We start from the raw sequence: 576,716 nt of genomic DNA, 5'->3' as shown, positions 1-576,716 counted from the left end.
CAATGTGAAAAACAGAGGAAGGAGGAAGTCTTGTGGTGGCAGGATGGCCCTAATTTGTCTCAAAGTTGCAGGAGCAAAGGAATAAGCAGATAAACAGCTTCAGCGCAGAATTGTGAAGTCCATCGTGCCCAGAGATCTTTTCCTTAATTATCCACGAAATGAATATTAAAGTTGACACCCTTAAGGATGATAATGAGCAAAAAGGAGAACAAGTTAAACATATATGACTATAGCATCCACCTCTCCACCCAAATCATGCTAAAATGTCACCCCAGGGATGGGATCAGATAACATTAAGATATAAGGGGCAAAACAGAGGGTATCTGGATATACTCACACACCTACACACATACACACAATTGAGAGATCTTTCAGAGCAAGAAGGAACTTGAGACCTAGAAGGGACAGTCAACGGGCTGTGCTCCTCTTCCTCTACAAGACAGGCCTTCTTGGTAACATTGCATCTTCACCTCCTGCTGAAAGAACTCCCAGGACAGTATTTATTCATTTGCTCATTTACTCATTTATTTTGCTAGTGTATTAGCAGTAGTATATTAGTGCTATTGCAGCTAGTGCATTTATCAACAGCAATCCCGAATCTATTATAAGTGTTGCTTCAATAAATCATTGTATCTTTTCAACTTTGCTAACTGTCTCAGTGAAAGTCCTTTGTGGGTCTCTGAAATGTGCAAACTTTGAACTGTTTTGGAGAAGGCCCTTAGCAGGGCTCTGAAACAGGAGATCATTTATCTTTACAGCTTTGTGATGTCGTCCCAGTAAAGCCTTTGGCAGGATCCAAGACAGGCAAATGTTTAACTGTCTTAGAGCCCTTGGCTCTGAAACAGAAACAAAACCTTTTAGTGTGACAAGTGTAGTAGTTGCTGAAATAAAATAATACAAGTTCATTATTACTGACGAATGGCAGACACCAGAAGAAAGTCTCAAGATGTCACTTTAATCCATTTTGAAAAATGGTTGACTGGTTGGCTTCCCTAAACAACTTCCTAATGCAGGGCAAAATATAGGCATTGTAGTATGTGATGTATTCCAGCTGCATGTAATCATGCTCACACTTTCTCAGGCACAGTGAATACCTAAGTATTTTATGTCAAGTATAGCTATCTCTATAGAGAAAAGAGATTCCCATCCACTATAGCTCCCAAATTCAAAACCTTTTAAGTAGGGGAAAAGAAAAAAATGTGGATCCTTCATGCCCAGAGCTAAGCAGTAACCACAGATAACTTGGGAAAATGCTGTGGTATTACTCTGTTACGTGCAAAATGATGCTTATTGAGCATAAAAACTGTAAATTCTCCGTCAGTTGAAACTTACATTTTTCAGCAATTACTCGTTAAAATAAAATTTATTCATTCCTATCCACATTTCTTTAGTCTAACTTTGACTGCCAGAGTCCTCAGAGATTTGTAGTTAGAAAACAAATTAAGTATAAAAGGCAATAAGTATTGCCTTAGTATCCCTTTAAGCTAGTAGACACTACAATGATTATTAACCAATATAAAACACATTTGGTAAAATATCCAGCAGTATACATTTAAGCGAATTACAGTTTCATGAAAAAAAATCTAAATTCCTCATTCTTAAAGTTAGACCCTGACAAAAGTGAAGATACATTTAAAAATCCAGGGTAATATACGTTGAAAAACTCTCAAAGGATATTTTTCTTGATCTTTAATTTTCAAATTTAACCTAATGTGTTGGTCACAATAAAAAAAATAATCCTAACATAAAGCATTTCTCTTTAGGTGGATAACATTCATGTTGCTGATTATACCATTGTAGCAATACATTAAAATATATACTACACTAATTTGAGACTAGTCCTCTGTTTTAAGTCTGATCTTGACCAATATGACTGTGGTTTTATATAATTACTATAAATATGGAGTTTAAAAAGAAAAAGCCAACCAGAAGACCTCATTACTTACTTTGCTGAAACCTCAAATTGTATCTCAAATTTATGCATGATTTAGGAAAAGGAAAAAAAAAACAGTAATCCCCATGCATACTGTCAACCCATCAAGCACTCGTATTAGTTAGTTTACTTTCTGGTCCTACCTATCACACTGATCTAGTGATAAGGAGAATATACCAAATACAGTAATAATAATAATAATCCAAAACCACAGGAATAGTGGTTCAAATATTAAAGCTCATCAGGAATACTGGATAGTTTGAGCCTTGTATCATCTTCTCCTTACTCAATCCCCTCTGCCCTAGCAACATTTTCTCCCCCAGCCTGCCTCTTAAAGAAGAGGAGAGTAACGGATGACTGCTATGAGTTTTCTCCTATTACAGTGTTAGAAAAAGCTCCTTCTGAAATATTCAGCATGTCATAATATGCACAGTAGGGAGTTCCTCCCACATGCCAGTAATTTTCAGTATCAAACAAAATACATAAAACAACATGCAGAAATGCTGGAATGACTTTCATTTCAGGTACTCCTGGAATGCAGAAGCAGTGTAGTGCCTTTGCTGCTCACCTCTGTTTTACCTTTCATTGCACAGAAAAGCCAGTCGTGCAGTCATGTGCAATATGACCTTCCATGTTCATTAGAAGCTTTTCTCTAAGCTCATAATTCACAAGTGCTTTTCTTCATGCAACCTTACTTCCATATCAAATATCAGCTTTCTGCTCCTAAACAGCTCTACAAAATATCCCGCATCTTATTTTACTTTACATATATGTAAATAAATATATATCTATATGCATGTGTATATACATACAATTTTTCCAAACATGACTTTTGCTGCCTTGGGTGACCTGAGAGCACATTTAGGTACATGCTGCCTCTGGGTGATGTTTAAAATTGGGGTATATTTCTAAGATTAAATCAGCATGGAAGGTTAGAGGGTTATTTATCTTCCCTTCCTGTTATTTATCTTCCCTTTCTGTCTTCTTATTTTTTCCTGGTAGTAATCACGTTGATAATCACGAAAAGTGTTACCATGGTTTTAAGGTGATACAGTTCAAAGATGAAACGTGTCCATTTATCTGGTGTATGCCCATAAAAAAAATTGCCCAGTTAATCTACCACAAAGTGTGAACTCCAGCAAAATATTACACCGATTATTACACCCATATATATTTGGAAAATACTTAAAGGTTTCAGGGTTGGTTGTTTGCATTTATTTTTCTTTCTTTTACAATAACCTGTAGAATTTTCTGACTGCTATTATTAAAATTTTATATTTGGATTTTACTATCATTTATTCCTATCTCAATTTTCTTCTATTTACTTCTTATATCTTCAGAAAAGTGTTGATGTATCTTGTATTACTATAAAATTCTTGGTTTGTCGAAATCTTGCAGGCAGTGTCTTATTTCATACATAAGAACTACTGGTTTCTACTGATACTAGCCAGAAGTTACTTTCCAACTGAATCAAAAGGGTTTCCCTCTGAGTAGAACAGAATTTTTTCAATGAAAATAGAGTTATCAATAAGAGTTGGGGGGGAGGGATAAAAAAAAAAAACAACCACTATTGGTGATGACACAGAATCACATGCACTCAGGAATTCCTTCCTTTTTCCATTCTCACTTACCCTCTCCCTACCAAAGGTGGTACTGCTTCTAAAACGCACATTAGATATTTAAATTTTTTATTTCAAGTTCATCCTAAAAACTGTATGTGAGTTATGTGTGAATATATACCTTTAGCACAAAATGAAAATATACTTTTAATATTTCCCCGAGTGCTACTTTTTTTGCTCATTTTCTGCCTCCACATTGTATCTCTTATTCAGATATGGTCTCCAAAAATTAGGGGGATCAAGCAGGATAATGCAGACACAGTAGGGCAATTTCATTACAACCTTGTTTAAAGAAATCTCTCCACTAATTATGAGATTTGGACCATCGTCACAAGCTCCCATTTTGTCATCCAGACACAAAAAATTTACTATTCTCAGTCCAGCATCTAGTGGACAGGTGTCCACATCATAAAAGCTACTATAATAAATGACACCAATTACTGATGTACTCAGAAGTGTTTATGCCCATTGATGAGGCATAGTAGGAAGCATTCTCAAGTCATGCTTGTGCTGTACTTAGCTGATTAATTTTAATAACAGCTCCTGATAGCACCAACTGGAAAAAGTGGAGAGGAAAAGAAAGAGAAGAGGAAAAACACAACTTCACATTCAAGAGTCTATCTATGTAGGAATTGTAATAAATACTTGAACTTAAAAAATAATCTGTAGATATCTTGACTATTTGAAAACCTATTACATTGATGGAGTGACTACATCAGTGGACAAGGGAAGAGCTACAGATGTTGTATATCTGGACTTCTGTAAGGCCTTTGTCACAGTCCCCCACAACATCCTTCTCTCTAAATTGGAGAGGTATGGATTTGATGGATGGACTGCTCAGTGGATAAGGAATTGGTTGGACGGTCACATCCAGAGGGTAGTGGTCAACAATTCAGTGTCCAGATGGAGATTGGTGACAAGTAGTATCACTGAGGGGTTCATATTGGGACCAGTACTGTTTAATATCTTCATCAATGACATAGTGGGATTGAGTGCAGCCTCAGCAAGTTTGCAGATGACATCAAGCTGAGTGGTATGGTTGACACACCTGAGGAACGAGATGCCATCCAGAGGGACCTGGACAGGTTCAAGGAGCAGGCCTGTGTGAACTTCATGAGGTTCAACAAGGCCAACTGCAGGGTCCTACATCTGGATTGGGGCAAGTGGTACCAATACAGGCTAGGGCATGCAGGGATTGAGAGAAACCCTGATGAGAAGGACTTGTGGGTACCAGTGGATGAAAAGCTGGAAACGAGCTGACAATGTGCACTCGTAGCCCAGCAGGCCAACTGTACCCTGCATCAAAAAAAGTGTGGCCAGCAGGTCAAAGGAATTGATTCTGCCCCTCTACTCCACTCATGAGACCCTGCTTGGAGTACTGTGTCCAGCTCTGGAGCCCTCAGCACAGAAAAGGCATGTACCTGTTGGAGCAGGTCCAGAACAGGGCCACAAAAATGATCAGAGGGATGGAACACCTCTCATATGAGGACAAGCTGAGAGAGTTGGGGTTGTTCATCCCGGAAAAGAGAAGACTCCAGGGAGACCTTACTGCAGCTTTTCAGTACTTAAAGATGGATTATAAGAAAGATGGGGACAAACTTTTTAGCAGGGCCTTTCGCAATAGGACATGGGATAATGGCTTTAAACTAAAAGAGGGTAGATTTAGGTTAGGTATTAAGAAGAAATTCTCTACTCTGAAGGTGGTGAGGCCCCAGAACAGGTTGCCCAGAGAGGTGGTAGATGCCCCAACCCTGGAAACACGCAAGATCTGGTTGGACGGGGCTCTGAGCAACCTGATCTAGTTGAAGATCAACCTGATCTAGAAGCAGCTCATTGCAGGGGGGTTTGACAAGATGACCTGTAAAGATCCTTTCCAACCTAAACTATTCTATGATTTTCTTATAGCTTGAGGTTATAAGGACAGGAACAGCACAATGAATAGACTTTGACCTTCATCCTTGGGAGTAGGGAAAGTAATCTAGTCCAAAGGAAGAAAGAGTAAGTACATTCAAGACCTTCTGCCAGTGGATAAGGGCAAGCTGGTGTTTTCATCTCTTCTACTCCCCCTGCAATACCATCCACTCTTCATCACTAAACTTTTTGCAGTCAACACCTGACAAAAGGCAAATGCAGACAGGTAAAGATGATAGAGCTAGTGATTTGATAAACTTCAAATAGTAAAAAAAAAAAAAAAAAAAAAAAAAAAAGAAAAAAGGGGAAAAATACTGTATCTATTACAAGACAAACCCTTGAACACATGCCTTAATTCAAAGAGAAAATAATGAACTGTTCAAGATATAACAGTGTCTGTTGACCTCCCTTCTCTTCCACAAAATGGCTATTACTGCAGAGACAGAGCAAAAAAGCACATCGGCATTCTGGGGAGCTTACACTAGGTATTCAGAGAGCACATCCTTCAAAGATTAATTTATAAAGTTTTAAATGAGCTACTAGAGTGAAAACATTTGGAAGAATTTCCCAGATCATAAGAATGACTTTTTAAAAAAAAAAAAACACTCCCAAAATCCAAAAAAAAAGGAAGCTGAATGTTTTATCCAGAACTTACTGATGATTCATCAATTAAAGTGAGCTTTGGATGAAATCCTGATTATTTTTTTTCCCCTCCCATCTCAACATTTTCATCACAAAAAGCATAGGAAGATAGAAAAAGGCTGTATTATGAACATATTTAACTAGCTAGTCCTGCAAACTTACCTTATTCAGTTACTAATTGCTTGTAAGCAATATCTTTATTATCAGTGTAAAACCTTGCCTCAGTGAAGCTCTTTCCCTCTATTTTTTCATCCAGAATAGCAGAATTTAAATAGCAGAATTTAAAAAAAAAAAAACAACCACTTGTGAGCTCCAGTAGCATGGGACTGTGCAGGAACCATACACGATAGTCCCTACCAAAAGTAAATCAGGAACTCCTTCAGACCTCTTGGATGTTTTCTTCCAGAGCAGAATTGGGAAGGAACCAGGATGACACAAAGTTTTCATAGGAAAGGGCTGCATCACAGAATTGCTAATATGGTAATGGTCAGGACGTGGGCCAGAAGCAGAGGTCTGGCAGGAGTAAAAGCAACTGGTTGAATCTGACAAATTCTAATAGAGAACCCACAGAAATTAGACTGCATCTTGCTAAGAGCTTGACTCTCCGATTCACACGCTATTATGCCTGTAGTAAAATTTTAAATGTACACCACGTTTTACAGTAAAAAATACTGGAACTGCTACTCATGGAAATGAGATAATGATTTCTGTTCCTCATTGTACTGTAACAACATCTTCTCTTTGTTTTTCTGTCAATAACTTTTCCTTGCTTAATTTATTGATGTGTATAAAAATTGTGGGTTTTTTCTTATGTTTCCCCTCTGTTCCTCTACAGAGTTATCAACTTAAAAACTCTCACTATTGTAGGCAGTGAGTTTTGTCTAAATTTTTCAGTTCTTTATTCACAAAGGACACAGGTATGACTTTCTTTAGTTCTATGCCATTTTAGTCTTCCTTTTGTGCAACAACAAAAAAATTCTAGTGAAATAAAGATGTCACCATTTTCAATACCTGCACTGGACTTTTTAATCTGTCAGTCTTACATCTCCCAGTTCACCTCTTCTCCTCTTTCCTTTCTTTTTAAACCAATTGCATTTTGCTTCATTAGTTATAGTTGCCCAGAATTCTTTACTAACTACATTCTATACTCATCATCTTTAGACATTTAAGATTGGATAACAGGTAACTTTTTTGGTTCAGAGACAATAATTTGTTTTGAATTTTAAAGAGCTATTAATTTTCTGCTTTCAAATGAAAGTACATTCATTTCTTCAGAAAAGGTTATTCCTCTTTTCCGATAAAGCTAAGGAGCTGCTATTAGCAAGACCACAAAACTTCACGTTGAATAGAAGTCTCATTTGTTTCATCACTCAGTCTCACTATTCATATTTTATGATGCATGCTTTTGACTTTTTGATTGTATTTAATACCTTCTCATTAATGGCACACACTTGCCTCTTATCCCTCCTTGCAAAGATCAATTATTGATCCACTTTAACGTAACCGATGTATCTCTCCCCCATCTATTAGCCATGTGTTTTCAAGCATGTAATTTAACTGAATTCTTTCCTCCTATTACAGTTCCTCTATTATCCATTTCTGACAAGCACTGCACTTGCTTTTATTCCTTATTCTTTGTGCTTCATATTATCAAAAAAAGTTACTCTGTGCTCATTTTGTTAGTCATTGCTATTAACTGTAGCAAAAGGAATTTAACCATCATAGTTTTTTCTTGTTTTGTTTTGAAAAAATGCAAATTATTGTTCAAGAAACATATTAAACATTAACAAAAGTATCAAACTAGTATGGTGGCACTGGTCAGATCCAAAAATAGTATAAACTTGTAATTTTACACTAAGATTCTACAGTTCTACACTTTATGTGTGATGTCTGGTTAACAAAGTATCCGTCACATCATCCTCCTGCAAATCAAGCTGTACCAATTTCTAACAGAATCAACTGCTCTCCTCCAAGGGCCTGTATATTTTATACCGATATCCAGGTACCTTCTAAATCATGCTGTAACTAAACAAACGTTTAACCTGGCCAAGATATCCTAAAGACAAAAACAGAAAAGAAACTTTCTTTCCCTCATTGATGGATGTTTGGCCATGACCAAAGCAAAGACCAACAGCAGAACATACTGACAGTAGTTTGTCTTCTTCCTCCAGGTATCACTCAGAAGGTTGATTAGATGCCATAAAGGCAGGTTTCCAGCACATTATTGCAGTTCAACAAATGTCACTGTCTTGTTTCATCCTAGCTTGTCTGAGCAACTCCCATGATCCTGTAAACTGATGCAAGGGAGTAATCTTTTTCCCAGAACAAGCAAGACCAAAACCACTTTGTGAGCAGCAGCAGGCCTTTCACCATCTAGCCCATGACATGGAACTCACCACTCCAGCAGGAACTGACAATAGTGAGGGATAAATATACCAGTCATATACTCTTCCTAGTTAAATTCTGTCACCAAAATATGCCTCTCCCACCACCATATGGGCTATGAGAAGTCACTTAAGCTAAATACTGTTGCATTGTGACCTACTAGCCCACTGAACTTTTTGAGCTGCCTTTTGTGAATCTTTTCAGTTGTTAAGACATTTTAGACAAAGACAGACATCACTTACAGTTGGTATTTTCTTCTTTTGAACTAGCTCAACCTTGAGCATTACACAGAATATAAAAATCCTTCATACAATTTCAGTATCTGCCAAATCAGATTATATTCCCAAGACAGACAACTAGACATGCAACAAGAAAATGAAAAATTTACCATGCCTCTCAGTAATCTGCTCCGATGGTTACTTGCCCTCACTGCCAGCAGTTTTCACTGTCTTTCCAGTTTGGGCTTTACTGATTTAAACTTCCAGCTGTTGGATCTTGTTATGTCTTTGCTTGACAGACTAAAGACACCATTATTATCAAGCAATAGCATCATCCCCTATGCAGTCAATTTCTCCTTTGCAAGCAGTAATTCAATATAATTTTTATATGTAGATTAACAACTCTGTGAGAAAGGCAGGCAGGAATACACTCAGTACACTCAAGTCATGTTGTTCCTTTTCACTATAATATTGAATTAATAGCTATGTTATTATTTAGATTATTAGTCCATATATCGCAATCTATTCATATCCCACAGCTAAGCAGCATGTAAAAACACCAGGTGGCAAAAATCTGTATTTTTTCAAATTAAAATATATAAACATGCACAAAAGCTCTAAGAATACTAAAGTATGGAGCACCACTTTCAATGGCTGACTGATTAGCCAAATTATTCTCAGGTAATTTGTTATCTCTCTAGGAATCCTCATTTTATACTTTCCAGTGAGCAAAGCTCAATTTTTGTATTACTGTTTTCCTGAATTAAGTCTACATGACTTTTCTATTCAGAAAGTCTCATTTTAGCAATCAGCATAGGAAGGTAATCAGAACCCATTTACACAGTAAGGCAAGTTAAAATTCATTAGTACTTGTTGCTCTGTACCAGACTTTGGTGTTTACTCTAAGTCATATTTCAGTTTAACAAAATGAATGAGTAGTACGTGCACATACTGCACTAGACATTTAAAATTAAAATGTAGTTACCAGTTGTCAAGATCACGTTTTGAATGCATTTACCTGTTTTTCTTTCAAAAAGACGTTAAGATTAGAGGTTGCCAAATCTGCCAGGCTTCAGGACCCAGGAGGATTCCTCTTACTGCAGCTGGGTTGATGCAAGGCTGCAGTGACTCCTAGTCTCCAGTTGGAGCCAGTGGCAAGGCTGCCCACGTGTTCCCAGACAGACAGCCACACACTATAAACGTATACTTATCCACATATATTTACATACACTCACATCCAGTCACACCGATCCGCACAGACAGAGTAGTGCCTTTACCAGTATCCATAAAAAGCACAAGGCTCTCACAAGCAGGAATAGTACAGATGGCCTGATCTTTCTCCCTGGCTGATCAGAACCAAGTCCACCACTGTAATAGACAGATACACACATATGTTGCCTGCCTCTCCATTAACTGGTTGTGGACACTTGGCCTGGTCAGTAGCTGGCTTCTAGACCCCAGGGCTCCTCCAGCAGCTGCTACATCAAGTCCCTGAGATTTATGCTCACTGCAGTTGCTGGTACTCAGACCTCTTACCCTACTTGAGGACGAGTCTGATCTGCAGTTTGCTGGCATTCACCCACATACAGAGCAGAGATTGTGCTGCGTGGATGGAGGATGGTTAGAAACAGCATTTAAGAAAAACATAGATTGACTACCACAGTCTGTCGTCAGTCAGACAAGAGTATTAACCGTCAACATGTATGCCCTCAACCAGCCTCTTTTACTCTTCTTTTACTCATCTGTCTATTTTGCTCCACACTTGTTCAAGATGGACCTACTGGTCCACCTTGAACCTTCCCCACATTTGGTCTCATAGTAAAGTTTCACACCCCACCACAATCCCCTTAAAACATTATATTTTTTAACAGTCCCCAAATTCTCTTCCATTTGTAAGTTCTATGCCCCTGAGAGGCAATAACCTTTTGCTTTTCGTAGCCTTTCAGGGATTTTTCCTGACTCATTTCTGGGCAATTCAGCTGCAATGGTCTAAATCATTTGCCTTTGATAGCTTTATTGAGAAGCAAACTGGATGTGCTCCTTTCAGCTTTCATTGATTATACTCCGGTGTCCCAGCCTATCATTATTCCTATGATCCTTACTTGGTCTTTGTGTTTGTTAGCGTTTAGCCAGACTACCTAACAAAAAATGTATCCTGATACTAGTTAATTACATACAACCACGTGATCACCATGACTGCATTTCAATGTCAGCATATAATGGTATTACTAGCTCTACAGCAAATCAATGTAAACAGGCTCGATACAGTCTTGACAAATATAATGCTTTATTTGATTTGGGAGGGGAGAAACCGCAAAATATTGAGTTGCAGTGGTTACAATTCCAGACACCTACCAAAAAATATCCGATCACAGGAATAGACTTCATCTATAGTGGAAGCACGGGAGCTGTCAGGAGAAATGTGTTTTTCATGGGTCAACAGCCCAAAAGAGATGAGGCTGCCGCTCCACGTCTCCAGGTCCAGCCAGTAGCGAGGCTGAAGATAACATTCCCAGCAGGCACACGGACAGGAGCACGCACACACACACACACAGAGACAGCTGGCCACACAGATCACAGACACACAGAGCATTCATACAAACAGACAGCACCAGCCTCTTCATCCTGCTCCCCTCTGGCTGGACAGAATGGAGGTCTGCTAGTTAGAATAAGTGTGTGTGTGTATAGACACACACACACATACAGAAAGTGGATGCCTCCAGCAGATGGGCTCAGACACACAGTGTGCCCAGCAGCTGGTCCCTGGAGCCCAGGCTTCCCAGTTGCTAGCATCTAGATATAAGAGACACAGAAGCTGCAGCCCTGCTCAAGTTGCTGGGACAGACCATCACACACACACATACACAAAGTTGACCAGGAATGTCTAGGTCCCAATAGCCACCCTTTGCTGTGCTGTCTTGCCCCTAGAGACACCTAGGTGCTCTCACACCCAGAGTCAGCTCTAGAGACCTGCTCACCATCTTGCTCCCAGGTCACTTCTACTCACCAGCTTGTCTGGCTTGATCTTCGCTAGTGCTCGCACACACTTTCACAGACCTGCACTTGCTCCAGTTGCGAGCACCATGGACACATGGGCCCTCTGCCCCATGGGATCTTACCCCAGTTGCTGCACATAGACCCCCCTACACACACAGAAGAGCACGCACCCACTCAGGGAAGAACTGGAAAGGAAATTAACAAGTAGGACAAGCTGCGGTGAGCATGTGTGGGGCAAGGCCAGACAAGAGTACTTGTGATTTACATGTGATGGACCCTTTTAATTGCTTTTCCCTCCCTGTTTTCCCACTCTTGTTCCTACCAAAATCACCTAAACCCCTCCCTTTTCCTACCACTAATGCTTGCCCTAAACACCCCATAAATCCTGTGTGATTCCAAACTGCTTTTCCCTTGCATTCCACAACGTATCCCACCCCTAGGCAGCAACTCCTCTTAGTGTGAAAGAGAGCTGCTCCCAATGACTTGTCATGATGGATTTCGTGCCTGGACACTGGAGCTGATGGCTCAGCTGCAACAGCTCTTTGAAGGGCTAGGACAAGGTGATGGTTCCTCTGGAGTCCTCAATTCAGGTTCCCACCTGTCATCATGCATTCCTGTGCTTCTCTGGTCATGTGCATATGGGCCCTGGATGGGTTGATGGCCCCTGTGATGGCCTAGGAGTAGCCCAGCAGGGTATTATTTGGGATCCCCCTCCTGCCACTGCCTTTCTGAGCTCCTTTATGGGTGTGCAGATGTGTTTTATCATATAAGCTAACAGCAGCAAGACAGAAATAAAATGAGTCAATATAAAAGGTATGGAGCAACTTCAGACAACCAGGCAATGAGCCAGGTGAGAAGAGAAAGGAGAATATGTAGGAAGAACAGAAAGAAAATCCTGGAAGGTGTTCCAAAAAGTATTTAGAAAGACAAGGAATGCTGCAATACTAACCATGCATACACAAGATGAGCCCAGATTTCCAACTGAGAGCTTGAAGATGTCAACAGGAACAGGTTAGCACTGAAGGTTTTGTTTCCCTCACTGCTTCTGTGCCCCCACACACCTGATGTTCAGAGCCGCCTCTGCAGCAACCAGCATGGACCCAACAGGAAACAAACCTGACATGCTTGTGCTTGGACTATCCGTCACCAAGACAATTTCTCATAGTGGCACTGCTGAATTTCACAACTGCTATACATGACCATCTGCAACAGTAAGCCTAAATAATACCATCTCAATGTTTAGCTATTGCTGTGGGTACAACACTACAGGTAGCCCTCCTTTCCCCAGTGCGACAAGTATGAGGTACTTATTTAGGTATGTAGAAAAAAATCTCATCAACTGGCTACTTAAGCTTATAAACCTTTGATTTTTCCAGTGACCCATCACAAAGTGCACTAAGACAGTAATTTCACTGAATCAACCGATAACCAAGTATAATAACGTGAATCCAACCACAGACTAAGATCCCACTGCATAAGCAGACAGTGTAACGACTGATTAAGCAAATAATTTGCCAAACACCTGACTGTGCTGAGACTTGAACCAGATGTTTACAGAAAAATTAAGCAAAAGATGTTTTCCAGAATTTTCACATTATAAAGCTTGTTACATGATGACCAGAGATGTCAGATAAATATTATAAAAAAAACATCATCATCTATTCTAAAAGGAAGGATACTTTCAGATGGGTTAATTAATTGGTGGCAACAAGGAACCTTTCATGTAATCACGGAAGCATTGTTAACAGTAATAAATTGCACCTTCCCTGAAGCAACATAAAATCAATGACTTTACAAGAAATTGTTAGAACAGTAGTGATGCTTTAAGAACAACTCTCTTTTGAAATGTATGAAGGTTGTGATGTGAAGGCCATTAAATTTTCATACATTTAATGAATGAGACATATTTGATGATGTTGAGTTAGACCTATTATCTTGAGAACTAGAGTCTGTATTGTTGGATAGTAGGGATAGAAATACTTACATACCTTCCTGAGGAAAAGTCTGGATTGATTAGGAAACCTGGTCAAGTGGCTAGTAAAAACTCAAAGTTCAATTATTCTTCCACCATACCTGGAATAAGAATTAGTCCTCAGGGTAATCGTAGGCAATAGTGCCCACTAAGGTGAGACAGACTAGGTCCTCCTAGATTGAGATTTTCCTGTTCTCATCATGGGCCAAAGCCAGGGCGTGGGGTGTGGATGGCAGAAGATTAGTCACGACCATTCTGCTTTACCTCTGAGACTATATATCTTATATACTGTGTAATATATTCACAAGACATCTATATCTTATTTGAATGTGAGATAGGTAATATGAAGAAGTCTATTTTTACTAGAAATGTTATTTGGTGGGGAGGAGGGAGAGGAAAGAATTTACAACAAATTGTAAAGTTTCTTACTGAGGGAAAAAGTCCCCAACAAACTGTAATCATAGCCTTCTGGAAGAAAGTAGTCATACTGTTCCTCCAAGCAAGGTTTACTTCAAATTTACTGATATTTCATATGAATTCAACAGATGTTGAAAAAGATTCCAAGAGTAACCACTGTCACGACAAATTTCATCCTGCTTATTGATCTTTTGTTATAATTGGCAAATTGCTATAATTTTGCTATAAATGGCTCTTCTCTCTCACCATTATGAATCTAGATAACTTCCCCACAGTCACCTGGAAAAGGGATATCAAAACTGAGCTTTACTTCAGTATAAATTGACACAGACTTATATAAGGTAACTATTTTTGTTACCCAGGTCACTAAGGATTTTTCTGATTGCTTTGGATGAGACACAGATTTTAACTTCCCCCCCGCCCCCATTTTTGAAAAATTAAGGAATTCCTTTGAAAATGTAGTCAGGTCACCACTTAGAGTTAACCCTTTTCCTTGTCCTTACATCCACTGGGGAGAGCAATTGTCATTGGCTCTGTTCTCCCAGCTATTTCTCCCCCCTAGCTTGTAATTAATTCTTAATGTTAATTATGGATAACTAAAATCTACTATTGAAGATTAAACATACCCATCTTTTTAAAGACTAAGCCAGAGGTCATAACAACTGTCAAGAGTTACACAAACATGATTAGTACTAATTTAGCCTTAAGTGCTAAAGCATCACTTAGCACATAAACTGAAGCAGTTTTTACACATAATTTAACCAGTAGGAGATTTACCCTTTGGTGTTGCATAACTAGAAAGAGGAAATTCCTGCTGTGGCATCCTCCAGAAAACAATTCTTTTGATAGGGAATTATTGGTAGAACAGATGAAGAATTTGCCTTTTATACTTAATCATGATATGAATTATAACAAACATACATGAATGAGAAACATAGAAATGGAGAAAGCATGCTATCTAATACTAAAGGTATATGCCTGAAAAACAACTCACCAAGTTTAAAGTGATAATTATAGAACCTTAGACACTGTCCTGGAAAGGGAAAAAGAAAAAAAAAGATCAACAGGAGGATATCATACTGTGTGTCCACCTTACTATGACCAGGTTAGGATACATTAAAAGGGTATTCTCTGTGATTACTATGATCAATAAAAATACATTTCCCACACTGACCATTAGGTTACAATGGAGTTAGATAATATTCAATTATTTACTGTTACTTTTGGGAAGCTTATATGGCTGAGCAGAATTTAATCTGTCCCACAAAATTTTAAATTTGGTTAAGAAGAAATTAAGAGGCAAATTTAACCCTTTACTAGAGGCAAAAAACACATTTCCACAGAGGAAAACTTTGTGATGCCTTTTTCAGAATATCCTTGGCTTGATAAAACAAGTTGGCTAACAAATGGTGTGGAACATCATCTTGGGTAAAGTTTTCTCAAAACATTCTTCAGACACATCTTTTTCTTATTTACGCAATTTATGCAGCTACACTGTGAGGCATCTTATCAAAACAAGCATTAACCAACATCACTTCCACATTGAGGTCTCAGAACTACCTTATCAAAAGTCCTGTCATCTGAAAAGCTCAGCCTGATCAATGGCTTATAAAATAGATTAAATATATCTGATCACGGAACCCACACACAGTCCAATTCACAACTTTAACATATAACATATCTTTATTATCAAACTAAACAATTAGCAAAGACACTGTTTTTTGAGGCATATCATACTGCTCCCACAACTATCCTACTTCCATTTTGATTTCATTGACAAATTATTGTTGTAATATTCCTCTAGGATTTTCTTGTTCTCTGAGATTGTATTTCTTTCTACTTGGCTCAACTCCAAATGCGTAACACAGACTGTTACACTTCAAAATCCTTATCCAGCCAAAAAAAATCTTTATGTCTATGTTTTGTGTTGGCTGTAATTAGAATTCAAGATCTGAATAACCCTAATGTGAGAATTGCTCAGTTTTAGCCTTTCACATGCCAGCTTCATAGGAACTACTCCCCTCCCCTTGCCACCAAAGGTCAAAGAAGGAAAAGAGGAGGGGGAAAAAATTAATAAATAAAGCAAAACCCAGAGTAAGCCAGTGTCTGGACAAAAATCTATTGAAATCTATTTTAAAATACTTAAGCGATAGCCTAGTGCTTTACACAAGAGTAGAATCAAGCATAACACCATTCTGGTCAAAGGTTTCACCCACATGATCTGGAAATTATGTCCGTTTCAGCCATAATTTGGGGGAGGTTTGGGAAAGGTGAGGTGAAGAAGGGAAGTGGACTTGAGCGGAAAGAAAGGGTAGTGCTTTGGCCTCTACACCAACAATAAACCTAGTAGAATAAAGCACTATAACACACCTACCAGGGGTCACTGTAGGTGTACTGCCTCCCATACACCAACATCTGTGAGTTATCTGTTGCCAAACCCTGGCCAACCATTAAGAACAGATCTCTAAATTACCTTGCCAATTACGCACAGCAGCGGGTTTGCTATTGCTGGTCCATCTGCACAAGTGATAACATAAGCCAGCTGCAGCTGACTAAAAAAAGTATCCAACGATGCTAAACTCAAAAATTCTCAAGAACAAGACCTTCTCTCCTTGCTAGCTTTACTTTCATCAGATCCACTTTCTTTCTTATTATTAGCTAAACTGTATCTTTCCAGACTTTATTTCATATGGATGGAAAACATGAGTCTTTAAAACAGCTGGAATTCATGGCCATGCCCCGGACATCCAGCAATCTCTGTTTCACCATGGACCAGTAGACTCTCAGACTCTTCTTGTCCTTGTGAACAAATTGTTTTAACTACTGTTAACAAACAACAAAATATTTGCTGTAAACAACTTCTTTTAACTACACAGGCCCATTTTGGAAAAGTCCGTTTTGTAACAGGTTTGGCCTTCCTGAAACTCTCTGTATAAGCTCAAGTGTTTTTTAATCAAATTGAAACAGGATATGAAAACTCTTTAAAGACATCTAACAAGTCATCAGTATATCATTAACAAAACCATCTCCATTTATTTTAAAACAAAACCTGTATGTGAGCTAACATCTAACACCACAGTGCTATAGCAAAAGGGAGAAGTGGAAGAGTCTTCTCAACCACATGAATGCAAAAGTAAAATTAAATATAAACAGTCAGCTTTTCCTCCTTTTACTAACTCGGCGCCAGAAAACTCATCCCATCTCAGCAGAGACCTTGGCATGGATCCTGTATAAAATCATAGCATTCGGTTTCCCATGACTAGCTCAAAAATCTTTTCTTCATGTTGCAATATTCAGCAGGTAATTGATTTGAGCTGATTTACATTTTAAGTTTTACAGTGAGACTGGTGAACCCTCTGTGTCAGTAGTTTCACAGATGAAAACTAAAGACAACTCTCCAGCCATTTATGAATTATCCATGAACACATTTGAGCTTTACAAATTGGTTTGATATTCAGATCTATATGATGAAAGGTCCAAGCAGATAGATCTGTTTAAACAGAAAATTACCCAGAAGAAATTGTACATAACAAGACATATACACTCCACTCAAAGCAAAGGTGGTGTTGAGAGGAGCCCTCTCATTTCACTGGCAGAGAAAACGAGAATCATTCCTGCATGTGACTTTCTAATGTGGGTGGCAGACAGTGCCAAGCAGGGGAGGTCTTTACTGACTTTGAGGCATTCCTCTGAGCAAGCTAAGAAACTGCTCATGAGAAAAGACTCACCACATCCCAAAGCTGTAAATATCAGCTACAGCTTAAAGGGTGTTAGAAAACATGAGAGCTTATGCAGTGTTTCAGCTAATTTTCTACTATACCCAGCCGAACTGAAACGAAAGTCTTCTAAAATTAGGCTCCTATATAGCTTAACTTTTGAAAGTTAAATTAGAAACATGCATATGGTCTTATCACGGAATACCCTGGTGACTGTGAGATGCCATTTATTCAGGGACAGAATAGTCTGCTTCTATACACACCCTAAGAGGAGTGAAGTCCTTACATATAGCATATGCATGAGTACATGCACATGAACACGAGTCTATATGCATGACATACTGTCACAATTAGGATAATATCATGAGCTCTGAGGTTCATCATGAAGCTGTGCAAGTGGAATAATAGAAATATTTTTACAGCAAATCTGGTGCAAAAGGAAAAAGAATATCCAAAATAATGTACAGCTTGTTAAAATCAGAGGCACAGTAGGACAAGTACTCAGAAAATCTTGATGTGGTTCTTTTCAGTAATTCTTTGTACTCTAACTTTCATGCCACTTTTTATATTACTACCTTTGCATAACACATTTTTCCATTTTCTTCCTTCCCTGCCATCATATCATGATATCATGACTGCCTTCTGAGTACACAAAATATCCCCCACCTTTTCTTCCCAACACCAGTTGCCTTCCCTTTAAGGCGTTTGCTAAGAAGAAATATCCCACTTGATAATACTCACAGGAACAAAGACCAATGATGGTGTCTTTGCACAGTATTTCACGGAGTCCCTATATCCTTTTGTTTCTGTAGAACTGGATCATTCCCTTGGCTTTTGCCTTTTTCATATGCAGTTGTCTAAACATTTTCTCCATTCACTACGCCAGCTTAACATATGCATGGCTTCAAAAGGGTCTTGAAAACACTTTGCCTGACCCAAGCTTTCTGATGCTTCTCCCTACAATGTTTCAACAGAAAATTCTCTACTAGTTTGTTGAAAAGATGTGTAAACATATATATATATATATGTATATATACACATGTATATATAGGTAGCATCTTGAGAACAACGTCTCTTTTTAGATTCTTAAACAGAACAAAAATAAAACAGCACAGCATCAGTTCACCTTACCTTGTTGCGCTGCTTGAGTTCACACAATGCAGTATAATTGCACGACAAGAAGCCGACACATCCTACTATCAGATCTGAGTGCTGAATCATTCTTTCTTGTATGTTTAAAGACATTTATTGCTGAAAAGTTTTTTTGGGGGACAGAAAAGATGGCATTGAAGCCAGATATGGGCTGAGTTTGCTTTTGTTTGTATTCACAAGGCTAACCAATTACATCCTTTTGTTTTCCCCTCCCACCACGGGTAATTGGGTTTTTATGTTAGTCTCACATGCTGAAAAACAATATTGTATACTCAATCTCCCTGCAAAATAAAAATACACCCAGCAGACTGTATTCTTTTAAAAAAATCTCTTCCCTGGGAAGCAGAAAAAATCCAGGCATCTTCCAAGAATATTTAAAAAAAAGGAGAAGTGACAGGAGGGTGCGGTGGAAGGAGCATCAGAACATAAAGCCTAATGAATGAAAAGTCAGACGATAGTATCTCACACTGAATCATGGCGTATAGGGTAGTAGTCCCTGCAGTACAGAATTTCACTAAGGAAAACATTTGGAAAATGGGACAACAGTGGAAAATCAGGAAGAAACAATGAAGATGCCAGTCCAGTACTTCAAGTTTGGTATAATCTTACTCACGTGAATAATCTTATTAAAGATGCATATCCTTTTGTTCACAATCTGTTCTGATAGACAGACAAATAAATAGGCCCAGGTCACTTGAATACAATAATTACATATTTTCAAACCAAAGAGTAAATAAATACAGACTGAATAGCACTGCTCCACCATTCTTTTGTATGAACGTTCAAAAAGCATACTATTTTCATTTACAAGGCATGATAAAAAGGGACTCCTCACACAAAATACTGAAGGAAGATGGTAGTAATTGCACTTTGACTGTACTTAATACTTATTGGCATAAGAAGAGAAAAGCTATTAAAAGTTTATTACTATCGGACATTGTTGATTTTCCCTAATTGTTGTGTTTAATAATGCAACAACTACTCAGCATGATATGCGTGTTATTTTATGTAACATAGTTCCAATAATTAATCTCTAAAAGCAGTATGTGTCCTTCTAATGGGATAGGATTCATACATTTTGTTGGGACAGCTGCTAGATGACCAGCAGCTACAAATAATAAATTGATAGACATTCTTTTTAGGAAACTACTCTGCTTATTATTGCACTAGCAGTTTGATTTTTCCTGGAACTGAAACCTTCACAGACACAGCTCTGCTAGGAGGCAAGCGGAACAAAAGACTAAGCTCAAGTATGCAGGGACCATCTCAGGGTGCCCCAAAAGCTTTGACAGACAGGTTCCAATTGGTTTAACCTATCTTTAAACATTTAAGCAGTCATTTAACATATTACAGCTCCCATTTGCCTAGATACTCCATCCAAGATGGTTACTTCTTCCCCTGCCACAGCAAACAAGTTCACTCAGTTCTCAGCCTAACGTCAAAGTTTACTGGCCAGGGGAAATGTGTTTCTGCTTATATTCATTGGGGTAGCCCTTGCATAGATATTTCCCAGTCCATCTCCTTTCCTACAGGTCAGTAAATCTCGAATATTGCTTGCCAGCATGTAGTTATGACTTATACTGCCCTTGTCCTCAACCATACCCTCTGCCTTGGTAGCTAGAGGGATATCATTAGTGCTTTGCACTATCCACTGTTTTTACACTGCTGGATATATTTCTCAAGCAGAGACTAAACCAGCTCGATTATCTCCTCCTCCCAATTTGCCTTAATTCAGCAACAAAATGGACTGTATAGAGATTTAAGCATGCATTTCTACTTTAAACCACACCTCCACCATAAAACTAGGATGCCACTACAGTGGCACATCTTTTTGGTTATGGGCATGACACAAAGACAGGGACAAAGTTCACATAATCAGTTTTTGCAGATTCATCATAAAACAACTTTGCATTGCTGAAGTGCACTTCTGTACTGTCCAATTTATATTTTACACAAAAAGATAAAATATAAAATAATGAACAATGTTGACCTTTAAAAAACAGTGGAGAAATACAATCCTTCAGCTCACAGCAATGCCTTTCGATGTGCTTACAATTCAGACAGTAGTATTTAGTGCTTTTTCCTTTTAAGCGCATCTAAAATGGAAAAGATTGTATAATAGACTGTACTGCATACTTTTATTTTATTTTCTTTAAGGACAAATTATAATAGCTTAACTACAGTAAAATACATAGTAGTTAGGCATTTTTTAAAATTAATTTCTTGTACTTGGTATTGCATACTTATAGCTTCTCAGTTTGTTTAGATTAAGTAATTTTAATGCTGAACTCAGCACACACAGAATGTTATTAACCACAGGAATAAATATTTGGACGCTGATGTTTTAAAAATTGCATCACTGTTATTATTCTACTTAATAATAGCTTTTTCATTGTAATTTAAAACGCAGTTTATCTTGCAGTTAAAGTAATAAAACGTAACTATATAAAATAAAAAGCCCTTTTACAAACCACTGATTTAATTATATTTAGAGATCGTTGTGAACTAGCTTTATGATTCTATTTTTGCATTGTATTTTTTTATTTTTTTTATTTGCATGCCTATTTATTTATATATGCATGCAGATGATACCTATATATATGTGTGTGTGCAGAGATGTGTGTGTGTGTGTTTTAATAAGTTATTCAGGTTGCATTGCCGTGCTGTGTAGGTTAGTTTTCAGCATGCTGTATTTCAACTGTTAGAAATAGTCTGTAAGTGTTCTGAATTCACAGATGTCTAAAGAAACAAGTTCGGTAGAGTGATGCAGTTCTACCGTAATGGGGGATGCGAGATTAAAAAAAAAAAAAAAAAAGTTTTTTCTAAGCAAAAACTTTGATTGACTTTGCAAGAAGGATACACATGACTTTTCTACCACTTCTTACTTCCCGTATATAGTCCAAACACAGTGGGTGCCTCATGACTGAAGACCTGAAGGGGGAGCAGAAAGAAAGGTGGGGAAAAAAATGTGAAAATCTCTTACCTTCCCATTCACACTTTTGAAAACACAACAGACTGAAGGCAATGTTTTCCTCACAGCATGAGGGAACACTGACAACATTCATTTACTCTTGCTGCTTTTGATCCAACATCCACCAAGGTTTGTAAGAAGCTTTTTTTCTCCAATGCAGTATTTTAAATCGCTGCAACTACTTTGCCCAATTCCAATAGACCACGCCTAGGGGAGAAGTTATCCTTTAAAATCCCTCTATACCAGAAGAAATAAGATTAATTTTACAGTAAAATTTTCAAATAATCCAAAACTTAAATGACCACACATGCTAGCTGATTTCTCTCAGTTTCTTGAGGCTGGTTCTCTCCTATGAGAGAGAGAATCATTCAAGGTTTGCTTCCTCCTTGGTGGGAAGGAAGTTTTGTATCCCACACTGTTTTATGAGAAGTTCTGTTGAATTCATATCACAAAAATAACATATTTCAGGACGAGATAAACCAGCTGTGCCAAGATCCGAATATTGTCCTCATTAACACTGTGCTGAAGTGAATTCAAAGGGTGATCTCTTCAACGTATAGCATTGATGGCCTACAAAGTCAACATATGTGACAGCCTGACACTCCCACATCCACCACTTGTCCTTGTTCCTGTTGGGAATCCCTTGCTCCTGCCAGAGTGCCTGCAGAACTGCTTCCAGTTCAAAACAAAAAAAAAAGAGGAAAAAAATTAATTTCATTACCTCAGCTTATCCTGCAACCTCATAGATGGGTATTTTTCTGCAAGTACATGTCAGCACTACTGACAGATCAAAACATTTTAGGACAGTTAGGACACTGAACAAATTTTCTAGTATATGCAAGGACCTATAGCCTTACCTTACAGTCAGTCCACTCATATTTTAAGATAGTTATCAGGAAGGGAGAGAAGGTGGGTGTAGTTTAGTTATATTTTAAGTTCTGGAAAACAAGAGAACCATTAAAAATGGCTTCTAATTCTTCTCAGCTGTTTCCAGCATTGTGAGGTACATCCCTCTCAAAAAGGCTAAGTTGAACTACGAGTGAAAGAATATGCGTTATCATAAGAAACAGAGTTGATTTCAGAAATGTTAAAACTCAAACTTGTGTTGAACATTACACCGGTTTCGTATATCCAGCAGAATTTTATTTCAGTTTATTGCTTCCTTACCTTATTTGACTGTCAAGAGTATATTTAATAATTTTAAATCAAATGAGAATTTATATTTGGTAAAATTAAGCAACATCACTAAGTGTTTAAATGACAAAGCATTGGATGTTGGTGGTAAAAAAGTAATCAAGAAAATTAAATTTTAGTTGACCCTGAGTTACCTTTAACTCACATTTTATTGTCAGTACGGCAGTTTATCCTGTCACTTGCTACTTGGGAAAAGACCTCAATGTCTTTCTTGTAGTGAGGGGCCCAAAACTGAACACAGTATTCGAGGTGAGGCCTCAACAGTGCTGAGTAGAGGGGGGCAATCACTTAAAGGACTCAATCAGTCCTGCTGGCTACACTATTCCTGATACAGGCAAGAATGCTATTGGCCTTCTCGGCCACCTGTTCACACTGCTGGCTCATATTCAGCTGGCTTTCTTCCCCAAGCCTGTTGTGTTGCATGGGGTTGTTTTGACCCAAGCAGGACCTAGCACTTAGCTTTGCTGAACCTCATACCATTTGCCTCAGTCCATAGATCCAGCCTGTCCAGATCCCTCTGTAGACCCTTCCTACTCTCAAGTAGATCAACAGTCCTGCCCAACTTCCTGTCATCTGCAAACTTACTGATAGTGCACTTGATCCAGATCCTCATCCAGATCCTCGATAAAGATATGGAAGAGAACAGGCTCCCATCCTGAGCCCTAGGGGACACCACTTGTGACCAGCTGTCAACTGGATTTAACTCCATAGACCACTATTCTTTGGGCCTAGCCCTCCGGACAGTTTTTCACCCTGTGAAGAATACCCCCATAAAAGCCAGTTTCTTCAGGAGAATGCTGTTAGGAAACAGTGTCAAGGGCTTTATGAAAGTCTAGACAGACAATATTTACAGCCTTTCTCTCATGCAGTAAGTGGATCACCTTGTCATAGGAGGAAATCAGGTTAGTCAAGCAGGACCTGCCTTTCATAAACCCATGCTGACTGGGCTTGATCGTTTGGTTGTCTTCTATGTGCCACATGATGGCACTCAAGATGGTCTGCTCCGTAACCTTCTGCAGCACCGAGGTAAGTCTGACAGGCTTGTAATTCCCCAGATCCTCCTTGCGGCACTTCTTGTAGCTGGGCATCACCATTTGCTAGCTTCTGGTCAACTGGGATCTCCCCAGTTAGCCAGGACTGTTGATAAATGATGGAAAGTGGCTTGGTGAGCAATTCCACCAGCTTCCCGAGAACCCTTGGGTGGATGTCGTCTGGTCCCATAGACTTGTGTGTGTCTAAGTGGTGTAGTAGCTCACTAATCATTTCCCCTTGGATTACTGGGGCTTCATTCCGTTCCCCATCTGCGTCATCCAGGTCAGGGGACGGGGCACCCAGAGAACAACTAGTCTTACTATTAAAGACTGAGGCAAAGAAGGCATTAAATACCTCATACTTTTCCTCATCCTTGGTCACTATGTGTATCCAGTAGAGGATGGAGATTCTCTTTAGTTGTCCTTTTGTTGTTAATGTATTTATGGAAACATTTTTTATTGTCTTTTACACCAGTAGACAGATTAAGTTCTAGTTAGGCTTTGGCCCTTCTAATTTGCTCCCTGCATAGCCTCACAAAATCTTTGTAGTCTTCCTGAGCGGCCTGCCCCTTCTTCCGTAGGCCATAAACTTTCCTTTTCTTTCTGAGTTCCAGCCAAAGTCCTCATTTTAGCCAGGCCAGTCTTCTTCCCTACTAGCTCATTTTACAGCACATGAGGACAGTCAGCTCTGACACCCTTAAGATCTCCTTCTTGAAGAATGACCAGCCTTCCTGGCCTCCTTTGCCTTTTAGGACTGCCTTCCAAGGGATTCTGTCTACCAGTCTTCTAAACAGGTCAAAATCTGCCCTCTGGAAATCCAATATGTCAGTTCAACTAACACCCCTCCTTACTTCTCCAGGAATTGAAAACTCTATAATTTCATTATCACTATGCCCAAGACAGCCCCCAACCTCCACATTACCCACAAGTCTTTCTCTGTTCGCGAACAACAGGTCTAGCAGGGTGCCTTCCCTAGTTGGCTCACTCATCAGCTGTGTCAGGAAGTTATCATCTTCCAAACACTTGAGGAACCTCCTAGGCTGTTTCCTCTCTGCTGTATTGTATTTCCAGCAGACATCTGGTAAATTGAAGTCCCCCACAAGAACAAGGGCTGGCAATTGAGAGATTTCTCCCAGCTGCTTACAGAATATCTCGTCTGCCTCTTGATCCTAGTTGAGCAGTCTATAAAAGATTCCCACCATGATATCTGCCCTGTTCGCCTTGCCTCTGATTCTTACTCATAAACAATCCTTTCATCACTATCATTAAGCTCAAGACAATCAAAACACTCCCTAACATACAGGGCCACTCCATCGCCTTTCCTTCCTTGCCTATCCCTTCTGAAGAGTTTATAGCCATCCAATGCAGCCCTCCAGTTGTGCATAGCATCCCACTATGTTTCTGTGATGGTGACTTTATCACAGTTTTCCCGCTGCACAATTGTTGTCAGCTCCTCCTGTTTGTTGCCCACACTGCATACACTGGTGTAGATACACTTCAGTTAGGCTATTGATCCTGTCACCTTTTGGGAGAGAGAAGCCCTAATTCCTACCTGACCATTCTGAGGCACTTGCGTGATTTCTAGCCCATCAATATCCTTTGTGTCTTTGCTATTGCATGGCACTCCATCACCTACCTCTACTGAGATGGCAGACCAAAGGATCTCAGCTAGCACATTGTCCCACAACCGTTGATGTTCTTGCCCTATGCTTGTCTCTAGCAAACCTGGTTTTATCACTTTCCTCATTCAAATCTAGTTTAAAGCTATTTTGATGACCCCTGCCAACTTCTGTGCAAAAATATTTTTCCCCTCTTTGAGACGGGTGTAACCCATCTATCAGGCCTGGTGTTATGTAAACCGGCCAATGATCAAAAAACCTGCATGTATCTCCCTCACAGCCTTTCACTCTCAGATGGCTGCTCCCTTCTGAGTATCTTCTCTTCAAGAGATCAAACAGCCATGCATCTTTATGTGGTACACTGTGTTTACATGAAGCATAGGACTACCAGTGTACACAATACCTCTAAGTACCTATGCAACATCATGTTTTCTGCCCAGTTGATTAATATACTCATTAGTGCACCTGTGTATTCAACCATAACATCAGATCAAGAACAGATGGAGTTCCTGTGCCAGCATCTCATGTGTCTTTTTAAACAAATTTTCTAGACAATCATTTTGTTCTCTAAAAATAAGCTTAAATTTCTTCGCATATTCATGTAACGGTGTTACATAGTGCCCTGGAACCCATAAAAGCTGCAAAATAAATGTCAAAATTTCACAAACTGATCTTTTGTAGATCACTGACTGACAGCAAAGGCCTTGGTTTCTTGTAACGTTCAACAGAATAGTTCTGTCTTCCTTGCCTTTGGCTTTTTACACCAAGATTTTATGGAACAGCCCCGGTGCTCTGCAGACCACACTGCACCTCCAGAACCATTCCCCGGTGATTTACAGGAGGGCAGGGCTGCTTTCATATAGGCCTGTCCACTTCTTCGTATCACTTTTCAGTTACCGTATTATACATATTTTTAAATACGTATTTTTGGTTTAATTGGATATGCTTGTGTTTTGCGAACATTTGCACTTGGCAAATCTCAGTTTTGTACACATCCATTCTGTTTGGTTGCCACCAAAAACCCTAGAATTTTAGACAGGTTTTACCTGTAAATGACAGGTAAATGTAATGACATTTAAAATGACACCTGTCATTTACCAGACGGCAACAACCACAGATTTCGAATCTCAAGACTGTATCACACTGGAAGCTTAACAAGACCTCCATAGTTTTGAGTCAGCAGAAATTATGAACAGAGAGCTCTAAACTGGAAAGTAGTACTGGAAAGTACTGGAAAGAGTTTTGAACTATCAATCAGTTGAATATTTGACATCCACAATGTATACACTATGAAAGGCACTACTCTGCATTTAGTCAAAGAAACCTGAAGCAGGATTGCTAAGGTTTGCTTTAGACTACTGCTTTATTTTTTATTTTTAATTCAAAAAAATTTTGGCACGTTGTTCAGAACAGGTTGATAATTATTTTACATTGCTATTGAAGAAAACGGTTTCACTAGAGCATTCTGCTACCTGCTAAGCCAGTAAAATGTATAGCAACATATGACGGATGCATATGGCATAACAGTAACAGAAGCTGGAATGCTCAAAAACATTTGGAGAGTTTCCAAACGGACTACCCCTTGAGAAAGCATATATATGCATACTTTTCAAGGATAGACATGGATGAAATGCAAGGCTACACAAGACTTCTAATTCCTTAATGTGACTCTTAGTCTTAAATAAAGAAGTTACAAAGAATGCCACGCAGCACAGACTCTGATGCATTTCCTTACTTTAAAAAAAACAACAACCAAACAAAAAAAAAAAAACAAACCAGACAAAACAAAATCCAAAAACCAACCAACCAACAAAAAAATCCCAAACCAAAACAAAAAAACAAACCCAAAGCATTGCTTCTGAAACACTGAGCAATCAAGACTTATACAGTGAGATGTCCTGAAGTTCGGACTTTTTGCTAGAGATAGGTGTATGAGCTACTGTCATGGTTTAACCCAGCCAGCAGCTAGAACCACACAGCTACTCGTTCACTTCCCCCAGTTTGGATGGGGGACAGAATCAGGAGAGTAAAAGTGAGAAAAAGCTCATGTGTTGAGTTATCTTTATGGACAGTTTAATAGGTAGAGCAAAAGCTGCACACACAAGCAGTGCAAAACAAAAAATACATTCACTGCTTTCCATTGGCAGGCAGGTGTTCAGCCATCTCCGGTAAAGCAGGGCTCCATCATGCATAACGGTTATTTGGAAAGACAAATGCCATCACTCTGAACACCACCCCTTCCTTCTTCTTAGCCCAGCTTTATATACTGAACATGATGACATATGGCATGGAATATTCCTTGGGTTAGCTGGGGACAGCTGTCCTGGCTGTATCCCCTCCCAACTTCTTGTACCCTCCCAGCCTGCTCATTAGCAGGGTGATATGAGGAGCATTCAAGGCCTTGACTGCCTAGCAACAACCAAAAACATTAGTGTGCTATCCCGCTATTCCCATCCAAAATCCAAATCCAAATCCAAAACATAGCACTATACCACCTGCTAGCAAAAAAGTTAACTCCATCCCAGGTAAAACCATGACAGTTCTGGGATGTAAAACCATTCAGTTTCTGGGATCTCAACCTTTATCGTTCACCTACAGATATACTTTTGATAATCCTTTCCACAAATACATGACATATGAATTTAAAATAAACAGAAAAAACTGTAATACACATACAAACTTTGAAAAGATGCATAGCTAGTAATATATAGTAAGACCACTACAAACTCCGCTCTAGCCTAAGTAGTTTACTTCATTTTAGGATGCACGCTTAGACAGAAAACATCCCTTCATTCAGTTTTACATCCTTTTCTTTACTCATTTAATTTTTAGAAACAGATTTTTTTTTTTCCAAAGTATTGCACAAAGGAGCTGGGTGGGTAGCTTAAGAGAAAGGAAAAGAAACAGGGAAGATGGGCTACATTTCTGAGTCTGTCCTGGAAGATGACCTGCTCCAATTATTATCTAGACAATAAATACTGTTTTATGAAAACATAAAAAAGGAGCATTTTAGATGTATACACCTGCTATTCTGGATTCACATTTCAATAGACTATGTTAGTACTCAGATTTTTATGAAACTCTCTGGAAGCACTGTACTATTACTGCTAATCATTTTTTTTCCCTCTGCGATTTATTAGGAATTACAGGATATGTGGATTTTGGGTGTTTAAGAATAATTGCCCAGCTGTTCAATGTTGTATGGCATTCTTAAAAGGTGATTCAGATGTAATATCAATAGAAATTAATTTAAGACCACAACATGCTGATGACTTGTATTGAAATGAGCAAATATATTTGAATCTTTTTTTTTAGTTTGGGATGAGATTAACAGAGTAGAAATTAATTAATAATGAGTACATTATGCTTTCTAAATGAATTGCTTCCAATCTCCATATTCAAGTTATCACAAATGCTTTTTAAAGTATAACCATATTTCATCACTATAAAAAGTTAAGAGTACAGAAACAATTCTAAAAGTATTTAATACACCTCTTTCGTACTAGCAAAGAACATATATAAAAAATTGTTGTTCCTTTTAGGTAGATATTGAGTTGGAAAGGTTATCAGATAAAATACAAAAAACGATGCAAGACTAATACTAATTCTAAATAATGAAAAGCATTCTTGAGAGTCTGTAGTATATTGTGGAGTACATTAATTATTTTCTTCTCACAGAGAAAGATAAAGATTTCACTTAAAAAGAAAGTGATATGGAAGGAGTATTTGTTTAATTGTGTCATGCTTACATATGATACCCATCAACCTTCTGTAAGAGGTGGTCATAAATGTCTCAGCAGCCCTTTCAGAAAAGTATTCCAAAGAGCAATTTCCAGAAAGTAATTAACTGGAATCACGCTAGAGCCTGATGCAATAGAGAATTATATCTGTCACAACCCACTACAATAGTACATGCTTCAAGAAAACCATATTTAGTCTCCCTCTGTCCCACAAAACCTTACAGATAAGAACACTTACCTGATGTTTAAAAATATATAAAAAATAATCATTCATAAGAGTACATGTAAGATGGACAGCACTCAGAAACTGAGCGCTGAAAAGAGCCACAGTTTGTGTCAGCACAGTAAAATCCACACAGAAATTATTTGCGTGTAAAAGTCACAGAGGTGCACAAGATTTGAATTTCAGATTCACATTATTACTCCCATCATTTCAAAAGAGATACATAAATTCATGAACCCTCCTATTCCATGAAAAGAGTGGAAAGAGGGGTTTTTTTACTATCATTTGAAAAAAGGTTGGCACTCTATTACAGGCAGAAAGGAAGATGGGGCTTACGCCTCTACTTTCACTTCTGAAGACAAAAAAATATATAGCCTACAAAGCCAGATCACATAACTCAGATAGCATAGGGATTTTCATTTCTTCTTTTAATAGTGCCCCTCAATATACTGAAATAACTACAAGACAAACTCTAAACCAAACCAGTAACACATCACTTGGATCTGAGGTGGTCGAAACCACCAATCCACTGCAGGCCATACACTCTTGATCAGTTGTGTTGCTAGTGGAGAAACAGAGAAACAAGCAGTTAAAGAAAAGCATAAATTATAAAGCTCTACAGTACTATTATTTTACTATCTACTCACTACTTTTCATCTTCAGCTTTCATGTTTCAAGTTACATCCATTTAATAAGTTAACTGCCATTAAATTGCTAGACACGTTAAGCCAAAACCTACAAGGAAAGATTTCACCTCTTCTTGATCAAAAGATGGAACCGGATCTGGACTAGTCAAGCCTTAGCCTCCATAAACTGTACCCATGCACCAGGTAGGTTTCTTCAGAAGTAGGACCTACATGATACAGATGTCTTGGGGATTTAAGTAAAGTTCAGAATACAGACACTAAAGCTAGGAAATGCCAATTTTTTAATAGAAAAATTATAAAATCCTCACCAGTGGATTAATAAAAAAATGTACTTTTAGGAGTACAATATTCTTTAACTAAACAGGAGTTTGAAAAGCCTATTTTAGGATTCCTGGGGGACACAGTGTACTTAAAGCACCACTACAAAACTACATTAATATACTGTACCTACTAATTTTGGCATTAATAGATATAATGTGGCTATAAAAGTGCCTTCAATTTAAAAATTGTTAGTTCCATACCTCTCATGGTAACTCGATTGCAGTCACTGATGGTGCTCACAGGTTTCAAGCTGCAGGCACAGTCAGAAGACAGCTTAACCCCAAGAACAGAGTGAGAAGCAAAGGCAAGACATGAAATGCAGTTTTAACCACCCATAAAACCATCCTAAAGTTTGTCTATTAAAGATTAGGGAACAGATGAAACAATTACTTACATCAGTCCTTGTGCCTCCCAAGAGGTCTAGTGAAAAAGAACTACACAACAGCCAAGGCAGGAAGATGTCACCCCAAGAATTCACCTACTCCAACCCCCAGCTCAGAGCAGGGTCAGCCAGACCAGGTTTTTTAGAACGGACCTGTGAATGTCGGCCAACAGCCAGCTGCATATCAGCCAGCAGTGTGTCCAGGTGACCTATAAGGCCAACAGCATCCTGGCTTGTATCAGGAACAGTGTGGTGAGTAGGACTAGGGAAGTGATTGTCCCCTCTATTCGGCACTGGTGAGGCTGCACCTTGAATATTGTATTCAGTTTTGGGCCCCTCAATACAAGAAAGACATTGAGATTCTGGAGCATGTCCAAGAAGAGCAACAAAGCTGGTAAAGAGCCTAGAGCACAAGCTTTATGAGAAGCAGCTGAAAGAACTGGGATTGTTTAGTCTGGAGAAAAGGAGGCTGAGAGGAGACCTTATTGCTCTCTACAGCTACCTGAAAGGAGGTTGTATCGAGGTGGGTGTTGGTCTCTTTTCCCAAGTAAGAAGCAATAGGACAAGAGGAAATGGCCTTGCCTTGCGCCAGGAGTAGTTTAGACTGGATATTAGGAAAAATTTCTTCACTGAAAGGGTTTTCAGCATTGGAGCAGGCCGCCCAGGAAAGTGGTTGAGTCACCATCCCATATTTAAAAGACAGGTAGACATGGCACTTAGGGACATGGTTTAGTGGTAAACTGGCAGTGTTAGGCTGATGGTTGGACTAGATGATCTTAAAGGTCTTTTCCAACCTAAACAATTCTATGATTCTATGAAAATTCCCAGTGCTTTAGGACAATGAAGTCTGGATAATATATAAGGACTTTAGATCTCCGTTTGAGAAGCTCTACAAAGTGGCAGCATATATAATGTATAAAATACTACTGATTTTTTTTTTTTTAATGTCACTTTTTCTTTGCATTCAGGTAGTCTATTACAAGTAAAAGAAGTAATGCAGTATCTTACACGGACGTTAAGCATAAAAGTGTTAAGGCTTGATGACAAGGTTTCTCACCGTATGTTTGCATAAAATCCGTCTCTGAGATACTAATACCACTGTTAGATATTTAAGGTTTAATTGCAGTGCCATCATCTTCCATTATGTTTTGATGGATTTATTGTTTCCTCTGTGGGAATGATCCAACCCATGCAAATACCAGGAGGAACAGCATTCTGATTCAGGAGAAATGAAAGACATTTTAGTTAAATAATTCTCCTATGCTTTTAATAAAACATGCAAAGCGTTTTAACAATGAAAAAGCAACATATATCACTGAACAAGGGGAAAATTGTTTATTCATGCTAAGTTTAATACGTTGCTATTATGAAGGATATGATAGGTTTTCATGTAATCACTTAACACGTTTTGGCCTTTCCTTTTCCTGTATCTTCTCCCATTTGGATTTCCTATTAGATAATAAAGTAAAACTTTACAAAGGACTTACAGAGGACAGAAGTAATTGTTTCTTTTATCTCAAGGTAATTAACACCTGAAATGGAAAATTATGTTATACCATAATTTGCTTATTTTTAAAATACCATTTCACACTTGAAAAGGGGGTCTGAGGAGTAACTGCCTATTTAGAATCGTGAATAACTCCTCCTTCAAGCTCTCATAGAAGAAACACATTATACCGAAGAAAGATACAACTTCTTAGTCACACTCACTTCTCTCAAGAAGTGCCCAATCACCCACAGCAACTCTATCACAACAGACCAGGAACTGCTGTTTCAATAGGAACTAGCCAGCTCCTCAGCTGTATCTTGCTTCTGCTGCCAAAAAGACATAAGCAGATCCCAGCTCTTTACAGTATAGGATTATTTTTGGTTCCAACACTTCAGAAATTTAAGATCACTTCTATCCTTTGCAGCCATTTCAGAAAAAAAAAACCTCTGATACTCTAATTTCTTTAAGTATCACATGTTGCTCTTTTATCTCTCTTCACTAGAATTTAATATAATCATTTTACGCTGAACTACTGTTCTTAAATATTCATCTCAGGTACTTCATTTAAGAGGAAAGTCAACTTCAGTAAAGAAAAAAAAATAGAAAACACCTCATTTCATCCATTTTCTCCCTAACAAAAAGGAACAGCCACTCACTTTGGAGCACAGAAGTCTTTATTCTATAACACCCCTGTTGTTAACACCCCATAAAATAAAGTGATATTTGAAGTAACATCTAAGGGCATTCACATGGCAACAGTAAAGAAGAATGGAGTGCTTTTCTCCTGAGAAGTGTTCCAAGATCTCCATTAAGAGTGTGGCATTTCCTTGCAAGATACACTTCAACAGAGGATTCCTACACCCTGCGTAACTGGAGGTGTTAAACTCTCTTAATGCAAGATCTCGCATCTTGAGAAAGCATGGCACATGTCTTATCCAGATGTTCTAGGGCAGAAAGTAAAAAAAAAAAAAAAAAAGAAAGAAAAAAGAAAAAAAAAAAAAAGATGCTTGGTCAGTGTTGACAGGACCAACAGAGAAACTTTCTTAGTGTGAAGAAGAAAAATGGAAGAGTGGCCAGAAGAGAAATCCAATCAGAGCAGTGGACAAGCTACACAGGAATGAGAAGTATGAGAAAAAAGTGGATGCGGTACTGTCTTTAGTGTCCAAAGTAATGCAAAAGGACACGATCAAAAATCGAAATAAAAAAGCTAAGTGCTAAGGGGAAGTCTGAAGACCTGTCACACAGGGTGCTAAGAAAATCTTAGCCTAGGAAAGCTCATACACACAGTGACTATGTAACTGCACCATTAGAAAACGATGGTCCAGACTAGGAGCTGGCACCACAGGAATAACCTCAGTAATTCAAGAAGTGGAAGAAAGTGAGACCAAATCTTCCAGGCACGGCAGACATTAAAAAGGGAGATCTAGAAAATGAATCCTTGAAATCCAAGAGGACATTCACACTTTCAGGAAAGAGGGTGGAGTGCATCTATTTATCTGCAGAGGTTAAGTAACATAGTAAATTTATAGTAAAGATTTTGTGTCATGGTCATTTGCTACTGGCACTAAGGCAATAGGATGGTAAGGAAAAAACACTGTGAAAAGACTATTTAATTCTCTCTCAGACTTCACAAGATGATAGTGGTATATTCACAGCACAGTACAGCACCAAAATCTAAATGCCTTTTCAATGTGCTATATATGCAAATTGTATTTTTTTTTTTAAATAGAAATAGCAGGAGTAGCTTACCTAAATCCTCACATATAATAAACTGAAAGATATGCCTAATTTGTTTTCTTTTCTATTGCATGAGAATATTTCTCTTTGTAAATATTATTTGGAATTTATAAAGGGAATTAGTATATTTTCCAGCCTTAAGGACAAAAATGAAGACATAAAATGCAGAAAATTCTACTTGCATTAAAAATAATCTTCATAATATTCTATTTTGATAAAGAAAGTTTATGCATTAATTAGCCTCATAATTAGACTATCTTATTTGGATTACTTTAACCAGACTTCACATAATAATCTGAAACACTGAAACAAAGATGAGCAAGTAAATAAATTTTAGAAGTTGCAACAGAAAGAAACAATATTTGATTCTTCAGAAAAATAGAAAATAGTCTATAATACTTGGGGAGAGCCTATGTACACATAAATAATTTTTATGTTATTTGAACATTTAAATAAAATATATTTAAAATATTCTAAACTGTACCAAAGAATGCATTTTAGAGACACTCAGAGCAGATTTCCTCATATGGCTGTCAAGACTATTTTCTTCACTTGATTAAAAAAAAAAAAAAGTATTTTGAAATACCTAAAAAGACACCAAAGTATTTTTTTTTTATTTTTTTCTTACATCTAGGATGAGAAACTAGCAAGTAGAGTATTGCTGCTACTACCCTATTTTGAAAATCTGCACCAGCATGGAAGGCGCTCAAGATGTCAGTCAGTGTACATTTGGAACAGCCATTTAATCCAATAAACTCTTCTTTTCCTTAAAGAGTTTTTCCTCTTTCTTAAAGAAAAATATTATTGCCAGTCAACCTCAGCAATCATGAAGGCAGTACAGATCAAGTTTTACTGTTTAACAGAACCATCTGGGGTCAAGAACAACAATAAGATGAAGATCAAGTTCATGCATCTTATGTTTTTTCAAGGGATGTATCAACTACCTCCTAATACATTACACTTCAAAATACTTGTCTTTAAGACTTAACTGTCTGTATCAAAAGCAGTATGACTGAGGGACAGTATTACTTATTTCATGCTTGCTGACTTAAAAAACATCTATTTGCTGGAGAGGTAAACACTGATTAACATTCATTGTGTTATTGAATGTGTCACATGTTGCTTCTATTCAAAAGGGCAAAATTCACAAATGCTGAGATTTGTACGTAAGGTGCACCTTAAATACTGTTTCAGGCAAATAAGTCATATTTGAGCATTCATAAACCCACAATACAAATCCAATACTTAATCCACAATACTTAATATAGCTATGAATTTTACTGCATCAAGGAGTTCAGCCAGTTACCTTGAATAAATTACTTTATAAGTGATATTTACTAATCTCATCACTTAAGAGACTCGCTATTTATAGGGCAAATAAAAAAAAAAAAGTTATTACATTAGCTTGGGTGTGAAGGAAAATGAACTGAACAGCTGGTATTCTCATTGCTGCAACTCTAATGAAAACACTTAGATGAAAACAGAAGCCCCAATTTTCTGCTTTTCCACCGCATTCTAGTGTACAGGCATACACCCTTACTTCCTATTCCCTTGCCCTCCCCCTGAAAACTAAAGTGAGCGGAAACACAACCGCACAGCAAGAAAGCATCTCAGGGTCCAGCAATCAATTAATTGCACACACAGCTTCTTAGACAGCTGTCTCCCAATTGAAAATCAGCTCCCCGAAGTGCAATGATAATGAGATAGGACCCTGAGCTAAAGGATGCCTTTTCATTTTATCACAGCCTCTCACCCTAAACTGACACGAATAAAACACCTCTTCTCACTGTTGTTAGTGGTAGGAGTTACACATGTATATCCCCTGCAGATGTTGTTAAAGCATTTCTTTCTAAATCAATTTACATGTTTACAATGCATGGCCAGACAAAGAGAGATACCCCCCCCCCCCCCATCTCCATGCAAATTCTCCTTCAGAGAAAAGCTTATGAGATTTAAGCAGAGTAAGTGCAGGTGGAAGAAGTCTGCCACATCTCACCACCAGATGTGGTCCAGCAACAAGTTAGGGAAGATGGGTTCATGTCCAGCTCAGGTTTTTAACATGAATTGATTTTACTCCCCAGTTACATCAAGATCCTGTTATGGAAAAACAGAAAACTACTTTTGAAACCATAAATATCTTGGCAGCCTATTTAAAAACACAATATCCCAATTAAAATAAAAAAGGCAGTTGGTTACAACAATACCATGCAAAACAGAAAACGTTAACAAATAAAGTTATCTTTAATATTATTACAGTAGAAAACGTACAAATATAATTTTCTCTGGTGTTACACTAACCCTTCTAATATCCATCTGGGTCCTAAGGCTGACACTTTGGTCTTCGTAATGAAGAGCGTAGTGGGGACGGTGTCTTGGTGATTTGTCAGTGTCCTGAGGTCTTAGTGGGGATATGTTTGATGGTGGTGGTGGTGGGGTCCCTTCCTCCTCCGTCCTGGAGTCCATTTGACTTTCTTTTCATGCATTTTCTTTTAATTTCATATATCCCAACCTGCTCCCTTCCCCCTGGACTCCCAGGGAAGGGTTGAAATGTGCCCCACAACCCCCCTGTACCCCTGGGGGTTGTTTGTCTGGCAGGAACTGACTGGGGCTGTCAGCCACTTCCCCAGCAGCACTCGCAGAGCTGGAGCTCAGACAGGCTGGGCAATGGGCACCTGGTAAACCCAGCTCAGTGCCGCTCAGGCCAAGGGTATCCCAGCCAGTCCCAGGACCTGCCACAGCCTGACATCTGCTCCCCAGCAAAGGCAAAAATTTAGGGCAGCACATTAGTCAGACAAGCTTTGAAGAGAAATATAAGAATTGTCAGCCCAGTGAGAACAGGTCATGTTAACATGACAACTACTAAGATCTTTCTGAAAGGATGAGATCAATAACTTTAAGGTATTTCGGCACCAATAGTCTCCTGAGGTACCCTAGAATGTAGTTTAAGTTCTGCACTCAGTGCACCTGGATGGAGAAAGTTACTTTGCCATTATAGTCCTTTTGTATAAAAAAACCCCAACCCTTATAACTGTGCTCTATATTTGTTTGAAAACCATCAGTTGCTATTCATGTTTTTATTTATACTTTCACATAGCTCTCCCACAACTTCAGTTCATAAAGAGAACATGTAACTCTTCTCAAGAACATGTAACTCTTCTCACAGATGGATCTGATTTGTTACTGAAATATTTGGATATCTAATTATATGTATGTATATATACATTGATATATACATACATATAATTATATATATATGATGATATTTTATTAGGCTACATATATGTGTCCCTACATACATAGAATTAGCCTTGGTTGGGCTACATATACATACATGTGTATATATACTCATATATAAATATACACAAATACACTGACATTTTCTTACCTTGGGAGCTTACAGTCCAAAACACTGCACTTGATAAAGGCAAAAACACAGTCATAGGCATTGTCTACTCCCTCCTTTTCAGGAATTGTTGAGGCAACAGACTGGAGATCTCTTAGACAACAGATAGCTGAAGGCAATTGCATTCACACCAACAGCCAGCCCAGAAAGTCCTCTGCCCCAAGAAATTACTTGAATTAAAACTAAGGTAAAATTCCCTTCTCAAGAACAGATTAATCTTGGTTTTCAGGATGAAATACACTGTTTTACCTCTTTTCTCAAGTCATCCAGAAATCAAGGAATGGCTTTAATTAAGCTAAACCACCAAAAATTCAGGAATAGTTAAGTCCAACTCAGTCATTACCTATAAATTCTGCACCTTTTTAGCATCACCGAATACATTTCTAATGGACACTAAAGGGTTTAGGGTGTTTTTTAATTTTTACAGCTTTATGAATTGAAGAAGGTGATTGAACAAAACAAGAGATCCTGTTTTCATGGAAATTCCTGCACAACTCAAGGAAGAAGAGGAAAAAAAGAGCCTGAAACCATACAATTGCATGACCACTACCACACCGTCCATGTGACAACTACATACAAAGTACTGAGCCAAGTTATTGGTTTCTTGTGCTCCTAATCCAAGAAATTTATGTCATTGCCCCTCTTTTAAGCTTAGTAATTGAAACAACTTGTCCTCCAGTACTTTGGACAATCAATTATGCAAAAATTACATACAGCAATCAAGGAAGTTAACATTTTTTCATTACACTGTTTCATTTTATTAGCTATCAAACATAATTAATCTTCAAAAATCAGAGAATTTAAGTACAGAGTTTAAGTTTATTAAAAAAAAAACCCACAACACCAACAAACAGACCTTCATCTGCTCTGTCATATTTATGACTGGATATCTTTTGTGCAGTATGAAGGCTCTCATTGCAAGTAAAATTACTTGGGGTTGAAATTTACTATGCAAGGCTGGTGGTCTAAATGAATCCTTAAGTATTCACAAGTAACAAGTCCTCTGCTGTCACCACACTAGCTGCAAGCGTTCAAATATATATATTTCCTGAGCTGATGAAAAACACGACCCTCTGAGTAGTTAAATGTTCTTAAATCAGCATCTTTGTCTTTCTGACAACATTAATAAACATTCTGGTGTTCGTGCTGTAGGACATAATCATCTTTGGCAGGATGACCAGTTGTACTAGACTATGTCATATGTCAAAGAGCACCAAAATTTTCCCACCCAACCCACGTACAATCATGCTCTAGCGTGCTTAATCCTAGAGCTTTGGTTAAACCAGGCTTCACTTGTCCGACAGAAAGAAGTTTGTGAAATGTCACCTCGCCTTTTTGCTACCAGGGCTTTTTCTTTGTCTTTGTTCAGGATGTTGCTAGTACCCTTCTGTTGTTGCTGGTTTTTCTACATGCACACATACATGCATTTATATATGTATAAAACAATGCAAAGATCCGGGCCAGTCAGACACACATAGTACACAGGTATCTCACGAGATATTTCTTGAATTTCCAGCACTAATATTTTCAGTCTGATGATAATACTTACTACAACATTTGGATGATCTTTTCTATGATATAAGAATACAAGATAAAAGACCACTGGACAAAAATAGATGGAAATTTAGTTCAGAAAATAATAGCCCTCTTCATAAACAGCTGTTCCCAGACCTTCCTTTGCCTCCCACCAATGAAGGTTAGTCTTCATTTTTTTTCCAGTTAGGAATTTTAAGAGCACTTGGTTCAATTCAGGCAAAAAAACACCCTTACAAGTGCCTGTGAGCAATGTGTAGGATGTGCCGTGCTGGGTAGTTATTGACAGCAGTGGAGGTGGGTGCTGGTCTCTGCTGCTGCACTCTCCAGATCTCCAACACATCAGTCAGGCATCTTAGCCCACCCAGGTCTCTCCTTCATGTTTAGAAGGAAGAGGTACTCCACGTTAATTTCGGTATCACTGAGGTAAAAAAAAATAAATAAGTTTTGTCACTGCACTGCTAAGATTTCAGGCAGTTCTTGAGATATTTAAATTCTGCCTGTCATCATATCTCTGCAAGTAAAAGAACTAAAGATCTTCCACTAAAACATACTCTGCTTTTTCACAAAAGGAAAATGCACAGTGTTTGGAAGTAAACTGACAGAAGTGGCACCCCCTTTTATTCTTTTGCTTTTGTATAAGAAGAAATAATTAGTCTAATTCAATAGGATTAGTTTAACATTATCAGTCAGATCACCTCAATGTTTTGAAGTCCATTTTCTGCAGTATCACCAAAAGAGCAGAAAATAGTTTTCCTTTTTACATGCTGCAAATATCAACAAAATTCAATTCTGATACTTTAGCCAGAAGTCCTACTTATTTTTTCATCCTGAAATGAAACTACAGCAAGGGACCTCACCTTTTTAGGATGGCTAAGAATAGAGTATGATTTGAAAGTAACAATTCCATGCGTGTGTCTTCAGAGGCATAATTGATAAGGGAAATAAATTTAGATAGTGCTCAGTAACCATGTCATGCAGTTACTGTCCTTTACATATGTTTTCTTATAAAATGAGGTTTCTTAAATGGTGACTAGGAAAAGAATCAGACAAAGTTCTCAAGTCTTTATTCGAAAATGATTACTTTGTGCTATGTGGGGACAAGATATTTATAAACAAAACATTCGATCTCGCTGTGGTTTAGGCTGGGCTGGCCACTAAAATGAATGACTGATGCTCTCTCTATCTGCTCTCCCAAGGGAGGGAAGAATGAGAGAGAGGGAAACTTATGGATTGAAAAAGAAACCTAAACTACATTAATGAAATATTAATAATAAAACAAAAATAAAAGATAATAATATTAATAAGAAAATAATGATATATATATACACAATATATACAAAACCAGTATTGAGCTCCCAGGACGATGATCACGTCACTGGCAGGCACTGGAAAAGTCCCAGACTGGACTCAGCAATGGACGGGAACTGGATTCTGGATCTGGATTTAGGAATCATGGATCATGATCAAAGGCAGATGAACAGATAGAGCCCTCCTTGGATGTTGGTCATTGAAGAAAGAGATTGACCCCTTTGATCCCTCAGCTTTTATACTGAGCATGATGCAGGTGGGATGGAATACCCTGTTGGTCAGTTCTGGTCAGTTCAGCTATGCTGTTCCACTTCTGACCCTCCAACAGGGCACACAACAAAGTTAGCTGACCTTAGTTGTTATGGGAATAAGTATAAGCAAGAGCCTCTCTGCATACCACAGCTGCTAGAAGCAGACACTGTCTGAAGAATACGCCGTTAATTTCAGAGAGTCAGAAGAGGCTTAAATGAAAAGTAAAATTACTGAAAAGAAAATTGGTTCCGTTCTACCTCAAACTAGGACAAACCCAAATAAGTAAACCTCCATTTCATTTTTCACAAGAGAAATAAAAATTGATCTCTGAAGACGTCACTCCTCCCCCTTTGTTTGTCTGCATGTGAAATCTATTTTGTACAGATAAGATACTCACTGCACATTCCTTTTCTTTTTCCTCCAAGTGGAGAAATTGGAATTGCTATCAAATTGAAGAAGCAAAACCCCACTTTTGCTGTCACCATGCTTCAAATTATTTTAATTGCTTTTGCTATTTTTTAGTCGTATTGATGAAAACATTCAGACCTCAGTTCTGTAAACTGTTAAGGAAGTTTGATGTCCATATAACTTGAGTTATTAACCTGAGTATAAATAAATATATTCATCCATATCTGCATAAAATAGGTTTACAGGCCCTATTTCTTTTTAGTATAAGTAATTATTAGTTTAAACAGAATTCAAGATGTCCTGATTTCTTATATCCATTTTTATGGTTATAACTACTTTGATAATTCCAAACACATTATTTATAAGTCTAGTGAACCTGAATGTGAAAGCATTCAGTTCTTCCCAAGACACAATCATTATAGCTAATCAACATTGGTACTGGAAAAATTTCAAAATGCAGAAAAATACTTCTCTGACATTTAAAGCCTATCAAAGGAACAGCATAATGCTGTACTTTTTTTTTTAGGTAAAACTTCCTTCCTGTGATTTTTGTTTAGGAAATTTCTATAGAAGCATCGTATCAAATTACTTGGAAAAAAAAATAATTAACAGAGTATCAACTCTTTCTCTCCATTGTTAATTAAAACATGCAACTTCAGAGTACAAAGAATAATGAATAATGCTGGCATTAATATTTCACTCACTCTTGAAGATTTCTCATTAGTTCCTTTGTGCTCAACTTTATATGACAACACTTATGAGGTGATGAAAGGAGTAGGAAGCATTTAAGAGACAGCTACTATTACCTCTTATTTCAAATTATTGTATTTTGATTCTGAAGGCAAAATTAGGATGCGTTATATTAAAACCATGGATTTGATTTACCTGTTACTGTCTGTCTTCTAGTATACTTCCTGGGTTAGGTAAAGCGTTACTAGTCAAATATTAAATGACTAAATGTTGCACTTGAAGTTCATACATCTCAGTTATTAAACGAGAAGGAAATAAAAGCAGTTAACAAAAACAACAATTGAAATAATAGGTTGTTTCACAATTCCTGCCTCCATTTGTGAAGCGGGTAAATTGGTACTATTTTCACTTGTCAAGTTCTGTATCCACAGAATCATTGAATTGTACTGGGTTGGAAGGGACCTTTCAGATCATCTAGTCCAACCATCAACCTAACTCTCACAAAAACCGTCATTAAACCATATTGCTAAGCATTACGTCTACTTGTCTTTTAAATACCTCCAGGGATGGTGACTAACCACTTTGCAGGGCAGCCTGTTCCAATGCTTGATGACCCTTTCAGTGAAGAAATTTTTCCTAATATCCAGTCTAAACCTCCCCTGGCGCAACGTGAGGCCATTTCCTCATGTCCTATCGCTTCCTACTTGGGAGAAGAGACCAGCCCCCACCTCTCTACAATCTCCTTTCAGGTAGTTGTAGAGAGCGATAAGGTCTCCCCTCAGCCTCCTTTTCTGCAGACTAAACAACCCCAGTTCCCTCAGCCACTCCTCATAAGACTTGTTCTCCAGACCCCTCACCAGCTTCATTGCCCTTCTCTGGACACGCTCCAACACCTCAATGTCTTTTTCTGGAGCAGGGCCCAAAACCGAACACAGTACTCGAGGTGGGGCCTCACCAGTGCCAAATACAGGGGGACGATCACTTCCCTAGTCCTACTCACCACACTGTTTCTGATACAGGCCAGGATGATGTTAGCCTTCTTGGCCACCTGGGCACACTGCTGGCTCATATTCAGCCGGCTGTCAACCAACACCCCCAGGTCCTTTTCTGCCAGGCAGCTCTCCAGCCTCTCTTCCCCAAGCTTGTAGCACTGTATGGGGTTGTTGTGACCCGAGTGCAGGACCTGACACTTGGTCTTGCTGAACCTCATACCACTGGCCTCAGCCCATCGATCCAGCCTGTCCACATCCCTCTGCAAAGCCATCCTACCCTCAAGGAGGTCGACAGTCCCACCTAACTTGGTGTCATCTGCAAACTTACTCAGGATGCACTCAATCCCCTCATCCAGATCATTGATAACAATATTAAAGAGAACTGGCCCCAATACCGAGCCCTGGGGAACACCACTCATGACCAGCTGCCAACCGGATTTATCTCCATTCACCACCACTTTCTGGGCCCGGCCCTCCAGCCAGTTTTCAACCCAGCAAATAGTACTCCCATCCAAGCCATGGGCAGCCAGTTTCTCCAGGAGAATGCTGTGGGTAACCATATCAAAGGCATTACTAAAGTCCAGGTAAACAACACCCACAGCCTTTCCCTCATCCACCAAGTGGGTCACTTTGTCATAGAAGGAGAACAGGTTTGTCAAGCAGGATCTGCCTCTCACGAACCCATGCTGACTGGGCCTTATCACCTAGTGGTCCTGCATGTGCAGCATAATGGCACTTAGGATGATCTGTTCCATAACCTTCTCAGGCACTGAGGTCAGACTGACAGGCCTGTAGTGCCCTGGATCCTCCTTCTGGCCCTTCTTGTAGATGGGTATCACATTTGCTAGACGCCAGTCAACTTGTTAGCCAGGACTGCTGCTAAAAGATGGAAAGTGTCTCAGTGAGCACTTCTGCCAGCTCCCTCAGTACCTTTGGGTGGATCCCATCCAGCCCCATAGACTTGTGTATATCTAGGTGCTGGAGTTGGACCCTCACCATCTCCCTTTGGATTACGGGTGCTTCATTCTGCTCCCTGCCCCTGTCTACTAGTATAGGGATCTGGATACTCAGGGAACAACCGATTCCACTGCTGAAGACTGAGGCAAAGACAACATTAAATAGCTCAGCCTTCTGCTCATCCTTTGTCACCATGTTCCCACTCTGACCTAATTAAGGATGGAGATTCTCCTTAATCCCCCTTTTATTACTAATATATTTATAGAAACTTTTTTTATTGTTCTTAACATCCAAAGCAAGGTCAAGTTCTAGTTGGGCTATGATCCTTCTGATTTTCTCCCTACATAGCCTTACAACATCTTTGTAGCCTTCCTGAGTGGCCTGCTCCTTCTTCCAAAGGCCATAAACTCTCCCTTTTCCCCTGAGTTGTATCCATATCTCTCTGTTCAGCCAGGCTGGTCTTTTTCTTTGACGGCTTGTTTTTTGGCACATGGGGACAGCCTACTCCTGTGCCTTTCAGACTTCCTTCTTGAAAAATCTCCGGCCTTCCTGGACACTATTGCCTTTCAGGACTGCCTCCCAAGGGACTCTGTCAAGCAAGCTCTTGAAAAGACCAAAGCCCACCCTCCAAAAGTCCATGCTGGCAGTTCTGCTGACCCTCTTCCTTGATTCTCTAAGAATCGAAAACCCTATCATTTCATGATCACTCTGCCCAAGGCAGCCTCCAACCATCACATCCCCCACAGGTTCTTCTCTATTTACAAACAACAGATCCAGCAGGGCTCCTTCCCTAGTCATCTCCCTCACCAGCTATGTTAGGAAGTTATCCTCAACACACTCCAGGAATCTCCTAGACTGTTTCCTCTCTGATGTATTGTATTTCCAGGTGATATCTGGTAGGTTGAAGTCTCCCACAAGGACAAGGGATCTTGAGACTTCTCCCAGCTTCTTGGAGAATATTTCAGCTACCTCTACATCCTGGCTGGGCAGTCTATAACAGATTCCCACCATGACATCTCCCTTGTTGGCCCTCCCCCTGATTCTTACTCATAAACATTCAACCCCATTGTCACCATCATTAGGCTCTTGACATTCATGACGCTCCCTAACACACAGAGACACCCCACCTCCTTCTCCTTCCTTGCGTGTCCCTTCTGAAGTGTTTGTAGCCATCTAATGCAGCACTCCAGTCGTGCAAGTCATCCCACCCCCCTTCCGTGATGGTGACTACATCATAGTTTTCCTGCTGCACAATGGCTTTCAGCTCCTCCTGTTTGTTGCCTATGCTGCGTGCATTAGTGTGGAAGCACTTCAGTTGGGCTACTGGTCCTGCCACCTTATTGCTGGGAGAAGCCTTAACTCCTACCTGTCCATACGTAGGCACAGCCATAGTGTCTAACCATCAATGACCCTCCCGTCAAATCCAGGTCTGTGAAGTAATTTTTACCTAAGCGAGTCATGCTATCACAGTAATCAATACTGCTCAATCACCAGTACTGCAAATGAAATTGCAGTGTAAGCACCAGTATCTAGGAACATCCACCGACATCAGTCTATGTGCATAGAGGAGATACACAGATGTTCATATAGCAGTAACAAAAGTCTTCTAACATTTCATAAGCACAGAACTCTAGAGATTGACTCAGTCTTTTCTTGGGTTTCAGATACATCTACATTACTGTGGTTCTTCATGCCAGGAGCTGATTAAAGGGGTTTTTTTCCTGATAATTTTTGTTTGCACTTCTGAAATAGGCTTTCAAGAGATGCATCTTTTTGGCCACTAAAGACCACATACAGAAGACTTGCAAATAACACCAGTTTGAAAACTCAGAACTGAAATACATGTGCTGTAAATTCATTTTGTATAAGTAAGTTTAACACATGGTTATTTCCATACAAGATGAAAGGCAATTGCATTGTGATGGCAATTGCATGATTACATTAAGTCACCAAACCTCCAGTCATCTTCAAAGGGACTCCAAACTCATCGTATATCCTCAGTAGATTCTTTCAAAGAATAAAATTCTTGGAATTTGCTGAACAAGATGACAGAATCTTACGATGTAAATGTATTCACCAAAAAAAATTAAATTATATTTCTTTATCAGGCATAATGTGGCATTTTTAAGTACTTGCTTGCACAATACTTAAAAGGGCGATTTTCAGCTGCTATCTTGTGTTACAAGTGTATAGAGGAAAAGAACTTCTGCCTCTCAATTTGTAAAGTCTATTGTGCTGTCTCGGAGATTAGAAAGAGCTGAGATAAGAGAATTTCTACCTGGTTTATATAGGAAACCAAACAAATGAGGAGTCTTCTGTAGCTGAATAGAAAGAAAATCAGGAAACTTTCAAAAAGTAAAAAAGTCCTTTTTATTTAGCATTATATTTTTCAAAGGAAGTTAGACAAAAATAACAATATTGCAATGGTTGCATTGTTCCAAGAGGGGAAAAAAAACACCAACACTTGTATCAAGGTGGTGGTTCTAAATTTGCTCATTCAAACAAATAAAACAAAAATGCATGTTCCTCTAACTAGAAAAATGATACAAGTGTAAAAATATTTTTTATCTAACCTTATCTATTTGCTAGTGGTGTGCAGATGTTTATTTTGTGGTTTGCTTTTCTTTTTTTAATAAATGTTTGTTTTCTTCAAGTATTAAGGACTTCAGTGTTTTAGAATTCCATACATGTTACTATCACTTGTATCTACTCAGGTTATATAGAATAAGCAATGCATCATTATAACTCCATTGCTGGATGATGTATTAATGGCTGCCATAACTGTGACAGAAATACATTAAGAATATTTCTACTTAAATTTAAGAGGAGGAAATCTGAGACACACTTTAGGAACTGCTCATACTTTACAAATCAAAAGTATTTGTCTGAAGTCTGATCAGTGTATGCCTAAAGCACCGGTTTCAAGAAAAGCTAAAACACTTTTTCCATTAGGAATTGGTTTTAGAAACTTTAGGAAATCTCCTGAGACTTAAATTTGAAAATTAAATTCCAATTTTGTGGGGATAGATTTCATACTATTTCTGCATGCAACGATAAGCCTAGGCACATTTCTAGAGCTTTTAATTGATTCATGTACTTAACCTTAAGAACTTTAGCCAAATTCGAATATAAAAGATTTGTCAATGATACGTACAAGACTAAAGTTACAACTTCATTATCTTATGCATGATATTATTTTACTGTATCATATGGAATTTTCCATACTGAAATTAAAATATCTACATTAAATTTGCTGAATATAATATTAAGCAGGCACTTTGTATTGGCCATTATTACGTAAAAAAAAAAAAATCAAGATTCTGACATGGTAATGTGTTAAAAGCCAAACATCTCTCTTCATACTTTTAGTTTTAACCTTCTTGGACCTCTCGTTCTGTTGTCTGCCTCCCCCATTACCTATAGGTGCTTAGCCTCTCCAGTTGTAAAGATTTGCTATCAGAATCCTCACTTGATTTTCTTTCTCATTCAGACCATCTAACAAGCAATGAATCACCATTTTATTGCTGGTCAAAACAACACAACACTAGGAAAGAGCCATGCAGCAGCTGCAAGCCTAAAGATTGGCTCCCGCCATATACACTGCCTATACTTTTAACTACACAGTCTCTCCTAGACTGTCATTAGCACACATTCATGTTAGCATATGGAGCATGAGCAACACGCTAAGCATTTTCATCAAATTCAAAGTCTGTTACATACATTAAGTCACAAGTCACAGTTTTGCTAGGGGTTAAACCCTGCCATTCCTACCTACCAAATATCAGCATCTCCAAATTAAGCATTTAAGAATAATCACTCCCTGTCACATAAACCAGTTTAACTAGACTTCATAAAGCAACTACCAACTAAATTCAAAAGCAAAGACAGACAAGGATGGGGAGTAACAACACATTCAACCTATTCCTGCAAGTATTAGAATGTACAAACAATTTAAAGAAAAAAAAATGCTCATGCATATATGACAAAGACAGTACTTTCACAATATTTAGGAGGAGTTCTCAAGTCCATAAACAGAAACAGGTATCCCCTCTTTAAAGGTAAACCATGTTGAAGTATCTAAACAACATACACAATGCATAAGAAAATTCAGGTACCTAAAATATGATTATTTGCCAGATTCTTGAGAACATATATTTCTTACCTTCAGTGTTTACTTTTGCTTCCTTGGTTATCTAAAATACAACTTCCATCCTGATGATGTGATTTGACAGTACTTCTAATCTACTGTATATGTGAAACTGGAAACAGTAGTCTAAGTCTCCGTCCGAGATTCAGATGCATAAATAGACTTTTTGAGAATGGAGGACAGGTCGGTTTATTTTAGAAGGCAGCCAAATAACACAGTATTGTCACCTCTCACTATGAAGTAGTCTGAAGAAGGGGAAAGCCGGTTCATAGGCTTTACTTTCATAGCAATCTCTCATTTTGACCTTTCAGCAGATCTGTCACAGTAGTAAGATACAGGGAAGGCTAAACTAAGGACATAATCCATATAATTTCTTTCCATATGCAGCAAGAATAATCTATTAACAAAACTAGACAGCCAACACAATAAAGGAGAGCATAGCATCACAGAATAGAAATGCGTTTTGTTTCCTGTTTGGCAGGATTATGTTCTATCTTTGGCCAAAAGCTACTGAGGCAGGTGGAATTATGGAGGCAGGAACCAGAGGCCCGCTAATCATGGGGCTTCTTTCTTGATTTTGCAAACCACTTATCTGTTCTACAGCACCTCAGCTTCAATGGGAGAAGTTAAATCATCTTTTTCTCAATTTCAATCAAGACTGTAATTTAGGGCCTAGATTTAGGAGACACGAATACAAGTTCTAACTTCTAAGCTCTTATTACAATGCATCTGCTATAAATTAAACAGACATAAGTCCTAAGCTTTAACACAATGACTTATCCTTGGAGATATTCAAAACCCAGCTCCACAAAGTTCTCAGCAACTTGCTCTAGCTGACACTGCTTGGAAGAGGAGAGTTGACAATCTCCAGACACCTCTTCCAACATTCAGCCACTCTGTGAATTTACTTACCCACTTCTTATTCAGAGCAAGCAAAGAGTTTTGGCAACCCAAATAAAACCAGTGTGCAATGACCCAGCCCTGCCCTCCCCACTTGCAACACAAACTCCAACATGAGCTGAACAAGTGACCATTGCCTTACCTTGCTGACTCCAAACCTCTCTCTTGGATAATGTTGCTTCCGAGCTTATTTCGCAGTGATATGGCATCGCTTTGTGTAAAGGTCAGAACACAGAACGCACGTGTAGTATTCATTTCTAATTTACTTAAACAAATTTATAAAGATAAACTTCTACATATGATTGCTGAGCCTGCAGTAGGGACACAGAGTGAACAGCAAATCAGAAAGCAATGCTCTTCTTCCTGCAAAGGGGAGGAAAGGCCTGATACTGCCGAGCTGAATCCTTAATTAAGTGGCAATGCAGGAACAATTCACCCTTCTCGCTTTCTTCCCGTGCTTGAAAAGGATGTAACTGCTTTTTATATCTTATCACTTTCTCTGTATTTCCACTACAAAATACAGTAATTTTACATATTTCTTGTTTTCTTTGTTGCTCTCTACAAACAATTCTGCAAAGTGCGAGCTTGCAATCTGTAAATGACCTGTAATTTGTCATTTGTGGTTTGCATTTGTACTCTTGTTGCCTCTGATACGATCTTGCATTTGTACTCTCAAGGCTTTTGTATCATCCTGTGACTGTGCTCACAGCAGCCTTTGAACTCAGGTGAATTCCTGAAATTTGGCAATTTCTCCTTGTTGTGGTTTAACCCCAGCCAGCAGTAAGTGCCACACAGCCACTTGCTCACTCCCCCTTGGTGGGATGGGGGAGAACATCAGAAGAGCACAAGTGAGAAAACTTGTGGTTTGAGATGAAAACAGTTTCATAGGCAAATCAAAAGCCGTGCACACAAGTAAAGCAAAACAAGGAATTCATTCACTACTTCCCATGGGCAGGCGGGTGTTCAACCATCTCCAGGAAAGCAGGGCTCTGTCACACATAATGGTTACTTGTGAAAGCGAAATCTCCCCCCCTTTCCTTCTTCTCCCTCAAGTTTTATATGCTGAGCATGAGGTCATATGGTATGGAATATCCCTTTGGTCAGTCAGGGTCAGCTGTCCTGGCCGTGTCTCCTCCCAGCTTTTCGTGCACCCCCAGCCTACTCGCTGGTAGATTGGTGTGAGAAGCAGAAAAGGCCTTGACTCCGCGTAAACACTGCTCAGCAAGAACTAAACCATCCCTGTGTTATCAACACTGTTTCCAGCAGAAATCCAAAACATAGCCCCATACTAGCTACTGTGAAGAAAATTAGCTCTACGCCAGCCAAATTGAGCACACTCCTCCTTCTCTTTATGACTGTGAGGCACATTTCTCAAAGTGTCTGAACAATGGCAGCTCATAGCTTCTTCGAGTAAGCACACAGAGAAGTGGGAGAACTTCACTTTGCTACAAAATCTATCCATCTTATTTATGTTGTTGCTCTTTAACTCAAAATAGCAGTGGCAAGTACTAACTCATCCATTACCAGGAATCTGCCTACTGCTTATCTAGTATCTGCATTAAATACGTCCTCAATTCACCGGACAGACCAGAGTGATTCTGTCAGATTCAAGGGGCAAGTTAATGGGAACCATAGTCCGGTTTTAGAATATAAAAACTCTGAGTGCATCATAGGCCAGATGTGACTCCTAATCCGGACTTCAAATGCGACATAGATGGGCAATGAACCTTCATCTCTGACCCATGTTTACTAGAATTATGTAAATCATATACCAGTTACATGCGCTTTTATCACATTTGAGAGATCTTCTCACAAGATCAAGCCCCACACCACTAGCCTGCCTAGTTTGTAAATCCTAGTAGCACAGGAGCATAAGAGTAATCACTGATACTCAGCTCTGCTGGTAGTGAGTATTTGTAAACACACCAAACCGGGTGCGTGCACCTTGTAGAGACTCCTGGACCAGAAACTGCCTCAAGATCAGAAATGGACTGTGCTAATTACCTGGTGTGACCTTTGCACATTTTAGTTCTGAACAAGCCCCAGTTTAAGCATGTCACTGTGGAAAGAAAAGCTTGAAATATGTCTTTAAGAATTAAGCAGATATTGTCCTTCTGCTTACAATCTTCTTTGGAGCAACATGCAGTAATGAGATTCAGATGAAAATATTGGCAGCACATCATTGAAAAAGAACTATCTAGCAATTCTCTTTGTTTTTATAGCAACTACAACATAACATATAGTAGTCTAGTTTCCCAGTATGATTTATTATCTTATATTCTTTGCCTGTATGGCTTTATGTAAAAAAACACCCCTTATGGTTTTTTTTTTTTGACTGCTCTCTCAGTAAATTATGATGTTTTGCAGAGAGTCTCAGGAAAAATAATGTTCCTTGCTTAAATAATTTTAAGATGCATGTGAAAGATGCATAAATAATTATTGTAAAAGGAATCTTGTCACAATGAACACATTGTAGAGCAAAAACCACCATCATGTAATATTTCATCCTATGCAACTAGGAAGTTAGCAGTGTACTTCATACAGTATAGAACAGATCATGCCCTAGAACTGAAATTGCATTATTAACGAGAGAAGTCTACAGACACTGGAAGGACTGGGACTTCACCCTGAAAATAATTTTCTGATCATTTCTCAGGAAGGAGATCCTACTCACTCTGAAATTAAAAATACATTCTGGTTGACTGCAGTGTTAAGAGGATCAAGCACTAATAAACAAATAAATATATCACGTAGCTTTGTAGCTGCAGAAATTTTAGCTCTTCCTTTTTCTTAGCTTTAGAAAAAAACTGATCTAATTTGAACACAGAAGCACAAATAACTGCAATGTATCATGTACTTTTTGCTGCTCAGAAAGAGCACCGCATACTCCATTTCCCATTTTTATAAGTTACAAGAACACACAAATACCAATGTGCCAGATACTGTTTATCAGTATGAAACAAACCTGAATTAAGCTCCCCAAATAGGTTTTCAAGTGAGACAGTTTGGATAGAGTTGGGCATCAAAAGCAGTTGAGCAACAACTGAATATAGGTTAAAGTAGCAGAATAAATTAGTCACCAGTGTAAAAATACTGATAGAAAAAAGAATATGAGCATCAAAGTGTCAAGGCTGAATTCTCACGTGACTTTAACAGGCTTATGCTTAGTCATAAATACTGAATATTTTCCTTGGACTATTTATCACTAAACTAAACAAATTCAGATTGCATTACCAATCTTTAATATAGATATGGTAAATCCTTGTGATATCTACTTTAAGAATTATTTAATCCATTAAATAAACCACAAAAAATAGTTAAGTCTACTAAACTTTCTACAGAGTAGGTACGCCTTTGGCTGTCTCTCCAAACACAACTGTGACAGGATATATTACAATTGATATATCCTCCTGTTAGCACATAGCATTGATATCTACTACAATATGACACACAAAAATACTTAAATGTTTGCAAACAAAAATACTTAAGTGTGTTAAAAATAGAAATATGTTGCTATGCTGAGTTGAAAAACCACCTGTTTCAACTCTTCTTCTTGACACACTTATTTTATAAAGTTGTTACCAAATAATCTGATTTTCTACTAAGATTGCGGATGCTTTTAACTCACTGTATTGTTGAACAGATCTTGCATATTGCTAATACACTTTTATAATAACATGCTATATTATAAACTTACAATCTAAACATTTTATGTGCTCATACATTAGTGTAATCATCATATAATAGTGCTTTAGCAATGTACTATTGATTGACAGGAAGCAATATAAGAAATTTGATAATGATAAAGCAGAAACCTGCTTTGATTATCATAAGAATAGCTTGCCTCTACCTAGCAAGACATGATCCAGTGATATCAATTCCACAAAGAACAAAAAAGAAACTCCTTTCCTTCTTAGTCTCCTGGTTGATACGTGAACAAATCTCCAGAATCTCAGCTTCGTTTATAACATCATGCACAGAAAAGAGAAACAAGATGTGTATGATATGTTAAGAGCCACACACAGAAGCAACATAGTGAGTTGAGATACTCCCTGCATTAGGAAAAAGCCAAGCAGAATGACTGCATTTACATACAAACATACACAAGTATGTATGTATGTATGTATGTATGTATGTATGTATGTATAGGCCCACTTTGGGCAGAGACCATTCTGATCATCAAATCTGATCTTTCATCATCACAGACAATCATGTAATATGATTAATCCAGAGTCTGAGGCATCTGTGCAATCTGTATTTTTTGTCTTTCCTAATGTCTAATTTTTAGGATTACCTAATATTTTTACTTAAGAAGTGATGGCAATAAGCTTTAAGTCAGTTCTTAAAGCTTGCTGATTCATTACCCTTTTAACTTGAAGGGGGTGGGGTTAGTACAGAAGGTCTGACAGTCGTTAGCGGGTAGAGGGATTTAGAACTTGTAATACAGATCGAACAGGTACTCCATATTACCTGTGAGAACGTATTCTGAAGGGAAAAAACATTTACACCTTTCTCTTAATATCTGTCAACTCTGAACATCTGGAAATTCCACCCTGTAAGGACTTCAGGTCAGAGTAGTTAAAGGTTTTCTTTGAGCCCCTGTGTTCATCACAAGTTCACACGACAACTAATGAAGATGGAAGTACTGGAGACAAAAAGAATTACTGGCTTATTACCAATACTTCATCATCTCCAGTACTCTCTATAATACACCAGTAACTCAACAGACAAAAGAAAGTTTCACCCTAGTTGAAAGTGTTAACACCTGTACCAAAGACACGTGTGGTGGAAGAGGCATTATGACTATTTATGATAACATTCTTTAATCCCTTATTTTAAGGTGGTTTTGGACAAAAACAACTGGCTACCAATTTTCCTCCCAACAGCTTTCAAAACAAATATTTATATTCAACAGAAGGGAAGCCATATCCAATATCCAAACCCACACATTTCCTGTTCAGTGAACAAATTGGGATGATATAATTAGTAGATGAACAGCAATGTTTCCTAATTTGTTCACACTTTCTAGCCAAGATGTGGTATTGCCCTCACCCCACAATATGTATAAATCAACTGCTCCCCTGTTCAACAGAATATCCTCACGTGGGGGATGCTGGAAACAATTTAAGCTACAACAGAATAGGGAAAATCAAGAGGGAACAGTTTTCAGATTGTTGAAAATACCGTGGTTCAACTCTGCATACAAATTAAAGAAAACTTAATTCATTTATAAATCTCCCTTTTATGGAATACAATGACCGTCCTATCATGCCTCTTTAACCTACCATTGTTAACAATTTCTTTGAGGGTGTCTTGATATAATGGGGGGGGGGGTAAGTTTGGTGTGATTGCAAACATACTGAATTGAGTTTCTGTCAAGAGACAGAATGGAAGACTGGACTTTAGTCTTGAACTACATAGGCATCAGTTTCAGAAGAAAAACCAAAATGGAGGGAGTGGGGAAAGGATAATTTAGTAGAGAATCAGAGAAACTAGCTTAGAAAAGAATAACCTAGTTACCCCTTGGTATTTGGAAAAGCCTGCATTGAATTTCTTGCTGTCTTCCAAAGCATGTAGTTAGAAGTCTTAATGAAATTAGTAGGGCTACTTTTCTATTTCATAAAGAACATAGCACATTTCTCCTTTTTTTTTCCCCCTGTCCCCATGTAACACTATAAATCGTTTCCTGACAACAAAATACATTAAATGTATTTTTTTCCTAACCAATGAATGCATATAACATGAAATTCAAAAAACATCTAGGCTGGTATATACACTTGTTTGTTAAAAGCAGTATTTCTTACATATTCCAAATGCCTTGTCTTCTCTATTGTAGTCTTTATTCTATCCATTACCTACACTGATTTTTCCTGTGGTTTAAACTTTTTAAAATTGATTTATACAGCACACAGCTTACCAGTTTCAAATTTACAAGAAATATATTTAAATAGATATAAACAATGCCCAAATAAGTTTAACTTTTTATAACTTTACCATTCCCAGATCTCTGTTTCTATTTGTCTATAAGGTGTTTGCAAAAAATTAGAACGAAAGGTTTCTAAAATGTTAAGTTTTCCACGGAAGTAGACAATACCTCTGATTTTATTTTCATTTAGGCATACACTTTAAAACAAATGGAACACGCACATGAGGTAAAGACTATCAAGTTTTACTCAGTATTCACCATTCAGGCTTCAGATTTACACTTGGAATAAGCCACAATATAGTATGATTCTGTTGAATTTAACTTCATGGACAAGAAAGTAAAATTGTATTTATACCATAACTTGAAAGTCAGCATGGTACAACAGCAATGTGATTCTGTAGGGAAAAGGGCATGAGCATATTTGCCAAATTTGTTCATCTTAAAATACTGCCTGAATTTTACACAAGTTTACTTTTGTACACATTTTATATAAAAATGGTTAAAAATTTACGCTCTTTGAAAAAAATTTTATCTTATTTTGGCAAAGAACCCAAGTCTAATGACAATGGGGTTTTTTTATAGAAATGTTGCTGTTACTGTGGAGAGGGGAAAGCATCATGAACTTTCTGTAGTGGTGCAGGACACTGAAGTATTCCATTACCCTCCTACAAGTTAGAGTACTCCATGATCAGCACTGGTCAGTGAGAGGCATTTTCACTACTCCTGGCTTCTGGAGTACCAACTTACAAATTGGCTCATAAATCATCTCCCAGGGACGCTCTTAGGATAGCCCAGACAAGGTGCTGAGGAGTAAGGCAGTTATTAAAATGAATCAGTTTCCCTGAGAACTGGTATACAGAGAACCGGATGCTGTTCAGCGTTTTCTGTTATTGTGAAATCAACTCAATCTTGATTAAAGTAAAAGCTCAAGGTTTTGTTTACAGTATCCAAAAGAGAAAACTGACATGTTTATCTAAGCTGTAGCTGAAAAAACAAACAGCCAAAGCATAACAGATTTATTCTACATTCAACACGAAGTTCCTAAGCCTGCGCTTACTTGGTTTGCTGTAGAAGGCTTCCCTGACACCCTGTTTGTTATAAATCGTTCTGCCAGAATACCCTATATCTCAAGTCTCATTCATCATCAATAGTATTTACTTTGGGGATACACCAGCTTCTACAGTTAACTTCCTTTTAGTATTCTGTATAGTGTTTGGAGTGATTTAATCTTTCCCTCGCTGAAAATCAAAAGAAAAATAATAATCAAAAAACCCAAACTCTTTGAGGCAATAGTGTCATCTTTCTCTAACATACACATATACAATTTCCTTTGTGATGCAAATGTTTATCAGATCAAGTGTCATCTTCTGTACCCAACTATACTCAGTCAACAGCTGCCTACAACAGTCACGAGTCTCTCAATGTTCACTATACAGCATGAAGGAAATCTCCAGTGGGCTTTGTATTTCATATTAGTCTATATATGAACAAACATACTTGGTAAAAAAGGTATCTAGTTCAGGTTCCTGAGATGATATATTAATATTAACCACTTCAAAGTGATGGTGGTTTGGGGATAATTATGCACATCCAGTATCGAGGGATACTCCAATCAGTTAAAAATACTGAAGTTTTCAAAAGGAAAGTCATTCAAGTAACTAGGATGGGAATATTTCTTCTAACAAGGTCAATAATGTTCAGGTTTTGCCCTCCACAACTCCAGAAATTCCATAAAAAAAAAAAAACATTTTTCCATTTTGCCTGGTTTATCATTGACAGCAGAGATTCTGGCAGAAAATTGCAGTCTATTCTGCAGTCTATTCTGACTTGCGCTGATGTCCACATTCCTCTTGGAAATGTGAAAATTCTTTTTCATTTCAGATATGAGATATATAAACAAATATCATCTATAGTCATTCAAAAGTAGTTACCTTCACATACATACAAATTCATATACATTCTTATGTAGTAGGGGAAAACATAGTTACAAAGTGGAGAAAATTCTGCGTTGGTCTGGTTATATTTAGCTCCTGTTCATCTCTGCTGAACAGATTTCATTACATATAGGATGCTAGATGGGAGAAAAGACACTACTAGGGGAGCAGCCATGTATATCTTAACCACCATCAAGATCACTGAAGATAGAGAGCAGAAACTAGACATAAACGCCACTACTAATTTATTACAAGCCATTCAAATGGAGAGAGAAAAAAATACCACCACCTTCTGGAATTTATCTACTCATACTACACCTCTTAAATATGACTGCCCACTATGACATTTCAGTGTTTATCAGTAACAACATGAAAGTGCATCTAAATCCTCCACACATCTCAAAATGTAACAAATATGCCCTGAAAACATCCAAATCAACAGTATTTGATAACAGGTATTGATACTCCTATGAATGCATGAGAGGATGATATAGGATAAGGTGTATTGTAGCAGGAATCACGAAAATATCACATCATTGGAAAAGGAAGTAGAGACACTGCTAATTGGAAGAACCAAAGAAGCAGAAGTCAGGATGAACAGACAATACTATGTATTCTCTGTGAACAAGACATTAATCTTTCTAAAGATACTATGTCTTACAGATGATGGTACATTTTCCAAAGCAAACTTTACATTGCTTTGTGTTATACCAATGCCTTATGTACAACAAATTTGGGGGGTTATTTCTGCTCACTGAAAAATGCTAAATTACTGTTACTGCAGATCTTCAGTGCTGATGTACTCTTGCATTACAATGACAACGTGTTACCTCAAGGAAAAAAGTATAGGTACGAGAAACACCTTCAAGTCAACTAAGTAAAGTACTATACACAACTTGTTCTTTTCTGCTAAAATGAAGTATTCCTTCACCTTTATCAACGTAACACTAAAATAGTGTCCAAAAAGCAACAAATAACCCATATTTTCTGCCAAGCATAAAACTTTTTCCATTTAGCAAATCTTGCAGGATCATTTGTGGGCTACTTAGTGGCTTTTGATATCTAGTGACTACCATTGCTAATAAGGTTGGACTTTTATAACTTTCAGCATGATTCGGGTCCTTTGGGGATATATTTACTACATTTTAAAACACTATGTGAATTATTTCAGTTCACATGTATGTACTTATTGACTGACATGGAAATTACATTGATATAAAAGAAATGTATCCTAAATCCATAGGAAAAAAAAAGCAAAACTTTTCAAGTAAGCTAGGTATATGTGGATTCACTGAGAGAACAGACTGTGTTCATTACACACATACACCAAAAATTGGGAATGTTATTAAACATTTTTTCACAGAACAGTATCAATATTCCACATGAATATAATTCTGATTTTTTTATACTAGAGCTCACAATTAAAAGTTAACAGATGAGTTTTAGTCAACTATTGTGAAAATGTGTATGAATTACATCCAACTGTAAGACTTTTAGAAAGTTTTATTATAGAAAATAGTATTTAATAGTGAATTTTAATACATTTATGAGGGCTTTACTGATGTTATTGATATACTAGGTAGAAAGAAAATATCAGACAAAAGCTATCCTTTTTTAAGTAGTTATGGTAGTACATGACATCATGTACTTGCAGGAACCAGAGCAGACTGTGCCTGGGATACCTACCTGACATTCTGCCTGCAAAAGACCCATGCTGCATAGGACATAAAATGAAGTCAGAACTTAAATTAAAAGGCCTTCTTCAGGAAAACTGTCCCATTCTCAACCTGTGACATTTATGTGCTTAAAGTCTATAGCACTCTCAGTGAATGAAGCTACCTAAAGAAGAAAAGAACAGCATTATCATCAAAACTTATGATACTCATTAAGTCTTCTGATGAGCATAGGTGAATTTAATTGCTCTTCAGAGCCTGGAAGATAAATCGTAAAACTTGCATACAAAATTAACAAGATCACCTCAAGACGCGGGTGACTCCTTATTGACAACCCTGAAAATAAAATGGTCTTTATATATCACCTGGGGATTCATCACTCTTGAGTAATGCATTTACCATCTGTGCTCATCCCAAGCTACTTCTTACAGAGTGTCTGAACTTCATAAATATTCTTGGGTAAACAACTCTCATGCTTCCCCAGATAAGTGAACAGATAATTATTCATAGCCCCATTTTTCGAGTATAGAAGTAGTAAAACTAGTCAGCTAGACTAAAAGCATATTTCAAATCAGGAAACATTGCTTGTGTTCATATAAAAGGTCTCCAGTTTGCTGTATGAAACCAACATGGACACCGCATGCTTCAAAATCTACTAGGATGGAGTAATATCAGACCCTGTCTCCAGTTTTCATCCATTTCTGAGGTGAATGCTCCTTGTCTGGCATTCTCTCCTTGTCATCTCCAATTATCTGAATAGCTGAACACTTAAACATTTCTAGGGAGAAAGCAATAGTCAGTACAAAGAATGCAAGAGTTCAACAACTTCTTAAAAACTTTTTTTGGCATAAAACCACATGGATGCTAGAGAAAAAACAAATGTTATCATGATTCTCATGGTTTCCTTAACCTTCCACAAAGCCTTCTGGAGCTTTCATAGCATCTGTCAGAAGGTCAGAGCCCCTCCTTATTGTTCTCCAATTCAAATAATGGCACCTCACCTGAGAAACTTCATCTCTCAAATCTGTTGGTGGCCATTTATGTCTTGCTCGCCATACAATGAATTTCCATCATAAGAACCTCTAAGGAAATTGCTGGCAAATAATAACACTATCCCACTGGTAGCCCTTACTGCCTCCCAAGGTGAGGTTACTTAACTGTGATAAATTTTTACAGCCTTCTCAAGGATTCATCCACAAACCTCAAGTTTGTCACTACATGTCAAACCAGAAGAGCAAAGCACATGCCCTGGACTGCAATTTAGACCAAAACGTTGCTAAAAAAATTGATTCTGTTTTTCAGTATCTCTGAAAAGGAAATATTAAGTGGAAGTTTTAATAATATATAAAAAAAATACTGCAAGTTCCTTCAGTTACAAACAACATGGCTTGGAAGGCAATGCACTGTTCTCTGCCAAGTGCAAGGCCCACAGACAAAAAACCACTACACAGGGGTGCCATATCGCAAAAAAAGATGGCCTTGGATCTATTCAGATAATAAAGGGAGTTGGCCAAGCATTTACACATCACAACAGAGTACCTTGGAGGAAGAAAATACATAATTACTAAATAAAGTTTAAAACAGCAAAGGATTGCATTATCACTGTTGAATTCCGCTCAGAGAGTACAACCACTATTCATGGCTCCATTCAGATGGAAGGAATTATATCCATTTGGAATAAAAGGAAGTTATTTTGTACAAATAAGCCTGTAGAAAAATAACTGGCATTATGTTGCATTGTCAATACATAATGGCATCGTCATATTAACTGTCAACATATCTATTTTAGAACCAATATTCAATCAAAGCACAATATAAAGAGTAAACGCATCCAAGCAAGACCCTAATGCTTTTAGATTTTGAAGAGAGAAATGCTCTTACTCTAAGCTAGTTAGAACTGTAAACTGAGCACAGAATTAATTTTACAGCAAGTTACTGTTTTTAACAGGTTATACAAGGCACAGAACCATATAATTGCCCTACACTTGAAATATGCTCTCATTCAAATAAAGGGAATGAAGTTAGCTGAAAGTGCAGTACATGGGGAGGGAAATCACATCTTATCTGTGTAATGACTTGTTCTTTACAGGTGGTTGCCTGGAAAATTAGCAGCTATTATTTTCTGCAGTAATAAATTCTAATATTTGAAGAAAGCAAGAACAGATGGATTGCCAGTTCATTGATACTTGCCACAGCACAATGAAGATTTAATCTTTATGATGAGCAGTTCACTCTTTACATAACCACTATACTAACATTCTAGTATTAAGTCTCATCATCCCATTTTAAAACAGACTAGTTTCTTACACTTCTTCAATATATAGTTTGGTTTATTTTTGTTGATAATATAATACAAGTTGCTCTAAGAAATTTTAGCCTTCCTTAAAATATGTGTTACCCGTCAAATAAGTACTGAAATCACAGAACAGTAATACTGTTCCAGTGATTTGAAATGCATGCTTAGGTGCAAACATTTTAACCAAAGAAAGTAAAAGCTCTCTGTCTTTTAGGCAAATGCACTCATTTTGATTTTGCAGAAATAAAAAGTATAATTATCTATATTTACAACCATAATTTCTGTTGGTTTAATGAGAAAGGCTTCACATTCTGACTCAAGGAGCTTCTCCCACTAAAATGTACTGGTAGATAGGTGAACACGTCTGTATGTGACTACAGTAAAGTAATATTTTATCACTCTCTATAATACCTTCCATTATATGGCCCCTTGCTGTAAAAAGGGCCAGCAACGTGCAAAGCCTGGAGAAGAGAAGTCTCCAAGGAGACCTTATAGCGCCCTTCCAGTACCTAAAGGGGGCCAACAGGAAGGATGGGGAGGGACTCTTTATTAGGGAGTGTTATGATAGGACACGGGGTAACAGCCTCCAATTGAAGGAGGGTAGATTTAGGTTGGATATCAGGAAGAAATTCTTTCCTGTGGGGGTGGTGAGGCACTGGAACAGGTTGCCCAGGGAAGTTGTCAATGCCCCATCCCTGGAAGTGTTCAAGGCCAGGCTGGATGGGGCTTTGAGCAGCCTGGTCTAGTGGGAGGTGTCCCTGCCCATGGCAGGGGGGTTGGAACAAGATGATCTTTGAAGTCCCTTCCAACCTGAATCACTCTGTGATTCTGTGAAAGGGGAAACTCCCATGTCTCAGTGGCACCCCAAACTCTGAATCTCAGCCAGCCACCTTCTGACTTTTTAAAATCTTTGCAGTCTGACTTCCTAAAAATCTTCACAGCAGGACAAAAAAACCTAGGCAAACATTTTCCACTGTAGTTGCAGCTTCTTTTGGAGTATTGATATTCTATTATCAGCCTTTTCACATAGAGCAGGACACAGACTACAGGGATGTATTGTTTAGCAATTTCTCAGGTAACAACACAGGAAAAATTAATAGATAGATTCTTCAAAATTGAGCAAGTACAGCATAAAAACCTTCATAATGGAAAATGTGAGATGGAACAGTTTTCACTTTGACACTTGGCATATCTAGAGCTTCCCTCAACTCCCCTGGGCTTGATTTCCTAGGAATAGTCTTACCAAAAGCAGCAGGATCGCTTTAGCCATTGCCTTAGTCCCAATACCCTTTGTTTTGACATGGAGCTCAGCCTGCTTGCATTTGCAGCATAACTCCTCTGATTTCTAACCTTATCCAGCAGAATTACTGATCCAGAGAGAACTCTGGTGTTTGCCTAAACAGATCCTATCTTAACATTCTGGAGCAAGTGCTTGGTATAACTATAAACACAGAGAGAAACAGGCTCCTCAGGGAGGTGGCTTAAGTCACCTGCATAGAACCACACTTTAAAGGCACTGAAAAGACACAGGTACAGAACTCTATGGCGGTAAAAGCAGAAACGTGAATGAATTCGTAACTGAAATCTGGGTAGAAAAAAAAAAACAACAAACAACAACAACCCACAATATTTTTTGTTCCTTTGCTTCTTACCCACGTGCTGAACTTTTGCTTTGCTTTATTTGTATAAATAATTACAAAACCAGTAGAGGGTGTTGAAGAATATACAGCATAATTTTAGGCTTTGTAAGAGCAATAAAATGTAACCCCATTCTTACATTGCAAAGAGCAGATTCTCTTTAGCTTGTATATCAATTCTTAGAAATTCAACTAATTGTAAAAAACGTTATCAACTCATTACCCAGCCTATTTACATGTCGGTCTTTTTGCTCAACCCTCAGTTTTTACCTACTCTTCTTAAAAAGACTTTCAAATATTAACACTAGTCCACGACTGCATAGACCACCTCCTGGAGCACCATAAGCATGTGAAACAAGCTGGAAAGAAGTACAAAGTGAAAGCCTTTTACATTTCTGCAAGGTCAGACTTCATGATGAGTCATCCTCTGTACACTATTCTCAACCGAGGCACTGTTCAGCCATCCTCTGGGGTATTTAGAAGGGAGAAAGAAGTACAGATTTGTGTACTTTTTCAAATGTGCTTTTGGTTCTTTTACACCCATATCAATCCATATAGATTAGAAGAATATGAGAACATGAAATAGTTTCTTGCTTAAACAAGTTCAAAGAAAACTAAAGGAATACATCATATTTTGACACCACTAAAATAAGCTATTTCTCAGTACCGTAAAATCTTAAATATTTGGTGTTTTGTCTGAAATAATAATTATTTTTAATGGAAAAAATAAGTAATAGAAAGAGTTATCATAATCTCATTAGCTAGAACCACCAAAAATGGCGTAATATGATGACTGTGCATAAAAAAATGTTGTTCATTTTAAGTAATAAATTTAGTCTCTTTAGATCACATAAAAACTTTATTCTCTGTGATTACTTCTGGTGTAGTGGCATAAATTAATAGAGTAATATGATGCCTCTTGAATTCTCCTCAGCCTGCAAAAACACAGGAAAAATTTTGAAGCAAATCTGCTCTTACATGCGCAACAGGAATAGACTTACCAGGAAGACCTTGCATTTTAAGGTATGCGATGTGTATTTTGCATGCAAATTTAAAGGTTTCTTTCTGATTGAGTATCTTGGTATAGAGGCTTGGCTCAAAACCGTATTTTTCAACTGATCAGATCTTTGATGCAAGTCTTTGAAAAATAAGAACTTGTTTGATTCCTTATTGAAACGGTCTTTGGCTTGGCTTAGAAATACAAGCAACTAATGATGTCTAGGGAAAACATGTGCCTGTATCTCTAAAAAAACATCAGGTTTTGCTGCTCAGTGATGTTTTCAACTATGAACTTTTCTTATTATTGAGTGGCGTGCAATATTCAGAAGTTCATTTTATTCCCATTTCAAAGGGCTCTTTTTCAGACCCAATTATGGAATTCTCTTTGATTTAGCAGCTCTGTAACTGCTGAACTTTGACATTTGTACAGGCAGCATTTGTATGGAGGTAAAAATACCTTTTTCTCCCTTGAAGAAAAGCAGGAAAAAACCTAAACATTTCTTGCATAACAAGATCAACTATGGAAAACATTAAACAAGAAAATTATTGAAAAAACTGTGGAAATTGAAACAGAAAAGGCACGTTGCTACAGTAGAACTGATCTCTTTCTCAAGTATCTAAAAGAGGACCTTCTAAACCAAATATGGTCAATGACATTAATTAACTCTGGTACTATAATACTGAAAAAATCATCAGATCATCCAGATGTTCAAGTCTAGGTGTATTAAATATATATATATATGTATCAAAAAAATAACAATACTCTTTGCTTTTATAGGGGTATTGTGTCAGGTGGAAGACAACTGATACAGGAGTCAGAATTTGACCTTTTAGATTTTACTCCTCTTAAGTCATTTCCTCTTGTAATCAACATATACGAGATTACGGCACAAGACCACATCTACTATTAAGCCTATGGACTATCAACAGTACAACGGGCAAAGAAGATAAAAATTCCAGATTACAAATATCCAGCTGTAGGGGAACTCAAAAGAGGAAAGAAGGTGAGAAAATGGTATCTGAAGAAGATGAAGGTATATAACAAACTCATTTTCTTATTCAAACGAATAATTATGCTCAGTAAGGTAGGTATAAGTATTGGCACTATGGCTCAATATCCTTGTTTATCCTAATGACTGGAATTAAATCTATCAGTTTGTTAAAGTGCATTTAGCATGTACCAAGACCAACTCATTTTATAGTTAATTTTTAAATGAAATCCTAAGAGCTGGTGTGTTTGATAGTCAACAACATCATCTACTACTGATCTTCTAACATCAGTACCATCCCATTCTTGGATTCAACTTCATGAAAACATTGTGACTGCTCCAATGCATTGTTTTTCTATGAAATTCCTATGTTGAGGGATATCAATTGTTTAGCATAAATAAGTAAGTCTGAAGTAGAATAAACTTCTTAGGATTATAATTTGGTGTGATTTGTTTGCTTAGCTCTACTTAGCATGAGTAGCTAGATTTGCTGAAACCTTTAGGCCACGAGAAATCTATTCTTCTCAGCACTTTTCCTAACAGAAGGTACATTGTTGTTTAATCTTTTAACATGGGAAAACACTGGATATCATACTGATGTTTTGGTAGTGTTTCTCTCAAGTCCAAGACTTTTCAGTTCCCTGTTCTGCCAACAAGGACAGGTGCAGAAGGAACATAAACCAGAAGATGCAGAGGCTTCAACCCTTGATGTAAACTGCAAATCAACAAGAGTGTGCCTGGATGGACACTGAAAAATAATCTAATTAGATGTTAGAAGATGCCAGACCAAAAATCACATTGGACTAAAAGACTCGTGGACAGCATGTGAAGGGTGCATCAGGGGCAGGTGTATGGATTACAAGGGTATAATTGCCCAGGGATTTCTTTGTTCAGTGTCCCTCTCTTTGGGGACACCCAGCCCAGGTTGTTCTTGCTGCTGACCTTCCAATTAAATTTATTGTTTTATGAAATCTGACTCCTGAGACTCTGCTGCCAGAAACCTAGGGTCCAGTCTGAAGGAGGAAGAAGCACACCCGAGAGTAAGCGTGTGCGTGCATGTGTGCATGACACCACAAATGGTATGTGAATGCTTGGGCAGCAGCTTCTCCTTTAACACTTAGATGTTGGTTGTGTTTGTTTGTTTTGGTTTGTTTTTTTAAAATTGTGACATTTTTGTCAGTCATGTGCCACATGGACAAATCAGCGTACTATCTACTGTTCCATGCCGTAGCTATTGGCAGTACCAGTAAATCAGTAGCCTTACTTTTTTTTTTTTCTTTATATCCTCTCTCTTTGTACATAGCACTGTTCTCAATTTCTTTACCTGTTGAAGCAGAAGTTGTGAATAAGTGACAAAAAGCAGCAGGTGTGTAGTACTGGTCAGGCTTATGAGTTTTCATCAACATACTGCGTTTCGTATTTGAAACTCATTTCATATTTTGGAATCTAGATATGAAATCTCAATACTTCTTAATAGAAAAAGAAATTTGTGTAGATACTTATTAGCTATTATATATCTTGCACGAAGTAGAAATACATTCAGCAAAGAACAGTTGTACATGTAGAACTTACAAATTTTTCAGTTCTGATCTCTAACAAGAAAAATAGAGGACATATATAAAACAATTTTGCTTTGAAAAGCAAAGGAGAATAAATGGTTGTGTGTGGGGACACTATTTCCTAATCTTTCACGTTCTTTTTTCACTAACTGCTAACTGGTATAATCTATTTTGCCATCAAACAGAGACTTCACAATTTTTTCCTGGAAGATATCACAGTTAGAAGGAAAAGTGAATGAGGACAGTAAACTTATTGGTGGTCAGACAGGACACTCACAATAGACTTTTGCTGCTTTAAAACTAATGGCACCTGATTTAATTGATGCTTTCAATTAAGATATTACCATTTGATTCAGGATTCACCCTTTTACCTTCGTCTTTTGAACAGCTAAATTCAAAGGACTTCAACTCAAGTATCCTGCGTGCTCTATATTGTGGGTTGGTTTATTTGTTTTGGTTTCGGTTTGTTTTTTTTTTAAGAAATAAAACAACCAAAAAACCACCCAAAACTTGCTTACCAAGAATTTTCTAAATATGTGCAACAACTCAATAGAAAGCTTTATTCTCTAGCAGATACAAGGTATAATCTAAGGTATCTGAGATATGATAAATTATGCAAAGTAAGAAGCAGCAATTATGGATCCCAATTTGCTAATCAAAAGTAAATGTTTAGAGTGCATATATTTAACCGTGCAGCTGTCCATAAAGCATCTGCCTTAGGTACAGCAATCCCACCAACTTTGAATTGTCAAAATCCAGAAAAAGGAACCTTAAAAATAAATCATTATATCATTCTGAAAATACTAAGGTTTTAAAATGTAGTTTGGGGACAATCTTCTTGCCCTGTTTTTTTGGAATATTTATTTACAGCAGGGTAAGATCCCCACAGAGCCATAGTGGCAGAAGTTTGAATTTACCACTCAATGCAAAAAACACCTGAAAAATCAAGACTTTCATGTTACCTTTTTATGAGAAGCTTGGTATTTATGAAAAGCACAAGGAGGATGCACGTGTCTAAACTCTGGATACTGACGTGTAAAGCTCCAAGTCTGAGTTAGCTACTCTGCATGTTGCTAGAGGCTCTACATGCAATCAACAGTAAGAAATGGGCATTCTGAGAGTGCAAGATACTCAACCTGCCCTCAAAGTGAACATTTTCTGCTCATTAATATAAAGGGAAAATAACTGCAGCTCAGATGTAAATGTTGTAAGATGAATTAGATGAATCATGTGTCCACAATTGTGTTATCACCAACCTTTCAGTACTCTAAGGACTGAAAACCCTAGAGGAGGAGTCTAAGCTTCTCACTTTTTAGGATGCGCATGGCCTTATTCTGCTCAGTTTTGTAGCGTTCCTACTGCAATTTTTTACAGTAAGTAGGAATATTTTTTCCCTCATCATCTTTCTTCCCATCAGTCCACTGCATTCTTTTCAGGTCAGTTAAAAACAGGTATTTGAGATGGTGATCTAGAGTCACTGTGACTCAAGGTAACAGAGAGATATAAATCTATAGGAACATCTGGGGTGTGTATGTGTATCAGATATACAAAAAGATACACACGATGTGGCAGACAGGAGGAGTCAGAAGTACATGCATTGTTGCAGAGTTGTAATGTCACTGGGATTATTATAGAGCCGTAGCAGAATTGCTGATGTGAATGGAGTGCTGCAACAGATAGGCACAGACTCCAGGAGGCTCAGTAAGAGAGGAAAATTGTGTTCTACACAGATGACTGTCCACCACAGTCATACCTAGTCAACAGAGAAAACAACAGCCAAAAGCATAGGCTGAGGTTGGATGGAAGGCCAAAAAGAACGGATGTGCTAGTGGATGTCTGTTACAGACAATTCAGTCAGGAAGAGAAGTTGAAAAAACAAACTTTTTAAAAATATTGGAAAACTCAGTTGCAGGCTTTGGTTCTTGTGGGAGAATTTAACATCCCAACACCTTCTGGAAAGGCAACATAGCACGTAATCAGTAATCTGGATTTCTAGAGTGTGTTGGGGAAAAATTTTTTGATGCAGCTACTAGAGGAGAAGCTCTGCTGGATCTGGTACTCATAAATAAGCAAGCAGTCGCTAGTGATGTGGTAGTCAACGGCAGGCTTGCTCGTAAGGACGACAAGATGGTAGAGTTTAGATATAAAAGGAAGACAAGTGGCAAAATAAAGACCCTTGTCTTGAAGACAGCAGACTTTGGCTTGTTGAGTGAACTGATTTAGAGGGACACCATGGTAGGTTGTCTTGAAAGGCAAATGGGCCAGGAACAGCTGCTTGACCGCTAACAGCAGCCTTTTCAAGTACAAGAATAGTCCCTTCTGATGTGCAAGAAAACAAGCAGATATGGCTTGGCTAAAGTAGTGAAGCTCTAACTAAGCTCAAGTCCAACAACAACAACAAGAAGAAGTCTCCAGGTAGTGGAAACGGGAACAGGCTGCTTGGGAAGAACACAAAAGCATCACCTATGCATGCCACAATAGAATCGAGAAAGTCAAACTGAAGCTCGAGTTAAAACTAGTGAGGGACATAAAGAATAAGAGCTTCTGTAAACAAATCAGCACAAAAATTAAGACCACATTGGTCTGCTGCTGAATGAAGCAGGTAACCTACCTGACAGAGAACATGGAAAAGGCTGAGATACTCAATGCCTCATTCATTCCTATAAGGGTCCGTTCTCAGGTGATGGCAAAACTTAGGGAGGAGCAGTACTACCCATTGTAGAAAAGAATCAAATTAAGGACTACTTAAATAAACTGGTCATACACAAGTCCCAAGATCCAGAGAGAATGTGTCTGAAGGTGGTGAGGTGTCACTGACTTTGAGGCCATTCTTCCATCTCTGAGAGACTGTGGTGACTGTGGGAGGTTCCTGATGACTAGAAATAAGCAAACATTAAGGTAAGAAGGAGGGTCAAGAAAGCTACAGGCCAGTTCAGTTCACCTCAGTCCTGGGAAGACTATGGAGCAGATCATCATGGAAGCCATCGCCATATATAGAAGCAAAGAGAGAATGACTGAACAAAACCACCACTTCTAAGGGCAAGTAGAATTTTGAGCTTCATTCTCAACACAACCCTAGACTTGTCATGCAAGTCAGCTAAGCCACTTTTCAGTTGCTCGTTTTCTTTTTCTGTGTAATGAGTATCACATTACCCAGCACCCACTGGTGTTTTGAACTAATCTGATTAGCACTGATAATATGACCCAGCTCTTCAAGAAAGGATCTCAAAACTCTCTCCAGTGTCGTTATCTGAAGATATATGTCCTTCAGACACCTTTTATCTATCACATTAAATAACGACCTTTCCAGAGAAAAGTGTTCTGTAATTCGTGAACTTCAGTTTGTTTAGCACATCTCTTGCCAAAATGTCATAATTAAATTAGTATGCACACCATAAGAGCAGCTTCAAATCATTAAAAAATTCAAATTCAAAATTATTTCAAAGTTAATAGGAGCTGAAACACTTGGCTCATTATTCTCTACTCCAGCAGACTATACATTGGCATTATAAAAACAGACCATTTCAAATTCGTATTCATCGTTTCAGAAGCAAGAGCTTTCCGAAGCACCTAACATTTTTACTCTGGGTAGTCATTCAAGGTCTATCACTTGACTTTGAAGCACTGCAGTCATCCAGAAGCTTTTCACTTAGGCACTTGAGAAGAGTCATGCTCTGGGTAGTCCTTGGAAAGATTTGGTTCATGTCTACTTTCACCATGAGTGGTTTTAACGTGTTTTGACTCTTCTGACAAGTCTTATACTCCTTCCTGTGAGATGCAGTTCTACAACAGCTCCTCCCCTCAGAAAGGACTGATTTTTTTCAAAACCAGCTGATTATAATCAGGTGGTTTGAACCTTGACTGGTCCTGCCTAGAAAGAAACAGTACTGTAATCTCAACTAAACATTGATTTCTCCCTTCCCAGGAGCACTGTACTCTCCAAGACCCACTATTGCTTTTTCCTTCATGGCGAAAAAAATTGTTAATGACACCAATTAAGTGACACAAATGTCATTCCTACATTTTTGTTCTGTTCCAGGTCAGCAACGTTGCAACTGGAAAACAAAGACATAGCAAATTTAAAAGGGAAACAGTTCTTTGGAAAATGGAAATACTGTATACAGTTTAAGTGCAGTGAATCAGAAGATGCTCTGATGAATGAGTTGACACAGGGCATTCATTACTACTGTGCTATATTTTTCTGGTGGGAGTCTGCCCAGGCAGAATGGTGAAATGGACATGCTATTTTACCTATCACCTTCAGTCCTTGCAATTGCTAGACAAAAAGTAAATTAGGAAGAGTGGCAGCTGTCAATTAATTTTGATTTATTTTCAATTATTTTAATTTTCATACATAATTAGTTTTATAATTCCCTTAATATCCTTGAAAATTACATTTCTCTTTTCAAACTTGCTTAAAATAAAAGTTGATTTTTTTTTTCCTATTGAAAGCTACACTCCATTATTTCTAGTGGAAGAGAAGCAAATTTGGGTTTTATGGCATACTCCTCCACTTTCCTTAGCAGCAAATGTGCTTGTTTCATCACACAACTGAGAACTTGCACTTAGTTTTTGTAGTATAGGTAGAAAACTGTGCTAGATTCCTTACTTTCATAGTATGCCCTTACCTTGTGTGTATGAAATACTGGTGTTTGCAAACATATTGCATATCCTAGCACTCTCCTCCCAAGTTCAAATACTACTAGACCATTCTCTTTAGTCTAGCATCAACTGCGTCATGGTTTAGTCCTAGCCAGCACCTAAGCACCACACAGCTGCTCACTCGCTCCCCCCCACCCCCAGCAGGATGGGGGAAAGAAAATTGTAAGGATAAAAGTGAGAAAACTTGTGGGTTAAGATAAGAACACTTCAATAATTGAAATGAAATAACAGTATTGTGGTTTGGGACGGATCGGCCTATGACAAGATGGCAGATGCTCTCCCCCACCTCTCGCACTAAGGAGAGGAAGAAGAGAGATAAAGAGATTTATGAGTTTAGAACAAACTAAACTACTTTAATGAAATATTAATAATAAAATAATTTAAAAAACAATAATGAAATAGATACAATATATACAAATATACACAAACATGGACCAAGTTCCTAGGAAGATGTCACTCGCAGGTACTGGGAAAGTTCCAGACTGGACTCAGTGACAAACGGGAACTGGAACACACTGACCAGGATCAAAAGGCAGATGAGCTGACAGGGTCCACCTCAGACATCAGTTATTGAAGAAAAGCTCACTGGAGAAGAGCTGACAACAACAAACCCATCTTGCCCTTTTGATCCCTCAGCTTTTATATGGAGCATGGCAGATGGGATGGAATACCCTATTGGTCAGTTTGGGTCACCTGACCTGTCCACAGGTGTAACCCTTCCCCAGGGTAAACACTTGAGTCAGCTGACCCTGGTTGCCACAGCAACAAGTGTAAGCAAGAGCCTCTCTCACTGAACAGAAAGTTGGCCCGGCTCCACCCCAAACCGGGACAAACAGTAACAATAATAATAGTAATAGTAATGAAAAGGAAAATAACAAAGAGAGAGAAATAAAACCCAAGAGAGACAAGCGATGCAAATGAAAACAATTGCTCACCACCAAGCAAACAATGCCCAGCCAGCCCCCGAACAGCAGCCCACCAGCCAACCTTCCTCCTGCTTTTATTGCTGAGTATGACTTCATATGGTATAGAATACCCCTTTGGTCATCTGGGGTCAGTTGTCCCAGCTCCATCTCCTCCCAACCTCCCAGCCTACTCGCTTGTGGGGTGGTATGAGGAGCAGAAAAGGCCTTGACTCTGTGTAAGCACTGCTAGCAATACCTAAGCCATCCCTGTATTATCAACACTATTTTAAGCACAAATCCCAAACATAACCCCATACTAGCTACTACGAAGTAAATTAACTCTATCGCAGCCAAAATCAGCACAAACTAAAACTGGTTTGAGGAAAGATTAGTCAATCATTAAGAGCCAACGGCAAACTAAGCTTGGAGTTATTTTTTACTGGGGCTTACATATGTATTGATTACAGGGTGAAAAACTACTGACAGGAAAACACATAATAATTAAATACATATAAACATATAGTTAAATGTCAATGTGAGTTTTAAATTTGATTTTAGGTAATGTTCTGTATTCTTAATACTGTAATCATACAATTACGATGATCAGAGAGCTGCAGCACCTATGCTATGAGGACAGCATGGAGAAGAGAAGGCTCTGAGGAGACCTTATAGCAGCCTTCCAGTACATAAAGGGGGCCAACAGGAAGGATGATGAGGGACTCTTTATCAGGGAGTGTAATGATAGGACAAGGGGTAATGGTTTCAAACTGAAAGAAGGTAGATTTAGATTGGATATCAGGAAGAAATTCTTTCCTGTGAGGGTGGGTGAGGCACTGGAACAGGTTGCCCAGGGAAGTTGTCAATGCCCCATCCCTGGAAGTGTTCAAGGCCAGGCTGGATGAGGCTTTGAGCTCATCCAGCTCAAAGCAGGTGTCCCTGCCCATGGCAGGGGGGTTGGAACTAGATGATCTTTAAGGTCCCTTCCAATCCGAACCACTCTGTGATTCTGTGAATCAGGTCAGGGGTTCTCCCATGACTTCTCACTGCAGATTTACCTACAGCACTGCCTTCTGAGGCATACGGAAGTGAAACATTAAAGATAGTCTCCAGGAATAATCATATGTATAGCTTGTTAGCAGTGCGTGCTGGAGTTACAGACACATTCTACCCGTTCTATCTTGGGACAGACTGAAAGGAAAAACAACAAATCAACCTTGCTTACTAGGTACAAACACACATGGACAACAGATGTTTCCTTTGTTTTCCCTGTACTAGTTTATCTAGGAGTTCAACAATCCAAGGGCATTAATAACAGAGGAACCAGAGAACCCCATGAAGTTTTACCAGGTTATAAAATACAGAAAAATATACTGAAAATCATGGGGAATATAGATGACAACAACAAATATTAGTAAGTGTAATGCTCTCGTAACACGAGTGAAACCTAAGGTACTAAGAAAGTGAATATTTTATAGCAACTACAATTGGAGCACAAAGGATTAGTAGGCTAGCATGAAAATTTCTCCACCTAACCAGGGAAAGTTTCTCTACAAAAAGAATTAGAGATTTCTTAAACCAAAGGGATTATTTAGATTTAAAATTACTTCACAATTTTTACTCAGCATGCTGAATTGTTAGATCTCATTTAATTTCAAGCAAGTGTCACTAACCTTCTGACAACTCCTAAGAAAACATATCCGCTTTGGCCATGCCCTGGACAGCGGGAACACACTTTTGCTGTATGTAAAGCAAAGTGGAAACCACATTTACTACTAGTTCACAGCTGGCATAAACACCTATCATGCTTTGTTCTTTCTGCTACATGATCATCAGACAACCACATTCACTTCAGTTTTGACATAAACCAGACAGTAGAGTTATTTGATTTTTGTAAGGTATTTGCATTCACTACACATCCCCCTCTACTGCCCCATACCTCCCTGAAAGAAGAGGGAGATGAGGACTAGAGTTAGGTGTGTGAATGGGTATGCTTTCTGATACAGTGACAGGAAATCACAAGTAGTGGTAGGACTCATTCAGATACACTCAGCAGCTATATGCACAAACATATATAATCATCACATTATTTATCTATTGCCAGAAAGGGGTTTTCTGCTTTTCATTCATCCCAGCTGTTCAGTGCTGAATAAAAAACTGTCCATTTATGCCCTGTAGTTAGACTTCAGTTGATGATTTAGTTCACTGTTTATCAAAGGAGAGCCCACCTCCTGCCAAGAAAACAGGCAGACTAAACACATACATCACCATTAGTTCTGAGTACACGATTGCTACTTGTTAGACATATGCTACATTTCCTGGTCAGTGGTACTAGGGCCAGTTCCTTCCTGCTACTGACAGAAAGGGATAACCAGGTAACTACTTTACAGAGCAACCACAGAACATCACCTTACACAGGTTGAAAGCAGAATCAAGAGGGGCAAGAATTTAGGAAATTCATGTTATTCAAAGTAAAAATTTTAAATTTTTTTGCAGATATAGTCATACTACAGAACTTTCCCATATGACATTGTACACCGAAATACTAACTTACAACTTTTTTCTTCAGATGAAGACCAAAACACAGAAGCACAGAATGGTTGAGGTTGGAAAGGACCTCTGGAGGTCTTCTGGTTCAACCTCCCTGCTCAAGTAGGGCCACCTAGAACGAGGTGCCCAGGACCACGTCCAGATGGCTTTTGAATATCTTCAAGGATGGAGACTCCACAGCTTCCCTGGGCAACATGTGCCAGTGCTCAGTCACCCTCACAGTAAAAAAGTTTCTCCTTATGCTCAGACAGAGCCTCCTTTGGTTTAGTTTGTGCCCGTTGCCTTCTGTCCTGTCACTGGGCCACACTAAAAAGAGCCTGGCTCCATCCTGTTTGTATCCTCCATTCAGGTATATATATACATGAATAGGATCCCCCTGAGCCTCATCTAGGCTTAGCAGCCCCTGCTGTCTCAGTCTTTACCCATATGAGAGATGCTCCAGTCCCTTCATCTTCTTAATGGCCCTTTTCTGGACTCTTTCCAGTACACCCGTCTCTCCCTTATAATGAGGAGCCCAGAACTGAACACAGTACTTCAGGTGGGATCTACTGTAAGTTAAAAAAAAAAAAATCTTAATCTTCTTTAATGTTTTACAGTTGGATGTTTCCACCCTGTGGGGCATATCCTGCACCTTATATTGCAATACTGTCTTCCAAGCTCACTGCAAAACCAGAGTTTTGAGACTTAAAGATCTTACACAAACATTAGTTTCACCATAACATACTGATCAAGACTTAAAGCTGTAAAAGGAAACACTGCCACTGACTTAGTTGTGAATGGGATTCTACTAACTTGGCAAATAAAAACTGTAGAAAGAAAATAGGAAAAGCAATCTGATCTATCACAACTCTACCATCAGCAGGTAGTTACAAGAAACCTCACAGGTAAAACTCAGAAGGCACATACAGATCTTTCCTAGTTCAGAGCTAACCAGCAGGCACTTCCCAACTACACTGTCACCTACCAGCACTCCTCCCCACTGCCATCAGCCAGCTAGGAGCGTTCTATTTTAGTGCACATGGGCCACAATCCCCATCCTGTGCCTATATATTGAATCAAACGTACTCAACTGATTCGAGTATTGCCACATAGCAGTAGTTTTGGTAGTCATAATGTTTACGTAGATAATCACATTGAATCAGGATGAGTTTTAACTAATTTTACCTCTGAGGTTGGAATGGAGAAGCACCAGAGCATATCTGATTACCTGAAGTCAAACAACGAGGCTAGACAGGCAAACCACAGCAGGACTAAAACTGCTACTGTCAGAATTTGTTTAGACCGTCTGATCATAGAGTCAATGTATCACTCACGGAGTTCAGTTCACAATATAAATACATATGAGACTACCAGTAATAACTATAGGTTTAATGCATTCAAGCATGTCTGTCATACCATTGCATTTACGCTACTCTTATTGTCTCTTTAGGCAAGTGTGAATTTTTTGGATGATTCTATAAATAATTCTTTAAAACATGAGATAGCCAATTTATTTGTTGTGTAGTTTCAATGGCAATTAGGGATTACAAATGGCTAGAGCTAGCCAAAAGCTCAGCCGCATCCACAGAGGAAAAAGAGGATATGGTGACCCCTTACTACCTTCCTCCATTACCTGTCTACATCAGTATATCAAATTATGGCAACACAAAGAATTAAGATAAATGAAGTACAGCCCCCATCGCTGTTTACTCCACAGAAGTGTAAGCAATCCTTATCTTCAGAAGGGATTTTTCTGCTTGTGTAACTTGACGCACAGAAGAGGATGGTATTGAAAACTTCACTTTCTTTGACGTTTACTCCCATCACAGGCATAATGGTGATGGAAACTTTAAATTCACTTCAACATTGTGTGCTTGAATATTTCCAGAAGAGATGATGATTGAGCAAGCTTAAATGTTATTTTTTACAGCTATTTTGTGGGGGAAAGAGTGCAGTGAATTTGAAGAAACTGTGTCCCCCCTCCCAACCACAGATGATTCAGCTACTTTAGCAGGACTGGCCACAATATAGGTGCTACATTCTTCTTTTTGAGCCCCAAAAGTAAGTACATAGCTTCTTGTGATGCTATGAACGCATACCTGAATTCCTGGGTTTGGACCTCTGTCATGGTGCAAAAAAAAAAAAAAAGAGGACTAAATCAAACGTGTCATGCTCTAAACTCAGTGACAACTCCGTTTCATCAAAACTCAGCAAGAAAATTAAAGAACAAAACACTTCTGATAAGATTTGTAAGGAACAGAAAATGGCTTGTTTGTTGGTGACGGTTAGAAGAATTTTATTTCTTTTCATAGTGAAGCTATTTGAAATAAAATCTGACTAAACGCAGCCAAATTACACTATCCTACAAAGAGCACATGAATCGAAATATTAAAGAATGGGGAACATCTTCCAGAAAATCCTCTCTCTGGAGGTCCAAATAAACATGTAATTCAATGAGTTCTTAGTGAGATGCCGTAGGTTCAAAAAAAACCAACGATGGGAGTACTTAGATGTATGTGTAAGAATAGTAAGAAAAAAAAGTTGATTTAATCTTACAGGCAGGACATAACGAAGTATCATGCTCTTAAGAATCAAAACAGACACAACAACATGGAAGCACCTCTGTAGGGAGAAAATGGACTTCACACAATGGACTCCAGTTTAACAGATAACAAGTCTAACAAGAACAGATGTCCGGAAGTGATAGGCAATTTAAAATTATGAATTAATAAAACTTTCAGGTTTTTATAGGGCAAGTCATCAAGAAGTTGTTAAGTCTGATACACCTTTATAAGATGCTTACAACACATTCCTCAGAAGTCTCACAAGCAAAACATAATTGTTTCATGTCCATATCCCAGTATTCCTTTACAGCTTATATATGAAAAACCATACAATTACCTTTATCCACATTGAAGAACAAATAGATGGTCTTAGGCTGTTTGATTAAATCTTGATCTATTAAGCAGACATAGCATTTGGTATTCATGAAACACTTTGCACCTGGGCTATTTTAAACCTAGGAAAATATTCTACAACACTGTGTTAGGCATTAATGGTACATTGTATTGATTATACAGATGAAAATATTAAACCAATATATTGTGTTTCTTCACCTAGAAGAATTATACGTGACAGGAAATCCCTACGCTATATATACACCTCCCCTGTTAAAATGGATTTTAGACTTCATTCTACTTGCTTATTCCAAAGACTCAGTAATCATACATTTTGATTGCTACAATTTACATATACTTAAGCACTAGCTAACTCTCCAGGAGCAAAATTGCTCCAACTCATCTTGAAGAAACTTTTCTTCTAAATTATAAATGTACTGGCATACAGAGTTACACTACAAACATAACACAGAAAAGTATTCACTCCTCATCCACATTATAATGCACAACATGAAATGTAATCTTTTTTTCTCCACAAATAAAATATAAAAACACCATAAAAACAAATCAGAAGTTACCATGTTTATCCTGTATTCTCTTCCACTCCTTAAAGCCATCTTTCTTTTACTTATTCTACTATTTTTGGATGCTTTTAGTTTTGCTATATAGCAAACCAGTCTAATGCCACCAAATCTCTAGCTGCTCCATCAGCATCATCTTATGGATAGGACAACTGGTGAAGCACCTTCCTAAAAAGCGGCACTAAGTTACCTGGCAGCTGCGTTTTGCCAATTTGATATTTCAAGAAGGGGAAAAAGTGAATGAGAATGAAATGTAATTCTGTTGTACGCTGCAGGAAATCAGGGACCTGAGAGGACACAGAATGAAGGAGGATTCTAGGACAACTCCTGCCTTTGCCTTTTTTACAGGGTTAGATAGACGAGAACACATTCTGAATACATGAAAAGACCAGCAAAGAAAACTAGAACTAAAATTAGGTGCTGAAAGGCACTTAGTTGTACGCTAGATAGGACAAGAGGAAACAGCCTCAAGTTTCACCAGGGGAGGTTTAGATTAGATATTAGGAAAAATTTCTTCACTAAAAGGGTTATCAAGCATTGGAACAGGATGCCCAGGAAAGTGGCTGAGTCATCATATCTGGAGGTATTTAAAAGACCGGTAGATGCGACACTTAGGAACATGGTTTAGTGGTGGACCTGGCAGTGTTTGGTTAATGGTTGGACTTGATGATCTTAAAGATCTTTTTCAACCCAAATGATTCTATGATACTATGATTATTCTAAATAAGAAAAACAATGGCCATAACAGAAGAAACAGCTGTAGGATCACAGTGAGAGAGAATGAGCTTGAACAGACAGAAATATTTTTAAAGCTAGGGTGTGATATTAATTACAATCCATGTAAAGGGGTTGTCTGAAGGAGGTTAGGCACTGCAATTTGAGAAAATTCCAACAAATCTGGAAGGAAGTCAGCCTGGAAAACAGAACAGGCATCTTAAGGCAAGGATCATTTATATCATTTATGACTGCAAGATCTAGACATTCCTTCAAAGACAGCATTTTAAGGGAGACCTTTTAAGGGAAGACAAATAATTCCATGGAGAGTAAAAAAAGTTAAAATAATCTATTAACAGGACCTTGATTCTAGCAAACCGATGCTGGCTTATTATAGGCAGTCACCGCAGTTTCTCCTGGTGACCATTTACCTGCCTTTAAGGAAACATTCCAGTCAAAAAATTGGAGAGACCTAGAAGAAAAAGGAGGATATGTTGATGAGAACCGTGGGCTCTGATTGAAAGTTAGTATTAGGTGGGGTTTTTTCTTTATTTTCTAGAAGGGAGAATTTAAAAATTTAGTCATTGATAAGATTTGGCTCACAAATGCTAGAAAATCAGATGAATGCAGAACTAAGACAGTTTGTAGCAGTTGAGTTACTTTACTGATGTAACTACCCCGTTATTCTTATTGTTAGATGTCCCTTCAGATCATCAACAGTAGTTAAGTCCCTAATGTTGGATCAACACTAGAAAAGTTTCCAATGGGGACTAAGCTCTTGCATAGACAATGAAGCACAGATCTACTGCATTATATCATAAAGAGGGCAGTAGAAAATAGATTCTGTTTTAAGCTGACTTGCTGTTTTATTGTTCTTCCTGCTTTTAGTTTATGATCACTGATTGGAGACAAAAAAAAAACCCACAAAAAAACCCCAAAACATACAAAAAACACCCTCTGTCCCTGAATCCGGAATTCCAACACAGACTAACCAAGGAGGAAGCAAATGCCTTTTTACAGGAAGCCTGAGAAAACAAATCACAGAAGACAGTAGGGTGATGTGAGAAACAAGACATCTGTCTAAAATTACCTCAGTCACTTAAGTCCTGCAGCTCCTCATCCAACAAGGACCTGTGACCAGAACCCTTAAAAGCAGAAGCCAGTCAATAGGGGATTATGGCTACCGTGTGAATTGTCTAATCATACATAACTTTTTTTACTTCACAGGAATCAGTCTTTACCTTTGCAATAGCACCTTGGTGAACTAGTCTTGTTTTAAAGCAATTATCAAAAAGCACTATTTCTAGGTTTCTGATTACCCCTGAAAATCGTGTAGGATTTCTTTGGAAAGGATTTTTACCTTATCCTTTGGAAAGGATCTGAAAGATGGACTAAGAAATGGGATTCATTTTTGTCTGTTTGGGCCTTCTTGCACCTGAAGGCTGAATATGAGTAGGTGCTCAATACTTTAATTCTTGTTTAGTCTCTTCACTATACTGATCATACATATTTCTCAACTGCAGTTGGTTTCGTTTGAATTTTAGTGAAGCTTGTGGTAAATCATTCTGTCAGCTTCTCAGCATAAACAGCACAAAAAAAACCCCAACCATATAAACTGATTTATGAGTTCCTTATAAAAAACATACCGTTGACACTATTTTTTATTTTATGCTCTAATTTGAGGCAATTGACACTGTCAGAAAGCTGAAATAGAGTAAAATAGAGAGACTGCTGTGACAATTTTTAAATAATTTACTATCTAGATCTTAGGAGAACAGTCTTCATTGTATTAACAAAGAGAATTTGTTACCCAAAGACTGTAAGTGAAGTGAGAAACTATGGAGAGAAGAAAGATTTAATGCACAAGTGCTTTAAATTTCACAGGGAAACAGAACAACTTTCCTGGTTTATTTACTTTGCTTTTTGCTGAAAGTAGGGAGAATTCTTTAGAGTAAATAAACTAGGTTACCACATCTTCACTAGTCTACTAAAAAAATCTGTGTTAAACTAGCACAAAAAATGTTTGCAACTCATGCATTTGTGGAAGCATTAATTACTGTATTTAAATACTTTATTGAGCATAAATATATTTAAACTGGTCTAGTTCCTAAAATAAGACACACATCTAGGCCAATATTTGCACGAACAACACTATCTAAGCAACCAGACATTTCCTAATTTTAGCCCTGTTTTTTCATTTTTATCCACACTTACTTACAAAATTTAACACTCAAAATGCTACTAAGCAAAGAAGAAAAGTGACAGAGCTGAAAATATATTCTGAAAGATATAATACAAACCTTAAATATTTGCATAAAGGAATTATGTATACAAGCAGCATTAAACATCTATACCTGGAGGGTATAGACTGTGAATTTATAAATTACTTTCAACATTTTCCACATTCTAGAGGCTATTAGAATTCATATAAAAGCAGTTTTGCTAGGTTTGAAAACTTCACATTAATGTTCTTTCAGTTTTTATGTATTGTGTGAACGGCAGCAGAGAAAACAATACAATAGTGAATAATCATTAAACAACTGGGGAAGATTATGTATATACTGTGTCACCTGTCGTGATTTGGGCCAGGTTGGCCAATGACAAGACGACAGATGCTCTCTCCCCCACCTCTCGCTCTAAGGAGAGGAAGAGAGATAAAAAGATTTGTGAGTTTCGATAAAACTGAACTACTTTAATGAAAAATTAATAATAAAATAAAAAAGGATATAATGAAATAGATACAATATATATAAATATATACAAAACCATATCAAGCTCCCAGGGAGATGTCACTGGCAGGCACTGGGAGAGTTCCAGACTAGACTCAGTGACAAATGGGAACTGGAACACACTGACCAGGATCAAAAGGCAGATGAGCTGACAGGGCCTCCTCAGACAACAGTCATTGAAGAAAGAGAGTCATTGAAGAAGAGCCCACTGGAGACCATCCAAAGACAAAGAGCCCTTGGAGAGGAGCCAACATGATTTCTTTGATCCCTCAGTTTTTATACTGAGCATGGCAGATGGGATGGAATACCCTATTGGTCAGTTTGGGTCACCTGACCTGTCCACAGGTGTAACCCTTCCCCAGGGTAAACACCCCTGTCAGCTGACCCTGGTTGCCACAGCAACAAGTATAAGCAAGAGCCTCTCTCACCGAATGGAAAGTTGGCTCTGCTCCACCCCAAACCAGGACAGTTTCCAAACAACATTTTACTGTTCCTCTTTCTAATATGTCTTGTTCTTACTTCATGGTTAAGAATTAATAATGAGCTCAATCAAAATCTTCAACAATTCAACGCTATTTGTGAGGATAAACTATGAGGAAAATTAATTAGTTATAAAATTAGCTTATGCAAAGAATAAAGTAAACAAAAATTTTAATTAATTTCTCTTTTTGGATGTTCTTCTTACAACAGTGAAAAATGTTCCACCATCACCACTCAACATTTATGGGTTTTGTATGTTTAAATCAATTAAGAAAAATTTTCAACTCCTTAGCAACCTAGTTTCCTAGACATGAAAACCACTTATTTTTACCTTTGACCATGGACAGTAATATTCATTAGGAGAAAAAAAAAATTAAAAAAATTAATTAAACTTCACAAATAATCTGTAAGATCTAGAGTCAATCGTGGCAAGAGTTTATCTGAATACACACTGATCAGACTGTCACTTTCCACAAGCATTAACTGTAAAGAAATCCAAATATATAAAATGCACACTAAAAATTTGAAAAGTCCACAATAAAATTGAAATCCATGAACTAATTTTTCATTATTTCCCTCCCCCTTGAATGTACGTAAATTTAAGACAAATTTATTTCTGATGCATGTTTTGACTTTCGCAATGATTACCAGATCGATAAACAGCCAAACCCAAACACATGCATCACATGTGCCCTTATACTTTTATGCATTAAATCAGGTTAGAAACACATGTATGAAGTTAAAAATCTGAGTATCATGTTCAGCTCCCTCTCTTCTTTTCCTTAAAGCCAAAAAAGAAAGGCTATTCAATTTGCTTGATACATTTAAATCTATGGAAGACATGTATGCACATAACAAATTACAATGTTTGGGGAATCTAGAAAGCTTAGTCTAAAATGCTCTGGGCAGCCACAGAGACAAAGGAATAATAAAAAAAAAAAAAATGTTCAAGAAGTGTGCAAGATCCTAAGTTCAAAATGCATCTCTAAAGCTAACAAATCATTTTAGCACAAAATTTTACTTCTCAGTAAATGGCGGATACAGTGTTCCAAGTCACATTTGAACTTTTCCTTTGAAACCAATGTGAAAAAGAGCTTGACATGAAGTAAAAAAAAGAAACACCACTTTTTCCTTCCTCCTGGAACATGCTGTTACAAATGGAAGTTGAGAAGTCTGATATTTCCCAGCCCTCCTGTATGCTATACTATAATATGCAGCCACTAATAACAGAGAGAAACTTCTCTCCAACAGAGTTCTAAAAACGTCACCCTGTGTCCAGTTCTCCCTCTTTAGACTGCAGGCTTGAGAAGACCAGTTCAGAAGAGCACGATGTTCATTACTTAAGCAACAAATTGCTACCAAACTAATAAATCAAATAACCAATAACCTGATAAACTAGTAAACACACCACTACATTTAATTTGCAATTACATCATTGTGCACATTGTCACACACAACTGCAAATCTACTAATTATCAATCTTAACACCTGTGAATCACCCACAACCACACAACCACTACTTACAAATCTCTCTCACACAAGGGTGAGGGCCTACCCCTCTTTGCTCTAGCCTTCCCCACCAAGTCTTTTGAAAGTAGATCTAATTGATAGTCCAGTAGGTTGACCAAGAGGGGGTTCCTCCAGGTGGGCTTGGATCTGTAGTTCAGCCTGTGCAAAAATCTGCACTTCTACCATCAGAAGGGCATCCTCCTCAGTTTTTCGTCAGCTTGCTTCATACTTCCTTCTCTGTTTTTTCCCCATGTCTGGACCTTCCTTTTTGACTTCCTCGTACTACCATGTCTCCTAACAAATAAACAGCCTGCCCTAAGTAGTTTTTCCAGTGTTTCTATATCTGTACTTAAATCTGCTGTTTCTTATGTCATTACCTGGTCAATCACAGCTTTATATGATGTTAGCGTTACATAGTAAATACAGCTATGATTACTTTCATCGCATAGCCAAGGGCCAGATGCTCCCTAAGCAGCAGGGAAGCTAGGAGCCAAGGGGGATCCCTGGACTGCCAGATCACAAGCCTTGCCACCTAGGGCCTATCCCGTGTGCCAGGGAAGGAGCAGGGCAGGTTGGGTGGAGAGGGCCCAGACTTGAGTTCAGATCACCTTGTGAGTCTGTGATGAGGCAGGACTGACATCAAACTGGAAAGTCAGGATCAGACCAGGGTTCAGACAGTCCCGTGACTGGCAGGCAGGTCAATAGCAACAAGGTGGGTCCAACATCAAGCTGGGAAAAGAGTCCACAGGTCAGAATCAACAAGGTCCACAGCTAGGCAACAGGCAGAGCTGTGACAGGGCTACAGATAGATCCACCTCTGGTGTCAGTGAGCTGATGGCCCCAGGTTGAGCTGAAGTGGGGCTCCTGAGCCCATGGCAGCACTGGTGGAGGCCCCAGAGGAAAATGCTCAGGGTCAGGAACGCCCCCTAAGCACCCTCAGGGCCCTGACAGTTACCTAGGCCTTTCAAGGTCCTACTCCTCAAAAGATCCCAAAACCATCTGGGTCATAGTGGTTATGTTATTGTTCACCTCATATGCTCCCCAGACAAATCAAAATCTGAACATTTTCTTACCTTATACACAGACACTCTATATACCTGAGCAACATGTTTTTCACACAATTTTATGCTCACAGAGCATCCTGCTTTCTATGGTAGCTGCTTTATTACAGATTGTTGACCTTGCAACTCTCCTTGGGTAACATCCTGGTTCCGTTTAAGGATCTTAGCTGATGCCTGGTACTCCATAAGGGCCCTCTTGCTCACAAAGTCAAAATAGCTTTCAGGATATGGCCTGCCTGTTATCTGCAACTTAAAAGATATAACTGATTTTTTGCTTGAAGTTTTTCCTTTAATATCTGTATGACCTATGAACATCATGAAAATTATTTATGTATTTCAGAACTGAAATACAAGTACTACAAAATCTCATGTAAACTTGAATTTTACCCCTGTAAAACACAAATTGCTTTAAATCAAATATAAAGCATATTTAAAGACAAAATTCAACATTTGTAACAGGTGAAAAAAAGGAAAATGCTCTTTAATATTTTCTCCAAGAAATAACAGTTCTCCTGACTTTTTTCAGCCTAAAACATACTTCAGAGCACTGCAGGGTTTTAGAAGTGATTAGATTTTCCCTTTTTTTCCCTCCAGAAAACAATCAGTCCTTCATTAACTAGAAAGCTTGTACTACGCATCAAGTCAATGATTAATTATTTGACAATGGCCAATTAATAAGGAATCAACTCAATGGCATTAATTTGCATTGGCAATTCTCTGCTTCTATAACAATGTTAAATTTAAATTTAATTAAAAAATAAAATTTGGCTATGTTTTTGAAAGAGCAATCCCTGTTCTCATTAGATACATACATCAAATCACATCATACCTTAATTATGCTGGTGAAATACTAGACCTTCAAAATAGATTAGAAGAATGTTCAAAGACACATTAGATGATGATGTTTTTATTTAACAGAGGAAGCATTAACTATTTCTTCAAGATAATGCCTCTCCATTCCAGGGAACATGCCTCTGTGTTTCACAATGGTTCATGTAACTAGATTGGAAAGCTGTGCCCTTTGCTTCCTTGTTCAAACTTCTGTTTCAACTAATACAGGGTCATGACGTCTATTACGAATATGGAAAACTCTCTCGACCATCTGAAATTATGCAGTGACCCCCATGACATTCAGCTAATCAACACTGTACTTTAATATCTGTGTAATCTTCATTAATTAAAAGAGGTCAATCTTTCCACTGAAGGACCAAGGTGCAGTATCCTCAAGAAAAGATTCAACAACAGAGAACAGTGGCAAAACAGAATTATGTATGCAAATACTACAAAATCAAAGGAAATGAAAAAATTAACAAACTTTCCTAGTTTTTAGCTAAGGGTGAAATCAAGATGCAATCTCTGTCTTCAAAAGTATACATTATTAGCATGCTATGTGGTTAGGACCAACTTCAGTTCTTTTTTTACTTTTTTACATCTGTAGTAGCTTCAGTTTGATGAAAACTATCAAAGTCAAGGCAGCATCTTCCTGCATACAAAAACATTTAATAAATGGTATGTATTTCACAGCTATATCCAGGAGACAAGAAACTGAGAAGACATACCCAAGAAGTATAAAAAAGGGAAGACTATGATTCTGAAGAGTGATGATGGAAGTGCTTTCTGCAAAACACTGAAGGTTTAGAACTGCCATCCTACTAAAATTTTTCCAGGTGATAATCCACTTCTCTGTGTGGTCTCCAGACCACTCTCCTCTTTGACAAGTGAAAAGCTCAGAAAACTGATGAATTAGTGACTAACAGAGACCTAAGAAACAAAGGATTCTGGAGGAAGCAGCTGGAGAAAGCACAGCTTAGAAAATATTCTGCAGGCATTATTACTAAATACCACGCATGTAATTCTAATCTGTCAAAACCTAACGCATAGAATAAATTTACCAAAAACTCCAAAATAAATTACTTTTGTCCAAATGCTGCAGCCAAGAAATACCAGTCAGTTTGATCCACTATGTGCATAACATCACATACAACTCACAGCTGCCACAGTGGATATAGCTTTACAATGTTCTTGTGGGAATACTTGGGGGAGACATTTCCAAGATGCAATATGTGTTCTGCAGATACACGTATGGAAAACCACCATCTGTGTAGTTTCTACTTATTACATGAGTCTCAGAGACTACTGCTGGAATTTACACTCTATCATGTTCTAATGTGCTGATCTTCAAAACAAGACTCTCTTTACCAAAAATGTAGAAAACGCATAGATGAGAAAGGAACGAGATAGGGAGAAGCATGTATTATCATCTGTATTTTATGAGAACCAAGGCACAAAAACTTAAAGTGATTCTTCCATTTATCTGATCACAGAAGTCAGCAAATTCCCCTGTCCTACAGCAAGAAAAGATAAGAGATGATGAAAATAAATATTAATTGTTCCACAGCATGGAATTAGAAGCCTTATCTGAAGTTCAATTTGGTGTTCTGACTAAAAAGGCCTTTAAGTCTGGCTACTACATTTTTGTGGAAATATTTGTTATCCTTCCAAATCTTCTAGTACTTAAAAAAAAAAATGTTATTGTTAAGAATAAAATAATATTATCAGTATCTTTGGCTTCTTTGATCCTTGTCAGTTAGAAAATGGTAATTAATACTCTTTGAGTCCAAGCTGCACTTTAATTTTGTATTGTACATCAGTATTTTCAAAAAAGATGATGCCTAATAATCAAACATTATCATGTGTTAGGTAAAACTTCATGCAATGAGTTGAACTTTGAGCAAAATTCAAAATTGAAGCTTGACATGGAAATAAAAAAAGCTCCTTGGAATTCCAAAGGCCTACAATTATGTATTATGTTTATTAAAGCACTATGTTATTTTTAATGAACTGACCATATTTCAAATTTATAAAGCCAAGATGCAAGTTCCCGTCATGATGTAACACTTCATTTGCTAAATTCTAGCTATTTATATTCTGATTTTCTATTTTTATGTCTAGTTACTTCTGTTTGTTTTACATATTGAAAACTATGCCTAGTAGGTTTACTTCAGAATAGAATCTTATTTGATAGGTCAAAACGAATAGAAATAAAATACAGAAGAAGGCACCACATATCATACTTGAAATGAATAGTTCAGGCAAACTGCACCTGTAACTAAACAAGAGAAACTTCCAACAACCCAGTCATTCCATGACTCAAACTTAAGGCAGGTCCAGGCTGTAGATGATCATGCAGGAGTGTTGCTGCAGCAGAGACTCTGAAACCCTGCTGGGTTTGGATCATGTCACCTCTGTAGCCATTCCTGCTAGACTAAGCTTCACAATACATTCCATGTGCATTTGACATCACAACATTTCTAATTCTTCTCCTAAGCATTTGGGCAATTTCACACAAAGTAACTTTGTGAATAATAACACATAAAAACATCTAATTAAGAAAAACACATATTCCCTGAACCTAAGTGAACTGACCCAGGAGGGCAGAAAAAATCTCCACTCCCAGTAGATTTTATTAAAATAATTTTATCCTTTTTCAGTGTTTTGATCAGTACTACGATAAAAATAGTTATTAAATTATCATCAGCGACTGCCTACTGAGCAAAGAACAAATATTTTTCAAACAATGGTGGAGCAGAATCATACTTACAAAGGTAGCATTTCAGGCCATCTGCAAAGTTATGCAGATGGCTTCTTACACTGTTATAAAAAAAAACATACTTATTTATGCTTAGCTATTTTTAAGTACTCAAAAAGGAAGAGAGCTCCATTAGTGCTCACCAGCATGAATGCTGACCCAAAAGGATTCACAAATATTAAGCTTTGCTTCTGACAATTGAAGAACCACACTGATTCCAAGTATCATGTCCTAATCCACTAGTATCTCTGTTTCTGATCTCGCAGAGTGCTCCGTAGACCTAACTACCTTTAACATTCACAGTTAACTTCTTAAAAATGAATGGGAAGAGCAGAGTAGGATGGGAGCTTAGACCAACAAAAGAATATTTAATTTGTAACTCAGAGCAAAAAGGTAATGCTCCATTTTCAAATATTTTGAAAATATTTAACGTATTACAAAAGTGATCAATCATATATTTTAACAACACACTATATTTAATAAGCTATACTTATGTAAGGCACCTTTATATAGACGTGATCACATATGCCCTTTCCCATTTCAGAATGAGAAATGAAGATTACCAGTTATACCAACTCATAAACTGTGATCGGGTCAGTTTCTCTGCTGAAATTGCTATAAATAAGACCATCAGGCCCAATATTTCTCTAGTTTCCTCTGAAAAGCAGAATGATACAGGAAAAAATATTATATTCTAAGATAGAAACATTCTTGGTAATTGTTTTTTTCTGACAGACATCAGAAACACCTCTTTGATACACTAGTAGAGACACAAAGTATAGAGACATATTGCCATTTAAAATAATTACTAACATTCTTACACCGACATGGTAACAAGGTACCTCATTATGTCAGTGCTGCCCACATTTCAAGGAAATTTGACAGGAGTGGTTACTATATCTCATCATGCTCAGCGAAAGATGCAAGATCTGTTGTGACACAGGATGTGCTCTTGTAAGCGTATAGATGAAGAGAAGACATGCACTATAATGATTTAGAACAAGGTTTCCTGTTGTTTGCCACTTGGAATAACAAAAGAACAGTTTGAGAAAAGGTACAGTTCTGACATCGTTATTTATGTTAGGCACTGCCTTATGTCAGGAGCGTTCAAATGAGATTCTGAGGTACTATTTGTACTTAAAGCAATATTCAAAACACAGACTCTGTCCCACAGCACTCTGGGGTTTGACTGACAGGAAGGCTAGCTTAAACTATGCAATTATTTCCTAGTCCTGATCAGTGCAAGGATAAACAAACTTGCCGTAGCAGATGTAACATTATGGCACTGGCTTGTGACAGGACCTTTCCTTCCTCAGAAGTTCCCATACAGTGCAAGACCACCGCTTTGCACTCACCCCGAATACAGGACGAAGGGGAACACACACAAGGTGGAGCTCAGCACCACAGCTGCCACTTGGTGCATTACCACAGTTCATGAAGCAGATAAAGCTTTTACCGCACATGGGCTCCAGTTACTGAACCAAGAATAGCCAAAGCCTCCTTCCATTTGTTTTACTTTCAGAGGAAAGATATTAGTAAAATAGTTTCTGTTCTTATTTCTTCATGCCAGCAGGGCATTCAGATACACTGTTTACACAGTAATTACCCTTCAATGACTAGATAGCCTTGCTCAGGTAGAAGCATGCATGATGTACTTTGAAAGTTATACAGCAATCTAGTGATGGTCTCCTCTTATTTCAACGCATCTTATAGAGCTGTTTTTCAAGTAAGTTATGTCAGTTGTCTTCTCCAACAGCAATTTATTCTACCCCTTCATCCCCAGCAAGAAAAAAGTCTTGATTTGAGGTTACCGTGATTTTGTACTTTTTACTAACCGTAGATTTCTGAGGTGTAGATGTAACACCAGTGACAGCATCTCATCCTGGTGCAGCTTAAGATCAAGAGTCTTCTTGTGACAAAGAAATTGAAAATACACCATATTGCTGTGCTCCCACTCAGTATCATCTGAAACTGTAATTAGTCGCTCCACATCATCATCCATATCACTAATTAACATAACATAAAACAGAACCAAAGAAAGAACATCACAGAGCTTCACTTGATATACTCTTTCAGATAGTGAAACAATTTTTCTATGTATTCTTTTTCTCGTCTTGCAGGAGTTTTAAATAGAGTATGGTCATGAAGGTCATGCTGAACTCTGCATACGTAGCATATACTAGGGGTTTTTGTTTGTTTGTTTGTTTTCAAAGCTTTTGCATGGCCTGAAAATACGGTCTTCAACAAATTCTGTTTTCTGATGTTATTCTTGCTACATTCTAGGACTACAGCTCAATTTTGTGATTGCTTCTTCTGGTACTTTATTGGATATTTTAGAGAAGGATTTATAACACCCTAGTTCTTCCCTTTCTCCTCTGCATAAAAAAGGGCAAAATATTTTCCCTTCTTCAATCATTTGATATTTTACTTGTCCTTTGCAAATTCTTGAAAACAACTGCTAACACCTTTGAGATTTCATTAGTTTGTTAAATGTCTGGGCACGATGTTCAACAGGCTCAGCTAACTTGAAAACCTCTAACTTGAACAAGCATTTTCTAAATCCTTTTTCCTTAGTTAAGGATGACACCAGCTTATTGCAACCATTTGTTCTTTCAGACACCAGTAGTCACCCCGTTAGTGAAGACCAGAGCACATCAGCCTTTCTCCCTCATTACCCATGAAAAGAAGTCACGTGCTGCAGTCCCATGCTGTGGCAGTACCTAATACTTGCTGGTTAGTCATCTTACTACTAATGTGCTTTTAGAGTAAATGGGTTGTTTTCTTGAGCTTGGTTCCTAATTTCATTCTGTGCTTTGATCATCTCAAGGATGACCTTGAAATTACAGAAATCAGCAAAGCAGAAGAAAGGTATGATTTACTGTCCCTCATTTACCTTTCTCTCCTGATAACTCTTTCTTTCACATGCAAATGGTGAATAAAATTTTGTTGATGAGATCCCCAACCTTCTTGTCTTAGACAGATCCATTCTCCTGCTGACAACTGGTTTTATACTTTTGCAGTGCTGAAATATATAGATATTTGATAATCATTTATTTGTAGAGAGCAATGAAACTGCAACAGGGAAGTGCCAGATGCCTCGTGGGTTAACATACCTCATGTAATACGCACCACTGCACTTGGCCAGACTGAACATTGGTGAAGTAAATTTTTGAAGATACAAATTTAAATTCTTTTTTTTTTTTTTTGTTGGAAAGAGAGGATTAGCTCTGAGTTTATATAACAGTTGCCTCCAGCATCACTTCTGAAACCCATTCTTTTATAGCATACTATTGCTTCAGGCACAACAGTTGTGTCTAACAAATTATTGTAATTCCCTGAACCCATTATTTATCACAGATTTACTCTCTCTTATCACTGAAACTTAAGCCTCTAGTGTCAAATTAGAGGTAGCCATGGTAGTCATGCCAGATAACGCTGATACCCATTTTGCACCAGCTATGACATCCCCTGTTAGCCTGTCTCAGCAGCGGAGGTACGCTCTTCATAAGATTGCAAAAAAGTTAACTTGGCAGTTTAACACGTAGCACCACAGCTGGTTATTACCATAATTATCTGAACAACCTGATGCTCACTCACACTCTGCTGTCCTCACCAGAAGCCTTTGGTCTGTCTGCAGACAATCTATAGTAAGATCTGTTCCCTCCATGACGTTATTCATCTTGAACACCAGAAGCCACTTATGCCTCCTAAGAAGCACAGATTTTTTTACTTCAGTTTTCCATACTTGACTCTGTTCAGCCTCTTTCTATACAAATCCTGGGTGGTATAAGCACAACACACAATCCATGGTACAGCGTAGATGAGACTACAGGATTGGAAATGCTCCTCTTCAGTGCAGGGTGAGACATGGAACCTTCTCACAACAGGGGCTTGAGGAGATAAACGAGCAACCTGTTATGAACTAGTTCTCATAATGGTTCAAATTAATATAGCACTAATGAGGTACCGTCCCTGTGATATATTCCCAATAATGTTCATGCCAAATATGGGTAGATTAAATGCATTCATGATACAACTATTAATTTACAGCAGTACAGTTTTGCAGACTGGACACTGACTTTTAGGCTATATTTGCCCTGAAGCATAAACAAGGATAGAATATGACCCTAGCATTTTTTCTGTCAGTAACAGTTTTAACGCACAGCTTTCCACAATTTATCTGTATCAATAGATTCCATTGTCATAGCTTTAAATTTCAGAGTAACTGGAAGAAGTTATTAAAATTATTAATATTGTGAAACAATGGGATTGTTAATTCAACTGCTCTGTTGGAGGTCACAGTTACAATTTCTGTATCTATTAATACAATCACCAACTTCAACCTTCCAGTTTCATTAACACTTAATGATTAATGACCTTTTTTACAGGAATGAGCAACCATTTAAAATGTGTGTTGCCGGTATATTACTGTTTCTCGCTTACAGAACTCCAGTTTTCTGATTTAGGAACAAAACCCCATGACTAAGCAGGCAATCACACAGCATTGACAACGAAGAGTTGATCTCCAATAAATTCATATAGATAATAATAAAATTCATATAGAAATAAATATATATATGTGTTTGTGCATTGGTGTATAGGTAGATGCCAGCATTTAGTTATGAAATAGGAAAGGAAAAATTACAAAAATTCTATCAGATTGTTCAAATCTTTCCCTCTACTTAGTATCTGTATAATTGATTTGGCCTAATATTAATTCCATCCTTAACTCTTCCATGTACACGGTGGTTTATTTTGTTCATGTTCTTCTTGAGTCCCTGAATGATTTTTACATGTAATTGTTGAGTCATGAAATGAAGGTTTCACTTCCAACTTCACAGAATTTTTTGCAGTTCACAGAATCACAGAATCACAGAATCTTCATGGCTGGAAAGGACCCTTGAGATCATCAAGTGCAACCAAACAACCTACAATCTCTGCCAATAGAGCATGCCCTGAAGCGCCACATCTAGATGTTTCTTAAATACCTCTAGGGATGGTGACTCAACCACCTCCCTGGGCACACTGTTCCAGTGCCTGACCACTCTTTCAGTAAAGTAATTCTTCCTAATATCTAATCTAAACCTCCCCTGCCGCAGCTTCAGACCATTTCCTCTGGTCCTGTCATTATTCACCTGGGAGAAGAGGCCAACACCTCTCTGCAACCTCCTTTCAGGTAGTTGTAGACGGCAATGAGGTCTCCCCTCAGCCTCCTCTTCTCCAAGCTGAACACGCCCTGCTCCCTCAGCCTCTCCTCATATGACCTGGTCTCCAGACCCCTCACCAGCCTGGTAGCTCTCCTCTGGACACGCTCCAGCACTTCAATGTCCCCCTTGTACAGCGGGGCCCAGAACTGAATACAGTACTCGAGGTGAGGCCTCACCAGTGCTGAGTACAGAGGCACGATCACTTCCCTGCTCCTGCTGGCCACGCTATTCCTGATACAAGCCAGAATGTTGTTGGCCTTCGTGGCCACCTGGGCACACTGCTGGCTCATGTTAAGCTGGCCGTCCACCAGCACCCCCAGGTCCTTTTCTGCTGGGCAGCTTTCCAGCCACTCTTCCTCAAGCCTGTAGTGTTTCTTGGGGTTGTTGTGACCGAAATGCAGGACCCGGCACGTGGCCTTATTAAACCTCATACAGTTGGCCTTGGCCCATCGATCCAGCCTGACCAGGTCCCTCTGTAGAGCCTTCCTACCCTCAAGCAGATCAACACTCCCACCTAGCTTGGTGTCATCTGCAAACTTACTCAGGGTGCACTCAATCCCCTCATCCAGATCATTGATAAAGATATTAAACAAAATTGGCCGCAAAACTGAGCCCTGAGGGACACCACTGGTGACCGACTGCCAAGAAGATTTCACCCCATTAATCACTACTCTCTGGGCATGACCATACGGCCAGTTTTTAACCCAGCGAAGAGTATACTTGTCTATGCCATGATTCTCCATCTTCTCCAGGAGAATGCTGTGGGGGACGGTGTCAAAGGCCTTACCAAAGTCCAGATAGACAACGTCCACAGCCTTCCCCGCATCCAGAAGGCAGGTCACATGGTCATAGAAAGAGATCAGGTTGGTTAAGCAGGACCTCCCTTTCCTAAACCCATGCTGGCTGGCCCTGATCCTTTGGCCGCCCTGCACTTGCCGTGAGAGCTCACTCAAGATGATCCTCTCCATGATCTTTCCTGGTACTGAGGTCAGGCTGACAGGCCTGTAGTTCCCCGGATCCTCCTTCCGACCCTTCTTGTAGATGGGCATCACATTAGCCACCCTCCAGTCATCTGGCACCCGCCCTGTTGACCAGTATTGTTGATAAATGATGGAGAGAGGCTTGGTGAGCTCTCCCGCCAGCTCCCTGAGTACTCTTGGGTCAATCCCATCTGGCCCCATAGACTTATGTGTGTCTAGGTGCAGAAGCAGATCACTGACTATTTCCTCCTGGATTATGGGTGGGTTGTTCTGCTCTCCATCCTTATCTTCCAGCTCAGGAGGCTGGGGGATAGCTGGTCTGACTATTGAAGACAGAGGCAAAGAAGACATTCAGTATCTCAGCCTTCTCCTTGTCCTTGGTTGCAACTTTCCCCCCAGCATCCAGTAAGGGATGGAGATTCTCCCTGGCTTTCTTTTTGTTGATGTATTTATAAAAGCTTTTTTTGTCATCCTTAATGTTAGTGGCCAAGTTGAGCTCCAGCTGGGCTTTTGCCTTCCTAATTTTCTCTCTGTATAACCTATAACCTCTCTGTACTCCTCCTGAGTTGCCTGTCCCTTCTTCCAAACGTGGTAAACCCTCCTTTTATTCCTAAATCCCATGCGAAGTTCCTTGTTCATCCAGACTGGCCATTTTCCACGCCCTTTAGACTTGCAACACTTGGGGACAGCCTGCTCCTGGGCCTTTAAGATTTCCTTCTTGAAGAGCATCCAGCCTTCCTGGACTCCTTTGCCCTTCAGGACTGTCTCCCAAGGGACTCTCTCAACCAGTGTCCTGAACACGTCAAAGTCCGCCCTCCGGAAGTCCAAGGTGGAGGTTTTGCTAACCCCCCTCCTTACATCGCTATGAATTGAAAACTTGACCATTTCATGATCACTAAACCCAAGACGACCTCTGACCACCACATCTCCCACTAGTCCTTCTCTGTTTGTGAACAGTAGGTCCAGCAAGGCACCTCCCCTGGTAGGCTCACCTATCAGTTGTGTCAGGAAGTTATCTTCCATGCACTCGAGGAACCTCCTAGCCTGTCTGCTCTCTGCTGTGTTATATTTCCAGCAGATACCCTGCTGGTTGAAGTCCCCAACCAGAACAAGGGCTGGTGATTGTGAGACTTCAGCCAGACGCTTATAGAATACTTCATCTGTCTCCTCATCCTGGCCAGGTGGTCTGTAGCATACTCCCAGCACAACATCTCCCTTATTTGCCTTCCCCTTCAACCTTACCCATAAACACTCGACTTTATCATCACTGGAATCTAGCTCTATACAATCAAAACACTCCCTAATGTACAGAGCCACACCCCCACCTCTCCTCCCCTGCCTATGCCTTCTGAAGAGCTTATAGCCTTTCATCACAGCATTCCAGTCGTGACAATCATCCCACCACGTTTCCATGATGGCAACTACATCATAGCTGTCCTGCTGCACAATGGCTTCCAGCTCATCCTGTTTGTTGCCCATGCTACCTGCATTCGTGTAGACGCACTTGAGCTGGGCTACGATTTCACCCCCATCCTTGACCCTTTATCCTTAGGCTCATTACTAGTGGGCCTGGTTTTATCCCCAGTTGATCTGAAGCCCCTGTCTCCAGATTTCAAACTTCTCTTTTTAAAGAAAAATTACTTTTTTACAGAAAAATTACTGCTTTTTTAAAAGGTATGAAGTATACAGTTTTTCAGAAACAATTTCTAAAGATACAGCAGTCAAGTGCTCTGGCAAAGAGCTCCTTGACAGGGTGCTCCCTACAACAGTATTGTGTTAAACCATATTCTTCCGCCATCTTCTCATCCTCAAAAGTTTTAAAAATTTCCAGAATTTGAAAAGTATCCACCAAAATCTACCTAAATACAATTACATCAAAAATCTTGAACTACATTAAATACCTTGTTTATTTCTTCTGCACAGTGACAACCTACTCATGGTAATGCAGTTACATTGCTACGCATCTCAGATTCAGCCACAGGAGTAACATATATTTGTACATCGAAACCACACATTTCTCTTAGTCAGCAGACAGCTGTTCTCCCAGCTAAAACTGGTACCAGCTTTCCTGAGTCATCTCAACCTATTCACTTGCCATTACCCATACCCAGAACATAGTATTAGAAAGATGCTGGCACATAACAGTACTGATATGTCCATTAAAAGGCTGAATCTCACAGAATACTGAAGTGGCAACAGTTTCCCTTTGGTTTCACTTCTGAAAAGACAAGACAATTTGGTATCAACGTCTTTGAAAAGAATGCCAATGCTTTGGCTTTGTTTTCCTTATTTTCAAATTTCAGTTCAAGTTGCTAAAATAATACAGAGGAACACCTTATTATCATGACAAGGCATAACACCTCTTACAAAAATATGTTTCTCTTCACTATCATTATGTCTTCAGCTCTTTCTTGAAGTTCAGTAGACATGGTAAGAGATTTGTATTTATTATTGCTAGCTATAGTTAGAGAATACTATATTTGTGATAATACTGCCTGCAGTTTGAGCTACCGTACTAGCAAGAAAGTCTGCAGTTTTAGCCTTTAGTCTAGTTCCTGTGTATGGTACTTTACACTTATGTATTATGCAAGGAAAATAATTGCTAAGAGCCTTCTGTATACAATAATGTGCTCGTGCACATTAAAAATACGGCTCTTTAAAACAGCACAACAATCCAAAATTTTACACATCTACTGCTTAATCAATGCATCAGCATCACAGAATGCTGATGCTGTAAACAAATCATTTGCAATGTTATTAAGTGACAAGTGCCTTTGATTACATGTTCTAAGATATATCTTTTTTGTCCATTTTACTTCTAAGTATTTGCTTAAATGACTTAACGGAGGACTTCTCTTCAAACATTTTTACAAGACTGAAATTACATGCCAAGTTTTTGTAGATTAATAATAGTGAAGTATAACTTCATGAAAAATAAGATTTAGTGTGCATGACAACTATCGTTAAACAACAGCTACTCTCCAAGCTTTTAGTATTCTAATAAATCACCCATAAAAATCACCTTACTGTACAAAGGAATGTACCTATTAATGTTTACAGAAATTACACAGTGCAGGTTTAATATTTTATATCTTAGGAATTTTACAATTTCATCATAAATGGAATTTGGAGTATACAGAGTTTTCTGAAATTCAAGATTGCTTTATGGTTTCTTTAAATATTTTCACCCAAGTACTCCATTTAAAATAGATTAAGCTGTAAAACTACACAGAAGAATAGTGCAGTTTTGAATATCAGCAAATAAAAGTTGACTATGTTCTATAAAACAACAATTTAATTCCTTGCTGCTGCATATCTTCTTATTCAATAACTTTATGACAAATCGTCCCCTGATACATGTACTTGGCAGAAGGCATTACTTTGCTCTAACAGCTGTCCTTTTCATCCTTTTGAGTCATAAGAACTTCTGATTGCAATTATTTCAACAACAAACTATAACAGTGCAAGGAGATTATATAGGTAAAATCTCTTCTGGAACAAACCTGTGGGAAAAGAAGATGGATTGTGGGGATGACATTTAATTAACATTCTTCTGTGGTAATAAGCCACGCTGGGAATAAGCTAGCCATCAAAAAGAAAAGTGCCCCTCAACCTTAACAGGACTTGAAGGTTTAGCTTTAAATAGAAACTTAGTACTGAAAGTTTTAGCAACTACAAATGTAGTGCTGCAAATATATCCTGAGATGTCAGTGTAATTCACAGGTTTAAATACAACTATTTATTTAATCCACTGCTGAATAATGAAGGTATAATATGATTTTTTTTAATTAGTTCTTATAGTAACAACTTATGATTAAAATCCACCTGTGCACTAGTTTATATTCACAAAATAGGGCAACTGTAATTACCTAGATTTTGGCGTACTGAAAAAGGAATGGCTGGAACTACTTTTCTGTCAAATACATTTTTATCATCTATATATAAACTAGAGCAGTTCCCCATATTTAAAATACACTGGAATCCAAGAAGTCCACATCTGTCTCTAAGAGGAGGTGGAACAAAGCGTTCCAGCCGAGATCAGCACCAAAGTTTTACCTCACTTCAGCATTAGGTCTGTAAAAAAGACCTATAATGGGAACTAATTTCTGTTGATATCAATGGGCAATCCAAGCTGTATGCCAGGTGCATGCCACCAGTTTTTGGGGTGAAGGTAGGGGAACAGGCCTTTTACCTTCTACACTCCATATTCCCACATCCATGGAATTTCAAAATTATAACTGTTATGTTATTAGCCACTTCCTTCCTTTACATTACTGGGTGTAAGCCAAAAAGAGTTAGCAAAGCTTTTACAGTTAGAAAACCCAAATGTTCACTAAGTAAAAAGTTCTTATTGCTAAAGAAAACCATCACGACAGATGCACACCTTTATCAGCCTCTTTTTCACACTATGGCTGTATCCAGCCAGGCTGGTACTCCGGATTGCTTCTACAGTCAAGGAATAGACACTTCCTTTTCCAAAGGACATTTCATCAGTCCCTCCATCTTAAAAAATGAGGAATTTCACTGTGTTGTATTGACAGCCTAGATGACTCAGGATACTTAGACTAAAAGGAACATCTCCATCCATTTAATGCAACACTGCACTGAACCCATGCAAAAGCAGCATACAAAAGCCAGTCCAAATCCATTTATGAAATTAAGTTCTGCATTCCTGAGGGGTTTGACTGTAAAATATTAGAAGTAAATTGAGCTAAAGGAATTTCTAAAAAGAACCAGTCAGAAGCATATTAAAACATTGTGGAATAATTTATGGGTAGCAATTGTAATGATGTGAAATATCATTTGTGAATATAAAAATTTTTTTCATTAGCTTTTCAGAGTTAATTTCAACAACTGAATTCATGTTTAAAGCTCACTGTACTGTCCAAGATTGCGCCCTACATCTATGAAGAATATTTGACACCAGTAAGAGTTTCTGGGTTTAGTTGACATTTTATGGCTTAAGGTGAAAGAATTAAACAAATGGGACTTATACTTGTTTGACATTCTAGATACCCTTCAATTTATGTGTTAAAGCTGTCCTAATTTTTCACCAATAAAACTGTGCTGCTTTAAAGCCTGCTATCATAATTACATAGCTCTGAGTGTCTTCACAGCATACCCATAGTTTTTAGTTGTGAGTAGCCGTGTTCTTGCTTATTTTCTCCGATTTTAAATTAGAAAACATTAATGGAAATATTTTCATCAGAATACAGACTTCATTGAGTATTTTTCTGAAACTGAAGTGACTGACAGTTCCAAATGTGATACAAAAATAAGGAACCTGGAGTGTTTAACTTCTAAAGTAGCACAATCTCCCTAAGTCCATTTCTCTGAACATTTTGCTTGACAAGGCAAATACTCCCTTCGGAGTATTAGAACTCACAGGAGCTTTTAATAAATTGGAGTTCAACTCAAAAACATAAGCAGATTTTACCTTTAAGTTTCCAACAGATCTAAACTAAGACCTTACAAACTGGAAGGCTACTTGCTAGTATGATACATTAACAGAGGATAGCATAGTGTCCTAGTTTGAGGTAAAACAGAACCAATTTTCTGTTCAGTAATTTTACTTTTTAGCTAAGCCTTTTCTAACTAAGGTTTATTACATTAAACAAATGCATTCAATTTGAGAATGTCTATATTGAGCCCTTGAATCTGACACATTTCACTTGTGCTCCAACAACATGTAAGCACACATATATTAAATGGAGGTTCATTTCATTTCTCCAGGGGCTCATTTTCCAAGCATAAAAGATGAATAATAGTTCTTCCTCTATTTGCCTGTCTCATGGACTAAGATTATAAAATACTCAGAACAAAAGACATCTTTGAGAATTTTTTGTTAAAATGGATACTCCAGTCTCTAGTCTTTTAGTGTTAACTACAATTCAAATAATCTGCTGCAAAACTCCTAAGAACTACAAATCTGTAGAAAGCAAATACTAAGACATCTTCCTGATGCCTTAAGCACTTTTTCTAAGTTTTCCTGAACTTAAAGGTCTAACCATATTTGAAGAATTTTCATAGTACAGGGATTTCAAATACACACAGATGCATCTGAGCCAAATTCACCCAAATTCAAACTCATTATAGCCTTAAAGCTTAAAGGAAATGATAACTTTTCTTATTATTACTATTTATATTACAGCCAAGAAGGCTGCATGAAAATCTTGATCCTGATGACTCCAATGGGATAGCTCATGTAATCAATGGAGAATAGCTGACACATAAGGTTTTCTGCAATAAGGTTCTTTACATTCAAGACAGCACAACCGACCTGAACTACACTGAACAGCTTTTGTTCTCATTTAGACATAACGGTCCCTCAGACCTGCAGTGTTAGTCACTTGATCAAGATAATGGTTAACCTTACTTTTATCCTTTACTCTTGTCTTTCCAGGTCCTGAGAGTTTCAGTCATAACTAAACACATTTTTGAGCACATAGTTATTTTAAGAAATGAACCACAGGAACCAAAAGCAATAAATAGCTTTCAAAACAGACACAAATCTGTTTTTCATTTGTTTTGACAAATTTTAACCACCTACTCTAGTGAAAATAAGGAGCATGCTGCTAATTTAGTATGCAATGGACCCCGAGCTATACATTTAAAAATCTTGGAAAAAATAGTGTGGTAAAACAGCTTACCTAAAGTGACCAGGGGTTCTTTTGTTTGTTTTTCTGTGTGTTTTGGGGTTTTTCTAAAGGAAACATACTTTTGGTGACAAGAGACTTCTCAGTTAAACTGCAGTTGCCTACTCTAAATTTATTGGGCTTGATGAGAGCAAACACAAAGCCTATGCTACCCCTGGCACCATCAATCAAAGTGCTAGGTAGTAAAACATTACATCTTAAGCTTCTTGATTGAGAATTCCTTGCGTGCTTGCTTACTGAGATGTGCAATGCATGCTGATGAACTTGTGGATGAGGAAAAGTAGTGTGATAAGCCGATGATTTATTTCCTCTGAGATGAACAAAATATTGAAAACTGTGACAAATGAGAAATCTGGTGGGCCTAGAAACCTTTTATTAAAAAGTCAAAGGCCTGATTACCTTATCTTCTTTAATTTATCACTCATTTCTCTCAAGACTTATAATCTTTTCAAGACAATCTCAGAGGTCTAGAAAATTTCTGTAAATTGGCCATCTAAAGCTGAAATAGTAGTTGTACCACATGTGAGGTTATTCCAGAATCACGAGAAGTGAGTGCAAATGTAAAATGCTCATGTTGAAAAGTTTCTTTCTTCTTAGAGGAAATCAACTATCATAAATAACTTTTAGTTGTATAATTTTTACGCAAAACTATGTAAAGCAACATGAATTTGGTTGGGTTTTTTTGTATATATACCATATCACGCAGTAGATATACTTACATTTATGGAAACTGTAGAAGCATCAACATGATCTGGTGGACATAAGAACAGCAGGAAAGCAAAAACTCAAGATATTCCTTGAAGAGAAAAATCTAGTGAGTATTCAATTATGATAATTAGACATAAGGACTTACTGGATGTCCTGGACAGATTATTTTTTTCTCCTCTAGTAGAAAGCCACACAGATGTAAAAAGAATAATACAAAACATACAATGCCCTGTCCCCAAAAATCTGGGTGGTTTTATTGTCTCTGCAGGAATGCTGACTGTACTACAGACTTGAAAACATGGCAGCATTACTTCCCTGCCATGCAGATGTTTGTTTTCATAAATAAAAGGCAGTTATTTGGGGGTTTTGACTGAACTTCTCTAAAACTCATGTTGCCCATGAATTTTAAAAAATATATTTCTGTAACATAAAAAAAAAAAAAAAAACATAAACTTTTTCCTTTTTCAAACTGCAATATGCAAAGGCATAAAAATTAGCTGTCTCTATCCTAAATTATAAAAACGTCAAGAATGCCATCTTCTATGAAAAAGCTTGAAATTACTACCGATACTACTAAAATAATTTCCTTTCATTGATGTAACAAAATGGCCAGACCCATAAAATACATTATTCTCAAAAAACAGTGCAGTATTTGAGCAAGGAGAATGATTAATATTGTATTGATGAGGGTACAGAATTATTCAAATCAACCAAACATTTTTAAGCTATTAACCTAAAAAATATATCTAAGAAACGATCATCTGTAATTTCTCAAAAGGCAGTGCAGAATTAATTAGCAAGTAAAACTATGAGCAGGTTCTTCCCTCATTACTTTATTCAACAGATAACACTACAGAGCAACTTGTAAAGTAATACATTTTTTGGAAAAGTAACTGAACCTTCTCCTGAGAACATCATATTGCTATAAGCTAAGTTAAACATACATTATGAATTTGTAAGATATCAGAGCCTACATTCATATATTTTCAGTGATCATGCTACCAATTATTCTATTTAACTTGAACTTTTGCTTTGACCACACTGTTTTCTATACTGCTGTTATCTTACATCTTGCTATATTATCAGACTGCAAGTTTATCAACCTGTTCACATCCATCAACTGTGCACAGCTACAGAATTTTAAGTGACCAGGCTAGATTACAAGTGTGCATCAATGGCACAGGAGCTGCTCAGAAGCCCTGAAACACAACAAAACATGCCTTTACCATGGTTTTAGAACCAGATAAAAGTAAACAGTTTATAAAAGCTAGAAATGGACTCCCCCACTGGAAATCTTAGAGACAGTTCAACAGTTGTAGCAAAAATTTACGTCTATTCTTTTCAGAAATAAACAGAACATCACAGATGAGTTCTGATTATTCATCCCTTAGGCATTTAGAGCCACGGACTGATTTTGATTTTGATTTTTAAGTTTGTTAAAAAAGTCCTCTCCTCTTTACCAATCAACTCATATTCTTCAGTGTTAGCAACACTTAAAGCATTTCAATTTTGTTATGCTTAATTTATGTTGATATAGAAACATGTATTCATACATCCTGAGTTTCTGCTCAATGTAAATACAACTATCTTGAAAATAGTTAAACAGGCACAGCTTATTAATGCAAGCAAAAAACAAGCACACTGCGCATCTACACTGCTTGCCTGTAAAGTGTGAACATGTACATGAAATATTCCTGTACTATTACACAACTACAATATTTTCAACCATATTTTTAAACTGTATTACATTCCTATTTTTCTCCAAAGTTTTCTGGGGAAAGCATTAGCTTTATTTTTCTAGCATGATCTAAAGTTTCCAGTCCAGACAGCAAGACAAAGCCAGAGATACATTTATTATTTAAAGAACATTCATCCCAGACTACAACATCAAAAGACATTAGTAACCATAATTAAATATCTGAAACCAAGCATTTAGGAGCTAGAAAGGAGTGCAAAACACAAGAAGATAAGTAGATTCTTCTCCAACTTAGAGTAGGAAAAAAAGTAAAGTTCAGAATGTAAGACTTTTTCCCAGACACTGAACAATAAAGCGGCTTGTTAAAGAAGGAAAATCTTCATTCTCTGGTCTGCTAGCTAAAAGCCTGCAATGCAAGATAATGTGATCCCAAGATTCTGCCTAACACCTATTAAAATCCATGGAAATCAGACACCTACTTAGCTTTTAGTATAGCGCTTAAAGAACTGAATATATCTCGGTCCACACAACAGCTGGACAAAAAGTTTAGAAACTGCAATCGGTTTTTTGTGGGAGAGTTCTGCCTTCCTGCATTAGCATAAGAAGCAACCTATTAAAACTAATAATGAAGACTAAGGTCAATAAAATATTCATTATAGTTTAAAAATACACATTTAGTCACAGAAAATCATTATACTACAATTCACTGGTTTTCATATTTCAAAAACAGTACTTAGAAGTTTTGTCATCAAAAACCCAGAAGCAACATAGCACTAATTACAGGTCTCGGTAGTGCCCGTGGGAAGTAATTTCAGATTTTGCAAAAGACAAAAGGATAAGCATATGCATCTTGGTAACACTATGCAAAATTCATGTGGAAAGATTTCTACAATTTGTCAGAAAAAACTGAAAGAGTATTTTCTGAAATTTAAATTGCAAGATTCAATTTTCAGTTATCTGTTTTGTGTCTTCCAAAGTTATGTTCTTTTAATCAACAGTAAAGCAGAACTTCATGCAAATATATTTACTTCCAGCTTTTCCATGTACAGTATACAAAATTAAAATGCAGTAAAAAGCATTTTTCTGCTGCTAAACACAGAGAAAATAAATTAAGATACCCTTTAGTTATGTGGATATCTCTTACCATGACCATTAGTGTTGGTTTCTAAAACTACCAGCATAGCTTTACCACAGTAAGTTTTCTTTGCATTGCTATCAATAGTATACAGTACTCTAGTTTTCCCCCATGGAATATATTCACTCCCATCTTTATACTTTTATAACACTAACGAGTGAAAGATTTTTCTTGTTACAGACTTGATAAAAAAGGAAATTTAAGATTCAACACCGACTATGCTTGACGAAACAATCAGACTTCTTAATAAGCTGCTATAACAGCAGCTATATCTCATCAACTTTAACTCACAATTCCCAGTAGCTTAAGAGGAAGTCTGGCTTTCTTACACAGACTCATAAAAGTCAAAGGTCAGAAATTATTAAATGTAACCCAGGTAGTACACTAGTCTCTTACATGAAGAAAACCTACGTGTGGTTCTAACATAGAAATCTTCCATGGAAGCCTTGCATTGTTTCATACATCCCCTCAATATCGCTTTCTCTCAACAGCCTTATTTTGTTGGGTTTTTTTAAAAATATAAATATACTTTGCTCACCAACAGTTTGTTTATTCTAAATCATTTTTTTGAAACCCTATTTAAGTTCCTGCATTTAAAAATGAGACACAAAAACCTCAGAAGCAACAAAAAGTTTCCCAAAACACTCTCAATTTTAAAAGGATACCAATTTCCATTCTTTTACCTCATTTTAGCTTCACGTGCATAAATGTAAACCTGTGAGTTGCTTAAAAAAGAATCTCGTAAAGATGGAGTACAGTATGTTATACTTGCTTACATGAATTAAACCAAACAGGAGCTATAGAAACACAGGCACAGTGTGCTCAGCATTAGGAGTATTTACTGCTGGAATATATGGAAAATAGTAAGTTACGCATGATGCCATTTGGTTCACCTCATTTTCAGCGGACCTCTTGCAGGTTACAGTAGAGTATGTTTGCATGCATGCTTAACTAAGTGCATTAACATTTTGGTTTAGAACAGAAATACACTTTTGAACCAAACATCTCTTATCACCTTTCACACTGCCTTGGTTTGCATTGCAGAATAGTCTCAGAGGACAAAATTGCATCCCTTTCGAATTAAGGTTGTACTGACAGTGTACTTCAGAAGCATCTAAATCTTCAACTGCTGTTGACAGGACCAGAGTAGAGCGAGTCTGAGGTAAATCCCTTGAAACATGCATGAATACATAAACATGCAGATTTCAGGTCTTTAACAACAAACTGTTTTGTTATAAGTTCAATCCTGTTGTACTAAACTACTTGCTAATGCAGACAGCCTTTACACATCACCAGCAGCCACGGTATCCTCAGTGGAGCTGCTGGCAACGCCAGCACCTTGATGCAGTCTGGGCAGACATTGAGGCAACAACTGCATATAGACTGGCCATCCCTGGTAAATTCAAGATAATCTCTCTTCCTCTCCAACCTTACAAGCTTGCATCTTGCTGTGGAGAAAGTGTCCCAACAGGTCCAGCAACTCAAAAAGAACAAGTCATCTTCTCCCCTACAGGCTGTTGTCTCAAGTTATCACAAGTGTGCTATATAGAGTCAGGGCAAGGGCAAAGGCAAAGGGAACCATGGGTGCCTATCATGTGCCACCTTGTGGTTCTACCTTCATGATCACTGGGAGGGCATGAGGAAGAGCAATGATGCACCTACATGGGCTTCTAGGTTGAAGGCAAGTGAATTGTGAGGAAAATCAGTGGCCAAAAAGGATATATCCAGGAAGGTTACTCCCAAAGACACACCAGAAGGTCTGAGGATACTTTCACTTCTGTTCTGGATGAAGGGACTTTTGGTTTGCAGTTACAAGAATCAGGTAATGAATGCTCTGACCAGCAATAGAGAAGCTCTGCCTCCAGCCAAGCAGAGGAAAGGGACAACTAAGTTTACTGGACTGTATGGAACAGATTGCCTGGCACATCAGACTCAAGAGAATACAATGGTTTGGTGGACACTGGTGCACAATGTAACACAATGCCATCAGGGTACATGGCCGCAGAACACATCTGGATTTATGGAGTGACTCTGTATTTATCAACACATCTGGATTTATGGATCCCAACTGATGTCTTTTTTGGAGACTGAAGTGAGCCTAACAGGGAATAAGTGGCAGAAGCACCCTATTGTGCACCAGCCCAGATGGTCTGGGCAACCTTAGCATAGCCTGCCTCAGAACAGGATACTTCGAAGACCCAAAAGTGTACCAGTGGGCCTTTGGTGTAGCCACTGTGAATACAGAGAAGATTAAACAGCTTTTTACCTTGCCTGGCCTCTCAGGTGATCCTTCTGTTGTGGGGTTGCTGTGTGTCAAAGAAGACCAGGTGCTCACTGTTACCATGATGGTCCACTGTTGACAATACTGCACCATCCAAGACCCCCTAGTTCCCATCCATGAGCTGATAATGGAGAATGAAGAAGTCATCAGCAAGACTTAATCATTCTTTAATAGTCCCATACAGCCGGTGCAAAAGCCTGATGGAGGGTGGAGGCTAACAGTAGACTATCATAGCTTGAACAAAAACACTCTACCTCTGAGTGCTGCTGTACTGGACTCTCTAGAACTCCAATAGGAACTGGAGTTAAAGGCAGGCAGGTGATATGCCACAATTGATGTGGTCAACGTTTTTTGCTCTATTCCTCTGGCAGCAAACTGTAGGCCACAATTTGCTTCCATGTGGAGGGGTGTCCAATACCTGGAATTGGCTCCCCCATGGGTAGAAGCACAGCGCTACCACTTGCTATGAATTGATACAGACTGCATTGAACAGTGTGAAGCCCCTCAACACTTGCAATACATTGACGACATCACGATGTGGGACAACGCAATGAAGGAAGTGTTTGAGAAAGAATTATTTGGATTATTATTTTCCCTAAAACTGATTTTGTCCAAAATAAAACAAGGTCAAAAGACCTGCACAATAGACCTAGCTTTAGGAAATAAATACAGTAAGAGCCATGTCCCCCATCAGAAAGAAAACACAGGCATGGTGGGTTTCTGGATAACGCATATCCTTGGTTACACTCAGATTGGGAGTCCTCTCCACTGAGTGACACAAAATAAGTATTTCAACCAGGACCCTGAGAAGCAAAAAAGCTTTAAAGAGATCAAAGAGGAGATAGTCTATGCAGTAGCTCTTAGGCCAGTTGGACAGGACCAGATGTAAGAAGCATGATCTACACTGCAGCCAGGAAGCTTTGCTGCAACTAGAGGCTGTGGCAGAGAATACCTGGAGACACTCAAGGTCAGCTTCTAGGTTCTGGAGCTGGCATATAGAGGATCTGAGGCCTACTACACCCTAAACAAAAAAAGAGATACTGAGAAGACGCTTCAGAAGTTGGTACAGAAGCACAGCTCTTCTTGGCACCACAAATGTCTGCGCTATACGTGACGTTCAAATGAAGGGTCCCCTCTACACACCATGCAACTAACACTACATGGAATAAGCAGTTAGCATTGATCATGCAATGGGCTCCAATGGGGAACCCCAACTACCCAGGAATCCTGGCAGACATCATGAACTGTCCAGAAGGCAGAGATCTCAGATTATTGCCCGAAGAGGTGACTCACATCGAAAAGGTCACAGTGTATAATATGTTACTGGAAAGTGAGAAGCAATATGCTCTGTTTACAAAAGATTCCCACTACATTGTGGGAATACACAGAAGTGGAAAGCTGCTGTATGGAGTCCCACATGAGTAGAGAAACCAAAAAAAAAAGGCAAATCAAGTCAGTTTGCAGAGGTGAAAGCTATCCAGTTGCTTTTAAATATCACTGAATGAGAAATGTTGCCAGAGCTCTTCCTCTGCACAAACTCATGGATCCAACTGGAAGCACGGGCTAAACATGTCTGTGCTTCTATGTTGTTGCAGGACATTGCTGCCTGAGTAGAGAACTTTGTTGTAAAGGTCTGTCACAGTGATACTCACATGCCTGAGAACTGCTCCACTGCTGAACATCAGAACAAGCAACAGGCAGACCAGGCTGCTAGAATTTAACTGGCTCATGTGGACCTGGACTGGGATTTTAAGGGTGAACTATTCATAGCTCAATGGGCTCAAAAAAACATCAGGATGTCTAGGAAAAGACATAACATACAGGTGGTCTCATGATCAAGGGATGGACTCAACTACATAGGATATCTATGAATGCAAAACATGTTGCCATAATCAAGCACGCCAAACAGGTAACACCTCTCTGACACAGAGGGCAGTGGCTGAGATACCAAAACAGGAAGGCCTGACAGATAAAGTATATCACAATACCATGAACATGCCGATGCAAATGTCACATACTTGCTGTGGTGGAAGTGACTACTGGATAGTTAAAACGTACCCTGTAAACAATACCACCACCCACACCACCCTGAGCTTTGAAAAACTAGTTTTATGATGACGTAACACTCTAGAAAGAACTGAAGCAGACAATGGGACTCATTTCTGAAACCAATTCATAGACATCCAGGCCAAGAAACACAGCATTGACTGGATATATCACGTCCCCTATCATGCACCAGCTGCCAGGAAGACTGAACAATGCAATGAACTGTTACAAGACTGCACTGAGAGCAATGGGTACTGGGGCATTCGAGCAATGTGATGCACGTTTACTAGAAGCCACATGTCTGGTAAACACTAGAGGATCTGCTAACACACCTAATCCTGCCCAAACAAAACCCCTGTGTACCGTGGAAGGAGATACAGCTCCCATGGCACACATGGGGAACTGGCTGTCAAAGGGTGGATTACTCCTTCCTTAGGAAAAAGCAAAGACATTCATGGGATTGATTTTGCTCAAGGATGCAGGTGCATTCAGTGGTTAATGCAGAAGGATAGAGAAATCTGATGTGTACCTCCAGGAGAAATGACCTTGGAGGAAAAATAACCCACGTTTTGAGTTGTCACCATAGGTGTATTTCATTGAAAAGTACCACAGCAGGAACCATCCAAAACAGTAAAGGATGAGCCTTGTAAGGAACCTGTTAAGTGCAGTAGTGATCCAATCTGAGCACCCAACCAATCTGCACCCAACAATTCAACACAACGCATCATCCCTCCCCTCTCAAATTACCACCACAACAGACAGAGCCCAAGTCACAGACTTCTTTCTTCCCCATCCCACTGGAGTTGTGGGAGAGTGGTGGCACGAGCAAGAGACTGGTGACTACTTAGCAGCTGTCTGTGTTCAAACCACAATAGCTAATTATTTTTCCAAGAAAGAGTCAGGTTCCTGATATCTTCATTCAAAGTTTATCTGGACGGGGCATGCTGGAATAATTTTTGTTTGTTCTGAAAATCGTGATTTTGGCCAAATTGAAAGTGGCATGCCTTAAAATACCAGTTATTTTGTACATTTACTCTTTAGTGCTAACTTACTATAACGGGTCACATATATACACATGCATAATTTCTATCTAATCAAACAATTTTTGGTTCTTATAACTCACATCTCCCTGCTGAGTTTAACAAATGAGAAAAAAAAAAGCAGTTGGATATAAAAATCATTATGCTACCAATACAGCTGAAACCTAACTTAATCTTAAACTCCCTTGTAAACATCTGTTCCTAAAAAACATCAAGGAGCAAATAAACATCTAAATAATCTTTATTTAATTTCACTTCCCACTGAAAGTCTCTGGGATATGTATTTCCTTCTCACTTTCTCATCTTCTTTTCTACCCCCTTCTGTCTCTTCAAAATTATTTTTATCCTGCATGTATGCCTCAAAGCATGAGCTTTTTGCCAGAAAACATGCCCTAACTTCAAAACTTGACCAAAGTTATAACAGTTATTCCTGTAACTCCCATCAACAAACCCTGTAATTAACCATCTGCTTCCTTGAGGGCTGGTGTCACTCAGCGTAAATCAGAGAATGTGTTTTCTTCTTATTAAAGTAAACGTTTCTTTTTCTCCTTATGAAAGAAAACACTTGGGATTTTTTCCTTCTAAGATAATGCAGTACACAAACTAATGACACTTGAAAGTACCATAATTTCATCCTCATAGCTGAGCATCCCCTACCAATTTTTGTTTTTCTACGCTAATATTTAAAAATCTGGTTTTAGTAAGTACACATTCCTGTAGTAATATAGCTGGTTAGGAGATTGAAAGTTTCATGCCATAGGACAGGAAACATTTGGAGATTGTTCCACTTTGGCTCAGAACAAAAGACAAAATATTTTTCCCCAACAGGGAAGATTTTTTTTCTCCCCTCTCTCCAAAAAGCTTTTGCCCTGACTCCTAAAGACTGTCCCATTTTCTACAAGGATGAAAGATCTCTCAGGGTTGACAATAGTTAGCAGGGCCTGGATCACAAGCACTGAAGGGGCACTGGATTTAACAGCACCCCTCCAAGCTGGCTGGGAGGAAATTAGGTAGGTTTCCTATAAACAATTCTCTTTCTTTCAAGCACTTGGTACCTTATTCCTTCAGGAGCTCTGCTGACTTTTACTGTATATTTAATTGATTCTGACCTGAATGGAGCACATAGACATAGGACATAGACATAGACATAGCACAGGACTTTGGGTTCTTTGATTATGGGCTGCTTTTCAGGACGCCAGCCCTGCTGGCAACAGACAGCAAAAGCCTGTCTCAGAGGGGGAAAAGGGTTTTAGGGCAGGAGTTGGCGGGGCTCATTGACAGGGCTTTAAAATAGATTCGAAGGGGGATGGGGATAGATCCAAGCTTGCTAGCAAAAAGCCTGAAGGTGGCATGCTGGCACTAGACTTGGAAAAGATAGGGGGCGTAACCAGGCTCCTTAGGAATAAGTCTGGGGGTGGCAGAATTTCGGCTCCCGCCAGTAAAAAGGAGAAAGGACCTATAGCCCAGCTCAAGTGCTTATACACTAATGCACGTAGCATGGGCAACAAACAGGAGGAGCTGGAAGCCATTGTGCAGCAGGATAATTATGATGTAGTCGCCATCACAGAAAGGTGGTGGGATGACTCACATAGCTATAGTGCTGCCATGGATGCCTATAGGCTCTTCAGGAAGGACAGGCAAGCAAGGAGGGGCGGGGGTGTGGCCCTGTATGTTAAGGAGTGTTACGAATGCTTTGAACTAAATGATGGCGATAATGAGACTGAGTGTTTATGGGTAAGAATCAGGGGCAGGGCTAACAAGGCGGATATCGTAGTAGGAGTGTGTTATAGACCGACCAATCAGGATGAGGAGGCAGATGAAATATTCTATAAACGGCTGGGAGAAGTCTCAAGATCACGAGCTCTTGTCCTCGTGGGGGACTTCAATTTGCCGGACATCTGCTGGGAATACAATACAGCAGGGAGGGAACAGTCTAGAAGGTTCCTGGAACGTACTGGGGATAACTTCCTGACACAGCTACTGAGAGAGCCAACTAGGGAAGGTGCCCTGCTGGATCTGTTGTTTGTAAACAAGGAAGGTCTTGTGGGGGATGTGAAGGTTGGAGGCTGACTTGGGAACAGTGACCGTGAAATGATAGAGTTTTCGATTCTGCGAGAAGCAAGGAGGGGGGTCAGCAGAACTGCTACCTTGGACTTCCGGAGGGCGGACTTTGGGCTTTTCAGGAGCCTGGTTGACAAAGTCCCCTGGGATGCAGTCCTCCAGCGCAAAGGAGCCCAGGAAGCCTGGATGATTTTCAAGAAGGAAGTCTTAAAGGCACAGGAGCAGGCTGTCCCCATGTGCCAGAAGACAAGCCCGTCGGGGAAAAAGACCGGCCTGGCTAAACAGGGACCTAGTGTTGCAACTTAGGGAAAAAAAGAGGATCTATGGACTCTGGAAGGAAGGGCAGGCCACTCAAGACGACTACAAAGAGGTAGTGAAGCTATGTAGGGAAAAAATCAGGAGCGCCAAAGCCCAGCTAGAACTAAACCTGCCTTCTGTTGTCAAGGACAACAAAAAAAGTTTCTATAAATATATTAGCAATAGGAAGAGGACTAAGGATTATCTCTGTCCTCTAGTAGATGGGGCCAGCAACATAGTGACCAAGGATGAGGAAAAGGCTGAGGTACTTAATGAAGTCTTTGCCTCAGTCTTCAGCAGTAGGACCAGTTGTTCCCTGAGTACCCAGACCCCTGAGCTAGAAGACAGGGATGGGGAGCAGAATGAAGCCCCTGTAATCCAAAGGGGAACGGTGAGGGACCTGCTTCAGCACCTGGAGGTGCACAAATCTATGGGGCCGAATGGGATCCACCGAAGGGCATTGAAAGAGCTGGCGGAGGTGCTCGCCAGGCCACTTTGCATCATTTATGAGCAGTCCTGGACAACCAGGGAGGTCCCAGCTGACTGGAGGTTAGCAAATGTGACACCCATCCACAAGAAGGGCCGGAAGAAGGATCTGGGGAACTACAGGCCAGTCAGTCTGACCTTGGTGCCTGGGAAGGTCATGGAACAGATCCTCCTCAGTGCCATTACATGGCACATGCAGGAGAACAGGGTGATCAGGCCCAGTCAGCATGGGTTCGTGAAGGGCAGGTCATGCCTATCAAACCTAATATCCTTCTATGATAAGGTGACACACTTAGTGGATGAGGGAAAAGCTGTGGATGTTATCTACTTGGATTTTTGCAAAGCTTTTGACACCATTTCCCACAGCATTCTCCTGGAGAAACTGGCTGCTCATGGCCTGGACAGGTGTACTCTTCGCTGGGTAAAAAACTGGCTGGATGGCCATGCCCAGAGAGTGGTGGTAAATGGAGTTAAATCCAGTTGGTGTCCAGTCACAAGTGGTGTCCCCCAGGGCTCGGTGCTGGGGCCGGTTCTCTTTAATATCTTTATCAATGATCTGGATGAAGGGATCGAATGCACCCTCAGTAAGTTCGCAGATGACACTAAACTGGGCGGGCGTGTTGATCTGCTTGAGGGTAGGTTGGCTCTGCAGAGGGATCTGGACAGGCTGGACCGATGGGCTGAGACCAATGGTATGAGGTTCAACAAGGCCAAATGCCGGGTCCTGCACTTGGGTCACAACAACCCCATGCAGCGCTACAGGATTGGGGCAGAGTGGCTCGAAAGCAGCCCGGCAGAAAAGGACCTGGGGGTGTTGGTTGACAGCCGGCTGAATATGAGCCAGCAGTGTGCCCAGGTGGCCAAGAAGGCCAACAGCATCCTAGCCTGTATCAGGAATAGTGTGGTGAGCCGGACTAGGGAAGTGATCATCCCCTTGTATTTGGCACTGGTGAGGCCCCACCTCGAGTACTGCGTTCAGTTTTGGGCCCCTCGCTACAAGAGGGACATTGAGGTGTTGGCGCGTGTCCAGAGAAGGGCTACAAAGCTGGTGAGGGGTCTGGAGGACAAACCTTATGAAGAACGACTGAGGGAGCTGAGGTTGTTTAGCCTGGAGAAGAGGAGGCTGAAGGGAGACCTTATCACCCTCTACAACTACCTGAAAGGAGGTTGTAGAGAGATGGGGGCTGACCTCTTCTCCCTGGTGACAAGTGATAGGACGAGAGGAAACGGGTTCAAGTTATGTCAGGGGAGGTTTAGATTGGATATTAGTAAACATTTTTTCACTGAAAGGGTTATTAAACATTGGAATAGGCTGCCCAGGGAGGTGGTGGATTCACCATCCCTGGAGGTGTTTAAAAAAAGGGTAGATGGGGCACTTAGGGACATGGTTTAGAAGTGGCTTTTGTCAGGGTAGGCTAAAGGTTGGACTCGATGATCTTAAAGGTCCCTTCCAACCTCAACAATTCTATGATTCTGTGATTCTATATACAGACTAAACTTAAGCCAAATTAAAGTAGACTGATCTATTATCCTGGAGATGCAGCAGTAGTAGCAGGATCATATATGGTGAGATTTTTCTGAGGAATATACAGAGTTTTAATCATTAATCAGGTCATGCAAAATGTAAAGCATAAAATCCAAAAAAATATTGTAAAACCACAACAAACTAGTTCCAAGGGAATCCTAAAAGAGCCTGGGTCAAATAAGAATGATGACCCCTTCGTATTCTCCCATAGTAACATCCTGCATGCTTAATCTGCTACTCTTTAATAGCACACCAACATCCTATTTCAATAGTAATATTGAAATAGTAAGGAGAAACGAAGTGATTCTTGGGAGTCTCACTCTAAACTTCAGTTGTCCACATGATATATCCATCTCACACGTGAGGTGATGACACATCTCAAAGCACAAGTTTGCCACAGACTGAAGTGTCACAAGTGCATTGGCAGAAATATATGAAGAAATAATTAATTCCACCCATGAAGGTTATAGGTCATGACTAGAAGTACAATATAGGCCTGAGAAGCCTAACAATGCTTACTCAGCAGGACATCTTTCAGTACAGCTGGTGTTACCTATCCTTATACAATTTTGCCTCAGAGAAGAAACTTCCAGCATTTTCTGAGAATTTTCACTCATGAAAATATACCCCTCAAGAAAAGGCAAGTCAGCAGGAAGATAATGTACATAAAACTGCATATTTTCTTTTCAGTGCAGGATATGTAGCTTCTTAAGTCTATGAAAGGGATTGCGTGGCATAGTAGCTGCAACAGGAAGTAACGTCACCTGATGACCTGGAAATTTCCTTCCTACTGTGTAATCACAGCCCAATTAGACTTCAAATTAGTAGGCAGCTCTCAAAGTAGACATTGTAATACGCAAACACTAGTGTGGATACTAAATATCCAGTATTGTCCCAAAATCCAGATGTTTGGGTTTTGTCATTGAATAAACAATATAAATAAGCAAAGCCTTAAACAAATAATTATCCCCAATTTTTACATTAACCTTTAAGAACAAATTCAGTAATACATATGATTTACATTATAAAAAAATTCTTTAGTGACAGAAATGGACATACACATGGCCTACAACAGATTCACCTGACTTGCTTTCCCTGTTATACCATGGGGTTTACACCAATATTTCATACCAATGCTAATAAATCCTCCTTTGAGAACTGCTTTAAATGATCAAAATTCTGTAGCTACAGAATTAAATAATTGTCACAGACTGGCTACTAAACCTGATTTACCATTTTCTGTGCAGAACCTGGAAACAGAAGGGCAGGCATGTAAAGCAGATTGCAAAGTCTCCTATAGTCCATATTCTTGTAGCAAAGGTTACTCAGCAAAGTCTGTTTACAGTAAAGTAATTCCTTATTCTCAATGTCATGTTTATTTTGCCAGATGATGAGAAAACATTAAATGCAGATAATTCAACTTTCCAGAATTTTACATTCTTACCATAGCCTTCACCAGCCCTCTTCAGTTATAAAAATCATGTCAATTTTCAACTTGTGATTTTGTACAAAATAACACAGTATAAAGCACCGAGCATTTCAGTCTAATAATTCACTCTTAAATTACCATGTTTTACTAAACAAAGATGCATTTACGGTGATGTTCTATTTATTGGCTGTAACCAAGAAGGCAAAAAATAAAATAGATCATTAAAACAAACATTCCTAGGGCAAGATATTAACAAAAGATCTTGTAATTCTTTTGAAGAAATAACTCTTCTTCTACTATCAACATATCAACTATTAACATATGTTCAACTTTAACCCAAGTAATTACACCATAATCAACAAAACTACTTGCATACTTAAATCAGACCTGTATATGTAGTTATATATTTAGTTGTACAAATAAACCAGGATTTCATTAAAATTCAATTATCTGTTTCTGGTTTTAGTTGTGTATTGTTGTTTTGGGTTTTTTTACTGTGATTCATCTTTCATTTAATCACTCAAAATAAAAAAAATAGGGACTAGTTTTCCTACCCTAACATGAATCACTGAAGACCCGAGCACCTTTACATACCTCTCCACAATCCCCTCCCTCTCACCATCACAGCAAAACACAAGGCAACACAACTATTTGTGACAATGCCACATCTTTCCACCTGCTGAAAAGTTTTAGAGGAATTACCCTCCTCAGCCAGTTTAGTGGGATCTCAAAGGTTGTTGCACAACAAAAAGCCTCTGCAATTTTGCTGCCTGCTTAACAGCTGAATACATTTAACTTACTTTGGAGAAAGACCTAATAGACATTATTCTGAAAATAAAGTGCACCTGTTAAGAGTCACCCACAGAATATCTTTGCTCTTATCCACACAGGGAGTCATGGATTCCCTAACATACTGACAATTACAGTGCCTGGAGCAGCCACTAGTGGTATCTCAACAATGGTATTCCTATTGCAGCTACCACTAATCAATTGTCATGATAATAGCAACAGACAGGGCAAAGAAAAACAACAGGGGACTACTGTAGGCTGTAAGAGTTTCTTAAAAGAAGTGCAAATATTATCAGAGTCATTAAAAATACCCTCAATTAAGGAAAATATATTTTCCATATATTATGAAGGACTATTCTACTTAGGTTTTTCTTTTGATGACCCTTACAGGTCTAATTTAAAAGATGATGTTTATTTTATGGGCCTATGGTACAAATATTAATATTTATACATCACAAAAGACCACTACTAGACATATAATATAAATCTTCAGAAAATCAAAGCCACTATTGAACTATTCTGTTTTCAAATCTAATACATAATTTTATAAAGCATTAAAGTAATCATAGTTACAGCTATTCAACTACAAAAGCAATACATCATACCACTTGCATAATCCTGGATTAAGGATCAGCATCCAGAGAGTAACTACTTTATAAACTGGCGGAAATAAACATCAGCAGAGAATAATTTAACTCATGAAGAATTTTCCAAAGTACCTAGGTAATAAGCAACTCTGTTTAACAAATTTTATTTTTTACTAATTGTAAGACATATTTTGATTCTAGAAAAGACTTTCACTGCAGATAGATTTCAAAAGGAGGAATTCTCAAGAGGAAGAGGGAGACTACAACCCACAATTCGGAGAGGCAGTGGAGCTAAACAGTCAAAAGCAAATGGTGTGGGGCAACAGGTAAAAGAAAGACCTCACTAATGATAAAACAAGACAAAAGTCTGCCTTCCTCAAACTTACGTACACAAGTGCCCACAGTCTGGGAAATAAGCAGAAGGAACTACAGCTCCAACTATGGTCACAAAATTATGACTGTGGGAATAACTGAGATATGTTGGGAGAGTTTGCATGATGGTGATGGACAGACTCCAGCTCTTCAGGAGAGAAAGGCCAGGAAGACCAAGAAGTCGCCCTCTGTGCAAAAAAGCACCTCAGATTCAGGGAGCTTTTCTATAGGATGCGAGACAATCTCATCGAGAGGTCATGGGTTAGAATCATAGAATTGCCTAAGTTGGAAGGGACCTTTCAGATCATCTAGTCCAGCCATCAACCTAACTCTCACAAAAACCATCATTAAACCATATTGCTAAGCACTACGTCTACTCATCTTTTAAATACCTCCAGGGATGGTGCCTCAACCACTTCCCTGGGCAGCCTGTTCCAATGCTTAATAACCCTTTCAGTGTAAAAAATTTTTCCTAATATCCAATCTAAACCTCCCCTGGCACAACTTGAGGCCATTTCTTCTTGTCCTATTGCCTGTTACTTGGGAGAAGAGTCCAACCTCCACCTCTCTACAACCTCCTTTCAGGAGGATCAGATAAGGATGACAACCTGGTGGGATTCTGTTACAAACTACCTGATTGAGGTGACAAAGCCAATGAAATCTGTAAAGAACTTGAGGAAATCTCAGTATCACAGACCCTCATTCACATGGGCAGCTTTGACCTCTCTGACATCTGCTGGGAATGCACCATGACAGGACACAAGGTATCAAAAAGGTTTCTGGAGGATGTCAGCGGATCATTGTCATATCCCAGGAATCTATGTACTGGATGGAACTAAATAAGAAAGAAACCAGTAGGGGATCTGGTAATCAGTGGTAATCTTGTAGTACCGTAGCAACTACCCTCACAACTGATGGCACATAGCAAAGCACAGAACTTCGACTTCAAGAGAGCAGGTATCACTCAATTCAGACAGTAAATGGGATCCCATGGTCAGCTTTGAACAGCAAAGGAGCTCAAGAAAGCTGACTGGTGTTTAAGGAACAGTACATCTCATGCTGGAGAAAACAAGCAGACATATCAGGAGACCAGTTTGGCTAAAGCAGGGAATTCATGACAGACATCCTGTGCAAAAAGACAACTACACAGAAAGAATTCAGAAATACCGCTCAGGCATTTGCTGATCCTGTTAGCAAAACTAAAGCTCTTCTCCAGCTAAGACTCACAATGGAATTAAGGGCAACAAGAAGGCCATCTACCGCTACACAAGTACTAAAAGGCTGAACAAGGAAAGTGTGGGCTCATTATGGCATGGGGCAAGGGATTTAACAGCAGGCAGATTAAGGATTAGGTACTCAATGTCTTCTTTGCCTTAGTCCTCAACAACAAGGTCTCTTAGGCCTCTGTGTTTAGTGAAAGTTCAGGGAAGGAAAGTACCAGCAGTGGATGGGGATTTAGTCAGGGATCACTTGAGAAAGCTTGACCTATACTAATCTGTGGGATCAAATGAGCCACATACAAGCATGCTAGAGAAATCACCATTGTCCTTGTAAGGTGACTCTGTCATCTTTCACAGGTTGTGGAGATCAGGGAAGATCCTGATCTTGTGATATAAAACCAAGTGAACCAGTGATACAAATAATTCAACTACAAAACTGTAGCATCTGATTCATTGAGGGCAAAGTCTAGATAACCACTTAAGGAAGACTGGCATTTTGCAGATATTGGAATACAAGAATACGTAAGACTGACTAAACTAGTGAGATAACCATTACCGGTAGGAATTGGCTCTTCTGCTTACTATACTGATAACTGAGAAAAATAGGACAATAAAACTATTGTTAAGACAGCATTTTCAAATCCCTAAAGCATTTAATGATTTTTTTTACAACCCAGGCCAAAAGCTCTAAGTCTTTGACCAGTCTTCCACATCTAATTCACTAGTAACTTCCAATTTCAATTTAATACAAGCAGCTTATATATCAATAATACAAAGAAAAACGGAAGTGACAAACTGCTATTAATATGATGTACAGGCCTAAAACAATAATGACAAATTAATCCAGTCTCTTCTACAGACCATACATTACCAAATTCACAGCTGAAGAATCCCATACCATTTCCATAAACAAAATGCTAATCTTTAGAATAAGACACTAAAGTTAGATGTAAACGTGCATTTACGTTTACAGCTTTGACATTTCAGAGCATGAATTAATAAAAGTAATTTTAAAGGAAAATTATTGATAGAGACACTTTCAGTACTATCTTGCAAATGGAAGGTTTAAGATAAATTTTCTGTAACTGCAAAGAAGCAGAAGCTAACTGTAAAACATCTCACTGTAGGGTATTTAAACATTTCAAGCAAGAAAGTTTCTCTATTTCCCAGAGCTAAATGTAGAAGGCTGACTTTTAGAAAGGTTAATAACACCTAATGGCATGCCCTCACCCTTACATATAAAATATGAGGATGACCAGTAGTGACGGAAAGAACAAGCATCAGCAGCCATACTTTAAGGGCAAAGACCCTTCAGGACTCCGCTTTTCCATCACTGTGATGAAATCTGCTTTTAAATCTGTCTCAAAGGAAAGCTGACAAGATGCATATGTGGCAATGTATGCTATGAATCCTGGCAAAGGCACTGAGTGTCAAGGGATGCTACTGGTGAATTAATCTCTTTTGATAACCGTAGGTTTTTGAGATGATGGAGCTTGTACTTTCCTGCACTAATCACCTCGAGGTCTCGAGACACTTACTTACATCCTTAAGTTCATGTTCTCTCAAGAATTATTCTTCCACTAGCTTACCTTCTTCTACATCCCTCCTGAAATCTTTAAGTAAATGAGTTTTTATGGATTTCAAATTAAAGCATCATATTTTATCACAAATTACAGGCCACAGTAGTTCATTATTTAACTGTAGGAGAGGCACCAGAGATTTCACCAAGTTTTATTTACAACTTCACTATTCTCACTTAGTCTTCTATTCGGCTAAACAAGTGAGTGGAGATAAATTGAGGGAACCAAAAAATGCAGAAGCTAGCACTGCATTCATACTCCATCAGTTTTAATCAATTTTAGAACACAAAACACAGTCCAAATGACAGCAAAAAAATCATTATCTGAATTGTTAGCCATACAGTTTCCACAAAAGTGTCTTACTTACAGTCTAGCATAGTAAATCAAACAAGCTGTAGCTTATATTTCCTATATGTAACTAGCAACTATAATACAAGTAACAATAATTACTCTCAAAATGCCAGGGCTTTTTTTTTTTCTCCTAAAAATTGCCTGAATTCCAGACTTAGTCAAAATGCTTCTTTAAAGCAAGGGTAGTCCTGACCCGACATTTGAAAATGACCGAGCATCTTCATATCACTAACAGGACATGCATTACATATTTCAGAGAACTGAGGGATGACAGCATCTTTGAACTGACTCCCAGGCAGAAGATTAGTTACCCAAGAATCCTTCCACACTATCATAGGACATGGCTTGCACTGGTGACAAGTTGTATAAAAAAGTTTATAGCCAAGGGTGGCAATATATTCCACCCACAAGCAAAAAAGAGCAAACAAATCCTTCTTTTCTACTTCTGTATCAAACTTGGCCTTATCTTATCAAAGGAAAAGGAGAAATACTAAACAAAATGTAATGCAAACAAGTTCTGAAATTATTTGGTTTATTTTTCCTCCTCTACTGGTGTCCTGGTTTTAGGTAGAACAGAACAAACTTTCTGTTCAGTAATTTTACTTCTCAGCTAGGCCTCTTCTAACTCTCTGAAATTAGCAGCATATAGTGCAGAAAACTGTTCGTTCTCAGAGTGATAAGACCTATGTTTATAGTTAATGCCAAAGAATGGTATGTAGAGAGGCTCTTGCTTATACTTATTGCTATAACAACCGAGGTCAGCTAAAGTCATTATTTGCCCTGTTGGAGGATCAGAAACAGAAAAGTGTAGGGGGGGTTCACACCTGCAGCGTGGAGCAGACAGTACAGGTGACCCAAAATGGACAAACAGGGTATTCCATCCCATCTGCCTCAAGCTCAGTATAAAAGCTGAGGGATCAAAGGGTCATCCCTCTTTCTTCAATGGTCAGCGTCAAAGGACCCTGTCTGTTTGTCTGCCTTTGATCCCAATCCATGTGTTCCTGACTCCAGATCTGGAATCCAGTTCCCATCCATCACTGAGTCCAGTCTGGGACTGCCTCAGTGCCTGCTGGTGATGTCATCCTGGGAGCTTGATACGGTTTTGTATATATTGTATATATTTCATTATTTTCTTTTTACTTTATTATGAATATTTCATTAAAGTAATTTAGTTCCTAAAAACTCATAAATCTCTTTATCCCTCCTCCTCCTCCTCATCTCCTTTGAGTGAGAGGTGGGGAGAGAGAATCCATCATCTCATCATTGGCTGATTTGGCCTAAACCACAACAACTGGCTATATATGCAAGACCATAGCCTACCTCAAATTGCTTTAATTCTCATGATTATGTCCTTCTTTAAAAGGGAGAACAGGGACCAAAGCTCAGTTACTCATTAAACAGGAGTACTTATGTACTTTGGCATTCCCCTTTGACAAGTTTCCCTTCCAAAAACCTGGAGTAGGACTACCAACTCAGAGCATCTGCCTCCCACTTCTATAAAAAGATAAGCTAAAGTAAAATGAATGCTGGAATACTCATGTCTATATCTTTCTGATTTGGTGTCATAATTCTTCCCATGTCTACCTTTCCTGCTGCCACTTTCTGATGTGCACCTTTTCCTTCCTTTTAAAAGCTGTCCCTCTACCATTATTGTCAATATTTGAGAAACCAAGAGCACTGACAAATAAATAAAACACTGAACACTGTGACTCTCATTACACTACATTTTTAGGTTTTACTATTAAGAGAACTAGTCAAGTGCAGTCTGAAAAGTCTGTAGCATCTTGTTAAGTATTTTGAAAAGACAAAATGCTTTTGTAATTATAGTACACAAAACCAAATTAGAATATCTCAGTTCTTTGGGGTTCTTGGTTATTTTAATATGATGGACTTCAGGTGGTTCAATTTTCTTAGGTGGCATAGTACTTTATAATCTCCAGAAAGTGTTGAGCAAACACTTTTTAAAAAGCAGAGCCACTACAAGTTTTTAGTAAGTATCTATTTCTGAAAATGTAGACCATGGTCATTATTGCTGGAACTGCTATCAATGTGCTTTGACAGTTTCTTGTACATTTTTTAAATTCTTGTTTCCTCACATTCCCGTTTGTAAAATTAGTCTCATTGAATTTATCTTCTTCATATGGTGGTGTGAAAATTAATTAGTGTTTGACAAGAATACTTCTTTATTTTTGTTGTGCTCCCTGACAGCCTGGTGTGAAGACGAACATATCAAGAATCAGTATTTGCTGGTCATTACAAGCTACTTACCATAGAAAAACTATATAATTGGCAAGCACAGTGAGGCACAGGTATTACAAAAAATTTAGTGGCAGTCATTACAGCTGTCATATGACACAAAATACCTTCCTATCAATTCATTAAATGACACAGAAATATTATGGGCTTACCAATCAAATTTGGTCAGTCAAATCTCAATTCTGCAATAAGTTTTATGCAGAGAAATCCTTGTGGTCATGTAGGATTAACTGCAGGACTGCAAAGGACTGCATCCTTAAGTACGCTTAAATTCCTCATTTCAAATTTCATGCAAGAAATTCTTATATTTCTCCAACATATCTACATATTGTTTTGTCCAGTTAGTAATTTTACTGCAATCCATCACTGTGTCTTACCTCAATGCAGAGGCCCACCTACAGCAGTGACAGCCTTGTGTTTTGTCTCTCAACTCAACGGATTCCCCAGTCCAGCAGCTATGCAAGTTTTGTACATAGGGTCCTCAAGAATTAATAGTTTTCAAAGTGAACATACTTGTTTTATGTACTAATACCATGTTCTATATAGTTCAAAGATGCTGCAGAGTCCGGTTTTGAGGTGTGTGATATTCCCCCCAGTCGTATAACTTTCATCTAGCGGGGTCAAATCCATTGCCAGTTTAAGTAAAAATTTAGCCTTAGTTGCTTAAACCTCCCAAAAGGGCAATCTCGGGCATAGCATCATATCTCTATTTTCTGTTCTATTTTGTTCAAAAAATCATCATATCACAGTATTTGAGTCAGATATCTGCATTCAAAGTATACGAATGGACAAGTACTTCTGGTTCCCACTGAAGATACAGCAAACAGCCAACTCAGGATTGGGTGCAAAACACCCCAGGCATCTCTGTAGCAGGGTCTTGCTTCTCTGGAAAACTATGGTACTTATTGCTTGGGCTGCAAGGCCATCAGATGAGGAAGACGACGTCTTACGGAAGCAAAGTTGCAGATAGGATCTTAAGGTCTGAGATACAGCCACTCCAGCAACTCCCAAATATCAGTCTTCTTCAGTACAGAACCATAACCCCCTTTTTTTTCCTTGCAAAGGTAGAAAACTAATAATTTACAAAAGCAGACATATTGTCTGCTTCAGTAGAGGTGCACCACTACCTGTTTGTCATTCTGTTTGTTTGTTTATGTTTAAGACTAATGTTAAATCTGTTTAAACTGATGAATTTATCTTTTTTTTTTTTTCTCCTACTTGACTGAACATAGGAACTGCATATGCACTGCAAGGGAAGATCCTTTTCCAGTCTCATTTCTAACCTATGACCTTTCCCCAATTACTGTTTCAATTAAATATGATGTACTCAAGTTGGGCATTCCAATAAACGTAAAATAATGAAATGCTGGGTTACTCATTATGTTAACCTCATTAGCATGAGATTAATGTAGTGATAAATAGATTGAACGATTGAACCGTCTTTAACTGATGACAAACTGAAAATGGAACACTAAAGAACTCCCATTACTAATTCAAATAATAAACCAATTTAAGTTTTCTAATGAATTAAATGTGATATGAAAGCTGTATCTAGCTTTCAGTTAAACCAAACTGCATTTCTCTTAGCTCATTTTAAATACAATTATACGTTTTCTTATTATCAAGTGAATGCTGTTACATTTAGCTCTTATCTACAGTCATTAATCACCTTGTTTTCTCGTATAAACTACACACAATGAATCAGTTTTCTGAAATGGTGTAGTGCATTATGAAGGAGGGTTATTATCCACAACTTCTCTTTCAGACAGAAGAGAAACCTGGAATGCTGATCAACAAGGACTAGAAAGAAGAAAAGACTCCTGCAATCAAGACAGAAGGAGAGTTCACGGTGAAATCCACATACATTCTCCTAAATCCAATGATAAATACCACGGTTAAATATTAATTTACACTAAAATACTGACTGGCAATACCAGTGAAGTGGATGAAGTTTTTCTGCTATGGAGACAGAGATGGACACTACTAGAGGCAGAGCACAACTGCAAAACCTTTTCCTTCAGGTAAATTCCCCAGGTAGGTACCTTTTCATACCAACTATATTTGACAGTCACATCTTCAAATGGTTTAGTCCCATTGCATGTTTCTTGCATATCACCAGTTGTTTTGGTCTTCACTGTTTATTTCTTATTTCTTTACAAGTTTTCCTGTGTCCAGTTTAATGAATATCTGTTCCTATTTGTATTGTGGGATGGCAAAATGCTTAAAAGCAAATAGAGAAATAACATCTATTGGATGAGATTAAAAATTTTGTTTGGAAGACTTTCAGAAGATTTGTGGAAGTGGGATAATACTTAGATGTACAAATAAATGGCTGCTAATCACCAATAAAGCTGAGATGTTAAGTATATAAAGGTGTTCTCTTTTCTGCTTAAATTCATGTAGATGGGGTTTATGCTAAGACAAATCCTCTGCTTGTACAGGGCCTTTCCTAACATTTTAGCAGGCCCCAAGACGCTACTCACAGCACTCTAAGTGGCAGGGTTAGATGTCCTAATTATCAGTTCCATTAAATCCCATCAAGTTCTGCCAAGAGATCTGAATCCCTGCCAGTAATGCAATCTGCAACTTCAGTCCTACAAGTTCCCAAAGTACAAAGCAGACCTGGACTGACTTTACATCATCAATCAAGCAGCATTTTTTATTTTTTTTTTCATTTTTAAATCCTAGCAGCCTTTACATTTAAAGGCCAAATCTGAGACTATGACAGGTGATTCAGGAGTAAGCAGACTGAGAACATTACTGATTCTGCCAATACATGCATGAACCAAAAAAGCCAGACACCTTTGTAGATATAAAGACTTCTTTAAAGATTTCTGCAGTATGATCCCAGGAAAAAATAATAATAGAAAGCTACTATAATTGAATGTTTCTATTAAACACTATAAGCTGCAAATTGTGAAAAAAACATATAGCCACAGGTGTATCTATTTAACTAAAATGATATAAATCCTCCTTTTTAGAATTTAGTCTGTTAATCCCAGAGTTGAAATGTCAAATTGTTTCATAAAAGAAGACAGTCTAAAATTCACTACAAAGAATATATCATTTCATATTAATTTGCACAGAATTGGAACATTGGAAAATAATTCAATGGCTGACAGCGTGACCCTAATTGATGTCAGCTAAATGGCTAAATGGACCCATTGCAAAGGAGTCTTTAAACTCCAGTTGCATAAAGTATCTGACCCACGAGGATTTAATTGATTAGTCATGATTAAGGCTGACTTGACAATTCTGAATTTAGCCAAAGACCATCATGTTTTTCTGTTCAGTAAACTTCAGAAAGATGTAGGGCTTTTCTCAGGACCATAAAAAAAAAAAAAAAAAAAAAAGAAAGAAAGAAAAAAAAGACTACAATGAAAACCAATCAACAAATTATTCACCTGTGGTGTTGGTTACAGAGGAAGTTACAGTTTCAGGAAGCTGGCTAAACTAGTATGAGGTTACCCTGTCTTACCAGAGAAAACAAAGGATTCCTGCTGGAGTCAATGCTAAGAATTATACACTTGTTTTCCCCAATAATACAAAACACCAGAGACAAACTGTGCTGGCAATTGGAGTTTGGATAATAATTCTGATAGCCTTGCACTTGCTACATGTATCTCACTAATGAAAATAAAGTCTCCATGGATTCAGATGCTAGGAAAAGTAAACATTTTCATTGTTGGACACATTTCTTCCTCTAGAAGAAGAAATGTATCAAAAAGCAGCTGGTAGAGCAACATCCTATTCAATTTTATTGATGTCTGAATGTTTTGATGAAGCTTATGCACCAAATCTAAACCACTGAGTGTATGATGCACTTACTCTTTTGTGCCAGAACTGATCTTAAGCCTCCATAAAAGTGCTACTGCATACCTCATGGAACAGCAAAATACATTAATAACAGCAATTAAAAAGGCTAAATGATATCAGGCTTATGCTCCCCATCAATAAGAAAGTCACCAGAAAGCAGCAAAAGTAGTCTAAATACAAGTGTTACAATTCTATAGATGTATGACATTTGTAAAGGCTTTTACTGTTATGATATTTCTGAAATATGATAATGATAACTCGTGACTGCATAATACACTGTAAGAGATGTTTTCCTGGTCTCAGGTAGTATATTACCTGCAGGAGTTGGGGGCAGTAAAAAAGGGGGTGGAATCTAACTCAATACATCCATAAGGGAGATGTTTTTATTTTCATCCACTGATAAAGAGTGACCACAAATTAGAACACAAATTCATCATTGATATCCTAGAATTTTTTCCCCTCCTTTCTTGGGGTTCCCATGTAAAACCAAAACTGTATCGTTCTATGAATGCTTGCTTTCAATAACCAAAATTTTAATTAGCCAGGGTGAATAATTCTGATTTTGATGAATCATTGAAAACAAGTTATCAAATGTTTTTCTGCATCTGTAAGGCAAAAGAGGATGCCACATTGAATCGCCATAGCAATAAGCATCTTAGCGTTGTAGTTAGAGAAGTAAGTTTTCACTTATGGGACAATGCTTTGACTCATTTTAATTTGAGGTTTTCTTCCCCAGAAAAACCGTTATTGATCACACATACACCCCTGTGTAGCTATATTATGGTCATCTCAGCTGCAAGTGTTGGGAGAATACAGATATAAGACACATTTATATAAACACAGACGTAAGACTTAGAGAAAAACATATGGCATGAAGGCCCCTCTCCTACCAAATGCAATAGAACCCAGACTGCAACACAAGATTTTATTCATTTGTAAAATCTCCCACTAACATGGAACAGGTTTTGTGACTGGGCCTAAGGAAGCACTTACACACACAAGTAGCAGTACCATCCACCGCAAAAATTCCTAATGCTTTTTGTCAATGGTAACTAAGAGAAGAAAATATTTGTCATTCCTTAAATTATTAAATACACTTTAAATAATAGACACGCTCATTAATGTTTACCTGAATTGCTTTAAGCGATTCCACAGTTCTTATTCCAGCAGCCCTACAAGACTATTGTTCAACTCAACCGAGGAACCTCAAAGTCACACAAAAATTTCTGTAAAAATCCACACATTATTTTCTCAGAGATCACATACTCTGAGAAATAAATTAAAACTTCTCTGTAATTTATCCAATCCCATTATTAAATCACAAAAGTCAATTAAATTAGAACCAATAAGGATTTCTCATTTGGAAAATTCACCTTATTGTTGTTTGGTTTCATTTTCTCAATTTTCTCTATAAACTGACACAGTTTTTATGGGAGTCCTGCTATGCACAGAAATGTAAGTCGTTCAGATGCACAACAAAAAATAGTAGAAACTCCTACTTCAGAACTTAGCTTTACTTCTTTCTTACAGTGCTTCTGAACAATCAAAGTAGGTACATTTTGTAGTAAGAGTTCAGAATAAGAGCGGCCTTTATATTGTCCTCATTCTAGTAGAACCCGTTCTCAGAACCAGATGACTACCCTCCTGGGCACGTGAAAACTGCAAAAGACTACTACAGAAGCAGCAGAAATTTGAAAAGAGAAATAAAATAAATGCTGCTATGTTAGACTATATGGTCCTTAGTCACATAACTTCTTTCCACAAAGTGAAAATGCCACTATTTTGTGTAAGCAAGGATAAATACAGAACATTTGTATGTCGTTTTTAAGTGCTTGGTTCTACTTAGCACTGCAATAAAATCAAAATATTGAAAACAGAAGAGACAGTTGTGCTTTACTAACAAGTACATTTAAACAACACATTTCATATTCATATTTTTTTCCTGAATAGGGATAAAATAGTGCTGGCAAATAACTAAAAGAAACCTAATTTAATTACATCTGAATTACATTGAAGTAAAATCTTTAAACTTAAATGGATTCATTTAGGTTACGCATCAGGAAGTTTTTAAGTACTGTTGAACTAGTTAAAGATAGTTTGAACAAGAATGCGTAACTTCACAGACATGATAATAGTATTAACTGCGTAACTTTTTGTTAATGGGATTGTTAAAATCCAAGTAGCTGTAGACCAGTAATTTCCCCTTGGAAGATTTTAGTAAAGAACAATGCAATCATCAAAACTGCAGTACTTGAAACTATACACAGTCAGAGCTCAAAAATTCCAGGCACTGGAAGAACCCAAGGTAACAGCAGTAACTCTCCCTTTTCAAATACTGGTACTTCAAACACTGTTCAAGACTTCCCTCTATTTTCAGACTGTAATGGAGTCACACCTCACTATAGTTGCGACTTAACCTTTGTGGCTGTTCCTCTCTGTTAGGAGGAAACCACCACTTCACAGACATAGCTGCCTGTAAGGCAATCGCTCATCACCATCTTCACCTTGGACAAGCCAAGTTTACACTTCTGACACCTAATCTGGGCTTCTATGGTAAATAGTTTTCCATAGTTCTGTTTTTCTAAAAATATGTATATATTTAATATTATTCCATTTGAATAGCCAAATAAATTTGTTGACTCGGGGAAATAAGCGTGCCAGTAAACCTATGTAAATTTGCCTTAGATTGAAGAGCAGAAAATCCTCCTTACAATATTCTCTGCTTATTGAAACAGATTTTGTACCCTGTAGTATACTAAGACACAATGTTGTTTTTAGGGAAGAAGGGATATTTTAAATTAATCACTGATGGTGAAAGCACATGAATTATTGTTTGTCCAGCATGATTCCAGACCTCATTAGGGTACCACATGGAAACTGTATTATTTGTGCATAAATATTTGCATGAGTTTTGTTGCAACTCTTTCCTAATTCTGGCTGATGAGAAAGCTATGTTTATAGCCCTTCTGTTGTTTGCTTGCTTTCCAAACTGCATATTCCCTATATCATAGCTGTGGTACCCATTTAATCTTTAAATAGCATGCTTTTTCAAATGCTCACTGATGAACATTGTCACGAATCACCAGATCTTAGCTTGCTAAGAACTGCCTACTAAAATGTTTGTATAATTAAAGTAATATTTTTTAAATCTTGCTAAGTGAAATCAACATTTAAATATTGAGCATTTTTGGGCCACTACTCCAAAAGTGTTTAGAACGCTAGTTATCACAGAAAAAACCAAATAAGTTATTAAACAAAAAGTGCCCATCACCAAACCTTTCGGGATACTCAGGAAAGAACATCTGTCATCCTCTAAATACTGCTATTATTCCTAATTTGAAAGCAATTGATATTTGTAGCTTTCCTTCCTCATCCACAGAGAACAGGCTGATGACCTGAAAGCACCACACTGGCCTTGTTTTAGAAGTACCTGCTCTATCTCCCAAACGTATCAATACATTTCCACTGTTACACATTTTATAACCAAACAGTAGGTTCAGTTAAAAGCCCTCCAGGCTCTTCAATCTTGTTTCTAGGTAACTCTTCAAAAAAAAGTACTGAAGTGTGAAAGTAATGTCAGTGAAAGTAGATTAATGCAATACAACCATACAAGTCAGGAGAAAATGCATAGTTTGCAAAGGTTTGAGGGCTCTGTAGAAGTTTGCCTATCTAACACTGAATGCTAACAGAGGAGTACATTGAGACACGGATTTATTCCATTTCCTGAACTTTGCAAGAATTATATGTAATTAAAGGAATTTATTCAATCATCACTGACAACCCCCAAATAAGTCTCGATCCCCAGACTTTATGCCAAATAGCTAGTTTGTACTTGGATTAGCCCAGATTAAAGCCCAGTCATTACATCCCCTTACAACACAACTACTTAATAATTGAGTTAGTTCGATTTCTTTGTATGCACTCTTACATTTACCATGCCAGTTTAGCTTGCCTTATGAAACAACCATTAAAAGGAGATTAATTCTTGTACATTCTCATGAGGCCGAGAGAATTTATACAAGCACATATTAGCAATCTTGGGGGAAAAACATTTTCAGATTATTCTTAAGAAAAAGCAGTAGCAGATTTAATGATGTTCTGCCTTCCTCCATTTAACTGAAATATTATATAGGACATGATGTCAGCAGGTATATTATTACTATATTATAAAAATATACCAAGTTCACTGTTGGTTTTTTTTAAAGGATTACTGAAATGGCTGACACAAAACCCATTCCCATTTAAAAAAATGTATTTAATTAATGTTTTTTTCTCCTTGTATTTAGATAGCTTTATACTGCACTAAGTCTTGCTCATTTCAAAATGGCCACTGTAAGTGCTGTGAACAGACTGTGTACTGCAAGGGAAGGAGGCAAGAGGACAGGCAAGTTAGGAAACCCAGGGCTCAGTTAGGCATGAACACCACTGGGACATCTATAGAAGCCCAGGTATTTTGAATGATACTCTGCCCAGAAACTAATCAGGGGGCACCCCTCCAGCTGCACACCTGGCAATTAACAGTAGTTTTCCAGAAATGAGAAGAAAATAAAATAAAATAAATTAAATTAAATTAAAAAAACTCCAGTCATAGAAAAGGGATGTAAATCCAAAGGTTTTCCTTGTTTTAGGTCCAGCCTAGCCACATAGCTGTCAGAGTTGATCTTTTGGGGGACAGCTGTAAAAAACTTGATTATGCACATTTCAAATAAAGCAGTGTAATTTACCCTAACACCAGTGCTTCTGAGTACATATCAAAACGGAAATGATGATGTTGAAGAAGGACTGGTGTCTGAAAATAAGAAAGACAACATGACTTTTTTCCAGCTACTTATAGTCATATGGTTCTGCTGAAAGTGACCACAGATGCATTATTTTCTTTCCTGTATCTAGGCATAGGTAAGTAAACAGTGTAGGATACTTGGGCCTGGACACCTAATTCTTGTTGATTTCAATGAAGGACAGCAATCTAAGCCCTGAAAAGTGTATTAATTGCTTTTTGGTTTTGGGGTTTTTTTCATATCTCCACATGATGTAATACTTGTAAAATCTAGCTACCTATCCTCACAAAGTTGCAGCATCAGCAATCAAATTTAACATTCCTCTTTAAGAATTCTTACTCTCACTTTTTTATGATGCAGAACTTTTTAGGAGTTCAGAAAGATAAACTCATCATAGAGCCACTTGTTAAAGTGTATTTGTTTAATCATATCTAATTTCAAACACACTATGAACACAGTGAAATATGTGATACAGCATAAATGTATACCTGAACTCCCAGCAAGCCAGGTTACTCAACCTACGGCTTCAAATTTTAACTCAGCTGGGTTTGGTTTTTTTTTTTTCCTGTGGGGTTAGTTTGTTTTGGGTTCTTTTGTTGATGGATTTTTTTTGTTTGTTTGTTTGTTTTTTTCTCTCAAGAGAAACTCAAAAGCAGATGAAACAGTCCTTTACTTTGTACCAGCACCCGAAGTTAATTGAGAACCTCATAACCCAACATAAATAATTTACCTGTTATTCTCTTGCATAATTTCTTTAAAAGGACTAATTTTTAATATCTAATTCACTGAGTAACATTCAAGATGTTGCATTTAATCCTTTTCATTTTTTAATGTATTCTAATATCCTTTATTCCTACCCATCAAAATTTTTTTCAGAAGATCGAAGATGGTTGTTCAGTAACTTTTTTAACATAATGAACCAGGAAGCACTTGCAATGAAAAGAACATTTAATATTACCACTAGTTTTCAGGATATATATTCAGAACCTTCTCTTTTTTAATGTAAAGAAAAGTCCTGAAAGCTCCCTATCACAAATCAGATGTACTCCACATGCAGCAGATTTGTCACTTTGGTTCCATGCCCAAAAGAAAATTCAAAGGCAGAGTGACAGCACAGCTTTGCTTCTGTCTCTTTTCACCATATTTATGTATTTATTTTATGACACAAAATATCGCTCATTCACAACTTTTAAAAATTTGACTTAATGTACGTATAAGACTCACAAGAGTTGCAGACTGAACTCTGCTTGCTTGCACTTGATAGTAACCCTGGATTACGCAAAATTTTTTACAATTAACATAATATTGTCAAAAAAGTAAATACAGAACTGAACTGTCCTGTTTGGCTGACCAACCTAGTGATCTTCCATGATGGAGTGACTACATCAACAGACAAGGGAAGAGCTACAGATGCTATTTACCTGGACTTCTGTAAGGCCTTTGATACAGGCCCCCACAACATTCTTACCTCTAAATGGGAGAAATGTGCGTTTGACGGGTAGGCTGCTAGGTGTATAAGGAATTGACTGGATAACTGACAGCAAAGAGTTACTCTCAATGGCTCAATGTCCAAGTGGAAATCGTAATGAGTGGTGTCCCTCAAGGGTATGTAATGGGACCAATAATATTTAACATTGTCATCAACAACATAGTGGGATTGAGTGTACCCTCAGCAAGTTTACAGATTATACCGAGATGAGTGATGCAGTTGGTTCGCATGAGGGAAGGGATCCCATCCAGAGGGACCTTGACAGACTTGAGAGTGGGCCCATATGGAACTCATGAAGTTCAACAAGGCCAAGTGCAAGGTCCTGCACTTGGGTCAGGGCAATTCCCAATATCAGCACAGACTGGAGCACAAGAAGGACCACAAAAATGATCAACAGGATGGAACACTTCTCTATGAGGACAGGCTGAGAGAGTTGGGGTTGTTCAGCGTGAAGAAAAGAAGGCCCTGGGAGACCTTATTGCAGCCTTTCAGTACTTAAAGGGGGCTTATAAGAAACATGGGGACAAACATTTTTAGCAAGGCCTGTTGCGATAGGACAAGAGGTAATGGCTTTAAACTAAAAGAGGGTGGATTTAGACTAGATATAAGGAAGAAATTTTTTGTAATGAAGGTAGTGAAACAGTGGAACAGATTGCCCAGAGAGGTGGTAGATGCCCCAAAACTGGAAACATTCAAGGTCAGGTTGGATGGGGCTCTGAGCAACCTGATCTAGTTGAAGGTGTCCCTGCTTATTGCGGGGGGGTTGGACTAGATGACCGTTAAAGGTCCCATCCAACAAAAAACAGTGCTATGATTCTATAAAAGATGAAACAAAACCAAGTGTGTTTCAGATATATATATATATGTAAAAAATATTATATATATAGTATTGTATATATAGTTATATATATTGTAATAGTGATACATGGTATTACGTAATATTAATTATAATAACTACACCTTTCCCTATCTTACCTATCAATAAAACCATGCTCTTGGAAAGAGACAAATTAATAAAATTTGAACATGGCATAGCAGATTGCAATTTTGTTCTAAATGGGCAGATAAAAAATAATTCCAAAAACTAAGACCCTAATGTCCTTTTTGTTTAAAAAAAAATAAAAATCAGTCATCCAAAACTTTTTTTAAAGATTAGACTATCAGAGTATTACAAAGAATTTAAAATGTCCTATTCTGATTCCAATTCTGAGGATGAAAATCTGAAGTTAGGAAGAGAACTCTAGCTTCAAAGAGGGCATGATTTACTCCAGATACAGCAAATCTGGGAGGGTACTTCAGTGGGTTAAATTAAGCTGCAATTAAATATCTAACAAAGACAAGCAACACCATTAACATTATTGAACAGTCTCATAATAAAGGTTTTAAAAAATTACTTCTTGCAATCCTTAGTACTATTTTGACTATGACCCTTTAAAAATATTTTGTGAAACAAACATCAATATCTTGGAAACAAACGTTTTTCCAATTTGTCACAAGTGAAAAAGCATGGCTTTGCTGAGCCCACCTACCTTAGCTCCTGGCTACAGACGAGACTTGCATCATTTTGTGACCGAAAGTGCTATGTGCGGTGCAATTTCTTCTGCACATTGACCCCAGGCATCGTGGTTTGAGAAAAGCCAAGACCTTTTCCCTTCTACTCCTACCGAGCCCTGGCATGCACAGATCATAAGATGTATGTTCTGAATGTTTTTCACCTAAGTTTTATGAAAAGCTCCGTCATGAGTCTTAGTTAACCAAACATCGATCCACGTAATTAGTTCAAAATGAAAAGAAAAGATAGATAATACAGCTTTTATTCACATAACTACAGTAAGATTTGACTTGATAGGTTAACACATCTGGGAATTAAATCCATCTTCTCACTATTCATTGTTATGCAAGCCCTTGATACTACCAAAATATGCATCTCTAGCAGTAAGTCACCATCAAGATTGCCATTATTGATCTTTAGAGTCAGTAGCTGAATCCATCTGTGGGTTTCTGTACCATCTATCTTGATTTTCCACAGCCTCATCCTCCTACCTAAACCCATTAAACTGTCATCTGTGGGTTTATATCATTTTTACTTCAGGGGCACAAAGAAACTTTGCAGTTCTTGTTTTTAAAATGCATCCAAAACTATGCTGTTGCATCCTTAAAACTCCATTTCGTTTCATATTTTGTCTCCTTTTATCTTGGCCATGAAGGATAGCAGATTTAATAACTTTTAAGCAGCAGGATATCAGAAATACCAGCATTAGAAATATTTAAATTAGACATTTGATATGCAATTCTTCACTTCCCGTCAAATGTCTTCAAGCTTTTGTTGCCCACTTCAGCAAACAGGGTTATTCTAGTCACATTTTTAAGGTGTTTTCTTTGATGTGCAAATAAATGAAAAAGTTCAGATAAGAAAATTCAATATATTTTGTGTACTTCACATCAACAAATCAAATGGATGAAGTGAGGTTATTTAGTAGTGAAGGCATAAAATGTCAGAAGGCATATTTAAAATTAAATGTAGTAATTGCAGGAAAATGTGTGTTAATACGCTATTATAATAACAACAGGAGTCTACAGATAAAAGGGTAGAACTAAATTTAAAATATCTCTGCTAGTTATAACCAAGCACATCACACCAAAGCAATATACTTTTTAAAGGTACAGAACCACTAGACATACTTTGAATAATGCAATCTGATGTTTTTCTTGAGTACTGTAAAAACTGAGGTAATTTTGTCTAACTTACAATGTCTATAAAGATAATTATGTCTACTTACAATGATCAATTAGTAGTAGATTTGAGCTTTGAGCAGCCTAAACTGGGCTAAAAATAAAGTTTCTGTTGACCTATAGAAGTTACTTATTTGTCTACAGTTCAGCTATTCAGTTGGGCTATATTTAAGTTACAGAAACTACTTACAGATCTTCTTCGTTCCTCACAAGGTCACAAAGTTGCTGTCAAGATGGGGGAAAAGTGCCAAAAACAAGTGGGTAAACAATAACACCAGTCACAACAGAATCATGAGATTCTCTTGGACACTTTCTGGAAAGTTACCCTGCAATTAGTTTAAACAGATTTCTGAAATGAATGGTTTAAGAATAAAAGTCTCACCATCACAGCTAATGTTTTCCCTTATAACTTGTTCAGGATGCAGGATTTAGCTTAGTTTGGAGCCTTTATTGTTCTAGACAAGACTGTACAATCTCTATAAAGCCATCTATCCAAATCCTGGGCAGAACTGGGAATCTTGTCATGGTGTTTCTCCAATCCACCCTCTTCGTAATGTCAAAATCATGTGCCAGTTTTTTGGGGGGTGTTGTTTGTTTGTTTTGTTGTTTTGTTTTTTTTTTTTTAAGCAGATGATAGGGAGCAGCACAACTTCACAGAAGGCTGGGGCACCCACATCTCCTATACCTGTCTGAGACCACAGCCCCAGAAAGGGTGTGCATACTTGTAACACACACCACCCGGGGGACAGGGGTGCCTGTAACTGCAAGGATTAGTTGCAAAAGGATGTTTTGAATGTGTCATTTATTAATGCTTTAGAAGTCTTTAGTATTCTGTTTCATCTGTTGTATTAGTCATACTGGTCCCAAATGTGTATTTCATTGATTGCTGGCTAATTATGTATCATTAATAAATCACTAAATTAATTAAACCCCTTTGATACTGATTTGGTTAGCTATATTAACCAAGCACTGCTTGCCTGCAACATGTGCCAGCTCAGCAAATGCAGAAGTGATTCCTAGAAATCAGATTGCATGCAGGTAAATTTTATTTTCTCCTTGTTTTCATTTGTATGCAACTCCAGCTTGAATGTGCAGCTGCCACACAAGACCTGCCACTGAAATTTTATGTTGGCTTTTCTCTAGCTGTACAGAATTTTTAAAGGGGAAAAAAACCCTTTCCTTTCTGGATTGTTAAATATGAAAAAATTGAAAGACAAAAAAAGAGTGGAGAATATTTTTAAGTAAAATAAATGCAAGAAAGGTTAAATAAACTTTTTTTGCAACTGCTCCAAGACAGTATTTATGTGAATTTCCCAACAAGGTGACACACAGGTAAGTAGGTAGATACCTAGATATATTCTGAGTATCAGGTGATAGGTATCACAGATTAGCTAGTAGAAACTTAAATCCTGAGTACACCAAAAGAAAGCAGGTAAACATATCTCCACAAGGGTCTCACACAGTACTTCTGTACAGCTACAGTGATGCACTGTACCACTACTGCATATATGTAGATGTGGCAGATGCACCTGCCCTGACAAAGCCCTGATAAAAGCCCACGAACACTTTCCACCACAGCTCGTGCCATGCCCACATGGTCAGCATGTATGCATTTCTGTTGAAAGGTGAGGAAGTTGTGGTCCTCAGCCAATGGGAGGGCTACATGACCATATCTGACCACAGATCAGATTCAAATAGGGTATAATTGGAGCCCTGCAGGAAGAAAAGTTTGAATTGTCTCCTCAGAGCAGCGAGTCTGTGGTCAGGAACTCTCCCCATGGGCTGGGATGCTACTCCATGGTTCATTTCCTGTACAGGTTGAGACCACTCGTCTTATAGGCGAGTGGTTGTTAACATTTTGACTCATCATTTCTAATGCTTAAGAATTCTTGAGTCGTGCAGTTTTAATTTCTTCATATGTTCTGAACCTGTGGTTTACTAATGTTGTCAGAGCGTTAAACAATTTTGATATATCTCATTTCCAGTTGGTTGTCTGCTAAACAATTTTTGGTTAGAATAAAGTTTATTGAGTTTGTCACCTATCTAAATTTGATTTTGCGAGCCTCCATGATAGTAGGTTTCTCAGACTCCTCTGTCTTAAGTCTTCCTGTGATTAAACAGTTGCTCTTTAGAAAACTGCTCTGGATTTTCCTCCTCACTGCCAAGATGAGGAACTGATGAAATAACTTGTATAAGATGAAATTGAGATTGATCCATTGGATTTCTATTTCTGGAAATTTTCGTATGAGCTCATAGCTCTTACTGTGATTCTGCACGGTTTCTATGTAGAATGTGCATTTGTGACATTTAGGACCAGAGCACTGAAACAGAAACATCAATTTCCCAACATAAGGTCTCTCTCTGAATTCCTTCAGGCATAGAAGCAACTTGTTAAAGGACTTAAAAATCAACATCTGTCTCACAAAGCTGTATGGAAAACACTGAAGATAAAACATGCTAAATACTGCTTGAGACAAATGTTTGTTCGTAGAATTACTGTTCTGAATTTCGTGTATTTATGCTTAAATAGCAGTTAATCAAAACTTTTATGGAAGGAAAAACGTAAACTAAGAAAAGGAAGCTAGAGTCTGTAACTGCAAAAATGTGTTTAAGGTTTTGTGAATATAAACCTCAAATTTCTTCCCAAAGTATGTTAAAAACTGTCCATGAAAATCAACAAAAATATGACAAAGATTGTATATCATCAACTGGTTTTAATGACTTGCCTTCTTTTCATCCTTTAGGCTGAAATTGCATCAGTAATACATCTTTTTCTGGTTTTCCTAGCTGTTCTGAGTGTTTGTTGTATCTAATGGTCCTTATATGGCTCATTCAGTTCTTCCAAATCTTCTACCTTAGAGAAGAAAAGCACTAATTCCAGAGGCTTACTAGTTTTTCTCTAGACCATCATCTGCAGTACTCAAAGTTCCTAGGCATATTTAAATTGTTAATGGAAACAGCAGTGATCCAGAGTGTGGTATGTTCCAGCAGCTTCTAGATGCATTGATATAGTTGTACACCTGTCTAATGCTCTTGGCCTCACTCCATTCAGTTGTACTGACATGAACATTTGCCTCAAAGATTTGGGCATGAAATATCAACTTAATCTACTGATAGATCAACTCATAAAAGCAACAGGAAAGTTGAAAAGTGACTTTAAGAGGTTTTAAATACTTCAAAAGCAGGTAGACAGGATCTCTTGGGACTACCTATGACAAAAGTATAGAAGGTGCACCCAGGAATGTTAAGGACATAAGCAAAGAAGTTATGCATTACTCCTAACAGCTCAAGATGATGTGGAGATTCCCCACACATTCATTGAGGAAGACAGCACAGAGGAACTATATCAGTTTGTAGTTGTTCTATAAGGAAAAGAAGTTATTAAATCAGATGCATAAATTAGTCGTAGAATAGCAGCATTCACGCAAGAGCTCTGAGGGAACTCACACAGCAGTTGCAGGACTGCAGACTAAGGTGTGTAAGCTACTGACATGCCAGGGGATTACTAAGCTTGCCAGGGTAACCTTTGTCTACCAAAAGGGATTTACAGGGGATTCCAGGAATTGCCAAGTGATGAGTCTAATTTCCATCTTTGGTAACGCAGAGAGTCTACAGTAAGACATACAGTAACTGACCCTGTTTGGAAAGGGACAGTCTGGCTTTCTGAAGGGAAATCCTGTCCCAGTAGCCTGCCAGAGCTCTTGAAGGGCATCAATAACCATGTGGACATCCAGCAGATATAACATATCTGGATTTTCAAGAAGCATTTAACAAGGTTTCACAACACAAATTGGTACAGAAACTGAGCTGCCATATAATAGGGGCCCTTCCATAAACTAAAAAGCTGATGAAGAGAGAGGAAGCAAAGAAAGAGCTTAATGATCCCTTTTCAGGGCAGAGAAAACTCGGTCCTGGGGCCCTCCAGGCAGCAGCTCTGTGATTGACTCATTTATTCACCACCCATGACATAAAAGGAAGTACACTGTCAGATCTCCAAGTCTACTGACAATACCAAGCTTTTCCAGGTAGACAGATGCCATAACAATGGTGAGGACCTCATTAAACTGAGTGTGTGAGCATCAGATGGCAGATGAGCTTCAGGGTAGACAGATGCAAGGTTGTAAACACAAGGAAAAAAACGATCTGAAGCATGCCTATGTGATGCTGAAGTCAGAGCCACCAGACAAGTCTGGATCCACCACCAGCAGTTCTCTGGAATCTTTCAATCAAGGTGTCATGGCAGACAAAAAAAAGCCAACAACACATTGGGCATCACTAGAAAGGATACGGGGAAAACAAAACAGAAGCCCACATTGCAGGTTGTTCTGATCGCCGTGTCAAAATGCAGTTTGAGCAGCTGCCTCGTGAGGAAGAGCTAGAAAGGCCTTGAACCTTTTATTTTGAAGACAAAAATGCTAAAGGGGGATATGGTCATGTTTCAAAACCCATGAAGATGGTATATAGTGTAAAAGCAAAACTGTTACAACCAGATCCTGAAATACTGAATTTAGGGGGCACTTAATAGCAGATTTAAGAAGTATTACACAGTGGGCTGTGAAAATCTGTGACTTGCTTCTGTCAGGTTGTGAAGACAAGCTCTAATGGCAGGTTCAGAAGGTGTTTAGACAAATTTAAGGACCACGGATTCATTAATGGATATTAAATAGGACTCGGCAGGGAAGTAGCCTCTGGTGCCCGTAACATCATCCTGAATGATAAGCAAATTGAGGGAATGGAAGGCAGACAGTGGGCAGGATCTCAGCAACTTCTCCTTTTGTCACTGGGCAAGGGAAAATAGGCCAGACAGACCACAAGTCTGACTAGGCCATAGCTTAGGTTCTTGTTTGTATGGAGCAGGAATCAAATCACTGCTGTAAAAAGGCCCCTCTCCCTTTTCACTTTAGTTATATACAGCTGCACCTATTTAGCTTAGACGTGAAATGGCATGCTTCAATTCCAGCCTCTGGCATGTGATCCTTACCTGACCATGCAATTAGTTTGTATGATAAGAAAGCAAAGCTCAGTTCTTAATGCATGTTCATGTTTACGTTACTCCCAAGTTTTAGCAATAAGCTTATAGATTTTTAAATCCACTGTATTTTTACAAACCTTGCCTCTCTTGGCAATTTTTTCTAGAAATGCTGGCTCTGCTATTGTTAGATAGGGAACACTGACTTGAATAATCAAACCTGCCATCAAACATTAAGCTACTATTCAAAAACCAAAAAGAACTTAAATGATTTAAGTTCCTAGATATAAAACCGAGTAGCTTGATTTCTGAAAATGCCTAATCAGCAGTCAGTAAATTTCCAAATATTCATTTTGTATTTTAAATGACCTAAATGATCCTATCCTAAGTGATAATGACAACAGTAAATATTCCTTAGAATGACATTAGTTATTTAATTTAATATTCTAAATAGCAACAACAGGATGTCAGCAAGTCAGTTCAACATCCTGAACACTCCCAGTCTCATGGAGAACTGCTGCACAGTTGCAGAGAAACATCTGCCACAATAGTTTTCAGCGAATAAACCTCAGATGAACATAAGCTAGCAAAAAAGCAATAAAACAGCCCAATACTTTTGTTAAATCTTTTCTGACTTGTTATTAGGGACAGGAAGACTGAGAATCGAGGCGAGCAACCAATCTCGTTAATGCCTATTGATATAGGATCTTGTCAGTGCAAAAGTTTGGTTCAAATAGTGTTTTGGGAATCCAGTGGCAAATTTTGGGACTACTACCACAAGGCATAAGATTTAGCCAAAATGCTGGTTAAGGCCTTTCAGAAAGCAGAATGCTAACGCACCTCTGGACACATACCTCAAGTTCATTCATTTGCAGTGCTTTTTTCTTGACTTCTGTATTTTGCATTTGAGAAGGCATGAGAAATGTTAACTAGCTGTCAGCAGTAATGCCTTGTAAACCACAACTAATAAGAAAATTTTGTTTCTAGGGATAACAGTACTATTAGCTACAAATAGTTTTTAAAACACCCCACAGTTGCAAAGAGTTTTGCTAGACATGTCACAGACCTTACAAAAGCACCTACAAACATCTTTCCATCCAAACACTCATTTTGTAGAAAAGGTTAATAGGTTTAACTAGCTGAAGGGCTATTTTATATTAAGGCTGTTAAAAAAAAAAAAAAAAAAAAAAAAAAAGGAAAGCATGCTGCTGAAATACATCCAATATTTCCTACCACAGCCTTGGACATATGATTTAGAGGTAGAGGACTACTGAGGTAAATTTAGCAACCTAGCAACACATTCACAGATGAGAGAAACTATTTTTTTTTAATTCTTTTTAAATACTAATATGAAAAGTTCATTACATTCTACAGCTAAGCTCTCTGAAAGGACTTCAGCATCCGTTAAGCCAATACATCCCAGTAAAGCATCTAAATAAATATGGTTATCATAACATTCAAACTCTAGTGTAAAAAAAACCCCAAGAGAGTGTTTGTTCTGAAGCCTGGCCAAGTACTTAGGTGCCTTAATCAGAACTGCCGACTGAAGAATCCAGGATTATGAGAAAATTAAATTTATCAATTCTTACAAAGATTTTCCATTACTTCTAGTATTTTCCATACTTTTTCCACTTCTAATTTACCTTACACTTGACATGCTTTTCTGTTAACATGATCACATACAGTATCTTTCTTTTCTGAACAGTATTCAAGTAAGTTACACTAGTTTCTAGAAATTCTCATCAATGAAATAATTACCATTTTTTTCCCTAACATTTGTGTCGTTTATCAAACTCACATGCTGCAAATTTATTGAGGAAAAAATACACTTAAAAAGACATCACAAGCATCGTTAGAAAATTTCGAAAGCTCGTTTGAAAGTAGATGCGATTTTCAATGACTAAAACATTTATTGTAAACAGAGTTTGTCTAAAAAAGCAATTTTCAATGGTTGAAAGACTTGATAATATTACGTTTGTATGTGAAATCTTTCTAAGGGTATTTTATTGTTATTGTTGTTGTTGTTAAAAAGGCAAACGTGCCCAATAGGTGTGGTCAAAATACAAGGAACAGGAGAACTTAGCTTTCCTTGTCTTATATGTGCTTGTCCTCATCTCCCACAATGCATCCTGACAACTCATTACTGCAAAAAAGGATATGGAGCTCATAAGGGAATCCAGCTGGTGCAGAAAACTTATCACTCTCTGAACTGTAGCTCCATAAGAAAAAACTGTAAAATTTCAGGATGCAAGTTTTCTTAAACTTTCATTTCTTTATAATTTTCATCCATTATTAAAGATCATGCAAGGGAACCAAATTTCAGTACCAGAGTGAAAATTTCAACATAGAAATGACACTGATTTCTTATATGTTGGCACATACATCAGGGTCAGAATTCAGGCTCATTTCCTGCAGTCTTCTCTAAGAGTGATCTTAAAGTATAAGGATATGTTACAAGGCAGTTCTTTATATGGATGTTCTGAATGTGCAAATACTACTGCATATATAAAAGAAATGCCAGCATGAGATACTAGATGTTTAAAAGAGCTGAAATTATATATGTGTATATATATTATTTTGATGAAAACAGAAATTTTAATTGAAAATTAAATACCATATCCTGTAGCATGATACTAACTCTAACATGAAATTACTTTTTTTACTTCTTTTCCTATCAGGCTGGTTGTCTACTAATTTCTGTGTAGAAGCAGTATTAAGTGAGCTTCTGATCACTACTTTGTTCTTTCCAGAATGATGTATAATTAACTCAAACTATACAAAAGCTAAAGAGCAGTAACTAAGGAGGTACAAAGAAATCAATTTGAGAACAGCATAGATTGTTAAAAAAACAAATGACATTTCAAATTCTGTCTGAAAATGCACTTCATGATCAGGTCTATCATACTGCAAGTTCTGGGTTTCAGTGAGTTTTTTGTTAGCACAGTAGTGCTGACACAATCTGATAAATATAGACTGTCCACTGCCAATAGGGGCAGTGATTTTTAGCGACCAGCTTTTTACATAAAAACTGTGTCAGAGGCTGACCCGTGACATTCCACTAGAGTCTTTTTGAGAACAGATGTATAACAATAGTGCAAAATTTTCCATTAACATGAATGACTACATTCCATAATCCAGTCATATCAGTTGTATGTAAGGCAACAGAACAATCTTTAATGGAAAAAGGATGGACCATATTTAAAAATACAATGAAATGAAAGAAATAAACTTTATGAAGGTTTAAGTCTGTTACCAATTTTGCTAGAAAATTTCACTGAATAAAAGACTAACCATGACTGGAAGAGAGACATATAGCCTCACACATTGCATATTGACTAATATTTCTATCAGTTACTTGGAAAGCTTAATGAACAGTTTCAAACCAGTTTAGTCAGAAAAGTCTCAGGTCAAAACAGAATATAATTCTGCTTTCAGCTTAAGAATATTATATGCACACAACTTGTCAACAATATAGGTAGTATTGGTGTTTACAATCCGATACATGTTCTTTATTGATATACTTATTTACTCATTCCTGGCGCACTGTATACTTAAAAAATGCATTACTCAAATTATTACTCAGCATTTGAGAACAAAGAACTAATCAACACTGTCATTCAGAGAAGGCTAGAGTAATGCAGGCAGTATTGTATGCACATTTAAAATTTAAAAAAAAAAATCTTTCTGCTGTCTGAAGATTTCAAATATCTGTACATAAGTGAACAAAAAAATTACACAATATGTCATGCTATTCCACTTTTAATTCTTTTTACTTAGAAAATAAAAACCAGTTCCTCAACATGCAAATATTGTGTTGAGAAAGATAACAGACGTGTTCTTGGGTTCATGGAGGTTTTTTGCGCTGGCTAAACCACATGCTTAGCAGCCACCTTGCAGTTTGGGCATAGTCTGAGACTCCAGGTCATAGTCTGTGAGCGGCACTTAACAGTAGATTCACAGATCCATAGCATCACATCTAATAGACCTCACTGCTACAGGAAGTGAAAGACGTCTAAATTCTCAAAATTAAAACTTCTTATGAAGAAACTTATGTATCTTATTTTCAATGAAACTTATCCTGCACTTGTTTTCAAGGGCAAGCACTTGCATTTGCATGGTCATATTCTTTTCCTCCAAAACACAAAGCCTCATCAGAAATACAGGTTAAGTTCTTTTTAGGATTACATACCAAAGTAGTTCCTTTTGCAAACAAAAGTGAATTACCATTTTCCCAGATTTTTCTAATCTGAATAAACCCATGTAAGCAATTCCAATAAGTTTTTTAACAATTCTCTTGGCATACTTTCCCTGCTCTGAACCACAACAGTATGTTCTGCTGTTACACCCTCCATTTCCATCTATGCATTCGGCATCCACATTAGTGATTTTTTTAAGACAACAGCAGTTACATAAGACTGCTCTATTCATTAAATTAGACATGTGATACTTCTACTACCATTTTCAAGAAAGAATGTCTCAGGCTTTACCTTTTCCCAGGTATTAAATGTGCAACCCATAATTACAAGGTGAAGCCTGTAGTCCCTATTTTAAGTGAAAATTACTTTAGAAACAATGGGAACAAAATAGGTGGAATCACCTTCTTCCTGGATTGATTATTTAGGGCAGAATTTATACAAAGAATAAGCTCAATGCATATTTATATAAAGCACATGACACTGCCATGACCGGCTTTTATACTGCTCAACTTTTAAGTTTTGCTGATCAACATTTTGTTTTCTGAAACAGATTTTCTAAACCTTCTAATCTTTGCCAAAACAGACTAATGACATATATTTTTTCAGGACATACACTAAGGTTCCTGTATTTGGTATCTGGGTATAGGATGGAAGTCAGAAAACAGATTTGAGAGACACATCTATCCCCAGAAATCTCTGGGAAACAATTATTGGAACTACATGAAGGTTAAGTAGTCTTCAGGGAATGATTTACACTTAAATTACATGCAACGTCAGAGCATCAGCAGCAACAGATGGATTTTCAGGAACCCTACTTTTCTCAGTGTTGGTGTTCTATATATGGGGGTTTTTTTGGTTGGGTTTTTTTTGGTTGTTTTTTTTTTCCCCCCCAGCTCAATTATTTGGGCTTGTGGTTGGTTTTAAAAAGCAGAAAGCTTTCTTATTAAGTAAAGGACGACCTTATTTTCAAAATTTAGTAAAATTTACACATTTTTTAAAAAGTGAATAGTCAAATTTGTGATTTTTCTTCTTTTTCAACTAATGGAAAACCTTTCTGAAGAATACTGAAAAATTAATTTTTGAAGCTTAGAATCCAAATAAAATATACTATACTCCTACATACAGTTTTTCGTTATGGTTTAAAACTATGTTTGACTCCTTAACGGAGATTAACATATGTTGCAGGGTGTATTTTCTTTTATGTCAGCAGACTTGCACTGTTTCACAGGCATAAAACTTCCTTCTTATGCAGAATTTTAGTCATTTTTCTTCTGTCAGGTCCAAGATACAGCTTTCAGACTTATTTCTGCAATTTCAGCATTGTAATGAGAGCTGTTTCAGAAAATTTTATGTTCAAAATGTTTACTCCAAGAATATACCATACCAGGAAGTCTCTTTAGGGAACAAAGATCACTTTGTGTTGAATTAAACTTGTTTTTATTTCACCTTAAACAAGAAATTCAGCTAGATGTGAAAGCTGATACACTAACATTACTAAAGAAATTTTAACTAAAGCATTCAGTGGGGTGCAAAGATTTCCGACACCTACTAGTCTGAAATAACAAATACATTAACTGAAGACTGCTTAGCTCTGGAGCAGCAACACTGAATGCATCTTGGTACTTCCAGACTCTAGTTATGTTTCCTAAGGCAAGCTCACATATTTAGCTTGCAGTTAAAACACATTTCCATCATGTGTGTAATTTACCAAACACTTAAAAGATCAGTAAGAAGACCGCAAACTAAGACCCTGCACTTCGGTTCCATATCCAGAGTAAGAACTTCAATGAAGAAATCTTCATGTTTGCAAATTCTGAAAACATTGCATCATTTCTCAGTATAATGAAATTTTTTATATTGCAATATCATTTTAGATCTACAGAGTTCCATCCTTCCAAGGGAAGGATGTTACAAAGTCAAAATCACATAAGTCAGTTCTAGTTTTAGATCTACACCACAATTCTCTCAGCAAAAATAACAAGAAAAAAAAATATTTATAAATAAGCCGAGAAAGTAACAACATCAAAGAAAGGAAAAAAAAGAAAGGAAAGGGAAAAAAGGAAAGGGGAAGGGGAAGGGGAAGGGGAGGGGGGTGGGAAAGGGAAAGGGAAAGGGAAAGGGAAAGGGAAAGGGAAAGGGAAAGGGAAAGGGAAAGGGAAAGGGAAAGGGAAAGGGAAGGAAAATCAGATCCCAAAAGAAAAAAAAAATAAAATCCTTGCTTGATGGATATCACCAGTCTCTAAATGTCTCACCAACTGAAAAGCATATGAGTTATGCTCTACTTCCCAGACTGACTTGAAAAAACATTGGTATTTCAATGATTTAAAGCCTTACTGGCAGAGCATTAAGAAATAGCTAAATTCTTTGTACTGTAAGCCCAGCACTAGTGAAATTTGTTCTGAATAATTCTTATTCCTCTATCTAAGCAGTTTCTGGAATAATACAAAGCAACAGAGAACCTACGGAAAGCAAATAAATTCAACACCCACAAAATTACAGCCACAGCAGCGTATTATGGAATCACCTTTTGGATATCAATAATAATAATAAAAAAAAAACCTGTCATAACATCTCCTGCATGTTTTATGTCTCTTCATCAGCCAGAAGTGGCCCCTGCCACTACTACAAAAAGAGAAAATTCAAGCTAAGCACGTATTTTCTGTGTATCTTATTTTCCAACTGTCACCTCCTCGCTTGTTTAAAAGGAAGCTAACAGGGTGAAACCACTTTGTATTTGTCACTTGCTTTGACTGAACATATTTATTATACCATGTTTTCATTGTACACTAATTGATCCGACAACTTCCCGGTGTCCACAGAATCTAGACCACAGAACTTTTAAAAACTGGAAGGTGTCTCTGGCGATCACATAATCCAATCTCCTGCTCAGAGAACAGGCACAAGAGGCAGAATGCCCAGGACAATTGCCAGTCAGATTGTGAGCATCTCCAAGGATGAAAATACCTCTTAGGGCAGCCTGTTCAGCTATTCCATCACCATCATAGTAAAAAAGGTGTTTCTTATTTAATTTCTTCTCTTTCTTTTCATGCCCACTGCATCTTCTTTCATGCCATGTAGAACCACTGACAAAAGTCTTTGTCATCTTACTCCTCACCTCATCAGGTGTTCACACACAAATCTTTCACATCCAGTGTCACACAGCTGCAGTATACCAGAGCTGACCTTGTGCACTAGCAGCCAAATCCTAAGGCAGGGTGAGCGGAAAAACGCTTCCAGAGCCCATTGGTGCACTTAAGGGATAAGTAGAGGGAACATGTTTTCAAAGTTTCACGCAGAGGTGTCCCTAACACATCTCTGAAGACACTAATACAAATTAGTTAAACCTGACAAGTTAGAACACTCCATGTCAGCAACAGCCATGAAGATATATGTACTGTTTGGTCAACGGAGACCACACACAAATTTGGTGGAAAAATTGCAAACTCATTTAGTAGTCTCTGAAATAACCGATCTTAATCATAGAATCACAGAATCATAGAATCGTAGATGAATAGAAGAAAAATCAATAGGTCTTCATATGAGTAGATTAGAACCATTCATGTAAGGTGGGCTTTACATAATGTATACGGGCAACAGAAATCCTAAGCAGAAGGACATGTCTTTATGCTGAGCACCTGTCCAAGACTGAATTTCTCAATTCTGGTAATGGCATAAACTGGGAACATCCATTCAGCAGGTGTTACCCATGCTGTACCCTGTTGGCAAAAGAAGCAAAGAACCATTCTTACTGTGTTTTTATAATGGAATGAAATTAGAATATATAGGAAGATGGTGACTAAAAGCATATAAGGACATGTAGGAACCCCAAAACTCACCAGCAATTTTGGAGAAAATTACACATTTAGAAAATGCTTAACTTCTATTTATTATTAATAAAATAAAAATTGAACAAATCTAGCCGCTAGTTTATCACCACTATATGAACAAGGTAGAGCTGGAATGCACTCGCATTACATTCTTTGCAATTTATTTCCTAGACTCCATTCCAATAGTTTCTCCATTACTCTTGAAGACTGACCTTTCATAAGCATGTTAAAGAACTAATAGTTTAAACAGTAAATATAACTTGTGTAGCAACACCATTCCTCATTCCACTGCACTTCTGCTTTACACAATATTACCTCTAGCTGTCAACATTTTTATATTATCTGCTTTCTGCAGGAAAGGTTTATAGCCACACTAACTCTTGACAAGCAGCGTTTTTTGCATTGTTTTTCATTGTTGTTCCAAATTAAGGTGATATGTGACAATTATATCCCAAAGCATAAATTGTAGCATATGATTAAAATTACAGGGGTTCTATGTTATTTTTTCTTTTCTCCCCTTTTCTTCAATTTCTTTGAAGAAGGAACTTTGTCTTTTTGTTTCTTTTGGAGGCACTTTAAGCTTCAACACAATCTAAAAGTCTCAAATGTCTTGCAGAAACAAAAAATAAAGTTAATTTAAATTCTACTACCCACATGCATCTTGTGACATGTCACACAAAATGTGATCTATGTTACACAAATTACTACAATGTAATTTGATAGCATCAAATAAAAGATAAACATAAGTGATGGGTGGTAAACAATTCAGAAGACACAAATGTGTCTATGGGGAGACATTGACCAAAAACATGGGAGAGGTCCTTTACCATACTGTTCAGAGAACAGGATGCAGGATTCGTTTCCTCTCATAAAAGGAATACGGTATCATCGTTTGTTCTCAGAAAGCAGTAAGTGCAACTAACTGAGTAAAAGGAGGTAAATTAACATTTTTGAGACAGGACCACTACAGTGAAATTGCTTAAAACCATGGAGTTGTTTTTCTCTCTCCTACAGTGTTAGGAAATCTTATAAATGAAGCTAAGGCAATGTATGCAATGCAAAGTAAGACATTTAGTTGTTTGATACGTTTTTCACTTTATTATGATTTTTTTTTCAAGAAACATAAGAATTGAGCAGGGAACTTCTGAAAAAGCTCAAGTGGAAGAAGGAAGTTCACAGCACGTGGAAGAAGGGACTGACCACTTGGGAAGAATACAAGAGTGCCATCAGAGTATGCAGGGATGAAATAAGGAAAGTCAAGGCCTCCTTGGAATTAAACCTGTCAAGAGATGTCAAGGTCAACAGGAAGGATTTCTTCAAGTATATCGAAGGCAAAAGGAAAACTAGAGAAAATGTGGGCCCACTGTTGAATGAGACAGGTGCCATGGTGACAGAGGATGCAGACAAGGTGGAGTTACTGAATGCCGCCTTCGCTTCAGTCTTTATGGCTCAGGCCAGCCCTCAGGAGTCCCAGACTTTGGAGAAAGTAACAGGGAAAGCCTGGACAAAGGAAGACTTTCCATTGATTGAGGAGGATCAAGTTAGAGATCAGTTAAGTAAACTGGATGTCCACAAGTCCATGCACCCGAGAGTGCTGAGGGAGCTGGAAGAAGTCATTGTTGGGCCACTCTCCATCACATTTGAAAGGTCCTGGAGAACAGGCGAGGTGCCTGAAGACTGTAGGAAAGCCAATGCCACACCAGTCTTCAAAAAGGACCCAGGAAACTACAGGCCGGTCAGCCTCACCTCCATCCTTGGAAAGACGATGGAACAGCTCATTCTGGGCATCATCTCAAAGCATGTGGAGAAAAAGAAAGCTATCAGAAGTACTCAACATGGATTCACTGAGGGAAGATCATGTCTGGCTACTCTGATAGCCTTCTACAATGGTATGAATAGATGGATAGATGAGGGGAGGGCAGTGGATGTTGTCAACCTTGACTTCAGCAAGGCTTTTGACACCATCTCCCACAGCATCCTCCTCATAGGGAAGTTTAGGAAGTGTGAGTTAGATGAATGGACAGTGGGGTGGGTTGAAAACTGGTTGAAAGACAGAGCTCAGAGGGTAGTGATTAGCGGCACGGAGTCTAGTTGGAGGTACGTGACAAGTGGTATTCCCCAGGGGTCAGTACCAGGCCCAGTCCTGTTCAATATATTCATCAGTGACCTGGATAAAGGGATAGAGCGCACCCTTAACAAGTTTGCTGATGACACACCAGAAGGTGGACCTGGACAGGCTGGAGATTTGGGCAGAGAGGAGCCTTATGAAATTCAACAAGGGCAAGTGTAGGGTGCTGCACCTGGGGAGGAATAACCCCATGCACCAGGACAGGTTGGGGGCTGACCTGCTGGAGAGCAGCTCAGCTGAAAGAGACCTGGGAGTCCTGGGGGACAACAGGATGACCACGAGCCAGCAATGTGCCCTCGTGGCCAAGAAGGCCAATGGCATCCTGGGGTGCATCAAGAATAGTGTGGCAAGCGGGTCAAGGGAGGTCATCCTCCCCCTCTATTCTGCCCTGGTGAGGCCAGTGTCGCGTTAAAAGGACTGTAGTTTCGATATTTGTCTGTCAAGAGTCCCAGGACTTTCACTGATTTACTATCAGAGTTCCACCAAAGGACTTTCACTGAATCAGATTCACAAATAATCAAAATTAGTTATTTTATTGAGAGCGACAGTTGCAATATCAATTGCAAAATTGCCATTGATAAATTCACTAACTACAATAGCGCTAATTACTTAAGGTTAATATTGCTAGCAAAAATAACGATAGTACAACAACCCGGCGTAACATTCACCAGAGGGTGAAAGGCGCAGCGCTTACCCAGAAAGGCGTCCCTGTCTGGGGTGGAGGAAGAGAACACAGCCCATCGACTGGTCCGTCAGGTATCAACTTTCTTCTCTCCCAATTTAAGTCATTTTCTCAATCCTTTTATCCCCAAAATTACAAGGTTTCCCTCCCCTAGATGACATGTAGTATGATTTGGGTGGAGAGATGAGTCCTATAGTCATATATGTTTAGCATGATCTCTAAAATCTTCATTAGCATATACAGGGGTGTCAACTTTAATATGCATTTCACAGGTAATGAGGCAAAGGTCAATTACCCGGCATGGGAGACTCTCAAGGAAACAAAGAGCTACACAAAGTCTCTGTTATCTTGATTTTACTGTCTCTGCTGATGAAAGGCAGGACTGTCCTGGCTCCCCAAGACTACCCTGTTATTTATGTATCCTGTGATAGCCAGACAAGCCTTCACTCCCCTGGGCTGCACAAGAGATAGCAAAGCCAGTCTTAATTGCTCTTTGAGCACAGAGACTTCACCTCATTATCCAAATTCCGAAGCCACATCTGGAGTACTGTGTCCAGTTCTGGGCTCCCCAGTTCAAGAAAGACAGGGAACTGCTGGAGAGGGTGCAGCAAAGGGCCACAAAGATGATTAGGGGATTGGAACACCTCTCTTATGAAGAAAGGCTGAGGGATTTGGATCTCTTCAGTCTGGAAAAAAGAAGACTGAGGGGGGATCTTATCAATGCTTATAAATACTTAAAGGGTGGGTGTCAGGGGGATGGGGCCAGGCTCTTTTCAGTGGTGCCCAGTGACAGGACAAGAGGTAACGAGGACAAACTTGAACACAGGAAGTTCCATCGAAACATGAGGAAGAACTTCTTTACTTTGAGGGTAGCAGAGCACGGGAACAGGCTGCCCAGAGAGGTGGTGGAGTCTCCACCTCTGGAGACATTCAAAACCCTCCTGTACGTGTTCCTGTGCAACCTGCTCTAGGTGGACCTGCTCTGGCAGGGTGGTTGGACTATATGATCTCCAGAGGTCCCTTCCAACTGCTATGATTCTATGAATGCATACTAGATCATCCCTAAAAGCCCACAATAGCTTATGAAGATGGTTACTGATGACAAAAGCATCTTTGCAGCAATGCCAAAGGAATTACATGTCAGGTGGAAAAACACCTTCTGTATATTCCAAGAATCCTTTCCATAAAATGCCATTATCAGAACCACAACAACTGTCATGGGGACACTCGATGCCTGACACCTGCTTTGAAGAGTCTTAAAGCCTTTATATTCAATAACTATTCGAGGAGACTAACTGAAGCAGCAAAAATACTTATGACAGTTCCAGTTCCAGCTAGATGAGAAACTTCTTCAGGTACAAAAAAATAAACACTTTTTTGGTTTGTTTTTTTTTTTTTTACTCTTCCCTGGACTTGCTTTGTATTACAAGAACAAAGATATGATGGCCAATTTTCATAGTCACGGGATTCACTGGGATTGAGAGAAACTGTAGTGGCAAACATTTCCCCTGAACTGCCCATCTCCTTCCTGACTAGATAAAAGGACAACAGTTATCCTGAATCTGGGTGTCTTAACTTCTGACTGCTACCTCTTAACGGGTTATAACAGAAAACTTCCAATAAGTGTAATGAGGAATAATTGAAGTGAATAAAACAGATTACTAAAAACTTCTTGAATTATTTAAAGTTTTCCATTATTGGATCTGAAACATGTCGTGCAAAATGTGTTTATAGCATCTGCATTATTGTATTTTCTTAACTCCACGTGCTTACTCATTCCCTCATGACTTTCCCACCTAAACTCCAATAGCACAGCACAGAAAAGACACTATATGAACCATTTCAAACCAAGTTGGGTAGGTAGGATGAGGGAGAGAATCTCTCTAGAGGAAGTTACTAGTTTACACATATAAACGCAACTGAAGATGTTTAATCCTTTTTTTCTGTTCAAGTATCCATTGCTATAATAAACTGATATTAACAACCCTGTACCACAACAACATTTTCTAGTATAGGCAAAGCTTCTGATAAAACATGTATATCTTAATAGAAAGATAAAGCTGTGGCTGTGATAAATTCACATCAATTTTATTATTAGCACACATATGCAGACAGACAGGCATGTTTGTGATATGCAGGATAACTAATTCTATCACAAAAAGGTAGATAAAATTCTATGCTAGATACAGTCATCCAGTATAAAATAACTGTGCTGGTAGAAATTCCTTCCTGCCCCTCAAGAAAAAAAATTTATCACGTTTAAAGTAACCTTCTGGGTCACTTCTTCAAACAGTAACATCTTGTCATAAAACCAGACCACAGCCATATGAACTAAATCAAGCTTGAGAGATTAGCAGATTCCTCTGTACCTTAACGGTATGACACCATCCCATTTGTGGGAATAAAGAATGAAGCTATTGTCAAGTACTATCATTGATTTTACATGAGAGGAGTTCAAAGACTGCAAGGATGAGAAGCTGCATGTTGCTTACAAGAAAGCTAGATTAGAGGCATGAAACTCCACCACAACTCCTTTTACCACAGCAGTAGATATTAAATGCTTTCTTCCTCTACCGCACTCACCACCTTCATGCTTCCACTGATGACAGAGGAAATCATGTGACAGTTCTCTATTCAACTTCTGATAAATACTTTGGTTTAGCTTAAATCACTGCTTTAAGCCATTTAAGCTAACCTGCCTAAAGGAAATTAAGAGCACACAGAGAAGCAGCTCTACTAGTTGAAGAGTGGCAGTGGTAACTCCGCTAACAAAAGGGCTATATTGAACTGATGAGCAAGAAAATTTTAAATAGCTGTGCCATCGCACAAGTTGACCATCCATCAGGTAACTCATCCTAATGCAAAGCTAAGTGTTCAACACCTTGGAATATATGCATGCTTAAGAGAATATTTTTGAGTTCTGCATATATTTTAAAAGAAAAATAAATCACTAGTGGTTTAGTTTAACCTTGGTAGGCAGCTGAATACCACTGAGACACTTATTCACTCTCCCCTAGCAGGAAGGGGAAGACAATCAGAAGGATAAAAGCTCAAAAACTCATAGGTTGAGATAAAGACAGTTTATTAGGTAAAGCAAATGCTGCACACGCAAGCAAAGCCAATAGAAAAAATCATTCACTACTTCCCATCGTCAGGCAGGTGTTCAGCCATCTCCAGGAAAGCGGGACTCTGTGATGCATAAAGGTTACTTGGGAAGACAGACACCACATAACTCCAAATGTCCCCCTTTCCTTGTTCTTCCCCCAGCTTTTATTGCCAAGCATGATGTCATACAGTATGGGATGTCCCTTTGGTCAACTGGGGTCAGCTGTCCCAGATGCATCCCCTCTCCACTTCTTGTGCACCACCCAGCCTACTTGCTGGCGGGACAGTGTGAGAAGCAGAAAAGGCCTTAACACAGTGTAAGCACTGCTCATCAATGGCTAAAACATCCCTGTGTTATCATCACTGGTTTCACCATGTATCCAAACTATAGCTCCATACAAGGTACTATGGAGAAAATTAACTGTATCCCAGCCAAAACCAGTACAACCAATTTCATACTTCAAGAACCACTTTGATTTTGAGGATTTGACAAAGTGGCACAGTAAAGAGAATGCAAGGCAGTTCTGAGTAAGCTACCTCAGATCCCAGGAAAAGCAACCACAGTAGTACATTATCTGTGCTAAGAACCACTTCAGAGTACAAACATTTATTTGTACTCTTTGGTCATGACTGTAGTGACTAAAATTCAACTATGAACATAGCAATGACCATAGTGAACACGCACCCAAACTAAAGTGTAACTGAAGTGGTACAAACAGATATCAATTAGACCACAAAAAAGATAGTACTCAAATAGATTTGAGTAAGAAATAGCTTTATGGAAGCTATGATCTGCCACAGGATATTTCATAAAAAGAAATTAATTGTCAACTACGTTATTAGCGATTTCCTGAATTATTTTTTTTTAACCACAGTAGATCCTGAGACTGTCAAATGTGAATTACAAAGTTAACTCAATTACAGGAAATTCATCAATAAAATAAAGATAATAGCTATCCGCCTAATGGAAAATTAGCATTATTTCCCATATACTTTTGCCAGTGATGCCTTAAGGAATGTCCATTTCTACAGATTCTTTATTCAGTCTAGCCAATGCAGACTGAATGCTAACTTTCAGAATGCTGAAATCCAGTGACCATCAGTAAACAGTGATAAATAATACTACAGAGAGCTCAGTGGGGGGATAAATATGTAAATGCTGGTTAAGGCTCATTCTGCAGTATGTGCTCCATAAGCATAGGGCCTATTAGAAGCGATCAGAACTGTTTCCCCCAACCATGCACTTTTGCCCAAAAAAAGACAATATCACATATGTATCTCATTATGCCATGGAATTTCAAAATTCTGCCATAGGTCCTGCTGCAAGCCCAATGCCCACAGTTGTGGGATGCTTAATAGAACACAAACTATGAAAATAAACTAAGATCTTACATAAAGCAACCACATAAATGAGGATTACAGTTGTGAAGTGACAAGCTATTAGTTTCAGAGACACTTACTTTTGACTTTTGAGATGTAAGTGTTTAGATTTAGAATGCACTCAATTTGCCTTATTCACTGTTTTCACAAAGAATTACCTCAGCTCCAAGAATAAAGATTACAGTGAAGGTCTGATAAAGGTCAATCAGCCTTTGAATGTGTAGGAAGTAACTTTCACTAGGAACCACATAGCACAGGACAGAACATAGAATCCAAGACTCCAAATCTGGAACTGTTTTATCATAAGGTAACTCACATGCTTAAGTGTTTCCAGAATTACACCCTCTCAGGAAAAGATGTGATACTGAAACATTAGACTTCAAGTCCTTCAGTTCAATAGGTTAAATACAACTTGCTTGTAGTACCCACATTTTACTTCCAGATTTCAGAATGTTTCTTATATAGGGAACCAAAATACTTTTTGTACACTGCTACTCAAGAGATTTTACTACATATTTCATTGACAGTGTTTTAGAAGGTACATAGCTTCCTAGTAAAGCCAATTACCTCCAAGAGAAAAAATCAGGACATGAGGAGTATTTCTAGAAATTCCAATCCCCTCATTCAGCTTGCACTCTCAACAAGTCTCATACTTTTACAGTAAATTCCTATTATTTAAGTGCTACTCTCACAAATTGAGTATTTCCTGCTTTAACAAATACCTACAGACCAGTGGTATCTTGGGGTTTGTGCTTTTCTTTTAACAAATGGCCAGCAAGCATCTTCTGCATTCCAGAAACTTTGTTTTAATAACTGTATGTCCAGGATGGAACTGATTATAAAAAACCTCACCCATCCACAGGACCTATTTTCAGTTTCATACTCAAAATGCTCAGTGGTTCTGGCAAAGTACAAACCAGAAATTAAGAAAACCTAGCCTTCTCTTTAGAGAAAAAAATTGCAAGAAATTAAGAAATGCATCCAAATACCCTAATCTTCCCAACAGTCACTTTGATTAAAGAGTTGCAGGCTACCATTACCTTCTTGTTTTGTGAAATCATGCAGAGGGCTCACTTCTGTTCTCAAGTGGAATTCAAACAGATTTGAAATCATAGAATCTTAGAATAGTTTGGGTTGGAAGGGACTTTTAAAGGTCATCTAGTCCAGCCCCCCTGCAATAAGCAGGGACACCTTCAACTAGATCAGGTTGCTCAGAGCCCCATCCAACCTGACCTTGAATGTTTCCAGTTTGGGGGCATCTACCACCTCTCTAGGCAACCTGTTCCGGTGTTTCACCACTCTCATTACAAAAAATTCTTCCTTATATCTAGTCTAAATCCACCCTCTTTTAGTTTAAAGCCATTACCTCTTGTCCTATCGCAACAGGCCCTGCTAAAAATGTTTGTCCCCATGTTTCTTATAAGCCCCCTTTAAGTATTTAAAGGCCGCAATAAGGTCTCCCCAGAGCCTTCTCCTCTTCAGGCTGGACAACCCCAACTGTCTCAGCCTGTCCTCATCAGAGAGGTGTTCCAGAAATCTGATCATTTTTGTCGCCCTCCTCTGGACCCACTCCAGCAGTTCCATGTCTCTCCTGAACCGAGGACTCCCAAGCTGGACACAGTACTCCAGGCACAAAGCTTTAGTACTCTGACTGGGGAAGAGGGGTTGCTTATTTTTATGAAATGGAATTGTTTTCAAGGCAGCCTTCAACTTAATAAATCCTTGCCTATTGTGTATTAATTACACAATTCTGACATGATAAAAAAAAACAACAGGGTCACACACAAATATCTAGGATAAAATAAACTACACACCTGTATTTGTTTCTAGTAGTACTGTACATTTGTACATGTACAGCATATCCCCAGGTTAGGGTTCCACATCAAATGCAAAGCCTAAAACCCTCATCTTTTTTAGAAGCTACAACAATTCCTGAGATTTCATTAACATTCGATTCCGAACATGAATTACATACTCACTTCAGTGTTGAAACTTTGCTATGTTCAAAATACATTTCAAAGTGCTTCAACAGCTTTCTGGAAGTTGGAAGGAGTATTCTAGGGAAAGTAATATTATATAGCTACTCATAAGTATTGTTCAGTTAAGTGAGAACTTGACAATACACCATCTTAACTCTATTTCAGTAGATGTTTCTGGTATGCTCTGGGAAAATACATAAAGCACAGATAACTGGTATGGGGAGGTTTCATTGATCTTTAAATTCAAGGGGTTTTCATCCTACGGTAGCTGCAGAAGTTAGAGTTGAGTATACTTAATATAGAGCTAGCAATATTATGGGTTGCTATGTGTCCTGCTTTGGGGTGGAGCAGGGCCAACTTTCTGTTCAGTGAGAGAGGCTCTTTCTTATACTTGTTGATGTGGCAACCAGGGTCAGCTGACTTGGTTGTTTACCCCATGGAGGGGTCACACCTGTGAGGAGGAACGGATAGGTCAGGTGACCCAAAACTGACCAGTAGGGTATTCCATCCCATCTGCCATGCTCGGTATAAAAGCTGAGGGATTAAAGGGTCTCTTTGATGACCAGCATCTGAGGAGGATTCTGTCTGTTTTTCTGCCTTTGATCCTGATCTGGGCATTCCTGAATCTAGATCCGGTATCTAGTTCCCATCCATTGCTGAGTCCAATCTGGTACTTCCCCAGTGCCTGCTGGTGAACTTCCTGGGAACTTAATATGGTTATATACATATATAGAGAGTATCTATTTCATTATTTCCCTTTTATGTTGTTATTAATATTTCATTACAGTAGTCTAATTTTTTCAAAATTCATTAATCTCTTTAGCGCTCTCCTTTCTGTCCTTGGATTGAGAGGTGCGGGAGAGCATTTGTTATCTTGTCATTGGCCAGCCCATCCCAAACTGTGACACTATGTCAGCTAACATGACACAGTACTATAATATTTCCAGTTTGCTTATCAATGTTTTCAGGTGGTCTTATGTATACATTAAAGTAAGGAGGGAATTACAGTAGAATTGGGACGTGGATGCTCTGTTTTAGATATGCAGGGTAGACATCGAAAAGAAATAAAGCAACAAAGATGAACTCTACAACTTTACAACCTTATGACATACCTTGGGCAGAATCCTGAAGGTGATTGGTAAACCAAGTTAACAGAGTCAAGTGAGTGCAAAGTTGAAGTCAATGACAATGAGGCCATCGGCAGCTTTTGTCAACCATTTTAGACAGAAAGCCACAAAGCATGAAAACAGCTAATTTAAGTGGGGCAGGTGGAATGTCTGGGTGCAGCATCAAGTTAGGCTACTAGGCAGGATTTGGATACCTTACGGAGATCAAGTAGATCCTCTTCGTCCATGATGTTGGTTATAACTGAATCAGAAGCCTTTACTGGGGAAGAGAGAAATGTGCTACAATAAAACTTGCTATCCATCTGCTTTGCCCATCCCACTTAGTAAGAAGATCTTGGATTCTCTGTCACTAAGAAGCATGATTGTGTCCTGGTGACTCACCTCTGGATTGTCTTGTGGCAATGCTCTATCAATTCTCCTCAAGACTGCCATTTCTGATAAACTCCAAACTTTGATTGCATTCACTATAGCTGCTACATCTTAAACCTAACCTGAACACAGTACCCACAGGGAAGAGAAGTTTTACACTATCATATTGTATCATATACGATACTGCATCTACGATTCCAAAATTCTCATGTGTCCATACACAACTCAAACAATCCATCTTCTAAAAGTATGACTCAGGCAGTACTTACAAACAGGAGATTACAACGTAAAATATTTCAAAAAAAGGTATTTTATAGTGCCTGGGAATTTGCATTTGGTTCAGATGCAATATTTCAAAGGAGACTAATTACTGTGGGGAATACTGACAGGCAGACAGTCGCTCATTTGTTTTTATTGGCAACTAATTAGTAAGACCATCACTCAGTTTATTTTTTAAAATTACTTTGGGAAGAACTGTATTTTATTTCAATTTACAGTCAAAATGCTTATTACTGAACACCTACTGAAAATGTTCACTTATGCATGCAATATTTATATACATGGATAAAGACCTCCACACTTGACAAACAGAACATATCAGAGAAGATAAATATATCTATCTATTATTCTCAATTAGAAAAACAAACCCTGTTTGAAAATTTACTAGAGTTAAGTGACAACTTCTGTTGATGCTTTCTCAAATTTAGTGAAAACAAACTGAACAAAGTTGTGATGTTAGTGAAACACCTAGAAATATTTGCTATTAACCTTTTTGTCTCACTGATCTCTAAAATAAAAGTATAAATATATTCTAGGCTAGCATTACTATCATCAAACAAAGGATATTTTAGATTATGCTAGAAGCTTTTCTCACTCTAAAATATAAAAAGTATATCACATACTTTTCCTTTGTGCTTCTATACACAGTAACTAATGACTGTTCCTCAGAATGACGAGCACTAATTATATACTGTGGCTTTTTGGAGGATACAGGCCTTACAGCTGTCTGTTTTGGCACTGAGAATCTTTCTGTTCCTCCTCCATCTAATGTCTACACATGAAAACATTAAAAATAATGTAAAACTGGAAATAACAGGTGAGAATTTCCTCTTCAAATCTCTCCTTCTTCCACAAAGCCTCAAAAACATACAGCTCTTACTACCCCTTTCAGAGACTGCCTCTGCATTTTGTGACTATTATTCCTTACTTCTTTGTGACAGACAATAGATAGAAATACAGAACGGTATCACACTACGCATGAGCTCAGATCTTCTGTGTACAGGATGACTTATCCCTTCAAAAACATTTAGCCAATATACCAAGCAGCTTAGTAGCTGAAATGTCACTACTCTGTACTTACACAGTTGTATCAGCCATTTACTCTCTAAATTCACATTTGATACCTCATCTCCCAGTGATTTTGTACCTTGCTCCTCAATGATCCATGCATAGAGTTTTGCTATGTCACAGAGCTAAACTAACAAACACAGAATCACTAATCTCTCCCTCTGTTAAACAAAACAGAAAAGCCGTGCTCTCCCCCTCCCACTAAATGCGACAGAGAAAATTTAACTGAGACAAAGAAGCAATATATGGTTTACCCCTGGTTACACTAAAATATTCATGGAAACAAAGTGGTGCAATGCATGATACAGATTATTAAACACACTTGCACAACAAATAACAGCAAAACCAGCTTTTATAATTCATTGCATTATTTTGAAATATTCAAAGACAAAAATAATAATATAGTATGGCAATTATGTAATTATACTGACATATTCAAATTTTTACATATGCTAATAATTCATAACAGATTTTTCCTTCAAGTACTTGAAATCTATGTTGACACTTGATGCAGTAAAACAGAATTTGTAATCAAATAGAGCACATAGCACCATTGTATTTAAAGTACTTCCATGGATACCATTAATACTGCATCTGAATACCCAAAGATGTGAATGTATCTGTCCTCAGAAACAAACTTCCAAAAAAGAAAAATTATTGTTCCAATCTTTGACACAGAAAGCACAGCAACAAGGCTGTAGTTATCAGAAATCATTTAGGAACCGGCTTATCACCAAAATAGAGCTGGTAGCCTGTAGGCTTAAGGACCTTCACAGAATGGTTGAGGTTAGGAGGCATCTCTGAAGGTTGCCTAGTCCAATCCCTGGCTCAAAGAGCTGGCACACAAGACAGGGTGCCCAGGACAACAGCCACTTGGATTGTGAGCATCTCCAAGGATGATAGTACCCCTCTCTGCCACAGGGGTGCATTGGTTGCTCATGGCAACTTGGGATCCACCAGGATATCACCACCATCACCCTGTGCCTCTCACATATCTTCTTGTCCAACCTATCCACCCACAGACCGTTCTTGGGCACTGGGTTATTCCTCCCCATGGACAGGGCTCCATGTTTCCTGTTGTTGAAACCCATAACATTTCCCTCAGCCCATTTTTCCAGCTTATCAAGGCTGCACAACCATCTGGTCGGTCTGTCATCCTCGTTTGGGGTTATCTATAAAGCTTGCTGAGGATGCACTCTCTCCCATCATCCAGCTCAGTAATGAGGATATTAAGCAATATTAGACCCATCATCAATCCCTGGACGACACTGCTAGGGACTGGATTTCCCACTGATCACAACCCTTTCAGTCCAGCAGTTTAGCTATCTTTCAGTTCCACTTCACTGCCCATTAACTTAAGTCCACACTCCATCAGTTTGTCAATTATGATGTGATGGGAGACAGTCCTGCAACCATTACTGAAAACATCAACATCCACAGCTCTCCCCTCATCCACCAAGTCAGTTACCTCATCACATAAACCTATCATCAGCTTCATCAGGCATGATTTCCCTTGCTACTGTTCTTCAAGATCCTGAACTCCACCATCCCATGGTCACTGCAGCAAGACTGCTCACAACATCCACATCCCCAATCAGTCCTTCCTTGGTTTTCAGTACCAGGTCTAGCAGTGAATCTTTCCCCATTGGCTTCTCCATCACCTGTGTCGGGAAGTTATCATCAATGCATTCCAGAAACACCTTTCATAGCTTGTGCCACTGTGCTACCCCCTCCAACGATACCAGGAGGGTTCAAAACATACCTTTGCCAACAGAAAACAAAACAAAGACCATCAGCCCTTTCAGAGTTACTAGTTAAGTTACTTTCAAACTCAAGTGTCTTGCCACATTGTACCCTAGTTATTACTTAGACCATTAAATATTACAAAAAAAAATCCCACACCATAACTTTGGTCATTAATTCATGTAATTAGGACAAATGTGTATGCATGGTAGAAGATTTTTGCATTCAATGTATAATGCTGTATAAAAGGATAAAGCAATAAATGATTAAAAATGCTGAAAAAAACATTTTTAATGTAGTAGCCAAAGAGAATTGATTGAGGGTTAAACAAACTATATTCAACCTACTGCCTAGCAAAAAATACAGCACACTGGATGAGTCAAGACTGTTAATATGATTTATGAATAGCAACTTAGAATACTCTTCCTATGAGAATAATAATGATATAGAAACACAAAGCTCAAGCATTTACAAAATGAATGCTTGTATATTTGTATCCTCAGATGAGCACTGTGTGTCTGAATCTAATTTCTATGCAACTGTTTCAAGCCAATTTGTACCAAAATCCATTTAAAAAACATATATCATTTTGCTAGTAGTTTTTCCATACTTCGGCTTAAGTGTGTACATATTTATGTTACATGTTGCATACACATACTTTTATATACACATGCAGAAATCTTTCAGTTAGTTCAGCAGTTCAACTCTATATAGTATGTATATAAACTATATACAAAGCATATATAAGATATATAAATCATACATTTGTGTGTATACATCATTAACAAGAGCTACTTGATTACCTGTTAGAATTTAATTACACACTCTATCACCAAATCTTGCATTTAGAAATTGCAGAGAAGTATCATTAAAAAAGCCATTATGCATTTCCTCAATTAACCATTATCTACTGCACCCCCTCTCCACCCTTCAAAAAAACCACCCCAATGCAACAAAACTGTCAAAAGCTATTAGACACAGCTATTTGTAAATTGATGTTGTGTGTGATTTACTTGAAGGCAAAGATTAACATAAAGTAGAAATATTCTACTTTTTCTTTTCTTTTTTTTTTTTCATGGAAGCATAATTTATTACATGTGCTCCTAGGCTCATAGGTTACATATGAAGTTTCAATTAGAAATAATTTTTACAAATAAGTTGTAAGTCCCTTGTGAAGCTGAGTTTCTAACAGAAAAAATGAACACTTAATCAGAGACTCTTCTACCACCACACCCACAACTAATCCAAGTATCATGTATTTCCCTTTCAGATTACAGAAAGTTTCTCTTAATACAAAGAGTAAGGCTTATGTATAACATGGTATCAAAATTGCAAGTTTTTCTCTAGGCAGTAGATAATTTGAGCTATTACATCCGATTGTTATTATGCAATGGTTTTTAATTTGATTTCTTTAGTGAATACAATAATTTATGCTCATTTTGTAATGCTGTTACACATGTAATGTCATTTATAGGGTTTGCCCAACACCAACGCCAGATCAGCCCAGAAAATCTATTGCCATATACCATTTACATCAATATTGCAATTTAGAGTGTGTAGAATTTTAGACATAATACAGATTTGCTGGCCCTGCATTCAAGTTCCTTGATGAGAAAAATCAAGATGCAGTGTGGGTTTTTTCCAGAATATATCAATTCTGAGCTCACAAAGCACAGGTAATCCAAGAAAACACCCATTCATCTGCAGGCAGCCAATGGAAAATAAAACTAGTAATGTTTTGTCTTGCCTCGGACACAATAACTGTATGCTGCCCTGGCTGGAACACCTGCAGTCTCAGGAGAGAAAGATTTCTGAGGTGTGGCAGAGTTCAACTGAGTGAAAACAGAAATCATCACTCTTTCTAGCATTCCTCACATTAGGCAGGAGAAATAAAGAAGTTGTCCAGCTGCAAGGACTCAAATTCATTACTGTCCCTCTGTGCATCAAGGAGAGTACTTAACATGGGTGTCTTGCTAGCTACAGCTCTTTTTGACAATATTCTGTAGCCACAAACAGCTAATGGAAAAGCCTGACACTAGATTCCCACATGGATTCTGGGACTGCCTAGAGCAAACAGCAGCAGCCCTAAGAGATAATGAAAAAAAATATCCTTACAGGAAGCTGATTAGGCGCCAGTTATAAGAGCAGTGAGAAACAAGCTCTTTCTCTCCAGTCTGACCAGGCACACAGCTGGAGCAAAGCTTCACAGTGACTGACAATGCCTCCAAGAAGGGCCTGAGGAAGAAGGAACTTTTCCCTGAAAAAGATGAATTTCAAAGGGCACTACTGCCGAAGGTACCATCTTTCCCATTTCTAATTACATGTTCACTCTCTGATTAACAAAGAAAGGGGAAGAATCAGCTTGGGTCACTGCTGTGGACAAAAAGTCAATTTTTGCAAATGGCAAGAAGCAACCTTAGCGGTAGATACTTCATTAGGGTGATTAACAGAGTTAGTAGTTGTGCTAAAAAATAAAGTGCGCATGACAAGTCTCTAACAACAAAGAAAAGGTTGTCTAAAGTGAGGCGAAACTATAATAAAATATGATTCATTAAAGACTTAGTGTTTCCTGCATTTAGATCAACAAGTTCAGGAATTTCAATTTTATTTACTTCATTCTAACTCTTACATCATAGTCAATCTCTCTTTCCTTAGACGTAGCAAGCTTTAGAGTTTTATGTGTGAAAAAGTTCCTTATTTACAGGAACAAAATAGCTTCATGTTCTTTTATAACTGTTGGGTCAATGTCATTAAATTAAATATTTAAATTTGTCTCTATTAATTTTTAAAAGCTTTAGACAGGCATTAATATCTTTAATAATAGAATTAACATCTGATTTTATGAAACCTCACTGTCAACATTTTTTCCAAAGTATATCAAACCTTGCTCTCAGGAGTGTCTTGTCAATTAAAATTCCAGTGGACTAACACATCCAAGACAAAAAAATGATTTTTTTACTCTTGCATATTTGTAGATTTAAGTGAATTAAACCATTTATTGTTGCAACCAAATATGTAATCCAATTATCTTTACACGGAGCTCAAAGAAATTTAGTTTTAAATTTCAGTATGCAGATGTTTCTACCAATTCTTTACACCTGAGCAGGCAAGGGCACAAATTGCTGTTGGAATATTTTACATTCAGGTATACAGTGCACTACATCAGTTACTTGATTCAATCCAGTGTTTCTTACAATCAGCAAGAGATCCCTTACTGATACAGTGATTGTGTTCTTGAAAAGTAAAAAATCATGACCAGGCTATTTTGCTTTCTTTTCGTGTCTCTTCTGTAAGTAATTTATGTTCCAACACCTCAAATCATAGGGATTACGATCATTTTTCTCCCTCGACCAACCAGGATAAACCAAAAAAGAAAACAAGGTTTTTATTCATGTGAACGTCCATGAACAATTTTGTAGTGGCTAGACATCATCTAGGCCTTAATTCCAAATTGCCTGCCAAAGAAAACGTGCCAGCAGCCCCACACTCCCTGCTCTCTTCAAAATCCATCTGTTATAACAAACAATCCACCGTTAACAGTCATTCTGCATCTGTTCCTTATTGAACTTACTCCTACTCTTTTGAGCTTTGAGCTTACCTGTAAGTTGCTTGAAGCACTTTCTGCTTTTTTCCTTCCTGTCTCCCACTCTGATTATTTTAAAGTCATACATATTACAATGCTATATAAATAATTATCAGCATAATCAAAAAAATAAACTTAGAGTGAAAACTGTGTAATCTGTAACAATTGCCTACAAACAGAATCATGACGCTGAGTATGAGCAGACAGGTATTTTTTTTTACTTCCATTCTATGGATAGGACTTCACAACTTCCTAGCTTCCTGACACAACTAAAACTGCTCTCAAATACATACATCAAAGGACTTATTTTCCTGTGGTTTTAAACCAGCAAGTGTCAGAAATCATTGGGCCTGCATCCCTCAATTTTTGAAAATAAGTAATTCATTTGGTAGCCAAGAATTTGGATACCTGTACTTGAAAGACTGGACCCATTTCTTGCTGAGCCAAGTCTACTCAATACACTCTGACAAGCTGCTGTGACAGTTAACAGATTTCTGGGCAAGACATTTCATGTTTTCACTTCAGGTTCTAAAATGGTTTGAGTCTCCTCAGTTCCCACTTAGAGTGACTGATACACCTGATGGTTGTGCTGTCATCTAGAGGGACCTCAACAGGCTGGAGAAATGGGCTGGCAGGAACCTTGTGAAGTTCAACAAGGGCAAGTACAAAGTCCTGTCCCCAGAGACGAACAACCTCAGGCACCAGTATATGGCTGGGCATCACCCAGCTGGAAAGCAGCTTTGCCCTGGAGGACCTGGTGGACACCAAGTTAAACATGAGCCAGAAATGTGCCCTTGCAGCAAAGAAAGCCAAAGATAGCCTGGGCCGCATCAGGAGGAGTGTTGCAAGCAGGTCAGGGTAGGTGGTCCTTCCCCTCAACTCTGCACTGGTGGAAAAGCCACTTCTGGAGTTCTGGGTCCAGTTCTGGGCTCCTCACTGCAAGAGAGACATGGACATACTGGAGAGGGTCCAGTGAAGGGCCATTAAGAAGACTAAAGGACTAGAGCATCTGTCCCATGGGGAAAGGCTGAGAGAGCTGGGACTGTTCACCCTGGAGAAGTAAATGCTTAAGGGGGATGAGATAAAAATACCTGTAGGGAGGGTAATAAAGATGAGAGAGACAGGCTTTTCTCAGTTGTTCCCAGTGACAAGAAGAAATGAGCACAACCTGAAACACAGGAGGTTCCATCTAAATACCAGGAAACACTTTTTCACTGTGAGGGTGACTGAGCACTGGCACAGGTTGCCCAGAGAGGTTGGCGATGCTCCCACCTTGGAGATACTCAAAACCCATTTGGACATGGTGGCAGATCAGATGACCTCCAGAGGTCTCTTCCATCCTCAACCATTCTGTCATTCTGTGAACTCTAAATGACAGGACTCAGCTATGTTCCTGCTTTGCAGGCTGTGTCTCAATGAGTAACCAAACACATGCCTGGGGAAGCTACTTGTCACATAGGGGTTCATGCAATACATGGTGTAAGAAAGAAAGCTAGAAATAGATAAACCAACAAAAATCCTTCTTAACTACAATTTGATACCACACAGGACAGAAAGAACATCTCATGCAAAGCTTTGGGATTCAGATATGGGTACTTCTGATATTCAGGTGCAAATGTTTCCAAGTAGAAAGAAGTGAGATGTCCGAAATAACATCCAGGACACAGTAGAAACAGGTATTTTTCATAAAGACTTGAAATAGATATAAAAAAAGTCAGGCTTTGTTTACATTTATTAATATATTTTAACAGTTTGAAAAGATATTCCACAGTACAAGAGTGCCACAGGAATTTAATGAAAATATTCAGGAACATCAAGGCTACATATACAAATGAGAAATTATCTTCACATGTGAAGAATTAGAAAGTACAATTCATTGCAAACAGTATGACACAGCACTGTTTTCCAATGTCTGACATTACCACACTCACAAGCAGTAGTATGTAGACACTACAAACACTGCCCTCACACAGAAAGGAGACAATTTTCTACTAGATTTCTTCCCAAAAATTTAAGAATTACCAGGAAGGCCACCTAAGAGCTGACTAAACCATTGCAAGTTGTCTTTTTTTTTTTTTTTTTTTTTTTTTTTTTTTTTTTTTTTTAAGAAAAAACCCAAACTGCTCTTGAATAAATGTGAGATTGTTGGATTGTTGTCTGGGTTTCAGGTTCTATTATGCAGCTACCAACTTTCAGACTCACCCTTTATGGATTTACCTGTTAATCTGGCTGGTGAATAATGTTTTATTGAACAAAGATAACAATCAAACGTAAGTAATAATTAAGGTGACAAGAAAGAGTCAGTAACTAGGAAAACATCAAGGCAAGAAGGAAGAGATAATCAAAGGTAAATAATAATTAAGGTAACAAGCAAAAAGTCAGTAACTGGGAAAAGAGCAAAGCAAGAAGGAAGAGCTCAGCACACATTTCTAGAACTACTACGATAGCAAAGCTAAGATACTGCAGGTAGCAGAGGAACAGTAGCGTGTGAAAAGCAAACCACATAAAACCCGATACATGGTACTGCAGCACAAAGGTACAGAACAGCTTCTGAAAAAGAGCTATCAGTGCTTACTTTATATTTATTCATATACGAGTACTTCATTACCCAGGTGAAAGAGATCCTCCTGACTTTTTGTTTTTTTGTTTAAATACAACTGATAAACAGCACAGTATGTATTATTTTTATAGCCACTTTATCTTAAGAAAGTCTCACACATGGGACATAAAATAAGTATGAGCTTACCCAGATCAGGAGTCACAAAAAAAATAATCAATGCAGGTATTACTGTAGCATTCTGCTTTCTTCATTCTGAGTCATGTAAACAATTACCCAAGTCAAATTGCACATTTTATCTGAGCAACAGGAACAACAGTTTCTGTACACGCTTGAACAGAGTTCTACCATGCCTATACCTTGCTTTAATTATTATGATAAAATCTTTACAGTTGTTACAATCCCACCCAAATGCTATTTGGGATCCCACAGTGTGTTTCACTGGGCTGCAAATCTTCATGAAAGCCTCATGCCTAATTTCACACCAGTGAATGTTTTTGTTCGCGGTTACATTGATCCACCGTGATGTTAAATAGAGAACCAAAATAAGACCTCTTTCATGTAATCCTGACTTTTCCAAGTAGTTCAAAATACGAAAATACATTTTATTTGCTAGTTAACTGTATTGCTGTATTGGGTTTGCTTGGCAAGGTTTTGGTAGCAGGGTGGGGGAGGGCTACAGGGGTGAGAAAATTCTGTGAGAAGTTGCTAGAAGCTTCCCCTATGTCCAACAGAACCAATGCTGGTCAGCTCCAAGGTGGACCCGCTGCTGGCCAAGGCTGAGCCCATCAGTGTCAGTGGTAGCATCTCTGTGACAACGTATTTAAGAAGGAGGAAAAAAACCTGTGAAACTGCAGCCAAAGAGAGGTGTGATATGTAGTTGATATAAGATATTTGAACATATGTAGTCATATAACAGAAGATAATCAACAGTTTGTCTATCACTTGAGATGCATCTCAAATGCCAACTCTTCATACTGATGGTAATTTGTGGCTAACAGGAAAAATTTAAAGTTCTTTTTCATTAATCACAAAAGTACTAATAGGAAAACAAAGTTTGCTAAAATTCTTTCAGAATTTCTTTTGAGGACATTGAAATAATGTTTAATATCAAGTAATTGACCAAATTCATATTAGCAGCCTTTGCGCTTTTGGAACTGATCTTTCATATATTGCAGGGGTATAAGAAACTACAATCCAAGCATAATGAGCGAACAAAGGATCATTAAGTTTTACCTCAGGTTTGAGTCACTTTTTTTATGCAGTACTATTCACTGGCAGCTTCATTATTGCTTTTAATGTGTACCGTTCCAATAAATTTAACAAGAAAGAAGGTAGAAATAAATACCAACAAGCAATGTGACTGAAGAGGCTAAACAATGTGTCAGATATGTCAGAATATGTATGCTACCCTACCAAAATACATCTATTAACCTGTCATGTGAACTGTATACCATGAATGCAATAGAAAAGAAGAGGGGGAGAAACACATAAAAAACGTTCCTTCCTTATCTCCTCAGAGCAGCCTTTGGAGTGGCTACAAACACGGCATGCTCCCTCATCCAACAGGTGGCACGCAAGCAATCTGCTTGGGTGCCCTCAGCAGCATGTGGCCTTTGAGGCCACACTGTGTTTCACAGGGGGGACTTCTGTGAGTGCTCAGGACCACGCTTGCTTCATTGTTCCTTCTTACTCGCAAACCAATCTTGTGTTTTAGCTGTGCTGCAGCAAGTGGAATGCAGCAGAAACACTGGCATCAACTCTTGAGGAGCTGCAGCAGGCAACTATTATAGCTAGTGATGCAAGTAAAGAGTGAAATATATGATTCTTTATTCATTTAAGCTTTTCTTTAAGGGTACATCAACACTTCAGCTGCTTTCTGAAGTACTTCGAGAAGGCTAGCTTGTCAAACTGGTTTAAAGTTTCTCCTCATTTTAAGGACATTGCAAATTTGATGTATGCAGTCTGGTTTTTTTCCCCATCATCCTTAGGACTGCACAATTTGTTGTGGTCTCCTGCATTGGATTGCACATTATTTCATTAATTTCCCTTAAACTCTTAAAAGTATGATACAAGATTATACATACTCCACTATTTTCCATCCTATCTTCAGTGAATTGGGATGTATTCAGGGCTTGTAAGAGGGGAGGAGGCAGTGTCATTGTTTGTGCAACAATACATATGTGAAAGCACAATGCATATCTGTGCTACTTATGAAAAGGTTCAAGAAGTACTGTGTTCCAAATAGTTCATCAATTAATAGTTTAGCAATGAAATGAAGTTCACTACATCAGTAAGATGAATTTCATGGAAGAGACGTCCCTAATGTCTAGCTCTCCCAAATGGTAGTGAAGCCAGGTTATCTGAAAGAAAGAGCGCCTCTTACCTTACCAGGAGGCTACATTTCAAAATAGTATTTAAGGAAAGCTAAGCCAATGAAACTCATCTTTCCTAAGGTTATCTAGGAAATCTCCTCCTTATGAATACTACACAAAATGGTAGGTTTGGTTTTTTTTTTCAAATTCCCAAACCTCAGACCTCCCTGGTTATCATAAACTAGTGTTAAAAAAAACCTATTTACAATTAATCAAAAATATTATGAGCAACCACTAAAAAGTACTTTTAGTAAGTTAAAATAGCTAAAGGTGTAATGTATGCAACTTATCAAGAATTTAATCCGGAAACTACTTACCAGTAAAAAAACCCTACCAGAAAATAACATTTGAAACAGTTAATATTTGACAATTAATTTCTAAACATGCTGTAAACGCCCTGCATCTGTCATAAGTCTTCCTGTCCTATATTCAATAAAAAGACCCTCACCTTTCACTATGGAGTGAGAACAAATGCCCTTTGAGAAATTAAGTCACTACTACAGCCCTCCATCACTCTTTGACAGGTCGATGATGACTATGTCAATCTTACTGGTGGCAAAATAGTTCCCTGTTTATTTCAAGTATTTAAAGATAGGACTACCTATCTCCCAGAACTCCAGCTTACCTAAACAGCGTCTATAAAGCAGGTTTGCACTGTCAGAAAAAACTGTGATACTACTGCAATTCAAAGTAGCCCTTCTTTTGCTGTGAGAAAAGGCAATTTATTTCCCCCAGAAGCCAGTGGGACAGCCTAAGAAAACTGGAGGATAGTATGCACTGGGCATGCTTCTTTCAGCCTCCAGCATCCCTCCAACATTGCAGACAAACGGAGGAAAACGGCAGGGCACAGTGCTCTTGGTATGAGCCCGCCAAGGATGGTAAGAGAATTTTCATCTGTCCTTTTCTGATAGGAAAGCCTGAATACCACCTCTACCTCAATGCAAGAGGGGCTTGAATGCAGAGTAATTGCTCCATTTTGTAGCATTACAGGCATTTGTAGACTTACAGAGGTAGTCATTTCTACTTAGAAGGGAAGTGTAAAATTTATAGCTGGTATTATCAGTGTGACATCGCATATATATATCAGACATGACAATCTCAAGTATTTTACTAAATCACATCATCAAAACATTTCCCAGATACATGCAAAAAGGCAGGTAAAGAACAAGTCTCAAAAGAAAAAGGGGTAACCATTTTGACATTTAAAAATAGGCACATTTCTACAGAAAAAGGTCTCTAATCATCTCAGTGTCTGTGCCAGTGCAATACTTAAATATTTTTACTGCTTGTCTTAAGCAGCATAACACTATAGGTCTGAAATTTACTCAGCATCCTGGTTTATTTAAAATATTAGCTCATTGCTAACTCATATCATATGATTTTATTTCAAATACAAATGCACCATTTCTGTTTTCCTGCAAGCTTCCAACTCGAGTGACGTACTACAGGTGTAAGAGAAAAAAGTAGTCTTTATAAAGAAATAAACAAATATTACCACCCATAGATCTTGTTTGATCACTTCTACTATTTGGGCAGAGTTCATCTCACCTAACTTACCTATCTTTAAATACCTATCAAAGAACAGAATGAATCACCTTCACTCAGAGATTTCTCTTACTCTCCACTGATCATTATATGATTAGCTAATCTGAAAAAAGACATTTGAAAATATGTAGGTAACTGAAATGCATCATGCTCGTTTCTCTTTCCAGGACAGCAGCTCTGAAATACATACTTCGAAGATACACACAACTTACAGAGGACAGCAACAATTTTACTGCAACATTAAAAAAAACACAGGTCTTGCTGCCCGTATTTTTCATGTGCTTATCCTTTCTAATTTTTAGTCAGTCTTTCAAAATACATGGACAAGTGCACAGGCACTTACCTACATTTTATATACATACAATATATGCTGTCATTCTTCAGCTGCTATAGCAAATACAAAGGAAGTGAAAACAGTTTACCTCAAATTAATAAAAATTCAAATTCTCCTTCTAGACAGTTCCTATCCCCACCCCTCTCAGTAAATATACTTGTGCTATTAAAAACTACTTTCTTGTCACAGAACTGATGATGCATTTGAAAATTCTGGAACATGTAGAGCTTATTTCGCTCTGATGGATGAGATCGCTTAGCTTTATGTATGTCCTCAAGACACACTGATCTTGAGCACAATGTGTGCCGATATTTGAAATGCACTGTTTTACTGAAGAATGGTTGTTGGAATTTATCCACTCAAAGTAAATGCATACTTCTTACATGACCACTGAATACCATTGTTGCTCAAAGACTCAGAATACACAAAGATTCAGAATACATTAAAAGACAATTCCACTATGAAACTGTAGGTAGGTTGGTGTGTCTTTAAAGAATTACTCAGGAACAAGAAATAGTTAAGTAGAAGAAGAATGAGGCAATAGATCAACCTAATATGAAAAAAAAATAATAATGTAAAGTATACCAAGTGTTACCACATTATCTTAGAAAATTACTGATCAGTTATGCTCGTGGATGTTGTCACTAATCGTAATTGCCAAGCAGAAATTCCTCCCCGTTGTACCTGACCACTTCTGCCATCTAATCAGAGCACAGAGCACTCCTATAGACTGCAAGGGAGACCACTTTCCCCAGGATGTCCCAGGCTGGAAGAATGTGGGGTACCAGAAGACTCAATAAGGTTCTGCGTACTGAAAGATGTTATTCTGGAAAACAGTCCTTTTCTGTCCTTTCAAATACCAGAAATTAGCAGCATGTTTGAAACAGTCTCCTCAGCTTCCCCTCTTCCCCAGCTAATAGGAGTTACTCATATGGATAACTCACTGGACAATGTTTCTGACCAAGAGATGATCTGTCTAATGCTTTTAGGAAGGTTGTGCACTTTGTGTTTATGCTTTCCCTAATCACTGCAGGTGTTGAGGATGGGCTCTGGTATCCCACCACATGAAAGATTACCCTCATTCCCAAGGCTCACTGGGCTTAGAAGGAACCCTGAGACACAACCCCAGCAGCATCAGCACTCAGGTCTTGGACAAATTTAGAACAGATCCTGAAGGTCCTTACACAAAGGCAGGTTTGGCATGCTGCCCTAAAAGTCCAGGCACAACCTGAGATGTAAACACTATTCTGTGGGCTTTTTTCCCCATTTCAAAATTTACACCATTTGCCTATTATATTAAAACCAGTCAGCAGTACAGTTGCATATGCTCTAGTCAGATGATAGATGCGTTTTTCTCCCTGCTATGCCTATCTCCTCTCTGAACGCCTTAAGATGCATTAGTTGCACAAGAAATCAGATGACTGCTTAGCTACATACACAAATAGCTTTTTCAAACAGAAAACTAAAAGGAGGAGACATCCTGCTTTGTGTGGCGGGGTGCGTCGGTATGGGACCAGGAAAAAACAAAGTCTGTCTGGATCCTTCTGAGTCTTATTAGAGATCCAGGTGATGCCAATCTGCCTGAGTTTCCTCATTAGAAGAGCCGGGAAGCTCAAACAAACACTGCTTATGGATCAGTAGTTAGCATAAAAACTAAAGGAGATAAAACTGAAAAGGAAAACTGCGAGCCCACAGTCACATCACTATGAGCACAACTTAAAGTAAACATTGCAACAACAATCACAGGCAAGCCAGATGACATAAGAACTATATTATTTTATAAGAACATATCTAGTTTTGTCATTTAGATTTTTTTGTCAGACCCCCAATCAAAGGTCATTCTACAACAGTCAGGATTGTGCATTTAAATTATTCATTAGTCAGACCACTTCTGTTGTTTACAGCACATCCCCTGACAGGGGGGGATGTAAGAACTTCCCCAGCTCTCTTACATAACAACCACAGATGTTTTCATCTAATCAATACTTCATCTAATCCTTGAAAAGGAACAATGACAGGAATCTAAAACAACCAGAATATTTTAGCTTTATTCCATGTATACCAAAGGACTGGATAATTTAGTCCATGTGATGTTCTCTTCCCCCCCAACTCCTTCCCCCCCCCCACAGCCCTCAGGAATTTCTGTAACCAGAAAACTCAGGGCATTCAGTGCTGTCTTTTTAAAATTCTTCCCTACAGTTTCACTGTAACATGCTGTTGCACTTATCTGAACGTTGAGGAAGTAAGCATTTTCAGACTGTTTGACCTTTATTTAAAAAAAGACAGGAACAAAAATCTGTCAGAGCACAATGATTTTTCTCCTCCCCAAACGATGCCAGGATGCTTGCAAATGCATTTGTGGTGAGCATTACCAGTGTTACTGCAATTGCATCGAGCCTCCTGCGTGACTAGTTTCCATCAATCTCAACAGGCTGCAAGCTCATTCCTGTCTTTGATTCCCAGGTGCCTTCCTAGACATAGGCTTTCCACCAGTCAAAGATCCATGAGAACACCTAGACCCAACTGCCTCTGCTGCTCAGGCACTTGACTGTCCAAAGTTGTCACTTACAAACATTTTGGAGATATGCATCAATGAAAGCAAATAAGCACAGAAGTCTGCAACAAATCCCAAAACAACTTCAGGGCTGAAGCTTTGCAAAAATACAAATGCATTTCCATGCCTCAGTTCAGATAGTGCTTCTGATCATCCTCCGAGTGCTAGTCCTTTAAGTCAGAGCCCTTGACCCGGTGCAAAGTTCACTCTACAAAGCACTGGATCTCTCTCCTATAAAGGAATTTAGGTAGACTCTGTAGCCACAACAATGAAGAGAAGTAAAAGTGTACCCCAAGAATAGATTAGTGCACAACAGCATTGTCAATATCAAATGGGAAGTGTCACAACACGTTTTACCATTCGCCGGTACACAGCAGCAGCTCTCCAGTGATTATGGAATGAATTCTGACCACTAAGCACAAACTGAAGACTGTGAGTAATGTCCAGTGTAAGTGTTACCTACACTAATCAAACTAAGCTAAAGATAGAATGCATATACATCTAACCACATCTTAATTTTCTTATTAAAACATGGCTGTGAAACCTTTCCCGTTGACCTGTCAAAGCTGATTAGAAATTCTCTAGACAAGAGAGATCACAGCTTCCTGCCAGGTGATACACTGTTTTCTTACCTTGATTTTTAAGTTCAGACCTGAAATTTTACCCTATGCAGGAAATAGGAAGGACAATAGCCATCTTTTTCTCCAAAGCATATTTCATTTGAATAGACAGTCAAAATTAGACCATCCCTTATTGTTAGCTCCATGCCAGGTACAAGATTTTGTTCTGGCACCTCCTGTGAGTTTAGCTCAATATAAAAACAGAAGACAGACGTGGCAGAAAACAAAATGCAAACTCAGAATGGAGTTTGCAGTCTGACACCAATACACCTAACACTAAGAAAAATTCATATACTTCAAATAAATACTTCTCCCAGATTGTCACAATAACATTAAAATCCAAAAAGTATATGCAAGGCTTTCTTCAACTGAGATTTAAAGCACCGTATCATTTAATTTTTGCTGCCCGATCTGAATTTATCCTGTTCAGAAGAACAATTTGGTGGCTCGGCTTTTAAAATCATTGCCAGGAGTCAACATCGCCAGTACAGAGGCAGTGTACTGCTGCTTCTGTTATAGCTGAACCACAGAACATTTTATTTGCTGGGTTTCTTGTATGTAATCAAGGCTTTAAAATATGTGCCCAGTGCAAAAGCAATACAAGCAGCTGAATCTGGCATACAGACTAAGCGCTTAAAAATGTAAGAGCACATCGCACACATTCACACAGCACATGTCATGTTTCAGGACCTTATCCAGTGCTAACTAATCTCATCCATGTCATCTATACTGAATGTGAATCACTAAGATGGGATATGTCAAAAGATGCCTAATTATTCTCTAAGAGAAAGGGTTAGACTTGCTTACCGCCATTTGAAACTGTTAACAGAAATAATCCCCCCTGCTCTGCACAAAATCTGAAAAACATTTAGGCTCTCCAGTGGGTAACATAGAACTACACCTTCTTGATTATAGATCTTAGCTGAAGTGTGAAATATCATCAACTTCCAGTGACTAGATTGAATTAAGGACATTGCATCTTCCTGAAGGTACAGTGAAACTTTCATGCTGACATTGATGCCAGTGGCTTAACTCCAATAGACAGGATTTAAAAATCAAGATATAGATTTCTCCTGTTCTTACACAGACAAACCTCCTGATAACTTCAGTGGTGATACTGTCTGTACAGTCTTCATTGTCAAGCTCTTCACCAGCAGCATATATAATCAGATACAAACATTTATTCCTTCATCCCACCTCATGCATGAAGTTTTCTTTAGAATCCTTTTGACAATTTCTGTGAAAATGCTATAATGCAAGAAGGTGGAGAGATGGAGTTTATGTATTTTATTTTTTTTTAAATGGTCTTTTTCATAGTTACACATTGTTGCTCATTTTTGTCAATGGCATATGAAGTGTCTTAATTCCTCCTGAAGTATAGTAGATACTGAGAAATTCTTTTTAGTTTTACATGTTTACCTTCCCGACTGATATTTTGTTATGATGAATTATACACAACAATCATAGTGTTGTGCCTAGGTTTCCTAACTAGCTACTGGGAGGTATTCAGTTTATTGACAAAATAAGCTTATTTCTCCTTTACTCAAACTGCTGGGGTGCGATAAAAATATGGAAATGTAATTTTGATTTTGTTAGGATTTATTTTTGCTGCAAGGTTGGGAGGGACGGGGACACACACGAGTTTTTCCAGAAATACCAGTATTAAATTGAAGCATTGTCACAAAAATGGCACTGTTTTTCATTCTGTGCCTCTAACCAAAGTGTTTTGACTGCATAAGTATATTCTCTGCATTACATTAGGAATTGTGGTATTAGTCTCAGGAGCCCAAAGGAAACAACACAATGTACAATATTTTTTTGTTACATAATAAAAGTCATCTTCAGCAGTACGGGTATAATCAGTAATGCCAGACAGTGGTAAGCGATACATTTTGAAAATGTATTTAGGTAACATAAATAAGTTCAGCCTGAATGTCAACAGCTCCAGATATATCACATTGCTTTGTTATCCCCGAAATCTGGGATTTGGGGTTATTTTTGGTTTTCATGAAGAGCACTGATCTTGACAGCACTGCATTTTTCTCTCCTAAAACACACAAGATAAAAGTCCCAAATACATGCTTTCACTGCATCAGCTCCTAGATTTTTTTTTCTCTTCACAAGCATAATACTCATAACCATCAAATTTTCCCCCTTGATCTAGCTGAGTACTGAATTTATTCCCAGAATTTAAGAGACAGATTCACCTGGTATCAGGAAAGTCTACAAGAGCAGCTTATCCTACGTAAAGACAGGCTGCCTAGAAGCACCAACAACCCCATAAATAAAGGAATATCTGTGGGAGTGGTCAAAAGCGCTTCTCCCTTCCCTATAGACAGTACAAAAAGAAGGGTCTTTGCCTAAGAGCAAGATCTACACACAATCCAATTCAACAGCACTCAAACTGACCCTTGTAATTTACACTTTCTGTCCTTCACAGGTAAAAAGCTACCAGCAGCTGCCTTTGGCTCAAGTCATAGAGATACCACTGAAGTGCAAAGACACTCTAAGGGCTCCAATTCAGTATTTAATACAACCCTGACCTTGAAAGTAATGGTAAGAATTTCCATTAATGTCTACAGGAATTACATATGCATGCCATGGAGAGCACGAACCTCTAAATGCTTTTATTGTATGATTTAGAATACCCTTAAACTGAGTATCATGGTATTTTAGGGCCTAATTCCTCTCGCCTCACCCAGCCAAAACTCACATGAGGAGGAAAGGTTTGGAGTCATAAAGCATACTGAATTAAGGCCCATAAAAGAAACCAATTGCTTACCAGAGTGATTAAAATCAGATATGTTTCCACGGGGAAAATAAGAAGCCTCTTTACAACAATTCACTGCCAATGGGAGTTAAAATTCCCTTCAAAGATATTCACTCTTTCCTTAAAGTATTTCTAACAGATAATAAGTGAGGGAGTCATGAAACTTAATGTTTTCTTTCCTTTTCATTTGTCAACCTCTTCAGCCCTCCTCTGCTTTTCTCACTGTACCTTTATTCTTTCAGACAGAGCTGCGAATACGTACACAAACACACAATTTCCCCTCAAACTATTACAGATAGTTCTATTCTTTAATTTTCATCGCTTATATCCATTCCTCTTCCCCACAAAGCTCCTTGTCAACAAGTATTTTTTTTTTCTCCATAATATAATTCTGTTTTCCAACAAAAGTTTGAGGAAACAAGAGAAGCATCACAATTGTGCTAAGTTTTCATTGTATTAATATATGGTACTCCAATATCTCATATTGCACCACACAGTTGTGAAGACATCTGCAAGAACACTATTTTTCCTCACAGGGGAAAAAAAATCTAAATGCCTCTATTTTGGCTTTGAAACTAAAAACCTCTAAAATTTCTGAGCAAACATACATTTTATTACAAATGACGTTAACCTGTCATTTCAGAAGAAAAAAGTTTTACTATCGAGTAAAGTTTTAGTATCAGTCATTTTTATGTCAACCATTAGTATTTTATCTGCAGTTCCTATTTTGTCCTTTTCAAACATGCCAGTTAGAGAAAGCCTAATTCATTTTCTCTTAAAAATGGTTAAATTTTCACCATCTTTCAACATGTTTGGGGCTCTAACATTACATTTGAAAGTTGTAGAAATATCTTCATCCTTCACAACATACCCTGAATGATGCATTTCCATAGAATTATTATTTTGGTAAGAGGTCCAACAGAAGTGTTCAAGATTAAGAAAATAATATTTCTAGACCTCGTCTCATCACCTCTTGAGGCAAAATGATCACAGAAACACAGAAACCGTAAGAAATATTCAAGTCATTATCTACACGATAGATCCAGCTATCTCTGCACAAGCGAACACCAATACAGCAAGACAATTTCATGATGTGAAACTAATCAAGACTGTTCTTACGGATTTCATATCAATTAGTGCTTCCCTCAGTCCTTCACAGTATTGCCAACTCAGCCCTAAGTCCTTGCGTGCTGGGACAAGTTTGAACAATTGCAGGCAGGCACAACACTGAGCTCTGTGTGTGCGGACTGGCTGATCAAGGCACATGCTCTCAGAAGACACAGCCAGCTTTTACTCCTAGGTAGGACCCAACTGGTAATTGCCCTTCCACCACTTAAATCTTCAGTTTTGGCTTCCCTCCAAGAGTTTCTTAACATTGTGCCCTCAAGCCTTCCATTAAATTGGGTTCAAACTAAACAGTGGTTTCAAGAACAGTTGACAAGCAGAACACACAGTCATATGTGTGTGTGTGTCTATATATATAAAAAATATAATATACATTATATATAATATACAATATATTAAAAATATATAAATGTATATTATATATAAAAAATATATATATATAATTTTTATATATATATCACATATTATATATATGTCTGCTGTCTCAGCTTATGCAAGTAGGACAAAAAGTTGACCAAAGGGAATTCATTAAAACCAGGTTTGGACAAATGAACTCACCAATCTCTCTGGATAATGTTATGCTTAACTCGCAAACTCAAAAATCATGCATCCACTCAGATGTGTCTCTATGTGTCTCCATGCAATACTTCACATCATAGACAAAATATCTGAGAACACAGTAACTATCCATTCACAAGAAAAACGGAATAAAATATTAATGGCTTTTTTTTTTTTTTCTGAGAAATAAATTTACAAGTTGGTGATAACTACAACATACCTCAAAAACCACAGAGGAGATAGTTGAGAGAGCACTAAAGATGACAATTTTTTATTCCTGGAAACTGCATCTACAGACACAATTTTCAGACATCACCCGTGTGAGACAAGATAGCATTTGCACAAGTGCATAGCTCACGAGCGTGGAAAAGAAAAGCAAACTGCAGTATTCCTTCACCTAAGCAGCCCTGTGAGTTGCTATTTATAACCTCCCCTTTTTCTCCAGATTACCATTCCAAAAAGTCACACAAACACATATTTTACTTCCCTTTTACCTTCAACATCACATAGACCAATAAGGGAAGTAATGAGAGTGCATTCTTTACTGCCAATGATATGATGCTTCCCAATCATATTCCTCATTATTTTCCAAACTGTAATAATTCCTGAATTAATTCAGTCCATGCCATCTCTGGACAGACTCAAACTGATTCAAGGGGAAAGAGGGAAGCATTCCAGACAACGTCCCACGTTCAATCCACTCAGTGCCTAACAGGTTGGCACTACCTGACCCTTTCTCTAAAGAAAGGCTTGGGAAACCTCACAGCACTAATTAGCTCAGCAATTATCCTTAACACTCCAATAATAACAGTGGGGAAAAAAAATTTCCACATCAAACCTCAGCTTGTTAGGAACACCTCCCTTTTTACCTAAAAAAACCTCTATGCAAAGTAGCTAACACATCTCCAGATTAACCTGCTGTTTGGAAGGGAAATAAGTAGCAATAGTATAGTGGCCGCATGACTTAAAAGTACGCTATGGTTGCACGCTAGACCAGGCAGCTATTTCATCTAATCCCTCTGACACCTTCTAGCTGTGTTCACTATGAAATCTGATGCTTCAAAAGTCTGATGATCAGAAAAAAAAAAAATTTAAAAAAATTGCTCAGATCATACAGAGAAGCCATAAAATTCCAAATTGGAAGCAATCTTTAAATGAACATACATGTCTTTATATAGTACCGTAAATATAAAAGTGTGTCCCACATGAGCTTTCTGTGGTATGTTTATCATTTCTCTGGAGACACACCAACTCAGGGAATGGCTGTTATACTCTTAAGAACAGTAATCCAGAACAAGATTTTTTTTTTATTTCATCTACTCAAATGTCATTAATAAACAAATGGAGACCTGCAAAAAATGTTTTCTGCAAAACAGTACTTAGCACTTTACATAGATGTGTTTCATATTCAATCTATCCCAGCTTGCCAAGCCCAGCAGAGGATGAGCAGTGAACTGCCAGCAACCAGTGAAGCTCACAACAAAGCCAAAACCCTGCAGCTGACTCTTTGTGCTACTTGACATGCAAGATTTGCCTTTCCAGAACTTAGTATGCTTACTTGGTATATTAATTTGTAAACAGTGGATACTAAGACTTAGATATTGTTGCATTTCCTGAAGGGTCTACCTTCAGGAAATGGAAGAAAAAAAGCCTTTAGTGTCTCTGCTGAAGATCACTCTGTACAATTACTCAATGGCAGCCTTAATCATTCCAGTTAATCAGTCACGTGAAACACATCCTCACGCCCGCCAGCACCACACACTTCTGGGGCTACGTTAGCCAACTGTTAGTTGCTATACGCTCTGGTATACCCCTTCAGCTTTCTTTTGCAGGGGAGGCAGCGTTTCGTTTGCAAAAGCCAGCAGCCTAACGAGAAGCATGAGTCAACTTTAGGTCAACCTCAATTATCAGCCATAAAAACAGAAGTTTGTTTTTCCTCCTTTGAAAGGAAGACTAAAGTTCACCAGGTGGATGTTAACAAACCAAAAGCTGTTTTCTTTTGGCCCAATGGGCAAAATTGCTAGGAGCTTTAGGTAAGGATGATTACTTAAGTGCTCACCATTCTATACTTAAAGGGTGGGTGTCAGGAGGATGGGGCCAGGCTCTTTTCAGTGGTGCCCGGGGACAGGACAAGAGGCAATGGGCACAAACTTGAACATAGGAAGTTCCACCTAAACATGAGGAGGAACTTCTTTACCCTGAGGGTGGCAGAGCACTGGAACAGGCTGCCCAGAGAGGTGGTGGAGTCTCCAACTCTGGAGACATTCAAAACCCACCTGGACGTGTTCCTGTGTAACCTGCTCTAGGTGACCCTGCTCTGGCAGGGGGGTTGGACTAGATGATCTCCAGAGGTCCCTTCCAACCCTATGATTCTATGATTCTATGTTTGAACTGTAACAGTGGGGGGAAAATATTTTCAAAGTAGTAGCAAATTTATTAAGAGTCTATCAGCTCTGCTTTCATCCTCCTGGAACAGTTACTACTGAAACATAAATAAAAGACAGCAGATAAAGATTACAATTAGATTTCCATGGCTCAGCAAGAAAGGTTCAGAGAATGTAAACTGGTGTCTCTCTTCTGATGACTGGCTTCTTTCACCCCTAGCCACTTTATATAAATTCTGTCTTTTCACTTATGCTTTCCATCATAAATTTCATCATAAAATGCAAATTCTTTACAACCATCAAGTCTGGCCTTTCTTCTGCCTTGGCTCCCATCATGACTACTTGCTGACTTTGCATATCATGCTTTCCTTCTCTGCCTTTCATATATTCACACACACACTTGCACTTTCTTGTCATCTTCCCCACCTGCCCAGCCCCATGTTGCCTCCCCTCCACCAGTATCTTTGTCGGAAAAAAAGTCCGTGCCTCACAAGTAAATACTGAGCAGCTACAACACATGGGGCTTCCCCATACTCACCTCATCACCCCGTCCACACAGCAATCTCACCAAACCTTAGGCGAAGTGCAACATCTACAAAAGGAAAAGCAAATAAAAAAAAAACTCAAACCACACCACCCCCACATCACAAACACCACACTACTTAAGCCTTATGAGCCCTACAATCTCACAACTTTCACTCAGAACAGAGACTCCTGACTCCAGGAAAGCTGCCAAATCAGTGAATTTGGGGGCAGAGAGGGAAGGAGGGTGGGGCATAAACAAGGTTATGGCAAATCTCACTAGGAGCAAGTGTAACCTTTCACCTCCTTTTCACCCTCATAGTGAAAAATTTCTTCCTAATCTCCAATTTAAATCTCCCCTCTTTCAGTCTAAAACCATTACCCCTCATCCTATCACTACACTTCCTGATAAAGAGTCCCTCCCCATCTTTCCTGTAGGCCCCCTTTAGGTATTGGAAGGCTGATATAAGGTCTCCCCAGCGCCGCGCCTTCCCTAAGCTAAACAGCCCCAACTCTCTCAGCCTGTCTTCTTAGGAGAGATTCTCCATCCCTCTGATCATCTTTGTGTCCCTCCTTTGCACTCAATCCAACAGGTCCATGACCTTATGCTAGGGGCACCAGAACTGCATGCAGTACTCCAGGTGGGGTCTCACAGGAGCCAAGTAGAGGAGCAGAATCACCTCCCTTGACCTGTTGGCCACACTTTTTTTTGACGCAGCCCAGGATGCATTTCGCTTTCTGGGGTACAAGCACACATTGTTGGCTCATATTCTTTTTTTCACCCACCAATACTCCTAAGTCCTTCTCTGTAGGGCTACTCTCAATCCAGTCATTATGCAGCCTGTATCCATGTTTGGGATTACCCTGACCCAGGTGCAGGACCTTGTTGAACTTCATGAGGTTTGCACAGGCCCACCTTTCTAGCCCGTCAAGATCTCTCTGGATGGCATCCCTTCCCTCTAGAGTATCAACCACACAGCCTGGTGTCATTGTCAAACTTGCTGAGGGTGCACTCAATCTCACTGTCCATGTCCCCAGCAAAGATCATGTGGATACCAGCAAGTTCCCCGGGGACTGAGGGAAAGGTGCATTCAAATACAAATAAATAAATTTCTGGAGAGGAGAGAGCAGTGGGACAAGAGGAATAATGGCAGAATACACTATTAAAAAAAAAAAAAAAAAAAAGAAACATGTGATCAGTATGGTTGATCAGAAAATTAAGCTGCTGGGAATAATGGCTGAATTCCTAGGGCTGCTGGCCATGCTAATGCATTGTTCCTGGTATCTGTGGGCTTGTCTCCAGGTTTTGATCATCCCTAGCATTTGCTCCATGCAAAGAGGTAAAAGGCTCAAATAGGAGACATCTGCTACAATCATTGAGTACCTTGTTTACTAAATTCAGCAGGAGAAATGCCTGCAGTAGCTCAGCTGTTCTCTTTCTGTCATAATTGGGAAATAGTATTTGATTTCATGGGACACAAAGAAAACAAGGGCAGTGTGAGACATCAGAATGTAAGCCTCCAACAAGAGCTGAGTTCAGGAAGTTTTGTTTTCTTTTTTCCACAGAACAGGTTACAAGGTGGGAAACAAGCATATCAACATGTCTGAATTTTGGTTTTTGAAGAAAGGCAAACCAAGAGCTAACTATTGAATTGGTGTGTTTACATCTGACCTGAGAAGTTAGTGGTATTTTTGGTCTTATTTTTTTTAAAACTTTTTCATTTCAGTTAGAAAATAAAAAAATTCTCTAATTTGGAACCAACGTTTTTACCCCACCTTCCAGCTGTACTCTGTCAAGCCAAAAATTAAACAAATACTAAACCAGCTCCACAGTTTAGTTCAATATATAAAATGAAAAGGTAAAGTATTAGACCCTGATAAAATTCCAAAACAAGCTTATACAAGAAACTTTTGCAGGCATGAATGTTTTGAATGATATTTCCATTACTCCAACAGGCCTGTTGGGAACACACACAAATAAGCTTTTACCAGGATATTCTTCCCTCATTGTTTCTCAAAAGACATAGTGATTTTTTTCTGTGCTTTTTCTTTGTTTGTTCGCTCTTCTCCGCTATCTCTTAATACCCATACAGAACTTTAAATAGAAACAGGTCTACTCTTTTAAATTTGCCTGATGGGAAACATGGAATTAATTAAAACTAAAACACAGGAACAACCAATTGTTGGGGAAAAGGGAGAGAATTCACTCACGTACAGACACATTTGAAACACTATTTTTTTGTTGGGCCCAAGCTGAGAATTCGCAACCTGAACCTGAGAGGAAGGACATGCTGTCCCTCCAGCTGTTCAATTAAGCAACACACACTGAGGCAGCAAAACGGGATAGAGGGTGATCTCTCTCAAAGCAACTGAGCCAGATGATGAGGGAGCTTTGCTTCTCTTGATGGAACGAAAGAAATCCTAACAGAGTTTTAAAGGTTTTTAGGAATTTCCATATACTCTAGATTACAGCAGCAAAGACAAATATGAAGTCCGAAAAAGACCACAGCTCTTTGCATTGTTATACAGAAAGCTCCTAAAACCCCAGCTCCTTCTGGGGCTGAACTGTCTAGCAGATCATTAAAAAGATCTAGGTTAAAATAATCTCCATGACAAAGAGACACTATTTCCTGTGTTGGGGGGAGGTACAAAAGTGTTGAGAACTCTCAAACCAGATCATTTAAGCGAGAGTCATCTTTGAACAGTGCCCACAGATACTTTACAAATACAAACAACACCATATCCATCCTCAAAACCAGTTATGTTTTTCTTTAATAAAAAAAAATAAAAATGAAACAGCTACCCCAATCTCCCCAAAAAAAAAACCAAACAACAAAACGACATCGCAGCAGTCAATGTCATTCTAACAGAAGACCAACAGCAATAGCTGCCAAATCATGTATCTTGTAATTACATCTTAAGATCCCTAGGAACACTAAATAGACAATAAAACATCTATAGAAAGTGTTATTCCAGATGGTAGTTAGACTCCTGACAGCTTTCAGCTGAAGTGTACTCCTCTTTACTAAATGAAAAAAGAAACCTAAATGCCAAAAAGATCCAAAATCAGGAAATGGGACAACCTTCTTAGTTTTAACTTCTCTAAACTGGATTTACAGGGTTTCTCACCATTTTTCCTGTGAATTGGGAATAAGTTGCTTTTCATACATGACATTGAAAAATTAAATGTATATTTCTAACACTTGCTGGGAGGGAACGTTGGACTCAAGATTTCATTATAAGTAAAAGTGAGCACACCATATATATGGAGCCAGGAATTTATTATCAGTCTAGTTAATGTTTTGGCATTCTATTTGTCCAAATTATCTAATACAGAAAAGTTGCACTGAGTAAAATTGTTTTACATATATTTAGGTATGCTTATATTAAAAAAGAACTTCCTAGTCCTTCCTATGTTATGCCCGTGCTTCTGAAGACTGTCTGGGTCCAATGGTCAACAGTTTTTCAGTGTTTCCCAAGCAGATGCGTCTGACATATATCACTTACTGGCCCTTGTGGGGGTGTCACAGACACTCATCAGTGTCCTCAGCTCTCACTGTGAGTGGCATGATGCTGGTGGTGGGGTCCCTTCCTTTTCAGTGTCAGGGTCCAGTAGTTTATTTACTTGGATTTATTTGCATACATTTGCATACTATGACTTGCTCCGTTTCCCCTATTCACAGGGAAGGGTTGAAAACTGCCCCGTAGCCCCTCAGTATCCCAGGGGCTGTTTGTCCAGCAGGGACTGCCTGGGGCTGTCAGCCTCCTCCCCGGCAGCACTTACAGAGCTGAAGCTCAGACAAGCTGCGCAATCTCCACTTGGCCACAGGGCACCTGGTAAACACACCACTCATGGCAAGAGCAGCCCAGCAACCCCCAGGACCTGCTACAGCCTGATATTTGCCCCAAGGAGCAGCAATACCATATACACTGGACTGTAAAACATGAGCCTCCTGAAGCTCCAGGTGTGTTAGGATAGAGTCATTTTGGTCATATTGCCTTTACCTGTCTGTCTAAGGCCACTAACCTGTTCTTATTCAGTTGGAAGGGACCTGCAACGATCATCTAGTCCAGCTGCCTGACCAATTCAGAGCCAACCAAAAGGTAAAGCATATTATTAAGGGCATTGCCCAAATGCCTCTTAAACGCTGACAGGCCTGGGGCATTGACCACATCTCTAGGAAGCCTGTTCTAGGGTCTGATCACCCTCTCAGTAAAGAAATGCTTCCTATTATCAAGTCTGAACCTCCCCTGGTGCAGCTTTGATTCATTCCCAAGCGTCCTATCACTGGATATCAGGGAGAAGAGCTCAGCACCTCCCTGTCCACTTCCCCTCCTCAGGAAGCTGCAGAGAGCAATGAGGTGACCCCTCAGCCTCCTGTTCTCCAAACTAGATAAACACAAAGTCCTTAGCCACTCCTCATAGGACATGCCTTCCAGCCCCTTCACCGCCTTTGTTACACTGCTCTGGACACTTTCAAGTACCTTAACCTTAAGAATCCTGACAAACTCCAGAGCAGAGGAGAAGAAAGCATAGAGCAGAGGTACTGAATGAAATAAATTTAGCATGTTTTTGCTCTTTTAGATTACACGTAGCTACCTGCTTCAATAGACTTATTCTAGACCTGTTCTCCAGTCTGATTCATCTGCTAAATAAAGAGATTGGCACCATTTGAAATTTGTGCTTTTAGACATGACTAGCTGGGGAGCTGTAATCCATATTTCACTGTCTGAACTAGTTTCAGCGCCTGCTTGCCAGACTTTAATGTTGCTCAGGATTATCTCTCTCAATTTCACTTTAGTTACGAGACTTAATCAGGATAAGTCCCATTAGTTTCAATAGGATTTACTGCTTAAAGTAGGCAGATGCTTAAGACACTAATTCAGCAAGGTATTTAATTATTAGTGCCCACCTGTCAAAATAGTATCCCTAATGGGAACAGTGATTAAGCACTTATTTAAACTCTTAAATATATATTTAATTTTAAATTCATTATTTTATTACTGTGCTGAATAGAAAGGAACATAAGCACATGCTTAAATTTACATGCTATGTGCTTTGCTGCATGGATTTCATATTCTTTGAAATATTAAATTAATAAGCTAGTAGAAGGATTCAGGAACTCTTTTATCCTTTTTCACTAGACTCTCATCAGAAAATGTGTTATATATACACACATATACACAGAAGCTTCAGTTAAGAAGGAAAAAAATCCTACATGTTTTATTAGAGGCATTTGATTAGCATTTTGGCATAGAAGAAGAGCCCTTTACATTGTTATGAAGGTGTTCATAAAATAGGTGAAAATGAAAACTTGGAAAAACTATAAAATGTTATTACCATGATGAACTTACTTGAACAGAAATGAAAGTCAGCTCAAAGTTACCAAAAATTTGAAGAACTACAGCACTACACAAGTATCTGTTTTTAATTAAAAGTGGTGTATAGGGGGAGAAAAATGCAATTCACTCAGTATTTATCATGTCCCTGATGATCAAGTTTTTTTAAATGCTTGCTCTCTTGAAATGCCTTCATTCTAGAGTCACTATATATGGGGACAAGGACAGATCAACCGGCTTCTGGGCACCCATACATCCTCCTGCTTTATTTGCTACTATGAATTCTCAAGTCCTGCTGGACACCAGATTAACACACATCCTTCACGTCACTACACGTAAGCTTAAGTTTCCAATAGGTTTATATGTGATATTCTATTAATTGTCTGTTTATTATGTAACATAGAAGCATTCCAACATAGGAAAGGGTACAATAGTGTTCCTAGCCCTATTTTAGTTACCTTTCTGAATAGCGGCTTGAGCAGCTTCTTAAGTGGAGACAATCTCTCAAACTGGATGGAAGGCCCAAACGACTTCCTTCAATAAATATAAGCTAACAGTCACTGGAAGTAATAATATAATCATTTGGAATCCAATAACCTGAGAGTTAGTTTACCTTTTTCAGAGATAGTGCCACATTTGAGATTAAGGAATACAAACTAGCTAGTTTCAAAATCAACAAGATACAAGGCTGGAAGGGTCTCTGGGGCACATTAGTTGGTGAATAGTTCTTTGTTCTGTAAAGTCCCCTTTTATACCTTCTTTATTAAGACTACAGAGCAGCATATGATCTGCAGGAGCAAAGATTTTTTTCATTTGCATCTGTGGCGGTGTGCTCTCCCCTTTTCCTCCCCCACCGCCCAGCTCCTGCTCAAGCCATGGCCATCAGTGGGAGTTGTTATGAGTTGCACTTGAACTGTGGGAGATGGCTGGCAGCATAACCAAAACACTGTCTGGAGTGGGAACCTAGGTATCTTGTTCCCATGAGAATATGACTATAGGTCAATTATCTTACTCCATAAATAGCAGACAGCCCAAGAGCCCTTTGAGCTTTCCTGCATGGCAGCGGGCTGCACAACAGGATCTCCCCTTGAGTGGGGACGCTCGCTTAAAGTTCTTCTCCTCGAGGTTGAGAGATTCCTTGCCGCAACAGATTCTCAGCTAAGTGACTAATGGCATGCTAAACTTTGAAATCTTAGCTAAGTGATATAAGGATTGATTGTGCATATATAATCCTTTAGACATAAACCGTTGACCAAGTCTGGGACTAGGATTGGATCCAGCCACACCTAGACTCCTCTCTGAGAAGGAGTTTAGAAAGCAAGGGGGTCCTTTCTGAACCTCGTGACTCAACGGGAGGGTCTCCCTGAGAGCTTGTCTGACCCTGGCCTCTATGCAGTAAATAATCAAGTGTACCCTGGCATTGAATCTCGTAAAACACTGTCACATTCACTACTAACTTTGTTAAATCACTGTTTTATGTTAATAAACATTTCACTGCTTCTCTCTTACAAGCGAAGTTATTCACTCTGCCCGTGACAGCATCTTAACAAAAAAAAAAAAAAAAAAGACTGACGATGCAATTTGAAAATGAAAGCTATTTTTTAAAGTTACTTAAGCAGGAATTTACACAAATTAGATTTTTAAGATGTAAATTATCAGAAAAGCAACAACAAAAAATAGTCTCTCTCCATGCCAGGTCTGATAAAGTGTACATACTGTAGTGACACAACTATATATATTTATCAAGGATATAACATGACAGTGATAATACTTGTTACATTGCACCATGAAATTACCATAACTTCTAATAAAATTCCTGCTGGGATGCCATACCTCCCTAATATCAGGATTTGTATCAACAACATCCTCAGGGACAAAAAAATGGCATGAATTCCTTTTCATGTAAAGCCATGTACAATTTAAAACTTAAAAGGTAGCCAGTGCACAGATTTTTTTTAACTTGAATACCGATGTATAATAATGTTTGGATGAAGACATAGCAATAAAATGCACAATTACATCTTGTCAAAACTGGACCAAGCACTGAATAAGTGAACCTTTTTTTTTTTTTTTTGAGGCATATGTAAACAGTATCTAATACAATGAGGCCCTGTAATATAGCTTCTCTAGCCTCCAAGCACTACCAGAGCACGAACATATGACAAGAGTAAAAGTTATTCATTTTTGACTATGGTATCAAAGTCTTTCACCTTTAAAGACTTACACTCTAAATACTGAATTCAAGAAGGAACAATGAGTTTGAAACAATCACCACAAGCACAAGGAAGACAAGAACTTTTCTAAACTGATATACATCTCAGTTTTTGTTGAAAAGGAAAGCTGAATCCTACCAGAAGCCCAAATCTATTTTTGTTTATTCATATTAATGAAAACTGACACATATAATTTTTACTCCTTTTGTAATTTATTCCTCAACCTGCAGACAGTTGCCAGTTTAGAGTTCTAAATATTGTTAGCAAAGTAGAAAGTCTTCTACATATTTTCAAGTACATGCAAATGCTTTTATATTTTGACACTTAGCTAATAAATTGCTTGAGTAGCAAACACATTTGCAAATCACCTGGACTCTCTCAAAACCAAAGTAGACAGTAGCAGGACCAAAGCCATGCTCACTGAAGTACAGTTTTCTGCAGTTGTCCATATTATCTGCAGAAGCATTGTTGAAATAAATCTTCTCATATACAACTGAGATGCTCCTGAAAAGCTGTATCTGAATCCTTCTGGGAAGTTCAGCACTGAGATGTCATCAGCACAAACTGATTCAGACAGTGACTACTGTTCACTTTGCCATTAGGTTAGTGCAATTTTCTCTTATTTTCCTGTTCCCCCATTTACTTTCCTGTCAAATGTTACAATAGCTCCATTAACATTGTTTCTGAATTTTCAAGAGCAGAACTACAAATGCTTTTCTGAACTAATTTCTCAGAACATTTTTGAGGTCTGCTAATGTCATCTCTAGTTTTGTTCTAAAACCACATAAAAATTTCTTGAAATGTGAATATTTTTCATTGTCTTCTAATAATTGTATTTTTAATATACATTCTATTCACGGAAAAGACAATGAAACAAACCTCAAAATTTTATCTTCGATTTCTGTTTTGTCTGCTTCATAATCTTTCAGATATCTTTTGATTCTTCAGAAGTAAGGAAATCAGCAGATTTTTTCCATTTGTGTAGACAGGAAAAAGAAATAGGTGGAAAATGCAGCTAGCAAGAAGGCATGGAAGGCATTTACATGAGCCAGAAATGTTCCCTTACAGCAAAGAAGGCTAATGATATCCTGGGCTGCATGAAGAGGAGCGTTGCCAGCAGGTCAAGGGAGGTGATCCTTCCCCTCTACTCAGCACTGGTGAGGCCTCGCCTGATGTATTGTGGCCACTCCCCACTGTAAGAGAGACATGGACATACTAGAAAGAGTCCAATGAAGGGCCACAAAAATAATTAAGGAACTAGAGCCATCTCTCCCAAGAAGAAAGGCTGAAAGATCTGGGACTGCTCAGCCAAGGGAGCTCACGGGGCAATCTTATCAATGTAGATAGATACCTGAAGGGAGGGTGCAAACAGGATGGAGCCAGGCTCCTCTCAACTGTGTCCAGTGACAGGACAAGAGGCAATGGGCACAAACTTAAACACATGAGGCTCTGTCTAAACATTTTTTTCACTTGTGAAACACTTTTTTCATTGTGAGGGTGACTGGGCACTGATACAGGTTGCCCAGAAAGATTGTGGAATCTCCCTCCTTGAAGATATTCAAAAGCTGTCTGGATGTGGTCCTGGGCATGGGGGTCTAGGTGGCCCTGCTTGAGAATGGGGCTTGGTCCAGATGACCTCCAGAGGTGCCTTTCAACATCAAGCATTCTGTGATTCTGTAAGTGGGCTCTTTACTATTTTATAGGTAATGCTCAATCATTTACAGCTGTACAATTTTTCAATGACATATTGTATCCTCTTAGAATATTTTTTTTAAAAAAGGTGAAAAGCTAAAATGCTACATCAATACCTGCAGATAGGTTGTTCAAGAGCATGGTTTCTTTGCAAAGATTTTTTATACAGCAGAAAAACACAAATCTATAAACTGCTGGAAGGCCTCCAAACTTCAGAATTCCATCAACATTAGAAGAAGCTGATGATATGTAGAGTGCTTAACTTATTGCTAATATCAACCAACACATGAGAAAGATCACTCCAATAGGTGTATTTATAAAAGGAAAAGGAAAATGTGATTGTGGAAGGAACAAAATGGAATCCCTTCACAAAATACCATGAACTGCAAAATCCACTTTTTGATGTTTTCAGCCCAAGAAAATTTACCATCGTAAACTTTTGCAGGACAGGAGGAGGAAGTTGCATATACTAGTATTAGTTTGATGACATCCACAAATTTGAACTGCTGTTATTCTACCAAAATTTTTAAATTTTAAAATATTTTTATTATAGAATTCTGGATCATTGCCACTGAAAGTTTTTCTTCATACTTTTTGCGTTAATACTTTTGCTCTTTTCCTGATACTCCTCTGTCAGCATCCTCTTACAACCTATCCTCAAACTAGCACTGGGTTCTGGAGAATCGCTTACTGACATTTCAACATCACTGCAATAACAAGTCCACATCTAATACTGTAATTATGTATGGTCACTTCTGCCAGCATTCATATAGCCCTCAGGTGAGGTTTAGGCTGGACTGGCCACTAAATGAAATAAAGATGCTTTCTATTAACCCTTCTCCCTTCCCAGAAGGAAAGGGAGAGAGAATAAGGAAGAGAGACTTACGCATTGGGGGGAAAAAAAAAAAAAACAAGAAAACAAAAAACAAAACTAAACCAGCTTTATCATAATATTAACAATAAAAAGAAAAAATTATGTCATTAATAAGAAAATAATGAAAAATATACAGGTACATACAAAGCCAGTATTGAGCTCCCAGGGTGACAATCATGTCACCAGCCAGGAACTGGATTCAGGAACACACAGATCAGGATCAAAGGCAGATGAACAGACAGAGTCCTCCTCAGACACCAGCCTTTGGTCCCTCTGCTTTTATACTGAGCATGATGCAGGTGGGATGGGGTACCCTGTTGGTCAGTTTTGGGTCACCTGTCCTGTCTGCTCCTCCCCACAGGTGCAACCAATCCCTTCACACTTTTCCACTTTCAGACCTCCGACTTGGTAAATAATAAACTTATAACAATAAGTATAAGCAGGAGCCTCTCTGCATACCATTCCTTGGCATTTACTATAAACACCAGACATTATCGCTGATAGAAGCAGACACTGTCTGAAAAACATGCAGTTAAATTCAGAGAGTGCAGTCTGTTGCAAGAGAGTTAACTGAAAAGTAAAACTACTGAAAAGAAAATTGGTTTTGTTCTATCTCAAACCAGGATACCCTTGATGAAGTCTTCATGGAACAAAAGGGAAGGAACCAACATTCCTACAATTCCTTCTTACAGTCCAGATTATAATAAAATTATCATTAATGTGATGCCTCTCATCTTTTCCGTCTATTCCACCTATTTATCTGAGTATCACTAGCTTTAAACCTCCTCCTTAATAAATGTAGTGGAAATTATTGTTTCAATATATTGCATGGTTTTTTGTTTCTTTCAGTTCCCCTTTCACTCAGGAAGTTGTCTTATATAGGTTTCATCTAAGACAGTTTGTATGACAAGCTATGCTTTTCTTCAACTTTCAGAGTACAACATAACCCATAAAGCAAGCTTCAGCTACACAAATTTCTAAAGGTCCTTCACCTTGAGATGTTATGCATTATGGAAACAAGAACGTGAACACTCATCTTTAACTACAGTATAATTTGTGTTATCTAGCAGCAAAACGTAATAACGCTGTGTGACAAACAGCATAAGAATGTAATTGTTCTGTTATTCTAGGTCTTGTTTATCAACATTTTTTTTTCAGCCCTAACATATTGCTATCGTAGAATCGGGGCACTGTGCAATCAAATGTATATAAGTATGTACATATACATATATGAACACACAAACACGCTCATTCCAACAGACGTGCCTTGCAGAACAGTCTTAGTAATGTACTAAAATAGAGAGTAATTACCAAGTCCTGAGAAAAATCTGAAGTCAGAAAACTAGCAGACTGTTCCATAGAGAAAGCGTTTCAGATACAGCTCTCCTGACCTTCAGGCTTAGGCCTTTGCTCAGGTACAAGTTTTTAGTTCATCTCCTTTAAGACTGGTTCACAGAGGTTTGAGTTTCAGTCACTGCACATTTCCAAAAGAAGTCTGTTTGTCTCTGCTGTCCTGCTTTGAGTCCAAGCCTAGTTGTGCCAACTTACTTATTTTTAACCTTGTCAGATATTTAATTTTCACCACGACCTTTTGTTGAAGAAACTATCGCTTACCAAGAGGACAGGGGGCGGGGGAGGGAGAGGGAAGGAAGGGAGAAGGAGAAGGCATCTAAAATTGTATCTGCTCCACAGAGCCAAAAGACGTTTATACCCTCACTTAAATGGGACTGTGAGAGCATGCCTGTGTATAGTACGTGAGTTGTCTTCCCTAATCAGCACTCCTCAGTTTGACACTAATGTATCCTAACAAGGACAGCCAGAAGTTGTGTAAAAATAAAGAGAGATTTGGCAAAGGGCTGCAGTTGTCAATAAAATCTTATAAATGACTCAAGGTTACTGTGTCAACACACTTCAGCTAGTATAGAACTGCAAATTGACATGGAGAAGACACTTTTTTAGAGCCCCTTCCTTGCCTGCTTTTAAAGACAGGTTCCAGACAGATTCCAAACTGGGTGTTTTGAAAACTAAATACCAAAGTATCACATTCCTGTCACCTGTATAATTTCTACCTGTGGACAGAGTAAATTTAAGGATTCAGAGAAATCATGCATCATTCAAAGCTAACATGATTATCTGTTGTGCCACATAGGCATGACCTCAAAATGCGTATCATCTACTCCACCACTATTAAAAATAATCAAATGAAACAGATTAAAAATATAGAAAAGGGATACTGAATGCCAGGGGAAAAATAACAATATTCCCACATTTTAGTCTAAAGACATGAGAAAGATACTAGTAAACATTAGACATTTCAGTAGTGTATTACTTTTAATTACACAATAACAACAGAGGCACCAGCTGGAATTTGGCTACAGTTGTTGACATGACAGACCTGGAATAAGTTGCCGAGGAGAGCAGCTCCCATGCCAGCAAGAACTGCAGCGGTGCACTCTGGCGTGGTGCCAGGGGGGTTTCCCAAAGCGGGGAATCTCATGGGGAGCCAAGAGAGCTGCCAGGAGCCCACAGCTCATGGGACAGTGGCTGGCGAGACCTGGTCAGGGCCAGGACCAACTTTGGCCAAGCCACCTCCATGTGTATAAAAGAAGCCCTTAGGGAGCACTAGTGACCAGGGTGTGGTGCATCTTCAAGGATGTGGCATGGCACTTTGCAACTGCCAGCAACAGGGATACTGGTTTTTCCCAGATATCAGACTAAACTGATGCCTGAGGCAGCTTCCCAGACAGAGGTCTGATGGGAACATGCTCCCACCCAGGTACCAGGTTGCAGGGTATGCCCTGCTCTTATGCCATTCCCAGACAGCAGCAGTGAGCACCTGTGGGAGGTGTGCCCAGGTAGAGTAACTCCTCTGCCTAGTGACATAGCTTCGGGAAGGGTGAGTAGGTTGAGGAGTATAAGGGAGTCTGAGAGAGAGATAGACTACTGGAATGGCACCCTACCTTTCCTGGGACAGGTCCAACAGGATACATGAAAGGGAGGATTCCCTATCCTCTCTCCTCCTGACTGAACACAGTGGCTTAAGGAATAGGAGGCAATGGCAAAAAGTTCCTGCCTAGCACAGCAGGTGCCTCTCCTCTGTAACTACTCCACCTTCCCAGGTGCCCTTGTATAGTAGGTATGAGGCTATTGATAAATTCTACTGCATCTACTGGCAGCTTGGAATACTGGAAAAAACCTGCAGATATCTGTGAGGAAAAGGTGAGGTTTGAATTGTACAGGTTAAATGTTTGTGAATAAACCTGAGTTATCACTATTCCATTGAAGAACAACGTCATCCACATTTGGAGGAAAGAAGTACTGTGTCTCTGTTACGTATATGTGAAAATCTGTAACTGGATTCAGGAACTTAGGTTACAGGAGAAATGTTACATGTTAATTCTTCCTGAGATGTTTGGTATAGTTAGCAGCAGCTGTTTCATCAAAACAAGCATTTTGGAAATTAAGAAAAAACCCCCACAACATATAACAAGTACTTGTAGATATTCAGCAACCTAATAAGAAATCCAGTAGTTACAACAAAGATCATTTTGAAATAAAAAAATCACTTGTAAAGAGATATTTAAAGTAATGTCCTGTCTTGTATTTTTCTCCCTGAAAAGCTGTTATTTCTAATTACAGAAAGAAAAAACAATAACAGCAACCTGCTCCTATTTTGAAAGGAAAAAAAAAATAATTCTAATTCATTTTTCCTGCTTTTTATTTTAGATGATGTTTTGCAAAATGTTTACTGGTTTTCAAAAAATTAACATTATTTTGGTATATTATAAGCAGCTCTGAACATATGTTCTTTTTCTACTATCCAGCCCGCTAATCAAATACCTGTAAGGTGTTGGCAAACATTTTGTTCCAGAGCACGTTATAGTAGCACAAACTATTAATCTGATATATTTCAATAATAAATAGATGTTCTTTTATATCGTAACCCTGATCAATTCAAAAGACAAAAGGGAAAACGTTCATCAAATAAATTATTCATTAGAAAGTAGTCACCAAGTTCTAAGAGTAGAGGGCCTATATATATATTTATGGCCAGTTTACAAGTGCATTGAAACTTTGAAACTGTCTGTGGAACCTATTTAAAATTATAAAATGAGTTTATGTATTTTACAAATTGATGGGGAACTTTAAGCCACATAGCTGGAGACACTAGTTTTAGGGTTACTTACATATGTGTATATTTCCCTTATACCATACTCTTCATTCTAGTATTTTTCTTTCTGGAAGTTACCATTGGCTAAATTATCCTGTTAAAAAAATGGAGGGCAGAGCAAAACACATAAAAGCTTCTTTCTGCATTATTTTATTTCAATGAGATTTGAATACTCTATTTGGAAAATGGGATAGAAGATCTAGACTGTGAATAGCATTTGCACTGAATTTCAGACTGTATATTAAATATTCTAGAAAGATCTTAAACCAAACCTACATATGAAAACTTCACCATTAAACTGCCGTGCAAATACACATTTTCATATAATCTTCTTCATACTGCAGATTATTTGTCTTCCCAAGTAATCATTACGTGTGATGGAGCCCTGCTTTCCTGCAGGTGGCCAAACACCTGCCTGCCAATGGGAAGTAGTGAATGAATTCCTTGATTTGCTTTGCTTGTGCGTGTGGCTTTTGTTTTACCTATTAAACCATCTTTACCTCAACCCATAAGTTTTCTCACTTTTACACTTCTGATTCTCTCCCCATCCCACTGGGGGAGAGACAGTGAGCGGCTGCGTGATACTACAAACGTTGTCCCTTCCTCCCCCAGGTTTTACTGTTGAGTATGACATTATATAGTATGGAACATCCCTTTGATCAGTTGAAATCAGCTGTCCCAGTTGCATCCCCTCCTAGCTTCTTATGCACCCCCCAGCCTATCCGGTGGTGGGTCAGGGTGAGAAGCAGAAAGGGCCTTGACTGTCTAAGCACTGCTCGGCAATAATGAAAACATCTCTGTGTTACCAACATTGCTTTCAGCACAAATCCGAAACATACACCCATGCTAGCTACTATAGAGAAAATTAATTCTACCCTAGCCAAAAACAGCACAAGAGGATCCAATGCCTCCAACCCAACTAGGGTTACTACGCAAAACCTTAAAAAAAATACAGAGTTTAGGTTTTTATTTCAGATTATATTAGTAATAATATCCTGTATTTCATATGTGGGTGACAATAAAATCCTACGATCTTAGTAAGATCATTAATTATGGAACAGCACAATAATAAAGATAATTTAAAATTGGTTTTGTACATTAACAGATACCAAAAAAAGATTAGCAATATTTTCTTAAACATAAATAGAAGTACACAAGCAAAACAAAACATTGCCTGAGAAAAAACGAGGACTAATTATAACTCTTACATTTATCACTCATTATATTAGCGCTACTAGATTGGACCTGAAAAGAGCTGGTATGATTTGATGAAGTATCAGCTTCCATCTCCCTAAACTCTCAATTAAAACATCGGTAACTTTCTAACCAACTCAGCTCAGCATTTACTATCACACCATAATATGTGTGTTTTACAATGCTGAGATTTTGTTCAGCAGTCAACCTCATTTCAGCAAAGAATATAGATCTAAATGTAATAAATATAGATGATTATCTTGAATTATCAGTCAAAGTTTGATTTTCGTGGAGATTCAGAGACAAGTATTAACCACTGCACGTTAATGTATGCCTCTGAAAATCTCAGGGTCGTGCTGCTGATTCAGTCATCTTTCAAAATATCTTTATATTCAGGTTCACTGCCTCATTCTGAAAGCTTCCTAAGTCAGCAGCAGTGTGTGGGTATGCCTGTTACAAAAATATTTTAGTAAGTGGGAGAGAAGGGTCAGTCAATTCAATGGAAAACCAGCAGTTATACCCTCCTCATTAACTGAGACAGAAGCATTCTTCTTCACATCTAAGCCCAATAAATATAATTTTGTCGTTAGCTATGAAATTCCACAGGCTTTGTGTTCACTTGGTCATAGGCCAGATCCCAGGGGTGGCTGGGCTGCCCTTGGCCTGAGCAGGGCTGAGCTGGGTTTACCAGGTGCCCTGTGGCCAAGTGGCCATTGCCCAGCCTGTCTGAGCTCCAGCTCTGTGAGCATCTCCAGGAAAGGGGCTGACAGCCCCAGGCAGTCCCTGGCAGACAAATGGCGCCCAGAGATACTGGGGGGCGGTGGGACACCTTTCACCCCTTCCCTGTGAGCAGAGGGAAGGGAGCAGGTGGGGATGTGGAAACACGTAAAAAGAAACTCAAGCGTACCCAAGCACTGAGGAGGAAGGGGCCATGAAGAACACATTCATTTGGGAGAAGACACTGATAAGTGTCTGTGACAGCCCCCACCTCTTTGCCTGGGAAACGCTCAAACACTTGACCACCAGACCCAGCCAGTCGTTGGATGGGCAAGCATAACACCAAAAAAGTAATCTTATTTAACAATTTTAATTACATTAATATTAATGAGGCTTTTCTGTACTAATTTGGACTGTTTGTATTGCTGGACTAGTAAAAACTGTCATATTGTGATTAGGTCTAATGATTTTTTGTTAGGTTAACAAGAAATTCTTGGTTCTCCCTCTCTTGCCTAAGATGTATTCTTTCTTGTCCATAACAATAACTTGTAACTATGCACATCTTGATTTATTACATTGAACTATAGTGCCATAGCTCAAATGAACTGCATGTCCCAATGTGTTAGGTTCTGCCCATAGACATAGAAAAGCTGGAAGTATGAAGTTGCAACCTTCTTCGATACCATAGGCAAGGGACAGGATAAGACGTTAACAAAACAAACAACTGTGTTGTATTTAGAGAACTGAGAAAAAAAAAATTAAATAAACTGCCTTACAGCCATACAAAACAAAGCAGAACAAAAAAGGTATGCAATGAAATAGAACTAAAGGATCTAAGTCCTTATCCAGCGCTATGCCTGTGTTGTCACCTCCAGTCTCACAGCAGTGAGGAATTATAAAATGATTCAGAATCCTTGTGCTTTAACATGGTAGAGTCAACATATGACTTACTGAGAAACTAGTTTGACGCTTTCTCTCCTGTATCTTTCAATTCTTATTAAATATATTATTAACTGGCATTTTCAAATATAAGGCCAGTTTAAGATGTTTGTGATTCATCACCGTCATAATTTCATGCATGGCAGCTTGTCAGCTTTGAAAAAAATCAAATTACATTCTCCCCAATAGGGAAAGAGAAGAGACAAAGTTAGGTATGAAATTTAATGACAGAGGAGCGGAAGGCCTCTCTTCAGACTCGCAAAGGCCTGACCCTTTTGAGGCAGTCAGCTGGATCTAGATTGACTTGGGTAGGACTGTATCAGGACACACCAACAACTTGATCATCTGATTAGGGCACAAACAAGACATCTCTGCCTTGCACATTTTGGTGCCCTTTCAAGGGTTGAAGTCACTAACAAGGATGGAGAAAAGCTTTGCCTTGAGACAGACTGAGAACAAACACCTGGGACACAGGGTTCACAGTGCTGTGCTGAAGAAATGGGTGAGGAGAGAGGGAGTTTCTGTTGATTACCTTGTAGCCAATAGGTTCAGACAGAGCTAGTTAGTTGTGTTCCCAACTAAACCCAAGGCTCTTTGAGAGTGGCTGGGGCACCTCCACTCTGTAACTAGGGTCCTCTTATCCATACAAAGAAGGGTGGAGCTAATGACTGTGGCATCTGAGCATCCTCTCTTCATATGAACATATGAAATTACAGACCAAGTGAACAGATCCTGACGTTGGCTAATTTTGGATCACAGAAGAAGAGGTTATTTTCTGACTGGAAAAAGAAAGAAAAAAAGAACAACCTAAAAATTTCTTCTTATGCAACAACTCGCTTTCCAGTAGCCCACTATCCAGCTTTTCACAGAATCACAGAATGGTAGGGGTTGGAAGGGACCTCTGGAGATCATCTAGTCCAACCCCCCTTCCAGAGCAGGGTCACCTAGAGCAGGTTGCACAGGAACACGTCCATGCGGGTTTTGAATGTCTCCAGAGACAAAGACTCCACCACCTCTCTGGGCAGCCTGTTCCCATGCTCTGCCACCCTCAAAGTAAAGAAGTTCCTCCTCATGTTTCAATGGAACTTCCTGTGTTCAAGTTTGTGCCCCTTAAGCTCTTGTCCTGTCACTGGGCATCACTGAAAAAAGACTGGCCCCATCCTCCTGACACCCACCTTTTAAGTATTTATAAGCATTGATAGGATCCCCCCTCAGCCATCTTTTTTCCAGACTAAAAAGACCCAAGTCCCTTCATAAGAGAGATGTTCCAATCCCCTAATCATCTTCATAGCCCTTTGCTGTACCGTCTTCAGCAGTTCCCTGTCCTTGAACCGGGGAGCCCAGAACTGGACACAGTACTCCAGGTGCGGCCTCACCAAGGCAGAGTAGAGGGGGAGGATGACGTCCCTCGACCTGCTGGCCACACTCTTCTTGATGCAGCCCAGGATGCCATTGACCTTCTTGGCCACAAGGGCACATTGCTGGCTCTTGGTCATCCTGTTGTCCACCAGGACTCCCAGGTGGAGACTTCCTCCTGCCTTCCTGCTCCATTTTTTTCCTGCTCAATTTTTTAAATAACACAGTATGCATGTAACAGATTTTTTTTTTATCTCTAGCTAACATTTTGTATACACTGCATTTCTATTTAAGTCATTGGTAATGTCATTAGGATGATAACTAATTAGGCAGTGAAAACTTTTCTTCTCCCTCTATTCAGCCCCCTGTGCTGCTGCACAAGTGGAGGATGTTAATTATCTTTAACAAAGGGTAAAAAAAATTCTACTGAACATTAGAAAAAAATTAAATGGGTTTAAAATAGCCTACTTTCTATATGCTAACTCTTGCATACTAGTAAATTTATTTTAGCTTAACAAATATAGCACATAGTTCAAAATACATGTACATAAAAATCTTAGGCAAGAGCTGCACTGAGAGGTAGACCTATTTATAAGCCGTCAATGAATATAAAGTACAAACTGTGGGGCATACAGTACTTCACCTTCTGCACGCAGCTTTTTTCCTATCAATGTGAGAGGAACCTCAGAGAGACTGCAGTGTAACGAAGGGGTTATACCTGTATAAAGACAGATCTACTGAGGTTAAACTCAAGAGAATAGAGAAAACATGTATGATGAATAAGTATTAATAGTGAGCAGTGTCCATTATCCCTACCATGCCTGTGGAGTAAGGCATAACAGAAGGAAAGCCTACTTCCAGACTCCTTAAATGTGGATTGAATTTGGTTCCATTAGAAAAGTGAAGCTTTGACAAAATTACTAGTAGTTGTTGAATGTACTGAAGCAATTTACTTCCCTTCTCTGTCTGTGGATTCCATAGCATATCCAACATAGTATTTCTAATTTTGGTGTTAATTGTAGGTGGTAAAATCTATGATGGCTATTTAACAATGCTAGACACTGATTTAACTCAATTAACTTATGTCATGTAGGGATTTATATCAGCCTATCTGGGATTTTGCATATTCCTATTTTTGTTCTCATGCAACACTGGAAACCTTAGCACAGATGGTTCATCCTTATAATACTGTAATTGAATGTGTATTATCTGAGATGTTTTGGCAGTTCTGGATGGTCTAAGGAGGTTGGCTGGCAAAAGGAGTCAAGCTGGTACAATATTGTGATGAAAAGGAAGCAATTATGATGTTTATTTCTGAAATATTTCGTAGCGAGTGATGAATCTATCTTAATTGATGTGCAAGGACAGATTTTTCTCACTGAAAAAATTAGACCGTTAAGGAAAAAAAACACAAACAAACAATAAATATCTATTTGTTTGCATCTAAAAAGCTAAAAACCTTTGCTTTGGGAAAATCCTGTCTCTTCATACTGTGACAGAGTAGCATGTAGTGGAACATAAAAATACAGAAGAGAAGCTGTGCCTAGAGGCTATGTGTAAGCAGTCCACATCCATCCCAACTCAGATCTAATAAAAAAAATTATAATGCTATTGTATTTTAAGCTTAACCAAAATAACTTATGAAATCCAGATATATGGTATGTCTTCATTTACAAGCTGAAATTTCTTTTAAAGCCAATTATCATTCATTGCAGTTTCAAATGCAGCATGATATGATGGCAGCTTGTGTACTAGTGCAGTGACACAAAGGTAGTAAGAAGAAGAGACTGTAACTGTCATTGCAAGTTTATGCTATGTTCTAGTATATTCCTGATTGGCACATGGCAGCACCCACATATGAGACCGACAATCTCTCATTAACAGTGTCCTAGTAAGAGGCAAATAAACAGTGATCAATTTGTCTATAAAAGAGACACAGGACAGAAATTAATTTTAATGTGAGTTGAAACTAAGTTTTAGAGTGGTTTTTGTAATACTAAATACGCTGGATTTTTTATAAACACCCTTGGCTACAAGGAAACGGCAACTTCCATTACTATCTTAACAGTATTACCCCCTGAAATGTTGTCAGGTTATTGGAAGATATTCACAGTCCATTTTGCTTCTAGAAAATCACAGTCTGATTTGAATTCACTTGAAGTGATATGAACGAAGGTTAACAAAAAGAAATGTACGAATAGTCAAAGGCCCACGCATCAGCCATTTTTTAAATAGACACCTGTTATTTTATTGTAGTAAAAAGATTTTTAAGACATACGTATTACATGGTCATTCTGTAAGCAGGTCTAGCAAGAACGAAGTAAACGGAAATCAATATAAACGTAAATCAACACTAGTCAAATAGATAAGTGTGTTCCAATAGAAATGATAAGTCAAATTAAATCATTTAACCCCTTTATTATGGCTTCCTGCAATCACAGTAGTAGCCCGCTGTGTACTGGAGGCCTAATCCATATTATTAGAGAAACTCAAAATGCACTCAAACAGCTTGCTTGGTCACTGCTAACTAACTGCAACACAGCACAGTTTCGCCCAGTGAAAATTAATTGCCTATAGATGGGTGTATGAGACTCTTCACCTACCTTATCACAGTGAGGCACTGTGTCTGTACCCTTAACAACCTGTATATATACTTATTGTAGTCTTAAACTGCTTCCATGAAAATTAAAACTGAGTAAACATTTACAAAGCCTGGCAGCCCACCATCACATCCTCTCCCACTCCGCCGGACTAAGAGGGCACATCTGGCTGAGGCAGCAATTTCTTAGAAAAAAACAAGTACTATCCAAATCTTCCGACGATGCTTCTGTAATCTGCCTACTTGCTCAGCTAAATTACTGAAGTAAAATACACAAATTCAAATACAACCTGCCTGCCTGACATATTTGAAAATTGAAGCCATGGAGCTGTTAAGACCACAAATAAGGTGAGAACTGGAAGTCATGCGATAGGGTCACGAATTAATGGGTCCATGGATGGTCCAAGGCCCCAAGAAAGGGCCTGTGCACAGAAAGAGGAAGAAAGAAGCAGCATTATGTTTCTCATGTTTGCCTTTCTCACAAGTCAATTTTGACAGAGAAAAACTTACGTAGTGGTATAAATATCCAATTACAAAAATAGGTCTTAATCCAACCCTAAGGCTACTTTAAAAAATGTTCCTAAAAAGGCAAGATACAGGGAATATAATTTATCTAAACTCTGCAAAAATTCCACCTGCGGGAGGGCTTTGCAGCACACCTAGGTGCTACATGGTTGTCAGTAAAATTAGAGAAATAGAGCCTGAGAGGAAAGAAACAAATTCCTTGCAGAAAAAAGAAAGTGTTTCAGTGATAGTTCCATGTTTAGTAATATAAGAATAGGCCCACCTTGTGCAGGTCAGAATCGCAAAGGAATATTTGGAAAAAAACCAAAACAAATAAAACCTGAAACACACAAACAAAAAACCCACCGAACCCAAAGAACTGCACAAAGAACAGCTTGGTTTAGTACAAATTGTTAATTACACCTTTTAGTGGCTTCCGAGTGAATCAAGGCTGAAGAATGGAAAAGGTGAGAACACAGGGTCTACCTCCTCTGCTTCTTTTCTGAATTTTTTTTTAACAAATCACACTGGAGGCCTGTCAGTTTTCACCAGCATACCAAGGTAAGGCAGGACCAGGACTTTACTGAGAATTTGAGACAGCTACCATCACTGTGCACACTTAGGAAGATCAAAACAGCTAAGTGGGAAATACAGTGTCTGTCTGAAAGCCTCCTGTTCTCACTCAAGGTTAGGAATAGAGAGACAAGACATATTCAGAAAGTTATGAAGAATTTAGATAAACCTCCGCTAATCACAGATGACACCAAGCTGAGTGATGCGGTTGACATGCCTGAGGAACAAGATGCCATCCAGAGGGACCTGGACAAGTTCAAGAAGTGAGCCTGTGTGAACATCATCAGGTTCAACAAGGCCAAGTGCAAGGTCCTGCACCTGGGTCAGGGCAGCCTGTGGTACCAATACAGGCTGGGAGAAGAAGGGATTGAGAGCAGCCCTGCCGAGAAGGACTTGGAGGTACTGGTGGATGAAAAGCTGGACATGAGCCAACAACGTGCACTCGCGGCCCAGAAGGCCAACTATATCCTGGGCTGTATCAAAAGAAGTGTGGCCAGCAGGTCGAGGGAGGTGATTCTGTCCTTCTAGTCTGCTCTGATGAGACCCCACCTGGAGTACTGTGTCCAGCTCTAGAGCCTTCAGCACAGGAAAGACATGAACTTGTTGGAGCGGGTCCAGAGGAGGGACACAAAAATTATCAGACTGATGGAACAGTCTGAGGAAAGGCTGAGAGAATTTGGGTTATTCAGCCTGGGGAAGGGAAGGCTCCAGGGAGACCTTGTTGTGGCCTTTCAGTACTTAAAGGGGGCTTATGAGAGAGATGGGGACAAAATTTTTAGTAGGGCTTTCCAATAGGACAAGGGGTAATGGCTTTAAACTAAAAGAGGAAAGATTTAGTCTACATATAAGGAAGCAACTCTTTACTGTGAGGGTAGTGAAACACTGGAACAGATTGCCCAAAGAGGTGGTAGATACCTCATCCCTGGAAACATTCAAGGTCAGGTTGGACAGGACTCTCAGCAACCTGACCTAGTTGAAGATGTCCCTGCTTATGCAGGGAGGTTGGACTAGGTGACCTTTAAAGGTGCCTTATAACCCAAACTATTCTGTGATTCTAGTCACTAACTGTGGTTATCAGTGAAAAGTCAGATCAGGAAGTCTACACACCCTCCAAAAATAATCACTTACAGAGATATCTCCCCACCCCCCCAACACAGTAGAACAAGTTAAGGTTTCCTATGGTGTCCATGTAACATTTTATTTTTCTCCAGGCCAGCATGATGGAACTCTCTATCACTTGTCTTTCATTGTTTAAAAAACACCTGTTTTCTGCCAGCAAATTTTTTTTTTGTTTCACTTCTCCTACTCTCTATTGTTCTTACATCTCTCCTCAACCTTAATACATTTTTTGTCTAACTCTATACTATTTTACTAAAGTCTTCCTGCTAATCACCTCAGCCTTTCCACTCCTCTGCAGAATAAAATGCAATAAAAAATTATTAAACCCATATTTTTTGCCTCCGGTACAGATTTCTTATTGATTTATTCTGTAAGCTTTCCCTCCCCCCTCATCTGCTTTGCCTTTTTTGACTCTTGACTTTTTGTGGCTGTAATTCTGTTTCCACACCACCTCAGGCTGCTCCGAGCTTTTAGATACTGCAGCAATACAAGTAGCAGCATCTAAATGACGAAGCCGGTTGTTTAATAAGAAAGAAGCTTGCCTGTTATAGTCCCTTTACCAATAACTAGTTTTCTTAGAAACAAAAGAGAAAGTTATAACAATACCTAAACATACTTACCTCCAGGAAAGAGAGAAGTTGCAAGCACCAGCCATTTGCAAAATGGCCACACGTCACCTGCATTTCTTTAACCCCTTTGAAGTTATAGTGCTGCCCTCAAAAAAGGTCTGCTAAGAAAAAAAATAATCCTAGAAAAGGTTAATTCTGCAGTTACTGATAGTTAAAGATGTTCTCAAGAACGATATTTTGTGAAATACTGCTACTGAGTTAGTGTTTCCTTTGTTGTCTGTTACTCAAGTATTTCTAGGGAAATTGGGGTGGTCTGATATAAGGAAGAAATTGCCTCTGTTTTCTGAACAATAAGCTAATTCATGCTTGCCCTTTCACATAGAAGTAAATGGCTGCATTTCAGAGCAATGTGTCTCACAGACAGTGTAATCTGTCAAGACAGCATGGGTTCTTGAAGCTAAGCATAGACATCCAGTTTTTCATAATCTGATAAAGAATTCAGAATTCTTTGGGGTAAAGTTAACAATATTACAATTATTGATAATAGGTCTGCTTTGTCTAGCTTGCCAGAAGAACGTCATACAGAGAATAAATCCTCTACTCAGGATTTGGCTATTGCCTTCATGCTCAAATAGTGGTAACTACTCAAGTAACAACAGTGGTAACAAACAGTGATCAGTAGTATTTGTAGTGCAAGAACCGAATGTTCTAATACATTAAAACAGAAGCATACTAACACTGCATGAAACAGCAGCAAAAAGACATCTCTGTCATGAAACCAAACAAAAGCAATTTTTAATCTAAAGTTTAAATCTTGCAAACAGTTTATGCTTGTTCTTATATTTATTGTGAGTGGTCTCGCTGAAATCAGTAAGATAAATGGGTCCATAAATCTTTAGCAAAAAACGGACAAAGAGAGGAAAAGAAACATTACTCTCTCCTGGCAATTGATTTGCTCAATCCAAGCAACCAGCACCCAAAACTGAAATTGGATCCTCTGATCCCTAATCCAGTACTTCAGCCTTTCTCTCTGTCAGTCTTCTGCTCTCCCACTTAAGACAAATTACAAAATACAAGGAGCTTATCTCCCAAGGATCCACTACAAAATACAACAAAATCAATCTGCAAAGAGTACGATTAGTCAACTTGTACCACTATACTTTTCTCAGCTGAGAAACATGCTTAAGCTGAATTGCCTGAGTGATCAACATCTTACTGCTTTAATATGTTGGCACTTACGCAATTCCCATCTCCAAAACCTTTTTTTTTTTTCCTGCTAAACCTTTAACCCAAGGCTGAGAATAGATAAACTTCTTTTTTCTCTGTGAATTTTCACTCTGACTGTCTGGACCTCGGCAGCCCTGACTATCCCTGTCCACTCCCTGAAGCTCCCCACCTCTGTCCACGGCCCAGGGCCCCATGTCAGCCCCTGCCCCAGCAGCACCTTATCTCAGCTGCACCCACAGACCAGGTTGATCCCGACTTCCCGGCTTGACTTTAGCCTTGCATCACCATCATGGGCTCACCAGGGCTGGGACTGCCCCAGCTGCCCCCCCAGCTTGCCCTGCTCCTGGGCTGGGGTTGGTGGGATGGACCCTGGCTGCCAAGCCCTGTCAGACCCGACATGGGTCCCTCAGCGCCCCAGCCCCAGGGAGGTGCCAGTGCTCATGGCACCTTGATACTGGCTATCTTTCAATAGCATTAGAGAAACTAAATATTAGCTTTTAGTTGCTTTGGGTTTTTTTGGTTTTTGGGTTTTCTTTTGTTTTTACTTAGTGGAGTTAGCAGCAAATATATCAGTAATCAATAGAGTGGCTTCAATTACTTTTATGCTTCTTCATTACTGCTTGCCTCTCATGCCCTTATCCAGCAGATAGAGAGTGGTATCTTTAGGAATCCTGGACTGATGATGGAATCAAACTCAGAGAAAATAATCAAACACTTTTCTTGATCACATGTGTAGCATGTTACGGTCTCCATCCTTCAGCTTAAGAACAACACGGATCCTTCAGATGGCCATAGGATGTTTCCGCTGGAGGAGTTTGTGTTGCCTTGGTGAAGAATATAAATGACAGCATACACGGCAGTGATACCATAGCTGTCTATTATATCACCAGATTATGCAAGTGCTGCTTATTTGTTTTCCTTCACTCACAGAAGAAAAATGATATTCTACAGACTAAATGTCTTTAATTTTTCAAAAGATAGTATATTCTACTGAATATATACTTTATACATAGAAGGATAGAACAAAATGCTGCAGCTGGGCATGTCATGAATACCAAGAAGGGCAGAATCATTACTCCAGTGCAACAATTAACACTTGCATCCCATTAGGGAATGGCCTCATTACAAAACTTGTCTATAATGAAAAGCTTTGCATAGGAAACCTCTAATATACATCACCACTTTCATTCTGCCCTACTTACCACACAGTAGTTGTTTGAATTTCATTGCAAGTGCCCTTTCAATTAAACTCGCAGTACTCTATGTGCAAGGAACCATTACATCCTCCAAATTCTTTTATTTTTAAAGATATCTTTGCAAATCTATTTGAAAGTAATTCTTTAAAAAAATCATGGGGTTTGGGGCGTTTTTTTTTGCTTTGAAAAGTGTTGTAGCACTACATAGCACCTTGCTATTTTTTTGTGGTTATAGATGATTAAGTCCTTCAGATAAAAGTAAATGATTACTTTTTTCCCTGCTCTGTGATAAAAATAAGCACCAAAGTAAAATTTGTTTGTCATGTCATAGGCTAAGGCAGTGAAACTCCTTTTTTAATTTGAAAATAATAAGATATAATTTGTCCCTTACTGGTTTAGTCCTAAAACATGGCATTGACTTAGCAGAAAAAGCTTTTCTTTTTAATTCAAAACTTCTTTGTTCATCTTATCATCAGAGTACCTGAATGAATTCTAGAAATTTGTTGTCTGACCTGATCAACTTGCTGCCAGATGTGGTTCATTCTGCTTTTCCAGCAATACCACTGACAATGCTTTATATTGATACCAACTCCGGACATATTTCGTTGCTTTGTTTAATCTGACTAAAAGGTAGTTTCATCTTTTTGCTACACAAAAGATTTTTACAGAAATTTAAGTACGATACTAAGGTCAATTTGGAATAATTTTTTTTTTAGTAAATTTTTAATAAATCACCAATGAAGTTTAAACCACATCCCCACGCATAAGCGTTTTTCACATAGGTATGAGTTTACAAATATAGTTTGTTCATCAGGATCTGTTCAGGCCAAAATGAGAAAGTTAGTTATCTTTTGCCAAGAATGCAAAGCGTAAGTAAGTGACACATTTTTTCCATTTTGTTTATTTTTTTTTTGGTGCAGTGTTATCTGTTTCTAATTTAGCAATGACACCAGTAAATAAATTGTCCCCATCAAAGTATCTGTATATACTTTTAAATAATTTCTCTTGTATTTTGAATAACATGTCTGAAACACATCAGAGCATGAAATATAGTGGCAAGACTGAATTTTAAAAAGTTCGGTCTTTTTCTAAAACTAACATTGTCTTTGCATTATCAGTAACTCACAATAGTTGTACTTACTGATCACCTGTAAATTAAGGGGGGACCTATCTTGTGGCCAGTGCACTGAACCGATTAACTCTTGAGATATCTGAACTAAATTTATTTGATGAAGTGTGCCTTTCTTCTGAGCAAGACACGTGACTATATGAAAAACTTTCAGTGGTGCACTGATATTAACAGGACACTGAACCAGTTCCCTCAAGCTCAGTTTTTCAGCACAAGGAAACCTTTTTGCTAATTGCTGATGCTGCCACTGACATTTAGGGAAGCACATGCCTAAGACATCTGCAGGGTCAGAGATTAAGGGTCTGTGAAAAGAAGACGATGACTGTTGGGTGAAACATTATTTTTTTTTATGGTGTATGGCCCCTCCATTCTTTGGCTGGTGTGGTTTGTTAGAGCTTAGGTGGCCCCCAGAAAGCTGATGCTTTCTGAAGGCACAAATTCACAATCTATCTAGCAAGTTTCCATGGGAATTAAGCCTCTTAGGAGACTTCATTTTATTGGTGGTAAAACAGAGGTCATAGATGTTCCTCTGCTGTTTCAGGGAAGTGGCTGAGCTGTGTTGTCTGGGGTGTGCTTCGCCGATCCTCCATCTTAGTGGAATACAAACCAGCAATGAAGACCATTTCATTGTAGGCTGTGCCCAACCCGTTATGATCAGTTCCTGGTGGTGCTAACACAGTTGCAAACTTTTGGAAGGCTCAAAGCTTGGCAAAACAAGCTAGCTTCTATCGATAAGATCTTTTGCTAGCATATGCTAAATACTTTTAAAACGTTGCACTCATATTCTCTGGAAAAAAAGATTATCTTTCAAAACTAACATTTAGTGGGCTGATCATGATGGGCCTCAAGCTCAGCTGGAGACTTCTGATGCTACAATAGTGGTTTTTAACAGCAGTGATGCATTTTGACAGAAAAGAGAATACTAAATTGCAAGACTGCTTGATCATTATTCAGCACTTCTATAATAGGGGGAAAATAATGCATATGTTTCTTTTTGGCAATAACACTAGCAATGAATCAGACATTCTCGACAGAAAGACACATAGCAAAAATAAATGTAACTACAACACTTCATTAAAGTAAAAGTATCTTTACTATTAATATACAAATGGTGAAGAGTGACAAATAATTGATATACTTTAAGCCATACTTTCAATGTCTTTCATAAATACAAAACCAGCATCTGCAATATTACTTCTTTTTACAGTATAGAGAGATATATATATACATAGCATTTCATAGGGACATAAGATTTTGAAACAATAAACAAACTAGCTCCAGTGGTAGCTAACTTATCAATATATAATTCAGGTGGTATATATCGCAAGTGGGCTGTTGACAAGATGTGGAATAACAAAAACAATATATGGTATGCTTTAGCTTATACTGTACACAGCATACAAATACATACCGAGTGTTCATCAGAGCAGGAAAGCTTTTTTTTTTTAAAAAAACCAAAACAACAAACAACTTTGTCTAAGTAGTTCAAAATTCTTAGTGAGAACTCTACACCATGAGCAACGAAATTATCTTTCTGCGGGGTCTGAATGCTTCATATATTTGTCACTGATCTATAGAGACACTGAGGGTTTGTTTTCCCTTCTCACAACCCTGCATTTCAGGTTTAAAAACGTAGCCTACTTACACAGCAACATTAAAGGATACAGGACGGCTAAAGTTACCCCTCCTCCACTTTTCAGAGGCAGTAGTACCCTGCCTTTTGGCAATGCCCTCCAGCAGCCTCTCTTGTTTCATTAGCTCCCTGTTTCCCTTGTTACTGCTAACGAGAGATGCTCCCACTTTCCAAGCCCTCTCTCGGCTCATTCTTTGTCACCTGTTCTCTCTGATAGTGGCTTTCCTGAATTGTGTCGGCACTGCGTCTGGTCATCTCACCCACTCCCAATCTCACCTGTGACTTAAAAGCTGCCAATACAAATTTGGCAATAAATATTTATTTCATTTCTCTGGGCTAAAAATGGCCAATATTCAAGTTTGAAAGTCAAACATCACACGGCTCACAATGCCTGTTAAGAGGAAAGAGACTGGTAAACTCAGAACCTGATCCAAAGCCAAATTTGTTATAGACAAGTTTCCTTTTGGCTCAGGTTCAAATAAAATGATATAAGAACACATTAATATGTGCAGTAGAAATATTGAAGATCACTTAAAACTTAGTGAGTGGTTTTCCCCCACCACTACAGGACTGCTGTCAAGTGGATTGGGTACTCCAGAAAATGGCATGAAATGATCTGAAAAAGGGGATTGATCCTTTGTTTTAAAAAAAGATTTATTTAACCATGGTAGCTTTCCCTCAATCAGCATAAGTGTCTGAAGTTAAACAAAGGGATTTAAGAAGAAATGTTACTTCTTAGAATGTTTTCATCTTTGCCTAAAGAATTATTGCAATCACAATGAATTCTTTAGAGGGATGTTTTATTTCTTTAATTTCTGGGCATATAGTAATGTATGGGATAAAACAGTGATCAGATATTTTTATCAGCTTTTCCTGATCAGTACAAGCTCCTGACAGGAAAACCTCCCCTGCACAAAATGTTAGCAGGAGCCTGGCAGGACATTTAAGTTCCACTTACACCTAGAAGGCTGATTCACAAAAGTGACTCAATCAGCCAAGGACATGCAGAGCCTCCCTGAGATGGGTGGGTGAAATTCAGGCCCCACTGAAGCCAGTTTGTATCTTAAACCCCAGTAAGACCTTGATTCCACTGTGGCCCTTCTTGAAGCGCCCTCAGCACCCCTCTGTTGATCAATTCATAATAGGGGTATTGAGCTTTTTCAGTAAATGGTCTTTTTGGAGGCCTTTTAATCAGGAGTGAATGTCATCCAACAGACACAACACTTACTCTACAAAGACATGATTTCCTATGATAGCTTACACAGAGATGGGGAGGCCACAAATGACTGTTAATATTCACTGCAGTTTTACTCCAGAGGTAAAATGGTGGGAAGATGCTCCACATCATCTTTCACATTTGAGAGAAGATTTTAATGTTTTAGGCCTAAGTACCAAATTAGAACTAAGGAGACTTTTATCTGACTCTTCAACTTGACAAATTGGTCAAAACACCCCTACGCACTCACCATGTGCTCCATCTACTTGAATCTTTTCAGCAGCTATACACCCACTATTGACCCTCACTAGAATTGTGATCTCAATAGATTTTTGCAAATTTTTTGTTTAAAATGTGACTTGAGAATACTATCTCCAGCTTACTTTAGATGAGTATTTGAGCATATTTGAGCAGAAAAGTATGTCATGATAAAGCTTTCAAATATTTTAAACAGGCTTTGTAGACAAATTATTGAAGTTTTTTCTTTAATAAAGCAGAGTGGCATGCTATCAAAAGGCACAAATACATTTCCATTATCCAGTCTAGGAAACAGAAAAATGGCATGGTTATTATACTACAGTTTGATGATTGGCACTTAAATAAATAATCAAAGTAATTACCATCATAAAAAGAAAGCCACTTTTTTGGATGAACATCAATGCAGAGGCTGAAGACAGCAGATGGAATTTACTATACCATGGACTACTGTCAAACAGCCTTTATATATGACTGTCACTGTGTAACTACGTTGTATATATCTATGAAGAGACAGAAAGTAGGCCCAGTCCTGCAAGCTCTCCTATGAAAGTACATCCATCCTCCTGCTCACATCGACCCCACTGATGTCAGTAGGGTGCCATATGAGGAGTGGGTTCCGCCACACAAAATTTCTTACAAGACCGAGGCCTAAATAAATTAATCTTTTTCACATTAGGCATTAGCATCACCAGAACAGTAAATATTTCTGCAACCACAAAAAAAAAACCTTAGAAGTTGAAAAAACAAACGAGCGAACAAAACCATGAAAAACTCTCCAAAGTACATATGTATACTGAATTGTAAAACAAACATTAATTAAAACTTTTGTTATTATTGTGGTAAATCAGAATGCATGTCTACTAAAAAAAAAAGAAAAAAGAATATCAAGAAGCTCTAAGTCATTTTACTTAATTTTACTCCTTATTTTTTGTTGAAGAGAGATTGTCACTGCCACATTCCACACTGTCAATAATTCCAATGGCTCCCTCCCACCCTCGTCCCTGGAGTATGTTAGTGGAACAATTCAGATTACTTTTACAAATAGTTATATTCTGTCAACTCTTCTGACATTTCATACTAACACTTAAAATTACTTTTAGACAGTAAAAGTGACATTTATACAGATACCTGTTCTTTTCTTTTTAGTCTAGAATAGGAAAAGAAAATAAAGAAATGATGTTATCCCAGTTCTACACATATCTTACAAATTACTACGTGCTGTCCCTCATTTGTAAATATTTGGAAATATCAGTGGTTTTGATCATTCTTTCATAGTTATTGTGTGGCTTTCTCCTGCACAGCATGAGAGTCAAAGCACAAGAGATAACCTATTAATCCACAGACCAAAGAGTATGCTTGGAACAGTCCATCAGTAATTTAGAACTGTTTAATTCTCAGCTCTCACATAGCCCAACTGGCAAGAGACTTAACAGCAGGAAGAAAACAAATACTTCTGGAAACAGCTTTTGATTTGTAATCCAATATAGTGGGAAATGCTTTTTCTTCCAATACTCAAATAACTTTGCAATATATTTTACTTGTAAAGAGTATCACAAGCATCTTAATAATACACGTGCTGACAAGACCTCTTAAATCCTCTAAACCCGTCACATTGTAATTAGAGGCCATATTAGGAAAAAGAAAAAAACTAAACAGAACCAAACCCCCAGTGTATAGCTGTTAGGCCATGAAGATTTTTTGTGTAAGTCTTTTCTAATTTGAAATGTATCTACAGTTAAGCCTAGACACTGTTAGCTCTGCCTACATTGTATAGGAACCGTGTGCAAATGATCGTGCTGGCGTCAGAAAAAGCACCATTTGCCTAGCGAAGCTTGACTTATGCTAATATGAATGGCACCACCTAACTTTGTGATGGCAGGTAGAAGAGGAGAGGATGTTTCCTATCTTCATCCTCATCCGGGTAAAAATACTGCATGAGATGATGTGGGGTGCAGATGTTCAAGCCACACCAACTGCATTATTCTCAACTGCTTGAATTTTTCAGGTCCCTTCCTTCCATTTTGATAGAGGGAGAAAGTCCAGTTGCAACTACATACCTTATAGAAAGAATATATATTCATATTTATACAAACGAGACAGCTGGTTCTCTTAATAATAGGTTAGGGGGCAGTCCTGCTCACTGTGTACTTGCTTGGAAAGAAACAAGACAGATAGTTAACAGACAAGCAGCTATTTGGTAATACTACCTGCTCAGTACATGGGAGCAACAGTGAGAGGTCATAAAGGAATATCTTCATCTTTGCTTCACCCAGAAGTAGTGCCTTAGCATTTAAAGAGACTTACTCAAGAGCAGTTTTAAATTATTCCCTTTCATGACTTTCATTCCCCATTGCTATCTCCTCTTACCCATTCTTTTCACTTTGGTTCTTGTTTTGTGGCAATTTGGCCTCTTATGCTAGCCACACCAGCAGTATGCCTCTGTTTTAAACTACTTGGTTCATTGTAGATATTTCCAAAAGGGAGAAAAAGTTGTAAAAAAAAATAATAAAATGACTTGGTTTTGAAAAATGAAAAAAGAAAAGTGGGGAAGAGTGGCTGGAAAGCTGCCCAGCAGAAAAGGACCTGGGGGTGCTGGTGGATGGCCAGGTTAACATGAGCCAGCAGTGTGTCCAGGTGGCCAAGAAGGCCAACAGCATTCTGGCTTGTATCAGGAATAGCATGGCCAGCAGGAGCAGGGAAGTGATGGTGCCTCTGTACTCGGCACTGGTGAGGCCTCACCACGAATATTGTGTTCTGTTCTGGGCCCCTCTGTACAAGAGGGACATAGAAGTGCTGGAGCATGTCCAGAGGAGAGCTACCAGGCTGGTGAGGGGTCTGGAGACCAGGTCATATGAGGAGAGGCTGAGGGAGCTGGGCATGTTTAGCTTGGAGAAGAGGAGGCTGAGGGGAGACCTCATTGCCCTCTACAACTACCTGAAAGGAGGTTGGAGAGAGGTGGCTGTTGGCCTCTTCTCCCAGGTGAATAATGACAGGACCAGAGGAAATGGTTTGAAGTTGCGGCAGGGGAGGTTTAGATTAGATTTAGGAAGAATTACTTTACTGAAAGAGCGGTCAGGCACTGGAACAGCCTGCCTGGGGAGGTGGTTGAGTCACCATCCCTAGAGGTATTTAAGAAACGTCTAGATGTGGCACTTCAGGGCATGCTCTAGTGGCAGAGACTGTAGGTTGTTTGGTTGGACTAGATGATCTTAAAGGTCCTTTCCAACCATGAAGATTCTGTGATTCTGTAATAAGAAAGATCTATGAACTAAACATATCATCCTAGCTCTTTCAAATGCACTAAAGCTTGGGTCAACACGAAGGTTAACCTGCCGTTTTCCCCAAATTTAAGGACACTCTTTTATCTTTCACTTTCAGCTTTACTGCACCACTTTGCCATGACTACAAAATACCAGCTAAGGGTTGATGACATTCTGTGGGAAATCAGGAGGTGTAAGGACTTCAAATATGAGCAAAATTCAAATATAGGATGGAGAGAATGTAATTTGCAGAGTGAAGCTACACTTAAACCTCAGGTATGACTTAGGTGTAGAAAATCCACAAGGTACTCTACAATTTACTGCTGACAAGTGGATACGCTATGCTGGAATGGAAACAAAATATATTGCTCCAATTAGTGGCACCATTAAATCAATGATAATAAATAAGAATTAATTTTTTATCAAGTAGATCAGTCAAATTTCAGAAAGCTGCATGTTAGCCAGAATAATAAAAAGTAAAAAGTTTTATCTTAAGGAATGGTCAACAGGAAAAATGTATTTAAGCTAATAAAAGATGCTATTAATTAATAATTTAAAACTGTTCCTAACTGTTTAGCCAAAGTCCTCCTTTCCATCTGTTCTTATGGGGTTTTTTTTGTTAAGACAAAGAGTATGAAATCATAAAGGAACAAGTGCTACTTTAATAAGGCCAACTTTTAAAATTTCATGTACTGATTTGGGGAGAAAATATATCTACTACACTAAAATGCAGTTTTATCCCTTAACTAAAAGGTTAGAACTAAAAGAAGAACAAATACTGTATATGTATATAAATGTCGGGATAAATATTTTGAGTTTGTGTTTATTGTAATTCAATTAAAGCCAAGATTATAATCAAAAAAGTTTTCTTTTCACACCTTTCTGCATTTTAGTTTACATGCAACCTCCCAAACATTAATACCGAAAACCAGAAGCACTGAAAATCCTGGGGCCTTTCAGAGTCACAGTCATGTAGTTAGGATGAGGCCAATATACTGCTATAAAATATTTAGCTAATTTTATTTCAACCTGGACATCGTGTTTACCAACTTTTTATTATACTGAAGAACCCAGGTGGAACTGCAGGTGGAGCTGGCTCAATGCTGAAGAGTGTTTTTGTGTTTGTTTCAGGTGGTAAGCACAGCTGGAATGACTACTGAGTGTCTGCTAGTGCTAAGGTCTTCAATGTTACGCTGAGACTGGTTTCCTTTTTGTTTTAAAGGCAACCTAAACTTTTGCTTTATTATAAATGGAAACAAATACAGTAGCGTATGGCACTTCATGTATGTAGCTTGCACTGTAGGATCTGGAGAGACCTGTTGTGTTGTTTGTGGTTAGGGGTGCTTTGTAAAGTATTCTTCTAAAGAGACATACTTCGTCATATAATAAATTACAGTTCTTATTCTGCAGATTTTTCAAATTTATACCATGGGACTTGATGTCAGCAAAACTACATACTAAAACCATTAACAAAAAAATAGAAAGGAACTGTAGACATAAACTGTTTCATCATATGTACACATGTACTAACTATTCCAAGCTTAAGTTTCCCAAGAAATTAAGGTCAGCTGTAAAGTTTTGGTCACAGGGTTACTTCAATCCAAATGCATTATCCAGACAGCTGTAGTTTATCTTATTATGCTTTGCTATCATCTTCTTTTGACTGGATGATGTCATTAGCAACTTTGATTTCTATGGTTTCTGGATTTAAAGCTTCTTTCCCATTTTCCTCCTTTAGTGGCAGCTTCCTATTAGAAGAAAAGAGGAATCATGGTAGTACATAAATAACACATATTCTGTAATTTAAGTCTACAAAGTATGTATTGTTTACACAGTCCACAGTGTTTCTAGAAACGTAATTTATTGAAAATAAAGTATACTTACTGAGGTTCTTTGCTTTTAAAGAAATACTCATTAACTCTTTCCATTTTTACAAAGCCAGAAAAAGCTAAATATCACGATAAGAACATTGCTGCTGCCCAAAATGCAGTTTCTTCAATAAGACAAAAGAAACAAGAGAATGCCAAATAACCTGACTCAAGACAGTATGGAGGTATGTGTTCCTGAGGATATCATGAAACATTACAGCCAAGCCTTTTGCTGAATCTAGATTATACTCTTTTTTTATGTCTGTTTCTAAATATAAATTCATTTGTATACTGAAGACGACATCTATCATTGGAGGTTATGCCAAGGTAAAGGGAATAATTTCTTATAGCACAAAGAGGTAATGGAGGTTATGTTATTGTTTAGAAACTTCTACGGTTTATTTTTGCTAGAGCACACAATCTAGCTGTGTTAATAACTTATAGCTCTTTTAAGATAAGCTTAGTGAAAACTCAGAAATGGCACAATAAGAAGCTGTCTGCGTTTACCCCTGTGATAGAAGCTGTTCTTATTTGAATGCAAGAAGACCTTCAAATGGTATTTTACTTTCAGAAACAGTCTAAAGATTCTTTTGGGTTTTATAATCCTTAATTCCAATGGCAAATGAGTCCCCACCCTTGCTTTACAGGAAAGAGAAACACTGATTTCATTCAAAAAGGTCTTGAAAATCATTGATTCCCTACTGCCAGTAGTTAGCTGTCAAAAAGTATAGATGTCAAAAATATGTACGGTTTACTCAGATATTCCTGTAATAATGTCTCCTGGGCATAATAGCTGTTAATCATGATTCCAGTTCGGGTTTGCTTTCTGTTTTTTAACTAGGGAATGGTATGCATGTGGCTCTTTTATTCATAACAACTGTTAAACATTTCAGTAAAGTTCCACTGTGATTGCTTTGATGTCCCAAAGAACAATATACTGTTCAAAACCTGTCTGAGGAATCCCTTAGGAATGTCTTGTAATAACAGTGTTTAATAACAACAAATAAACCAAAGCAATACCCAAATTCCCAGTCTTATGAAATTTAGACTGTCTGAAATGAACTAAGAAAGATGTGGTTTATCTAGAGGTTAAATCACCAGCACAACCTATTTCTAAGAGAAATCAAAGAGAAGACTAACTTGTTCTATTCCAGTAAAATATGTGGGATATATATCAGCTGTCTGGCTTCGAGCACAGAGGGAGCTCCCTAGTAATTGTCTGTTTCACATGGCACACCCAAAGGAAACAGATTTCAGCCCACAACACGATGCCTGAAATAATGGAAACAGTAGAATCAATGCAAATCTATTTTTAAAAGAGGATAAGGCACTGGGACAGAGGAAGCGCGGCTCATGTGAGGCATTTCAGGTAAGCAGGCACCTGTGTTAAAGGTCTGATCATGCAAAGCACTTAAACTAGTATTTCAAAAAGACCTAATTTAATCTAGTTTTATATAAAGGCAGAGTAATTCTGAAAGGGAGGAAATATTTAGTCAAAGTAATAACTGGGCAATTGACAAAATATACTGTGTGGAAATTAAAATAGACTGGTTTTGGAGAATGGATAAGAGCATGTTACAAATAATTTCTAATTATTTGAAATAGGAAGATTTGCTAGAACGCTGTTGAGGGATACTAGATATCACTGAAATCCATCTTCATGCAAACAGTGTGATAAAATTAGCCTTGCTTTCAATGCAAGCAAGGAAAAAAATTACAAACAAATAAAATGTTTTACACGTTTTGGTCATCAAAAAGTCCATCCACCATTCTTTGACCTTACTGTTTTTAAAAACTTGTGGGTTTTTTTTGGATATGATGTGAGGTTATCAGTTCAGTTATCATTAGACTTTTTCCTTTTTGACTATACCAACATTTTTGTTATTTTGGAATTTTCCTCTCCATTTGTTTCAAACATTAACTCATATTCAATCTCTATTAACATTCAATACTTTTCATGTTTTAATTAATTAAATCAAGTTGAAATGTTTTAATTACACCAATTTTTCTACACCTATTTTTTCTTTAGCTACACCTATTTGAAATAATTTAATATTTTTCAGGTGGGCAGAGGAATATTTCCAAATTCTAAAGCATTTTATAATAAAACCATTTTGGAAAAATGAAAAAAAAAAAAAAAAAGACTGGAGAACTTTAAAATGCTCTTTTGCTTTAATCAGATACTAGCTGTTATCAATCATTAATAATATTGACTTCCTCTAGCACTGCCTGTGGTCTAACTGCAATATTCTGCTGATATTACCCATGCAAAATTTTAACTAGAATATTTACTTTCCTATTTTATTGGAAAATGGCTCCCAGCCATTTTGATACTGGAATTCACACAGCTTCATTGATACTAAGAAAAATTCAACCAATACTGGAAACACAGAAATGTCAGATTAAGAATGTAATTATAGTACCACACTGCATGTGATATTTTAATCATATTACAGAAATATATTATGAATGCACATCTTAAATCGATTTCCTGCCAGTATTATTAAAACTTTTTGACTTCCAGGCAAAAGTGCTTTGCATTCATCTGTCACACATGAATCCCAAACCTGGTTGTGACACGAATCATCTGAGTTAAAGTAAAATGTAGATTACTGAATAATATACTGAGCAATATAATGAAAAGACCCCATTAATGTAAGAGGAAGTCATCTCTTCACTAATTATTTTCCACAAATGCTTAAATTGTATTTAAAGTTCTGAGTATAATTTGGCAGTATTCAAAATCATTCAACTAATTATTCAAAATATTTACTATAATTTAAATTGAAGGCTTATCTTGTATACCTTTAAGTCAGCCATAATTAGCCAGAACGAATCCCACCTTGCATGAATATTGCCTGCCTGCAACGTCCTTGACACTTTTCCTTCCTGCAAGCTAAGCTCTTCCCTCCAAGATTCCCGCTGGTCATCCTTCCCCTGCCCAGCGTGTGCCTTTCTGGCTGATAGCACCTGTGGTTGACAATGTGTTTTCGTGTTATTGCTACTGAGAGACTTACTTCTACCCTGTTGCATCCTCCTTTCCTTTAGTGGCTTCTCAGCCACACTTTATATTGCTTCTCTGTTTCATCTGTTACGACTTCTGTTTGAGCAGAAGGTCTTTCCACGTTCCCCTAGCACCAGCGTCCCTTCAGATGTCCTCACTGCACGATGCTCTATTCATCTTTGGTTTCCTAAGTGACACTGTCCAGAACCTTTAGCTAACCTCCATCCAGCTCCATCCTTGGACTGCTGCCTTTTCCCATTGCTTGTAGGAGAAGAAATTACCAAGAAGGAAACTGTCATCGTTATTAATAACTCTTAGCAGTCTTATTCTCCCAAGGACATAATACCCATCAAACTCCTTATCAGTTGTTCCTATGATTTAGTTATTTTTTGTGCCACCAGTGACTGATTCTTTCCCCCTCCTTTAAGATAATAAAACATTTTTGTTCTAAACGTTCTCATATTTCACTCCTGTCAGCTGTTCTAATGACTGAGACAAGCAGGAAGAAGTGAACTTAATCTTTCCTTATATTGTGTCCCTTGCTAGATGCATCTTATTTGTATTTGCAACATCTGGGGCTATAAATGGTCATGAAGCATGAAAACATGTAGCCCTGGTGCCTTACTCACTAACATGCCCAAGGCCTGCTGGAGTGTACAATCTCTACAACTACATTCCCCTGACTCCTTAGATAACTGTGGGTTCTCTACAGTGCTCCTCAGTATAAATTCTAATATGAAGAGAAAGTATATCACTAGTCATTCAGCAAATTCCATAATTATTTAATTAACACAAGTTTGAAGTCTTCACGCACAGGTTCTTTAAAGAAGTATATAGCTTAATGTGCAGTTACTTAGCACCTTCCCACATTGACTACAAATACCAATAACAGCCAATAAGACAGGCTTTTTTCTTATTAAAGGTTCTGGCATTTGCAGTTCTAGGTAATGGCAAGGAAGGCAATTTTGTTGTATTTTCAGAAAGAGACTTTTATAAGAACATCCTCTCCTTTTAAAAAACAACTGAGATTCCATCAAATAATCAACAGGTGAGTTTGTATATTTGCTACAGAAGTGTCTTTGTAGCCCTGACAGCTTTAAGATCTCATAAGGTACGAGATTGTCACATCATGTGAAAAGCTTTGGGCTCAAACCAAAGAAACTTGGAGTTGTCTTTAATAATTTCAAATCAATCAACTTTTGAGGCTCAGAAATGAAACTCTTGAGCAATCAGTTCATGTCCTTTAACATCACTAGGTGGGCTCTCAATAGAAGGAATGGTACTGTCATCACCTTTGTTGAAATAATAGTTTTTATTCAACCTATATTTTCAGGAAAAAAAGAAAAAAAAGCACACCAGAAGCTCTCGTTGTGACAATAAGGTTAGCAAAATACCGGCTTCCTTGTGCCCTATCACAAATGTTAGTTTACCCTCCACACATTTCGAAAAGCACTACTCGAGTACAACCACTGGCCACTCTACCCAGTTTAGTCTGTTCCAAGGGCTGCAGTGGCAAAATGGAGGAGAGGGCCTGACCGCCAGCACCTGGGATCCCCAAGCCCAAGGCTGGTCCCTGTGATTCAGGAGACAGCCAGAGACTGCAAGCCCAAGGGGAAAACCGCTGCAGTTTCTGTGCTGAGAACAGCTTGCCAGGATGGGAAGGGGGGATGTGGGTACTGAGCAAAATGGCTACCCTTCAGTGCTGTTGATCCAATTACCACGTAGACTTAAATACTGAGCTAAGCTCTCAGTTGTGTGAGTGAAAGCAGGACGGGACCACGCTGCGGCAGCTGAGTGCCTGGAGCATAGGATCATTATGCGCTACATACAGGGTGGGGGGGGGAATGCGTGTGTGACCCAATCTAAGGCCACTCCTGTGAGTCAGATTATTCATGCAGAGTGGTTAATAACTGCTGGGTAGGCCCTGGGTATGTGGTAAAAATGAGCTGCAGCTCACTAAAATTCCTTTTCCTGATCAGCTACTACTGCAGGGTCAGGAAGGCTGGAAGGGTGAGATGATTGTGGGTGCTGGGGCTGAGAGAGAAGCGGGCAGGGCTGTGACCTGCCTCTGCCGGCCGTGGTCCCCCCACGGGGTTTGGAGGTTAACTGGGAGCAGCGAGGGAGCAGCGGGGCAAGCTTCAGAGCTGCCTGAGACCTGACCTCACCTTCCAGCCCTTGAATGCAGTGGGCAGAGCTGGGGTGGCAGCAGCATGTGGGTCTGTGTCCCACCAGGGCCAGGGTTGGGCATGGGCTGCCAATGAGGCTGGAGATGATATGGGGCTCCTGGACCCTGGTCAGAGGGGACGGGTGGGCCGGGGAGTGAAGGGCAGAGCTACCTGTGCCCCTCCAGCCCTGACACGAGGTCTGTTTTCACCAAGAGCATAAGAGGAGCTCCTCAGGAGTCAGGGCATCAGGGAGGGCCAGAAAATTTCCCTGGATACTTGCTAACCTCCAAACAGGTAGTGGTATAAAGATACGTCTCATGATTGCCACTATGGTGGTGTTGCCATCCAAGGGCTGGATAACGCCCAGATGTGGTTGGGCTTTGGGTCACAGGAAGAAGAGAAAAACATCTACTGATAACCTCAGCCATTGTACATGGGTGTCCTGGTTTCAGCTGGGAAAGAGTTAATTTTCTTTCTAGTGATTGCTGTGAAAGGAATGTCAATAACGCATATTGTTTTAGTTATTGCTAACTGATGTTTATACTTTTCAAGGACTCTTTTCAGCTTCCCACAGAAGCTGAGAAGGAGCATAGACAGAGCAACGGAATGGCCAATGGAATATTCTGTACCATAGACGTCATGTTCCATATAAATGGGAGGTTGGCCAGAGCAGGGGGTACTCTGCAATCACTGCTCTGGATGGTGCCAATTCACTGGGTGGTGAGACTGACTTGTGTCATTATTATTATTGTTATTATTGTTATTTTCCTTTTCTGTTATTATTTCTATTAAACTGTCTTGATCTCAACCCACAAGTTTGTTTTTTTTTTCCTTTCCCTTTCCCCTCCTTTTCTCCCTCTTCTCCCTGCCCTTCTGGGTGAGAGGGGAGAACTGCGTGAGTGGCCGCATGGTCCTAGCTGCTGGCTGGGTTTAAACCACGATAGTGGCATACCGTGATTTAGATCGATTATTGTAAAAAATTACACTGGTAAACTGCTCTGCCGCAGCACACCATGCTGGTGATGCTGTGTATCTCCCTCCCAGAGTGTGGGAAGTCCAGTTCATCCTTGCAGCCAGAAGGAGCTTGTGAGAAAAGCTGGGGAATGTCAGGCTACTTACTCCGGTTCTGTGAGCGGAGTTGTCTCATTTGGCTCATTTACTGGGCTCCCATCTTCATGATTGGTAATTCTTTCATCCTCTGTTCGCATTTCCACTATTGGCTCTTTTGATCCATCTTTCCTAAAAATTATTAAAAGAGTCTTAGTCTCATATCATCATATTAACCACATACATTGCACATAACTAATTAACAAGATCCCTTCTCTCAAGCCAGCAAAGAAAAGGCAGAACTAATTATCAGTGACTAACACCACCAAGACGCATTTAACAGTGTGTTCCCAGTTCCTTGAAGTCTTCAAAGCATCCTGTATCCATGGTTACTTACCTAACTCTGCAAACATCACGGATTAGCATCTCAAAAGAGCATTTTGTTTATGACTAAATAATAAGACAATCGCCTCTTCATGGGAACAGATGAAAACTTTCCTAACCTAGTATAATAAATATACATCTTGATGCCTAGTTGTGCTTGAACTTTTCTGGCACTGTAAAGAGCCTTCATATTAATATACACACTGCAAAAGTGTACTTTAATCTCCTGAGACTGTGACAATCCCAGTTGCTAGAACAGGATAAAGAGCCCTTGTGTGATAAGAACCTAGCCCCTTCTGTTTGCACTGCTAGAAGAAACTCTTTTGTTTCTATGTCATATTTCCCCCATTTTAGGAACAAATGTTACTTTCTCACATGTAAGTAAATGAACAACCTTTGCGCCAGTTGGACAATGATTGTAAGGAAGATGGAGCAGCGAGTACTGTCACTACACTTTTGTCGATGATACAGCCATGATATGGAAAGCAATGTTCGCTGCTACAGAAGTATTAACAATATTACTACTAATTAAAAACTTGCATATAATTTTACTCCTGAAAGAAAGATCAAAGGATACCCAAGATGTATCTGATATTTCAAAAATAAAACCTCTTTCCATGTAGATATTTCATCCCTATTCCTGCCATCAGATTAGGAATTGTATCCTGGAACTTTATCTGCTGCAGTCTGGAAACAAAGGGTAACTGCGTTACAGATGATCACTTTTATATCTAACAGACTATTTTCTGGACCTGTGACGTTCTAGAGAGCAGTTAGACTGCTATGCTCCATAGCAAAGATCCAGTTAAACCCTTGTCTAATTCATATCTCACACTTTTGTATTGTTCCTGAGAAGACGATAATTAAAGAGGCTGTTACAACTACAATAATCCACCTATTCAGGAAGTACCTGGAAAACTACCATTCTCTGGTAGGCATCCTCCAGGAAAATCTTTGTAGGGTAATAAGAATGTACCACAGATAAATGGGTCGCCAAGAAGTTGACTAGGGAAGGATTAATGGTTAGAAGTCTAAAGGATTCTGGTTATTTTTTTTCTTTAAATGGCATGATTTGTGCTTATTCACCTCTGCAAGCGAAATTCTACTTTAAGATACACAAATGTATACAATGCTCATTTCTGTAGATGATGCACATAACTGTCATGGCTACCTCAAATCTATGAAAAGATTATGGATCATAGTATGACTGGTGGAGGGAACGGTAAGTTCTACTTGGTTTGCCTATACATCTACAGTCTTACTGACAAACAAACACTATTGCATAACCAAAAGCCCAAAAAAGATGTTATTAGAGAACAGCATTCACATAGGATTGAGGAACTGATCTCTACAGAAAGTACAAACTGTGTAACAATTAAAAATTCCACAGGCAGGAAACTGATTTACAGGAAGCACATTATGTCATTTCTGTTCCAGGTGGTTGCTTGTATGTTACATGCATTATATCATCTACATTCCTTACATATGGAATATAACTAATGATACCTACAATCAAAATGTAAAAAAGAACCATACCATACACCCACTCAAAAATCCAGAATGCCAACTGACATATTTAAAAGAAGGAAATGTCAGGGTCTTTTAGGAAATGGCAGTTGGCATGAAATAAATTCAAATTTTGACTCTTCAAGCCTCTCTTGAAATTTCACCCTGACAGTTTATTTATGCCGAGCGCAGTCCCAAATATTTTAAGGTCTGACTGACTGAAGATCACCCCAACAATGAAAGAAATATAATTAAATAAGATAGTTGTTCTTGCAAAATAAGTGTCATTGAGGAATTAATATTAAGTGACCAGCTTTATGCTTTTCTGGGACAGCATGGAATGGCATTTGGGTATGAGATGTTGAAGCAAGGTATAAACTGCTGTCAAGTGACATTTGCAACTTTAGCTCCCTAAGGTCTTCCCATTCAGAAAGGGTCTGTACACCAATTCATACTTGGTCACTTCTTGAATGTGAAATTAAATCATAAACTGAAGTGCTGTGCTCAATAGGAAAGGACAGCTGAGTCAGAGCCAGAAGCTTCACATCTTGATTCTATTGGTCTGGACACGCTGGCTTCACACAATAGAAAAAATGGTATTATTCTTTCTCTTACTGTCAGCCGCAGAGAATTACTTTACGGCATAATTTCTTTTCAGAATCATTATTTTATATAAATATTGTGTGCCTGCTTATGATTGGTTTTGTTCTATGGAGCTGTTTCCAAAATGGTTGAGAATCCAACCAAGAAATGTAATCAGGTTACCTAAGAAAGACACAGTCTCCGAATCCCAATAGCTATGACAAAACCCAAAAAAACCCACTTATGCTTCCACTACCAGCAACGAAGAAGCCGAATACAGCTATGAACAGTGAGACCTGTGAAATCTGATCTGCTCTACAGACATTTAGAGAAGGATGGGATATGGGAAGCTGCAGGAGAATAAACTTCAAGCCTGATGACTGGGAGACCTGCAGCACGCATGAATTCCAACATTAAATGTTATTTAAACCACACAAAGACAGCACTCTCACAGATATTACAGTGTATGCATAAGAAGTCTATAATATGAGCATAATGAGGAAATGATGCATTTTTTAGTTAAAAAAAAGGAACTGCCTAAAATGAGGGACCATAAATAATCATCTCTCCAGCTTACCTTTTGAAAGCCCTGTAAATGTTGGGTCTTTAAAGCACTATTATTTTATGCAATCAGTACTTGAACTGTTTTGCCAGAGATCTCACTATCCACTCTCTCATTTAAAGAAACATATTTGCACATAAATTATCAGTTCATTCAATTTTTCTGATGAAGTAGCCACTATACAAGGGTATTTGTGAGAATTTAGCAATCATTGACTGTTGCTACAAAGAACAATCATGCTCACCAGCATTTCACCCATATCCAGCTCAGCACTCCTATTTTTAAAAAACAACAATACTTTTTATTCCTAAAGTCTATGGGCAAGAAACAAGATTTTCCATCAAGTGCTATATAGAACCATAGAATCACAGAATGGTTTGGGTTGGAAGGGACATTAAAGATGATCTAGTTCCAACCCCCCTGCCATGGGCAGGGACACCTCCCACTAGACCAGGCTGCTCAAAGCCCCATCCAGCCTGGCCTTGAACACTTCCAGGGATGGGGCATCCACAGCTTCTCTGAGCAGCCTGTTCCACTGCCTCACCACCCTCACAGGAAAGAATTTCTTCCTACTATCTAATCTAAATCTCCCCTTAAATATCTGACAAGAAAAGCTTTTTCACAGATTTTCCATAATACTACGTCCCTTACTCTCAGATTTACTGGCACTGTCACAACCATACTCTGAGGTTTTGGGTATTAGCAGCTCAAAGATGGATTGGCAGAAATGATCTGTTACCTGTTCCTCATGGACCACAGATGTGCCTATGATTATTACTGAATTATGATCAATTTCCTTTGCGTCAAGCTGCACAAAGAGGCCATCTTAAAGTGAGGTATGGTAAATGCCTTTTTTTTAATCCATTTTTCTTTTACAGCAACATTTGACCACAAACAATTCTTCAAATTTCAGTGGAACACTTTTCCAAGTACTAGAAACATTTTATGAATTCTCTTTGCCCCAGCACAAGATGGCCATAGAGTTAATGCAAGGTGGATAGCTAACTTTTTCTTTTAAAGAAGTTTCCAAAATATGGGATTAATACTCACAAGTAAGCTGCCTTTCCTTCTTCCAGTTCTTTACTTTTTCCACTTGAACCACTCTTTTTCCCGCAGATCCTCCTGGTGATGCACATTAGCAATCCACATTGTCGTACAAAGAAGCAGCTAACATCAGTCACAACCAGGATTAACAAAAGGGCTGCCACTCCCAGGCCAATGACAGCACCAAGTCCAAGACCGTTAAAAATTGTGTCTTGAAGGAAAGAAAAATAAAACTTATTAATAAAATTTATTTTATTAATGAATGAAAGAATAGCATTTTCTAAAGCTTTTAATCTGTAGGCCAGGAGGCTAAAGGATGTATAGAAATGAGCCATTCAGAAATTAAGGGAAATAATGAGTCCTGAAGATTAAGAACGTATACAACCTGATTTAAAAAATCACAAAAAAAATAATCTTTTCTAATTTTTCTTATTGCCAAAACTCCAATATGGTCACAGAGCAAAAATGACATCATTTAATAAAAGATCATCTTAACATCACATCTTAACATTCCAAGACTGAGAGTATCAGCACGCAGCCTAAGAAAAACATTTTAAATGTTCAGCATAATAATAGTTGATGTAAGATTTTCCACATTTCAAATATAATTATTATAAGTGGTGCTAAGCAGAATTACGAAAGGTTTAAGAGTGTGCTGAAACAGTATTTATTATTTTAAAGGTCATTTTTTGAATTAAAGTAGAATGAAAAAGTCTCCACAGAAGTTAATTCAAGCTATTTAATCGCAAACAGTTACGTACCTTAGTCTTAAATAAAGTAGTATGAGGAAAAAATATGCAAAACATTAAATAATTACAGGGTTAGGACCTCATTGTACCTTGCAAATACATTCATACACTTCAAAATAAACATATTCCACACCTGATCTTGCTTTCTGTATTTGTATTGTGAAAGCTGATGCTTCATTACAAATTTGGAAAAAAAAAATTAATATTTCGACTCAGCTGACATTTCCATAACAGACAATAATGCCACAGATGATTGTTTTGAACAGTGTGATTCTCAGAATAACTGCTATCGTGTTTGTGAACTCAGATGATCCTTATAAAAGAGAGGACTGTATCTGATCAATAAACCAGGGGAAAAAAAAAGCGCCACCTCAGTAATGGTTCATGCTAGTTCAGGGAAGTGTCAGTCTAGCTCAGAAATTGGCTAGTGACAATTGCCTGGTGGGACACTATGTCCTCAGCGAACTCCGCAGGGGAGTGAAACTGGATTTTCTGCACCTTGGTGTGGCACCTCAGCATTGCTCGCTCAGTGTTACCGTGCCCTAGAGGGATTCATGAGTCAGCAGTGTGGCGGTACATTTCCATTTGCAGCTGTATCTATGCCTGTTGCCAAAATAAGAGCAAGATCTTTCTTACAGTAAATTACTTGAATACTGCTGTAATGGACACCAAACCATAATAGAATGTAATATAATATAAATGTTTTAATGGGGCTACAGCTATCATATTCCTCTATTTTCTCTTCCACCTCCCTGATACATTGTGGACTGTTTTCAGATTAAAAATATCATTTAAGCATTCATATTTCTGCTTAACTAATTTTAAATAAAATATATATTTACCCTTTCAAATATATTTTGAAAATTATTTTCTTGAGGACTTCTAAATCAATATATGTTAACAGAAAAATATGCTTTGTTAGTCGATGTGGTAGAACTCTTAAATGCAAAAGTAAAATCTTTTTTCAAAAGAAGGGGAACATTTTACTTCTTATGCAATTGATTTCATTGCCTATTGTATGGGCTGTATTAATATAGAGCTGTTCTTTAGAATGTGATTATGCAATAAGCCGTAATCCAATGTATATATTTACATGGACGGATAGGCAGATAAACAGACAGATATTATTTCAAACTTATTTTCCTTTCTTCAGAAAGACTTAAAAAACACTATATAAATAACAAAAATAATGGCACAGCAATGAAATGATGTATCATTTATGCATTGCCCCATGAGCAATGTTGGAAGTTGACATTTCACATGAATTCATTTTCTTTATTATAATTTTGATACATCTTCCAAAGCTTCCTTTATCCATACATCCACCCATCCAGCCATCTATTTGATGACTTCCTTTCTAAACTTCAGTCATTTGTGTTTGCCAATCTGAATTGTCAGGAAGATATAAATAGATTTTTAATTCCAGTTTATTGAAAAGCTCATATGTTTCAACAGATATAATATCAGTAAATTCTATAGAGTCCAGTTCTAGAGACCTTATACAGCAAAGTTTTCCCTTGTATACCTTCTCAACCACTAAATAGAACTGTGGAGGAGAATAATTAGAGTCTTTTAATTGACATTTTTAAAGGGATTTGGGGCTGTTCTGTTGCTGTGGTATTTTTAGGATTTTTTTTTCTTTTTTTAACTAAGTGTTAAAAAGACTTTACCATAGGGAGATACATTTTTCACTGATGTAAACAGCATTTCCAATGTCCCTGTAACATTATGATGCAGCAAGCTTCCCACCCCAAATGATTCAGTGACAGAAAAGCCTACACAATATTTTCACTGGCAAGTAAAGGAGATGTTTATAGTAACATTATTGCCCCTTTGTACAATGTTATTCATATCCATTTGCCGTAGTTGTGGGGAAGACTGTTTTTCATTTTTCATCTTCTTGGTATTGGTGAGACGTCTGAGACCTAAGTATTTGGCTGTTACATATTTTTCTGTCTCTTTATGATTGATAATGTCCTTTTTGTTCAGCATTCCCCACCCTCACTGCTGCCTTACTACTGCCCAAGTCCTGGTTTTCCTACTTGTAACTCTACTTGCAAATTACAGGTTTCTGTTTCATAACATTTGAAAATCTGATTTCTTATGATTGCCAATATGCTTCAATTACATCTGCATTTCTCTCCTTTACCTCCCACACCCCAAAAAAAGACAGGAACGCGACCACATCCTGTGGTGCCACCTGGACTGTGGCTGGTCATCAGCCTTCTTGCTCCTCTTAGGCTTTTTATGTCCTTTTTTCTTCTGAAGATAGGCAGAAATTGGACTGTTTTGTGTTTTAAAAGTGTCTGTGTTATGGTATATTGTTAATATTAATGAAAATATATAAAATTAATTTTCTAAAAGTTCATCTTTGGCTTTCAAAAGTCATATTTTAATATATCTATGGTATCACAATAATGTGAAATTTTGTCTTAATATCTTATGACATCAACAGAAGTACTAATTCTGTGATCGTATGAAATGTTAACATCATACTACATACAGTCTTTCAAGCAACTTTGAAAAACATCTTTGCTATCAAAAAGTTTTGCCCTAAATTAAATTTGGATGAGCTTTACTGTGACAATTCTTAAACAATACCAAAAAAAAACATTATAAGCAGCCATGATTTCAAATGTGTGGGTTTTTTTACGGTGTTCAGTATGTACAAAATAGACTCAAAATACTACTTCCACTTTGTGCTCTACAACAATAAAGTATATATACATTATATACCTTCTTTTTCTATCTGAAAACACACTTATTTTAAATCATAGAAGTTTAATGTTAATGTTAATGTGAGAGAATCAGTTCTTAACAATTTTGAGAAAAGGTTTATTGTACGCCTGTCTTAGTAATCAAAGCGTAGTGAAGCTTTTTAAAACACCGCTTGAAAAAAATGTGCAAGTTCCATGGTTCTGAATGAGTTTTAATTATAATTTGTCAAAAAATTTCTAAATTTAAAGTAATATGCTTTTTGTTATACAGAATATGGCATAAATAACATAACACACCTTGTCATGATAATGAAGGAAACTGCCAGCTTTAAACAAAGTCACTTCATTCATCCAGTTCTTCAAATAAGTGCTTACCAATGAATACTTACAGAAATAAGATGACAAAACTTTCAGAAATGCAATAAAAAAAAATTGAAGTAAATTTCTATAAATGTCATGGAAAGTATTGACAATTTTCAAGTTCTTACTCATTCAATAGGTTGCACTTCTAACTTCTAATAATATAATTGAACATTTTTGTGCAAATCATTTTTGACTAGCAAGAAGAGCAATGAAGAACTTTGGAAAGTAGAACAGAATTTCCCACTGAAGAGAAATATTTGGAAAGATAAATTTTATGGACCCTCAAATGTAAATTCAGAGTGAATTCCTTTAAGGATTCTGTATCAGATACTCTAAAGGGAAGAAGGTCTAAAGATGGAACTTAGATGCAACATTCATGTATTCAGAGTGATCTTAAATGAAGGTATGTCCTTCAATGTGACAATTTCTTTGTACACTTACAGAATCACATTGTATATATTCAGTTGCTGGAAAGACACTGAGGTGCTGGATCGTGTCCAAAGAAGGGCAACAAAGCTGGTGAAGGGTCTGGAGCATAAGTCTTATGAGGAGCAGCTGGGGGAACTGGGGTTGTTTAGGCTGGAGAAAAGGAGGCTGAGGGGAGACCTTATCACTCTTTACAAATACCTGAAAGGAGATTGTAGAGAGGTGAGGGCTGGTCTCTTCTCCCAAATAGGAAGTGATAGGACAAGAGGAAATGGCCTCAAGTTGCACCAGGGGAGGTTTAGATTAGATATTAAGAAAAATTTTTACACTGAAAGGGTTATCAAGCATTGGAACAGGCTGCCCAGGGAGGTGGTGGAATTGTCATCCCTGGAGGTTTTTAAAAGATGGATAGATGTAGTGCTTAGTGATACGGTTTAGTGATGGCTTTTGTCAGTGTTAGGTTGATGGTTGGACTAGATGATCTGAAAGGTCCCTTCCAACCTAGGCAATTCTATGATTCTATTCTATGAGTCTATGATCATAATTGCTCATAAGTGTTACAATAAGTACTCCGCTTGAGCAGGGCACGTTGGACAAGATGATCTCCAGAAGTCCCTTCCAACCTCAACCATTCAGTGATTCTAAGTTTTGTTGGGGAAAAAAAAAAAAAGTTAGCACCTCTTTATACCTTTCTTCCTTTTCCCTCCTCCTTAGCAGGCATGGATTAAAGGAAAGATAGGTGATTCTACATTGCCCTCAGCCTCTTGCAGTCATTTATATTTTTAAGGAAAAAAAGCAATGACATTAAACACTTCCCTACCCACTTAGGGTAGCACCTGGCAGATGCATTTGAATGGGCATGAATGAGTGTGCAGGCATACTCTGCGTAAGATTGTCCTTTCTTTCAGGTCAGTCTGAAGCTAAAGTGGGAACTGCTCTTGAGCTCAAGTAATTGAAAATTATGAGCTAGAGGAGGAATTTGAAAATATTGCAGTGGACAGTGGCAGGCAAAAAAAGCGTGTTTTTGTCTATCACCTTCTCGAACTGCCCTGTTGTATTGACTCTTACAAAGGCTGTCCAACCATGACGGTTATTTCTGCACTGCCTATGAATGTTGTCTTTGATTATATATGATCTGGAACTTAGAATCAAAGGCTCCCAATACCCAATATCCATTGACGAGCATCCAAACAGTCACAACGTAGTACCAAAAAGATAAACAGCTTTACAAGGTTTTTATAAGGCTGGAAGGCCAATGCCATTGCCAGAACAAGCACTGTGAAGCTAAAGATCTGGAGAGGGGAAAAAAAGAAGGATACACATCCAAACAACAAGCACTTCATGAGAAAAACAACAGCAGGAACAACAAAAGGATTTACCAGAAATGTTATAGAATTCCAGAAAGGTAACATGCATCTTTGATACAGGTCCATCCCAGATATAAAAATGTATACAAACACTACGATGTGTGCACTAGAGTCAGGGTATGGCAAATACCCAAAGGATGGTTCTTCATTTTGATCATTGCAATTACTCGTTTGTTTCCAGATGTTTTGAAATGCTAACTTGTTTTTTCTTTCTCTTTGGGGATTTAAGTACATTCAAATTTGTACATAATAAGTGGATATAACTTCTGAATTGATAGCAGCTAAAAAAGAGTCATTCCTCTTTTAAAATTAATTATGTATGATATTTATATTACACTGTCTTTTAATGCTTTGCATTTTCTTGTATTGAAAATGGGTATGTCTAAATTGTGGGACTTGTATAACTTTCCTCCCTGCCTGTCAAAACACATTCTTCCTTCCTTTTCCAACAAGAAATGTCCAAGAGGGTTTAAATGGAACATTCTTGTGCTCTAACTCTTTTGGTGTGGTTGATGAAGATGCAAGGCCTGTATGGCACCCAGCAAACCTCACAAGTTACAGGTACCTGGAATGAACTCCATCTTGGGTACCACACGACGGTAGCACGTACCCAGCTTTTTTAGTGAGAATAGTATGATGCTGGAAGACCATATTAACTAGAAGAGAAACCACTTCTTCGCTTTGTACAAGAGCTTCCCATTACTACGCAGTCCTGTGCTTTACTGAGATAAAAATCATGGGAGGCAAAAAGGAGCAAACCACCAATGATCCCTCCCCTTTACCCAAACAAGCTCCAATAATTTTTCTGCCACAGCCAGAGCTGCATGAGCTGCTATTAGCAATTTAAAGCCATAAAACTTGGCTTTTGAGCCAGGTAAGCGCCCAGCAGCTGCACGTCTACCTTCAAATGAAATAAAAAAAATCAATACAGTTGCAGGCATCAACTTTTTAAAAAATATTATGATTCTGTGCAAACATTTACTGGGGAAATGTATAATGCAAAAGAGACCGTGACAGCAGGTAATATTCTTTTCTATCCCGTTCCTTAATACAAAAGATACTAACAAGGCTATAATCTACATTAATTTAAATGTTTTTTCTTCCTCAGTGATTTTTCCTATAACTTTCTGCTAGGAAAAATGCTGCTGAAGGGCAGCGTACAAGCACACAAGGCTATGTGCTCTGTACTGCACGACTGAGAAATGTGTTCTGACAGGTATGCTTGACACACAGCTTTGAAAAATAAGGTGACAATATTATTGATCCTGATGTAACCAACTAAAGAGAAGGTTTCCTCTAACTTTCTTCTACCCACAAATGGCATGTCTTCATTGTCTACCATCTCTAATGAAATTGGAGCATAATGAAATCATGGTTCCACTGGCAGCAAGAAAGGCGTAAAGGGGAAGCTGTACACCATAGACAACGACGCACAGGAGGGACGGGCATTCACAGTGAGGGGACTCTGTGGTGCCACCAGGATTATCAATTATAAGAGATGTGAGCTACTGAAATGCGCATGTCTAAAATGACACTATCAGAAATTTTATGCTTTTCTGATACTTATCTCAGGGAGGGAGCTTTTCTTCATTATGGCAGACATCCTCTTGCCAACAAATCATCTGAAATTATTTGTTTCCTCTAAATTTTAGAGGAAAACTTATTATGACTCTTTCTGAGTACTGAGTAAGTATGGCTTGAGTTCTCATTTACTCTAATGGCCATTTTACACCGTTTTTCACATGAAGATCTCTTAAACAAGATGTAAATAATGTAAAACAAATGTTGTAATGTAAATAGCAGGTTGAATGTCAATGATGTCTTGTCCCTGTCTGTGAAAATATACTTTGGAGTTGTGGCTTATCATTTTTTTAGGAAAGTTTTACAAATTATTCCTGGCATAATCAAACTATCTCCAAGCTGCCTCAGCAGCATATCTAATGTGCCTAAAAAGTTATCAGGTAGCTACAGCCTCTTCTTTCATGTATTTACTCAGCCACTGTAGTAAAAAGTGTTTTTTTTACCATTGCCTACTTCTGTGGGAATCCGCAGAGAAAACTGGGCAGAAGTCCTCATTCTTTCTGTGGGAGCAGCAGCCACACAAGGCCAAGAGAGGAAATACACTTTCAGTACAAGCTGCTTCGCACTTCAGGCAGCTGATCAATACATTTTTCCTGGTACTTTCAGGGCAGAAAGTGGGGGACCCCTCCCCCCACCAACACTTTCCATGTGTTGGAAAGCAATGCCTTTTGCTTTCAACAAGGAACAGCTAATGGGGAAGAGGGGAGAGAGAGCCCAGCATTGAGGGAGGACAGGCTGCACAATGACGGCAGCTTTGTGGACTTCGTGGCATCAGCTCAGCACCCAAGTTTTAGAAGGCCACAGGAAAATGAGTAAGTTTCTGCATCCCAGGATACTCCATTCAAACTGACAGCAGATTTACTGAACACGTCTCTTAGAGGAATTTCTAAGAACCTGTGCAGATTAATTAAGATTGACGCAGGTATTGAAAACATACACTTATGTGTAGTTTCAGTATTGCTCTTACATAAAAGATCAAATCGTTTTAACTGTATTGTTTAGGAGAATTCAAAATCACACTGTGAACGTACCACAGAGACCTGAGAGATTTTTGCATCTTTATACTGGATGACAGCTGTAACTAGAGTACTGTAGTCAGGAGACCTGAAAAAAAGTCCAACTATGTTGGGATTGTATTTGAATTGATAAAATATTTCAGTCTTGACAGCACTTTCTTTTAGCTCTTTAAGACATAGGTAAATGCAAACACAATAGTTTTGAGAAGTATTACTTGGAATGATATTTTAACTGTATAATTATTTCATAGCATTAGCTACAAGAAGAGAAGTTATGAGTGTTTCCAGTATATGGTGCATGTTTTCACTTGAAATAGTTAACACTGATACCACTGCAAGTGTCAGCAGCGTTGTACTTGGTGTAAAAGTCTCCTGTACCAATATAGTTTCTCCCGGTATAAAACATCTGCCTTTTTGGGATAGAACTGATGTAAGTAGGCAGACTAAGTCAGTATGGATCAAGCACTCAGGCTGCGCATTTACAGCCGCTTCACATACTTGCTCCGTTAGTGCAGTAGCACGGCAGCCACCTAATATGAACCAAACTAAAAGCTGGGGAATTCCAATTTTAATGATTTTTGTTTGTTTGTTTGTTTTTTTAAAATATTCACTATTGGATAAAATGCTGAGATTTACTGTTGAAACAAAAATATTCACACAACTTTAAAAGACCTCTTCAGTTACAAAATACATAATGGAGATAATACAAGAAAAACAGCATTTATCAGTAATAAAGAAAATACAGATAGAAATGCTTTAACTTGGTTTTCTTTATTACAAAAATGAAGACAGAAGTTGCAAAAAGTAAAATGAACTTTGAACAACAGATGAAAGGCACAAAGTTACATACATTTCTTGACACTGGAAAGATGCTGAGGGACGTTACATTTACACTATGCACACATTCTTCAGGGAGAAAGCAGAGAGATGAAGTATTGCATGCATGAAAGAAATCAGTGGAGCAAAATGGTAGTGAAACATGAACAAGATGAAAAAAAATGCCAGTTTTTCACAAATTAAAATAAACTACTTTAAATCCAGATTTTTTTCTTTCCTTTCATACTGTTTTTGAAAACAGAAACTTACAGAAATTGCAGTGCTTGCAGTATTTTTCATAGAAGTAGTTTGTACATTGTATATATTTTCAAATGTAATTCTGTTGGGAATATGCACTCAGTAAGGTTTACTTTGGTTGCATTACAGCTCACTTAACATGTATTATAATTAAAAAGATATGAAAATAACATATTCAATAGAAATCGCCTGTACAAAAATGTTAAACATGTAAAATAAATATTCAGAACTATTAATAAGAATATCATACAATGTAGTCATAGAATCTCAGAATCAGAGAATGGTTTGGGTTAGAAGGGATCTTAAAGATCATCTAGTTCCAACCCCCCCCGCCATGGGCAGGGACACCTCCCACTAGACCAGGCTGCTCAAAGCCCCGTCCAGCCTGGCCTTGAACACTTCCAGGGATGGGGTAGCCACAACTTCTCTGGGCAACCTGTTCCAGTGCCTCACCACCCCCACAGTAATGGGACTATGGTAGCAAGAATTACAACTACAATTTCTCATTACTTTAGAACATAAAAAAATTAATAAAAATAGATATTCCCACTTTAGTTGCTTGATCTAGTTCTTTTAAAAGTTCTAAACTTAATATAGCTCTCAAGCATACAGCTTCCATACAGCTACTGTTTCTAAACAGGCAAAGTTGGTAGATTCTCTACACTTGACATTTGTCACCATTGGCTTTATTAATATGTTGTCATTGTCATTACAAGGAATAGGATTTTCCCCTGTGAGTTTCCATCACTTGTACATTAAGCCTGATAAATGTGTACCAAAGGAAAACTGAAGATTTCTTGTATGCCTGGAGAAATGGGATGGATGAAGTACAATGTGATAAGCTCAAATGAACTCTAGGTGTAGCAAAGATGTGCTTATAGACCTCAGAAGCTACGTCTGCCTTGACATTGCTCAAACTACTTCCTTAAAGTAAAAAGTTTTCCTTTTCTCCTAAAAATCCTGAAAAAATGAGCAATTAGAAATCATCAACATACTGGACAATGGGTAGAAAATTGGAGACTAATAGCACAAACACAAATTGCATACGAGTCTCCATTACCTTTTTTTTTTAAATAAAATTGTTTTGTTTGGCTTAATTAGTTAAATCTACATTTGGTACATATGTGAGTAGAGCTATTAAATTCAGTGCATGAGGTTTGCATGCTGGAAAGATAATACATGGTAAGGGCCAGGAATCTAACTAAGTATTGTTCATATGGTTACTCACTTAATTAAAACACTACATCTGTTTATCTTTTAAATATCTATTTTTCATATGCACATTACAGTTTTTACATCAGTGCTTGGCCTTATAGTTCCATCACAAAATTAAACGGAACATTATTTTGTTGGTTGGTAATAGTATGTTTATTTCCAATGTATGCAGTATATGTGTCTTTATCTGAGCAATATTTTTCCTATTTAGCTAGACAGCAATTTATATTCTAATAACCCTACTGTAATAAATGAAGAATCACATTTGAAGTTGTATTGTGTAAATACTCTGATTCAACAATCATTTGAAAATGTTTGGAACTTGTCAAAACTCTAGAAACAAGAAAGACAACAAGTAAAATCTGATTAGGAAAGAAGCCAGCCTTACATTCAAAAGGCTGTAAATCAAAACATTTTAAATGTACCTTTCCTTAGAGATATACCGCTATATCACAGAATAATCATTTTCCTTTTTAAGTTTCTGTGGCATCAATTTGGATTTAAGGCATGAGTTCAACATAGAATATTTTAGGACTTCAGTCTTACAGGCAGTTGAATATTAGGATTTCAAAATATGTGACAATGTTGAAAAAATGGTAACATTTTACACTGTCAATCATAAGACCTAAAATCCCTTTTACAATTACTACATTTAAAGGAACAAATTTACTTATATAACTGTGATTTAAGTACTAATGACAGCAGAATATTAAATTCAATTTGTGAAGACGTATTTATCATTTTAATACAGTTTAAACCACAATTTTAATGCTGTTCAGTCTATAGCTACCAAGTATAATTTAATTTGCAAATGTCTCTTTTCAGTTTTTCCTCATTCTCATCTGGAGGAAGACAAGATTTTAAAATCTTCTGTATCTTCCTACATATTGTACAAAATATTGTAAAATAATCTTGTTCTCATTGTTTTTAAAGATAGATTTATGAAACATTCTTAAAGAGGAAAACCAAAACTGTATTAGCTATTCATCTCAGGAGATACATAACAACCCAAGGACATTATTTTCTTCCTCTTTTTCTTTCTCATTGCAGAGGTTTTGGGACACTGTCCAGAACTGCTTGGCTCTGCTGTCACAGAACCCTATAACATTGTCTTCACTCATCCTCTTTGGACTTTGATGGGAAGGGTAGGGCCAAAAGAAAACAATCATATTCAAAGTACCTGGTAGTCAAAATGCATAATGCAAAATAATATAAATTGAAGCAGATCTAAAATTTCTCTCATTTAAACAGGGGAAACGTGTATTTCCCAGCTGAAGCTCCTATCTGTCGGAAGAAAGATAAGTGATCCAAATCTGTCTTTTTATCCCACTGGCATTGTGACGCTGAGGATAAAAGCCAACTTGTCATTTATAATGTATACTTAGCTTCTAAAATTTCTCAAGGCTTTTCATTAGTTCTTTCACAATATGTTTGGAGAGTTCACAGTCACTCTGTGCCCTAATTCCTATCTTGTCTTGTTATATACCTATCTGTGATATTAGAACGATTTGCGAAGATAAGAAATTTATAACTGGTAAAGAGTACTTCAAATGTTTAACCAGAATAGAAAAATTATTTAGAAATTTTCATTTTTCTACATTTATACACACCTGTAGTAGTCTCCTGTCTTGCTTTATTAAAAAAGGAAGAACAGAGACAAGTATATGACAGATAAAATATGCAACAAAATATTAAATAGAACAGCTTTAGTATTTCAAATTTTAGGAAAGTAGGAAAATGCTGCAAAATAAGGAAATAGGAGAATCAGACTGTGCAACCTTAATGAGACTCTATTTTATGTTTCATTCTATGAGATGATCTAATTTTTATCAAAGACCTTTTAGTCCAGCAGCAGGTGCTCACTAGTTGTGATTGTACCTGAAATCTGGTTTTCTTTATTATTCAGAACAGCACTCTATCTCCATTGTGTTCACAAGAGAAAATTTTATTTCCTTATATACATCCAGTCCCTATCTTACAATGGCATCAGAATGCAAAAGGGACTTGACCGCAGACAATACCCTCTCGAAAGAATTTGCTGCTCCCCTGGTCCAAGAAGGAGCCCCAGTGTTTGTGCACGACTGTGCTCCTGCAAACTAAGAAAGATCTCCTGGGAGCACATCGTGATGTGCTTGTGCTGAAGCACACTCTGGAGATCAAAAAATTCGCTGTTGACCAGTTGTGAACTGAGATTTTCAGAGGCTTCTAATTAGGCCAGACTTGGGCAAGTTATTTTTTTTTCCCCTTGGTCATATAACCACCATCTATTTACTACTTATTTGCCAAATGCCAGTTCTCTGATCATAAGTAGAGGTATACTTGCAGGTTTTTTGTTATGTTACTGGGAAAAAAGTGACAATAATGACAGCAAGAAACATTTTCACAATCTGAATTTTAGAAATAGTTAGAAAAAAATAAAACCTCCTGCAAAGGTTCCTGCCTGGGGTGATTCTTCCCCTAAAAAAAATTAGCATAAGCTAATAACACTTGTCAGAGTTATACTCAATTGAAAATATGTTCTCACACCTGAAAGTTTTTGATAGCTGTTTGTGTAGCTAGCTGTTCCAAACCCTCTATATCACAGTTAAAGAGGAAAGTTTCATTAAAAAAAAAAGAGGATAGCTTAATGTTAAAATCCCTATAATTCATTAATTATTGCCTGTAGGTTCAATAAGCACTTAGGCATTAAACAAATAAATAGTTTTTTTTTAATAAGAAAAACACTTATAAAACTAAATAACAAAGTCAATGCATATATTCACACTGCTTGTGCCTGGGAAGAACAAGCTTTCACCCAGCTGACACTGACTGAGAATCCAAAGTTTCAACTCTTAAAAAATCAGAACAGAAATTCTATTTCTTCCCCATACTATGCCAGGCACATGTCAATGTAATTCAGTTCAAAATAATGGCAATGCGTTGGGTTAAAGTGACAGAACACAGCGGCAAGGGCTATGGATGTAATAGTGGCCCTGTTTAACACAGTGTGATATTTTCTACATATCACAATAAAGCCAACATTTTGAGAATGGCATTTGCTTGAATCCCAGATACTTCATTATACCAAATACGTAATTTAAAAAAAAAAAAACAACAAACATTTCTATCAATAAATTAAGTCTTCAGATTTACACACATGCATTCTGAAGACAGCTTACTTCTGACATAAGCCAGTTTTCTAAAATTATTGTTATTTGTTTCAGATTAGAAGAGGTTTTATTAATGATGTTTTGAAGTAAAGACTTACAAGAATAAATTGAAACTGGCAAAACTGACTATAATCACTATTTCTAAAAAATAATATCCTTTACACTGGTGAAGATACATAACTTAAATTTGATGAAATAATTTCAAAGTTATAAGAAAATGCTATTAAACCCCAAACGAAATGAAATATAAGGGGGGAAAAATCAATATATACTGTTAATTTATTATCTTTGTTATGTTTAGAAGGGAAGGGAAGTATCTTAAAATAAATAAATAATTCTGCCTTAGCTCAAAAGTGCATTGCTTTCTTGGGTTATCCTGTATGCAACAGAGGAATAAACTATAAACTTAGTCAACTACATAAATTCTAAAATCAAACATATGCCGTGAAATGTCCGTGTGGACTAAATGAACTTTTTTTCAGAGGTTTTGTATACACTGTTCTAGTTGCATAGTTTGTAAGCCATTCTTTTAATGTGTAAAATAGGGAAAACTACTTTTCACATTCTTTTCTAAAGAGCCCGTTAGCTCTTCAAGTCCAACAAATGCCATGAAATGGAATGTGGCACCGTTACAGTCACAAGAAGTGAGTTTGGTGGGCAGGGACTTATTTTATGTGTTGAGACATGACTGCAGAGAGGCACAAAAAAAAATACATTAAATTAAATACTATGAACTAAAGCAATTCATAGACTATAAATTAGGGAAGAAATGTTTGTTAAAATCCACTAGAAAGTACAAAATGTCTATATTAAGCATGAAGTTTTAAGTACATCATGGAAGAAGCTAGTCTAAGCACAACTCTGTGGAAAGGATTAATACAGAATCAAAATGGCCTCATGAAAGACCAATTGGTGCGGCGCTTGGAAAGCCATGCGACTCTAAGTAGTAAGGTCTATGCATAGATTTCTTATAATCAAAATATGGTTGAGAAAACAGAATCAAATCACATTGATCAATTCAGTAAATTACATTCTCCAATTTCTGTCAGACAAAAGAGGCAATCATCTGTTGAATTTGCCACAGAACTTACAAGCTTTCCAAAAAGCTAGATGAAGAATTTTGCATGCACAGACTGAAGTAATTATACTATTTAGGATCTTAACTAGGAATGGAAACTTAGAAGAGCTATAGAAAAGTACAATTTTTTATACAGGTCTGTGTTTATTTTCCTGTAAATGTAAAACTAAGAGGGAAAGGAAGAAAACATATTGCTTGCCTTATCAATAGCATCAAAACATGTACCAGAAACTTATGACTACAATGAAAGAGAAACCAGCAGCATTCAGCTGCAAGGACTGGCCTCCATTTTCACGTCTAGTAGCTTCACAGCATCTGTCTGTGTGGATAAGAATCATTACAGAAAATCAAGAGTGTGAAAAAGAAGTAAATTTGAGAAAAAAAGTGAAAAAGTCGACAAAAGATGAAAAATAAAGTATCAAAAGGAAAAAAGTGACAGTGGGAAAGGAAAAAGAGAAAAAATAATTAATTTAATATTTACATTGTGCCAGAGACAATCACTTGAAAGACATTACTCTAATAGAAACACCACATTATGATTAAAGTGTAGATGAAACTGTTACCATTGAGGTGCTCTGGACAAATCTAGATAATAAAGTACTCAAACCATAGAAAAGGTGTATAGCACCAACACGTGGTTCTCCACTGCAGCGAAAGTGGTAAACTCTTTGGTCTAACTTTGGTGGTGTTTTCAATGATACACAATTTTAAAGAAATTAGGACTGTTCGAGCTGTTCAAAATTCACAACCAGTTCTTTTTATTAAGACTTAAATAGTTTGGTCCTTATATTCAAAGCAAAAAAAATGATCTTTGACACATTAAACTTCCACAGTTATTTTAATAACACAGCTTTTAAATGTTTTTAGAGACCATATCTAACAAATTAATCTTGTAATTGGCACTTAGGGTTTTTCTAATTATAAAGCAACATAATGCTAGCAATTACTTATAATAAATATTCTAAGTGAATAAGAGTACCATACTTGCAAAGTGTGGCCTAGAAATTCAACATTCAACATCTGTAATGATTTTCTTTTTTTCTCATAGTACTCAAAAGGATAAGCAAACTTAAATTTGCAAGGTAAAAAAAAAAATCAATTCCTTTTGCAGCAGCAGATCTGTGAATACAGAGCAGTTCTTTTACTATTATTTGTTCTTTCTAGCATTCTGCTGCTTTTCTAGTATTCAGTGGTAGTTAATTTCTGTTATAGCTGTACTGTAAGTATTACATTTTATAAAAAAAAAATTTTTTTTCCTATGAACATCTCTGATGGCACTGCTACTGTAAGATTTTTTGTCTCTGTGATTCATATCAAATAAGTTCTCTCAATTTTAATAAGTGATTTCTATCCTTTTTCATGTAAAAACTGTTAGTGTTTGCAGGGAACGGAGCAAACCCTGCTGTCTTTAGCCTACAGTAAGAACATGCTCTGTAACTTAGAACAATGTTCATTTCCAGGATTTGATGACAAATGGCTCTAACTCTGCAAATCCCTACAATTCTCCTAGTTTAACTTTTTAATGACACAACATAACTTCTCCTAGAACTAAGAATAAGTACCAGAAGCCAACTGCTGACATCACCCCACAGCTAACCCTGCCTCAGAACATGGCCCTGTTCTGAAATAACACATTGTACTTGGAAAGGGCTTCTCTTTAACTGAGCTACATCTGATCACTTATGATTAATTTTGGTTACCAAAAAGTTCTGGAAAATGCTCAAGACGGAATATCAATAGCCTTTTCCTTGTTCATTACCTACAGAATTGTTGACTAAAATAAAAAAAAAAAACAAAACAGTTTATATCTGCAAAAGCACATGGATCACTGATTGTGTACTGAGCCAAAAAATACCACAAATATAACTGAAAGCCAACCTGGCTTAAAGAATGCTGTTGTTGCTACTGATGTGAAGGTACAGAAGGAAGAAATTTGTATTGGGTTTATGGGAAGAAGAGCTGTAAATAGAAATCTAGAAAATAAGCATAACAGAGATATAACTTGGAAATCTAAGGACCTGGAGATATGAGGAAATTCTGTAGCAAGGATCAAGTCAGGGAATACTTCAGAAAACTGGATATACATAATTCCATAGGCTCTGATGGGATGCATCCATGGGCGCTGAGGGTGTTCTAATTGCAAGGCCATTCTCAATAATCTTTGACTTGTTATGGAGATCGGGAGAAGTGTCTGAGGACATGGGGAAGTAAATATTACTTCTGTCTTTAGAAGGGGCAAGAAGGAGGGCTCGGGGATCTACAGGCCAGTCAGCCTCACCTCAGTCCCTGGGAAGGTAATGGAGCAACTAATTCTGAAAACTGTTTCCAGGCACATGAAGAACTATTCCATCAGAGGCAGCCAGCATGGATTCACAAAGGCAAAGTAATGCCTGACGAACCTGGTGACCTTCTATGATGAAATGTCTGGCTTGGTAGATGAGGGGAGAGCTGTGGATATTGTCTATGCTGACTTTGGTAATGCTTTTGACACTGTCTCCCGTAAGATCCTCATAGAGAAGTTGCTGATATATGGGCTGGATAAACAGCAAGGTGGAATTGAAAGCTGGCTGAATGGCCAGGCTCAGAGGGTATTGAACAACGGCATGAAGTCCAGTTGGAGGCCAGTGATTAGCAGTGTACTCCAGGGGTCAATACTGGTTCCAATCCTTTTCAACATCATCAGTGATTTGGATGATGGGGCAGAGCGTAGCCATTTTGCTGATGACACAAATCTCAGAGGAGTGGCTGATACACCAGAGGGTTGTGCTGCCATCCAGAGAGACCTTGACAGGCTGGAGAAGTGGACTGACAGGAATTTCATGAAGCTCAACAAGGGGAAGTGCAAAGTCCTGCCCCTTGGGAGGAACAACACTAGTCCCCAGTATATGGCTGGGGGGTCACCCAGCTGGAAAGTGGCTTTGCAGAAAAGGCCCTGGGGATCCTGGTAGACATCAAGTTGAACATGAGCCAGCAATACGCTCCTCTGGCAAGGAAGGCTAAATGGTAATGAGAGAGGAGGCCTTGGTCATGCAAACACACTTTTGTGTGGTATCCTGATGTAAGAGACAACTCGTAAATTCCCCTAAACAAAGCAGCCTGAGGAATGTCTCAAACACTCGCAAGCACCAGTTCTTCTGCTCAAGGAACTGATAAGGCTAACACCTGCTTATCTCTTGTGTGATTCATGGAAGAGAGAAAACTGGTGCCCGGACAACAAATCTTACAGAAACAGAATAGCTAGTTTTTTTCCCGTGAAGGATTAGCTGTTTCTTTGGAAAGACGCTATGCCTGGTGGTGACCTTTGCCTCTAGCCATGAAATCCATATTAAAGTTCACACCCCTGCACATGCTAATGAATATTATCGAGTTTGTGCTAAGCATATATCACTATAGCTCTTGTCTTCCCACTAAAATCATGCTACATGTCACCTGGGCAGGGGCTGCAGGAAAACCTTAGACGAAATTGCCCCTAGGAGTGGGTGAACGTAAAAAGGGGAAGAAGAGATCCTTTCCCTGAAGAGAGGATTTTGCCTGGGGAGATTTTTCCCTGAAGAGATTTTTCCCTGGGGATACACAGAAGAACAGTCTTATGGCAACAACCCACGTACAAGGACCGGTGATCTCTTTATCTCTCTCTTGATCTCTCTCTCCTTCTCTATCCCTTTGTTTCCGCCTCTCCTTCTCTCTCTCTCCATTTCTTTTTCTTTTCTTTTTGCTTTTAAAGAAGTAACGCAAGGTATACTGCACCGCTTGTCATAATTCACTGTATATCTGTTATTAAGTATGGCTTGCCATAATTTGTTATATACCTAACCAATTGTTGTGGACCTAGTTAAGACCTGGTTACTAATCTAATAAATGTTTGTATATGGACCTTGAGATTTGTCTCATCTTAGTCCGCGTCGCTGGGGATTTGCAAATCTGAGTCACTTAACACCCCTCTTTTCTAAGTGGGACGTGACACCTGACCTTGAGGCTTGGTTGCAATCAGGTAAAATCTAATTTCAAACAGATCTGAATTTATATGAAATCTAAGGAAAATGCTTCAAAGGACACAAGAACTATTCAGATTGGAAGTTTATTCATAGCTATGGTAGGTCAACAAATGTTATGTACTTTTGCAGTGGGGTACAGAACAAGAATGAAGGCGGCTGCTTTTTGTCTTCTCTTAGCTGATGCATGGTCAGGGTTAAGTCAATTCTTCTGGAGAAAAGGGAGGTTACGCTTCCCTTCAGTGCAAGGGAGACTGTGCCCCAGGGAGTCTCTTGCAGCCCAAGGGGTCAGGGTTGATGGGATGTGAGAAACAAGGAGAGCACCCACAGCAAGAGAGTCTGCTGTTTGTCAGCAAGATGTGACAGGAACAAAAATCTACCCCAGCTACACAGATGGGATCATATAGAATTTATTTCCACCCCCAAAAAAGTCAATGAATTGCTTGACTGAGAGAAAAGGACTTTCCCTGAGAGAAAATTGTGGGCATCAGGGAGACTTATTTCTATTTTTCTATACTTCATAATTTTCAGTCTCTGGATTAAGAAGTTTATTATTCTATCTTCTATTCTAATATAACACTGTCTGTATAGTTCAAAACCCCTATTCTGTCTATGTAATACACCATAAAATGTACATACACAAATTCAAATACATATATATATACACATACATATCTTTATCATTGATGAGACCTATTTTTATTTTTCATTCACTTTGATCAGGAATCCTGCATTTTTGTAGAAACCTACTGATAAAAATCATGTTTGGCGTGAAGAGTATCATCTTTGCTACTAGTGTTGATGACAGAAAATACCACATATTAGATTGTCCCTCTTTGCCTGTCACTAGTTGATTTTAAGCATTGGTGACAGACAATACATTGAAAAAAAAAAAAGTAATTGAGATGCAAAAGGAATTAAAATGTATCCATGAATGTTAATAAAAAATATTCCGACAGGTCATTCAGTATTGGAAGTTAAAAAACCCCAAAACAACCAATAGCATAAAGTGAGAAAAATAGGTCTAAGGGCTTCTTATTATCCCCAAATGCTTTTCTCATTTTCCCACTATTGTGCCAAGTTATTAATTTATAACAAACAAGAAAAAACTTACGATAAAGCACAACTTGCAGCCATTTTTAATTTACCTACTGGCCTTCCAGAGAAACAGCACTGACTGGATAAAAGATTTTGGAAGACGGCACCTGCATAAATCTTCCACCACTAATATCTGAAAATATATCTAACACTTGCAGAAAGTATCCTCTTTTAACACCTTCTATTTCATTTTCTTTTAAGATTCATTTAATATAGAATTGTAGGCGTGTTTTTAGGTTGCAATAGTAATGGTTCAGGATGACAGCTGATTCGGACACTTTTGTACCAGTTGCATGGTACAAAGACAGGATCTCTCTCTCTGCTCTACTGAGAAAGAGTGAATGGACCCATACAAATGCCTCCGGCAGCTGATGGAGTTCAGCTGTTCCCAGTGACACATAGTCAGAGGGTTTGTTATAGCTGCAGAGGTTAGTCTATGCTGTCCTAACACTGATAAAGAGCTAAGGCACACAGCTCCTTTGAGAATCTCCTTTTTTCTCTCAGGACGAGAAGCAGCTTAACACCATAGAGAAGCCAGAACATAATTTTCTAAAATATTGCAAATCAGCACTTAGAGGCAAGCACACTGATGTTAAGAGTTGCACCTGCCTGCAAGTACTGCCAACTAACAACCCTAATAAGATATTGAAATACATAAAATACTACATGTAAGACTACGCCGCTCTTTCTTCAAAGCATGATTCTTAAATACATGCTCATAGATCTAAGTAAAAAGTGAAATACAAATATGCAATTGCTTACTGAAAAAAATAACTCAAAAAAGTAGGGAGCAAAATAATGTATACATAGATATAATATACAGTAATGTATGAATAAACATATACACATACATGAATATATTTGTACATTCATTTATTAAGGGAAAGTGTTTTAAGAAGTTGGTTTGCTGAGTATTTCTCAAAGTCAGTGCAAGGTTCCATTGGTAAACCCTTCAGAAAACTAGGAAACTTTTATTAAAAGGATTACAAATTCTGAGGAACTAATCACAAATTTGAGTGATTCAGTGAATGGAGATTGTGTTATAGGCCCAGGAACACAAATTAGAAAATCAAGTAGATCTATAGTTGGAGGCTGCTGAGGCCAACCATGTGAAAATTTAAAGCAATGTCTGTCACATTTATACACCTCACTGATGCCAGACGGCAATTTGCAGTCTCGGGCTCCTTCCTAGACCTACGACTGGTAATGGAAGATCATCATTATTATAGAATCTGACTGCCGGCCAGGAGCTCGTACTTGCTTACACTTATATAGCAGGCAGAAGCCGTGGACTCAGTGCCCACAGGAGTTGTGTATTCACGTAAGTAGAGTTTTGGCTTCCAGTCCCTGCCCTCAGGGATTACTACTTCTGCCTTATATCCAATTGCTCTTGAAAGCATAAGCAAGCTCCTTCTGCAGGAATCAGAACCAAAGTTTTATTTCTTGTGACAGCTCCTATTTCCCTGGTAAGCACCCATCGAAGGACAACAAATGTATCCTCGCCTCCACCTCTCTCCAGTTCTCTGATTAATTGCATTAGCTTGCACACATTTTCACCATAATACTATGTTAAGTACAGTTAACTATCATAATATTTAAGGAATCCCAAAATTCTCTTGGAATAAGTTATATCTATGAGATTGCATACACAGGATCTATAGATATCTTGTTTTTTAATTTAATTTAGAGCAAGACAGAAACCCTCAGTTCAGCTGAAGTGCCATAGATCTGGGCACATACAGATGAAAACCTTCTTAGCAACTTTTCTAATAATTACATGAAGAGTCAGGAAGGGAATCTCGGTCATCAGAAGCAGCTAAATGAGCACAGGATAGGTGATGCAGATTTCATTCAGAAGTCTGCCTAATTTCATTCTTGTTGCCTACATCCCTCTTTGGACCTAGCCGTAGATGCCTAGCTGCGAATACCTAAGCCTCACAGCAGACAAATAGTGCATCATCCGAGTTGACTAACTGATATCAGAAAGAATTATTCTGCTCACAGTTAGGCATTGTATATACATTATCTATCAAGTTTTAAAAGAGTAGGTTCATACTTTTGCAATGTTTTATATATATATATATATTATATTGCAATAACAATATTACACCATTTCAAAACAAGATATCCATACTGACTCATGAATATGAACATTAATGTTCCATTGATTCTAAGTGTCTTTTGACATACTTTTAAAAATCACCTACAGAATATCTTTATGATGGGAATTTCACACTCTTTTCAGGCTTGCAAAAACAGTTGTCAAGGAAACTAATTAGTTCCACAATCATAATTGCAATAATGATTCATATAAAGAAGACCTAATGTTAAATAGTGTAACAGACTTCTTACAACTACTTCGAGGTTATGGGAGAGCACTGAAAGGGAAAAGCCCCTAAATGCCTATAAAACTGTGTTCAGAGAAAAATATTCTACCTATCTTCTGAAACTAAATTAACGAAGCTGCTTTTTACTTGAATGTCTAGAGACTATCTACGTTATCGTTTACACTGTCATGTCATTTTTCTGTCAGTTCCAACAGCTGTGGCAATAATATGTAATACTTTAAATAATTATAACAGGTTAAAGTTAGATTGCATTGGAAAACAAGTAACATTTGCAAAACCAGGACATTTGTGTTTCAAGTATACAAAAGTGCAGAATGGCTTATCCCTTCCATTTACCTAAATAAGGTTTTATTTATTTTTCTACTTGATATATATTTTTATTTCCTTAGGACAATAAGCTTTCCTACATTTTTTCCCTTTTATTTTTCAATCACGTAGTAAAATTTTATTTCGGAATGATGGCAATCACAAGGCACTATCTGTTTAAAAACATAGGGCCTATTTAGGCCCTGAATTTCATCAAGATGCAAATCAACTCTCACTACTGCAATCCAAGTGCATAAACCAAATATTTGTACTAGAACTGATCTGAACCTACTAATGAATTACAAATGCCTACTCCTTTCTATAAATGCAAGTAACAATGCTTCCAATACAAACAAATTGCTATGGAATATTAAAAAAAATTGCAGAGATCTTGAGATAACTTCCCTGAAAATATATTTGAAGAACACTTGCAATAGACAGAAAAAAAAATTTGTTAGTTATTTCAAACTTTTCCATTGACACTGACTTTTCCATTTCCATGACTCATTCAAACTCATTGCCACTTTACTAAGATCAATGCTAGTCACATGCTCAGACTGAAACATAGATATTGATATATGGTTTACATTTTAATATATTGTCCGTTATATTTATTTGGTAAGATTTTAATCTGATTCTAATACTTTAATAGTTTAATATATGGCATATAGAAAGTACTCTTTTAGAGAATTTAACATCTGATTTTAAAATGGTAATGACGACACTGATCTAACTTGTAATTTATTATTAAAGATACCAGCTCATAATTTAGATAAAAAGTTTGAAGTCTCTTCCTCATAACATTGGCTTTATAAAAAATAAAAATTACACGTAATAGATCAGAAATTACCATCATATTTTTGGTTTATTCTGAATGAAATAATTTTGCATTGGTGCATACACATTTTGCACTGCTGAAACACACTCACTCTTAAATACTGTGCAGTTTTCCTTAAAAAAAATCCAAACTTTCCTATTTACACAGTTAAAAATATGAACATTTCTATAGATTTTAAAGCTTGTAAATAGGACTGATAGAAGGCTGTATGTTTACCATGTTAGGGTGAATCACTAAGGTGGTATTTAAACAAGATTATTTGAAGATTTAACCTCATCAGATGTTAAAATAAATACCTTTATTACATGTGTATCTTGAAGCACATGTAGAGATATTTTTCAGTGGGACTGAAATCAAGAATTCTAACAATTAAGTTGCTTACAACAGATAAATGGGCAGTACAAGGAAACTTAAAAATGTATAGCAGGTGTATCTTAAATACTATGTTTATTGTTAATTGTCATCATATAGGTTGAAGGTTCAATGTTTATTCTGTACTTACAAATTGCTTTATTACTAAGAGAAAAGTAGGAAATGGGGCTCCATTTATGGATTTTGAATGGAGTCTTTGCTGATAATAAAGTGTCAGGTCTTGGGCTTTGTCAGTTAAAGAAGTCTTCAGTTACCTTATGTTCCACTACACACATTAGTGTGCTTTGCATAGCAAATAATTCATAGTGAGAAAACACTCTAAAATTAACTTACCTGTAATAATGTTGGGCTTTGGTGGCATGCTGAATTCATACAATGTTGGTTCAGAGTAACCCAGTCTGTTGGCAGCTGTGATTTGTACTTCGTAACCCATGGTCCACTGAAGATGCTCTAAGATGATGTGGTCTCTACTACCTTGCACTTTTTTCTCTAGCCACTGGTCTTCCTTATCTTTCTGTAAAGATGCAAATATTAGTTTAAATTCTCAAAACCTCTTGTATTATTTGTCTAAACTACGTGTCTACACGATGCACAAAAAATATGGAGTTTCATTTACAGAGGTTATGAATATTCAAATGATCTAATTTTGGAGTTCTGAATACTCAGGCTTTTTGTAATTTTGACCGCTCCTAATCATGTTTCCACAATGTGGCTTCAGAGATTTTGTAGGCAATCACTTTTAACCTCTTGGTTTCAATTTATACTTTGCTCAAATACTGAAGTTTATCTTAGGGAACAGCATGATAATTATTTACAAATGTTGCTAAGAATAAATTCTTTAAAAAGCTTATTTTACGTAGATGATTGAAGTACATTTTGATCAATGTTCTTTAAAAGAAACTTGCCATTAAACCCAAACTTGAGTTGTTCATGAATGCAGGCTGTTCTTATATCATACATTAGTTATAAATTGAAAGCATACACTGACATTTTGCAAACCAGGTTGTATGCAGCAATATAAACACCATTGAGAAAATATGCAATCTATGTCTACACTGGTGAGAGGACACATGTAAACCATTAGGATGGTGTCCCAGAGAAAAAAAGGGTTCTCATAATTCAGATAATTATCTAAGACACCTATACAAAGGGAGCAAATGAGAACTTCAGTTGCAATCTTGATTCTGGCATTTCATAAATTTGGAGTGCTTACGTTTGCAATCACTCCTTTTAGCGCACAATATATTTAATTATTACAAAATAACTAATAGGTAAAAGGATGAAACAATATACAATGTCAAAAACAAAAGCCATCTTGTTCAAAGGAGTATTAACAACAGTCAGTAAGAATCCATGCTGTCCTATTCTTGCTAAACACTGAGGTACAATACAGTGGCAAAAACTATGGCTGAGAGCCAAATCCTGTCCATCCAACCCATACAGCAACACAGACCCAGTCAGTGGATATAAACTCTCTGGGAAAAAAAAAATAAATACTGGGAAGTATAACTTTTTGCTGCAGACTACAGACTACTATGCTTCTCAGTAGCTTATATTTACACTCGTCGCTGAAGCACCCTGCTCTTGACTGATGCAAGTGTCAAAGAAAATAGCATCTAAATTAGACAGTTCAGGGCCCAGTCATGCTCCTTATGCCTGCGGGGTTTTTTGTCCCCAGTCTTCAGAAAACAGAGTGACACACTAAACTCCCTTATGTGCACTGTGCAATAACTTATTTGCTATCAGCGCTGAGTGTGATGATTTTTCCGTCCTGACTTCACCTTTTCTTAAACTCTTTCTTCCTTTTTCTGCACTGGCATTGGTACTGACACATGATAGTCCTGGGAATGATTAAAATACAGTGAAACATCTTTTCAGGAACATTTGCAGCAAGGTGAAAATGCCCACTTCGTGCAGCAATAGACCAACGAAATATGTCAGAATGGTAGTCACATTACAAATCATGAAAAAAAAGTAAATACACTGGAGTAACAATAGTTTAGTCATCACAGAGTGAAACTGGTATCTTCTGCCAAGGATATTTTCCCGTATCCTTGTGGATAATTTCTCTTGCAATCATCTAGCATGCCACTGAGTGAATACACCTATATGTACATTCCATTGTGTGAATCCACTTATATTATCACTATATCAACCTACTCTTAAAAAATATTTTTTTATATATCACTGCTAAAATAAAAGGCATTAATACCGATTGCAATATGCATATGCAAATACTTCTTAGTAATATTAGGAATAGCAAAGTTACATAGCAGCATATTTGAATGGCTGTTTAAATTGGCGAACTTTGGGAGGAGTTAGGGGAGAAAAATGCAACCAGATTCCAAAGAATAATAACATGAGAGAAATCAGAAGATCCACACATGATCTTGTTGTGTGAACATACAACTGGGGAATACCAAAGAGGTTCAGAATCACAGAAGGAGAAGAAATATTTGAAAATAAAGATTCAGGCTAATATGGTTCCTGCGGGTGGACAAGACAGCATTGCAAACAGATATATGACCAAATTTTGAAACCAAACTGTAGAATTATATGTGATGAATAGAATAAGCTTAAGATTTGGAATGAAAACCATACAGATTTCTGTATGAGGCTGCTCTTCTGCAGACATAAGATTAAGTGAAAAGGCAGTTGTTCCACCATTTGATCAGGTGAAGAATAATGAAAGAGCTGAAATGTAACAGGATACTTGCATGCTATACCAGAGAAGTGACACCCTAAGTTTAGTTGAAAGTGAAGCCAGCCAGGTGGATTGAGACAAATGAAACAAAGTTCAAGCCCTGAGCTCAAAGACAGCAAAATATTTTAGGAAGAGTGACAAACACAAGTTAGGAGGAAGAAGAATAAAGAAAGTATCTGGAAAACAAGTTGTCATCTTCTAAAGATAAACAGATGAAGTCTTCCAGAAAACAATGTGCTTTTGCCATTTAAAGAAAAAACAGAACTGCAATGTTCTGCATTATAGCTGTTATTTCACATGTATTTTCAAGTACTTTTTACTAAGTAGACCTCAGTAATGTGTCCAGATTTATTTTACTATTAGTGTAGAAATGGAAAGAGAGGGATAAGAACACAAGAGTCTGTCAGTTAAATCTTCCTACAAATCTCATTGTTTATGCTAACATCCTTTAACCGGTAGCTTAAGGAGCAGAAAACAGAACTATAAAAGAATAGTTCGTACCTTATTAGGCTGTTCTATTATTAATATTGCTTAAAATTTATAGAAAGTCCTTAGCAAGCAGTGTTTTACAACAAATGAAAGAAACATCTAAATCACAAACTACAGTCTAATTTGAGAGGTGAGCTAATATAAATGTCTTCAATAATCATTATCAGCAGTTGTATCATTAATATCCAGCAACAAACGCACATTTTCAGGAACTGCAATCAGATCTGCAGCCTCAGAGATTAAACTGTTCCTTTATTTGCAGTTCATTTTGTTTCATATAATGTGGAAATACTCCATTACGGAAGGTCACTGATGCTGTGAGACTAACCAACTGGCAATTTCTGGGGATCTTACGGCCCACTTCCATTACTTTTAAGCCTTAGATTCACACTGTCCTCTTCCCAGTATAAGTCTTTGGGTGAAACAAACCTACCACAATGCCACAGACTAATGATACTAAAAAAAAATAATAAGGAAAAATGTTATTTCTTCATTGGATGTATATGGGATTTAAATATAAGCATCAGACAAATTTACCTCAAAAGTGTCTGAGAGCTAGATTTGTAAGAGAGCTGTCAGTAAACTAAGCACCTAAATACCCTGACAAAAAAAGAGTAAACAAAGCAGTGTGAAACTCCAATCTACCATGACTTGGCCACTTCTCAAAAAACTGAGGGCACATCTGAAAACAGTGGAAGTAAAGCCAATCCAGTGTTCAGGCACCTAGCTGTTTATTAGTCTAGAAAATAACACCTCTATAATGGTCATTTTACATTGTACTCAAGATCACATTCTCTGGGAACTCATAAAAAGTGAGGAAAAGTGATTAACCCACTTCAACCCTTTCCCTTATTCTCCATCCTCCTTGAATTGTTTCAGTGAAAAGTTCAGCTCAGCCTTGTTATTATGGTGGTCCCTGTGATAAAAAAAGAGTAGGAGATGCCACACTATCTTGAAAGCTGCCAGGAAAAAATATCAAGAAATCCTCACAGAAGACAATCTGATAGTTTAAAGCAGTGACTTCCCAAGAATTCATTACATTAGGTGATGCTTTGCAGGTCTGGATAGTACAGGACAACTACTGCACGAGGTGCAAAACATGGTTGATAACATACATAGTGTTAAAACGCACAGGAAGTCCAAGAATCTGGCCTGGTAAAGTGGAACTTAGAGATGCCAACGAGGAGAGGTGCTATGCTGGACCTTGTTCTCACCAACAAGGAGGGGCTGGTGGGGAATGTGAAGCTCAAGGGCAGCCTTGGCTGCAGTGACCATGAATTGGTGGAGTTCAAGGTCCTTAGGGCAGAGAGGAGGATGCACAGCAAGCTCACTACCCTGGACTTCAGGAGAGCAGACTTTGGCCTCTCCGGGCAAAATAATATGGGATAAAGTCCTGGAGGGAAGAGGGGCCCAGGAAAGCTGGCTAAAATTCAAAGATCACCTTCTCCAAGCTCAGGAGCAATGCATCCCAACAAAGAGGAAGTCAGGCTAAAATGGCAGGAGGCCTGCGTTGATGAACAAGGAGCTAATGGACAAACTCAGACACAAAAAGGAAGCCTACAGAGGGTGGAAGCAAGGACAGGTAGCCTGGGAGGAATACAGAAATTGTCTGAGCAGCCAGGGATCTGATTAGGAAAGCTAAAGCCCAGATGGAGTTAAATCTGGACAGGGCCATAAAGGGCAACAAGAAAAGCTTCTACAAGAAAAGCTTCTACAGTCAGTGATAAAAGGAAGACTAGGGAAAATGTGTTCCCTCTCTTGAAGGAAATGGGAGACCTAGTTACCTGGGATATGGAGAAGGCTGAGGTACTCAACAACTTCTCAGGGATGTGATGACATGGATGAAATTGCTAAGCTACTATGCATCATATCTGAGAAGTTGTGGCAGTCCAGTGAAGTTCCCACTGACTGGAAAAAGGGAATCACAACCCCCATTTTAAAAAGGGAAAAAAGGAAGACCTGGGGAACTACAGGCAGGTCAGTCTCACCTCTGTGTCCTCAGCAAGGTCATGGACCAGATACTCCTGGAAACTATGCTAAGGAACATGGAAAGTAAGGAGGTGATTGGTGACATGAAGCCAACATGGCTTCATTAAGGACAAATTGTGCCTGACAAATTTGGTGGCCTTCTACAATGGGGTTACAGCGTTGATCAATAAGGAAAGAGCAACTGATATAATCTACCTGGACTTCTGCAAGGCCTTTGACACCGTCCCGCACAACATCCTTGTCTCTAAATTGGAGAGACATGGCTTTGACGGATGGACTGCTCAGTGGATAAGGAATTGGCTGGATGGTCGCACTCAAAGAGTTGCAGTCAACAGCTTGATGTCCAAGTGGAGACCAGTGATGAGTGGTGTTCCTCGGGTGTCCGTATTGGGACTGGCGCTGTTTAACATCTTTGTCAGTGACATGGAAAGTGGTATTGAGTGCACCCTCAGCAAATTTGCCGATGACACCAAGCTGTGTGGTGCAGTTGACACGCTGGAGGGAAGGGATGCCATCCAGAGGGACCTGGACAGGCTTGAGAGGTGGGCCTGTGCAAACCTCATGAAGTTCAACAAGGCCAAGTGTAAGGTCCTGCACCTGGGTGAGGGCAATCCCAAGCACAAATACAGGCTTGGTGGAAAATGATTGAGAGCAGCCCTGAGGAGAAGGACTTGGGGATGTTGATGGACAAGAAGCTCAACATGAGCCAGCAATGTGCACTTGCAGACCAGAAAGCCAACTGTATGCTGGGCTGCATCAAAAGAAAGGTGGCCAGCAGGTCTAGGGAGGTGATTCTACCCTTCTACTCTGCTCTGGTGAGACCCCACCTGGAGTACTGCATCCAGCTTTGGAGCCCCTAACATAAGAAGCACATGGACCTGTTGGAACAGGTCCAGTGGAGGGCCACGAAGACGATCAGAGGGCTGGAGCACCTCTCCTATGAAGACAGACTGAGAGAGTTGGGATTGTTCAGCCTGGAGAAGAGAAGGCTCCAGGGAGGCCTTATAGCAGCCTTCCAGTACCTAAAGGGGGCCTATAGAAAAGAATGGGAGGGACTCTTTATCAGGGAGTGTAGTGATAGGATAAGGGGTAATGGTTTTAAACTGAAAGAGGGGAGATTGAAATTAGATATTAGGAAGCAACTCTTTACTGTGAGGGTGGTGAGGCACTGGAACAGGTTGCCCGGAGAAGCTGTGGATGCTCCACCCCTGGAGATATTCAAGAACAGGTTGGATAGGGCTTTGAGTAACCTGGTCTTAGTGGGAGGTGTCCCTGCCCACGGCAGAGGTGCTGGAATTAGATGATCTTTAAGGTTCCTTCCAACCCAAACCATTCGATGATTCTATGCAAAAACATTTAACTGTTTTATGGTAGGTATCTCAGAGTGGGAGTAACTGAGAAATTATCTCTTTTTAAATGCTTTGTATTTACAGAACTTTGTTCTAGAACCTATCATAAAGCAACAAAATGAACACAGTCCTCCATCAACATAGTCAAAAGTGAAGAACATAATCTACCAATCGAACACTTGTCACTACCAAAATTCAGAGCATTATTAGTAACACCGTCACGGGTCAACATAGTGAACAACTTTTAGGCCTGCAAAAACTAGTCGCTTCTCTAATGTTTCCTCCAAACATCATTATGGACATAAAAGCAAAAAATAAATTAAATGCTGTTATTGGTTTTCCAAATAGAATTTAAATCAATTTTTCTTGCTTCTTCCTATAAGTTTAAAAAAGATGAATATTCTTATTATTTCATTCTAATGCCAAATTTTTACTCAAACTTAACATGCCAGGGAAAACCAAAGACAAGGCCCTACCCTCTTTTTTTCTAGCTTCCTGTTCCATTCTGTCACCTGTAAGTATAGAAACAGAATTCCCTTTTGTAATTACCAAGAAGCCTATTTTAATACTTGCTTCTTAAGCATTATGAAGTAATTCAGGATACAGTACTGTCCTGGTTTCAGCTGGGAAAGAGTTAATTTTATTTCTAGTGATTGCTGTGAAAGGAATGTCAACAATGAATATTGTTTTAGTTGTTGCTACGCAATGTTTATACTTTTCAAAGACTCTTTTCAACCTCCCATAAAAGCTGAGAAGGAGTCTAGACAGAACAATGGAATGGCCAATGGAATATTCCATACCATAGACATCATGCTCAGTATATAAATGGGGGTTTGGTGGGGTGTGGGAATCTGCAATCAACTCCTCAGGAAGGCACCAATTCACCAGGTGGTGAGAGTGACTTGTGTCATCATTATTTTTATATTATTATGATTATTATTTCTGTTATTGTTCTATTAGACTTTTTTTCTGCCTTTCCCTCTCCTTTTCTCCCTGTTCTCTCTGCCCTTTTGAGGGGAGAGAGAAGAACTACACGAGCATCTGTGTGGTCCTAGCTGCCAGCTGGGGTTAAACCACAACAGGTACAAAAATCATAACCGAAGGCGGGGAAGAAATCTCTTCAAGATAATAGACTGATACATATTTTCGGGGAACAGTGGGCAACATTGTGCACCAAGCACAAATTCACAATTACAAGGTGCAGCTACAGAATATCCACCATGGTCAAAATGCACTTGAGCAGTAAGCACAAAGTTTGCTTGTGACTATGTGGGTCATGTGTAAGTGATTATACCTGCATGGTGATCCCGCTTTGTTTGCATGCTCTTTCTGGTGCTAAGCTTAACCTATGTAATACCTTCCAAAGGCTGCTTTGTAGCCTGCCTTTCTCTTGCAGGTCTGTGCCTGGTCACCCACCTGGCCTGAACTGCTGTTGCAGTCTCCCCTCTGTATCAAGTGCCCCTTCCTCATCTCCTCACCTTCCCCTTAGTTTGCACAAGCTCTTCAGCCCTCCCCTCTACCTTTTAGTTTATTACTATAGTACTTGGTAAATAACACAACAGATAATAGCTATTCAAAAATTCAGTACATATTTCCCCAGTACTTTGCATGCATGAAGCTTAACATCCATTGTGCAACACCAGCAACCGATCATGTTAACCTTTTAACTATTAACCAACGTTAATAGTACCATAAGCACGAACAACCAGAGGGGAGCTTGAGTTGGTCCCCATTAAAATTACACAGTTACTATGAGAAATGTTGTTAGAGGGTCATCTCCTGCATTGGACAGGATGCTTGTCTAAGAATGCCCATCACTGCTCTTCCTGGCTGGCTACTGGGGAGCAGTTTTCCCTTCTCTTTCTCTCTCTCCCCCTATTCTTTCCTAAGGTAACTTTGAAGTCAATGTACAACATCAGCTCCAGGCTCCATCAGTGAAGCTTTGTAAGATTGTCTTGACTTTCTTTGTGCAACAGCATGAATCAATTTGAGGCCGCTACTCGTAAAAATTGCACAGTACCAATTTTTCTGGAAGACATAACAAAACATGAAGGTTCTTATTATCTGATTATAGTTAGTAAGTTCTACCCATAATATGAATAAACTGATGTTCGGAAAGCTACATTTGACAGAATGAAACACATGATTTCCAGAAAAAGAAAATTTACAATTGCCTATTGCTATAATATCTTAAAGGCTGTCCTTCTCCCATTTAAAAAATAAAAATAATAAAAAAAAAATCTGTAGACAACTTAAATATGAGGGAACTGACTCTTAATAAGACATAAGCTGTTAAGAAACAGAAGGAAGGAAAAGCCACTGATGTCTAGCTTGTTATCCTATACGGTCTTTGAAGATACAAGCAAATACATTGGTCCAGGTGCTAATAATGAGGCTGGCAAGAGTTATAGGAAAGCTAATTAAACACGACCAATGGCAAAGATAGAGGAGGAGCAGTCAACAGATAATTAAGAACTTTAAATAGCATCCATTCATTCTGATTAAAACACCAAAAAAATTATTGTGCTTTTTGTTGCAAGAAGGCCTTTAATTTAGTCAAATTGCTTTTCAATCGGAAGCTTAAGGAGATATGGATTTGAGGTCCAAGTAAAAGCTATCTTCTTCAGTAACCTGTTAAGTTTCCAGCTACTGCTTAAACTGTACATTTATCTTTCAAGAACACAAATTAAAAGTGATCTTTTATACTATAATATTGTACCTTATTCAAAACACTAGATCAAAATCAGGTTTCCAAAAATATACAGGATAGATCCAAAATAATTTAGCTTGCCTAAATCACAGAAACAGATTAAATTCCATATATTGCATGCATATATGAAATCCAAATGGTTTATTTTCTTATCCTCTTAGTTATAAATACTTAGAGGCATTGCAATCTAACTAGGAAGCTCAATCCCACAAAATGGCATTGTATCTTGTATTCCATATTTTACTACCTTCTCTCTTCTTTGCAATTACTTTTCTTTTATGACAACTGTACTCACTGGACTGAAAGTCATTTAAGAAGGTCAATCAAGATTTAGGGATCAGTGATATCAGAATAACTGCTGGTTATTCCCTCAGGCTACTCTTAAAAGCTCTACAAAATTTTTCTCTATTGGTTTGGAGCTACCAATCTTCTTTGGTTATACTTAGCTTCGGAAAATCATTTTACGTGCCAGGTTTAGCATTTGGATAATCCCAGAAAAATCACCAAAAAGTGACGTTCTAGGAAACGCCAGGAAATGTGACAAAAACTATTACAAAATAAGGATTTGGGTTTTGGGAACACTAAAACAGGTTCTGCATTTAATTTCTCAAAGATTTCTTGTTTCTGTTAAATACATTTCTCACTATCTTCTGTTAAATGTCATTTAACATTCCCAATCTCTTTTAGACTCTTAAAACTGCCATGTAAATACGCTATTGAACTCTGTTAAATGTCTTTTTACTGGGTCTAGTCAGAGTCAGATAAAAGTACTATAATCTTCCTAATGGAACACAAAATTATTAGAAAATGCACACTTTTTAATTAAATTCATTGTTTTTGCTAGCTGTATAGTTACTTCTTCAACCCAATCATTTCTAAGCAGTATATCAGGAAATGAAGGATATTTTAGCTACTTTAATAATTAAAAAAATAACTCTTTTTTTTTTAATAGAAAAAGAAATAACACATTGCAGAAAAGACTGTTTTCTAAACTTGCCACATTTGGTGAGAACATCAAATCAGATTCTAGGTGACAGAAGACAAGTAAACTCTGCATGATGGCTGTTAAATAACTGATATGTACACTGAAACTCATCAAAGTCTGAACAATTTGCCAGTTATTTGGCTTTTTTAAGCTGACCTGTGGAATCTAGAAAGATAGAAAATATGAAACATGATCAGATAATTAATCTCATTTAAAATTAATAAGGAGCACTGGAATATAGCTTTCTATCTCTAGAAAGCTATATATCAATACAGTCATATTTGTAACAGGTTAATAATTTGCTGTTCAAACAACCCTTAATTATGTAACTTTAATGTCTGCTAATGTACTGCACTTTTGAGAGCTGAACATGAATGTTCTTCATTTACCACGTAACAAACCAGCGAATATAGTTTTCTTGTTAGAATGAACTTTCAATGATACATTTAGGAAGAGCCAGGTGCTTTTCTTTCCTTTTTTTTTATATAATGTGGCATTAGCAACGTAGTCACAAGAGAAAACATACTATACTATATCTTCTTTTTTTGCAAAAAATCCCAATCATTTTGTTACATTTCAAATCATATTAACATTCTATCTCTTAAAAGCAGATATTACTAAGCAAAACCCACCTATTTTGATTGACTGAAATACTTACACTTCTGTATTTGACAATATATTCCAAAATGGGCGCACCCCCATCATCTTGTTTAGTTATGCTAAGTTTAAAACTCTTGCCACTTCCTGGTTGCCCATGAATTGAAGGGGGGCTTGGCTCCCCTAAACAACGGAAAAAATAGTAATTAATAATAATTCAGCAATAAGATAAGTCTTAAATTACAGATCGGAGCTTGTCCACAAGATTATTAATCAAAATCTTTAAAAGGAATACGATCCTTCCAAGCACTGCAGAACATCCATAATAAGTGTGTTAAATGTTTTGCTTAAAGTATGTTCTAATGTAGATTAATTATCTCACATGAGGAAACAAAATTATGTCAAGCATGAAAGAAGTATTAGTTTCTTTGAGACTTTCTGACTTTTGATGCTTTGAAATGTAATTTACTTCAGAAATGATTTAGGCATCAGTTCAGCAAGGCTGGTGAGCTGCTCGTCACACTGAATTTTAAGACTAACCTTAAGCACGAGCTTTAGTCCTATGTGCAAGAATTAATTGTAATACAGATATCAGGTAAATTAACTGTTCAATAAATGTGCCAAGGCAAAATTACATACTTTTAGAGTAGACTATATTAAGAATAAATATGAAGAATAAGATTTACAAAAGCAAAACAAATTTTCTCTGTAATGAAAGGATAAAAATATTCCTACATGTACAATTGAAGGGTTAATAACCAGCTTAAGCCACTTTGCTAATGGAACTTCACAGAATATTTATCATTTCTATAAATTTTAAGTCAGATCCTAAGTGAACATGTGTTGTAATACTGAAGTGTTATCTTCAAAATATCTGTAAATTTGCATTTACCCAGAGAGATTCAGTTCCTTTAGAAATATTTTTAATATTTGTGTTTATCCCTTATCATGGTAAAGATAAATTAACTTGCACCTCAACATAGCATAGCTTTCTATCAGATAACATATATATAATTTCTATCAGTTTCTATCACTTTTTATTAGGTATGATGTTCCATATGAATAACAGCAAATTATTTTATCTGTCGTTCAATATATTTAGAATATGCATATACTTTAAAAAAAAGGAATTTGAAAGCTGACAAGTTACTGGTCTTGGACAGAAGAAACGTATCAATAAGAACATTTTGTAATAACACGGAAATATTTTATGTTCTTTGTAGTCTTTTGCCAGTCTTTTGCGCAACTTGTATTATTCATTCCATTAGGGACAGTATTCCTAACTATACTGACTAACACGCTACTCAGAAAACAGTTCAGCTGCAACAGATTTATGAGACACTAGTCTAGTAATACTTGCTAATAAATTTTGCAATATATATTTGAGTACTATACAGTGCCATCTGATAATTCCTTTATTTTTCTTCTCTGTGTTTAATTTATTGTTTCTATTTAAAAGTAATTTGAGAAAAATATTTTTCATTAGCCCTTAATATTTAAATCTGAATTTCTTGTCTATAAAAGATATTACAAATATAGAATACCTTCATAGCATTTATCATTTGCATGTAATCATAGTTAAAACAATTTATTCTCATAATTTTTCCATAGTTTAAGATTTCTGTTTGAGGCTTCATAACTGCAAAACTTGTGGCAGCATAGTTTGCTGAAGAAATGTCTCCCAAAAGGGCCAATTCATTTCTCATAGATATCTATAATGCCCTGAGTGTGAATGACAAAAAGTCCTTAATCTAATATCTTTCATGGTTTGTGCTCTTCAATGCAAAAGAAAGGTTTGCCTAAGTCTCAAAAATATGGGTAACGGGATAAATTCTCCAGTTTAAGTTCATTCATGCTATTTGGTTGGGGGGGGAAGGGACGAGGAACAAAACATGATTTATGAGAAACAATGTAAAGACTGACGTTATACACTGAGAGGTAACGTATAAATATAAAACATATTATCCACAGTGAAGCATACCTGAAATTATTAGCTGATCTGCAGATAAAATATTCTAATAAGAATATTTATATTCATTTATATTTTCATTTAATAGCACAAGTATTACTTACGGACAGGTAAAGTCTGAAAGATCTCAATTTTGCTATACTCTCCTTGCCCTTTTCCATTTACGGCAGCTACTTTGATTTCATAGGTCGTATTTGGTTCCAAATTGCTGAGAACAACCATTGCTAAAGGAAAGGAAAGAAAAAATATGGGAAAAAAAATTGATGACACAATAAATCTAAAAAAAAAGTCAGGCACTTTCATAATTTGTTTGTTTCATTTGCAACTTAAGAGTTCCATTTTTTAATGGTCCGATGGTTCCAGACTTAGCTTTCTTGCTAAGTGTTAATAGTCCCCTTTTTTTCATCTGCCTAAAATCATTGCTGTGACTGAGCAAGTTATGCTTCTGAAGGAATTTAATGTCAGTGTAACAGAAACCATAGGCAACAATTACGGACTTTGATGGCAATTGATATTTTATGTTCAGGACGTGAGCACAGGAAATACAAATCTGGCAAAAAACTATGGAAGTTTCCTTTCTCCTAGCTGGCAACGGGCATCTGATGCATGTTGAACCAACCTTCATACAGTTCATAACTTGCCGTTTTTCTCTCATGGAAAGTAGTATCAATTATCCTCGTTCTACACTTCTGGATGCAGCTACATGCACATTAGTGGTGAATTACTGGTGCTATGGTCTGCCAGTTCAACACTATGTTCAAGACCTAAATGACAGGTAGTTACGACGATCAAGGGAAGAGTCCTACTAAGGACCTGAGAGTGAATTAGGCATGTTTGTACATATTTAAGAGGAGGTGTATGGAAATGCATATTAAGCTATAACCCAAAAAAGTGATTTGGGAAGCAAACAGGTGTGAACTTAGGACATGCTTTCAGAAATCAAGACTGAATCCCTGGCAACAATATTTCACACAGCCTGAACCTATCTCTATGATTCTATCAGAAATAGAAAACACGGGAAATCTTGCCAAAAAGAATATTGCACAGCACTAAGAATATTGTTGCTGTTATGTACAGCAACAAGTCTACAAACAAACTCTAGGAGAAGGATGTTGGATTCCAGGATCCTTTATGGGAATGCAGTATTATATTTTACCATCGTACTGTACATTACTATTATCAATGTTGAATATGCACTTGGAAACTTCAATCCACATGGAGTTCTTGGATCATTACCCCACCTTTACAAGAAACCTTCCTTTTATTGCCGCTACCGCAATTGCATGCTTGCTGTTTGCCAGCTCTGTGATGAGCTCTCCAGATGTCAGATTCATACTGGGAAACGGACATAAATTGGATGGACTTTACTGGAAGCACATCAATATTTGTCTTGCACAGAAAAGCAGGGGCTGTATTATCTTATGAAAGGATACCGCATTGTAGTGTCTTGAGAAAGAACCAGTAGTCTCTTTTTCAGTCTCCAGGGACCCTAGGTTTTTTCATTATAGAAGAGTGTTTTAATAGTTGCTTTAGGCTTGCTTTTCAAGTTATATATTTAATGAAAGTATAATTACTTCTGTCAGTACTCTTTGTTATTCTTTTGAGTCCAAATTTATTAGATTTTCTTTCTTTAGTTTCTGCAGCAGAAAGACAGAGGTCCCATTACATGTGGAGCTAAAGGGATTTAACGAATTTTGAAAAAAATAGTAACTTTTACATTTCACACTCTATTATAAGCACTTTGCATGAATTTGCCATTGAAACATGATAAGTGCTTTCTTGTAAACAAAACAGTAGAATTGTGTGTCTTCCGGCATATTTTAGCATTATCATCTTCATGAGATTTAAAAATATCAAAATTTAAAGTATAACCATGTCATGAAAAAATAAAGTACCATCATGAGAATAAGAATTCAATTTGGAGAAGGGAAGGATTTTGATATATAACATTCAGTTATGGTAAGACAAAACTTAAAGCCTATATCAAGCTGTAGCAATATTTGAGTTGCCTTTCAGCCACGATTACTTTCCAAGGCTGAATAATTTCAGTAAAAATAAACCTTAGGGCATACTAAAAATTAGTGTTACTGTAAATGTTTTTAAAATTTAAACAACATAAAAGCATGACTATGAGCCTACACTTAATAAAATGCAAATGTGTTAACTATATAAAACCTAAGGATCTGATTCTATAAACACTTGAGTGACTCCTGGGGCCTATCTCAATGAATAAAATTACTTATACATGTATTTAAAGAATCAGTGTCTACTTTAGAATCCCCTGCACAGCACTATGCATCTAGATACAGTGACTCTTACAAATGCATTTATGGAATTAACCCAACTAAATCTGGTAGCATAAAAAGTCCTCAAAAACTGAAACCACCTGGTATTAGTGATGCTATAATGTGGATACATTTTATACACAGGAAAAATATGTATAACTGTGTCCTCTTGGAAAATGAAGAAAATAACCATTCTTGATCAGAATACTTTAAATACTCCAGTTGTAAAAGAATATTTAGAATAATTAAGTAAGATTAAGGAACTGTTCCACAGTATGTGAGAAAAATGCAAGGCTTAAAAGCAATCTAAGAGTAGTGAAAACTCCCTGCTTGATAAATGTTGTACATTTTTGAAGTTAAGAATGGAAGAAAATACTAAGTAAACTTGTGGGGTGGTTATTTTTTTTTGTTGTTGTTCTTTTTTTAAGATACATATCTGTCATTTAAGTATAAAATCAGCTTATTCATCTTTCCATATACAAATGCAACTTCTTACAAATCCCTGGTCACAATGGATATTTTGAATACGATTTTCAATGATCACTAAAGTAATTAGCTGTAAAATTTTAAATAATATTCTGAAAGGAAATACAGGACTTTCACTTTTTGTATATGAATATGAAAAAATCAGTTCACTGCATAGTGTATGTATGAATTATGCCCTTGCCATATTCAAGGGCATATATCAAGTCCCAAATATAATGACAGTGAAATTCCTTTATATCTTTCAGAATGTAATTTGAAAATTTTCAGTCTTTTTCTGCCTGTCCTATCTATCTGCTTCTGTTTTCATATTTTCTTCTAATCACAATATCTGCATGCTTTATCTGAAGAACTCAATTTTGTAGACTAACAGGTTTTTCTGGGATTATTCACATAGTGATTGGTTACATTGAGGAGCAGACTTTGAAAAAATACTCCAAAGAGGAAGAAACAGAAGATTCTCCTGTGAACTCTGCAGGTAATGCTGGGCTCAATTAACATGGTGCACAACAGCTCAGAGCTTAGCGGTTTCCACTTGTAAGAACACAGACAGGGAGGCTGCAAATCACATGGTACCCTTGGAGGAGATCACGACACAAGAAGCTACCAGCTATTTTGGTTTTGGTTTCATATACCGTATAGAGAGTTTAAAACAAAATTATAAATGCTTTTTTGACAGGGTTTGCAAGGAACATAGTTTTTTTAATTTTCTAGAATGGAACTTTAAAGCAAACGTAACAACCAAAAAGAATTAAGCTTTACCAAATAACAAAATTCAGTTTAACCTATTCTGTGGCAAGAATCCTAAAGTTTAAGCAACATTAAAAATAAAGTCCTTATTTTTTATTATACTGATTCTTCTAATTTGCAAGTAAATCTAAAACATTAAAGGACAAACACAGTACAGAGAAAAAGCCATAAAAAATATACATTACATAGACAACACTGCAGAACACCATTGCTATTTAAAATACAGGGTATAAGCATTTCAGCTAGAAAAGTTCAATTTATTATTGCAGAATTTTAACTACTATCAAGATGAACAATAGGGAAACAACATCTTACAGAAGATTTGCTGTGAAATAAATTATACCATAAATCTGAGTCAGTAAAAACAAAACAAAAATCCCCTGCTGCTTTTCTGGTCCAGGAATAGGTTGTTTATATTACCTTATTACAGTAGAATGAGAGGGGAAATGCCTGACTTATTAAATTGTCTTTTCACCAAAGGAAATCTACCTCAGAAATTTCTAAGGACTGTGATATATTACATAAGCCATCACCAAAGCAAGGAAGGTTAGGGGAATTAATAGTACAGTTACAGCACATTAGTCCCAAAGTAAATCTTATAGGAGGTTAATTAAGAGAAATATCATATTGATACATTGTTCTTATCAGAGAGCTACCTGTTGCATAAAACAATATTCTTACAGTTCCAAATTCAATCCCTTGAGGATGTCCGATATAACTAAAGTAAGATATAAATTTATTTTGAAACAAAGTACCTGAGATATATCATTGCTGAAATATCATAGTCACTCATATATATTTCAGATAGTGGCAGCAGTTTGAAATTTCTGTCAGAGGAGTATTACAAATTTTAGGAATTTTTTTTCCTATTTCTTTCCCTCTAGTCTGAATCTCTGTTATTATGCAGACCGAATGCAGAATGAATACTGTGCAGGTTAACAAGTGGAGTGTTTTGATTTAGCAGAATTTTCTGCACCTTAAACTCATTTTTTTACTACTCTCAAAGAAAAACTGAGTCCCCTGGAAATACTTGAATCTCAGAGGAAAAACTGAACAGTATTTTTATGAAGCTTAAACGGGTTTCTCTTTGTGATGTTGACTCATGTTCTTTTAAGTACAGAAGAATAAGACACACGAAGAGAGCAATGAGGAATCTATGGTAGTAGGACATGTGAGGAGAAAGGTGAGGAACCTATGGTAGCATAGCTTTAAGGTTCTGTATGAATATCTCAGACTTTTGTAGATGCCGCACAATCTGAGGAACTTCTCCCAAAACCTCTGTCTGCCTGGCATGAGCAACACAGTTTTGTCCACAATAGGAGGAAGACTATGAAACTCTTTTTCTAGCTGAGCCTCACAGAATTAGCTCACAGAAGTGTTGAAAAAATGAAGTTAGAAATTGCCACAGGGGAGAAAGGGGAGAAATACATGAAAAAAATGAAAAAGAGTTTTGCTACACCATAGGCAAAATGTTTATTCATATGCAAAACCAGTTGCACTGTCTCAGTTCCATCTGTCTGCCTTGCCCAAATAACAATTAATTTCATAAATACTCATTCTAGCATCTGGCTATAATGTCAGGATTCAACTAACATAAATAAATGAACTTAATAATGAAAATATTTCAAGTTGCACATTATCTGAAAAAGCATAATGGTATCAAATCCTACTGCCAGTGATATCATGGGCATAACTTCCATTAATATATATAGAGACAGGATCAAGCCTTAAGTCATTCCCTAAAATGTATACTTAGAAACAAATGCAACCATTTTAAAAATCAGAGAGAATGGCTCTGTCAGGAATTTCCATCATTCTTTGCATTATAATTGTATGATTATTGCATGTGGTAGATCAGGTATAATTAAGATAATATAATGTTCACTAACATTAATAATTTCCTTAAAAAATACTTTTCAGTAGTTGATATAAAAAATGCACTTGACAAAAATTGATTTAATATTTTGTGTACAGCCCCTAAAACACAATTGTCCTGTTAAGCTCCTTTTCTCCAAATATTTAATTTTTATTTATATTGGGTAGGATTCTGATATATCAGATATACGAATTGAACCAGAAGTAGCATCAGCACCCGACAGTCATACAGAGGATTACCTTTGGTACCTATTTTTGTTGAAATAAAACTAAAAAGAAAAGATTAAGTAATCTATGGGACAATTATAAAATGTACAGTGATATAAATTAATGAAAATAAAGCAAGCAAGAATGTAATCCAAAGCCCCTAGAAAAGAGCAAATTTGTGGACTGGCAACATGGTTTACAATATATTGAATCAGCATTAATCCAGAAGATGGGTTTTGTCATTTAACATACTTAGGAGGTAAGAATGAATAGGTTTTCTTTAGAAGTTCATTTTCTAGTTTATTTATTTAAAAATCAATGTTCATTCAACCTGTATTTAATCTAAATCACAGCATAGCACACCATTTAGAAAAAGAAAAAAATCCTAGGTGAAACATTCCTGGAACAAAAGCAGTTTACTGAGGTAGATCATTGTATCAGTAAACTGCTCCCACAACCTTATTGAGAACTGAAGCATACTTGCATGAATTGCACATGAAGTAGTCATTTACACAAACTAGTGTTAAGAAAAATTAAAAATTATTAATTTCATGTAATATTTTTAGGCTATAGGCTTAGAAAAGGTATTTATACCCCCATTGATAAAAAACCCGTATTATCATGATATGTTCTTTAAATTTTTGTACTATACCTAATTGGCAATGATATAGAATATTTTATGAACAAATTCTGCCACTTGTGCTGATTAGTCTCTTACCCTATCAACAATCCTGTGCAACTAGGATCTGGCTTCAGTAGATTTTGGTTCTTATCATCGATAAAATTGAATTTATTTTTCAAACACACAGTCTCACTTAAAATGAAACAAAACCATAATAATTTTACTGTTATGCTATAGCTGTGTAAAACATTTTGTAGTTCTCCATTGATTTCATTGTATGCCAAAATCTTTTTTGATTACTATCAAAATATTTTTGCAAATTTGAAGTAGTTCCTTCAAGTATCTGTAGTTAAGTTGCTTGTTCACTCAATTTTTCTTAGCTGCTGTTTTGTCTAGTTCACTGAAGCTGCAGATGACTTGGACAATAGTATGTCATATACTAACCCAAAGGATAGGAATGTATACAGCCAATTTTCCTGGCCTTCAGTACTCCAGTACAGTGTAAATCTTAAGAATTTTCCTCTTGCTATCTATCCCTTGCAATTTCAGCTTCCTGTATAATAAATCTGCTTCTGTTCTTTAGTTATTTGGTTAAATCTGACTACCATAATCAAGCTCTGTTCTTCTTGTTCTTATCTCTGGCCTTTCTTTTCTTGGAAAAGGTTTGAAGATATTTCCACACTCTTAGCCTGATGTGTGTGCAAGGTGGGGTAGGTCAGGAGAAGAGATTCTTATTAAAAATTGTATTATTTTTAATGTTATTGCTTTTAGTGCACTTTTGGCAAAAGCAAAATTTCCATAATTATAAATTGCCAAAATTTCTAGGAGAACACAAGCTATCACTACTAATTCCAACTTGCTATTCTTGTTCTCTATACAGAAACCTTCTAAAAATATGAAATGACAATATATAAAAACGTAATAAGAATATATAAGAGTATGTAATGGATATACTAACTATTCATAAAATAATACTTTTTTTGTCCTAATTCTCCTGATTTTTCATATCACCAGCATTAAAACTCATGTAGGTGAATTTTCCTTTCTCTTTAATTCCTTTAATTTCATCTTACTCATATATATAACCCAACACTTTGGACCACAAGTCAACTTCCCTTTCTTAATGTTTGACACAGCACTGCTTCTATTCAATTGTTTCTGTATTGTCCTTTTATACAGAAAGAGGTAATAACCTATTTTGCTATTTTGATTACATTCTATTTCTGTAAACAAATACATTTGATTTTGGTTTAGTTTTCAGTAAGAAGTATGTTACTTCCAAAATTATATTTTTTGCAGCAGAGAACAAAGCCAACATATGTCTTTTATCATGCTAACAGTATTTGCTTCTTTTCCTCAACTGTAATAACAAATTCACAGATATTCAAAGCTTTACTGAGAATGGGGTTGATATCTCTTTTAAAAAACAGCCCTCCCTTTCTAATCTCTTTATCCAAGTTTTCAGTTTAAAATTGCCTATACAAGCTTTATGATGACCAAAGCCAACTGCTTAATACCACACCTTTAAAAATGGAGTTAACTAACTTCCATAAATGGTACTTGTATCTCTTAAAGGGATGGGAAATGGAGGGGAAGCAATATGAAAGGGTGGAGAGAGAAGGGGATAGAAGGGGAAAAGAAGAGGATAAAGAAAGAATGGACAATTAAAAACTTACTAGGTTTCCACACATTTAAATTTTGGGAGAGTGCTTGAAACAGTTGCTACTCCCCATAAGATCTTAAGCAAATCAAATGCATACTTAATAAACCATTTCTTTACACAATTCAATAGGTTAAAATGGAAATATGTATTGAGTTTTAAAAACACACAACTTAAATGCATTTCAAAAACAAATGCTCTTTGAATAACATAACCTTTAAAATGTCAGGTCTCCAAGTACTCATTAGCCCTTCATTTTATCATTAAATGAATAATTCTTTTTGAACCAGCTTTTAAGAAATACCTATTCCATTTTTTTGTGTGTGTATAGTATTGTGGGTGTTCTGAAGCGGTGAAATTTATTTGGTGATAAATCAAACAACTTTCATTGATGGCTAACCTTTTGCTATCCTAAAATTTAGAAGCATTAACTCAAGTCGATCAAAATTATGGAAATGAGTCTCCTGGAGACTGGTGAAATTTAGCTCAGTCCTTAGAAGAACCGATCGCACTCTTGTAATTCAAAACACACAAGCCCGAATCCCAGTTCTCTAACTCAACTAAAGGAGAAATAGTTGCAGAAGCAGAGACAGCAGAGTTCCATCTGGCTAACCCTACTCATGTATGTTCACCCATGCAGGCTGCAAGAAGATGCAAAATAGAAACCTTGACTAGTTCAAAGATAACTGTAGGTCTTTGGGGCAAGGGTGAAAGGGTCCTTCATGTCAGGCTGAAAGGCTCAGGAATGAGCAGATACATGCAGCAGGCAAATACATCCAAACAAGGCTGCATAGCTCATTGTCACCAGCATGGCAGACTGCCTACTTGAGCTACGTTTGGAGCTGGCAGATTGAGAGAAGTTTATTGACCCCCTCTAGTAAGTGCTGGTAGGGCCAAACCTGCGACTGTGCATCCAGGAACACAAACCAGACCAAATAGGGTCCAGCAGTGAGCTACCAAGAGGAGCCCAGGGCACGCGAACAATAAGTAGATGCTGAGGCTTAGTCTGATGAAGAGGATGCCAAGGAGCGATTGAATACTCACCTACCATCCCTTCCTAGTGGAAACAAAATCAATGGTGTGAGACTCTTCTCAACAGTGACAAACAGCATAACAAGGACAACAGTCATAAACTGCAACTAGGCATGTTCAGACCAGCTATTAGAAAAACTTATTCACTGGGAGATAAATGAAGCACTGAAACAGATTACAGCAAGATAAGAGGGTGAGGAATCCCCATCCTTGGGTGTTGAGACTGAGTTAGACAAAGCCACGCCTGACCTGATCTAGGATTGGCACCAGTCCTGCTTCAAGCAGGAGATTAGACCAGGTAAACTCCAGATGTTTCTTCCAACCAATCTTTCGATGATTCTATAAATTGGTTCTTGGTTCCTGGACCCCCATTTTCTCCCCTGCTGTAAAACTATTGTGCGCTTCTTAATACAAGGATTTTAAAGTCTATTGCTTGAAGAAACAGCCAGCCATTTGAAAAAGACTACACTTAAAACTTTTTATGAAACAATAAAACAATACATTAAAATCAATGGGGATTTGGACTGCTGCCAGATGTTCCCCTAATCATGCAAAAAAAAGGTATTGTTCAACATGCTTTCTAACATATGACTAATGTTCTAAGTGTAGCAGCATGAGGGTTCATTGTTAAATATTTATGTGACTATAATTGCTGCAATTTTAATAGTACAAATTACACTGCTAAATATAAAATCTGATGAAGTTAAACCTTTCCTAAATCAAATTTATTTTCTGTAGACATTGACTTTAAAATTCTCCTATAACAAGAATTTCTAAGCCACTGAATACACCCGAAATTCCATTGGCAATATGAACACATAAAGACAATAGAATTAAGTCTTCTAAGTATGTAATACTTTATTGAATGAATATACAATACTACAATATGTAGTAAAGGAATAACTGCGTTAATCTCATTGCAGAAAGGCGATTAAGGCCCTTATTAAGATCATTTATGCTGTTTCATTTATCCCTTTTTTTTTTGTTTGTTTTTGAACACCCATCAAGGCTAAAGACAATGCTTACTGGGAGGTGACCTAAAAACTAAAACAGGATCTTCTAAGAGGAACAGGGATTCCATTTATTTGTAGACCACAAAGAACATGCTGGTTGTTACATTTCAGCTCATGCCACTATGTATTCCCTGTCTTATATCAAGGTCTGGAATCCACCCTGGAATACTGAAGGAGGGAGTGTATTTTGACGGGGGAGCTGGAGGTTAGCTATGAGTGCATACCTTCCTTTCCTCTATGCCTGCTACAGTTACACCACTTTATCTCATTCTTCAATTGTATAAATCAAAGTGTACCCTATCCCAGTCTCTCTCATATATGCCAGAATCTAGAATCTCTTACATTCCTTTGTAGGGCAGAAAGTATGACATTTGTTTCATTTTTTCCTGCCCATTTTTCTGCTGTTCCTATAATGGAGATCCTGATGTGAGCCAATATCCCATTTGAAACTTGCAACACAAAGCTGGAGTTGAAAAGGGTCTCCTACATTGAAAACTCCATTTGGGAGTTCTTCATTACTGAGAAATCTTGAGAAAAAATGTGAGCTAATCCTCACTTGAGTTCATAGCAGACAAACCTTGTATCTTCCAAGCACGAAGTCCACAGTAGTTTCCATGGTGCACCTGGAAAGTGTTAGGTCGAATGTGCACATGCTAACTTATCCTAAACTAATAACTGATTACTGGTCCAAATATCTTCCCTTTTTATCACCAAAAGAAAAAAAAAAGAAAAGAAAAAAAACTGACAGAAAATGTCTTCAAGGTGTAAGAAAATAATGGCAGCAGTTTACTTTTCACACCTGCACCTTCTTCCTATTGTCAGCCAAGTTCTGCAGAGCTAGAGTGATCTTTTTGTTCCTTTGAGACTTTGCAGCAGATTTAAGGTGATTCATGCAATTCTCTAGTTTTGTTATGTTGCTACAAAACGGCACAGTGTTAAAGACACAGATAAGAGACGACCTTCTTAACCACATGAACCCAAAATACCTAAGAAAATTACTCTTTACTCATTACTACAAATATATCAGTACTCTTACAAAGCTCCAAAAGAGATATTAAGAATTCAGGAATTCTTAACGCTAAACCAAAGGAATATCTGTGGAACACAAAGGAATGAAAATTTCTAATACTGGCCTCAGAGAAATAGAGATTTTCTTTTTATAGGGAAACTAATATATGTTAGCAAGACTCTCATCTCAGTTGAGACTGCTATTTAAAATTCCACCACTTTTCAACTTTATTGTAATTCCGCATACTAATAGCAATAAGCAGAACAACATATATAAAATCTACATGTCTTTGCTCAGTTTTACCTATGTACAGAGAATTATTATACTCTAACATACCACTGAATTCTTTATTAGAAATTGAATTATTTTCTCTTCTCTAAACTACTTATTTTACTTGCTTAATTTCATATTCTGAGCAAGCCGCTAAGTCTGAATGCCAACAAAAGTAGTCTCCTATGCACTTCTCTCGAATGGTATATTAATTATCACTGACCAGATTTTTTAAACTGGAAGCTCTCATTAATACTAATTGTGCCATGACCAAAGTATGTTGCTGCAGTCTTAGGAGCTACCTAGGAAGCAGGTGATGACAAAGGAGTTCTGCCTTTCATTCCTCTAACCTATGCAATTTTCCACTCCGGAGCATGCAAAGTGTGAGAAAAATAGACTCTACTTACTCTGTTACCAAATGCAGCAGCTGGCAAAAACCTAACCACCACCATTTGAGGTAAGACTAAATCAGCTCCTGGTGACTGCTATCATCAGAAGCCATTCTCACGGTGACAAGCAAAGGGACTAAAATGTGATCTCAGATGTGTGTTTGATGACGTTCACTACCGTGAAAAAGTGAAGACCTCAGGGCTGACATGAATGATGATTTCAACAACAGTTCTTTTGTTTCTTACATGCAAAGATAATTTTCATTCATAACTTTTTCTTCCTCACGCCCATCTTACTCCTGCATACTATACTTTATTTCTTGCCAATGGAGAAAGGAGAGACTTGATAGAAAAAAAGTGATAAAAAGAAGATTCATTTAATGATACCATGAAATGTAATACAGATAGGGCTATGCTATCTCTCTGTTGTTTATTGTTCTACGTGGCAGAAGGAAAACTCCATTCGTAACTACTCTGTCATTCAATGGCCTTGAAAATACTTAAACAATATTCTATCCTTCAGGAACACTTTTCAATTTTGTATTAGGAAATGCAGCAGAAGTTTATATACGCATAAATATTCCATAAGTGTACTTTACATTTTTGTAAGCAGATTGACAATGTAAAATAAATGTAGACGAATACAATACAGATTTGAAAGGCGAAATTTGCAGCTGCACCATGTATCTCATTTATCAGTTATTCATATCCAATATTGCATTGCATCACTCTCTACTTAAGAAGATTTACACTTAAGAGCCAGATCAGCAAGACCTTTACATCAGATCAGCATGTCTGCTGCAAATTTACTTGACAGTGTGCCATCATAAAAAGCCTGAAAAGGTCTAAATAGGGAGTAGCGAAGAGTTATCACAACAGAGGAACACCATGTGAAATATATTTGGAATAACTGATTCTCGATTCAATTGCTTATTAAAATATTTGCCACCTATTTCTTGCAATCAAAGTGTCTTGCATTTGTTCTTACAGATTTTCTAGTCTGTGTCTTTAAAAAGAAAACAACGACACATGAACATAAATCACATTTTGCAATGAGCTTTGCCTGTTTGACTAAATGCAATTGCAAGCAGAATTACAAGCTACTGAAGAGAGGAGTAACCTCGGATATTGGCAGTGGTTGTATCTGCATTACACTCAGTTGCTTTTAGTTATGAACTCATGCTGTGAAGTAAATTGTCTGGGTTTTCTTCACTTCTCATGACATTTTATTCACCTTTGAATGTGAAAAGTTCATTTCATTCTCCTGATGATTCTGGTCTGTATAAAAACCTGAAATATTTAAACCTAGCTTTCCCTTTACACGTCTCCTCACTTTCCAGTCTCTCTAATCCATCCATGTAATTTAGTTTAAGACATTTATTTACAACCCAACCTTTCCATCCACATGAGAATTTTACAGCAAAGATTAAGCTGGATGGAGGCCAAGAATAGTACAGACAGAATTAGAGGGATGAATAACTTTCTTACATGCAGGTACACACACAAATTAATTTGGATAAAAAGTGGTCTTTTTCCTACCATGTAACAGGGGTCTATATTGGTTGCAAATTGCGTCCATTCTTTCACTTTTTTTTTTTTTTTATTAGTTGTATGACATCTTGCAAATTGTGTCATGCCATTTTATCCCAAGAATTTAGGTTTACTAAAATTAAGGACTTTTTCTTCATGTTATTTGTACTTTTACATCTAACATCATCACAGCTTAATAACATATATATTTGCAACTCCCACATTCTTACGATTTCAAAGCTGGTTTCAGTTGAGAAAAATATTTTTGAATCAAGCTAAATATCCAGTTTCTTTTGAAAGAGAAATCCCATGAGTTTAGGCTTAGCAATAGTATCATACGTATATTAACTGATATCAGGAATGATCTATGCAGATTTATTTACAATATTATCAATTATTGCCTACAGACAACAGACAATTTCTTAAATTAAATCATTAATTTAAGTCAATTTGACAATGTGACAATCAATGTGACATTTTAAGATTCTTCATATTGTGCGTCATCTACCACAAGTTCGGTATAAAGTGACAACAATTTTATTTTTTTCATCTGTGTTTTCGCTGGTCTTAAACTGTCTCCCTAACAGTCTGCTAAATGGAGAACCAGATTCTAAAGCTGAATTCACAACCCAGAAATGTTTTATGAATGACTTCTGGCATCATTTAACATATATGAAAAGATCTCTATTTAGATCTCTTCTAAATTCCTGAGTACATACATGATATTCCAGAGATGCAGAAACATTCCTCAGGAATAGCAAGTGTCATTTTAGAACTGAATGTGATCACAATTCATGTCACAGGGAGCCATATCCGACAGATATGCCAAGGAATTCAATGTCTCAAATACTTACTAAAAATGTATTTTCCCACTGGAACAGGCTAATGAGCGCATTTTTCCTTCTGCTTTAGCAGCTTGCACCAGACATTAATTAATTCTGCCTTGAAGATTTTCAACTATCAAAATAAATTTGAATGCTGACTTAGCCTACCAAAATATTTGCCACTTATTTCTGTTTGATCTACAAATTATACAGATATACTTTACTTAATCATTAAACTCATTAAGAAAATTACGGAATTTTATGGGGTTCATATCTCTCAGGAATTCATTTGAAAGTCTTCCCAGTTCAATGGTGAAGTATTGTTACACTGGGAAAGCGTTTGAGTAATCAATGGGGTGCATACTTTCATGCTTCAGTACAAAAGAAGCAGGAAGTACAAAACTGACAACCTAAGATGTAGTACATGAGAATTCTAATTTATCTATTCGATTTCTTCCCCATGACAATAAAAAGATACAGTAATCGCTATATTTTAGCATAAGAAAGGATATCTTTTTGCATAATGATGTTTCTGAAATCTCCGTGGAAATACATGCACTATAAACTTCTAAAGTCTTCTGAAAGAACGTCTTTCCATGTGATGTCTATCAAAAAGTCTTGCTTAAAGACCGAAAATGGAGTTCAGTAGTTTTACCCAAAAACCTGAACTGCACAGACAGGAAAAATCATCATTCCATTGCTTGGAACGTCATATATATTACAAAAAGTAAAAGAGAAAATGGAGTGACCTTATTTCAAAGACCAAAATATTTCTGACTATAAGGATTATAATAAGATTTGCCTACACACATATATGCTTTCTCACTGGTATAGACAATTCAAAAGTAAAAAGCGTAACACAGAGGTATAACACTTCAAGTTTTAATTACATCATCAACACTGGCATGTACATAACTTCCTCTAACTTTAAGGACACATAGTAAAAAGGCCTTAAGTGCCAGCCATGCCACACAGCACAGCAGTGTAAAAACGTATCTTGGGTAACAGAAAATCCGTTCCCTACTATAGTGTGCCTAAAAAAAAAAAAAAAGTTACTTGCATGTCTAAAAATAGTACAGACAGGACCTTGTTTAAATCCCCTCCCCCACTAATTTCACAAACAAAACGCTAAATAAGGAATTCCCATTCACAGAGAGATTCAAAACTCAGGACAAAGCCCTGGGCACCCTAACAAAACTTTGAAGCTGGCCCTGCTGCAGCCTGGGGAATTTGGAGCCAATGATCACAAGGTCTCTTTCTTTCTATGATTTCATGAAGTACATGAAATTTATTGAACTTAGGTGAAAAAAAAATTAACTGAACCTGCTGAGATTTGAATGTGAAATTACAAAGAATTACTTATTTCAGATTTGATCTCCAATTTGTCAAGAACCAGACAGAAAAGAAAAAAAATTGCTGAAAGCAAATACTAGCATGAGCATTCGAAGTTTGAGAACTCCTTAACAGCTAAAACCAAAATATTAAATTTATTGAAATCTTTGATTTATTGCATAAGATTAAGATGCTGTACACATTTTCTTAGTATTTTTTTCTTCAAAATAATGCCTTTGATTCTCTCTATATGTTATACTTATTTTGCGGATACATAACATAATAGCACTTGTAGTCTACCTGTCAACAGATTTCCTTCTCTTGTACAAAGAATGAAGATTTCAGCATTTCTTAGGTTGTAATATTTTTCATCCTTTCATTTTGCATTATAATGTAAAGTTGTAAAACCATGTACATTCAATATTTAACTGCTTTTTGTATGTAGCCTGATTGTGCTACTGCAAGATTTTGAAAATTATTGTCTCCTTCGATAAAATATTCAATAAAAAAGTATAAGCATATGTTGGTAAAGCATCTCTGGTGTGTTTTGACATTACTGCATGAAACAGAGTTATGAGTAATCCATTCATTATTGAATCATATTATATTTGGTGAATTATTTCATAAAGCTTCTGCTTTCTGTCATCTAAAGAATCTCAAATGTCAAAAGACAAAACATCCTTTATCATTAAAACTCAAAACACATAAATAGATTCAAAAAAGCAGCTTTTACAACATGTTCGTTTCCTATATTTTTTCTTCTACCCCACATTTTTGGAAACTTATATATAACTTTAGCTTAAATAACTTGTCCATTGTAGAAAATACTTTATGTTAGTATCCTACAAAAGCTGAATTATAAGTCCCGGTATAATTTGGTTAAAAGACTTGAAACTCAATAGAATATCTCCTGAAAAAAAACATGACCTGGAGACACTAGCAAAGCCCAGATGTTTTGCTTTCTTGTTTTCTTTTTTCTTTTTTTGGAAAAAATATACAACATGAGACATTGTTTTTTAAGAACCAAAGTTAAGAAGAATGCAGGGTTGTTATGTTGAGTAGCTACCTGAACTTATTGCTTTAAAAATGATGTCAGAATAGGCATTCTTTGAGTATGTTATTTTTAGGGCATTGCTACAGATTAACATTGAAAGAAAATGTGGTGGTTTTTTTTTTTAAATTGAATTTTTTAAAATGTAAAAAATACAAGAATTTAAAATTCTACCAAACCTTTCCTAAAAAAAATCAGAAAAAGCAGTACCCAAAAACAGATTTAAAAAAAAAATCCAATCTTAAATCTGAGAATTTCCAAACACAAGAACAATCACAAATATCAAATACACTACATGTATGAGCTGAATATTATATCACTAAGGTCTTGATCTAATGAAAAGATAGAAAGAGAACATTATGAATACCTCTTAATAAAAGAGCGCATTTTTTCACTTTCATGATAGAAACAGATACGGGAGTAATAATACTGCAGTTCAGAAGAAGCAAGAGAGAGAACAGGAAGACAAAGGAAGGCTATTAGCTACATAAATCCAAAAATGTATATATCTCATCTCTAAAATGACAGTGACAACTATCCACATATCCCATAGGTGAATTTCCATAGTAATGTTAATTTGAGACTGGGTTTTTCTGCATTCTTCATGCTGCTCTACCTCCAGCAAATGGAGTGGCACTAGAAATGCAGAGACTGGTTTTATGTGGTATTGTATGCTTATATAAATATTATATGCTTTGAAAAGAAAGATCCATTGACATGTTTCTCTATTTATCTATCTATCTGTAAATTGGAAGTAGGAAGGAAAAAATACTAAAATTTTAGTGGCCATACCCATCTTATGCTGAATTATAATGTGGAATAAAGTTTCTTGTATTCCTGTTGAAGAAATCCAAAACTTTTCAAAAAGAATTTTTTTTGGGGGGGTTTCAAATGTATCTCCACAGTGGCTTAGGTCTGTGTATAAGCTAAGTCTCTTTCATTAGAATACATCATTTGCTGCCTGTGAACCAGAATGATTAGTGTTTATAATGCTATTAAGGCAAAACAAGACCTTCATGCCTTCTCTATTAGAGTTATACCAGTGGTGCTTCCTGAAGGACTGAAGGGATCTGAAGAACTGAATCTCACAGCCTCCAAGTCCATCCTATTTTTTCCTTGGAAAATTCAATACTGCTTGAAAGGGAAAAAATAATACAGGTTTTTTCCCCATGAAGTCTCTGCTGATTACTCAGAAACTGATCAGTGAATGTCTTTTTTTAAAATAAAATTGCATGGAAGATTGTGGTAAGAAACTTTTTTTCCCAGCACAAGTATCTTTGTGTCTACAAAGGAAAGCATGGCACATGCCCTTCACCAGTTGTTATCGATGGATGGGCAATACCCCACACTCAGGGATTTGGCAGCTGCCTGGCTGAAAGGATGCAAAGACTCCTTGGAGAATGAACCTTGCCAATATTATCCCCGCTTCCGTTACTTCAAGATTAGTAGGCTTCTCTGCACTACTGACAGGGTTATAAATGTCTGGGCCCTGAGGACATTCTTAGCCCTGACTGTCCCTGACCACCCACCTGCCCCAGGCTTCCAGCCCGCAGAGAGCCCCCTCATCCCATGACTGTAAAGTGAAGCTATACAGAGGTTTGCAGCTAGTTTGCAACAAAACAATTTTCATATTCAGAAGAGCATCTAACAAATGCAGAAAAATCTGGCTTACATTTGCTCACTGATCTCTTGGTGAACTATGACAGTGTTGATTGTGACTTTTAAATCCATAAATAGCCTGAGTTGGTGTATCAGAATGATTGCTTCGTTTTCTCTGCTCTCTTTCAATAGCTGCAATCAGGACAAGCTTTCAGATGAAATCTTCTTCATTATAAAAGACAAAGGGGAGGGAACAGAGAGACAGATATTCTTGACTCCAGCTCCAAGACTCTCGAATTTTCTCCTTAATTTGATCGAAAACAGCTCAAACTAGTACACTTTGAGACAAAAGCCACCTTCTGAGGGAGTCTTTGAAGAAACCAGCAACGTTCTTCCGAGATGAAGACAATTGCAGGCTGTTTGAACAGATTTGCATAGAATCCATTGCATACGGCTTAATTTTTCTGATTAAACTTATTTGTATTTACTGGATGACTGATTACATCAGAATGCCTAACAACTTTGGTAAGCATCTATCGTATTTTTTCATATAAATAGAAACAGAGAATTATCCTGCTTGTAGAAGGTTTTATACATAATGATTGGGTCATAATTATAAGAAAATTAGTTACTTGTTAGCGTTAGCAAAATTCCTTTCATCAACTTTTTGAAACATCTATTAATCATTTATTAAGACTTTAGTTATAAACTAACTTCTGTGGCACATTTCCATGATGTTTGTTTCATTTAAAGATACAGTTTTCATTCATTTTATGAGTTTATGGCTGTTCTCTGTTACGAGATGAAGACAACCACAATATTCCTTCTGGTCATAGTAAAGAGGGACCAGAAGACCCAGTTTAGCCTTGACAGTCTCTGTATTGGAAGGCCAACAGTCTCCCAGGCACAACTATCTCCTTCACGTAGGTTTTTCTGCCTCTTTTCTTTAAAAGATAGTCTTGGAATTTACACATTACCTACATTGCAGCAACAAAAGGCTGCAGTGCTGTTTTATCACTCCTGAGCTAAATCAGTCTGGTAAAAAACATCCTGTAAAATTTCAGTATAGTTTATCACTGGCTGCTGGGAAAAAATCATGACTCATGCATTATGTATGCATCATTACTTGAGATGTGCAAGCAGTTAACTGTCCCTGTGTAAAACGCATTTATATCTGACTCTTAAGTCATAAACCTGTCTCCAAAATGGGAACAGATGAAAAAACGATTTTGTTTCCATTAAAGACTATTGACCAAGTATGGAAATTGTGATGACCTGACTACAAATCCTAACACTGAATACTGACTGTGTGTAGACTGAGGAGTCTACCTCCTCAGTCAGCTGAGAAGATGTTGAGGCATGGTAGGAAAGTGGTCCTTAGTTACTTAGAGCGAAATGAGAAACTGTCTCAAAAACATGTAATATTTTTATCATTCAAGACTTAAAAGTAAACTAAAAGTCTCAACAAGTATAAAGAAAACAAAAAAGAAGCCTTCACAGTAAGAAAAGCTTCTTTAAAAATTATTTCAGGAACTGAAAAAGGGATTTGAAAGAGGATGTCTCGATGTTATACTACCATGACACTGTAAGTAGGCCAAAACAAAAATGGAGAGAAGTTTAAAGAGATGTCTTACAGCAGTTGCTGAAACCCTTGGAATGCTCAGGAAACAAGCAAAGGCTGAATTTTTCGGAAAGACTCCAGTTACATTTAGCAATACTTTCATTAAAAAAGGACACTAATATGTTTTTTTGGTAATGTGGGAAGACTTTTTCTGCTCTGTGCTGTGCAGTCTGTGTTTTGGTAACACATCTGATTTTTCCAGTTTGGGCCTACAGTACCTCACAAACAGAACAAGTTTTTAACTCATTAAAGAATATCTGCAAGAACTTACAATAAATGCAACTAGGTCCCTTTTGATTTCCCTATCAAATTACATAGTGTAGCACCAACATGATTTACAAAAACCAGATGCCTCCTGCTTAACGAATATTTGAAATTCTGAAATAGTTTTTGATTTCTAAAGTAGTTCAGAGATAAATTCAGAGAAATACAGGATATACAATCTCAATCTTTCCGTGCAGGGGTATACAAATAGAGATTTCAGAAAACAGCATGAATTAATTATGTGTCTAGAATTAATTTTTAATATTGTCCACCGTCCTCTCAGTAGTTTATCTTCCCAATATTTATCTACTTGTCGACCAAGATGACTCTTCAGGTTATTTCGATATTTACTAGTTTTCTGCCATCACTGGAAGTAGTCTGTGATAATACACACTATTAAGAGGTACCTTTAAGATGTCCAAAATAAGGGTGACCTATTTTATTTTTTCAACGAAATCTCTCAGTCTTGCACTTGGGGGACAAAGAAATGAAGAAGAAAATACATGCTTGAAAGAAGCTAAACCCCCTGAAAACTTCCAAGTGAGAAAGGAGAATAAACTGAAAAAAGTAAGGCAAATTACACAAAAGGAAGGTGTGGGGCAATAACAAGACAGCATGTAGGAACTAATACAGTCCTTTTCTCAAAGAAGCTGTATATTTAATTTTAGTAGGGATGGCAGCAGAGACCCTAAATACTCATGACCTACTTCACAGCAGTATTGTCTTCATATGGACTGCAGGTATTTGTACCTGCCACTCTACTCTCTGTTTTTAGAATAAATTACCACACAATTCAAACAGGTATTGTACTACAATAATTCCATGAAGATCAATTCATATTATCACCAAAATGAACTATACACAACAACTTAAAAACATCTTATGCTGAAAGAAAACCAAAGTGTGAAATTTTGAGGAAGGCAGCTCCAGTCAAGTCTAATATAGTACATACATAATAGATATAATATCTAACAAATGCATTTAATGTTTGTTGAAGAATAATTACAGATACGCTTTCAAAACAGACATCGTAAACATTAACAGGATATAGAAAGGTTATTAACTAGCTCGAAATCAGTAATTAATGCCCAGGATTAAATATCACATAATAGTTTGCTTAAAATTTTTAAGTTAACTGCATATGTAATGCACATTCTCAAAGTAACCCCTCTGTGATTTCTGCTCACTTTGAAATTGATAGCTTCAAAAATATTCTTTATATTTTCTTGACTGCACAGTGAAAAATGCAAAATAACTGTAAATTTGTTTGCCAAACTTTTTTATAATAAAAAGCAACAGTTGGCTTTTACAAAATTAGAGTAAGATTTCTAATTGGTGTAAAGATGTCTGACTTCATTAATATTAACTGAAGATACAGCTACTGGACTAAGACTAATGGACAAACAAAGAATGAGCTACATATATTGCAGTCTTTTCCCTTGACATTCTTTTCAGTTAAAATACTCCATTTATTTTTTGTATACTTACTTTGAACTCCATGGGAGCGAACTATTTTCCAGGTTTCTGAGGCTACCTCTTTTACATCCACTTGGTAATGATGAATGGGCACACCTCCATGTGAATCTGGCTTATTGAATGAAACTTTGGCAGTGGTTTGTGACAACTCTAAAACTCGTACTCCATAAGGACTTGATGGCACATCTAGAAAAGTAGAAACATCAATTAAATAATCAGCAGCAACTAGACAAACCTAAGCAGTTGATAATCCACCCCAAAAAGCCTCCTTAGTATCTTAAAGGGAGAAATAATAATTTAACGTGATGTAATAATGCTTGCATTAGATAAACAACTTAAGCTTTCTAATATAGAGCTGTAAGAAAACCATGTTTATTTTCTTGTATGCTAAAGTTATGCAAAAACATTTTCCATCTCTGCCTTTCTTTAATAATATGATCTTTTTTAATAGCTAATTTCATCACAGGCAAATGTAAGAGATTAGTTTGTTTACTACATAATTATGTAAAAGAGAATAAAAAATGTTAAATCAAATTTAACAAGAGGAACAGTTATGGCTAAATAGAACATTCAGAGTCTGAATTCTTCTAAATGTGATTATGACAAAAACTGTAGAAATAATTTGGCTGTTTTTATGAAACTGAAATACAGCTGAAAACATGAATCCATTTTTCTTTTTTTGAAAGACTGGATTCCAAGCTACTAGCGAGGAATATTAATGGAAGCTTTCTATTCTTAGTTTAAGAAACAATTTGCAGAACAGGTTGAAAGAAACATTTTCTCTGAAATCAAAAGCAAGTGCATATTTTTAAAAGTAGAAAAGAACTATGAAAATAAAGCAGGTGTCTGTAGGTGTTGAGATGCTAGATATGAAACAAAAGTGAAAAATTAACCTTGGTGTCAGTACCTTTTTTAAAAATAGAAATATTATGTTACTTTTACAATATATGACCAAAATAACACATAAAAGACTAAAAGTGTTATCATTGCAAAAAATAGTATTGAAAATACTAAGAATAATTTTAGTTCTATGGATAGAAGACCAAGGATTTGTAACACCATTAAAAATATCTCTTCTGATACATGGTACAATTATTTGCATATCTACTTACAGATTTGATATTGTGGTTTTTTTCATGCTATGGGAGATATAAGGACATGTAAGAATTGGAGCCAAAGCTTATCATTTGGTTAGTGGGTACTGAACCATTTACATAAAATGTAGTTGTTATTCAAGAGCTGTCACACAGTTGGGAATAAAAAGGGAATCAATCTGAGCTTCACCCAGTATGATACTTGAATGAAAATGAGTCAAAAAATGCTAAAAAATATTAAATAATGGGTTTAAGGACACATTCAGCCACAAATTCTCAGGAAAAGGACACCTGCCAAAGCTGCTCTAAAAGGGATGATTTGTATAACCTTCAAATAATCAGGCACCTAAATTTTTCCAGAAAAATTCTCCATCAGTTGTCACAATTGATTGTCTTAATGCTAATATCATACTTCTGTGAATTCTTACAGTTAACATTTCTGAATATAGGTCTCCTGAAACCTTCAATGTTTGGTGCTCATTGGGTTAAAAGCAGCATAGATTCATTTACATGGACAAACAATTTTCCTATCTTTTACTTGAAGAAACAACTAAATGAATCCATGAAGTTAAAGATTTGAGTAGAATACAAATCTCAGCTTGAAGGATTCAAACCCTCAAGTCTTTTCTTATTCCAGGAAATAGTCATCCATATGGGATGTTGCAGGAAGTTTTCACCCTACTTAATGAAGCTGTATTGCTCTGCAGAAAGGAATTCAAGATTCGTGGTTAGACAGAACATGACCAAATGTAATGAGTATGCTATGCATCCAGGAGAACACAGACTTGGGTTTTGAATTTTTTTCTAACTTGATCAAAAAGTTGGTTTTCTTTAGAAAAAAAGAAACTATGTTCAAAAAACCAGACAGATCTTTTTCTGTGATCACATGGAAGAAAAATTAGTTATATGACTGACTTGCTAAGTAAGCATTGATCCCCAAATCAGAGCAGGATGAGAATTAGAACAAGCTTGTGACCCCTCTCCTCCAGATTCTCATTACAACTGAGAGCAATATTTTTTTCCCTGCTAGTGACAGTACTTTAAGCACCATTCTGTGTACAGATTCTTCCTTTACCTACGTCAAATGACTGTTCTGAGAGGGGTGAGGAAAATACAACATAAGAATTCCAGCAAAGCAATCCAGGACAGCCAAAGTAAAGCAGCCTGGCACTGTATGAGTGATGTGGATACCAATCACCTGGGAAGATGAATATGGTTTTGTAGTACTGAAGATGAACGATCTTTAGATTTAATTGCAAGCTAAAAGCTGCTGTGGGTACCTACAATATCACAAATAGTTCCTAAGCATTTTCATTCCTTTTCTGTAGTTCAAAATGAAACAAAATATTTTGTTTAAGGTTGAGTGAATATCTAATTTCACTCAGACTATTTTTATGTTAGTTTTTGTATGCTCTTTTTATAAGGCTGTTATTTCAGTTTGGATCAAAACAATTATTTGGTCAATGGTATGAAACAAAAATGTGTTATTTACATATCCACTCTGTTCTTGACTTTCAAAATGGTAAGAAGATCTCTTTTCCGTGTGTGTTTATGTTTGCATGAGACTAACTACAATAACCACCGCATAGGGAAGACGACATCCTTAAGGAAGGATCTTACATTCTCTACTGCAGATTCAAGTATAACTTCTGCCAAATGAAGACATGATTATATTTGGTAATAAGTATAAAATAAAGCTCCTGTGAAAACTCAGTAAAATATTTTGCATAACTACCACTATGCAGTATGTTTAAATCTCATTAAAGTACGGAATACATCCACGAAACTATTTTAAATATGCATCCCACAATCCAAGCAACTCACACACGTAGGTAACTTTTATGCAGTTTCCAGAGTTGAACTATATCAGTTCTTAAGAAAAGAGTGAATCACCCGAGGAAAATACAACAGGAGACACATTCCTAGTCAAAATCAGAAGCAAATACTAGCAATTCCATTAAGATAGAATAAAATACCTATCATCTTTTTAAGACTAGGCAAATTATAACTTTTTCCCCAAAGAACATCATTATCAGCGTAATGAACTAAATCTAATTCTGTAGTTCTCTAATGAGTGTAAATCTGGTCATGCAAGGTAAACAGACCTCTGGTCCTGATCAACTTAAATATTCCAGAATTTGAGCTGTCCCCTGCCAGCTGAAATTACTTGAACCACTATGGGTATTTTTGTGTTAGAATTGTAAGGCTTTTGGCTCAGTGTTTAGCAGGAGTGAAGGATAATTTGCAGTTGTGTACACTGAAGTTCGTATCTGAAAGGATAAAATTCTGGATGCCTCTTGATCTTTTTCCATCTGAAACCAACCAACCAACCAAATGAATCTTAAGAGGAATTTAGCTATGGGCAGTGATTTCTCTTTCATATACTGTTATTGATATAAGTTGAAGGGCTATATAGTGGAAAAAGTATGGGATTTCTTTTCTATGATCTAAAGATCACTTAGCGATAGCACAGATTTTGGTATGCTTTCTTAGAAGTTATCACAGAATAGTTTCAGTTGGAAGGGACCTTTAAAAGTCATCTAGTCCAGGTCCCCTGCAATAAGCAGGGACATCTTCAACTAGATCAGGTCGCTCAGAGCCCTGTCCAACGTGACCTTGAATGTTTCCAGTTTTGGGGCATCTATTAACTCTCTGGGCAACCTGTTCAGTGTTTCACCACCCTCATCGTAAAAAATTTCTTCCTTTTATCTAGACTGAATCTGCCCTCTTTTAGTTTAAAACCATTGCCCCTTGTGCTACCACTAGAGGCCCTACTAAAAGTGTGTCCCCATCTTTCTTATAAGCCCCCTTTAAGTACTGAAAAGCTGCAATAAGATCTCCCCAGAGCCTTCTCTTCTCCAGGCTGAACAACCCCAACTCTCTCAGCCTTTCTTCATAGGAAAGGTGCTCCAGCCCTCTGAGCGTTTTTGTGGCTCTCCTCTGGACAGGTCCATGTCTTTGCTGGACTGAGGGCTCCAGAGGTGGATACAGTACTCCAGGTGGGGTCTCATCAGAGCAGATTAGAGGGGCAGAATCACCTCCCTCAACCTGGCCACACTTCTTTTGTTGCAGCCCAAAGTATGGTTGGCCTGCTGGGCTGCGAGTGCATGTTGCCACCTCATGTCCAGCTTTTCATCCACTGGTACCCCCAAGTCCTTTTCAGCAGGGCTGCTCTCAATCCCTTCATCCCCCAGCCTGTATTGATACCGGGGGTTGCCCCGGCCCAGGTGCAGGACCCTGCACTTGGCCTTGTTGAACCTCATGAGGTCCAGATCCCTCATGAGGTCCAGATCCCTCTGGATGGCAGCCCATCACTCAGGCGTGTCAATCACACCACTCAATTTGGTGTCTTCTGCAAACTTGCTGAGGGTGCAATCGATCTTACTGTCTATGTCATTGATGAAGATATTGAAGATATCCCAATAGGGACCATCATCCACATAATCCATTGACAGACCTTCCACATACAGAGCTTCATATCTGTTGTACAGAGGCACCTGGGAAGGTGAGGTAGGCAAGGAGGGGGTGCACCTGCTGCCCCGAGTGTGGACTTGCCTCCATTCACTCCTTTCCTTTAAGCTACTGCCTTCTGCCTAGTGCAGGGAGGAAACGTTCCCCTTGAGCTTGTGTCTTTTTCTGGTGGCTGTTCCTGTTTCTGTCTCAAGGAGGACAAAGGATGGTTTCCACCACTCCATCTCTTTCTCAGACTACCACTGCTATCTTTGTTTTCACTGTACTTCAATCAAAACAAGGGATAATTTACCAAAAGTTCAGCCTTTGAATTAAAATAAGTCATTAAAAACCCCAACAAGTGTCAGACATTTAGTCAACTTCATCTTCTTTTCACAGTGTCTATTCCTCTGTTCAGTATGTGACTGTATTCACAAATGATGTTGAAGAATTTCTTAAAAATAAAAGAAAAAAAATCCCAAATATTAAGTGTAAAAATGCCTTTGATGTATTTTGTACTCAGCATATAAAGCTGGTTATCATAAATGAACTTTGCAATACATTGGTCTAAATTAAACAGAATTGGTTTAGTTCCAAAAACATTATTGCAGCTGATAGAGAAGTACACACAGAATTATGAGTACATATTTATCTTCACTGATATGTAAATACTCTTTCAAGTCTATTATGTTTTACCAACCTGTTCAATAAATGACCACCATTTGTCACTGAGGATTTTCTTTTCAAGCTATTTTTGGATAGTTTTATGGAAGGAAATTTCCTTCTGAGAGTTTAGCAGTCCCAGTGTAAATGGCGAAAACAAAGTGATGATGTTGGAGTAGGTACTGAGGTCAGAGATTTATCTTCCAGTTAACTCTTGTCTCCTATCCCTTGCCAATATGTTCCTAGTGCAGTTCTGCAGCTTTTCCTCTCTCTGCATATCTGGCATAAATATTGACTGAAACTATGTCTATGAACATAAGTACAATCAGGACCAAGGCAGGAAAAGAGGTGAGGCTGAGGAGTAGACCTTTGGAGTCACAGACCTCCATGAAATAGTTCATGCTTGTAGATCCTTAGAATGGAGAAAAATTTCAATGTTAAATCTACAGTTTAGGCTCAGTCTTGCCTTGCTGTCCTTGCTTGGGGAAAACTGCAATAGATTTCTTTTACGAAATCACTGGGAGTCCTGGAAAAATAAGGACTGAATTAGGAAACAGGACCACAGCTAGCAAATAAATACATAAATAATAAATGAAAATAATATACATGCATACAAAGCAAAACACTGTTGTGTTTCACACATGTGCTTATGGAAAATATGTTACTGTCTTGGGTTTTTTTTGGTAAAAATCCTTTAGCCGATGCTGCTAAAGATGTGAATGGCAAGTTCTAGGACAGAGATCTAGATTTTAGATCTGCCCATATTTTTGTGGAGGTAAATGGGATTTTGGCAGCAGCAAGGGAAAAGTTATACAGAGAAAGCAATACAAAAATCCTAAAAAAAATTAAATAATATTCTATAACACTGTCTTGGAACACAACATGATTATCTTCTTTATTGCATTATTCTTCAGGGAAAATTAAGTCCTACTTCTTTGATTTTGTTTGTGTGAAAACACAAATGTTTAGAGAAAAAAGGAACAATAACCCTTAACCAGCATCAAAGTGCCAGCCCCCCAAATCCAGATTAGTAAACTGTTAAATTTGATGTTGTAGTCCTTGCCAGTCAACCTTATCCTTACCGATCAACCTTATCCTATTCTCAGCATGACTGGATTCCATGAAACATGTTACAGGATGTAATTTCTGTGAAGCTCAATTATCATCTTCCACATGTCATCATTTGCTCTTGATGTCATTATTCCCCACTTTCACTAACTTTCTGTCTATACAGGATGCTTAAAATACATTTAATTAAATAAAGTGGCATGGGAATTCTCAGTACCTAATGACAACATAGAATGTATTTGAATTTTGCTTTTAAATTTCCTGTAATATTACTGTCAAAAGGAAAAAAGATAGAGCATGTCTCATTTCTTTAAGTATTCTTATATGTCACCACCTCTAAATGCTGTCTTCATGTTCTACAGTATACTGTGCAAAATACATAATAGGTATGATTTGGCAAGACAAGTTTGAAATTCATCATCAGAGTGGTATGATGTAGATAATTTGTAAACTGTGTTCACTGCCAGCAGCTGACCTTGTTAACACTTCGTCTCTTTGCTGAGCTGCAGTTCCAGGCATGATGTGGTGAGATCAGAATATCAACTTTCATCAAACATGAAAGTATCCTCCTAGGTGCAAAGACTGAAAGAAAGACTAAAGCAAAAAGGTGAACCGGGCGATCTATCTGAACTTTTAACCCCTTTGCCAGCCCAGAATAGAAGAAAGGAGGGGAAAGGGAAGTGTAAGATGAATAAGACCATGAAAGTCTTAGAGGTAAATCATGGTTTACTTTTTAGGGTCTCTGAATTCAGTCAGCCGTACATTGCTATGTGCAAAATGCACATTAATATTTAAAGCAAAAAATTACTTGAAAAAAAAAATCCAGTTTAGCTGTCTGTCGCAACCTCAACATTTACCATTTTAAGATAATAAACTATCTATTCCATCCACATAGTCCTAGACTACTGATGGCCATATGATTTTCTATTTATCTATACAGAAATATTTGAAATAATGGTATTGAGATATCAACAGAAAGAAATAATGCTTTGCTAGTTAGTACCATCTCCCTGCATACTGATATTTCACATGAACCATGACTAAAATAGATCTGGGCAAACCTAGGAATATATGTGCTCACCTCAGGCTCTCAAAGCCATTGGGACAATCTGCCAAGCTAACCTGGCTTGCCAAAGCCTAAACATCTAAAATAAAAGTTGTGGTTGTGACATGAAGTAATTAACTTGCAGTGGCAAGAAACAAAAAAGGCTGCGGTTCTTTTCACATTCTACATGTTACTCACATAGCAATTTAAATGCTTAAGTAATGAAAAAGGAGAAGGTCTACCGTGTGGTATTTCTAAGAGTTGATCACCACAAGTCAGGTGGTGAGCACATCTGATTAAGCTTTCAATATTGAGGCTGATTCAGCAGCTCTGTAGTATAATTTGAGTAAACAGGTATAGTTTTCCTGTCATACAAAATGGCATGGTTGCAAATTGCATGTAAATTCTGGAAAAAATCTTTTTCTATCATCTATAAACCTAATTTCTGAAGAAAGGCAACAGAAATAAAGATAATGGCATTGTGACAGTATGACTGCTTTTCAACCAGCAGTAAATAAATTAAAAAAAGACTAGTTTGATTCTGCTGAAAACCAGCAAAGTAAAAAAATGGAACAAAACATGAAGCAACAAGTCATTCCTGCAAAATTTTAAGAGAAAACTATTCAGTAAAATGGTCATTATTTGTAAAATGTAGCCTAGCAGCATACTTTTCTTAATACCATCACCCAACTAGAAACAGTATTTATTTTTCCCTGACAGAGCCATTGTGAAAGTAAGCTATGCCCAGCATAGTAGTATTTACAATCAAAGTCAGAAGGAAATCCAGGCTCTATTGAAATACATGAAAAATTTTATAGGCTTTAATATGTAAAATATCAATCATTAAGGCTTCCTAATCTACCAATGTAAAGCAACAGAGGTAGTAAAACTAGAAAGAAAGCTGCATTTGACATTTTATAGCTGTAATTATTATGATGGTTTTATCCTCCATCTCCCTGGTTATTTTTCTTTTCCAGCTGATGCTACTTTATGTGCAAAACTTGTAACAGTGAACTACATTTCTTAATTGCTGGGGTTTTTTTCCCCCCAAAAAAAGTCTATTTAGAAGCAAATGCTAAAAATGTCAAACTTTCAGGATACTGAATATTATACATTATACCACTGTAAGACATGCCTAGCATAATGGAGCTCTGACACCCCCAAACTCAGTGTTTCCAGCACCACATAAATACTACACTACATATGGCTTATGTTAAGGATACCAGGTCATTACTATTACTACAAAATTTGAGGTTTTTTTATTTTCTGCATTCCATATCATTATATAGAATGTCCATATATAGCTCATGCTTTACATGACAACTTCCCATAATTCTTATTCATTACATATTCACTAAATATACCCTGATTTACCTTTTTATGTTTATAACACCAATACATTTTTTTTTTAAAGTGTTCATCAAGTTTTCTGAAGGATTGACTGAAAAATATTAAGCAGAAAAACTTTCAAGGCTGTGTACAACTTCTAAGAAATTTCTTAAGGAACAAATTTTTTCATAACTCCTGATATACCAAAAGAAAATAATTACCCTGCTGAGCAAAACTATAAAAACACCAGGACAGGTAAAAGAGTCTCCCTATGACTGGATGTGCACATTTCAGCAATGCACCTCCAGCGCTCCTCCTAGTAGGGTTCCAAAGAATTCCTTTTCTTATTTAAAAAAAAAAAAAAAAAGGAACCAAAAGTTACAGCTGAAACATTCAAGATCATAAAAAATATACAACTCCTACTTTAAAAAAAAATATTATACAAAGAACAAACATACAGTTGTATTTTTGTATTTGCCTAAACAACAATAGATGGACCTAAAGGTATTCAGAAATTCTGTAACAACCGGTTGTAGAACACCTCAGAGCTTAAATTAATTCAGTCTAGCACCCTGGGTCAAATTCTGCTTTTAAACAACTAAAAGCGCAAATGAAGACAGAAATTCTTTGCTGAAGTATTTCAGTCTTTCGTCATCCTTAGTTTATCAAGAAAATACCAGGGAGAAAAAGGAAAAAAAAACAACTTTCCTAATTCTTCCTTATTTTTACTGCCTGCAAACCATACGTCTCTCCACTGATGTAATGAAAATACACTGTTACAGATGTAGGATGTAATGAGGGCAAAGGAAAAAAAGTTAAACACTCAATTTTTTTCAAATTTCAGAAGGCCTTAAATTTAAATCCAAAGAAGATTCATATTCTAACGGAACTGTTTTATTTTACTTTATATTGCAATGTAATTTAGAGAATTAAAATTAACTGCAAACATTCCGTTGGGATAAAATAAAAAGAAAAAAAGTGTGTCGGAACTTAATTTTGATTAAAACAGAAAAAAATATTTAAAGAAAAGGAAACAACTTTTTAACTTACCAGCTTGACCAAGTGTATACTCCTGATATCTTGTTCCTATTCTGTTTGTGGCTGTGCAATTATACCTTCCAAAATCACTGTCAGATGTGGGAGCAATCTTTAAAATGAATACAGTTTGTAAATATTAATTTCTAAGGGAATATTAAAGTTCTTTAACAAAATTAAAAATGTAAATATGTTATCCTTAACCAATATGCAGATGCATTCTTACTTCAGCCTATCTAGTATATTCTCCAAATACAGATCTAAATACACTCTTTTTCATGTTAAACTCCACCTTCTCAAATTCAAATGAGGAAATCAAATAATGGAAAATGGTGACTTTGTTCGTCTTTACAATTCTACTTTTAAAAAAGAAAAAAATCTAATAAATTTCACATTTTTTTCACAGACGCTATTTGCAGAAACTGATATTTTGACTGAAATAAGCAATCAAAGGTCAGAAAATTGCTGGTTCCTACAGTTGATACAGGAATAATATTTTACTCTCTATTGTCTGCAGGATTCACACTATGCCAGACATTCGGTGGCAGAAAGAAGATGTAAGGGATGTGGCTCAACTGTAAACTCAGTTGAACAAGGATATAAGACAAAACAAATACTAGATACTGCGGAGAGCTAATGCCTTATTGGAATCCAGCTTGCCTGACCAACTTTTCGGGTGACAGAATGGAAAAGTACTCAGACAACCACAGACTGTAATGCATATTTTGTGTTTTTAAGCTATACTTAAAATAAAAAAAAACCAAAACCCTAAAGATGACCTTCAAACAACAGTAAGACTGTGTCTCTTTTAAAGTATATCCTCTACTAGGTTACTTGAGGTTACTTGATTGGACTCTAGCAAAAAAACATATTATTTTTTCTCAGTGCACTGTACACCTCTTGCTTGGGATCTGAAGTTGGTCCCCCATTCTGATTAGAGCTTCTCAACCTTTTTTCCTATGGCAACTGAGAAGCTTATAGTCAGGCATAAGCCTGATACTAGACAGAAATGGAAAAAACTAAATTCTTCCACAGCTGTGCAAGAAGACAGTATGTCGTCTTTGCAGCAGGTGAGAGCAGAGCTGGAGACACTGGTTACACTTTTTTTCCTGAAATAATTAATTAAGGACCATGATTGCTATATGCTATTGTTGAGTAGTTAACTCTTTAGTCAAGTTAATAAAGTAAATGGATAATTAAGGTGCATTCTTTGTCTTCTGCCTTTCTCAGGTTTTGTTCTTACATGTACCTTTTAGATAACAGAAAGGAGCTTAGTTTTCCAATGCCTCCATGAGGAAACGGTTGTTATCAAAGCTAATTGCAGTTTATTATCAGTTTTCTGCCTTGTTCTTGACTGAAGCCACACAAGTCTTTTTGTATATACCAAGCACCTACCAAGTAGTCACTTTAATTTTTATTATTTACCTGATGGGTTAGTTTTGTATTTATTTATGTACTTATTTACTTGCAAGAAACGCAGGTAACATTTTTGTTCACTGCAGTGTTCACAGCTTTCCACTGAGCGCAACCAATGCAAATGAGGTTTATTTTCTAACTGCTCACAAGAAATGTGGAGATAAATAAGTTCATAAATAGTTGTGGGCTTTTTTTTAGAAAGAGTTTTACTTATTAAATTGTAAGTCTTATCCTTAAATGCACTCTATAGTACTTTCAATGGGGCTATACAGAGGAAGAAATTGATTAATGTCACCATGTTGATTTCCATTTTAAGCCTTACCTCTAGAATCAGCTTTCTTCCTGTACTGTAGGTCTTCAGATGTGTTGTATTTCTTACAGGTAAAACTAATTTTCCTCTTCTCCACTGAACTGAGGCAGACGGATTTGCTAGCACTTCACAGCTTATATTGATGGGATTGCCTTCCCAAGAGTAATATATAGTCTGATTTGACACAAATGTTGGGGCATCTGGAAAAAGGAAGTAATACACAAATATATTAAGTGTTTTAGTAAAACAAACCATATACCCCTATCCAAGCATTCATGTTCACACAGAAATTTCAATTGATTGCTACATCACTTTATTATGGACCAAGAAAATATCAGTATTCAACCTTGAGTTTCTTGAGCGTTTATTTTGGTAGCTTTCTCCTCTCCTGAAACTTTCAGCCAAAATTCAGCCCTTATTTTTGTAAGAAAGCAAGTGATTTCATCAAAATAAGTAAAGTATGTCTTCTTATGAATTTATTTACTGGACACAGGAGCTCATATTTTTTTTCCAAATGTTTTGGTAAGTAATTCTAGTGCCATAGACCTTTAAAAAAGAAATATTTCATCATCTAAACATAATGCAAAATAGACTATCAAAGAGTTGTCAGGATGTGACACCTCACACTAGTGGAGCTCGATGAAGGAAAAAGCAAAGTGCATACACCTGTTTTATGGTTAAGTATGATCAGGAATCTCAGAATACCAAGTCAGAGCCTTGGCTTTTCCTCTGGAAATGAAGTTAGTGGTGGGAGCCACTTGAAGGAAAACTGCATGAACTGCCTTCTGCCTGGCTGACAGTTTTTGCACCTAATGTGTTCAACATATGGATCAGAAATCTCATCAGAGTGTTCACGAGGCACAAAATGTGGTTCTTTCACAACAACTTTTAGATAGGCACTGTCTTCCAATGCACAGTTTCTCAGAATAAGTTCACTCCATTAATGAACACTGGCATGAATGTGGAAGATCGAAAGATATTCTGTCTGAACCTGACTAACTTTCATTCCCAGGTAACATCCTGTGGTTTGGTGCTCTCTGTTGATTTAAATACACCTGTGACAAGCTCATATCCTATTTAAAAAGTCTAACAAGTGAAAAAGTAGCATACACTTCTACACTGCAGGTACAAGCATTTAGGAGAATAGGGACTTTCAGCTCAGACTGCTCTCTTCTATATACTATATACTCTATATACTCTTCCCTATACTATATGTTTTATTTTAAAAGAATAGTTGAGTTATGGACTGCCATCTACACATGACTACAGATACTAACAGATAGTTTTAACATCATAAAACACAAATAGGACTAAAAGTCCATCAAATAAAGATATATCCCAAAATCAACAACTCCCAAAGGTAAAAAATTCCTAAACAAAAAGAGCTTCACATTTTCCCTCTCAAAAAATGTGTCTAAAAAGGCTTTGCAGCCATTTCCCCAGCAGTCAAAAGCTCCAATATAGCAAAGAGAAGAGGATGCAGGATGACTGTGCTAATGGTTTGATTCAGACGAATTGTCTTAAGTCAGGTGATTTTTGATTTCCTCGTTAGGAACAGATTAAGATACCTGGAGTGATGTTTCAAACAAAGAAAGTAACTCTGGAAAACATTTTTTACAGTACAAATGAAAGTTATTTTACATTTCTTACAAAATTAAATGAGTTGGAAGGGAATAACTGGTTTATAAACAGATTTTGTTTAGTCATGTATGCTCTTCATCACTAACTGTAGTATATTATGCTCAAATGGTTACAGAATCAGTATTTATCAAACAGAAACACAAAAATATATGTTTAATATAAAATACAGCATGAAAAAATATCAAACCTTAAAGCCAAGGCTTTGGAAACATGAGGTTGACTATTCTATATGTCTACAAAATCTGTTTTCTAGAATAACTAAGGAGCAAATTAAGTTAATAAACAGAACATTTATCAAGAAATTCTATCAACTGAGAATGAAGTATGACCAAGTAGAACTGAGAAGGTGGACTTTCTCATATGTTAACATATGTTAAGGATACTTAAATGCAATATATGTACTGTATAACAAGAAAAAAGCTACCATGCAGTTACAAGAGAGTTAAAACCATTAAGAAATAAAAATACGCTCTGCTTAGTTCATGTGTAACTCAGCATTAAAACAATTAAAAACAATTCAAGGTGTAAATGAACTGTTCTTTTTAAGCTTTTGTACATAAAGTACTACCAGTTCAGACAATATACTGGACTTCTAAATATCTAAATACAGAACTAGGAGCCTGAATACACCCTTTTTTTAAAAAAAAAAACCAAAACAGCAAGCTGCAGAAAAGTACAAAAGCTATCACCACCCTCATCGCAAAAAAGTTATTCTTTATATCTAGTCTGAAACAACCCTCTTTTAGTTTAAAACCACTACCCCTACTATTGACCTATCACTATAGGCCACTGTATAAAGTCTTTCTCCATCTTTCCTATAAGCCCGTGTTAGGTATTGAAAGACTGCAATAAAGTCTCCCCAGAGTCTTCTCTTCTCCAGGCTGAACAACCCCAACCCTCTCAGCCTTTCTCCATAGCAGAGGTGTTCCATCAGTCTGATCATTTTTTGTGGCCCTCCTCTGGACCTGCTCTAACAGGTCCATGTCTTGTCTTCTGCTGGGGACGCCAGAGCTGGACACAGTACTCCAGGGGGGTCTCAGCAGAGTGGACTAGAAGGGCAGAATTGCCTCCCTCAACCTGCTGGCCACACTCCTTTTGATGCAGCCTGGGATATGATAAAGTTCATAAGTACTGTTATAAGCTTGAACAGTGAAAGATGGAGTATTATTTTTGAGAGATGAGGCAATCCAAACAAAAAAAGATAACTAGAAGGAACAAAGACTATATCACAAAGGTACAAAATGAAACAAAACTATTACATGAAAGTGGGATTCTATAAGCAATTATAACTTTAAAACGGCATTTTAGAATAGTGAATATTGTGGCACCAACACCAGCTAAACTCAAGCTGTTCATTTTCCCAAACAAGAAAGAAACTGCCACGTCACCAGTCCAATTAGGAGAAGTGCTTCTGGATAACCTACATAAGAAGCCTATGTAAGAGAAACAAACTCGACCTGAAAACTGTCTCTAGCATTCAGATATCCTTATTAGGTATAATGTCCAAGAACAGTGATTCAAGACAGACTAATATATCATCTGTCTCATCCAGAAGGTAATTCAATTAACGACTTCAAAGACCCAGCTCTGGTGTATGTTCGGCATTATACACAAAATTGGATATGGCAAATTATCTGATTCAGCACATGTGTCGAGACAGCTGTAATAGCAAAATAGTGTACAGAATCAGATTTGCACTTCTTAATTTAAGAACACAGGTTTTCAAAATTTTGGCTATTTTTTTCTCAAATAATTCATTTTCCTGGATGATACAATGAAAATATGGGACAGACTGTCAGGTCTAAGATGCTGGGAGATTTTGTGTAGTATATTATTGGAAGCCTCTCTCTTAGATGGTTAACACTGGCATAAGTTTCCTATCATCAAAGACTTCAACAAACCACATTCTCTAGCAAATCTTGTACTTTCCTTCCCATCCATCCTGTATAAGTACCTTAATTTTTTTGTAACTCAGCCACAATATGGTTAACAGCCTTCTATCTTTCTTTTGCATTTTTTCACACATACCTGTTTTGAAATATTTTATATTATTTTACATTTTATATAATATATATATAATATTTTGGAGTTAATAATTTTTCCTTGTAGATAAAGTAGAATAACCTCCCCAGACAGGTGCAATAACTGTCACATAGTCCTTGTAGCAAGAAATAATAATAGAGAGACTTAATAAATGAGTCCAGGTGATTAGATTTTATTGTCTAATGATCCTTAAAAGGAAGACAGGAACTACAGAGCTTCAGGTTTACTTACTTACACAGTTTTACTGCTACTATCATGACTACGTGGCTGCAAGGAAAAACGTGCAAGATCTGCATGTGAAGTTTTCAAATAGAAAAGCAAATGAAACTTATTATATACTAGGTTTTAAATTGCCATGATTATTAGCTAAAACCAGAGTTTTTTTCAGAATCCAGCTCATCTTTTCAAAAGTTTGAGATCAGCAGTTTTGTAGAGGTACATGTTTGTTTCGCAGCACGTGACAGGAAACATCATTCTCAGTAATGTTTCCTTTTCCCCCGCCCCATTCTCTTGGTTCCTTTCAAAACACACTACAATAAATCATTGATATTGAGTAGCATGACAGACTATCTATTTATTGTACAGTTTATGTAAGAGCAAGAGTCGCCTCTTACTGGCAACTAGTACTTCTCCCTGATAACCCTGGCCGTGATATTCTTTTTAATATCCAAACACCACACTAATTCTCCATTTCCATGAACTTGGAAAAAAGATAGTCATCATGAAGATAAGGTATCTTTCTGCTAGATGCAAAACATGTTGTTGATAATGGCACCTTCAACCTTAACAAACACTGGGCAACGAATGCTTGCATAATTTTGGTATTTGGTGCTGCCAGAGTCATAGAAATTCAATATATCTATTTTTCTTTGAATTCCACTTGACATTAAGGAATTGTACTTGGTTGATCAATTTAAAAAAAAACAAAACAAAACAACAACAACAAGCCCACCACAAAACCAACAAAATCCCCAAGAAATATTAGTTTTATAGTAATATCTATTGTGAATGGATAACCCTGTCTAAAATTATCAAAACCTGTCTAAAATAGGAGAAGAAATTATAAAAAAAAATACAGCTAGGTATGTCAATAGTGATGTTTAAAAGAAACTGTCAGCATATATCTATCGGTCATTTTTTATGTTAGTAAATCGCTGAGAACACTGCCATCAGAACTAGAACAGAAAGACTACCCCTATAGATCTCTCACACTGGCAGTAATTTTTTATTTTAGTAATAAAATGATCATGTGTTGCCAATTACTGACACATTGTGTTTGGATGGCACCAGTTTGTAGCAAAATTTCAATTGTTACACGTATTCCAGGACAGAATTACTGGAATAATTTAAGATGTCCAGACTTCTTACATCATATATTATAGCCAAAAGTGAAAATGTCTTTCTCAGACTGGGATGCTAAACCCCATTTCTCTTCCTACCCTACTTGGCACATTTTCAGAACAAAATCCAGCTTCATATCTTTACCTTCTATACTTTCCTACCTGTCATTCTTACCTCCACAACATGCCTCCTATTGATATCTTCCCTCCATTCCCTAATTTCTCTCTCTCTCTCTCTCTCTCTCTCCCTCCCTCTCTTATATTCCCAAATCATAATTGTTACTCCTCTTGGAGCAGGGACTCTCGCCCTCAATACCTCTTTACTTAATTTTTACATGCAGTGCTGTCCAGAAAACAATAAAAAAAAACTCTCTAAGAGATTTTAAGGAACATACTAAAAATCTAAGCAGCATCACTGAAATCACCCTGTATATCCAACTCCATTTCCAACACATAGTCCCCCTAAATCTATACCTTATATCTCTCAGACCACCAGCACACTGCGCTCAAACTCACACAGTATGTCCCTCTTTTGCTCTATGCTGCTCCCAGCGTGTATGGCATCAGCAGCTCAGAGGCAGGCTCTGAGGTGCAGAAGGACCTGGCCTCAGATGTTGCAACCAAAGCTACGTGCCTCAGGTTTACTGTAAACAATACCGAAGGTCTCTCTTTCAAGCATGTGTTAACCTAGTGACTTCAGTACGCTCTGACATAACTGAAGATTATTTAAAGACTATTTAAATACTTCAAGTATGCCAGGCATAGGCATAGGTTAAGGGAAGTTAATTGAGAAAAATTAATTGAGGTTACAAATCTCAATTTAAGATTTTTTTTTTTGTTCAAATTTCAAAGTTTTAAAGTCATACTTATCATACCACCTAATTATTTTCTTCATTATTCCCAGATAATTCTCTTCTGCTCTGCTGGACCTATCTTGGAGGTATAGAGAAGGACAACAGCCATATTTTTTAAGAAATCATATATGTCAACCACTCATGTGGATGATCTTGTACAAAGATATACCATTTTACTGAATGCAATGTGATTACAGGAGTTGATTATATCCCAAAGCACTAGTCTTTGTATACAGTGAGGAAGTAGGCATTTTTGGACCATCCAACATATCTAATAACTGCAGTATCAATATTGATACTTGGGAGTTTTAATTGAAATAGAGTGCAGTGAAAACTGTTAATTGCAGCTACAAAAGACTGTAAGTTAGGATGCTTCCCGGGCAGCATATGGAAAAACAGAGACCTTTCCAAAGAACATGGCTTAATACATTTTCTCCAGTAACAGGAGTATTCTCCAAAGGAATTCGCGCTTGGTGATACCGAGCAGAGAGACCGGCCTCTTACACAGTGTGTGCACCTAGGAGTACACAATTAAGTGCTGTGAATACTTCTGACTGTGGTAATGACAATTTGAACACAATGAAAGGAAAACTTTAAAGGCGAGCAGAGAGCCACTTTTAAGGATCATATACTGCTGATTATTACTGGCGTGTCTAAATCCTTTCCAACTTGAGTAATGCCATCAGTGCATCCTAACTAAGAACAATGCTATGAAGAAATGACGACCCAGCATATTGAACATGTCAAAATTATGATTTTTCATTCTCTAATGCTAATCATTGTAGTGAATGATTTGTGGAACCCAAGAAATAATGTGTTCTCTCATCAGAATTCTTCTTCTTTTAGTCAGGCCTGTATTGTGCTTTTTAAGATTCCTTTATGTCCTTAACATTTATCTTTCAGAAAAATTATGTCTCAGCTAAAAAGACAAAAAATACCATACAGAAGGGTAAACATCTGCATAGGAAAACTTTGAAAGGCACCTGATATGTACAAATCAAGTTGCAATTCACTGGCACTTGTACATTTAACTTCCTCAGGTGCTTCTGAAAATCTCATCTTAGAGTATCTCCTGTTCTATCTATTTTTTCATCTATTTCTATCATGGTTTTTATTAAAAAAAGAAATAACTATTTCTTTATCTATGATAAATATATAGATAATCACTATAGACCCATCTTAAAACCCCATACCTAGTATACATCATATATGCCATCACACAGGAACTTTTCGATCCATTACTTCTGTTATTATTTATTATTGTTATTATTATTATTATCCAATACACAATAGGCTTCATATGTGTAATCAGATTTTGAAAATTAATGAAACCCATTAGTAAATAATATTTATAATGGTATCTTTCTTTTCCATGTAATTTTGATTTATTTTTCATACTTAATATGAGGAAAACTAAACATAACTAAATTCAAAGATGACTTTGTAGGAAGAAATCCTTATAATTGTCTCCGGGTTCCCTACGATTCATGTCTGTCTAGCATTCACTTCAGATAAAAGGCAGGGTTAACTGTGACCAATTGGTATCAAACCTGATAATCTCTTCCTGTCCTGGAGAACTGCTCTTATCATCAAAAGCAACCCCAACAGAGAACAAGGATAAAGTACAGAAGCTCTGTGCAATCCTACTGTCAGTTTAAGTCTCTGATAGGGGTCAGTAAATAAAAGGATGAGACAGTGACACCAGGGCACTCTGTGTCTCCATCAGGGCTGTTTAACTGCACTGACATTTAAGGATGTGATGGGAGCATGCTCCTCTCCTGACTACACAAACTGTCAAATGTAGTAAAACTTATAAGGAAAACTGCTGTAGTTTTGTTATTAACTTTCAGAATGACATAGGTGCATTGATTAGTCCTAGCTAGGAACTGTGGAACAATATAAACAATTAAGTCTTGCTTATTTATTTATATTTTAATTTTAAAATAGTTATTGAGCTTTATACTACAATATTATTAAAAATAATAAATATTCTGCTAAAATGGGTCACTAGTGACTATGAAAAGAGACAGCCTAAAAAAAAATTATTCTCAAAACCAAAACAAATGAAGTGAAAGTTAAAATATTTTGAATAGTTTCATGCAATTTGGTAAATGTGTATTTGGAAAAAAAAAAAAAAAAGTGAAACCCCCTGATCTCAACATTTGTAATTACAATTAACATGCTGAAAAAGTATCACTTGGAAAATAATACAATAAGAGTCAAATAAATTATTCAATACTGTCTGCAGAATCTCATAACAATTCCCTCCCTTTTCCCATTTTGCTACGAGAATACAAATTAGTTGTTTAGTTTTTCAACCTGTACCTTTTGCTGAAAGTCTCTAGCCTGCAACTTACAAAGTGAAATAACTGGAATGAAGGATAACTATTACACCTGCTTTATAAAAGAACATATTTTTAGTGTTTACCGAGGCATAAATTCAGACTTAAAACAATATGCTATTCCATTTTCTCACACACTATATTTGATTGTTCCCACACATATTCCAAATTAAGTCTGCCTTGCCATAATGAGAATATGTTACTTTGAAATTCTTAGAATCTGCTCTAAAACGTTCACCCTGAAAGGTGTCTTAGACTATAATGTATTGTATCAAACCAGAAATTTTGTTATGCCCTTTAATATGAATTCTGTGCTGCTAATACATTATTAAATTTCAGTTGCCCATGTTTAATGGAAGTGTGGTGCGTCCTATATCTCTCTTCTGAATACAAAAGGTATTAATATTTAATTTTAAAACATAATGGCTACATAACCTTAATCAAACAACAGATTTCATATTGCTATGTGTAGAGTAGAACAGGAATTAAACACAAATTTTACAGGAACTTCAGTGAACTTGCATTTTTATATAGTAAAATATTTTTTTCCTTTATATACATATAAAATGAATAATTATCAGTGCACCAGTGCACTCATTAAAAACCAAATACAGTAAATTAATATGTTCCCAAACAAATAATAATATTTTCCAGTTTCAAATCCCTTCATATGTCTATTCATTGAAGAATAGCTATGTTAAAGCTATTAATAAATATTGTATTTATTTCTTAGGTCTTCTGGGCTGGCAAATCTCTCCATTCCTAACATCCAATTACAACTTTGACCATTTCTCATTTTCCTTTCAGATTTATTTCCTACATCATAATGCATTGCTTGCCTGCCAAAAAGATGGAACACACACCTGTATACAGAAGTCACTTTCAAAACTCCTCAGGAAAGCACTCAGCTTATAGTCTGCAGCTGTTACTTATCTTTCTGTGCCACAGAGCCCATTCTAACTTCTATCTTCTCACTGGAAAGACTTCTTCCGTTCAGAGTCTCAATCTCAAACGGCTCACTCAAGCTATATTGCAAATATATCTAGAAAATCTCTAGCAAAATAGAACACTGATGAAATGTAAAAGAAGGATTTTTTTTTGTTTGTTTGTTTTCATTTTTTGACGAGATGAATTTGAAGAAGTTTGAAAAGACAATTTTCCAATTAATTTTTGTATATTTTATATTTCAAATTTCTATCCTGTGTCTGGCTTCTATCAGAAGAGAAGAGCATCAGACTCTTCTCTAAGCAAAAATAATCTCCTTTTCTCCTGGAAAAAATTCAAGAGCTTTGAATAAGCAGCCTATCCATAAAGCAGCCTGTCTAAAAGAGACTGTCACAAACTTGTGGACTCCAGGAGGGGTTATAAAGAGGACTAGAGACTTGCTGGGAATTAGTAAAACAGACAACTAGGAAAAAAAACAGAGGACTGCTGAATCTTAGAAGGTTAAGCTCAAGACCTGAGCTGTGGCTCAAATCAATCCTTACCTTATCCCACTGAGTACTTTCAACGCACAGCAGCCTCTAGTAGCCTGAAGACTTGAAGTTACTAAGCTTAGCCTTAAGTAAGTGGGTAATACCACTGGAATATGATCTCAGATGAAACCCTGTCCTGCTTAAATCACCGACAAGGGTCTTGTCAACTTTAGAAAAGACAGGATTCCTCCACAGAATTCAGTATCACTAACTACAGAAGGACATGCTTTCATAAACAAGTTTAAACATGAATTACCAGGAAAAACTGACCTTCCATTAAGAATGTACTTTTTTTTTTCTTTTAAAACAAATTTAAAAGAGAAAACAAAATATTAGAACTTACATTCAATATCAAGGTACATGCTCTTTTGGTGCCCACCAATTCTACTTGCAGCTTCACAGTCATATCTCCCTGAATCTGACAACTTCACATCTTTAATATGCAGTGACGATTTTCCATGCTGCCCTTTGACTTCTATACGGCCATCTGGGCTCTGTTTACATTGATTCAGGAAAAAGAAAGGTTTTTTATATATATATATATGTATATATGTATATTTATCTATGTTTTATATATTAAACACCATTGATAAGTATGACTGAAAGCATCTCTTCACCTACGGTGAAGTAATTACTGACAGCTAAGCAACTTCTAAATTTGTCAAATAAATTAAAAATAATATAGAAAAAGATGGTCTCTTTCTAGGCACTACAATCAAGGGAATAAGTACATGCTTAAAGGAACATTGTCAAGGAAAAACACAAAATGTATGCACTTATGACTGGAATAGTGAACTGCATATTCAAAACCTGTTTATGATCTCACTCCTTTTGTTATGATGCTGCAGTTAATCAAAACATATACACGTTAAATCATAGTATCTTACGTTACCGTTAGCATTGTCTCTCTTGTCCTTAAAAATATAACTGTGAAATTGAAGCGAAATACCCCCCAAACAAAACCAAAACACAAATCCAGTCATAGATTTATTTTCATTATTCACATTTTCTTGTCAGAAGCTCATAATTGTTAAAAAACATGATCTATAAATACAACTGGAATTTCGGGATTTCATTTCCGTATCATTGCATGGAAAAAGGCAAGGGAAAAAATGAATGCTGGCTTCTGATTTTCTAGAACATAGATTTTATATTTAGCAACTTCATAAAAATCTTTATCCATAACACCTCCCCACCCACTCCCCAAAACCTATTTGAATTTCAAGAGTATATACTATTAGGGAAAACTAAATAAAAAAATAAAAAAAATCCACTGCTTGACACTTCAGCCTTCATGGAGTAGTATACCTGAGGAAAAAGAAGTTCTTTTTAATCTGGTTCTGCTCTTGTATTGTAGCTTTGTGAAACTTGCTTTTTTCATTGTTTCACTTTTTTTCATTTGAGGACAACAAAAAGCCGACAAAAAATACTGATATTTACCTACTTTCATTATCGAGGAAGGCAGAAAAGGGAGGGAAACCCAGTAACTATTTCACTTCATCACATTTAAACTTGATATATACTTTAATGTGCTTTTTACTATAAATACTCACCACATGGTAGCTGATATTTAAGTGACTGAGCTTTTAACTCTGTACAATTGTTTCTTCACTGAATACAGGAAAAATACACACAATTTAGATCTTGAGACATTTGACAAGAATGAGCCATATAAAGCATTCTGTGTATCATAATTTCTATGGAAAGAAAAGTATTCTGATCCCACATCAGAATCCAAGAACACCAAATATTTTTTCCTGTGAAAACCTCATAGCATGGATACATAAATTAAAGCTATGAAATTCTAATGCAAGATCAATGGTAAAACCTAGTAACTAAGACCACTTAGTTACCTCTTACGTCATTTCTAGTGCTGAAAATGCTATTTTCATTATACCTTTAAAAAAGGAAAGAGAAAAACTATGAAGTTACTAGTAAACATGTTATAGTACTCAAGTCATGTTTTTTGGAGGAATTTCTTGGGATAATTAAAATGCAATTTCTTTAAAACTAAACATTAAATAGTTTTTAAATTTATGATGTGTATATATATATATTACAAGTACTTTGTATGGCATAGTTAATAATAGTATTATTTACATATGGATTATTTGCTTCTTTTTTAAAACGCCAAGTATGTAATACAATGGTAAATCTACATTATTCCTACCTAAAATGGACATACACTGCAGCAATTTTATTTCTGATTTTACCTTGATTACAAATACTTAAATAAGAAGTCACATTTGAAACCTGTAACTACGAATCACAGATACAGTGTAAATACTGTATTAGTGATTCATTAACAGCTGCCCTCCTAAAGCACTATGGTACCTCTATACAGTAGAGAATAGTAGTAGAAAACAGGTATTTTGAGAAAAATATTTTCTTTGTCCTTCCTATTGTGTATCACAAACCTACAAATTTTTTCTCGGTACTTTCTCCGTGCACAATGGAGAGTGTCTTTCTGTGAAATTATATTGACCTAGAGCTGTAATGACATGTTCACTGAAGTTCTTTCACCATGATTTTCTGAATTAGATCAGAGATTATTCAGCTAGCTCAATTTTCTGTTTCCAGAAATAGGTTATTAGGAGCATATATGAAAAAGAGAAAAAAAAAATTGAATTAAAAATATATATTCCAAATGGTAATTCTTCACTCTCTGAAAAACAAGCATGTACTAGTTGTATCTTCTGTGCAGTATGGGCAATAGGACTCCTGTAAAAAAGAGTTAAATTATTTATAATCCTCAATAAAGTCACTAACATTATTTTTACAGAAGTATAAAGTTTGCAGTGATATTTTGAATTTGATAAAAAAGTAAAATTTTATCAGTTCAATACTCATCCCAAATATTATAATTCACTATATAACTCACTATATATTTCACTATAATTAATTCCATACATTCCAGAGCATGGTGCTAACTGATGTTTAAAAAAAAATAAAAAGGTAATGAAAATAAGCACAAAGATCCCTAAAATTAAATAGCTTTTGCAGTAACATCTCAATCTTGGTTTTGGTTTATCTAATGATTTTCTAATACTGCTGGGGAAAAATTACTTTGATATGTACACATTTGGTTTGTACTCAAAATAACTTTCCAATGTTCTCATATACGAGAAAAAAATATTTTAATCAAATACGTATGATGTAATATATCTTAGGTTTATAGTTCGTGTGAAAAACAACCTAATAAATCCTCTGAATGATAGGAGATTTTTGCATGACCACATCATCTATTCTCATAATCAAATATTTAGTAAGAAAGAGAGGGATCTACTAGGTTAAGCAAAGTCCATAAAACCAAATAAAACACTAACAATTGTAGGCAAGAAAATTTGTCCCAAATGACCATAAAAATATGTATTTACTAAAGCTACTTTCTACTTTTTCAAAATTCTCTTAAAATTATTACAATAGTCTTTTTGAAATTGCTTATAAAGTAATGTAAAATACATAATAAGGTCTTTTCTGCTGCGTTGCTCTGAATGGTTTTTGTCCTGTGGCTTCTTCATGAACAGTTTAAGAAGTCCTGTTCCCTGGTCCTATTCTGCAGCTGGATTCGTGTACAATTTCATTATTTTTTCTGCAAAAAATGGTGCAATAGCTGATTAAAAATGTCCTCTCTGGCTGACATTTCTGAACATAGAAACATGTGAAAGAATACAAGACTGCAAATACAGACCAAGAAAAGTCCATCAATCAATCAATCAATAAATAAATAAAAATATTTTGAAGCAGTTGCCTATGTCTAGAGAGGATTCCCAGAATATGCTGGAGAATTACACACGGAAATGAAAAGTGCTAGATAGTATGATGAATTTTCACAAGGACTTCAAAAATACTAGTGTGGCTGTATTATATTGTCCTACGGTATAAACCAGTTAATAGAGATCTGTGTAAGTAAGTCAAGAACATATTATGGCAGAAAAATTACAATAACAGTGCAGTCATGCTGAAGCACAGCTACACACTAACATTAGGAACCCAGCAGAGACACAGAAGTCGACTATGGCAAAGAGCAATGAAGAAGCTGGCACAAAAATCCAATATGCCGCGTTAGCCTGAAGCAAAAATTGAAACCATGCTAGTTATATTTTCCCATTCTCGTAAATTAAAATCTTATCAAAATCAGAATATACCAACAAAGCAGAAGTCTGCATTCACGCTGATCCATAAGGTCAGTCATCTTCTTTAACTTTGAACGGCAAATACACAATGTCAAAGAGGGGCAGCCCTAACCTTGGAGTCTGCAACCACCAGAACTATATAATCCTTAGTCAAATCTTTCTGAGGCTTATTTTCCTCCTGCGCTAAGTATGGAGAGAACACCTTAGTGCCATGTCTGGCACTGTAACACACCAAAACAGGAAGAGGAAGAGGCAGCACACATGGGAACATGAAGTACTCTGCACCTGCCCAGTAGTCCTCAGTAGAAATGCCCACCGGGAAAAAAGCATTAGAGCTGCTGCTGGTGACAAATCAAAATACAGATATAATCTCTATAAATTTATAATATCAGTAACTCTCAAGTCTGTCTGAAACCTACTAAATTGGAATTATCTTTTGTTTTCCTTTCAAATATATAGTGGGAGAGATGTAAAATACGTACGATGGTGTTTTTTGCTAGATTGAGTAAGTGCCCACACTTTTATTTCTTAGTATTAATAAAGAGTATAAAAAGTAGACAAACAGAAACCTCAACAACCAGAAGAGTCTCTGTGGTTCAGTGTTTATGATTTCTGTTTATTCACTGAATTACTCCATATCACTGTGGAGCATGAATAATCAGTGAGGTCTGAAAACAAAAGTGGTCAACACAGTTCTATACAGATATACATATTTCTTCATCAAGATCAGTGAGCAAGTATGTTAACAAGTGTTTACACTTTAAGAGATTGGAAGAATAATTTCAACAAACAAACCATTGTGTGTCCTGAAAATGATAAAGACAGAAAAGGTCTTTAGAAGTTATCTTTTTACAGCATTTTGGTAATCATAGTAAAATGTTAAGAAATCAAAATATTTTTCATCATTAATCAGAGAATTTCATAGAATTCATAAATAAAAGCAGGGTTTGGGCGGTTTTGGTGGTGGTCCTTTCCCGGCCCCCCAACCTCAACACCAGCATAAAGCTAAAACACAAGTGACAAATCTTCAGCAGAGACTTTGATAGGTACAGCTGACTTTGTGAATTTATCTACATAAAAACCACATTCCCTAAATTAAGAATTTAACATTTCACAGGAAAACACCTTTTATTTTGAATACTGATAGCAGTTGAGTTCTCTGTCATTGTCAAAGAAAACACAACTGTTCTATATATGTCTCCAACTAAAATCAACCATAACAATAACTCTGAAGTATCAAAAAGTGCCTTCTGAAAAAAAAACCAACAAAAAACCAAAAAACCAAAACCAAACAAAACACCAAAGGATGAGAACTTTCTGCAACTGCAATATTCTTATTCAGGTCTGTAGCTTAACACAAATGAATTCTACAATAATCATAAAATCTCATTGCTTGAGATTAATTCTACAGATTCTGTAAAAATGAATGTATATTTTTTTTACTTTGATAAAATTCTCATTGTACTATATATACTATTCTACTACTTGACTTTTTCTTTCATGCTTTTGTTTCCCGAACTTCTCACATGATTTGTAGTTCCACATGTGAATATTCCCAAAGTCCTGACTGGCTGATGATGATCTGAATGATCAATGCACAGCTCCAAAACCATATTCCAGAGGTCCCAAGGCAGTACCATAACGATGATAACAGTGTATTTCAAGGGTTCCACATGCAGAGGAGGTATGCAGTTTTCAGGATATGATTGCTAGGGAGAATAGGGATGTGATGAGAGTACAACATCCACAAAGAGAAAGAACAGCTTCTGGGACAGAATAACTTATTCAGGTACCATGGAGCATTCAATCTGCACAATTCCATTGCCATTGTAGTTCAAAAAGTGTAATTTTTCAGAAGGGGAGAATTAGCTGATTATGATGCTTAGAAATTGTCATTCCTTTTTCAATTGCAGAAAGCTGTACTTGAGGAGAGGTGGATGGTGTGATTAGTGGTTGAGTTTGATTTATCAAGCATTTATCCAACTCCCATTGAGGAACTGTAGCACCAAATGAGATGAAGTTGTATGGCTGCCAAAATGTGCATTTTGAGTTGGCTGAAAGCAAAAGTGGAAGGTGAGAACAGATGCAGAAATTGGTAACTTGTTTGTAGCTGGATTTTGATAATTCTTGGATGGTTAGAGCAGCTGTGACTTTGTGTTGATTATCTTCCCTCCTACAGAGTTTACCATTTGGCTGACAAAGTACTCCTTCATCCCTTCAAGTCCAAGTGCAAGACTGCAAGCAAAACATCCCTACGTTTAAAATCTAGACAAGTTGAAATACCTCTATTTGTTTTTCTTCTAATGTTCAAAGCTTATTTGTGATCAAAGTGCCATTACTGTCTATGGTTACACCACTGCAGGTCAGTTTTGCCTGTCAGATATTTACCAAATAAATCTTCTGACATCTTTTGTACTTTAGTACTAATTTGGACGTGCATTACATGTGTTAACAGAAAAGATGAAGAAACAGTGGCTTAGAATCGAGACTGTTGTTTCTTTTGTAAAACACGGTGCAACATACTCAAGAACAGCAATTGTGAGAACATATAACTTGAGTAAAAACTGCAGGATGTTTTAAAGTTCCTCCAAAGGAGCTGCTGCAGATGGATATAGTAGAAGATCCTCACATCAGGGGAAGCAGGGAGGAAGGAAGGAAAAAAAAAAGAAAAAAGAAAAAAGAAAAAAGAACCTGCTTTAAATTTTATGCCTAGCTCTTCCTTCTTCAGATCAAATTGTCAAAAATTGCCATCTCATTATGTTGTCTTGGTCATGTTGTGAGCACGCATCACTGAATTTTCAAGGAGAAAACAAATACCGATTAACAGAATCATCTTTGGAATTTCATGAATAACAATATTTTTAGGAAGCTTTCTGATTTTGGGTTGTGTCGATACCCGCATGAGAGGAAAATTTCAGATCACATACTTCAGGCTGGAGTTTCTTATATGTGAGATTTAAGCAGATCATAATTGCTTATAAAACTGTTCCTTGAAGCAGCATGAAAGATAAGAACTTCTGCAACCTGACATGCTGATACTAAATGATGGCAAAATTCCAGAAGTCGATTAAATGTAAGTGACCAGCAATTCCTAGTCTGAAAATCTACCTTTGGTGATGAGAAAGGGCTGTTGGTCACAACAGCCATCATCGTGTAGAAGCTGATGGAAGCTCCCTTCTGGATTATGGATGGTATATTCACAATATTTCCCATTCTCTTCAGGTAAATGTATTCTATCCATGCACCTGTTGGAGACAGCAGAAAATTCCAGAGTATTGCTACGTGCATATGCCTTAATGTCCAGTGAATCAGAATAATGCTACAGCAGTGTCTTGGACTTCAGTGATTTTTATAGCAGACTTTGCGATTCTTTTAGAACTGCAGCTCATTAAATATATATGTCAGCACACTGCAAACTCCTGAATTTGTTAGGATATTTTTTTTTTTCCACAGGGAAGAAATTATTGAAGAACCTATTGTTTGTAGATCTATAATGTAACACCAAGGAAGTCACAAAAAAACTAAATCTTGAAGAAAAAATATCGCTGTTTTGATTTTCTGTTCATCTGCAGACATGGCAGTTACTTTTAAAGAATTCAGATTGGAAATAGTAGTGGGTTCTATGCAGGTTGTAAACAGCATGTACAATCTCAGGAAAAATGTATTCTTGAAAGCTTCGTATAACTTTTAGAAATTATGAACTGATATTTGATTCATTCATGCTGGCATTTCTTTCAAACTTAAGTTGTTACATAACGAGATGATACGGGATATCCAATACACCAAAACCACTTACTAAGACATGAAACAGAAAACTGAATTTCTTTCCTTGATTGGTTTTTACTCACAAAAGAGAATGAAAGAAAAATAATAAAGAGAGAAAATATGATGATTATCCACTCAAGATTACTTCCTCTAAAGATGCAAATCACAAGAAAGAAATGGTTGATGGTTATTAATGGCAAAAATATTATCATCGTATGAAAAAAGCCTGTAAAGGAAAAGAAACATTAGTGTTGGCCATAAAACATAACAATATATAACACTCATAACCACAAATGAGTGTTTATAACATAAAAACTACACCTGTAATAATTACATATGTATTCTGCAATTAGAAATTCTGATTCACTCATAAACACTGTATTTAATGGTTTTATTCCTAAGCATTTTGCTGATCTGAATCTACTCCAACACTGTTATGATGTCATTAACACGGGTGACTCAGATGGATTCAGATCAGCAAAATTCTCAGGAATAAGACCATTAAGTACAACGTTATTATTCAGTACAGACCTCATGTAAACCAGCCACTAAAAATAATGATTTTGCTATACAATTACATCTTACTTTAGACAATCAAATCTTATTGTAACTTGATTCTTTGGATAAATGAGAATGGGATACAGGTGATTATACCTCTGCTTTGTAAATCTTTAAAATGGTTGCAAAGCATTTGTAACCAGCTCAAACTAGATTCACAAGGTCTCCCTGCAAAGGATGAGTAAGGGAAGACTAGCATAAGCATAGGGCTCCAAACACATATCATATAGGATCTAGGACTGCTCACACTAACTGTGGTTTGCCATAATTTATTCTTCAGTGATTACTCAATCTCTGAGCATATGAACAAGAATAATCACTGTTAAATATATACAGCACCAGTAGCAACAAGTATGGTTACTCTGACTAGGAACCTCAACTTGGTCCTGTTTCTGTTCGGCTCAGTTCAAATCTGAAGTAAATATTACTTCAGCTGTTGAAATAACTAGTACAGTGAAACTCTACCACTGTACTACACCAAACTGTCCATACAGAATGAGTTACAAAGCTGTGAAAGACCAAGGAAACATCAGGCACTAGGATCCCAGCTTTCCTTGAGGCAGGAATTGTAGCCCAGTAAGTATGATTCTCCTATTCCTAGTAAAGGCTCTGCACTGTTCCAGCAGTGCAGGGTCTTAGGACTTGCAAGGGGTTGCTTTGGTCTGAGGCGATTTCAGTTTGCTTTATGATTGCAAGTCCCTCGTCATCATGTAACTACCAGAATTTGTTTCTGCTTAGCTCGGTGCTAAGTACTGTGTACGGCAAAGGTCTAACTAACAAACATTATCTCTTTATCTTAATTGGGACTGGAGGTGGCAGTTCCATAACTTTAATAACTAACAAGTGAAAACAGTAAAAAAATCCCAACAAAACAACCCGTAGCTGGAAACGCAAGAAGACAAAACACGTAAGCTGACTGCAGTACAAAATGGACAAAAATAACTTCAAGTTGACCCAAGGCAGGGAACAGCTAGGTTTCTTTTGAAGGGGTTGGGTGGGAGGTTAAATCATTTGTATTTTTCCCTGGAGAAGAATTTAGGATGCTGACAAACTGTCAACATTCTCTCCCTTTAATTTTTTTATTTTTTTTTTTTTAAAGGAAAATAAGCATTGTCATCCTCAGGTCTCAGGGGAATACTGGAAGGGCGGCTATAACAACAGAAAGAAAACTAGGTAGATTTTCTATAACAACTTTAACTGTAATGTTGTTTTGGTGGTTTTTCCCCTGTATTACTTAGGTAACTTCGATTAAAGTGTTTGTATCATTGTAACTGGACTAGGAATAATTGTTTTATTTTTTTTAAACTGACAAAACACTACTTAGACCGATAACAAATTTTTGGATAAATACGGGTTATATGCCTCTCTTGCTCACAAAACTCTTCTGTTAGAATATAAAATAATCTTTAAAATGTCAACTATGCCAAGAATCTTAAACTGAACTTAATGCATTTAATATATACGTTAATTTCATTTTCATAGAATTCAAGTTCAAACTGTGACGCAGTTTAGCTTTAGTTGTGGGAAGAACTGCTGTGGTGGAGGTATGCAGTTATACATCACAGAACAACCCATACAGAGCAGCACGACATGTGCTTTCTTTGGGGAAGGAAAAAAGAAAAAAGGATCATCTAAGTTTCACCAGCAAGTTTCTCTTACTGGTTCGTTCAGTAGTTGTATGCAGCTTGAGATCCTTTCCCATTTTCTGTAAAGGTGATGGATATTTTATTAAAATGACAACGGTTAGACAGCAGATAGGAATTCTGTCTGGAAACTAGCATGAGGTGGAGCCCTGCAGGGGGATATATAAGCAACAGGAAAGGGACAGAAAGCCTGAAATGCATAACTTGAGTCATGAGGAGCAGGGGAATTGTCTGCAGGAGGACACCGATCCAGATCTCACAGATCAAAAAGTCTTTGCTCACAAACCCAGATAATTCTGTAGAGCTTTTTGCCACTGAAGAAACAACCAGAAATTATTGCAGTAGCAAGCAAAATGGAGAAAATGTGCTAACCTGGACATATCCGCAAGGGCATAGAAAGATGTGTTTTCAAGTTATTTAATTAGTATCATCCAGTAGAGTTTCTCTATTTGTATTTCTGAATTTATTTACATGTACGGATATAAATAAAAGATTATGGTGGACATATCAGTCAAATTGGATGGAAACTACTACGGAAAAATGCGCTACTAGAAAAGTTTGAAACAAGTTGGAAAGCAGACAATGCAACATGGCAGGCACAGGAAAAAAAGCCATACGTCACTCTGCTAGGGAAAGTATCACTGAGATACCCTAGAACCAATCTATAGCTTATTTTCAGACAGGTTACAGCATTTCCTACTCAACTGCACAAGTTAGGAAACTCAAGGAGTGTATATATTATTAAATTAAATTATCAGAATTAGCACATTGCTGAAGAAAGAGATCTGTAACAATACGTAAACTGAAAAGACCATGTGGATAAATTAATCACAGCTACAAAATTTGTCCCAGCTCTAGGAATCTCAGGTATGTAGGAAAATTGGGGCGGAGGAGAGTGAAGCCTGGAGGAAGGTAATCAGTTGCTGGGTGAGGAAGGTAATCAGTTGCTAGGTGAGGAAGGAGAGAAAAAGAGGAGTGATGAAAAAAGTGTGGGAAACAGCCTTGCAGACAGCAAGGTAGGAGAAGGAGGAGGGGGAGGAGGTGCTCCAGGCACCAGAGATTCCCCTGCAGGTGGTGGAGAAGACCATGGTGAAGCAGGTTGTCCCCACTGCAGCCCATGGAGGTCCATGGCGGAGTGGATATCCACACTGTAGCCCAGGAAGACCCCACACCGCAGCAGGTGGACATGCCCTGAAGAAAACTGCAGCCTGTGGAGAGCCCAGTCTGAAGCAGTCTCCTGTCAAGACCTGTGGCCCATGAGGGACCCACGCTGGAGCAGTCTTTTCATTGTAGAAAAGATGCAGGCTGGAGCAGTTCTGGAAGAACTGCAGCCTGTGGGAAGGACCCACACTGGAGCAGAGGAGCCTGTGGGCAGCAAATGGCCTCTTGGTCGGCTGCTGGTAGGGGTAAGAGTTTTCTTCCTCTTTTGTGCAGCTACTACCTCCCAACAGCTACCTCTTATCCAACAAAGTAAGTTACCAATAAAATTGCCAAAAAAAATACATTTTGCTGAGGATATCTCATGAGGAAAAATACCCAAACATTATTTAATATTTTTGGCATTTGCTACAAAGTGAATGATGCATGTGCAATTTTTTATGACTGCAAAATTTAATTTTAACAAGTATGATGATAAAGGTAAAAAGACAAAAGGACTAATCTGTTTATATAAATCTGAACATTTTCATACAGAATTTGTAAAGATTTTTTAACATAATTAGGGCATATTTGCTAAATACAATGACCTGTGAATTCAGGAATCCTTAAAGAACATACGTGAATCCTAAAGTTCTTAGAGGTCTTAATTTGACAGGCCTATGATATTGCTTTTGGGTGAGATAGTGATATTTTATCTCAGTAGGGATTTGGTATTAATGAAATCACTTTATCACTTTGAATCTGTGATAAGGAAGCACTGATAACTGCAGTCTAAATAACTTTGCATGTTTCATACTGTAAATACTATGTTTTTCCAATCAGTAGACATGCTTATTTCCCCCCAACACACACACATTTAAAAGCTCCAAAGGAAGCCACTGTAGTTTCTGATAAGATTCTGTACTTATTTTCATGTTTTCTAAATTAAACCAGAAAATATGTATTGATCAACAGACCATAACTCGAAAGGGGCTTCTGAAATGTGCTGGTAGAATGGTATTTATTCAGTTTGGAATTCTAAATAGTCACAAAACTGTATTCTTAATGGAAATTGCTAAATAAAATATCCACTTTTGTATACCTTTTTACGTAGAGGAACATTTATAGAGTGCTATCTTAATTTAATGAATTTTTACCAAGTAATATAGCCCTGAGGGCTGTAACATTACATATCAGCTACCTATAAGATACATTAAAGCATGTTAGATGATCAGCTTGCAGTAAGGTAAAGATTACCACTTGATTTCTACAAGCAGAAATTTCTAGAAAGACAAAACACATCTTATTGTTGATACCATTATTTATGCTATTGCAACATTTAGAAATTTTAGTAACACAGGTTGAGTTCATGCATGGATGGAAGTTCTTTTGACTATGAATCAGAGCTCAGACCTATGGTTCAGTTAAGCAAACCTAAGAAATATCGTTTGCTGAATTTCAGAAGCTGTCAGTAAGGGAAGGCGCAGAGAGTCTTCACTTTTCCTAATGCAAAGGAATAAGATTCTTGCATTATGCTTTCAGTTAAGTTGCACAGCCTCCTAACTGTCACACAAATGACAGACATACACTAGTACATCATCACTGTCATGTTAAACTGCATAACTTGACTGTGTTTGAAATCTGGAAACTGTTACTAATAGGAATATAGTGTATGAGTAGATGCACACAGGGAGATGGTACAGCGAAAACATGATAGGAAAATGTGGGTTTTTTAACAGCATATTAAGGACATTAACGAATTACTAAGAACAAATTACTAGACAGATTTTAGATAATTTGTTAGAAAAAAAAAAAATAAAAAAAATTGAAAAAGACTTTCCAGGCCACTTGCTTTCATCCTGATTTTCCCGAAAGTCTAGACACTCATTTCTCCTAATATACAAGGGAATTAAAACTGCCTTTCAGGTAAGGAAAACTACTGACAGGTTTTAATAGCATAAATTACATTTTGCCAGCATTCCACTGCTGATTGTGCTGTTGATTGTACTCATTTCCTATGAGTTTCCACGGTATCTAGAAAATGTAACATTTCCGAAGTCTCTGGAGAATGTCCTATAGTATGTTGGTGAAAACTATCAAATGACTCCAGTCTATAAAGTGTGGCTGTATTGCTTAATGTATCATCAAATGCAGGATCTCTATTTCATCAGAGAAGTAACAGCTATTTCAAAGTTATTAAACCGTTAGCAGATAATACAACTGATACTTAGACAGAAGCTCATGAAACAATCTTTTGCGTAGTGGAAGGAATGAATGAATGAATATTCAAGTCCAAGCTGCACTGGTATGGTAGAAAATGCTGGTCCATAAAAAGTTCTCTGATAGTTTCAGTCTTCATTAGTGTAACAGATGGAATATCATCACTGATGACTACATGTAAAAAGCTAATATTGGAAGGGAAAGAAATGTCATTTCCAAGCTTGTATGGCTTTATTTCAGTAAATGCAGCACCAAAAGCCATAGAAAGCACAAAAAAATATCTACTTGGTGCATAGGTAGTACACAAGCAAATGGATTAAACAGAGGGCGATATCTAAGTATGAAATATAAATTCGGTAGAAATAGGATTATCCTTTTACAGAATGGATAAAAACTTTGTACTTAATTTAAGTTTAGGTATCATGTTAAACAACTGATTAAATTAGTCATGTTCCTAAATAAACATCCTTCTTTTCCTAGGTTGTTTAAGCTTTTAATACAGAAGACGTATTAAATTTTACATTTTCTTGCCTTTTTGTCATCTTTAAAGAATGAACAACTTTGTCTCCTGTTACTTAATTCTGTCCCAGTGGAAACGGACCTTATAATTTTACTGAAAGGAAAAATTTGAAGAAATGAGAAAATTCTGAGCTAGTGTAATACCAATACAGTCAGACACACGACATGAGTACATATATGGATGTGTGTATGTAAAGCCGTTTGGGTCTACTCTGGGTAACAAAGCATTAACTTCTCTCTTAAAAGAGGAACAAATCTGAAGGGCCTTCTGGCCACGTGCCTGATATTTAGTGGTCAATATAACCACCAACCAAGCCTGAATTGGGGAAGAGGCTATGGTACTTCAAAATAATTTCTGGCTACAGTTTTGGCTTCATTTACACATCACTGTAGATACTGTTACCTAAATGAGCGTATGGAACTCATCTGAGTGATTGGGCTAGTTAAGGACTTTGAAATATCCACATTGGCTTACAGCTTTCCTGCTGTAATGCTTCCTCCACTCACCCAGGAAATCTGCTATTTATTTCTAACTGCATATGATCTTACCCCTCCAAAATCAATCTTCATACTAAGATATTGTCATCTTCCAAAACTGTATGCTCTACTTTTAGCTCCTTCTAATTTACTGAAGAGTTTGTCCCAAATCCATATTAGTGTAGCTGAACATGACAAAGAGAAGATGAAGGAGCCCCAAAACATAGGCAGATTTCTATGGATCAAGTAACTGGTGACAGTATAATACACTATTCAGTGCTCATATGTACTCCATGTTTTGCATATGTCACAGGGTATAAATCCATATATTCTCAATAGTACTAATTGCCTAACATTTAAGGCCACTGTCCTGCTTTCTACTCACTCTTAAGTCAATGTATTTACCTTCTTCTTCCAGTAACAATATTTTTAGTCTTCTATTTCATAGCATTAACATGTGAAGCCCACTATGATTAATTTTAGAGTTACAAACAAAATAACAAAAACTTTGATGCCTGATCGAATTGTTTGCAGAGTGTCTCAATTGCATAATCAAGTGCAATTGCAGCTAGTCTGAAGGCCTGTGCTAATATATTACAACAGCAAAAATATTCTATGATATTGTAAGCAGAAGCTGTTCATACAATTTGTAAGTGAAACGGGTTATTACAATTTTCTTCGATAAGGCAAGGAGACTTGCCCCTTACATCTTCCCAGCTATTCAAAGGAGAAAAGTTCCTGAGATTAATTTACAAAGACTGGTATTTGTACAGCTCAGAAAAAGGAAGAAGTCTCCTGAAATCAATTAAAATACCTTAGATATATCTATGTTTCCTCTTTTTGGTTGATTAATCTCAAATAAAGAGCTGATCCTTGGCAAGCAAGAATGTAACAAAGCTTTCATTACTATCTCAAAAGGCAACACAATTTGCTGACACTGTAACGCTGCTTCTTTTTGTGCAGTGACAATACCATATACAGGGAGTCAGAATAATTTCAGATTCTTTTTATTAACATTTTTAATAGCTGAAGTGGAGTTAAGAGGCTTAGGGGAAAAGCAGAGTTGACCTTTCAAAGAAAAACACAAAACAAACCCCAAATTCTTTACCTTTGCCTATCGTCTGGTCATGAAAACTACGAAAAACTCTATAAGCTCCAAATAGTTATGATTTGCATGGCAATATAAAGTGAATTCAAACTTGGAAAAGCATTTAATTGTTTGTCTGAGCTCTGCAATATTTAGAAACAATGTCATAGGAAATTTCATGGGAACACCAGATTATTATTGCAATGGTAGGTAGATGAAAGGAAGCAGAACTCTATAGTCTTCATTACAAAGTTTTACTTTACAAGGAGAATAGTGTAAGGTATTTCAAAGACATTTGGTGAATCTGTATCAAATATATTCAAAATACAGTATGATTTCAGATATCTTAAATCCAACACCCAAGTTGCAAATTCTTTCTTTTTATTAGGCTGTGAGTTGGAATGTTTTATTTTTTTTTTTTTGTTAACCAGTTACCCCACACGAGGCATTATCAAGATTGTGTATGAGATACTGGACTGTGACCTCTCTACACTGACTTCTTTCATTCATTTGAATGTTTAGATCATAAAGTCTTCAGGGTAAAGATTGTCCCTTTGGACACACGCTGCATACAGTGGAGCCACTGCCTCATATCAAGCCCCATCTGTTATTGTCATTTGTGTTCCAAAACAGGGCTTGAAATGGTAATTACAAACAACATATTTTGGTCAGCTTTCATATTTCTGCTAGAATTAGATACTAGGAAAGTAGAGCATGAAACTCTGCCCTCACATTTCTGTGGTATGCACAGGAATCTGACTTTTTTTTTTAGCAGAGAATCAGGATATGCTCTTCTTCAGGGATGTTTGTAGATATTTATGTGCATGTCCACCATCCATTTTATTAGTGATTACCACAAATCAAATCAAATCAAATCACTATCCTTCCTTCTGTTCTACAAAAAGCAACTCTTCTCCTGCCTCCTCTTTTTACTGGGAAAAGGGCCAGGCCTGCTGGATGCAGAGAGGCCTGCAGGAATATGCCATTTAGAATCACAGTCAAAAGCAGCATGGCCAGCTTGGCATGCCAGTGAAAGGACGTGCAATGCTGGGGAGTCGGGAACTAGAAACACAGAGGCAGAGCACATGCACCAAGCAGAGAGTTTTGGCTTGACACTGCAACAGCAGATGAAGCTCTGGTCTTTGACTAAACCTCCATTTCCATTTTCAAATCTTTAAGGGTGAGCCAAACACCTTCTGTCATGCATAATCATTCATTTACTCAGGCTTACCCACTCCCATTTATTTATGGGTTATAAAACCATAAAACGATTACAGGGGTCTTTTAATGTGATCTCCCAGAAAACTTTCCATTTAAACTTCCAAGAGAGGTCAGAGGAAGGGGAAAGACCCCTTTATTTCAAATTATTAATGAAAGAGGGACCACACTCTGTGCGGTAGGCTGTTCCAAAGGCTAACTGATAAAAGGAGAGAGGAAAAGGCTTCTTTGCTTCTGGTTTGAACTCACTTGGCTTCAACTTTCAAATACACACTTCTGATGTACTGAAAATCCTTTATCAAAGCTATATTTTCCTAAGAGATAATTATAGACCTCTTACTCATTAACATTATCCTCCTTAAGCCCAGCAGGGTTATTTCTTTGATCTATGACTTTGGTGCATATTTTCCATTCTTTTGGATATAATAATTTCAAAACTGAGAAAAGTCTTTGTCCTGATTATAAGATCTATCTATAATTTGAAAGAAAACATTCTGAATCCATGCAGCCTAAGAATGATTCCTCCTTATCCACATGAGGTAATGCTTGCATTTTAGCAAAAAAAGAATAATATGATTGAAGAGCTACATACTAAAAGTAATAAAAGTATAATTAAAAATAAGAACAACACTTTCTGTGCTTTTTAATCATCATCATGTTAATATTATAGTTAGAGCAGTTCTTCCATCTTTTACAGAAAAAATTCATCCCCTAAAGATACTCTTAATTCAACAAAAATGTTGAATAAAGTGCAGTCTACACCAAAAAATGTTTTAAAACTGGTAAAAAAATCAAAAGATGGATGTAGATGATAATTTTTTTATTTATGCAAATATGTTTGGTGATTGAACATTATTTCAAAAGTTATCACATATATGTAATATTTTCAATTAAAGACTAGGTTCAAGCCCCCCACCTCCCCATTTTCTTCAATCACCCTTTTCTTCTCTTTCTGTGTGCAAAACATTGCTGTATTATTCAACAATTATTCAATACTTTAATCACTGCCAGTTTTGTTCCCTAGTCACCTAATTTGATAGGAAAGCACAAGCCAAGGCTTTGGCACCCAAGAGCTAGAGGACCACAGGGCAAATGCAGCAGCATATTTTATAGCTCAAGAGCATGTACAGTATTTCAGAACATTTATTCAACGTTCAGCAAAAACTCTCCCATGAACAATACATATAGAATTCTTTCATTGGCAAGAACATTCTTTTTATCTTCCACGTACAGCATGTCAGCACACTGGTAGAAAGTGAATATAGGTTTTAGTTTGGTTGCCAGTATTATTCAGTTGAATCTCAGTTCATAGAATTCTACAGTAACATGTCTAGACAGTTTAACCACCTGCAGTTTGAATTAAGAATGTAATACTGTCTTATATAAGCACCGGACAAATTTCAGGTTTCAATTGCACCAGCGTTTTTTTAGCTTGTTTCTGCAATTTGCTTTCATTTTCAATTTCTGATATAACAAAGTTACTTTAGGAACATTCAAAACATAAGTGAAAAGTTACATTTGTAATGTTTGAACCAAGTATAGTCTTTGTGGGTCAGAAAGATGACCTTTGAGTTGAAATATTAAAGGAGGAGAGAACTGCTTCGTTTTAATGCAAAACCATTAGAAAAAATTTTATATTAATACTGTTATGTTGCTCCCAAATGGAAATCATAGAGCAGGAAAATGGTAGACAGAGCCTCACATAAACCACCTGAATTCCAGGAAAGGTCAAGTCAGAAACTAGACCAGACCAGACTGTACTCCTTCAGAACACAAATAATGGAAGTACCTCATTCCTTAATATACAGCAATTCCCTATAAACTGAGTGACTTACTGTGTGGTTAATTCTCTCAGTGGTATGATTACTGTGTAAGTTTGTCAATTCCTTTTTTAAGCAACAGCTTAATGCAAACATCTGCAAGAAGACTGTATTTTGCTATTTGATCATCTGGAGTAAAAATTCTGAATTAGCTAGCCAGAAAGATGGCATCTCAGATTTTAACGAGCACAGAGAAATTCTGTAGTTTATGTAAGGAAATTAATAAGAAAACACTTATTCAAATATTTAAAGAAAATTATTTAAAAAAAAAAGAAAAAGAAGGAGGGGTCTTTAGAAACAGCTTGCTATCTGCATAGTTCGGAATAACATTACACCGTTCCCTTTTCCTTTCACCATTTCATCTATCTACAGCTCTTTTTCGTAAAGTGACTTTCTTCATTGTCAAACTGTAATCTTTCTCAACCTACTTTTGAAATAAAACATAAAAATGTGAAAACAAAATGGGGAAATAGGCTCAGTTTGTAGTTACTTGCTCTGTGTGAGGAAAAATATAAGAAAAGACAAAAACAGAAAAAAAAATCAGAAGCGGGAAATAAAGAACTCCAATGTATTTCAAATTTTTTATTTCAGATTTCTATAAGCTCCACTGCATTTTGAGAAATACTAGACAGAGTCCAAATATAGTAAAGAAGGGCTATGGGCAGTCATTATGATGAAGACAAAATTCAAACCCATATGGATTATGTATAAACATTTAGGCCTGATGAGATGAATTACCTTTCAGCACTTTAATTGCTTTTTTATTTCTCTGTTTGTTTCAATTTAAAATTTAGAATCTCCACATCTCTCTCATTAATTTTGAAAATAGCAATTCCTTCCAATTCCAGAGGAATCTAGAATTAATCTATATCTAAATTAATTTTCTGCTTACAAAAAGATTAGCCAGACAATAAATATTTAGATAATTTAGACATTAAAGGCTGATTTACCTTGTCACCTTCAGAGAAAGTTATTCCATCAATGGCCCTTTTCCAAGTAATCTCTGGAACAGGTTCTCCTTCTGCTTCACAGATGAGGGTGGCTTTCCCATTCTCAAATGTGGTTTCATTTTTAAGTTGTATTATTTGAGGCTGTACTGTTAAAAATACAAATTACATTACTCATTCTGCACAAATAATGTCATGTCAAAATCTATCTTTTAAACCACTATTTGTTTGTTAAAGCACATTCCTGTTTTTTTCTTTTTTTTACTTAGGATTAACTAAAGGTTTAATGTTACCATCGATAAGAGCAATTAACTTTTCTGACTTCAAGTTGCACAACAACCATTTCTGTAAGTCTGATGACCTGGACTCCTGGCTCAGCACGGCTGACACCCATGGGACTGCCTGACTGCCTGCTCCCCTCGGTGGGGTAGTGTGGGACGGGTCCTGGCTGACGAGGCCCCTACCCCGATGGCTGTGTTCGTGTGCTTTGCTCCTGGCTTGCTGTCCTTAGGGACCAGCGAGCCCTTGCTACTCTCTGGAGCTTCAGGAATGAATTAAAGATTCAATGATTCCATGATGATCCAGCACCTGAGCAGGAATAACTCCATGGACCAGTGCAGGATGGGTGCTGACTGGCTGGAAAGTAACTCTGCAGAAAGTGCCCAGGGAGTCCTGGTGGACATGAAGTTGACAGCAAGAGAGCAATTCACCCTTGAGTAGAGAAGGCTCCAGGGATCCTAACCATGTGTACAAATACCTCATAGAGGTGAGTACGGATAGAGCCAGAATCTTCTTGGTGGTGCCCAGTGACAGGGCAAGAGGCAAATAGAAATACAGGAAGAGGAAAAACCTATTTTACTGAGAGGGAGACTAAACAGCATAAAAAGCTGCCCAGGAGACTGTGGAATCTCCATCCTTGAAGATGTTCTCACCCCAGCTAGACATGGTGCAAGACACCTGGTCTGCCTGGCCCTCCTCTGAGCAGGGGGTTGGACTAGGTGGTCTCCAGAGGTGCGCTCCTGCCTCAGGCATTTTTTGATTCTACAACAATCTGTGTTTGTCTTCACATACAAATTATTTGGAAAAAAAATATTAATATTCTTGGTCTTTTATCTTTAGCAATATTTAACTCCCTTACACAAATAACAGAACTTAACAAAATGCCCCAATAACAAACATATTGTACTGGTATTAACACTGTTAAGTCCTCTGATACAAAGCTATTCATCCTTACTTACCGAGTAAATTGGTAGTAAGATACACCTAAAAAAAATCCAGATAGCGTTTGCATTCTTCAAATCATTCCACTTTATAGCCACAAGCATACAGCAACCGCAGCTGTCAATCTATACTGTGCCTTGCCAGGTTATTTACTTATGCAATACAATTTCTGGTTACATGTGAATACTTTTATTTAGAGCACTTATCTGTACAATATCATAGAAGAACTCTGTTGTAGAACCATGTATAGAATAGTACTCTCTTCCATTGCATTCAAGTCCTTTCATAAAAAATGTTTTGGTCTTATATGTTCACCCATATATAACCATTAATAAGTTTCTATGAAGTCTACACTTTGAATAAGACACACATCCCACTGGAAAACCTAACATGTAATAATGTAATAAGAATATGATTCAATATGTTTACACTCAAAACCAGTGAATTAAGGTTACTTGACTAAATTTAATTTTGGCAGCTCTTAGCGTTGACTTTGTAAAAATTAAGGACATTTGTTGAAAATCACGTATTTTCTATGTAGTTTTCCTGAGTTTTGCTTTTGAGGAAGCACTAGTATAGTATATTCTATGAAGCAGAAAATAAGCAGAGGGGTAACCTATTTTCTAATGAGGTTACAAAAGTATATGCTACACAGAAAAGTAATATTGGCTTATGTTAGTGGATCAAAAGTGGAAAAAGAACCATTCAGGTTGGAAAGGTCTCCAGAAGGTCACCTTGACCAACCTCCTCATCAACACGGGGTCAACAGACCCTGTTCAGACCAGATTGCTCAGGGATTTGTTAGCTCTACCTTGAAAAATGCCAAGAACAGAGACTACACGGCCTTTCTTACCAGCCTGTTGCAGTGCCTGCCTCATGATGAAGAATGTCTTCCTTATGTCTAGTCTACTTTTTCATTTTATGGACACTATTTCATTTACGACCATTGCCTCACAGATGCTGCATTCAGCAGTACCAAGAAAAACAATACAACCAGGTTCAAACTTGCTATATCCAGACACAGTATCTACCTCTCTTTTATCCATTTTCACCACACCGTTCTTGGTGTCATTTCTCATTCCTTAGCTCCATACTCCTTCTGTTGCTTGTATACTGTCTGCCCACCCTTGACTATTACAAATAATCTATTGTGTATTTACTGCATAGAGATGAAAAACAGGTAATATTTTACCTAACAAAGCACTGCACTAATACCCTGCTTCATTAAGATATAATCTACGGTGAGTGACATTGGGTGCAGAAAGAAAATACCCTGAGAGATCAGTGGTTCTTGAAATGTCAACTGGATCCAGCTTTACTGGATGCATTAGAAGGTAGTAAAACAGGAGGACATCAATTTGACCGAGAAAAGCTGAAACTTTCTTCAATAGTATAACAAGGGCTGTCATTTGAAAGTGCTACAAAAAAAGAATTTGAGATAAAAGATAACCAAGCTAAACTTCAAAATAACTTCAGTTATTACACTCACTTTCAGATTCATGCAAATGCCTGTGAAATATTCTACCTTGGGTAATTCAAATGCTCTACTTCTATAGCCATGTCTCCTGGCTACAATATAATCTGTTCTTTCTTTTCTATACTTTGATATAATATCATCCCTGGAAACAACAAAAGGGCTATGGCAGATATATCATTCATTTAAAAAAAAGCATCATACATATTATTTTATGTCAAGAAATTTGTAAAATTTGGAATTACATTATTTCCATCAGAACAAGAGGATTTCGCCATCTGGACACGACAAACAATATGATCTTCTCAAGTTGATGCATGCTCTAAACCATATAACTAATACTCTTTAATTTTTAATCTTAGACTTATATTCTAAATTTCTTTAAGTTCTTCTTCAAATAGATCACAAGACAAAGTTTTAGCTTGACATTTTAGACATGAACAGCTGACATTTAAAGGAATAAGCACTGATTAATCATCAAATATATCTAGCTGACAGTTATTACTAGGAAGAAGAAGAGAGCTCAAACGGGGGATATTATTTAATTGCTTCATTTTTGTAGGTCACAAGTCATAACTTGCCATCGACTGCAAGTTTTTATACTGTTTGACTACTTTTTTATGACATTTTGGACATTGTAAAGTATTAAAATAATTTTGTGTACATGTAAATGACAATATTTATTTGAAAATGCCCAGACTATTTGCATTAGGCTTGTGAGGCAAGGTTTTGGTAGCCGGAGGTGGCGGGGGGTGCTACAGGGGTGGCTTCTGTGAGAAGCTGCTAGAAACTTCCCCCATGTCTAATAGAGCCAATGCCAGTCGGCTCCAAGATGGACCCACTGTTGGCCAAGTCTGAGCCCATCAGTGATGGCGGTAACACCTCTGGGATAATATATTTAAGAAGGGCAAAAAACTGCTGCACAACAGCAGCCAGAAGAGAGGAGTGAGTATATGTGAGAGCAACAACTCTGCAGACACCAAGGTCAGTGAAGAAGGAGGGGGAAGATGTGCTCCAGGAGCCTGAGAGGAGGTTTCCCTGCAGCCTGTGGTGAAGACCATGGTGAGGCAGGCTGTCCCCCTGAAGCCCATGGAGGTTAACAGTTGAGCAGATATCCACCTGCAGCCTGTGGAGGTCCCCACACTGGAGCAGGTGGATGCGCCCAAAGGAGGCTGTGACCCCATGGGAAGCCCATGCTGGAGCAGACTCCTGGAAGGACTTGTGACACCGTGGGGGACACACTCTGGAGCAGTCTGTTCCTGAAGGACTGCACCCTGTGGAAGGGACCCATGTTGGAGCAGTTCGTGGGGACTGTCTCCTGTGGGAGGTATCCCACGCTGGAGCAAGGGAAGAGTGTGAGGAGTCCTCGCCCTGAGGAGGAATGAGCAGCAGAGACAACGTGTGACGAACTGACCACAACCCCCATTTCCCATCCCCCTTCACTGCTTGGGGCAGGGAGGAAGCAAAGAAATCGGGAGTGAAGTTGAGCATGGGAAGAAGGGGGGGGGGGGGGAAAGTGTTTTAAGATTTGATTTTATTTATCATTACCCTGCTTTGTTTTGATTGGTAATAAATTAAATTAATTTCCCCAAGTCGAGTCTGTTTTGCCTGTGATGGTAATTGCTGAGTGATCTCCCTGCCCTTATCTCAACTCACAAGCCTTTGGTTATATTTTCTCTCCCCTGTCCAGCTGAGGAGGGGGAGTAATAGAGCAGCTTTGGTGGGCACCTAGTGGCCAGCCAAGGTCAACCCACCACACTAGTATTTACAGAAATACTGAAACAGGTGGGTTTCCCCCCCGCCCTCAATTATTTAACTGCTTTTTCTAAATTGACAAGGTCATTCTCAAACTGAAATGGCATTTGCTTGCTGTATTTTAGCAATTATGAAACAAATGGAAATACAGGTCTTGGAATGTCAATCCAGGAAGCCTACAGGTCTTTGCTGGTTTCTTCAGTCAAAAATATTGAAATATTTGTATTATAATGTATTTAAAAATTATAAACTGAATGACCTGACTGAAATGAAAGAAGGTTTGAATATAGAAAGGAGTTATCCTTAAGCTTCATTAAAATTATTTTATTCGGAAGGAAAAGGAATAGCTCATTACCAGACATGCATTTTTCAAATATTAAGAGAGTGATGCTGTCAAATAAATAACATTTACTGGTTGGAGGAAAATTTGCTCTCTGAGCAGAGAGGGTTGGTGTTAAGTTTTCTAATGTTTCCTCAGTGAACAAGTTTGGCCTCTTCTGGATTTGTCTCAGACAAGGGCAGTACCTTTTTGGACAGAAAGTTTAAGCTCATTGCTGTGTACTTTACACCCTCCCCAAAAACATTAAGAACATCGATAGCAATCTGAGGTTCCAGATTTGTTATTGGACACTTACAACTGATTTCTTGGAAAAATAACAGAATTTATTGAAGTCACAGAGTTCTACCCAGATCTTTGACAAAAGATGTTCATCAGACTTGGAAAGTAGCAAACATATAAAGCTTGAGATAGTCCTGATTATATCTCATGAAAAGAACTCCTTTAAACAGCTTATTATTAATACAAACATGGGTTTACTGGCAAGAGGCTCAGTTTATGTCTGTATCGCTGCTGGATAGGATCTCTTGATTAATACGACACATGAAAAATCGTACTCTTATGCTATCTTCCTCCACAGCCACACTTGTATCAGGTAGCAAAACTGCAATCCCATTCTCCTGGAAACTGCTGGTTCAATTTGACTTCAGTAAACAAGCTAGAGTCCAACAAGGAAATATCTAAGAAACAGAATCCTGAAACTTGCTTCCTATCAAAATAAGGGTTTGCACACATACCAGTATGAAAGTGTTGATTTAACGCATGATAAACCTGAGTCTTTGTATATATTAAAATGGTATCACTACTTGTCTTCTGAGAGAACCAGCATCACTACCTTTATAGATTGCACCAATTTTAAAAAGTAGAGGTGTTCCAAACAGGTAAGAAGGTAAAAGGGAGGAAGAAGGAATATAGAAAATGTATGAACTTTTGATACTACATCTTTAATTGATGAATTGTGTTTTGTGAAGCTGTAGTTCGTATACTTCATAATATCTGGGATGAGCAGGCACAGACAGTTCCATGCACAGTTCCATGGGATTCCTTTTCTATCTATATTCATGAATTTAAGTGAAGAACTTCCATATATATATTGAATAGTGTCTTAGGGGAAAAAAGAAAAAACACAAACCACAAAAAAAAACCTAACAAAAAAACCCCAAACTGAAATACATCTTAATTTACTTATTAAGCTCAAAGGAGAAGTAACTAGGTGTGCTCCAGGCACTATAAATGTAAAAGGAATGCAGTCATTAAGCCTGAAAATAATGGAAAAAATTTAGGCAACCTCTCACTCCAGTTTCATTATAGATCCACTGCAGCCTCTTTGGTTCCAAGATGTGTGACTTTTGAGGGCCTAGATTAATCTAAGTGTTTTGAATTTTAACATTTGGAACACATCAGAGAGGGATAAGACAGGAGAGGTCCATTACATTACCTCTCATCTGCCTGATGACAGATTAAAAAAGAATAATAGCATATACTTTTTTCAATAACCAATAAAAGTTAAATTGAACACAGCTGTAAAAACCTTCCTGCTATATAAGATTCAGATTATATTTTAAAAGACATCTAGAAAATAAAAATATTGTGTGCTTAAACTATACAATAATTATAAAGGGTAATGCTTCTTGAGGTATTTTTCTGTCAGTTGACTTTCATGAAATCGTCACAAGCTACTGAAATGCCAATGAAATATTTTTGATAAGCTGAGACTACCCTCTCATAGATTATGTAGGTAAAAGACCTATACCTTAGGGAACTTCAAATTAACATATGCTAGAACTCCTTCCCATTTTTTACCAATTCTGATTAAAGAAAAGGTATTTTTCCCTTTCTAGAAACATACATTTCTAGACAGAAATGTCTCTTTCTATGGCATATGTACAGAAGAGAGAAAACTTCTTGAAAACCTCAATTATTTATGCATCATGGAATGGTAGAACCAAGCATTTGAGTGATTAAGGAGTGGAAATGATCAACTAAAGAACAAACAAAATGAAGACATATAAACTGTCCTCGGAATATAAGCACTGTTCTTATAAAGTATGAATATGTTTTTAAAGCTAATTTTGTTTCATTTAGCACGATTAGATGTTTTATTATAAGGTAAATGAATACTACTGCCATCACTCTGGAGAAGTAACGATGCAGAAACACATATTTAGGTCTTAGAAAGTGAGACAATGTAGGAAGGTTTTAAAGGACTGAATTTTCTTGACTGCTCTTATTATTATGTTATTTTTGAAAACTTTGTTGGGATGCCCACAGCTGTAAAAGTGTAGTATTTCATAATTCAAAATGCTTATTCACATGTATATAAACACACACATACAAATGGCTAATTACATCACAAAACAAATCAAACAATGAAAATGAATAGTATGGGTAAGTGAGATACAAAGTTAGCTACCAAGCAGAGACAAATACTAAAAATATTTTTGAAAAAATTCAAGGAGGAACACCTATGGTTTCAAGCCATTCAGAAGGACTAAACATAAAAAAAATCTTAGCACAAGTCCTAAGCATTAATATGGATGAGATCTTTCAGGTAGAAATAGATAACAATGCAGAGAGAACTATAGCAGATGACAGATAGAGATTACCAAATCATGATCAGTAAGAATGCCTTTGAGGGAAACAGGGTTTTCTTTATTCTTCTAAGCCTTATTCAGTAGAACAGATAAGAAGCACTAACAAAGATAAAGAACTGGGAAGAGCTGGGTGTGTGCATATAGGTTTCTATATATGTGTTAGTGTTCCAGAAAAACTGTCAGCGTAAGAATTTGATATGAGGACAAAATAGCATTTTTAACTGACACTGGAAATAAAAAAAAATGTTGAACAAAAAAAATCTTGCATGGAAACTAAACATATGCATGTGTTAGATGGAACTAAGATGGGCATGTTCATTCAAAAGTGCAGAGTACTAGAAATTTTAAATGCTGAATGCTACAATGTTACTGTTATTCTTATTGCATTATGGTTACATTACTGTTATTACAAGTTTCAGCCCTGCCAGAGCCCTGTCGCAGTGGAGACAATAGTCATCGCCAAGGAGTTTGCACTGTAAATTAAAATAAAAGACAGCAGGAAGGTGAGACGAGCAAGCTAATGGAATGGAAAAGAAAAATGTAATTTAATAGGTCATTTTAACACAAACTCGCTGTTTGTGTACTATTTAGCTATAATAATCAGCCATCTGCCTTGCCATTTTCAAACTGCAGTTTTTTGAATACATTTAAGGGGAAGAAATGTATATTAAGATGTTGGCTATATTTATGACTGGGAGTTTAACCTGCGTGAGAGAGACAAAAGCAAAAGTAAAGCTCTTTGTAGGAGAAAATACAACTACTCTGCTACATGTTTCCAGACTGAACGTAGAGATGAATTTCGTAAAGGCAGTATTACATGAAAATCATACTAGGTTTAGAGATTACAAATAAGGTCAGAGGCTTAACTTCTGGTACTATTCCCTAAGGTCAAACTAATAGGACACAGATAATTATAATCTGATTTAAATATGTCCAATAGTAAACCACAGAGGAAGAACTCTAAATATACATACTTAACATGTTCTAAATTAGCTATAACCACTCAGGAAAGGGACCTGGGAGACACTGCAGACAGTTCTGTGGAAACACGAGTTCAGTGCTTGGGGAGAGTCAGAGAGGAAACCGAATGTGGGAGAAGGCAGAGATCAAAGCAGAAGCAGCGCTGTGCTGCTGAACAGCCAGGCTCCCCCCCTGCCCAGACGTGAATCCAGCATGCAATTCTTGCCTTGCCATTTCACAAACAGGCAATTATGACCAAAAAGGTACAGGAACGCATGGTTCAGAGATGCATAATCATTTCCACAGTAGGAGAAATTAAATAGACTAGAAACTTGCACCTTAAAAAATAAATGGACTAGCAAGAGAGAAAACTACATTTTACATAAATAACACATGGAATTATTCTTCACTTTTTATCTTAAAATGAGAATTACAAGCCAAAGGAATGAACAGCCTCCAAACTTAAACATAGGAAATAATTTTTCGTGCAAGAAAGAAATAATTCAAGGAATTTAGCACTTTAGGATGTTGTGGAAACAAAAAGGATGTGTAGGTTCAAAATGAATGAAACAAAGTCATGGTATCTATTAAATCATTTGGATTTAGCTTCCCAGGGAGTCCCCAGAATAGTGGTTGTTAAAAGATGGAAGAATGTATTCAGGAAATACTCACTCTTAGTCTGGTGTCTCCCTTTCCCTATTCCTTGCATTAAAAAGTTACCTACGTAAATTTCATCCATACTTAGAAGTACTTGAATCACACAAAATTATTTCTGTCTGAAACTTAGTCTTTTCTATTCCTTCAAATTAGTTTCAGTTTTGGGTTGTTGTTTTTTTTGTTGTTTTTGGTTTTATTTTTAATTTTGGAAATACAATTGAATAAAATGTTTAGGTTTCTCCACAAAAATCTTCAAGATGCTCTACATCTTGAGGCTGGGATGAAATCCAAAACTGTATTTCAGCTTCTTTCCTTTGAAAAGCACTTGAGAATAACTTTCAAGCACCTCAGAAGAACAAAGTAGCCCAATGGTTAGGCAACCCATCTGGAGTATGGAGCAATGGAGAGAGCACGGCATGAAGGGCTATGAAGAGCTTCCCAAATAGGAAAGCCAGTGGAAGGCACACAGACACAGCTAACCTGTTCACCTGACACCACAGCTTCAGCCTCAGGCTCCCAAATCCCAAACGACAGGATTATCCAACCCAACTGTTTAGCTTTTTCAGAGCAAATTACCAGATTTGCCTCTCCCGTTAGAACTGTTTCACTTTGTATTGTTAGTTTTAATTGGGACTTAACATTTAATTTCCCATCGTCCTAAGTATGTGCTTTAGCTGTTCAAATATAAATGGTCTTTCTCTCTACTACGAGCCAAAAAACCCCAACACATTACTTTTTTGTATGTTTTTCATAAATAAGCTACAGCCTTGATCCTGCACAATGATTCTGCCGGAAGTTTTCTACATTCTCACAGATGCCTACTCTCCCTAGGTTATAGCTACACAAAACTTCAAAGGAATTATCAGCTCTATGTAAAGCAGAGAATCACGAACACAAATTGAGCGTTAGAGCACAAAAAGAGAAATAAGTTTTCATGTTATTACTTTTATCCTTTGAAACTCAGATCAGACAATGTTTTTTTTGTGACTCCATCTGCAATCACGCACTTAAAATAAAAATCAAGAAAGAAAAATAAATAAAAAATAATCAGGAACACCTCTGCATGGTGTCTTCTTATTAAAAAAAAAAAAAGGTAAAAAAAAAAAAAAAAGAAAAGCACTGCTTAGAAGTACAAATAACCTGGGTTTTCCCCTTTTATAATTTTTCCCTTTCTTCTCTTGGTTTTCTTACAATAAGCCAACTTTTAAAGGAAAACCAGAGTGAATTAACAATTTAACACTCCATTGTACTGTATCTGAATAGTAGAAAAACTAATGCCGAAGACAGCCTTTTCAAAATTAAAGTCAGATGTAAAGGTTAAAGTAGCCAACAGGGAGGAAAAATCTGTAAAATTATTCAGAGTGGCTTGCTGCTTCAGTAGACACCTTGCAGATAAACTGTTCCACTGAAAATTGTGAATTATAACTTCAGTTCCCTACTATTTACATATAAAAAGGAAGGATGGAACATGCAATACAGTACTTACCAAAAACTTGAAGGAATGTCTGTTTTTTATCATTTCCTGCTTTGTTTTTAGCATTACAGATATAAGGACCTGCATCAATATTTTTTATATCTCTTATTGTTAGTTCTGTATTGCTTCCTCTCAGCACATATTTTTCATTTTCTTCAATAAGTTTGCCATTCCTAAAAAAATAAAAATGACGTATAAATCAACAAGTAGGTTCCAAAGTCTGAAATGGTGTGCTATGGAAGCATTAATATGTTGAAAATAATCATTGAGGGAAAAAAACGTTATGCTAGCTTCGAAAATGCATTAACTCACATGGCATAAATTAGCAGTATGTATAGAAGATATTCGATTTTAGCATAACTAAAATTGTTCTGCAGGATCACAGTGGTTTTTCATAAGAATGTGCACATTCTGGACACAAGCAAAGCATACTGAACTGCATTTTGATGTTCAAGTTTGATGCCCAGCTTCAAAATTTTATTGTCAGATTCTAAAATATGTATGTATGAAAAATACTATAATATTTTTATTCTTAAATGTTCAATATTGAATTAAGGTTAGAAAAATGCTTGTGAATAGCACTCTAACATACACCTTACACTCCATGAAGTATAGAAGGAAATCGGTTCTACAAATACATACTTGTAGGTGAGAAACATTTAAAAGCCTGTTTTCAAAGTGTAACTGTTGCAGTTCACATTAGTAACAACGTACCAACTTATAAAAAAATATTTTAAATTACTTTAGAGCTTACTAGCACATAAAGAACCCTTCCAAATTATTTCCTCTCGGTTGCTGCTAGCTAGCCACAACTTAGTAAGCAGACAACTCTCCAGATGTTAGAATGAGTTCTGACCAGATGGTACAGAAATAATAAAACCTGTAAACAATCCTGAGGGCTGATTGGGGCTTGACCGGTCCATTTGAGCACCTTGGCACACACACAGTTATCAAAACAGCTTCATTGTCAAAAGTGCAATGCTAACTTTGTTTATTTCTTCTCATTCTGCCTTGTTTGCTGTAGGCTTCTTTTGATCTTGTTTCTGTTGAATCATCAACAGTCCCTTCTCATAAGCACCTACACAAAAATTGCCTGATTTTCATAAGCATTGATAATCCTGCTGACAATGCCAACTTCTTGAAAACAAACTATTTATAAAATGAAACCATTATGCATAACTGAAATATTCTATTGTATTCTGCATGCCTAGGTTTGAACATCTCGTTTTATTTCAAGATTTGAGCAATGATGTTTTTCACTTTCTTTCTGCTCACATAATGCTGATAACTACATATGTTTCATATTTTCTAAAATAATATTTTCCCTAAAAGTGAGAATACTGTTTCTTTCTTGGGAACATTAATATCTGTTAATAGGATTCCCCTAGCATCTATACAACTTGCATTTTAGTAACACTTTTGTAAATAACTCTAGTCCACTTAGCTGTCCACTTCAACACATTATTCACATTATTGTGATACTTGTTTATCAAGTCATAGAAATTGTTTGGCAGAACAGAAAAGGTCCAATTTTCCACACAGGTGGTTTCACAAAAAAATCTAGTCATATCTGTTAGGAGACAAAAGTCTATATTCAAGGACAGAAGTAGTTTCCAAATGCCTGTTATCAGAAATATCACCTATATCTATGAAATTTCTAAGCAGAAATGAGATTATGAGCATTTCCCTGGACCCTTTAGTGAACAGGAGAGATTCAGATTGATGCTGATATTGCAGAACAGGAAAACATGAATAAGATATTAAACGGGGATAATTTCTTTCGTCAGATAATTCTAAGTCCTGTCAGTAACGATAAGGGGATTGATCCAGTTAAACTTTACAAGTGTAAATCATCTCCACAGATGTAAACAATCATCGTGTTTTCAGTAGGACTATTCACATGAGTAAAGATTTCCAGTTCGTGACCTGTACATTTGGATCTTTATCTTTCAGTCCTGGCTAATTTAATTCTATTACTGTATTGCTTCTCTGAAGGTTATACTTTTCACTAATGTACAATAGAGTTATTAGGTAAGTAGTGAAAAAATTAGATTCTCTCAGTCCATGAAATATCCACAAAGTACATATGCATATTAAATGGAGCAGCACTTAAGCTTGCTGACCTTTCTTCTCGACTAGGTATTTCAAACTGACAAATTTGTAGGTGAACTAAAACATGTTTTTGAGAAAGACTGACACGTTAGTTCAGAAGCCTCCTTTTTAAATTGACAATCTTAAACATTGTCAGCACCTGGAAATGAAAAGGGTCAACATAAACAGTTAAAGCTTTACCACATTAGATATTTTCTTAGAGTTTAAAGCTTGAAACTACTGTCTCATCCAGCACCTTGCTTACAGTCGACGCAGAGGGATATATAAGCTACCTCAATAGTACTGTCAATTGATTTTAAAAATACAGCCATTTTTCATGCCTTAGCTGAAGTTGACCTGTTAAATCAGTTCATTGGAAACCGAAATGGAGACAGGAGAAAAGAGAATTTCTTTTTTAATTGACTAAAATACCAGTGGACTGTAAGGAAGGTAAGACTACATGACGGCAGATCCAAATTATGCAGGCCTTGGTAAAGAAACTTCAACAGAGTGAATAATGAGAGAACAACTGTTGTCAGAGCACATGTTAAAAGGCAACAAAGACACGAGAACACTGAACTATGTATAAAACAAGTCCTTAATGTTGGTGAACCATCTCAACAGGTATAGATGTACTTTCTATACAATAGAACAAAAATCCTCAAGCAGAATGGAATAGCAATCATTCCCACCCTTTTTATCAGAGCTCTTCCTCAGCTCTCTAGAATGCTCGGTATACATTTGAATGTTTTACAAGTAAACATTATTCTCTTCTATAATAGCTTGCATCTCTCTGGACTTTTTTCCTTAGCATAGTCATGTATTCAGAAAACAGACTTCCATTAAGTCATTTTACTGCACAAACCCATTTTACAAATGGTTAACCTGAAGCAAATTAAATAAAATGACTGAACTCACATAGATAAATGGTACAGCTGGGAACAAAAGTGGACACATGATTCCCATAACTTGCTGTAACCAAAGGTTATAATCCTTCTAAATGAGCATTAACACTTAATCAAATTCAAGATGTAATTCCACTTGTTTATCAAAAAAGAAATACTTGCATAAAACTGGGTTAATATTAACTTACATTCAACACCAAAAAATACACTAAATGTGATGAAATTGGAAATATGACACCTTGGCCATTAATTCTGATAAATGGATTCAATTAGGTTCTCAATTGATGTCATGCATATTAATATTAGATAAATCAGATTTGATAGACTTTCATATCACTGACAAGTGATCAAAATCAAGAAGGATTATCTTGATCTAGTTTATGCTCAGTCTAATTTCTAAAGAAAAAGAATCTGAAATATTCTAGAAAACTAAGGTCTTTATCTTGACATACCTGCGAGGTAAGTCCAATGACAAGGAAAAGATGTCAGCAGATTCTGAATCCTTTTAACTGGCTACTAATATGTGAGTGAAAAGGGAACTGATCAGCTCAGGACAGAGATTTCAGAAATTTGATGCAGAAATTTAGTACTGGAACACAATTAAGATCAAGTTTGCTTCCTCCAGAAAAAAATAATTTAGCTCCCCCCATCTTTTTTCCTCCATTTGCATATCAATGATAATATTCCATCACAGAGGCCAGGGGCCTTTTCACCTACCACTTTGCAACCTCTCACTGTCAGCAGATAAAAAAGCAAGAATATTTTCTACTGCCAAGAACTTATATAGCCTAATAAGATAAAATAAAAAGACAATGAAAGGAAAAAAAAACCCAAACAAACAAACAGGGAAGGGAGGCACATAAGCCAATTTTCCTCACTATGAGATAGTTCCTGAAATAGGAAATAAAATCTTTTAAAAGTTATTTAATGAATGGTTTAAAAAAGTCAGTGGCTTCAGGGGCTGACAAACTGAAGGAAAATCTTTCAGTAGGCTCTGATAAGCAGAGGTGTCTCTCCAAGATGCTTAGCCTGTGTACATACTGTTATATTTATAAAATATTCTAAAAAACCACACAACTGTAAACAGAGTTATCCACAAACTGTGGAAATTTATGCATTCTTTCTTAACAATATAAAACATTCATGTTGGTTGTCTTACAACAAGGCCATTTAGGATGCCAGATTGCAGATAACTCTTAAGAATTCTGGCCAGATAAGACATACATTGTAAAAAATTACTTCAAAGACATTAAGTAATCAGAATATTCAACCTTAATTTGAATTCAGTATCAGTTCTTTAATTTGGACTCTGCATATTTTGTTTTTCTTTTTCCTCCTCTTCACTAAATTTTGAATTCTAAGCCCCATTAAGGAATTAACTTTGCATTCTGTTTATTTACATCTCCTGAGATTTAAATTGCAAAAGAGAAAAATTTAAATCCATATTTGACTTATGGCATGTTAAGATAAAGTTGTCAGTCAAATGAAGGTAACTTTTAAAATGAATCTAACATTGTTCAAAGATTCCAAAGGAGATTAAGAATTTATGGAAATTCTTTCTATGTCCATTTTGAAAATGCAGCAACCTTTTAATTCACCTGAAATAGTATATGTATTCGCAAATTATTCAGGTATAAAATAGAAATGTGCACTGGTACGATGAGTGTGAGATACTTTATATCCCAAAAGTGATACACATCTTTGTTAAATTTGAAAGAATATACGGTGTATGCATATCTAAATTTTTACAGATGTTATATGGTAAGTGTTCCCAAATGAAACAGTAAGTGTTCCCAATGTTCATGTCATTGATATCATCAGAAAACACACATGAACTTTAAAAGCAGTACCATTTTCAAAACATATTACATTTTTAAAATTACATAAAATGCACTTGAAACTTACTCAGTGAAACGTTCCATACCTTAAGGGTTTCTAAAGCCATACTTCCTGAATCTCATTGAAACGGAGTGTTATGGTTAAAATTTATTTCTACAGATGAGAAAAATGTTATCTTTGTTATCACTTCTGCAGATCTACATTGGATATTTATTTATTGCATAACTGCATATGATTTTACCTGATGCATTCATGTACAAAAGTTGTTGTGAGATTTTTGCTTCTATTCTTTTTGAGATACGGACTTATTGCTTCAGCTTTATGTGTTTCCCTTCAAATATGAATTTGAGGGGAATTATGCCAATATGGTATTTTAGTTACTTTTTACATATATCTCACTTGCTGGCAACTTGAGTGCAATTGAATTTGTGTGAGTTCATTCACTTATTGATGCTGAATCTAGCTTTAGTAGTTCAAACTGAAATGGACAGCAGATGCTCTTAAAATTCAGTAAAGAAATTAAGGTTGCACAGATTAATGGACTGTGATAGAAAACTGTGACACATTAAAACAATGTGCTCAGATGTGAGGACCTCAAGCGAACTTACCTATACCAACTGATTTCAGGTGGAGGTGATCCAATGGCTCTGCAGAAAAAAGTTATTGCCTCTCCTCGATCTGCAGTGGCATTAAAGGATTTCTGTAGCAGAGTAATTGCAGGGGGAACTGGAAAATAAAGCATTATGTCATGTTAATGGAAAAATAAATGACTTTATGTGTTTCCGGAGAAATTTAAAGCACAGGATAGGATCTTTTGCTAATTTTGGGATTTATGGTTACAATTAGGGATCAAGTTACAAGATAAATCACTGATATTAGCATTTCTTTTCTTTTTTACACAAGAATTTTAATATTAACAGGGCATTCATAACATTTTTTTTTTTGCACTAGAATAAATTTTTAAAACTCTTTTTCCGCAGTTCTTCCATTTTTTTACAGAACATTTAAAAGTAACTAGTTATACCTAGCATGTATAAGACACAACAGAGTTATGACTGGTACTAATTTAACTATCTCAAATGAAAATGTATCTCTACTTTTTTTTTTTTTATCTTTCATTCATTTATAAAGATGACATACAACCATGTACTGATGTCAGACAGTGCTTTTAAAAAAGTATGCAGTAGTCTTGATTATGCATATTTAATTCTTTTTACTAAACTCCTGCATATTTCCTGGGCAGGAGTATCACCAGCTTCAAAAAGTGAAAGGTGATAAAACCCAAAGGATACAATCTATTTTTGGAGATGATATTTCCAAAAAATTTTAATGTGTTCAGAAAGCAACAGATTTTGTCTGTTCTTGATGGGATGAAGTTATGACTAAAACTGTAACAGTCCACAGAGAACCTCTACCCAACAGAAAAAATAGCAATAATTTTTAAGACAGAACAACTCACAGGCTGATATTTAATATCTGTGTTTATATGGTAATTTTAAGACAGCTGTCGTTAATCTGTTACCATTAACTGTGAAGCGAATAAACAATAAAAACAATCCCAGCAGACTGGAAAGAAGGGGATATGTGGAAAAGAAGGAATGTCAGGGAAAGCAAGAGGAACAGGAAAAGAAGATTAGAGCTTCACAAAATGTAGGTCTCTGCCAGCAAGAACATCCTATCATCAGTGACTCAGAGTCATGCTTTTTAGCTTTAATTTTCACTAGAGAGAAGAAGGAGAAACAGGTAACCCCAATGAATTTGCTTTTAGCTTCCCATTGCACTTACACATATTTTTCTCACAAACTGTTAAGAATCAACTTTTGTTGCTTTGCACCAAATATTTTAGCTTTAGTATTCTCCTTCAGAAGCCTGTCCAGCTTCTGAACCTTAAATGTATCAAATTATTAAAAAATGATGTACCAAAATTATCAATGATCAGTAAGTAAATGTACTTTTCACACTTTTTAATGTGTGCTGAAATTTAAGTGTTTCACAGATCACTTCTTTCCTATCCAAAATTTCACGGGCCATTACTTGGCATACAAAACCCTTCTGCTGTGCAACATCTTGCATGAAAAAATGTCACTTAGAAAATGTTGTATACATTTTAGCCATTTTGCAGTGCATTCTAATGTCTAGGCCTGAAAATACACTCATTAACATAAGGGGATGAAACAATTCTTTGCCAGCAGTATCAAGTTCTTCACTGCTCACAGCTAAGAACTACAGGACTGTGACTTGGTTCAGCACTTTACTTAAGCACTTCAATCTTCCAAGATACACTGCAGTGACACTGAAATTAAATATTATTTTTCTTTTCAAACATCAAATTTATTTTTCTCATCATTCTTTCTGGGAAGAGATTTGTTCATCTTTGGTTCTGTTCTTGTATGTATGTAGGATGGAACCAAAGTGTGAACCTATAAGAGGAAAAAGCCAAATGAAGCTATATTGGCAAGTCTATCACATTTCAAACTTAAAACAAAATGGTAAAATTCAGTCATATTTAAGTGAAAACAATTATTTTTTGTTTATATCAGGAAGGTCAGGAAGTCTGCCAAACTTATGAACTTCCCAGACAAAGAAATCTGAAAGAAATAAAGCTAGTAAGTCCATTTACCGAGAGAGAGAACAAAAAATAAGTTTTTGTTTTCAGGAAAACTTGAATTCTTTTGTTCTATTTTATACTAACCTTTTTTTTTAACAAAAGAATGCCATTTAGACCTCACTGTAAATATGGATAGAGAAGAAATGCTATAAAAAGTTCAGTGTTGCAAGTAGAAAAAGATACCTAAACATTAGATTTTAAAGATATAATCTAGCTCAAATGTATTTCAACTTATTATCCATTATAACCCCCAAACATTTCCATACATTAGAAACAACATTTTATATATCAAACTTTGTTCCAAGATTTACTTTTATCTATTTAATCTATTTTTGAGTAAAGTTGCATTCTGTTTGTACGTAATCTTTAAAGCATCATACAAAAAATTAACCAATATAATGAACAGCCTGCTAAAACTAAAAAGGTTTTTTAACATCCATTTACTTACTGTAAGTTGCTTTCACGCTTTTTTTATGGTAAGTCTGTTTCACAGATCACTTCCTTCCTATCTGAAAATGCCTGGGCTACAGATTGGATATGGAAATACCATGTCCCCGGGGCAATGAACCTCTGAATATGTGGGCCAATAATCTAGGCAAACAGATTTTAAAACTTCCTCTTCAAATTTACTCGTTTTTTTTCTTTTCCATAAGTTATTAGAGAGAGGATTTGTTTTGCATTTCACAGCCTTCACTATCAAACTGTTCATCTCAGTCTTGCAACACTAACCAGAACACTGAATATCACTTTCAAAATATCTTTTTTTTACAGCTTTTAGCTTTTAAAACTATGTGTATGTGACCTGAGTCATAACTGCTGCTATGATCAGCTAGTTTACACACTGGTATAGAAGAGAAAATACTCTACTACTGTCTGACAGAAATGCTATCCATTTCATTTCTTCTTCCTGATATTTACATCTCTCCCAGATGTGAATTAGCCAATGTTATGTCAACCAGCTTAGCATCCAGATGGAGGGGAGAATGGAAGAAATATTTTCAAGATACACCCCATTGTCTTTGTTAATTCCTTCTCTTCAAAATGAGATACATCTCTACAACATTATCTTTATGTGTAGTTATAAGTGCCCACTATTTAACACGAAGACTTAGACTATTTTAAATTTAAATCACAATTACAAAACAGGAAATTTCCTATTTAATGTAAGAAATTCATAAGAAATTAGTCCTACTTACTACTCCACTAAAAATAAAAAATAATTAAAAAAAATGCAAGCCACCTAGTTTCAGTTTCTTAGGAAGTTATTGTTAATAAGGAAAATAATAATGCTCCATCTAGGTATCTAAGTTAAAAAGTTCAATTAATTTCCACTTAGTCAACATCACTTGCACGTGCTGCTTCATCAACTGTGAAAATTTCTGCTACTTAGGTACCTAAATATGGGTACAGACACCTAACTTCAGCCAAAGAAAGAATGAATCTGCAACATGTTCTAAATCATTCAGGAAGTGGCTTTTCACCATTTTATTTTGGTGGTTGCAAGGTCTAATCCTTCATTTTATAGTAATAGTTCTAGTGGCCATAAATTTTTCTTGCTTCCACATAGCACAAGAAACCATTCCATAAGCAAGTGTCATCCACAGGGCAGAGATGACTCAGTTATGACCAGAATGGCCCAAGAGGGAACTTACCTCTTGTTCTTAAATAGAAGAATCATAGGTTTTATCCTAGGTTTAATTTTCTCCTCTTCTTGAGAGGATTTGAAGAGACTGGTCTTCATCAGCATGCTTTAAGGCCCGGGTGCTTTCAGCCTCTCAATGTTTTTCCACTCTCTCTGTCCTCTCTTTTTAGTTGGACAGAGAGATAGAGAAACAGTACCAAATAAAGTACTCACTCACAGAAAAGGTGATCTTAGTTCAAATCTGTGCCCTGAATCAGAGGATGTATGGGTCACCTGCACCATGGATAATACTCTAACTATAAGACCGTGAGAAGGATAGCTAATAGTTTCTGTTTTAATTAAATCTTCGTCACTATTCTTGCAAAAGGGAATCTGACATTTCACACTATTCTATTATAGCTTATATTTTTGAGTGGGTGCATGAGCATTAGAACAAATTATATTTGTAGAAACAGAAACAATATCAACCCTTGCTATATAAAAAAGAAGACATTTAGAAAGTAACATACCCACATACTGTTTGCAGTAGAGAATTCTGCTACTCTGCAAATAAATCAGCAAAGCTACATCAGCCCCTATATTCCTCCTGAAAATGTATTTCCACTTTAAACCCTAAATACATATGTGAAAGCGAGGACTAATGTTATTGATTCAATTATTAATCTCATCATTCTCTACATTCACCTCTCCCTACAGACTGTCACAAAAATTTAAAATTTTTTAAATATAAATTTATGGGTTACATGGCGTGCCAGCTCTCCTTAAGCATTCCTATTTCTTTGTTTTTTAGCTGCACTTTATCCAGCTTTGGAGACCTTGTGTGGTTCTTACTATGTGTTTGTATAGATCTTAGGTCTTTCTATAGATCCTGTAGGCACTACTGCAATATAAGGAAATAAACAGTAAAGTTCTAAATTTGAATAGTTTCTACATACAAATATTGCCATGATATTATCATCCAAAGTAATCATTATTGCTTTTGCTTTTTTGACTTTTTTTTAAAAAAAAAAAAAAAAAAAAGACAACATGGTGGAAATACAGCCACGTAGCTTTTACTGGCCTACAGATTGCTCCTTTTTTTTCCCCCCTCTTTTCTTTTCTGAATCCGATTCGTTCATAGGTTTTTCTTTTCACCAAAGAGCAATACAATTTTTCTTTCTTTCTGATTTTTAATATTACCCTAAAAGTAATTTTGGGCCAAGTTTTATGTAGGAAAACCTATTTATTCCTATAAACGAAGCAGAAAATAGCTCTTAATTGATACTACTCTACGTGAGTGACCATGGCAGAATCGCCCAATTGGCAACCCCTTCTCCTCCCAACTATGAACTGAAGTCTAGAGCTAACTGAGTATTAGCTTTCTTAGCTAGAGTCATAATAAATATATGAGGATCTACATTTGAGGATGTAATCCACCAGTAAAAGATGTGAAGTCAGACCATAGTCTTCAATCTGAAGTTTTAGGTCAAATACAGGCTTGGTCTCAGCTCAACAGCATATAAATATCCAATAGAAGTGAAAGGTTTTCACAATGTAGGTTCATATTCACGTGTATATATAGCAGCAGCAGAAAATCTCATTCAATTTTAAATGCTATCAGATGCACTGTTGGAACTGTACACAACCAGGAGTCAAACTAATGCAGCAGCACAATGCACAGAGAGGAAAGCAATTTGTTGGGGGTCTTCACACTGTGTAGGGCATGTACTGTTATATTCTATCACAATACGTAGGGTAATCACCCATTTCCTGCCACTGCCTGTGTAATATCTACCACAGTCTAAGGAATTCTGCTTCAAAGATTGACTATGTGGATTAAATAATACCTGTGCCAGAAGCTGCACTTTCTCCTGAAATTAACTGAGAATTCAACTTACGTAATATCTTCCGTAAACTGGGGTTTGCCAAGAAGGACCAGTCAAGGACAAAGCATTCAAAACTCAGAATGTAATAGGCACAATGGAAGTAGTTTCATTGAAAAAATGACATTAAACAGAATGCATAGATAAAAAATGCCCTTTAGGAACTGTGTCCTTTCCGGACAATATATGAAAAGATATTTATTTTACAACAGGTCAACCCTGAATTTAAGAGACAGCTTGAGCTAAAGGCTCCATCTCATCTTAATCCATCCATATTCCTTCTTAAAGGTTTATTATAAACTGATAAAATGCATAATGCCACTTTTCAGATAACTCACTATATATTTTACTCCTCATAAAAAGAAAATGTTAAAAATCTATAAGTAATGCTGTTAATCTTAATAAATTGTATCTGTGACTTTTGTAACAGTTATTAAAATACATTCAATGCAGTGAAGGTGAATAATTGAAAAAATCAAGTGTGGTATTTCAACAGTAAATATTGAAATGTTGAACTGAAAAAATAGAGGGTGAACTGAACTACTATATATTATCATCTGAAACTCAAGTCTTGCAGTGATTGTCAATGTTCCATGAATGATTAAAAGCAATAATCCAGCTTTTATGTATTTATGTAATGTGATATTATGAAATGTAATGAATTCTATTTACAAAGTATTGTAGATTTTTAAAAAATATTAAGCAATTACATTTATAGGAAAACAATACTAAAGACATGACAACTATATTAACCAGTTTAATCAGGAATTTTTACAAACTGATATAGTTTAAAATAGGCTATGAAAATCAAGTAAAGCAAGAAGTCAATTCAAAAACTTTTATTTCTTACCATTCACAATAACAATTATGTCCCGAAAGTCAATTTCTCCTCTAGCTTCCACTCTTCCTTCACATCTGTATACTCCTTCATCACTTTTATTGATATTAAGAATTTGGAGATTATTGTTTGCTAATACTGCAAATCGATCTAGAAAGGCAAGTAAGAAATTAAGTGGGGTTAGTAAATCAAGACAACACGAGGAATGCTAACTTAAATGAGTAATATTTATGTACTTTCTCTATACAATCAGAATGCTCATAGAAAAAACATTTGACAATTTAAAAGTAAAATGTCAGTCAAGAAATTTGGGGTTTTTTTCTCACTCCAAAATGCATTGCCATTTCCTAAAATTCAATCTGAATTTTCTGTCCGTAACTTCTTACTTACTCTGAGGAGTCATCAAATGTAAATTTATAAAATATTGCAAAATTAGTGGAATATTCATGAACACCTACACAGACTATCAAAAAGATTAGAGAGATGGAAAAAAGATAAATTGAGTGATATATAATAAAATAAGTTAGAAATACTTCTTCCCTCTCTATCTAGAATAACCAACTGTCTTTGTGCCCATTTTATGTCACTGTGCTAATCATTTCTCAGCTTGCTTGCTCACCTTCCCTCCTCCTGTTCCTTTGTTCATTCACTATTACTCAGTCAATGATGTATCTGACTGTAGTCTAACACTTCACAGAAATGGCTACGAAGACATAATCCAACAAACCACTCCACTTTCTGCATAGTCTAGCATATAATGATATTCAATAGGCCTTTTGAGTGTCTTGAGTTCATTGAAAAAATCAGATTCTGAACAAGTGTGCATACACTTCCCCGCACACGCAACAGCAAAATTATAATCTGCAAGAGTAAACTGAATCTGAATTTAATGTTTCTCTCCTTCCTGTCTGAGCTAGTGTATTGGGTTTACATGGCAAGATGTTGGCAGCAGGAGGGCTGCAGGGGCGGCCTCTTCAGGAGAGGCCAGGGTTGCCCTGTGCCAGACCGAGCTGGTTCCAGCGAGCTCCAGCAGACCCACCGCAGGGCACAGCTGAGCCCCACAGCCAAGGTGGCACCTCTGCAAAAGCCTGTGTAAGAAAGAGCAAAATGCTGTGCAGTAACCGTGAGAGAGAAGAACAAGAAAAATGAGACAAACAGACCTGCAAGCACCAAGATGAGAGAAGGCGGAAGGGGAGGAGATGCTCCAGGTAGGGGGGAGATGTTGCTTTAATTTTGTCTTTGTGTCTCACCATTCAACTCTATTTAACTAACAATAAATTAAATTAATTTTACCCAATTCAAATCTGTTTTGCCTGTGCTGGTAATTTGTGAGTGATCTCCCACCCTTTATCTCCACCCATGAGTTTTTTAATCTCATGTTCTCCCCCTGTCCTGTTGTGGAGGGTGAGAGAGCAGATAGGTGGGTGCCTGGAAGCTGGCCAAGGTCAACCCACCATATTAATATTCATTAAGAGTCAATATTAATGGACTCTTTTGAGGAGAATTACTTCCTGCAGTTAGCTGTATGTGGTTTTTGAAGAACCTGCGTACTTGTTATTCAGCTGTCTTGTGCTATTTGAACCAGTGTCATCCTTTCAGTATTGGAGGATGAGATTCACTAGCTTTCAGTTTTAACTAGCAACCAAGTGTCATTTTTCATTTTGCTTTCTTTTTTGGTTCTGCTAGATTTTTAAAGCATGCTAGATTTCCCACAACACAACACTGATATTCAAAACCAGTGATAAACAGCATTTGGTAGAAAAGCTTTTATGTAGTTATACAGCTAAGAGTCTGTTCATAGAACATATGTACATATATATTTACAAATAAAACCGCTTTTTATGCCATGTGGGTTCTGCTTCATTACCAAGAACTCTATCAGAAAAATGTAAAAAGAAAATTTAATTATGCTTCACCTGATAGAGGTTTACAGGACATCAGTGGCCTCAACGCATTTATGCTAATTACGTATGGTTTATTAAAGACATGCTTGAACATTAATGCCATTTCACACACTAACACATACAAATTATATCATCTTTTTTTTATCCTGTCCCTACACAATTCCCAGAGAGCTGTGCTTCAAAATGTTTTGAAAAGCTGAGATCTATGCCCTCTTTAAGAATCAGTAACCTCTTTTTTTTAGTTAACATAAATATTTAAAGTGTGAGGTGAATGAGAGGACTGGAGATTACCTTTATTTCTTTAAAATTATGAAAAATGAGAGTTTATTTAGTAACAGGAAAGAACACCTGTAGGTGTTGGCTGGATATCTTTTCAACTTTCATTGAAGAAGTATTTAATGGAAACAGCAGGAGATATTCCCATGAATATACTAGGTATAACAAAAGAAAAACATTTTGGACCTTTTTCAGCTACTTAGACTCCCTACATACAGACAAAATTAATACACGCCATATTATAAGGAAACTTAATAAATGGAATGTGAATTGAATGTGTGACTTTCTTTAGAAATTGTTGTTCTCCATGTTTTATCCTTTGGTAGGCTTGTGAAAGAATAGTTCATATGTAAAAATGCCATTAAGTATACAATGATACTATTGTCATTCAGCAGGAAGCAATTGTGCATAGACTGGCTGGGTCAACAATGCACTGAAATCTTGACAGGCAGCGGTTAGATCTTGATGCACTCACGTGTACTAAGGAACAGGTCCAGAGCAATAGAATTAACTAGTAATACAACATGAAACATACAGATGGTGCGCACACAGACAAAGTTCACTGTCCCATGGTTATTGTAATAAAAATGGCGTCCTGTACTAAATGGCTTACAGTTGGTGGATGTGGACAGTGACCAGGCACTACACTCCTCCATCTCACCACCCTATTTTCTGGACTCAACACAGTCAGCTTCAAATGCCTGATTTAGAAGAACAGTCACGCCACCTTCCCCTTCAGCCAAATCAGACGTTAAGTGGTATGGATGGCAAGAGGGATTGCCTATGCCTTTTCAGTACCTCATAAGCAGAGCTTGAGGAATTTTTGGCTTATGGTTTGCAAATTTTACTGTGTTCTAGGGTACGTACCAGGCTATGAGTCACAATGTCTAATAAAAAGGTTAGGCGCAGCTGTTCATTCTAAGACTAGGACATGACTAAAGACCTGTTGAAGAAAAATCAAAACTTTCAGCAAAACTGGAAGACCAAGACTCCTATTAAATATGCCCTATTAAATAGTACAACCAGACTATTCCATTTTCTGCAGGAGGGATTGTTTTTCAACCCAGTAATTTCTTCTTCTAGACCAAACCTAAACACAGCATGTTAACCATCTAAAGTTATCACTCACCTTTGCACATCATTTTACACAAACGTCTTTAACAGGTCTACATTGTCTCTGCAGACCAATGGCACCACTTTTTCCACTGCACAAACCACTGACTTGAAGTGGGAAACGTAGTTCTTAGACACTTCTCTGAGGAAGGAGCAGAACTGGCTTGCCACAGACTACGCAATATGATCTAGGGGGTTAGCCTGGCTCATTTGAAGTCTGTCTTATCTAGCCCTTCAGAATAAGAGAGAATGCTTTTCTATGGACCGCACCAATCCTAAGATAACATGCAGTTCCCTAGAATTGTAACTAGATGCATTTTCAAAAAGTAAATTCTAATAAGTTTTCAGAACCTTTTATCATATATAAATTATGGTCCTGAAGAGGATCATCTTACATACTAAAATTACCTATGTGGGGAAAAAAACCCACCCACCTAATAGAATTACATAATTGAGACTGTAAAACAATAAAATATACCAAAGCATACAGGAAACATGGAAGATGCACCAGTCACTAACATTTTCTATCCAGTTGTATAAAACATACAATTTTCTACACACATTATAGTTACATAACATACCTATGCTATGTTTACAGAAAACTGCTCATCTGATAGCGGAATTCTGACATACCTTAATGATGTGAGCAGTGACAGAATAAAACATGCGTATTTATGCAGGTAGCGGGTAATTTATGTAGCGTATTTGTATTAACAGTGGCAGTTAATCTTCTTCTAAGGTTATCTCCAACCACAAACTACTATACAAATATCTGTATGTAAAATGTCAATATTTGCTTTAAGCACTGTAGAATGGGTAGTACTTAATGGGTAGTACTTTGAAGCCTCAGAAATGTGCAAAAACAGAGAACGTCCCTAACAACCCCAGATAAGATCTGATCAATGAAAACAGACCCATTCACTTTTATAGCTAATAAAATATCCCTGACTCCCATACAGTGGAATTATGCGTCATGACAATTCAGCTCTTGATAACAATACAGATAACAATACAGAACATCTCCAGAAAATTATGCTTTATAATTGCTCTATAAGACCTTAAACATACAATCTAAGGCCAGAAATGCTTTCGGAGGTCATTGTTTACCTAGTTTTTTTTTTTTATTGTTGGTTTGGTTTGGTTTGGTTTTGTAATTGAGGAATACTGGACAGCCACTCTTACAGCTTCTTACTCACATCATTGTTTGCAGAACTCAGAAGAGTCTATAAATCCAGCAATGGAGCAGATAAGGTATTGGGAATATAGAGAAACTGATTGAGAATGGTGAGAGACTATTTCACCCACAGCTATTTCAACTATACTGCACAGCAAAAATCTTTACATTTTTACTTCTCATTTTGTGCACAGGACTTCTGGGAGAAGAAGTCAGTCTTCTGTTGAAATGGAATATACAAATATAGATACTATTAAATGTGAAGAATTTGCAAAACTGAAATTGTCAAAAGTCTGTGCTGCAAAAATCCTACTAGTTGTAAATATACAAATGAAGAATGGTCAAGAATATAACATAAAAGCCATGAAATTAAAGCAATGACATTATCTCATGTCCTCCTAATATGCCAGTGCTAGAATGCTTAAAATAGAAACTGTTTTTCTCATGCCCTGCAAATAAAATGCAATAGGCAATTCAGTTTGTATATGAAATTATTCAGAATTTAACTTGCTATGAACTAAAACTCAACAAGAATAATTACTTACTTCTTTTTTAATAGACACCATTTAGGATATGACAGACAAATTTGATGTTATTTAATTTAAAATTATGCTAACAAATTACAGGTACGGATCCTTCACTGAAGATTTTGAATCTGGAAATGTAATATGAAACTGAGTCTTTTTACTTCACAAGGCATGAAAGATTTCTTAACAGCAAGAAAGATTAATCTTCACCTAAATTTATCAATCTAGTTGTTAGGGAATATAGCCTAAATAGATCACTTATATCTCCAGTTGTTTGTAACCGAAAGGCTAGCTTACACTCATACGAGTAAAATCTCACAATAGTGCAAAAATCCTATCCACCTGAAAGGCTCTGAGCTAACGTACAACCACACCAGAATCAATGCAGCATTTCTTAGTGTCATCACTTTGCGTGCACAGTGAAGTTTATCTGTATGTGTTTTAAAAATGTGTTCAACCCCTACATACACGGCAGCCCAGGAAGAGCTCCTGCAAAGGAGCTCCCAGCAATCTTTTGGGCATTTGGATGCTCATGTTATATCGGAACAAAATTCCCCATTGGAAAAATGTGATACATGGAGGAAACCATTCCATACGGATTCTCTGTAGACCACAGAACCTGGTTAAATTCTACTTAAACTGATAAGCTAATCAAAATCCATCCTCCACTATAATGTGATTAGTCGTCTTCTACAATAATATTTTAATATTAATTAGAATGTATAATTTAAAGAGTTACCAAAATACTAACTGTCAGCAATAGTTGTGACTTCCTCATTCCGATACAACCAGCTGACAATGGGAGCAGGTGAACTAGTAACACGGCAAACAACTTCTGCGTCTTCTCCCTGCCTGAACTCTTGTGGAGATACTATGTCTCGGAAAGTGAGCTTTTCTGAAAAGGAAAAAAGCAGAACATAGTAAGTATTTTCTAGTTCATTTAGCATTAAAATTATCTGTTACACCAAATCAAATCATTATTAAGAGTTCTCATTGTGATAATACAGAATTATTTCCATAATTTTCCCAGACTCAAAATTTTTCCAAGACTCAAACAGTTCTGGACACATAACTTCCACTCTCTCTGTAGAAAGGATTTATGAAAATCTGTTTGATTTATATAAACTAAGCATGTTTTATAAATATATTTTTCATTGTTTTCAATGTTCCAGAGTCTAGTTTTGAAACTGTAGTTTTTTTAGAGGTCTATAAATTCAGGTTAATAGTCTATTTATTCTCTTGTGCATTTTATTCCTCATGATCTTATTATTGAATTAAAACCTCTAGTTTTTATTCCATCAAAACTTCCAACAAAATCACCAGAATTATTAGGAAAAGTCTTATTAAAAAGGTGGAACTTTCACCTATGACTGTGAAAACCATCATCTGAGTAAAACAAAAAGTGAAAAGCCAGTGGGAAAATATATGGAAAAACAATATAACTAAGTCATATGAATTTGTAGCATTTTTTGAGGAAATAACAAGATTTTTTTAGGCTTGATGAGGAGGCTTTTAATTATTCCAACCCAAAACAACCAAACTTGATATTTGAATTTATTAGTGGGTTGAATAAGTTCAGTATTTTTAGAATTTAGTGTTAGACCTCCAATATGGCATTAATCCATCATCTCATACAAGATCTAACGGCAAAAACCTGACAAAAACTTCTGGAAGATTTTCTTACACATAGAAGAAACAAACTGACCTATGTTCTCTAGGATCAAAGACTGTCAATTATATTTCAGAGGACACTCTGGAGAATATAAGTCAGAGATGCAATTCCACCTCCACCTTTTTGCATTGATATGCGTTCAGGCTCAAATAATCCACACAGTGCCCACAGCAGAGGGAGCATACTTTTGTTGTATCAATCTCTTGTACAATTTTACAAAGTATTTGTATGAAATGTTTGAAGTATTTGACCATATGCAAGTGAAAAGAAAAACCCTCGCAGACGTCAGTGAGTATTGAACCAGACCCTAGGAGTACAGTGTATCCTGCTTTTTCCTCACAATACTTCACAAATACAAATGAGGAAACTTTCACATGTCAGTTCCAACAAACCTTCACATTTCTTGTGTAGGTCTTCAGGTTTATCTAACCTCAGAATTATTAAAATTACCACATAGAAACACTTCAAAAGATTTCAACCTTGCTCAGCAGTCTGCTAATGGAGTGACTGGCAGTTTTAAGCATACAAATGAATTGAACAAAACTTGAAATCTTTTGAACTGCTAGCTTTCAAGCCATCATGTAATCTCTTCTAACTGCCATCACCATTTTAATGGTTGTTTTATCAATAGATTTTTTTTAAAATTGTATGTCTTTTGTTATCTGACTAAACTGTACCTTTCAGAAGCAGTGCTTTATGATTCTACTCTGTACTTTCTGTCTCATTGCATTTTCTCAGAGATCAGTCCACCCACAAAAAAATTTGTGATGAATATTAAAAAAACTATTCTCCAGTGAAATTAGAGAATATCTCAGCTGAAAGGTTGCTGGCATATGCCCCCGCTTTCACTAATAAAGGCCTTGCCTTGTGTCTTCACAGTGTACTTGTTCAATGTATTGCTTTTAGGCATTTTTCATTGATCTAAAGAATATAGTACAATGTAAAGTTATTTAAGTAATTTGGAGAAAAACAGACAAACCCAAAACTCTTAGAGTATCTCTTACCACGATAGAATATATTTACTTTTCAAATATATTCCTCAAACTCCAGTTGTTTGTAATTGAAACGCATTTCGGTTGCTTATCACATTAAGCTTCAATGCTTTATGGCAAAAGTCCATTATAAGTCCAAGAATAGGAAAAGACTGACATGAAAAATAACTAATTCAGTCTAAACTGCACTTTTTAAAATGACATATATTGTACTTCCTGCACTTTTATTTATGCACGTATTTGTAATAGGTTGTAGATGTACTTGTCATAAGAACGAGGATTACTTTTTTTTTCATATTTCCTCTTTTCCGAGGCGTACAGCATACAGTACACCCTCATAAGATGGTTTTCTAAGATACAAAGGAAAAATGATCTACAATATTACAAAGCGACTATGCATTTCATTTAAGTCTTCATCATCATATCTGTTAACTACACTGCAGGAGATTCAATTATTTGGAAGATAAGGTTCAGAGCCTGGGAAGATATTTTGATAGGCTTTACTTTCTCAGTAGAAGTGGCTTTTAAAAAATAGTCTTTCATTTATCAATTGATAATATTTTACTTACGATAAATTTCCAAAACAACAGTAGCTTCTTGAGTTTGTCCTTTAGCATCTGTTGCTTGACACCGATATATACCAGCATCTTCTATATTTGCATTATAAATGGTTAGACGTGATCGAACTCCTTCTTTCTGAACAACCACTCTTTGACTAGAAACAATCTTCTCTCCTTGGGGATTGTACCAATCTATGCTGTCAGGCTCACCAATGGCTACAAACAAAACCAAAAAACAACCCAACCTTAGAAGTTCAGGTAGACATTATGCAACACATACATCTACCCAATGGACAATGTCTATGCAATGTCAGAGAACTGCTACATTGTAAGAGTTGTGAGAAAGTCTGTAGAAATATAAGTAAGGCAAAACTGCAGGCTGATGTATGATTGTTGAGACAGGATAACTAACAGCTCAAGTATTCAAGAGGTAAAAAAATGAAACAGAAAGGTATAAAGTCTGAAAGGAAAGAAGGCTGTTTAGGAGTCACTGGATCGACAGGCCAATTCATCGGTCAGCTGAGTCGTCAGTGTAGTCAGGCCATGTGTCATTGTCAGTGGAAGATGACAACTCAGCAACATCAAGGATCCACATCAGGCAGCTGCAAATTGAAACCCTTCTCCTCCTGACTGACATCTACCTCACCAGAAAAGACTCTTTGAGTGTCTCATTAGATTGGAGAGGATACTTAAACTTAGCCTAGTAGCTTATTTAACTCTTTAGTTTAGACAAGTGAAAATATTTTAACTAAAGAAGCATCCTAACAGATCAAATTCCCTGTACTGATACAGACAATTCAAACTGAGTGATTCAGAGTGTGAAATGAATAGTTTTTTGACTGGAAATGTGAAGCCAGTGATAATCCACTATTTATTACAAATCTCAAAAGTCAATGTGACTATGGAAAAATATGCTAATTTAAGTTAATATTGTGAATCAATTCAGTTTCAAATTATGTAGAAGGTTGAAAATCGAACAAAAAATACATACCTACAAGTAAATTGAATACATACCTGTGCATGTGAAGAATTTGGATTCACCCACACTGAGCTCAACTTTGCTAAGTGAAATTGTAACTTGAAGTAGAGCTGAAAAATATAAAGTACGTTGTGAATACATTTTCGCATTTCTCAGTTTAAATTTTATACTTTCAGGTTTTGTGTTTTCTCATTCTATACTATAGAACCTGTTCAACAAATATGAAAAGTTTCGGCTACGCATTTTACCTTTTGAATGGGAGTATATAAAGAGGTGGAGAAAACAATCGAAATAAAGAAAAGATGTTACACGAAGGATAACAGCCTCACATCCCAAAAATGAGAACAAAATTAAAGAAAAAAAGAAAAATGGAGAGAAATACACATGAACATAAAATCAAAAACTCAGTGAGAATAAAGTGCCTGGGAACAATCACATAGACTGACCAAGGGTAAATCATGCCTGACCAACCCCACTGCCTTCTATGATAAAATTATTATTTTTATGAATGAGGGAAGAACGTTCCCTCATTCGCCCATGAAGAAGTGGGCGGTAATTCCCTTGACTTTACCAAGGCTTTTGACACTGCCTCCCACAATATTCTTGTATCCAAGATTATTGGGTATAAATAGCAAGTAGTGGGAGATGGTTGCAGGGGTGACTTCAGTGGGAGGGAAATCAGGGCTTGTGCTGTACTAGACAAAGCCAGGTCTAGCTGGCTCCACAATGGACCCAACTGCAGGACATAGCTAAGCCAGCTGGAGGAGTTTGTGGCACCTCTTAGAACACCAAAGAACAAGAAGGACAGAGCAATAGGAGGTACTCCCTCCATGGCACAGTTGGTAACACCCCTGAAGGGATTGTGGCCCATGCATAATTGCCAGAGCTAGTACACCCCCAAAAAGACTGTGGCCTGTGGATAAACCACAAAGGAACAGAGGAAATGAGTTAGGCAGAAGGAGCAATGGGAAAAAAAAGAGTGAGAAAGAAAGAATAGAAGAAAGAAACCACTATGTCCTCAACCCAATCTCCTGCATCACCCCTTACCTCACTGAAGGGACTGAGTGTAATCTGCATTGATGGTGATAACAAGGGGAGTGGAGACTAGGAATGGGGAAAGAAAGGTATCTGGAGCCTGGGAAAGGGAAAGGTGTTTTCCCTAAGTGTTTAAGTATTTGTTGTCTTTGTTTCCCAACACTCAATAAATTTTGAAATATAATAACCATGGTAAATACTGTGTATGTGGAAATATTGCACCTTTTTGAAAACTGCAACACGAACTACAGTGCATACTGAATGTCCTAAGCTCACTAGATTCCTTTTACATAAACGGTGTGAAAGTCCAACTGGACAAACATCTCTAGAGGTGGGGACACACTTTTCAGTGTGATAAGTTTTACTCATGAATATGTTAGAACTTTAAAACCTACTAAATGTCACAATTATTTGGTTCTGTTGACAGTATAAATTAAATAAAAGATGAGCACAGAAAAAAATCATTTAGTAGCATTACATACATTTTAATGTGGCAATTATTACAATTAAGATAAAAGTGTAATGAAATAGATTTGCTATTAACTGATGTTCTTTCATGTAATCAGCCCAGATAAGCAAGAATTAAACTAGATTTGAATTTTTGTTCAATAGTCATATCAGAAGTCAAACCAAAGAAAGGCAAAGAAAACTGAAGATTACTTCAGTATCAGCTTGCCAAACTAAATTTAACAGAACTGTGTATTTTTACAAAAAAAAAAACAAACCAAAAAAACAACAACAAAAAACAGAACCAAACATCTGTATGGTAAATAATATTTTTATGAGATGTCCTGAATTGTGGAATTTTTTCCTGAGGAGGTTATCACAATTGGACTTACTTTTTTTTTAATTATTAGTAATATTTTATATCCTGCCACCATAAGAAACCAAAAAAAAAAAAAAAAAAACAGGCCCCCAAGAACACATCCTACTCCAGGCAAATATAAGTATCTGATTGTAGTCTGTTTGCTACAAAACTTGTCAGTCCATAAAGACTGTCAAGGAAGAGAGCAGGACTGCCTGGAGGTCTGTAAGAAACTGAAATGGACTGTAAAAATGTTGTATCTAGTACCAGATCGGGTACTAGTACTATTCTCATTGCAATAGCACGGAACACAGTGAAGGTTCCTTTAGGGTACACGCATAGCGCTGACAGAGAAACTAATATGCTCGTTCTCATCCATGGTTTTTATGTCCATGGTACGAGAAGCAAAGGACAAGCTTAAGTGTAGGAAAGACGACAAGTTTCAGGCAAAGTTTTATCTTTGTTGTAATAAGCATCAAGGAGTAATAAATCATCCAGGAGGGTACTCAAAGCCTCACTTCTTTACTTACCTGTCAGAGTAAGTTTCACTTTTACCTCAGGACATATAACTGCCGGTTGGAAACCAAGGTACTAATAAATTCAGAGGTTGGGGAATTTCAAGAGATTAGAGTCTGGACATTTATTTCAAATCACAGACTCGCATTTAAGGTCCTATATCACTACTTGTCTGGTACTATATTTTTTATAGAGTTTGTAGCCTTGTAGAGTTGCTTCGGGAACTCATATATGTTAGCATTTCAACAGTATTGGTTCAAGGACAATTTCATCGCTCAGTTCCAATATCTGTAATAAGTGATGTTGAACTATGTAAATACAGTAGATTAAGAAATAAATGTCAGGTAGAATGTAAGGACTGCATGATGAGAGGAGAAAGGCAAAGCTAGAGAATATTTTTCCTTTATCAATGAAATAGATATTTGAGACCGTAAGACAGTTTTGGCAAAGGGGTGAACTCCATTTCAAATTCTTAGCATAAGTGCAATTATAAGCTCTGTGGAGACATGCTAGCTACATCTCTGAAACCAAAAGGAAATAATATTTTCTACATACGGTATTTTAATATTTAAAAATAGAAAAATATAAGACCATCTGCCCAATTTTTCTAGCCTCACCATTTTCCTAGCTCTGCTTCATGTAAATAGAAAAATACTGCTTTATGCAAACTGGAATGAAAAATACTGCCCAAGTTATTAATCTAGCATTCTGTGCTTATTAGGTAGTCAGGCAAATAGTCCTGTACTAAGCTAGGAGAAGGCTCACTCATCACTTACTGAAAGTAAAATTTTGCAAAGAGACAACATATCCACCAAGTTTTACCTTACTTTCAAATTTTTTTCAATAAGAACTACATAGATGCATTAGGTTATTACAAGCTCTGATGAAGATGGCACACAACGTATACACAATTTGAGTTATTGCTGTACACTAACAGCTAATGGATTAATATAAAAAGGAGCTGTTTGTACCAGATTGATCTGAAGGTCTTTGAACACACAGATGAATGCTTATTTTATTAGGTCAGAGAGATACTAAAGAAATTCAAGCCAGCAGAGGCTGTGTCTAGCTATGTTGAACCAACTCCAGAAATGAATAATAGCTTCTTGATAGATCTGACAAAATATTGCCTCTTCCCACATTTCCAAGTTTATTACCTAACCAGCTATAAATAAATAAATAAATAAATAAATAATATTTTAAAAATGCAAAATCTAGAAGATCCCCTCAGGTAGAACACTGTGGAGTGTAATACTACTGTGGTATAGCTGTTCTGGGAAAAAGCAAAGTCAGTCAGGGCTTCACTCAGTCTTCAGTACTTTGCAATTTTATAGGGAAAAAAAAAAAAAGCACTATTAGCACTAGGTGATATAACCAATCCCTTCCTCTTTGATCATACTCATTATATAAGAATTACTATCAGCTGTCCTACACTAAGAGGATTCTGTTGAATTACTCCTTAATGGGTATAAAAATCACTTAGGAAGATAAGTAACAGTAGCAATAGGAGGTCCATTTGTTCTCTTAAATATGGAGACAGATGACCCTATTCATAAAACCTAATATTTAGTAGTCTAATTGATTTCAGTCCCATTTGCACTAGTATCCTTCACATTTCAGAACTAGCATCACAAACCCGTCATGGCTCTGTCTATACAGAAGGTTACCAAATGCAACAGAAGTGAGGTGTCATCAATGAGAGCTTAGAAAAAGTGTAACAGTAAGTCACTTGCATATGTAGTTCTATCGTCAGTTGGCAATACATTAAAACACGTTATGTATATACTATACAAATGTATAGTTAAATTATATAAAAATTATATAAGACACTAAAAAAGAAAAGGAGACAATATTTGAATAAAAACTGAAAAATATTAGGCAAAGCCCTGCTCCAACTAGTAACTCCATCCATCAACTTCTTGATAATTCGATTTCTTGAAAAAACACCCAAACACTTCAAAAACCTGAAAAGTTTCCTTTTGTTTGTATTGAAAAGTATGACACCAGGCAGATACCAAAACCCAAAACATACCACAGCCTGCCCCACTTTCCGCAATGTAAATGTTGTGCAATACAGTTGGAGAGTTTTAGGCTACATCAATAGATCCGAACACATTTCATAATTTACTTTTAAGCAATGAGACAGCACTCTATTATGGACAGATCTTTCTAAATCTGTTGGGCTGCAAACCTACTGAAAGGGAGATGCTAATGAGAAGGCAGTAAAAAGGAAAGGACACAGCTATGAAGACAAAATAAGGCATAGCTTGGGATGAACATGGAACTAAGGAGAGGAGTGATGGCTACAGAAGTTAATTTGCATGGCTTTGGCAGTGGCTTCTGAGAAAAACAACCAGACTCAAGATATAGCTGAGAGAAGGACTGTATTCCTTGTGAAGGTCCTAATTCTGTTTAGCATAGGTTCTCTGACCAAAGTTATACCCTGGGTTATTGGTATGCTTTGACGTAATGTAGTAAGTAAACGTACTTGGGTGATGTGGATTACACTCCTATTTGACATGTTTAGAAAACTTAGCTTCATTATTCTTGAGCATGAAGAAATTAGGAAGTTTTTAATTGGTATCAAATTCAACCTCAGAACAACCGTTCACCCAGTTAATCTTTTTTCCCTTTGTTATGCAGGCTTCTGAGAGTATTCTGTTAAAATTCACTGATTCCCAGATAAAAGTGAATGGGCTTTCAATGAAAATTACACTCACACAATCTTTGTAGAAATGGATTCTCAAATTTCTAATATTTTCCAGTTTTAATATAATTTGAAACACCAAAAAGGGTACTTTGTTTTGTTTTTAAGTACTATACTTTACATCCGTTTGGACTCCTAAACTGAAATGAGGAAATGGTAATTATGAAATGTACACTCAACTCGTTAAGCAACAGACAGTTCAAGAGCATTTTATTTTAGGGCAAATGCTTTTTTAGGTTCTTTTTTTAAAATGTCAATCAGTTAGCTTTTTTTCAACTATTAATTCAGCAAAGTCAGAAATACAAAACCATTATACAACCCATAAAGTTACAGTTCGGTAAAAGAAAGTCTGATTCGAGCTGTTTCCATGAGTAATCAAACAATTAGGAACCACACACCTCTGCCCTAAAGAATTACATTAAAACAACACTACAGAAAAGAGCTGAATTAAGCTGTTTGCACTCGACAGATGGAATCACCAAATGGACATACTGTTCAGAGATATCTTAAGTCACCCAAGGAACTATTTTTTTCCTATAGACAATGAAGACGACTCCAACAGTGTAGACCTTTGAAGAAGTAACAGCATGCGGTCAGCTGTTACACATAAGATGACCATTAAAAGCTAATGACAACATTACTAAAATTATCATCATTAAACAGCAAACCCACAACAAAATGCTAGAAAAATATGATTTTACCACATACTGACATATCTGTTTTATATAAGTGAATTGTCTACTGAGACAAAATCCTATCAACTGCATACCCACTGAAAAGGAGATGATGTTCTTGTTAAGCTTGTAAAATCTGTGAAACTTGAGGTGTTTAAAAACACCTTATACATTTCTAATCCTTTGGGAATAAAAATAATGCTAAATAATACATTTTCTTCTCTGTGTGTGGGGACCCATAGTGAAAATTTAATCCATAGCCTATTCAAACTAACTCATTCAACATTTTAAATGTACTTCTAGATCTTTTTTTTCTCCATTTGTTTTAGCAGTTTATTAAAACTACATTGCTTTCTATTCAGACAGTATTCTAATATCCTGTAAGCACTATAACATTATATTCTTCTTTTTTCTTATGAATAAAGATATATTAACTGGCCTAATGATAGTCTGTCTTCCATTCAATGGCCTTGAATGCTTGCTGCAATCTGTTTTGTAGAAATATCTGAAAGATGAAGTATATCTGCAAAGTCAATAAAAAAAAAAAAGAATTAAACTCTACGGAGGCTTGTTATTGTTCAGCTTTGTAGCGGGCAGGCTACTACTAAATCATAAAGCATCACTTCTCCAGAGTATGACAGTACTGAGACACGTTAGTTAAATTTTTAATTGCTTGACATCAAGTTTCACGATTAATTAAGTAGTTCAGTATAACTGAACTTTCCATTTCATCACATTAGCATTAATTTGGATTTGTCAGTAGGAAACACAGTCCTGATATAAAGTTCCAAGGTTTTATTTGAATCATCATGGATTCCTTGTTGAATTTCTGTCTTATAGAATACAGAGTGGTTTATTTTTAGGTAGACAAAACATTCTCTGTGTCATCATGAATTCATTTCCTACATCTGTTCAAGTGTCATTTCCCCTGATGGGAAGAGCTAGAAGTCACACAAAGTTCAAACTGCCTTCTGGGGCATAACAGATGTTATAGGGGTGAAATGCACAGTGCAAGAGAATCACTACGATCCAGTTTTGTGCAAGAAAGGCACAAATACTGAAGCATAGTCAGAAAATCCTCTGTTAAATATTATTTTCTATGACACTTGCAGCAGAAACAGTAAAACAGGTAAGTTATTAATATCTGAGCAGACACCGTATACAACTATAAAACAGGACATTGCTTAAACAAAGTCTGCTTGTTACTTTATTGGCAAGATGTACCTCAAACAGAAGTTGTTACTCACTACTGCCCCCCCGAGCTGAAGTAAACTGTAGTTTAGAAATAAACCTACAAATATAAACATTGTGAGTTTTATGGAGATTTCCAGGTAGGTTGATACTGGGAGCACAGCTCTCTCAAAACTTAAGAGATGGGATAATGATTTAAAGATTTAAATACAGATTTACAAGCCCAACCTTATTTAGATATTTTAAAGAAGTTTTAATCAATATTTAATCCATATGTACATTTTCTAATCATGGCATGGAAGTTTAGTGCAGAAAATTAAGATTAAAATATATCCACCTTAAAAAAACAAAACAACACAAAACAAAACAAGAAAAAAAACCACAACCAAGATATCTAACTTCATTCACTTCAAGACTGTTTTTGGCAAGAAAGATTTTCTGTAAGTGAAAGGCATGAAATTCAGAGGACTTCAGTTATAAAATGGGCTCTGTCAGGCATGACATGATGCAGATATTTAATTCTATGTAAGTTATTCCACATAAATTCAGTGGAGCTTAAGTTTAAAATTCACTGCTTAACAGAATATTACTCTATTTTAACTGTAGAGAAACATACTGAGGAATCTTCATCATATATTGATCTCATAGATAAATAAATAAATAGATATGTAGGAAAAAAAATAATCTAGAACAGGATGATTATACTTTTCAAAGCTTAATATTACCTTAACAAAACCTCCTCAATCTGAAAATGTTTCTTTTTGGCAGCAATAAACAGAAAGAAAAAGTATTTCAAGACCCTATGAGTTTTAAGAAAAATGCTTCCCAATCTGAAAATTATGTAGCCAGGGAATTCTTAATTTTATAATTTCTCCTACATCCAAGGTAGAATCTTCTAAAAACCAGAAGTGCCTCAATAAAGATAAACTTGAAACATTAGGATCTCAATATTTAAAGTGACAGCTTGTCATTAGCAGAAATCTAGGAAATTTTTTTATCTAATCTAAAATGGATTTAATCCAATTTGCAAAACTTAAAGCTTTTAGGCAAAGAGAGTGATACAAGTTGACTAAAAACCTTTAAAAAACCCATTGCCCTTAAAAAGAAATCATTGACTGTACAGCTGGTAGTATTTAGTTGAACAGGAATATTTTGAATCTTAATAAATTTAAAATTTGTTTTAATATATGACCTCCTCTCACCTACTGTTATGCAAGGTTGGTACAGGCCTTCACAAGAAGCAGTTCATAAACTATATCACAGGGATAGAGCAGTGATATCACAGATGAACTGCAACTTGCAGACCCCTCTCACCTATGGGGAGAGGCTGGGACAGCTGGGACTCTTCAGCCTGGAGCAGAGAGGGCTCAGGTGGTATCTCATCCCTGTGCATAAATACCTGATGGGGAGAGTAAAGGAGAGGGAGCCAGGTTTTTCTCAGTGGTGTCAAGTGACAGGACAATGGGCACAAACTCAAATACAGGGAATCCTGTTTAAACATAAGAAAACTCTTTTTTACTGTGAGGGTGGTCAAATGCTGGAACCTAGCGTTTGCCCAGAGCAGTTGCTGATTCTCCATCCTGGAGATATGAAAAACCTGACTGGGCATGGCCCTAAGCAACCTGTTCTGGCTGACCCTGCTCTGAGAAGGGGGCTGGACCAAGTGATCTCCAGAGGTGCCTTCCTGCCTCAGCTGGTCTGTTTTGAGTCTGGTGATCTTTCTAACATAAAAGTTTATCTCGCTGTCCTCCTGCTCCACTGGACAGTCTTTTATTATAAACACTAAATCAGCCACAATACATAGAAAAAACCCAAACATAGGGGTGGCATTCATCCAAAACCGTAAACTTTATCTTGAAGCCATAAACCTTAGAAATATTGCTGAAAAGAAGCACTCATGCTATAAGAGCGCCTCATATTTCTTCATTATATTTAATTTTGGTTTTGCTGCAATAGAAACTTTTGAAAATTGCATTTCTCTTTGTTCCTTGGTAGTCAGCACAAGTTTGATAACATGCCAAGACAGTAACTGAACACAGACACCCTAATTGAAGAGTACATTCATACTGCCTTCAGAACAGCAGCAGAGAACACGATACTGGGACCAGGATTAGAAAAAAAAAAAGAAGTCAAGATGAATCACTGGAAAACACTCTCGCTTCAAAATCAGCTAACAACCCAAGTGGTCCTTCAAATTGCAGAGGGGTACTGGATTGAGCCAGCATTCTTTCTAAGTACTTGGCCTTTATAATCTAAATCCAAACAACATGTTTCTCAAACTTCTGTCCAAAAGTTGTATGCGATGCTTTTGTTGAATGCCAAATACATTAACCCTTCAAATGATCATACAACCAATTCAACATTACTAATATAACAAAAAGAGCAAAAAGAATAAATACTGGAATCATCTTTCTCCATCAACAGGCACAGCATCACAAAGGCTCTTCTGAGTCTGGCAGACCCTTCAAGATCTTTTCAAAATTATATCCTAAGGCCCGAACATTTCAAGATACCAGTTAATCAATCAATGTTCCTTATGATTCTAATGAGTGGCAGAAAATGTTGTGAAGAATGGATTCCTCCAAGAGTTTACCCATTCTTAAACAATACCCAACCCACCCTCACAAAAATGTCTGCTTCAAGCACATTCTATAGAAGACTCATATACTGTTTGTTTCTAATGTGAAGTGTGTATTAAGAGATTTCTCTAAAAAGAAAATATAGATGCTAAAAGACAGCGTTCTGCCTTTTAGACAGAAGGTAGGGCAAGAAATAGAAAACATAATTATGGAATCAATGTATCTTGACCAATTTAAAAACAAGAGATCTTTGCAGTGAAAGGCACAGTCAATCTCTTCCCCGCAACTCTCACCAGAAAAATGCTGGAATTAGCCTTGAGTTCAAATGTTATTAAGAGATATTAACAAAATGTCCAGATATAGCAACTGTTGCAATTGCATACAGCTTCTCTTTTGGAAACTGTTGCTAAAAATATAGTAGCCTCTATAAAATGTACCAGAACTCAGCAATTAAGTTAAAATGGGACAATATGTAAACTAAAGTCAGCAACAGTAAGAACCGTATTTAGTTAATTACATCTTGAATAAAACACACTTGACTAATCAGTATCTCTGTAGCTGAACAGAGAGCATTTTAACCTTGATTCCAAGAACCTCTAAACAACAAACTGCATTGGCTTTTCTCATGGATTTGTCTTTTTTTTCTTGTGAAAGGCAACACAACCCCAAATTACCCGTTTCAGAAAAAAGGACTGAACTTGTAAAAACATTTTGTGCCTCAAAAATCAGTTAGTCTCTGTCAAGATGTTTCTTTAATACAAGCGTATGCAGTTCATTCCCATTTCTTGGAACTGCATAATGAAATCAGACTATCAACTTCAACTACACAAAACACCACATTTTTAATTGTAAGCATTGACAAAGGGATTGTGGAAATGTGACCCAAGGATGTCTGTTTGACATCTCAAGAAAATGAATTAATAGCTCAAAGAAATATGAATCGCACCATTCAGTCTATTTCTGAAATCTGCTCTCCTGTTGAGGACAGATGTCATCAGGGCATGGAGAAATGCCTGCAGGGACTTCCTGCTCCCAGGCACATAGATCTAGGCAGTGTCTAAATTCAAATTTAAGGACTTGCAGCCTTTTTCGTGGCACTAGTCACTTTGCCTTCATGCTCCTTATAAAAGGTACGTGTTTTCTGAGACACTCCAAATTGGTTGGAAATTGATTTTATGGAGTCATTATTTCACTCAATAGAGGTTACTTTGAGCAATGTTTTTTTCTCTTCCCTTCATCAAGACCTTGAAAAACTTGCACCCACACTTTGAAATGCAAGAGTCCACAATGCAGTACTCAAGTTTTCCATTATTACTAATGTATCCAAGACTTGAAAATAATATCAACCGGGATTGATCCTAAGAGCAGAAATAACAACTGCATCAGCCACTAAGCTTCTGTACTCTAAGCAAATTCTGCTTAGAAGGAAAGGTACTGGAAGCATACAATGGAGAATTAGCCATTTTTTCTCTACATATTCCTTTATGCTCTGCTTCTGGAATTTACAAGAAAAGCAATTAAAAATGTTATAGTACATAACTTACAGAGTATTTAGACAATATTATTCAGAAACATCTTGATATATAATTATTTGTCTAAATGTATGTTATCTTTCATTGAAACCTTTTTATATTTTTATATTTCAACCTGTATGTATTTTTACCTATAATTTAATGTTATCCTACTGGTAAACTATAAATAATTCAGTAATGAATTTGATACTATTATACTCACTATTGAAAACATATTGATATTGAAAAATCATAAATTACCTGAGCAATGTTAAACGATGCCAGATGACAGCATTTAAGATGATTCTTCTACTTAGTAATCAACTCAAGATATTCAACGTTCAATAAAAATTAAATTATTTTAGAATATCATCTAAATGAGATCATCAGAATATTTTTCCTTGAATGGTTAAATCCTGAAGAAACATGAAATTGGATCTAATAAATGTTTATCTAAAAAAGGCTTAGAAATCATTGTTATAAAATTGTGACTGTTGGAGATATCACACCTGTTCTGTACAGAACGTATTTGTCTCTATGGCTGTTAACATCACAGTCCTTTGCAGAGACGATATACACTTTTATGCACAGAACCTCCATAATGCTGAATGCTCCCATTACACTTTTAACAAACAGCTTATCATTGCACGAAGTATATTTAATTTCTTTAAGAACTTGTCTTGCTGCCTCAGTATATAGATCAATACATTAAAATTATATGTATATTAAAGTAAATAAAAGAAAGGATAATCTATGCACAGAAATAATTCCATTACCTTACAGGTAACTATTTCTATTCAGCATAAAACCGGTCATCTACATAAACTCCCAGGCTAAATCTGGGATGATTTAATTGAGCTGTGAAATTTTATTTTTTCTTTATATCTCTGAAAAACTGATATAAAATCATAGAATTATTTAGATTGGAAGTGACCTCTGCAGGTTATCTTATCCAACCTCCTGCTCACAGCAAGGCTTACTTCCAAACTTAGATTAGCTACTGTGATCAAATAAGAATATTTTTCTTTCATGTCTGGGTTAGTTTAGCATCTTACATTAGAAACTAAAACGAATAGAGATGAAATTTTAAAGATTTAAAATCTTTCCCTCATTATGTCAATTCATTTAGGACTTGATGAAAGTATTTGTTCATGAGCTGGACTAAGATTCAATTTATTATAAATTTATGCCATAAAAAAGGAAGCATCTTAGAAAAAATATTAAATGACATAAAAAGATATTTTTCTGATTTATTTTAAATTATCTGAAAAAGCAAAATAATTACTTCTGAATGGCATCTGGGCAGCTAGTTCAAATTAATTCTTCTCCAACCCTCTACTCAATGGTGGTGAGGTCACACCTGGAGTACTGTGTCCAGTTTTGTGCCCCTAGTTCAAGAGGATTATGTGGAATCTGGAAGACTCTAGCAAAGCATTATGATCAGGGGCTTGGAGCAAATGTCTCCTGAAGAAACCATGAGGGAAACTGGCTTGTTCTGGCAAACAGAAGGTCAAGTATTGAGCTAGTAACTGCCTACAACATTTTGAAAGAGAGTTACAAAGATGTCAGAGCCAAGCTCTTCTCAGGTGTATGTTGTTGGACAACATAATAACTGGCAAGACCAGACACTGTGGACATCATGGGGAGAAAAAAAAAAAAAAAAAAATCACTAGAAGACGACTGTAACATAGGAAAAGGTTGTCCAGAGACTTGTAGTGTCTATATCTTTGCAGAGTTGACTAGACAAAGTCATGATCCAATTGACTGCTTGTGACAGTCCTGCTGTAGAGGAGATTGGAAGAGATGACCTCCAGAGATGCCTTCCAACCAATATTTCTATAATCTTGTGATTCTAAGAGAAGTATCATAAAAGTTAGGAGACAGGAAGATAAACTAAAATAATTTTGCCTGTGTCAAAGTAAGAAATAGGCACAGATAATCCAGTTGATAATCTGAACAGATGATAGTTCAGAGAAAACCTCTCAAGAAACAAACTGATTTAACAAGCTAATAAAATCTGAATTAAGTACCTCTGACAGAATATGAAGAGTCTACCACATTTTAATATACAAAAAAGCTTATGCTAAGCTGAAACTGTTGTATACATGCCTTTTATACCTAAGGAAAAAAACTTAAAGGTTTTAATTTAATGTTGATGTTAGTCTTTTTCCTCTTACTGTAAAAGTTATCACTCCCATCTGTAAAGCACCATAAATAGAAGTAGTTTTTGTATAAGAAAGATCACCAAAAGGAACCAAGTATCAGGCATTTCTCATAATGTGCAATCCTAATATCATGTTACCAGAACTGCAATTGATGGAAGCCTACGTATCAGAGTACCCCTACCGATTTGCTTAAGACAGCACAGTCCTATCTAAGAAGAATAAGGAGACCCAATTGAAGGATATTTTTCCTGTAACAGTGTTGTGAAAGAAAAGCCACATCTTAAGCTGATGTAAATAAGTATTTTAATGGCAATGAGGACCCTCCTTGACAATTACATAATAAATATTTTAAATGCAGACATGAAGGCTGGATTTCTAATTATACTGTTTCCCTGTTGTCATAAAACTAGGCAGTTCAAGTGCAAACCACATGATAAACCTTTTGATCTTCAGATAAATATAAAAAAACATTTCTTACACATAAAGTAATCCATTAAAGCATAGACTTTTTTTTACGTATGAATTAACACAGTTTTTTCTTCCATAAATGCTATGGTCTTTCAAGACCCATGGAATCAGAAAGGAAATACCAGATTTAAGTGGATGATCTGACGCTGAATCCTCATGTGGGAAAATACAACTCCTACTGTTAAGCATCCATTCCTGTATTTCAAAGTCTAAAAATTAAATTGTTTAGGAGCTAATTTATAATGACTTTAATCTCACTACAGAAGCTGTTATTCATTATTCCTTACAATCTTCTGGAAAATAAGATTCTAGATATTTAAAAAAATATATTCAAGGTAAATGCCTGTATTTGGGTATGAAATACGTGTATGTTTTTATACTCCAAATCACATTTGAATATATATTCAAAGATTCAGTATGTCTAAAAAGTCAGGATATAGAAAAGTTTTACAGATTCTTTAGACCTACTAGAAGACAGGTCTTGACCTTGGGAAGCAATGTAGATATTTAATAAAAAGCTTCATCAATTTAATTTTTTTAACTCTACCAATGCCTTCAAAATCAGCACTTAACTATAATACAGCACTTAGGAAAACAGAACATTTGTCTGGGAAAGAGATGTTGTGAGACATAACTACTATTGGTTGCAACAAGTTTTGCTCATGTTTAACTGGACATTCAACAGATATCACCGCAAGCACCCAACAGAAAAATTGTTTATTTGGTAATATTAAGTAAAATTTGGCAGACTTCCTCCCTATATATTAAGTGAGATTTCTACTGATAATATCATTTTTAGCCTTTGATCCATGCAGCTAAGTCACCACTAGGAAGACAGTGAACTAAGATATCGTTAAGGAGCCTTTATAATATGTTCTGGAACTATTATCCTGATACTGGTCCTACGATTAAGTCATTCCTCCTGGATTTTGATTTTAACATCATTGATTGTCTTTGGTAGGAATACTAATACCTCTTTAAATATTGAATTGCACACAGATAACAGAATGCCTATCAGAGAAAAGTTAATCATCTATGTGTTTTAATAAATGACTGACTTGGACCCATATATACTGCATGGGTGACATTCCTGCAGAAAAAAGCTTGGGAGTATGTTACGTATGATTATTAAAATTAAAATAGTTTTTAATGTTTCCAATACCCTCCACTAAAAGGAAACAGAAATTTTATTAGAAATTACACAAACTATGGACATGAGAAGCCTTGCTGAAGATGCAGAATGAGGTAATTTGCAAGTTTCTCAACAATTATATTTTCTGTTCAGTTTTCGACAAGGATGATAGCATTTATGAAATGTTCCAGAAACATAGCATTTGTACACCCAAATGCACAGTTTTCACTGGCTCTCCTCGAGCAGAGTGCTAAGTCTCTTTAATAAGAGGGTCATCTATAAAGGAAAATGTGCAGCCTTGACCTATGAACTGGAAAATGTTGGCAGGGGCAGGTCCCTTGCCTGTGTCTGCATTAGCTAGCAGCACAGCACAATAGAAAACCCTTGGGGCTGACCTGCTGAAGCCCATGCTGTACGAGCTTCAGAAATTTTATTTTAGACTAGCCCTTGGTTGGTCCTGTGAACTGATAAGCCTTCAGTGGGTAAGAGTTCCTTCGGTGTATTTCAAGGATATACGTTTTGGTTCAGTTTCAACAGAAAAGAACCCGGTCTGCTTGCTTTGGGATCATTCTGTAACGTGTCAAAACACGGTAGGAATGGGTATCTGGGAAATATGCTTCTAAAGCACAATGGTGATCCAATCTAAAATGCTAACATGGAGGTACCCTATAATTTAAGAATTAGAAATATAATAATAAGAACTATGTAGGCCTAGAATTATAAATTAGGAATTTTAAAATATTTTTTCATAAACTTAAATAGTTTTTGTTTCAAATACCTTCAGTGAACCAAAAGAGATAAATGTTTGCAAAATTTTATGATACTTTTGTGAAAATGACCTGAAACTTCATAACTTTAATATTAAAGATAGTCAAAGAATAGACATTATTATCACCAGGTACTGAAAATATTATTAATCAAGAAAAAAACACTTAAAAATTTAGTTAATCTACCTCAAAGGAACGACTGCCTATTAAGGTATTATAAAAAACTTAAATTATTGCTGTTAATACAGTTAAAACATTCTCTTTGACTTATGGAAAAATGTCAGAACGGCCTCACAAGTCCTGTCTGGATTATAAAAACCGTTTCTGGCATAAATATTCTTTCTGTTTCAAAAAATTAAAAGTTCAAGGAAATGCTTATAAATAAGTGACACTGCCAGAGATCATAAGAAATCAGACTGGCTTTTCAAGCTCTTTCTTTTAACCCTTAAGCTCTTTGATCTTTGAGTGCTATTGTATGGGTACTAGCAAGTTCCCATCTTTAATTATCTTGATTTAGGAAACTAATTTTCTCTCAAAGGATTGCTTTGAAAGCTTTCTAATTGAGAACCAACAGGGTTGCAATTAATATGAAATCAGCCAGACAAATTAATAAGCAAACAATCTAATGTGCAAGACAATTCTAAGTTTTAAAAATCAATTTTTTCATGACATTAAATACATATTTATTAAGGCTGCCGTAACTCCTCTGACTAAATCTTTTACTGGTCAAGTTATAGCTAGTTTAAAGATTATTTTAGGTGTGTAAGCACAAATAAACTCGGAATTTCAGACTAAACCCCATAAAACAGGTCAGGTCAGAGTTTAACTAGCCAATACTGCGGTTCTTAGTCAAAAAAGAGAATCCAAGGAATCAGCATAAGTTTGTAACTTTTTTTTTTCCCCCGCTCCAAAGTGACAATTTCGTGTCCAAATGTCTATTTGAAGTATTAAATTTTAATATTCCCTGCAAGATCCATCTGGTTACAGCATCTTCAGTACCATCTAAGCACTTAAAACTTTTGGCTTCCTCAACAACTGCTGACAGTTAATTGCATTATTTAATTAGACTTTTCCAAAAAGGAATTCCTTTTCTTCAGTTGATGCTAGATTCTTTCACTGAGTGTTTCTTCCTTCTCTTGTTTTAACACTGTATATAACACTGTATATCTTGTTCCCTTTCTCTATTATCTCCTGATTTTATAGAACTCTACAATCCATCTTTTCTCTAACTGAAGCACAATGCTCAGTCAGATCATTATAATTCATCACGGCTTCCCAACTGACATACCATCAGACAGAATTTCAGAAGAAGGTTCAATTACAATTCTGAGGTATGTTTGACAACTATACTTTTTAAAGACTATATTTCATAAATAACAGGGATTTTTTTCCTATGTTACTTTATGTTATGCAAGGAATAAACAGACTTTGTATTTGCTACAACAACCAAGAAACATGTTTCATTATAATTAGTTACAGAATGAAACAAATATAAATTAGGAATGTATTTCTACTTCCACTACCAAATTCCCAAACACAATCTGTATCGAATAATGCTGTGCTTATCACTAAATTGTTTTGTGTACCAATGTTAATACCTGCTCTCACATACCATGATGTAACATTTTTAAAAAAATCTCCAGTTCTAGACTTTGACTTACAGTTCCCCGAGAAGAAATCTCATATCTTCCTACTCCCACCATCAATAATGTTAGTTTCTCAGAATTTTCTCCATGTTACTAGCAAAAATATTCAATTACAATGTTCTAAATAGAAAATCCACTTGGAAATGTGTTACCTATGAACTTCTATTCTTTAAAATGTAAAATGACCAGTGACTCTTCTTTTTTTCTGAGAAACACCTTATTAAAAACCAAATAAACAAATTAGATCAAAAAATCACATGATCATGATCACACATATATAGAACTGTAATATTTGCACATATGGATAACATACTGTGGGCTACATATATTTTTTATATATCTAACTATATATACAACTATGTATATATATACCTCTATATATCTTTTTTTTTTCCCAGCACTGATTTCTACACTGTTTTCTCTACCTGCAGTCACTCATGTAAACATTTCCAAATATACCTCTCACGGAATCACGGAATCTTCAGAGTTGGAAGGGACCTCTAGAGATCATCTAGTCCAACTCCCCTGCTAGAGCAGGATTGCCTAAAGCACATCCCTCAGGGCTGCATCCAGGCGGGTCTTGAAAATCTCCAGAGAAGGGGACTCCACAACCTCCCTGGGCAGCCTGTTCCAGTGCTCTGTCACCCTCACTGTAAAGAAGTTTTTCCGTGTATTTGAACGGAACTTCCTATGTTCTAGCTTGTGCCCATTGCCCCTTGTCCTGTCGCTGGGAACCATTGATAGTATTGTCCCTTCTCTTTCCCAAAGCAGCCTACCATACCTTCTTTCAGTAAAAGAAAAGGTGCACCACAAAGCAGGACCACTGATTTCAATGGTGGTGATAGCTGATGCTGAATTAAACTAATTATGCAACTTGTTTTAGGTTACACATTACAAGATGCCTCCATAGGAGGAGAAATTGATGTCTTTGATTCAAGCCTTAATAGAACTTAATCTAAATGATATATTCTTTCACAGTCAGTTCTACTTCTCCCAATGATTCTGCTGAATTATTTTTCTCTATGATAAATAGTTCCCTAAGAAAAACTGGGATGAATCAATATATGAGAATTTCAGAGGGCTTTCTATAGCATACAAAATTAGGGCTGCAAATTGATAAGAAAGGCAAAGGAACTAAAAGGTCATGTTTGTGACAAATCATCGGCTTTAGTTCATTTTTTCCCAGAAAGAAAATCAGTTCACCCATCACCTCCCACTACCATACAGTATACTTGCATGTGAATATACATTTACCTATTGAAGCAAAAAAAATAAATAGCAAGAAGGAATTCATATACACACATAAAAAATATTTTTACAGATAGTGTAAATTACATGACAGTGTTATAATCCACTAAATTGTTCCACCAATAGCATGCCAGTAGTATCCAGAAGACATTTCCCAAACACCCCTTCCATCTTCCTTCATTTTGTTCTATATGGCCTCTCACACAATATCCTGCTGCACATTTCCAAGAAACTCAGGAGCATAATTGTATTTTTAAGGCCGCTATGATTGTGTCAGGTCTGGCTGAAATTGGACATTGAATTTTATACTTATTAAGGGAAATGACAGAAAAAATAATTGCATGAGCCTCATTTTCTAGGCGTGCAATTTTATGCAGTTCAATTATATTCAGTTTGCTCAGCCACATAAAATGTAAATACATAATGGTGGCAGAGAAACCCCCCAAAATAACTGCTGTGCCAATCCATTCAATAACAAGCATTTATCGTTAAATTACTATACTGCCAGACTTCCTATGAAATATCAGAAGTGTCTCTTAGTATGTGTTAAGTGGGATGTGTGACTGTTTTGAATCTTGCTCTGCAAGCTCCCGATCTTTTCAAGACTTATTTAAGCTCAGTGAACGCACTCTCACAGAATGTACAATTTTTAGATTCAGTCTTTAAACACCGGTGTGGCCCAGTAGATATATTTGCCACTGCTGGGGACAGGCATCGGGCTGTGTCAGGTCCTGGGGGTGGCTGAGCTGCCCTTGGCCTGAGCAGGGCTGAGTTGGGTTTACCAGGCGCCCCGTGGCCAAGTGCCCATTGCCCAGCCTGTCTGAGCTCCAGCTCTGTGAGTGCTGCTGGGGAAGGGGCTGAAAGCCACAGGCAGTCCCTGCTGGACAAACAGCTCCTGCGACCATGGGGCTGTGGGGCAGCTTTCACCCCTTCCTCCCACTAGCACAGCAGACAGGGATAGGAACACAAAAATAAATCCATGTACTCAAGATTGAGTAAAAAGAAAGCATCAACTTCATTTCTTCTTTTGAAATAGGAGGATGAACTCACACTCTGCGAACACTGAACTCCTCCTGGCAAAGACCTCAAGATGCTGATAACTTGTCATAAAGACCCTCATCTTCCCTTCCTGAGTACTGAAATTGTCAGCCTTAGGACCCAGAGAGTAAACTACCAAAAAGCGATAAACACCAGGAAGGTTTTTCATGTAATAATTTTGAGGGGACTTTTTTATTAGTTGGGACTACCAAGCAGTAAAAATTTAAAGGGACTAATAAAAAATTCTTAGTGCCATTTATATGATATGCCCCCTTTTGCCCATAACAAGATTTTGTGTTTTCAACACACAAGATAATTTGAATTTGGACCACTTATTTTTAAAGATAGAATCTCTACCTCAAAGCTACAGGGTAATTTGTGGAGGAGTGCTCTCAGTCTCTCTCCTGAGGATGTTTGATTTGCATAAATAATTAAACATATACTGAACAGGAATTGGAACCCAGGTGTTCTCTCTTTTACATGAGTATCTTCACATACTACAGAGCCATTCTCACCTTCAGGCTGAAATTTGCAAGCAGCATTCATAGCAATTATCTCTAGATATATGATTATTTTGGTCAGATGCGATGTGACACGCCTTTACAACTTCAGGAAAAATGTACCATTTTATTTTTTTCACTCTGAATGTTTTAGTTCATAAAAGGGAAACAACAACACAGGGATTTTGCAAAATTCTTCATTAATGTCAGTCAAACCTAGCACTTTTATATAACTCTTGTTTTGAGAAGAAAATGCTGGTGAGACAGAAAGCTCTGTAGGGTAATGAATTATTCCTTTATGAAATGGAAATAGCAATACATTTGTTGTATGCTTCTGTAAGTGTTCAATCTTTCCATGCTGCAGGAAATTGAACGTATTTCTTTCACTGATATAATTGATATTTTGACTTACTTGTTTTATGAGACTTTATTTTATGAGGTCAGTGGCCAGACGTTTTATTGCTCTCTGGTTAGCCCCTAGACCCATGCTATGTATTTCTGTATGACAACTCTTTCGTAAGCACATCCCTTAGAAAGGAGGCTGGGAACAGATCACCATTGCCTGCTACCGGCAAAATCAGTGAAACCAGCTCTAGGACCTGAGCACGATACGACTCATCAGAGCTTCCCAAAACTGCAACAGAATTAGAGGCATGTTCTGACACAGAACAAAATACCAGAAATATTTGGAGGAAAAAAAAATTCTCCTTTTTAGGTAATCTCTGTGCATCAGTTTAGATAATAAAATAGACAAATTATTATAACTTAATTTGAATTTTATAAACTAGTCGGATGACTATTAGTTACCCAAAACACAATCTGCAGACCACAATGATCTACTATGTACATTATTGTACTGCACTTGGAACACTGTGGGTGTCATTCACCTGGCCAAAAGACATACAGTCAGCAGAAGGAAATAAAGACTTAATAAGCCAATTCATTGTATTCCAAAACTGGTATCTGAAATGTGTCAGTCGACCCAAAAACCTTCTTTTTTTTTTTTTTTGTAATTAGTGCAGCTATCACCTTCCAAGAACCAATATATCAAGATACTTGATATATATTTGTGATATCTATCTTGATATGTATGTTTCACATATATTTAACTCTCTCTATATATACTGATAATTGATATATATTTTATATATATTTGTGAGATAACTTAAAAGGTTCCAATTTACAGCAGTACTGAACTCCCAGTGTGTTTGTCTGTTTTGACGAAACATGCAAAATCCTTGGTTGCATTAGAAAATGAAGCTCTATCCATGACTGAATATATTAGAAATGAAATAGTAGTTCTTATATCCATACATATATCTGTATTCACATTTGTCTGATTTTAGCTTTTTACATTCTCACACATTACATATTTCCTTAGAAAATGCACAAAGCCAGAAACACTGGAGTTCTTCTCTAGTATAACACATAAAAATTAAAATTAGAGACACCATAAAATAAAAAGAATTTAAAAAAAAAAAAACTTTCTTCATTATAAAGAATTCCACCAGACATTCCCATAGATCTTTCAACATACTTTCAATTTTTATGAGTATTTATGTTGCCTATTGAACTAACAGATTAATAAATAATCACTAGTTTTACTTAACTGACCTAATCCATTATGATTAACCATGATATTTTTTCCAGCTCGTTGCCTGAGGAAATCCAGGGAGAGCTAAATGACTAAGTGTTCTTTTCCACAGTTTGGATACGTTGTGTAGTAATTGCTGACATTAATTAATTAAGTACTTGTCCACATATATAATAATATATACTCTTTTTAAAGAAATTATTTTCCAGGAATAATGTGACTAATAGCAATGGCTGGGACTTAAGTTTCAGCTCCACTGCTGACTGATACAGAAAACTAACTCAAGGAAGTAATAATGTTGGAAAATAGTTTCAGAAATGGCTTATTCTTGGTTGCAGATCCTAAGTCACAAAGAATCTGACTTAAAACAAAAACTATGAGAGAAGGGACTACAGGGGCTAACAAAACCCTCAAGATGTTTCCATGTCAAACGTAGAAAAAGGCGGTATAAGATAAGTGAAACTATTCCTGAAAAAATTTATCAAAAAAGAAATAAAGCTTATGAAAAAGATTTATCAAAAAGAAATAAAACTTATGAAAAAGAGGTAGAAATAAGTCTTCCTTGTCTAGGGTTGGAGCTCAGAAGACACAGAGATACCATTTTAACACCTTGAATGGAAGCTGCTCTTCCTAAGCGACTGGCTACCAACCCTTACAATGAGTTTGAGTTCTATACTAGCCAGGCAGTATAGACAGACAGACAACACAGCTTGTAGGCACCTTAACACATGTCAAGTGTTGCTCCTCTGCATATGAAATGTACCTTCTTGTAGTCTTCCTTATGCTACAGATGTCATACAACTGGAAAAATCACTTCAGTATATCAAATCAACTTGAAGAACCTAGTCCACACAAATAACCCCATGAAAATCGAATATAATTGTTACAGTTTATGCATAAAACTAATTTTCATCCCTTTGATGTTCAATTATAAATCCATCTTTAAAATATTTATTGTTACTAAGTATAATGAAAAAAAAAACCTATAAACATAAGATAGTCTAAGCTAATTTAGTTAGTGGTATCACATGAGGAAAAGATGTGGTCTTCAATAAGAAACAAACAAGTTATTACAATCCAGATTACTGTGATAAAAATATAGCAAACAGTAAATGAATTTCCTTGAAGTCTAACTTTATAATGAAATATTTCACTAAAAAGACTGTATTTTTTTTCTTTCATATTTAATCTTCTGAAAAAAATTAACATGATGAAATCAAACACTTAATTGCCTGTCTTCACAAAATATCATCACTTGAAGTAATGCCAGGTGTACATCTCCTTTAATTATGCAGATTTGCCCTAGTCATGTGGTAAGCATCAACTAGTAAAACCCGTATAAGGACTAAGCAGCAATAATATCTTAACTGTGAATCCACTGAAAAACAGACGTTTGACTTATTTCCATTATTTGTATAAAAAGGTTTTGAATGAATTGAAGAATTATTAATTTTCCATTCCGTTTCCATTATATATTTACCATATAAAGAGATAAAAGCCTTCTTTTCCTCATGAACTACTTGCTTGGAGAAAATACAGTATGTACATGTACTTCATTGATTATGACATTTTACTAGAGCAGCAGTACTTTACAAAAAAAGTAGCATAAGCCAGAAGACTCATGGCATTAAGTCAATTCATTTTTTTCAACCTAAACCGAGATATTTAATCTGTATTTAGGCAGACTGAACTAGGTTTAGAGATTGGAGGTTCAAAGAGTTGAAACTGCTAATGCCGTTTAGATTTGCAAGGCAGCACTACTACTAGAAAATTAAAAAACTTAATCAGATTCTGAAAACTGATAATCATTTTGGACTTCTGTAGCAGTACATGCAAGGTAATCTGCTCTAAGTATTTTCTTTTCCTTGAAAAAAAAAAAAAGAAATATAATACTAACCACCCCCATGTGCCTTTTTTTTGTTGTTGTTGTTGCGTAAAAGCAAGCACTATACAACAGATAATTTCAAATCTGAAAGATAAACCTCTGTGTCCATATTAGTATCATTCATTGCAGAATGCTTTAATAGCACTGGAAATCTAGTATGTTGCCAAGGGAGGCTCAAGATAGTCTTTATACTGTCTACTTTTTACAGGAATGCTAAATAAAAAAAGTATACATTTCTTGACAGAAAGCATCATCAGATAATTTCTCACCTACAAAGTGTTTTTTTTTATCCCTCCCTCCTTCAAATTGGCAATCCCTTATACTTTGACTTCCCACCGATACCTTCAGTGGTATCTGATAAAACCTCCTGTATTTCTAGTGCTTGATTCTAGTACTAGTAGGTAATCTAGACTGGAAATACAAAAACTGTCAGGAGAAATAGTCAAACAACTTGTGCTGGGTCTTTCCTGCCAAAGGATATAAAGAGAGAAGATAAAAAGTTTCTGCACTAATGACCAACCTGTGCACATTTATTAACCTCATAAGGTGTTAAGTTTATATGTGCATTTGCTTTGGTCATCACTAACACCAGAGTCGTTCTGTTAACTACTCACAGTCAGCTCATGAAAATATGACAAAATTAACTAAAAAAACCCCTCTGTCCCTCTCATCATCAGAATTCCAGAGCTAGATGGTCTTAGAAAGGCTTTGAGACAGATGGAGTCCAAATTGCAAGTGATACGTATGCAATGATTGCACATCTCAAAGACTTCAACTTACTAGCAGAAAAACCTCTTTGGCATTCCATTGTTAGACCAGATATATCTTAAACACTCAGAACCATTCATTGAAAGAAAATGAAAAGAGAAAGAATATGTTCCAGTGTCATTCCTGAATTGATTTGGGACAGAAAGGGCTTTGATAAGTTGGTTGTTGAACAGCTGGTGGCACCTTGACAGTTGGCACCTGCATTTCTCACTGATACCTCCCATTTAGTTTGAACTCCAGAGAAGTGCACTCACTTCCACTATGAATTTGGACATCTCACAACAAGCATTATCCAATTAGAGTCTCGGTACAGAGATTACGGCAACTTCTTAGCCTTCATAGGAACAGCCTTGGAAGTATTTTTAAACTTTTTAAGAAGGCCTGAGAGAAACAACCTACAAACCCAATCCTCCTAAGTGACACAGAGTAGGAAGGATAAACTCTGTATGCATCAAGTTTAGAAAAAGGAGACAAGTAAATTAATTTCCTGGCTCGGCTAAAATTCCCAAATCACCTTAAGAGAGCTGTAAATAGCTTCTACAGGACACTTTATCTAGAAAGAACATGATAAATTAACCAGAAAGTTTGACTGTTTTTCAACCTTCTGATAGAAGTAACTGTCATCATAAATGACATTTTCACTGTCACAGGTAATCATAACTAGACTGTAAGTAAATCAGTAGGGGTCAGATTACCAGGGATATCAGGTTCAGATTCTGTCTTCCACGGGATTGCGGCGCTTTCACAGGTAGAAGTTCTGTGACTGGCCCTTCAAGAATTCGAAAGTGTCAAGGTTTAGGCTGGGCTGGCCACTAAGTGAATGACAGACGTTTCTATTAGCCCCTCTCCCTTACCAAAAGGGAGGGAGAATAAGAGAGACAGACTTGTAGGTTGAAAAAAACCAAACAAACAAACAACAAGCCAAACCAACAGCTAAACCAGCTTTAATAAAACATTATCAATAAAAAGAAAAGATAATATTAATAAAAAAAATACAAATATATACAAACCCAATACCGAGCTCCCAGGATGATGTTCATGTCACTGTCAAGAACTGGGACTGGACTCAGCAGCAGATGGGAGCTGGATTCAAGAACTGGATCCAGGAAAACACAGATTGAGATCAAAGGTAGAAGAACAGACAGAGTCCTCCTTGAATGCCAGCCATTGAAGAAGCAGCATTTGACTGCTTGATCCCTCAGCTTTACACTGAGCATGATGCGGATGGGACGGAATACCCTGTAGGTCAGTTCTGGGTCACCTGTCCTGTCCGCTCCTCCCCGTAGGTGCGACCCCTCTACACTCTTCTGCTTCTGACCCTCCAACATGGCACACAACAAAGTTGGATGACCTTGGTCATTATAGCAATAAGTATAAGCAAAAGCCTCTCTGCATACCATTCCTTGGTATTAACTATGAAAAACAGACATTATCTCTGCTAGAAGCTGGCACTGTCCAAAAACCATGCAGTTAATTTCAGAGAGTGCAGCCAGTTGGAAGAGACTTAACTGAAAAGTAAAATTACTGAAAAGAAAATTGGTTTTGTTCTATCTCAAACCAGGACAGAAAGCAATCTTTTGTTACAAAAATTGAGATATCGCACCATGGTAAGTGATGGCTCTTTAACTGATCCAAGAGAAATTAGACTTCTTTTGCTCCATTAAGTGAACTAGAAAGGTAGAAAATGTTGCCTGTCATGGTGAGGCAGATTTACAGGAAGGACAGACCCTTTTAAGACAAGAGAAAATTCCAAAAATTCCATTTTGTTGGATAAGTGCATTTCATAAAATTTTTATTCAGGGCCTGTCTCGCAGGGAAGAGATAAAGTGATGAAAGCAATCCAGCACTCAGACCACAAGGTAGAGCAGCACTGAGGAAATCCAGTTTAGAAATCTATCTCAGAAAATCTTTTTTGGTGTCAGTGGAAGAGGACAGATGGAGGAAGCTAGCTCATCAAACTTCCTGTGTTCCTGTGACTTGGATAGATTGCTGAGACATCTATTATTTTCCCTGTTGGTTTCCTGTCAGTTTTGATATGGGTGCTTGTGTTTGAACCTTCTCACACTGCCTACCAGCATCAACCTTGAGGGAAAGGTACGGAAACCTGTCTCAGTGCTGAACACCCTGGGCAAAGAGTTGCAAAGGAGTTAATCACTTCAGCTTCAAAAGTCCACTTCCAGAAAACCGGCTGCTAATAACTCTGAAGAAGTCATTTATTTTAATGACAGGTCCCATTGCCAGATATTAAACGTAACAGAAATAATTCATTTCTCTCACAAAAGTAGTTGAGAAAAACTGAAATGATGACAGATACAGGACTCTAATAGGCTCATGACCCAAATGTGAGGGACAAGAAACAAAAATAAACATACACTTCAAGTGACGCGAGGTATGTATATGCACAGGATGAGTGTACACGTGATTTTAATTTGGTGGGGTTTTTTTAGGTCTAAATCTCTGAAATACGTATGAATACATATTCAGAAGTTTACATTTCAGAATTATACAGAATTATACTTCCGAACATAGGTAACAAATGAAATATTGTATGAGCTGACGAAGTTTTTAGAGCCTGTTTTTAGAGAGCTCTTCGTTAAAAGAAGATTGGCTTTTGCACAGGAGAGAGGAAGCAAGAGACTGAGGCTGAGATTTGCTGATGACACATTCTATTACCTTGGGAATGACCATACTAAAATCTTCATTGACCTTTCTGACGAAGCACGAATCCTTCCAGAAAACTGAGTTGAATCAGATGATTGTTATCTGTGTTGCCTTCATTTCTTTTCTACTGACTCTCTAATTGTTACTGCACTTTGCAGTGCAAACACAAAAATCCCAAAGGGAATCTTCCTATACGACATTGATTGAACTTTGGAAGCAGAACTGGAGTCCTAACATCCTTTAAATCCTAAACTGTGCTCTGCAGTACCTGCTTCATAATCACAACAAGGCAAGGCTCCAGAAGATTCAGGAAAATAAAGGGCAGTATAACAAACAGATTAGCCACATCTGGGCTTATTATAGGTTATCTTCAGCAGAATACAGCCTTATGTGACATTTACTTACAAATCTGAAAGTGCAAATAAACAACAAAGACAGCTAAATCTAAATGCTAAAGATTAGCAAACACATTAAGCAAGTTAATCTTTCCAATTTCTTATTACTGCTGCTCAATGCAACACCATTTATAATTTTTGTAGATTAAATTTAGATCATATTCTTGAATTCATGATGAAAACAAAGTGCAAAAATATTAGCTTTTGCTTGTTATTTAAATACTTTTAATTTCATTTCTTAGAATAAAACAAAAACACTCATATTGTGCAATAATAAAGGTTAAAATTATTGATTAATATCCCTATAAATTGTCTATAGAAGCTAAAATTACCTTGAGGAACGCATCTAAGGCTTGTTTATTAAATTCCTCTGATTTAATAGGCAAGTTATATTGACTGCTTTGCAATATGTTCACTATATACACTCAGCTTTGTTAAATTTACTACACTTTGAGCTAGTGAATCAAGTCTACCTCTCTACAGAAAGGAGATAAAGGCTGCCTCTGGCATTTATTCCACTTTCTTTACATTTTTTTTTTTTTTTAAAGAAAATCAATAAACAGACTCTATATTATTAGCAATGATTCATTTGCCAGATCATTGCAAAACACATATCATTAATCTTGCCTTTGTCCTTAATATCTCAGTAAATAAAGTAGCATTATTAAAAGCACTTGAATTCTGAAGACACAAATTTTTGCAAATAATTTCCAAAAATTACCGTCATGTGAAAAGAAAAATTCCACTAATAAATAAAAGATAAGAAACTTCACAAACATCATTGGTTAAGTCCTTCAAGACTACTGTGAACTAGTCACTATCCTTGCTTTAATATCGCATTGTGCCTCACTTTTTTTTTTTTTATCTGAAAATATCAAGTTAATCAGCAGTTAAGGATTCTCTCTTGGTTAGAAATGTGAGAAGTGGGAGAAAGAAAATGAGAAGTTATCATCAGCCATTTGATTTATCTGTCAAAAATTCTGTGTAGGTGCGTGTGGAGTGTTGTATTCTGTTTTCAGCCTGTTCAGTCTTCTCTGAATGAAAATCCTGCCCTCCAGCTACAACATCAAACAGGAAGGTGCACTATCTACTCCTCCAGGTCACTGATAAAGATGTGAAACAAGACAGACCAGAACCTAAAGGAATTCTACTTGAAACTGGCCTTCAGGTAGAATCCAAACCATTAACCACTTTCTTTTGAGCCCTGTGATCCTGCTAGTTTTTCATTCATCTAGTTGAATGAACTTATCCAGACATAACATCCTAACCTGGTTATAAGGATTCAATGGGAGACTATGTCAAAAACATTGTTGAAGTCAAAGTGAAGAACATCCACCAGGACCCTCACATACACCGATCTCATCATTTTATCACAGAATGTAATTGGGCTGGTCAAGTACAATCCATTTTTGTTAAATAGCTGCTGGCTATTCCAAATCTTCTTATTCCCCTTAATGTGCCCAGAAATGGCTTCTGAAGGAGCTCATTCCAAAAATTTCCTGGGACTAAAGTGGGGCTGAATGGCCTGTAATTCCCAAGATCATTCTTAGGATTGCTGTAGCACTTGCCTTTCTCCAGTCACTGGGACTCTCCCTCAGTGTACAAGACTTTCCAAAGTTGACAGAGAGTACTCTTGCAATCATATAAGAGAACTCTTTCCTCACCCGCAGCTGCATCCTGTCTGGTCCTCTGGACTTGTATTGGTCAAAATTTCTCAAAAGATTCCTTATTTGATCATCCTTCATTACTTGTAGATCCTCTCCTTCTTGAACCCTGTCACTAAATATAAAGGCAAGGAGACCTTCTCAATGAAAATCAGGGCAAAGGCGGCATTGATTACCTCATGATTACCTCAGCGTTAGCTGTATCTCTTTGTTGTTAAATAGCTTATTCATCAGCAGACCTTCATGTTCTTGCTCATCTTTCTACTGTCAATGTAATGGCAGAAGCTCCTGCTGCTATTGATGTCACTTGTCACCCTCAATCCTATCAGCATCACTGAAAATTCAGCAATGTTTTTATATTCCTCTTTTGTAGCCTGTTCAGTTTCCAGCTGTTATATGCTTTCTTTTTGTGACCAGTACAGTTAGAACAGTACAAGTAACAAATCACTGTAGCACCAACTTATCCTGTCAGTCTCCCAGTTTCTCCTTCAATATCTGAATTACAACAGCTCACAAAATACTCTGACAGGGTATTTTTTGCATTCAAAAAATATCCATGTCAAGAACTCCCCTAGGACTTTCCTCATTTATTCTATATATTCCAGGGCAATCTTGAAAGTCACTTAAAATAATTCTCCAGACGTTGTTTTCCTCCAAGAGCGTGCAGTGGCACTCTTAAGTTTCTAAGTAAGAAATAAAGACTCACTAAAAACATAAACATACATACTTACTTAATTGAACCCTGTATGCTATATGTTTCCAAAGTAAGTACTTATCTATCCCAAAATATTCTTGGCACAATCACAAAGAAAATCATTTCTCTCTTCCAGCATAGCCAGCATACTCCTAGGACATGGTAAGCAATATCAGTTTTTCTCTATCTTATGTTATCTTCTGCTCATAAAAAAGGGAAATTCACAGCATCTTTCAAAATGTCTTAGACATTGCACAACAGATGATTTGTTCATAGTGAGGATTTTACTGCCCTTGAAAGCAGCTCTGACTTGCATACAGAGACTACTTATTAGACTAGCCCAACCACTAAGCTAATTTGTTAATTCTGTATAGTGGTATTTTGGTATCAGTATCTGGAGTAATGGAATTTACCTTCTAGGCATGCCACCCAAATACAACTTTCATTTGTATTTGCCTAAAGAGACTGTACTGTTAATTTGCTCTGCAGCACATTTTGCTACTTCATAATCCTTGATCCTCTACTGACCAGTCCAATGCTTTCTTTTACTACACATATAGTAGTACTGAATGTTAAGAAGGACAATTTTAAGACCTTTCCACAGCCATTTAACTTGCCTTAGTGAATTCAGTAATACATAGAAGGCTCTGCAGAGACCCTATAGCAGCCTTCCAGTACTTAAAGGGGAGCTAGAGGAAAGATGGGGAGGGATTCTTTTTCAGGAAGCGTAGCGATAGAACAAGGTGTAACGGTTTTAAACTGAAAGAGGGTAGATTTAGATTTAGGAAGAAATTCTTTACTGGGAGGGTGGTGAGACACTGGAACAGGTTGCCCAGAGAAGCTGTGGATGCCCCATCCCTGAAATGTTCAAGGCCAGGCTGGATGGGGCTTTGAGCGATGTAGTCTGGTGGAAGGTGCCCCTGACATTGGCAGGGGGGTTGGAATTAGGTGATCTTTAAGGTCCCTTCCACCTCTAACCATTCTATGATTCTATAGACCTATGAAGTGGTACAGTTGATAGCAAACAACTGTAAAATAAAGCAGTATTTACATTTTACTATGATAAACTCAAATCACTAAAATAGCTTAGAGATCTGACGCTAAGACAACTGACTGAAGCAGCAAATAACTGTTAGTGTGATGTTCATTATTTGTAATTGTAATCCCCATCCCACATGTTTTAGGTGAAATTAAGTTCTGTGCTGTAGATTCCTCATTCAGGTCTGGTAAGGAGACTTCCACAATCAATCAGTTTCCTCCTTTTACATTTAGGAATTTTTTAAGAACAACTGTACCACACGTACAGAACTGCAGCATATTCTCCCCTTCCTAAAACACAATATCTTTGTTTAATTTCATAGCTTTAAAAGCTGATACTGTAACTACAATTCATTAAGAACAAGCGCCTTCCTGACAGACTGCAAGTGTCTGAAGGAGTATTCGAGATTTTAGATTAATTAAGTACAGAAGGTTATTTCATCAGCCTGACACTGTGTACATTACTCATGCATCACCCACTGAGAAATAGATCAACTTCATGGACAAGTACTTCTCTACTTTTTGCTGCGGTACTTCAAGATACGTAAGCTTATTGTAACCTCCCAAGAGACACAACTGGGCAACAGAATTGGAGAAACTGGAAAATTTGTTTGTTGCCTGCTTCATGAACTTATCAGTCTATACTTTACAGGACTACCACTGGTTTTAGAAGGGTTTTCAGGACAGCAATATCAGACCTTTGATATGTGTAGGCTATAAGGAGCAACAACTCCAAGGGTAATGGTTGATTCCTACAATGCCACTCTAATTTTTCTTCATGCAAGTAGCACATTAAAAAAGCAGTTAGCTTCCTCCATCTTTTCCTGTTACAACAAAAATAACTCAGCATGACTCTACAGAAATTAATCTGAAATTAATTACAAATACACAAAAGATAAATTTAGATTTAAAAAATAAAGTAAACTGTAACACTGGCACATAATCATTTCTCTCACGGTCAGTATTTTCTCATGTAGTCAAATACTGCATGTGCTAATACATAACAGTTCAGCATTACAGCGGCTACAGATCTACAGATCTATAAACCTTTTGATCAATAGATGTAATACATACCAGACAAGAACAAGTCCCATTTCCAAAGAACCAATTTTATCACAAAGCCAGATATGGTGAGAGCTCCTGCTTTCCAATCTCATTGATATTCTACAGCACAGAATCTGTGCAGTCTCCAATGCATCTGACCTAAACGAAGACAAGTTTTAAAACCTGATATCCTTACTGACACAAGCTCAAAAAAAAAGCTGTTTCAGTTTATTGACTAAACTCTACATAGAGCTTGAGTGTGTGCACAGATGCTTATATGTGTGTGTACATGTATCTTAATATGTGCATACGTACACATAGATATGTAGAATATTTGTTTTCTACTTGAAAAACACATTAGTTCACTCAGCATTTAGCAACATCCAGAATTGTCTCCCCTGTTGGTAAAAGCATTTTGCCTTGTGAAAAAATAAAGTCTTGTTTTCAGAAGAATGACTTCAGATACCCTTAGAATTATTTTTTTTTTTCCCGCTCAAGTTAACAGCAATTAAGAAAACTTGGCCAATCCATTCATAGGTAAATTCTGCATTCACTGCAATCCTATCTATTACTTCTATTTTGCAAGTGGCCAGAGCCATTACTCTGAAATTTGGGTTAGGTATGCTCTTTATGAACAGGCTTAGAGGAATGACCATGCTGATAATAATCGTTTGTCACAGGAATGAATTATAATACTATTCAACTTCACATTTTGATCTCTCATTCCTGAGTATCAGATTGTTATTGATGGCATCCTAGCTTCTGAAGAAAGAAATTTGTTAATATTTTGGAAGAACAAAAAAATAAAACCATTAACTAAACTCAGAAGCATTTATAGTTCCTTTAGCAGTTTCATTAGTGAAGCCATAGCCTTTTTTCCTGAATTTTTGTACTCTTGTTGGAATAAAATTTGTTCTGTCTGGTCAAAAATTAGGTTTTTTGACTTGTGTGAATCAGGGAAAATACAGGGAAAAGTGTACTAGACATAGTAATAATAACCACACTTACACAGCTATTTCTCCTAGAGGATTTTGTACAAACAGTACCTACCAAGATTCTTTGACCTATAATTAGACAGATAGGGCAACATAGGTGTAAATGGAAAACCTTCCTGTGACAGCAACATGTGCTTGTTACATTGAAGAAGCTACTCCTTAGCAATATTACAGAACAGAAGTCATAACTGCAAAATGCAGGGTTTCAGAGACCTGGTAAAACAGCAATATTTTCTCAAGTTAGGTCCATTTATGAATTTCAGCCTGAAGACAATCTGTAAGTTGGTTTCAAAATATGGCAATAGTGACTTATGAACAATTAGTTGTATAAATCAGCATTATTCTTTAGAACTTAAACTCTCCCTTCTCCATTGTTCTGGAATGATTGGTTTTGAAAATTTGGCTTTGTTTTCTTGATTATACTTGAATATAATTCTGAGTATTATTCTGAGTGTTCTGGCAGTCTCTCCTGCCTGGCTGTTATCTTTTTGAGCGCATTTCCTTCTACAGCTATTTTGCTTACCATTAATTCATTCTGCCACTCCCACCCCCATTTTGAACACCGCATTACAATATCTCAGTGCTCACCTTTTCACTTTGAAGCAACTTTTCACTCTCACCTGCACGTCTTTAACATACAAAAGTGGAAGAAATGTGAGTAGAATAAAATATAGAATCATAGATTGGTTCGGGGTAGAAGGGACCTTAAAGATCATCTAGTTGCTACTGCTACTAAATTAGAATTGCTACTGCTGGAGTCCAAGCTGTTAGCTACACTGTACTTATACAGCACTGCTCCAGTGACTAAGGTGGCTTATTTTCAGGGCTATTTCAGACATGTTTTCACAATATATGTAACTGTAATTCACATAAATTAGTATATGAGTTCTCTTAAAACTCCACACGTAAAACATGAGAAACACTCCCTCAGAAAATGAAGATGTATCATTTCACACACATGCACAATACCAGTTACTTAACAGTAATGAGCAACCATTACAGCTAACTTTTTTTTTTTCCTGAAACAGGGAACTGAACTGAAACAGCCATTGTGCCTGCCAAAAGGCAGAGAGGCTTATCCCTGATAATCAGCAGAAACTTGAGCTGTCTCAACCTGAGTTTTCACTAACTTCAGGCTCTCTGATCACTATTTCAGATTCCCCACATAGGTCAAGAGCTGGTGCTCCAACTCTACCCACAAGAATGTCCTCACCTAACCCTTCATGCAGGAAACAAGCAAGTTATAAACCAGACTCATTTTGTAGGATTGGACTGAGAAAAAATGGGAGAACTGGAGTGGAAGATTTGTGTAGATGTCCTGTGATGTTTAAGAATTCAAAGCAATGTTTCAAGTTTTGGAAATCACTGTTCTAGTGAGTTTCTCTCAAGTGAGATAAAGGGCATATATGACACAGAATAGACAATGCCTACAACTCCCCACCTCAGATGGGAAAGCTGCTTGGGAAAAGCAGATAGGGATTGATGATATGAGAGTCATATATATAAGTCCTTCCAGACATTAATCCTCAAGAAGTCTCAGATTTTAATATTTCTCTAACACGGACATGGTATATTTAGTTGATTGTATCATTTATCGCTTGCTATAAAGATGGTGTATTGAATTCCCCTTTTCATTTTTTTTTAAAAATCTTGCATACAGATTCAATATTTGCTAGTTACAGATGCACTCTTTTGATGAAGTACAAATCAAAGTAGATTAAGCACAAGATGGATAATTTCAAAACATAGCCTTTTCTGTGCTCTGAGTAAACATCCATGAAAGGCTAAGTTTTAGTCCTTTTTATTAGTTTTCAGACCACAGCATATAACTATGTGCATGGGTAAATTTTCAGTAATGCAATGCCTTCAATAGCATATGTTCTGCTTATAAATCTTTTTGAAAGAACCGGACCTCTGAATCTGTGTCAGACAGCAAATCGTAAATGAATTTTCCTTTCCATTTTTGCTGTTTTTTACTAAAATTATGATGGATGATGATAGCAAACTAACAAGAATAATTACATCTTGTCAGTCTTCTGTTTAAATGAAAGTTCTGCTGAACAAAACTGGCTACGAACCACAACAACTGACCTGCCAAACCATTACCAGAACTAACACCACACCCTTTGGTTTCCTGGCTGCCTGGCTCGTTATTTAATCTATTCATTATAATTCGTTTCTTGTATATGGAGAAGAGAAAAATTCAGAAACTCAATCCAATACTGCTCAATTAGCTTACAGATTAACCACATGAAAGACTAAATTGGAAGCAAAAAGATTATGTTGCCATGCCTTATTGTGCTTTGTCTGCAACAGTTCAAACAGAACTAGCTCTACATATCCATCCAGTTTTACATCCCCTGTGCTCACAGCAAATCAAAGACGGTAAAATGTTTCATGCATTAACCAATATTAAGAAACAAAAAGACCAGGAAGAGCCTTACATCATTTTGAACAAAGCATTCCAAAATGCTATTAAGCTTAACAACTTTTCAGAGTCAGATTATCAATGTGAGGGGAAGACAAAGATACTTTCAGGACAAGAACAGGATTATTTATGTCATACTATCTTTTTGGTGCATTTCTATGCCTACCAGAAAGCTGTGGTATTTTCATTTTATACCCATTCTGGAAGTGATTAATAATTAAGCAATGTACCTGCAGAAAAAACCTCTCTATTTTATTATGTACACATAAGCACATACGAGTAAACACCACAGAGTAAGTTTACACATATAAAGTGTTCCTGGAATCAAAATGGTAAACTTACTTAAATATGTAATTATCTACATACAATCAGAACCTACAGTAAATAAAGGGATGATGTGTCATTCAGTTTCTATAAAAACAAAATGTGGTTACAATACATGACCTTGTCACAATATAGAACATGCTGAAATAATTTTCATTATCTCATTTTAAAAACATTTTTGTTATTTTTTATGTTTAAGAATTGTACTATTATTACAGTATTATTTTTAAACATCACAGATGAGAAATACATACTTTAAGGATTATCCTAAAGCTGAAAATAAGAAAATGGCATTAAGGCAGATGATTTACTATGAAAACTGTAGTGGGTCACACATTACATTTTTATATTAAGCTAGTAAATCACAGTTATTGGAATCTTCCGTCTCCTTATCATCATAAATAAACTTTTCTAGAGTACAGTATAATAAAAGGACATTAGAAATTTGAAGATTTCCATGAAAAGTATATAGTATTCAGTAGTGGGAGCAACTTTCTTAACATTAAAAATTATGCATTAATGAAAGCCTCTTTTTAAATAGAGTGTGGAAAACTAAGGTGCCGTTATAGACTCATTAAAATCATATTTGATATTTAAACCATCACAAGTGCCTCTATTTTTCATTTTCCCCTTGTTTTAATCTGAGGGTTGTCTTGCGTTCTAGATCCTATTCTGAAACAGCTCAGGAGAAGAATCACTGCAGTCAACAGGAATTTTGATCAGGTAAGGACACTGGGTCTTCACTAAAAGTTCAAACATGCTACTTCCTACAGCTGCAAGTCCTCAAGCCACAACTATTTCAAATACTTATAAACATCTCTAGTACTTAGATTATGACAGGAAAAAATTTTTTCACAACAGAGTATAAACTTGAATTTGAATTGTTTTCCACATTAACTTTAAAGTTTTGTGTAAATCTCAAGAAATGTAATACTACTCTGATTTTAAATATGGAACTTTAACCAGATGTGGTATAGAGGAAAAAGATTCAGATGCTTCTTTGTACAGAACACAAAGATTGTTAAGTAGCAGTATTTTCTTAGTAAGGGATTTTCACTGTAAGCAGCGGTAAGCACACAAAGATTTTAGCAGGTTTTCTGACAGCCTTCCCTTGGGCTGTATTTTTAAAAGAAGTTAGCATATTGCCTTTAAAAACAAGGAAGGAATAAGAAATTCACTTGAGTAATTTGGTCTATGTGAGTTATCCAAAAGCATCATTAGAGAAGAAACTCATAAAAGCGGTCTTATTTTTTAAACAAAAATGAAGCGAGTCTCGCTGGATGAATTTTGTTCCAAATATCCCTCCTCTCCCAAATGGAGGATTTCTCCCTCCCACCTAAACAAAATAATTGTCTCATTCTTCATATCTGGTGTGTGCAAGATATAGGAATTGCAAGAAATGCTGCAACATCTCGTAGACTCTATATTTCCTGAAATACAGCATGAGTGATGAAAAATAACCAAGTATTATGGATACGGGATTGATATTTTTGCACTAGCATGGAGAGTATTAAGTGAAGCTCTACCAAAGACAGAGCAAATTTGTACTCCTCTTTTCCCTTTGCAAGAAAGACTTGAGAAAGACTAAATGAAACAGCATAGTTACTGGGAGAATAAAGATTATTTTTAAAAGCTGAAGCTGCCTCAAAGTAGAAAGGATCATAAACTCTGCAAGGTTAAATGTAACAATGGACTGAGGCAGTCAAATTAAAAAAAAAAAAAGGCCTGAGGAACAGCTTGGAAAAGATATAAAAACTATTAATCAATACTTTCTAAAACACATCAGAAGTGAAAGCCTGCCAAAGAGCACATAGGACCAATATATGATCACAGGATGTAGAAAGCATTCTAAGAAGCTAAGGTGACAGAGATTTTTTTGCTTCTGTACGTACCATGGAAGAGGTTTACAACAGAAGTCTTATCTCCAGAGGACACACCAAAGGTTTTGGTCTCAACTCAAAGCACTGATGGAAGTAGTTACGGAACAAATCAACAAAGCGATCAGGAGGGAATCACCTAAAAGGGGGGAATACTCAACCAAGTTCAGTAGGAAATCAGGGATGAGACAGCTCAACTAATATTACAGAATTAACAGAATTATAGATAAATATTAGTACCGGGTGTGGCTGGGATGGAGATAACTTACTTCAAAGCAGCCTGTGTGGTGCTGTGCTTTGCACTTGTGGCTGAAGCAGTGTTGATAACGCACTAGTGCTTTGGCTGTTGCTCAGCAGTGCTTGCACAGCCTCAAGGCTGTCTTTCCCCCAGCAAGTTGACTGGGGCCAGGCAAGGGGTTGGGAGGGGACACAGCAGGGACAGCTTACCCCACCTGACCAGAGAGATGTTCCATAGCCCATGATGTTGTGCTCAGCAATAAAAGCTCAGGGAAAAGCAGAGAAGGAGGGACGTTTGTGGTTATGGTCTCTGTCTTCCCAAGTAACCGTAATGCTTGCTGGGGCCCTGCTTTCCTGCAAGTGGCTGGACATTTGCCTGTCAAAGAGGAGTAGTGAACGAATGCCTTACTTTGCTTTGCTTGTGCACGCAGCTTTTGCTTCACTTAACCTGTTTTTATCTCGGTCCATGAGTTTTCTTGCTTTTGCCCTTCTGATTCTCTCCCTCATTCTGCTGGGGGGAGTGAAAGGTCGTGCAGGTCTTAGCTGCCTATCAGGGTTAACCCACAGTGTCACTGTAAATATGTAATATATATGTAGGAAATAAAGTACTCAAAGTGATGTGACATCTTTTGATTTACACAAGCAGAAGACAAAAGTACGAATATCAAAAAAGACTTCAGATGTAGGTTAGAGCAGGAATTAAAAAAAAAAATAATAATTTAAAAGCATGCAAGTTTCCCGTTGCATTTGCTGTCTCTCAAGTTAGGCACCGTCCTTGCACCATTACAATCAATCAAAGCTTTATTACTGGATTCATGCAATCTGAGAGCTTGCAAAAAGCCCTGCAATCAGCAAAATGAAGGTTAACAGGACTTTAAGAAAACTGCTTAATGCAATTCCTTAATTGCCTACTATTATACTGAATTTCAGCTGTAGTTTCCAAGAGCAGCAATCCTTAACGTTTCTCCTTCTTTCCTGACAAATGCCAATGGACAACAGGCTTAAGTCTAGGCCAGTTTGAGAGAGAATTTTTTTTATACAAAGAAAGAAGAAAAATGTTAGCCAAGGAAGTATTTCGACAAGATTTGATTCTCTTGGAATAGGCTCCAGTATGCTTTAACTCAATTCCACAATGATTTGGTGAAACATAATGATCAGGTATTATTCTACTAATACAATGACATGATGACATTCTAATGACATAAATTCTTCATCATACAAGACCAGGGAGACATTAGAAAGTAAATATTCCATTGCTGTTCTAAAAAGATAAACCAGATTTCAGGCAAAGAGATGTGAGCCAATAAGGAATAACAAAGAATATTTTTTTTTTTTTTAAGTTGAAGTTCCTTCAACTGAACAAATTCTCATCGTTTTCATCACTCCCTGAAAAGTTGGAAAGAATAGTGACTTGTGTAGCTATGATACATATATGTCCACTACTCGTTTCAACTCCGTGTGACACCTCTTATTTTCATAATAAAAAAATTGAAGACTTCGTCTTTTGCCATGAAAACATATATGTGGAAAAGTCATTTACTGCCATTCATTCAATCCTGCCTCAAAACTTTTAACCAACGTGCATAAATAATTGCAAAAGTCCAGAAATTATTCATGTTTCAAAGTTGGGAACATTTGAAACTCAGTTGCATAAGTCAATAGAATGGGATTTTGTCTCAAATTCATATAGAAGTCACACAAACCACTCCTTGGATCCTTTGCCCTAAAATGACAAGCTCCTTCTACCTGAACTCCAAGAATTAGAAGATTTCTTCTGATTTTCCACACAGATAACCAGACACATCAGATCACAATTCTGTTCCATTTTCTCTTTTAAGGCACTCATGAATTATTTAAAGCCACAGACACTGTTATTACAAAACATTTTAGTTGTTCTATGTATTTTCTAACACTTTCTATACAATATGGGGTTTAAAGATTTATTTTTTTTCCCTTTTGCAAGGGAACGTGTGGAATTGGATCATTGGAGTTATACAGCAGATCTGTTATGCAAATATTTTCTAAAAAGGAACTTAAATTCCTTAGCTTCTTACTGTAAACCACATTTGTACATACATCAGAATTAAACGCATTCCAAGCTTCCAGACCCTTCTTTATGTATCTGTTCCCATATTGATTTTCATCTTAGTGCCAGCTTCCTTCCATGTCCTTCACTTTTCATTTTAAATGGAAACTAATATCAAACTCATCTATTTTTAATGTTTATAATGTTATTCTCCTTGAGATCTAGGCTGTGTGTATGGTTGGCTTTTTTTTTTTTTACTGGTTTGTATAATCTCTGACAGTGACATACGCAACCATAAAAATCCTGTCCAGACTAAGAAATCTGCATGATTTTAAAGCCTCAGAAAGATATGCTGCCCATTTATTTTTCTCAGTCTGAGTGCTGAGGGGTTGGAATTGCTGAGACTGTTCCATGTACCATTACCAGTTAAGTACGAACTGATTTTTAATTTTCACTGCCAAAGCAAACAAGAGGAAACAGCAGTAAAACGTGTTAAACTCCACAAATATGAACAGCAGGAGGAGAAGAAACACTTTACTGGAAACTATCTGTAGCTTATTTTTAGTATTGTGTATTAATAAAAGCTAGAATAGCTTCAACTGGAAATCAATGGAATTGACCAGAGTGTAGGAACCCACTGGTCCAGTCAGAACATCTTCCCAAACAGGAGGCCACTGACTGTGACAAGGGATATAACGTATGAGTCACCATTCCCTCAGTTTTGTGATGACTACTCTCCTGGCCAACAAATCAACAAAAATGGGTTGTTTGGGAATTTTTTTTTTTTTTTTTTTTTTTTTTTAGCCAAAAGGACCCCTGTTCTTTTGAACTGTGAAATTACATCCACACTATTTCTTCAACTATTTGGTTGTCTGCCACTTCGAATAGATGAAATTAGAAAACCAGTATAAGGCTTGACAATCAGTCTGTAATAAATACTCTCTCACGTATCCATGCATTACAACCCATGGATTTCATTACTGCTTAATGTTCTTTCCAAAAAATAGTTCTCTCACTAAAATTCTGACTTTTTTATTGTCAGTTACGGTCTACAAAACTTTACGCCAAGGTATTGCCTCTTCACAGGTAATAACGGAGTACATACGGTAGTTCATATTTCTAAACTCCTGATAGAAATTCTCAAAAGTTCCCACTGCCACAGATGCTGAACACACACAATTTCATTTATTTTTTTCTGGTTTTGAATAGTGATTGGCACACTCATCAGGACAGGTAATTAACTAAATACAGTGCCTTCACTAGAAAAAAAAAACCAGACAACAATGCCAAACATATTACACCCCTGACCATATGTGAAGCTGTCATTTTATTACTCCCTTAGTTTTACCAATTTAAAAATTGCTTTTCAGTGATTACTAGCGTGTAAAACTTCTCTCACTGTAAAACAGTCCTCAATGAGTTTACTAACTAAAATATAGATTTAAAGTTCCAGGGTGAAGTCTACAGTTGGTAGCTTTGCTCCTCTAGGCAATGAAAGCTTTGATAGTAAGATTGCTATGAGACTGTACATTAAACAGACTTCATGAGATCAGGTCAAAACCAGAAAACAAGAGCCTCCAGAAACCCCATTTCCTTAGGTTTTCAGCTCTAGGTATATGCCTCTGGCTTCATTTCTCCTAAAAATATATATGCCAGAGTACTTGTGTATGTGTGTTTGCGTGCACATGAATAAGAAATAATTGAAAACGAAGAAAAAAAAATCTCATTTCTAGTGAGAGAACAAGAGAACAAAAATGACAGATGATAACACTTATTGTGCAACTGCAAGGTCACCAGATTGCATAGTATGAGTGTATAACCATACCTAGCGAAATATATAAAAAAATAAATGAAAATATAAGGTTATTGACCATATATGTAGGACAGAGTTATTCAGTGACAAGCAACACATGGCATTTGCAGACATAAAGTATGTCTTGTCAAAAACTCAGAAAATATCACTGCTTATTTATAGTTACAAACTTCTCTGCAGAAGACTCATTCCAATAAACTCTGGTTTATTGCCAGAGATAAAATGGGCCTTGCTTCTCCTTAGCATGGCCGTTCTTCTGAATAGACTCTCAAATTCTCCCAAAGCTCTTTAAAGGCAAACATTACATATCTAAAAAGTCAGACACATTACTAATGACAGTTTTGCCTGGTTTTGAACATATTCACACTCTCAGTTCACCGTCCTTCTTTGTGAATAATAAGGCCAAGCATTTCCACCTGACCCACTCCGATAAGCGGTAGACTAATCTGAGAAGTATTATCCCTATGCATTTTGTAGTCAGTTTTACACATCCCATATACTCAACAAAAGAACTTGAAAACTTCTCCCCTTCCCTGTGAAATATAATGCTTTTGGAAATGATATATTTTTACCAAGATTAAAATAAGAAGTTATTGTAACAAGAATTTTTTGCTTAGTGTCACCATTTCATAGCCCAAATTTAGCACTAAAATACTCCATTTTATGATGGCTTAAAGTCCCAGTTAAGCTAGAGAAGTTTCCATAAAGCGGTCTTTTCATGCAATAATTTGGAATCGAATTCTTTTGGAGCTTGTCATAGCACATGTACTCACAGTGCATTTTATCCAGTAGGCTTTTATTTAAAAATACCCTAAACCACACAAATATACAGACTGATATTTCCAGGGGTCTGGTGCCAGCATCTTGTATATTATTTACTTCGGACCATAAAATATTTAAATTAATACACTAGAGGGACACCTACTGGCTGAAAGACATACCAGGTTTTTTTTTAAGTTCATAGCAATCTGCAATTGGTTTATAATTTAGAATTATGGATTTCTACATTCTATCCAAAACCACTTCCATTTTACCAGTTAAAATCTTTGAACTCAAACCCAAATTTAGCCAGTATTGGTTTCTACAAATTGTTTTACACATACACACGCTTTCAGTCTGAGAATAAGTCTTATTTTTCACAGAAAATTGCTGAAACAGACTTCTTGACTTCCATCACTATATGGTGAATGTTAAATAGTATTGACATCAACAGTCTAAATAGAAAGACAGTCTAATTTCTTCTTCCTGTTTTTTCCCCACACTGTCCATTTACTGTTGAAGGTATTAAAGAAAGAAGGGCTTAATACACTTTATATTTTTCTTCATTAATATCTGTAGCAAAGTAAATAATTTTTAAACTTTTCTGCAATTCTTTTATAATAACCAGTCTTCACAGTAAGACACCATAAATCAAAATAATTATCTTTTCAATAAAATTCCTGCATTTCAGCTTGTATTATCTTAAAATGATTGCACCTTCTGTAATTTATTTTATTGCATACTACTCATAATAAAAATAAAGATGATATAGCGTCAACTTAACAAAAGCTCAAATTACATTCTGTGATTGGATGAGGAATTTAGGTGGGGATGAACTGAAGCAGAGGGGGGAGGACTATGTTCTAATATTTTGAAAGACAATTCCACTAAACTTTCACGTTGATTTGTCTTGAAAACATCTTGATACAATTGCTACACTTGTGCTATGCTCCTCAGCAGAAGAGTATGAAAGGAGTATGCATTATTTTACCCACTTTCTAACTACATGAATGAACTAGAACTTTACCCACCTGGTCGCTAATTAATACTACTTCCACTATAAAATTGGAAAAAGTATCTCCTTTTTTTTTTTATTTTCCCAAATCTTTTTCCATAGCCTTCTGCCTTTGTGTCTTTGAATGGTATGTTTTCAGCTCAGAAAATTCAATTTTACTTTTAGTTCATCTACATATATGTGCACACACAGGCTCACAAAATAAATATTAAAGCTTTTTTCCTTCCACCTAAGGCTACAACTCAGTGAAACAGAGTTACTTTGTATTTCCTGGCAATTTGCAAGTATGGGCTTTGGTAACTGGGGGAAGATGGGTGGGATAAAACTTACAATTTAAAACTAACAACAATGTTTTTAAGTGGTTGTATGAATTGTTGACACAAACATGAAATAATGTCATAGGCTCTACTATCCCTTTTGGATTATTGTCTTAATATGGATTCACTACTACTTTATTATTTTTATATGGAGTACTACTACTATATGTAACATCAGCCAACAGTTCTCATATTCAGCTTCAGCATCAGAATCACTATGAAAAAAGCAAACTACCCCCACATAAAGATAAACAGTACTGTGATCCAAATCCTGATGTTTCTGGGATTATATAATTGTAAATAATGATCTTCGCCCAGACAAAATTTTCACTAATTGCTGGGGATGATAGCTGTGTGAAGACAAAAGGAACAAAACACGGTGCATTTACAGAGACGTTTTAAGTAAATTAAATAAGAAAAAAAAATCAGAAAGACAAAAGTTTACTTGATGTTGACATTAGCTCTCCTAAAAGAAAGAACAAATGTTGTTCAAAATATATATGGAGCAGCATGCCACAAATCCTACTCTGCTTACAGCGGTTAGGAAAGTTCTTGTTTCAAGGACAGTCTTTATTTCAAAATTCAGCTTCTCAACCAGTCTCCTCAAAATAGAAAAAGAAGAAAGTCACTTATCAATCATCATTGCAATGACTGCCAATCAGTCATAGCACTTCCTTGGAAAGCTGACACTTGTAGCAAAGCTTCAACGTACACAGCTTATAAAGTAGTTAAAAATCGTTTCCCTTCATTCTGAATATGTTATTTTTTCCCCATGTATTTTCAGGTCAGCTTCACTTTAGCCATTACAAACTATCAAGTACTGATGATATATGTAGGAAAGCAATTAATTCATTAACTTACTATCCTTGATAAATAGTATATGCCAGTATTTTTTTTTTTTTTTTTTTTCTGGTCTTGTCACTTAAGTTAGTCATGAATAGCTGTAAAGAAGCCTGTGCCATTGCAAATACCAGTTTGTGGTGAGGAGAGAGCTTATCTGGTGACTAAGGTCTCAAAGTAAGAGAAAATGCGTTTGCATATGGAATATATTAAGATCAGGTATTCTGATTTTCTTTTTTTTAAAAATTTCTTAAATAATTTCCAATTTTAACTATTCTCTATTTTGAGCCACTGCTTTGATCTTCCTGTTGCAAAGGGAAAAACAGCGAAGAAAGCTGCATGTCCCCAAAGAGATATTTCACTGCATTTAGACTTACGGAAAACAAAAGCATTCAGGTATGGCAGATATCAGTTAAAGAACTTAAACAGTCTTTCACTGTGAGGATGAATTTATTAGCAGAAAAAAAAAACCATAGGTGAATAACAGTGGAAATTTATGTAGAAAACTGTAGATATGACAACTCAGAGAAATGGTTTGGAATGAAAACTGCAGTCACGGCGACACTTTGCTGGTAGGAACTGAAAACTGTGAAACGCATTATGCTGACAGAACAGCAAGGCTATTGGATATTCTCAATTAGCACAGAATCACCGCGGCTAGTTCTAGGTATACAGGGTGAAGTATTTTGCTATACAGTCACTTACAGCTCGTGATTGTTATAGTATTCCATGTATATTTGGCATGGGCACTAGACAGAAGTTTGGATTTCCTACACGTACATGTTCATAAGTGTGCCCTAGTTTTAGGATGTTATTACTGCTGTTACCATTGACAGTTACAGGAGACACTATGAGGATCAAAGAGATACAACACAACACATAAAAAGAAAAAAAGAACGCTTTTCTTCATATGTAGTAACAAGTTTTGGTTTTAAAATGTTCTCACAACTTCAAACAAACTGTCACCCCATCACATATCCAGCAACCCAGAACAATGAGAATAAATCCGAGATTCGGGGGCAATCCTCAATAGGTCTAGTACATTCACTACTGCAAGACTTCACATTAATAGCATGGCTGAGTGGAGAACAGGAAGAAATCTGACTGCCTCTTCTGTTGCCAAAAGCTATATATAGACTAGCAAGAAGAAAGGCTAGGGAGGTGAGAAGGTATGAGAATTGATTGTTTCTCAATTTTGCTGCTATTTAGGAAGTCCTTGAGGCGGTTGCTGCCCCGCCAGTCTTCTTATTAAAAGAAAATACGGTTTAATTACAGTTTCAATTAGATTACCAGGGACCTATAGATACAAAATGTGTCATTGTTCTGGAATTCTGACCAGCATAAAAAACTTCAGTTTCATTTAGCTTTTGCAACTGAACCTAAGCCATCCTTCCTATTACAAATTAATAATATGTTTCCCCTCATAACATCAGGATAAAAATGAACATAATGACCCTGGGCATCACATGAAGATACTATTAACCATCTTAATGATCACAGAATAAATACGTTTTAAGATGGACTGAAAATATCTCAAGAATCATGCTGAAAAATGCCAGCATGACTCACGACTGATTTTAAATTAATAGTTGTAAATGCAGACATACAGGCATAATAACATGGGTGTTGTGGACAGCGGGAAGACATCTACTGAACAGTAAAATAATGTTTTCCAAAAGACCCTACTTCAACCTTAGTAGTACTTAAAATTAGATAGATGTTTCAATTATTGAAGTTGTAACTATTGCTTAAAATACATCCTGATCTCATAATTTAACTTTTGGATGCAAAACCACATGTGTTCTTAAAAGAATTCTTTGTTCCTATATTGAAGAAATAGTGCACAATGGCACAGTTGAGCTCTTCTTCTCAAGAGATGTCTGTTACTCCCACTTCTATGTCCCTGGCAGTAAAGCATACCATGGTTCTGGCTTAATCCTCAGTTCATTTCCCCCACTCATAGTACTGGGAAGAGAAAGGCTGTATCACGCTGACTTTCGCAATTAACAGGTATCTGGGTTTTTTTTCTGACACTGTCATTCTTTTAACAGATCAACTCTACTTTTTGCCTATACCCACAAAATCCTCTCTTGCTTGGATCATCTGCTGTAAACCTTTTCACTATGCCAACTAGACTCTGTTCTTTTTTTTTTTTTTTTTTAACAGATTTTTATAGTTGATTGGGTGTGTTCCCTTCCTGCTTTTTCACCTTCATGACCTAGAGCTCACAAACTTTTGTTTTTCCTTTCCGTTCTTCCATCTTCCTTCCCTATCCTCCTCACTTTCCCAGTGTTTTATTTTCTTACATACATGTGTGGCTTAAAATGCTAGCAAGTGAACAATTCAAATTTCCTCTTCCTATACTTCAGTCTATCTTTCTGACCATACTTCTGGGATTTAGTTACACCAAAATTCTTCCAAAACTTTCTTATACCATTGTTTATCAACTGCAGCTGTCCTATCAGTTTTAAGAAGAACAATAAGACATGAAAGAGCTCTAATCCTTAGCCAGCTTTCCTACACAATCCTGAATTAATGAAATTAACAACAAATTGAAGTTTCTGAGACAAATGTGCTTGGGCCATATGCATACACTGACTCCACTGCATTACTTTGGACAACTGAGACTTGGACATTTAAATTAATAACATAAAATGAATTTGATGCTAGTCAAATCATAGGGAAAAATGTAGTTTTCTATTCAGTTGTATTACTCTCCCACATTAACAGCAGTAAAAAGAGAGTTTAGAATTACACACACACATGGATTCTTTTCCAGCCTCCTTGTATGGAAGATGACAAGGTCACACATGCAATTCTATCAATTTTCAGGTCTCTCTGTATGAATTCATACATTCTTCTTGCTTACCTTTCTTGCCTCACATTTGGACATCTTCAGATTAATTAATTTCAGATAATACAATTCTCCTGTGACGTATTCAGTGGAGGACACCCATTCAACAACAAAGAATGAAAGAAAAATCTTGACATTATACCTGTGTGATTGTATCATACAACTACACTTAATATATTCTTAATCTAGAAATTACACATTCTTCCAAACTTTCATTTTGACTCTCATAGCAAATGGAGGCACTATTTCTGGCTAAAATTACATAATGTAATATATCTACCATACAAATATCTCAGAGGTATGGCCATGTATAATGCAAGAATGTCTCAAGACAACATATCACTAATAAATGGAAAGTAATATTAACTACACTTTCAAAACTAGCATAAATTATGTAACTAATTTTTGCAAAAATTAATCAAATTAATACAGAACACTTTAGGCCAGTACACTTTGGCTATGCTATGCACAAGAAAACTATTCACCAGTCATTTATAGTTCTTCTAACTTAACTTCTTCAAGGACAATTCAATTGCCAGTTAGAAAACTAGCAAAATGGCTGTGTTCTCCATTTGTTTCTTGACAGAATAGTCTTCCAGTTAATAGGAAAAAATATGGAAGGATATCCAGATATCCAGCATTACATATGTCTCAGTATATATCCTAGTATTCTGGTTTATTTTGTAATGAATCCTAGAGTCATAGAATGGTTAGAGTTGGAAGGGATCATAAAATCATCTAGTTCCAACCCCCCTGCCATGGGAAGGGACATCTCCCACCAGACCAGGTTACTCTAAGCCCCATCCAGCCTGGCCTTGAACACTTCCAGGGATGGGGCATCCACAACTTCTCTGGGCAACCTTTTTCTCACAGTAAAGAATTGCTCCCTAATATCTAATCTCAGTCTCCCCTCTTTCAGTTTAAAACCATTACCCTTCGTCCTACAGCTACACTCCCTGATAGAGTCCCTCCCCATCTTTTCTGTATGCTCCCTTTAGGTACTGGAAGTCCACTACAAGGTTCCGCCGGAGCCCTGTCTTCTGCAGGCTGAACAACCCCAACTCTCTCAGCCTGTCTTCATAAGAGGGGTGCTCCAGCCCTCTGATCATCTCCATGGCCCTCCTATGGACTTGCTCCCTAAGATTTTTCCCATAGTTTCTGCTGATAAATTATTCCATTCTAACTGACACAGTGACCTCTAGCTCCCTTTTCTGAAATATTTAAGATTAAGATATTTTTACATACAGCTTAAATTTGCATACAGCTTGATTATTTCTATCTTTCTTTCCTCTATTTCCTGTAGAAAAACTACCAAAAATGCAGTCACCCTGTCACTATATCTATTCCTTGTGGGTTTGCCCCGCATTTTAGAGTTTGCTGAGATTTTTCTCAGAGCAACACTGACTTTGTTTATATCCTTTTTTGATTTTCTTTACTCTTAGAAAAAAGAGTAAAATTTCATAATGCCACAGCTTATAAAGTACTTTTTATTTCCTGTTATTCCCAATTCTTTTTCTGGTCAACGTATTTTTCTACTTTGCACATCACTCATTTCCCTCCAGACTTTAACAAGTATCTACATTCCTCTGGAGTTCCACATTGCAATTAATACCTTTCTTCTTTCTTTAATACCTTTTCCCCTTAGCTCTGATTATCTTGGAGGCAGTCAGTGAATACTGCTTCAGTTCTGGTAGGACAAAATGCCAGACAATTATTAAGTAAAACTTTTTGCAATATATGAATGTCTCAAAGGCAGAAAATTCTGGCTCCTCATATCTTTCTTCTTGTAGCTTCGCGATCCTTACAGCTGATGAGCACAACTGTGTTGCATTTCAATTCTGACTGCATTGGAGGTATTTACTAAGACAAATTAAAGGGGAACTTCCTTTAGAATTGTCATGTAATTACAAAGTCAACAACTTCTGCTTACCCACTAATTACAGAAAATTGTATTTGATAGCTGCATAATTTGATCATATTTGCAAATATTTGCTCTTGTCTTTAGTGCTGTTTGAAGGATATTTCAAGGCGTCTGCTCAATTCTTCTGAATTTAAACATATGTATAGTGTAAATAAAAGATACTATATGCCAATGGATTGCTTTTACGCATCTGCCAATTTAATTTCCGTTACATTAATTTTCTTTTGGATATGATTTCCTACAGTTTCATCTCTTTCAGCAGATACCGATGATTAGAACAGTGTGAAATGAGGGACAAACATTACATCACAACAAAAAGTTGAATAATCCTGCATAATTTAGTCTTTTTTGGCCCACACCTAAATAGATTAGTTCAGACTTGCACACACATGCATGCACAAACACAAGCTGCAGTGCCTGCAAACCACAGTTATGTGTCTAGGTAGGAGAATGAAAATGTTTTTCCAAAGGAGAAAACCTGAACCACACCTACAGAATTCTATTTTGCACAGTTGGCATTACATTAACACGTTACCCAAGAACTCGAGACCAACTAGAGCAGAGTCTAAATGTAAGCCATTGCACGATGATGATGAACATAAGTAGAAAAAGCCCACTGTCATTGGCTTTCAAAGATTTTTGTTGTCCTTGAGAGTCTCATGGACTCATTCATAAGTATTTAATTCCTAATCATCTTTCTACATGCCAAGAAAAAATAAAGGTAGCCTAGACAGAAGAAATGGGTTTAAAATTAACAGAATTAAAAAAAAATAAAAATTGCATTCCATTTGAATTTATTATGGGACTTTGCTACATTACCATCTTAAAGGCTACAAACACATTTCACGAGAAATACTTGCTAGTTTTTCAAGCAATTCTTATACTGGTTTTCAAGCAGTATGAATTTTTGAAAAACTTTTTTTCTTATCACAGACAGTGCTGTCTCCTAGGAGAGACCTTCAGCATGGACTCATCTCAATTGAGAATTAATCCAGACCATTAAATTATTAGAATTAGCCAGAATGCTGAAAAAGTGAAGTTTACATGGAAGAATACATGGAGTAAATACAAAATAAAAATACAGTGTACAGCAGTGGGAAGACACATTCTAATCAATTTTCCTAGGGTGGAGAAAATCAGAGCTGCCTTTATTTAAAATTCACCATTTAGAATGTGTCAACTCAGAGACATAAAGAACTAGCAGAAGTAGTAAAATATTAGTATTCTGAGGCAAACAAGCACCATTGACTTCAAGTGAAGTGATAACACTATCATGTTAAGCTGCTCTCCGTTTTGAATCATTCCAGTTAATCTAAAGAAAGGTCATACCAGGACCAACGTTTAATCCTACAACTGTATTTGTTGCCTGCTATCTTTATAGGTAAACGATCCATAATTATCGTCTTGTGTAATAAACATCTCTTTACTTTATTCGTATGAGCAAATTAAACATCCTAATGAACAAGTTGAGCTGCATGATTATCATTGGTCACATTTTCCAGCTTGAAAAGTAAATGTATGGAATTTACTCATTAAATTTTTATTTTTTTTTTCTGCAGAGATCCTCCATAAGCAGCAATCTCTGTGGCCTTCTTAATTCGGATTGACGTCTTAATCTACATAGACTAAGACATTTCTCCAAACAGGGTAGAGAAAACCTGTACAAGTAATAAAATTTGCAAAGTAAGAACTAAGGATGTTGAGAAAGTAAAAAAGATGTTTTGTAAAATTAAATAATCCCACAGAAAATGTGGGAAGGGTGCCTGGTACCACCAGAATAATTCCATTGAATCAGCAGGAGAAGTGTCTGATAGAACCAGAGTAACCCTACATAATAAACAAGAAAGATGCCTGGCCGAACCAGAACAAGCCCTGGTCCCAAATATAAGATCAACAATGTCAAGAACAAATGAGATTGTCTCCTTTTGGGGAGGGGAAAGGAACATAAAAGACCTTTAACAACAGAGGAAAGATGGGAAGCAGACAGATCACGTTGGTTCCGGCTTCCATTGCATTGGTGAGCTCTCAAGTCTGAACACCTTGATTTCATCCAGGAACATGGCCATCAGCATTAACTGTGTGATAGCAGATTCTGTGGTACATTATAAAGGACGTGACACAGCAGTCAAAAGAGAATTACAGCTACACTTTATACCATAGGAAGGCAGTCCTGCGGCAACAGGCACAGCCTGGGGGACAGCCCCTGGGGCTGAGTGGAAAGAGAATTCCTTGGGGGCTGCTGCAAACTCTGGCCCTGCCCTGGGCCCTGCTGCGCCAAGCACCACCCTGGAATCCTCCTGTCCTCACCCTGCTGGGCCCAGGCCTGCAGCAGCGCTTGGAGATGGCCAGGCTGTGGCTGACCTCGGCCACAGTCTCCGGCTTGGCCCAGCTCAGCTCATCCAACTGGTTGGGGAGGGAGGGTACTCCATTGCCCCGATAGCCCCATAGCCACTGCCAGCCCTGGCCTGTGTTGTGCCCTAAGAAATATGCCCTTAAAGCATGTCTGGGAAAGAAGAGCAAAAAGAGACACAAATGAGTTTTTGGAGGAGCTTAACATATGCTTTATTTTACAACAGGGAGGAATGGAAAGGTACAGAAAAACTAAAGGAGGTATATATTAACTCAGATTTAGATTAAGTTTTTGGAAACTTATAGTAGGAGTAAGTGATAGTAAGATTACCGTGAAGTTTCTTTTTCTTTTGCTTTGCTCTGTTTCTTTATTATTTTTTTAGCTGGCTCACAAAAATAAATAATTTTTCTCTGGGTAGAGATGCGAGCATGTACAGAAAAGCTAGTCTCCTTGATTTGCTCTACTGTTGGAGGTCCAAAAATATTCCGTTCCTAGCAGACATGATGGTATTTTCCTCTTTGAAGGCCACATATTGAATAAAATTAATTACGGAAATAGGAAAAACAGGCACTGTACATAAATGCATATATAGCATATATATTTCTGTGCACATATGTATGTAAGTGTAAATAAATACGCCACTATACACCCTTGTATTGCCACTCAGCATCTCCAGCAGAAGAGTTATGATATAAAGACGAACTATTTCTTCCTAAGCTCTCAGCTGCTGAGCTGCTCATTCACATTTACTCTGCTGCACCCTATTTCCTCCTTCCCTCAACCTTTATCCAAGTTTCATACCTAGTATGCAAGTATCAGGCAATCTAAGAGATTACAAGGACAGGAGACAGCGAGGCTTCAGTTTTAAAAAAAGATGATCTGGATTTAATGTCACAATGATGGACGAATCATTTTGGGCTAGATATGAAATTACATTTCTGGAAGCAGAAAGCCTCAGGCATTTCTGTTAGACTTATGTTATACTGTGTCTGACATAAGAAACACTGTGTTGCTAATGGGATTATTACATATTAAAAATAGATACTCTAGAATAGGCTCTAATAGCCTGCTTTAGTTTTGTGTGTATAAATAAATTTGTATTCTGCAAAACTGCCATCTCATGGCCCCTATGGCCTTCAGACCTAAAATGTGAAGCTTTTAATTTTCTTTCTTATTGCTGAAAATACAGTGTTGAATTTAAGAACTTGAAACACTATGTAAACTGAACACAAGATTTTTCTTTTAAAAAAAAATATTTAATCATAAAAAAACCAAAACCCACTTACAAGACATATTTTTTATTTTGTTCTGAAAACAAAACTGAATAAATTTTAAGCAGTTGTCACTGTGTTAGGTTATTTCACAGTCACAGTGAGCAGGGTAGATGAACCCTTTGCATTTAAAAAGAAAGCCAAAACGTTTTAAGTCCAAATACTTAAAACCAGTTTCATAAAACCTCACTTGTTGTAATTCAGAAAAACTAAGTAAACATAAATCCCACTAAATTTTACACTAATGAATCATGCAAAAATTAAATAAAGAAATAGCAAAAGCTACCCATATTTTCCATCATAATACATAAAAAGGAAAGAAGGTTGGGCTTGGAGTTTTCAGACTGTCACATTCAGACTTACTAGAGGGAGGACAGTCATACAGACATGACACTTATGGTGGGCAGTAACAAGTATCAGCAACCGATTTCTTACACATAGGCAAATTATTGGCTAAAAAGAAGTGACAAGTCACTTTTGCCTGCCTCACTAGTTTTCTAGAGTGCTCAGAGAACCTATGATTGAAAATTAAATACTTCAAAAACCAGCAACGCAGATCCTAAGAATATTTTAGATTTCAGGATTGTAGAAATAGATTTGCTAGTAAATTATGAACAGGCAAGAGAGGTTCTGAGATAGAAAAACATTGCTTTCGGCAAGCCCTCTAAAAATCTCAGACTAAAGTGTACCTAAATATATATTTTAAGAAACACTCTGGTTGATATAATTATTTTCCAAATGGAAAGTGTAGGTAGGATTCAATAATGTGAATAGATTGTATCTTTTATTTTAAATAATTTTAATTGGAAAAACTATCCATCCCTAACAAAATCAAAATGGTTAGAGTTGGAAGGGACCTTAAATATCAGCTAGTTCCAACCACCCTGCCATGGGCAGGGACACCTCCCACTAGATCAGGTTACTCTAAGCCCCATCCAGCCTGGTCTGGAACACTTCCAGGGATAGGGTATACACAACTTCTCTGGGAAACCTGTTCCAGTGCCTCACCACCCTCATGGGAAAGAACTGCTTCCTAGTATCTAATCTCAATCTACCCTCTTTCAGTTTAAAACCATTACCCCATGTCCTATCATTACATTCCCTGATAAAGAGTCCCTTCCCATCCTTCCTGTAGGCCCCCTTTAGGTACTGGAAGGCCGCTCTAAGGTCCCCCCAGAGCCTTCTCTTCTCCAGGCTGAACAACCCCAACTCTCTCAGCCTGTCCTCATAGCAGAGGTGCTCCAGCCTTCTGATCATTCTCATGGCCCTCCACTGGACTTGCTCGAACGTGATTAAGACATACATTCGGTAAATCTTAGCACAGCTGCCTTCATCATGTTCACCACAATTAAAAACTAACGGCCACAGGCTATGACATACAGAATTATCGTTAAAAGGGTAATCAGTGTTTTAACAAGTACCGTCTCCCAATCTTAACATTCTTCATTCCACAGAAGGGACATTAGAAATGTCACAGATGGCCACTTTTAGTTTCAAATACAACCCATCATTTTACGTCTTTTGGAAAGAAGTAAGACATCAATAAACTAAAATCAAATTCCTATGTTGAACTAGTACAGACACATTTAAGTTGCTATATTCTGAGTAACAGAAGAACTTGAAGACCTAACTTTAAAACGGATGCCTAGAAAAATAGCATTTTATAATGCACTGCTGGCAAAGCAACATATACACATAAGGGCTGCATAAACTCAGGTGCCTAGGATCTCAGACAGAAACTCCTTAGTATAGTTAGGTGAGAGAAGAGGTTGATAGTACGAGTTACCAGTACAAAATTCAAGGCACATGATGTAGATTATCTGTGGTTTCTAAATATAACACTAAAAGAGCAACTTTAGTTGTCACTAAGAGTGAGAATTTAATTCCTTGTCCTTATAATGACTAAATTCATCAGTACAAATCCCTTCCATTATAGGGAAGGCATGTACTTTAGGAAAATAAATCAATTGAGTTTCTCAAAGTACTTCCTTTGATCGATGATAAGAGGAGTTGAGATATAGATGTCTAAAACCAAGGGAATTAATCCCACCATATGTGCTTAGATTTGTTTAAATTCCTGATACCCTGCATTAAAAAAAAAAAAAAAAAGAGGAAAAAAAAAGTACTTTGGATAGAAATGCCTATCACTAGGAAAAAGCAGTTGAGAGAGAGAAAACTTTCATAGCACACTTCCCTTGGATTTAGACTAAATTGATAAATTTTCTGTCCTAACAGCATGAACACTTTTGCCTTTCTTATCTGGTATTTATTACCTTTTTTGTTTGACTGTACGCGTCAGGCTCTAATAAATCGCTAATGAAAGGCAACGTTTCAAGCTGTGAAAAATTGGACCTCGAATAGAATTTGGGAAGCATGCTAATGCTTCTTTTTATCATCAGAACTCCTCAAACACAGCCCTTCAGAAGTAAAAATGATGATTTGACAGACAACTACTATATTATAAACTCCATCATAATCTATTTTGCCAAGGAGTAATTCAGTCATTATGGAAAAAAAAGAAAAGAAAAGAAAAGAGGAAGTAATAATCTATTGTCAAGTAAGCATGTGACATCATTTTATGTTGCAGTAAAGTGGAGAAAAAAAAATGTCTAATCAGAAATTAAATTATTTGAAGATGATGCACTATTGAGTATTACAGGAATTCTGATGCATTGTTTAGTATTAGAGTTCATCTCATTTATTGGAAACCTTTTTTCAATCAATCAACATAAGTGCGTTGATCAACAGATAAACGGTGACAATAAGGACAAAAAAATGAACTCTTTGTTTGAGGTTGCAGTAGTGAACAACAGTCATTTATGAACTTGTTTGCATTTCTTTTAAAAAGATCGCATTCGGTTTCTAGAGAATATGTACTTGTGAATTATATTGTGAACACATTGGTGCCAAAACCCAAAAGCAGTCCACATCTACACTCCTCTTACTTAAAAACAGGAACAGCAGAAAGCTACTCTGAAAATAAATTTGACCACTGAAGTAGAGGAAATTATTAAATCAATTCTTAAAAAAGTAGTTCTGGGAGATTTTGTATATGAATTCTAAGGTATTATCTAAAGTCAAATCAGCACATTATGTTGGTATCACATATTAAGTTCTTTGGCAAAGAAAAGAATTCCAGGAGCAGAATTTAGAATTTAACAACTAGGGTATTTTTCTTTTCTTTTTCTTTCTTTTTGGCTGTGCAGGGAGAGGTGGCGGGGGGCGGGTGGGGGGGAGGGGGAGGAATCGTAGCAACATAATGGATTAGAGGAGGGAAAACAAAGGATAGGATATCACCACCACCACCAATAATAATAATAATAATATAAAACCCGAAACCAAGTAGCTATTTGGTACGATGATAAAAATGAAGGTAACATTTTCCAATCCAAACCAGCATATCTAAGGAACAGAAAAAATATGATTACCCTGTTCTGTCCACTGTACAAGGAAAATACATGAACCTGTATTGAACTGTTTAGTGAGCAGACTAAAAAGAAAAAAATCATATTGAAATGGAAAATTATTAATTCTTCACATCCAACGGAACACCTATGTTATAGCAGAGAAAAATAATTTAACTTACCTATTTGCAGTAACAGTCAGCACATTATCAATGATATTCCAGTTCAATGAAAGATGAACAAAGCCAGTTCATTTAAATAAAATAAAAAAAAATAGAAAAAAAGAGAAGAGAGAAGAAAAATTAAAATTACTATTCGTAGTCGTCTCTACTCTTGGTGTATATGAATAGCCAAATAATTTTTTTTCTTAAGAAATTGTCTCCTACTTTAACGTCTCTTGATCTTTAAAATCTTGATTTGTTCTAATTTGCAATTAAGAAGTCAAAAACGTGTCAAGTAGTGACATACACTTTTCACAAGAATAACAATTTTTCTGTACCAACTATTCAATAAAATAAACTCCAGCTTAAGTTACCAAGCCATTAAGACATTTGCATATGTTTGTGATGTTTTTTAGAATATTTACATTTTTAAAAATGAAAAATAGAACCATTACATATTTTAAGATACTTAAAACAGAAACTGCACATTACGTGAAGAATGACAGCGAAGTCAACAGAAATCACAGGGCACAAGAATATTTACACCGTAATTTATTCTGTTTTCAATGAGTTTAGTTCCAATGCTCATGTTTTCAATTACTGAGTCTTTAGTTCTTGGTCTATACAGAATTACACGGTATAGTCCAGAACCAAGGCCTCAAAACCATTCCAAAGCAGTTTGTTATAATTTGTTAATTTCTTATTAGTTATGATGAGGGGTCAAATTAAATTACTTTCTAAAATAATATTTCCATTTCATCATTCAACTCTAAAATAACCTCAAAGGTAGACTAACAAAAACATAATCATTATTATTCAAAGGAGAAATGTATTTCACGTTAAGGACTTCTTTATAGCCTGGAATCCCAAATTCATGGTCTCACATTCATAAATCTATTTCCCCTTGTACAAAACTTCAAGATATCTAGTTTTATTTTCAAACTGTAATGAACTAATCTTCAAAACATAGAATTACATTTCTTAAGTAATTTTATAGGTATTAGTAGCTTAACACACTAGTCCACCCAAACACAAACTATCAGTCTATATCTCTACTTTTTTCTCTAGGTTATCTATTATTAAGATGCCATGGGTACTGCTTCAAGAACATAGTTCTTCATAAAGTACTTATTCACAGAGGTGCACTAGCTGCATAGAACAGAATTTCTCACAGACGTCTATCAGATTTTGTCTAGTACTACTCCATTCTCACTCTTATCATAGGAAAAACAAGCAGAAAAGTCAAGAATAGTCAAGCAGGAAAAAAAAAGAATACTCAAGAAGAGTATACCTTGCTGTCTGCATTGTTTAAAGCTTGTTCATCCATATACTCGCCTCTCCCGCAAAGTTTCTTAAAGCAATTTTGTGCTGCAGCCATGAAAATACAGATTATTTTTTTTTTAATATTTTTTTTTCCCTCTTCTGTTACTGTCCTATTAAACTGTCTTTATCTCAGCCCACAAGGGGGTTTCTTGTTTCTTTTCTCCCTCTTCTCTTTACCCTACTGCGGGGAAGGGTGGTGGGGTGAGCAAGCGGCTGTGTGGTCCTACTTACTGGCTGGAGTTAAACCATGACAGCTGGGAACATTTCTTTACCCTTTTGCTTGCACTTTCTGATGAATGAATCCACTGTATACTGGTTTTTGGACATAAATAGATATAAATCTTTTCAACTTTATGCATAATTTCACTTAAACTTTATATTTCTTTCACAGACATTTCTTTCACTAAATATCTTCTCTCTGTAATATCTTGATCTTGAATGAATTTCATGTAGAAAAGCATTATGGGAGAGAGTATTGCTGTACAAGTATAGAGATACCTACGCATAAATTGCATTTAGATTTGATCAACATTCTGGTCAGGCAAACCTATAAAACTGCTTGGGAGATACAGAAATTCATTTAATATCTATGTTGAAAAACACAAAAGATTTGCAATTTCTGGATTTATTTGGTTTTGATTTTTTTTTTTCCCAGATTTGTCGTCGTTACAAGCACTTGCTTGTATATATACTTGCCCAGATCTTTTTATAGCCCAAAGTGCAATAAGGAGACAGCTAATCCTGGTGCCCAAATGATTTTAGTTAGAAAAGTGCCAGCAATTAATGACAATAATAATTTCAAACATAAAGTACATTGTAGCTATTCGAACAAAAGACCCAAGAGTAACCTCCCAGAAAAGGCCACGAGATTTTAATAGTGGTAACTGTCAGGGACAAGAGCTTTTAAAAAAAAACACCCAAAACCATGGCTCCTGTAACAATTTAGACCTTGCACACCTTACTCTAGATAACTCTGAAAGAGCACACACAGGATTCTCACAAGTGTCACTTGAGGCTCTATTTGCTTAATCTGTAGTCTTCTAACATAAACCACTCCTCTTTAGCTTGCAACATAACAACCAAGAGGGGAGGATTAAGTATTTCTTATGTTAAATAGCGTTCATCAACCTATCCATTATGTCTTAAAAGAAAAAAAAAAAGTCCACTAACGGAGTTAATCTGCGTGATAACATGAATGAAAACGGAGCATTCAAAGACACATTTGACATGAAATGTACTGATTCACATGCTTTTCTATGTGCACTTAAGTAAATTAACAGGTTGCCAAACTGAAGGTGGTTTATCGCACAGAAAACAGATGCCACTCCCCAAATGGATCGTTATTTCAGGAAACTTGAAAAGCCTGCTACTAAACAGCCAATAAATTATCTCTGACTCTAGATGATGTCAACATTTTCGCTTATCTAACAATATTTAAAAAATCACTAAGGCACAAATGAGTGACTGCGAAAGACGTTTCCAGAAATTTGCAGTCCTCCCTGACAGAGAGAACCTCTTTGGCACTTACAGTCATGACACTGCAGCAGTAAACATGAACCTTTTAACTGTCCTTAAAGTGACATTCACAATTGCTATAGTAGATAGAAGAATAGTATCTTAAGAAACATACAAATTCTTATTTTTACTTCAACAAACCATTAGAATGGGATAATACATATTTGATAGGATACCACAAAATAAATGTCTAGGATTATGTTGCAGCATTACTTGAACAATCATACTAATAATAAGCCCATTAATGAAACATGAATAAAATAATAATAAAAAAAAGCACTCTATCAGTCTTTGGTGGTGATTACCTCAGTAGAGCATCTTCCTCTAGCAAAAGCAGTTGCAGAATATGCGTGGTTCATTCTAGAGACTAAGCATTTTAATACATTTCTCTGTTAATATTTTCTCTCTTACTCTCCATAAATGCCTACCTTCTCTACTCCTACTATCAAACAACTGCTGGATCTTGACCAATTTATAAATATTTTCCTTTCTCTGTACTATCAGTTTTCTTCTTCCTTTTGTTTTCTTTTATGATGGCTGTATATGGTTCTGCACTTGTAGGCTTCCTCGTAGGCTTCATTTTCTGGACTGTCTGTCATTTAAGCTTCAATGAGTCATTTTAAATTGCTATACTGAATAAATATTGTACTCCAAATGAGACTTAGTCAGGACCAAATAGGAGAAAAAGTATTTATTTCTTTGGTAGACAGCAATAGTTTTCTTAAAGGCATTAATGTAAAAGTGTCTTAAAAATACAGTTCTCATTTTATTACCATAGTACACAATACACAGATAATTCTCCTAGGACTACTGTTAAAATATTGTTCTCTAATAATTTCTGCATCTGATTAATATATGAGACTCCAGACAGACACACAACTTACCATAAAATTAGATTCAAATTTAACAGACGAAGCAACTCAACCATCCTACACCAATGGAGCACCCACCTGCTTCCATAGGCACCCCTTTAAGGTCCTGCCTGTGTTCCCAGACTTTTAGTCTGAATGACCCTTTAATGTAATGTGTAATGAATACGGCACTTAGGGATATGGTTTAGTAGCGGCCTTGGTAGTGTTAGGTTAAGAGCTGCACTTGATGATCTTGTCTTTTCCAATCTAAATGATTCTATGAAAACACTTCTCGTACTTCAGACAGGGAAGCAGACACCAAAATAAGACAACTGTCCTTGGTCTCGTTCAAAGGAACACATAAACTTTTTTTCACTTAATAAAAATGAAAGTGAATGCATAACCACCACTGGAAAAAGAGGCAGACTCCTCATTTAACTCCATTTGGCCACCTATTTCACTCATGGGTTCAATGCAGCCATGCTTGAACTGTCTGTGAAGCATCCTGATGCCAGTATGGATCCGGCTGTCCAGGCTGAAGGCAGTAACCAGGAAACATGAAATTTCTTCAGGTTGAAAAAGTACTCATTATCAACATATTTTGAAATAGGTCTTCTCCCTGCCCCCCAATCACTTGGACTTCTGAAATGGAAGTGGCGAGTCTTGCGTTGACTCCAATGTACTCTGAATGAATTAACATCATTTCTGTGTTAAACCTTCAACAGAGGCTAGGCAGAGATTAGGCATTTCTTTTCAGCCTCTAAATCACAAAAGAAACAGAACAGGCAATCAGATTGCTTCTGAGTTTAAATGGTAAAGTGTTAAGCATTCTTTGCTTCAAAACGTGTTGCTTTTAGACATCAAGGGTAAGGTTGAGTTTAGGGCTAGCGTTGGAGAACTGAGGTTTGGGTAGACTCTGACAAACTGAACCCTGCCTACTTAGTACTTTCCAACTCCCTCTCATTTAACAAAGCTAATAAAAAAATCCAATTAACCTTCTAATTCCCATCAAACTGTCATAAATTTAAATTTTACTATACCAACAATGTTTAAGTAGGTAATACCTTCTGAAACATACCTAATGTTATACTACTTTATGCCCCATTGACTTTTTCTATTTTCATTATTCTACCCTCATAAAATTTTACAAAAGAGAATCATAGGTTTACAACATCAAGCCATTAACATTTTCAAATGGTATTATATTATTATTTGCATCCTTTTAATAGTGAGCGACCTTCTCCTTTCAGAAGTTCTTATACAGAGAAGCTGCATAGGCAGCTGTACAGTGAATGCATGTGAAGAATGCTAAACAGAATAAGATTTATAGAAGGTAAAATGGAGAATCTCCAATTTTTACTTGGTGAACTGAGGCACAAAGAAGAAAAGTTTCTTGTCCAAAAACTCAAAAGAACTTCTTGACAGAGGAAGGAATAGAGCTTAAGTATCCATAACACACAATGACCAAGAACGATTTGTAAAGTAATTTATCCTGAGTTCTTCTTTCATCTCTCTCTCCTCCTAACAGGCTTTTTTTCCTCTTAACAGGTTCAGAACCATTTTAAGACATCTTAGATAATTAGGCAGAATTAATTTTCTGCAGGAATGTATTGGCTCTTGCAGGGATTTGCAGAAGCCATAGATTTTAGTAAGAATAAGGGTGTGTGTCTCATCCCAACTTCCCATTATAGGATGTCTTTCGTCTTTTCTGTACGGGACCACTCTTGTTTAGACTGTTCTTAAACTCACACGCATATACTCTCTTCTGCCTAACATAGCTCCAAAAACTTCTTGGTTAGTTCATATCCTTAGGTTCTGGAGATGGGGAAAGGCAGGATACACAGAAAGCCTCTACCACTCTTCCTTCTGTAGAGAAGCGACCCTAGAAACCAACATAAATAGCCCTGATTTTCATGATTAACTGCTTCTCTAATTACAGAATCACAGAATGGTTCGGGTTGGAAGGGACCTTAAAGATCAACTAGTTCCAACCCCCCTGCCATGGGCAGGGACACCTCCCACTAGACCAGGCTGCTCAAAGCCTCCTCCAGCCTGGCCTTGAACACTTCCAGGGATGGGGCATCCACAACTTCCCCAGGCAACCTGTTCCAGTGCCTCACCACCCTCACAGTAAAGAATTTCTTCCTCATATCCAATCTTTCAGTTTGAGGCTGTTACCCCTTGTCCTATCATTACAATCCCTGATAAAGAGTCCCCCCCCGTCCTTTCTTAGGTACTGGAAGGCTGCTATAAGGTCTCCCCCTTCTCTTCTCCAGGCTGAACAACCCCAACTCCTTCAGTCAGTCCTCATAGCATAGGTGCTCCAGCCCACTGATCATCTTCGTGGCCCTCTGTTGGACCTGTTCCAACAGGTCCATGGCCTTCTTGTGGTGAGCACTCCAGAGTTCGACGCAGTATTCTGTAAGTAGCTCCCAGCACCAACCATTGCCTCATGCACACCAGGAAAATCAACCTTCATTTCTCTGTTCCAGACAAAATAAAGACTCTAACCCACAATTACCAACTCTTCTTACACTGAAATCCCCTGGTTTAATTTACAGGCAACTACAGCCTTCTAAAATAGAATTTGAAAGACAAGGTATGTATGGCTACTCCAAAGACTTCAGAATAAAAAAAGAACAAAACAACAAAAACCTAAACAAACAGTCAAAGCCAAATGAAAAAAAAACCACAAAACAGAAAAAACACCCTCTAAGTGTTCCAGGTGGGGTGCTGAAAATTGCTTTTTTTTCTGACAGAATCTGATCAGAAAATAAGTGTCTGAAACAAAAGGGTTCACAATACTTCTAACATAACCAAGCTTTTTCAGACTTTATCCTATTATTCTACTTGCACTTCAGGAATCAAATAAAAGCCATTCATCCAAAAGGTTCTTCTTTTGGAATCACATGTATAAAGTTTAGAAATACATAAAATTAAAGCTGGTATTTCCTGTGGTTTGCCAGCTATATAGTCAAACCTGTATAACTCCCACCTCCATTCCCCAAAATCCAACAAGTCCTTAATTGCTTGCAAATGATAATGAACTGCAGAAATTACTCTAGCTTCATGCCTTGTATGCTGGATTAGCAGCACCTTTTAAAACATATATCAAGTTAAGAAACTTGCTTGGCAAAAGAAGTAACAGGTCTTTTCTCTCAGTATACCAATGTTTCCTGACACATTATTTGATATACTCAATATTTAATCATCTCTTTGATAATTGTGGAATGAAGAAAAAAAAAAAAAGAAAAAAGATGCTTAACATACTAAGAGAGAACAGCTGGAATACAGGGAGCTCTGCCTGGAAATAGGTGATCAGCCAACTGAGAGTTTATGGGTGAGGATTAAAGAAAAGACAGGAAAGGGTGACACCATAGTTGGTGTCTGCTATAAGCCATTTAACCAGGAAGAACAAGTGGATGAGGCCCCCTACAGGCACCTACTCACATTCACAGGCCCCGGTCCTCCTGGGGGACTTCAACCACCCCATTGTCTGCTGGAGGGACAACACAGCAGGGCATAAGAATCCAGGGGGTACCTGCATAGCACCGATGACAACTTCCTGATCCAAGTTCCAGGCCAACGAGAAGAGGTCCTCTGCTAGGCCTCAACATTAGAGAAACAACGGTGTGTAGGGATAGTCCGGCTTAAGTAGGTAGAGAGTAGGTTGGTAGGAAATGAGGAACTCTTGGTTACACTCACATTTCGGAATATGTCTCGTTCCTCAGGCAGCAAAAGAGCTTCTCTGTCAGACGTTATACAAGCTAAGAACAGAATTATTTTATTTTCATTATAGATTCTTCCTAAAGACATCTGGCATATCAAATATTTATGGCAATTTATTTAGTAAGCAAGAACTTCAGCAAGTTAGAACCCTTGATGTCCCACTTTGCAAGGGTTCCACTTCGTGCTAAGTGCACAAAAAAAGGTGCCAAAAGCTACTACTACAGCTTTAGTTTTCTCTGCATAGCTCTAATTCTGGTCACAGTATTAATGGAATATTTTGAATAACCCCACCAAGTCAGCATACTGCTGTCCCTATAATCCAACACAAGAATTCACAGCTCTTGATAAAATAGAATTTAAATGCTATTAAATGCATTCCAGGTAATCAGCTCCTGGCCACTCATCCTGGTTAAGCTGACAATCCTATTTTCTGAATTCTGATAATGTGGTGCCAGCTTTAATACTTTTCATTTGCACAAAACCAAAACCACCTTGGTGTTAGCAATCTGCATTTCCTGATAGTGACTGCTGATGAAAAAACCCACAAAACAACAAACTTCTACCCCTCCCCCCAAGCCTCAAGAGAAGCCAGTTGTCTTCTGTGGGACTTCCTATAAAAAGGACCGAAGGGGTAAGTTTAGACATTTTGAAAAACATAACAAAATAAACTTTCGGGGTGTGTGTGTAAGAGTTTAATTTCCAGGGTAATTTTGCAAGAAGCAAAGTATATTAAAAAAAGTATATTAAAAAAAATCTGCTGTCTTATTTACCTTTTGCTGAGTACAATATCTTTTACATGCATATGAAGGTTAAAATACATAAAAGAAGTGATAATCATATACAATTGGGCCAGTATAAAAACACATGGTAATTGGACAGTTTTCTGTGAACTACGATTCTGTATTTAGACGCTGTTACATTCTAAGCATTTCCTATTTGCTGCTATTCTAAGCATAAACATAACCTAGCTTTTAAAAACCTTTCAGCTTATTAATTGTATTAGCAAAAACCAGGAAGCTCGTCTAAAGGTACACATCCCTGTACGCATGCAGACGGAAAGGCAATGAGAGAACTATACATAAACAAAGCATACCACTTGGTACCCTTCAGAAATTGTCTTGAGCTGATTAGCAATTATATTTTACTTTCAGAGTATAAGGTATTTTTAATACTAATAAAAAAAACCAACCAAACAAAAACAACAAACAAACCCCCACAAAAAATAATAAAAAACCAAAACAGAACAAAAAACGAGCTAGAACTTTTATGTAACTATCTATGTATACCTGGACAACATTCAGACTTACAAATATTTTGAAGCTGCACATTTATTTTGGCTACCTTGATTACAATAAATAGTGATTACTTTTTATCAGCTATATTGTCTCACGTAAGGAAATCTACTTTTTATACATGAATGAAAATACTTGTTTTGTATTTCTTTGGCATATTATTATTTCAGAATTAGTACATTTATAAATTAAGTATGCATTTTTTTTCTACTTTATAACTGAAAAGACTGTTTTTGTTTGACCTACCAACACCGAATCAAGATCTTCTGACAGCAGTTAAACAAAGTCCACACTGTCTTGCCAGTCTTACAACATGCACAAGGCACATATAAACATCTCATCAATGTATATATGGTTATCTTTGATGTTTCTGAGGAGTCATAGATCTTGACACATAAGACAGAGATCTCCTTCGAACTCTGCTGTGTGGGAGAAGATACCCTTTGCATTTCTTGGACTGATTAGAACCCACTGTCTTCATCTTCTTGGAGAGAGTTCTAATCACTAAAATGTTGTATAAAAGTGAAGTACTAAGATCCCCAACCTTCATTTGTGCCCTAGAGAAAAGCTGTCACACTTTCGTTGTTGGTCGAGTGCTCTCAAGTGTGCATGCACAGGCGTACCCAGCTCCTGGCACACCTAGGGGATTACCTGTCTGGGGGACTTAAGCAAACAACAGTTCTAGAACCCATTGTGCCTTTGATGGGAAACAGCTTAAACTAGTCTGGATGTGCACAAAACACATAATTTAGTAAATTTTAAAGTTACAACATATCTAGTAGGTGCGTGCACCTGCACGACTGCTTGTAGCAGTTTCACAGGTAAGTACAAACCCATGCACAAGAGCTTGATCTCCTTTGAGGTAGACTAACTGCAATCTAAGCAAGCAGCCTACAAAAAAGAAAGGAGTAAGATGAACCGCCAAATAAGATAAGGAAAGGCAAGTTTCAAAACACACCAGTTAAAAATTTAGATCTGATTACCTAGCTCCAAAAGAAGGAAGGCCCAGATTTTTCTCACATTTACTGAGAACAAACTGGTTTATGGACTTACAGGAGTTTTGCTTGGCTTACAAATTCTCAATACCCACTGCTCAGAAACCACCTAGAAACAACAGATTTTGAATTTTTTTTTCCTCTGCTCTTATTTATTACAGAGACAAGAAGATAACTATGTATGAACACCTGTGTACTGGTTAAAATTCTATGATTGTCAGTTTCCATCATGCTGAGGAAACTTAATTTTTAAAATTCAGATTTTGTGATGATATACACATGGTTTGATTTGCATGAGATGAAGAAATAACTGTTAGAGGAGATGTAGAGAGGACAATGTGATGTATAATTTATAAATTAAACACATTTGCTTATTTATTTCAGTTCACCAAGGGTGATATGTTCCTTTTTGTTCAAAACAATGATACACGCCAAAGAAATATTCTTCTAAGGACTGCAGTAGTATGTTAACTCATTACATGTTTTTAAAATCCTCTTCTGTCTCATTCTTTCCTGCACGATGAATAGACATCATTGAAGACTAAAAAGTACCCTGGCTACCTCTGCAAATGTAATCAGGGATGCAAGATAGATCTGAGCTCATTAATTTCTTCGGCATAAGAAAAATCCAGTACAGTGGATAATCAAACATACAATCAGCCATTGGGCCATTCTGTCCTTGACTTCAGCTGTGCACAGCAACTTCAGAAGAAATACAAAGATGATTATGACAGCCTAATTGGAAAACAAAAGGTTTAAAAATGGCAGTATAGCTAGTTATGGGTCAGTACTCTCATCTGCCTGTTTTCATATAGTTGCATTTACCAGCAAATGAAAACAGAATAATTATTTAGGTAAATGGCAAGGTTTGAAAAAACATCATCCTAGGGAGAAATAAACTCCACAAATGCCTACATATATTAACTTAAAAGCAAGAAAGAAAAACATAAACAGTGAAACAATCAGCTACATTTCAATCTATGCTAATTTTATAACATCTGTGAATTTAACATAATGTGGTGATTCAAAAATAATGTTTTGTTTGTTTTTCATCATCATTAAATCACACGAATATTATGGATAATATTATTCAGTGGCACAAATGAAAGAGAGAAGGGGCATGTGGTAATTGCTCATATTATCACAACAGCTAAGGACAGGCTAATCAATCAATTCCTTCTTTATTTTCTCTTTCATCCCCTAAACCCAACACTGCAATACCTTTTAGGGACAAAATCCATTGTTTTAAATTTGTCACTGAGTAGATAAGCCACTGATCCTTTGATTATTAAAGGATCTTCAGTATCTTAGATTAGGTTTTGTTCAGCTTCTCCCTTTTTTCCTTTCTTCCTGTCAGTAATGAACATTCTTTCAGAAGTGACGGGGATTTATTCTCCTCCTCTATCAGAAATTCCACGTACAGTATGCATTAACTTCAGCAGACGGATTAGGGCACTAAGTTATCTCTTAAATTGTTCACAGCACGGTGATGATCTCCTGTATGAGGATGAATTTTACTACTCTTGCTAATAATCCATCACAGCCATAAACAGGTTAAATATTGGACCTGGATTTATTTATTTTTCTTCTCAAAGGAAGTCAAGGAAGATTTAAACAGAAACCAAAAAAATTTAGCCACAACAAGTGTCTGTGTGTGTGCACGCGTGTATGCACGTGCGTGTGTGTGATTATTCCCAGTATGTCTCTTAAAGAATTCTTTTGCGTGTCTGTACTTCACCTCGTTTAATAAAATGCTTGCAATTATGATCAGCCAACAGCACTCCTAATTCCAGTAGTGACAAGTTGAAAAACCATGCCAGCAAGTTACTCTGTATTCAGATAATAACAATAATCTTTAGCAAAATGGAGAGTAAGCATCTTCCTTTTTCCACCTAAAAAATAAGACTCAATTTCTATATATTCTATTTTCATTTTCTTATTCCTAGCCATTTACATTTTAGTTGAATATAACTTCCTTGTCAGTCTGTCAATCCTCACTAGCCAAAGCATTTTCACACATTTTTCTAATGCATATATGATTTTTTGAACTGCCTTGTCACTTAGTCTGTGTGTGGTTTTAGTGCTATAAAAACAAACTAAATCTTAAGAGAAGCACTGCATTTTAAGACTTCCGCATATGATAGAATTGCTGCTATTTTTAATCAAACAAGTAAGAGCTATTTCTGTCTTATAACACCTGATTTTAATGAAGTAAAACATAAATAACTTTTAGACAACATAAGACATACTAAAAAAATAATTTTATTTTATTATTAGGAAAAAAATATTTTTTTCTAACTGAACAGTTAATTATGTAGATATTACTTCTACTAACAGATTAAGCTGATTGCTGAACATAGTAAACAATTCCTCAGATGTTGCTCAGTATTATTAGCCCCTCTTTAGTATAGACACATTTAAGGAGCTATTTAATTTTACCATGTGAATTTAAGTATGTTATCAAAAATCTCTACACTGCATTTCTCTAGCAAGACCACCCCATAAGGAACATTAAATTATTTTGTTCCCAGTACCATGTTTCTTAAAACACGTATCAGTGTCTTTCTAGAGTACCTATTTCTTCTTCTCTAACACAGAAAAGAATACACAACATTGTTATCGTGGTTTGGGCCAGACTGGCCACTGAAAAGACTGAAATATACAATACTGAATGAAAAAAATATACAATATTAGGATTTTGCTTTGTGACTGAAGAAAAAGTAGAGACATGAATTACAATTTATAATGCAACATTTGAGAAAAAAGGATTTGTGATATTTGTTTTTCCCCCCCAGTGGAATTTATACCTCTAATTGTTTGGATTAGCGAGGCTATCCCTGCACGCTCCTCACCCTGTGTGCGTAAAGGGAGCTTGAAACCATTTTAGGGAGACACTGCTGCCACTCCCACATCACATCCCCGGCTGAACCTGACGTCCCCAGTTTTGCTGAAAGTTCAGCCATTCCTTTTCTTTTCAAATTTTTTCTAAACACAAAGCGTCTAGATGCTTTTTCCTCATGCCTCAGATTTTTCAAAATATCACAGGGGAATATAGATACGTGTCACTCAGTTTATCCTGTCAGATCCAGAAAAAATACAACTTTGTAGAAAACTAGAAGAAAAATAGAGATTGCGCACATAGGAACTGAGCAATTGTTTCATGGGTGGGATAAGAGAATAAAATATAATGTATAAAAGAAAGTCAAGTAGAAAATTCAAGGAAAAGTGGAGTACTATTTTCAAATCTGCAAATAACATCCAATTGCATAGAAACTAATTATGAATTTAATTTTATATTTTTAACATTTTGGGGAATGATCTTTACAAAACCTAACTTGCAATTTTTTTTTTGTTGAAGTGTAAGTCAGAAACTGCACTGCAAAATCTTAACTTTATTCTGTTTATGACTTTAATGGATTACCTGCAAGACTGAGAGAAAATAGTTTTTGCATTACTTTATTCTTTTATACTTGTTCAGTAGACAAAAAAAAAATGTAACTAAGAAGAAAGCATGCCAAATTATTGCACTTCTGATTTGCTTTAGACTTCTGCATACTATTTTATATACCAAGTCTTTAAAATGGCAATAACATTCAGCATGAAATTAAGAAATGTATCCATTAAGTCAGTTCCTACCCATCTAATTTTGCTTAGGAAAGACTTGTTCAGTTCATACGACAAACCACGTCACCAAAACAGATGCAGATTAAACTACATTAAGAAAGTGCTACCCTGCTAATTAAATTTCATAAAACCATTTTAGCACAGAACCACCAGAAGAGATGAACCAGAAAATCTTCCAAGTCAGCCATAGAATGGCAAGACTTTCTTTATGTGGAAGATGATCAAAATCTCTCACAAGTACAGAGGCAGCTAACATGAAGAAACAGCTTATAAGCAACAAAAATGCTTCCTGGCAAAAAGTGTTAGCAACGACTAGGAGACTGAGCAGGTGATAACATCTTCCAGTCACTTCTAGTTTTCAGGAGGATCACTTTCCTTTTTTTTTTTTTTTTTTTTAAAGGCTCAGACTACAGCATACATTCCATTTATTCTTGGAAAGTAACAACAGATGCAATGTTTCTTACTGCATGTTCTTTCTTTCTTTGATAATTTGAGAATTATTCACTGATGTGGTTAGACACTTGGGAAAAAAAATACTAACCCCCTATCATCTTGAACTCCCAAGTTCTTCAGCAGCCTGTAGAACCACCACCATTGGAGCTCTTTCTGAATAGGTTAGACTTGCATGTGTTGATGTATGTGCGTTAGGTAGGAATGCTGTGATCTTGTGAGGAAGGCATACTGTTTGGGGTCCTTTCTACTTTTTTGGTGGTTTTGGTGCTTTTTTCTTTGTTTATTTTAGGATTTTTTAAGAGTATTCCAATGAAGTAGCAGTACACAAGATCTACTGACTATGAAAACTAAGTAGTCACGAGTCGGCTAAAATGGATCTTAGGATACAAGCTTGAACCCACTGAAATACTCAACCAAATATTTTAAAACATGTTTAAGCTACAAGACAATAAGGTTCTTTGGCATACTAACTTCTCTACCCACCACAGCGCAGCCAGGATATTACTATCCAGTGTTTGACTTAAATTTAGGTGGTTCTGTGTTTTGTCTGTCCCCTTTTCACCATCTTTTATGTCTGGGTAACTTTTTTTTGACATTTTTAATGATACTTTTATGTATCTTCACCAACTTTTCTGGGGCTCTGTTATTCCACTAACAACTGCATGAAATAAGAGAAGACCAGACTGCAGACGGATACCTTTGCTATGACACTTATAAATTCTCTTAAATCAAAAAAATTCCATACCTTTGAACAAGTTTCATTCAATAAAAAGCACATTGCTTTGATGATCATGAGTATGACTCAATCGGTATACTGAATCAAATATTTTAAAAATACAGTTTGGCCTTAGGTATATTCATTTGATTAACTATCATAACGGAAGCAAAAAGCGTCTTCATACCGCTTTAACAAAACATGAAGATCTGAGAAACGAAAGAAATTATGAACTCTAAAAAGTTTCAGAAGCTCTTAAAGCGAATTAAAGCAACAGAGAGATACAGCAGAGAAATAGCAGAAACAAAAAAGGAAGCAGGTGCTAGTTATCAGTTATAATCATTATCTTGAATCTCCCTTTTCAATAAACATTGAAATTACTTCTCTATTCTTCATCCTGAAGAGCTTCATCTCTTTTCTAAAGCATCCTGCCTAAAAATCCATCACCAAACATAAACTGCTTAGTAATTCACGAGTTGCAAAAAAGGACAATAATCATATTTAATGTATGCCAGAAACTGCAAAAAGTGGTTAAACAATCAACTAGTAATAACACTTAACTCATGGTGATGTGTCCTAGACCACACAGTATGTTTTCCTTATAACAATCCCACAGCAGCCTAACTTCTCAACAACACTTACAGGATTTCTCCTGGAACTGAAAGACAGACATCAAATTTGCTACAATCTGTGCAAAACAGCTGTTCTTGAATATAACCTTGGATGCCTAGTACAATCACCAGGGAAAACAACCAAGGGCTACAAGCCAAGGGCATGCTTTCAGTAGGACCTTCTGTATTATGGCCAAAATTTGAGGAAGCACCATCTGTTCAGACAGCAGAGAGCACAATTTTGGTTTGTTTGTTTACTGTTTGGTCCCCTCCAGTTCTCAGCTTAATGTTTTCTTGACCTGTGACACTCCAATATGACTCTGGATTTGCAACGTATGCACCACATACAATAGGGAATGATGTTTTCTTCTTCCAAGAGTTTTGCATTACCTAGGTCATAGTAGGTAGCAATACCACAAATTAAACAGCAAACACACGAAAAGTTATTTACAATGTAAAGCATAGGGATTTTTCATTGTGCAAATCCCATTAATGAAATCCACTCAAATAAGTCCCCTAGCTTTTTCCTTAAAATTAATGCTAAAGCATTTATTTATAACTACATATCCTTTTCAAAAGCCTAATAATTACCAAACTTTAATGACATCTCTTTAGAGACTAAGGACATATAAAACGTATAAACCTAAAATAATTGTTTGGCTGGAAGCCTGGTTAAACCACAATTCTGTGAGTGAAAATTAATCTTACAGATGAAACATACCCTTTTTTCATGGTACAGTTAAATACATTGTACGATTCAGGCTGTACTTTGAAGTCAGCAATTTCTAAAAGCACTTTCCTTCTTCAAAAGTAAAACAAAATGCAATAAAATGATTACCATTCAAACTAGCTGACATCTTTCTTACAGTGTTGAAATAAAATTACTTTTTTGAACAAATTCTTGTAAGAACATGCATGGGAGCAGGAAAAAAATGGCATACTATGGAACTGATGTTAATTTAAGATTTATAAAAAGAACCATTTTAAAAGACGCATATATACAATTAGTGAAAATAACAGAGGTATCCTGTTTTAAGAGTTAAGGTGTCAGGGCCAGGCAATGAAAAGAAAAAAAAAAGATAAAAAAGGAAAAAAAGAAAATGTGCCATTTTCGCAATAAGTTAAATTCCACCATTTCCAAAGAAAATAGCAAGTGACTAAGGCATCAATCACCTGGACAGATTATTAGTAGCACACTTAAAAGATATATTTAAATGGATACAGTGTTTGGTCACTAACACTCAGCAAAACTCCTACTGAAAACAATGCTTTGTTTTATTTTGGTTTTTTTTGTTTGTTTGTTTTTTTCTAAGTTAAGTATTCATTTTATTTTCCCGTATCCAGTGGTTAATTATTATACCACACTAACAAACAGATCTATGAGTCAAAATCAAACTCATGTCCGCAAAAAAAAAAAAAAAAGACTAAGGGAAAATCCTTAACTATTTTTTCTTCAAATTTAAATATCTCAGGAATAGACATTTTAAGGCTGCTATTCTTAAGTGAGAATTTTGCAATTTTATTTTTTTGAGGGAATTCCATGGCAACACCACAACCCCATCAAGACATTCTTATTTTCAAGTAGACTTTTTAAATTTTTGACAATTTCTCTAATAAAACTGTAGGTTTGATAACATAGGTAAGATACACAAATCATACTAAATTTTATGAATTACACATTTGCTAATAAAGCACTGTATTTTAAAGTACGCAAGTTACACTATAGTCACAGAAAAATCAGGATATTTGCATGGCAAGAGGTGATCCTAGATAGTCTAAAGAAATAAGGCAAATAAGAGCGAAAGAAGTATTAGCATCTCCAGTTTACAGATGAGGAAGCAGGCAACAAAGAGAGTATGTTATACTGATGTTTGCTTCCATACAGTCTAACAGTCCTGTAACCAAACAGATTTTATCCAAATACCTTGTTCAGAAAGAATTGTTTCATTTTTCATATATAACATTACAAAATATTTATATGAACTCATTAAACACATTAGAAAGTCATGATATCATAGGAATAACTGAAACATGGTAAGACAACTCATGACTGGAGGATCGCAATGGATGGCTATAGGCTGTTTCGTAAAGGCAGGCAGTGGAGAAGGGGCGGAGGAGTTGCGCTCTATGTTAAGGAAAACCTTGAATGTATATAAATCAACTACAGTGATTGTAGAAGCTCTATCAAATTCCTCTGGGTTCATCACCAAAGGGAATCTTACAGTAGACATCTGCTACTGACCTCCAAACCAAGATGAAAAGGCCAATGAAGGAATATTTGGGTCACTTAAGTAAGCTTCAGGTCAACAGAACGTGGTTCTTATGGGTGACTTCAACTACCCAGACATTTGTTAGAAGAACAACACAGTAACTCACATGTTATCCATCAAGTTCCTGGAACGCGTAGAGAACTGCTTCCTCATACACATGCTAGATGTGCCAACCAGGAATGCGGCACTGCTGGACTTGCTGCTCACAAACCATGAAGAGCTGGTTTGTAATATCTCGGTTAGTTATAGCCTTGGTTGCAGTGATCGCAGTATCGTGGAGTTTGGGATCCTGCTGAGCATGCTGAAGGTTAGTACTAAAACAAAGGGTTTACTTTTTAGAAGAGCAAACTTCAGCTTGCTCTCCTGGAAGCGCAAAAACAGTTCATCCCCTTTAAAGGAAAGGGAAGTAGGCAGAGCAAGAGACATCCTTGGCTTAACTGCAAGCTTGTGAGTATACTCACACCCAAAAGAGAAGCACACCAGAGATGGAAAAGTGGATGAATACCCATTGAGGATTACAATGGCATTGCCAGGGTGTGCAGAGATGCAGTTAGGAAAGCAAAAACTGGGTTCTAATTGCAATTGGCCAGAGATGTCAAAAAAAGAGTTCTTCAGGTACGTAAACAACAAGCAGAAACAGAAGGAAAATACTGGGCCACTGTTAAACAAGAGAGGTGAATTAGTCACCAACAATGATGAAAAGGCAGAGGTTCTCAACGTTTTCTTCAGCTTTGTCTTTACCAGCACTGTTGGGCCCCAGACCTTGGGAACAAAAATCCAGGTTGATGTGAACACAGACCCACTGTCAGTGAAGAAAGAGTTGGTATGTGAACTATTACAGGAGCCTGACCCCTACAAATAGATGGGCTCTGACACTATACACCCAAGGGTATTAAGAGAGCTGGCTGATGTCATTGTGAGGCCGCTCTTCCATAATCATTGAGAAGTCGTGGAGATCAGGAGACACCCCAGAAGACTGGAAGAAGGCTAATGTCACCCCCATCTACAAGAAGGGCTTAAAGGAGGAACCAGGAAATTATAGTCCCATCAGTCTTACTTTAGTCCCTGGGAAAGGGGAAAGTTACGGAATGAATCCTCCTGGGGGCTATCACTAGTCAAATTAAGTACACGATTGGGAAAAGCCAGCACAGATTTACCTGGGCAAACTGTGCAAACCTGATCACCTTCTTTGACAAAGTAACCTGCTTGGCTGATGTGGGGCGAGTGATGGACATTGTCTACTTGGATTTCTCCAAGGCTTTCAACACTGTTCCCCACAGCCTCCTCCTAGAGAAACTGATGTGTTACGGTCTAGACAAGTGGTCTGTGCAGTGGGTGAGGACCTGGCTGGCAGGCTGAACCCTGGTGGTAAAGAGCTGTTTTTCAAGCTGGTAACCTGTAACAAGTGGGGTCCCCTAGGGACTGATACTGGGCCCAGCGTTGTTTAATATCTTCATAAGCGATCTGGATGATGGGATCAAGTGTACCCTGATGAAGTTTGCCCACGATATCAAACTGAATGGGGAAGTGGACACTTTGGAAGGGAGAGCCATCCTGCAGGAAGACCTGGATGGGCTGGAACAATGGGCTAACAAGAACCTTATGAAGTTAAACAAGTGTAAGGTCTTGCACCTAGGAAAACATAACCCAGGATTGCAGCACAGGCTGGGATCTACCTGGCTGAGGAGCAGCTCTGTCGAAAGGGACCTGGAGGTCCTGGTGGACCACAAGCTCAGTATGAGTGAACAGTGCACTGCAGCATCAAAGAAAGCCAACAGGATGCTGGGTTGCATTAATAAGGGCATCACCAGAAGAGATAAAAAAAGTCATTATTCTACTCTACTCAGTGCTTGCCAGGCCACATCTGGAATACTGTGTACAGTTTTGGTCCCTGTTATACTAAAAAGATGTGGACAGGCTGGAGAGGGTCCAGAGAAGGGCCACCAAGATGATCAAAGAACTGGGAAGCCTGCCATATGAGGAAAGGCTGAGAGAATGGGGTTTGCTCTGCCTTGAGAAAAGAAGGCTTAGGGGAGACCTTATCACCACATTCCAGTATTTAAAGGGTGGCTACAAAGACGATGGAGACTCCCTTTGTGCAAGGAGTCACATGCAAAATACAAGGGGTAAGGGGTACAAGTTACTCCTGACTGGACACAAGAGGAAAATTTTTCACAAAGAAAACAATCAGCCATTGCAATAATCTCCCCAGGGAAGTGGTAGATTCCACCCAATATTTGACACTTTTAAGATTCAGCTGAACAGGCTGCGGGGCCATCCTGTCTAGAACGTGCTTTTGCTAAGAAAGGTTGGACCACATGATCCTTGAGATCCTTCCAACTTGGTATTCTATGATTCTATGAAGTTGACATTGGACTGGCTTTAAGTAAGAATCTACATTGGTGTTTCACTTACATAAAATCCCCACATTTTCCAGGTGAGTGAATGCTGCTATTTTTCCAAGAGTTCTGCAAGGAACTCCTTGAAACACAGCTGCACCCTTAAACTCAGTGCATTCGTTTCAAACAGTGTGAAGTCTTCATGGAAGGTCTACACTAGCTGAAAGTTTTCATCTATGAAGAGGTTTTTTCCAACCAGCCTAGTCTCCAATTCAATAATGTCTCAACCTGTATGACATTTTCATAAACAATCAGAAGCTTATTTTCAAAAACAATCTGATTATTTCAATAAACCTGAAAAAGCTAAACACTATGAATAAAAGCTATCTTTACTATAGTATAGTCACTATGTAAAATTTATGTTTTTTGAAAGTTGAGTTCATATGGGCAGATTCAAACAACATACTCAATCCTATAGCCCTAATAAAAAAGAACAGAGATCTACAACTATTGTATACATTTGTGAAAATCTGGCTCAAATAAGAAAAGATAGAAACACTGAGAAACACACCGACTATGTACTACCTCTTCTTGAGTTTTAACTATTCTAATATCCACGAAAGCCTCAAGTTAAAAAGCTTATATTGGGTTCCTATCACAGGTAGGCCAATTGATTTCAGCTAGTCAATCAACACCCTAAGACACAGTAGAAGACTTGATCACATGAGTAAATTCTACCAACTTAAAGTACTTTCTTCCATGAATGGACCAAAATAATTTCATTTTCCATCAAATCTGACATGAACAGAAAATTATGGGTGGTGCTCAGAATTAAGGCAGAAAACTTTTTTCCCGCCATAATCATACTGAAAAGAGCTGAATGAGTTACAAAAGCAGCTATGGTATCCAAATTGAGAATATTAATAACTGCAAACCCACAGAGAACAATTTACAAAGGGGTCTATCTGAAAACTTTGTAAAATGTTAAGCATTACACTTTTACCTTTGAATTCAAGACTCCACTGCACTATAATCTCATAGATACACATCTGTTTTGCTTTTTTCCTGGCTTCAATGTCTCAGGTATCAACAATTAAAACTATGCAATATGAAGTATATGACATTTAATAATACAAACACTCACTGTCACATCAATGTGCTGAAGTGCAGGCATTTTTTTTTTAGTAAGATATTTTACATATTGTGCTGCACAGAACTATGCATCATCGATTTCTACTATTGGTTTTACTATTCACATAATGTTTTCTGTATGCAAATGTGTCTGTATGTATTCTTATAGGCCAGAACTTCAATCTTCCAGTATTTCAGCCCTTCTTAGGTAATGCACCTATGTCAAGACATCGTAATGTAGACAGCATCATTTTCCATTTTAGTGGGAAAAACATCAGTGACTTGAGCTATATGATCCCCATAAAACTGAAGGAAAATTGAGCATGTACGTGAAAAGGCCATGGAGGGAGAGACACAGACAGACATCTTTGGGTGAAGAAAAAAATGCTAACAGAAACTTAATCCAAGAAATATTGAAAAGTTATGTTAGCAAATAGAAGGAATAGTTTAGGAAATATTTAAACACCCCCCACTTACGGATACATGCTGACAACTGGTACACCTGGTTTTCTCTCTCTCCATTAATATTGGCTGCTGTGGTTGAGTCATGTGACAACCACAGCTTTATTGTGTCTCATTTCATCCCCAGTCCTTCACACAAAAGCTAGATTTGGCCTCATATGAGACTGCAGCTACAAAGTTTGTGTAGATCATAACATATGTTTAAAACCAGTATAACATTTGAATTACAGAAGAATGACTTATCTCAATTATGGGGTTTTATTCTCAATTTTAAAAATTCTTTCTTAAAAGATTTGTATAAATATAGTGATAATTTCCTACAAGACACGACTTTTTAACCATTCATTCAACCGTCAGACACACATAATATGCTATTTGCACTTTTCTATCTTGACAGCCTCTCATCCTTACTATAGGAAAACATCACTTTCATATACACATTTTTGTAAATAATGTAAATTATTAGTATCATCTCTCATATGATTTGGGTCTGAGACACAAAGTAACTACTTGCTGCAATCGTACTATTAATATAACTTCCAGGTACATTTCAGAAAATCCGAGGCACATATTTCTAGTTATAATTTTAATTTGAGTAGCCTCTTCTAGGATAAGCAGAAAAAAGTTTGCCTTACTGAAGAGAATTAAACCCAAATCTCAGTCCTAACTTGATCTTACATTTTTCTGCATTAGCTACTGAATATGAGTATCTTCAACACATGCAAGGGAAGGGAGATCCTAAAGATAAAAGGAGTCGTTAAAATACACTGTTAAAAAAAAAAAAAGAGAGTAAATAAGCACTTTCCTAGCTGAAAAATGTGTAAAACATCCATTGAAAAATTGTTCTGCCTAAAACCAGTTACCAAACTAAAGCCCTGTAAATTGTATGGGAACCTTTTCACACATTTTTTTAAAGTTTAAAGCAATATGCTTTCCATAAACAACAGCACTTGTCTGCAGATGCATGTGTATTACATACACATTTTACATCTAGATCTATAACAAAACAGAATATTTTTTGCAGCTAGTTTATGGGCTAAAAGGCTACACACATGGAATAAGGAAGGAGGGAAAAGCTAGAAGCACCACAACCGACATAAAAATTCTACACTATTGAAAACAACGATTCAATTCTGACCATTTTAAAGGAATTTAAGAATCCATTCTGGGGTGCAACTTTTTACCTAACCACACAGCTGTTACGAGGTTGCTACTGTGAAAAAAGAACAGACACTGTGAGTTTAAATCACTATTTAATTCCTTTCACAGTTCATTCATTGGGCAACGACCAGGTAATGGTCAGGTTAACTACCAGTAATATTTCTCTTGTCATTCCTAATACTAGCCCCAGTCAGGCAAATTGCTCTACCAGGTTTTTCTCTAGCAGTCAGCTACAATCAACCCTTTTTAATAGCAAGTTTTTCAACTGGGACTGTTGAGAGATACAATGGGTGTGGAGGGGTAGGCTAGAGATGATTAGAAAGACCAAGCAGACTGAAAAAAAAAATAATAAAAAATTGATACATTTAGTACCATTTCCAAAAGTAATAGGTTATAAGCCTGATAAACTGAAGAAGATCCTGTCTCAATCTGTTTTAAGGGCTGTATAAAAATTTTTAAGAAACAAGAAATCTTAGTAGACAGAGACAATAACATTAAATACTTTCAACCTTCTTCCAAAACTCATACTTCTTTTCCTATTTCAATTAACAGAAACAAGTTTACAAAATAATCTTCATCTTGTTTTTATTCATAAAACAATGATACAGAAATTATATCATATCACTTCAATCAGCAGCTGAATCCAAATATACTCGTTTTAATAAGTTGTTAGACCTTTTAATAGCCCTAAGCAACAATGGAAAGAGCAAGAAATAAACAGAATGGGGAAAATACAAATAAATTTCAGATAACTTAAGGTAGTGATATTTTAAGGTCAGACTTTGTGAAGAAATACTGAAAAATGACTAAAACATGTAAAGGATTTTTGTTTGTTTTCTACATTATTATGATGCTATGGTGCACACTGTTTCTTAAAATATTTGAAATTGATAGTTCCCAGATGATAATTAATGTGGGAAATAGAAACAGGGAAGATATAGTAATGGGAGTACAAGAGCAATTCTAAAGATGCAAGGTTTACTTTGTGAATATGTTCTCCATTCATAACAGCAACTGCATTTAATGACTCTTGCATTTTTGTTCCTGCAATTCCTTTCCACAGACCTTTGACTTTTGTCAAAGGCATTCAATATTGAAATATATGCAGCTGAATCTGGAACAAAAGTGAGGTCTGCGTATGTGAATCTAGAAAGCACATAAATAAGTTTCCTTTTACATAGTGAATATTGCAGTTCATATTGCAGAACCAAGACTTTCCAGGTTAAAGAGAAGAGAAGGACTCCTTCATAAGTTTTGGAAGAATCTGATCTCAGAATTTTGTTTGTCTCTAGATTTTCTTTAATATAACATATTCATGTTAGGTTAATTTTTCATATCCTAGATAACTTTTTTTCTGAATGTATAATAAACTGAATAAAGAAGTCACTAACTTCTATTAAAAAACCCACAAACATATTCTGCTTTTGATTGTTTCCATCTGGTCTCCTCTACATTTTCCTGCTTATCCTTACCCTCCTCCCTGCTCCCTTCTCTAATCTAATTGTGAACTCAAGTTATTCACTCCAGAAATAGAGAGGAAAAAAAACCAACTAACTAATTTTTAAGCAATGTCACAATACTATACTACAAAAGGCCTCTTAGCTTGAGCATAATATGTATTAGTACTCACACTGCTGAGCCAAATAGCTTCTGCTTTTTAGGATTAAAGATGGACTCCTTCCACCTACGATGCTACATCTTCTATTTTAAAATACTACAGAAAAAATACTAGGTTCCATAATAAATGCCACAGGGTAACAAGACACTTTTTTTCCCATCTATTTCATTCTCTAGATTGGAAACAAAATCCAGTTCTGGTCAGTTATCAATAAAATCTTTTTTTCCTTTGACTACTACATACTCACTGGCATTTCGATCATATCTTTTCCCTTCAAATACACTATGGACTCCTTTACTGGATAAGTTTATACTTTCTTCTCTTTGCTATTGATTAAGCTGTGGCCAGTGCAGAAGAATGTTGTATCTCATGTTTCATTTCAAGTATTTCCATGTTTATAGTAAGTTTGTGGACCAGATACTCATAATTGAAGTTAAATGTCAAGGTAAATAGTTGTGCTGAATTCAACTCCTTATAAGAAATACAAAGTGGATTAACTAAACTGCTAAGGAAACCACCACTGAGCACCATCTGCCAAGCCTGGTCAATAGCTCATCACGTTTTGCTCTTGACTTCAAGCTAGCATTCTCCAAGCTAGCTCTAGAACTTGAATTAGAAATGTGTTCCTCAGAGAGACCTCATTAGTTTGATCACTGCCTCTTCAAGATATGATCATACTATGTTGAAACTGGAGTTGCTACCTCTGCAGGGCACCATATGGAACCCTGTAGATGCGCCAGCACCCTGGAGCTAGCCCAGCGATCACCAGTACATCAGTACATTGAATTATGTGGACAAGTTGAAAAATTTCATAAGTATAAACAGTAGGTAACCTAATTAGGGATTTCTGTACTCAGAAGACAAAACAGCATGGATGTATCAGTGAAAGCATGCCCCAAAAGCTTGCAGTGCTTAAGTGGATATGAAATAATTTGTCATTGGTTGCAGTAATTAAGTCTTCGGAAAATCCTTAAAAGGACATAAACAAAAGATTAAAATTGCAAGATGACTTTATGGAAATGCTTTCGAAAAAAAAAAATAAGTGACACATAGAAGGATTACCAAGTTAAATAAAGAAATTAGTGTGCAGGGTTGCTTACCGTAACTGACTAGATTCAAGCAGCAATATTTTAATCTCTATCCATTATCACCCCTCCGATATTATGTAATCACAGTATATTAAGATAAACAGTGTACCGCTTCACTGGAAAAGCAAAGTGTACTAAAATTATGCAGGTTTTCCTTACATCTTTAAAGAATAAGGGTTCATGAATTCATGCTATAGTGAACCGCCTGTAACACAGGTTCTTTGATTACCTACTATTGTAAACATAGAATGTATTCCATTAAAGTTGTCCTTGTAACTATTCTTTTTCCCCTTTATCCTAGTGATACATAATAAACACAACAGGTTCTTTTACTTCTCCAATTTATTGTCCCAAAAATTAGCAAGAAAATTCATGGTGGATACAAAAAGACAACACTAGAAAACAACAGCCAACATTGCATAGGCATCACCTGAATGTACCAAAATATTGGCAGATTGTAAAGGGAAACAAGGATTGAAGGGAAGGATATTATTGTAGCTCTATAAGATTGGAAGAATCTTTTCTATGCAAAAGTAACAGTTTCAGAAGATGCGTGAAAATCTCCAAATGAAAAAAAATGGATGGAAAAGAAATAATCTCACACTTGGAAAAACAACGTTGGGGAAGAATTCCATGAGATACAGTCCTAAAGAGAAGAGGGGTTCAAGAAATCCCTTAGATGACCTGTCAGAAAAACAGAGAGACTGTTTGTAGGGATGTAGTTGGGAAAGCCAAAGTCCACCTGGAGTTGAATCTGGCAAGGGACATGAAGAGGAACAAAAAGGGCTTTTACAGGTTCATGAGTAGTAAAATGAAGACCCTGGAAAATGTGGGCCCACCACTGAATGGGACAGGGGACCTGGTGATGAAGGATATGGAAAAGTCTGAGGTACTTAGTGACTTCTTCACCCCAGCTTTTACTGAGAAAATTCACCCCCAAGAACCTGAGGCGCACGGCACTAGAAAAGTATGGATCAAGGAAGACTTACCCTTTACATTTAAACATTCAGAACATTCTGAATACATAAGATTCTCATAGACAAACTGGTGAAGCATGGAATAAATAAGTGGGCAGGGAGGTCAACTGGAAACTGGCTAAGCTGCTGGGCTCAAGGTGTGATCAATGGCACAAAGCTTAGCACTAGAAAAGTACCCTCAGGGTGAGGGAACAGGGAAGAAATTAGTCTTAAACAGACACCTGTGTACATTTTATTACTGCATGTAGAACATTCATCAACAATTATATAGTTTTAAATTTTACTTCTTATTTCCAAAACTACTAAAAGGATTTCAACAATGAATAATTAAAATGGAAACCACAGGGGAAAAAGAAAAACCATAAAGAAGTTCCTTGTTGATTCCCCTAATTAACTGTATCAGTCACAGAATCTGTCATAACATTACTTCCATTTACCCAGATACACAGACTTCTTTTGTGTTTTTCAGAGAGCAAGTTGTGATGTTACAAACATAGTCAGTCATGTATCAAGCTTTGACGAACTAAAGATTGCTTTCCTTAAAAGCTTGACAAGCAAATCTTTCTACAAAATCTACAAGGACAAAACCACCAATCATTATTTTAATCCCCTCTATTTTTTATAAACAATGGCTCAAAACCTGAATCTACGACACTTGTTTAAGAATGTTTAAGCAATGACATAGGTAATCTATATCTGCAACATAACTGCTTGACAAAGCTTTTAAGTGTTATTTCCATGATCAAAGGTCTATATATTTTTTGAGTTATTGCTGAAAATTCAAACAGATTAAGTTTAAAATTGGCCAGTTTTTGATTGATGCCACTGACCTCTTAAATACAACACGTAAACTCCCTATTCTGATTTGAATGCCGACTAGAACTTAGACACAACACATACACCTAATTTTGCAATTATTACATATTTGGTTAGAAACAAACCTAAATGAGTCCTGCATTGTGCACAGATAACTGCATGTCTGATCAGTCATTTCATTTTTGTTTTACTCCTTCTTCTAAAGATGAAGGCCATGTAAGTTATACCAGATATTTTATAAATATATTCACTCCACTGCTGGCAAACAAATATACCTATTTTATAATTGATTTGATAACAAAGTCAAATGTCTTTCAAACACATATTACTCATGCTTTAATGGGTTTAAACGTGCTTAAACTTTTTAATTTATTTGCATATACAGCAAGTGGAGTCACAACCCTTTCTTAATCACACGCAGTATGTCATTTGAGAAAACAAGTCTCAAAGGTGTGAAAACGGGGCAAAGGAAAGGCAGGAAATGCAGCCTGTTGGGCAATAAGAACTCCTCTGATCCTAAGGGCTAACCATTTACTTACTCAACTGTAATTCAACAGGTACTTGTCAATGCCATTTCTCTTCCCTGCTAGAGAAAATAGCTTCTCTGAAGGACCTGGATAGAAACTAACATGACAGCCATGATACAAAATTATTTGGGAAGAGTGAATTAAAAGTGGAGAACATCAGAAGGAATACTTGTTTTAGACCGCAACAAAATAAAAGATTCTGAACAATGAATGTATGTTTTACACATGTATTATTTCAATGTCCTTGCGATAAAGGCAAATGCAAATAACGTAATTTACATGCAGACTCCAACATCATCTTTTCATTCTCAGACAGCAGAAATCCATCTTTTATGTGTAACTTATGATCTTAGTTTTAATGAGGACTTTGACAATTGACAAGAAAAGTATGTGGATTTCTGTTTCAAACATACCTAAAGTTTGATTAGGAGCCTGCAATATGAATTGTTAAAGGCTGTTTTTTGTTGTTTCAGAGGGTTCTTTGGTATACTGTAAGTGAGGTTTATTAGCAGTGTTCCTGCAGTCAAACACGCTATTAAAATTTGACACATACATTCTATCCTTATGGAGAAGGGGATCAGTGACTTCTGGACAGAACGCTACCCATAAATTCTAGCTATCGTTTTTTAAACAGTCTGATGCAATCAGAGATCAATAGGTTCATGTTTCTTATGTTTAATTTTACCTTTTCTATTATTCTACTGTTTCTTTATTATTTTTATTTCCCTATGATTTCTGTATTGTTACTCTACTGTTTCTGCTAATTTATTTTTTTATTCTGTTTTCAATGCTGTAAAAAAAATGAATATATTTACAAAACCGCATTGTGCATGAACTCCATCCTCCTACTACATACATTTAAGTGACTATATTAAGAAAAAAATCACAGGAAAAGAAGAAGGAAACACATAGCACTTTTATATAATACTATAACACCATCACTATGTAATAATATAATAAGATGTGACAAATAGCAACAAAACGAAAATATTATTTAACCATAAGTATGTTTTCCACATTTAATTGGCTACTTGTACGCCCTCTATTAATAACACTGAGTTTAAACTACATAGAAAACCAAGTATGATTTATTTTTTTAAATCGACCCTCAAGTTATCAAGTATTTATGAAGGAAATAATTTGAAAATAACAAAGTTATCAAGTACATTAAAAGAGTAAAGCTATAATACCATAACTTCTCATCAAAATTTACCAGTTTATTAAATCTAAAATTAGAGCTTAACATCTCATCTTTCAGAAACTCTTGCAGAAAGCCCAAGGGATAAAAATCATGATATTAATTTTCCATTACACTAGCTGTAGATCTTTGCTTTCATTCCATGTTATTACCAAAAATTCTAAAACTAAAATTTAGTAGTAGCTTATTTGTATATTTTTGATTAGTAGACATTTTTTTCCCATAAATGCATTTCATTCTTTATAAACTTGTATGCCAAGAAGAGACCAAATCATGCTCTTCCTTCTTTTTTCTTTTTTTTTAATGATAACAAATACAAATAATAATAATTTTTAAAGAAGTAGAAGAAATTTCTCTCTCGGTATTTCTTTGGTGGGTTTTCAGTTGATCAGTTGTTGCTGTCTATCACTACATTGGCTTGTAGAAGTCAAAGCTTGACAATGCTTACACTACAAGTTAGAATAACTGAGTCATATTAGTAAATGGAATAGCAATCACTTTCAAGAAAGCATTACAGAGACCCTGTCTGCATTTTACCTTACCTTATGTAAAATCAAAATATAGAACTACAGTTTACACAAGTTCCACCTAGAAGTCACCACATACTGTTAAAAGCTCAAGTAACCAGAAGTTTAACAGCAGTTACTTAAGATTTTTGACTGAACTGAAAATGTGCCTTTTAAAAAACTCAAGCTCATGAAGATAAGAAACGTTCGCAACATTTAGACATTAACTGTAAAAGCCTCGGTTTTTTGTCAGCAGTCTCCAAAGGTGATACGGAGCACTTTGCATTTGTGTCTGGTACTATATATAAGAGAATACAGTTATTTTAGTAAGTCTTGTACAATCAAAATATAGGAAATATTTCAAACATTTTTTTCAGATATTTTTTATATTTGAAACCCCCCTTTTTAATCACAAATTGAGTAGTGAAATCTTCCCAAAGTATTTCACAATACCCTTTCCAAGGGCTTATTTTTCTTGCTGTTATAAAAAAGAATGAATCCAAATTGCTTTCAGCTTAGATAATGGTTTACAAGAAAATATTTTAAGTTGCCAGAATTTGGCCTGTCTTGGCCTTGTAGCAATTACCATAAGAATGACAGATGAAAACAAACACAAATTATCAGTGTTTTAAAATCAGACAATCTGATTGCTTAGACATTAACCGTAATTTTTTTATTACATGGAAGAGAGATGATGTATATGAATGCTCTAATACATATTTTTATAAAATTTTAAATTTTACCTCTTGCTTTTTGTGAGATAGTTCTATGTAATATTTTCATTCTTTCATTACTGTACCAAACTGCAACCTTAAAGTAGTTGTAAAAGGCTGAATTTTGTGTCACAGAGACTTTAACAGAATTACTGTATGTGCTTTAGCATTCCTTACAGAAAAGAAATATGCAAGAGTCCTGGAGCAGAGATTACAGTTCATAGCAGCAGAGCGCTTATTAACTTTCAAGTTGAAGAATAAGATGAAGATAAGAACAGAAGCTAAAGACGCAGACGTTAGTGCAGTTTCAAGAACCAGACACAGGATCTTTAACATTTCACGGATTGGTGACTTCTGACAGGTCAGTACCATTTGGCCACTTACAAATATAAGACTGCAGTTAAAGGAGTCATCCATCACTCCTAGATAAATGGCAGTTCTGCAGGCACTTCTATATTAGGTTTATCAAAATTTTTGAAGTTGTGTGCACATTAGGACATGAGGTTAAAAGCATAATTATAGAGCCTGCCATCCCAATCTACAGTGTATGCAAATTCCCCTTTCATTTTAAACCTCACAATTTAGCTACTGCAAATTGTTAGAGGTGCTGAATATTACACGGCAAAAGCAGGCTTCTGATTTATCTGGGGGCTGCCGGTTAACATAGTTAAGGGACATTACATGAAACACTAAGATGAGTTTAACAGACTAGGAGACACACAGCACATGTCACTGGCTGTTAATGAAGTCAAATGTTTCAAGCTGAGAGTAATTAAATTGTGACACTGGAAAAAAAGAAAATATTTTTTGCTAGTAACTGCTCCACACAAATATCTAAACTTCAATATTATACTTACTGACACTGTATTTATGCATAGCTTGGGCATACTGATGGTTTTATCTCTTTTAGTTGAGATGTCAAACGAGATCAGCAGCAACTGGATTATGATAGAGAATTGACACAGAAAGATGAAATAACAGCATGGAAAGAATTAAAATTTGCAGTGTTACTGACACTGAATATAGACACTCTTCACCTTGACGGTAGTTTTTCAGTAAGTATAAAGGTACTGTTGCAGGAGTTGGTCAGTTGACTGATTATTTGTTTACGTTAATGGTCAGCAAGTTAGAAGTTTTTCTTTCAAACACTGATGGTTGTTGGGTTGATCACCACTCAATGACCATGTCACGGCAAAAACAAACAAGATGAACAGAAATTAATCATTGACCACTCTGCTGATAGCAAGACTGGAGGGGGGGTGGAGGGAATTTTAGAATAACTGACTACTTTTAACTCAACTCTCTCATTTTTGAAGCATAATACCATCTTTCCCCGCACTTTTCCCCGTGTCCAACAGAGAAATTAGTGTTAAGTTAATGTTGGGGGGAAGAACCCAACATCACCAACCAACCAAGAAACCAAACATGGTTACTGATCTCCCATTCCCTGAATCTGAAGGTGGTATGAAGGTACGCAGACTTTTGGTCACATATAAACACTTTTATTGTGATACTGGTACTTTGAAAGTGATGATGCCATCCTCAGAACACATACATATTGTCCATCAACTCTTTATCCCACATATCATAATGCTTCTTATTCATAACGGGCTTAGAGATATTAAAAAAATTAAATAATTAACAGTCCCAAATAATAGTATTTCAATGCATCCATTTCCTTTCACTACAGGGCAATTTCAGAGTACCTGGGTGCTTTTTGGATAAATACTAACATGAATGTCTACTCCAGTACTCAAAGCCAGCTAGAATTCTGATGTGTAATAGAATTTGACTTTTTCAGAATTTCTGTCAGCTAATGGTCTTGAAAAAATGGTGCCATAATAAACTGAGAAAGTGCTTAATGTTTTTCATAGTGAGAATTCCAGACAGCTTCCTAGCATCCATTGTCACCCGTTGCAGAGAGATTTTCTCCCAGGAATCCAACTGAGGAACGGGATAAATCACCTCCCTTACATTACGTATACACTTACTTTATTAGCACCTCCAAAAGAAACTGCTTATGTTGGCCAAAGATCATAGGTGAGAACTGATGTCAGCCAGGAAAAGCTCTGTCAAGATGATTCCTGGTATTCTTAAAAGTATGTTTTCAAGGCATTTAAGAGCTTTGGATCTTTAGAGATGAAAAGCTTGTCCATACTGTACCAGGATTAAAATTATATTTCCCATTATGAAAATGAACTGCAGACAAGATTGGAGGTGTTGAAAAGTCAATTGCAGTGAATACTTGGCAAAATGCACTCTTTCCAACAGTCCACTGATTATCAGCAGGGCTGTTTTTTTCATTTGTTTTGGTTTTGAGAAATCAATAGTACACATGAGGACATATGTTTATCGAATAAGGAACAAAGACAAGTTAATACAACTGCCCAGTTTTCACTGTGGTATTCTGAGTGGATCTTCAGTTCAGTTTCTGATTGGAGATAAACATGTCAGCTACAGTCATGGAGTGTGATTGCAGAACCACAGGCTTAATGAACTGGCAAGGTTTCATCGCTTTATTGTTAAGCACTACACAAATCTTGGTATTGAATTTGTCTGCCTTAAAAGGTACTGCAAGCTTGGAAGCATTCATCTATGAAATTCAGAGTAAAAGTTATGGATTTGATTTGTCAGATGCTCAGATTATGGACAACTAAAGACAGTTAGACATTGACCACAGTCAGAGGTAAACTCAGTGACATGGCTGTCTCTGAACAACCACACAACACATTCAGAATAATTGGAAATGAGAAGAGTATGTAAAACCTAGATTGTTTCAAGAGAATCATGGCAGAGTTCACAGATGGATATATCAAAGGCAGAACATGCCTAGGAATGATTCAAAAAGTTGGGATTTTTAAACTCATCATCAGAGCATTTTAAAGAAAAAATTACCGGAGGCTCCTGAATTAACTAATGCACATAAAAAAAAAAATCAGTCAATAATTAAAGTTAGACAGTATATCAGGTAAGCATTAGAGCATCACTGATTGCTTAATGCTTGTTACTATCACTCACTTTATGTCATTATTGCAAAATTTTATGTTATCATTTTATATCAGATGTTTCTTACATACAAGGTAAAATACCAGCACATTTCTCAAAGTTGAAATAATAATCCTTTGTGCCAGAAGAATCCAAAGAGGGAAATTATGGACCGATTCCTAAAAAAACATAAAAGTAATCTTTTACTATGGAAGTGTAATGGTGATATGGGAGCATTTCTTTTGATTCAGAACTGGATAGGAAAAAAGTTTCCGCTAATCCACATACAAGTTTTAGCCTGTTAAAATGAAGCAACTCACTTACAAACTCAACTTAGCTGTTAGCTGGTAAGATCAGAAATACAAAGTCCTTTGGGAGGAAGAGGTGACCAGAAATCTACAGAGCTATGGCTTGCATATCAGGTTCCAGATTCTCTAATGCCCTTCCCCAAGCCACAGATTTTACAGGCCAAAAAGGAACTCTGAAACCTGTTGTCAGAAGCCTATCTATTTTTCAACCTAGTTTAATTTGTTTAAGTTTTTAATTGAAAGGCATTTCATCACTGATTTATAAGAAGGTTGTTTGAGAACAGAACAATTACCACTCGGAAAACTTATCAGGTAAGATGAAAGGAAAGAATAAAACTCTTCATCATGAGGAACATGTATACAGGAGAGGAGGAACAGTGAGGGGAGAGAAAAACTTTCAACCCGGAAAACCACCATACTGCCATTAGAGAACTAAATAAACAGCTCAGAGTTGAGCAAAGAGTTTGAAAGCAGATGAAAATCACACGGGAAAGATGGAAAACTTCTTCTGGAGGAATTCAAACAACTGCCAACTGGTAAAGAAAGGATACTGTTTTTCCAAATATATGTATAAAAAAATTTAAATAAATTCCATATATTAATGTACCAGATAAGAAGAGAAATCATCATTAAACTTTAGCAAAAATAATCCTGTTCATGTTATTTTGAAAATACTAATTCTGGAAGAGAGGTTTACAAACATTCTGACCTGGAAATATGGTTTAAAGGTTGCTTATGCAAGTGAAAGTACTTGCTGGAAATATAGAAGTTATGCCTAATAATGTCTCTTTCATTCAGTGGAAGACTCTATTTAGAAATGGCTTTTCTCTTTTAATTCTTCCTTGTAATACTTCCTAAACTTTTCTTAAAAAGCAAACAAATAAAAAAAATCTTTGAGGATTTACTTCTCTGAAGGCCATTCAACTAATATTTAATTTTCTTATGTGCCACATTCTGATTTTTTTCTAAACTTACACTAATAGCTTTAGTAGCACTAGCCATCATAACAAAACACTCTCAGATTGCTTAGAATCTTTTATTATTATTTACTGGTTTCTATTTCAGTGTTATTCAGGAATAATTTAGAAAGAATATCTGCCAGTGTAAAAGCCAGACTACTTAACAGGAAAAACACACTTTACCCAATGTATAAGGCAGCTGTTGTTAATAACTTCTGTGTCACAGTTCAATGATCTTAGAACACTTACTACTAACTGGTGGACACTCAGGATGAATCCAGAAACATGTAGGAAAATCAGCTTCCAGTGATTCTCAGGCTCTTACAGGTTCTTTTCCAAAGGGATATACAGAGAGTAATAAGTGCTTCCAGAAAAGAAATAATCAAAACCCTGTGTCATGGTCAATTGGCAGGAAAGGAAAGCCAATCTGGTAACAGAATTTCTGTCTAGGCAAGTTCTCAAATGCATATAGCCTTGAGAAGCAAGTGAGTGTTGGATTTTTTTTTTATTATTATTTTGTCTCCTCTTGTTTGAAAGTTGAGGAGGTTAAGAAAGACAGCACAGAGCTTTGAAATCCCTTTTCATTTTCCTGTTCTGTGTTCTCCTATAATTTATTTGCTTCTCACGTCAATTTAAGTCAAGGACAGGTTTTCAAAGAAGGAAAGAAAGTGCTACACGTCTCCCCTCCCCCCCAGCAATAAACAAACCTAAACCACTCCTCCACTATACACATGCACACTTTATACCGCTTATATGGTTACAAAGGCTGTAACTGGGAGTTGACTGTGAATATAACAGGACTTAGAAAGTCACATTAAATTGTTTTTCTTTCCCCCAAAATGAAAGCAATCATATACTTCTACACAATGTTATTTGTTGCTTATTCTTTTCACAATTAATAACAGATGTTTGTGTTTGCAATATTAATTTTATCGTGTTTCATTCACTCAGGACATCCCCACACGACATACTTTGACAAGTAACCACTAATTACTTGGCAACAAATAAGATAAAAGAGAAATGTTTTACATTTAAGAGTAGAGAGCTTTCTGACCTCTAATAAAGCAATTTCCCAACTCGGTATATTGTGTAAGAGCAGTACTGCATGGTAGCTATGCTACCAGATACTAGAAATAGCTATTAACAGTAAATAAAAAGTGTCAGGATGGTGATAAGAGACTACAAAGCAGTAATTTTAAAGTGAAGTAAAAAACTGGCAAATACACCATAAAAATGACAACTTTGCAAGGTAGAGAATCAATGTTTTACTTAATGCCAAGTATGCCACCCTAAAAACGCACATTGAACTAGGCTAAATAGTTGCAGTTCCTTTCAGTGATCACACCGTTTAATGCCTGTACAATTAAGATATTTCAATAACTAAGACCTAGGGTCACAAGAGGTATTTAATTCATTGTTTAAAACTTGTCTTTAAAGATTCTTCCTTCCTCTGCTTTCTTTGCTGACAAGAAGAAAGCCTAATAAAAATTGCTTAGAGAGGTCAATAAAAAAGCAAGGAAAACCAGCAGGCAGGCAGAAAGAGAAGGAAAATCTGAACGTTATTCTATGACTCAGTGAAATTTTCAGAGATGGTCCTAATTTTAACTCTTTCAATCATTTTAGGAGACCTCACATCAATAATACCTTCACATTCAATAATAGTATTCTGACATAAGTTCATTAAATTTTGATCTATTATTGTTTACAGACAATGGAGATTCTTTCCGGAATTAAAGAGGTTTTAAACAAATCTAATAAAACAGGCTGAGAGAGCTGGGGCTGTTCAGCCTGGAGAAGAGAAGGCTCTGGGGAGACTTTATAGCGGCCTTCCAGTACCTAAAGGGGACCTACAGGAAAGATGGGGAGGGACTCTTTATCAGGAAGTATAGTAATAGGATGAGATGTAACAGTTTTAAACTGAAAGAGGGGAGATTGAGATTGGAGATTAGGAAGAAATTCTTTACTCTGAGGGTGGTGAGGCACTGGAACAGGTTGCCCAGGGAAGTTGTGGGTGCCCCATCCCTGGAAGTGTTCAAGGCCAGGCTGGATGGGGCTTTGAGCAGCCTGGTCTAGTGGGAGGTGTCCCTGCCCATGGCAGGGAGGGGTGGAAATAGACGATCTTTAAGGTCCCTTCCAACTCTAACCATTCTATGATTCTATATATTTGTAAAAGGGAGTTTCCAACAAAACCCCAGTACTGGTATGATCCTAATTAAAAGTCAATTTAAAACCTGTATTTTTCCTTAAGTTTTGTCATTGACTCTTGTTTAATATGCCCCTTACTGCAGCTTTGAGAAAATAAGTAACACAAATATACATTTAGCTTGTCTCTAGTGTATTCATCAATGTATTTACTACCTTCAGGTATCTATAATAAAAACTGCAATTTATTTTTCAGATTTAGACTTTACTGTGATCGTACTACCCTATAGGTAAACATATTTAATGACGTTTTAATTGCAGTTGCAATGATTCAGGTTTGCACTACTACCAACAAATTTAATGAAGTACACCATTTGAAATGAGTGCAAGGCTTTCTACAAATAATTCCCATACTGTACTTTCATTCAGACAGATGTTTTTATGCGACCTACATAGAAACATTAGAAATGAAAATATTGATTAATTTACAGAGTAATCAGTTGCAACTTGAAACACAACAGTGACTTGATACAGAATTCTCATAATATTTTCAGAATTTGTTTTCCATTTTTTAATTTAAATTTCATCATCATTGCTGTTGTCATTGCCTTCTCATTGCAGGGGCATTGGACTAGATGACTATTAAAGGTCCTTTCCAGCCCAAACTAATCTATGATTCTATGATAAAATGTATTAGGCAGAATTTTGTCTTTTAAGTCGTAATACTTCAAAAAGATAAACAAAACACTCAATAGGTCTCCAATAACAACATTGTTTCAAGATAAAACAGTGGTGAGTTGCCAGGCTTACGGAACAAGACTTTTTTGTGTACAAATGATTACTTGCCATCCAAAGAGCATTTACAGAGAGAACAATAAAATTGTAATTAAAACATAAAAAAGCAGTATCCAGGTGAAAGAATATCAAACACATTGAAGCTGCCATTTAGAAAAAAAGAAAACTACCTTCTTATACAGAGTGCTTACAGAAAAGACTGATGAGATTAAATGTGCTTTGTGACAGGATATTGTGGCAATGGCAGACTTTACTGCGGAGACTCAGGTAAAACCAATGCAAAAAAGGCAAGTATTTTTGATTAATGTAAAATGCATTTTTTTTTGTCCTTTTACTGTGGGGAAAAAAAAAGAGGATATATTTCAATAAATAAAATTAAAAGGAAGTCAGATTGCTTCTATAACAGTGTTCTACAAATTCTTAGCATTATAACATGATAGGCTGTTATTGCCTAAAAAAATCCTAGTCTGTGTGTATATAAATCACTGAAGGTCCAATTATGTTTTAGTTTATGTTTCAATCGCGGAAAAGCATGTTTTTGCACAACATTCTAAATTATATTAATATATTAATATTAACATATTAATAATAACCTGAATATATTAATTAACCTGAATATATTAAGGTATCAGATTGACTATTTCCAAGATTAAAAATTTCTATGAAACTATCCCTAGAACAAACTTAGAACATTGCCCCAAACGCGTTACTTGAGCAAACTCTTTGATACTGAAAAAATTACTTATTTTCTTCTTGGATTTTTCAAGCACTTATGTTAAACAATGTTTCATAATGTCAACTAAATACGTTCTTTCATTGCCATTTCAGCTAAGTTGTGAGAGACTTCAGTTTATACACTAACTTTTTATTTAATAAATTTAAAAGTTTTAAATTTATCTTTTCAAATGAAGTTGTTGACACTTGGTTTACACTTCAAAGTATGTCTTTTTGCCAAAAGCAGTCATTTCCTTTGTTTTTAAGAGAAAGACTACATGTCTATTTACAGCCTCTTTTGCCATCACAATATTAAAAGTTATCACTTAGTTCAATATTTAACACAGGGAGTACTCTGGCAACCACCCCACATATGCAAATTAATATTGTACTAAAATACATAGGAGTTACTTTTTAATTGTAATACCTTTAGGATTCACAGGTGTTCATAAGGGCTTTAAAAGGTCACTCATCTTAAAGTGATTCTTGTCCGAGTTTCTAGAAAGCCTGAAAAAGGCATGGCAAACGTCCAACTCTCTGTTGATTTCTGTCATCCTAAACTGACACCAAGCACCACTGGCAGGAAAAAGCCCTTATTAGCAGTAGTACTTAAAACCCACTATCATCCTGTTAAAATACTCTCAGGCCTCTTACTGCCTACACATAATACTAGATTTATATCCACAACTAAACCTCTGCAAGCAGAAACCAAGTCAGAAATTTAGGGTGCAATTCACTACTTGTTGTGTGCTGTGTTCCACATATGTGTTAGCATGAGATGCAGCCCCAAAGCATCTACATTCAACATTGAAGAGGCAACATAAGTAATAACGTATTTAGTGAAGTTCCTTTTTGTTGGTTGCGCATCTTTATTCTTTCTTTTTCTGTATTAATCAATTAGTTGCTAACAATTATTTTCACTCCATGGTTACATTTTAAAACACAGTATGTACAAATGCGCTTTCCTAAGTGAAGACAGAACAGAACATTTCCTGTCAAACTCAAAGATATTTCAGGTATTTCTCAAAGTCTATCTCATTTATATGAACACTCTCATATTCAATGTTTTTTTGAAACTATATTGGCTATTCAACCTCTTTTTCTATATAAGTTTGTTATAGTTGCAAATACTAAAACTGTGGCTTAACTGTAACTGATCCGGCATTGGCTAGCAGAAAGAAATTGAAAGTAGTAGCAAGGAAGATCAAATTCTCTTTTTAACTGATGTTAATCTAAACCTCATGATACTTTTAAGTGCCAGCATTGGTAGTCTGTCTTTTTTTTAATTTTTTTTAAGTGTTAAAGATAGAAATTCAACAAAGTAGATCTTCATATGGAATACACTTACTTTCTGATAACTTGCATTAAAAAAATGTTAACATTTACAGAGAAAGGCTTTTTGAATGTCTAGGGAATGGAGGCCTACCTTATGAAAAGATCAAAAAAAAAAAAAAAGGTACTGTGGGGCTGCGTAGTAACTCTTTCCGTACACTGTAGTTAGGAAGAGAAAGAGAAAGAAGCTGAAACATACAAATGATACCGGAGCAAAAGGCAAAGGAAATGTGAAGGCTTCTTATCACTAGAGGAGTGAAAACCTTTGTCTTACCTTTCAAAAAACAGCAGTATAGCATAAATCATCTACAGAAAAAAAACCTATTTGGATAACCTTGAAACTAAGACTTCGATTCATGTGATAGACAACTGATTTCATCTGACTTGCATCTTTCAAGAAGCAAGTGGTGAAAGTCTTGCCTTTAATTCTCAATTCTGTCTGTTTCAGTGTTTCTTTACCTTCCCATTCACCACTTCCTGTAGAACTCAGACACACATTTCCCTCCTTCTCTTCCCCAGTGCATACATTTTGCTTGACTGGTTTCATTAGTTGTGTTCCCTAAGACGGTTAGCATAAAGCAAAAAGTAGTGGTGTCAAAATATGTGCTAATATTCACTGCAGTCCTAAAATGCTTCTAACAGAAACACATCTGCTGTATCTCGTTTGTCCCCTCGTGTGGCATACAGCAATTTTTAAGGCTCTAATTTTACAGCATGAAACACATCTTTGTCATAACATTTCAGAATATTCCATTCACTGGATGTGAAAAGGCAACAGTTAAAGCCACTCACCAGTTCCGTATTTCTGGTGTTATATGGAAAAGACATAAACCACTTCAAAATACACCTACCTGGTATATTCTATAGAATCGAGAAATAATCTGTAGGGGTTTCTTTCCCCCTAGGATTTTCTGGTAACACACATCCCAAATTACCAAAAAAGTATGACTCCATTTTTTAAAATCAATGCCTGGTTGAGAGACAAATAGACACATGAGATTAAAGGTTTAACAGTCAAAAAGGAAAATGAAGACTGCAATTGCCGTATGCTTAAGCAAATGCTATTTCCTTATTTCTTGAAAGTTATTCCTCTTCATTTTTATAGAGTTGCTTCTGAGTTATATATGAACAAAGTATAGTCTCACTTGAAATGAGAAATTTGACCGACCTCCAAAACTATTACAGTATTTGTTATTATTATTTTTGAAAACTACCTAAAAGTTTTCAGCAATGCATTTAAAATCATTACTCTCACAAACATGAGCAGGAGATATTTTGGGGCAGAAGATATTTCTGATGAAGATATTACATTATGTTTTCAGGTCTAGAGACTATATTCCTTTTTTTCTTTTGTATTTATTCATATAAAGAAAGTAATATTGCTCAAGTCTAGAAATTCATATGCTATGCTACGCTACATGTTAAAATCATTTGTGTTTACAAATCCTCCCTTTAGAAAAGCAAGTACAGTCCTATAGTTCTACTACAGTTATTACACTTCCAGTAGCAAAATAGTAACTCCAAAGACTTACTACTCTTAAGGCATGAGTCATGTTAACTGCCTTCTGCATAATTTGTTGGGTGTTGACTAAAGGTGGTCCAGCAGACAAACACGAAAAACACGAAGTCAAAGAACCTTGTTAAAGGGAAAAGCTGATTAAGCCATATTCAGCACGCTTTTGCTCACTTCACAGCACTTGCTTTCAGAACATATAACTTTCTTCAGAACGCTACAATTCTAACAAAGTATGAGAATACCACTGGAGAATTGTACATAACTAACTACAGATGTTAAGAAAAGATGACCATGTGATTCAAGGATGTTTCACTTTAACATAATTAACCTAAAAGGATTGCCAGGGAAAAAAAAAAGCATGTAAGGAAAGAAACTGGAAAAAATCTGCATGTAAAATGAAATCTCAGAAAGATAAGGTTCTAGAAATTGTTATTAAATTCTTGCTTTTGAGGCAGTTTGAGTTCCAAATTTATTTTCCTTTTTTGATACACAGTGATCATGATAACATGTCTTGGAGTAGTCTATTTTCATTTTCTTCTGAAAACAGTTTTTTACTATGGAAATATTTCCCTGAAAATTTTATTTTTTAAGAAAGCACTTCTTTAAAGATTTTAATTCTGAATTTAATATTTTAATCATGGAATACCATAGCAAAACTTCCATTACTGTTATGTAGATTTTTTTGTTAAACAAAATAAAACTTCATTTCACTGTGGACACAATAATTAAACAATCTCTTTGGAACAGGCAACAGACTACTGGGGACAGACATCCCCATATTTGTCATAAGGATGTTCAAGATCATCCTGCTTTAACAACAGGAATCACAGTGTTCCTGTGCAACCTGCTCTAGGTGAATCTGCTCTGGCAGGGGGGTTGGACTAGATGATCTCCAGAGGTCCCTTCCAACCCCTACCATTCTGTGATTCTGTAATTAGCATTAACCAATAGCTATCATGAGTTGACTTTAATGATGATGTAACTGCCTCCTGAAACACACAGGGATAAAAATCACTTCATTAAACTCTGTCAGGGCACTGAAATTTGTAGGGCATTTTCACACTCTTTTGATTCATGTAACAAGCACAGGCTATATACAAGTGCAAGTACATACACAAGCTGAATTCCCACACCAAAACTTCCTTCTGGACTGTTTTGTACTTTCCAGGTAGCCCTGTTCTATAGCATTCTAAAGATGACAGTTACCAGTATTTATGAAGTGTATTAGGAAAAACAATTTCCTTCACATTAGTCTTTAGCTTTCCAACACTGAACAGAATCAGTTTAAAATAACAAGTATTGTATTTCAGTAGCATTTACCAATATTAAAACATGGCTATAAGTATTTTATTTTTTTTAAGTTATTAAATGTGCATGGGACAAAGGGAGAACACAAAACAGCACAAAACTGCAAGTCCACAGAAGCACCAAAAAATTAATACCCGTATGTTTTCTTCTTATAGCATTGCAGTGCGTCCTGGTGGCCAACAGAATTGTTGGCATAAGGGACACTGTTAGCTGGAAACACTTATTGATGGCTTCCAAATATTTTGACATGTGGATAATGTGCTGCATTGCTGCATCAGCAGGGCAATTACTACAGTAGTCAGCAATTTTAACCAACATGTTTTCTCCAAATAAAAGAGCAGAACCCAGTCTACAAATTAATGGATATGATATACTGCAACCTGCACTGTGTCTGACTGAACTGAAGTCTGTCTAGCTAACCATACTACATACTGATAAATAGTGGCAGCAGTGGTTGGGTTTTGTCCACATTCATATATAAGCAAATGAGAGGAGCTATTAAGCCTTAACACAATTTTTGTTTGAAAGAAGCAACAACATCCACCAAAAATGAAGTAATCCAGAAAACACAAGCAGTAGGTAAACTATGTGCTGAGTAACAAGCAACAAACAATCATGCTGATTTTTTGAAATGAAAGTTGTTAGCAATTTTTCGTAACAAATTAATTTTAAGAGAAAAATAATGCTACAGGCACAGGTGAAATTGCACAGTCATAGATATGGACTGCTTCTTTTAGAACCATGGTGTTAAAATTTAACTATGCAATAACTGGAGTAGGCTGAAATCGACAAATCATATCTAACCATTCCCCTTCTTTCAAGACTTCACGTGTATGGAATCATAGGCATCCATACAATGATGTTTTTCCAATATAGGCCTAGAAGTATGTGAGGAGAGTAGTCAGACACTATTGGTTTTGTTCAACACTGCCTGTACTTCTGTCCAGATTTTCAATTGCATGCAGGCAATTTGCTCTTAGATGAATCTAGACGTGAGATCAGTACAGTAATCCAAAAGAAGAAAATAAAATGAAACTAAGGAGATACTAAAGGGGGAAGAGTGATCTTAGTTTCTTTCTATCTTTTTTATTCAATAACATTCAAAAGAGGGCTTGTTTGTGTTTTTTAGGTTCTTTTTTTTGGGGGGAAGGGAGGGGTGGCTGGGGAGCAGGTTGGGTTTTTGGGGTGTTTTTAACTCATTAAGTTTAACATCATCCAGAAGTTATTGTCCAAAAATTATTTCTCATTTTCATTTAAAGAAATTATTTCCCTTTTCGTCTAGTCAAGGACCTGGAGAAATGACAAACATTTAACCTTGGCTGTTTTGCAGCTAAACACAAAGATGACACCCCAGATGGTTTTGAATGTAGAAGTTTGCTTAATATTTCAGACAACTATAAACATGTCATACCTATGCTAAATATAGTAATTTTTCAGACAGCTTTTACGTTAATTTAAAAGGATAGGTTTAATCTTCAGATGTATCTAGGTGACAACTGTATCTAAAATCTTTTTCTTCTATCAATCTATTTTATGAAGACACAACTCTCAGTCCTAGGTTGCAGCTTATAGAGTTAAATATCCTCCCAAGTTTTACATTAAAGACTACCTCATTATACTGTTACACAGAAAGTATATATCAAAAGGGCTTCCCAAATGAGCATTATCTTTCTGCCAAAAAAAAATAGGATTCTTTAAAACCTTAGAAAAAAGTGTTATGAACCTCTAAAAGCAACTGGGACATACTAATTTTTAAATACAGTCAAAGACCTGTCTGTTTGATAATAATTAAGCGATTATGACAGTATCAACTGTGGGACTACCAAACTCATTTCTTACTTATGGCCTAAAAAACCCCTTTAGTCAAAAAACCCTCTTTGTTTTCCATCAGTTGCCAGCCACAGGCTTGCATTAATCCTAATGAAGTTAGACAACCAGACAAGTTATTATTTTAGGCAGTGAAATTTTGAACTAGGCCAGGGTAAAAAAGCCCCAAAACTCAATGATCTTCCCTTTCCACGCAAACACCAACTTTAGCAATCAAAGATAAACTGTTTAGTAAAGCTTTTATCCATAAACTCAACTTGGATTTAAGGAACATGACACAGTTATTACTGATCTGCTAAGAACAAATTTCAGTCCATAGAGTTCTCCAGATTCTTCTTTTTCCTTTCTTAATTGGACGTTACCATTGTGCCCTCTTAACAACTCTCTTCAAGCTTGAGTAGATCTAATTTTTCTTTTTTTTTTTTGTCTACTGTTTCTCCCTGAACACTAAGCATTTTGTTCAAGCTCATGAAGTTTATAATTTCAGTCCTGGTAACCAAAGCATGGATAGGATCCTTCCCTTCTCATCTCTTGCCCCCTTTCTGCAAAGGGTTGCAGATAAAAACATTTTAGTGTTACTTTTTGGACTTCAAAATGCAATGTCTTGAGTGGCTTCCCTTGATCAGTGATACCTATTTCAAAACAATTTCTGCAAATTTTTACATAACTTCAAATTGTCAAGATCACTTTTTGTCATGAAACAATTTTCTAGTTGCAAAAGCCTTCTTTGTCTGCATCTATCACTAGAATACAAACCTGCAAAAGCTAGTCTAAAAATGATGACAGCATCTTCTAGGCTAACACAAACATAGTAAGTCAGATTCACCTAAATGTGCATCTCCTTTGAAATTTCAGGAATCATCAAGGTCTATTCGTATCTTACATAATTCATTCACATGAACTTTAGATAATTTAAGTTTCAGATTGGAAACAAACAGCTGCATGCTGCTCACATTGATCTTAGCACTAAACGTTTAAACATTTACTTAAGAAAACAGATTATAAAGTGTTGGATATGCATCTACTGGATGTCCAAACTGATACAACTTAAAAGGCATGCTCAGAAAACTGTAACCACAGACTTATGGAAAAATAAAGTCCTTTAAGATTTGCTCACCTTAGATGCCCATAAATGACTAAACGTAATAAGTTAGCCTTTAAGAACTTATAACCAGGCTGTTTCTCATCCTCTGCTGATGCATTACCAGGTTTTAGCAGATTAAATTCAATTATTTGTCCATTCATGCCACAAATAGCTTCTACCTTGTCAAATTTTATATATGATTTATGAATAAGCTGCAATAATATCAGTTCTTTAATAATGGACAAATATCCTTTCAAATCAGTGCAAAATCTGCAAATATTGTTTTTCAAAATATTCAAAACATTCAGAAAACCCAGTCTACTTAAAATAGTCTTTACTTAAAAAGTAAAGAAAGTAAAACCTTGACTTGTTTTTCTATGACAATATTAGAAAAAAAATTTTGAAGGAGAAATAACAATGTTAATGTTTATTAGGGCATCTCCTTGACATTTTTGCACTAAAGCATTTTTTGCAGAATAAAGGCAGAGAGATATAATCACAACTAATCTATAAAGATCTGGAAAATTTTATTCCCCCTCTGAAAACCTATATAGAATGGGTTATACGCTAAGTTATTGTCTATAAGGTAGATGAAAAATGAATAATAATTCCAATTTGCAGTCTAGTTTTCATGAAATATTGCTTTAGCCTGATGGCAAACTTTTCTTAATGAGAGCAGAGTTTAACAGCACCATACCATCTGGAGGAAAAAAAAGTCATCAGTCTGGTTTTAATAATTTATATTTTTTTAAATTATAAATTATTTGATCTGAATAAACAGCTATGACTACTTACTCAAAAGTCTTCAGTGGGACCACAGTACTATAGAAAGCAGCTCCATAGAAATGCTGTTCTACAACAACATTCTTCAGACAAAGCCATATAAAGCAACTTTATACCTTCTGTAGTATTCTTCTGTCATATACTTCCTATCCAATTTTCATAAAACGATGAGAAAGTCGTGTTCACTTTTTGCTTTACCCAGTCTCCAAAGTAAATGCCTCTCGGTGTGCGAAAGTGTTTGCTTTTGAAAACATGTATTCATAGAAAACTTTACTTTCAGACCTTTTTTTATTTCATTTCAAATACTCGTTGTCACAGTCAACACCCTCACACCCACACTTTGCTCACTCATATGTCAGGGAAAATTATACAAAAGTCACCTAATGTCACCTATAGTCTTCCTGAAGTTCTGGTGATTAGCACAGCTTCAAAAGGGAAGAAGTGAAAATAAGATGGTTAATCCTCTTAGGCTGCCTATACAGACAATAGAGAAAAGCTTGCCTAAAGGGGAATTAAAACCACCAAATGTTCCCCTATCTGTAATAACTGAGGATGTTCCCCAGTTTAATCTTTTTAAGTCAAGCTTTTGTGCAACCTGCTGACTCCTTATGCCTTCTTCCAATTGGACCCAAGGGGGAGCACTAACAAACTAGTGCATTTAGTCCTGAACAAAAGCAGTAAATTTATTCTCTCTGTGGATGTCTTATGGCTAGAAAGTGAAAACTGTTCTTTCATTATAAATCAAACCTGAGTTGAACAGCAATTTACTAGGAAAAAAAAAATATTAAATGCACTACACTTGCAGCAAGAATGTTAACTTTTGACGTTAAGATCTTAAATGTAATTTCAGAAAGCTTATGCTCATTTGCTAAATTACTAGCACTCAATTTTTCCTAAAACGTTTCTTAAATAAGCTCCACAGATTTCTGCTGAAATAATTAAAAGGAATATATCCCCATTCTAATAAATGGGAATGTATGCAGTGAGGTGCCATCAGCAGTAATGGAAGTTGTATGCAACAACCCCAGTGGACACTAAATGCAAAAGCATTCCTAAATACTCAAAGGAAGTGAAAAAACCTTAAGATTTAAACCAAATACAGAAGACATTTATTGTACATTCAGTGGGGATTTAGTGATCTGGAATGAAAATATTTCCTTATCTAGCTGCATAGCTACCCAGAAGATGCTCTCATCTTTACGGCAGATAGACACATGTTACATCTCTCCAGCCACCAGTTACCAATGCAAGCAAAAAAAATTAACTTCTGGCTGCCCTTACCCACCTTCCTCATTCAAACAGAGCTGAGATGGCAGGGACAGAGCAAAGAAGCCTGTTTACATTCATAAGTTATTCAAGAGGAAGAAGAGATACTTCTATTCTCACTCAGAAATATGACATGGTCTCAAGTTAGAATGACAATATTAGGCACTCAGAAAGGACCAGCCTCTTACCTAAGAATATATTACAGATACATAATTATGAGATTAATAATTAATACATAATATATAATACCAAATGCACATTTCTATGAAAAAGATTCAACAAAATTTAACAAAATACTTTTTTCAGGTTTGTTGGAATAGAACATAATTGCCAATGAGGGACTTTAAAATCCTGAAAGTACATTTTTCAGTGAAGATAAGTGAGCAAGAGTACTCATTATTTCCCGGGTACACACAGACTAGCCCAAAAGTTTTACATTTTAAAATTAAAAAAAAAATCAAGACTACAAAACGAAGTCTAGAATAATGTATCTTCTGGGAGATAAGAGTTAGGAAAAAGACTAAAACCAAGGAGAGAAAAGACTGTAAGAAAGGAGATAGAGGGATGAAATCTAGTGATAGTGGAAGTAGATGTAACAAAAAAGGCAAAATAAATTTCTATAGCAGGGTGGAATAATAGAGGTAAAGCAATCTGCAGTGGGTAAGCCAGAAGTACAGGAGAAAGACCAAACGATGCATTTTAATTCTTCTTGTTGATGTATATCCCTTGCTTGTAAGCAAACAATATATTTTTTTTTTACTATTCTTTTATATCGTACAGCAGTATTTTTTCAAACTTCATGATGTGATGATAATGACCCCAACTAAATGCCTCCCATTTAAGTTTATTCATTTTGAAATTGGCAACATGTAAAAAGGCAACAGAAAACTTCCTCATTCATGTAACTGTAACCATAAACTAGCCAAGATCTATTCCTTCTCCCCCACCCCAGTAATATTTTCACTGAAAGCCAATTTTAGATTCACTTGGTTGGCAATTAGCACCCTCCCTTCCAATTTCCAGCCAAATTAATTCTTGGGAACTAGCAATCTTTTTATTAAATTTTGTTTTCCCTTTTGTGATAGGGAGGAATCATATTTAAACATAATATTAATCTTGCTGAGCTAAAAAAACCAAAATCATTATCTACCTGAGCGGGCTGGTGTAGGTGAGGGCCCCATCACTACCTCAAGCTGGATGTAACCAAATGGGCGGGGGGGGTCTAAGAGGTGAAGGCACATTCGAATCTAGTGTTCTGCCTGAGCTAATAAAGTAGCATGGGGTCACTCAACTTAAGCACAGACATTTCTTCAGGCTTTTCTCACATATCATGTTCTCCGTTACTCCTTTTTCTAGTGACTTTCCTTTTCTACATCTGTTCTAACTTCTTAAACCCATCAGATATCTTTAACATGATGACTGGGCGTGAGACAAGGGTTACAAATGAAGTCTCACCAATGCTAATTTACAGAAGGGCAGTAAAGGGTGTTGAATCACCATTTAAAAAACCCAAACAGTCTTTATCACAGACTGAATCAAAGTGAGACCCTCCAAAGCCTTTCACTGAAGTACTGGGCACACAAGTACTGAATAGTTTTAGCAGTAAGACTGTAAAAATTACTTCTAGAGCTTTTGTCTCTCAAAGCATCTAATGTTTGTAACAGAGCTCTTCTATAAAGCACTGGAGACACTAATACTAGGCAAAAAGCATCTCCTTCTGCAAACTCATAATTTATGGTCTAATTATTCACTATATTATTTTCCTAAACTCACAGTTTTCCATAAGCAAGTATAAAATAAAATTATCTAGATGTTTTTTCAGTTTCACCTAATAAACAGAAAAATGTTGTCCGACATCAAAATATAACTCAAAGTCATACCTAGAACATTATGAATTTATGCAACGCTCCTTTTCCCAAATTTTTATTTTTCCATACTACTAATCAGCAATTATTTGTGTAGTGCTCACACCAAAGGCTTGAGCTTATTTTTCTTTTTCCTCTACTGAGCTACACTTGAATGCTAAATAAACTGGGATGTAAAGAAGTATTTTCACTCACGGGTACAAAGCAGAGTGCTCCAGTCTGACGTATGTTATGAGTTGTCACATTAGCTACATAACAGTGGCTCTTTTCAGTGACAGTACCTACAGCAACATCCTTTCTTCAGGAGTGACAAGAAACAAGGGTGTAAGAAAGAGAAGACTATGCAAAACAAACAATGTCACTTCCTCATCACATCCACAGCGAGCAATCAGTAGCACAGGGACTGTCTGAAGTAGCACCTATAGGCTTAACCACAAAAAAAAAAAATACAGCTGTGTCAGAAGGAGAGAGCAGCATTTTGGATACAGGTGTTTTTACTAAAATGCACAGGAAACATTGTTACAGTATAAGAACAAGCAATTATAACACAGAAGTGTGCCTTCTATCTAGCTGCTTCTGAAATATTTGTTCAGAACTAGTCACAGACATTTTTATGCCACTTCCATCTAACACTTTTTTAATGAGGAAAAGCATTCCATGACACAGACAGTAACTGAGAGCAAGTGGTCACATGAGTAAGGCCAGCAGATTTAACTCTTCTAAAGACATGTAAGAATATGACTTTACATGTCAAAGGGATGACTCCTCAGATCTCATCACCAGGAATATATATTAAAAAAAAGACAAAAAATCTTAAGACATAATGATGCAAACCAGCAAAATTTTCATGTCACACAGGAAAAACATTAAAAGTGATCTTTAGTGCTGTGGTGAAAAAAAACACACAGTGTGGTTTGATTAATGACAGCAAATATGGATTCAGACAGGGGAGGTCATGCCCAACTAACCTTCTGAAGTTCTTTGAAAACATAACTGTTATGAAAAATAAAGAAAATTCAGTGAATACAGCATAGGTAGATTTTCAAGGGGCACTTGACAATAATTCTCATTATAGATTCATCACCAGGTTAACAGGTATGCAACAGAAACTCAAACAGGCTACAAAATAAGAAGTTGTTTCAAAAAGTGAGAGAAAGGTGCATAGTGACAAATAAGTTATCCCAGTAGTTTTGAGAGTTTTCAGAACCCATTTGCTCACAAATATGCACAGCTAATTAAGTCCTGATCTTGATAAAAGTGACTTTAAAAAACAATACTTGTAATATTTAGTACTAATAAGTATTAATATTATATCCAGTAATACCAGTGCATCTAATAGGCCTCCAGAAAAATTTTGCTTTCATTTTGGAGCCAAAGTGAAAATAGAATTTGGTAATAAGGACATAAAATTCAGAAGAATGTGTTTCTAATATTAAATCTAGCAGCTGGGAAGCACATTTAGTCATTCACACCAAAGAAAACATGGTACCAGCTCCCAGCTCTGAGTGCTAGACACACTGTGACACTCCTATTCAAAGACGTACATTTCAGAAATTTTTACAAGGAAGCTGAAGGTGATATGGTTAATTTATTTTATGTATATCACTGCCAACACTGACAGTACCAGCTTCACATCCATCTTCCTCCTTTGCAACATGCAAAGAATAAACCAAGCAGATTGATGAGATCAACAAGTTTGAACATATGGTTTCTCTTCAATACACATCACAGAAAAACAAAGGTCTTAATTCTTTTTTTTCCCTAATGTTGTAATGGTATCACAAATTCTGTGAAGGTTCGAGAACACGTAAAACAAATCAGTTAGAGGATATTTGGGTACTCACACAAGATAAATTATGACTGAAAAAATTATTAGTCATACAGAATAGAATATTGAGTTACAACACAAAAAAGCTAGTTTGCAAGTCTCAAAGGTTGTAAATAAGGGAAAGAACTCATAATACAAACAAAGCAGAAGTATGTGGAGTTAAGAGTAAATTTAATTTGGCAAATCAATGTTTTCCAGTTTCTCAAACTACTTTTTTTTTTTTACATATCTGAATAATTTATAACCATACTAGTAAACACAGATTTTCAGGTTTTTGCTAACATATCCTTTTCTCTTCATGCATGATCAAGATTGAACTTGTAAAAAGAAAGAAGCTGCTCAGATCAAGAAAATCTCTGCTCCTTAATCTCCAGGTTGAAAGCCACTATCAACCAGACTTGGATGTATGAAAATACTTCAGTGGAAAAAGAATATTAATATCTACCTTAGAAAAGAACTAAATCCTGGAATGAAAAAGGGAAAAAACAAAAAAAAACAAAAAAATAAAAATCAGCAAGCAGGAAGAATGATCATAAGGAAATAGACAGTGGATGGCCTTTTATTAAACTAAATGTCAAAAATCTGTATCTGATGGTATTACGGAAGCATCTGATCTGTAATATACTCCCTGTAGCTAACCCATTTTTTGTTCAGGAATGTTTGGGTTTTTTTAAAGGGATCTTACATATCTGACAGATCAGAACTCTTATAAAGCAGGACCCTGCAAAAGGTAGCAAACAGTACTGACCGCTCACAGATTAAAGCATTATTTAAAATACTTAATGCTTGACCATAATACCAGATTTTGTCATAGATACTGTCCCAGGAAAGCTGCTATATTGAAAGGTATCAATGAAAGTGCAAGTTCAATTACTGACAAGACATTTTTGTTGAAAAGGTAAAATAACATTCCCATAAAAGAAACTAAAAGGTGGCTACGCACCTTGTAGACCTACAAAAGCCACATCAGGTTTTTTCTATGGTAAAACAGGAGGAGTGGAGTTTTTATATACATAGTATAAAAATATACATAAAATATATATATAGAGAAATATATATACATAAATACAGACCTGATACCCCCTTTGATTTACATATACTGAAATGATTGGTCAAAAGCATGACTAAGCACTATTAGCAGAGCACATATTTGATTACAGAACTGGTAATGAGGGCACAGGAAGAAACGTTCAAAATGGGAAATAGAGGAGTATCTCCCACCTCGTCCCCTTTGTCAAATGTTCATTCGATATGATTTCTACATACAAGCAAATGCACAAAAAAGTATTAAATATAGATAAGTGGAAAAATTAGGTTTGTTAATACCTAATACAGTAGTGTTGTACCATAACTTTAAAAGCTAACTGTACTTTAAAACTGCCTCAATGAAGGCAGTGAAAGTTCCATTTACAATGAATGGACTTTCACCATTTTTATGGTCTTATTTCACACTAAACTAAAACAAAACTGCCTGCTATATACAGTAACGGTCAGCACTACCTAGTGAAAAAAAAAACCAAAACAAACCACACACCACCACCCCAAACTCCAAAAAGAAGAAAAAAAAAAACAAAAACAAAAAAACACACAAAAAACCAAACAAACCATGATCATCCAACCAAAAAACCAACAAACAAACAAAAAAGACCCAACCAAAACCTAAAAACCACAATTGCAGCAAGAACTGAGCATCACAGTTTGTGAGTGGACATCCCTCCCCCTCTCTCTGGATAACATCCTGCAGTTTTACTGAGTTACAGAGAAAGGCTTTATAACTAATTATAGAGTTATTTACAACTATTTTTTCATACAGCGTTTGGTCTTGGTGATCCACTTGTGTTGCACTAAGTGTATCAAAAAAACCTTGTCAGGGTCAGAAAAACAACAGAAATGAAACAAAAGATGAGTGCGTAACATAATAGCACATGTTGATACAAACTTTGTATATGTCAAGAAAAAGGAACAGACCTTCACTTGTTACAAAAGTAACGATGGGGTAGTATCCACTGCTAGGCAGTGGGAGCACTTCCCAGAACCAGAGAATCCGTGGCAGGCTGAGGCAGGAAAGCATCCCTGGAGACCATGGAGTCCAAGTCCCTGCTCAGATCAGGGTCAGAGAGAGCAGGTTGCTCAAGGCCATGTCCAGCAAGGTTTTTACTGTTTCCAAGGATGGAGGCCACAGCAGCTCTGGGAAACCTGTTTGGTGTTAAATCACCCTCACCATTTGAAAAAAAAAAAAAAAAAAAAAAAAAAAAAAAGTGTTTTCTTAAAAGAATGGTTTCTCTGTGGTGGGTTGACCTTGGCGGACTGCCAGTCACCCACTCAGCCACCCTCTCAACTCCCCCTCCTCAGCAGGACAGGGGGGGGAAAAACAAGATAAAAAAAAGCTTGTGAGTTTAGTAAAAGACAGGGACGTCACTCATCAGTTACTGTCAAGAGGAAAACAGACTGAACTTGGGGAAAATTAATTTGACTTACTGTCAATTAAGATAGAGTTGGATAGGGAGAAAAAAAGGTAAAACAACACTTTCCCCCTTCCTCCCTTGTCCCAGGCTCAACTTCGCTCCTTATACACATTATAATACTTTAAGTAATATATTACTCGAGGTATAGCTTTTCCATACTCTGGCCTATAGAAGCCAAAACCAGAGGCCCTCAAGATTAATTGGCAATAAATAAAAAAAACAACCAATCTATTGTCCCTCCCTGCCCAGGTTTCCATCATGAATGCGGAAGAACTTTAAGATGATCACAAACGTACTGCATAACTTATGCACACCTACTTTTATTATTGTTGGTTAATTTTGACCCATCCTCTCTGTTTCCTTGAAAAATACCCTAACAGAGCTTCTTCAAGGATGACTAATCCTAAAGACATATGAGTTCAGCCTGTACTAGAATACTGTTAGTATGTAATTAAACACTGCTATACGTATATCAATATGGAAGAGGTCACATTAAAATCAGTGGGAGTATTCTTAAATGTCACCTATTATCACATAAATATTCTGTGTCTGGAGTTACTTATAGCAATCAGAAGAATGTTCATCATTCTGAACAATCTAAAAATTAACAGGTAATATCAAAAACAAGTTTATCTAGATTAAAATTATTATAAAATAACATTTACTTTATCCTCCATCCTCAGTTTCTCTGCAGAAAGCAGGAACCTAAAATAACTTTCATCATTCAGACTTCCAAACATGCTCAGAAGGACAGTAAATACACATTTGAAACAGGATTCATCTGAGTGAGTGAGTTTGAAATATAGAAGTCTCTTCAAGTATTGCTGTAGATTTAGTGTAGAGAGAAGCTATTTCTTGGAAGATTGGAAAAAGTGAAAATCAGTTAATGACAGCCTTTCATAACATAAATCCTCTAACTGACAGTGCACTTTAATTGAATGTTTCTCTATCTATATATAGATGAATATATTACAGATTAAGCATACTACATTTTACAATTTAGAAATTACGAATCATTTCATGATAACATTAGGTTTTTAAAACTAATTCAGCCTGTGTTAAATTCAATGTTAATTCAAAAATTATTTTCTTTTGATATGATCCAACATTAAAAAACCCCAAACAAACAACTTTTAAAATGCTCTGTAAGAGTGGTTTAAAAAACATGAATGATTTAACTGGTATAAAACAAACTGCAGGTCAAATATCAGGGAAGGATTAATCTTGAGAAGTAGCTGTTAGTTAAATATTTTACCTGCAAATTATAGAAATAAAACATTTTCTGATTTTGGTCACTCAATAATCATAATAATCATAAATAATGTATGAATATGCAAAAGACATTGAGGTGCTGCAGCATGTCCAGAGAAGGACAACGAAGCTGGTGAGGAGCCTGGAGAATATGAGGAGCGGCTGAGGGAGCCGGGATTGTTTAGCCTGGAGAAAAGGAGGCTGAGGGGAGACCTTATCGCTCTCTACAACGACCTGAAAGAAGGTTGTAGAGAGCTGAGGGTTGGTCTCTTCTCCCAAGTAACAGGTGATAGGACAAGAGGAAATGGCCTCAAGTTGCACCAGGGGAGGTTTAGACTGGATATTAGCAAACATTTTTTACACTGAAAGGGTTATCAAGCATTGGAACAGGCTGCCCAGGGAAGTGGTATAGTCATCATCCCTGGAGGTATTTAAAAGACGGGTAGACACAGTGCTTAGAGATATGGTTTAGTGATGATCTTTGTCAGTGTTAGGTTGATGGTTGGACTAGGTGATCTGAAATTTCCCTTCCAACCTAGGCAGTTCTACAATTTTAGCAGCATATCTAATCTTATTGTAATACAAAATGAATGTTCTCTGATACTTCTATATATTTTTTAAACTATCAGTAGGAATAAAATTAGCCATTTCGCTCTGAATTTTCCTCTTGTTTAAGCTGAAACTGTTCTACATGCTTAAGCTTTCCTAAAGCTTTGTACTATTGGAATGAAATTTATTCTGCTTATTGTTAGTATAATACATTTATTTTCCAATTAACATCAGTGATCATCCCTTGAGTGTAAAGAGAATAACATTGTTCAGACCTATCATAAGTTTTTATCTGAATAAACATGGATGATAAAAAAAGGCAGGGGTGGGTGTAATCTTCCTTTCCTTTCATTTTAATGGAAAAGTTTCACGAGGTCATCAAGATTTGTTAAAAGTGTGAAGAAAGGAATAAAAAAAAAAAGTGTTCATTGTGGAAAAAAATAGAACACACAACAAAACCAACAAAACACCCACACCAGCAGAGGGTTTCTTCACACACACCCCCCTCACTCAGCATATGCTATAATAAGAAGTCACAGGTAAAGGATTTTAAAAAAATCCTTCAAATTAAAAATAAGTGCCTGCATCACATTAAGTAATGCAGGAACTGCTTAATTCCTCCCTATTTCAGCATTATGAGACACAACACTATTTCTTCCATTGCTTATGCATTCTTTCTGTCCATCTGCTGCTCTTGTGCAGTGTCAAGATTCAACAAGATTAGATATATAAAAATATTCTGATAGTATATTATTGTAAATCCATGAGGGAAACAATAATTTGATTACATCCTTGTGAGCGGAGATCAAAACGCTTTAGGTGTAAAGAATATCCTCCTATGTCTTATTGAAAAAGTCTTTGAAAAAGGTCAAATCTTCAAACTGCAATCCACTACACACACAACAAGCAATACAATCTATTATAGGTTCTTGCAAACTGATCCATTGTAAATTAAGTTACATAAATATTATTTTCACATTTGTTCAGCTTACAAGGACACCACTACTTTCAAACAACACAAGCTCACTTTATGTGCTTCCTGTTTAGTTAAACCATTTCGTCAAATCTATTTAGATGTATATAGATCGCGTGTCAGTTCAGTTTGTCTCTGTTCTTCTGTTACTCCTAGAAGCCCGGTGTTGCATTCCCCTTTTCCCTTCCCACCCCCATACTAATAGGTACCATCAGCTTTTGCAATGTGTTACAGAATTCTTTAGGGTCTATATACACAGGCCTCAGGTGTCCTACACAATCAGTGGGGTTCAGTTGCCCAAATGTAGCATTTTAAATTACCTAAGATATACCACACAGCCTCAAGGAGGTGCTTCAGAAGGCTATGGGTCTCTTACATGTCCCCTATCATATTATGTAGTCTTGTAAAGATGACATATCTTAGAGGATCCCAAAGCGCTACTAAGTGTTCTGCATTTAGCCAAAATGATCCTAACTTTTCCAAAACAGCAACCAAGCATCTATCTCACATAGTTTAATACAGTTTTGTGCTTTCTAGACTCTCATCTCACTTAAACAGTTTAGATTATTATTTTGAGAGGACTTCTCGAAAATCCATTCTGTCTAGAAAACAAGTAGTAGAATTAATAAATATTTTTTAAAAAGCAAAAAATCAAGTCAGACAATCCCCAAATAGCAGAGCACCACCAATACACACACCAATTATTTTCAGTTAGAAAAAGGTAATTCTTAGTATTTCCAATGAAAGTGAAACAAAAAACACTATAAAAGCATTACTAAAAATTATTTAAGCTATCCACCCCAACTGTCCTGGCTTAAGGTAAAACTGAACCAATTTTCTTTTCAGTCATTTTACCTTACAGTTAAGTCTCTAACTGAACTGCATTCTCTGAAAGTAACACCATGTTTTTCTGATAGTGTTTGTTTCCAGACTGATAAGGCCTGATGTTTATAGTTAACACCAAGGAATGGTACACAGATAGGCTCTTGCTTATACTTATTCCCATAACAACCAAGGTCATCCAACTTTGTTGTGTGCCCTGTTGGAGGGTCGGAAGTGGAAGAGTTTAGAGGGGTCACACCTGTGGGGAGGAGCGGACAGGACAGGTGACCCAAAACTGACCACAACAGTATCCCATCCTAAGTGCATCATGCTCAGTATAAAGCTGAGGCATCAAAGGAATCAGTCTCTTTCTTCAATGACCAGCATTCAAGGAGGACTCTGTTCGTCTGCCTTTGATCCCGTCTGTGCGTTCTGGAATCCAGATCTGGAATCCAGCTTCTGTCTGTCACTGAGTTCAGTCTGGGACTTTTCCAGTGCCTGCCAGTGACATGATCGTCATCCTGGGAGCTAGACACTGGTTTTGTATATATTGTATGTATTTCATTATTTTTTTATATCTAGTATTGTCTTTTCATTAATTAAAGTATTTTTAGTTTTCAACCCATAAGTCTCTCTCTCTTCTCCTCTAAGAATGGAGAGAGAGGATAAATACAGCATCTGTCATCCATTTGGTGGCCAGTCCAGCCTAAACCACCACACCAACCATGAGGACTTATGATTATGTAAAAACTATTACTGTCATTAGAAATTAACAGTTATATGTTGTTTTAAATAAACACTACTATATTCACCAGCCTTTTGTTATTACTCTCAGCAGGAAAAATCTGACTAATAGTTGTTAGATACAACATAAGCTCTATGTAAGGACATTCTTGTACCAACTACAGGAGTTTAAGGATATTTGTAAGAATAAGAAGGCAACAAAAACTCAGAAAAGGCAAAGAGCTTCCAAATAATAACAGAAGTGTTGCTCTTCTCCCCTCAAAAGTACCTCAAACCTAGTAAGTAGATTTGCAGATACTATAATAATAATAATAAATAAAAGTTAAAGAGCCTAAATCTGACAGATTTCACACATTTTTTACTATCAGCTTTGTGGGTAAATATGTCATCACCCAAAGAAGAAGGAAGGGGATAATTTTTTTCAAGCTCTAGATACAGTTGCATGTAGGTATCAAACAACCGCCAGTGGACATGACCACCAAGTAGTGAATGAACCCTTCCGAAAGCAATGAAGTCTTTCATAAATATGTTCAAAAAGAGCAATAATAAAAATACCTTATGAGTACAAGATAGTATAACTATTAGGTATCAATCTCTGCTCACAGAATTCTTCTGTGCCAGCATCCTTGATTCATATGATACACTCGATAACATGATATTGATTTTAGTTGGCCAAATATAGACAAGGAACAACTCTGCAACAGAAATACATAGCTACAGCTGGCATATAACTGACCAGTTGCAGAATGAAAGACAGTTTAGCAAAGTAATCAAAGCTTTACTGTAAGTATCTTTCATTTCAAGGGCTTATAGGCTTAAGGTTGAACTCCTTGAATTGGCTTGACAGACATACTTGATACACTGAAAGTTAAGAAACTGCAAACACAGCTGCAGAGCTGGAAATTATCTAATAAAGCCAAATTTATAAGGAATTATACAAAGAATTTCAGCAGCTTCAGCAACTTAAACTCCATTTTTCTATTGTTACACAAGAAGCAAGTGTTCTTAACTGAAGATTTCAAAAGGGACTTTGAGAAAACCTTCTCATAATATTTTCTTGTATACTTTACCCGTCACTGGGGACCGATGTGTTTATGCAATTCTTTGCTATTAGTACCATAAATCTCTTGTGTCTAAGTTGCACAAGTAGCCCATTTTTCTATCAGAAGAAATCACACTGACCTATCTTAGAAGTTAAAAGTCCTAAAAGGTTCCATAGTATGTCAGGAGATGATTAATCAGACTTACATATATGGAATACTGACAATAAAAACAAATTACCGCTACCAAATTTTGAATAATCTGGATTATAAAAATACACATAGTCCTGATGGAAAAGATAATAATGACTTAGATTCAATAGGACATAAAGAAATCTCATATTTTCCTCTCCTCTATAGCCTCCCCATTCTCATATTTTACAACAGAATTGAACAACCTGGCTTGATAGTGTTAGATGACTGTACTACTTACTAGAATACGAGAGTAAGGATGGGTAGTTGGTGTTAATTCATGCTTCAGCCACACGTTAGTCCTTAGTGTTGAGGATAGACTAAGTAAAAACAGATATCACAGAATAAAGAGATCAAAACTAGAATATTTTTTTTTTGAAGAAATTTAATAGTTTCATCATGATCCACCTGATGGAAAAAAAAATGGTCTAAAGATGCTGTGTAAAGATAGCTTGAGATGACTTCTCAGTCATTAAAAAGACATAATCATTTATCAACAATTTTGTGTAATAGTGAAGTCGCTTCTGATAGAATCTGAAAATATTAAAAAAATATTTTATCAAACTATCTAATGTCTGATTTACAAAGTTGTAATGACTTCCATTTAAAAAAATTAACATAGACTCACGTTTTTTGTATTGTCTTTTGCATCAAAAGTTGGAGCAATGCAATTTGTACATATATAATGTATGCAACTATTAAAAATATATAATTTACGGTTAAAAAAGGCTACAAAACATGCATTTTGGGAAATGGAAGTTAAGAGAAAAAGCAATGTAATTCTATACATTCAGTTGGGTTATGAAATGTTATGATGGAGTTTTACAGAATATCCTAGCTGAGCTACATGTATTTAATTTTCATTTTACATGGAAAGTATTAATAAAAACACTAGGAAAATGTTATAAGCACAAGCATTAACATAATTGCCCAGTAGATACATACTGCAAGTTCACTATCAGCTCTTTCTACATTTATCAGCTGCTTTACATATTTATACAGAAGCGTTTCATCAATGTACTCTGTATTAGCCATTGCTGAGGAGTACTTACACAGACTCAAGCTTCTCAGACTGTCCCAGCACTGGGTAAGCTGGAGGTTCATAAGAAGCTGTGAGGAGCTGAGCCAAGCTGACCAAAGGGATATCTCATATAATACGACACCATGCTCAGCATATAAAGCTGGGAGAAGAAGAAGGATGCCTGAACACCTGCCTGACAATGAGAATTAATGAATGAATTCCTTGGCTTGTTTTGTTTCACATGTGGCTTTGTTTCATGTGTGGCTTTTATTTTACCTATTACACTGTCTTTATCTCAACCCACAAGTTTTCTCATCTTTGTCCTTCTGATTCTCCCCCCTCATCCTGTTGGGGGGGGGGCGGCGGGGGGAAATGAGCAAGTGGCTGTATGGGGCTTAGTTGCCTACCAAGATTAAACCACAAAACCATAGTATCATTCCCAGAAAATAATAACATATACTTCAGTTGCATTAAATTTTATGCAGTTTTATTCCATACCAGAGCACTTTAATTAAAAAAAAAGTTACAAAATCCTAAAAAAAATATGGAATGGTTATTCACTCTCACAGAGCCATCATGAATCACACAGAAGTGTTTTCATAAAATTATCACTGGGAAAAAGCTAGAATAGGTAGTGGAGTCAAAGCACGATAACGATAGCAGTAATATATTTTCCAAAATATGGATGTTCAGGAAGTTGTTTTGTAGTGGCTGTTTCACCATCATCATATCTGGATAACTCACAATAAGGACATTTAAAAGAAGTGGTTGAAGAGTTCTCTTTATGCTTAATATTGATTTTCAATACTGGATACTGTAAAGTTCCATGGGACTGCAGAACACTAATATCTGAAAACGTAATTATAGACACATCAACCAGATCAATCCAAAGCAAACTAATCAACAAAAGACTCTAATAAAAATTACACAATAATCTGCTGATTAATGTCAGTCAACTGATCTCATTTAATGTCTTATTTAGAGGATCTGAAAGTCTACACGTAGTTAGGGAATTTAGGATACTTAATTTAGGGAATTTAGACTTTTGTACGATGCTTGTACAATAGCGTAAAACATTTTTAAGATAGAAACTAACATAATTCAAAGTCAGTTTCTTAATTAAAAAATATAATACCCATTTTTTTGTTCTATTTATTTTGTAACTTATTCCATTCAAATGGGAATTCTAATGGAAAACGGTCAGTGCATGGGTGACTTTCTAGAGTGGTGAGATTAGTTCTCTGATTTATAACTACTCTAAATCACTAACACTATCAAAAAATTACTAAAATTTGAGAGAATGTTGAGGTCTTCAACAATTTCTCTTCAGTTTTTCCAGCTTGTTTAATATTATGATTAAGATAGTTATTATGCAAAGACAATGCAAAATTTCAGCATGAGGTAATCGCAAATAAACAAGGTAGATTTTTAATGACACTGATTTTTAGTGTAACTCAGAAAATGCTAAAGTTAGCTTTTGATTTTTAAGATTTATATTTTGTTATTCATTTTGACAGCCTCTTCCACAAGGGCATCAAAACACTTATTTCCAGAGTAATGACTCATTTTTATTTTATTACTCATATTACCAAATCCTACAAGTAATTCCAAGTTCACAAGTACGTACTGTATTTCCAAAACAATTTTCACCTCTATACCTTTAAACACATTTAGAGGTTTTTGCCCCCCAAACTAAACCAATATACTATGAATAGGAATAATGCAATTATTAGTCAGCATCCAATTCACACCTTTTACTTAATTCCATTTTTACCCTCTGTACAAAAAACACACAAAAATCTATGAAAAACCTACCTGTCTTTTAGCCTATCATTCTCAAACATGCTACTGATTACAAGTGTATCCTTCTTTGCTATTTGGTGCATATCGGTTTGTAATTTAGCTTGCATTTTCTTCAACATGGCACTGAGGATTTGTGAATACAAGTACTCCTGAGGGTTTGCTTAGTTTGGGCTTATTGATTGTAAACAACTCAAAGCGGGGGAAAAAGTAAGGGAGAAGATGATAGCCTCTTTCCATCACTCTTGTCCCACAATCCTTTTTTTTTTGTTCTGGAAGAATTAACCTTTATTTTTCAAATATATGTCATTAGGGCACGCCAACACACTATGTATATTTATATTGAGGTTCCTATTTCACTGAATTATAAAACTGATTCCATTTCTCCTGGTAAGAGAATTAGAAAAAAAAAATTAGTGTGAAACTGTAATCATATAGGATTTGTCATTGGCTATGTTTAAACTGCCAATAGCTGTATAATTTGAGAAGTATTGCATATGCAGATATATCACACGTGTATTATGTACCTGTTTCTACCTATAAAAATTGACAGTATGTTAACTAATAAGGTAAAAATATTAACTCTTCCCACTGTATCTCTCTTCATGTTTTAAATTAATTTTCTGATTGATGAATTAACTAGCCTCCTGGTATCTACTATGTGTAAGCCATTAGATTTTAAGTTCTATCATATCTGACAAAAAGAAAAAATACATATAGTAGTGAATTTCTCTTGAAGCCGGTCACCAGTAAATACAAATAAGCCAAGATTAATTCCAGAAGCCTACTGGACACTTTTACAGTCAGGCAGACTGCAAACTTCAGGAACAAAATATATACCTGTTGTGCCAAATGTTCTGGTTACAGAATGCTTTGTTATATGGACAGAAACAGTATGGTACATCCCTACTTGAGCGTAAGCAAACAGGAATAAGCATTAGATGAACAACAGAATATCAACCACTAAGTATCAGCCTCCCCTCCTCCAGCCCTCCCGTTTCTTTCTTTTCTATTTGTGACCTATGAAGTCTGCAGTTTCTATGAAGATAGCAAGAAAGAGCCATTAAGAGCCTCTTCTGGTATTGTCAGATGCATCAATATCTGCCCTTCATCTTTTCTTTCTCCCCTTCTCACCTTTTGCAACTTCATCTGTAGAAGAGAACAAAAGCAAGAGACCTCTTTCTTAACACCTTTATGTCCATCAATAACAAACAGCTTCTGGACTACACTTTTTGGCATTACATCAGGTTGTTATGCCTTCAGTAGTCTCCAAGAATGCAATGCAGACCAAAGGCTTTAATCCTTTCAAGTCTTTATACATCGCACAGTCTCATATGTTACATTACATAGCACCTTTCATTCATGAAGCTGCAATGCAACCTTAATAAAGCCCACAACTGGCCTCTGCCATTATCTGTTCCAGTTTTAAATCTTTTCACAGTCTGAGAATACACTGTGGCAATCACATTCAACTCCGGAGGCACAGAAACAGATTGTGCAAGCAACTTCCAGCTACTCCCTTATTTGCTCAGGTAATTTTACACCAATGCCTTCTTCTGGGAAAGCTTTTTTTTTTTTTATTCCTACTGTTATTCTTCATAAAGGTTAGTGAGCTGAAAGGAAAATGCAAAATAAACTTCTATGTATTCCTATGCAGGCGGCTTGTGCAGACATTATGTACCTCTAGAATACAACTCAGTGATAAACAGATAAGGAAGAGTACAAATTAAAACTTACAAATTAAAACAGGCAAGGACCACCTTGACATCTCCACTACCTCTAACAATGTGTTGTTATATACAAGATGAATTCCTCAAGACAACTGAAATAGCTGCTAAGCAGGACTACAATATAGTCACAATACATTAATTTTAACACAGAAGTTGACAAATGCATAAAAATATGACCATTCTCTGAAGAGAAAGTAGATTCCTTTGAAATAAAGCATTGTTGTTGTCTGGGGGTTTTTTGTTTGTTTGGTTGGTTTTTTTAAAGAGGATTTGTCACTATTATCAAGACATTTTCCCTTAAAAATCACAGATTGGTTGCAACTGGAAGGGACTTCTGGAGGTCATTTTGTCCAAAGCCCCTGCTCAAGCAGGGCCACCTACAGCAAGATGGCCAGCATCTTCAGGAATTTGCTTCTGTTTCTTTAATACCAGCAGTTTTTACATAACAACACAAATAACTTTTTGCCCCATTAGTCTAACAAGGCAAGATGCTGTACTATACCTCTTAAGAGATAATCAACTGCTGGACTTAAAAAAAATTTTAAAAATTACAGTTTCCTAGGGTTGCATGGGAGCCTGCAAAACTGCCAGACCACAAACCCTCACCAATTTGTTTGTTCTAATAAATTTAGTGACTATTATAATAGTAAAATTGTTCTTAGTCAAATCAATACTTACTTTCTATAGCATCTCTCTGACTGAAACAAATGAAGAGTCAACTTCTTCCATTAGATTTGCCATGCTTCAGTCAACATATCTCCCTTGTGCATATTTCCAATTGGCATACCCAGTAAAATCCCTGCCTAGATAGGTATTCAAGTGATGAAATTCTGTGTTTGTATTTAAAACTTAAAACCAGGTAATGCTCAGCCTAGTTACTGAGCACTGAAGTAGTATTATTTGTTGTCTTTATCTCCAATCAGCAAATAATCTCTTCAGTTACTCTAATGATCTTATCTAGCATTCAAAGATAAAGTTTCGTTTCCTTTAAAGGAACAGAAAAGAGACAGGATTACAACTCTGCCAAACAAGCTAAGCTGATCCTATTTTGTACTCAGAATGATGAGAGGAGAGAAGGGAGAAGAGAGCTCTTTGTTTAGATGACACTGCTAAGTGCAAAGGTATACTGAATCTTCCAGTTCATATATAATTCAGAATAGACATTTTGATAGACTCAAGCTCAATCATGTACTATTTTCAACGACAGAATACATACATTACATATGAACACATTTTCAGTTAAGTAAATTTATCATCATCATTTCCCAGTGAGGTCTCCTAAGCATTTTCCATCCTTGAGGTAACTGCAGTCATGAGATACCTCAAACTGAAAGAATGTAATTCTGCTGCAAATTAATCTAAATACTAGATCTAAAATCCAAACCTGTCACTGCATATATAGAAAAAAAAAAAAATGTTCCTCTGAAAATCTGTCATATTGTTGAAACACATTCATACTCATTGAACTTTTCTCTGATTTCAGAAAAATTGACTTTCTCCGTTTTTTCCCCCCCCTAAGATTTTCACATGCATTTTTCACTTCCAATTGGAATTGTTTAAGCTTGTTTAGCTTTTTATCATTTCTAGGGGTTGTTTTTGGTTTTTTGGGGTTTTTTTGTTTTGTTTTGTTTTTTTTTTTTTTTTTTTGTTCGGTTGGTTGGAGTTTTTTTAATAGTTGACAGCTTTTCACTACTTCTATAGGGGAAGTCCTATAATCCTTCCAACATTATTCTTATTTTCGTAAACGTAGCTAGCAGTACATCAAAATTCACTACTGTGAAACATCACTTGAAACAGGATTTCTGGCATGACATGATTATTATTCACCAACAGACAGTGGCTGATTCAGAATAAACATGGTAATGCAGCCTAGTAAATTACAAGTATTTTTCAATAAAAACATACATTTCCACATTTTTATTTATTAATTTTAATACAAAAAGAGTGGTATCATTTCTAACACAAACAAACATTTAAATTCAATTAAAGAAGTGGTAATTCCTAACATCAACAAGTAATCCAAAATTTTCAAAAGTCATGTTGCCTTTTTTCCTTATTATAACAATATGTACATTACACATGTAAAACTTTAGGAAATATTGGAGACAATTTTAGTGATAAACCAGGAATGGCAACAGGAAAGCTGTAATAAGTTTTGTTTGAAAGGCACTTGGTCTGGCCATACCAGATCAATGAAGCAAAGAGTGCTAACAAGGCAAAAGTGATGTGTAACAATCATGAGGGACGACTCCTGTGAGTGACAGTTACCTATCTTCTCACCTGACCCACAGGTCTGCTCACCCAGGACTAAGATCTTGCACATGGCAGAGACTGCTGAGGCTCATCCATTTCTAAGACCATTTCTCTTTGATGCATATTCACATGGGTACTGTTGACGTTGACAGGGAGACCCTGAGGCGGACTACAAGCTTTGAACACATGGGTAAAGAACTTGGGGACCCAGACAGTGCTCCCCCTCATCCTGCGGCCAAGGAGAATGGCTTAGTATGGAGCAAAAGTTTCCTACAGAGCAACACACCACAAGACCCAATTAAAGAAGTGGGATTCCACTACCTTTGCAAAGAGGTTTCCTCGTATTGTCAAACAATAATAGTTTCAGTCCACTGATAGATAAATTCTCTAGAAAACTTTGTGACTATTTAATATGTGGAATTTTCTAATTAACATTCCAGATGTGATGTTATTGTGATTGCAATGTTGTTATATTAACTAGTTACACTAAAGAAACAATGAAATTAAAGGGTTTGGGGTTTTACTACTTTTTAGAATTAGGGTATACTAGTACTTCTATATTTGGACCTCCTACTCTATTGAGAGATGGAAAGTAAGGTTGTCTCTCCAGCAGCACTTAAAGCAGAAAATGCAGGGAACTCCTCTGGCAGATGTTACTCCATACCACCAACACATAGAAAAATAAATGTAAAGAAAAAGAAGACTTCTCTGGACTATCCCATTAGTGAAGAAACTGGAGCAAGTAGAGACTTCCTTATAACTTACTGTGACACAATGACTTGAATTTCAGCAGTGTAAGAAACTGGACCATATCTTCTCCATGCTCTTTACACTTATTTTTTTATTTTTTTTAATCCTGTAAAAGCATAGCCAGAGGGCACTCTAGAGACCAGGATTTAAAGTAAAACAATAAGGAACATTCTTATGTAAACCATTCTTTTCACTTTTAGGATTTAAGAGTTGATAATACAGTTTCTCATTAGACTGCTGTTCTGCCTGGTGTTCACTACTACAGTATCACCTACCATATAGGTTCCTTCCTTTCCAGATCCTTCTCTGGTCATTGAATAACAAAAAAAGTCTCACCATTTAATCTTCATTTGCTTCTTAGCAATACTTCAGCCAAAATGTTCCTAAACCATGTTATTGCTCTCCATTGCATTTCCAGTAAGATTACAATCAATTAACTTCATTTCTAAACAGCATCTTCATTCAGTGGTTCTCTTTTCACACTGGAACTTTACGATGTGTGTTCCCTTATGCCTCTAGTCCCTGTTGACATTTATTTGATTTCAATTATTTATCAATCAGATAGAATTTTAGACTTCACAGATGGATTTTCTCCATCCAAAAATCACACAGAATGTAAAATAATATTTGACAGTGTCCCTGAAGCTGGGGGAAAGAAAAAAGTATTTCTCTCTTTCCCTGAAATGACTTCACTAAAAATATTGCCAAATACAAGCTGCTGTTTAATTGTGGATAGACTAGGGTGAGAGATGGCAGAGTACTAACATTTAGGGAAGCTGTTCTCTGACATCGCAAATGCCTCCAAGAGAAGAAAAACAAGGACTTTTTCAAGCTACCAGAAATCTTGTAGAAAGTGGTTGATATCTCACAGTTAATATACAGAAGCTTAAACAACTAAGAAGAGTTTTTTCCTGACCATATGAGTACAAGAAAGAAAAATTATGTTCCCCTTCCCTGTGGAGAGAAACTTTCTTATCAAATGGGATGGCCTTAAGTAGTACTTATTTGGCTTGTTTGATTTCTTGAATTCAGTCTGAGAAATTGAAAGTCTGAACTCAGAAATTGCTTCTATTTGGGGTACTATTATGGAGTTTGCCTTGTTAAATAAAAAACATTTAAGAATATTTTGACTCTTAATATGTATGGACATGTACACAAAACCTGCAAAAATGTTTTACTATACTGGACATTTGTCATTAGAAAGCAGAAACAGTGACCGTGGGAGAAACAGAAGTGATGTTAGGTGACAGAAGAATTGGAGAGGTCGGTTAATCACTTTAACAAGGCTTAATACTAGAATTAGCATTAACTGAGTTCATTTAGATTTCATATTAGTATACTAATGCACACTAATACTCCAATTTCAGACTGCATGATATGGAACCCTCCTCTTGCCGTATTATCAAGGAACAAGAACCGCATAAATGCAATGCGGTGATGCATATCTATATCTTTCTCAGCCCTTCTCCTGACTGTTTCCGCTCAGGCATACACATATCCAATTTAATATAATTAAAATATATTAACATATAAAATCATTCTCTTGAATGACTGAGTTGAGACTCAACTGTGTATGATGAAGAAATGTTCCACGTCCCAACAGTTCTACACCTGCAACTAGCAACATTAAGACGTTGAACAATGGCATTGGAGTTCTATCAATACTGAAGGTACTTATATCTGAGTTTGTATCTAAGTGGGGCCCCAAAAGGTTATATAGTATATTTAAGAAACCTACCACCTCCCAGGTGTAGTTTCTCTGTGCCTTCCATTCTTATTTTCAGACAGCACATATGAAGTTCGGACTTAGGGTGGCTGCCTCTGCTCTACTTCTTACATTTAAGAGAGCTTTTTTGAAGAGTTAAAAGGATAGCTCTGTGAAAGAGAAGAGTTTTAACAGTTTGGGTAGGTGGGGAATTGAGGCAATATCAGGACTGCCCATGAGAAGACAAATGACAGCATGAGTACATGTTTAAACATCACAGGAGCTGAAGAAAAAATTTCTAATGAAAATTAATTGAGGGGGTTTTTTTTATCATTTCACCATTCTTATAATGTAAAATATGTTGTATGATATGTCTGTTTCATCTTGACTCCTGTAAGGTTACTGATCACTTAGAGGTATATAATTCAGCAGTACCTTTAGGGTTTACAATTACATTTGCCACAAGTGACAGTTGTCAGTGAGGATAAAAGGCACTAGTTACAGACTCAAATTTTCTTTGTTGTTGTAGAGTCAAAAATAGAGCACTGGCATTCAAGAGCAAGAACAAGTTAGTTATCTTCATTACAGCAAAATTAAAGGATTGGATAGTTGCAAACCTGGGGTTAAAGAAAAAAAAACAACACAACAGCAAAACACACACACAAAAAAACCCACAAGCAAAAAACCAAAACCCCACAAGCAAACAAAAAACTCACCCAAAAAAAACCCCAACCACAGAAGATTTGGAGTATTTGTAACAATCAGTGATGCTTTTAGGAATGATATTAAAGCTTACACAAACTAGTCCAGAAAGGGTAAAGGTGGTTTGAAGGAACTAGCAGAGTTTTTGAAGGATGTGCAGAAGTGAACTCAGAGCATAGAAAATTTATTTTGCTTCTCACAAAAAAAAAAAAAAGTTACAACAGACTCCACTGTTGGCCAATTAACTTCAGTAGTCACTTTTTTGATTAAATTAGATTTGTGAGGGATCTAGCTACCTAAAAACCAGCCAGGTGCTCCTGCATTTAAAGAACTGCATAAATGGATGTCTATTTAGAGAACTACACAAATAATGTACTCTGGCGCTTTCAAAATTTCAATTTATTCCCCTTGTGTATCTTTAGATAGTGTTTCTGCAAACTGTGTTCTCGCAGTGAATTTAAGGTGCAAAGCTGTTACTAGAGTTTTAAATGAAAAGGCAAAATGAATTACTGCTTGGTAGAAACAAGAGAATACTGGTCTTCTGCAAACCAGGAAACTAAAACTGATCATCAAAGCAATGACAAAGTCTCCAAGGATCAGTAAAGTGTGCTTGCATGAGATCATTTTCTATTTCAAGCCATTATGTGAAACTGATAACTAACTTCTGAAGCAGAATTTCAGATGTCTTTCTATCAAGTCACAAAATTAAGTGGTAAAGATTTCTTTCAAGCATAGACTTTGTCTTTAACCTTTGTCCATATTGTTAAGCTTATATATAAAATAAGCAGAAATCTAGATATACAATTAACTAACTCTGCTCACAGCGTCTTATAAGGGCATTATGGGTTTTCAGTTATTTTCTTTATATTCTCTTAATATATGTGTTCCACTGACTGCAAGTGAATTTCAGAGGAACTGAAGTATTGGAATAATGATGCAAGTGCTACATTATCAAATATTGGACGCTGACTGCAAGTAAAGCTATTTCCCTGTTTTGAATGAACTACCATTTCCTGGGAAGTAAATGGTCAGTGGAGCCTACTAGGTAACTGGATATCTTCTTGTAGTGAGATGAGTTGAAGGATTTAAAATATGTTAAATATTTAACTTAAATTTATTCCACCAAGGAGAAAAACTAAAATTTTCTCCAAACCCCTAGTTGTTCTGCTCTTTAACGATCATACTCACCACTAAGCTTAAACAAAATGGAGATACTGCAGTAGCTTACCTATGCACTAGAAGAAATACATATTGTAAGACCAAATAACAACCAACAAAGGATGAATCTTCATGGTCATTTAAACATATGATGTAGTAAGAAAAACCACACACATAGAACTTGCTAGTTTTTACTGGTTTAGTGCTGTGAAATTTACACATAGTAGACGACATGAACTGTAGCCACCATGCATTTCTGAAAGGTCATCTAATACCACATGATGAATGCATCTGCTGTATGAACCATAATTTGCTACTTTAATTTCACAAACAATTCCAATAATGAAAAATACTTTTTGTCAGGAAGATATGCCTAACATAATTCCGGCTTGGAGAGAGTAACTTTCAAGAGAGAAATGAGAAAGACATAAATACAAAATTATTTGCCATTTTTCTTTTGCTTTTTAGAAGTTCATTCTTTGGGAAAGGTGAATGTGTATCATTCTTTCACTTCTACTTGCACACTTACCTAGAGGAAAAGATGGATGTCCCAGTAAATGTTAACTGAATCTTTCACTGAAAGAGGTAATTTTTCATGTGGTCTTGGAACCATTTGAGAAATCCATAAAAAGAAAAAGAGAATTTCAGAGGACGGTATAGTTCAAAAGAAAGAAAAACGTATCGCAAAAATTAAGTACAAAGAACTCACTTCATGAATTGCTCCTCTTTACAATAACTAAGATACGTAAAGTAAGTGTGATTTTTCCATTAGCTTCTCTAGTAATGGACTTCTCTGGACTTGTATTGGCCTGAGCTGATTTTAGTTTATTTTAACTGTAACCGCAGTCACCTAATGGTCAGACTATGTTTTCTTAAATTAATTTTAGCTTTCGTAGAACTTCTTGCAATCATAATGTCTACAGTTAGTCAACAACTCATAACAAGTAAGGATTCTGTTAATGACCCTAGGGATAATAAAGAAAATATAAAAAAAAAACACACAAAGAAAGAGTAAATAAGCAACTGTTTTAGAGAAAGAATTAAAAATACTCAAAGTAGACGCAAGACTGAGGAAGACAACACCACCACAGACATCATACTTCTGTTGGCTAAGACTTTGGGATGATGACTGACCCTTCCCCTAGTGTTAAGGAGTATGAAAGTTGTTGACCTTAATAACAACAAATGTTTGTTGCATTTTGACTACAGTGGTAAACATAATTGGAGTAATAATAAATTGACTCCACATATAGGCTGTTTACTTTTTGCCCTCTAACAAAATTTTGAGCATAACAGGACACGGTTTAAAGCTAGTCCTTCTCTAAATTTTCTACGTAGGTGACATTTAAAGAAGTGAAGGACAAAACTAAATACTGAAGGACAGAATTATCTTCTAGTTTGGCACATCTGTCCCCAAAGCACAGTTCTACATTCAAGTCTATCCTGGAATTGAACATTTTAAATTATATTATTACTGCAGTTTTTGATAAAAATCAGTGGTTTGCTATATGATGGTATGAAAATACTTGGAATTAAAACAACAACACAACAAAAAACCTCACCCAACCAACAAGAACAAGATATCAAAGGTCTCAAATATATATATTCTCAAAGTTTTTGTCAGCTGTTCCATTTTAAAAGAAAACTTATTTAACCCTGGATATTTTGGTACTTTTCAGGCAGTGACTTAATCATAAACCCCATTGCTTCCTGCTCTCCCTTCCATATTTTACACCTGCGAGGATTAAATCTATCAGAATCTACCTAGTGCTCAGCCAATAGAATCTGCATCACCAAAATATATTAACTTCTCACATAACAGGAATCATTTTCTTTTGAGGTAATGGAGGTTTAAATATTCACACTGGTATAATGCTTAACAATTGAGCAAACAGAGCCTGCCAGAACATCTAAAATGCACTAGATCATCTGAGAACTGGGACCACTTGTTCCCTGGTGGCCAGGATAACCATACTCTCAACAAAAATGGCAGTCTTGAACCAGCCTGGTTTATTTGACGAGAATGCCAAAGCAACAGGCATGAGAGAAGAGCCACTCCTTCCTCACGTAATTGTTCAACATCGTAATGCATGGTGTTCAGGACCCAGCAAGAACTAAGGATGAAGGTTTGAGCCTTCATCATGGCAGGAAAATGGGACATGAAAATTTTCAGAGTTGCTCAAATTTCTTTTCCTTCTGTACAGTTGATCCTCATATTTGTCACATACAGCTAACTTATTTTCTGTGCTGAAAAGGCTTCGCTGAATCTCAAAACATCTTTCAGCTATATTCCCTAAAATCTATCCAGAGATATAAAAGTCTACCATACTTCATCCTCTTAGACCTGTCCTATTTTTGCACCATTGTGACTGACAGAAGATTAAAACCTTTTGAGTACATTAAAGAAAGATCTTGTTAGAACTGACTACTGCTTATTTCCATGCTAGAGATGGTTATGCAGGCATTTTTAATCCCCAAACTGATCATGCACACAAACTGCAAGTTTAATGACTTACTGCTATCTGAAAGGGTAAGATTCCTTCTTTCTCTTCCTATGCAGTGGAATGTGAAGAGGTATGCAGTGAAAACTTACAGACAGCTGGAACTCAGCAATTTAGCTTTTTCCCCAACTGGAACAAGAGTATAGCTATCTTAATATGGTCACAGATGTATGAAGTAGCATATGCTTTACTTAGTGCATGTAGGTGTAATCATATGATGGTTCACATCAAGTATTACATAAGAGGTCCCTTTGAGCATTACAATATATGCATACCAGAATCTTCAGATGATCTCAGTACCACACTTTTACATTAACTTGTTCTTGTTGGAATCAATTAAAGGATCCAAAAAGACAAATTATTTCATTTCCAAAACCTTCAAATCACTACTGTGTAGAAGAACCCTATTTTTGTATGAACCCTGCCACCCACCCAGGACTTCTGTGGTTATGACAAGGTAGCAATATTTAGCACTTTGGGTGTAAAAAAACCCAAAACAACAAAAAACCAACCAAAAAAACCCCACATAAAAAAACCACACACCAAAAAAAAAAAAAAAAACACAACCACCCAACAAAACCCAAACCCACAAGACCACACAGAATTTCATCATGGATTACTAAGTGATAAAACAGTGTAGACTGAGTTACAGCTTTAACTTTAAACCATAGTTAGTTTTACTACATCACAGATATGGGTATAATTGGTACTCAGAAGCAAAAGGGGCAATAAAGTCATAAATGGCAGCACTACATACGTGAGCAATACAGATATGATTTCAGAATGAATACGGAACACAAACGTGAGTCCTAGGTATTCAGGGTAATCCCCAAAATATCCATTTAAATTGAGAAGCTGCACCTGTCACTGACATTTTATAAAATAAAGCTTAGTAACAGTTTCTAACTTTTGCAGAAATGCATAGTGGTTTAGACAGTTGAAATTTCAGTCTTATTAAAAGGGTTTATATACCTTTTTAAGACTAAAGAGTTAGAAAAAAACCCCACAATACTTCACATTATGGCCTGTAATAGTGCAGCTATTAAAGAAAAGTTTGTTTCAATCCAAAGCACCAGGCACTATATTAAGACATGCCATGAAATACGCTTGGATGAACTCCAAGATTGAGAACCACCAGAAAAGCAATTGAGTGTTTAAGAGTTCATCTGTCTTTCTGACATAGTATGGATTCAGTCTCCCCAAAATGAAAACATCCCGGCAACATCAGCAATAAACTAGCAGTCCTAGTTTCACTCCTTTAGTAAATAAGTGGCAATGTAAAATTTTACCTCACTGTCCTGTCTTGACTTTGAGGCCAGAGAAAGGTACAAAAATGCAGCATATATTTTAAATGGTGCTGCATAACCATGATAATTCTAAAAAACATTACATTTATTCATAAAGATTTTTCTCTGTAGGAAAATATTAAATACTAGGTAAATACAAAGAGTGCCAGACAAGGATATGCCATGGTAATTTCATTTCATTCATACTCTTACTGGAAGAAAGCCCCAAACAAGGAATTCATATCAGTGTGCTTTTCTTCCTTGGCCTTTGCTCAGGGGACTGAACAGCCTTCTCTTTTATAGAAGGATAGAATGGTTTAGGTTGGAAGGGCCCTTAAAGATCATCTAGTTCCAACCCCCCTTCCATGGGCAGAGAAAGGGGGAAACCCTCCAAAATGTTCCAATGCTTTTGTCAGAAGGGGGGCAGGGGGGAAAGGTTAGTTTCTGTACTTGGATTTTGCAGAAATTTCCTTTATTAGAACCAGCATAAGCATCATTCCTAACTACTGTACAATAAGAAATAATTCTTTAAACCTCAACAGGGATGTGGTAACATCCTGTAACTCCTAAACCATATGATATATCACCATAAGATACTTTTCACAAAATTTGATCTTTTGTTCTTTTTGGAGGTAACAGCAAGTGCATGGGTAAAGGTTTATCATCTTATGAACACCCAGCTATTTAGATTTGCTGATATTTTTTCAATATAAAAGAGAATGGTGATATGAAGAAATCAAATTCCATCCACAGCATAAGAATTTTTATTAAAAGTCATTATAAATAGACATCTACAAAGAGTATCCATGAGTTCACAGCCTACTTGTAGCATCAAAGTCAACTATTTTATGGCTTACAAGACAGTTTGTAGAATAAGTTCCATTACCAACTCAGTTGAATGCATATACCCCGTACGGGAGAAGTAAGAACATGACTTCAAGCAATACAGTTGCTTGGTTATATTTCTGTTGTTATCAGACACCCAACTCCTTTTTCATAGATTAGTTCAGGTAAAAATAGGTCAGGGTGTGTGCGTGGGGGGGGTACTTTGAGCAAAATCAGGAGGAAAAGACTTTGTAAAAGAATCTCTCACTTTCACTCTAAGCAGTAACAAAATTGCTAAGAAGAGAGCACAGAATTCAGTTCAAGTTATAAGCAATCAGATGTCAGAGTCAAAAGAGAAAGAAGTGGCCAGAAGTATTAAATTACACAGCTATTGAAGTATTACATAATGAGATTCCCAAGCCAATTCCAGAAGCATTTTATTTTTTCTTTCCATCTTTCATAACAACTTCGCAAGCTCCAAATATACACTATTTGAAGGAATTGCTTATCTGTGGTAAAGAAATTGATTTAAACACTGTTTTATTCTACTATTTCAGATACCCTTACAACAGTAACAGAATGTATTACTATTCAGTTTTAAGAAGTAGTAAGTACTTAACAGTAAGTATTTATTTGCTATCATTTTTGCTCAAGCGTTAACCTAATAATTGCTGGGTTTACTTTAAGAAAAGTTTCATATACCTCATCAAGTCTACTATTGTCTACTTTGACAACTGTCCTTTCAAAGTCTCCTTATTCTCCTTTTCTCAACATAGAAGCAGCAAAATTAAATCAAAGTCTTGGTATCTTCCAGTATTGTGACTCCACACAAAACAAAAACCCAACACCCACACCCCAAAACAACAACAACAAAAAACCTGTACGCCAACCAATACCACACAAAACTGATTAGTTAGTAAAAACTAACCACAGAGACATGAATATGACTTGAGACATGGACCTGCGCCAAGAAGTAAGGCACCCAATAGGCTTCCTATAAGAGCCTGTATACAGAAAGTGAAAGCGAAAAAGTAGGCTTCACAGGGCTACTGTGTCCCTTCCCAGGCATAAGCAGGCCACAGGAGAAGCCTTCTTGCTTCCCCAGGACAACACAAGCCTCAGACCTACAAGTGGGATAATTTTCTGAGCAATGGGGGCTCCGGTGGTCTGAACTGAGGTTAGATTTAGATTAGAGATTAGGAAGAAATTCTTTCCTGTGGGGGTGGTGAGGCACTGGAACAGGTTGCCCAGGGAAGTTGTGGATGCCCCATCCTGGTAGTGTTTAAGGCCAGGCTGGATGGGGCTTTGAACAACCTGGTCTGGTGGGAGGTGTCCCTGCCCATGGCAGGGGCGTTGGAACTAGATGATCTTTCAGGTCCCTTCCAACCCGAACCTTTCTATGATTCTATGACATCATAGTACCTGACTTGGGCCCTAAATTTCCAGCTAAAGAGTTCAGTCACACAAATCAAGCCTTCCTCGACAAGTCTTCAAAGTTTCTTATTTTATCACTTTTGTAAGATTAAAAAAGCTAAAAGTAGCAATAGCTTTTTATAATAAAAGTATTTGCAATTGATAAAGCAGGAAATTCTTTATTGCTGAGACTTCACTTTCATTAATAAGGATGGTTTTATCACTTTACCTTACAGCTGATACTATCTAATCTAGTTAGATCTGGTCAGTTCAACAGCTGCAGGCTGAAATATAATTCTATATAACCAAGAAAGAAAGAAAATAGTTAGCGTCTAATATCTTTTTTTTAATACGAATTTAATTTTTATACCTCTTAAATAATAACTAGCAGTTCATTGTAAATTCGGAAATATAATATCAGCCTAGAAACTACTTCATGGATCAAAGAAAACCGGAAGCCTTTTTCCACACAAAAGCTTAATATCAATATCAAGAGACCTTGACAGAAACTTTGTCCCAGCCAATCCTATCAGATGAATGCGGCATGACAAATCAACATAGTATTCCCATATTTATGGCTATTAGAGAGATTGGTTTTCCTGCTATGTAAATATTATTTGCTCGTTTGCAATTCTTTGCCTTTCCCCTTTCTTGCCTGAATTTGTGTGTTATGCACCTTTCACACCACAGAAAAATAAGGTGCACACAACCAAACAATTTAAGTCTGACTGCACACAAGTGATGTTTTCAATGAGTAATTAACTACCTTGTGTCCCTTGCCCTTTCTATTTAGTGCTTATAGACCACAGTTTCTGTGGCCTATTAAGCCTAAAATGACTTCAGCAAAGGTGAATTTTTCAGTTCTCACACAGAACGATGATTTAGAGCAGTATTTCATCTACACACACAGGCATCAAGTAAAGGTCTGAGAAAAGAGCATGGATTTTGCCACAAAGATAAAAGCTTCCTTTTAGATTGCTGCCAGACTATTCTTCTTTGCTTTCCCCCCTCCCCCTTTAAAAAAAAAACCCCAAAGAAACTTTTAGCTCTCCCATATGAGGTTCTCAAGCTGTATGAGCTTTACAATTCTGTGTAAACCAATAAAAACTCATCACACACCAGAATACTTCATAAATAGTTACAGCAAAAAATTACATTGCATAAAGACTAGTCACCAAAGTAACATATGCTACCACCTAAACTCAACAGTAAAAAGGCTAACTTTTCCTTTTCAAAGGGAAGTACAGCTCTATTTTTAAAAAAACATAAAACCCAAAAAAATGGTTGTATTTGATTCAATGTTTATAAATATAACATAACACTAAATAAAACCAAATAAATTTAAAAGCTTTTCAATCAGCAAAACAATTTGCTACAAGTTCTCAGCTGCTAATTAGCTCTGATCAAAAATATGGAGATACTATGATCTATTTTTAAGGGGATAAAGGAATCAACAATGTAAATATTTTCATGACTATGAAAATAGTTTCAGGCTATGGTAACTAAAACTGCGTTTGGTATTTTTTGACCAAAAAAAAAAAAAAGAAAAGGAAGGTATTTTCCACAGGAAAAAACATAACCATTGCCTTAACAATCTCTCCCAATGTTAAAGGAACCTTTCATACAAGAAATTAAGCTGCTCAAATGACTTCACACCATCCAGGGATGCTGTTGCTCCATTTGGTCGCAGGGATATTTGAAAATACAGCATAACCTCTAATTTCCTTTCCAACTGAACCCTCAGAATCACTCTGGAGTACTCTTTACATTTTAGACAGAGATGTAAATGCGTAACTTTTAAGAGATCATTTTATTTTTAAGAAAAAATAACTACTCAGCTGTGGATAACCAAATAATTATGTTTTTTTCTGCAAAAAACCCAATCATAAATAGTACTTTCCTTAAATAATATGGAACTGCTTTTACAACTTCAAATGTAAGCCTTGTTCTGACAATGGTGATGCGAGAAGTCTTGTACATAAATTCTTAAAAACATATTTTGATACGATAAGTCGAATCTGTGTTTATTGTTCTGAAGATGTTTCCTTTCTTTGCTGAGGAAAAGTGGCAATTCAGCACTTCAACAGAGAGCATTTCTTTGGAACAGGCTACAAAAATACGCTTGAAGAAAACACATTATGCAAACTTTGCACAACCTAATCCATATTTTATAGCTAAAAGAATAAGCAGAATATATATGTGGAACACTTTTGAGTGTTGACTTTACCCATCAAAATACCTGCATTGTTCTTTTTAAGTGAAGTAATGCAGGCATTAATACAGTTATGCTAACAGAGCTTTTGGCAACTGACTTGTATTTTGAAGACACTTATGCATGGGATACTTACCAGCTAAAGATCCATACACTGCTTACATCAAATTATATATGAGACACCACAGTTCAGCTTTAAAATACGTCATGCATATCTGCAATTTTTTAAAGCAATGACTCATCTGATTTAACTAGCTACGATGTTATGTTTCTGTACAGAAAAAAAAAAGTGCTCTGTTCTGCTTGTTACTCTGTTGCTAGCTATGACATACTGCCACCAGGTGGAGATGATTTAATAAGAAGCTACCTATTTATGTATAGAGACAGTAGGAGGAATTTCATAATCTAAAATTTTTATTGTAAAATGAAAAAAAATCAGTGAAAACCAGAACCTAAATTAAACTACGTAACTCCGGCACATACTTTGTACCTACTGCCAATACTAACATATATAGAAGCCAAAACATGATAAAAAATATTCTGAAAATCTTCTCAGATTTTAACTTAAAAATTCAGCACATGCAGAAATTCATTACAAAGGCTCAGTGGCAGTCACCAAACTAGAGAACCAGTTCAAATGCAATCCTGAAGCGTCATGCTATCTCATCTGAAGGAGGGTGGGCATATGTGAATGACCACTTAACAGCAACAAAAGAGAAAGTAATTTGGAGCAACTGGGTCATGAGTTTGGTTAGACAGAGCTGCTGCTTCTCTAACATATCCAATAGAAGCATGACAAGTGTATATTTTTAGTGATAGCAGTAAAAAAAAAAAAACACAAAAACAACAACAAAAACACCCAACACACACACAGCCCACCAAACAAAAGACAAAAAAGCAGTTGTCAAAGACAATACATGGCCGCTCTCTTCACAGAAATAGGTTACAGCGTTATATGCTAACAGGACATTGCTTTCCTCAAGGCCTGTTGTGCCACTTGTACTGCTCAGCTTCACAGTGCAGTGTGTATTTTGAGGGGAATACCAACAGCTTTAGAAAACAAACATAAGCAAAAACAACATTGGATTGATGTAGTGGAATCACCCCACCCTTTTGGTGACCTACCCTAGCAATGCAATCCACTGATAGGTACCTCCCTGCTTTAGATAACAGGAAGGAAGAGTAGGCATTTCTTTCATCATTAAGTCATTTCTGGATGTAGATAATGAAGACAAGGAGGAAAAGGCAAAGAAGGCTGAGAAACAGGGAAGACGCCATATCAGCATTTGGCCCTCTGGAGATTTCCAACCAAAGACACTGCAGTATCTAGAATGCATCATCATCTTTGTAAACTTCACCCTTTTCCAAGGGCAGGCACCAGTAGAAAAGACTCGCTATCAGGAGGAATAAGGAGTTAGGTTGGTGGAGAAGTTCACAACTGGCTCCATGCTAAAACAAAATTAAAGGCATCAAACTTCCAATTTAGCTTCACTGCAAATTGCATAGCAAGCAAAGATTGAGAGTTCCTCATATGAAAATTGATAATTAATTTTAAATGTCTACCTGTGGACTTACATAATTTTTCAGATATTTGGTATTATACAAAAACTAAAATCAGGCATCAATCTTTCCTTCATATTTAGGATATCATTCCCTCTTCTTCATTACACTTTCATTTTGGTTTAGTCCTTCAGGACTTTAAAAAATAATGTCATCTTCACACGTAATTACTCTTAAAAGCACATGCTTTACATTCTTCTTTTAAATTAATCTTTTCATAGTATGTATTTGAGAGCGTTCTTTTTGCTTTAATTTGTAATAAAGATTTCCTACTCTGGGCAGAGAGCACAATATAAAATATATCGATATCACGAGAGAGATGAAGTCTTTTTTATTATACTTGGTTACCTTTTTTAAAAACATAGAATTACGACATTGCAAGCAGAGAATAAATACAAATGAATTAACTTAAAATGTTTGCACTGTATTCCTTAGACACAAGTTTTAATGTGTCATAAAATGAAGAATAAACTATCAAAGTGAAGATTATGCGCTTCAGAGGTGCTTTTAAAAGCAACACATTATCTCTAAATTAGAAGTCTCTCACTGAGTTAAACTTAGCCTGGCATGTTTAGAGAATACAGGTGAAAATCCTGTGGTTAGTATTTTGCAAAAAGCTAGATTCAGAACTAAGGAATCACTGACGAGACGTATCAACTAAGGACATATTAAATTGGAGTTATGATGCCATTTAATGATTTAATGTGAGCCTGGAAAAGCATTTGAACATGACCAGAATTAGAAACCAGATGTTTCCAGAAATTTGAGAACACTCAGCCTGTATAAATACTAGGATAATAAGTATACGAGGTTTCAATGTGAAGAGCAGTTACCTGGAAACAGTAACAAATTAGCATCTTCTAAACTTGCAACAGGTCATCTACCTTACAAACCGCCATCTGTGTTTTCTCATGGTATACCAGGGTCAAAGGTTAACACTCAGGCAAAAAGCCATTCAAGCAATTATTAGGTGGTGAACAGGATTCAAGAGACTTGGGAAAAAAAGACTGGAAAACATTGTCTGCCACAACTTATAACTACAAATAAGTTATGTACTTTGACATATACATGGATACTTTGATATACTTCCAAATGATATGAACTTAATATTAGTAGTGGCATCAATTTCTTTCCTCTATTTTGATGCAATTTCCTCCAGTGATACAAATCAGATACATCCAATTAGAAAAACATGACCAATATTATATGATTTATTTTTTGCGTTAACCATTAAAATTTAAATGACAGAGCAATGCAATTTCAGATTAAAGCCTAAACATCTTTGCTTTGCATGAGTACAGCACCTATAAATGAAAGAAGGAAGTGTTTGTCAAGTTACAAGATTTGGACAGTATCTGCTGGCAAGGATACTGCTGTTTCATAAGAGAGGCTACAAAACATTCCAGACTAAACATCTCTTTCCATTTGTCCTTTCTTTTTAAGGAGCATATGGAATTAGACTTTGACATGTCGGATGTAAGTTACTTGCTGGCACTATGATTATCTTTTTTTTTTTTTGGCAAAGTTGAGTCTATAGCATTAATTGAAACCATAAACACAGCACGTTTAGGCATGCTATAGGCAAATAGGCTATTTGCCTATTTTCTGGGGTTCTAGTCTTCTGCACTGCCTAGGAAGGGGCCTTAAAAATCATCTAGTATCAAGCCCCTGCCGTGGGCAGGAACACCTTCCACTGGACCAGGTTGCTCAGAGCCCCATCCAACCTGGCCTTGAAAACCTCCAGGGATGGGGCATCCACAGCTTCTCTGGGCAACCTGTTCCAGTGCCTCACCACCCTCACGGGAAAGAACTGCTTCCTGATATCCAATCTAAATCTACCCTCTTTCAGTTTGAGGCCGTTACCCCACGTCCTATCATTCCATTCCCTGATAAAGAGTCCCTTCCCATCCTTCCTGTAGGCCCCCATCAGGTACTGGAAGGCTGCTATATAAGGTCTCCCCAGAGCCTTCTCTTCTCCAGGCTGAACAACTCACACTCTCAGCCTGTCTTCATAGGAGAGGTGCTCCAGCCCTCTGATCACCTTCGTGGCCCTCCTCTGGACTTGCTCCAACAGGTCTATGTCATTCTTATGTTGGGGGCTCCAGAGCTGGACACAGTACTCCACGTGGGGTCTCACAAGAGTGGAGTAGAGGTGCAGAATCACCTCCCTCTACGTGCTGGCCATGCTTCTTTTGATGCAGCCCAGGATACGGTTGGCTTTCTGGGCTGCAAACGCACATTGCTGACTCATGTTGAGTTTGTCATCCACCAACATCTCTAAGTCCTTCAGCTCAGGGCTGCCCTCAATCCATTCTCCGCCCAGCCTATATTTGTGCTTGGGATTGACATGACCCAAGTGCAGGACCTTGCACTTGGCCTTGTTGAACTTATTGAGTTTTGCACAGGCCCACCTCTCAAGCCTGTCCAGGTCCCTCTGGATGGCATCCTTTCCCTCCAGCCTGTCAACCACACCACACAGCTTGGTGTCATGGTCAAACTTGATAAGGGTGCACTCAATCCCACTGTCCATGTCACCAACAACGATGTTAAACAACACTGGTCCCAATACGAACCCCTGAGGAATGCCACTCATCTTCAGTTGGACATCGAGCTGTTGATCGCAACTCTGAGTGCAACCATCCAGCCACTTCCTCATCCATTCAGCGGCCCATCTATCAAATCCACGTGTCTCCAATTTAGAGACAAGGATGTCATGCAGGACAGCGCCAAATGCCTTGCACAAGTCCAAGCAGATGATGTCAGTTGCTCTTTCCTTATACACCAACACTGTAACGCCATCATAGAAAGCCAACAAATTTGTCAAGCACAATTTTCCCTTAGTGAAGACATGTTGGCTGTCCATGAGCCTTGGCATGGTTTCCAGGAGGATCTCCTCCATGATCTTGCTGGGCACAGAAGTGAGACTCACCAGCTTATAGTTCCTCAGGTCTTCCTTATTAAAAAATAGGGACCTATTTAAAAAATAGTTACAGTCATCAAGAACTTCACTGAATTGCCACAACTTCTCAAATATGATGGATAGTGGCTTGGCAACTTTATCTGCCAGACCCACAGATGCATCTCATCAGGTCCCATGAACTTGGGCACCTTCAGGTTCTTTAGATGGTCTCAAACCTGGTCTTCTCCTACAGTGGGCAGTTCCTTATTCTCCCCATCCCTGCCTTTGCCTTCTGTATGTCTAGAGTCCTTGCCAGTGAAGACCAAGGCAAAAAAGTCATTGAGTACCTCAGCCTTGTCCATATCCCGGGTGACTGGGCCTCCCATTTCCTTTCGGAGGGGGCCCACATTTTCCCTAGTATTCCTCTTGTCACTGACCAGGTACTATTGAAATGCTACCTATTTTTAATCTCTAATTTGTATGCTAATTCATAATGCAAACATGACATGAGTGAAAATAGTGTTAATTCTCATTGCATGGTAAATAGTTGCACAGATTTTACACATCTGAACATTCTAGCTTCCTGAACAAATATGCTATTGTTAAGTATGGATTGTTTAAATGATTAACTGTTATTACATAATTAGTTAATTTCATTGTAATTTTTATTTACTATATACAAACTTAGAGGAGAAATTTCAGGGTTTAATTCCAAAAATAACTTGACCAAGAATGCAGGGGAACAACACTTTTTGGGTAAAAGATTACAGTGTCCTGTAGGTATACCATTACAACATACCCCTGAAATTCCTTTACCTGTGTCTTAAGATCACTTAGTTTTATACAATCATTATTTTAAAGTCTGTTCCACATTTTCTTTGCTCTTATGGATGGAAGTAATCTTTACATTTTCAGACTAAAATTGCTCAGTCAGTTCAAACCCATTTGTTCCTGCACAAAGCACATACTTTAACTTAAATAAAGAATTATTCTCCTTCCTTCCACTTACCACTCTGGATTTTTTTTTTTTTTTTTTTTTAGAGACTCCAAACATATGCCCTCTCCATTTCAAAGTAAACAAGCCTATTTTCTCTTATGCCCTGATGCCTTCTTTCTCATATTACACAAACATTTATTCCTGAAAATGGATTGCCAGACTTGCATACAATATTAAAACAATAGATTTCAATTGAAATCTGGGACAACGGCATAACTACATAAAGTTATTTATATTTGAAAGCTATGTGGGAGATACATACTTATATACACACATATATACAAGTCTTGCACACTATTTGTGTTATAGCAGCAAGCCTGTACTGGACAGACATCTTTCTTCTACCTTTTAAACAAAGGTACAAGATTTACCACTGAACCTTCAGTTTCATTCAAGGTCATGGGATAGGGATTACCTGCTCATTCATTTTGGCTTCCACTTGCAATGCAGAACTCTTCCCATCATTATCAACACCATGCAGTTTCTCTTCACCCATTTTAATACCTCCCTCCCCTCCTTACAAAGTCTTAGCACTGCAATAACTAATTTCAAAAATCCTGGATTCAAGAAGGATCTAGGATACCTCAGAATGTGTTCCACAGTCACCAGCATGCTCAAGAAGATTTGCAAAAAGTAGCAGTAGGAAATGATGATGAAGGTGGTTGAGATTTCAGAAAGAACTGAGCTGTAAGTGTATAACTTCAGATGAAGATTGTTTGTATACCAAACAGGAATTACTAGATTTCTTGATTTATGTATCTTAAATTGTTTTGTCTCCTAAGGCTCACAGATCTTCCACCATAAGATGAAGGGAGAGACTGAAGAGAGAATGGAGAAAAAAAAAAAATAAGAAGAGTGCCACTCCTGTCTTCTACAATGCACACTGAGTAAGTTGAGGGTAGATAAACAAATCCTGCTTGTGACTCACAACCACTATTCTACAGATATGGAGAATTAAGCATTACAAATGTAAAACATTCTGACTCACATACAGGGGAAACCACTCTCCAGAGTCCCTTTTAAATGAAACAGTACTCCTGTGTAAGAAGGAAGGAAACTAGGGGAATGGGGGTGGAGGAGGCACAGAGCAGGAGGAATTAGTGCTGAAGGACTGGGACTGCAGGTTCACAGTATGTATGTTAGGTGTAAATATTGCTTCCTCTATAGGCTGCACCACTGCCAATGAGTTGAGAGGTAACATTGTATTCCATGAATTTATACAGAAAATCTATGATTTCTGGCTCTACAGAGACCATTCCCCACCCCCCTTCACTGTCTTAAAATACATAAGATTTATTTTAAAATAAAAGTTAAGCAAATTCTAGATTTTTTCCATGAGTTTCTTTGCATTTAAAAATTCACCCAGTAGTATAGTTCGCTGTCAATCGCTAAAGTTCCTCTCACTCAAAGCACATATTCAGTATGATCCCAATTTTTGTTCTCCAGAGGAGGTTTTCTTGGTTGATTTTATATATAACAACATAAATTTTCTCCTCTTGTTAGATTACTGACATTTCATTGCATGGCTTCCTCTGTCTTTACTTTGCCTAATAGGACATTCAAACCTTTCACTTACTGCAACTTGAAAATAACAGCGCTCAAACGAACTAGTAAAGAAAATAAGAAAAAATACATCTGCATCTCTGCAGAGTTCTAGCAACTGTCATCATTGTGAGGAAACAACTCAATCTGCTCTCTTATGCAAGATATTGAATATGACACCTGTTACAACAGCCTCTTTTGTCTTCATTTACTACCAGTATTTTCATGTTAAGCTCAACAGGACTATATGAAAAATACACCTTTTAAGATAAAATTATAGAAAAAAGGTCTTCCATACACAAAAAAAACCCAGTTTGAATTGCAATACTTTTCTGTTGGGATAGTCGATCTAAAGTTTAGGACAAAAGGTCTACATGAAGCTTAAAGAACTAATTAAATACATTGTGGTTTTAAAGTGTTTACACCAAACCATTCACATTTCACTCGCAGAGGACAATTTGCCAAAAACAATATAGCCAAAACATGAACATAAGAGTGTTGTGATTTGGTGCAAACAAAAGAGACATTAATAATTTGAAAATATATGTCTGTGAGGAGGAAGAGTATCACGAAATCTCCCCTCAACTGTGATTTTTCACTTTGCTTTAGATGATAATTTTCATATTCTCAGGTTCTCTGAATAAGTTGAGCATTTTTCTTTCTTGTGAAATTCTTTTTTTCTTTAACCAGTATCTCAGATACTATTCTTACAGTTTGAGAGAGACTTCTTGTAGGGTGTTTTTTGGGGCATTATTGTTGTCTTGCTTTTCACATGAGTGAAACAGAGGCTTAAATATTGAATTACATAACCCTTTATTGAAAATTGCCTGTAACTGACCATAATTTCATCAGATAACTTTATCCCGTAACCTGGCATGTTTTGATTTGAAGAATCAGCTAAGTATTTTTGTCTGCCTAAAAATCCCTCCTAGAACTGATATTTATCTTTTTTTCTTTCTCACAGTAGTTTAAACAGCCTGAATATTTTGGATTCAAAACATAGAGTACTTCCCTCTCATTTGAGCTGTTCCTGCCTTTTAACTAGCTGTTAACTAGTCAAGAAACAATGAACTGCATTTTTCATAGCTGACACATTCAGAAGTTAATCGCTGACATATATTTGGCAGCTATCCCAGTACAGGGAAAAAAGAATGTATGGATTAAAGCTACTTTGCATTCTGGTCAGAAACACACACTAGCAACATGACAACGAACTTTGCACTCAAAAAAGATCCCTCTTTTAGAAGGCTGCATTTAAGACTGGAGATTAAATAAAACATCTCATTTACCAAAGTGACAGATTTTGGTCTGTAAAATCAACAATCAAGATTGGAAAAAAATCAAGGTACACATTACATGCAACAAATCAGAACTTCTAATACAACTGTAACTGCTCTTATCAAGCAGCCTATTCAAACATGAGGGAAAAAAAAACAAAAAACAACCAAAACCATTTTCATTTAAGTAACAAAAAGGATACTTTTTACTAAGATACTTACATCATTTTCAAGAAGTATTTAATTGATACACAAACTAATAAACATTTACAGTTTTAATGTTTCACAAACAATATAAAGAATCTCTTTGGAGAGGATACTAACTGAAGACCAGAGAAATTAAAAAATATGTATTGAAGATCCAAATGAATAGAGAGATTAAAAGTATTCTCATAATAAAAAAAAAATAAAAAACCAAACTCAAAACCACCCACACAAACGTCCTAGTATCTCTGACCAAGTTGTACTACCTTTCTGTATGGAGTTACTCTGATGGTTAATTCTATCAATATTAATAATAAATTAACTTGTTTATGTTAGCATAGGTTATACTTTTCTTCATCTGAGTAGTCCCTACAGGAAGGGAGAACCATGTTTTTCTTTTTAGCGCTGTGGAACCCAGAAGAGCAGTGCACCTCAGACCACTAACAGACCTCTGCAGAGACATAACAGAGCCACCTGTCTGTGCCTCTCATCCTATCACCATGGCTGCAGGCAGGGAAGCTTCCCAAAATGTTCCTTTCAGTGCAAATACACTGAACAAAATCCAAGCACTAGGGAAGTTAAATAGAAGTTATGTTATTGACTTCAAGGAACCAACTATATATATCCATTTGGAAGGCGCATCATCATTTCTGCAAGTCATATGGGGAAGAAGTATGAATATTCATAGATCCTCAGAAGGAGGTGGTGATTGATTTTATGAATTTATGAAGTATGATTAGTTTTAAATTTGTAATTTCAACAGCCCTTACATAGAGGTTTGAGTCTCAAGCTCTCTACATTGCCAACAGCTAAAACACAAAGAAATGCTGGTGTATTAAAATACATCCAGTTATACACAAGTTACAGGAACTATACACAAGTACAGCTGCATTCTCTGTACCTCTCTTCTGTACATTCTCTGTACCTCTCTTCTTTTTACCCCCCCTTCCTGTTCTTCCACTATTCTTTTCCAAGGCTTTGAGACCTGACTTTAAATAAATTATGCTGATGTTTATACAGCTAATCCAATTTGCAGAAATAGATAACCTCTTATGTATACAAACAATGCAGGGAACACACAAATTTTGCCCTTCTAATTGCTCTGTTCTCTCATTTGTGCTAGGGGATCAGGGAATGCGTGTTCCAATCAGCATTTCAGAGCCCTCCTCATTTTTACTGTGTGAATTAAAGAATCCACACAGGTTGTACCAGCACTTGGCACCCTGTAAAATGCTTGTTCAAAACACTTGCATAAGTAACATTAATGCCCTTTTTTTATGTTAACAGATGATGGAATTGATAACACTATTTTGCTATTTCTATATTTGCAACTAATATTACCAGTAATTAATCTACTATTTTTGTACTACTATTTCAATGTGTTTGAGGATCACAAAGACAACTATGTGATTCGATCCCATTTTTAATTAAAAGGAAACAAAACTCAGGAAGATAAAGGTAGGTCCACCTTCATTCCAAAAACAGATTGAAAACCCCAACACTACAGATATCCAGTCTGGTAATTTTAGTAAATGGAGTTTGCAAGAAAGAAGAAAGATCTTGGTCGGATTCTGAGCCTATCAATACTGACAGCATCTTTCTCACCCAGTTTCATCTACTTAAAGCGTTACCAGTCCCATGTTCACAACCAGCCTTGAACACCAAAACAGCCTGTTTGGCCATAGAAAGAAGACAATTTGATTATTCACTTTCATTCTTAAAAGAGATAAATGATGACAGTTATTATTTCAAAACTAAAAAAAAAGTAATTTCTGATCCAATGTTAGACTAGTGAGTGGGGAACTTCAGAAAAACATTTAAATACAGATCTTACAGAATCTGTAGGCTGTTTTTTTGGTTTTGTTTTGGGTGGGTTTTTTTTTTTCCTGTTTGATTTCCTCCCCCCCTCCCCCCGACTTAACCTAGTTTCTCACCAAAAAGCACATTTCTATTTTGTTTCCTCGTCTTCTTAAAAAAGAAGAACAGAGCATTCCACTTGCTAATCTGCAGATTTAAATAAGGATTTCTGGGGATACTCCTTAGGATCCTAAAGGAATGCTAAATCATCACACCCACCAAACACTCTAGCCTCAGATAAAGCCTATTTAAGACAGAGCTGCTGGCATCAGCATGCACACCCCTAAAGAACAGTGAAATCAGTTTACAGTCACTGCATATTTTCATGTCAGTTTTGACTCCATATCTTATCATAAAATAAAAGCAGGGTGACTGTTAAAACACTGGAATGAAATCAGGTTATCTGATTCAATTCTGTATTCACAATGGACTTTGTCTGACCTCAATCGAGATTTTTAAGTTTCACGTCACATCAATAAAATGTGGAACCTCAGTAAAATTATGGAAAAAACAACAACAAAAAAGCCCAAACAAACAAAAAAACCAAACCAAACCAACAAAAACCACGGGGGCATGACTTCTCTCATTTCCCATCCTGGTTTTAATGCTAAAAGACAAATTTTAGCAAAACCAAGGCAGTAAACATTAAAACATTTCTGTTTCACAGACTATGACAGAATTAAAACAAAATCCAACATATTAAGTAAGGATTACTGTCTAAGATGCAACATTAACACATCCCTTTTCTTTCTGGTCCCAGAATTAGTTGATTCAGAGTATACATTGGGCCATATTAACAGGTAAAATTCCTGAGGCACAAATAAAGTTATTTGTAGTAAGTCACAAAGCTTCACAATGGGAGAACCCAGGTTTCCTGCCTGCTAACAGTGTTCTAACACGAAAAGTATAGTCTCTCATACTTCTTCATGAAATCTTTCTTCCCTGTTTACATGGGTATCTATTGAATACCAACCATTCCTACACAATACAATTTATCTGATCTAATCTCCGGTTTTATTCATACGACAAACAAAAATATACATTTTGATTGAAGATAAAGTAATGACTTTCAAATTTAAAACACTTTAAGTATTATTGATTTAATAAAGCTGGGATTTTCTTTCTCACTAGTAGCTCACGTCCTTTCAGTTATAGCAGTTTGAATCTGGTACTAGACTGTCTTCCCAAAGGAAGTTTTGACTCTTACTTCATGAATAGAAATTGTGTGAGCACTCTCAGAACAATGTGCCACATTGAGTGCCCCAATAAAGTACAACAGGTATGGCTTCCTAGAATTTATGGAATAACACTGAGTGTCTGAAAAGACCACCCTAAAGACTCAGGACACTGAATCAAATTTATTGCTCAGTGTGGTATCTCCTCTATTTAGGTCATATATGCACAGCTGTGGACCAAGCTGCCAGTGCCTATGACATCAGCAGCAGAAATGTGAATAAGTATGATGCCGAGACACCTTAACTCAGCCTAAGGCTGGAAACAATACACGTATGTCAACATGGTCACAGACTATGGCAAATGAAACTATTTATGTGGAGTCAGAAGTCCTCCTCCAGTTCTCTTGCTCCTGACAGGAGTGGGTACTCCGTACCATAAGGAAGACGCTGTGCCATTTAGAATTACTGGTTTAGGCCATAAGGAAGAAGCCATGCCATTTAGAATTACTAGTTTAGGTTTCCTTTAACTTGAGAATCTTTGCACTGTCCTGCCTTTATCTTGCTGTGGGCAGGTCAACACAATCTTTGGCAGGCAGATGCATGCTCTGAGTTGGCCAGATGCAATCTAATGGCCCTGTAATTACCACAACACTATGCTAATGTTAATAAGCCGTAACAACAGTTTGTTCAAGCACTGTCACAGGAATGGTAGTTTCAGGTTTTTATTTGGAGCTAGTTTGTCTTCAGTTAACTGGGAGCACGAGCAAGGAGAGTTTGCATCTGCTTAGAAAACAACAAGTGAACATACCTGCTACCTCAATTCCCTACTTTTCCAATGGTGAGGCTGGAGGTGTTGTGAGGCTTAATCCATCTCATATTGAGAATTCCTCAGTATGTTACTGATACTGGGTGGTATACGCATTCCAGAGACAAGTACAGAGAAGTAATTTTAGACTTCATCAATAATACTGAACAGATAATTATGGAAAACACGTTATTTAGTACAACCTTATAGAAAAAACAAAGTGGTCTTCACTTCTCTAATCTGCAGAAACTATTTCTAAAGTAAAAAATAGGAAGTCTCCACCCTCATTTAGCCTTCTTTAGCTTCTCTCTGCAAACTAAGATGCCATTTGCATGAGTTATAATAGATTTCATTTTGTGAATATCTATACGTATGACATTGAATGGACAGACCATGTAATTTTAAAGAGACAGGTACTACACTCTGATAACAAAAAATATATTTTACTTTTTACTTGCAATTACCAGCAAATCACATACTTAATTTTTCAATTGAATCAGCCCTTTTTATTGCCAAGTTGTAAACTGACCATATGCATTACCAAATGTAAGAGGTTGGAATCAAAAGTTTTATGACAGAAATATTTACCTCAAAAATTCAGTTTAAGTTATGCAGTTACATTGTACAATGCAAGTGAATGAAAACGTTGCTCGAGAAGAGAAATTCTGCCAAACGGATGTAGGGCAGAGCTCAGCATTAACTCAATGAATCTGAGAAAGTTAACTGTTTCCACTCTGATTTCACTTCTTGTAAGACAGCAGGACCCCAGAAGTATTTTTATAACGTAAAGACTAAATTAAAGCAATTCTTCACGTAGTAAGGAATTAAGCCTTACACAAAGGTATTTCATGAACAATTAAAACTCGGAGTGATAATACAAATGTCTGTTTTGTATAAAAGTGTTGACTATGAAAAGTAGATTTTGCTTCACTGTGCATTTTTCCCCTAACAACTGCTTAGAAAGGCTTACATTCTCATTTTTGTTGTTTTAGTAGTTCTTTGCTGTAGACACGTGCAGCTATTTTTAGGATTGAATTTTAGAAAAACCTCAGGTAACAAGAATTTTAAGATATTACTTTTTAAACTTATTTGATAATTCCAGCAAAGTAAGTTCGGAACACATGTGTATTTGCAAATGTGGCTACAATTCAAGTGGAAATATGAACAGCAGAGCTATTCTAGGTTTTTATGCATCTAATGAACACTTGTGAGAGAGAATGCCTAGATTACCTCTTCCCAACATTTTAAAAACCTCATGATGGCCTATTTGCAAGAGAAGCGATTAACGTTTCTTAACAGTCAAGAGTAGGTAAAAAGAATAGAATCAGATGTTAACAGAAAGTGACACCACATATCACGTCATGATTTCAACAAACGTGGCTCTTAACAATGTTCACTTTATCTCGAGGAAACAGTCCAATTGACCTTTGTTCAGTCTTCAGTGTTCTTATGACAAAAACCTACAACTCAATGCCAAACACAAAAGGTCTGTCGTGCAGAAGATACCTCTAAGTAAGGTTTGTCTTCCAGTCTTACAAATAAAATCTTTCAGACCCGTTATGTGAAACATCGTGTGATGCTGTAACACACACCTGGACTATAAAACCAGAATTTTATTTTTTAATAGCTCCCCCCCAAAAAAAAATCCCAAACAAACAAAAAACCCCCCCAACAATGACCAAGGAGAGAAGTGTCTCTTCTTTGAGGAAAACATACACCTTCAATAAATATTAGGTGTTCCTGCCTTCCTGATGCTTGAGTTTCCCCCCCTCCTTTTTTTTTTTAAACATGTTTTTTCTGATCAAACGTTCACAAACGTAGTTACAAAATTCATTACACCATTTTCATAGGTAAACACAGAACATTACTGTAGAAATGGATTGTTCTACAGGTTGGTAGATAAAGATGTTACTTCTTTAATACCTGCAGGTCACAGGTAATAGATTCAGCACAGTTAGGAACAGGTTTTCTGCAGGGATAACTTTCATTGATCTGGGTGTAAACAGAGACTACCTAGAAACCTTTCAGGATTGTGTTCAGTGTGCTTCATAGTCTGGAAAATAGTCACAAACACATTTAAAGTAATGGTAACATTCACTAATCACAATAAAAAAAAATAAAGTAAGATTTCTTTAGAATAGCTTTTATAATATTTACATGATAATAAAGTCTCTTATTCTTTTAATTTTTCCATCCAGTCAATGGCCACAGTTACCTTTCCTGGTTTAAAATGGCCACAGAAGAACAGATATCAGAACTCCATCTAACAGTAAAAGGACTCTTGAAAAGGAGTATTTATTGGGTTTGTTTAGTTGTGGTTGCTTGGGTTTTTTTTGGTTTTGTTTTGTTTTGTGGGTTTTTTTGGTTTTGTTTTGTGTTTTTTTTTTTTAATGAGATCCCGTATAGCTAAAAATGCAAAATACATGATTCATAGGAAAGTACATTTCTTTTCATCAACATTTTTACAGGAAACAATAGTTTCCCCAGCCAGATCTGCTGTTATATATAGCAGCTAAGGTGTTCACTCATTAGGACAACGACAACAAAAAAAGGCTATCAGAGGATGGCATGTAAATGGTTGCACAGAATGAAGCAAGCAATTCCTGATATTTTACAACACACTTAGGAATCTTTTGATTTATATTTGCAAATGCTGTAGAAGGAGTGAATATATGATCAAAATTCATTTTAAAATTATCAGCATGTAAGCAAATCATGCTCTCTGAACTGAAACCCACTACTATGACTTTAAGTAAACATCTGTAAATTTACTTTCAAGAATGGTAAATTCAGAATAAGTCTACAGTGAGTTTAGAAGGACATCACCTATGAGAGAGTTCTCAAACCCAGCAATATAAATTCTGTATGTACGCAGGTTGTATAATCCAAAGACATTCACAGAAATGTAACGCAAAGTTGTTGGGAAGGATTATTTCAACTAAATGCTGAAAGCTGTTGAACCCAATGTGTGGAACTGCCATAAACTGGCACAAATCCATTTAACATCTGATTGCTCAGACAGTAGGCTTACAGACCTACAGGCATGACTTGAATACTGAAGGTCTAAGGAACAATTTTGACTAGCACTGCAAAGACACAAACCAAAACAAACAAGTAAATTGAAACTCTCAAAACACAAGCAAAACCAAATGATGAACTTTTATACTGAACAGTATACTCCCCAACACAGCTATGACCTGGGCTGCAACAACTAAGTGACCATAATGATAAATTGCACAAAGCTCAACGCTCTCATATGTTCCCACAGGAATAAAATGAAATCAGTAGCTTACAATGTCTTTGGTTTTATTATTGACAAAAACACAGAGAAAAATATCCTTTTTGCCTCACATACTATCTTGACTAGAACCTGGCACACCAGATCATCCCGTTAGTTCTTAGTTCTATGCTGTTAGGTTAGCCCCACGCTTTTTCAGCACCACTTTCTAAACATGCCCACTACCTAAATATACATAAAGTTAGAGCTTGATTTTCTATTCTTTACTAAATCGAAATTTCCACATACTCACATGGGAGTTATACAACTCCTGAAAGCTTCAATCAGACCCTGTAAGCTGCAATCAGTACAACCCCTGAAACAGAACTCTTGGCACACAAGTCTCCCATCGACTTCAGTGGGAGTTCCATGGCTGCAGGGTGCGCACAGTTCTGTCAGCAGAACTCATCTCGCATAACATGATTTTCTTAAAATAAACTATACAGGCTAGAGGTAGATGTAGCATTCATATTATAACATAGACAGTCTACATTGGAAAAAGTCAGCATTTGTTTTTTCATAAATCTAAAGTTAGGGCATTATTCCCCAACACAGAAAGCACAGAAGTACATGAATTATTGCATTATTTATTACTGATGGCCAGTTGGGTATAATTAATCTTGAACTTCAAAACCCAGATAAGACTTACAAAATTTGAATGTAGGAACAAAAAGCAAACAGAAAGCAATAAAAGCAAACCTTCTATTGTGAAATACGGATGTCTTATACAAAATCATTCAGGTGATTAGCAAAAAACCACTATGCTTCAATGCTCTGTGCAATTTTATCTCTGCAGTTCTCTATTATTGTTTTATATGCAAATAAATCACTTAAGTCTGCATTTTCGAAGAACAGTTTTCTTCTACTTGCTTACGTCTCTTTGAAAGTGAAAAAAGAATTTCAGACTTTTTTTTTTTGTAAATTTACAGACAACATCTAGTGACACCAGCAGAATTTGCAACAGGTACCAAAGAAACTCTGGCAATTCTTACTGCATTAAGAAGTAGTATCTGCTATGTAACACCTATTAAGGGACTGAAAACATTGAAATAATTATATTTTGCAGAAAGTATCATTCAGCAATTACTTTTCCCCTACATCATAAGAACTTTTATACGAAGAATTTCTCAGAAGGATATCATTTGAAGGGATCTCCCCTGGGACATTCTGGGGACCCATTAAATGTAATCCTTTCATAAATTAATAAAAGACCATCTTAAGAATATCCATACTTCTTCCCTCTCATTCTTATAGTGCTCCAGAGTCATTGCTTTTTTTTGGCCAGAAATTAATTTTCACCCTGAAAGGTTTTTTGTGACCAGTTTATATGCCTTTACTCACATTTCATGCTTTCAAGTACCTCTGCAAATTCTGTGTGTTCATCCCTGGAAATCATCTTCCTAGCAATCAAATCTCTCTCAGTATTCATTTTAGCAGTGTAAGTGCTCAAATATTTTTAGCCCCCACCCCTTGTAAGGCAGAATTTGCAATACTGATTACAATGCAAAAGAGATACTTATGAACAAGGAGTTGTGTTTTTTTTTTTAAATTAGACTGATGCAGATCAGCTTAAAATACAGGTGCTTCACACTGTTGTTTTTTAAATTAAGATAAACATGACCAAAAGACTAGGAAAATAAATAAAATACTTTAAAAAAAAAAGTAAGAAAGAAACACCAAACAAAACACGTAACTAAATTGCTGGAAAATCCAAGAACATAGGCATGTAGTTCTGAGCCCTTCACACAAGAGGTGGTCAGTTTCTCTATGGTATATACAATTGTGAATGTCATGGAAGAGTTGAGCAAGGAAATAGTATTACTCTAACACAGCAACTAAGGGACTGAGCATTATTTTTTTCAGGCTTCTTTCAGCATTTTTCCCTTGTTTAAGCTGTTGACACAGTGTACCAAGTAGATCAAAGTATTGACAGGCTTAAGAACAAATTCATGCAACAAAGATCTGCCAAGATTATTAAGGAAGATTACATAGTTATAACCTGACATATCCCTGAATGTTGTAGGGTGCACTGACAGAAGTATCACACTGTTCTTGTTCTGTACTTTCTTGTTGTTTCTTTACAACTCTTGTCTTGAATTTCTGTCAGATCAAGGTCACTGGAGTACATCAATCTTTGTTCTGATCCCATAAGCATGTTATTTTATGAGATGTTCAAGAATTTTAAAGATAATGTTATATTATATAATGGTATATTATGTTATTCCTGTTAACTGGTCTTCAGTAGATTTAACACCTTTTCTACCCTCTCCCCCAAACCCTGGATCTTTAGTTTATTTTGCTTTAATGAATTAAGATAACATAATATTGACATAACATTGCAGTTCTGATTAAATCTTTCCTATTATAATAAAGAAGAAAATTCATTTTGTGTGAGCAGTACAGAAAACTATTCACAGTAACAGACAGAATTACCTCTCCCTACCTGTTTTTGTCTATCTGCAACACATGCTACAAGGATCTCCATACACTGTCTCCCTCTTTGTAAATACTTTATTATTTTAAGTACAGACCCAACTTCATACAAGCCAAATTCAGCTGCAGTACAAACGTCTATGAAGTTAATGGGTTTGAAATTGTTTGCAGCTTGACTGAGTATGGTGGAATGTGTTTTAGTAGCAGGAAAATTGACAGCAATGATTTTGTTTTTAAACTGAATTCATAGTATGCTCCAAATGGCACCACTTGGGTAAAGTGATGAGGACAGTAATTCTTTGTATGAATTTCATATATGAATTCCAAGTACGAATTTCAGCTCAGTCAGTCAAACTACTGGTATTTTCACTTAGGCTACAACTGCAATGTAAATAATCAGTTTAATATTAGCTAACTGGAAAGGTCATTTAAAAAAGGGAATTTTCATTCATATCCTAACAATTTGTTCACATGCTACAGGTATAATATGTATTACTTTGAATTTTGCTGAATTATGAAGTTATTCAACAATCTTTGTCTGCTGTTTAGCAACACTACTCAGGTAATTAGAACACTAATTAAAAAAAGTGTACCCTCCTAAAGTGACAATAAAAATTTAGGTAGAAGGAAAAAACATAACTGGGCAAAGCGAAAAAGAGCTATTTGTACTCCCATCTTCTTCATTTTTTTCTGAAAGAGAGCCACTACATCTTAAATAGATATAAATTAACTGGTTTATGCTTTTTATGTAAAGCTAGTTGTTGAAGAAACTTCTATAGTACTTAAATAAAAGGAAATTTATTTCAGTAATGATACACAGGACCAATGAAGAAGTTGACTAAACCCTGATAGTACTTAATGTTGTTTCCCAAGTTTATCTGGATATTGTCCATCCGCAGACTGACTATTTCAGATAAGATTATACTTGGATCATATAAACTGGTGGCAAGTGACAGCCTTGCTTAGTAAATCTCCAGGCTTACCGAAATTATTTGTTCAAACAGGTTTTTAAAAGACTCATCCTATTTGAAATGTTCCTTGAGTATTATATTAAAGAACAGATGAAATCAAACAACTGCTTTTTTATTTTCTAAAAGGAGCAGAAAACAGGTAAAACATTTCGGAAGGTGTTTGTTTTGGTTTTTTTTGGAGTTTTTTTGTTTGTTTTTTTAAGATAGTAGTGTTCTTAAATAGGTAGAAACTATATAATGAATTTTTAGATTATAGACTTCACTGTCTACCTCCTTCACAAATTAACTTAACTTGAGACAGTAAAATAATTGGTTTTGAAGAACTGGTTACATTTGTCTCTCATGCAAACCCAAACTTAAGTCAATAGAAATTCTCCTCTGACTAGAATCAGTAGAGTTCGGCCACAACACTCGGTCATCTTCACATTTAATGACTATTTTATAAATACTCTGCAGTAAATCTTACTTTACATTTGTAGTTCAAGCCACTACTCCCATGCCATGTCATTAAAGATCCAGGTTTTGATGCACAGATGCAGAGACAAATTTTCTGTTAATCAGAATTTCCTAAATTATAACAGCAGCATAAATGGATAGAATTGTCCCATCTCATGCTATTTCAAAAATGAAAGCTGTTTACCTCCTGCTATTTCAAGAGATGCTTTCACAAACTCCACAGCTCCAAAACCCACTGAAATCAAATGACTCCTGCTCAGTATGGCGTCTGCTGAATTAATACAACCAACAGTGCTTCCATGGAGCTACTCAAACGCAGGTTACTCAAAGGCTTAGGGGTCTTGTTAAACAAGGTTTTCTAAAAAGTAGACTTGTATATGCACATGTACTCTTCGTTTCCTTTCCACATACCTTTTAAGTAACTTCTAAATGGATTTTCTTTTCTGGTACAAAAAGATTTTAATATCATAAACTGTCACCACAAATAACTGTAGCCAGATAAATGAGTCTCCCTGTTTATGTTCTTTTTTATTCCTCTGACACTTTTATTCTTTTCATTCAATAAATGAAAAGGTAGATTCTGAGCTCATCTACAGCAGACCAAATTAGAAAATGTCTTCTCCAATTAACAATGTCATCAGTCAAATGATAACAGCCAATACAAAAATTTAGCCAAATAACAAAAATAATAAGATTGGTACCTTTATTTTTGAAGATACCTTATTCAAGATGTTACAGCCCAACACAAGACACGTGAGGAGTATATTGCCATTTTACATTGACTCTATTCATTTTCCTGATACCCTTTAAAAGTATCCAAATCCATACAATCACAGTATTAAATGAAACTGAGCTACAAAAGCAATAAAAGTATTCTGTGAAAGAATGCAGAATGATGTTACTGAAGCTGGACATCCTCAGATTCTTGAGATAACAGCAAGTAGTTCTCTGAATGCTGTATTTAATATTCAAAATTATTCTGAGTTTTAAACTAGTTAAAAAAAATGAAATATATTAGTCAAATACCTAAACTAGAAAGCAGTTAAATACACTAGGCAGGGAAAGAGGAAGGGGATGGAACATAATTACTAGGTCAGAATTAGGTCATGATTAATTGATTAGGTCAAAACAAAGAGTGATGATACCATATATTAGATAACAATAGGCCTAGATCTAGTCTATCAGACTCCAATGAGCCTTCAGATTTCAATACACCAGGATATCCTTAAGTTTTCTCTCGCATCTCTCCCATTTCTGAATTTCAAGAGACATTGAAAATAAAATTCAAGTGACCTGTGACACGCAAAATCTCAGACTATGCTTCATCAAGTACACTGCCCTTATTTTATAAAAAACAAATAAACCCCAAATAAAACATCTGGCATTAATTATTTGTTATAAATTGTTTAAAATATGAATACCTATTATTATTCAGATTCTTTATCTGGAGAAATCTATGTCCTACTCTTTCAATAATGGATTTTCAACTCACAGATACGAATTACAGTGTAGTTAAAACATATTTCCCAAAATATCATATTAACTTGACTCAATTGTGCTGAAATCAAAGGGCATGTGCTGAATGTAACTGGGGGATTACTGGAGTAAACTGGAAGAAAAATCAGTAAGTAAACATGAATCACTTGGGAAAGGTGCCTCAAAGAAAAGGTCAATGAAAGGGCAGACAAATACAGTATTTGTTCTCAAAAAAACTTGTTGAAAAAAGAAGGCCATGAAAGGCAAAACATACATAAATTGGTCATAACACTCCAATAACATTCCTGTAAATAAAAATAATTAGTTACCTAAAATACACGAAATGTGCTGTAAGAGAAAAAGACAAAGTCAAAATAATGCTATTCAACCTCTTAGAAAAGACTTTAAAGCTTATTTCTATGAATTTATCTTTCATAAATTTCATGATTTAGAGCCACTGCAAATGATAAAAATATCTCTAACTCCATTTTGAATAGGAGTGCATGAAAAAAAACTCTCTATGTATTTCTCAACCATCCATTCTTAAGTCAATCTCCTAGAACACCTCATCAGTCAAGGTTTATTTTCAGGCAGATATTTTCATTCTCATCTTCACTTGAAGAGGAGTTACATAGGCTAAAACACAAATGAAACATTACTTTTTGTCTGAATTTTTTTTTTTTTTTAAGGGTGAAGAAGAGAGAAGGTAGCAGATGTATTTTAATCTTAATGCAGTTGTATAAATCAACTGGTAGCAGAAAAAAAAAGGTTAGCTGAAGTCTCAGCTTTTTTCAGATTTTGGTATACAACTGAAATAAGATATTAGTTCCACTTAATCCAGTAGACAAACTCATCGATTCAAAAATTCCAGATTTCATGGATTCCCTGTGCAAAAAGCAGAAAGAAGCAGGATTCTAGAAAGTGACTGCTCTGCAGTGAATAAGATGCACATGCTGGCATCTCTTTTGGGGGATGTTCCTTATTAACAAACAGTCCCTTATAAGCAGTTGTAAAGAGAAACTCTTCAGAAAAAAACAGAAACAACCTCTGTATTAAAGCAGTGAAAAGAGGAAACTTAAAGCACAATGACTGAACAAGTAGTCACTCCTATGAATCTCCTGGATGAGCACAAAATAAACTAAATTCTGCAAGCAAAACATTTTCTATTGCAACTTAACAAAAATCTGTTAACCTAGAGAAATGTGTATTATGCAGAGTGATAAAAGAAATAGGATTTTGCAATCTGGGAAGATGTCCATTTCATCCACTTCAAGTCAGTGTCCCCAGACACTGGTAAAAACCAATGAAGCCTCCTCTTCTAAGTGTTGTATCACTACATATGTCAAAAGCAGATTTAGAGAGCAGAGTAGGCTATTCTGTTGGTTTGGGGTGTGTGTTTTGTTTTTTATTAAAGCAAAGCTAATTAAATTTGGGCCTTTCACTCTGGATGAATTGTCTGGACAGCTTTGAAAGGTTAAGAAAAAAATCCTTTTATTTTAGCATAATAATGCTGCCAGTTAAACTCCTCCCTTGTGATGAAATTAGGAGAGGGAATATTTGGCCCTGGTAGATAATTATGACATTCATAAGCTCTTAACTTAAGGGACTGGGGGAGGGGGTTGCTGTCTGCTACTTGTTTTCAAACTGCTCTGGTTTTCTGAAATGGAACGACTACATTACAGTTCCCTCTCTCAGTCTTAAACACCAGCACTTTCCAAAGCAAAAGCTTCAGTCATTCTTCATAAAAAAAAAAAATCTATTGCAGCTATACTCTTAGAAATATAAATCCTTAACCTATGACTTCCAGTATTTCCAAAGCAAATGATCCAAATTTAATTACTGGCTTTTTCTTAAACATCCACACTTCACTATCTCTACTTTAACATCAAAAATGTCATTATTTAATACTCAGATAACAATGGTTTTCTTAAAAACAAACAAACCAACCCCCACAAACATCTCAACCTTCAGTTGATGATGTAAGTGTTCCCCACCACTGCGTTCCCAAAAGATAAATCCCAAGAGTTTTTGGAATAGCCTCTCAAATGACTTTAATCACTTCAAGAAATTCTCAAGATTACTTCAAGGAGGTGCCAAAAAATAAAAAATGCACAATAAATCCTTTACAGCACCAATGCTTATTAAAATAATAATTAAAAAAAAACAACCAAAAAAACCAAACAACCACGGTAGAATTTTCCTCTCCCCTAGCAACCTAAATGGGAATATTTTCTATATGCAGATGTTTTCCCACTCCCATTTACTGTCCCCTGCTGTGGGCTGAGGCTGCATGTTCCTGCTATTTCTACAGCCAGTTCAAAAAAATCTTAATCTTTCCCTTGCCAATACAATCTACTCCCTTTAATAAAAAAAAAAAAAGCTTTTTTTTTTTAAATTGAGACTATCTATATTAGATCTATTCAGCTTTCCTCCTCTTCTTCCTATCTTCCCCCTCATATTTATCCTCCTATAATTTTTATAACTCAGCTTAATAGCATCTAGAATTTCACTCCATTATTTATCTCCTGACATTTGTGATAGTAAGATACCAAAACTATGTAATCCTCCTACGCTGCAGTGATCACACTTCACAAACTAGCTTTCTACCATTCCTCCGTTACAGGAGCCACAGACCACACCGCTATACACGTTACACCTAGGCAGATCAATGCAAAGCCTGAAGGAAGCTTTCCCGTTCTCCTCCTCCTTTGCCATCCCAGTGCCGGTTATGCTGAAAAGCCTCCGGACCATTTCTGAATCGCTGCTAATCGGGAGACATCCAGAGCTCATCCCGAGGTGGCGAAAGCACAGAAGCATTTCTACATAAATTGAGAGCATCTGGTGGCTCTTTGCTACTTATCACCGAGACAAAACGTCTGTTTGGTGTGAGATTCAGCGATAAACGCACTGAAGGAGACCTTCGGAGCTGCAGTCTTAATAGCTCAAGGCATAATGCCACCCTCTACCCCCCCCCGCCTTTTTCTCAAGCGCAACAGATCTCACTACCCCCTCCACAAGACACCGCGTAGCCTCTGGGTGAGACACTCAGCCCCGGCGTCCCGGAGCGCGGATCCCGGCGGGTCCCTGCACCCAACCTGCCCCACAGTGTCGGCGGCGGGGGGTGGGGGCCGCAGCCGCCCCCGTCCCCGGCGCGGGGCAAGGCCGGGCCCGAGCGCCGGCTGCCGCCGCCGTGGAGCTCTGCCGCCCCCTGCTGCCGAGGGCCGGTGCCCGCCGCTCCCTGACGCCTCTGCTGACACCCAGGTGGGTTTCTTTTTTTTTTTTTTTAATTTTCCCTTTTTTTTTTCCTCCCTTAAACCCTCCTTAAAAAGGCCCCGAGCGCGGGCGGTGTCCCCGGCCCCCCCTCAGGTGGCAGGCAATGTAGCGCTTCCAGGCGTCTCGCAGCGGGCACCCCGCAGGAGGCACCGGCGGCGCCGCACGGCGCAGCTCGGCAGCCCGGTTCGGCCCCGAAACGACTCGCCAGAAACTTGCCCGAACAGTTTTGGGAAGGCGGCCGGGGCTCCAGCTCTCCCCCCAGCCCCAGCTCCCGCCGGGTACCCTGCCCTGCCCTCCCCGCCCCACAGCCCGCACCGGCGCCCTCCCCCGCCCCGTCCCCTGAAGTAGCACGAAGCCTCAAGAAATCACATCGGCGGCATCCAAAATAAATAAATAAATACATATTACAACAGCAACACAAAAAAAACCCGAAAAAAACCAAACAAAAAACCCAACCAACACACCCATCCACACCACAGCCCCCAAGCCCGTATTTCACGAAGCGCGGTAGGTATGTATATTAAGCTCATACATATGCAAAAGGCGAAGAGCCCCCTCCGCACACACCTGCCTCCCCCGCCCTATTTCATAGCGAAAAGTCTCCGCGTTCTCCCCCACCCCCACTGGGGGCCGGGGGTCTCTCGGTGCCCCCCGAGGGGCGAGAGGCACCGTCTCCGGCAGAGGCGACCCCCCGGCAGCCAGACTTCGGGCCAGGTCTCTCACAACCGGCTCTGCCGACAGCACTTCTCTCCCCGGTCCCAAAAAAACGAAGTCCACGTTGCCTTCCCCTCGAGCAGACGCCGTGTTTTAAAGTGCGGTCCCCGACAGAGGGATATATCTCTATATTTTTAAAATCGCTCGATCTCCCTGACACATTTATCGCCCCCCCACCCCCCAAAAAAAAAAACAAAAACGAAACCCCATGCAAAGCAACTAAGTGCACTTAGCACCTTCCAGCTTTTTTTTTTTGTTTCCTCTTTTTTTCCCTCATAAATGATACCTCTCTCCGCCTTAGCGACTTAAAAAAAAAAAGGGGGGGGGGGGGAATGAAGCAAGTTTTAGGTCCTTTTTAATTTGGTTCCACGGTGATACATTGCTTTATTCCCCCCCCCCCCATTTCTTTGCCGGTTATACGTTAATCTGAGTGAGGAGACAGTAAAGGTAAGAATAATAATAATTAAAAAAAAAAAAAAAAAAAGAAGGCAGCCCCGCTCCTACCTTGCCCGCTACTGAGGAGCAATCCGAGCAGGTAGAGAGGCAGGAGGCTCATGTTCAGGAGCTGGCGCCGGCGGACAGTTCCAAGCCGGAGGTGCTGGAGCAGCCCAGGCAAAACCCCGCTGCCGTCCGCGCCGCGCCTCACCGCGCAGCCCCGCACCGCGCAGCGCCGCTCGCCCAGTGACCGCGCGCGCCTCCCGCCGCCGCACTATATCGGGGAGGCAGCGGCCGCCGCGCAGGAGGCGGGCACACGCCGGACCGCGCGGATCCCTCCGCGCCACACGCACGGCCGCACTACCGACGAGAGGCAGCGGTGGCACATTGATTCTTCCGCCGCTCTGAGAGGCGTCCGCCTGTTCGAAGCCTCACTGCTTCCATGCCCGCACGCCCGCCCGCCGGCCGGCAGCCCGCCCTCCCCGCCCAGCCCCGGGAGGCGTGAGGCAACTCCCCCGCCTCGCCACCACCGCGGCCCCTCGCCGTCGCCTGAGGGGAGGCAGAAAGGGAGAGGCGGCGGCGGCAGCTTGACGGAGAAGCCTACCGGGAAGCCCCGGTCTCCTGGGCAGGGAAAGCCGACGCGGGGGTGCGCCCAGGGGGCTCTGGCACCCCCAACGGCTGCCCGCGGGGCTTCTCTTAGGCGGCGGCGGGCGCCGCTTCGCGGCAGCGGCCGCCCCGCGCCCCCCCCGCTGCGGTGAGCGGAGCGGGGTGGAGGGGGCCGAGGCGGAGCGGGGGCGGCGCGGGGCCCGGCCGTTCCCCTGCTCCCTCCGCCTGCGGTAGCGCTGCGGCGCGGGTGGGTGGGGGGACAGCAGGAGCGCTGTGGGCCTCGCGTAGGGGTGCGTCTCCCAACTCATCATGTTGGGTTTATACCTATTCGTTTAGCTGTGTAAGAATTCACTTGGTTTGACTTTTGTTCTTAGTACAGAGGGGAAAAATACTTCTGCTATTTACAACTGTGTGAAATAAACCCGATAAAAAACAAATTGCTTACCTTTTTGATGCCTCAGTGCTGTCTCGCTGAGGATCTTGCTTTGTAAGGAGAAAGCCTGCCCTAATGTAAAGAGACCAGGTGGGATTTTGTCCAGCTTGACTTTGAAGAGGTAATTTTTCTTTGGTGTTAATTAAGCTATGGTCTCCAAAGCAGCTTCTATAAATTTGTCACCTTACCACCTGTATGATACATGGAAGGAGATAGAAGTGGATTTATATTAATGTGAAGCAGCAGTGATAGTAGTTAATAAAAGATTAATCCAAATTAACACATCCCTAATAATTTTTCCAACCCTTTTTTTGCCCTTTTCAAGAGGATTTGGGTTTTGGGCGGGAGGAGAGAGACAATAAGTCCCTTTGCAGAAAACTAATATAATAGACGATTCCATGATTCTAAATGACACGATCGGTATCTTCAACTTGACTCTTGCTGCAGAGTAGTCTTAGAAAATTAATGAAATATGGGAGGAAGAATTTTTGTAGTCAGATCTTGCTGGGATCAACATGCTACGTGATGAAACTGGAAGGCTTTCCTCAGAAGATGATCTTTTAGGACACTTGGGAACATGTAGAGAAAACGCTGGGAGAGGCGAGAGTGAGAGCTTTGTGCCATTGCTTTGTTAATCCAACCACATAAATCAGAACCTTATTCCTCAACGAAACACCACATGGCCCTGCTCTTGAAACTGAAGATTTTTGTAACCTAGTATAAAACAAAGAGATTAATTTTTATGTATATTTAAGTGGGCATGGAAGTGTTAATTCATCATAGGGTTTTGGAAATATAAAATATGGCAGCTTCAGCGAAGCCTTTTAGGTGAGAACTGGATTTATATTTAGGAGCCATTCTGCTCCTGAATGTCAGGAGAGAAGCCTAATTGCAGAAGCTTTTGGCTCTGCCTGTAAGTGCAGGTTCAGGAAAGCGCAACAAAAGGAAGCTTTTTGGTGAAGGAGTTTTCCCAGGTAAAAAAGTTCCATCAGTCCCAATAGCCCACTACAGAAACAGATACCATTAATATGATAGCAACTACAGAAAGATGATGAAAACAAATATTATATAAAAACCTTAAAGAAATGTAAAGCTTACAGGGCAAAAGAGCAATTAACCCTCATTATGAAGTGGCTAGGGTGCCAAATTTGTCAAGTTTATCTTTGGTTTTAATGTGTTTGGAGCATTACCATCCAGCCAAAGTGGCATAAATAGGGAAAATAAGAACACTATTAATAAATAAAACCAAATAACTTGTATGCATACCTTAACATCTATTATAGTCTGCTTTAAATAAGGGCCAAAAGTAATACAGAAGCACCTTGATCTGCACAGGTGCATAGGTGCAAGGACTGAAACCCATATACAGCAGACACCCCACCAAGACACAATACAAGAAGTAAGTAGGGAGTCTCTTGTCCCACAAGAGCTAAACATAATAGAAAGAATGCTACTATCCCAAGTTTACTTATTTTAAATCATAAATATGATGAGAATTCCACCAGTGTTAGGTCTGAATGGACAGTTCTTGCTCCTTTGAAATGGGTTGAGGATGCTTTGCTTCCAAACAGGATTCCTTGTCCCAAGAAGTCTGCCTAATTACTTGTCTGCAGCAGTGAACAGAGCTCACCATGTAGATTGCCCATGCCATATTTGGATTTGGAGAAATGTGGGTTTAGTCTAGCTTCTCAAGGAAAAGAGGAACACACTCTTCACGTCTCTGAAGCAGCGGAGTAAAATAACAAAAGGCAGATATAAATCTCAAAGATAATCACATTCTTGTAGTAGTACTACTGTAAAATACAGAGACCTGAGTGAAGGAGGAGGCAGCAGCTGGTTTGTCCATCGGTAGACATGTAGCTCCAAGAGCTCTGTCACATACACCACCCAAAAGGTATCTGCAAGGATCCTGAGACCATGCAGTGCAGGGATGGAGGGGAAGGGACAAAGCACATAAGTATGCAGGGTGTCGTTGTTTCTGCTGCGCATGGAACAACTCATTTGTTACAGAAGAAAGATCTGTAAAAAAAGTGTATCATAGTGAACCACAACAGTGTATCACACTGAGGTCATGCAAACGGAGATTAGAAAGATGCAGAAAAAGTGCTCAGCTTTTCTGCCATCCGTATCTATATGACTCTTGGTGTTTGTGACCATACATTAAATGAACCAAAAGATGAGCATTTCAGAGTGCTGTAAAACACTAATCAGTATCGGTAACAACACACCTGTAGTATTTGCCATTCTTTGACAAACAGCGTTCTTTAAAGATTGTGCTATTTACTGGGGGCGGGGGGAAGCCTGAAGTGGAGTTTAATGGCTGTACGTAGACTAGGGAATTAGAAAACTTGACTTCTGGGTAGTATCACATGCCTAGCAAACATGCTGGCAGAAAACAAACACATTTTCATGCTATGTACGTTTTAAAAATAGGTCCAGAAATAAACTACAATGAGCATCATCCCATATGAATGGCCAAGAGGTGCAATATCAAGAAGCATAGTAATCATTCTGCTGGGGCAGTCATTCCGAAGGTTGGGATATCAACTTTGATAGGTTCTCAAAGCAATTAAAATACAACTCCAGTGACTGAAAAGACTTGCTGGAAAAATCTCAAGGGAAACGAAGAGAAAATATTACCTAGTTTTGCATACATGTTTGATTAGTACCTTAGATCTTTTGGGATACCATTCTCAGAATCTAAGTGGATATATCTGTAAGTTTCCTGTCTTTTATCTGACACACGGTAGCCGCCAGCTTTCACAACCGTGCTGTCATATGCTGCTTTTCTCCTACAAAGTTTTACTACCTGTGAAGCTAGCAAAAAGACAGGAAGACTTGATTTTCCCCTGTGTTACTTACTTATTTTGCTCAGTGGGCTTGTTTATACAGTCACTTATCAGGTGGTATGAATGAAAGTGGCAAAATTAGGCTCTGGCAACAGAACCATTTTAAGCTATCGTCACTGCTCCTTAAGTCAGTTTACAAGAACTGAGGATCTCTAAACTTGCTGTGACTGAACTTGTTTGTCAAGAAGCATCTTCATAGTGTTTTTTCAAGGATTACTTTATTTTTAAATTGATTGATGATTGCATGTTCAATGCAAATGTAATTAAAAATGGAAACTTAAATCTTGGTGATGATTTCATAATGGATATTTATACTGAAATACATGTTTCCCTGTGGACACCCAAGTTGCCAAGAAATCCAGCTGGATTAGCTTACTTGTCTTACATAAACTGAAATGTTAAGGAAGCACCTTAAAATTAGCTGAGAATTTTGGGGCAACTTACAATAATGGCAAAGAAAGGAGAGAGAGACTGTATGTTTAGAAATAACTGGTGAAGAGTTGTAAGGAAATTGGCATGTCCTAGAGCAATTATAGAATGTTTTTTTTTTTTTTTTTTTTTTGTGACAGGAAAGGAGAAGAAAAGGAAAAGAGAAAGACAAACAAGGTTTTCCCTTCTTGCAAACCTAGTATGTTGTACTTGCAGGAAAATACCTTCTGCAGACCGGGTGATTTTCAGAGGTGCTCATGAACCAAATTGCTGATCATCTCCAAAGTGAGTAATTATCCCAAATAGGATGTTTTCCTATGAACACTGAAAACACAATTAAAGTGGCACTAAGATAAATTATACAACAGTGAACAACAGCATTATTGTGGTGAGGAAATGATGCACAATAAACAAAAGACAGTTTCATAAATGTTTGCACCACTATTATGTTTCAAGTTCTTAACATCTTACAGGGACTTTCACAAAGATCTAAAATTAGTATCATTTTGGATAAGCATTTTATGAGAGGGAGTCAAAAGCATTGTTTCCGCTCAGTTTCAAGTCACTTTAAATAAAGAACTCTCCTTCCTGTTAGAGAAACTTAAAACAGTCTTGAAATTATTCAGGTACTAAGAAGAGACTAATGGATTTTGTGTAGGGAGGATAATTTCCTGTATCATTTCTGTAACTGAATAATGACAAGGGCATGTGTAAAATAATTCTGTCCAGGTAAAGACGACTGCTTAATTTTTGAAGGTAGCAAGGTTGCTTGAAGTACAGTGTGCTAATTTGATTACAATATAAAACATTGTGCTGACAAAAGAAATCAATAAGCTGAATTTATATGTCTGAGGGAAGCATTGTACACTTCTGTGTCTAGTGCAGCAAAATTAGCATTTGAGAGATGAGACAAGGTAACTCGGCTGAACTCGAGAGACAGATTTTCCTATCTTCCAGGTTACGGCATTTGTAGACGTGTGACTCTATTCCTGTTCTCAGATCAGTCAATCAAAAAAACATGAACTCTCAAAAGTTATTATCCCATATGCTCTAAGCTTCAGATATTTGGGCAGGATTATGGACACATTGATTATTGCACCTGAGAATGAAACTGCCGATGCTGAGGTGCTCCAGCTGGCTCAAATACAACTGCCTACGTATTCAGCAACATGGCAGTTGTGTACTTTACCTCTTTTCTGCACTACTTATGAACACCCCCACCCGACATTTTTTTCATGCTAGCACCCTTCTTTCGTATTATTTAGCAGTGGTTTATTTCATACAATTTCCAGAGCAAAGATTCCTTTCTTTTTTTTTCTTTCTTTTTTCTTTTTTTTTTTCTAATCTGGGAATACTGTGCATGCTACCAAACAGTGTTTAATAAATTACATTTCCTTAGCTCATTGGAACTGCATCTTCTGTGACTGTGAAACTTGTTCCCTGAAGTGCTTTGGATCATGGTGAGTTTCTGAGATATTCAGAACAAAATGTAAATCACACTTATTCAGCCATCCATACTTTGATTAACAGCAAAGTCTAAAAACATACACAACCCCGGACCAAAGAAAGAAAAGCTATCTACAGAATGTAAAATTAGACATAAATTGAAACTTTAAAAGTCTATGGATACCTTTGGGTTGCAGTTGTGTATTCTGATGCTAAACATGCTGCACATTTTAAGTGCTGCCCAGATAAAATGCAGTATCTGGGGTTCAGAGCCATCCAACTAGCCTGATCCACATCACTGTCCTAGTTTTCACTGGAACTGGTTAATGGTTGATTTATATGTGATACAAGTGAGCAAGGAGGTATGATGGCTGATATGAGGGATTTCAACAGTCAGTGAAACCTTTATAGAGGACTTAGAAATAAGTCTTATTTATATACATAAATAAAATTGTAGGAAAGGGAACACATATAATTTTGAGGATATTGATTTCTTCAAGTGATAAAGGAACTGTGTCCACATCTCCAGACCTCAACATGGAGGAAAGGTCATGATGAAAGTGTTCAGCTGTGAATTCAGGAAGAGATTATCAACTAAACAATGGTGGAAAATTCAAAAGAATGTGGATTTTAACTCCAGACTTTTATAAAGGCACGTGATCTAGACCCCACAGTTTATATAAACACTTATCTTTTAACTTAATTTCAGCCCCACAACTTCAGAAGTTCTTATTCATGAAGAGACATCTGCTCCTTTACTGAGATATTCTGACCTCGTGACATCTTCTAGCATCTTGATACAGCAAGCAGTTTCAAAGCTTAGCCGTGTCGGTTACGCAACATTTTCTTTCATTAGTTTTACATTTTATGAGTTTTGAAAGGTAAGAGTGCTCACTCTGGTTTCTCTAGACACTGTATTATGAAAATAAACATCCTCCTATATCTTTTCTAAATGGGGTGATCCCAATTTATTCATTATCTCACCTGCTTTTCTTCCTGTCTTTGTAATATTTTTTTCATTATCTTTCAATGTCTGTTATAACTCTTAGTAAGGTAAGGAATTAAGCACAGTACTACAGATGAGATTGAACTCCTGATTTATAATGAATTATTTTTCCATGCATAGATACTGGTTTTTTTGATAGCAACTGCCTCAGTCACCTTTCAACTGACTTCAAAGACAGATTGCAATACCGCACATATCTTCCATTATTTAAAAAAAAAAAAAAGTCATTATAGAAAAATTTTAAACAAATTCCCAAGTTCCTTAAGTAGAACAGGCAACTCCTTTTTCATTGCTTTCTTGTTCAGATTTTCAATGTAAATAATGAATGCTTTCTAATAAATAACCATTTGAGTTGGCAAATGTCAGGTTGTTATGACATTTGTCTTAAAAAGAGTGGAAAATCTTGTATTGTAAAGCAAATGTATGTTATCCAAAGTACATAGATACATAAAATAGAATTTTGCTTTGGAGATACATAATTTTCTAGAGGTTTTTTTCAGCCATTCAAAATTATTTTTTTATACCCACATTAACAGTGTATGGTATATCAAGAACAATAGTTATGGAGCAGTAAATCTGGTAGGGCACTAAAAATTCTCTTGGCAAGGAAACACTCACTTGGAAAGATATTTAACTTAAAATAGGGAAGCAAGCAATCAACGGTACATAGATATGTTGGTGAGAATCATACTGAAATTCAATGTATCTAAAACAACAATGGTTGGGTTTGCAATGCATTTACTTATGCCGTTCTATGATTCATTTCTTCTGTATAGTTGTAGTTATCATTAAATAACAAGGAGTGAAAAATAAATTTTGAAAGAGAATTTTACACCATCTTTAACAGTTAAAATTTGAATGCATTTTTTTAATTACATGAATAATTAATTTAATGTCTTGGTTTGGGAGGGGTTGTATTTGTGAATTTTGTCACATGGGGAAACCTGTTCCATAGATCTACGTGTAAACTGAAAACTCAAGCTGAAAACTTGAGAAAAATCTAGCTGGGAAATAAACTTTAAAATATATGAAGGCCTAAATTTTCCTGACTGTTTTATGTGAGCAGACCTCAATCTTCTCAGGGCCTGACTGGCCCTGTGAAAGCATAAAGATCTCTTTCTACTGAAATACTTGTAAAATGAGGTCTGCAAAGATCTAGTGTTTTGCTTCCTGTTTTCAGGTACACATGATGTCTATGCATATATTCAGGCTCTTTAAACTTGGACTCTTCAACAGTGATAGCTTATTTATGCCCCAGAACAGCTGGAAGCACAGTAAATGAGATCAGCACTCAGAATTAAGATCAGGTCATGCTTCTGGAAATTTCTGCTGTGATTTAGACCCAGCATTTAACAATATATTTAAAATTGTAAGAAAACTCTCTTACAATTTCATAGGTGGAAGCCTCTGAGTTCTAGATACATTCCTTGAAAACAAAAAGAACATTTTAAAATATCACAATTGCCACGGATAAAGGATGATGCTGCAGAATATTTACGTTTCTGCAGAAGAAGCAAGATTGTCAGGGAAAACAAGCTAAGAAATCCTTTTTTGCAAAAACTGTGCCAATAACACTGATGAAATCATCAGTTGAGATTTTGACAAGCAAGAGAAATCAGTGTACTGTATATATTGCTGCGCTGACTTGTACGTATAAGAAAAAGAGAGGGCGGAGGGTTAGGAAGGATCAATATTAGTCAGAAGGAGAGTTAGAAGGGGTAAATTTTATATAAGGGATTCATAAAATTTTTTTTTTAAATTATTTTTCTTGAGGAGTTTCTATTTGTTCATTTAATTTAGCAACTCAGCAAAACATAACCAAAACCTGTAGAAAGACTTCAAAACTGTTTTGGGACTGGATTGTTCCCTCTACTAGCAGAAATATAGGGGATCAAGACCCATTGAAGGGATGTGGAAATAAAGAGTAGTGTCTTCATGGCATTTTCTGCTTTGGACCCAGGGTACTTACTGAAGTAAAAAATATTTTTTTACTTCGGACTATCCGTGTTGGCAGAGAAGATCATAAAGGATTGTACACAAAGTTTTCATCAAACTTTTCTTTGCAGAAGAAAGGAATTATAGCAGAGGCAAAGAAGACAACTCAGCACAGAAAAGTCTTGGGTGTCCTGGTGGGCACCAAGACGATCAGGAGCCAGCAATGAGCCCTCATGACAAAGAAGACCAGCAACCTCATGGGCTACATTATACAGAGTGTTTCCAGAAGATCAAGGAAGGTGATCTTTCCCTCTGCTCAGTCCTGGTGAGACATATTTGGAGTGCTGGGTCCAGTGCTGAGTTCCCCAGTACGAGAGAGACCGTAAGCAAGACAAGCACAGGGTCACAAGGATGATTAAGGGCTTGGAGCTTCTGATACATGAAGGGAGGCTGGGAGAGCTGGGAGTATTCAGCCTAGAACAGAGAAAGTTCAGATGGATTTTATCAGTGTGTAAAAATATGTGATGGAAAGAAGGCGGAGACGGACTCTTCTTATTGGTGCCCAGTGACAGGGCAAGAGACAATGGGCACAAACTGAAATACAGGAAACACCATTTAAAATTAAGATAAGTCTTTCACTTTGAGGATGGATTCCTAGAGAGGTTGAGTCTCCATCCTTGGAGATACTCAAAACCTGACTGGACACAGTCCTGGTAAGCCTGCTCTGGCTGACCCTGCTTGATCAGGGGTGTTGGACTAGAGGATCTCAAAAGATGCCTTCCTGCCTCAGCCCTTCTGTGATTCTGTGACTCTGTTATATGATTCCCAAGCTGCAAGAGAAAGAATTCTTTAAAACTTTCTGTAGTATTTTCATATCTCTTAGCATCCTGCTTTTCTCAGGAACCTTTCCTCTTATTGAGTGAATTCTATGATGCCACAGATAGCAGCCTTAGAGGGTATTAAGAGGTGTTTATGGTTTTTCATTTACGTTAATTGCTAACTAAATCTCCACTTGAAAATGTTGAAGAACAAGAAACATGAAAGTATTTCTTCCCCTTTTTCTTCTTAATAGCATCTTTCTTGTGAAATTACAAGCAGTTGTAAATAATGATCAGTATGAACTCTTGAGTTGCATTTTATATGTGTGATGAATTTAAATAATAACAGTAATTATTAATAAGCTCAAGGAAAACTGGCAATTTTTTTTTTTTTTAAAAAAAAGAACTGTTAAAGAAGAAAGAATGACTGATTCAGGCAAATCATGCTGTGTGTTAGGAATGTCACTTAAAAAAACAGTTACCCTTAACAGCTCAGGCTGTCTCTAGCTCCAGTAGTAAAATAATTTTGGGAGAGTCTTACGGAGATTTATGAGACATCAGAAACACTATCCAATATTTTTTGTTTGCTCTCATGAGATGGCTTTAACCAAAGTAACAGTTCAGACCATTTTTAGGGTCAGGGCAATCAGCCTTATCCTGTGTTATATGTGCTACTGCACAATAAAACTCTTCTCAGGGTGATTCTTTGATGAGGGCTGACAGATACAATCAGTTTTAACCCTTGATGTCCATATCTCAGTCCATTTTCTTTATTTCTATGCATTATTCTTCCATTTTTTCTTTTTTTATTTTTTGAATTTTATTTTAAAGCTCTTTAGATGTGCTGTTAAATGTTCTCTTGCTATTTTCCTTTAATAATTCCTATCATAATTTTGTTGCCTTAGCATCCTTTGATACCCATAAAAATATAATTTGCCTGCTATTTGTGATTGCAGTCCATGTTTGCTCTTTAGTTTTATAATTCTGCAGATCATGTTTTGGCCAGACTTTCACATTAGCTGGGTACTCAAAATATTTTTTCTGCCCCAAGTTATAATCCACAGCGCTAACATGGCTACTGAACTGGAGCATGCACTTTTAAAAAACTTTCTGATGGCCTGAGGATGCGAGAAGTATGTGCCTAGTCTCAGTTGTGAGAACAAACAGACAGCTCACTAAACTAACATGTATAGAAGATGGCTCAGTGATGCCTGGTACAGCTCTAGTTCATGTGTTGTGGTAGATCTGTAGCATAAGAAAACACAAAAAAGAATTCTAGAAATCTAAATTGGCCACAATATTATCATTTGTCAAGATATTTTAATAAATATTGCAACTATATTTGCCAAAATCTCATTAACAGTACTTAAGACTTGAAGACAAACTTTCTATTTCTCATATGTCATTTATTTAAACTGTCTCTAAAAATTGCAAAGCTGACATCCCATAATATATTTTACATTGGCACCAAACCTTTCCTGATTATTTTATTGCCCTTGCTTGCAGCATTTCTACTTGGGAGTCAGCTTGATGGAATTATTTTGAATTAATGTTTTAATTGTAGTCTAAATGGGATTTGAAAATATGGATCTGCATTTTTCTTTCTATGATCAAGAAAAACCTGTGGTGTCCAGTGTAATTTCAGTCTTTTTTCTTGTTCACTGCAAATAAGATTTGCAGAGCTAAGAGGATGCCTTTTCATAGATAACCCTTTCCACGAAAGTCAACAGAGAAGTCATTCTCTGAGGGCTCCTCAATCCTTAGAAGCCGTTTGAAGGAAAAGATAGGGAAAACGATGGAGATTTTGCTTTGGCTTTAACACCCAGAAGGCTTACAATAATGTGTTAATGAGACTCCTATGTAAAATGATGTATCCCCTTTTTGTCTGTGTACTGGTAATGCACTTATTTTCTTCTCATCTATACATTTTTTTCATTAAAAAAAAAAAAAAGGTGTGTGGGAAATTCCAAGCAGATACCCTATTTTTTTACTTTACTGTTGAAAACATTGCACTTCAACTGGTTAGATAAAAAGTTGTACATTTTTATAACTATACTACTTTAAATACCAAAATGATAGAATTTCTTAAACACTCCATTCCATGATCTATGCACACGCTGCATTCAAAAAGAGAAAATATACTAATCTAGAAAAGTGAGTATTTTCACAAAAATATGAAAGTAAACAGAGACTCAAGGTCTCTGGAAAATTAAGTTTTTATATATGTTCAGAACAGCTGCAATATTTTCGCTTAAGAGTCTACAATTCAAGCAAAGCGAGTATTTCATTTCCTTGCGTGTACTACTAGTTATATGCTGAGAGGCAAATGACTCTTAAATGACTGAATATAAGTACTTACTGTCTTAGTGTTTGAAAACCCTCACCTGGGAAGAGAGATACACTTCCCTGTGAAGACTAACAGATGTATGTGCTGATGTATGTGTATGTTCACACGTAGGAAAGAGGTACCCTTGAACAATTAAACAAGGAAACGTATTTTTCATTTGATTCTCATTGTTGTCAGCCCTTTTTATGAGTTTTATTCTTGGAATACAGAGTTCCATAATTTAGATCTGGTTCATCAGAAAGTTCCACTTCATGCATTTTTGATCATTTCTAACTTGGACAATGACGCCAGGATTTGGTTGGAATACAATTGCAAATCATGGAAGCAAAAAAACAATTAGGTTGCAAAGGACCTCTGGAGGTCATGTAGTCTTCCCTTTTCTGCTTAAAAAGGGATAATTTCAAAACTAAATTAGGTTACTCAGGGCTTTATGAAGGCTACAGAGGGACTGCTATTCTCCTGTGTAGCAAATACAAGATAGGCGTTTAATGGACTTGTAGTCTATTAAGTAGAGAATCAATGATGGCTGCTGTGCTCTGCATTAGGTGAAAAGCATTTTTGAAGTTTTTGTTGTTTTCTTTTTTCTTTTTAAATCTTATAGTTTTTAAACAGCAGTGAATTTAGAAACATCTAAAAACATTGGTGTAGGAACACTGGAATTGCCACAGCAGAACAGAAAATTTGTCCGGTTAGTTCTCTATTATTTATGCATTGGTGGCCAACTCAATGGATGTCTCAAAAAACCTCTAAACTAGCAATAGATAGTCTGGTATAAGTCTAATACTTTCCAAAAGCAATAGCTGATAATTGCAGATATTCTTGTCCACATGAAAGATTCATTCATTTTAAAAATCTCTTCAAGTTTTCATCTTTAGCAAAGCTTTATGGCAACTAGTTTGACAAAGTACTTTGTCAAGAAATTATTTTCTTTATTCATTCTGAATTTGTGTATGTCTTATTCTAACATATATAAATGGTATCATGGTATGATTTACACTGCCTTCCATCATAATACATATATTAAGCAATGCAAGGACAATATACTTTCTCTTGTCTGAAATTATCTGCAGCTGTAAATAGATCTATGAAAAATGAAATGTATGCTTAATGATAAAATAGTCAGATATAAACCAAACAGCACTATGTTAAGTAAGGCTGATTACTTAGAAGGTATCTGGGGGAGCAATAGTCTGAGAAACGGAACAACCAAGCACTTCAGAGTTCTGGTCAAAGAAATTGCAACCTTCTGTCTCTTTGACTGCTGTAAGAAAGGCTAGAATACAGATCAGTGTCCCCAATTTCAAATATCATAAGGTCAGATAGTCTGTTATAGTCTGTTTCTGATTTCATATACTATACCAGAAGGACACTGGGCACTGTATCTGCTGAAAAACAAAGAAAAAAGAAGCTCACAGGACCTCAGTGCATTTACATCCACATTCATAACCACAGAGAGAAATTCTTGAAGAATAAAGATATTTTACAGTAGCTTCAACTGGATCAAACTTGACATATTTGAGGTAATAGTATATTATTATCAGTCTGTTTCTATTTATTCTTTTCCCATAATTTTAAGTCTTAAACTTGATTTCTGTCTTCATCTGCATGTTTCTGATTCTTGCTGTCGTTCGAAAACTATTATTTTCTTTGTGTCTCACATAAGGATAGATACTTTTTTTATGATCAATTGATACCTTTATGAATGAGTTCTCCAATGATATGAAGATCTGCGATTACAACAAATTACTTTTTTCAACTATTCAAAAAGAGCCTGATTTTTTTCAAAATGCAACTAAGTCTCAGCCAGGGTATTTTTTAATTCCTTAAAGGAGGAAAAAAGATTTTTATAGCTGACAAATTAAAGGGGGAAAAAATAACCCATTAGCAAATGTTTTACATTGAATTAGCTTTACCGAAAAAATTAACTTAAGGATGATGTTTCACTAAAAGAGGTATAAAAATGAAATAAAAATAGTTGAGTTCAATGAACAACATTAATTAGAGGCCTTACACCTGTAAAAAGTTTATAACACACACATTGGCCAAAAAAACCTTCTAATTGGCTTATGGAAGAGCTGGAACACTCCGTCTTATTTTAGGCAATGAAACGGGCAGTGTACCCACCATTCATGAGAATATAGCAACCCAACACGATTGCAGTGCTTGTGTCTGACTCAGCAAACGGCCCTTTAACCTACTGAGATTTGTGCAAATGGATGCTTATCTAAGTTCCCAGAATATGAATGAATTTCAAATGAAAAGATGAAGTTTTGAATTAAAAAATTGACACAATTGTGCAATGAACAGGTTTGGGAGAATTCTGTACGTGCATGGTGGGCTGTATTTTGTACCTTACCACCTTTCTGCTGAGGAATACTGTAATAAAGAACAAAAGAGGTTCTTTTTGCTTCAACTTCCAGCCAAGAGATTGTGCAGGACAGTTTTTTGCAGGACAGTTTTTATTCTCTGAAATGAAAGAAACAAGAAGAAAACATAAAATAGCTCATTAAAACCAAATTCTTCTGTTTGTGTCTAGCCTAGTCATTAGCAATTGCGTGCCCTGTAATTGAAGTTAACTATCCATACCAGTACACATGTAACTTCCACTCTACTATATTCCTCTAATCCAAGAGATAAATAAAACATAAAGCAATAAATTTAATCAAATCCCAGATTACTGGGGTGAGGAGGAGGACAAAAAAGCTGCTGCAAGATGTTTGTTCTTAAACGCCTTAATGAGAAAAGTGGATCTGTGACTGCTGGGGTAATTTTCAAGATGACGCTGGTCATTCAGTGCAACATTGTTTTCCATCACACATAGTTTTCACACCCTGTTTTAAGGGCACTCTTCAATTATCAGTTATAGGAATGATCTGTTGAATTCCCTGAACTGTGTGCTGAATGTTTATTTCTTAGAATTATCTTAGGCTTTAACACACACACACAAAACAGGTGGTTGCCAAAGGCATGAAAATATTAAAAGTAGCAAAGTGTTTACTGATGGTTTGAAAGAGAAACTGCACTCCGAGAAGAACACATTTTCTTTAATTTCATCTTGGCAGTAAAATTCTGAATTGAAGTTGGTTTGAGAAAAAGTAGATAGAATAGTGAGAGAAAGAAAAGACATGTTTAGATACTCTTTTGTGTTTATTTGTTACGGGACAGAATGATCCATTTTGAGTAGCATATCAATATTTCATTAGACACAAGAAACAGAATTTTTAACATTTAGGAGAAAGAAGCTGTATTAGCCTATTCCCTCCATTACTGAAGAATTATCTTCACAGAATACCTGTGCACAGTTTTACAACTACATTTCAATCCTCTGTCTACTCAGCATTGATCTATTTAGGCAGGCAAAAATACGCACATACATTTGTGCCTCCTTGTGCTTTTATGTGACTGTGTGTGCAGGTTTATGTTTAAAAATGATACATAAATACATATTTATATATGTATATGTACATATAGATGTGGTTTTAGTGATGGTTTTTGTCAGAGTTAGGTTGATAGTTGGACTAGATGATCTGAAAGGTCCCTTCCAACCTAGGCAATTCTATGATTCTATGATTCTATATATAAGGAAGAATATATTTATGTCAGTGCTCTTTTTCTGTGCTTGTACATGGACCATGTTCTGGGAGCAACAAGGTGATTTCTTGTGGATTTATTGGGAAGAGCCTTCTTTGACCCGTTACGAGTTGGAAAAAAATCTGCAGCGGAAATATGCCCCTCCTTCAGCATAGCTGCTAATCAGGTACAATGAGACTGCTCCTCCTGCTCCTCTGGAACAGAGTGAATTAGTCCCATAATTTAGAAAGTAATGTAAATTAGCTTTGCCATAGAATATATAAGCTGGAGTATAATGGAACACTGTACAGAGCCTTTAGGAGAACTGTAGGGGCATCTGCACTAAGAAAAACATTGACATTACTTCTTTAGATTTTTAGACAGTTTCTCATTAAAATTCAGGTCACACTTGCAAAATTTTCAAAAATTCATGTCACCTATGTAGATACACTGAGGATCACTGTCTTCTCCACCTCTACTTAGCCCACAACTTACTGCATTTTATTATTTTATTGGCATAGGAAGGTAATAGTTTGCTTTATTATCAGTCATCTAACTGAAGTATTTCCTCCATACTGTCCTTCTAAGTCTCAAAGGGAAGAACACAAATCAAGCATTTTTACTGAGTGGCACACTCTCACTAAAAGGAGAAGGGTCTTTGAGGAACAGTTTTGATTAAAGATGCTTGTACAGAAGTTGCCTTTTTTTTTTTTTTTTTTTTTTTCAGGAAAGACAACCATAACAGGAGAGACGCTGGTGCAAACCAACTGGAAGGGAAGAAAAGAGAATAAGCAGACAACTTCACCTTCAGTTTACAGTGCCTATACTGCTGTTTGAAACTACCAGATATAAAGAGCCATCCTCAAAGAGGCACACTGCAAAAAAACCCATTCATAATTCAAGAGTAAGAGCTCTATGAAAAGCTAGTAAGATTGGTGGCCTTGGGGAATGTCTGCCCTGGTCTGGCAGAGAATTCAATGGCATGTGATTCTTGCCAAAGAAACAAACTTGGGCACAATAAGAGAACTTGAACTGTTTTCTGCAGCAAAGGTTTCAATCAGATCTATCCTTAGTGTATAAACTCTATACTCACGTTAAAACTTAGCTGTGGGTTACAGACCTTCCCGGGGTTTTTATCTACTACCTTGTCTTTAAGAAAGCTGTTACTAGGTTTAGTGGACACGAAGGAGACTCCATCATCTGGAAGAAGTATTGACTCTTTCAGAGAGGACATGATTAAAGATTAATAAGTTCTTTTATCTTTTATATTTTGTATTTCTTTTTCTGTTCTATAAGATATTGTAGTTTTCCTCTGGCTGTACCACAGATACAGTTTATTACAATTTGCCTTTCAAGCATAAGGGAATATTGAAAGCTACTATAGATGGGAATACGAGGACTAAGTGCTGCAACTTCTGTTTCTCGCCTTCTTTTTGTAGCCTTCACGTTTAAGTTTTAGTGTATCTGCACATGTTTAAGCCTTCACTACACAAGTATACACCAATAACATGTATGATTTGTGTGCAGTTCACAGGCTCTATATGCATCTGCAGCTGAGAAGCTACAGTGGGCATACCATAATCATGCAGTGAAGACCTTGGTCCATATTACTTCAGCTGAATCCAGCTATTCAATTAAAATTTAGAGATAACTATTCAGTTAGATAAGCTGCTAAAATTAGATATCTCTCCATGACAGCATTAGCTTCTCCTTCTCTTGTCATCTTTTCATAAGGACTTTGTCTGTAAATGAAAGAGCTGAGTTACATTTTGCTGCTCTGATTCATTCTGAAGTAGAGTTGTACTTATGTGGGTTTTGATTAGACTCTTAATGCAGGAAAGTGAGAGTCTCTTCCACAGGGTTGACAAAAATCAAGCCTTCATGATATGTGCTAATCGTAAACACCTGGGGCCAGGTGTTTCTAGTTTGTTTGGTGTTTTATGTCATGATGTGGCACAGTGAGGCTTTGGTTGTGAGAAGAACTCAAACAACAGCATAATTTGTTTTCCTTGCCCTCACCCTTGCTTCTCCAAAGGAAATACTTTAAAACAATTTTGAGAGAGCAATATTCCTTGCCAAAAATGAAGGGCAGTTTTCTCAGGCAAATAAAAAAATAAACTGAATTACTGAGAAGACTGGTTTGGATTTGCACAATGCAGTACTTCATGTTTGCTCCCTGTACTATTTTTGATGCAGAAACAGGCATTGACTACATTAAAAGCGTGGAAGTATGGCTCTCCAAAGACATCACTGAATTGGCAGAAAATAGAATCAGATTTTATAATTGGGTAGAACTGGCATTTGTGAAAGCATGCAGAGATTGGAAGGATCTTCGGAAAAAAACCTACATATTGGGTAAAATCTCCATTGCTCAATATCTGACAATAAAGAGAGCAGGGTAGTGATGAAAATTCGCTATAAGACACATAGTGTAAGAAGCACAGAGTAGCATTACACAACACCTAACACAGCAAATTAAGAAGAGTTGAAAACAAGACCCCTATATATTACTGCAAGGCTAAAACATACATATTGGTGTAAGGGCATCAATTGTATTAATGTTTTAGTAGGGTGGTCTCTAGTCTGAAACATTTATATTAGAGACATCATCAAAACAAGCAATTTAAGGGGTAACTAGCTGAATGTCAATCTGACAGTGCTGCAATATGTAATGTATTACAACCTTAAAATATAATTGTCATCACATCATTAAAAATTCAAATGTAACACGTATATCCACAGAAAGGAATACTATATAAATTATTTTTCCTAGATTTTGAGTTTTAAAGTATGTGAATATATATAAACACAATTTATACTCAGAAGACTATCTTGTGCTAGAGGTGCTGTTATGCTGAATACGAGAAAGGTCACAATATAAAGAGCCTGAAAGAGGTTCTAAAATATTCTCTTTCTTTTCTGATAGGTTTGCATGGTTAAATGGCAAACCATATAGTAGTCATAGGGACTACTATCAGTGAATTAATGGGAAATAATAATTATAGAAATACTTTATTTGTGAGAGAAGCACATTGTGATAAACAGAACAGTAAATAAACCCCCACAAACAAACCACCGACACCCCCCTCCAAAAAAAAAAACCAACCCAACAAAACAACAAGGAAACAAGATTCTCAGTCAAGCCTTCTTACAGCTTGACTGAGACTTAGTATCTCCAAGTCAGTTGGCTTGCTCCAGTGCCTCAGTTTCCTTTTACTAATAAGGAAATAATAGACATTACTTCTTACAATGTACTGAAAGCTTAACTCATTAGTTAGTATAAAGCATATAGGTCTTTACATAAAAAGTATTACTGAAGTGCAAGGGCATTATTACAATATAAAAAGAATAAAGTGTGAAACAAAACACTTCAAGCAGAGAAAAGAATGGGAAGTTTATAGAATGAGGCCAAAGGAATAGAAAAACAATTTTAAGGAAATATGAAGACAAGAATGAAATAGTATTACTTATTGGTAGAGGTGACTGTCACTGTGGGCCATTGACATGAACTTGTTGCTTCAGCATTCTCAAAGGAGGAAAAAAGGCTGAAGAGAGAACTAACAACAGGGAAATACTTATACCAAATCAGAACAAGAACAAAAAATTGAAGGAGCGTAGCATTATATGAGGGAAAAATAGAACAATTTGAAGAAAGAAACATATCTAAGAAAGACACTAAAATCAACAGGACCCATTATAAAACAGGGGGGAAAACAATAAATGAGATGATGGGAGCCTTCCCAATCAGAAGAAATAATTGGAAAAAAAGAAACCTAAACAACCAAAATACAACAACCAAAACCCAAACATCAGCGTCTGGAGTTACATAAAGCAAACAAGATAATGCTGAGTAAAGATAAAACAGAGAAGAACTAACAGCAACATTGTTTTAGGAATATCAGGGTGCTTTCACAAAAGATCTCAGTAACAAACATAACAGTTATATATGAGCAAATAATACACAGGATTTATCAGAGAAATTTTGGACAGAATGTCCAGCCTTAAGAAGAAACCTTATGAAATCTCTATTACATGACGACCTAAAGATGACTTTTAGCAAGGTCATCTGGTATTGTAGGAGATATATGCAGTTTATAAGGATAAAGAACTATTTTCAAAAGTAAAGACAAATAGCATGAGTAAGAAGAAACAGGCAGAATTGGATAAATGTGACAAGTGCAATACTGTAAACATCAGTATTGGGTCCTGCTCTTTTCACTATGCTTGACAAGAGAAGGCTCTTCTCTTGAAGTCACAAAATATAAAAAGGTAGTAAAATAGACAGTGGCAGAAGACAGAAATTAAAAAAGTTTACAGAGAAGAAGAGCAATTACACTTAAAATAGCTTGAGTAGTAAACCAACTTAAACGTAATTAAAATGCATTTTTTTTTTGCTCAGTTCATCAGCAGTTCATCAACATCAACATCATAGTTCATCAACAAAAATGAAGAAATAAGTATTAAAATAAAATTTTAAATACAAATTTTTGGAAAAAAAAAAACAAAACAAAACCTTTGAGGTTTACAATGGTTAGGGAATGATACTTTTCCTAGTAGTGAGAACAAAGTAATTTCATGCATGATAAAAAGATCAAATCAGGACTAAGTGTCTAAATATATAAGCAATTGTTATAAAAAGCTAATTTCTTTCAGGACAAGGAGCTTTGTCTTTATGGGAAAACTTTATGGGAAATTAGCAGGTGAGTAGTGTAACATTTCTAATAAAGACTGTATGTTGGTCCAAAACATATGCGGACATTTTGCTACATCAAGACAATAAGTTGACCATTATTACATTTTTCTGGTATCTTGCAAAGGGAGAAAGTAAGCATTTGCTTGATCTATGATAACAAGTGATTATGGTAACATTATATTTATTTGTATAGGCGTAATGAAAAAACAAAGAGATGGAGTATCTATTCATTTGAAAGTATTTTCCTCTTATCTGTAATAAATTGGCTTCATAGATTTTCCCCTAATAAGATTATTTGCATTTTGCAAATATTACATAGCTGTAAAAGTATACTGCCGTATATCATAAGGTTCAACCGCTGTCATATGAAAGGGCAATAGTAAGCATCCTTTTCAGACATTCTATTTTTTATTTCGTCTTTCTCCATTAACTATTTTTGGAGTCAGGCATAATTTTGGCACGTTTGAGCCATTTGGTAAATATTTTCTTTCTTTCAGAAGTATTTGTAAATTGGATATATATCCAATTCTGTGAAGCACTTGGGAGTTAGTCCTGATTTTGTTTTACTTTAGTCTTTTGTTTTACTTTCTACTTTAATAAGAGATGATCAGAATCCCTTTCTGTTGTTACATTACCACAGAAAAAATACCAGGTCTTGACCTGTTTCTGCGACTAATTTTGAAATATTTCTATTAAAGCATATTAATGGAGAACTAGAAATGTAGTCATGAAGGCACATTGCTAAAGCTTTATAGCATTATGACTAAGACTTTCAGAATTCAAGGTAGCTTGAACTAGTATGAAGAAGTAAACCACTGACGTTTTTAGTTTTTGTGTAAAAGAACTAACACCTGAAGTCACTTTTTACACCATACCCAAGCAAACCATACAGATCTTTAAAATGCACTGTGTTGCTAACAGAGACAGCCAAACAATGTGGCAGTTTGTGGAGCAGGGCACACTGCGGGGGGCATGGAAAGGAGGAGGAAGCTCTACACAGGGCAGTCTCCCCATGTCCCCGTATGCAGCAGTGGTGGTGAAGCCCTGTGGGGCACAGCCCCCAGAAGACCCTTACCCCAGCTACCCAGTGTGTTGGGAGACTCTGCTCAATCCAGCTCCAAGAGAGGATGCAGCTCTGCATGTTTGGGACTGTGGGGACAGCAGGGGCCTCCCACTGGGCTTGGGGGAAATGTGCCCTTGCCTGCAACCACACAGCCACAAGCCTGTGTGGTTGCTGGAAGCGGGTCTGTGTCTCCAGGCAAAGGGGCTGCAGGAGGAGGGCAGCAGCCTGCGCAGCACCAGGGATGGCACGGAGGAGATGGACCACCATCTGATGTCTGTCGTCTTTGAGAACACGCAGGTGCGAGGTGAGCTTCAAGGCCCAAGTGTACCCACAGAGGGGGGTACATTTGTGTTTATCGGATTGGAAGATGGAGATTCCCTGACTGCAGAAGCTGGAGAGCTTTAGCACCAGGATGGCTCCAACCCTCCCTGGCTTGCAGACGAGAGGCTGGGAGCTGTTTCCAACAGAGCACCTGAGACAGCAGCACCAAGGGATTGTGACATGAGATCCCTTTCTGAAGGGGACAGAGGTTTCCACCTGCCAACCTAGCCTGATCTCTAGGGAGGTTTGCTGCTTGCCAGGGTCTTGGAGCCGGGATGTCACAGAGAGGCTGCTGAAGCTTGTCCAGCCCTTGTCCATTTACTCCCACTGCTTTCCCATGTGGCCAGGGAAGAGATGGAGTATACCAATAGTAAATGCGTGGCTCTGGGGGAGAAGGTCTAGGGCATGGCTGCCAGGTGGTGTCTTTTTGATCCTAACAGTGAGGCAGAGAGGCTTGAGGAGGAGTGAACAGATTTTGCAGGTCAATGCCTGGGTATGCAGATGGTTTTGATGACAGGGGTTTCTCTTTTAGGACCATGGGACCCTCTCTGGGGCTGGAGGACTGAGAAAGAGATGGGATCCACCTGACCAAGTTGGGCAAAAGCATCTTAACCAACAGGCTCAACAATCTGCTCAGGAGATCTTTAAGCTAGAAATTACAAAGGTGGAAGATGAGCACCCAAGTTCAAGTAGGGAAGTGGTAGACCAGGCTGACAAGTGAAAGGAAAAAGATGATGTTCAAAGAGAGACTTTGAAACAACAAATCAAGGCTGAGAGGGACCCCATCCAAGCATATGTGTATTAATAGGTACTGAGGGGACAGTATGATGGAGGAAGCTCTCATGCCTTTTCTGGGAAATCAGCACAACTGGGTGTCTTTCTGAAGTGCCCGTACACTCAAGGATGGAGCATGGGGAACAAACAGGAGGAATTAGGGGTGCATGTGCAGCCGCAGGACTACCATCTAATTGGCACGGCAGCAATGTGGTGGGATAACTCACACAAATGGAGTGCTGCCATGGATGGATACAGGCTCTTTAAGAAGATGGGCCAGAGAGATGAGGAGAGGAAGCTGTTTTTTATGTGAGAGAGCAGGAGGGGTGCACTGAGCTCTGCCTTGGGAAGGGTGATGATCCAGCTGCAAGGTGATGAGTCAGGCTTAGAGGGCAGACCAATGTGGGCAACACTGTGGTGGGTGTCTGGTACAGACTACCTGATCTGGAAGAAGTAGCTGAGACCTTCTTCAGACAACTGGAAGAAACTTCACATACACAAGCCCTGGTCCTCATGGGGACCTTGAACTACCCTTTTATCTGCTGGATGGGCAACACAGCAGAGCATGAGCAGTTCAGGAGCTTTCTGGAGTTTATTGATACCTTGAATGGGTTTCTGGAGTACGCTGATGCCTTGAACTTCCTGACACAGGTAGTTAAGAAATAAAGAGAAACAGGCAGGAAGAGGAAGAGTAGGGACAATGTGGGCCTACTGCTGAATGGGGCAAAATCCTGGTGACAAAGGATGTCGAGAAGGCTGTGGTACTCCTTAATTTCTTCATGAACCCCAGGCCCGGAGACTCATGGGAAATCGTGTAGCAAGGAAAACTTACCATCTGTGGAGGAGGATTAATTTAGGGTACACTTAAACTGACTGAACATACCCAAGTCTCGCAGACCTATTGGAATGGACTCACAAGTGCTGAAGGAACTAGCCAATGACACTGCAAGGCCACTCACAATTATTAGTGAAAGACTGTGGTAATCTGGGGAAGTTGCTGAAGACTAGAAGAAAGCAAATATCACCTCCATCTTCAAGAAGGGCAGGGCCGGGGAACTGCAGGCTAGTCAACCTCACCTGCCCCCAGGAAGGTGATGGAGTAAGTAATCCTAGTAACCATTTCCAAACACACAAAGGACAATAAGGTGACTGGGAGTAGTTAACATGGATTTGTGATGGGAAAATCATGCATGACAAACTTGATAGGTTTCTATGATGAGACGACTGGTTTGATGGGTGAGGGTAGAGAAGTGAATGTTATTTATCTTCACCTTAGTAAGGCTTTTAACACCATCTTCCATAATATCCTCATAGACAAGCTGGTGAGGTCGGAGCTAGAGAAGTGGGCAGCAAGGTGGATTGAAAATTGGCTGCAATGAGCAGCACAAAATCAATCTGGAAGACAGACTCTAGTGGTGTATGCCAAGAGTTAATACTGGAGCCAATTCTGTTTAACATCTACACTAACCTGGATGACAGAGTTCATCCTCAGCAAGTTTTCATGTCATATGAAACTGAGAGACGTAGTGGATGAAACAGAGGGTTGTGCTACCATTCAGATGGACCTCAACAGGATAAAGAAATGGTCTGACAGGAACCTTGTCATGTTCAACAAAGTTCTGCACTTGGGGAGGAACAACCAGTACAGGCTGGTAGTCCACTGGCTGGAAAGCAGCTTTGCAGAGAAAACCCAGGGTGTCATGGTTGGCAGCAAGTGGACCATGATCCAGCAATGCTCCTGTGCAGCAAATAAGGCCAACAGCCTCCTGGGCTGTGTTAGGCAGAGCATTGCCAGCAAGTTAAGGAAGGTGTCTCTCTCTTCTACCCAGCCCTGGTGAGACACATCTGGAGTGCTCCTTCCAGTCCTGGCACTACCCAGTAAAAGAGAGACAGAGATCTACTGGAGTGAGACCAGTGAAGTGACACAGAGATGATTAAGAGCTTGGAGCATCTGTCATACAAGGAGAGGCTAGGAAAGCTGGAACCGTTCATCCTGGAGCAGAGAAAGCTCAGGAGGACCCAAGTCTAGTGCATATACCACCAGACTGTTCTCAGTGGTGCCCAGTGAGAGGACAAAAGGCAACAGGTACAAGTTAAAATACAGGAAATTCCATTTAAAATTAAGAACGTCCTTTTATTGTGAAGGTGGCCAAACACTGTAGCAGGTTTCCCAGAATACATCTTGACTCCCTGTCCTTAGGTATTCACAGCCTGACTGGACATGATCCTAAGCAACCTGCTCTGGCTGACCCTGATTTGAGCATGGGGTTGGACTAGGTGATGTCTTCCTGCCTCAACCATTCTGTGATTCTGTATTTAAAATGTTCAAGACTGGCAATCATTGCAAATTCACTTTTAAAATATTCTGTGAAAGCCTTTGAAGCTTTTCAAATCATTAGATGTGTGATATTATAAATCACACATCGAATATAAATTTGCTTAAAATTATCTCGTGAAATAAAATAATAAATTAACTCGAGCATAAATCTTATAGATTACTTAAATTTAAATAACTGAGAAGTATTTAAAATCATATTTGCACAAAAAGTATCCTTTTGGATAGCACTAAAAAGATAAAATAGCCTTTAATCAATATAAATATCAATAGAAGACAAACAACAAATAATCAACCAAACAAAAATATTAGTAAAATATGTATATAAAATAGTATATACAATATATAAAGATAGTAAACTAATATCCAAAATATAGTCAGGTTTGTGAAACTAGCCTTCCTACAAACCATCTGGATTTCAACTCTCACCACATTTTAACCTAAATTAGAGCTGTCTGGAGGTACTGTAGATTGTAAAGAAAATGGTATGGACTTCTTAAAGCACCCCATTTATTATCTGTTTCTTTCAACAATGAGAAAACTATAGGCCATGGGCAGATATGGGCAGATATTTCTTCCTAAGAGGCTAAAGATAGTTTTCTGGGTGGTAAAGTCCATCTAAATCCGTATCAGTTGTAGTTCATTTACGATTCATTCTCCAGGAAGGAACTTTTCTTCCTAGCCAGTTGTAATTATTAAACCTTTTAGTCTTGTATGCTGACATATTTGGTATATACTAGGGGAAATAACCTACTCAGTTCTGTAGATTATGATATACTGTGTTAGATTTTGAGATACCGTGCCAGTATCTAACCAAAAACAGGTTTGTTTTTCTTTATGGCATCAAGACCTCTCCTGAAAGCAAAATCCTCCCAAAACTTCAGAAATAGAAAAAAAGGTGTCTTTCTTTTCAAAACCTGAATTTTTAATGTAAATTTCTGACTGATTTCAAGAACTACTGATGAAACCGTTGAACAAAACATATAAGTATAGATTTTACTTAAGTAGTTGGTTCATTTCCTATTATCAGTACCCTGTTTAATTTGTCAGAGAGTACATAAGCTCTTTGAGAAGGGAACGTTTACAGGTTTAATTAGTTTAAAATTATATAATTAGGCACATTATCACAGTGAACTGAATCACAGAAATTACTGATGAAGAAAGCCTATTAGATTATTTTGCTAGTCTCCCTGCCAAAGCAGGAGTACTTCCTAGACTGTTGCTCACAGCACTTTATTTTTAATGGAGTTTAAAATACATTATAAAAGGTGAACATGTTTCAAGCTCTCAGGAAACTAATGAGTAGAGTTTCACAATCCTACATCTGCAAGAAACTTTCAAATGTAAGGCCCTGACTTGGCAAATACTAATGCACCGAGTCAGTTTGTATTTACTGAGTTAAATCATTCACTAACATCAGCTGATGACAACCTATATCCATTAGATTTAGCGCTGCATATGGTCCCTAAGAAACACTCTTCCCAGCTTTTCCGGAGAGTTTTATTTACCGTTAAAACATTGAAAGTTCAAAATAAAAATGCAGTTGCTCTACTGTAAATGATAATACTTTTATGATCTGAGCAAGGACAGTGCACTATCATGAGAAAAACAATTAAGAAAGGAAAAGAAATAGGACACTAATTATGCAATTTCTATAATGAAATTTTGTTAAGTAAGTGCATCTTAGATGCACTCCTCAGATGTGCGTGTAAGGAGGCAAGGACCGTTTTTATCTTAGCTGCAGATAGGATTAAAATAGTCATCAGATGCTTTAGCTGCTGTGCACTAAGCAGCCTCATACTTTGGGATCATTGCAATTCAGTAAGATTTGAACTGGATGTTCAGGGGTCATAGCTGAGTCTGAAGAGAATTGGTTGGAGTAAGTCATAAATTGTGACTCTTGTTTAACATTCTACTGGCAGCATAATGTGGATAGCGTGAAGTGGTATTCCGAAGATAGCTCATTCCAAACATAGCTCAGAAAATACTGATTTCAAGAAAGGGATATGGTTCTCATGGGTGGCTAGGAAAATTTGACTTCTCTACAGTTGCATCGTCAATCATTAGACATAAATACAGAACTAGGCCCACAAAATTCAGTAAAAGCGACACTCTTCAATAGAAGGTACTGTAATAACAAATTTTGCTTGTTAAAACTTTACTTTGGAAACAGCTAGATTTCAAGGGTAAGGAAGGTCTGAATGTATTTGGAAATCAGGATAGTCTTTGCTTATTACTGTTCAAACTCACGTCGCTTGTACTGAATAATTTCCTACTCCTTGTAGAAAAGGTCACGTGATGTTTCTCAACAGATTATTTTAGCAAAAAGAGTTGAGGAGATTTCCACAGTGTTTAGAATGTGAATCTGACTCTGAGTCCTTTGGTCTCTCTTATGAACATGTAAAAGATGAACATCTCAGTAATATCAGTGTAGGCAAGCTGTAAAAATAAACAATTCCATGTTTTCCAAAATATTCCATATTTTCCTTCAGTACTGAAGACTGTTATCTTTCACCCCAAGAAGAAGTAAGCTGTTACCTTTCCAATATGCAAGACAACCCAGAAGACCTTTGCAGAGAAAGTTGAATTCAGAGATTTTCTGATATGCTACTTGGGGAGAGATTATGTATGCTAGCTGGTGACACCACTGACAGTTCAACCTTCTAAAAATAGTTTCCATCACTTCTGTTATCAAGCAATGGAGCTGGTGGAGCTATCTTCTTTTGAGACCCATCTGAGTTTATGCTTCAGAGGACAGAGACAGAATAATGTGCTTAAATACATATAATTATCTGGATACTACATGCCAACGTACTAATCAAGAAAGTGCCATATAGCATTGCAATGTTTCTTTATTTCACTGATTCTTTCTTGCCAGCTGTTTCTAGAGCATCTGTTATGTGATGCTGAGATGCAGCTAAGCACTCATCACATACAGTGACACCAGAGGGCAACCCTCCATTTTACCATCTGTTAAAATGCTTTGCTGAATCCACCCAGCACATCAGTGGAGGTTCTGCGTTAACCACAGGAAAAAAAATACTAGTAAATTAGTTCACTTACAATATGCACATAGCATACAGGCCCTGGAATATCTTGTGATCTCACAACTACAAATAATCTTGTATGTTTCACAAAAACTTTTCAAGAATAGGAATGTAATCGGGTTATCCTATATAATAACGAAGAGATGAATATAAGCCATCTATTCCAAATGAAAAGAGAAGAAAACACAGAGCTAGCTTTATAACTTCATCTCAATACTTAAGCGGAAGAAGGTGCTCCCCAATCACTGATTCTAGCCAAGCAAGTTGATGGTCTATGGTATTTGCTATTGTACAGGCATCTGTTAGAACACCTTACAAGGTTAATGCACAATAAAAATAGCAGATGAATTATTCAAGAAAAAAACAAAACAACACATAAACCCCCCACTAATAGCCTGGGAAGAGAGGATTTAAGATACTAAGGAGAATATGTATTTTATGCAGTGTAGAACATTAGATATCTTTGAGTAGATCAGACTGTTCAAGAACATGAAAAAAAGAACTCTAGTACTTGTTTAACATTAAGATTTTGACACAGAATGGAAGCACAGCAAGCAAATGAAATATTAACACTCTGACTATATCCTTTACTTCTGTAAATACGTATTTATGTATTTCTCAAGCCTTGCCCCCCCATAAGTCACTCACTTGCTTAGGTCTACATAGGGAGTCCTGCTAGGGAACACCCAAAGGCATTGTACAAAATCAGCACAAGAACAAATAAGCTTAAATATTCATGAATACAAATGTTTAATGGCACATGGTCTCAGTTTAGACTGAAAAGCAGGCAGGAATTCCAAGGATTTACTCTTTTCATATTCAAGAAAGCACCAATTTCACAGTGAAGAGTTCATTAGAAATGCATTAAATTAGATGAATACAAAACCGTACAAATAACTACATGCTCTGTAAAAAGCCTGGCACCATTATGCTCTATGGTGGCAGATGAGCAGTTAGAAAAGAAGAGAAAAAAGTTGTACAGCTGCTTCCTAAGCCTCACAACAGCTCAATAGTTGCAGTGGCTATGAAACCTCGTAACCTCAACTCACTTTCTACAGGAAAGATGAAAAAGTACCATACTGTAACATGTATAACCCATAAATTACTCTCCCCCTGCCCCCAGTTCAGCAGCAGTTATTATAAATGCATTCACGTTACACAGATTTCTCCAGACAGCACTTCTTTCCAAATGTTCCTGATCTCCCTACTCCAGATTCTTTGCAAGTCACTGTACAATGAGATTTATCTGCAGAGTTATTCCAAGGAACGCTATTTTAACAGACATGAATCATCAGAGGTGCAGGTGATGGATATGAAATTACAGTTTTCATGAAAAAAAAAGAGCTGTTTAGGTCTTATTTCCAATAGATTCACATTTCCTGAACAATTAACTATTTAACTGGGACAGACTAACATTTTCTGCTGTTTCTGCATGTGCTTTATAATCTCCCACAGAGTACTTTGGTGCCAATATAAGTGCTATTTCCATTAGTAGCAGACTTCCTTTGATGCTATGCAAAATATCTTGTTAGCATTTGGGCTAATAAAAGCTATTAGCAGTGAACTTGTGACTCTTCAAGTTTTGTTTACTCTGCTGGCCTGCTACCTATCTTTATGAAAGTTCACTAATATAAGACAGCGTATTAAAAAACATTAGTAGAAGACACAGATGCACATTTCCAAGTCTCCCCAAAGCCTTGGTGCCTCACACCATCGTAAGCTGCCTCCAAGGGCCATTACAGGGGTACTGTTTAAAATAATGTTTTTCACAAGTGCAGTCACCATGGACAATCATTTCCAGAATAAGGACCTTGAAGAGGTCAATTCTGTATACAAGGTCACAGGTATATCCTGTGATAAAAGATCAGCACCTACTTCTTAATCAATACTGAACAAGACTTTGACTATCCAGTCTAATGACATGCTAGATCATGTTGTAACTTTTCTTACACTTATGACAACAACAGAAATCTCTCCTTTAGTCAGGCTGTCTATTTCTTACACGTTTAATTATCTTTCAAACTTTTTCCTCTGGACATCTGTGATTGTATTAAGCCAATATGTTTCTTAACTTGGGCTGAAGGGGATGCCAGAGAGAAAAAGTTGGATCCCAAAGGACACGTTTGTTTTGGCAATCAAGCTGAAAACGTAATGGCTTGCAGAGAGTCCATGTTGGTATTTGAGCTTAGTCAGGTTGCAGACTATGGTGTGATACCTATCCATGCTTTTTGTATAGTTCAGTTGCTAGAGTGCCTTTTATGGTTGTATAGATCGGGACTTGTTTTGGATTAAAAACTATACAGACATGCGTGTCACATACAAAAAGTTCAGTTATACATACTTTAATATTATATGTCCCGTGGATGTGTGCATATGGATGAGAGGGGCTTGGCTTAACTTTCTGTATGTATTGAAATTCCTTTTACATAAAATCATAGAACTTAGAAACCCATAAGAAAAGAGGAGAGGACTTAGTTATTTTGAAGCTATATTGAAACAGAATGTGAATTTTGGAGGCAACGGGGCAGACAGAGGCATTGACAGGAGAGTCACTGACTTTGTCTACTACATTATCGCTTGATTCAAAAATCTGATCTGCTGTCTAAGAATTAATCTGTGACAAACTAATTCTAGGACCTTTCCAAAATTAAGTGAAATATTTCCAGAATTTGTCTATATAAATGAAAACTTGGCATATAGAGGTGCACTTTTACAAACGTAATAGAATTAAGTTATGAATTTTGGCTTTTGGAGAATTAAACTGCAAAAGTAATTGTTTTTTTCTTGTGGGAAAGAAAAGCATCCCTGCTACTGGGTTGTAGCGGTAAAACCACGGTGTAAAAGCTGTGCTTAAAGTTGAAATTATTCTTTATTTCTGCCTTGTTACCATTAGTATCATTTTCTGAATAAATTATTGCTGATATTTAAAGTCTCTTTGCTTCCTTTCACAACCTAAAAACATACCTTTTGGAAAACTACTTTGAATTATAACCAGTCATCTGTCCATCGATATGTGAAGACTCATTTCTATCAGAACTTTTTTTCCCTGTGTTCTTGGTTTATACAGATTCTGGGAAGACTGCGTCACTTGAACTATACAAAAGGCTTATTTTTTTTAAGCAGTCAGAGATATTTAAAAAATAGGCAATCATACCTATGCCCTACTGGACTCCATAACCACAAGGGGGCAGAACAAACATTAATCACAGATATCCAATTCTACTTTCTTTCAAGGCACTTAAAAGTTTAATTCTCTAAGCATAGCGCCAGATTTCTCTTCCAGCTGGATTAAAATATCTTTGCTGGAGACATTTTTCAAGTAGTTTTTACATCCTTATCTTTCATAATTACAATATATTACCAAAAAAAAAAAAAATACTGTACTAGTGTCCAGAAATCTTGAAAGTACCACTTTGGAACCACGGGTGATTAAAGAAAAAAAGGCTATGGTTTTTACCCTATATTTTCAACTGATTCAGAATGGGATTGTGCCAGTACTTTAATCCTGGCAAGGCAAGTAACACATTAGAATGATTATAATGTGACACATTCATAGTTCAGGTGCTAGTGTGGTCTTTTTAGTGAATATAGAATGTGTATGTTAAAGGAAGTGAAATAGTATTATTTAGTTTTGTTTTGATGCATTCCTCATCGACTTTATCATAAACCTAAAGGCCAAGATATCTGGTACAGTACTGAATTTTCTGTGGTCATATTCTGTATTATATAAGAAAAATAAAAAAGCACATACAGGAAGGCCAGGATTTAAATGTGCTTAAGTAGGCTGTGAGTTTCAGCACAGTTCTTTACCAATGAAATACAACACACAAAAAAAGGGGAGAGTGGATGGACTAGAAGTAATCAGCATCCAAACAGTAGCAATTTCTGTTTGCAAACAGAATCTGTTTCAAAGCAGCAGGAGGTTATTTTCATAGAAATGTTAGCAGACCAATTTATGGCTTACATTCATATTTCTCTGCTTGCCAAACAATAAAGTGGTAGCCAGACTGAGACGCATGCCACCTTCATTCTGGCTCCCAGGAAAACGCTATGCTGCAGGCTTCCATGGAGTTTTAATGAGCTGAAGAGAACTGGGAGTGTCTGACACATGGCAGGAGACCAGTCTGCGTATTAACATACATACGCATAGGTACCTGTGTATAAATATATTAACACACATAAAAATATATAATGCTTCACACATATCCGTCCTGCTTCTGATGGAAATGAACTGCATACAGAACCACACATTATCATAGATCAGCTAATGGTCAGGCCGAGAATAATATTTCTGCTGCTAGACAGACAGGCTGCAAATTGCTCTGCTCAAAGGCAAAGAATGAATTTCCTCATCTTCATATTATGCAAACTATGGCCTCAATTTCAGGGCATTCTGTGGCATTTTGAGTGGATGCTGCTTTCCATACCAAGGTGGAATGAACTTGATTCCACCTCTTTTGTTACCAGCTCTTTTGATGGACCTCAGAGCACGTGTCATCACAGGGATTGCAAGATTTTTGGGACTGGGATTAGAATTCAAGGTGATGTTGGCAAACTGAAGAAGTGGTCTGTAAAGAAAATAAAAAATAATGGAAATATAAAAAAAAGTTTCAGTGTTAAGCTGAAAGAATATGATAACTTGAGTACAAGATGTCAGCTCTTAGCTTTCTAGGAAAGAAGCTAAGGATTTGTAGTTTCAATTGATCAGCAATCTCAGGCTGCTTAAGAAAAGGTAAACTAGGGACAATAAAAAAGAGCGTAGGCTATCAGATGTATAAGCTTGTATTAATACTACTTTATTTTGCATTGGTAGGATCTCAGAGCATGAAATAGAATTGGAGTAGATAAAAATGTTACAGGCTTTTGGACTCCGAAGGCCAAGAAGAAGTGGACCCACTATAATGAATTCAGAGGAAACCATTAAGTATATTATTAACAAATAATGACTGAAATGGAGTTTTTTACCTAACAGTAAAAAAAAAAAAAAAGAGACTAAACATTATTATTATACAGATCCTGCCTGACGAACCTGATCTCCTTTTATGACACGATGACCCGATTATTGGATGAGAGAAAGGCTGTGGACATTGTCTACCTAGACTTTCCAAAAGCATTTGACACCGTTCCCCATAGAATTCGCATGGACAAACTGGCGGCTCATGGCCTGGATGAGCATACAATCTGCTGGATCAAGCACTGGCTGGATGGACGGTCCCAAAGAGTGGTGGTCAATGGAGTTAAATCCAGCTGGTGGCCGGTCACAAGTGGTGTCCCTCAGGGCTTGGTGTGGGGACCATTTCTGTTTAACATCTTTATTGATGACCTTGATAAGGACATAGAGTGTATCATCAGCAAGTTTGCAGATGACACCAAGTTAAGCGGGAGTGTTGATCTACTTGAGGATAGGGAGGCTCTACAGACAGACTTGGATAGATTGGACTGATGGGCCAATGCTAATGGAATGTGCTTCAACAGGGCCAAGTGCCAGGTCTTGCACTTGGGCCACAACAACCCCATGCATCGCTACAGGCTTGGGGAAGTGTGGCTGGAGAGCTGCCTGGCAGAAAAGGACCTGGGGGTTCTAATTGACAAGCAGCTGAACATGAGCCAGCAGTGTGCCTGGGTGGCCAAGAAAGCCAATGCCTTCCTGGCTTGTATTAGAAATAGTGTGACCAGCAGAAGTAGGGAGGTGATTGTCCCCCTGTACTCAGCACTGGTGAGGCCACACCTTGAGTATTGCGTCCAGTTCTGGGCACCTCAATACGAGAGAGATATCGAGGTGCTGGAGCGAGTGCAGAGGAGGTTAACAAAGCTGGTGAAGGGCCTGGAGAATAAATCTTATGAGGAGCGATTGAAGGAGCTGGGACTGTTTAGTTTGAGGAAGAGGAGGCTGAGGGGAGACCTCATCACTCTCTACAACTACTTGAAAGGACATTGTAGAGAGGGTGGTGCTGGTCTCTTCTGACAGGTAATGAGTGATAGAACAAGAGGGAATGGCTTCAAGCTGCAGCAGGGTAGGTTTAGGCTGGACATTAGGAAAAAATTCTTCACAGAAAGAGTGGTTAGACACTGGAATAGGCTGCCCAGGGAGGTGGTGGAGTCACCATCCCTGAATGTGTTTAAGAGTCATTTAGATGTGGTGTTAAAGGATATGGTGTAAGGGAGAACTTTGTAGAATGGAGATGATGGTTGGACTCGATGATCCCAAGGGTCTTTTCCAACCTAAATGATTCTATGATTCTATTTCTGTTTTCAGATGTGCAAATATTGCTTCCACAATGAAGGGAATAGTTGGTTCTTCCTGTCCATAAACAAATAAATTACAGCAAAAGAGATGCTAGATATCAGAAAAATCTTCGTAAAGATTAGATAATAAAGGAGAATAAAGCAGTGAGTTTTTGTGCAGAAAGAGTGTAAAATCTCTGTATCATTGAAGATTTTCTTGAAAAGGCTGGATGAACTTCTGTTTCCTATCTAGGAGGGAAAGGGGTGCAGTAGCAGGGGAGAGTACCTTTGGAGTTCTTAGACCCCCTATTTCCTATGATCCAGACATGTCCGTATCTTAAGATATTATTTATTTCCAAAAGTAAATCAAAACAGAACAAATCAAAAAGCAGTCCGTGGCCTTTTCTGACTATTTGGACCATTGTTCTTCTAAGTCACTCGCTCATTTCCCTTACTGATATAAGGGAAATATAAGTGGTACAATTAGTGATGTAAGTAGTCCAGGGCGCCAGGAAAACAGACGCATCATTGCCCAGCAAGAGCAACTGCAGAAAATGGAGCCAAGTAGCCTTTGCCAAAAACTGTGGGCTTGCTCTGTCAAAAACAAAAAAAAAAAAAAATAAAAACATTCCTCAGTAAGATCACATACAATCACAAAAGTAGAGAATGAAATGTATTTTTTTCTAGCACATACAGGAAAGAAAGTGTTCTCTAAGAAATGTGTGAAAAGGCAGTCCCTGAAACAGAATTTTAGACCTAAATGATCACAAAAGATAAAGTCTCCACAGAGAGAAAGGAAGATAACAAAAGCATAGGGAAGTTTTGTGGAAGAAAGAACTACAAATGAAAATGAGAGCATGTATGTACGGTTTTCCCATATAACATGAAATCTGTACTTGGACCGAAGAAGAAATGCTTTTTTTTTGAAATAAGTTAGAATTATAAAGAGTTTCTGATAAAGTAAAACTTGGTTAAACTTCGGTTAAATGGTTAAGAATCCTATCTGAGCATTAACATAGTCCTTAGTGAATGATTTTAGGCACCTTTATAGTTTCAGGGGGAAAGTTAACTAAACTCAGATACTATAGGAATTACCACAGTGTACTTTGGGGAAAAAGTTGTAATAGTTTCCCAAGAAAACTTCATTGATATAACAGTACATTCTGAACTTTACTTTGGCTGTGCATTTAATTTATTAAAGTGCTGCCTTATACATTAGTTTCAGTGAATTATGATGTGTAAACCTACTTCTTTAATGATCACCTTTCATCTGATCAACAAAACAGTGCCTCTGCATGTTTTGACATCAATGTTACGTTGTTTGTGCACTCAGTAATTTGAAAATGTAAAATATGTTCAACCCATGGTCACATTCTCCAAGCACAACATGAAACCGGATGGATAAGGACTGTACTGAAAGCATTTCAGGTTTTAAGCAACTGGTTTTGTTGGACCAACATTAAAAGTTGTTTTCTAAGCCACATGTTGAAAACATGTGTGTCCTCCAGTGTGTCCTCCACTACTGTCCCCTCTCCAAAAGCCATGCTGCAGGGAGTTCATTCTTCCTGACCACTTGCTTTCTTAAACTCATGCCCAGATGTCCCCTAATGTAAGATAACAAGTGGTTCTTAATCCATCCAAACAGCAAGAAAAAGACATCTGTATGTCTCCCGGCTCTTGTAGGCTACAAAAAACTTTTACTCAAAGGGAGCACAGGGACACTGCTGCTAGGAATTTGGAAACAGCCCATAAACCCATCACTGCAAGGAACCCACTCTGGCTGTCAGAGAGGGGCTGCGGGTCCTGGCTGTGAGGACAAGCATCCTGTGTCTCCAGCAGCGGTGACATGCAGGCAGTGCTGCACGACCTGGCCCTTAGGGATCCTCCTAAAGCTCCCACACCGCTTAGGGACAAGGCATCTTCAGCCAAAAGGCAAAATCTAGCAGTATGGCAGATTAACCCCTGTTGTTTTTGTACTGAAACTCAGTACCTCCTGGACACAATTTTTTTGCCTCAATTGAGGTTCAGTTTAATACAGTTTGGATGATCTGCTAAAAATCCAGAGTGAATTTAGTGAACAGACCATTTTTCATACCACAAAAAGTGAGTCAGATATTGACTTAATAGATTTGGAGAAGGCTTGGATGAGTCATTCTTCTCCCAGTTAATTGATATTGCTAGGACATGCTAAATGTATCCCTAAATAGCAAAATAATTTATAGAATGTGCTTTTCTGGCTGTTAATTGTGCAGCTGGATAACTGCATTTAAAACCTCATCCAGTTCTCTTGAAATCACTAGAAGGTTTTCCACTGAGTCAGAGGAAGCTGAAGTAGCTTTTGAGGGACCATTGTCAAAGGCAAGAGGTGATTTGACTGTATAAAAAAACTTCAGGATCTTATTACTATAAATGTACTGTATCCTTAGAGTTTTTCCAAAGCCCCAAGGACAGAAGAAGCCCTCCTTTATCATCCTTCTGCTTTCCTAAGAAAGAGATAAATCTCCTGTTTAGTTTGTTGGTTTTTTTTTTTTTTTTTAAAAGGACTCTGACCTTTTCCAGTAGCCTTAAAACATTTAATGCACACAAACTGAGGGCCACAAAGAAGTTGACAGTTTAACAGGTTGGATAAGAGCTCCTTTGGGTCCTAAGACTTGCAGGGTATTATCTGCTCTTGATGGTTGTCTTCAAAACTGCATATGTTACAAATATTTACTATAAGCTTTGTTGTGATGGTCTCATGTTTCTTTTCTCTGATGTTTAAACTTTTTTGACCACTGCAACTCTAGCAATAAGTGTGATAAACTTGGAGTGAAAAATATAAAAATGAAATTGTCAAAATTCTCAGAAGCGATGAAGTCACTTGGTTCTTCATAAATTATTGACATGCAGTATTCACTAACCTAATTCCCTGGGAAAGCAAGAACAATGTCTTTTCTAGTGCTATTTAAGACAGACATTCTGAATGGCTCTAATAGTACAATATATTAAAATATATGTGCTACTCTCCTACTGAGAAAACATGAGAATAAACATATTTAGCCACTGGAAGAAAAATACAAAGCTACTGAGAAAACAAGCTAATTAACATTATCTTGTGTAGAGAAACTAAAACATCTTGTGGTAACTTATTTTGTGAAACAAGTTCAGTTTTGAAAAGACATGCAAAAGAAATAATATAAAGAGAGGAGGCCCTTTGTATGTATTTTAATATCAGCTTTGGCCTTTGTTATGGCAGACAAGAATTGAGCTAAAAAGATAAGAAGAAAAAGTAGATATGGCTTGCTTTCTTTTTAATGTTAATTTTTTTTTTTTTTTTTTTTTTTTTTTTTTTTTTTTTTTTTAAGATGAAGGTCACTGGAATTGAGTTCTGATAAACTGCCAAAGGAGGCAGATTCCAGAGGCAGTCCTCTGAATGGCACGCTCAAACTGAGACACAGACATGAGTTTTCTTCCAGCTTATCTCAGCTGCAGTAATAGGGTTGTGGTCTATCCAGAGCTTTAAAGGTCACGAAAACACCGTGAATTGTATTGAGAATGTCAACACAAAGATTTGCCTCAGGGTAAAATATTTAATTGTCTGTGTAATGAGAAGTTATCCATCATTCTACCTGTAGTAGAGTTTACAGTGTGAAAGTTAGAAAACAGCTGATTGATTTTCAGTAGGAAAATGTTAGGAAGACATGATCACAGGGTCTATTCTCAGATGATGTCAAGTGATCGCGACTGTAAGAAAACGCATCAGCAGTGATATCTACAGTCATATCCTATGGTTCTTGGGAAGGAATAAACCACAAAAGCAACCAAGAGAGCAGGAGAATGGACTACTTTGGGAGCTCCTTGTTCTCCAGCTCATGACAGAACTTGTCAGAACTGCCTGTCAACAAAATCAGACCAAGTAAGTGTACAGACTCAGACTTACTTATGTATCACCTTCCTTAAAGTAAACAAAGATATCAAGTAACTTTTTCACACAACAGCTTCAAGAAGTATTGTTTTGCTGACTTACAAAATGGGGAAGTGAAGTTATATGGCAACCTAGCTCCATGACAAGTCTATTCTTCCCTACAGAAAGTACCTGGGTTGTCTGTAAACAGCCAAAATTTCACAGTCTGTTTTATTCAAGGAGCTATCAATCATTCAACATGCCTGTTCATATGAACAAATTTCATGACAGTCTCTATCCAGTATGAAATTAAGACAGTGAGAACTTAGGTACGTGTGCTTTTTTGTTTCTTCATTTAGCTCTACCAAAACAACACAAGCTCTTCACAGAGATCTACAGCACCATTCAAGGTGGGTGACTCAGGTTTCTTTTCTGTGGTGACTTAATATCCACTACAATTAAGAAAGAAAAAAAAAAAGCAGCGGCAGAAAGTGCAATAATGGCTTAATATCATCACGCTACATCACTGAAAGAATACATTGTATGAATTGTATGAACTGTTGTAAGAACTGTTCATACAATGTAAGAATACACTGTATGAACTGTTGAATTGTAATCCATTCATCTTTGAAGGGATGGGTGTTACTATAGGCAGTGCTAGTTCTGACCAGTGCTTGAAGAATGATTTGAGCAATGAATTTGACAAATAGAGAAAAATGCCAAGTATAGTTGAGAAGACAAAATACTACAGTCCAATTTCATAAGAAAATCCAAACATAAGTTAAAATTTAAGCAAATAAAACAAGTTTGTGAAAATTCAATGGTGTGTTCAAAGCTTTTGTCACACTTGATACATGATTCATCTGCAGGTCAAATAGCCTGAGCAACCCTTCTGCAAGCACAGCATGGACTAGAAGCCAGAGATACAGTAAAGACCACAAAAATGTTTTGTATACAAGCTGTATTTGGCTCAGCTTTATCCTATTCTCTGTCATAGGAAAACAGTGATCTTCTTCAGCTTTTGACAGCGTGCACAGAGAGCAAAAGAGACAAGCAAAACCATTAATACCACCATTTGGAATACTTTCAGTATATCAAAACCAAAGTATTTAACTTCCATACCTCAATTACTCTGCTGTATCTCTGAAGTACTTTGTATAGTGTCTTATCTACTGAACTAAGAAGGTACATTTAAAGAGATACTAGGTTGGAGATTTTTTTTTTTCCTTCCCTTGGAAAAATCTGGTGCCTAGGCAGATTTACACATTCTCATATCTGCATATAATATTAATAGCTTATTTATTATGTCAGCCTCTAGGAAAGTTAGGAATTATTACCTTCTTTTTACAGATACAGTTAGGGTATGGGGGCGGCTCAGTGAAGTCGAGTGTACACAGCTTCCCAAGTCAATAGGAGCTGTAGCTTAGTTTGCACAGCATTTCTGAAATTTGAGTCATAAACAATTTACCAGTGACACAGGACAAATCAATTACAAAACTTGGATTAGTAACCCTTAACTAGAGCAGAACACTGAAAAATAAAACTTCTTTTATAACCACATGGCAGTTTGATTTATTTATGACCTTTATTTCTTGCTATTTGAAAACATTGGAGTGAATGGATTACTGCTGCATGAATGTTTTAATAAAAAAAGCCTGCTGTTAAGTAAAAATATTCATATTACCACATGAAACACTGTCCCTGTGGCAATAGGAGTTTTCATCATGCTTTAGTTGCAAAACTTATTTTCCCAATAAATTAGTAAGTAGAACAATGACATGAGATTTGGGTGACCGAGTACATAATGATGTGCCAATAGCAAACACTGAATAGCCAAATAACAACTCCTCACCTCCTCCCTCTCAGCCACGCTCCCCTTAGGCTGACAGTTCTGAAATCATTACACCGTTTATAAATGATTTGTGAATAGAAAGTCTGTTTACATTGATACTAAATGATCACTGTGACCAGTTCTTCCAAATTATTGTTCACATAAGGTCATGGTACCTTCCACTATAAACTTAACTCATAATACTTTGAACCTTATTGCAAAGCAGGATTGAACTGTATTAATTGCATGCTTGCTCATAACACACAAGGCTTGTTCTCAGTTGTTGCCTGTCCTTTAGTTATGTAAACTTCAAAACTTGATAAAACTTTCTGTGAATATTTTTAAAAGTGTTATTTTCCCAAAAGCTTTAACATCTAATATTAATTTCCTATGTTCCATTTCTATTGAGAAAGTTTTCTTGACATCTCAAGCCAAGTCTATCTGACAGACTAGGCACATCTCTCTATTTTTATAGAAACACAAAACAGTAAAATAATATATTATTTGTTATTATTAATAAGGTTCTGAGCTAGCAAACCACATGTATTTCCTTTGTTAACTCTGTTGTTAAAATTGCCTCACCACTCTCAAACAAAACCTGTCATTTCAATGGTTTATACAGTTCATTTCAATAAGTATATTCCAGGTCCTTTGTGAAATCTCACCTCCCACTCAGATGCCAAAGAACGTGTAGACTTGTATGAAAATTCAGCCTTAAAAGTGTCAAATATACAAATGTCCAATTACGTAAGGGAATATCAATCCAGACTATAACTTAATGTGACAAGCTGCACAGCCTGGTTTGATTTACCAATTAAACCTACATAGGACTTATTAGTTGTTTACAGTTTTACTGGGAGCATTACAAAATAACAGTAAAAGAATTTGTTTTGAGGAAAACCATAACGTCAGTGATGGCTTTTTTTTTTTTGTAAACTGGAAAGTGAAATTCAGTCACATTGCTTAAAAAATTTCCATTACCTCCTTCTGTCTAGGAATGGGAAGCAAAATTCCTAGGTTTGTTTTTTAGTGTTTTTTTTTTTTTTTTCCCCCCTGTTGACAAATTGAAACGAAAAACCTCAATAATCTCTTGCCCCACTACCCTAAAAAGGATAAAAGTGAGAATGGAACAAACAGATCTTCACAGGAGATGTATACCACTGTTTGCACAATCATGACATTAATTTAGAAGTTCTCCCACAACTAAAATGTTATTTCCAACTTTATGCCTTTCCAAAAGATGCCAATAATTAATGATTTTAATTACATTGCATAGAGCTCTCAGGTATCAAACATGTTTGGTTTCCCAATTCTGAAGATTCAGCTGCATGGTGGCAAAGATTTTATCCAGAGAAAAGAGTGGAAGAGAGTTAAAGAGATAGAGAGAGTGTGTATACACATATGCAAAGTTTTTCACTCTTTCATGTAACTCTAACCAATTTACTGCTAACAATTAAAACAAATAAAAATGAGGACATAATGTAGGAGGCTTTATTATGACATGCTTTTTTACTTGAAACCTACAGTCCACCACCGAAGCAGCTGCAAAAATACTGAAAATATCATCTATTAGAAAAATAAACGCAGATGTTTACATCTTGTGAAACTTTATAGATATTAAGATAGTTTTATTGCTAAAGAGTAAGTTACGGCATTTAAAATTAAGTAATCGTTTATTCTTCATGTGTTTTAAGAGTAAAACTGTTATTTACAAGTATTTCCTTTGCTTCAACCTTCTTGAAAAAAAAAAAAGTTGTAAACCTGAAGTTTTAAGAATAAGAACAAAATAAATTACACATCTTAAAAAATATATATTTTTCTTTAATTTGCAATTGTAAGAATACCCTGTTAGACCATTATGGAGAAAATTCTTTTTCTCCAAGTATATGCATTTGGAATTTTGATGGAGTTTGTTTGATTTAACTATATCTCTATTGACCAAGAACACTGGATTAGAATTTTTGTAGTTTTGTACCAATTCCTGAGCAGTCCTATTTCACCTTACTTGCATTTATCAGCAACTTACTTGAAATTTGTTTTAAAGTAATATGTTAGCTGTGATGATATTCATGAAAACAAAGTCATGTTAGTGGATCATAATAAACCGTTCTTTAAGTTCTGTTTTGGCTGTCTGATCCTTTCCCAGAGACCTGTATAAACCCTCATAGCATAGCTTCCTCCCGAATTTCCAGCTACAGCTAAATTCCCTCATATAGTTACAGCTTCTCCCTAGCCCTCAGTCTGTTTTTTGTCTCCTAGTCGTCAGTTAAATGAAACAATAGAAATGGTGATAAATTCTCCTCTTGAAGCTCTAATTCTGCTGTCCACAGTTTATTACATTCTGGTTTATTTTCAGTAGCATTCAAAGAGGGTGCACCAATACAGACCTTGTGTAGAAGTTAAACTTATATAATAATGACTATGCAACAAATGCATATCACAATATGACTCCAAGTATAATTGTAATTGTGTGACTGTATTTGACAGGATAGTCTAGCTTCTTAACATTGTCATTACCTGCATATTACTCCTTTTTATCTGAAGCCTACAGATGGCTGCTTTCCTCATGCATAACTATTTTCTAACATGACAGGAGCTTTAAAAAAATAATTTCATAGGTATCAAAGTTGAATGAAAAACCCATGGCCCTGCACAAAGAATGTTTGTACAAGATTATTTGCACCAAAGAAGGAAAACATTTCTTAAATGCTAGGTCATAACACCTGTTACTAGATCTCCTCAGTCTTTGCAATGACTCTTTATGTTTGTCAGTGATGCTACAAATCTTAACCCGAGGTGGCAATGAATTTCTAAGTGGGAAGAACAGAAACCAAAGATGAAGCAGGGATGATGTAATAATAGTATTTTATTTAGCAAATCAATCTATTTATTGAGTAGAGCAATTTATAGAGCTCTGATATATTGTCAGCATTTTGACTTGTTGGCTTACTTTATTTATAGCACTGTCCTGGCTGTTGCAGTCACACTGTTAGGTCTCTACATATTCTATGTAATACTTCTTAATGCTGTTTTAACTGTACCATGGCAGTTCATACTACTTTGTTTTCATTAAAACCTATTACTTTCAGAGAAGACTGAATTACTGCTAGTTCATCACCAATATTCCTCTCCTCTTACCAGTTTAATCATTCAGAACTTTAGCAAATTTTCTGAATCGCAATATTATCAAATGAAGTCTGATTTCAGGCCTCAGAATCAGGAATGCTTCTTACTCTCCACTAGCAATGACTTCTAATTTAATCTTATATTTTCAATGGAAAATCCTAACATGAAAGAAGAATGCCTCATGGATACAGAGAAGGAATGAAAACCCACCTGTAGTATTCAAAAGTCATGTCCACAGCTGAAATCATAAATACTCTGCTTGATGAATTAAAACTATAGATTTCTCTCTGAATTTTCTCCCTTAGATTCTTCACTGCTTTTACTTCTAACCTGCAGGACATGGGAGCACTTACCAGTTGCTGAGTCCAGGCACACACTAAGGTGTATCCTTACTGCATCCCATCAGAGAACCACACTCCATCCTCATCCTCCATCCTTTTCCTACCCCCTTTTTTTTCTTTTCAGTTGGAAAGAAACCGCAAACTCCATCAAGGATGGATTTGTAATGCACCCTCTGGAAACAAGACTGCTGGGTACATTGGAGAGCACACCTGTCTCACATCCTTTTTAGGCTGGAATTCAGGTGTTAGTCCAGGTGAAGCTCACTGCAAATTTTCTGTTAACTTCAGTAGTGATAGATAAAGCATTTTTTGGACAGCTTGGCAGATTTCTTTGGACAAGCTTATTCAAAGGGAGCTCTTGTGGGATATCCAAGCAGTGTCAGGTCTTAGGTTTATGTTATACTGCTAGCAGTATATAAGCATATTTGCACCCTTACTTTTGTTAGTACCATTCCAAGGAACATAAGTCTTCTTATGGTCCTCAGCAAGGACAAGAGGCAGAGTCCCTTGCTAGTGAGACTTGCAGTAGCTACTACTTGTATCTAGAAAATGCTCAAACAGAAAAAGGAAGCCTACAGAGGGTGGAAGCAAGGACAGGTAGCCTGGGAAGAATACAGAGAAATTGTCAGAGCAGCTAGGGATCAAGTTAGTAAAGCCAGAGCCCAGATCACATTACATCTGGCCAGAAACAGCAAGGGCAACAAGAAAAGCTTCTCCAGGTACTTCAGTGATAAAAGGAAGGCTAGGGAAAATGTGGGCCCTATCTCTGAAAGGAAATGGGAGACATCGTCACATGGGATATGGACAAGGCTTTGGTACTCAATGACTTTTTTGGCTTGGTCTTCACTGACAAGAGCTCTAGCCACACTGCCCAAGCCACAAAAGGCAAAGGCAGGGACTGGGCGAATGAAGAAACACCCACTGTAGGAGAAGACCAGATTTGAGACCATCTAAGGAACCTGAAGGTGCCCAAGTCTGTGGCACCTGACGAGGTGCATCTGTGGGTCCTGATGAGGTGCATCTGTGGGTCCTGAGGGAATTGGTGGATGAAGTTGCTAAGCCACTATCCATCATTTTTGAGAAGTTGTCGCAGTCCAGTGAAGTTCCTGCTGACTGGAAAAGGGGGAACATAACCCCCATTTTTAAAAAGGGGGAAAAAAAGGAAGACCGGGGGAACTACAGGCTTGTCAGCCTCACCTCTGTGCCTGGCAATATCACGAAGCAGATCCTCCTGGAAATCATGCTAAGGCACATGGAAAATAAGGAAATGGTTGGTGACAGCCAACATGGCTTCACTAAGGGCAAATCGTACCTGACAAATTTGGTGGCCTTCTATGATGGCATTACAACGTTGGTGGATAAGGGAAGAGCAACTGACATCATCTGCTTGGACTTGTGCAAGGCATTTGACACTGTCCTGCATGACATCCTTGTCTCTAAATTGGAAAGGCACGGATTTGATGCATGGACCACTTGGTGGATAAGAAATTGGCTGGATGGTTGCACTCAAAGAGTTGCAGTCAACAACTCAATGTCCAGCTGAAGACCAGTGACAAGTGGCATTCCCCAGGTGTCGGTATCAGGACAGTCACTTTTTATTTCTGTTGGTGACGTGGACAGTGGGATTGAGTGCACCCTCAGCAAGTTTGATGACGACACTAAGCTGTGTGGAGTGGTTGACACACTCCATGGACCGTAGTGATGCCATCCAGAGGGACCTGGACAGGCTTGAGAGGTGGGCTGGTGCAAACCTCATGAAGTTCAACAAGGCCAAGTGCAAGGTCCTGCACCTGGGCCATGGCAATCCCAAGCACAAATACAGGCTGGGCGGAGAATGGATTGAGGGCAGCCCTGAGGAGAAGGACTTGGTGGTGTTGGCGGATGAGAAACTCAACATGAGTCAGCGATGTATGCTCACAGCTGAGAAGGCCAACTGTATCCTGGGCTGCATCAAAAGAAGCATGGCCACCAGGTCGAGGGAGGTGATTCTGCCCCTCTACTCTGCTCTGGTGAGACCTCACCTGGAGTACTGCGTCCAGCTCTGGGGACCCCAACATAAGAAGGACATGGACCTGTTGGAGAGAGTCCAGAACAGAGCCACGAAGATGATCAGAGGGCTGGAGCATCTCTCCTATGAAGACAGGCTGAGAGTGTGAGTTGTTCAGCCTGGAGAAGAGAAGGCCCTGTGGAGAACTTACAGCAGCCTTCCAGTACTTTCCAGCCTACAGGAAAGTTGGGGAGGGACTCTTTATCAGGGAGTGTAGTGATAGGAAAAGGGGCAATGGTTTTAAACTGACAAAGGGTAAATTTAGGTCCCTTCCTACCCAAACCATTCTATGATTCTATGATCTGCACTGGCAGACCCTAACCCAGGCAGGCTTGCAGCTGCGGAGCTCCCAGACAAAGCTCAGAGAATTAAACACAATTTCTTTCCCTCAGAGGTAGAAAGTGGTCAGGAGGCAGATTAAGAAACAAGCAAAGATCAACTGCCCCTGCAAAAAAAGGAAATTTTTCACACACTCTGTCTCCCAGGGCACCTCACAGAAGCAGGGCTGATTTGCTGGATCCATTGCTGTTCCTGAAGCAGATGATGACAACAGCGTTCCTATGAAGCTGTGGTGGAGCGTCCATTTTCCTGAGGCTTACCGCAGGCATGATTAAACAGCTCTGTCCTCTGAGAAGAGGGAACGTAACATGAAGCAGATAGATAGATTTTGTCTTTCCGGCTAATCATCGGGACACTTTTTGGTGCTGTTCCAGCCATGGACTTTATGAAAGTCTTATCAGAAAAACAGAAGACAAAGCTAAGAGTTCACAAAAGTATTCCTCCAGATGCTTAGTTTTGCTTTCTAAAGAATCAATGAAAAATTAAGACATTTTTTCAAGATTCAAAAGATGACTCTCCTCAGTTGAAAATAAAGCCATAATTTCAGCTTGCTCCTCAAACTATTTTCCTTCCCTATATTCACCACATCTTATTCACATTCAGTTTGAGCTCCCTGGGTTTCTTCCAGGCGCCAATTTATCTCAAATATTAGGACAGCTGGGACACAGCAGGGAAGAAAATGAGAGACAGGGCTGACTGTGTTACCAGTCGAGTTCTGTTCTTGCTCTTCAGACTGACTTGCATAATCTTGGGCATGTCACAACCTTTCTGTATCTCAGCTCACATGCTTTCAAATAGGTATGATTATAAACCTTTCTGGGTTGTTCTCGTGGTGGATTTTACGCTGAAATATGTGGCTGAGAACAAGTTTAAGGCTGCAAATCACTCTCTATATAAACAATTATTCGTCACTAACAACCCTTTAAAAAAAGAGTCAGAAACATGTTTATATAATCAAATGTTAGACCAAGAAGTACTATCTTTTTCTAAGTACAACTGCAAGGTCAATGACATCTTTTTGTTGACTACTGTGTGTCAAGATATTGTCATGTTCAGTATAACTAGTATGTAAGGTGCTGCTGTGCCTATGCACTTTGGACACAGATGCACAAACCAGCTATAGTTTGAAGTGAAAAAACCTAAAACAAATTCATCATTGGAATGACAGCTTTCTAGCTAATATATTAGATAAAACATGCATTTCCTCAGGTACACTGTAAAGACTTCATTTAGGGAATTAAATGCATAACTCCTGCTATTTTTGGATTTTAATGAAAAACAACAAACAAGCTGCAAGTGTAAATCAATTCAGGGAATACAGAAAATGTATTTTGGCTTGTTTGGTTCCTACCTGACTTATTGAGACATAATGGATAAGCATTCCTAACTACCTCATTATCATCAGAGAGCTATGTGAACTGAGGAGAAAAGATCCCACTAACCGGGACCTTTTCCTATCTGGAAGCAACTCCCCCCTTACCGTCTTTGCTCTTTTTTAATATTTTGCTCTTTTTCCTTCCTTTTCTCTTTTCTCACTCTGTCCTATAAGGAGGAAAAATAAAACTTCAAAATGAAAAAAAAAACACCCAGACCCTAGAACTAAAACTTAGAGTTATCTATGTTTAATTTTGGAAACTCATTATCAGTGTATATTATAGTCTAGCACCTATTGTCTTTGCACATTTTCTTGTCTTGAAAGGCAAGAAATCACATACTTACTGCCACAGAATTTTGACTAGTATCCAAGATTCCTCATTTCTCAAGGCTTAACAGTCTTGCTCATCAGATTGATATACTTAAGTGCCCAGTCTTCCCTTAAGGGACAAAAATGAAGAAGAGACCATAAAGGGAGATATTTGAAACCAAAGAGAGAGAGACATGAAGTATAGAGACAGGTGAAAAAAGTCACTGTCAGTAAATAAAAATTAGAAACACAACAGCAGGAAGATGGCTTTATATCTCCTGTAAATCTGTTCAAAAACACAGGAGAGAGGGTAGGCAGTGAGAAGTAAAAGAAGGGGTGAAGAACACTTACAGACAATTTTAAAGAGAGGTGCAACAATATTACCTCTGGGTACTACTGTGTCCTTGCATGACTGAAGCAGGTAACAAGAGTTAAGAGTTAGACTCTTCCTGTGTGTAGCTCAGCTCGCATAGGGGCAACAACCTCGGCTACAACTGTCTGAATTGACTACATCTTCTTCTGTGTTCAGGTAACGTGCAATTGTGCAATGCAAGAAGACATCCTGTGTTATTCATGCAGCTCTGTGACAGAAGTGAATGCATCATTATTTATATATGCACGTGTTCACGTTTCTCACTCATTTCCTTGCTGTGTTTCCTACCCCCACCTAAATATTTAGAATATATATCCTTTGTCTTAAATTTGGGGTTGCAGATAATTTGAATTAAAATATAAGGAAATAAACATGAAGAACAAAAATAAAAAAATCTAATCGGTTTGCAATTCGGTTTTTAAGAGAGTGTGCTGATCCCGCACAATAAGCATTGCTTTGGCAGATATGATACACAATTAGCATTTCACAGGAGCAAATAAGGACCAGGTTGCCACCTTTAAGGAGCCACTCTGCTTAAAGGCAATCAGCCACCTATCAGCGTGAAGCACGCTGATGTTAGGATCGAAGAACCAAGTAGACATCAATATCTGAACCAATCACCTCAAGGCTGCCTTTATAACCAGCAGATGGAAGGATTCACTCTTACAGCATGATACGATATCTATTGTGTCCCAGAAGTGCATGTTTATTCCATGGACATAAATACACCAAGGGCAACTAACTTCAGAGACAGATGTTTGTAATTTTGCTAAGGTCAACTGAGTTGAGTCCCATCTAGAGAGCCACTGGAAAACACAGAAAGATATTTCTTATGCACTCAGATTTTTTGTTGTCTCTTGCAACTAAAGCTGCTGAGCTGTAAGTAAATGGTATGCTAAATATATGCAACAAACTATGCATTTTTAATTATTCATTCCAATAGCTGCAAAGTCTGACCTAACACAAATCTTCTATGAAAAACACTATGCCCAAATACTGTACTGGTCACTGAAATGTTACTGAAACTGGTGCAATTATCTATTTAGTACTACATCTATTTCATGACCCAGGGATTTGATTTTGCTGTTTTCTCATTAAATTGTGTTGGGTCTATTTGTTTATTTTCCACATTCATTTCTTCATTACAGGCCTGGTGATGAAAATATTTGGTGAAGAACACACGGACATGTCCAGATATTGAGGAATTCAAACAAACTAGCTTAGCCATATAACTATTTAACTGGCATTTAATAGAGTAGATAAACACATGATCAGTTCTGTATATTACCACATAAGAGAAAAAAGTCTGAAACATCAGTAAACAGTTAGAGTAGATTCAATGGCCATTATTGGGGCTTTTGGGTTCTCTTTATTCAGGTATGACTGAAGAGGTCAGGTAGACTATAGCTGCTAAAGGAAGAATGCTCTGAAGGAGAAAGCCAGAAGGATTAGGACAGTGATAAAGAGAATCACAGTCTAACAGGCAATAACATTTGAAAGCAGAGTGAACCTTCCTAAACTTGATACCCATCTGACAGGTAGTAGCCTGGCTTCTTCCAGGCAGTGGGTTGTATGACTTGAACAGAAGTCTCCTATGGTTCATATAGCTGCCATATATTACTATATATCATACCATACCTTGTTCATATACCTAAACTGAGGTGGTTCTGCCATCAGTGCAGATTTGGAAATGACTGAGAAAGATTTTAGTTCCTGGCCCAAACACATACCTCCGTGACCTTGATAAAAAATCTGTCTGTAAAGTGGAGGGAACATAGCACGTCTTTGCAATAGATAGGGACAGTAAAATCAACCAATGACTTAACTGCTCAGGCAGTAACCAACAGACAAATGCACAGACAGGTCTAACAATGGTTAGCTCAATAGAGTCAAAGACCACAAGTACACAAATGCACTACTGGACAAAAAAAAATAGTAAATAACAATAACTATTGTCAGAGGTGCAGGTGTGACAAGGGACATCCCCCCCTCCCAATACTTCTTTTATTAAACTTGTGTGCGTAATTGACGGTATGTACCTAAAAAACTCTAGACAGGTCCCAGAAAACAGCAAATAGGATGCTCAGTAATAAGTTTTACAAGTTAGGCCCAAAGTTTTAAAAATAAGGTGATCAGTGATATAGATACAAATGAATTTTAAATGTTCCATAGCAAGCATTCCGCACCCAGGGGATGTAAACATACAACTTCTACAATAAAAAAGTGTTTGCTTTGCATCTAGAGCTACTTATGATAAAAAAAAGAAATCATAGATGTTATGAAATGGCTTATTAGAAGACATTCCTGGGGCAGAAGGGGTGGGGAAATGCAGAAGCAGTGTCAAATGTAGTAAGTCAATAAAAAGCAAATAAAATCTATATGGTTTAAACAAAGCCTTATGCATTATTCATAAAGATCTTTCTCTCACACAGAAACTTTAATTCATCATGCAGTTTACTATATTTTACAGCATCAATTAGAAAAGAGGGATTCTTTTCCTCTTTTCCAAAGTTAGCAATACAGCTTCACAGTAAAAGAAAATCTATTATAGCATTTAATAGCTTGATGAGAGATGCATAAAAGTAAATCAGCAAGACTGAAAGAAAATCTGCACGTGAAAAAGAAAAAGCAATTTCTTTGTTATGAAAACTCATTCAGTTTTCAATGATTACAAGATGGCAGGCCTATTTTTCTAGCTTAGACCTGTTTACCTAAGCTGCGGCTGTGGGAAGGAGGAATGAGGCAGGAGGATGCTGGTTCCCACCCACGCCCAGTCCCTCACTGTTTCCAGCGAGGTACCAGAAAAATTGCCAGCTGTGGGTGGGTGAGAGGGACAGACAAGGAAAAGCACCAAAAAGCAGAATTAAAAAACTTATAAAGAAACCATTCTTCAATCTCTTCGTATTAACTAATGCTAAGGATAATATATACCTGGACTCTATACCTGGCCTACAGAGATGCACCTAGGCTGTACCTGGATTTTGAGTGTTATTAATATGCATTTTGCATTGTTTCTACATTAGGAAAAGGAAACAAGTTCCAAAGATATATATATATATATCTCCTCTCAGAAATATTTTACTGGATTGACTGTAAATATTTTATGCTTACAGATTTGTTTTGTGCTTTTAAAATTGTCCTTTGACCTTTTTTTAGCTGCTATAGACACCTAACAACACAACTGTGTCATAGAAACGGGCAGATGCAAAAATCGCCATAGACCATTATTTAGACCATAAGGCTGGCGCTTGTATATTCACGACACGAGCAGCTCTCCAAGGAGAATAGATTGGGTTTGAAAACATGGTATTTATGCTAAGATAGTTTTGAACCTAGTCTGTCCTTAGATGTTCTTACTCAGAAGTCTGTTACTAAGATAGGGCTCTTCCAACCAAACCCCACTCCCCAAAGTCCCATTATAGCCAAAACACGCAAGTGGCATAAAGGCTATCAAATTATAAGGCCCCCAAAGTATAATTTCAAAGTGTCACCACCACTGTGCAAAATACACACATCAGTCAACAAAAAGTTCTTTCTAGAGGTTAATTAACAAAGCACCAGTTTGTTACTCTTTGCAAGTTGTTCTTTTTTCCTACTTCTTTGTCCTTGCATTCACAACGTTTACAAATTGATCAAAACCCCCAGCTTGCCCTGCATTCATCTCCCTCTAATTCCATCAACTGTTTGTTGGTTGGTTTTTTTGAACACCCATGATCCAGGAGGTTATGAGTGATAACCCCTACTTCAGTTTAGAAAACACATGTGAATAGGACTGGGGAACTGTGAGATAATGTCATCTCACTTTGCTTCTACATCTCAAGCTGGTCTCTCCCCATTGCTTGGGCTTGTTCAAATTTGCTTTTGATTGTAGGCCTTCTGTGTAAGGACTCAACCTTTGCTTGGGGCTTGAAAAAAAGAGATGTTGCAGGTGCTATTAGATGACATGTACAACATGATACTGATGAGAGTAACATGGCATGCATTTTTAACAAAACACTGATTGTTCTTGGTTTTTGCAACTTATTAACAGCAAAGCGGGTGCCTGCAGTTAATTCATTTTTTTCTCATTAACAGAGTAATTCACAGAAAGTTAGAGTCTATAAGCATCTAAAATACTTTAACCTCTGCATAGGAAAACATAAATAAAGTTACAGGAAAAAGCAACCATGGAGTTAATAATCTTTCAAACAGCTTAACAAATAGGAAGAAGCTAGAATTTAATTAAATATCCATTTTATTCTGTTCCCTTCTAATAATATTTGAATGAAGTATTTCATAATCTTCAGTGTAAAACTTGAATATTAAATTAATATTTGAATATAAATTTAATACATATATTGCCAATGATGCAACCAAAGTGTAACTTATCAGAAAGTTCCATGGTAAGGTTAACGCTTATAAGAAGACAAACAGAATCATTTATACAATTATTTCCATAATACTGAAATATTTTGTTTCAATTGAGTCTAATTTCATTTAAGCTGTAGTTTGTATTTGCTTACATTTTAATATCTTTATATTTAATTATTAAATTAATAAATACAAGTTTCTTATAAAATGCTAAACTCATTGAGTGAGAGCCTTCTGGCTTGTCTGGGATCCTAAAATTGGCTTCACAGGGTTTTTTCCTATTGAAGCCTTGGGATCTTATCTTAACATTAGCTGTGACTTAAGGGGATAACAAGATAGTAAGGAGAAAGTATGGAGGGGTATAATAGAGGTATCATTAACAAGAAAGTGCAATTAATGTATCATTAAAATCAAGGACATTATAGCATAGAGTTAGCTATGTCATCAATGAGTATAGAGGAGTTTAAAGGAGTTTTGTTCAAAGAAGAGAAGTCACTTGGGAACCGTACCCTAAGCTAATTTACAGAAGTGAGTAATAATGGGTCCGGCGAAAAAGAAAAAAGAAATGGTGGTCACACATAAATGATTTAACCCAGTTCCCCTGGTTCTCTACACTATAAACGTAAGTCAAATGAACGATTCACAGGAGCTGGTTTGCACACATAGTCTCAATAGTCTCAGGACATTTTATTGAAAAATCAGGAATTATGGAATCCCCAGATTATTTTATTCACCTGACACAACTCAATAGTAAGCAGTATGATTCAATTAACAATGACCTAACAAGTCAGTTTTAAGTTTGTAATTTAAAATAAAAGTTTCAAAGAACAACAGAAAAATCAGAACAATGACAAATCCAAAGTATTTTGAAGTTTCATTGTCACGTGGCAGGACATATATAAATTTCAGAATAGAAAAATGAGTATTTTTAAAAAAAAACCACAGAAGCATTTTGCTCAGTATTAGTGTAATATTTAGCTTGATTGCTTTCACAGATAGAATATCCAAATTTCTTAATTTGCTTTGGATTACAAAATAAGAAAAGAAAGAAAAAATTCCAGCTAGTGATTTAATTCAAGCATTAAGGTAATATGGTGCCGGATATATTATAAATACCTAGACATGTTATTACCACTACATCAAAAAGTGCCTTCTGCCAAGAAAGACTGAAATCCCTGAAAACCATTTCTGATTAATCAGCAGGTGACAACAGTTGAATTACATGAGATGCACCATTCTTAGGGGATCTAAAATCAATACTTTCTCTGTGATTTCAGCCTCTGCTGGCGCAAGAAGTAACATACTGGAGTCAGTAGTTCTACACTAAAAATTAATTTGGCTCACTATGTCTGGGGCTTAAACTTCAGCCACGTAGATAATGAAGCATGATATCACTAATCATCTCTTCTATGAAATGGCAAACTGCAGTTAAAAAACATATGACATGAGATGACAATTTCTTATGAGGTTAAGAAGAAAAATGTTCTGAGACCTTGGCAATTTCCCTATGATTCCTCCTTTGCATAAAATTTGGAGGTGTCTGTCTGGGCGTCAACACTGGCAAATATTGTACTTAATTAATTTGTCAGTGCCCATTTTGGCAACTTTCTCACTTCAAATAAGCAGAAAGCTCCTTCACATTTCAAAGACATGCACAACGCAGCCTCGTGATGAGAATATTACATCCTTTTCTCTTCTATTCTGGTTTGTCCCTGTGGGACAAGCGCAGAAGTCTAAAGAAATCTGCTTCTTTCTACAAGTGCTTTATTTTTTTACTTTCTATCACCACAGGGAGACAGAAGCTATTTTCACCCACATTAGCAGTCAGCCTAAAGGAGCCATATCTGACCAACTATTACCAGGTTCTCGGAAAAAAAAAATACTTATTTTCTTTGTAGTATGTATTTATTTAAGGTACTATAGTGATACTAAAGTATTGCAGGAAAGTTTAATACATTTTATTACTCAGAAACAACATTCGGGACAACATCATATAACAACTTTAGGGCTTTATCCTAGCCCTAACTTAAAAAAGCAACATTCAGATGTTTTTTTCAAGTATAGAAGACAAGGATGACGTCAGGGTTCTTGGCTTAGTTCTCAAGCACAATGACTTCATTTTTATGCCTGTTAGTCTGTTTAAGCCCAATGTCACAGGGTAAAGCAGTTACCCACATAGTGGCAGGCGGGGATTAAAGTTCCAGAGACAAAGATGTTGTTATTTTTATCATCTGAATATTGAGTATTAGATTCAATAGAATAGAGCCAGTAAAAAGAAAACTCTTGTGTTCACAGGCAGCGGGTCCAGACCTAAACATCCTCCTTATAGCTGCTTCCATGGAACGTTTGCCAGAGCAGAACCAAGTACACATGTTGACAGGAAGATATCTGGTCATCCTAGTTGCAGTATCTATTTACATCATCACAGCTGAGAAAAATCATTCCTGTGATAAGGAAGAACAACAGATAAGGCAGTTGGTTGCCAATAGGTAGCTTTCTCCTGTTTTCAGACAAAGCTGGAAAGAAACCAAATGTAACCTTTGAAAGGACATCCAATAGCCATAAGAAAGTGGACTGGTGCACAACTGACCTTTACTAAACACAAAGGCATTGTGACAGTTCTAAGCAATAGTTATTTTTAAAAAGGGAAAAAAATTCTATAGAAGCAGACTTAGTGCATGATTTTAATTATACTATCATGTTATCTGCTGGGGACAGAATCCTGTTCTGCCATTTTTAATCAGATGTATAGATAACTGCGTTATTGAGATTTGTCTCTTCCTTTCATTTTCAGAAGGCTTATTCTCTGTACATTAATGAGAGAAAATCTGACCTGTTTGAAAAACCCAGCTTGATACTTATCATGTTGACAGATAGTATTAATTTGTGGTGATATTCTACTGTACTGTTGCTAGCAATTGACACTAGAACTGGAACTTTTGGTTAGCAAAATGCATTAAGTGTACCATAGATACCAAGCTTATGACCACTGAAATAAAGCTTACTTATGGAAATATTTTAAATAAATTTACTTTCTGAAAAATCAGGTTAGTAACTAGTCCTGTCAGCAGTCAGATTTACTACGATTTACAGATACAATTGTAAGAAAGTGATCTTTTTTTCCATATTAAATATTAATCTCTAACAGTTATTCATCTCATGTATTTATATGGCAAAGCAACAAAGATAATACAGCGTGGATGATAGTTGTAAATATAAAAATCTTCAACTTTCCATCTTGTGTATACTCAGGGGATAAAAATAACAACTGACAATTACGAAAATCATTGGTAGGATTGGATTTCCATGTAATATGTTCTCACAAAATCCTGAATACTAATACAGTGAGCAAAAGCATACTATTATACACTTGGATTAATAAGAATAAACAAAACATTTTAGCATATTGGGATTTCTTAAGAATATTTTTATTGACACCCATATTATACATTATGAAGTTGTTCAAATGCCTGTAGTTAGTGAAGAGGGATAAACTCAATTTAGTGTTTTTTCCCTGTATTTTCTTGAGCATTGTTATATTTTCAAGATTGCAGAGCTTGAGATTCTTTTTTCTTTTTTTTTTTAAATTCTCTACTCTTCCTCTCCCTTCACAGATGTACCTGCAATTCATTTATAGTCAATAAAATTCACTGATGGTTCACAAAGACTTCTTTGATCTCACAGTGCCAATACGGTAATACACAAGCATTGCCACTCTGGACATACTTCTGTAGTTACATGTTTTGTCTCTACAGTGCACACAAGATATGAAAGGCTTCAGTGGTAGTGCATACTGTGACTAATCCCTGTGAATTCCCTTGGAAGACTAGGGAAAATGTGGGCCTGCTCCTGAATGAGGTGGGTGCTGTAGTCACAGAGGATGCAGAGAAGGTGGAGTTACTGAATGCCTTCTTTGCCACAGTCCTTACTGCTAAAGCTGGCCCTCAGGAAACCCAGACCCTAGAGGTAAGAGAGAGAGTCTGGAGAGAGGAAGACTTCCCCTTGATTGAGGATGATTGGGTTAGAAATCATTTAGGCAAACTCAAACCCCACAAATCCATGGGCCCAGATGTGATGCAGCCACAAGTGCTGAGGGAACTGGCAGATGTTATTGCGAAGCCACTCTCCATCATCTTTGAAAGGTCATGGAAAACAGGAGAGGTGCCTGAGGGCTGGAGGAAAGCCAATGTCACTCCACTCTTCAAAAAGGGCAAGAAAGAGGACCCAGGAAACTACAGGGCAGTCAGCCTCACCTTCATCCCTGGAAAGGCAATGGAACAGCTCAATCTGGATGTTATCTCTAAGCATGTAGAGGAAAAGGCGGTTATTGAGAGTGATCAACATAGGTTCACCAAGGTGAAATCATGCTTAACCAATCTGTTAGCCTTCTATGATGGAATGACTGGTTGGGTGGATGAGGGGAGAGCAGTGGACGTTTTCTACCTCGACTTCAGCAAGGCTTTTGACACTGTCTCCCATAACATCCTCATAGATAAGCTTAGGAAGTGTGGGTTAGATGAGTAGACCTTGAGGTGGATTGAGAACCAGCTGAATGGCAGAGCTCAGAGTCCAGTTGGAGGCTTGTAACCAGTGGTGTTCCCCAGGGGTCAGCATCGGATCCAGTCTTATTCAACATATTTATCAATGACCTGGATGAGGGGACAAAGTGTACCCTCAGCAAGTTTGCTGATGATACAAAGCTAAGAGGGGTGGCTAGCACACTGTGTCAGCACAGAAGGCTGTGCTGCCATTCAGCGAGACCTGGACAGGCTAGAGAGTTGGGTAGAGAGGAACCTAATGAAATTCAACAAGGGCAAGTGTAGGGTCCTGCACTTAGGGAGGATTCAGTATCATGTATCAGCACAGGTTAGGGGTTGACCTGCTGGGAAGCAACTCTGAAGAGAGAGACCTGGAAGTCCTGGTAGACAACAGGATGACCATGAGCCAGCAATGCGCTCTTGTGGTCGAGAAAGCCAATGATGTCTTGGGGTGCATTAAAGAGAGCGTGGCCAGCAGATCAAGGGAGGTTATCCTCCCCCTCTACTCTGCCCTGGTGAGGCCACATCCGGAGTACTGTGTCCAGTTCTGGGCTTCCCTGTTCAAGAAAGACAAGGAACTACTGGAGAGAGTCCGATGGAGGGCTATAAAAATGATCAAGCGACTGGAACACCTCTCTTATGAAGAAAGGCTGAGAGACCTTGGTCTGTTTAGCCTGGGGAAGAGAAGACTGAGAGGGGGGGGGTCTCGTCAATACTTATAAATATTTAAAGGGCAGGTGTCAAGAGGATGGGGTCAGACTTTTTTCAGTGACAGAACAAGAGGCAATGGGCACAAACTGAAACACAGGACATTCTGTCTGAACATAAGGAAAAACTTCTTTACTTTGAGGGTGACAGAACACTGGAACAGGCTGCCCAGGGAGGTTGTGGACCCTCCTTCTCTGGAGGTATACAAAACCCTCCTGGATGTGTTTCTGTCCAACCTGCTCTACGTGAATCTACTTTGTCAGGGAGGTTGGACTAGATGATCTCTGAAGATCCCTTCCAACCCCTACCATTCTGTGATTCTGTAATCAATCCTAATTTGACTAAAGAAAGTCTCAGATTTGGTGCTCCTTTTCTTATAATTCCTGTGTCAAATAGTCAAAGGATTGTCAAAGAATTCTTAGGCAAAACCAATTTGTTTGTGTTATGGTATTTTTCACTTGTCATTTCACTTGTCATTAGCTAATGAAAAATTTCACCTCACCTACAAACAGATTTTATATTGCCATTTTAATTTTACAGTTTTATTGCTGTATTTTCTGCTAAACTATTTTACGTATTTTCCCCTTTTAATTGTTGCCCGCTGTGATCTGTGTTCCATCAGACTGTAATAACGTCTTTTAGAAAGTCTCTTAAAAGTATGCTGGAACGTCTTTGAGAGTGGGGTCTTTTACTGGAAGAAATGAGGAAAAGAAGTTATTAATGCTTGTAATCATCTGAGATGTTTTGGTTTCTTCCAGTGCAGAACCAGACCTGTACAGAAGATGATGGCATATCATAAATGGGAAGAAACACTCCAAGAAAAAAAAACAAACAACACCCAACAAAACAAAACAAAACAAACCACCAGACAGGAAAAGTTTTGTTTCAATCACTGCTAATTTACACCTCACAAGAAGATATAGATAGATAGATGGACAGGCAGACAGATAGATATTTGAAGACATCAACATTTTTCATTTATGTTTTGATCAGCAGGCTTAGTGATGATAATGAAAATAGAAAGGTGAGAATGTAAAAGTCAGATTAAGTGAGAAATACTTAAGGAATAAAGAAACTTAGGCAAGAAAGGAAGGGGTGGTTACATCAGTTAAAGATCTATCATAGGCTTTCCATTACGACAGCAATGTAACTGTAATTGAATATAACCAGGAAGCCATTTGGAAAACCCTAGAAAGACTTGAGAAAGTGTGTAAAAAATGAAACAAACTAAAAATACAGAT

General features: G+C 36.9%; 1 protein-coding gene across 1 annotated transcript; it reads right to left on the bottom strand.

Annotated features, from left to right (window-relative positions):
• Positions 1–217,272: 217,272 nt before the first annotated feature.
• Positions 217,273–518,985, bottom strand: NCAM2 (neural cell adhesion molecule 2). Its single transcript, XM_074599962.1, has 18 exons — positions 518,428–518,985; positions 358,708–358,782; positions 357,703–357,909; positions 355,221–355,364; positions 349,488–349,625; positions 343,134–343,251; positions 337,703–337,863; positions 327,222–327,367; positions 308,035–308,185; positions 298,009–298,196; positions 296,286–296,382; positions 286,599–286,772; positions 265,399–265,518; positions 263,387–263,508; positions 252,836–253,016; positions 228,820–229,024; positions 224,808–224,927; positions 217,273–218,399 (listed from the first exon to the last, which is right to left on the bottom strand). Exons 1-18 carry the CDS (start codon positions 518,477–518,479, stop codon positions 218,288–218,290), a joined length of 2,511 nt encoding a protein of 836 aa, XP_074456063.1. The 5' UTR covers positions 518,480–518,985; the 3' UTR covers positions 217,273–218,287.
• Between the last annotated feature and the right edge of the window lie 57,731 nt (positions 518,986–576,716).

This window comes from Larus michahellis, chromosome 1 (genome assembly GCF_964199755.1).
Source record: "Larus michahellis chromosome 1, bLarMic1.1, whole genome shotgun sequence".
Classification (NCBI taxonomy): domain Eukaryota; kingdom Metazoa; phylum Chordata; class Aves; order Charadriiformes; family Laridae; genus Larus; species Larus michahellis.
The sequence above is the reverse complement of the archived record's forward strand: the minus strand, read 5'-3'. Positions and strand labels throughout refer to the sequence as shown.

What these genes read in the sequence shown, in the direction of transcription:
- NCAM2 (XM_074599962.1), bottom strand. Translation starts at nt 518,479, where the DNA reads ATGAGCCTCCTGCCTCTCTACCTGCTCGGATTGCTCCTCAGTAGCGGG. An exon ending in CCTGAAATCAGTTGGTATAG is followed by an intron (nt 337,864 to 343,133) that starts GTAAGTTCGCTT and finishes TTATTTTTTTAG; the next exon opens with GAATGGCAAACTTATTGAAG. An exon ending in TCGCTCCCATGGAGTTCAAA is followed by an intron (nt 265,519 to 286,598) that starts GTAAGTATACAA and finishes CCTTTCCTTTAG; the next exon opens with CAATGGTTGTTCTCAGCAAT.